Raw genomic sequence first — 565,833 nt, forward strand, 5'->3', positions numbered from 1 at the left:
CTGTCATTGGATCAAAATCCTGGAACCCCTTTCCTAACAACATTGTAGGTTTACCAGATGCACTGCAACAGTTCAAGAAGGCAGCCCACCACCACCTTTTCAAGGGTAATTAGGGATGAATAACAAACTCTCACACCCCATGAAAGAATAATAATAAAGAAAGCCATTTCTAGAACTTTCCTAATCTTCCATTAATTTTTCCTGTTAAACTGATTCTTCAGGGTACTTTTAATTCTCTTGTTATTTTCTGTTTTAAATCTGATGTTTCTAATTTTTCTATCATTGCAATTCTCAGAACTTGCTTCATTTTCACTAATGGACTCAGACTCTGATCCATTATCCCACATTTAGTCCATGTACTTATATTTTTTTTGGTCATTGTGACTATCATGTTCTCTCATAGGACTGCCTAGCTATGATCTTTCTCGACATTGTGGCACCTTGAAGCCCAAACTTCCTCAAAGCACATGACAGTTTTATATTTTACACAGTATACATATCCTTTTGGCAGATTTTTCTTATATTGTGCAAAGTTCTTTTTTTATCTTTAGATGATAAACAGGATGAGGTGGACACAAACAAGAACAACATGTTTTTGGAGTCTTATGTTCACATATGCTCATTGGTTCTGATTAATTTTACCTTATAATTCGTAGTTACTCTTAACTTATTGGTCTGCAATCCTCTGCTATGTGGCAGCCTTTATAATGTGGTTTTCTCTGTTCCTGCCTCTCTCTGTCTCAAGCTATAAATAGTACATTTCTCAGCCTTTCTTAGGAATTTCTTGGTTGCCGAGTATGCTAAACTTGAGCCTAAAGCAACAAAGTGTCCAATTTTGCTTCTAATCCTCTTAACAAAGTGCCATCTTACCTTTTGAAGTGTAAAACTTTTTGGTTTAAACTTAACATTCTTTCTGTCTTGTTCATTTTTAAAGGACTCCAAATAGCCAGAATTGACAGTGCAATTAGAACAAAGATGTTATGGGCTGAATTTTACTAACCCTCTGGAAAGGTGCAGGACTGGGGGTGGAGGAGGGGCTCTTAAAACAAAATTGGTAACCTGCCCACTGCCTCTCCTCCCACCTGTCTCCTGTCTCCCACATTAAGGTGGGGGGCAGAGAAGGTGTCAGGCAGCCCATTCACCCTTGGGCCTATTGAGGGCTATAAGTGGCCAATTAATGGCCACTCAAGGGCCCCTCATGCCACCACCACTAATATATTACATGCAGCAGGGATAGGGGAGGCTAGACTGGCAGCTTTCACTGCATGGGTTGCTGTCGGACAGGAAGAGGTGGGGGAGGAGGAGGTGCTGTACTATGGGTTCTTTAGATATCTCAATGATGAGGTCTTGAGACTTGTAGATTTACACATGAACCATTTTTTGTTAGTCTTTAACTATTTATAGATGCTAGGTTACTGTCATGCATGGTGCTGTTACCTCCATGCAGGTTGGTTCCAGAATGTTCTCTCTCGACTGTTCTCTCAGTCTATTACCAGGTGACTTTATACATCATACTGTGGGTGGAGCTATTCTCTAGTTCCATGTTAGCCATTGCCCTGCTAACCACCTTTACATTACAGTGACTGTAAATTCTGACAGTCTTGAGGCTTGACAGTTCTTACACATCAGTCTGTCACGTTTGGAGGAATGGTAACTCTTCTGAGTCAAAGCAATTAAACTAAATTAACAAAATCGAGGACAAAGTAAAAGGCAGCCCCTTTTGGAGGAATGGTAGTAGTACTCTGTGTTTCTGGTACTTTGCTATCTCCGTTTGATTCACTTTTTGCGCTCATTCAAGTTGTGTTTCTCTTTACTAACAACTTTTTTGCTTTTTTCAGACACTGTGGGTTTGCCCCATTCTTTGCACAAGGAATGTGCACTCCATTCATCCCTAAAGTGGACTTGAATTTTTGTTTTTCGTGGTGTCCACCATGTTCTAGTTGGACATGGATGTTTCCGCAAATGGAACCTTCATTTCCACATGTTTCACTATTTCAGCCAAACATTTGTTTGCTGTTCAAATCCTTTTGCAAGCTTATGAATCTTTTTATTCAGCTCAACTTTTTTTTCTTCTAGTTCCTCGCAATTCAGTGTTGGACTTATATTTTCCAATCTCATTTCTGTCTTTTCTTTTTCTGCCTGCAACAGAACTTTGTCCTTGTCCTTGATTTTGGATTCATTGTTGGCCAGGTCTGTCTCTGGCAAAGTCTTAACTTGTTTCAGTTCTGTAATTGTGCTACTCATGTCCATCAGATGGTGGAATTTGAATTCAATTTTTAAAAAAAGTCTAATGATGACCATGAAACCATTGCTGAATGCCATAAAACCCATCTGGTTCACTAATGTCCTTTAGGGAAGGAAATCTGCTGTTCTTCTGCCTACATGTGACCAGACGCACAGCAATGTGGTTGACTCTTAAAATGCCCTTAAAATGGGTAATAAATTCTGGCCTAGCCAGCGATACCCACATCCCATGGATGAATAAAAAAAATACCTACTTGCAGTTTGGAAAGTTTGATGGCTTTTCCTTTCAATTTAGAAGTTTGATAGCTTTCTCTTTTCCACTCAACTGCTTCTTCAGACCTTCAGTCTGTTTCTTGTAACTACCAGCTTCTTCCTGAAATGAAAATGAACACTGCTGAGTCTTCTCTGCCAACTGATTCTTCAGTTTGTTCAGTGATGTTACATTCATTTAGCTTCTCTTTATAATTTTCCTTTTTTTTTGCAAAGCTCACTTGTTTCATCTTGAGTTTTCCTTTAATTCAATAGAGTCTCTTTGAGTCTCTTCTGCCATGCTTCCATTCTGCTGTTTAAGACAGTCTTTATTTCTTCGTGTTGCTATATGATTACGCATTTGATCTTGAAGGGCAACCAACTGTTCTTTCAACTGTTTACTTGCTTGCTGACATCTTGACAACTCACTCTGGGCTTCAGTGCATCGTTTCATTGCAACTGATAGTTCCAAGGCAGCTTTTTCTGAAGCAATATTCTGCATTCTATGTAGCTCCTCATGTTTTTCCATGACTATATATTGATTCTTAAAGGAGTTTTTCAGGGTTGCAACCTCTTTGCATGCCTTTTCTGCCTACTGTTTTGCCTGGCTGTACATCTGGTTGAGTTTTCCCAACTCCTGCTTTGATATTCCAACTGTGAAATCGAAGGTCGTTATTTCCTCCTGATATCTTTGTGTCATCCCTGAAATTTATTTGTTCAGATCTCAAACAGTTTGGTTCAATGAAGACTTCAGCTTGTCATGTGTTTTCAAAGGTATACTCAGCTTGAATCTTGTGTTTCAAATCTTCCAGTTCATTTTATTGTAGGACAGCTTCATTTTTTGCATGTTTTACTTCTTTTGAGTTATCTCAGATAGCTTTACTTAATTCACAGCCATCTGCTCACTCTGCACTGCCACCTGTCTCCCTCACTCTGGGTCTTTTGGCTCCCTCTCTCTGGGGGTTTCTGCCACCCTCTCTCTGGAATATTTAGTTACCCTCTCTCTGGGTTCTTTTATTGCCCTCCCTCTGGGGACTTCCATTACCCCCACACTGGCGTCTTTTGTTGTCTTATCTCTGAGGTCTTTTATTTTCCTTCAGGGAGCTTTCAGTGTGTGCACCCGTGTGCACAAACTTTTGCGCTGGCCAACCTCCTACCTCCATCCCGGCAGCGCTCAGCATTGCAGCGCATGATTCACGCTGGCTGGTTGTTAATTGACCAGCCAGCGTGAAATTGCAGTTGGTTTCGCAACCGGTCCCAGGCCAACCCACCACTCCTGCCCGATGAGGTAAAAATCCACCCAATGTCATTTTTCTTTTGACATGATGAAAAAGAAAATGTATACATCAGGCTGAATTTTATGTCCAGTGGATGGGCACATGCCCGACTGATTGGGCATAAAATCGCACGAGAAGACCCCGGGCGAGTATCCTGATATCATCACGCACTTGCGCGATATTTCGCTCGGCGGGCGTGTGCATAGGTTAGAAGCGTGCCCACCGACAATTAAGAGGGCAATTAAGCCCATTAACGGCGCAATTGTGGATGGGCGAATCAGCCAGGTGGCCTTTGCATTTTTCATCAAACCTCATCCAAGGGCGGGATGAAATTTCCGTTATGAAATAAAATTAAAATAAATATCTATGGTTAGCATTTTTATCAGCTATATTTTCAGGTGATCGATTACAATGCATGGACAGTTTTTTGCAGCTTTTTAAACCTTTATTTTAGCAGTTCCAGGTCTGCAGCTCCCTGAGGCAGCCGTCTACCTTCAGGGAGCTTTCGCACAGCGCTCACCCATGCCCATGGAAATGTCATCGCCAGCCCTCTTCCTGGCCCCACCCAAACAGCGTGAAATCATGGTTGGGTGCCAATCACAGTCGGTGGCCCGTTTCCTGACCGCTCCCAGGCCTGTCGACAGCGTGCACCCACCAAAGGTAAAATTCAGGCGATACACTTTTCACACATATTCAGTCATTCACATGCAATAAGCTAGTACTGCTATTGTTTCTCTTATCTGTTGCATTCTGTCCTTTTTTAAAGTCCACAGTTACGTATTATCTGGTGAATGTTCATTAATATCTGTTTGCAAAGTTTAGGGAATTTTAATATTAACAAGTATATGATCCTTGATGCATTTGACAGCTAGAAGTTCAAACTTCATGCTGGCTTCTAAGAAAGTGTCAGGTATCATAAGTCTGGGTTGTATTTCAAAGCTTGAATAAGTAAAATGCTCTGATTATTTTGTTGAATTGTCTGTAAGGCTCCTAACATTTTCATGACTATTTCTACACCCCATGAGTCTGACAGTTTAGGATCTGGTCCACTGATGATTCTTATTTCTAGGTTGATGCGGTGGGGTGATTTGTCTTTAAACCCTGTGTGGTGTCAGCGTTCTCCTCCTGCAACTTATCATCAGTGGCCTCGGAAATTGAACTGCTGGGCTCAGATGGATTTAAGTTTTGGACCTGATTATGTGATAGTTTAATGGATGCTCCTACATTAGCTGCACTTGTACTTGCCTTGTGGCTTGCACAAGTATGATACATCTTAAGGTGGGTTGACTTCCTTTTTTCTGTTACTTGGTCCCCAAACTTGTTTGGTCCCCAAACTTCCCCATGTCCTTTGGGACACTAATGCTTGCAGGTTGCTGGCCAGCTTCTGCTGCACTGTCCCATGGCACTTCAACTGGATGAGACATCTCCCTCATGGTCTGCCTGCTGTTTTAGGAACTTTCTCTATCCTATTTATATTTTAGAAAAAAGGTGTCTGCAAAACAGACCTTGGTTCAGTCCCTTCATTCTTTTTAAATTCTATGGGCTTTGCTTTGGCCTCTTTAAACTCTGTTGCCCTCTTTATTTATGGGTAATAAACTCTACTGGCCCTCTTTATTTATGGATAGATATAGACATAGATTTATGGAACTTATCCTGACCCTTTTACCTTGGTAGGCCCTCTGCCAGCCCTTGGAAAATCTTCTGGCTTTCCTTCTATTTCCATGATCCTTATTGGCTCTATTGCTGCCTGTAGGGTGTTAGGAACTTTCTCAGCTTTTTGCAGCTGAGCAGGAATTTTCTGGTTCCCTTCTGTTTCCCCGGTCTCTGTGCACTGTTTTTGACCTCCTGGCACAGTATCTGGTACCAGTTCCCAACAATAGGTCCAGTTCCTTTACAGGTAAGCTCAACACAACCCCAACCACCAATACACCAGTGATCTACTTACTCTGTGGGTGAACTTTTACTAGGGGAACCTTTAAACATGCGCTAGTGAGCCGTTTTACTGGCACTGAAGTGTTTTTTTTCTGCTTTTGGGCAGTATCTCAGCAACCCTCGCTACCAGCAGTGTTTGAAAATGCCCTGTATTTCTAAAAATGGTCATTTCTCTTCTTGGAGCTTGTGCTATAAAATGAGTCATTTTCACCTTGTGCAAGAAGCCTTGGTAGATATTTTGTCCTACCCCCATCCCATTTGAGTCTGGACTCAGTACTTTCAAGGCTATGGATAGGGTTCCGACCACAGCTTCCCCTCCATTTTCTTGGTGAACCAACATTTTTCTTTGATGTGTCCACACTGCAGCACTGGAAGCAAACAGGGTATATTTCTGATTATTTACATTCCAGGCACCTTCTTTTTAAAGTTGGGGATTCGTCTGCCCTCTATTCCCTGCTCTCCTTTCATCTGACGCCTATTTCTGTTCCATCTATCTCCTTCTTATGTCTCCCTTGTTGGTAGGAGTTACTACATCTAAATTTGTTTTGGTTTAGAGCCTTAGTTTAACTCTTTATGTGTTAAATCATCAGCAGCCATGATCACAGCATCTTTGCTTTTGAAACCCTTTGTTCCTCTATGTGAGTTTTGAGGCTGTAGGAAAGATAGTGTATGAACTCCTCTGGAGGTACTGTTTTTCTTAACCCTTCGTAAATACAGTCAATTTTTAGGGCTCAGGCCCACCGATCAAATACTAACTGTTTATTTCTCTTGAATTCCAAGAAAGTCAGTGTGGGCTTTTTACAGGAGTTCCAGAATTGTCGGCGGTATGCCTCAGGTATGAGTTCATAGGCTCTGAGAATAGCAGTCTTTGTCTGATCATACCTGATAGAGCTCTCAGCAGGCAGCATGGAATAAACCTCAGGGTCCTTTCCTACTAGCTGACCTTATATCAGGAGGTCCAGAACCCTGCTGGCCACTACAATTGAGCTGTCAGTTCCATAAAGGCTGTGAAGGAAGTTTCCACATCTTCTTCTTCAAACTTGGGGACAAATTGGGAATAATTTAGGAAATGGAAGCATGTCTTGGGCTAAGGGTATTTAAGTCACCACTAGGTAAAGTCAAGTTCTTCCTAGCTGCTGCAGTTGGTCTCAGTTCCTTATCTTTCTGTGCTCATAACACTCTGTCAAGCTTTAGGAGCTGGAATTCTCTCTTGGAATTCCCATGCCTCCCTTTTCTTATGTAATTCTCTTTCTTTCTCTTTTTTGCTGGAGTTCTCTCTCCCCCCCACCCCCAACCCCCCTTTCATTCTGGGCTCTCTTTCTCCTTTCCTGAAACTCTAACTTTAGCCTTCACTTTTCTCGGCAAATTTTGGCTAAGGTAACCTGGTCTGTTTCAGATTCTGTATCTTCTACCTGTTCCGAATCTGGAATGAGACCAAAATGCTCAGCCAGCAGTTTAGTACCTCAGGTTTACATGCTTTATTATGTATATTCAATTCTACCTGCTTAGCTATGGTCTTTGGCTGTTCTATTACTTAAGGATGCTAATTTTGGCCAAATTAAGTCCTCCTCTTGTACAAATGCTTTTACATTGAAAGCATCCATCTTACTTTCTATTGTTAGTATTCACAAAGCTTACTGCTTTAATCATTTTGTTTCTTGTTTCAACACTTTTGGTTCAGTTACTTTTCCTTTCACTTCCAATTCCTTTAAAGTCACATTGGCTTGTTTTAGTTCAATTGGTTTAAATCCCAGATGCAGCACCCAATTCTGTCATGGACAGGGTTTATGTATTTCCTTTCACTGCCCGTGATTAGCATGTTAATGTGAGAGGGGCGTGTTTTCTTACCTTGTTGGGAGACAGTCAGGAGCTGAGGAGCGAACCATTTCACCATTTCAGCTGTGAGGCAGCAGTAGGGAAAAAAAGCAACTGTGATGTCACAGGAAGCTAGTAAGTTGATTGACCAGTAAACGCACTGTCTCTAAGGGACAGTGTGTAAAAGCCAGTTTAGGACACGGGAGTTAAGGTAGACCTATAAATAAAAGGTAGATCTATAAATAAAAAGAAATAAAACTTTAAAATAAAAAACTAAAACTCTAAAATTAAAATAAAACAATAAAAATAAAATAATTAGAACAAACATCTAAAACACATACCTGTCTAGTTAGGAAGCGTGTAGCTTTTAGTTGTCAGTGGTACTAGCATTCAATAAGCACGGTAAATTGTAGCATACATAGGAAGAAAGTAATTAAAGTAAATTAAGTAAATAGCATAAGTTAGAATGCTGGGACAGATGTTATGTTGCAGCTGTGAGATGTGGGAGCTTTTGGATGCCAAGGCGATCCATGACAAACACATTTGCAGAAAGAGTAAGCAGCTTGAGGAATTTTGGATCAGGATTATCCTGAAAGCCGAACTGCAGACTCTGTGCAACATTAGGGAGGGGAAGAAATAACTGGACACTTTGTCCCAGAAGATAGTCATGCCTTAGAATAAGGTCATCTGTTTTGGTCAGCAGTGGGGGACAGGATGATGTGACCATGACTGAGGCAGGTAAAGAAATTGAGCAGACAGTAGTGGAGGAGCACCAGACATTGCAATTGTGAAACAAGTTTGAGGTGTTCAAAACCTGTGTGGGTGAAAGCGAGGTCCGCAAAGTGGATGAGCAGGCTGGCCATGGCCCCACAATTCAGGAAGCCATTCAAGCGGGGGGACTAAACAGGAATGTTGTGGTAGTAAGGGAGAGTATAGTGAGGGGGATTGACACTGTTCCCTGAAGCAAAGAGCGAGAGTGCAGATGGCTGTGTTGCCTGCCCGGTGCCAGGATTCGGGACATCTGCTTAGGGCTGGAGACGAACTTGCTTCGGGAGGAGGAGGATCCAGCTGCCGAAATCCACGTGGGTACCAACGACAGGCAGGAGAAGGAAAGAGCTTCTGCAAAGTCACCATGAGAGGATGGGTACGAAATTAAGAAGCAGAACTTCAAAGGTGATAATCTTTAGATTATTATCTGAGCCACAGGCATAGAGAAAATAAGATTAGAGAGTGGAAAGCATAGCTCAAAGCCTGGTGTAGGAGAAGTTGGTTCCAGTTTGTGGGGCACTGGCATCAGTACCGGGGAAAGTGGGATGGTCTACACTTGAACCATGCTGGATGATTGTTCTTGCGAATCGCATAAATAGGGCAGTAGAGATGGCTTTAAACTAAATAAGAGGGGTGAGGGATCAAGCTTGGGTAGATGTAACAAATCAAAGGGTTGAGTCAAGGCAGGAGAGCAAAATGGTAATATGAGAAATGAGGGTCAGAGAATGTCAGGAAGGGACAGAGAGAAAAAAACCCAAGAGTACATCAACAGTCAAGACTGGATGTTACAAAGATAACAAAAAGACAAAACTGAAGGTTTTGTATCTGAATGCATGTAGCATTCATAACAAACTAAATTAATTGATGGTGCACATTGAAGTGAATAAATATGATCTGATGGCAATTATGGAGGCATGGCTGCAGAATGGCAAGGATTAGGTCCTGAATATTGAGGGGCACATGACATTCAAGAAGAATAGGAAGCTAGGTAAAGGTGGAGGGATAGCACTGTTAATGAAAGTGTCATGAAGAGATATTAATGTATATAATGTTATTGGAAATTACTTTTTAGTAGAGGTTTAGTCTGTGTGTGGGTTAATTGGATTAAAGCCAGCTAATCTGGTTGCTTTGATGTATAGTAGTTTTGAGATGTAAACAGTGAGGTAAAGAGTGCATTTGCATTTTGTTGAATAGAGCATTCAAGCGTAGGAGTGAAATCTTGCACCTATCTAGGAGACACCATGCAATGTGTCTATTACTAATAAAATTGGTACTGTGAAAGGTGTTCAAAGGGCCTGGTGATACAATGAGAATTTACATTCAAAGAGAAAAGCTAAGTATAACAGAAAGGAGTTTGTGTGTGCAAGTCAGAGGCATGTAATATCTAAGCAGCTGTAAACCTACTACTGTCTGCAAAGGAGCCAAATTGAAAAGAACCTGATTTTGAATTCAAAAGGTGAAAAATATTTTGCCTAGTGTCTGTTTAAGTCTATTGGTTATTGTTGCCCTAGTGGAGATTAATTTGGGAATTTGTTAAAAGTTATGATAGTAGTAATTTGTAGCCATGTGTACGTGTTTAATTTGTTGTAAATTAATAAATGTTTCATTTAGTTTGATATAAAAAAACTCTTGAAAACTGGCGATCTTATTCCTCAATTTAGTGCTGCAACTCAAAACATACCACTTGAAAATATAGGATATGGCAGTTGTTTAATGATTTCTTCTGGGATTTTAAACAACTCAGCCTTTAAAAATTGCTGTGTCATAACACAAAGATGGCATTGGTGTAATAGAGATGGTTTTGGTTTAGGAAATCAGGAGGTAGAATCAGTTTGGGTGGAGATGAGGAATAGTAGGGGAAAAAAGTCACCAGTGGGAGTGATCTCCAAACCCCATAATAGTAAATTATAATGTAGGACAAAGCATTCAAAAGAATTATTGGGTGCTTATGATAAAGGGTTGGAAATAATCTTTTTTAAAATTTATTTTAATCTACGTATAAACTGAAAAATTCAGATTGGCAGTAATAGCCTGGATGAGGAGTTCTTAGAATGCTTTTGAGATAGTTTCTTAGAGCAGCATGTTCTGGAACCAACCAGACAGCAGGTTATATTAGACTTGGTGTTGTGTAATGTGACAGGATTAATTAATGACCTCAGTGTAAAGGCACCCCTAGGTAGCAACGATCACAATATGATTGAATTTTGCATCCTGTTTGAAAGGGAGAAGAGTGGGTCTAAGACGAGTATTTTAAGCTTAAATAAGGACAACTATGTGGGGATGAAAGCTGAGCTAGCTGAAGTGAACTGGGAAACTAGGCTAGAGGATAGATCAATGGAGAAGCAGTGGCAGATATTTAAGGGGACATTTCAGAATATTCAGAATAAGTATATTCCTACTATAAGGAAAAAACCTAAGTGGAGGACCCACCATCCGTGGTTAACTAAAGAAGTTAAGGAAAGCATCAAACATAAGGAAAAGGCGTATAATTAGGGAATGGTGAGGAGCAGGACATCTGATTGGTCAGAATATAAAAAATGGCAAAGAATGACTTAAAGGTTAATCAGGGGAAAGAAATTAGTGTATGAGAGGAAGCTAGCTGGAAATGTAAAATCGGATAGCGAGAGTCTCTACAGATATTTAAAAAGAGTAAGTAGAGTGTTGGTCCTCTAGAGAGGGACGTGGGGAGTTAATAGCAGATAATAAGGAAATGATGGATGAAATGAATAAATATTTTGCTTCTGTGTTTACTATAGAAGATAAAAATCATTCCAGTCATAGCCATAAATCAGGAGGTGAAAGGGAGAGAGGAACTTGGTGAAATTGCAATTACTAGGGAAGTGGTACTGAGCAAATTGATGGAGCTGTGGCCTGACTAGTCTCAGCGTCCTGATGGACCACATGCTAGGATCTTAAAAGAGGTGGCTAATGAGGTAATAGATGCGCTGGTGTTAATGTTCCAAAATTAGCTAGATTCTAGAAAGGTTCCATCAGACTGGAAAGTAACAAATATAACTCCTCTATTCAAGAAGGGAGGGCCAGTTAGCTTGGCATCTGTTGTGGGGAAGTTCTTAGAATCAATCATTAAGGAGGTTATAGCCGGACACTTAGAAAAACTCAAGGTAATCGGAAAGAGTCAGCATGGTTTTGTGAAAGGGAAATCATGTTTAACCAATCTATTGGAGGTTTTTGAAAGAATAACATGCATTGTGGATAAAGCAGAGCCTGTAGACATACTGTACTTGGATTTCCAGAAGGCATTTGGTAAGGTGCCACATCAAATGTTATTGCAGAAAATAAAAGCTCATGGTGTAGGGGGTAACATATTAGCATGGATAGAAGATTGGCTTGCTGGGAGAAAACAGGGAGTATGCATAAATGTTTTTTATTCTGATTGGCAGAATGTGATGAGCAGAGCCCCACAGGGGTCTCTGCTGGGACCTCAACTTTTTACAATTTATATCAATGACTTAGATGACGGGAACAATGGCATAGTAGCTAAATTTGCAGATGACACAAAGATATGTAGGAAAGTATGTTTTGAAGAGGACATAAGGAGGGTATGGACAGATGTAGATAGGTTGAGTGAATGGGTAAAGATCTGGCAAATGGAATATAATGTGAGGAAATATTAAGTTGTTCACTTTGGCAGGAAGAATAAAAAAGCAGAGTATTACTTAAATGGAGAATGGCTGCTGTTATGATTCCCAGCTGAGGTTACCACTGGACAAGCCTGATCCCAAGGTGAAACCCATGTTGATAGATCCTAACTTTTATTTGTTTGTTTAGGTATGTGGGGAGGGGCTACTGAACAGAGTCACTGCAGTTAGCTAATGAACTTTTAAGAAGAGTATAAAACATTTAGTAAACAAGAAAAGATAAACTATATTACAATACTCCTTCACCCACAACTATACCTTTACGGATATATACAGATTTGTAAGGATAACACAAGTTACAAAAGCTATCTTATACCCTAATGTTCATAGTAAGTACAGTCCATGTGAATCAATTGGCACCCTGTGGCCAGACACACCACACTCTGAAACCAAGTGACAGATACCACCTCAACCAGGTGCTATGGATCCCGCTTCAACTACCCACCACCCCCCCGACACCCCAAGATGTTTGTCACACCTTGAGCCAACTCCGTCTTTCACATACAGGTTACCAATCTCCACTCTCCAAGACCTCACCTGGGAATCTTCCCCCAAACAGATGCTTTCTCTCAGACACCTTCCACAGGGTTTCAAAGTCTCCTTCCAATGTTCCTCTCCCCTGGGTCACCACATGCATTTAAGCTGTCTTCCACTCACTCTCTCTCACTGACTCAGCTGTCAACAGTGCACTACTACTTCACATGCCCAAAGCAAAGAGATATAGACCTTCAGTCATCACTTTGGATCTTCTGGCCTCTTGCAAGCTGTTCTCACTTTAAATCTGCTTTCTGAAGCTTTTGTCTCTTTAAATATGAAGATTGGAGCCTTTCTCTCTGCCCCTCACTCTTATCTTCATTTAACAGGACCTTTTCCAGGCTCCTGTCCTTCCCTTTGACTAGAAGGTCTTCTTGCAACTTTCTCCTGTTCCACTCCTCTGGATTTTGGGGTATTTTCTTTTGCTTGGGACTGGCTATCTGTTCCCTTTGCTCCAGTCTCTCCTGGCAGCTATTTTCACAACCAATTGAACTCAAACAGCTTCCCAAATCAAACTGCTGTTTCTAATTTATTCTGTGTGTCTGTGGGAGGGACTTGTCTCTCTGGACTCCTGTTACTAGGCAATAGCCCAGTTTTTTAAATTTCTTGTTTATTTAGCTTAGTTTAGAGCCATAAAACTCTTATTAGAAATGCAGGCACCTTTTAAAGTGAAGCTAAAACTCAATTTGATCTTTCTTAACACACAGATACAGAAATACAAATAAAACTTAAACATTAAAGCTAAAACTCATTCCTAACACCCACAAATACAAATATGACTTATTTAAACTTTCTCTTTCCTAACACTGCAGCATTCCAAGGTACAGAGGGATTTATTTGTTGTAGTACATGTGTCACAAAAAGTTAGTATGCAGGTACAACAAGTAATGAAGAAGGCTAATGGAATGCTATCCTTTATTAGGAGAGGAATTGAATGTAAAAGTAAAGATGTTATGCTTCAGTTATACAGGGCATTGGTGAGACTGCATCTCGAATACTGTGTGCAGTTTTGGTCTCCTTATTTAAGAAAGGTTGTAAATGCATTGGGAGGCAGTTCAGAGGAGGTTTACTAGATTGACACCTAAAATGAGTGGGTCACCTTATGAGGAAAGTTTGGAAAGATTGGACTTGTTTCCACAGGAGTTTAGAAGAGTGAGCAGTAACTTGATTGAAGTATACAAGATCCTGAATGGTCTTGACAAGGTGGGCATAGAAAGGTTGTTTCCTCTTGTGGGTGAGTCCAGAACTAACGAGCACTATTTTAAGATTAGTGGGACGGAGATAAGGAGAATTTTTTCTCTCAGACGGTTGTGTGACTTTGGAACTCTGCCTCAGAAGGCAGTGGAGGTAGGGGGTCATTCAATATTTTTAAAGCGGAGGTGGATAGATTCTTGTTAGGCAAGAGGATCAGAGGTTATCAGGGGCAACATTTTCACCCCGTTGGGGAGGATGTGCGGGTGCCGGCGGGCGGCCTTCTGATGGTGCCCCTGGTCGGTGTGGGGGGTGGGGGGGGGCACAGCCATTTTAAGAGGGCGGGCCAATTAAGGCCCGCCCAGCATGATGTCTGCCAGGAAGCACTATGCGCTCCCTGTGCGGTTGGGGGGAGGATTGCCTCAGCTGGGAGTGCGCTGCTTCGTGTATGCGCGCGAAAGAGCGCATGGATCTCCCTGAGGCAAAGTGCTGCCTCAGGGAGATCAGCTCTGATTTAAAACTTTTAATAAACATGTTTAAAATTTTTCCCTGCCATGTCCTCTCATGTGACACTGTCACATGAGTTGGGACATGTCCATAAGTTTTATTGAAACCTTTCTTAAAAATTTAAATACCCTCATGAAACCTCATCCCGCCTGTGGATGAGGTTTCATGCTTTTTCTGAGGCCTGCCTGGGCTCCCGCCCTGCCCGCCAACCCTAAGGTTGGACAGGCAGGTCTATCACTGAGGTTAATTAGTTTTTTAATGGCCTTAACAGGCCGTTGACAGTTTGGCGGACGTGCATCCGAATCGGCTGTGTGCCTGCCGAAGTGAAAATCTAAATGATGCGGGGTGACATCAGGACGCACGCCCGATGTATCCCAGCGTCATTTTATGCATCGGCGAGCAGGCCCCGCCCCCACTCGCTGACTGGAAAAACCTGCCCCAGGAGTAGATGGGAATGTACAATTCAAAACTCAAGCAGGTCAGCCATGATCTTATTGAATGGCAGAGTAGACTCAAGGGGCCAAAGGCCTACTCCTGCTGTTATTGCTTATGCTCTTATGTACCCTCAGGGTAAGAATCCCAATTTATAAAATATCCAGCAGCAAGCTTTTTTGTGAGTTTAAAAGTAAAGCATGTTATTTATTATCACACACTTGCTCTGGGATTTAAAACACAATGTCTCATATACACTCTCACACACACAAAGATTAGATATAGATGAAGGTATTACAGAGCATGGAGGGAGGAGTACATGGCCAATTTCAGCTCCACTTCCCATAGGTCACAATAATAGTTTAAATGTTTAATTCCCTCACCAAACTAGCCATTTGTTTACCTTTAATACTGCCATACCCAGCATAAGAAGACTTCAACCAGGCTTCTTTCCAATCAACACAAAATAATTCATTTTTTATAAAAATAAATTCTTTCTTAAAGCAAGTTGCAAAACTGGTTAACATACAATGTATAATTTGGAAGTGTAATGGTTTTCTCTTTTTCTAAAAAACAGATATCCCAAAAGCCATGCACTCACACACAAACACAAAACAGGACAAAACAAACATGCTCTTTGCAGAGGTTGGAGTATGGGAACGTTTTTTAAAAGGATAAAGTTTGATAAGGTCTTGACTCTGTTGATCTGATAGATTTCTGGTCACAGTAGATCTGGAAGTTCTTTCAGATGGAACCTTGTGACACATTGTCTTTGTTAACTTGCGCTTGTCACAACTTGCAGACTTTCAAAACACAGATGAGTCATTCTGATGAGAATTTTAGGTGTGAGGGTTAAACCACTCTGGGCTGTGTGTAACTACATGGTAAAGCAAAGGATTCTCAGTAAGCTTTGAGGCTTCTTATAGTCGAATGTCCAGGAAGTTGGTTCTCAGGTGATGTTGGGAGATGTTGGGAGGAGCCCTTCTCCTGCTTTCAAGGTATTGCTGTTTAGTACTTTGGCTGCTTGGATAACTTGCAACTGGTTCGGTGGCTTTCAGTTGAATTCCTCCCTCTGCAAGTAGCTTTTGGTGATGTAAACGCAGACAGAAAATATGCTGTCTTACCATGTGACTTCCAGAAGTTCAAAACCCTTTTTCCAAACAAAAGGGTGGTGTGTTGATTTCACAATGGTGGTGTGTTGTTGTTTGACGTCTTGAGAGTTTGAGACAGCCAGCGTCATTGGCCGGGATTTTCCATGATTGCCGGCATTGGGCGTGAGTGGACAATATGGCAAGAAGGCCAAAAATCGGTTTCACGATATGCTGAAACTAGTTTGCAATCATCCACTCCGCCCGCCGATGACCGGCTGTGTTTCCAACCATCGGACATCAGGAACCTCATTGTAATACATCAGCATATCATTATTAGGCCTGCTCGATGGAATCATTGCCCCCCGCGCTGGATCATCCACCCACATCGGTGGAAAAACACGCCAACATGTTTCACAACAGCACATAAGCGACATGCACCTGGTGAGCTGCACTTCACTCGGGACTTCAGGGTTCGTTTGCCTAACTTGCTTTGGGCAGCACTCGCACTCATCATTGCTAGGCTTCACAGACAGCACCACATCACTTTTAGAGGGGCTCATGGGGGCCACCCATATGTGGGTGGCTTTTCAATGGTTGCAGGGCAAGGGCTTGCTTGGGGAAGGGGGAGAAGTGGCCTCAGGCAAGGCAAGAGGCTGCAGGATGAGAGCTGTACTGACGAAGGGGGGTATCCCAGGGTGTGTGTGGGGAGACATGTTGATCTGTGTAAGTAGCCTCAAGATGGTGAGGGCTGAGGAGGCAGTCTCCAGAGGAGACGAGGCCAGATGGACATGTACAGGTATGTGTGTGCGAATGGGTGGTGATGTCCCTTGAGCTGGCAGTGAGTGAGATGCCAGTGAATGTGTGAGTTCAGAGTGATGAAATGGTTGCCTTACCCTGGCTGCGTGGGTGAGATCATTCATCCTATGTCTGCATTGGATGGACAATCTCTTCTGTGCAGCATTGGCGCTGACCACCGCTGCCACTGCCTGCCTTGCTGGATTGGTGATGCCACTACCTGCAGCCAGAGCCGGTGTAGAAGACATCACGGTGGGCCTCCACGGTGTCCAAATGGCATTCCAGTGATGGGTCATTAAACCTGGGGGCCACAGTCTTTTTGCCTTTTGTGGATATCTTCCCTGCAGCAGTCGTGGGCTGGAAGCACTGAGGTGCGTGCACCCGACTGGACTTTAAATATGGCGCTTGGCATGATAAAGAGGTGAGGTAGTGGCGTGGCGGGTGCCCGCCATGGCATGTTTCCTGGGAATGCACAAGTAATGCCGCAAGTTGGGACGATATGACGTGAAAGCGCGCCATCGCGGCCGGTGGGTAAAACATTGTTTTACCCATCTGCTACTGCACTTAGTGCACATCTGGGACAATTCCGCCCACTGTGTTTAAATGGCCCATTCAATTGATAATATCCCTTTGAATTAGTTTCAGGAAAAGGCATTGATTCAACATCAGTCTGGAAGGTTCCTTTTGTTCTCTCTTGAGACAGGGGAGTGGTTTCAATTCACAAAAGAAGTCAGGTGTGCCTCGGGCAGCCATCTTTTGCAGCCTTTTGTTCAGTTTTTAAAAAGATATAAAGTATTGACTGAAAGTCTGTAACATACTGGAACATAACATTGATAAGAGACTTTTTGTTCTGTAGCTGAGTGGAGGGATTCAAAAGTAAAATACATTAAAATTACCATTAACTAAAGTAATTCAGTTTTTGATGTGTATTCTATTGCAAGCTGTAAGTTTCCTTCATCAGGGGACCCACAAAGCTCTCAGAAAAGCTTTTTCCATTATTTTAGTTGTCTGTATAAATATCTATCCAACTTAATCTCCGACCTTTTTTTTAACACCGCTTTTTTCTCTTCACAGCGTGCATGCATCATCTCCATGTGTCTACAATCTAGTATGATCATCCCTTGCTCTGTATGTTATTTTGAAGTACACTTGGACTGAAACATTAATATAGGGGGAGAATTTTCTCCCTGTCGAGGGGTGTTGTGCGGGGGCGGGCGGGTGCGCAGTTGATCGGCACCCCCGATCAATTGGCCCGCCCAGCGTGACACGCGCCCGGAAGAGCTGTGCGCTCCCTGTGCCAGCGGGGGTGGGCAGGGCTGGGCTCTGCCTGAGTAGGGAGTGCGTTCTTTCGCGCAGGCATGTGAAAGAGCACAGAAATCTCCCTGAGGCACAAACTGTCACATGAGCTGAGACATGTGCATTAATTTTAATAAAAAAATTTCTGAAAATTTTAAATCATTCATGAAACTTCATCCCGCCCATGGATGAGGTTCAATGAAAAATGCAAAGGCTGCCTGGGCTCTTTGCCTGGCCGCCAACCTTAAGGTTGGATGGGCAGCTCAGCTAATTGCTTTAATTGCTTTTTAACAGGCCTTAATAGGCCTTTGACAGTTCGGCTGACTCAGCTGCGCGCTCGCCGAACGGAAAATTTAAATGACGCGCGGTGATGTTGGGACGCATGCCCGACATCACCCAGCATCATTCTACACTTTAGCGAGTGGGCCCTGCCCCCGCTCGCTGAGCTGAAGATTCTGCCCATAATGTTTTTGAAGGGAAGGATGCATTTCAGTTTTAATCTGTTTGATTTTCTAATGTATTGTTCAATTCTCTCACATAATTATATGGAAACAGACTTTTTAGAGCAAGTATAGGATTTTGTGGATTATGCCAAGATGTAAGCTATTGATTAGTGATTGCACAGTTAGGTCAATTTTTCAATCAGCTAAAATCACTTCAGTTTCAGTTACTGAGCTACAGTATGCAAATTACGCTCATGTGTGTGCTCACTCAGAAACTAAGATCTAGATCATCATCGAATCCTTCTCCGAAGCATCTGAGAAAGTGAACCTTTCATTAAACACCCAGAAAACCAAAGTCCTCATCCATTCTGCCCCCATCAATTAAGATCAACAGTGAGTCCTAGAAAATGTGAACCACCTTCCACGAGCGGAACTCAACGGCTCCGCTGCAATGGGGACGAGGCTGTAAGATACGGTGAGCCATTCAAATGTCCATTGACTTAGGTGGCTCTGTAAAACCCCACCAGCATAAAATTATTTTTGCTTTATATATATATATATGTCCAATCAATGAGGGCAGACATAGATGGCGAAATTCATCGTCACCTCCAACAGAACCACAGAACCACAGAATAGTTACAGCGCAGAAAGAGGCCATTCAGCTCATCATGCCTGTGCTGGCCAGAAAACGATGTCAAAGAAACTAGCCGCTCATTTTAATCCCACTCTCCAGCACCTGCTTCGTAACCTTGCAGGTTACAGGACTTCAGGTGCAGACCCAAGTACCTTTTAAATGAGTTGAGTGTTTCAGCCTCAACCACCAATTTAAGCAGTGAATTCCAGGTGCCCACCACCTGCTGGGTGAAAAAGATTTTCCTCATGTCCTCTCTAATCCTTCCACCAATCACCTTAAATCTATGCCCCCTGATAATTGACCCCTCAGCTAGGGGAAATAAGTCTTTACCATATCTAGGCCCCTCATAATCTTGTACACCTCAATTAGGTCACCCCTTGGCCTCCTCTGTTCTAAGGAAAACAACCCTAGCCTATCCAATCTTTCCTCATAGCTGCAATTTTCAAGCCCTGGCAACATTCTTGTAAATCTTCTCTGTACTCTCTCAGGAGTAATTATGTCCTTCCTGTAATGTGGTGACCAGAACTATACACAAAATTCCAGCTGCAGCCTAACCAGCATATTATGCAGTTCCATCATTACATTCCTGCTTTTGTATCCAATATCTCGTCCAATAAAGGAAGCATTCCATATGCTTTCTTTACCACCTTATCCACCAGTCCTGCAACTTTCAGGGACCTGTGGACATGCACTCAAAGACCTCTCACTTCCTCAGCCCCTCTCAATATCCTCCCATTTATTGAGTATTCCCTTGCTTTGTTTGCCGTCTCCAAATGCATTACCTCACACTTTTCCGGATTGAATTCAATGTGCCACTTTTCTGCCCACTCAGCCAAACCATTGATATCATTCTGGAGACAACAGCTATTCTCTTCATTACCAAACACACGGCCAATTTCTGTTGTCAGCAAGTTTCCCAATCATACCTCCCACATTTATGTCCAAATCATTAATATATGCAACAAACAGCAAGGGCCCCAACACAGCCCTGTGGAACACCACTGGAAACCGTTTTCCATTTGCAAAAACATCCATCGACCATTACCCTTTGTTCCCTGTCACTGAGCCAATTTTGGATCCAACTTGCCAACTTCCCCTGTATCCCATGGGCTCTCACTTTTCTGACCAGTCTGCCATGTGGGACTTTATCAAATGTCTCACTAAAATCCATGTAGACAACATCTACTACTCTACCCTCATTAACCCTCCTTGTTACTTTCTCAAAAAATTCTATTAAGTTAGTAAGACACGATCTTCCTCTAACAAAACCGTGCTGACTATCCCTGATCAATCCGTGCCTTTCTAAGTAACAGTTTATCCTGTCTCTCAGAATTGATTCCAATAATTTTTCCACCACCGAAGTCAGACTGATCGGCCTATAATTTTCTGGCCTATCCCTTGCACCCTTTTTAAAATAATGATACAACGTTCGCAGACCTCCAATCCTCTGGACCTCGTCTGTATTTACTGAGGATTGGAAAATGACCCTCAGAGCATCCACTATTTCCTCCCTGGCTTCCTTCAACAGCCTTGGATGCAATCCATCCGGCCCTCGTGATTTATCCACCTTCAAAGATGTCAGTCGCTCCAGTACCTCCTCTCTCACAATTCTTACTGTATCTAATATTTCACACTCCTCCTCATTAACTAGAATGTCTGCATCATCCTCTCCTTAGTGAGGACAGATATAAAGTACTCATTGAGAACCTTGCCCACATCTTCAGCATCTCCTCACAAGTTACCATGTACATCTCTGATAGGCCCTACCCTTTCCTTAGTTATTCTTTTGCTCTTAATGTACTGGTAAAACATCTTCGGGTTTTCTTTGATTTTACCTGCCAATATTTTTTCGTATCCTCTCTTTGCTTTCCTAATATCCATTTTTACTTTACTGTACTTGTTATACTCCTGAAGGCATTCTACAGTATTAGGTCTTTTGGGACTGTCATAAGCTTTCTTTTTCTGTTTTGTCTTGGCCTGTACGCTTCTGGATAACCAGGGGGCTCTAGATTTGGCAATACCACCCTTTTTCTTTGTGGGGACATGTCTACACTGTGCCTGTAGAATCTCGCTTTTGAATGCCTCCCATTGATCTGACACAGTTTTCCCTTCAAATAGCTGTATCGAGTCCACTCTTGCCAGCTCACCTCTGAGCTTTGTAAAATTTATCTTCCCCCAGTTTAAAACTTCCACTCTTGTTCTATCTTTGTCCTTTTCCATAATGATGCTAAATCTAACTGTATCATGGTCACTATCTCCAAAACGGTCCCCCGTTGCTACTTCATCCATTTGCCGAGCTTCATTTCCTAAGACTAAACCTAGAATTGTGTCCCCTCTCATTGGGCTTGTTACATGCTGACTAAAAAATGGTCTCTTGAATGCAGTTCAAGAATTTTGTGCCCACTGTGCCCTTCACACAGTTCATATGCCAGTTGTTTTAGGATAATTGAAATCCCCAACTATTACTGCCCTATTGTTTTTTGCACTCAGAAATCTGTCTACATATTTGATCTTCTAACTCTCTTCCACAATCTGGGGGTCTATAGTCCACTCCTAGCGGTGTGGCTGCTCCTTCTTTATTTCTGAGCTCAACCCATATGGCCTCATTTAATGCTTCATTTAGCATATCATCCCTCCTCACAGCTGTAATTGATTCTTTAACCAATAATGCTGCACCCCCACCTTTTTTATCTCCCTCCCTATCCTTTCTGAAAACTCTATATCCAGGGATGTTGGGTAGCTATTTTTGCCCCTCCTTAAGCCAAGTTTTCATTATAGCAATGATATCATGTTGCCAGATGTCTATGTGTGCCCTCAGCTCATCAGCTTTATTTGCAATACTCCTTGCATTTACATATATACCTTTTAACACTGCCAAATTCCTGTGCTGTACACAGTTTAACCTGCACTTATTCTGTCTTTCAGAGTAACTCACTAACTCTCCATCTCTCATTCCCTGCTCTGAATTTGCCCTTAGGTTCCCAACCCCTTGCCAATCTAGTTTAACCCCACCACCCCCCCAACAGCACTAGCAAATCTCCCTGCGAGGAAATTCATCCCAGTCCTGTTTAGCTGTAGACCATCCAACTTGTACAGGTCCCACCTTTCCCAGAACCAGTCCCAATGCCTCAGAAATCTGATGCCCTCTCTCCTACACCAGCTTTCCAGTCACATGTTTAATTGCTCAATTCTCCTATTTCTGTACTCACTTGCACGTGGGACTGGGATTAATTTTGAGGTTACTGCTTTAGAGGTCCTGCTTTTCAATCTCCTTCCTAGCTCCCTAAAGCCTGCTTTCAGGACCTCATCCCTTTTCCTACCTAAGTCATTGGTACCAACATGGACCACAACCTCTGGCTGATCTCCCTCCCCCAGAAGAATGTCCTGCAGCCGCTCCGGGACATCTTTGACCCTGGCACCAGGGAGGCAACATGCCATCCTGGAGTCATGTCTACGGCCGCAGAAACGCATGTCTGTTCCCTTAACTAACGAATCCCCTATCACTATAGGTCTTCTTTTCTTCTCCCTCCCCACCTGTACAGCCTACAAATTGGTGCCACAAACTTGGCTCTCACTGCACTCATCTGAGGAATCAGCACCCTCACCAGCTTCAAAAATTGAAAATTAATTTATGAGCAGCACTGCAGGGAATTCCTGCACTACCTGCCTCATTTTCTTGGACTGCCTGGAGGTCACTAATTCCCCTTCTACCTCCAGGGTCCTAAGCTGTGGTGTGACCACCTCTCTGAATATGCTATCCGCGTAGCTCTCAGCCTCACGGATGTGCCACAGTGACTCCAGCTGCTGCTCGAGCTCTGAAACCTGAAGCTTAATGTTCTGTAGCTGATGACACTTCTTGCACATGCGGTCATCTAAGACACCGGGAGCATCCACGACTTCCCACATATAACAGGACACGCATTTCACACCACCGAGCTGTCCTACTATGGCTTCAATTTACATCTTTTACGTTTACTTTATTTTACTTTGGTTTACTTCTATTAACTTTATATTACTTGACCCTACTTAATAAACCTCACCAAAAGTACTTTATGTTAAACCTTAGGAATAGAATAAACCTTAAACACTTACTAGATACTCACCAGATAATCACTAAATAGCTAGCTTCTTCTCCAACCAATCAAATTGCTTCTTTCATGTGATGTCACAATTTGTTTTATTTCACTCTCCTTTCAAACTCAACACGCGCCGGTTCTGAGCGGCTGACAGGTCCACCTCTCCAACTGCTCTTCCCGAGTTCAGCCGACTGAGGAAAAGAAAATTTGAGGAACAGGATCGCAAACCCAAGAATAAGGTCATGGTTTATCAGGCAGCAGTGACCCCCATACTCCTATATGCATTGAGGACTCTGACAACAAACAGCAGGCATCTCAAAGCACTGAAGAAGTATCACCAGTGGTGCCTTTGCAAAACCCTCCAAATCCAGTGGCAAGAAAGGCAGCAGTATCCTCTCTCAAGGCAACATGCCGTCCACTGAGGCATTAATCGCTCAAAACCAGCTCCACTGGCCAGGACAATTTGTTCATATGCTTGACATCAGGCTCCCAAAGAAACTGCTCTACTCAGAACTTGGTTACAGCAGAAGGCTCCCAGGAGGACAGTGCAAATGCTCTAGGGATGTTCTCAAATCATCTCTGAAGAAATCAAACATCCCCACTGACTTATGGGAGCCCCTAGCTTTAGACTGACAAAAATGGAGAAGGTTTTTTTGGGGAGGCACTGAGCACATCGAGTGAGGTAGTTAGGGACACACAGAGACAAATTCAAGGCATTGGAGAGAATGCATCTACCTGATCCTTCAAGCACCACCTGTTCCGCATGTGGCAGAGTCTGCAGATTGCACATTGGACTTATCAGCTATCTCAGAGCCCATTGAACCGGAGTGGATCAAGTCATCCTCGATCCCGAGGAACTGCCTCTGATGTCAAATGCTGTTTCATCCTGAGACAGTGGGGTGTGGCTTAAGGAGATCAGATTAAAGAACACCAAATAGGATAAGATAAGGATAATGACTAGAAAAGGATTGACTAAGGTTTCAATTTACTACAAATTTTTCTGGGAGATTAATGGCTCAGATTTTACATTAATAATGTGGTGAGGCCATTAGTGCTCAATGTTATTATGCAGTAAATTGGACAGCAACTTCCAGAGTTCACATATATGTAGTGAAACTTAGAAATCCAAAAGTTGTTGTCCGATTTGCCCTGTTGCTCCACAATCTGTGCTAGACTCAGCATTCAAATCCATGTAGGGACATGATGTTGCCATGCTTACACACTAGTTATCTAATGAGCACACAAAAAATAGTTCAACCTGGTGCATTTAGATTTAACTTTGTAATTAGTCTGAGTGACAGGCAAATGACATCTCTGGCTGTGAAAAAATAATTTGATAAAATAATTTCTTCAGAATTTAATTATTGGAGCTTTTTATTTTTTTTACCTTTTCTTCCTACCTCTAATTTCTTTTTCTTAATCCCACCTTTCTTTCTCTTTATTTTGCTTTCTGTATATGAATTTACAATGAATAAAATGTTCTAATATATGCTTACTGGTTTAGACTCTGCATATTTTAGTCAGGATTCTTCAATCTGATGAGTTGAAAGGACATGCTGTTGCTTGTCCTGGTCGCATACATATCTGCTGTAGCGGGCACTATTCAGAATCAGAGGCTCGATTACAAGTTACTGCCCAAAAACCTGCAAGAAGTCTTTGGGCAGCTGGTAAATATAATAAACAGCAAGTACCAGCTCTTTGTTGTTGACCACAAAATCCAGGCCAATATCTCCACTGGTAAGACAGGAAAGGAATTTCTAAAGTTCATGGAAGGGTTTTATTGCTCAATTTATATAAAAGCCAACACAGAGAGGAAACACCCAGGATTTGATTGAGTAGTAGGACTGACCAAATATCCAACACAGAAATAGGTCACTAGATGTTGCCCAAATTGGAAGTAGCTCTTTGCTGCCTCATTCTGAGGCAGAAGAGGTATGCTTCAAAACTAGTTGGTACTTACCATTATCTGTTTTCAAGAAAAGTGGAAAATATTGGAAGTAGCAAAAAAGAAAATTGAATTGGAAAATGCATCCTGATTTTGGCTACTTAGGAAGAAGAAGGTTTAGCAGAATTAAATGACACCAAACAATTGAAAGTAATATGTGAATAATTCTTACCGTATCTTTAACACCAAATGCATAAAGTTAATTCATTTAAAGAAGTGCAATGCTAATTTCAGAGAAAACTAACAAGTGGAGACCAGGTGGTATTGTGGGCTAGCACTATTCTTTCAGTTCCAAGGTTTGTTTTTGATGAGATCAAGTTCTTCTCTGTTTTCACTAAAAGTGTATCAAAAAAGCGTTGCACAGTTTAAATCCAAATACCAGTAACTCAAATGCTCGTGGGCACAATTGCCAATTGCACATCACAGAATTGGCCATTATTTCATTCAAATTGAAGATATATTGACACAATTAACTGTACAGTCTGCAAGTTGGTTTGCTAAATAGACAAACTCAGATTGGTGGAGTGAGGGATGTTTTCCTGAAGCATGGGTAGAGTAAGGGGAGCTTTAGTTTGTATTTGGCCATATTATATGTGACCACAGAATGCTCAATTCCTGAAGTTAAAAAAAAAATATTTTCTAGCACTGACACTTTTCACACTTTTCACAGTGATGAGCAAAGGCTAAGTGATTGTGATTGTGTCTATGTTTTGGGATACGTGATCAGTGCAATCTGGATTGTGGTGTTTGAAGAACCTGTTTTGGATACCATGAAGTAGGCTTCATAGTCTTGACTATATTAACAGCAAGTCTTTATTAACAACTCATAATTATATACATAAAGTAGAGGGTTCAGGTATGGAGCTGCCTCCATGCTAGGTCTTTACACATCTCTGTCCATCTCAAGACTGGCCCTGGCTCTGTGTCATGTGCCTTCTTACATCACTGTGTGGACAGTACCGTACTCAGTCCCTCATTAACTCTGTTACTACTGTGATCAGGAGAAATTAAGTTGCTGCATAACTCATCATACTGATTTTTTTTTTGGAAAATAATAGTTATCACATATTCCTTTATATTGAGGGTGGGATCAAATGCTGCATCAAATCCTACATATAATTTAGACTTTAGTGATATCCCATTTTGCAGTCAAATCAAATTTTTCATTGAAATTGTGGATGGAAGGAATTTGATCCCAAAACTTCTTTATGGAATTAAAAAAGGAAATTGACCGCTGTTTAAAATTTTGATCAATCTGTAACTTAGAATGGAAGAGGAGTTCATACAGCCAAGATTAAACTTGTTATTCAATCGAATTCAGAAAAGTAACATGGGACAAGAGCATAATCAGAGCATACATCAGATTTTTTTTAGATTCGCTTAACTTGCTTAAATGTCTTTTCTGGTAAAAGTACAGCTACTAAAGCTCATCAAATATAATTCTCTCCTCAGATAAAAGCAAAAAACTGCGGATGTTGGAAATCCAAAACAGAAACAAAAATACCTGGAAAAACTCAGCAGGTCTGGCAGCATCTGCGGAGAGGAGCACAGTTAACGTTTCGAGTCCGAATGACCCTTCTCTCCTTAATTCTCTCCTTAACTGGGATAGAGTCATTCCATTAACTTTATAGTCTTCACTTGGGGAAATAAGGTAAATGTTACTTTAATAATTTATGGATACCCTACTTAAAATATTTTACTGTAACAATAATTGAATTTAAAAGTGATTCTGTACTAGAAATAAGATTGTATTTTCTCTATTTTCCTAGAACCAACTGAACCTTGCAGTTGATTGTTTTCACCTGACTGAATTGCATTTTCAGTTCTTTAGTAAACATCTTTCTAGTTTAGAATTTATCTTGTCTCACATAGCCTTCTGTATCGTTAACTTGTGAACCTGGCTCTGTACCCTCATTAGCAGGAATTACTGAGGATTTATGCCTGGATGCTAATAATATCTAAGATATTATGATCTGCCTGAAACTTGTTAAAGAGGGCTCTCTCGAGGACGGCAATACTCTCAAAGGGCTCATTTCCTCTGGAGAGAGATAGATCAGAATTTTAGATCCATTTAGCATTTCTAGGATTGTTCTTTTTCAACCTAAATTGAGAGAAATCATCTGAGAGGTTTGCCTGATCTGGGATTTCCCCAAAAAGGGGCTAGGATTATAATCCACCAAATAATCTTCAAGTTAACCTTCATTAACTGTTACAAGGAATTCACAGGCAGGTCATCTCTCCAGAAACATCTGAGCATTGAACATAGCCATGTTGACTATTTACTGAATACAAAAAATGGTAAATATGAAATCTTGTTTATTTAAACTCTGGCAAATTTAAGTGTACACATTTCACAGCCTTTGGATTCATATCCCAGATGAGCCACCAATTTGTTATGATCCCCATTGAGATATGATTTTTTCAGTGACCAAAGCAAAGGATCACACAACAAGGTTTCACATTTTTAGACTTTTACAGTAACAAACAAACTAAAATCAACATTCACTAAACTTTACTTGGTAGATAACTAATACGCTAAGCTACAGAAAAGGTATTCTGTATTAACTTCTTAACACAACCAAACACCCCACACTGCATTTATACATTACACTGCACTCTCCACAGAAATGTAGCCTTGTGATTAAATTCCCAAGCTCCTCCTGGCTTTAACAGGACCTCTTCTCCCTGTTTCATTAGTGTGAATCTTCCAGATCCTTTTATATAAAGACCCCTTTGCTCAACGTTTTGCGCATAATCCAATGGACTTCCAGTAGCAAGGTACCATCTGATGATTCCATGGTCTCTAACTCTTCACAAGCCTTGTTTCTTCAAACCGGGAATCCATCCTCACCAGCACTCTGCTTGGTGGTTAACTTGAAATCAGTCCCTCTTTCCTGCTTGGCACAGCAACATCTGTTGTGGATTTTCATCTCTAAATGTTTTGGTCTGACTGACTCTGAGAGTTTGTGAGTCTGAACAGCAGTAAGGCCAGCTACCTCCTCTTTCATGTCCAGATGTTAAAATTTGCACCTGACTTTGAATAAGTTTCAATTTGAATTCCTTTCTCTGTAACAAGCAGGTCACATGGGTTTTTCTCTGGGCAGATTTAGAATGGAGTCACATCGGCTGTCTCCAGGCCCATTTAGAATTAAATCACATGGGCTTGACTCCGGGCAGACTTAGTAGGAGGTCACATATCCCCTCTCTAAACTATTCTGTGTTATTTTCAATTAAAGGAGAAAATGTAAAATATAAACATCTTATAAATTCCAGTGGCCATAACGTAGTGATGTGGTGAAATGTTAATGTGCCCCAAGAAATCAGGGTGATTCTATCTGCTGGGGACTGTAAATGGATTGATCTTGCTTGATAAACAAAGAAATAGAAAGGTTTGATTGCTGTGATGTTGACCACTTGAAGTAACTTAAAGCCTTCATGTTTGACCCGCCTCATTATAAGTACAAAAATGTAATTTACATGAGGAGGAAATCTTGTATATGCTTTCAATAAATTACTATTCACAGAAGTAAGTAAAATACAAGAAGCGAAGCAGGAATTATAATAAGGCCAAAGATAATTCACAGCATGTGAAACTAAATAAAATGAAGGAAATAAGAAACAAAGGAATGATCTGGAAATGTGATCACCCCTGAAAATAGGTGCACGGGAGGCAGGGAATACTTGACTTGTCTGTTCATATGGACATGAGGACTATATGAAATTTATGCTTCCAACCTCTTGTTCTTAGTAAAGTCCGCAATCAGAGATATCTGCACCATTTAAGGTTGAAAGTCTACATGGTGGGGAGAGGGGGCAGGAAATCAGGATTGACTGGTCCCACTTAAAGGTAGCCAGCGCATCTTAAAAAGGAGGTGCACACTGACTGGTGATCAATGCTGTTCCTGCTCTTCTTCTCCATCTTGTTGCTCTACCTTCTCCTCTTTCTGTTCCTCTCACACTTCTTGTTGCCCAGCTGGTGGTTAGAACTGGACTGTGATTATTACAAAGTTACAGAGGTTGCAGCATGACCACAGATCTGGATTGCCTCCCTCAAGGCTGTAATGCAAAGAACCTCCTGAATGGTCCAGGTTAACACCAGGAGCCCGTGATGCTGTTATAACTACTCATGTAATTATGATGCAGTGTCACATGACTAAGAGACTGAGGCTTGGAGGGAAGCTGAAGTACAACCTAGTGTAGAGTACTGAGATATACATTGATCTGTAAACAAACAAGAATTTTTTTTTACAAATAACAGTCTATAGTAGCATTCTTAGGGTAACAGACAAACCCTAAAGAAACCCCATCCTGATCCCGAACTCAGGATGACGGAGCAGTAGGTGGAGCATAATGACCCAGAGAAACCCCAAGAGAAGACTGCAGACCTGAAAGGCCTACAAATCATCGGAAAAAGGACAAGAAGAGAAAAGATTGAAGACTCACCTGAGAATGGAGCATCGTGGGTGCTACAGATGCAAGCACACACATAGCCCGGAATCCAGACATCAGTGAGTATAGTTCACAATCTACAAGCCAAACTACTGAAGCAGCAGCAGATCCAGAGATTAGGGTAACCACGGAGTCTATATTGCCACTCCCAGAACTGTACCAAAGTGCTGAAGGCTTGCAACAGGCTCAACACTGCGACAGTTGGAGGAAGAGATTCTCCAGATGCAGAACAGCTTCAGGTTTGCATAAGAAGGAACAAAAGGAACAGGTCAAACAAGGGAAGATTTAACTCTCACAAAGGCAGTACAAATAGTGCGACAGACGGAGCTCAGGAAGTAAAAAGGAACGGTTGTTCATGGGGAAAGTGATGTCCTTTGGAGTGAGTGATTCCATTTAATGTGTTGGACATAAAAGAGAAAGAGCTGTGAAGCAAATGCCCGTAAAACCAGGATAAAGCACGGCAACCGCTATCTTGAGATGCTCTCGGGGTGGCAGGGAAACCCAAGTGAAAAAAATGCCCAGAGGGGAAGAAGGGGGAAGAAAAAGATAACAACAAAACCAAGTAAAATCCAAGAAGTTCAAGAACCACAGGGAAAAATAACCTTCCTAGGCAAAGTTAACAAACAGAAAATAATTATTGAACCATTAAATTAGTAGTTGATGGTCATCCCAAGAATTGAAGCTAGATGCTGGTGCAGGTGTTTCAGTATTATCTGATGAAGTAAAGTAGCCTAAAAATATCACATTACAGCATCCTCTATCCAGTTGCAAGGTCCAGGAGGGACAACATTAAAAGTATTGGCCCAACTTGGCACGATTAAGGTACAAGGATAAAAAAATTATTGAACCTCTGTATGTTATACAGAGCCAGGAGTCATCATTATTGAGCAGACAGGCATGCTTGCAGTTGAGGCTCATGTACAAGGTTGATGAAATTGCAGATGAGCAATCTAGTAATGTATTCAAAAATAAATTTACATCCCTACTTTCAGGCTTAGGAAAACTGAAGACAGAATATCATCTAACCATAAGGGTGGATGCTAAACCTATATCTCTCTTCACAATGAGTAAGGTCCCTCAGCTACTCTTAGACAAAGTCATGAGTGAGATTGAACATATTATAACAAGGGGTCATTTCTCTGTAACCATACCAACAGAGTGATGTTCTGGGATGGTCACAGTACCAAAGCCTAATGGTTCAATCCGAATCTGGGTGTAGACTTGACTCAACAAACCTTTGGTTGCTCTTCTTAACCTAAAGAAAATTAGAAAATTGCTCCCTTGAATTTGTTTTAGACTGAAACTCATGAAATTTGATTCAGCATTTTTTATTCATTCACGGGACGTGGGCTTCGCTGGTTGGGCCAGCATTTATTGCCCATTCTTAGTTGCCCTTGAGAAGGCAGTGATGACCTGCCTTCTTAAAACTCTGTAGTCCATGTGGTGTAGGTACACCTACAATGCTTTTAGGAAGGGGGTTCCAGGATTTAGACCCAGCGACAGTGAAGAAATGAAGTAAATCAAAGCTCCCCGTGCGTGGGATAATGCTTGCCCAAGGCTCTGAAAGGCCCTGCCAAACACACACTCCCCCGTCCAGAATCATTCGTGGACTGGCTACAAGCTGCTGAACTGCAGGGGAGTCGGGGGAGGGGAAGGGTGGGGGGGTGTTGTGGGGTGCATTGGTGGGATGCAGTGGGAGGACTCACAAAGCCTATAAATGAACCTGAAAGACAACCTTACATATTATTCAGTGAAAGTGAATATATTTTCAGGTTATAAAGTGACAAAATATGTTCACCCGTGCAACCACTTGTGATCAGAATTTTTTAACATTTCTAGGCCTATCACTTCTTCTAGGTGCTGCCCTGACATCCACAGCAGGGGTGGAGACAGCTTGTGCCATGTTGCCTCTGATTACTTCTGGAAAGCCAGGGCCTTGGGGGTGTCATCTTGCTTTGGCTGTCCTCCTGTGGGTCAGTTGCTCCCTCTGCAGTGACAGAGGATGAGGTTGAGGGGGGTCACAGGCAAAAGGGGCTCAAAGGGAGAGGGCAGCCTCTGAGATCCTGAATGGGTGATCCAGGGGTGTCGAGCTGCCACTTCTCCTTCCTTCAGGTGCCCAAGGGCCCCAGACTCACTCCTTGAAAGAAGGAACACCTGGAGGGATGTTGAGGTGCCCCGTTTCTCTCTTGCGTTGCCACTGCAGGAACTCACCCATGGCTACCGCAATGGATTGCAGGTCTGCGTGCATCTCCACGTTCTGCTGGACCAGGTTCTTCATGATGCCCACCATCCTTCCCATGGAGACCTCCAAATGCGCACCTGTGGGCATCATTTCATCAGAGAGCAGGCGGGCGCACGCCCCTGACTCGTGTGCCACTCTGTTGAGGGCTTCCAGCAGCTCTGCACGATGTTCCCCCGCCTTCTGCTGACGCTATAAGATGAGTTGGAAAGCTGAATCCAGAGGCTCGTCATCTGACTCGGACCTCACAGAGGCCTCTTCCCCAGCAGTCCTCCGAGTCCCTGGGACCTCGGCTGAACCTGACTCCTCCCTCTGCGGATGCATGTGTCTGTGCGGTGACCACCAGATTGTGAACCCGAGCCTGCTCTAGATCTTGGTCCCACCAAGGTGTGTGTCTCTGTGTTGGTGGAGGTTGTGGGTAAGCGCTGTGACGGGTCTTCCAGTCTGATTATTTCTAGCTCTACAATGGGGGAGGTGTCCTCTTGGCTGGAGGTAGTACCTGGATTGAGCTGTGGGACTGGCTGGCTGAGGGCGTCAATTGCTTGGTAGAGCTCTCTGTGAACCAAAGTAGAGATAATTAGTGCATATCAGCCGAGTCTAAAGTGGGAGAGAGAGCACTCACAGTTGCATTGAGAGAGAGATGATGTGGCATAGGATCTTCATGAGGGTGTTTGCCGCCAACATTACTATTGCCACAGTTAAGGTCCACGTCCTCACCAGTCAGCCCGATGGCTCAAAGTGAATGAGGAGCCTGATTTGGGCCACTTTACCCCCGGTCTGGGACCTCTCCCTGCTGTTGTGAGCCAGCTTCTCCTGTATGAAAACAGATAGAGAGAGTGTGAGCAGCGCGCATGGACCTGCGGAGCCATGGATGGGATGAGGACTCGAGCTCCAGAGGGTATGAGCATGATGGAGCTGTGAGTGTGTGTGTGAAAGTTAGTGGTGTTGTCTGTTGAGGTGTGAGATCTCTGTGGATATGTGATGGGATTGTGTGTGAGTTGAGAGTGATGAGGCGGTTGACTTACCCTGGTGGAAGAGATGAGAGCATTCATCCTCTTCCTGCACTGGATGGCTGACTTCCTCTGTGCTCTGGTGGCACTGACCGAGGCTGCCACCACCTCCCAGGCCAGATTGGTGACTCTGGTGGACCTCCTATGGCTAGACCGTGGGTAGAGGACATTGCAGTGGCCTTCCACTGCATCCAGCAGGTGCTCCAGAGAGGCATCACTAAATTTGAGGGCTGACGTCTTCTTTGCTTTTGGGGCCCTCTGTCATCTGGAGCAGTCCTGGTCTGAAGGCACGAAGCAGACGTGCTCTGTTGCGCTTTGAATATGGCGCCTGGAGCGAGGAAGAGTTAGGTCCTGGCACAGCGGGCAAATCTGAGCCCACCCGCCAGTGATCCAGTGTTTCCCATGAATGCATTATTAATGAGGCGTCCCGCTAGGACAATGCGGTGCGAAAAGCCAACATTGCGGCTGGCAAGTAAAACCTCCATTTTCCTGCCCGCTACTGCACTTTGTGCAAATCTGGGATGACTCTGCCCTTTGTTTAATGCTGAGGATGCAGGTGAAAGCTTTGGGGGGTTTTAATGTAAATGAGGCCAAGGTGAGGCAGTTGACCTGTAGCATTATGCCTAGTGAATTCAAAGAGATGTAGGCATTGTTGTAGACATTGCGACATGGCTAAATTGTGAGGATGATGCTCCAGTGTAACAAATACCAGATTCATAGATAAGTCTGTGGATAGCACCCCAAGTCTGTGGACGGTGACAGCAATGACGAAGAAGAGAATGGGTGGGATTTTCTGGCCCTGTCAGTGGTGGGCATCGTTGCGGGTGGGATGGATAAATTTGGAGAATGGCCAAAAGTCAATTGACGATGTGCACTGCTGGCGGGACCGGAAAATCCCAGCAAATGGTCCTGAGGAGATTACCATGTGTAGGAGGGATAAATCTGGCCTCCCACCTCATTCACTTTCGAGAGCAATGAAGTTTTATAATGCAGTAAGATGTAATGCATGTACACAGGATCCAAGAGAAATGAATAAAGGAGCAGCCAAAATAGGTGAAACAAATGACACACAGCAAATCTTTGATGAAATTGGAGGATCCTGCTCGTGTACTCCACTAACATCTCCAAGCCTAATCCCATCAACCAGCAGGACTCAGAATTGGCTGCTCTTGCTGTTGATGATCAGCCACTTTCTTCTACACCCCTTCCAACTATTGGGCCAAGGTTTTACAGACGGGTGCACACCTGACCTGAATAGGCGTGAAATTGCGCGAGATGACGTCGGGCGAGCATCACGGCGTCATCACACACTCACATGATATTTTGCTCAGCAGATGCGCACAAAAGTCGGACGAGTGCCCACTGACAATTAAGTGGGCAATTAAGCCCATTGACGCCTCAAATGGCAGTGACTTTTCATGGCCCATCCAACCTTATGGTTGGTGGATGGGCCAATTGGCCAGGCGGGCTTTACATTTTTGATGAGAATTTTACGCTCCGTGGGCGGCGTGTGCCCAACCCGATCGGGCATGAAGTCACGCGAGATGATGTCAGGCGAGCGTCCAAACATCATCCTGCACTTGTGCAATATTTCACTCGGCGGAAGTGCGCAAAAGTCGGAAGAGTGCCCACCGACAATTAAGAGGGCAATTAAGCCCATTCACGTCCCAATTGTCAGCGATTTTTCGTGGCTTATCCAGCCTTACAGTTGGCAGATGGGCCAATTGGCCAGGTGGCGTTTACATTTTTAGTGAAACCTCATCCAAGGGTGGGTTGAAAGATTCGTTAGGATTTAAAATAAAAATATATATCTGGGGACATTTTTTTTAATGAGTTCTGCTTTCAGGTGCTTGTTTGTGCCGCATAGACATTTTTTGCAGCATTTCTGGGCTTTATTTTCTTATTTGCAGGTCTGCAGCTCCCTGAGGCATCTGTCTGCCTTCAGGGAGGTCTCTCGAAGCGCTCACCCGCACCCGCCGTTGGTACCCACCTTCTTCCTACCCACAACGGCAGTGCTGAGCCTTCCTCTGTATGTTTCACGCTGGATGGCTGTTATTTGGCCAGCTAGCTTAAGATTGCGGTCGGCAGCTGGTCACGGGCGGAAGCGCATCTTGCATTCGCTGCCGGACCCGCCGATCACGCGCGCCCGATGAGGGCAAAATTCAGGCCTTCATTTATGGAATTACCTGTTCCCTTGATGTCACCGGCATAATTTTAGTGCAGTACAGTACTTTGGAACCATGGAAGATACAGTGTTTTGATAAATAAATCAATTTTATACTGATGCCTTATAACGTTCTGTTACTGTTTTATGTTTCAGGTACATATTTACATCTGGTTCACACACTTGTGGTTAGGCACTCTAACATAATTCTATAATCCAGAAAATTCCAAAATCCAAAATGCCTTGGTTCCAAGCATCCCAGACTGGAGAGGTTACAGTCTATAGCTCTCAGTCATCTACCCACTCATATTAACTGTGAGTTCAGGACTGGGATAATACATTATTTACAAATGTGCAGATGAAGAGTCCTATCCTATAGTAAGATTTGTAACAGGGATTTTGAGACTATTTCCAAAACTCTTTTCCTCTTTTTATTTCTTTCCTTGATCCTCTTAATTGCGCCAAGCACAAAAATTCCCTGTAACATTGAGACAATGGATTGCCCAATGGCGACTTCCCTTTTTGTCTTGAGGAAAGAAGGTAAAAAGCAGTAGGGTGAATCCAAGGAAGTCAGGCTGTTCCAGAGGTAGACAGTGCCATCAGATGTGAGAATGCTGATTTTGCCAGAGCCAGTAATGGTCAGCTACATCCTCAAGTCAGCTTCACCTTCTCCTTTCAGGCATGCTGCAATTAAATCCTGAGCAAGGGTGCCTTGAAGTTGAAATAAGCACCTTATTCTGCACCACACCCACTTCTTTAGCTATCAAGTAGCATTGTGCAGTGCTTTGCTGCAAATTCAGATTCGTGCTTTCACATTTATAGTGTCAGCTGTTAGGTTCTGTCAGGCATTTCTGTTACCCAAACAACCTTTGTAAAGGCTACCGAGATATAAGCATTAAAAATAGTATTAATCTTTGAAAAGGCTATAAACGCCTTTTAATCCTCATGTGCGCTGATCTATAATTCATTTAGCAGCATCATTTCAAGTTTACATCCACAAGGGCTCCTCACCAAGATATTTCCTGCCCCTTCTGGCTAATTCCTAGCATTAGACCCAACATGTAAATAAAGCTGACTCTGCAGTCACACTAATGACTGAGCAGGTAATATTGACGCATTGCCTGATGAATGCCAGTTCAGAAAGTCTACCCGGATTTCTTATGAGAAATGGAGGGATGGAAGTGTGTGGCCTTTGTCAAGAATAGAGCTCAATTTCCTCTTTTCAAAGAATCACTTTATTGCAACGACCAAAAAAAATCTTTCACAAGTGTAGTTGTAAACTGCAAGAGGCAACCTAATATGCTAGCTATTGAAAATAAAGAATGATTAAACTTCTTATATTAATTAAGTTTTGATACTAATATAATTATGATAGATTATAATTGTAATATAAGATACTAGTAAGTATATCTTTGTAACTTTAGCAAGGAAGAAGATATGAGTGTGATGCAATGTTTCCTTACTCTATGCACGTATCTAGCTTTGCTAAAATTGAGGAAGAGAGGAAATGTTGTCTGAAATGACCATGTGTCCAGGTTTTAACTAGGCTAATGAGGAATATTACATGTCCTTTTCAATGCTATTCAATTTCACCAGGGAATGAAAAACAATTTTTATTGTCAAATTGATAATAAGGACATGATGGCGACAGCTGGAACCAGAGAAATTATGGATTATTTCAGGAGCTGTAGTTTATTACTTTGGCAAAGTATGTTCCCAATTTAGATTATAGAGAAGGCTGGTTTTAAATTTTCTGAGTTAAGCCCTGCAAAACGAGTTGCAGCTATCAAAAATAAATATCAGGATAAGAAACAATTTTTCGATCATCTGAAAAGACAAGGAACATCAAGTCCCATATTTTCTATCGGTGCAAAGTGAAAAGAACATTTAAAAGCTAATAAAGTGAAGAGGCTAACCTTTGATAGCAGATCCAAAAAAATCATGTATAATATTATTTAATACATGCTTCTCATTGATTATAGAACAAATAATTTGTGAAATTAGCTAAAATACAATTAAGGACTTGTTCATGCTGTTAAACACTTATTCAAGATAAATGTAAAACTGATTAACTCCACCATTCAAAAGCACCTTTCTTTTGAAAGTACACTGGAGGCTGCATTCATGAGGGAAAGAAGGAAAAGCTTTAGAAGTGAAAAGCAGGGCCCCGAAAAAATATGTACTGCCATTGGAGTTCAGAGGTGAAGAGCTTGAATGTTGGTCTCTTGAATTGGATATCAAGTTGGTAAAGGCCGGATAGAAAAGAGGGAGGGCATTGAGCAATAGTAGTCATAGAAAGTGCACCAGTGTCCTAAGGTCAGAGTGAGGTAATATTTTCTTAGACAGAGTTGCATCAATCCAACTATGGAGTAAAGGCTCCATAGAGAATGCCAAGTAAAAATTCAACTGGAATTTTTCAGGCACCAAAAGACACCTTTCTGGCATCAGGCTATTCTGTCAATTAATGTATAATGGACAGAACTGAAGCACTGTCTCAGTACACACACATTCACGTCATCTTCAGCAAGGACCCTGCAACAAAGATGGTTGGACTACTTTTATAGGGCTCATATCCCAAAGTTGCTGATTATCACTGTCTCCATTTATAAGCATTTATGCACAAAGCAACAACCCAAAGAAAATGTCAAAGGGCTGATGTTCCTAAATATCTAAATGAACTTTACCATACACACATGACAATAATGCATATGAATGCACATTTACTTGGCAGTTCAGGTAATTAATCTATTTTCAGACAATCCACCATGAAAAGTTGCTTTCTAATGAAGAAAGGATGCCTGATTCTTTGGAGGTATGGGACATTTATTGCAATTATTGTTTATAACATCCAAACCCAAGCACAGCTAAATTGTAATACACATGTTCTGAATAGAGTTCTAAAGAATCACACAGACTTGTAATGTTAACTCTGTTTCTCTCTCCACAAATGCTGCCAGGCTATTTGGGCAGAATTTTGTGGATGACATGCGGGTGGCGGAGCCCTCACGTCAGCGCTTAAAATGTCGCGCGCTGACGTTGCCTGAGTATCCCGATGTCAGCGCGCAGCATCGCGATATTTAGCTGGGCGGGCGCGCTATGAAATGCAACGCGCGCCCGCCATTAATTAAAGGCCTTGTTAAGGCCCTTAACTCGGCAATTGAAGCCGATTTTGAGGAGTCCGTGCGATCTTCGCCTCGGCGCACGGGCCCAACGGGCAGGCGGGTAACTGATTTTTTAACAAACCTCATCCACGGGTGGGGTATGTGGGCTCAGAGGGGTTGTTCATGTTTTTTCTGAAGTATTTAATGCAGAAAGTGTTTTAAACTTGCCTGTGTGATTGTTAGCAGTTCACATCGATTTCCAATAGCTTTCTCTGTACTTTGAAGCTTCAGTTCAGCAGTCTGCAGACAGTAATCTTTCTCGGGCCTGCAGCTTTCTGGAGGCCTCCATTTAGCCTGGGGATATGGGTACTGACCTCTCCACTGGAGGCAGCTCCCCTGAGGAGGAAGGGAGGGATAGAATAAGGAGGAGGCCAGGAGTGGACAATCAGCCTCCAGAGGAGCCACCTTTGGGAGGCCAGGCGCAGACACAAGGGGCGCAGGGCCAAGAGGTTGCCCAAGGTGGAAGGGGCCGCAGAAGATGACACTATCCTGCTGCCAGGGTATACAGGCAGTGAAGCAGCTACCTCAAAATGTCTGAGGTGCAGTGCCGAAGGAGGGTCCGTCTGTCAAGGGAGACAGTCAACTATATATGTCAGATGATTGGCCCTGAGATCTCCCCTAACTGTGTGGGTGGACACCCCATGCCTGCAGCTCTGAAGGTCACAGTTGACCTCCACTTCTATGCCTCTAGCTCCTTCCAGGGCTCGGTGGGTGATCTTTGCGGTGTCTCCCAATCAGCTGTACACACCTGTGTCAAACAGGTTACAGATGTTCTATTCAGACGTACATTGACCTTCATCCACTTCCGCTACGACAGGCAAGCCAGCCAATGCTGGCTTCTCCTGTGTCCAGGGTGCAATAGACTGTACACATGTGGCCATCAAGGCGCCAGCAGGTGAGCCCGGTGCCTTCATCAACAGGAAAGGCTTCCACTCCATGAACGTGCAGATAGTGTGTGACCACAGGATGCTGATTCTACAAGTTTGTGCAAGGTACCCAGGCAGCTCCCATGGCGCCTACATCCTCAGACACTCCCAGGTGCCGGGGCTCTTCAGTGCTCCGGCTCGGCTGGATGGATGGCTGCTCGGTGATGAGGGCTATCCCCTCAGAAGGTGGCTCATGACACCTCTCCGCCATCCAAGAACAGAAGCTGAGCAGCGCTACAATAGGAGCCACAGCTCCACAAGGGCTGTGGTGGAGAGAGCCATCGGTCTTCTCAAGATGCGCTTCCGTTGTCTGGACCGCTCAGGGGGCACACTGCAGTACCCCCCAGATCACATCTCTCTGATAGTGGTAGCATGCTGCGCTCTGCACAATCTTGCGCTGGAAAGGGGGGATGCAGTTGATGATGAAGACCTTGAAACAGTGGATTAGGCTGCACATAATGAATCCAGCAGTGGCTCAGAGGATGAGGAAGCACAGGGCAATGATGAGGGGCAGCACGCCGACCCACTACTACACCAAGGAGGCAGGGACACCTGGAACAATTTAATCCAACGAACCTTCGGCTAGCTCCACACACATGGCTCAGCAGGACCAGCATTGCCTGGCACTTCCATACGTGGCACTTAGGTGCTACATCTTCCACCTCATCAGCTGCAACTAAGGGGCTTAGTACAGAAACATCAATGTCCACTCTAACACTCATGAGATGTCTGTGAAACATACAAATGCAGCACAAAGGAAACACCCTCAACCATGGTCAGAAAAGTGGACTTTATTCCGACCAAAATAAAACACAAATGTCACTCAGATGTACATAATTATATTTTCCCTAATCTAGGGCCAACACAAAATTACCAATGACAAACCCGTGGAGTGTCTAACATGCCTTATGCTTACGTTTTTGGGTGCTACATCTAGGGGTCACCCCATCGCTCGGAGTGGCTTGTGTGACAGCCTGCTGACTCTGCTGTCCTGTTGGCCTTGATGACCTTGGCAGTCATCCTCTGGCCCGTGGAGCTTGTGCTGGCCCCACCTGGGAGGGAGTGGCCAGTTCCAGAACTGGTACCTCCCCAGTTGTTGCAGCCTCAACGGATGCAACAGTCACTGGCAGAGGGGTGGAGAAGCTGCTGCCCTCACCCGGAGCGCCCTGTGAGGAGCTCACAGCGACGACAGGCAACTGCTGCGCCAACGTGAGGTCACATTGGACCTCCCTGCTCGCCGCAGATGGATGGGCACCGAGTGGCGACACTTAGTGCCCAGAACATCTCCCACATTGCGAATGACCACCTGTGGCCATTAGCGCTGTGAGGGCTTGCGGGTCAGTGCATAACCCAATCAGAAGATTCTCAATCCGATTGAAGCCCCTCTACGTGAGTGTTGCCAATCTCTCAGTGGAGGAAGCCTGAAGCTCTGCCCTGAGGTTCATGCCATCACTGACACTCTGCCTGGACTCCTCCACCACAGAGACCAAGTGAAGCACACCCTCATGCAACCCTGCCGGATGCTCCCGCGCACCCAGCCGCTTGTCCTGCAGCTTCTGCAAGGTGGACATCTCCAGAGGCACATCATCACTGCCGGACTCAGCATGTGCCTGGTCCCCTGCAGGCTGCTGGTGCCATCGGCACTCTCTGTCCGTGCCATCTCCTTCAGCGATCGTGAAGTGCCCTCTCCACTGTGTCCCGGGACACTAGCCAACGTTATATTCCCCACCGAAGTGTTAGTCGCTGCGCTGGTGCCTGGCTCACTGAAAGGATGTGATGCCAGTTGCAAGTCTTGGCCCTCAGGTGTGGAGGGGGGGCTCTGGACTTGTTGCTGGCGGCCATGTGGTGGTGGTGCTGAAATTAACAAGGACAGTGGATCAGTTAGCGTTCAGTCAGTAACACCATTCATCCCTTTCCCCCCCAGCCTCATAAGTCGCTCACCCTACAAGAACCTAAGGAGACGAACATTGGTGGGGTGGTAAACAGTCAAGAGGAGGCCCAAACATTACACGCGCAGACAGACAGGCTGGTCAGATGGCCTAAGGAATGCTGCATGGAATGCTATGTGGATAAGTGCACGGTTAAGCACTTGGGCAAGACAAGCAAGGTACGGGAATGCATGAGTAATGGTAGGACCGTGGGAAGTCACGACGATTACAGGGACCTTGCTGGGCAGACCCGTTAAGGTAGCACAACAGGAACATAAGGCATTTAACAAGGTCAAAGCCAGACTTGCCTTTATTAGCCAAGGAATAGAATGTAGGAAAAGGGATGTCATATTGCTGTCGAGGCCACATCTACACTTCTGCGTTTAGTTGTGACCTGCACTTCATGGGAGGGATGGCATTGGAGTGGGGAGAGTGCAGAGGTTCCTGACCTGGATGATTGCTGGCTTGGAGAGTTGGAATTATGAAGAAACATTGCATACACTTGCTACATTTGCCGTGGAGCACAGGAGATTGACAGTTCACATTATTGACCTTCATACCGTTATGAGGGGCAGAAAATGGGTGGACGCAAGGCAACATTTCCCCTTGGTGCAGGGATGACTAATGTGGTGGCATTTATTTAAGTTGAGTGCCATGAGGTTGACAGGTGAGGTGCTGAGGACCTTTTGGACAGAGTAATGTGGGGCGCGCTGGCTGAAAGGGTGGTGGAGGTCCCAAGCCCCCTAAAATGCAATAAGTATTTGGATATGCAGCAGTGATGCCATGGCATGTTAGTCCTTGGGGATAGTGGTCACAAATGGGATAAGGCGACTTTGGAAGGTGCGAGAGATGTGCATCCTCAAGGGTCTGAGGGACCTTTGTGTATGACCCACACGTCTGACTGTATCAGTCTGTGAATGAGCAGTGTTGCTGCATTAACGATTGCAGCAACCATCAGTGCTATGGATGGTGGGGAGACAGAGTGGATGGGACTGTGGCCCTCAAATACCTGGCTGCTGCACCACAGCCTCACCAACACCTGCCGACCTGGCTGCCTGCCTCCTCCCCAGCTCCATGGCCTGCTCTGCGAAGGTGGTGAGGCGCTGCAGCACGGCGTGCCCACCTCCAGTCTGCTGCCACTCTCGCATATTGCTCTCAGTTTTTGCCTGCAGAACAGAGAAGAGCATTTATTGGGGCTGATTGCTCATGTACTCTGCATGCGCACACCGCACCCCAACCACAGTGGCCCATCTGAGGCCTCCAGCGGCTCCTGTCCACACTACTGGTGCTCAGTCACCATAAGATAGTACGGCTGCTCTCAAACCCCTCCCCCAATGGACATCTTGGACACATTCGGTGTCCATCACTTTGAATAGCCCACGGGTCTTAGCGCCCATGGCAAGGAGGCTCAACTAGGTGCGGCGCTGAGGCCAGCAGATGGCTCTTGGCCACGACACCTTGAGGCTCCCCTTCCACCATCTCATCACCATCAATATGACATGTGTTGGAGTTCTGAGTATGTGTCTAGCTGCCTCCCCTGCAGGTTGCCCCCAGACTACTCAAATGCGACAAATACCAACATATGCTGCAGGGAGAACCCATCTTCTCCTCAACCACTAAGGCTGATGTAAGCATGGTCACTATCTGTTTGCCCACCCAGCATGTTCCAAATTCGCAATGCAGTAACGACACTAAAATATGGCAGGAGTGGGGGGGCCTCAAAGGCTAAGGCTAGCTGCTGGGTCAAATGGCCAAGGCTGACATGGTACTCACCCTTCCGGAGCGCAACAAATCATTGAAGCGCTTGCAGCACTGCGTTCCGGTGTGCCACACAGCATCATGAGAGCTAACAGCCTCCGCCACCTCCTGCCACGCCTGCCTGGTGACGTGGGGGGCCCTCCTCTCCGATTTTCTGGAAACAAGATGGTTGGACACCTCTTCGAGGAGGACAGCAAGGCAGGCATCTGAGAACCAAGGGTCACAGTGGCCCCCCGCTGGCCTACCCTGCAGCCTGCCCCCCTCCTGCTCCTCTGCCCTGACCTTTTGTGCTGCCCGATGACTGGACATAGTGAACAGCCTAAAGGAGGCTGCCTGGCCGCTCTTTATACAGACTGCTGGTTCCCCATTGGAACCGGTGGTCTGAACACGCCCGCTGCCAATTTAATTTTCCCAGTGAACACGGGAGTTGGAACCCCACTGGGTGGGCTTTAATTGGCCCACCCGCGCGGCCCATTTCGGCGGCGTTGATCGGCTGCCTGCCCGCCACCTAGTCGGTCAGGCCCGCCCGCCCGTCAAGCGCAAAATTCAGCCCTTTGTGTTTTTCCAGCGTTTCCTGTTCATATGTGTTAAACATTTTTAGCACTACCAGTAAAATAGCAATCAAAGGGATCTCATGCAAACATTCTGCATGTTGGATTCACTCCTATCTTGTGGATTGTGTCATGTTTCAGTAATTATTATCATACTGACTTCCTACAGCTACATACACCTCTAATTGCAGCGTTTTATATTGAATGTTTCAAGCATTCAGACATAAGCACCGAGCTGTGATTCTTCTTTTTTAAAAATGTTTTCACTATCCATAAGAGTCAAATGGAAGTGAGTAGACATGCTTATTTTTAAAACAGATATTAACTCTATAATTTTGTCAGACTACAGAGACTGAGAAGTTCTTAAAAGTATATGCTTTCAGATTAAATTAGTATCCTAACATAGGTGTCACAAAATAGCTGCCTGTGACTCAGTTTGGTTTATCTTACCGCAGAGTAGGGAGATAAATATGGCTGTAGATATGCACTTACATGTGATTTTTTAAAATAAAGCCCTTTATTCTATTTTTAGTGGAGGAAAAAGATTGCTTAATTCTTTCCAAGAAAGATTTTATCCCAAGTTCTGTTAAAAAAGAATTGAGAGAGTTATGTCTTATGGGTTTGTTCGATTAACCCCTTAGAATCTGTCTCCAAACACTGAGTACTGTAATTATTATAAAAGTCAATCTTACCTTAACATGAGAGCAGAGGTCAGGAGCTTTAACTCCCAAAGGACTTTGAAGCTTTTGCACCTGCACAGACCAGAAGTGGACTGCACAAACGCAGTTCTGCACTTTTTTTGTTCTTTGGGCCCCAGCCTGCCTGTGCAGGAAAAACAAAGCACGAAAACCTGGGTTATAATATCGGGAGCAGAGCGCCATGGAAGGCAAGTGTCCCAGGCAGGGAACAGGGAGAGGTCCCAAAGGGAGAGTGGACAGAAAGAAGTCCAAAAGGGAGAGTGGACATGGAGAGGTCCCTAAAGGAAGTCCCAGTCCTCTCTCCCAGAGAGAGGTCTTCACTAAGTTAAGTTAAAATTAGGAAAAATGCTGCGGCTGGAAGACTCCAAGTGAAGAGGGCTTGGCAGAACCCTTGGCAATTGAAGTGGGATCGGGAGAAACCCTGAAAATCCAGGAAGGCGGTTGGTGACTCCGTATTCTGGACCGTTCAGGGCAAAAGTACTCCTCTGGAACAGTAGTGTGCTGCTTGGTGCAGCCGAAGAGCTGAAGTTGTGTTTGCGAGTTGATGCTTTTGGAGGCTAAGTCCCAGGAGGTGAGATTGAAACCCTACGAGGTGGGCCCTTGTTAATGCTGTCTGAGTGTGAGCGACTTCTGGGGAGAATTTCAAGGTTGGATCTTTGAAGGTGAAAACTGGAATTCCTCGTGAGAGAGACAGAGTTTCAATGAGATTAGTTGATTCACAGGGTGGAATTTTCTGTGCCCACTGGCGTCAGGCGTGTTTGGTGGCAAGAGCGAACAATATGGGGAGAAGGAGTTCAGAGGTGGGAAGGAGTGCAGAGAGAGGAAGGAGTAAGGATGCCTGAAGGAGTCAGGAAGGGGGAACGGCTAAGGGAGGAGGAGTCCAGGGGAGGGGAAGGAATTCCGGGGTTGGGGGGAGGAGTTTCAAGGGAGTTAGGTGTTCTGGGGTGGAAGGAGTTCCAAGGAGGGGAGGGGGTTCCAAGGGGGCAAAGGGGGGAAGGAGTTCCAAGAGAAGAAAGAGTCTGGAGAGGGGGATGTCCAGGTAAATGTGCAAGGGAGTGCTCTGTTGAGTCCATGACTGCCTTTTGGGGAGTGAACTGAGGGTGGGCATGGTACAAGGGAATGGTGACAATGACTGAGAGCAGACTGAGACAGTAGAGTGGGAGGGTGAGGGCTCAACAGCACCGGTAGTAGGGACGGCGAGTGTGGTTGGTGGGGACCCGGAGGCAGACATGGATCCTGAGTGTGAGAAGGAGGAGGTCGGGGAGGTTAATGTGGATGGGGGTGGGATTTCCAGGAAGGAAGGGAATGTGCACATTCACCTGGACATCCCCAAATGAAGAGGGTTATGGCTGGTAGGTGATGGAGGGAGGTGGAAGGTGATGCCGGAGTGGGGTGGTCAACAGCGATGGGGGAAAGGAAATGGGTGACTGGGGGAGGGGAAATGAAGGGGAAACAAAAGAAAAACTGTATTACTACCAAGCTGGCTAAATCGAAAGTGAAATGAGAGTTGATTTGGTGAGATAGGTGCTGAATGGGAGTGTGATCAGTGGGTGGGTGGAGATGCAGGTCAGCTCAGATGGTCAAATGAAAGTGAACCCCAGCAGGCAGCATTGAAAACGCTCAGGACATTGAGATGAGTGTGATATGAGATGGCTCAGTGTGGGTGGGAGAGTGCTTACATGAGACTCTGAAAAGCCCTGCCCCACATTCCAGAATCACTCGTGTGCCAGCTGCGTGCAGCTAAACTGCTAGTGAAGGGTGGTGGGGGGAAGGAAGGGCGAGGACTCGCAAAACCTGTCAATGAAGCTGAAAGACACCATTACACGTTATTCAGTGAAAGTGGATATATTTTCAGATTCTAAAGTGACAAAATGTGTTCACCGGTACAACCAACTATGATCAGAATTTCTTCACTTTTGAACGCCTTAGACTTCTAGCTGCCGCCCTGACATCCACAGCAGGGGCAGAGACAGCCTGTGCAATGGTTGGCCCTGTTGCCTCTGATGCCTTCAGCATGGGTCTGGAGAGCCGAGGCCTTGGGGACCCTGGCTTGCTTTGCTTGTTCTCCTGTGGGCCAGTTGCTCCCTCTGCAGTGACAGAGGACGAGGTTGAGGGGGTCACAGGCAAAGGGGATTCGGAGGGAGTGGACAGCCTCTGATATTCCTGAATGGATGACCCAGGGGTGTCCAGCTGCTGCTCCTCCTCCGCTCGGGTGCCCGGGGGCCCCGGCCTGATTCCTTGAAGGGAAGGGGAATCGGGAGGGTTGTCCAGGTGCCCCGTTTCCCTCTCGTGTCGCCACTGCAGGAACTCATCCATGGCTCCTGTGAAGGAGTGCAGGTCTGCACACATCTCCACATTCTGTTGGACCAGGGTCTCCTTGGCATCCGCCATCCTTCCCATGGAGACCTCCATATGTGCACATGTGGGCACCACTTCATCAGAAAGCAGGCGGATGCACTCTACTGACTCGTGTGCCACTCTATTCAGGGCTTCCAAAAGCTCCGGGTGATGTTCTCCCACCTTCTGCTGACTCTACAGGATGAGTTGGAAGGCCAAATCCAAAGGCTCATCATCTGCCTTGGACCTCATGAATGCCTCTTCCCCAGCAGTCCTCCGAGTATCAGGGAGCTCAGCCGAACCTGCCTCCTCCTGCTGTGGACATGTGTCTGTGCAGTGACCACCAGATTGTGAACCTGAGCCTGTTCTAGACCTAGGTTCCACCGAAGTGTGTGTCTTTGTTCTGGTGCAGGGTGTGGGTAAGCACTGTGACGGGTCTTCAAGGCTGCTTATTTCCAGCTCTTCAATGGTGGAGGTGTCCTCTTGGATGGAGGTGAGGACCTGGGTGGAACTGAGAGACTGGCTGGCTGAGGGTGTCGGTCGCTTGACAGAGTTCCCTATCAACCAAAGTAGAGGTAAGTAGTGCATGACAGTAGAGCAAAAACAGGAGAGAGAGCATTCACGGTTGGGTTGAGAGAGGGGTGATGTGCTGTAGGATCCTCACAAGGGCGTTCACTGCTGACCTCACCATCACCATAGGCCCGGTCCACGTCCTCACCAGTCAATGCAATGGCACACTTCTCAAAGTGAGCGAGGGACCTAATGTGGGCCACTCTACCCCCGGCCTGGGACCTCACCCTGCTGTTGTGAGCAGGCTTCTCCTGCATGAAAACAGATGGAGAGTGTGTGACCAGGACACATGGCACTGTGTGGAATTTTTGTGTGGTGAGCGGAGCCATGGGCTGAATAAGGCCATGAGCTCCAGGCGATGTGGGCCTGATGGAGATGTGAGGGTGTGTGTGAGAGTTAGTGGTGTTGTCCCTTGAGGTGTGAGATCCCTGTGGATGTGTGATGGGTTTGTAATTATGTGAGTTGAGAGCGAGGAGAAGAGTGACTTACCCTGGCGGAACAGATGAGACCACTCATTCTATTGCAGCACTGGGTGGCTGTCCTCTTTTGCAGGGCGTTGGCGCTGACCACCACTGCCACTGCCTCCCATGCTGGATTGGTGTTGCTGCTGGCCGCCCTGCAGCCAGAGGGGGTGGGTAGAGGACGGGCAGCCACTGCATCCAAAGGCGCTTGAGGGACCGTCATTAAAATGTGGGGCTGCAGTCTTTTTTGTCTTTCTGGGTCATGTTTTCCGTACAGCAGTTATGGGCTGGAATCACTGGGAAGTGCGCACAGAGCTGCACTTTAAATGTGGTGCTCAGTGTGATGAAGCGGCGAGGTGATAGTCTGGTGGGTGAATGAAAGCCCCCCCGAAATGCATAATTAATGTGGCAGGATTGGGATGATATGGCATGAGATGCCACCATTGTGACTGACAGGTGAAACGTCATTTCTCCCGCCCGCTACCATACTTAGTGCAAACGTGGGACGATTCCGCCCACGATGTTTACTAACATCTGGGCGGGCTGTTGAGAAATCTGTGGACTCTGTCTTGGTTGCATGTCATGTATTGTGCCATGTGGCTTGTTCGGCCACAGTTTGCCTGTTAATTCACATATACCTCATATTAACCCTGAATGTTAGAGTGTAAGGTAGATATTGTAAATTGTTTTAACTTTCTGACCTTGTATAGAAAAGTTTATTTTTGTTTGTTCAAAACCCGTGGAATCTTGTTCGCTTAGTAAATATCTTGAATCTCAAACTTTGACCACTTTAAACAAAACATTATTGGTCCCTAACTAGATCTTACCAACAATTTGGGGGTCTGTTCTAGGATCATGACATAAATACTTCACCAATGCTTTATCAATTGCTGCTCCAATTCACTATATTTAGGAATTATCCTGTTCAATAGCACAGTCTATTACAAAGATGACCTTATATGCTTAATATTAGTTGTCTTCCAAAGTGATGTGAAACAGCAGAATCTTCTGCACTAAGCTCAAATAAATTTATTCTAAAAGGAGAAGTGGGAGTGAGTCTTGAAAATATTCCTGGGATGTGATTATCCTATGTTCCTACTTTTTCCCCTTTGAAATATCTAGCATAGAGAGATTTGGAAATGCGCCCACACTGTGGAATTCATCAGGGGATTCTTCCTGCAGACAATCTCCAGACTCCGAGTGCTCTATTGTGATTCTCAGAGATTTGTTTGTCCCTGATACTGAGCCATCAAGACCATCAAGTGTTGCAAGCAAGCTTTGTGCTTGCACAAACCCACCAGCTCTTCCAGAGTCAGTTCCCATTACCTCTGCAAAGTTGACTCCTGTCTAGTTTCTGCTTGCAAACAGGATTTCACCATAAAGGGGGGAAGTAAGTTGTGTTGTTAGCACCTCAACCATCTTATGGTGACAGCTGAAGTGATGTGATGACTTAAAGGTAGGTAGCTGCACGTGAGCATGAAATATATTTCAGTCTTGCCAAAGGCCGCTAGGACTTTAATCTTTCAAAGGATTTTAAACCTTTCAAATAGTAGTATGGTAGGAAAAAATGTGTCTAGTCAAAATCAACGCCAGACAATGCAGATGTGGAAGACGGAGCTGAGACTAGACAAGTGTCATAGTGACATAACATACCTGTTGTTGGTGGCTAGTAAAGTGAAGCTGCTCCATGTAGTGAGTATTCCCAGGTGATACCAGTACAGCATGTCTATCAGGCTTTGGTGGCCAGGGTCCACACTGGAACGCTACTCAAAGAACTTGACAACAGATGCCAAAGAAGGAAATTGTCCAAGAAAGGTTACTGCACAGTACAATTTACCAGATGCATTTTCCTAAGTATTCATATTGTAAAGTGTTACCTGTCAGCCTATTTCATGTTTATTGCTGGCCCATGCTGAATCCTCCCACAAACTTACATTGCTTATCATACATACCCATACACCAGTAGACACAATTTCAAAAAATAGCTAACAGTTGAATGTCTTTGAATGTTCACACTTTTTGAAAGTTTCATACATAAAAATATGAGAACAGGACCTAGCTGCACAATTCCTACTTACATGGGATGTGGTGCAGGTGCTAACCCTCTACCTATTTGTATGTGCTCCTTACATTTAAGCTCTGACGGTTGTCCTGATAACCTTTAGTTAGGGTGAACTATAAATATGGAACTTAGTCAAGATCAACAAAGTCATTTTTTGTCTCTGTCTTCACCGCCTCCCAGGACATTAAATAAAATCTGCATTATCAGCCAATGTTCTGCCAACCACATATCAACCAAGTGACTGATGTGCAGGTCATGCAGCAACACCAGAACTTTAATCAACTCTCTCACTGAATTACACTGGGGCCATGAAATCAGTTGCCTAATTTGATCATATTGTTGCATTTCCACAAATTAAGAAGGTAATTGATTGCAGCTATATAGCCATCCTCATGTAGATCAACCTTCTACAGCTTACTAACTTGGTGTATCCATGCTTGTGCTTGTAAACATAGATGAGAGAGACACAGCGAACTGTTATGGGCAATCTTTATATGGACCACCAACAGTGCTGGCAAGCACCTCTTTCAGGCTTAGACAGAAGAGGAACATCTGCACCAGTGTAGTTAGGGTGACTTAAACTCAACACCATCACTAATTTACACATGACTCCCACAGAACGCTGCAGCTTGCACTTGGACATTCTCAAAGTTCCTGTTTGAGTTGTAAGAGACCCCAACATGTTTTCTCATTCTAAGGCTATTCACATACTGCTGTACCCTCAGGTACAGTCTTACATCTTTCTTCACATAACAGGGGAAGAAACCCTTGAAGTCTATAACACATTCACATTTGAAAGTGATGAGAAATGCTATGACTTGAAAGAAATAATGAAAAAATTCAAAGCCTACTCAGCCCTAAGTAAAACATCATGTATGAAAGATACAGATTTTTTAAGTGCATGCAAAGCAGTGACAATATTAGTCAGTACATAACTGAGCTGAGAAAACTAGCTAAATCATGTGAATTTGAAGAATCATTCATTGGAGATTGAATAATTTGTGGGATTGCAAATGATTCTCTGAGACAATGGCTTTTGAGGGAAGTTGATCTCATGCTGGAGAAAGCAATAAATATCTGCAGAGCAGCAGAGACAACAAAATGCCGGATTAAACAGATGACAAAAGATGATAAGCCACACACAGTAGAGCAGTTAGATGCAGTTAAACAGAAACAACCCTGGGAAAGAACATATAGGCAGCCCGAAGGTAAAAAGAACAAAATTGCTATTAAAACATTTAAATGCAGCCTATGAGGAACAGAACATTTACCACATAGTTGGCCAGCCTATGGAAAACAGTGTAAGAACTGTGATAAACTAAATCACTTTGCTAAGATGTGCAAATCAAAGAAGGTAGATGATAACACAGACATTGAAACTGAATTTTTCATTGGTGCGGTAACAACAAATACCAAAGAAGATGAACGGAAGGTTGATTTAAAAATTGCCAACATGATGGTGAACTTCAAGCTTGACACAGGTGCACAAGCATAAGCTTCTATCATATGATAAGTAAAGAAAAATAGCTAACTAAAAGAAAAGTGAAGCTGTCTACTTATACAGGTGAAAACATTGCTGTAGAGGGCAAGTGCACACTTAGGCATAAAATGACACATGGTGATGTCGGGCGTGTGTCCCGACGTCACCGCTCATCATTCTGATCTTCCGTTCGGCGGGCACGCACCGGAGTTGGCTGCGTGCCCGCCGAACTATTAAAGGCCTGTTAAGGCCATTAATAAAACAATTAACTGAATTGAGAAAGCTGACCGTCCAACCTTAAGGTTGGCGGGCAGGCGAAGAGCCCAGGTAGCCTTCGTATTTTTCACGAAACCTCATCCACAGGTGGGATGAGTTTCATGAAGGCTTTATTAATTAAATAAAACATTTTATGGAAGTTCATAACCATGTCCCAGCTCATGTGAAACTGTCACATGAGGGGACATGTCTGAATAATTTTATATTTTTATTTTTTACCAGCTTTAAAACTGAAGTTAATCTCTCTGAGGCAGCTCCGTGCCTCAGGGAGATTTTTGCGCTCTTTCGCGCGCATGCGCAAAAGAGCACGGGCCCAGGCTCTCCCTCCTCCCCCCACACGCACAGGTAGCACTGAGTGCTACCAGGCGCGCATCACACCGGGCGGACTTTAATTGACCCGCCCATGTAAAATTGCGGCGCGCAGCCGATCACGGGTGGCGATCGGCTCCGCACCCGCTCCCGACAGGCGCGGGAGAAAATTCTCCGCTTAATCTTGGATGCCAGTTCAGGCTACTGGCAGGTCAAGCTGGATGAACGCAGCTCCTATCTCTGTACCTTCAACATACCATACGGGCGATACAGGAATTTTTTCTTACCTTTTGGTATTAATTCAGCACCAGGGGTGTTCCACGGAACAGTGAAGCAGCTGTTTGAAGGGTTAGAGGGCATGGAAACCTATATCAACAATATGCTGGTCTGGGGAGCCTCACAAGAACATGACCACAGACTGAGGCAGGCACTGGCCAGAGCTAGAGAAAGGAACCTCAAGTTGCAGAAGGAAAAGTGCAAAATAAGTTTTCATGAAATCAAATACTTGGGACTTGTGCTAACAACTGAGGGGCTGAAGCCGGACCCGAGCAAAATTGAAGCAGTCATGAACATGCCACCCCCAGAATATAAGAAAGACTTGGAGAGGTTTTTGTGAATGGTGACCTATCTTGGGAAATTCATTCCAAACATGTCAGACCTGACAGCACCTCTCAGAGAACTTCTACAAAATGATGTGGAATGGCACTGGGAACAAAGTCACTAGGAATCTTTGACCAGTCTGAAGAGAACACTGACCCAGGCACCAGTGTTAAAGTATTACGATGTCAGTCAGCCGGTCAAGATCTAAGTGGACGCTTCAAAGACTGACCTGAGAGCTGTTCTCTTGCAAAATGAGGCACCAGTGTCATACGCTTCAAAGTTAATGACTGAAACACAGCAGCGGTATGCCCAAATAGAAAAAGAAATGCTAGCAATTGTGTTTGGCCTAGAACGCTTCCACCAGTTTGTCTATGGCAAAGACGTGGACATAGAATTTGATCATAAGGCTTTGGAAGCTATACTTGAAAAGCCCCTGAGTTGTGCACCACCAAGAATCAAAAGATTAGTAATGCGTCTGCAGAAGTACCAGGTCAAAGTTAACTACAAACTGGCCAAGGAAATGCACATTGCAGACACTCTGTCACATACATACCTACTGAGCACAGAAGAAGAGGATAAAGAAACAGAAGCACAGGTTCACATGCTGACAAAGAACTTACCTGTGGCTGTAACCAAACTGGATGAGATCAGGGAAGCGACCAAGAACGACTGCAGCCTGGGAAATCTGCAGCAGATTGTGCAAACTGGCTGGTCCACACATCGGAGCGGAGCCCCTTCTGCTGTACAAGAATACTGGAACTTTCGTGAGGAACTTCATGTGGCAGAAGGAATACTTTTCAAGGGAGAAAAAAATCACAATTCCTGCAGCAATGAGGAAAGAAATGCTGCAGCGTATACATGAAAATCACTTCAGCGTAGAAACATGCAGGAGAAGACCTCAAGTTGTAATGTATTGGCCTGGAATGGAAGCACAAATTGGGGAAATAGTGAATGCGTGTGCAGTGTGCCAAAAGTACAGTAAATTGCAATAAAAAGAATCACTTCAACCACACAGTGTTCCAGAGAGGCCCTGGCAGAAAATTGGAGTGGCCTTGTTCACATTTGACAACAGTGAATACCTATTAGCAGTAGATTATTATTCAAATCTTTTTGAGTCTGTGCTGCTGAGAAATGATAGTAAGAACATCACTGTAATAAATCCATTTTTGCTCGCCACAGCATACCTGAAGTGCTCATCTCAGGTAATGGTCCACAATTCTAAAGCACTGAGTTTCACAAATTTTCACAGGACTGGGAGTTATGTCACATTACATCAAGTCCCAAATATCCACAATCCAATGGAATGGTGGAACGTACCGTGCAGACCTTAAAACACAGTTGAAGAAGGCAAAGGTGGATGGAAGAGACCCCTACTTGGCTCTGCTGGATTTCAGGGATACTCTATTAGAGGGCATTGGATCATCTCCAGCACAGCTCTTGATGGGGAGAAAACTAAAAACTAAGTTCCAAATGTGCCCCAACTGTTGTTTCCCCAGCCAGTGAGCTACAGCATACAGGACCTGTTCAAACTGAGACAGCAGAAGCAGAAACAGTACTTTGATCAAGGCACCTGACCTCTGCCTCACCTGAACATGAAAGAGACAGTGAGGATTCAGCATGAAGGGATCTGGAATCACAGGAGAACCAAGGTCTTACATAGTGCAGACTCCAAACTGACAACAGTACAGGAGAAACAGAAATTCTGACAGAAAACAAATGAAACCAGAATGCACCAGTGAAGCAACAGATAACCAGGCAAAGCCTGAGAGCCCAAAAAACCTATCCAAGGGGTGATAGTGACACAGAGCTGGAAAATGCCCCTTGTCCTTCAAAATCACCCCTGTCATCATTCAGAACATCCAGTGGAAAATTGTGAAAAAACCACAGAGATACAGAGATGAGTAAAAGACAAAACAGACTGATCGAAACAGAATGAGAAAGAATAGATAAGGGAATTTGTGTACTTGAGTTGCATAAAAGTTTTTTTTAAAGAAAGGGAAATGTCATAATAGCTGATTATAGTACTGAATCCTGGGCACCACACTCCTGCTGCTCATGGCCTCCTGCTACTTCCAGTCATGCATGCTTCATGGAAATGTGGTTCTTTTCCACCCCTTAGGGGTGAGGGATTCGCTGTGGCTCAGTTGGTAACACTCTCACCTATGATTCTGTGCTCAAGTCCCACTCGAGGACCTTGGTGAAAAAGTCAAGGTTGACACCCCAATACTGAGGGAGTGCTGCACTATTTGAGGTACTGCCTTTCAGGTGAGAAGTTAAAGTGCTGCCACATCAGCTGGGGGTAAACCATCCCATGACATTGTCAGGGAATTACTCCAGGTCAATATTTCTCCCTCAATTAACATCACAAAAAAAAGATTATCTGGTCATTATCACATTGCTGTTTGTGGGAACTTTCTGTGTAAATTGGCTGCTGCTTTTCTGCTTTACAACAGTGACCACATTTCAAAAGTACTTCATTGTTTGTAAAGTGCTTTTTGCCACATTTCCTGCATTATAACAATGTGCACTTGTCTGGTGGTCATCAAAAGTGCTATATAAAAGTGCAGGTTTTTCTTGTTTTCTCCCCTGGCCCTAACTGCATCCGTCACAACCTCACGGGATGAGTTTGAGAACCTAGGAACAGCTTGCCTATGTCTTGCTTCCATTGTCCAGACTTCCACTGGCCTCCACAGCAAGGCTTTCTGCAGCCATTGACCTGTTATCATTGTTGTGGGTCTTAGAGCGGATTGTCAAGGGTCTGGATTTACAGATAAGGTTGGAGGCAATACAGGCTTAGCACAAGGTTCTACATGGAACTATGTCTCTCCATGCTCTGATGTCATGTGATCTTACATCACTGATGATGTCAACTATATATTTACATATTTAATATTAATCCTTTATACTGTATTTCTCCCCAAGTCTCTGACTCCAATAAATACATTATTTACAGTATCTTACATCTCCCTCCCCAAGTCTTTGCCTTCATCTCTGGTTCACAAAGATAAGTATAGTGGTGGTTTCACCAACCACCCTGGGCGGAATTTTTCCCCCATCGGGGTGAGGGGGGGGGAGTTTAGGAGCAGGCACACCTCCGATTGGCACCCCCAATTGGGGGCGCGCCACCATTTTACGTGGGCGGGCTAATTAAGGCCTGCCCAGCATAACGTCCACCAGGAAGCGCTATGCACTCCCTGTGTGGGCGGTGGGGTGGGGGGGGGGGATTCCCTGAGCCAAGAGTGTGCTCTTTCGCGCATGTGCATGAAAGAGCGCACTCATCTCCCTGAGGCTAAGTGCAGTCTCAGGGAGATCAGCTCCACAATAAAAAATCTTAAAAATAGAAAAAAAAATTCCCTGACATGTATCCTCATGTGACACTGTCACATGAGTTGGGACATGTCCCTCACTTTCAAATACACTTTTATTACATTTTTTGAAACCTACATGAAACCTCATCCCACCCGTGGATGAGGTTTCATGTTATTTCTAATGCCCGCCAGGGCTCCCGGCCTGCCCGCCAACCTTAAGTTTGGATGGGTAAGTCCATTTTAATGATTTTGTCAATGGCCTAATTGGCCAGGTCGGTAGATGCACAGCTGATTCTGCTGAGCCCCGACCTGCCTGAATATTGAAATGGGGCGGGGTGACGTCAGGAGTTCTGCCCGACGTCATCCCGCATCATTTTACGTGTCGGCGAGCGGGCCTCGTCCCCCCGCTTGCCGACCGGGAAATCCTAGCCCCTGACCTTGTTCTCATCTCTCGGAAGTTGCATAGCATTCAAGTTCTCTATGTTCTCTCCCAAACTCTTTTGAGTGGTATGTGAATCTTCAGAGACTGTTGGTTCTCTGTTCAGGTTGTCTTCCCGGTCATACGGGTAGTCAATCCATTTTATTGATGGTCTTCTTGTAGATATAAGTGAACTTACATTGCTTCTCACTATTCCACTTTCAGTCTCTACAAGATAAGATCTTGTACTTTGTGTCTTTTCCAGTGCTTGAATTTCCCGATTCTGGTCCCTAATCCAAGCTGATTCACCTGGTTGGAGTTCCGGTATTTCATGAACTCTGTGGCGGTGATTACAGTTTCTGGTCTGATTTTTGCAATACTCATCCTCCTTCTTCATTATCTATGTCAATTGCTTTTAGGCATTGCATGAGCATATCACAGAATCACAGAATCACACAGTGCAGAAGTGGCCCTTCGGCCCATCGAGTCTGCACCGACATGTGAGAAACACCTGACCTACCTACCTAATCCCATTTACAAGCACTTGGCCCATAGCCTTGAATGTTATGATGTGCCAAGTACTCATGCAGGTACTTTTTAAAGGATGTGAGGCAACCCGCCTCCACCACCCTCCAAGGCAGCGCATTCCAGACTGTCACCACCCTCTGGGTAAAAAAGTTTTTCCTCACATACCCCCTCAACCTCCTGCCCCTTATGTCCCCCTGTAACTGACCCTTCAACTAAGGGGAACAGCTGCTCCCTATCCACCCTGTCCATGCCCCTCATAATCTTATGTGGAAGAATAAGAAGTTAAGTCCATAGTCTTCTTTCCATTCTGTCGGAAGTTCTGATGGGACCAAACTATTCTGAAGTGGTGTGGAACGGTAGCTCAACAGCGCTAAGTTGATATCATCATTCTCCTTCAACAAAGCTTTGCTCGTTCTTACTCCTCTTTTGGCCTCTCCATTTGCTTGTAGGTACCTGGTTGGGCTAGTTGTGTGGACAAATCCATAATCTGTAAATTTCTTGAATTCTTCATTTGAAAATTGTGGCCATAGTCTGAAACAACAAGATCTGGTATGCTACGTCTGGAAAAAAAATCTTTTAGTGAATTAATGACTGCTTCTGAGGTTTTATAATGAAGATCTTTAACCTCAGTCCATCTGGCGTATAGTCAACAACTATGAGGAATGTCTTCCCCTTGATCTCGAAAAGGTCCATTCTGAGATGTTCCCATGAAATGAGGATACCATCAGCAGTTCCTTTTGCTCCTGGCAATGGATTGCACAGGTGATGCAGTTCAAAATCATTCCCTCTAGTGATTTTGAGATTCCTGGCCACCAGACCGAATTTCATGCTCTAGCATGACACTTTGTAATGCCCAGGTGACCCTGGTGTATTCTCTGGAGGATCTCAAGCCTGAGGACTTTTGGTATGACCAACAACTCATCAGAAATGAACAAATCATCCATGACACTGAGATGTCCGAGTTATTCAAAGTATAGTTTCAGGATAAGATTGTTTGGAACAAATTCTGACCATCCAGTTTTACTGTATTCCTTAATTTTAGCACATTCTTCATCTGCTTTTTGAGCTTCTTGGATTTCATTCAGTCTCTGTGTTGTTGCTGATAGGAACTTTGTAATTAATGAGGTATATGACTCTACACGCTCAACAAAATTTATGTCCCCCTGTTCAGGCATCTCAGCAGGAACACCTGACAATGCATATGCTGTTGTTTGGTGTTTGCCATGATCATATTTGTTCGGTTCATTCACCTGCTGTTCCAGGAAAATCTGCCTGGTTTTCTCAAGGTTTTCCAATCATCAACCTTGTAGATGAGTTGCAGGCCTGTGCAAGCTTTTCAACTTAACAGTGAACATTCTTGTTTGTGGATCATGAACAAAGTTTCTGTGATTTCTCTTCCTTTATCCCGGAGTTTAGCAGTCAACTGTCCCTTAGCCTTCAGTTGAATGTGGCCTGGACCATGGAGCCTTATGGTCAATGACTGGAGGAAGCCTTGTTTTAATCACTGATCTGTGTCTGAAAGAACTGAAACTCTTGCTCCTATGTTTAATTTTAAGTTTTTTTTAATGCCCAATAGTTCCCATTTAATCTTGTAATTTCTCCCAAGAAAAGCACTTCCTTATCCTTTTCTTCTTCAACTTCTTGAATGGTGCATGATCTTAGTTCTTTCTCCTTTATTTTTGTGTTAGGAGCTTCTTGCTGCAGCATACTGATTTAAGGGTGGCCTCTCTTCTTACAGGAATGGCACTCTGCATTTTTTGGTGGAGCATTCTTCGCGCCAATGCATCTTTTCCCACTGCAGTGAAAACACTGAATAATGGTGGCTACAGCACCCTCTTCACTAATTCCTTGTTTGGGATTAGGTGCGCTGCTACTTCTATGCCTTACAAACTGTACTGTATCTGCTGTTTTTCTTCAAGAGATTTCTTTCTCGCCTTGAATAAAAACCTGGTTTTGCTTTTGCAATCCTGCCTGTCATGTTAACTGCACAGCCTTAGATAGGGTCAAATCTTCCCTTGGCTGCAAAAAAATCTGAAGAAGTCTCTTCTAAGACTCCTACAACGATGCGATCCCAAATTAATTCGTTTTTCAGGGCTCCATATTTGCGATTCTCAGTTAATCAATATGACATCAAGAAGGAATCTACACTCTCTCCCAGTCTTTCGATGTGCCTATTGAATATTGCCCTCTCTATAATGGTGTTCCTTCAAAGACTAAAATAAGTATCAAAGGCTTTGATAACTTCTTCATGTGTTGCTGTGTCTTCGTTTATGCCCTGTCTAGCCATTATGTCATCTGCACCACTGCCCATGGCATAGAGTAAGTGATCTGTTCCTTGCCAGTGTTCTCTGCTAGCCCCGAAGCTGTACTGTACCTGGTAAACCTGCGACACTATTACTGCCATTCTGCTGACTTGATCCAGGTCTTCCATGTGGTTGAAGTACACCGATAAAGATAAGATTTTCTCCAAGGCTTCCCTTCATTGTAGCCTTTTCTGGAGTTCCATTGAATATTTTTCTGTGCTGTCCTTGTCCTGCCATCATTTCTTGTGCTGGTTCTTCCAGTCATTGGGCTCTTCACTTGTTGTCCCATTTGTCTTTTCTTCTGCTGTCACCATCTGTTAACATTGTTGGGGGTCTTAGAGGGAGTTGTCAAGGGTCTGTATTTACAGATAATGCTGGAGGCAAGGCTGTTAGTAAACCTTACCTTTTATTGAACATTATACTAACTGTGTACAATACAGGCTTAGCATGATTCTCTACATAGAACTATCTCTCTCCATGCTCTGTTGTCATGTGATCTTACATCATTGATGATGTCAACTATATATTTACATATTTAACATTAATCCTTTACACCGCAATTCAGAATCTTCTTAAATACAGAGCTTTCATTCAGGGTTACCAGCTATCCCCAGTTTCCTGGGACTGTCCCGTAATTCAACTTTTTGCCCCACATCGTGGGTCAGGCTTTCCCAGTTGGACTTCTTTTGCCCCAAATTTCTTCCGTCTCTTCAGGCTGTCTAGCTGCGTATTTGCCAGCCATGAAAGGTTGGTGGTTTGAGCGTGGGCTGCCCAGCCACGGTCCTATTACCCCCATCCAACTGCTCCTATGGTCTCACCCGCCCCCACCCCCACGGTCTTGCCAACAATCCCTCATGGCGGGTGACCCTTTTTTTCACCCAGTGTTGGTCACCCTACCTTCAGTGTCAGCATGTGAACTGGCCTGCCCTGATTGTTGGGAAACCCAGAAACAGGATGCTAATGCCTTGGCTGAGTTATAATGCCCTGGCCAATCTTGTTTCTGAAACAAATGGATTTCTAACCCATTACGTCCCCTGTTGCAACACGGATTATCAGTTTAAAATTCTGCTGAATGAGTGTCCCAATCAGTGAAATCTTAAATCTCTGAGCACTGAGCATGGTAGTGGGTCAGGAACTTGTTTGTTTTATCAGCAGGCTCTGCCATGACTCTTTAACTCAGCCACAGCGTTAGAACCCTCCCTTCAGGTGTCCTAACCAATCACATAGAGCAGGCAGGATGACATGCCACACCTATCAAAGGAAGGGTTTCAAGTTACAGGGGCTCCAGCAGAGGTCAGAATGAGTGAATTGTACATTAATTCCTGAGGCTTCAACAACCACAGGGTTGAAACAGAGCCTGGGAACCAGCCCTGGGCTGATCCTTGCCTGGAGGTCCTGCTGAGGGAGTTAAGGGGCTGACATGAGGTGATCTTTCCCAAGGATGGGAGGAAGAGGCCAGCCTCCATAGAGATGCATGGAAGTGATGGAGGAAGTGAGCAGCAGGAGTATGGTTCCTTGAACCTGGGGACAGTATGCTGAGGTTCAAGAACCCCATTAAGTTAGGAAAAGTGAGCAGCAGAATACTTTCAGGCGCCACACCCACACCCTGTCTTGTTCAGCATCCTCTTGCACAATATCCCTCAGACCAACACGCCTTGCAGCTCCACACATTCCCCTCTCTCCAGACAGCTCCTCATATCCCTATCTGTACAGCCAACAGTGACACTCACCCTCATCTTTGTGCCATCTCACTCCCAGGCTTCACAGTAACCCTCCTTAAATGTTATCCTTACCTTGTAGGAGAAGAAAGCACAGAACTCCAGGGACTGATACAAAACCAGGGGTGTGGGGCCTCCAGTGATAGCCACCATCTTGGCCACTGGCAATGCATGCCTAACTGACCCACTAGGAAGAGGTCTTGTCCTAGGAGGCTGCAGATAGCAGCAATAACCTGCTGTGAAAACCTTAGCCTCCTGAGGCACTGGTGTTCAGGCATGTCAAGAAAGTCCATCCTCTCCTTGTAGTCTCTGTTTTGGTATCTTACCTTCTTGGAGCTGCATCTCCATGTCCACCCCCTCTGCCCTGAGGATTGTCATATGGTTGAGGAGAAGGCAGCTGTTGTTGCTGCTGGTGTTGCTGCTGCTGTTGGTGCTGTTGGTGTTGCTTGTGCTACTCCCCTTTTGTCCTCATCAAAGGTACAAGGCAGAACTGCAGAAGATTCTCCCATGGTGCAGTGAAGGCCGACAGCAGGAAAATTCAGGTCAAGGTGAGTAAAATGCAAGACAGGTGAAGTGACTTCCACGAAATTGGAAATCATCTGCCAAGCACTAAAAGCACATTCTCAGAAGAAATTCTGTGAGAACCAGCCTCTCACATAGGCAGTACTGTAGCTATTCAGTTTGACACTTCAAAGGTTTCCCAGCCTGTCAGTTTTACTGAACAAGACTCGCCGCTACGTTCTAGTGTTGTTTGTCCTAGTGAGTTCCGCACTGCTCGTGAAACCTGTGCATTGGCTATTGAAGCCAGAAACCTGGGTTAAATCCTGAGTTAATGGGAAATTTATATATTTTAATTGCTTACCCAAAAGCTCTTTGGCAGTTTCCCGCTCACCTGCAAACCCTCCTAGGGCGGGAAAAGGTTTAAGAATGCAACAGTCTACACTCATTCAACAGTTTAAACCCTGCACTACTGCAATGTTCCTGTAGGCAGCCTGAATTAAAATTGGGTCTCAATTGTTACTATCCCAGCTAATGTTAATACTAGACAATATGGACTTCCAAAAGGCATTCAATAGAGTGCCACACAACAGACTTGTGAGGAAAGTTATAGGTCATGGAATAAAAGGGACAGTAGTAATGTGGATACAAAATTGGCTGAGGGATAGGAAATAAAGCAATGGTTAATGAGCATTTTTCCAGCTGGAAGAAAGTTTGTAGTAGAGTTTCCCAGTGGCCGGTATTGAGACCCTTTCTTTTCCTGATATATATATAAATGATCTAGATCTTGGTGTGCCGGGGACAATTTTAAAGTTTGCGGAAGACACAAAACTTGGGAGAATTGTAAACTGTGAGGAGGACAGTGTAAAACTTCAAAAGGACATTGACACACTGGTGGAGTGGTGTTATGACAGATGCAGTTGGTAAAGCTGAGTTATTTAAGAATCCCAGAGGGAAACTTTAAACAACTGTCATAACCTATAATTTTAAGTGTTATGTTTGAGATGCGACTCTAAATTCAGGAATCAGACCACCAGTTCTTGAGGTTTTACATTAAACTAAATGAAACATTTTATTAATTTACACAGGTTAAAATATATATACACATGGCTACAGATAACTACTATCATAACTTTTAATAAATTCCCAAACTAATCTCTGCTAAGGCAACAGCAACCCATCGACTTAACAAAATACCAGGCAAAGAATTTTCGGCTTATGAATTCAAAATGAGGTTCTTTTCACTTTGGTTCCTGTGGAGACAGTTGGAGGCTTACAGCTGCTTTTTGATCTCACATTGCCTCTGCCCTGCACACACAACACTGCTGAAGTTATACCTACCACCACCCATTGAATGTAAATTCTCATTGTATCACCAACTTCAGAACTAAGTCTCTCTAACAATAAAACTCCTTTCATAGTAACAATTTTATTAGTAATATAAACATATGGCTTTGTATCTGCTAGATAGGTGTCAGTTTTCACCCCACTTCTTGAACGCTGTATTCAAAAAATGCAAATGCATGTTATCTCTCTTCCATCTCAAAACTAGTACACATCAAAGCACCCAGACTAGCGGGCTTTAATCCAATTAAGATACACACACAGACTAAACCCTATTTTAAAAGAAAAACATTTTCCAATAATATTATATTCATTAGTAGCTTCATGACAAATGGGCAGATTCTTATTATATAGGGAGACCTTCTAGCCAAAGCAATTGGGATTAACAAGGAGACCAATGAATGGCAGAGGGATTTAGGCTGGCAGGGGCTTCATGTTTAAGAGTACAGAACAGTTTGCCATTTGCCTTGGTCTATCCTCAGCCAATTCCAATGTGAATTTAAAATCTGGGCTTTCATGTAACAACAGTTTTGATATTGTTCAAAGTCTTTTATAATTGTATCCAAAAATATTATCCCCAACTTTGGGCTGCCTGCAGCGAGCCTCATCCAGTATATATTGGGCGTTTTAACATGCGATGAAACTTGAAACAAAATACCCTTTGCCACTAGCCAGATTCGTATTGGAAAGTAGAAGGCCCTAAAATTGACCAGGTGAGCACATCCCAGTGTAGTAGCCAGGCTGTGTCTGTCTGTGCCTATCATTGCTGATGCCACCAGAGTTTGGCAGGGCCAAAGAATGCACCTTGGAGGCACATCTGGGTTTTCCCCCATCAGGAGTGGCCACATAACACAGTGTGAGTGGCCAGTAGGAAGAGAGTGGGTGGGGTTCTGGATCTCCATGGACAAAAATTAGCAGTGACCCCTATTGTAATAGAGTGATTCATTCTTTTTTCATAACTTTCCAAACCCAGCCTGGATCCCAGCACTCAGAGTAATATTTATGCTGGCATGGAGACTAGTTGTGCTTCTTCTCCTTCAATATGCCAACCCCTAATTTTATGCAGGGTTTCTTTTGAGTGAGAACACAAGAACTTGTAGTATTTTCTCTTGGCCCTGGCCTCTCTGACATGAATTTCCAAGTCAGGGACAATCAGGGAGGCATTTAACCTATTTCAGATCCCACAAGAACTCCTGTCCAAGCCTGGAATCCTGCTTGTGGCCATTCTGTCAAAGACCTGCCAAATTGATGCTGGGAATCCAGTAGAATGGCTCTAAATTTGGCTCCAAAATGACTCATCCAAACATTATAGGCACTAAACAGGCCCCAGGACCCTGGACCCCAAGGGGCTGAAATCACTCTCCAATTATACCAGCTGAGGACATGGGGCAGAATTTTTAGCTCAGCGGGAGGGCGCGTGCCCGACCCGACCGAGCGTGAAATGACGCACGTTGACATCAGCCAAGTGTGCCGACGTCAGCATGCAGTCGCGCGATAGTTTGGTCGGCAGGCGCGCAGAGTGCCCGTCGGCCATTAAAAGGCCAATTAAGGCCATTAAGTTATCAATTGTCCTTAATTTTTCATTGCCCGTTCAATCTAACGGTTCATGGGCAGGTGAAAAGGACAAGTGGCCTTTGCATTTTATTGGATGAGGTTTCCTGAAAAAAGCGAAGGCCACTTGGGCTCTTCGCCTGCTCGCCAACCTTAAGGTTGGACAGGAATCGCCGTTAATTATCTAAATTACTCTCCTAATAGCCTTAATAGGCCTTTGACAGTTTGGTGGGCGCGCGCCCACCGAATGAAATGTCTAAATGACACGTGCTGACATCAGGACGAAAGAACCCGCACATCGACGGCAATATTGTGGCCCTGGATAGAGCTGGCTCTGTCTCTGATAACTCAATTTCCACTGGGAAATTTTTCCACCCACGCTGAATAAGAGATTCTTATTGTAATTGGATTTCCAATGGATGTTCCCTCGTTTGTTATTTTAATCTCGGAGGAGCTGTACAAGGCTTAGGAAAGAAATCGATAAGGACAGCACCTCTACAACTTCACCCCCCTATCTCCCAGCAACCCGTCTGCAGAAACAATTTATAGGCCACACAAGGGGCATGTGTAAGATTATCCAGAGTGCTATTTGGGCATGCATTCTTCAGGAGTTCATTCAGTTTGGCAGCAATGTGTTTCAGTAAGTTTCTGAGTTCTCTAATGTACAATAGTCTCACCCTGGGGTGGAATAAATGGCACACACTGCCAACCTTCCTCTTCTGAAGTTTCCTCCCATTGGCATCCATCAATCTATTTTCCTTCTGTTGTGTTACACCCAAAATTTTATCTGTCTCGTTCGGAATGCCTACTTTGGATTCCTCTGCCCGCTCTTCCAGTGGGAAGAAATCTTCAAAATGTCATGAAACTTCAGGTGAGACATTTCTGTTATAAATCTCTGCTCATTCACTGAGCAAAAGAGGAATCTGCAGCCAGTCTTCCCTTGACATAAGTTTCTTCACATCACCAGTGAACACAGGCACAGACTCCCTTTTCCTCCCCCCATCCCCCAGTTCTTATATATACTTAGAAATTATGCCCTAACCTTTCCCCAATTAGTAACAACTGCTCTCACATACAACTAGATTATGCATTTCATTGTGACAGGATTGTAACATTAACAATTTCAACCCACTGATGCTCAATTCATGAGGTCCACTACTTCTTGGAGCTTGGCTGAGGTGCACTATTAATAATAGAGTTGATCTGCAAACAACTTTCTAAGGGGAAACATTAAGTTTATTTACAATATACTCAGCAGCAACTGCACACGTGCTCTCACCTCCAATTCTATCTCTGCATTGACTGCTGAAATAGCCCACGCTATAGACCTATTGGTTACTACAGATCATGTGATCTCTCCTAACAAGCATTATCCTTAAAGGCATATTACTCACTGGGCAACATTTTCCTCCCATCGGGGGTGATGTGCGGAAGCGGGTGCGGGCAGGCATACGTGCGAAAGAGCGCACAGGTCTCCCTGAGGCAAAGTGCTGCCTCAGGGAGGTCGGCTCAGGTTTGAAACATTAAATAAAGATTAGAAAAAAAATTACTGACATGTCCCCTCATGTGCCACTGTCACATGAGCTGGGACATGTCAATTTCTTTTATTTAGACATTTAATACTAATTTTAATATCCTCATGAAACCTCATCCCGCCTGTGGATGAGGTTTCATTATTGTTTGGAAGCCAGCATGGGCTCCCGCCTTTCCCGCCAACCTTAAGGTTGGACGGGCAGATCCATTGATTGATTCAGTTGCTTTATTAATGGCGGTAAGTGGCTGTTAACAGGTCGGTGGTCATGCAACCGACTCGGCTGCGTGCCCGCCGACCTGAAAATGTAAATGACCCGCCCGACGTCACCACGCATCATTTTACGTGTCAGCGAGTGGGCCCCACCCCTCCCTCACCGACTGGAAGATGCAGCCCACTAAATAAAACCATAATTACTACATTCCTCCCCCTTTAACTCAGCTATACATATTATATTTACAAGAACGTATTTTTCAAGACAACATAATATTTACACAGGGTAAGAAATTTACAAGTTCACTCTTTCAGGTGGTTTCCTGGTAGGTGTGGAACATCGCAGCTCCACAACTTCAGATTCTTTGTCAGGTACCTCCTTTTCCAGGGTTGCCTGAATATCAGGTGCTTTGGTGGGCACTTGCAGTTCCATATCTTCAACTCTTACAGGAACATCAAACATGTCAGTCCTAGGTTGAGTATCTTCAACAGGAAACGGAGACCCAGTTATGGTCACTGGTGGAACCAAATCTTGGTAATTTGTCTCTCTTTTCCTTAAATGGTTTACATGCTTACAGATGATCTGGTCTTCCACCTCCACATGGTAAGATAGAGGCCCAGTCACCACACTTATTTCACTCGGTAACCACTTTGATCCTTCCCCGAAGTTTTCACTCTCCTGCCGTAAATTTCCTCTCGCAACTATGCCAGTCGTGTCTAGTTTTCTGACTTCCCTGACTCCTTTCCACCTTCCACTCTAAATTCAGCTTTATTAAGCTCAATCTCGTCCTGAGACAGTGTTTCAACAATAACTCTGCAGGTGTGACACCTGTTGTTGTGTGAGGGGTAGGCCTCTAATGAAAAAGAAAGCTTGGTTGCCAAGGAATCACTAGTTAGCTTTTTCATGCCTGCCTTGAACGTTTGAACTGCCCTTTCAGCCAGTTTGTTTGAGGAAGGGTGGTACAGTGTAGTTTTCACATGAGTGATACCGTTGAAGCTGGTAAACTGTTGAAACTCAGCACTCGTCAATGCCGTGCCATTATCAGAAACAACTACTTCTGGCAGTCCATGAATGGCAAAACTCTGACATAGTTTCACAATTGTAGCGCCCAATGTTGGTGACTTCACCTCATATATGTCCAACCATTTTGAATGGGCATCGACGATGAGCAGAAACATTATTCCCAGGAAAGGCCCAACGTAGTCAATGTCTAACCGCACCCAGGGTCTACCTGGCCACTCCATGGGTGTAACGGAGCTGTCACTGGCAACTTTTGCAGTTGCTGACATTTTACTAAACTCTCTATTTCGCCATCCATTCCTGGCCACTATATGTAGCTGTGTGCTATGGTATTCATTCAGAAAACTCCTGGATGGGGACTGTGTAGTTCAACTAAAAGAGGCTCCCTTCCCTTTGGAGGAAATAGCACTTATGCACCCCGTAATAAGATACCATCCTGACTGGTTATTTCATGTCTTCTGTTGAAGTACGGTTTTATTTAATCAGATATGGGCTCCTGAGACCAACCATGTAGCACTTGTCCTGGTACCTGAGGTTGGACTGGGTCCCGACTTGTCCAGTCTCTGATCAGTCAAGCACACACCGTCGAGGAATCTCAGAAATTTAGCAGTAAAACAAGTTCCTGTGAAACTGGGACATGCTAATCATTTTGTAAAGGCAAACGACTAAGGGCATCGGCGTTTGCGATTTAACTGCCAGGCCTATGTACAAAAGTGTATTTGTATGCTGCCAGAATTAAGGCCATATTACTATTGCTGTATCTTCTTTCTATGTGCCTTCTTCTTTCTGGTGTAGACTTTAATCTCGGCCTTCTTTTTGACTTCACTTTTGGCCTGGCTTCTCTCAGATGCCAGCTCAACTTGTCTGAGCTCAGTGGCTGAGTCTCCCAAAACTTCATTATCTGTCTGCTTTTTGCCAAATTCTGCAACTTTTGTTTCCAAAGCCTCTTTGGCTTCATTTACTTGATTCTTCAGCCCTGCTGTCTCTTTATTGTATTTTTTTTTTGCCTCCTGGAAAATTGAACATTGTTGTGTCTTCTCTGCCAACTCATTCTTCAGTTTGTTCAGTGAAGTGCTGAATTCTTTCTGTTTCTCTTCATACTTTCCAGAGGTACAAACTTTGACTTGAGGGAATCTTGTAGTGTGTGAAAGTCTTTCAACAGGTTTTATTTTTCCCTGTGAAGGTTGCTCACCTCATCTCGAACTCTGTCATCAAGCAGGGTCTCTTTGTGTTTCTTCTGTTCTTCTCTCAGATTTTGGCTTAAGACAGCCTGCATTTCTTTAGGTTGTTGAGTCCTTAAACACTCCTTTTTCAAAACAGGAATGCTTCCAGCTTCTTTTTGGAGTCTCTGTGGCCCATCAAGGTTGATTTTCCTTAGCCAATTTTGCCTTAGAAAGCTTGGTCCTCTGCCTCTCAATACCATAAGACCATAAGACATAGGAGCAGAAATTAGGCCATTTGGCCCATCGAGTCTGCCCCGCCATTCAATCATGGCTGATAAGTTTCTCAACCCCATTCTCCCGCTTTCTCCCCATAACCTTTGATCCCCTTACTAATCAAGAACCTATCTATCTCGCTCTTAACTACACTCAATGACCTGGCCTCCACAGCCTTCTGCGGCAATGAATTCCATAGATTCACCACTCTCTGGCTAAAGAAGTTTCTCCTCATCTCTGTTCTAAAAGGTCTTCCCTTTACTCTGAGGCTGTGCCCTCGGGTCCTAGTCTCTCCTACTAATGAAAACATCTTCCCCACGTCCACTCTATCCAGGCCTCTCAGTATTCTGTAAGTTTCAATCAGGTCCCCCCTCATCCTTCTAAACTCCATCGAGTATAGACCCAGAGTCCTCAAATGTTCCTCATATGTTAAGCCTTTCATTCCTGGTATCATTCTCATGAACCTCCTCTGGACCCTCTCTAGGGCCAGCACATCCTTCCTGAGATACGGGGCCCAAGATTGCTCACAATATTCTAAATGTGGTCTGACCAGAGCCTTATAAAGCCTCAGCAGCACATCCCTGCTTTTATATTCTAGTCCTCTTGAAATAAATGCCAACATTGCATTTGCCTTCCTAACTACCAACTCAACCTGCAAGTTAACCTTAAGAGAATCCTGGACTAGGACTCCCAAGTCCCTTTGCACTCCAGATTTCAGAATTCTCTCCCGATTTAGAAAATAGTCTATGCCTCTATTCTCCCTACCAAAGTGCATGACCTCACACTTCCCCACGTTGTATTCCATCTGCCACTTCTTTGCCCATTCTCTTAACCTGTCCAAATCCTTCTGCAGCCTCCCCACCTCCTCAATACTACCTGTCCCTCCAGTTATCTTTGTATGATCTGCAAACTTAGCCAGGATGCCCTCAGTTCCTTCATCTAGATCATTAATGTATAAAGTGAAAAGTTGTGGTCCCAACAATGACCCCTGCGGAACTCCACTAGTCACTGGCCACCATCCTGAGAAGGACCCCCTTATCCCCACTCTCTGCCTCCTGCCAGACAGCCAATCTTCTATTCATGCTAGTACCTTGCCTCTAACACCATGGGCTCTTATCATACTGAGCAGCTTCCTGTGCGGCACCTTGTCAAAGGCCTTCTGGAAGTCCAGGTAGATAACATCCATTGGCTCTCCTTTGTCTAACCTACTCGTTACCTCCTTAAAGAATTCTAACAGATTTCTCAGGCATGACCTCCCCTTGATGAAACCATGCTGACTTTGCCCTATTTTACCATGCACTTCCAAATATTCTGAAATCTCATCCTTAATAATGGACTCTAAAATCTTACCAACGACCGAGGTCAGGCTAATCGGCCTGTAATTTCCCGTCTTTTGCCTCACTCCCTTCTTAAACAGGGGGGTTACATTAGTGATTTTCCAGTCCTCTGGGACCCTCCCTGATTCCAGTGATTCCTGAAAGATCACCACTAACGCCTCCACTATCTCTTCAGCTATCTCCTTCAGAACTCTGGGGTGTAGTCCATCTGGTCCAGGTGATTTATCCACCTTCAGACCTTTCAGTTTTCCTAGCACCTTCTCCTTGGTAATGGCCACCATACTCACCTCTGCCCCCCGACTGTCTTGAACTTTGGGGATGTCACTTGTGTCTTCCAACACTGGTAGCTTTGCCGATTGGCTTCCATAATAGACAGTACCTCTGCTTGTGCCATTTACCCGAATGTCTTCACCCATAAATGTTTTTAGCTTGGCAGCTGTTTGTTCTAATCGATGTTCATCATTATTCAAATACCTGTAGGTATATTCTCCAATTACTGTAGTGGAGGCTCCCATGTCTACTTCCATTTTAACAGGTTTGCCATTTACTTTCACTGTGACAAATATTGGTTCTGTCTTTCCAACTTTCAGATTAAACAATGAGTAAATGTCAGAATTTGTTGTTTCAGGCTCTTCTACATTGTAGATTTCATTGGGTTTCTTCTTTTGTTTACAAGCCTGCTTGAATCTTTCCTTGCACTGCCTCATTATAGGTCTATTTCTGTGACAATAGTAGCATTTGATTTTTAAAAATTGCCAATCACTAAAAGACTGATTGTTTCCGCCTCTATTAAAATTACTCTTCGATTTCGCTGCTAAGCTATTTTCCTTTATTTTGAGGCTAGTGAGGGCTGTTTCCCACTTCTCGGTAGAGTCTTGCTTTTTCGCAACACTTGCGCTTGAGGTTTCCCGCGCGATGTGGAAGGAGATGGTGTCATTTTGCGCACCCTGTATTGCTTGTGAATCTCTTACTGCATTTTCCATGACCAGCGCTATCTCTAGTGCCTTCTTGAAATCCAAATTCGTTTTGGGCAATAATCTTTTCTGAATTGTGTCCACTTTCACACCACACACTAAACAATCTCTGAACATATCATTCAAAGTCGTACCGAACTCACAATGGTCCGTTAGCTGCTTCGAATTTACCACATAGCACGCAATTGCCTCACCTGAGGCTCTATTTCGTGAATTAAACCTGAACCTCTGCATTGTGACTGACAGCTTGGCATGAAAGTGACCCTTCACGAGGTCCACCAATTCATGGAAATTCTTCAAATCTCGGGAACAAGGTGCCGTCAAATTTCAAATCAAACCATAGGTTTTGCTCCCACAAGTACTCAAGTGGATCGCTTGCCTCATCTCCTCCCCTGTAATCTCGCTCGCTTGGAAAAAGAATGTGAGGTGTTCTGTGTATTGAGATCAATCATCTGTGGCTGGTTCAAAAGGATCAATTCTCCCAAATTGTGGCTTTTTGAGAGGGGATACCTTCTTCAATTCTAACAGGGCTTCCTACTTACAATCACTGGGTGAGGCACAGTGCTGGTTTCTTTTTAAATTGATTTTTTCTGTCTTATCCTGTTTTATCCTTGTCGCCAACGTGCTGTAGGGTGGTCGAGTTATGCTATTAGTAATAGAGTTGATCTATAGACAACTTTCTAAGTAGAAACATTAAGTTTATTTACAAAATACTCAGCAGCAAGTTTCACCTCCAACTCTATCTCTGAACTGTCTGCTGAGGTAGCCCGCCCTGCTCTCCGATTGGTTATTACAGATCATGTGATCTTTTCTAGCCAGTGTTATTCTTAATGGCAGATTACACACTAAATAAAACCACAGGGCAGAATTTTGTGGATGATGTGCGGGTGGTGGAGCCCGCATGTCAGCCCTTAAAATGTCGCGCGCTGACGTCGGGCGAGTGTCCCGATGTCAGCAGCGGCATTGCGATATTTAGGTGGATCTATGCAGCGCGACACGCACTTGTCATTAATTAAGGCCTTGTTAAGGCCCTTAACTCGGCAATTGAAGCCGATTTTGAAGAGCCTGTGCGATCTTCGCCTCGGCGCACGGGCCCAACGGGCAGGCAGGTAACTGATTTTTTAACAAACCTCATCCACGGGCAGGATATGTGGGCTCAGAGGGGTTGTTCATGTTTTTTCTGAAGTATATATTGCAGAAAGTGTTTTAAACTTGCCTGTGTGATTGTTAGCAGTTCAGATTGATTTCCAATATCTTCCTCTGTACTTTGAAGCTTCAGCTCAGCAGTCTCCAGACAATAATCTTTCTCGGGCCTGCAGCTTTCTGGAGGCCTCCATTTAGCCTGGGTATGGGTTCTGACATCTCCACTGGAGGCAGCTTCTCTGAGGAGGAAGGGAGGGATAGAATAAGGAGGAGGCCAGGAGTGGACAATCAGCCTCCAGGGGGTCCACCTTTGGGAGGCCAGGCACATGCACAAGGGGCGCAGGGCCAAGAGGTTGTCCAAGGTGCAAGGAGTCGCAGAAGATGACACTATCCTGCTGCCAGGGTATACAGGCGGTGAAGCAGCTACCTCAATATGACTGAGGTGCAGAGCTGAAGGAGGCGCCGATTGTCAAGGGAGACAGTGAACTATATATGTCAGATGATTGGTCCTGAGATTTCCCCTAACTGTGTGGGTGGACACCCTATGCCAGCGGCTCTGAAGGTCACAGTTGCCCTCCACTTCTATGCATCTGGCTCCTTCCAGGGCTCGGTGGGTGATCTTTGCAGTGTCTCCCAATCAACTGTCCACACTTGTGTCAAGCAGGCTACAGACGTTCTGTTCAGACGTGCATTGACCTTCATCCACTTCCACTGGGACCAGGCAAGCCAGACAAAGCGAGCCAGAGGCTTCGCGGCCATTGCTGGCTTCTCCCGTGTCCAGGGTGCAATAGACTGTACACATGTGGCCATCAAGGCGCCAGCAGGTGAGCCCAGTGCCTTCGTCAAGAGGAAGGGCTTCCACTCCATGAACGTGCAGATAGTGTGTGATCACAGGATGCTGATTCTGCAAGTCTGTGCAAGGTACCCAGGCAGCTTCCACGATGCCTACATTCTCAGACACTCCCAGGTGCCCAAGCTCTTCAGTGCTCCGGCTCAGCTGGATGGATGGCTGCTGGGTGATGAGGACATTCCCCTCAGTAGGTGGCTCATGACGCCTCTCCGCCATCCAAGAACAGAAGCTGAGGAGCGCTACAATAGGAGCCACAGCTCCACAAGGGCTGTGGTGGAGAGAGCCATCGGTCTTCTCAAGATTCGCTTCCGTTGTCTGGACCGCTCAGGGGGTGCACTCCAGTACCCCCCAGATCGCATCTCTGTGATAGTGGTTGCATGCTGCGCTCTGCACAATCTTGCACTGGAAAGGGCAAGTTGATGATGAAGACCTTGAAACAGTGTATGAGGCTGCACATGATGAATCCAGCAGTGGCTCAGAGGATGAGGAAGCACAGGGCGATGATGAGCGGCAGCACGCCGACCCACTACTACACCAAGGAGGCAGGGACATCCGGGACACTTAAATCCAACGAACCTTCAGCTAGTTGCACACACATGAATCAGCAGGACCAGCACTGCCTGGCGCTTCCACACGTGGCACTTAGGTGCTACATCTTCCACCTCATCAGCTGCAACTAAGGGGCTTAGTACAGAAACATCAATGTCCACTCAAACACTCATGAGATGTCTGTGAAACATACAAATGCAGCACAAAGGAAACACCCTCACCTGGTGACCCCACCCTGGTCAGAAAAGTGGACTTTATTGCCACCAAAATAAACAACAAACGTTGCTCAGATGCAGATAATGTAACACTCCCTAATCTAGGGCCAACACAAAATTACCAGTGACAAACCCGTGGAGTGCCTAACGTGCCTTATGCTTACGTTTTCGGGTGCTACATCTAGGTGCCACCCCATTGCTCGGAGTGGCTTGTGAGACAACCTGCTGACTCTGCTGTCCTGTTGGCCTCGATGACCTTGGCAGTCATCCTCTGGCCCGTGGAACCTGTGCTGGCCCCGCCTGGGAGGGAGTGGCCAGTTCCAGAACTGGTACCTTCCCAGTTGTCGCAGCCTCAATGGATGCAATGGTCACTGGCAGAGGGACGGAGGAGCTGCTGCCCTCATCTGGAGCGCCCTGAGAGGAGATCACAGCGATGACAGGCAGCTGCTGTGCCGACATGAGATCACATTGGACCTCCCTGCCCACCGCAGATGGATGGGCACCGAGCGGCGACACTTGGTGCCCAGAGCATCTCCCACATTGCGAATGACCACCTGTGGCCATTAGTGCTGTGAGGGCTTGCGGGTCAGAGCGTAACCCAATCAGAAGAGTCTCAATCCGATTGAAGCCCCTCTCTGTGAGAGTTGCCTTCTCTCAATGGAGGGAGCCTGAAGCTCTGTCCTGAGGTTCATTGACACTCTGCCTGGATTCCTCCACCACAGAGACCAAGTGAAGCACACCCTCATGCAACCCTGCCAGATGCTCCCGCGCACCCGGCCGCTTGTCCTGCAGCTGCTGCATGACTGACATCTCCAGAGGCACATCATTACTGCCCGACTCAGCATGTGCCTGGTCCCCTGCAGTCCTCCAGCTGCTGGCACCATCGGCACTCTCTGTCCATGCCATCTCCTCCAGCGATTGTGAAGTGCCCACTCCACTGTTTCACTGGGACACTAGCCGATGTCATAATCCCCACCGATGAGGTAGTCGCTGCGCTGGTGCCTGGCTCACTGAAAGGACGTGACTCCAGTTGGAAGTCTTGGCCCTCAGGTGTGGAGGGGGGGGGCTCTGGACGTGTTGCTGGCGGCCATGTGGCAGTGATGTTGAAATTAACAAGGACAGTGCATCAGTTAGCGTTCAGTCAGTAACACCTTTCATCCCTTTCCCCCCCCAGCCTCATAAGTCGCTCACCCTTCAAGAATCTAAGGAGACGAACATTGGTGGGGTGGTAAATAGTCAAGAAGAGGCCCAAACATTACACGCGCATATAGACAGGCTGGTCAGATGGCCTAAGGAATGCCACATGGAATGTTATGTGGATAAGTGCACGGTTAAGCACTTGGGCAAGACAAGCAAGGTACGGGAATGCAGGAGAAATAGTAGGACCGTGGAAAGTCGCGATGATTACAGGGACCTTGCTGGGCAGACCCGTTAAGGTAGCAGAACAGGAACATAAGGCATTTAACAAGGTAAAAGCCAGACTTGCCTTTATAGCCAAGAAATAGAATGTAGGAAAAGGGAGGTCATGTTGCAAGTGCAGAAAACGCTGTCGAGGCCACATCTACACTTCTGCGTTTAGTTGTGACCTGCACTTCATGGGAGGGATGGCATTGGAGTGGGGAGAGTGCAGAGGTTCCTGACCTGGATGATTGCTGGCTTGGAGAGTTGGAATTATGAAGAAACATTGCATACACTTGCTACATTTGCCGTGGAGCACAGGAGATTGACAGGTCACATTATTGACCTTCATACCGTTATGAGGGGCAGAGAATGAGTGGACGCAAGGCAACATTTCCCCTTGGCACAGGGATGACTAACATGGGGGCATTTATTTAAGTTGAGTGCCATGAGGTTGACAGGTGTGGTGTTGAGGACCTTTTGGACAGAGTAATGTGGGATGCACTGGCTGAAAGGGTGGTGGAGGTACAAACCCTCCCAAGATGTAGTAAGTCTTTGGATGTGCAGTAGCGATGCCATGGCATGTTAGGCCTTGGGGATAGTGGTCACAAATGGGATAAGGCGACTTTGGAAGGTGCTAGAGACGCGCATCCTCAAGGGTCCACGTCTGACTGTATCAGTCTGTGAATGAGCAGTGTTGCAGCATTAACGATTGCAGCCACCATCAGTGCTTTGGATGGTGGGGAGACAGAGTGGATGGGACTCTGGCCCTCAAATACCTGGCCACTGCACCCCAGCCTTGCCGACACCTGCCGACCTAGCTGCCTGCCTCCTCCCCAGCCCCATGGCCTGCTCCTCATACGTGGTTAGGTGCTGCAGCATGGCGTGCCCACCACCAGCCCACAAACGCTCCCGGATATTGTTCTCAGTTTTTGCCTGCAGAACAGAGAAGAGCATTTATTGGGGCTGCATGCGCACACCGCACCCCAACCACAGTGGCCCATCTGAGGCCTCCAGCGGCTCCTGTCCACACTACTGGTGCTCAGTCACCAGAAGATAGTACGGCTGCTCTCAAACCCCTCCCCAACGGACATCTTGGACATATTCGGCGTCCATCACTTTGAATAGCACACGGGTCTTAGCGCCTGTGGCAAGGAGGCGCAACTAGGTGCGGCGCCGAGGCCAGCAGATGGCCCTTGGCCACGACACCTTGAGGCTCCCCTTCCACCATCTCACCACCATCAATATGACATGTGTTGGAGTTCTGAGTATGTGTCTAGCTGCCTCCCCTGCAGGTTTCCCCCAGACTACTCAAATGTGACATACACCAACATATGCTGCAGGGAGAACCCATCTTCTCCTCAACCACTAAGGCTGATGTAAGCATGGTCACTATCTGTTTGCCCACCCAGCATGTTCAAAATTCCCAATGCAGTAACGACACTAAGACATGGAGGGGGGGCCTCAAAGGCTAAGGCTACCTGCTGGGTCAAATGACCAAGGCCGACATGGTACTCACCCTTCCAGAGTGCAACAAATCATTGAAGCGCTTGCGGCACTGGGTTCCTGTGCGCCGCATAGCATCATGAGAGCTAACAGCCTCCGCCACCTCCTGCCGTGCTTGCCTGGTCACATGGGGGGCACAATACCTCCCGAAGGTTTGACACCTCTTCCAGGAGGGCAGCAAGGCAGGCATCGGAGAACCGAGGGGCACATTGGCCCACCGCTGGCCTACCCTGCAGCTTGCCCCCCTACTTCTCCTCTGCTCTGACCTCCTCATGGTTTCTGGCCATGGTGAATAGCCTAAAGGAGGCTACCTGGCCTTTCTTTATAGAAACTGCTGGTTCCCCATTGGAACCGGCAGTCTGTACATGCCCACTGCACATTTGAATTTCCCACTGTACACGGGAGTCTGAAACACGCTGGGCCAGCCTTAATTGGCCCGCCCGCGCAAATTAACGGCGCGGCCCGTTTCGCCGGTGGTGATCGGCTCCACGCCCGCCGCCAATTGGAATTTACTGAAGAACACTTAAAATCTCCAAGCAGCCATGGATGCTAAACCTATTGACAGCTGAGGGTAAGCAGATGTATACTGCACACAAAGGGGCCTTGAGTCTGTGTGATTTACTCAGTTTCAAGAGGTGAGCTAATGTCCAGTCACAGGCAGAACCATTCAAGTGGTGCAGTCTTGAGAGCTGGACTGGAGATAAAACATAATATAAAGTTAGACTAGGTATACTCCTCTCTCAGATAGGGACAGGGCAGATGGTTTAGCTTAGATAGTTGCCGGATAGGAGGAAATTCAAGCCGTCAAGATTTTAAACTCCTGCCCTTTAAATCTTTGGGGAAAAAAACTGTGTGAAGTGTCAAAAAAAACCATTGCTTGTTATTTTCCTCTGTTGACAAAAGGGCTTTCATTACTGGGTTAGTGCTGCATAATTGATTTCATAGCCCTCCATTATCACAATGGGATGCTTGCCATTTCACAGATTGATTGACAGCTACAAGTGGTTATAGACTCTTTGAAGTGGAACAATGAATTCCAATGTTTGTTTTTATAAGGGAGTAAGCAAATGAATGAAAGGGATTATGTAGTTGAAGGAATATAAATGTAGTAAATGTTTTTTTTATGAATGATAGTGTTTTATAAAAAATAACATCTGCATTGCAATAGACACTCTATTCTATTTAATCTCAGCATTGGTCTTGAAGTCTACCCATGGTGGATACCAGGTGAATTGCATGGAAGGGCTAAGAGTGGTAGGTGAGGGGCATGGGCTGATATGAGTTGGCACTAAGTTGGCATAGGGGATTTAAGGGACCATGGAGGTGGGTAGATGGGTATAGGTTGGCATGGGTGGACATGGATGGGGCATAGGAAGCGTGTGGGAGATGAGGTGGTGTGAGGGTGAGGGTTGGAGAGCTGTTTTATGTTTTATTGTTTTTTTAAATCTTGGACAAAGTGCCGGTGCACCAAGGCAGGCATTCTGCCCAGCCCCTCTCCACGCCCAGCAGCCTCTACACTATTTCCGGAATTACCTGCCACAACTCCCATTTTCACCCACCCGCCTGGACTGAAAATTAGATGCTCGGGGTGACTTTTATGGGTGGCAGTTCACGGAGAATGCAATTCTCCTGCCTCTGCACACCAGCTGTAAGAGTGAATATTCAGGCCTCAGTCTTGAATATACTCAAAGATTGAGCATCCACAGCACTCTGTGGGAGAGACATAAAGATTTACAAGATTTTGAATGAAGAATTTATCTTCATCTTAATCCTAAATGACCAGCCCCCTTATCTTGAGACCATGCCACCTAGTCCCCTCAATTCCACTTCTAGACTCTCCAGCCAGGGAGGCAACCTTTCAGTATCAATCCAAGATTTCTTGGATACAATCATACAGCAAATTAATTTAAGGGTTAATAATCAATCTGCTTTGTGTTTTAGAGAAAAAGGCTTTCCAAGAAAAACAAGATACCTTTAGGATGCCACAGTAGAAACCACAGCTTGTCTTCTGCTTTTATTGCCTGAGTGTTATCTACGAGAAATGCTTATCCAAGGGAATAAAGTAAATGGGAAAACATCAAGCGCAAATCTGTAAAATATGACTTTAGTGGCTTGTGTAATAAAATAGACAGAAGGATTGAATAACTATAGTAAAGAAAGATACACAGATCTTATATCTCAAAGGGTTCAAGAATAGTTAAATCAGGATGCCTTTTTTGAAATAAACAATGAAGACTGTTTACATGAATGTTTAACAGTTACTTGGACAAAAATGGATTAATTAAGGAAAGCTAGCACAGATTTGTTAAGGGCAAATTGTCATTAATTAATTTGATTCAGTTTTTGATGAGGTAACAACGCGGGTTGAAGTGGTTTCACAACCAAATAGGATCCAAGATCTTAAAGCATTTTCAAGGAATCTGAGATCTTTTAACAATACAGCAGATTGAGAGCTCTCTGGGCAGGGTTCTGGGAGCATGGTGGAGATGCTGCAGGATTTAGTGTTCACTATATCAATGCCTGTTACAGCTTGGTGTTGAGAAATTGCTAATAATCAATAAAATGATCAAGTGACCTGTCAAATGTTTTGAAAACTTATTTTGTAATCTAAACTTATAATGAGCACTTCATTTTAGGGCATCTGGTTCCCAATGTTCTTTAATTAATGTTACTTGATGTGATGCTTACTTTCTATGAATAAGTCACAAATATATTTTAAGTCTATTGTAATGTGACTGTGGGCCATGATTAACATTCAACTTTATTTTCAATACTGCTGCGGTTAGTGGGGGATAAAAGGCCTTCTCACACTTGAACACTGTGGATACGAAGGTTTCTCACTGTTCAGTGCAGTCTATCGATTGAGCAATCCTAGGTTTTGCAACAAATAACACTTCTTCATTTTGCTGCCTGCTGGTTCTGCTAGTAAGGTAATTGAGTTTTAAATCCTGCAGCCGCATCGTTGGAATGATTTCTCCCCACTCCATCTTCACCCCCCACAAATTCTTCAGGCTTCCTGGAATGTATTAATTGCTGTTACTCTACTTGCCTTTGCCCTGCTCTGACCACATGATTGCTGGAGGGGTCAGATTTTGGATCATTTGGTTGCCAGTCATCCCACCCCAATTGCCTACCTGGTGGATGATATATTCTTGGTATTGTTCACTGATACAGAATATTTACTGATTCCGTAGTGGCATGAAAAACAAGAGTTTTATTGAGACACATCTTACTGTGCTGGTTACATCTTACACGAAGCTGCATATGAAAGAGTAAACCATGTGATATTGCATCATTTCCTGCAATGTTGTATACAGTATCTGATTTGCATCTTACAAAGTTAGAATTAACCCCACATCTCCCCCAAGTGCCTGACTTCCATTTCAATATTGCAAAGACCAAACAAACCACAACTTTAGCTCTGGTGTGTTGCAGTCCTTAACCTTTTTTTCTTCTCTTCAGTCCTCTTTCTTTCTTCCTTCCTTTCATAGGGAAAGCCAGTATGATAGTTTCATGAGTCTATCACATTGGGTCCCCTTCTCCTTTGGAGGAGATTGGGAGCTTGAGTCCTGCAGGGAGTCTCTGAGACTCTGCTGGGCAGGAGGGAAATTGGTAGATGACTCAGGTTCACCAGTCAGGGTGTCATCTGGCTTGATGGATGAATGTAACATTTTTGGCTGGTTAGATTGGGTAGAGGACTGCTTTCACGGATGTGGTAATTATGGTTTTATTTAGTGTGTAATGTACCTTTAAGTATAATACTTGTTAGGGAAGATCACATGATCTGTAGTAACCAATAGGAGAGTTGGCTGGGCTCCCACCACAGTCAGTGTAGAGATTGAGTTAGAGTGGAAAGCACATGTGTAGTTGCTGCTGAGCATGTCGTAAATAAACTTAGTGTTTCCTCTCAAGGAGTGTCTGCTGATCAACTCTATCACTAATAGTACAATTCGGCCACTCTACAACAAACTGGTGATGAGGGTAAAAGAGGATTGCATAGAAGAAATCAAGTTAAAAATAAATCAGCACTGTTCCTCTTCCAGTGAATGTAAGTAGCAAGCTCCATTAGAAGTGAAGAAGTTATCCTCACCCAAAATGCCAAAATTTTGGAGAATTGATCCTCTTGAACCAGCCACAGATGATTGGCAAAACTGGGTCTCCGTTTCCTGTTGAAGATACTCAACCCAGGACTGACATGTCTGATGTTCCTGTAAGAGTTGAAGATATGGAACTGCAAGTGCCCACCAAAGCACCTGATATTCAGGCAACCCTGGAAAAGGAGGTACCTGACAAAGAATCTAAAGTTGTGGAGCTGCGATGTTCCACACCTACCAGGAAACCACCTGAAAGAGTGAACTTGTAAATTTCTTACCCTGTGTAAATATTATGTTGTCTTGAAAAATATGTTCTTGTAAATATAATATGTATAGCCGAGTTAAAGGGGGAGGAATGTAGTAATTATGGTTTTATTTAGTGGGCTGCATCTTCCAGTCGGTGAGGGAGGGGTGGGGCCCACTCGCCTACATGTAAAATGATGCGTGGTGACGTCGGGCGGGTGTCCCAATGTCACCCAGCGTCATTTACATTTTCAGGTCGGCGGGCGCGCAGACGAGTCGGTTGCATGATCGCCGACCTATCAACAGCCACTTACCGCCATTACTAAAGTAACTGAATCAATCAATGGACCTGCCCGTCCAACCTTAAGGTTGGCGGGCAGGCCGGGAGCCCATGCTGGCTTCCAAACAATAATGAAACCTCATCCACAGGCAGGATGAGGTTTCATGAGGGTATTAAAATTAGTATTAAATGTCTAAATAAAAGAAATTGACATGTCCCAGCTCATGTGACAGTGGCACATGAGGGGACATGTCAGTAATTTTTTTCTAATCTCTATTCAATGTTTCAAACCTGAGCCGACCTCCCTGAGGCAGCACTTTGCCTCAGGGAGACCTGTGCGCTCTTTCGCGCGTATGCCTGCCCGCACCCGCTTCCGCACATCACCCTCGACGGGGGGAAAATGTTGCCCAGTGAGTAATGTACCTTTAAGAATAATGCTTGTTAGGAGAGATCACATGATCTGTAGTAACCAATAGGTCTATAGCAGGGCTATTTCAGCAGTCAGTGTAGAGATAGAGTTGGAGTTGAGAGCACATGTGCAGTTGCTGCTGAGTATATTGTAAATAAACTTAATGCTTCCCCTTAGAAAGTTGTTTGCAGATCAACTCTATTATTAATAGTACACCTCAGCCATCCTCCAAGAAGTAGTGGACCTCATGAATTGAGCGTCAGTGGGTTGAAATTGTTATTATTACAATCCTGTCACAATGAAATACATGAACTAGTTGTATGTGAGAGCAGTTGTTACTAATTGGGGAAAGGTTAGGGCATAATTCCGAAGTATATATAAGAACTGGGGGGTGGGGGGAGGAAAAGGGAATCTGTGCCTGTGTTCACTGGTGATGTGAAGAAACTTATATCAAGGGAAGACTGGCTGCAGATTCCTCTTTTGCTCAGTGAATGAGCAGAGATTTATAACAGAAATGTCTCATCTGAAATTTCATGACATTTTGAAGATTTTTTTCCACTGGAAGAGCAGGCAGAGGAATCCAAAGTAGGCATTCCAAACGAGACAGATAAAACTTTGGGTGTAACACAACAGAAGGGACATAAATTGATGGATGCCAATGGGAGGAAACTTCAGAAGAGGAAAGTTGGCAGTGTGTGCCATTTATTCTACCCCAGGGTGAGATTATTGTACATTAGAGAACTCAGAAACTTACTGAAACTATGTGGCTCTATCACATTGCTGCCAAACAGAATGAACTCCTGAAGAATGCATGCCCAAATGGCACCCTGGATAATAGTACACATGCCCCTTGTGTGGCCTATAAATTGTTTCTGCAGACGGGTTGCTGGGGGATAGGGGGGTGAAGTTGTAGAGGTGCTGTCCCTATCGATTTCTTTCCTAAGCCTTGTACAGCTCCTCCGAGATCAAAATAACAAATGAGGGAACATCCATTGGAAATCCAATTACAATAAGAATCTCTTATTCAGCGTGGGTGGAAAAATTTCCCAGTGGAAATTGGGTTGTCAGAGCCAGAGCCAGCTCTATCCAGGGCCACAATGTTGCCGTCGACATGCGGGTTCTTTCGTCCTGATGTCAGCACGTGTCATTTAGACATTTCATTTGGCGGGCACGCACCCACCAAACTGTCAAAGGCCTATTAAGGCTATTAGGAGAGTAATTTAGATAATTAACGGCGATTCCTGTCCAACCTTAAGGTTGGCGAGCAGGCGAAGAGCCCAAGCGGCCTTCGCTTTTTTCAGGAAACCTCATCCAATAAAATGCAAAGGCCACTTGTTCTTTTCACCTGCCCATGAACCATTAGATTGTACGGGCAATGAAAAATTAAGGACAATTGATAACTTAATGGCCTTAATTGGCCTTTTAATGGCCGACGGGCACTCTGCGCGCCTGCCGACCAAACTATCGCGCGACTGCATGCTCACGTCGGCACACTTGGCTGATGTCAACGTGCGTCATTTCACGCTCGGTCGGGTCGGGCACGCGCCCTCCCGCTGAGCTAAAAATTCTGCCCCATGTCCTCAGCTGGTATAATTGGAGAGTGATTTCAGCCCTTTGGGGTCCAGGGTCCTGGGGCCTGTTTAGTGCCTATAATGTTTGGATGAGACATTTTGGAGCCAAAGTTAGAGCCATTCTACTGGATTCCCAGCAGCAATTTGGCAGGTCTTTGACAGAATAGCCACAAGCAGGGTTCCAGGCTTGGACAGGAGTTCTTGTGGGATCTAAAATAGGTTAAATGCCTCCCTGCCTGTCCCTGACTTGGAAATTCATGTCAGAGAGGCCAGGGCCAAGAGAAAATACTACAAGTTCTTGTGTTCTCACTCAAAAGAAACCCTGCATAAAATTAGGGGTTGGCATATTGAAGGAGAAGAAGCACAACTAGTCTCCATGCCAGCATAAATATTACTCTGAGTGCTGGGATCCAGGCTGGGTTTGGAAAGTTATGAAAGAAGAATGAATCACTCTATTACAATAGGGGTCACTGCTAATTTTTGTCCATGGAGATCCAGAACCCCACCCACTCTCTTCCTACTGGCCACTCACACTGTGTTATGTGGCCACTCCTGATGGGGGAAACCCCAGATGTGCCTCCAAGGTGCATTTTTTGGCCCTGTCAAACTCTGGTGGCATCAGCAATGATAGGCACAGACAGACACAGCCTGGCTACTACACTGGGATGTGCTCACCTGGGCAATTTTAGGGCCTTCTACTTTCCAATACGAATCTGGCTAGTGGCAAAGGGTATTTTGTTTCAAGTTTCATCGTATGTTAAAACGTCCAATATATACTGGATGAGGCTCGTTGCAGGCAGCCCAAAGTTGGGGATAATATCTTTTGGATACAATTATAAAAGACTTTGAACAATATCAAAACTGTTGTTACATGAAAGCCCAGATTTTAAATTCACATTGGAATTGGCTGAGGATAGACCAAGGCAAATGGCAAACTGTTCTGTACTCTTAAACATGAAGCCCCTGCCAGCCTAAATCCCTCTGCCATTCATTGGTCTCCTTGTTAATCCCAATTGCTTTGGCTAGAAGGTCACCCTATATAATAAGAATGAAATCCAGCTGTTAAAATCATACAAGAAATATGAGCAGGAGTAGCATACAGGTAATGGCCGATCTTCAAACTCAACTCCATTTTCATGCACACTCCCCACATTCCATCATTCCATTAGAGTCCAATGGCTGAATTTATGAGCCCCCACCCCAACCCACTCCTTCCCCAGCAAAGTCAGGAACATGGGTTTTGTTCGGGAGTGGGGGCCGAAAATACTGGTACCAGCTGTTGTGTCAGTCTCAGGACAATGTTTCTGGTGCCAGATATTTTGAATGAGGTGAGTTCAGGGCTCCGGGAGACTACCTGTTCCCGTGAGCTGGACAGACAATTGGGCTCATTAAGAACCTTGTGAAAGGTAAGTTAAGGAGGCCGACTGGGATTACCCTGTCAGCCTCTAGTTTCTCAATGCAACATGGGTGGGTAGGAAGGCAGGGGGGGTGCAGATCTACTGCAATGAGGCAGAAACATAGCAGCAGGCTGGGATGCCAGTGCTCCTTGCAGGCCTGACTGACTGTGGGGCAACAGCCCAAGACTCCCTGTAGAGGGCATCCCCCTTTCTCCCACAGTGTTAGTCCGGTTGCTTTTTCAATAAAAGTTTTAAAAAGTGGATCAGAGGACACCTTCTTGTTTATATGACCCCCTCACCCCCCATCAGTTACGCACTCTTGTATTGCAGGCATGTACGTCTCTGAAGCTGCAAGGCCCTGGTTGGCCCCCCAGTTTCGAGAACCATCTGATGTCCTTAATTGAACAGGAAATCTGTCTCCATGCCAATTAAGGGCTAACCAACATGTAAATATTAATTTTAATCAGTTTCCCCTAGAGGTGGAATTCTGGCCATTTATTTCTGAAAAGGAACCCAACTCCAGTTTCTCACATTCATGGCAAAAATTCAACCCCAAATATCTATCGATTTAATGCCTGGATTTTCATAATGATTGGCAGCCTCTATGTTGTTGTGAAAATGGCAGAGGGAGCTGAAGTCTGGAAGTCTCACCCTGGGCCCCATCCAAACATGGCACCTACCATTTTTGCAGGTGTGGGAATAGGCAGGGTCAGGATTTGTACATGCTCATTTCATTGAGGAAGCTGTCATATAAAACAGCAGTTGCCTCCAGTCATGTCTGATTTTCATTAGTCAGGAGTGGGAAACATGACATGTGCAGATTAGACCTGGTAGGCGCAGGCCTAAACGTTATGGAGTCTATGGAATGGTAGGGTACCCTCCTGGAGAGGTAGGGTGCCTTTTTGGATATGGCCCCAGGACATCTTTGAGAGAGGTAAGGTGCCCTTTGGGAGAGGTAATGAGCTCTTTGGGATTGTTAAAAGTAGACATGAATGTGCATGAAAAATGTATTGGCTCATTGTTACTGTCAAGAGAGCTGTCAAAGCAACTGTCAAAAGTATCAAAAGCAATTATCAAAAGCAATGCAATAATGTCAAAATGAACTGTCAAAAACAACTGTCAAGCTATCAAGGCATTTATAACTCCTGCCCTTTAAATCTTTGGGAAAAAAAAACCTGCATGGAGTGTTAAAAAAAAACCTGCATGGAGTGTTAAAAAAAAATCATTGCTTCCTATTTTCCTCTATCTGTTGACATAAACATAAGGGCTTTCATTACTGGGTTAGTGCTGCATAATTGATTTCACAACCCTCCATTATCACACTGGGGTGCTTGCCATTTCACAGAATGATTGACAGCTACAAGTGGTTATAGACTCCTTGAAGTAGAACAATGAATTCCAATGTGTGATTTTATAAGGGAGTAAGCACATTAATGAAAGGGATTATGCAGTTGAAGGAATATAAATGTAGTAAATGTTTTTTTATGAATGAGAGTGTTTTATAAAAAATAACATCTGCATTGCAATAGACACTCTATTCTATTTGATCTCAGCATTGGTCTTGAAGTCTACCCATGGTGGATACCGGGTGAGTTGCATGGAAGGGCTAAGAGTGGTAGGTGAGGGGCATGGGTTGATATGAGTTGGCACTAAGTTGGCATAGGGGATTTAAGGGACCATGGAGGTGGGTAGATGGGTATAGGTTGGCATGGAGGCTATAAAGGACCATGGGGTGTGTAGAGGGCATATGTTGGCATGGGTGGACATGGATGGGGCATAGGAAGCGTGTGGGAGATGAGGTGGTGTGAGGGTGAGGGTTGGAGGGCTGTTTTATGTTTTATTGTTTTTTTAAATCTTGGACAAAGTGCCGGTGCACCAAGGCAGGCATTCTGCCCAGTCCCTCTCCACGCCCAGCAGCCTCTACACTATTTCCGGAATTGCCTGTCACAACTCCCATTTTCACCCACCCGCCTGGACTGAAAATTAGACGCTCGGGGTGACTTTTATGGGCGGCAGTTCACGGAGAATGCAATTCTCCCGCCTCTGCACATCAGCTGTAAGAGTGAATATTCAGGCCTCAGTTTTGAATATACTCAAAGATTGAGCATCCACAGCACTCTGTGGGAGGAACATAAAGATTTACAAGATTTTGAATGAAGAATTTATCTTCATCTTAATCCTAAATGACCAGCCCCCTTATCTTGAGACCATGCCACCTAGTCCCCTCAATTCCACTTCTAGACTCTCCAGCCAGGGAGGCAACCTTTCAGTATCAATCCAGGATTTCTTGGATACAATCATACAGCAAATTAATTTAAGGGTTAATAATCCATCTGCTTTGTGTTTTAGAGAAAAAGGCTTTCCAAGAAAAACAAGATACCTTCTTTAGGATGCCACAGTAGAAACCACAGCTTGTCTTCTGCTTTTATTGCCTGAGTGTTATCTACGAGAAATGCTTATCCAAGGGAATAAAGTAAATGGGAAAACATCAAGCGCAAATCTGTAAAATATGACTTTAGTGGCTTGTGTAATAAAATAGACAGAAGGATTGAATAACTATAGTAAAGAAAGATGCACAGATAATAAACTTATATCTCAAAGGGTTCAAGAATAGTTAAATCAGGATGCCTTTTTTGAAGTAAACAATGAAGACTGTTTACATGAATGTTTAACAGTTACTTGGACAAAAATGGATTAATTAAGGAAAGCTAGCACAGATTTGTTAAGGGCAAATTGTCGTTAATTAATTTGATTCAGTTTTTGATGAGGTAACAACGCGGATTGATGTGGTTTCACAACCAAATAGGATCCAAGATCTAAAAGCATTGTCAAGGAATCTGAGATCTTTTAACAATACAGCAGATTGAGAGCTCTCTTACATCTCAAAACTAGTATATATCAAAGCACCCAGACTAGCTGGTTTCATCCGATTAAGACACACCCAGAGACTAAACCTCTATTTTTAAAAAAATAATTTCCAACAATATTATACACATTAATAGCTTCATGACAGTCCACATCCTCACCAGTCAGCACGATAGCATAATCCTCAAAGTCAGTGAGGTGCTAATGTTGGCCACTCCACCCCTGGTCTGGGACCTCACCCTTCTGTTGTGAGCAGGTTTCTCCTGCATGAAAACAGATGGAGAGAGTGCGAGCAGGATGCATGGCACTGCGTGGAATGTTTGTGTGTTGAGCGGAGACATGGGTGGGATGAGGCCACAAGCTCCAGAGGATGTGAGCCTGAGGAAGATGTGAGGGTGTGTGTGAGAGTTAGTGGTTTTGTCCCTTGAGGCGTGAGATCCCTGTGGATGTGTGATGGGTTTGTGAGTGTGTGAGTTGAGAGTGATGAGAAGAGTGAATTACCCTGGCGGAACGGATGAGATCATTCATCCTGTAGCAACACTGGGTGGCTGTCCTCTTTTGCAGAGCATTGGCACTGACCACCACTCAACGCCTCCCAAGCTGGATTACTGAGGTTGCTGCCCATCCTGCGGCCAGGGTGGGGAGAGACAACATAATGGTGAGCCTCCACTGCATCCAAAAGGCACTCGAGGGATGCGCCATTGAACCTGAGGCCTGCAGTCTTTTTCTCTTTTGGGGTCATGCATCAGTTGTGGGCTGGAAGCACTAAGAAGTGTGTGCGTAGCTGCACTTTAAATATGATGCCCGGCGCAATGATGGCATGCCGGGCAAATGAGAGCCGCCCACCATTGAAATGGCGTGTTTCCCGGGAATGCATAATTAATGTGGTGGGATTGTGACGATACAGTGAGAAATGCCGCCATTGCAGCCGGTGGGTAAAACATTGTTTTTCCCCGCCCGCTAGCACACTTAGTGCAAATCTAGGGCCATTCCGCCCAATGCTTCTGTGAATTATTGGAGGGTTGCCTTCAGTTCTCATTTGACCTTGAGTCCTATCCCTCCTGGCCTGTATAGTTTTTCATAAGATGACTGAAGAGACCTTCTCTCCATCGGCATCAGAAAGAACCAAAACTGTTGCACTTGTGTCCAACTTAAAATGTGCCTTGTTTCCCTCTACTAGGATATCAGCACTGCAGTGGCTTCTGCTTGGTTCCTGGATCACCCCAATATCATGGATATCATCTACTTCATGAATTTTGTCACCTTCTAAAGGCTTCCCTTTGTGCGTATTCTGTGCAGGTTTCTTGCTGCGGCGCACAACCTGGAAGTGGTCCACCCTTCTGCATAAATGGCATTTGGCCTCTTTGGCAGGGCAGTTTTCACCCCTGTGTTTTTCCCTGCCACCCCAATTACAGTTAGCTGCGGCTGTTTTTAATGTGAATCCCCTGCTTTTTGTATAACAGCTTCTCTGCTATTACATCTGACATATCTTACTGAGTCAGTTGTTTATGAGATAGGGCTCTCCCTGTCACTTCAAATCACAGATCAATTCTGCTTCCTGACCTCAGCTTGTCTGCTCACTTGGATTGCATTTGCTAAGGTTAAACCTTCTCTCGACTGCAAGTGGGCAGTCAAGGCATCATCCAGCAGTCCTAGTGCAATTATGTCTCTGATCAGTTCATCTTTTAAGGTGCCATATCCACAGTGTCCATACTACAAGTCCATACAGGTCATTTATAAATGCATCAACACCTTGTAATCGGATGTGTTTGTTAAATTTAGCCTGTTCAACAATAGTATTCTTTCTCAGATTGAAGTATGTGCCAAGTGCTTTAATTATTTCATCACATATAACTTTTTCCTCATTGATACCCTGCCTGATGAGGATATCAGCTGCACAGCCACCTATCACATATAATTGCGTACTGACCTACTCACTGCTTGCCTTTGCAGTGAAGCCTGACATGGTTCTTATCTCAAATAACAATTCTGCCATGCCCTGCTTGTTTGGGGCCTGTGACGTTTCCGAAGCTTTGCAGTAAAGATAGAGACCTTTCCATAACTGTTCTATCACTTGCTGCCACCATGTATTTTTGGTACTGTTCAACACATACAGGATACCTACTGGCCAGAATTTTACGCTCCCCCGACTCGCACTTAATGGCCACTTAAGGGTCATTTCCTGCCACGCCTCAGTTGTTAGGCTGGCGGGCGGATGACAGATCGGGGGGTGGGGTGTGGGGGGTGGGGGGGCGGGGGGTGGGGGGGCTGGTGAAGGCCGGAAATAAACATAGATGGAACTTGGGTGGGAATGAAGGGGAGGGAAATGCCTCCATCAGAAGCCCACTTCTGATTGGGTGTGCCCTCCCCTAAAGACCCAGCGACCTCCGGACCTCCCTCTGCCCACCCCCCCACCCCAGCTTATCCCCTGAGACCCTGATTGCCCACCTCATGACTCCCCCGGTCTTCCCTACCCTGCCCATCCTGGGGCCCCTGCTACTTACCTTGTCCACCAGGCCCCGGGTGTTAGTGCCATGCAACTCCCTGCAGTGCCATTTCTAGTCTCTGTAGCGCTGTGCCTGGAGGGACTGGATAGCTGCTGGCCAATCTGAATCTCTGTGGCAATTAACATTTGCTCGAGCTAATATGGCATTGGGGCTGCTGGAGTCAACAGGATGTGTTCCCCGTACACCACCAACCTGAAAATTCAGGCCACTGAGTCTGCAAAGGAATGTTAAAGAGGAGTTTTGTTGAGACCATGGCTTACTGTGTCATCTAACACAAGGCTGCATGAGAAAGAGCAAACCATGCGATATTTCATCACTTCCTGTGATGATGTACACAATATCAGATTACACAGTTAGACCTAATTTAATTTGAATTAACAGTTTTTTAAAAAATTCTTTCATGGGATGTAGGTGTCACTGGCTAGGCCATTTATTGCTCATTCCTAATTGCCTTTGAGAAGGTGGTGGTGAGCTACTAGCGCAGTTCACGGTGCTGTTTGGAATGGAGTTCCAGGATTTTGACCCAGAGAAAATGAAGGAACAGTGATATATTTTCAAGTCAAGCTGGTGCGTGGCTTGGAGGGGAACTTCCAGGTGGTGGTGTTCACATACATCTGCTGCCCTTGTCCTTCTGGGTGGTAGAGGTCGCAGGTTTGGAACATGCTGTCGAAGAAGGCACGGTAAGTTGCTGCAGTGCATCATGTAGATGGTACACACTGCTGCCACTGTACGTCAGAGGTGAAGGGAGTGAGTGTTGAAGGTGATAGATGTGGTGCCGTCAAGCGAGCTGCTTTTTCCTGGATGGTGTCAAACATCTTGAGCGTTGTTGGATCTGCACTCATCCAGACAAGTGGAGTGTATTACACCACGCTCCCAACTTGTGCCTTGTAGATGGTGGACAGGCTTTGGGGAGACAGGAGATGAGTTACTCGCCGCAGGATTCCCAACCTCTGATCTGCTCTTGTAGCCATGGTATTTATATGGCTGGCTCAGTTCAGTTTCTGGTGGATGGTAACCCCCCAGGATGTTGATAGTGGGGGATTCAGTGATGGTAATGCTGTTGAATGTCAAGGGGAGATGGTTGGATTCTCTCTTGTTGGGGATGGTCATTGTCTGGCACTTCTGTGGTGCAAATCTTATTTGCCACATATCAGCCCAAGCCATGAATGTTGTTCAAAAATTGTTGCATTTGGACATGGACTGCTTCAGTTTCTGAAAAGTCGTGAATGGTGCTGAACACTGTGCAATCATCAGTGAACATCACCACTTCTGACCCTTTGATGGAGGGGAGGTCATTGATGAAGCAGCTGAAGATGGTTGGGCCAAGGACCACAGAAGACTGCCGATTCACAATATCAAGGCCTAATTATTTTATTTTTGATGATGTATAATGGCAATGTTTTAATGAAGCATCAATGAACAAGCCTAAAGGGTGTAAGGGACTGGCCTACAGCCTTGACGTTCAAAACAACAATAGCTATTTGACCCTGAGGTGAGCTTCTAATCATCCAGTCCATCACCAAGACTATCTACTTCCAAGACTGTAATATCACCTGCCCTCACCCCTGCCTCAGCTCATCACCTGCTGAACTCTCATGCATGCCTTTGGTATCTCTAGACTTGACTACTCCAACACAACCCTGGCCAGTCTTATACATTCTACCCTCTGTAAATTTGAACTCATCCAAAATTCTACTGCATACGTACTCGCTCACACCAAGTCCTGTTTACCCCATCACTCCTGTCCTCATTGGCTTACATTGGCTCCCAATTGACCAATGTATTGAGTTTTAAAATTCACATCCTGCATGTTTACAAATCCCACCAAGGCCTTGTTCTTCCCTATCTCTGTAAACTCCTCTAGACCTACAATCCTCCAAAATATCTGCACTCCTCCAATTCTGTTTCTTGCACATTCATGATTTTCTCTGCTCCACCATTGGTGGCGAAGCCTTCAGCTGCCTAGGCCCTAGTTCCCTCCCCAAACTTCTACGTCTCTCTACCCCCGCCAACACATCCTCCTTTAAGATACTCCTTAAAACCTAGCTCACCTGCCCTAATATCTGCTTTTGTGGCTCAGTATAATATTTTGTGCACGCCGCACCCCAACCACAGTGGCCCATATCAGGCCTCCAGTGCCTCCTCTCCACACTGCTGCTGATCTGTCACAAAAAGTTAGTACGCCTGCTCCCAACCCCTCCCCAATGGCCACCTTGGACACATTCTGCGTACATCACTTTAGGAAACACACAGTCTTAGCTCCCATAGCAAGGAGGCGCAACTAGGTGCAGTGTCGAGGGCAGCAGATGGCTCTTGGCCACGAGATCTTGAGGCTCCCCTTCCATAATCTCATCACTCTGAATAGGACATGTGCTGGAGTCTGAGTACGCGCCTAGCTGCATCTCCTGCAGGTTGCCCCCAGACAAGTCATGTGCGACTAAGAGCAACACATGGTGCGGGGGAGAATCCATCTCCCCATGAACCACTCAGGCTGATGTAAGCGTGGGCACTATCTGCTTGCCCACCCAGCGTATGAGAAATGCCCAACATGATTCAATGCAGTCACAACAGTAAGACTTGGGAGAGTGCCCTCAAAGGCTAAGGCTACCTGTTGGGTTAAATGCCCAACGCCAACATGGTACTCACCCTTCCAGAGCGCAACAAATCATTGAAGTGCTTATGGCACTGGATCCAGGTGCACCGCACCATGTCGCAGGAGCTCACCACCTCCACCCAGGCACCTTTGGTCATGTCGGGAGGCCTCCGCCTCCCATCCTGGGGAACCAGCACCTCCTGCCGTGCTGCCACCTCCTCGAGGAGGACAGCAAGGCAATCGTCAGAAAAGCAAGGGGCACATTGGCCCCCCTATCCTGCAGCCTGCCCTGCTCCTGTGGCAGACCCTGCAACCTGCCCTGCTCCTCTGCCTTTCCCTCCAGAGTGCCCTGCTTAGCAGACCCCCTGCGGTTTGATCTCCAGGTGTCCATTGCAAGCAGCCTACAGGAGGCTGCCAGGCCTTCCTTTAAACAGACTGCCGGGTCGCCATTGGACCCGGCGGTCTGTGCACGCCCGCCGCAGCCCGCACACTCCCGCTACCCACGGGAGTCGGAAATGCGCTGGGTGGGCCTTAATTGGCCTGCCCACGCAAAATGGCGGTGCGGCCCCAATCGCAGGCGCTGATCAGGTCCACTCCAATCCTGCTCCGCCCACCTGCCAAACGGAAAATTTTGGCCCTGGTTACTACTTGGAAGAACTATACCGCAAGGTTTCACGTTCAAAACAAAAACTTTTAAAGTACAAGAATTAAACAAAGCTAATACTACTAATTTAACACTTTATATATTTCATAAGCCCTAAAATTTTCCACCAATAAATCTCAACAGCCCATTTCCTGTTCTGTTTTAATTCCACCCAAGAATTCCTCTACACTTTCCAAGATCTTGAGGGTTCTTTCACTTCTCTGGGACCAGACCAATGTGTGCCACAGCTCTCAGGAATTCAACTTCACTATCTGGTCAATTGCCTGGAATCAATGGAGTGAAATTGGGTAGTTTCTGCAGCAGGCAGGAAATCCACTACCCCATGTTTACCACCCAAGCAGTGAAATTAAAAATTGCTCTCATTAACCTCAAATTAACTGCATATAATTTGTTAAATTTGAAAAACTTTTGAATAATATTCACATTGCACTGTAGTATGCACAAGAGGGTAATGTTGTGTTACTATAGTTACAGCACGTGTGATACATTTAGTGACAACAACTCTCTTGTGCTATGGTGAAAATGTTTACTCTAAGTTGTTAGGAGCACTTGAGTAATTTTGTCAGGGAGTCCTAGCTAAGATGTAGCAAATAACTGCAGCAGGCCTGAATACTAGCTGCAGGATTTATGTGGCTGGTTGCCTCTGCGTTGCCTTAACAGTTTAAAAATAGAACATTGGTGCTTTATTGGACTGTAATTTACTGCATGTGTTTTTTGGCCTTAGAATTTAATAGCGCCTCTTTTTGCGAAGTATAACAATGTCTGACTCTGGAGTGAAGATGAGTTCATTGAATTCATCATTGCAAGTGATTAAATTAGGTCAGACTGCCTGGGCAGGACATTTCCACGGGCTTCAAGACCCTGACTTGAGACCAAATGAGGGTCCCAAGCCCGGACTTGCCAGAAACCAGAATGGCAGAGCTATTTTCCTTGACATGGCCACCTAATTGGATGCCTCTGTGACCAACATCCAATTAAGAATGGCTTGTGGGCTCCCGATGTTGCCGACCCAAACCCATAGCTAGAAACTCAAGCCTCAGCAGCCCCACTTGGAGAGTGGGGGTGGCTGAGTCATGTAGGAGATCTTGAGGGCGCTTTGCAAAGCAGCACACACAGGCATAAAATTTAATTATTAATAAAGAGCGATGAAGGTGGAAGGTCCCAGTGAATGATGAGGAAAGGCCTCCTGGAGTCATGAGTGCTATGTTTCCTTGGCTATGTGGCCCTTTCTCAGGATGGAGTGTCTGTCACTGATGCCCCTCCAGCCTGCTCCCGCATCCCTCTAAATCACCCTAACTAGAGCCCTAAGTGTGTAAATTGACTGCCTGCCTCAGTGGTGCGGACAGCCAATCTGCATTCCTACCATGCCCAAGAAACTTCCCTGGCAGCAGGAAGCATTGGGAAACTGTCCCAATATGGCTTCCCCTATTCTCCTGCCTCCAAACCCATCACCATGGGGCTGAAAAAATTCTCCGTCACATTTCCTTCATTTGTGAACTGTTCTAAAATGCCCACCCCTACATAAATGGCCCAAGTTGATGTCATCTGACAGTTATGGGGTAATTTTATGTCAATACATCTGGTAGGAAACTGGCCATCTGTTTTACACATCGTAGTGTTATGATCGATGTAGTTGGTAAAGCGGAGTTATTTTAAAAATCTCAGAGGGAAACTTTAAACAATGTCATAACCTATAATTTTAAGTGTTATGTTTGAGATGTGACTCTAAATTCAGGAACCAGACCACCAGTTCTTGAGGTTTTACATTAAACTGAATGAAAAATTTTATTAATTTACACAGGTTAAAATATATATACACATGGCTACAGTTTACTACTATCATAACTTTTAACAAATTCCCAAACTAATCTCCATTAAGGCAACAGCAACCCATAGACTTAATTAAGCACCAGGCAAAGCATTTTCACCTTACAAATTCAAAAGGTTCTTTTCACTGTGGAGCCAGCTGCCTTTTGATCTTATGTTGCCTCTACCTGCGCACCCCCGAAAACTACTGAAGTTATACACACCACCACTGATTGAATTCAAATTCTCATTGTCTTACCAGTATCTTTGAACTTTACCTTTTAACAATGAAACCCCATTCATTGTACCAAATTTATTAGTCATATAAACATATTGCTTGGTGGCTGTTAGAAAGGCATCAAGTTTTCACCCCACTTCTTGAATGCTCTATTCAAAAAATGCAAATGCACGCTACCTCTCTTACATATCAAAACTAGTACATATCAAAGCACCCAGGCTTGTTGTCTTTAATCCAATTAAGACACCCCCACAGAGTAAACTTCTATTTTAAAAGGAACATATTTTCCAAAATATTATATACATTAACAGCTTCACGACAATAGAATTTTTCTATTGAAGTCACACAATTTTGTCAAAAATCAGGCAACTTGTGTAGTGATTTGGCAACCTTAGTGAATCTTTATCTGAGCAAATTTTTTTAAGTTGAAGAAATGAATGAAATGTGCAAAATACGACTGCTTCTATTATAAACGCTGATGTCCACCAACACAAATGACATCTTTTGGTCGGGCTGGGTGCCAGGTTAGTTAGCCCTCGGAAGGGCAGAATACAGATGAATCAATTCTTCAGAATTATAAGCATCTTAAATGAAGCAAGGTGCAAAGTCTGGAATTTGATTCCCTACATAACCCAATTTCCCTAATAATATTCTACTTATTTGTATTACCTGGAGAGGTGATACCTTCTGAAAACTTTCTAATCTTGCTCCCCCTTAAAGCTGAACTGAACGATTAAAAATTAATCTTGTAAATTTTGTGTACGAAACCATCTTGAGATCCTTCTCTATTGTTACAGGAAGAGGGGGGTTTAATTTAAACAGTACCAAAGGTGTTTTGATTTGTTTCTCTCTTTATAAGCAGTAGCGTATTTCCCCAACCCCTCAGTTTTTGTTTGATCCAAGTTCCTATTAATAACCCTAGAGTAAACTCAAGATAGATGAACTCAAAGGGTTAGTTTATTTGCACACACTCAAAGCACAGGAAGGAGGGTTCACAACATCAGCTCCACACTCAGACAGTAAAGAGAAGGATAGAGAAAAGAAGGTTTTACACCACAGAGACCACAGAGAAAATAAATATTGGTTCACGTGAGTTCCCGAGTCCAGAATAAAAGGTCAATGAGGTATTCCTTCATGGAGATCGCCGGGCTGGAAACTGATGTTGCACAATTCATTTTTCCAGTGGTGTTGACTTCACAAGATGAGATAGGCACACAGCGATGAAAGCAGTGGCACAGAACTTCCAACAGAAGCAATGAGGATGGGGCCAGCTGTTCAACCTGGGCAGAGTTCCTTTCTGTGTGGTCTGCTAGGCAGATGTTAAAGCAGCAGGCTGAGCTATTCAGCTCAGCAAGGCAATATTAACTTGTTCAACAAGCCAGAGGCCTAGGTCACATGACCCCCACCTCCCACTAGGTCTTCAACAAAGAATGTGCATCCATCATCTGGAATTCAGCTGGATCTCAAAGACTGCTAAACATCCCAGCCATCATCAGTTGAAAGGAATTCCTGAGGGTCCTTTTGTCTTAGCAGGCTCTCTGTCTCCTGTGGGCCAGCTGGGTATCAGGTGCAAGGGGCCTTTGTATAGTTCTCTTTGAAGTTGGGCTGTGTAGTCCCCAGGTGATCTTTATTGGCTCCTCAGAGATAACGAAGTGTGAGTTCTGTCGAAACTGCAAAGTGGCTTCCTTTCTTCTGGGGTCACAGAGAGAGGTAGGCTCAGCCATTATTGTTCAGCCAAGGTCTAGTTTTAAATTTTAAACATAGCAGAGCTGCTGGAAGCCCTCGACAGAGTGGCACGAGTTGGACGAGTGTGCCTGCCTGCTCTCTGATAAAGTGGCATCCACATGTGACGCCATGGAGACCCTGGTCCAGCAGAATGCAGAGATGCATGCAGACCTGCACTTCATCATGGTAGCCATGGGTAAGTTCCTGCAGTGGCAACGCGAGAGGAAAACTAGGTACATCAACGTCCCTCCAGGTGCTCTTTCCCCTCAAGGAGTCAAGCCGGGGCCCTTGGGCACCTGAAGGGAGGAGTGGCAGCTGGACAACCCAGAGTCATCCACTCAGGAATCTCAGAAGCTGTATTCTCCCTCTGAGTCCCCTTATACCTATGGCCTCCTCAACCTCATCCTCTGTCACTACAGAGGGAGCAACTGGCCCACAGGAGTAGAGACAAAGCAAACTGGGGCTCTTAAGGCCTCTTAAGGTTCTGTTGAAGGGTCATGTGGACTCGAAACATCAACTCTTTTCTTCTCCACCGATGCTGCCAGACCTGCTGAGTTTTTCCAGGTAATTCTGTTTTTGTTTTGTTCTCTTAAGGCCTCGGCTCTCCAGAGGACCCACGCTGAAGTCATCAGAGGCAACAGGGCCAATTATTGCACAGGTGGTCTCCACCCCTGCTGCAGATGTCAAGGCAGCACCTAGAAAAGTTAAGAATTTCTGATCATAAGTGGTTGCATGGGTGAACACATTTTGTCACTTTATAATCTAGAAATATATGTTTTATTTTATTCGTGGGATGTGGGTGACACTGGCTAGTCCAGCATTTGTTGCCCATCCCTAATTGCCCTTGTTCAGATGGCAATTTAAGAGTCAACCACATTGCTGTGGGTCTGGAGTCACATGTAGGCCAGACCAGGTAAGGACAGCAGATTTCCCTCCCCAAAGGACATTAGTGAACCAGATGGGTTTTTACCACAAACAGCAATGGTTTCATGGTCATTCAGACTTTTAATTCCAGACTTTTTTATTCAATTCAAATTTCACTGCCTGCCATGGTGGGATTCAACCCAGGTCCCCAGAGCATTACCCTGGGCCTCTGGAATCCAATCACAATACCACTACGCCACCACCTCTCCTTAAATATATTCACTTTCACTAAATAATGTGTAATGTTGTTTTTCAGCTTCATTGACAGGCTTCGCGAGTCCTCCCCCTGCACCTCTCCCCCCAGTAGCAGTTCAGCTGCACACAGCCGGCCCACAAGTGATTCTGGAGGGAGAAGTGTGTGTGTGGTAGGGTCTTTCGGAGCTTCATGCAAACACTCTTCCTTGCACATGGATCCTTCATCCATCACACTCATCTCAATGTCATGAACATTTTCAATGCTGCCTGCTGGGGTTCTCTTTCAGTTGTCCATCTGAGCTGACCTACATCTCCTCTCACCGACTGACTGTACTCCCATGCTGCACCTATGCCCAACACGAGACTCTGCTCACTTTTAATTTCAGAAGCATGGTTGTTGTTGGATGTAAGTATGTCTTCAGCTCCCCCATCCTTTCCCCTCCCCAAGTTACCCATGTCCTTTCCCCTATCACTGTTGACCCCTGCACCCCCACACCCCCCCACAACAGCATCACCTTCCACCTCCCCACTGTCACCTACCAAACAGAACCTTTTTTCTGGGATGTCCAGGTGAATATGCACATTCCTTATATTCCCGAGAAGCCCATTTCCATCCACATTGACCACCTAAACCTCCTCCTTCCTTCCCCCAGGGTTCATGTCTGTCTCTGAGTCCCCACCAACCACCTTCACAGTCCCTTCTACCGCTACCATCGCACCCTCATCCTCACACTCTACCGGCTCACTCTGCCCTCTCTCCTTCTCACCATTTCCTCCTACCACACCCACCCTCATTTTGCAGGAGGGAGACATCGACTCCACAGACCTCACCCTTGCATGTTCACCTGCATATTCCCCACCCCACCTTACTCTTTCCTCCAGCCTTACTCCCTCCTCCCTCCGGACTCTTTCACCCTTCCAAACTCCCTCCTCCCCTGTGGACTCCTTCCCCCCCCGAAATCCTTCCCCTTTCCGAAGTCCTTTCCCACTCCGAGTCCTTCCCCCTTCCGAAGTCCTTTCCTTCTCCGAAGTCCTTCCCCCCCAAAACTCCTTCCCTTATACCTTGCTCCCCTTTCTTACACCCATCCCCTCAATTGCCGCATTGTCCCCATCACATCCTCCTCCCTCCATACTCTCTCACCCCACCTCCCAACCTCACCAACCCCCCCTGACACCATCGTTTACACCCCCGCTCCCATCCTCATCCTCGCCATTACATCTTCCTCTCCCAGTCAAATCTAGGTCTTCCTCTCCCACCCACCTCCCCTGGGTACACATTCCTCTCCCACTCACAGCTGGACCCTCCTCTCCACCCACTCGCCGATCATCCTTAGCAGACCATCGCCAAGACACTGATATCCTCAGGCAGTTCCCAGACATCAACGGTCACCTTCCACCTTCCATGAGCTTCTTCGAGGCGGAGCCCTGTCCATGAGAATCAACCCAGCATGTAATGGACATTCTCCAGGGCCCAGTAGCTGTAGGGGGTTCAGCATCTTCTGCTCCTCAGATGTCCGTGATGCGTACAAAGCCCTAACAGTAAGTTCTGACTTCGGTACATCACACTTGTCAAGACAAGTTCTGGACCGGTGTGTTTGCCCTCCGAGGTGAACGGTAAATTTGAAGAGGTGGGATGATTCTGGTGAGCAGGGCTTTTAGTTGTATGCAGATGTATTAAAATGATGTTCTTAACATGCGGCGGGGGGAAAGGCAGCCCGCCATTGACGGATGAAACGGACGATCACAAACTGGTTTCATGACAGCGTGAAAATGAATTTTGGCCTTTCCGCCAAAATTGTCTGCAATTGCCCGCCATGATGCCCGACGCCAACAGGGACGGCAAATCACAGCCTCTGTCTTAAATGAGCGACCCTTTATTTTTAAACAGTGACCCTCTAGTTGTAGATTCTCCCACAAGAGGAAACATCCTCTCCACATCCATTCTGTCAAGGCCCCTCAGGATCTTAGATATTTCAATCAAGTATATATAATGCATATTTAATTTCTATGTTAAGTACCATATTCTCAAAATTCAGGAGTACCACAAATTGTCCACCTGGGATCAGGCAAAAGTAGCAAATCACGATAAAACAATAATCACCAATTAAAAAGATCCTGATAGTTTTATTAGGGGAGAATTTTCTGCATGTTGGGCAGGCCGGCGGGGAGTGGGCACGGGTGCGGAGTTGATCGCCGCCCACGGTCGGCTCCGCGCCGCCATTTTACGTGGGCGGGCCAATTAAGGCCCACCCAGCATGATGCACAGCCGGTAGCACTCAGCACTAACTGTGCGGGCGGAGGGAGGAGGGAGAGTCGGAGCCTAAATCTCCCTGAGGCACAGAGCTGCCTCAGGGAGATTAAGTACATATTGAAATTTTTTAATAAGGATATAAATTATTTACACATGACCCCTCATGTGACAGTGTCACATGAGCTGGGTCATGTTTGTCAATTTAGCAGAATTTATTTATTGATTTTATTAAACCTTCAGGAAACCTCATCCCGCCTGTGGATGAAGTTCCCTGAAAAACGCAAAGGCCGCTCGGGCTCGTCGCCTGCCCGCCAACCTTAAGGTTGGACAGGCAGCACTGTCAATTATCTAAGTTACTTCCTCAATGGCCTTAACAGACCTTTGGCAGTTCGGCGGGCACGCAGCTGCCTCTGGCACGCACCCGCCAAACAAAAGATCTAAATGACGCGTGATGACATTGGAACGCACACGCGACGTCATCGCATGTCAATTTACGTGTTGGCATGTTGGGCCTGTCCCCGCAAACCAGTGTCAAAATTCTGGCCTAGGAAAACTAATTTTGTGGAATAATAAGCCCCTGAAAATAAATAAATTTGCAGGGCTACAGGGAAAGGGCACGGGGGTAGGATTAGCTGAGTTGTTCTTGCAGAGAGACGGCACTGACACAACAGGCCGAATGGCCTCTTTCTGTGCTGTAACTATTCTACGATTCTATTCAAGTCTAATTTAGTATTCATAAATATCTCAATGATATACACAAAAACAAATGTTTTGAATAGACAACTCTACAGAGCATGATATTGTTAATACCAATCCAGTAGAATATCATCAATCCAAACAATTTGGTTGCCATTTTTTCAGTTTGCTTTGTATAGAGAAACATATAATTATATTAAAAATTGTTTTAAATACTCAACATTCTGAATTAACTGTTAGGATAAACTCCTAACTGGTGTCAGTTTGAAAGTTATATTATACATCAGAGATAGTGCATGGTGGGGATAGTGGAGGAGTGGTATTGTCACCAGATGTCATAATCTAGAGGTCTAGGCTAATGTTCTGTGGACATGGGTTCAAATCACACTACAGCAGCTGGTGGAATTTAAATTCAATTAATAAATCTGGAATTAAAAGCTAGTCTCAGTAATGATGGCCATAAAACTATCATTGATTGCTGTAAAATCCTGACTGGTTCACTAATGTCCTGGAAGGAAATCTGTCATCCTTACCTGGTCTGGCCTCATATGACTCCAGACTCACAGCAATGTGGTTGATTCTTAACTAGCCCCTGATATGTCCTAGTAAGTTCAAGTCCACTCAGTTCAAGGGTAATTAGGTATGGGCAATAAGCGCTGGCCTTGCCAGCAATATCCACATCCCATGAAAGGATAAATAAAAAATTGCAAGTTGTGAAGGAGTTACACAATTTATCTCAACACTATTCCATACAAACAGGGAATCTTAGGGCACATTCCTAGTCTGTGATTTGTTTTGGCTGATCTCAACTTTTAATCACTACAATTTGACTTGGCATCCCTGGGCTAGGTAGGGGAAAAATTTGCTAGGGTCCCTTCCCCAGTGGTTGTTAAATGACTTCTGCTGTATGATGTTACTTGTTGACGTTGGGTCAAGGCAGGATAAGGCTCAGATGTCAGACTATCCAGTAAACTAGTTGACACTACTTAAGTTCAGTTATTGTTAAGATGACAAAGGTAATTTGGGTAGAAATTGTTGATAGATAACAAAAGTGATACTTGGCAATGTGTACCAACCCCCACAATGAAATAATATATAATAGATAGTGTGAATAAATAAAAAGATGCTTTAGGAAATCTTAATACTAGGAAAAATTCCATGGGGTGAATATTCAACTTCACTACATGGCTGACAACCTGACAGAACAGGCAGCCTGCCTGTTATTGAATCGGCCACAGTTTCATTCCATAGATATCAGTGGAATCAAAAATGGGCAGGTTGTATGACTGATGGGAGATCCACCCCCCACCCCCCCCCCCCCCCCCCCCAGAATACCCCCAGCCTATGTGAATGCACCCCTTTGATTTTTTTGGGGGGAAGGGGCAGTAACATCCAAGTGAACATTTGAAATTTCTGTATGATATGATATGCCAACGCTTCTAGAGATCCTGCTTTGCACCCCTACCACGTTTTAATTTCACCCTCATTATCTTAAGAGCAAAGTGGAAGACTCAACCTCACAATTGTAATAATAGACACACCGAACTGATGTTGTTTTCATCAGCTAAAAGGAGATTAAAGGACATCATGACATTAGCCATTAACATTATGAAAGGACGAGACAGATGAAATAGATTTCAACTTCAACCATAATGTAACTAAGAGGGTGTAAACTCTAATATCCAAGTTTTTACTTTGACGTAGGGATTCAAAAATATTTGATCTGTGAAATAGATTTCAAATTCCATTAGAAAGGAGTTGGATGACCATAGGTGCATAGAAAAATCTAGCTAGAAATGGAATTGGAGGTTATAAGGATACATTGAAGCATTTATGTAGTACAAAGAGACCTTTTGTCAGAACATGAGAATATTATCTGTAACTTTACAGCTTTGGTTTCTTTGAAGTTTTATCTATATTTGGCCACCTGCCTCAGGAAACATAAATTATACATGATCCATCAGAAAGAATTGGCCATCCTATGCTTGCTTTTGTTTATAAGAGGAACAGTCACTTGGTGACTCATTGGAGGGCTGCCTGGCACCCATGTGAAATTGAACCCCAGCAAGGTTACATCCCTTCAAGAAAGGGGAGATAAAACGAGGAGGAGATCATCTTAAAATAAATTTCTGAAGTCGTTTGGTCCAATACAATCTGATCTTAAACTTTCCATGAGAGGGGCCTTTGAAATTCTGGCTAAACAGATTCAACATAATTAGAATCCTCAGCAGGCAACTCCTTTGACAACATCATTAAAATTGGATTGTAAAAATAACGTTTTACTTCTTATACCAGTTTTCCCTATCATTTTGCTCTCTGTGCCCTCCACTCATGAAGTCACTGATTCTTTCCTGATTCCACTGACCTAGTTATATACTGGTACTTTTCCAAAATGGCCATTTTTCATATATCGGACTTGACAGTGCATGCTGGCAGTCTATTAAACTGACAGGAGTTAAAATTGAGTCTTATCCTTTCCTTGCATTGACAGATGCACACTTCCATAGTTATGCATAGTTATTAGGCGAAGGTGGCTCGGTATCATACTATGTTTTATAATGCTCCTGTGAAGTGCCTTGGGACATTTCACTACACAAAAAGCACTATATCAATATCAGTTATTCTTGTTTTTGTTGAGGGAATTAGTAGCATGGAGCCTTGTTCTATGGAGTACTTATTCTGCAGAGCGTACTAAACCCAGGGAATTTGGTGTGTGAGAGATTTCAATGCAGTGAGGAAAGAGGGGCTGTTCTGACATTTTAAAAATGCCAGTGTCTGACCCACAACACAATTTTGAAGGAGATGGCCGATCAATGGCCACAGGGTATGCTCACCATTGAATTAAGAACAGTGGACAGACTCCTGATGCTGTAGGGCCAATAGAAGGCCTAATGTAAGTAGCAGAGAGAGAAAAGAGGATGTCTTAAGATGGAGGCACCCTCTCAGCATTCTTCATCATTTTTCAAAACAAAAAATGGTTAAAGCTTTGTGACCACCATTGTGGAGGAGGAATCTCACTACAGGGCACCCTGTGGCTGCAGCTTTGGCCATCTTAGTATATTGGCTGCGATGGGGGAGGGGGAGTGTAATTTACAATGAGTACTGGCCCCCCTGGTCCAGTCAGTCTCAGAACATTGGCCTTTACAGGCCCTTTAATTTCCTTGATAGGTTACCTGCTGCTTGACAGAGGTAGCTGCCATCCCTGCCACCCCACCCCCCTGCCCCAAGTCTGCCTCTACCAAAATAGGCTAAAGGCAGGAAATTGCCAGCAAACTGGCACACAGCTTTCCAATGGTGATTGTCTTGTCCCCCCACCTCTGCTCTAGCCTCTGATGTAATTTGCAAATTGTGCCCTGTGAGGCCTGAGAGCTGAAGTCTAGAGCCTGGGGGAGTGAAGTCCAGACCATGGCACCAATGAGAAAGGTGAACCACAAGAATAGAACTTCAATCATTCTAGGAGCTTCTACAGCTAGGGAGGCCAGGTGGGTATTTCAGTAACCGTCATTGTGAGTCACTCGTGTGTGTCATTTCCCTGATGCCAGGGTAAAGGACATCACGGAGAGGGTGCAGAATATTCTGCAGGGGATGAAAGAAAGTCAGAAATTGTGATACATATTAGTACCAATGACATAGATAGGACAGGGTATTGACATCCTCTGGTTAATGTTCAAGACTGGCAGAGAGAATGTGAGTTAGAATGCCAGTTAACAGAAAAGGTAACTCAAAAATCTTCCACTGGCATCTAAATAGTAAGCAGGTAGTATGGAGGACAACTTATTGGGATAAAGATTGTCCTATGTGGTTACAGGTGCAGGGCAAGGGAAGAATACTTCATACGTATTTTGTGTCATTGTTTACTGGGGAATATGATGCTGGCAAAATATCAAAAATGATAGGGATAATGGATGCAGTGAAAATTGATAGGCAGATTTGTGGAGTATCTAAAAGACACTCGATGCAGAGTCGACTGTAGGTAGATTCAGCAGCAGTTCTTTATTTAGTACAAGTTTGCAAACATGGAAAATGCCCTTTCATAATGCTCTGAAAGGCAATTTGAATTTACAATTCCTGTTGGTTATATATACCATCATTGGGATATCTCATTAACTCACAATGTTCTTATCTTGTATGTCTAGTTGTTACATCCTTAATTACAAACGAGTTTACAACATAAACATGGAATGACCTGTTCATCGGCCCCTCTATTCTGGAGGAATTTGTAAAACAATCATGGAATGACCTGACCATTAGCACAAACTATATTCACAGTTCATTCCAAAACATAAATTTTGCTTACCTATCCTGATATTTTGCTGCTGTGCCTAGTCATCTGCATATTTTGACCCTGAGGTCAAGCTAGCAGTTTATTACAGTATAACTCATACACTATTCATCAACTTATTTTATCCTGACCCAAAGGTCACATTCCTTTAGCTTTATCATGAACTGGCCCATAGGCTAATCTTTAGCTTCTGGGTCTGGCCAAAAGGTCATATTCATCCTAGTTAGATTTTAACTGCAGACACTTTTAAAACTTATATCTGCAACTTGGCCAAGCTTAGATAATCCCGTGATGCATCCTGATATGCCTCTTCAGCAGAACTGAAGTACTGGAAAGATTGGTTATGCTTAGAGTGGATTAGTTGCCTGGCCTGAGTGGCTTGCATCCCAGATTGCTAAGGGAAGTGCGCAAGGTACAAAAGTTACAGGACACAAATTTAAGGTTTTGGACAAGACATGCAGGGGGATGTGAGGAAGAATATAGGATTTAGGAACAGGAGTGGCCCATTCGGCCCTTGAAGCTTGCTCCACTATTCAATAAGATCATGGCTGATCTGGTTGTGGTCTCAACTCCACTTTCCTGTCTGACCCATAACCCTTAACTCCATTGCAGAGGCTGAGCGATAGCTCTCAGACACTTCTTCCTACCTCCCCTGGACCATAACCCCACCACTGAACATCAAGCCATTGTTGCCAAGACTGTCACTGACCTCATTTCCTCTGGAGGTCTTCCCTCCACAGCCTCCAACCTCGTAGTCACACAATCCTGCATAGCCCACTTCAACCTCCTTCCCAAAATCCACAGACAGGACTGTCCTGACAGATTCATCATTTCAGTCTGTTCCTGCCCCACTGAATTCATTTCTTCCTATCTAAACTCTATTTTCTCTCCCCTTGTCCAGTCTCTTCCCACCTATGTTCATCATTCTTCTGACGCCCAACGTCATTTCAACAATTTCCAATTTCCTGGCCCTAACCGCCTCCTCTTCACCATGGATGTCCAATCTCATTACACCTCCATCACCCACCAGGATGCTCTGACGGCTCTCCAGCTCTTCATTGAGAGGCCCGAACAATCTCCATCCACCACCTCTCAGAACCACGATAAGGTTCCCCTTGTCCTCACTTTCTGTGGTAAAGTGGAGTGCTATGTACCTTTAAGAGAATGTTGAGAGAAGACAACTGACCATGTGACTGTATTGACCAATTGCTATACAGCAGGGGCTACTTGGGTAACTGTAAACCTAGAGCTGGAGGTGATTGAAGAAGCACACATGGTGTTACTGTCCTGTTCTTAGTTCCAATAAATCACCAGTGTTTGTTCAGTTAATCGGTCTCTGCCTATATTGTTTCAAGCACCAACTAATGTGTGAATATCAAGGGTGCAGCTAGTGTTCGCTGGTCAAAGTGAACCAGATAACCTAAAATATAAAACTTTCCACCCCACTAGCTTCCACATTCAAAGGATCACCCTCCGCCAACTCCAGTATGATGCCACTACCAAACGTATTTTTCCTCACCTCCCCTGCCAGCGTTCCGAAGGGACTGTTCCCTCTGTGGCACCTTGGTCCACTCCTGTATCATCCTAAATACCTCATCCCCTTCCCACAACACCTTTCCACGCAATCACAGGATCGTGATTGTCCCTTTACCCCTTCCCTCCTCACCGCCCAACGCTGTTCAACACTCCTTCCAGGTAAAGCAGGGATTTACTTGTAGTTCTTTCAATTTAGTCTACAGTCAGACCCTTTGGGATAAAGAAAGCTTCAGCAAGTTCTTATCATCATAAACTTTTAACAAATAGCGTATTCCATACTGTATAGGCAACCTTTTCATTTATCACAATTATACATATTGTACTTGCAGAGTTATAAGAGCTTAAACAAAAGCAAGTACATGTAAAAAGTAGGATTAGCAGGATTTAGACATCATAGAATTATCATAACTCAGAGCCTGCACTCTCTCCTACACCCTTTCTTTAACTCTGCAAAGAATGTCTCATCTAAGTCCACAGTCAAATTGTCGTCATCTTCTTTAGTTGTCGGCATATCTGCATTTTTAAGTTCATATTCGAAACTCAAATGTTGTAAATTCTCTTTTTGAGACAATAAGTTGAAAATGGCTTCTTTGCGTGAAAAAACTCATTCCTTCTTTGATCAAAATGTCATTGAGATGGTTTTATGTTCAAATAATATATATTTCTGCCTGGTTTGATCTTTGAACATTTTTACACCTTTCAGTTTCTCCTGATCCCATTCAGACAGTGTCTTATTTAATTCTTTTTGAGCGAGGTTAATGGCTCCCTCATTCTGCACTTTTATTTTTCTTTCCACTACTTTAAGTCTTCCATGCAAGTCACAAACCACATCATTGCAATTATTTTTGTGTTTTAAGTGTTCTTTTGTAAACTGTCCACTTGCCTGGATTCCTGTTGCTGTATCCTGTGTCTCAACAGTGTCAAGCACTTGTGGTTTGTGGTCAGGCATCAGTAACCCTTTAGGGTCACTTTGAGGTGGTCAGTCTTTCCTGTTGGAAATTGTTATTTTGAACTCTGCAGGTACTTTTACAGCCTCTGTACTGTCCATTACTGAGGTGGAAATATCTGTATTTTTACGTGAATCAGTTCTTTGTTCAACTGTATCACAAGTAGGCAAGGAGTTTTTACTCACAAGAACGACTTTGGAACTCTGGCACCCCACCCCAGATGGTGGAAAAACAATACTGCCCGCTATATCATTTCACCAATATAAAATCTACACTTTAATGGGTAACTTAGAAACAATTTCAATGACACAATACCCCTTTATTAACACAATTTAATTTTACTCTACACAATGGGATAGGCACACACTTCCCATCAATGCCCTGTATTAATGCATTTTTATTCAGCAAGCCTTTTGAAGAAAGTCTACATCATTTACTAACAGCAAGCTCTGAACCCAACTCGTTTCTCTCAGGATTACAAACTTCCTAAGCTCTCCCTTGGACAAAAATGGAGCGACTTCCCCTTCAAATATAAACCCCTTATAATACTTTGCAGCTTTAACTGTTCCCACTGTAAAAACATTAGAAGCAACAGGTTTCCCACTAGCTTCACTTTCTGGTGCAGCTTTCTCTATGGAAATTCTTGCTATTTGCACCAGTGCCACTGATTTAGGCTTTAACCCCCAACAACTTGCCTTCACATGTCCAATTTTATGACAGTGAAAACATGTCAGTCTTTTGAACTCACCCTGATCTTTTATATTCTTGACCACCTTGGCTCTTTCCTTCTCACCATCTCCTTCACTATCATTAGAAGCTTGCTCGTTTGCATTTGGTCTACCTTTCCAACTCATGCTTGGGTTTACAAATGTCGTCCAGCTGTCTATGTGATATATCATATCCATCTGCTAGAACCGCCGAAAGGCTAGAGTAAACATTCATTGCTCCCCCCACAAAGAAGCTTTGCAAAATAAGAGTCCGTGGGCGGAATTCTCCTAAGCCCCCTGTGGTGGGTTTAATGGCAGGCAGGGGTGGGGGCTGAATGCAGCAGGAGGTTCAAAAATCGGTTTCACGCCAGAGTAAAATGACGGTGGGATCTTCCGCTCATGCCCACCATGGTGGTTTGCAATTGCTGCCAGCGGCCGGAGTGAAACCAATTTCCATGCCATTAATGTGATGCAGATGAAGGCTCAACTAGAATCACCTCCCCCCCAACGCACCAGCCAATCATCCGCACCACCAGCAGGAAAACATGCCAGCCCAGAACACGCCTGGACCAACGTGGCGTGTACATGTCAGCACTTTCCTGAAGAAGGCCTGGGGCTGCCTGCGGAGATCACCATGAAGGCCTCCAGCGACCGTAGACCCTGAAACACACAGCAGTGGGTGGGAAGAGCAGGTACCAGGTGGGCCTTCCAGCTTCAGAGTTTTTCTCCTACGTTCAGGAGATCCATCTTCTATCTTCAATGGTGGGTCAGTTATGTGCGAACACCTTTTAAAAATGGCACCCTGATATGATGGCAGGGTGCGAGCCATCCAGCCCACCCTACCATGCGATACGTTGGTAACCCCCGACTGCATTATTAATGAAGCCGGGATCGCGCAATACGCTGTGAATTCCCGGTGGACTCCACATCAGGAAACACTTGCTGTCCCTGCCCCCGCCATGGAACTTTGCCCCATATGGGAGAATTCCGCCCCACGTGTTCGTTGGCCATCCTAGCATTGTAGCCATTTTTTTCAAATGAGATAAAATATCTCTCAACTCCTTCCTCAGTGCATTTAAGCATTAGGTGAAGATACTTTGTATCTCGGACCCAACTCATCTTCGGAACCATTAGTCTCTTCTTCACCCCATAGCCTAAACTTTCTTTAGCCAGATCATGCTGATTTTTTCCTTTCTTTAAAATCTCTATCCGTTTCCTTCCCTGCTAACTTCTGTCTCTGGAGTTCAAGATCAAGCCTTTGCATTTCTCCTTCTTTAGTTCTTTCTTTCTCTTTTTTAAGTTTGAGCTTTTTCATTTCATTTTTGGTTCGAGTTTTTGCTTTTCTCAAACTCGTTCTATCTGAACTATTTCATCTGCAACTGAATTCTAGCCAACTTAAGCTGTGTCCTACCTGGCTCAGGCTTTTCTTCTCCCAGTCCCAGACGTTGTGCTATTACCTCAATCATATCTATTTTTTAGATCCTGCTTTTAACTCTACCTTCAATTTTTCTGCTAATGCTATTAACCTAAACTTGGTTAATTGTTGCAAATCGCTCAGGAATAAATCTTCCATCTCCAAGAAAGTTGTAGCAATTGACAAAGCCATTGTGCTTTTCGTTAAGTATAGTAAAATTCACTGTGAGATCCCGTTAGCCTTAACCTCGGCAAGTCGCAGCACCTGTATATGCCTGTGGATTTGAAATCTCACAAAGAGCCCCCAATTTGTTATGAACCAGTTAAGGACCAATAACTTTTGTTGTAAAGTAGTCGAAGTTTGAAATCCCAGTTACTTACTAAGCGAATAAAACCACAAGATTCCACAGTTTTAAACAAACAGAATTTTTTTTTACTATACAAGAGTCAAAAAAGCTAACAGTCAATACTACCTATCCTATACTTTAACATCCAGAATTAAATGAGGTAAACATGAATTAACAGGCAAGCTTTGGTTGAGCACAAACCACAAACTGCACACCAAAGGGGAAACACAACCAAGACAGATCCCTGAATTTTCTCAGCAACCCACCCAGATGTCAGTGATCACTGTGAGGCACAAAAACTCTTTAAACTCTGTCTTCCTCAAGAGGGATTTCAGCTCCTCTCCCTCGAAGATTTAGCCTTTGATATCCCTTCAACAGCCACTCCAACTCAGATTGCCCTGACTGCTCACCTCCCAGTTACTCAATCTCTTCTCCCAGACTGCGTCCCACTAGGTTTACAAGGCTGCATCCCAGCATCTAGCCACTAGCACAATCCCAGCTCTCTAGCAGCGCTGAGCAGAACAACACTGCTCATGCGCTTCCTTTGCCAGAGCTTCCAGCTTCATGGAGCAGACGCCTCTTCAGCTTCACTGAACTGACAACTATACTGCATTAGCTTCCTCCTGTGTCCCAGCTTCCAGCTGCACTAAGCTATCAACTGCTTCCGGGCTTTTCCTGTGCCCTAACCACATGGAGCTAACGACAGCACTTCAGCTGCATGGAGCTGACCTTCTTCTTCTGCTCCCAACTAAACTTGTCATGGGGGTTTGCTTTCACACCCAAAAATACCAGTCACCCGAAAAACTTTGCTCCATCTCCCAGGTCACGTGGTCACTCTTTTCATGCCATCTCTGAGCAGATGTCAAAGGAAACCTGGAAATGAGCATGCGTGGCCTGTCTTCCTGCCATTCTCTGCACTTGCACTGGAGTCCTCGGTATGCTGAGGGTTGTAGTCTCTGCCCCAAAAACAAGGCAAACCAAATTTAAAAAGATAGGTTTCCTCACAGCATGCAATCTCAGAAGGCATACCACCTGCCCTTTTACTCCTCTCCCCTCGCCATCCAAAGTCCAAAACACTTCTTCCAGGGGAAGTAGCAATTTACTTGTATTTCCTTCAATTTAGTATACTGTATTCACTGTTCACAATGTCATCTCTACACTGGGGTGACCAAACACAGATTGTTTGGCCATGTTGAAGAACACCTCCGCTCAGTCCTCAAGCATGACCCAGGATATTCCTGTGGCTCGCCAATTTAATTCACCATCTTGCTCTCACACTCACCTTTCTATCCTCGGGCTGCTGCTATGTTCCAAAGAAGCTCAATACAAGCTTGAGGAACAGCATCTCATCTTCCAATTCACCACTTTACAGACTTCTGGATCCAACATTGAGTTCAGCAATTTCAGACCATGAACTCTATCCTCCATTTTGATTTTTTGCCATGTGCCGATTTGAATCTTGTTTTTAATGCTTTTGCTTTCTGGCAGAGCTGTTCATTAGTCTGGCATTTACACTCACTCTGGACAAATACTTTGTCTCTTTACCATTCCCATTGACTTTTGTTCCATGACATCTTTGTCACTTAATTTCTCTTGCCCTCGACCCTATTCCAGACCTTCCTTTTTGTTCTTCCTCCCTCTCCCCCCATTATATTTCTACTCTCCGTTTCTGAAGTAGAGTCATATTGGGCTTGAAACATAGACCTGAATTTTCAGCTCAGCGGGCAGGCGCGATCAGTAGGCCCGGAAACAGTCTGGAAACGGACCACCAACCGCAATCGGCCCACGACTGCGATTTGTGCAGGCTGGCCAATTAATGTCCAGCCAGCGTGAAACGTGCTCTGAAAAGCTCAGCGCTGCCGGGGTGAGGGTGGGAGGAGGGTGGGCAATGACATTTCCGCGGGCACGTGCAAGCGCTGAGAGAAAGCTCCCTGAAGGCAGAAAACTGCCTCAAGGAGCTGCAGACCTGAAAACCATGAAATAAAGTTTCGAAAATCAGGAAAAAAATGACCAAGCATCACTATCAGGCACCTGAACATTGAGATGATAAAAATGCGGTTCACAGCTTTTTATTTTAATTTTATTTAATAACGGAAACCTCATCCTGCCCTTGGATGAGGTTTGCTGAAAAATGCAAAGTCTGCCTGGCCGATTTGCCTGTCCGCCAACTGTAAGCCTGGACGGACCATGAAAAATCAGAGACAGTTGCGCCATTAATGGGCTTAATTGCCCTCTTAATTGTCGTTGGGCGCACTTCCAACTGTTGCGCGCGCCTGATCAAGCGAAATATCGTGCGAGCGCAGGACGCTCGCCCAACGTCATCTCGTGCGATTTTACACCTGATCAGGTCAGGCGCGCTCCCACCCCTGGGCATAAAATTCTGCCCATTAACCGTTTCCATCCCTGCAGATGCTGCCAGACCTGCTGACTATTTCCAGTACTTTCTATTTTTATTGAAGTAATTGGTATTGGGTGAAGTGATTTGGGATCCTTCTGTCCTTTCTTTTCTCCAGTTACGCACCATGCTGACTGCTGTCAATGGTAACATATTTAATTCAGTAGTAAATATGGCGCAACAGCACCTGCACTGGTGAGCGGGCAAGAGTTTCCAGTTAGGCCCCAATCAGCGATCTGGGTACAAATTGCACTCAAACTTAGGTTAGTTTTCAGAGGTACCTTCTCAGGTTTCCACACAAACTCATTCGCATGTTGTTGAACATAAGATCTACCATGAATCGGAATTTTTTAGAGCGAAATATTTTGAAAACATACGTTTTGCATAAATACATACTCTGAAACATTTAAGAGTGCTAACCTGTTGTAATTTAATTAAAACAGCTGAAAAAAAGTTTATTAAGTAAAATAAGCACTTTTAATCAGAGAGTCTAGTCCACCACCTGGGACTAACCTGATTTTAAAACCTGAAAGTGAACTGAAAAGGTATATAGAACTATTTACTAATTACATTGTTATACAGTAGTCAGTTTCTCAGTAAAGTGAAAAATATATCTTTAGAAACTTCTGAAGCACGCCTTTTAGTATACATCGGCTTAGAAAAAAACATCTTTTATACCAGTCTCCTCAGAGGCTTGCAAACTTGTGCAATTAGCAGAAACTCTCCATGGTGATTAATTTGACCTTGGGGCATCGCCAGTTTTGTGGGCGGAGCTAGCTCTGCACACTGTTTTTTAAACTAGCACAAAAATATCGAGAAACTTGATTTGGACGGAACATAACTTGTGCTTAAAATTCCACAATCTTTTGCACTGGTTTGGCCAATTTCAGGCAAATTGGACAATATGGAAGAAAATGAATTTTAGGTCTTATGCTGCCGATTGTTCAGTTTGGACTTTACAGCCAACTGTCAAAATTCTTACAAATATATAATAATTACCTCCATTTTGACCATTTTTCTAAGCAAAATAACTTTTGCTCAATTTTTCTCTTTTTCTTCCATGTTCACGAAGCTATTTGTATGTGTCTTATCTAGGATTTTCATTGTGAATTACAACTTTTTCATTGTAGATGACACCATGAACAAAATGTTCCAAATTCTAGACAAACACATGGAACATAATGTTCTCTTTCAGAGGTTAATTTATTATGTGTATAAGTGATAAACAGAATCTTGATACTTTCCATTTCATTCATCTAGATGTTCCAAAGTAAAGCTAGGAAATGTTCTTAATGAAAATTAATTTAAGAGTTCCTTTATATATTCTAAGATGTGAATGCCAGATTTCCACCTAATATGGTTTGCTCTAATAATAAAAGACAGACTTTCCGGTCAAAACATTTTATGGGGGCTCAACTCACCATAGCAATGAAGAAATAGATGCATAATAAAACATAAACTGAGCTTAATTAGCCAAACAATTATTTTGATGCCAATAGGCGTTTATGCAGCACTTTAGGGAGGATTAAACCTCATGGTGGTAATTCCTTAAATTCGGTTTTTATCCACTTTGATTGCAAGGGTTCTTAGCTTAGTCATGTTCCTCTTCCAATGGCATTACATTCTCACTTCTGTAGCTCAACTGACTTGCTTTGCATGACATCTAAACTTCCATTTTAGTTTCTAACTAAAAATTGCAGTTAAATGAAGTATTCAGTCTTCCTGGTGGGTATCATTCAGCATGTATGCAAACTGTTTTGTTGCTTGATCAATAAGAATACAACTGTTCACATTTCTCTATGGTAATTTATAGCTGTGAGTAATTCTACATCCTAGTGATAAATGAGATGATAGTAACTTACCATCTCAAAATCTGCAAATTAGATGGTTGAGCTTCTGAAAGAGTGTGTCTCTAAATCCCCCAAAATTACATGCAAAATTAAACTAACTAGAACTTTCACCTTGGCAGATTTTGGTACTATTTCAGAGGCAGAACAATGTCATAGGGTCTTCATTCAAACTCACCACAACATCAGAACATAGAAATGTCTGGTTTCAATGAAAAATGTATTTAATTTTTCTAGTGATACAAAGAAGTGCATAGATAGATTCAACTGTCTCAAAGATTTAGCTAGATTTAATGGGACTTAGGCCGGAATCGTCCGGTCCCATTGGCGCCGGGTGTCATGGTGGGCATGAACGGACAATGTGGCGAGTAGGTCAGAAATTGGTTTCATGCCATCATGAAACCAATTTGCAATCGTCTGTTCAACCTATCAATTGCAGGCCGCGTTTCCAGCCGCTGCAGGTTGGGAACCTAATTTCAATATATGAGCATCCCATTATAAGCCCTACTCACCAGAATCATCCCCGCCGGGTCAAATTTACCGCCCACATCAGCGTGACTTCAGGACGGCGTGCTTCACAATTCGGAGGTGAGTGTACACAACCTAGCACAGCACCTGCGAGCATTCCCCATAGGACATCAAAAAAGAGGCACAGTGAATCCGCAGGGGGCACAAGCAAGTCGCTTTACCCTGGCTGGCCTTCAGTGTGGTGCTGGGGCAAGGGCTCCAGTGCAGGTCAGGCCAGGTGAAGGTGGGGGGTGGTCTTTGAAACTCTCTTCCTCAAAAGGCAGTGGCAGCAGAATCTTTGAATATTTTTAAGGCTGAGCTAGATAAATTCTTGATTAACAAGGTGGTGAAAGGTTATCAGGGTAGGCAGGAATGTGGGGTTGAGGTTACAATTAGATCAGCCATGATTTTATTGAATGGTGGAGCAGGCTCGAGGGGTTGAGTGGCCTACTCCTGGTCCTAAATCGTATGTTCATATGTCTGTATGTTTGTAATTGCCTTGGAGGCACAGGTTCGAATCCCACCACAGCGGTTCATGAATTTTGAATTCAATAAAAATCTGGAATTAAAAGTTTGATGATGATCCCGAAACATTGCCAACGGTCGTAAAAACACATCTGGTTCACCAATGTCCTTCAGGGAAGGAAATCTGTTGTCCTTAACTGCTCTGACCTGCATGAGACTCCACACCCACAGCAAAGTGATTGACTCTTAAATGCCCTCTGAGCAAAGGCAATTAGGGATGGGCAATAAATGCTGGCCTAGCCAGCGATGCCCACATCCCATGAACGAATATTAAAATAAAGTATTGATGAAAAAAGGGACATACTATCAAAGCATTTCATCTTGCACTCATCAGGACAGCTACGCAAGATAAACCAACAGTAAAGGGAACATCAATTTATACTGCATGAGAAGAGAGTGCTGTTTGGTTGGCAAGTGGACTCTGATTGGTAGAGGCATTGCCATTGTTAGGAACTAGATATAGTTTAAATAAGTTGTATTTGTATTTTTGGGTGTTAGGAATAAGCTATAGCTTTAAGTTTAAGTTTTAGCTTTAAGTTTAAGTAAACTATATGTTTTATTTGTAGGTTAAAAGGGTAAAACCTGGGTCTAGTTTCACTTTAAAGAATGTTGCCTGCAAGTCTGTGGGTCTGTTTGTATATCTGTATTCTGGGGTCTCACAGATACAGATAAACAGAAAGCAGTTTTTTTTATTTCAGTTGGAAATAGGCGCTAGGAGAAGCTGGACAGATGGGAGCTGCAGGGAGTAGGTTTTCAAAAAGAACCTAAGAAAGGTGGTCCCAAGAAGACCTTCTAATCAAAGGAAAAGAGTAGGAATTTGGAAAAGGCCTTGTTGAGTGAAGTTAAAAGTGAGGAGTGGACAAAGGCTCCAAATTTAAAGAGACAAAGCTGCAGGACGCAGACTTAAAGCAAAATAAGCTTGCGAGAAACCAGAAGATCCAAGGAGACATTGAAGGTCTGTAACTCTTTTCTATGGGCCTGTGAAGCAGTAGTGTTCTGTTGGCTGTCCTTCAGAGTACATGGAAAATGGAAGGTGTCTGAGAGAAAGCATCGTTTGGGAGAGGATTCTAAAGCAGGTTCTTTGAGAGTGGAGTTTTGAAACCCTCTCGTGAAAGATGGAGTTTGGTGAGACTGGTTGGTTCACGGTGTGACAAGTGTCCGGGGGCAGTTGATGAGAGATCCATAGCATTTGTTTGGAGTGGCATCTGTCACTTGTTTTCAGAGTGTGGTGTGTCTGACCATAGGTCACCTAGTGGTTTACATACACTGCGCACTTACTGTGAATGTTAGAGAATAAGATAGCATTTGTAGCTCGTGCTATCCTTACAAATCTGTATGTATCAGTAAAGGTATAGTTGTGGGTGAAGGAGTATTGTAATGTAGTTCATCTTTTCTTGTTTAATAAATGTTTTGTTCTTTTGTTAAAAGTTCATCTGCTGACTCCTGTAACTCTGTTCAGCAGCCACTTTCCACATTTCCAAACAAAAAATAAAAGTTAGGATTTATCAAGCTAGGTTCCACCCTGAGATCTGACTTGTTCAGTAGTAACATCAGCTGGGATCATAACACCATGGAGAATGCAGCAGAGAATAGTTAACTGTCAAGCTTTGTTTCAAATTCAGAACAGGCAAGTTGACTCTGATTAGTTAAGGTGTTGCCATGGGGAATGAACCAGGAAACGGCAGACCCCCAAGCATTTTAGTTGCAAAAGGCGTAATGCATGGACATGCTCCTTTTGTCTGCAAAGGACAGGGCCCAGCGTCTGATTCCAGCATGCGTAAGTGAGCCATATTGTGAGCCTGACTGATAATCTTAAATTGGTTTTCAGTGTAATTATTAACACAATCGGGATTGTTTAACAAGTGTTGTTCAATCGCAGAATCAAATCAAATGTTGGACACTATGAGTGGAATCTTCCAGTCCAGTTGATGGCAGGCATTATGACGGGTGTAAGTGGACAATATGGCGAGAAGGCCAAAAATCAGTTTCATGCCATTGTCAAACCAGATTGCTATTGTCCACTCCACCCATCAATGGAGGGCCACACATCCCACATACAACGTCGGGAATTTAATTTTAATGCATTTGCATCGCATTATTGTGCCCTCAAGTCGTAATCAACCCCCATGTCAAATTAACCGTCCATGTCGGTGTGACTTCAAAATAGCGTGCTTCACAACCGCCTTTATAGGCTTGCACCTGGCGAGCTGAACTTTGAGGGGAACTCGAAGGTGAGTGCACACAACCTTTCACATTGCTCCCGAGCATCGCCTGTAGGACATCAAGGAAGAGGCGCTGCCCATTCGCGGGGGGCACAGGCAAGTCGCTTTATCCCAGCTGGCTTTCAGCGCCGTGCCGGGGCAAGGGCTTCAGTACAGGTGGGGCTGGGGGAGGATGATAACGACATGCCGTGAAGACACACCATAGATCCTCACATTACCTCTGTGAACGTCTGACTCCTGTCTGGCTGAGGGCAGCTCACTTACGCTCTGTGATCAGGGCCATATTATGGAGATACAGCCCTGAAACTTCAAATACGCCTGATCCTTTGTCAGCCTTCAGCGCCTGTCCCTTCAGGACCACACCATTACCAGACACAGGTGCTGAAGAGACGGGAGACAGCCCTACCTCAAAGGTGCTGAGAGCACAAGGAGAGAATGAGAGAACTCTGTGACACCTGCCCACGATACTCTGGCAGCAATGACCAGCACCATCAAGGTGCAAGCATTAGTAATGTGTCCAGTGAGCGTGAAGCCAGATCATCATTTTGGTCTGAAGGTTACACACTGCACAGGGCAAAGGCCCTGGACGGAGACACCTGCCTTTATTTTGTGCAGGAACCAAGATTTCACATCTGAGTGACATGAACACTGCTCATCAGAACAAGGAGCCATAGACAAGGAGACATTCTTGAGAGTATGTTTATAATAGTGAACATTATATACAAGTGATTAACACCCATGTCCAGGCTGTACAACTTCATCTTCTTAACTTCCCTAACCCTGTCGCCACATCTTGGTGCTCCCCCAACATCCACAGCAGAGGTGGAGGCAGCCTGCTGACTGCAATGCCCTGTCTGTGATGACTTAAAGTCCTTTGGAGGGCCAAGACCTGGAGGGCCCCAGCCTGCTTTTGGGGTCCTGCTATGGGCCAGCTGCACCCTCCTTGTCCTGTGGAGCTGGAGCTGCTGGGGTCACAGAAAGAGGGGACTTGGATAGGCTGGACACCCCCTGAGTCTCCTGGGTGGATGGCCCTGGGGTGTACATCTGCTGATCCTCCTCCCTGTGAATGCCCAATGATCCCTGGATCACTCCTTGAGGAGAAGAGAAAGCTAGAGTGAGATTGAGCTGCCCTGCACCCCTCTCACATTGACACTGTTGGAAGCCAACTATGGCATCAATGATGGAGTTCAGCCCACACAGCAGTGCAGGACTGATGTCCTGCACCAAGGTCTCCATGTCGGCCGCCACCTTGCCAGTGTTGACCTCAGTGCATTGTCATGCCAGCGCTATCACCTTAGTCTGAAGACGAACAGAGCCCTCCATTGTCCCCTGCTATCTAAGGAGTGCATCAGACAACCTTTCCCGAAGGCAGGTTTCCGTAGTGTAGTGGTTATCATGTTCGCCTAACACGTGGAAGGTTCCCGGGCAGAAACAGTTTGGTCTGGGAAGAGTGTGTTGCAGTCAGCATCACAGTGAAGCAGTCTGGGAAGAGAGTCCTGCAGTCAGCATTGCAGTGAAGCAGTCTGGGAAGAGTGTCCTGCAGTCAGCATCGCAGTGAAGCAGTCTGGGAAGAGTGTCCTGCAGTCAGCATCGCAGTGAAGCAGCCTGGGAAGAGTGTCCTGCAGTCAGTTCTTGTTGAAAATAACAAGACTGACATCACAAGACAGCGCGAGAGAGCGGCAGAGAGATCAGGACCACTGCGAGTGCGGGGAAGCTTCAAACAGTGATGTCAGCACAAAGCTGAGAGCTGATTGGTGAGTAGTGGGTAAGTGTTTTTCTCTAGTTTAAAATAGATTAAGCTAAGGAAAGGTAAGATTTCTCTTTTTTATTTAAATTACATAAATAATTTAATGTTTTTTTACTGTATTTAACTTAAAGTAAGAGTTTTTTTTCAACTAGAGGTATGGCAGGGCAGCTCAGTCCGGTGTTATATACTGCCTGCAACGTGTAGGAAGTCCTAGACACTCCTTGCGCTCTGACCGACCACGTGTGCAGGAAGTGCCACCAGCTGCAGTTACTTGAGCTCCGAGTATTGGAGATTGAGCGGCAGCTGGAGGCACTGAGGTGCATCCGGGAGGCTGAGAGTTTAGCACATTTTTAGACATGGTCACCCCACAGCTTACAGAAGTGCAGACAGAGAGGGAATGAGTGACCATCAGTCAGAAGAAAGGTGTCAGGCAGGTAGTCAGGAAATCCCCAGGGTGCATCTCACTCGAGAACCATTTTTCTGTGTTGGAAAACGGTGAGAGTGATGGTTCCTCTGGGGAGTGCAGCCACGCTCATGGCACTGTGAGTGGCTCAGCTGCACGGGGGGGGAGGAAAATGAAGGGAAGAGTAATAGTGGTAGGAGGCTCAATAGTAAGGGGAACAGACAGGCGTTTCTGTAGCTGTGGACGTGACTCCAGGATGGTATGTTGCCTCCCTGGTGCCAGGGTCAAGGATGTCACTGAACGGCAGGGCATTCTAAAGGGGCAGGGCAAACAGACAGAGATCGTGGTACATATTAGTGGCAACGAAATAGGTAGAAAGAGAGATGAGGTCCTGTAAGCAGAATTTAGGGAGCTAGGGAACAGATTAAAAAACAGGACCTCAAAGGTAGTAATCTCTGGATGCCATGTGTTAGTGAGTATAGAAATAGGAGGTTAGTCCAGATGAATGTGTGGCTGGAGAGATGGTGCAGGAGGGAGGGCTTTAGATTTCTGGGGTATTGGGACCGTTTCTGGGGGCGATGGGACAAGGCGGACGGGTTGCACCTGAACCAGAATGGGACCATCATCCTTGCGGGGAGGTTTGCGAGTGCTGTTGGGGAGGGTTTAAACTAACTTGGCAGAGGGATGGGATCCTGAGAGGAGGTGCTGGAGTTGTCGGAAATGGCGGAGGATGATCCTATGAATGTGGAGGCTGGTGGGGTGATAAGTGAGGACAAGGGGGACCCTATCATGTTTCTGGGAGGGAGGAGAAGGCGTGAGGGCAGATGCACGGGAGAACTCCAACTCCAGCGCCAACTCCAGCATGATGCCACCACCAAACACATCTTCCCATCACCCCGCTGACGGCATTACGTAGGGATCGTTCCCTCCGTGACACCTTGGTCCGCTCCTCCATCACCCCCTACTCCTCAAACCCCTCCCACGGCACCTTCCCATGCGACCGCAGAAGATGCAACACCTGCCCCTTCACTTCCTCTCTCCTCACCGTCCAAGGGCCCAAACACTCCTTTCAAGTGAAGCAGCATTTCACTTGCACTTCCCTCAATCTAATCTACTGCATTCGTTGCTCCCAATGTGGTTTCCTCTACATTGGAGAGACCAAACGCAGACTGGGTGACCGCTTTGCAGAACACCTTCGGTCTGTCCGCAAGCATTACCCAGACCTCCCTGTCGCTTGCCATTTCAACACTCCACCCTGCTCTCATGCCCACATGTCTGTCCTTGGCTTGCTGCATTGCTCCAGTGAAGCTCAATGTAAACTGGAGGAACAGCACCTCATCTTCCGACTAGGCACATTACAGCCTTCCAGACTGAATATTGAGTTCAACAATTTTAGATCTTGAACTCTCTCCTCCATCCCCACCCCCTTTCCGTTTCTTCCCCCTCCTTTTTGTTTTTTCCAATAATTTATATAGATTTTTATTTTCCCACCTATTTCCATTATTTTTAAATGTATTTCCACCCATTGTTTATCTCTACCTTTTAGCACTTTTAGTATTCCCCCACCCCCACTAGAGCTATCTGTACCTTATCTGTCCTGCTTTCCACTTTTAATTAGCACATTCCTTTAGATAATATCACCACCTTCAACACCTCTTTGTCCTTTTGTCTGTGACTTCTTTTGGTTATCTCCACCTATTACTGGCTGCTTGTCCCAACAACACCTCCCCCCCACCCCCACCCCAAACCAGCTTATATTTCACCCCTTTCCTACTTTTACTTAGTTCTGTTGAAGGGTCATGAGGACTCGAAATGTCAACTGTGCCGATGCTGCCAGACCTGCTGAGTTTTTCCAGGTATTTCTGTTTCTGTTTTTGATTTGGATTTCCAGCATCTGCAGTTTTTTGCTTTTATCTCTGTGAAATAGTATATTTTGGTAGGAAGAATGAAGAGAGGCAGTATGCAGTAAAGTCATACCTTTTGTGACTTCCTTGCTTACCCATGTTCTGTACTTTGCACACAGCATTTCCCAACGCATGAGCAATATTCGCTTATCTGTGTTTGCTTACCTCTCCCTCCTCTTTCCCCGAGGAGATGACAACCATGATGGAGCAGAGACCTTGACATGAATTAACGGGGAGATAGTGTCAAAGTCTCTGGAAGTGGATCGCTCTGTTAGTCCTGGCCATGGGCATTTGATTCTCTTTTTAAGCACCTTTCTGACAGGGGTGAGAAGCAGTGCCTGGAATGGTTACAGTTGAAATGCAGCCCAAACAGCAAGGTTAACCTGGAAATCTCCAAATTTCTCGGGCCAGACCTGGAATAATGGCACTGTTCAATTTTGAAATGTTCACCGATTTTGTCTGCTACTTTTGAGGTGATTCATTTTTTTCTTAAATGAGGATTGTCTCTTTCTAAAATTTTCAATACATGTGTTGTATTGCTCAGGGGCACAAGTACCACAATTTTCTGTAGAGTAACTGCACAAACCAATGCTGCCCTCGCATTGCTGGAACCTATCTAATTAACTCCCATTGAAAAGCATGTTCGTCATTCATGATTTCGCTGTTTGTGAGGTTTCGTGGGAATGTAAACCCCATGAACGGCAGGACTTTACTGCAAAGTTAAGGCACAATTCTAAAGGAACTTCAGAAACATAGAGACCTGGGCAATACGTACACAAATCATTGAAAGTGACATGGTTGGTTGAGAAAGTAGTTAAAAAACCAAAAGGACCCTGGGCTTTATAAATAAAGGCATAGAGTACAAAATGCAAGGAAGCTATGGTGAACTTCTATAAAACATTGGTTTGACCTCAACTGGACAGTTGACTTTAGGAAAGATGTGGAGGCTTAAAGTGAAACAATTTATTAAAATGATTCCAGGGATGAGGGACTTCAGCTACATGGATAGATTGGAGAAGCTGGGGTTGTTCTCTTTAGAACAGAAAGTTGAGAGGAGATTTCATAGAAGTGTTCAAAATCATGAGGCATATGGAGAGAATAGAGAGAAACTGTTCCTATTGATGTAAGTTTCGAGAACCAGAGGACACCGATATAAGGTGACCGGCAAAAGAATCAACAGTAACATGAGGAAAGACTTTATTAATCAGCAAGTGGTTAGGATCAAAAATGTCCTATCTGAGAGTGTGGTGGAGGCAGATACAATTGGGGCTTTCAAAAGGAATTGGATAAGTTCTGAAGAGAAAAAAAAAAGCAGGGCTATGGAGAAAGAGAGGGGAATGGGACTAACTGAGTTACTCGTGCAGAGAACTGACAGACAAAACAGGCTAAATAGCCTTCTTCTAAGCTCTAACCATTGTATGATTCTGTGATACCATGTAGGTGCAGTATATGGCATCTTGCATCCTCTGGAAGCCTTTAATGTGGGCTTAGCCAATACTCCTTCAGCCTGCTTTGCACCTCAGTGATGTAGGTGTTCCTCCTGCTGTAGACAGGCTTGGTGGCCTCTCTAATAAACAGCAAACTAGAAGATGTCACTGGTGTCACCTGCTGCAGCTTGGAAAGAGACTGTTATATAAAAGCAGAGAAGTATGAATAGGTCTGGTGGGAAGCTACTCCCACCCTATCTGCAGGACTTATCAGCTACAAGATCCATTGCAGCAGCTTACTGAAGCTTCTTTGACAACATCTCCCAAACCTGAGATCTATACCATCTAGAAGGGCAAGGGCAACAGGCACATGGAGAACACCACTGCCTCCAAGTTCCCCTCCAGGAAACATATTACCCTGACTTGGAAATATATCAGCCCTTCCTTCATCGTTACTGGATCAAAGTCCTGGAAAGTCCCTCCCTAACAGCATTGTGAGAGTGCCTCCACTGCATGGATTGCAGCAGTTTAAGAAGGCATCTCACACCACCTTATCAAGGACAAGTAGAAATGGGAACAAATGCTGATCCTGCCAGCAATCCCATGAACAAATAAAAAAAAAGGTCTCTTTCTTCACAGTTTCTGTACTTCATTTTACTTGCAAATTTTATTCTTGTGATCCCATAATCTGAGTCAGTCTCCATAGCCTTTAAGATAATTTCCTAAGGATGTGCAGCTGGTGTATGAGGTTGACATGGCCATTGGGCACTAGAGAAATCACCTCAATTTCATCTGTATTTTTTTCATTTTTACCATTAGCTCCAAAAACATTTTGAACAATCATACCTATAATGCACATATTTCTGATATTCTTGAGGGATGCAAGGATAATGTTGTCTCCATAGTTATAAACATTCATGTTCTTTGTGTTTTCCAATGAAGAACAGTTGTTTTTTTCTCAATTAGTGAGGTTTATCTTATTTTGAAATAAAATCAAGTTGACACTGGCCTCTCACAACAATATCAAAAAGAAATATCATGGTTAAGCCTTATAAAGCATTTTAATAGACTTTCTCCTCTATAAGTTATTAAATCAAGATACAAATTAAATTATTCCTGGGAAATAACACAAGAGAGAAGGGGAATCATAAAAATAATTGCAGCTTTTGAAATCCAAAATCAAGTGTGGTTGATATTAATCAGTGAATAATACTAAAATTCTCTCATTTGCGTATTGTAAAAGTAATAGCTCCATTGACTGAACTCAATATAGTAAATTTAAATGTACCTTCAAGGTTGTGCTATTTGGAGATAATTAAATTTCAGAGTTTTCATCCTTACTTAGAATGGATTCTTTAAATTGATGTCCTAGAGCCAACAGTCACAGGAATCAATAGACCAATCTGTCAGCAGATGCCGTCACAGCATTGATATGCTGCCAGAAGATAGCAGGAAGTACAAAGCCATTGCAGTTGGACAACAGCATCTGCAAGCACTAGGTGCAACTAACAGCATTGGCACGACAGAGAGCCCACAAAAAGCAAGCAAGCTCTGTGGTAAGTACAGTTTGTTACACGCATTGCGAAGCTGCCCTGCATTCCAAGATCTGTGCAAGGCGTGTGGTGCAAAAGGACACTGAGCCTACCTATGCAAGAAACCTGGCTCTAGAGGCGCAGCCAAAGGGTGCAATAAGACACAAACAGAAGACAGGTGCTGCAGCATGGCAACAGCAGTGAGGAGAGCACCTGAGACCCGTGCAAACATAAGCTGATGCATGAAGCTCAAAGCAAGACAGACCCAATTCAAGATGCAAAGTGGAACAGCTTTCAACCAGGAGACGAGCAGACTTTCCACATTGTGACTATAACACATTGCGTGGATGAAGTCAGGTGACTGGAAGCTTTTGCCACTATCAACGTCATATGCCCAAAAAAAGTTGGTAAACGTAAATTCAAGACCAAGCTTGATGTGAGAGCTAGCGCAAATATACTACCAGTCTGAATCCAGAAGAACATGTACCTGGGACCATTGGAAATCAATGGTACAATCAGCAGTTGCTAAATTAATTGCACACAAAGGGTCACGAATCCCTTGCATTGGTACACTAACAATGCAATGCAGCTACAGCAATTCAACATGGAAACAACAAATATTTTACCTTGTAGACACAAGTGGACCAGCAGTAGCAGGGCTATCAGCATGTACGGATCTCAACATTGTGACTGTGCACAAGGTCACCAAGGTACCAATGGCAGCAGAAGTAACCAAGAACACTCACATCAAGTTGTTCCAGGAGCTACAACAGTTGTACCCAGATGGTTTCAACGTCAGAGGAGATTTCAAAGGTGATGCTGTACTGCACCTCAGAGAAGACACAATCTTGTCAATCAACCCTCCCGGAAAGTGCAGCGTTTATATGCAAGAAAAACTTAAGTGCAAGCTGGATGACATGGAACAAAATGGCATCAACTGCCGTGTACATTACCACACAGGGTGGTGGAGCTCAATTACGTGCGTTCTAAAGAAGGACGGTGCAATCAGCGTATGTGTAGACCCGAGAGGTTAAAGCTCTCTCTAAAGAGATGCACACACAAGATTCCAACACAGGAGGAACTGAATCCCAGGCTCAAAGGAGCTAAATTCTTCTCCAAGCTGGACGCCAAGCGTAGGTATTGGTCAGTCCACTTAGCTAAGGAATCTCAGGAAGTCACCATCCATTTGGAAGATCTTACTTCTAGAGACTACCTTTCGGCTTATCTGTCAGTAAAGATCTGTTCCAGCAGTATGTGGACAGAATCACAGAAAGCGTGCCTGGGTGCATAGGCATCGCCGATGATAGGAAAAAAGAAGAGCGTGATAAAAATCTTCACTCACTGATGGCAGTAGCTCACCATGAGGGGCTCATATTCAACAGCAGGAAGCGCCAGGTGAACGTGAGTCAGATCAGTTTTTTTGGCTCCATCTATTCAGGTTGCAGAATCAGTCCCAATCAAGGCAAAGTTGAAGATGTCAGGAACATGCCTAAACCACAGGACAAAAGAAGACCTAAAGAGGTGCCTCGGATTTTTCAACTTCTTGGCACCATACATTCCAACAAAACATCATCATTGAGAGAGTTACTGAGAAAAATACATTTTTATGTGTGGCAGGAGGACCACCAATGTATGTTTGAGTCTCTTAAGCAATCATTGTCAGCAGAAACTTGCATTCTACAGTACTATGACCCAAGGACATCCCTGGAATTCAACACCTCGCAGAAAGGGCTAGGAGCATGCATCAGGCAAGATGGCACACTGATCACATTCAGATCCAAAAGCCTAGCTCAAGCACAATCCAATTGCTCCAATGTAGAGCGTGAAATTACCTGTCCATTAAGCAGTTCACTGCAGAAACCAAATCACAAGCCACTGGATTCTTAGCCACAGATTACTTCTTCAAATTTCCAATTGTCAAGCAGGCAAGGGACAGGTCAAGTGTGTCTGCGGCAGACACATTGGATACAATATTCAATCTCTTTGAAATCATTTCAGACAATGGGTCACAGTATATGGCCAGACCTTTCAGGGGCATGTGTGCCAAAAGGGGCGTGAACCATGTGATGTCATCATCACACTACCCCCGATCTAACAGCCTTGCTAAGCAGCTGGTCCGTACCGTCAAATCACTTATCCTGAAGTGTAGGACAACAAAACAAGATTTTCATGTCTCCATGTTACACCTCCAGCTACACCACTTGATATGGGTTGACCATTGCCAGCAGGGGTCATGTTTGGAAGGCAAGTGAGAATGATCTTGCCGAGCCATCACCTATCCAAATTCTCTGGGATGCAGGATGCAATTCTCGAAAAACAAGACAGGATGAAGATGGAGCATGACCAGCATGGAGGTGTGGAACTACCTCAGCTACGTGTAGGACAAAAGGTCAGGTTCACACACTCCACAATGGGAACATGGCTACCTGCAGAGGTATCCAAAGTGTGCAATAAGCCCAGGTCTTATGAAGTCACACCATCTAACACAGCAATGTTGAGGAGAAACAACTAAAAGGAATGCACAACATGCCAATTGTGCACAGCCAACATGAAAGAACACACCCAGACAACGACAGTGGGATGGGACACCAGGACAACAACCAACACACCGACAACACCTCAGAAAATCGAGAACAGCCAAGGGCGAAACCCACATCTCCCGAAGGTTACACCATAACAAGATCTGAAAGAATTGTCAAGCTACTGAAATGATATATGGACTCCTAGACTTCCAAGCTCATAAATTTTACAGTCATTATTTCTGTACTTGTAAAGCTTACAATCCCTATCTTTGTTTAACTAAGCATGCTCAGTGTCTATGTGTCTCACTTGTAACATGAGATTTGCTCACTGCACACTTTGGATACCTCTGTAGGTAGCCATGTTCCCATTGTGGAGTGTGTGAACCTGACCTTTTGTCCTACACGTAGCTGAAGAAGTTCCACACCTCCATGCTGGTTATGGTCTATCTTTATCCTGTCTTGTTTTTTGAGAATTGCATCCTGTATCTCAGAGAATTTGGATAGGTGATGGCTTGGCAAGATCATTCTCATTTGCCTTCTAAACATGACCTCTGCTGGCGATGGTCAACCCATATGAGATTTACCTTTGGAACAAAAGAGGGATGTCTCTTTAAGAAGTTCAACATGCAGATAAGCCAGGTGCCTGGATGTCATCATGTGACCAGGAGCTATGCTCTCCCTCTCTCTGCACTGTAGTACCCTAGGCAACAGGATGTGTCTAGAGATTGCTCTATTGCTTGTACTGATTTCACTGTAAATAAGCCCCACCAGGCACCCTCAGCTAAACGGAATCCACATACCTCATTTGTGCTATATATAAATATTGTAAGGATATCACTTCGAAAAATTATGAAGCAGCTAGATAGGGCTGAATTTTGCCGTTGGCGAGCTGGGGGCGGGGCCCGCTTGCCGACGTGCAAAAAGACGCGGGATGACATCGGGAGGAACCCCCAACATCATCCGGCCCCATTTAAATCTTCAGGAAGGCGGGGGCGCAGCAAAATCAGCTGTGTGCCCGCCGACCTGTCAATGGCCAATTGAGGCCATTGACAGGATAATTAAAACAATTAAAGGACCTGCCTGTCCAACCTTAAGGCTGGTGGGCAGGCCAGGAGCCCTGGCGGCAAATAGAAAAAACATGGAACCTCATCCACTGGCGGGATGAGGTTTCATGTAGGGTTTAAAAAACTTTCATAAACTTTTAGTGAAATTTATTAACATGTCCCATCTCATGTGACATTGTCACATGAGGGGGACATGTTAAGGATTTTTAAATTTTTCTATTTTTAATGTTTCAACAACTTTCAGCGATCTCCCTGAGGCAGCACTTAGCCTCAGGGAGATGTGCGCTCTTTTTTGCACATGCGCAAAAGAGCATACTCTCGCTTTTGGGGAATCCCCCCCACCACCCCCGTCCGCACAGGGAGCGCATAGCACTTCCCACCAGACGTCATGCTGGGTGGGCCTTAATTGGCCCACCCACGTAAAGTGGCGGCGGGGCCCATTTCTCCGGCGGGGATCGGCTCCCCACCCACCGGAGATTGGGTCAGGCCCGCCCGCCCAACAGGCAGAAAATTCTGTGCATAGAGTCGATAGGAAGGATCTAGTTCCCTTTGCAGCAAGGTCAATAACCCGGGGGCATATTTTTAAAGTAATTGACAGAAGGGTTAGGGGAGTTGATGAGTAATTTTTTCACCCGGAGAGTGATGAGGATTTGGAACTCAGTGCTTGAAAGGCACAGGATAAAGGCAGGTGTCTCAGCCCAGGGCCTCTTCCCTTTGCTCTGTGCAGCCTTCAGGCCAAATTGATTGTCCTGCCTCACACTCCCTGGAGACATTACTGATGCCTGCACCTCGGCGGTGCTTGTCATTGCTGCCAGAATGTAGTGGGCAAAGCACCACAGAGTTCTCTCATTCTCTTGATGTGCTCTCAGTACCTTTAAGGAGGGGCTGGTCCACATTTCTTCAGCATCTGTGACCACTGATGCTGTGCTCCAGCTCCCGAAGGGCTCAGGTGTTGAAGGCTGACAAAACATCAGATGCTTCTAAAGTTTCATGGCTGCATCTCTATGTTACGATCCTAATCACAGAGCGCAAGCGAGCTGCTCTCAGCCAGACAGGAGCCAGACATGCTCAGAGACTGCGTGAAGATTTGTGGAGTGTCCTCATTGCATGTCGTCATCTTCTTCCTGCAGTCCAGCCACAATTAGGGCCCCCACCGCCTCTCTATGACGAGCATTCTCACAGAGGGTATTCACGCTGCCATAAGCCAGACTGGAGTCAAACATTCACAGATGCGATGCAAGGATCTATGGTGTCTCCTCACTGCATGTCGTCATCATCCTCCACAAATCTAGCAGCTATGAGGGCAGCCCAAGTACACCTGCCGTGTCTCACCAGTGCGAGGGCCTCATCCCCGTCATCGTCGCCTCTGAGGAACTCCTCACCCTCATCCCCGTCAGCATCCTCCTCATCGGAGGTGACGTGCAGCTCCTCCATTTCCTCCTCAACCAGTCGTCTCCCCATTGGAGTGCCAGGGTTGTAAAGGGCTCAGCAGATGATGTGTGACATCCTCTGTGGGCTGTATTGCAGGGCTCCACCAGACCGATCCTGGCACTGGAACCTTAACTTCAGCATCCCGATGATCTGCTTCACCAAGTTGCAAGCTGCAGCATGAGCCTCATTATAGCGTCGCTCTGCGGCAGTCTGAGGCTGCTGCAAGGGTGTCATCAGCCACAGCCTCTGTGGGTAGCCCTCAACCCCGAGGAGCCATCACTGCAGCTTCTGTGGATGCTGGAAGACTTCAGGGACCTGTGACTGACTGAGGATGTAGGTGTCATGCACACTCCCTGGAAACAATGTACATGCCTGCAGGATGCATTTCTGGTGGTCGAAAATGGAAAATAAAATAATTGGTTAAATAATTCAGGAGAATTGCAAATTCTAAACTCTGCTGAGAGAAAGCAAAAACCAGGATTCAACAAATTTGCAAATTTAAAGTAAAACGCCGAGGAAGTGAACTTTGCAGGCAGCCGATCCAGGTAGCCGTTGTGGAAATTCTTTTTCAAGCTGATCATGATCGCCATTGTAGCAGAGCCTGTCAAAACCAGATGACATGGGAAATCCCTTTGTTTCCTAGTGAACGGCGACATCATCTAAAAATTGAGAAAGCCCTTAAAGCAGAACCTACACTTTAGAAAATTTACCCATGGATCAGAATTCTACACTTCTAAATCAATTTGGCCTAATCCAAGGCCCAGATCAATCACATAATTGGGGGCTTTGGAGGAAAAGATTCCTAAGATACAGCATTGCTTCAGGTTTAGACAGCAAGTCAGCAGAAGAGCAGGTTAACACACTACTTTACTCAGTAGGCCCAATTGCAAACGACATTATTGCAAGGCAGGAATCAATTAATCATCTGCTAAATTTGAAGAAGTACTAAAATCATTCAATGTTTATTTGAAAGTAAGAAGCAATAAAATACTCAAAAGAGCTAAATTTAACAAGCGAGTCCAGCAGTCACGAGAACCTGTCGACTCATTCATCAATGATCTGTACAGGATGGCTGAACATTGCAAATATGGAGACTTAAAATATAATTACATCAGAGACAGAACAATGGTAGAAATAGTGGGTGATGCAGTCTCTGGCTTCATGCAAGCAAAGGAAGATCTAACCCTGGAAAAGGAAACCTAGATAGTTAGACAGTCATAACTCCGCAAGCAGCACAGAACCATTTTAAGTGAAGAAAATAAACTGTGGTGTGGAGTCCCGCTCACAGTTTGGCTAGTTAAGCAACAAAGATACAGGGACGCTTCAGGCCAGGTAATGCAGTACCCAAACCGGACAGCAGAGTGACCATGCCAATGCTGTGAAACATCCCCACAGGCAGATCAATGTCCTGCAATTTCAGCCCAATGCTTTCAGTGCAACAATATTGGACGCTACATCAAATTGTGCAAGACAAAAACTCTGAAACGCACGGAAGGCCCAAAGATCATTCACGAGGTCGAGATTTCAAGCTGTTCTTCTTGGGTGGAGTCAAAGATCTTGGTTTCTCATTTTAGAAGGCAGACAATTCAGTCAATGGCCATTTATCAAATTTTAAATTAGACACAGGAGCCAGTGTAACAGTCCTGTCGGACAAAGAAGCATGGCTAAAAGATCTCTGGCTTCGAACAACAGACACACCACTCTATGGGCCTGGAGGAACTTGATTTCCTGCCATAGGCATGATTCTGGAATCATTAAGGTATGGCGGCAAACAAATCTTCAAGCTAATGTACGTCATCCATAGCCAGTCTTTCTGTCTCTTGAGCAAGGAGGCCTGTGTAGCTCTGGACCTCCTTAAAACGGCAGAAGATGCCAAGAAAACCACTCTGCTGTTAATCATGCAAAACTGCAAGTTACCGAGTAAATATGCTGACTAAGTTCAGCTCTGAACTGTCTTCTCTCTTTGTGGAGCAGCTTTGACCATTCTCATTACAGTACCTGGAATCCTTCAATGATCAGGCCAGCCAACCACCCAGTAGGTAAGCATGATGCCTTCAGCGGAGGATATAAAAGAGAGCGACCAGCAGTCTGATGAGCCTCAAGCTCTGTAGCCGACGATGGTACAGCAGGTCAACACTGCAACCACCAACCTACACTGCAATTACCAGCCAACGTACCAAAGCCACAAAAGAGGCTGGAACCTGATAGTAGCCATCTATTGTCAACAATGAAACGCAGACGTGAGCGTATCACTAAACCTCATTCTGGTCACAGGAATGCTCATCCTATGCTCATCGCCACTACCCACACGATAACAGAAAAAGTGAAAGAAATGACAAGAAGACGTGCACAATGTTTGTCAACCCCACAAGAAATGAGTTAGGGTAGCGACCGCCAACCAGCGCAACAGCCGAACCAACCAAGTGCGGTTCAACATGAAAGAATGGAAGAAAAGGCTGAAAACATATCCAGATGCTAGAACAACCTCCAGACTTGAAAGAGGGAGATGGAGTAGTGATAATGCAGTAATGACAATGTAAATGTATGATAGCAATAACAATGTAAGACATAAGGTAAACTATAATCACTTAAAATACATTGGATAAAGACTTGGGGGCGGTGTGATATAAGGATCTGGCATAGATAGGGTTAAAGGGACTGAGTACAATACCATCCACACAGTGATGTAAGAGACATATGACCCACACCCAGGGTCAGTTTAGTGTTGTACAGAGCTGTGTGTACCAGCAAGCATGGAGACAGCTTCCAGCTTGAACCCTTGACTGTAAATTTAAAAATAGTTCTAAGAGTCAATAAAGCTTACAGTTAACCTACATATGACAATGAAGACTTCTTCAGGCCTAATAAACTATAATCAACACCCTACAACTAATGTGCCACTCAAAAAGATCATGACTGAACTTTTACTACCTTTAGATACAAGTTGTTATTGAGATTTTCACAAGAAATTAAGTTGTTGAAGTGTAGGCTATATCAGAAGTATTTCAGAAATCAAATTGAAACAGGAAAGCAGGTGCGTGATGTACTTAATTTTGACATAATGTGAGAACAAGCTGTGACTGTCTGGCACAAAAATTCAGTCTTGTTCTCCCTAGTGGAATATAGCATCCTCAATCTCTTACCAATAGGAATCCTACTCAAGCAAAGGGACTGTACAGATCATCTGCATTTATGTTGACAATCTCATTCTGAATCGCTGAATGACTGGATTCATTCTGTCACACGCTTATCAATATAAATGCTGTACAAAATAAATAATGGCTAACTGACTTGAATCAGTCCAAATAGATAGTTCATCCCAACAATAATTATATGTTTTCCTAGAAGGCTAATAATTGTCACACACTTAATAAAATGTCTAAAATGGACACAGGAAATGAATTTACAACTCTTACTACATAGCTTTTTTCCGGCTGGCTTTCAGTGCAGTGCCAGGACAAGAGCTCCAGTGTGGGTGGCGCTGGGGAGGCAAGGCAGTGCAGACTGATGGAAGTGCACAAGCACATGCTGGGACATGGGGAGGGGGGAGGTGGGGGGGGGGGGGTGGTGAGGATGAGAGAAGCGGCCACATACTTGGAGAAGCTTGTTAAAAGACAGCATTTTTCCGCAGCTGAGACTGTTCAAGTGCAGCTCCGTTGACATGTTTGCAGTCAGGCCTCTGGAGCATTTCTGCCCCCTCAAGCAATGCAAAAGCATGAATGTGCCACCAAATGCTCCACAACCTTTCACGCTTCGGACACAGACTGCAAATTCATGAGAGTTTTAGGGGGCTGCAGAACAATTGGACAGCTGGGCAGATTGTAGAATCCCCTTGTTAAAGTGGGCATGGAACCCAAGAAGGAAAAAACAGTTCAGACCAGTACTCTTATTTCCCAGTTTTTACTGGTATACCATTTTAAGGTACACAGGGCCAGTTCGGACCAATATTCTTATTTCCCAATTTTTACTGTCTTTTCCTACTGGGACAGTCATTGATGGAGGTGCTCAGAGCCCTTTGCAATGTATTTATTCAGTTTTGGACCAGTAGCCCTCATAGTTCAAGCTAACAGTTCAGCCTTGCAGTGCAGGTTAGGATAATGCCTGATCCTGAGCTAAGAGCACAGCATGCAGTCTAGTGGCTGGAGCCATCGCCAGTCGGTCAAGTGGTGTGGAGCGGAGCTGGGTGGGGTTTTGGACAGCCAAGAAGCGCACCACACACTGGCCATCCAACTGATGGTCAGCACTCTCTGGCATGTGTGAAGGGGTCTTGAGACTTAGCTAGAGCTGGAAGCTTAACCAAGAGAGGTCCTTAGGAGACATATGCTAACCTTCGCGTCTCTCTCTTTAATCCTGCAGGAGGGGAACATCAGGATCAAGGAACCTTGTGATCTAGCTGCATGGAGCAGAGAAGATGAGGATTGCAATGGAGGCACCTGGCTCGGAAAATGGAGGAGCACCACCCTCAAGATGAAGGTGTGGCAGGGTCTCCTCCTGATGCGGCTGAAGATCCACAGCGAGCCATCGCTCGTAGGCACCTCGCAAGACCCAGAGGAGAGACAGTGCTTGTCAATCATGCAGATGAGCGAGAACCAGTGTCACTGAAGACTGCGCATGTCACTCACATATGCCACCTGCTACAGGATTTGGCGCCATGGAGACATGGAGGGCATGCACTGCTAGTGGCTGTGAAAGTGACCATGGCACTCAATCTTTATGCCAGTGGCTCCTTCCAGGACTCCAGGTGACCTATAGAGGATCTCACAAGCCTGCACCCACAAGTGAATCCAGGAGGTCATGGACACCACCTTCGCGAAGGCACAGAAATAGGAAGCAAGCGTGCTGGGATTCGCACAGATCTCTAGTTTTCCACAGCAATCGACTGCACTTGTGGCACTTAGATCTCTGTAGCCACAAGCCGTCCAGTATGTGAACCGCAAGGGCTTCCACTCGCTGAATGTTCAGCTGGTCTGCGACCACAACAAATGCATCATGCAGGTCTACGTACAATTCCCCCGAAGCGTCCATGATTCCTACATCCTCAGCAGGTCTCAGGTCCCTGACATCTTCTAAGGTCCAGAGAATCTGCAGGGTTGGCTCCTTGGGGACAAAGGATACCCACAGAGGACTTGGCTGATGACACCTGTGTGGCAGCCTCAGACTGCAGCAGAGAGACAGTATAATGAGGCTCATGCCATGACATAGACTTTGGTGGAGCACACGATTAGCATCTTGAACATGAGTTTCCAGTGCCTCAACAGGCCTGGTAGAGCACGGCAATAAAGTCCCCAGAGGGTGTCATGCATCATTGTAGCTTGGTATGCACTACACAACCTGGAGCTGCAACAGGGGAAGGGCCTGGCTGAGGAGGAGATTGAAGAACTGCTCGTCTCTTCCGATGAGGGGGACGTCGAAGGGGTTGAGGGTGATGAGGTCGTGGAAGGCAAGGATGCCAGCAATGAGGCCATCCCACTGGCCAGATGAGGTAGGCATGCTCAAGAGGCCCAATAGTCGCAGGGTTTGTGGTGGTGATGACAAGATGCAGTGAGGACATTCCATAGATCTTCACATTGCATCTGTGAACATCTGACTCCTGTCTGGTTGAGGGCAGCTCACTTGCACTCTGTGATTATCTGATACTTGTCTGGCTGATGGCAGTGCATGTACCCTCTGTGATCAGGCTCATGTCATGGAGATGCAGCGGAGGGCCTAGTAGTCCCAAGGTTCATGGAGGATGATGACATGCAATGAAGGCACTCCATAGATCTTCACTTTGCATCTGTGAATGTCTGACTCCTGTCTGGCTGAGGGCAGCTCGCTTGCGCTCTTTGATCAGGGTCATATCATGGAGATGCAGCAGTGATACTTTAAATGCACCTGATCCTTTGTCCGCCTTCAGCACCTGACCCCTTCAGGAGCACAGCATCACCGGACACAGATGCTGAAGAGATGGGGGTCAGCCCCACCTCAAAGGTGCTGAGAGCACACAGAAAGAATCATGGATCTCTCTCTGTGACAGCTGCCCACAGCATTCTGGCAGCTATGACAAGGCACATCGAGGTGCAGGCATGGCTGGTGTGTCAACTGGCTGTGAAGCCAGGCAATCACTTTTGTTTGAAGATTACATACAGCACAGGGAAGAGACCCTCAGATGAGACAATTGTCTTTATTTTGTGAAGGAGCCAAGGTTGCACATCTGAATGACACGAACATTGCTCATCATAACAAGGAGCCATAGACAAAGACATTCTTAGGAGTTTATTTACAAGAGTGAACATTATGTAAAAATAATTAACACCTGTGCCCACGCTGTGCAACCTTCAAGTCGAGCTCCCTCTCAGATGGTGTACCCTGGCGACGTATTTCTTCTGCCAGGTGCACGGCCTGAATTATGACGTGCAGCTCCCGTATGTAGACCTGAGGGGCCTTCGGGGTTCCTTGCAGGCGTTGCCTGTCTTTTACCAGGACTTTATCAAAGTCTGGGACGTGGTCGCCTCGCAACACAGCTCTCCGCCATCAGGAGTAGCGGCTATCATCAGAGATCCACCGCTCAGGAAACTATACCTCCGCCGTTTTCAGTGTCTGGCAGAGAGGAGGGCTGTGGCTGCCGGGATGACCAGGATCGGGGATGTGCTGGGTGGCGGAGCAGTGGGCTGGATGCTTCCACAGGAATTGGTGCATCGCGTGTCCGTGGACGTCTGGCTCACGGCCAATGCCATTCAGGACCTTAGGACGGTCGTGCTCGGCCCCGACTTCATTCTGGGTCTCTAGGTGGCGCAGGTGCGTGGTGGTCTTCCATCAGAGTGTGCCCCTGTTCGGACAGAATTCTTCATTAGCCCCAAGTCCCAAACCCTCCCTCGGGAGCTGGTGCCCCACAACCTGAGCCGCCTCATGGAAATACCCTCCGTGTCCTTTAGCACAGCGCGGAGGGGTTTCCTGTATGGGCTATTGCTGCACACCCTTCACTTCCTTGCCCTTGCCCGCCGCCCGGACACGCCCTGGCGTGCCTTGTTGCCGTCTGGCAGCAGAGGTCCCTAGTGGGGGGGGCCCTCTATAGGAGTGTCCTCCCATTTCCATCGGGGACTCGGGGTGGAGGGTGTTGCACGCAGCGGTCCCATACAACTGTAGGACGTGTCAGCTCACGGACTCCCAAGATGCCTGTGTCTTTTGTGGCCTTGTGGAGTCCGTGGACCATGTATATATATAGGGTGTTGTAGGCTGCACTCCCTTTTTTGTTTCTTGAAAAACCTTTTACTGTTGTTTTGTTTGCACTTCAGTCCCACTCTCCTGATCTATGGGCACCCGGTGTGGAGAGGGGCTGGGAGGGAGGAGGGCCTCCTCATGAACTTGCTCCTGGGCCTGGTCAAGTTGGCCATTAACAGGTCCAGGCAGCGGGCGATCGAGGGGGTCGTCTGACCCGACTGTCTGCCCCTCTTCCACGGCTATGTTTGCGGCCGGGTGTCCCTGGAGAGGGAGCACGCAGTGTCTGCCGGCACCATCAAGGCCTTCCGTGTTCGGTGGGCACCGCGGGACGGGGGTGCTTTATAGACCCTGTTAGTCACATTTTGCTTTGATGGTTGTAAGTTTCCCTTGAATTTTGTCTTTTGTTTTTGCAGTTTCCCTTTGAGGCGCTGATTTTACTTTGTCCCTGCTTTTGTTAATTTAGTTTAATTGTTTTGACTCAAAATAGTTACAACTTCTTAACCTTCCTAGCCCTGTCATTATGTTTTGATGCTCTCCCAATATTCACAGCAGAGGTGGAGGCAGCCTGGTGATTGCTACGTCCTGTCTTTGATGACCTTGGTGGATGTACTCTGGAGGGCCGAGACCTGGAGGACTCCAGCCTGCTTTCGGGGTACTGCAGTGTGGCAGCGGCATCTTCCTCAGCCTGCAGAGTTGGAGCTGCGGGGCTCACAGGAAGAGTGGAATCGGATGGGCCAGACACTCCCGGAGTCACTTGGATGGATGGCCCCGGGGTGTACACCTGCTGATCCTCCTCCACGTAGATGTCCAAGTGGCTGACTCCTTGAGACGAAGGGGCAGCTGCAATGAGTTTGAGATGCCCCATCCCCCTCTTGCATTGATACTGATGGATGCCAGCAAGTGCCTCAGCGATGGAGTGCAGCTCATGCATCAGTGCAGGACCAATGTCCTGGACCAAGGTCTCTGTGGCGGCTGCCATCCTACCTGAGCGAAGGTGCTTTAGCATGCCGGCACTATCATGTCAGACTGAAGGCGGACAGACTCCTCCACCATGCCTTGCAACCTGAGGAATGCAGCAGGCAGCCCTTCCTGATGTTCCCAAGCTTGTCTTTGCAGCTCCAGCAACAGAGGTAGAACCGAATCCAAAGGTTCGTCATCTGAATCGGACTCAGCAGATTCCTGGCCTTCAGCAGTCCTCCGTGTGCTGGCACCCTTGGATTTCCCTGCTCCACCTCCTGTGGATCAAACAGTAGTGTGCACTCCGGGTTTTATTTTTATTTGTTCATAGGACGTGGCGCTGATGGCTAGGCCAGCATTTATTGTCCATTCCTAATTGCCCTTAAGAAGGTGGTGGTGAGCTGCCTTCTTAAACTGCTGCAGTCCATGTGGTGTAGGTACACCGACAGTGCTGTTAGGGAGGGAGTTCCAGGATTTTGACCCAGTGACAGTGAAGGAATGGTGATATATTTCCAAGTCAGGATGGTGAGTGGCTTGGAGGGGAACTTGCAGGTGGTGGCGTTCACATATGTCTGCACCTTTGTCCTTTGAGATTGTTGTGGTTCTGGGTTTGGAAGATGCTGTCGAAGGAGCCTTGGCGAATTCCTGATGTGCAGCTTGTAGATGGTACACACTACTGCTACTGTGCATTGGTGGTGGAGGGAGTGAATGTTTGTGGATGGGGTGCCAATCAAGCAGGCTAATATGTCCTGGATGGTGTCAAGCTTCTTGAGCATTGTGGGAGCTGTACTCATCCAGGCAAATGGAGAGTATTCCATCACATTCCTGACTTGTGCCTTGTAGATGGTGGACATTTTGGGGAGTCAGGAGGTGAGTTACTCGTCACAGGATTCCTAGCCTCTGACCTGCCTTTGTAGCCACAGTATTTATATGGCTAGTTCAGTTCAGTTTCTAGTCAATGGTAACTCCCAGAATGTTGATCGCGGGGAATTCAGCGATGATAATGCCATTGTGACCCCGAGGCTAATCTAGAACTAGGTCCCACCAATGTGTGTGTCGCTGCAGTAGTGGAGGGTATGGGTGAACGCTGTGACGGGTCTTCAATGTCGATGTCTGCAAATTCCTTTTCCGAGGTGTCTCCGGGGCTGGAGTCAATGACCAGGCTCGTGGCAGCCATTGGCTGCTTCCTGGATGTGCCTGTGATAGAAAAGAGAGATAATTAGTGCATGGCAAGGGACTATGAAACAGAGGACATCACTCACAGTGTGACTGTCTGATAGATGTTGCACTGTAGGGTCCTTACTTGGTTGAGTGCTGCCGACTTCACCATCTGGGCAGGAATGGTCCACATCCTCGGTAGCTAGCTGGATGGCTGTATTTTCAAAGGTCGTGAGGACCTGGATGTTGGGCATTCCTCCGCCAGTCTGGGATGTCTCCCTGTTGTTGTGGGCTAGCTTATCCTGCATGGAGACAGATGGAGAGAGTGTAAGCAAGATGCCTGCCAGGCCAGGTGACAAGGATGCCTGGCAGGATGGCATAAAGACATGATGGGCAGGGGAGATGAGGTTGTTTGTGAGAGAGTGAGTGGTGATGTCCCTTGAGCTGGCAGTGAGTGTGGACCCTGTGGATGTGTGATAGATTTGTGAGTTAAGAGTGATGAGAAGAATGACTTACCCTGGCAGAACAGAGATCATTCATCCTCTTGCAGCACTGGGTGGCTGTCCTCTTTTGGTGGGCATTGGCTCTTACCTCCACCACCCATGCTGGATTGGTGAGCTTGGTGGCTGGTCTTTGCCCAGAGTGGGGCTAGAAGAGTTCGTGGCGGGCTTCCACTGCATCCAGCAGGCACCCCAGAGAGGCATCATTACATTTGGGGGCTGCTGTCTTCTTTGGTTTTGGAGCCACTTGTCATCTGGAGCAGTCCTGGTCTGTAGACTCGAAGTAGGCTGTGCTCTGGTGTGCTTTAAATATGGCTCCTGGAGCGAGGAAGCACTGAGGTCACGGCTTGGCGGACAAATCTGATCCTGCCCGCCAGTGATTTGACGTGTTTCCCATGCGTGCATTATTAATGAGAGGGAGACACACTGGGAAGCAGACGAAACAGCACAAAAACCCGCCATTGCAGCCGGTGGGAAAAATGGCTTTTTTCACACCCTCCACTGCACTTAGTGCAATTCAGGGGAAATGCCGTCCTGTTTCCTGTCACTTAGCCAATTTTGTGTTCATGTTGCTACCGTCCCTTTTATTCCACGAGCTTTAACTTTGCTCAGAAGTCTGTTGTGCGCCATTGTATCCACTGCCTTTTGGAAGTCCATGTACACCCACATTAACAACATTGCTCTCATTAACCCTCTCTGTACCTCTTCAAAAAAGCCCAGCAAGTTAGTTAAACACAATTTTCCTTTAACAAATCCATGCTGGCTTTCCTTAATTAACCCTTATTTGACCACGTGACTATTAATTTTGTTCCAAATTATTATTTCTAGAAATTTTTCCACCACTGAAGTTAAGTTATTGGCCTGTAGCTGCTGGGCTTATCTTTACAACCTTTTTTGAACAAGGGTGCAATATTTGCAATTCTCTAGTCCTCTGACACCACCGAGTCTAAGGAAGACTGAAAAATCATGGCCAGTCCATCCGCAATTTCCACTCTCACTTCCCTCAGTATCCTTGGATGCATCTCATCTGGTGTTTTATCAGCTTTAAGTATAGCAACCTATCTAATATCTCCTGCTTTTCAATTTTAAATCCTTAAAGTGTATTAATTGCCTCTGGGTTCACCATCGTCTGGATAGCATCTTCTTCCTTGATAAAGACAGATACAAAGTGTTCATTTAATACCTTAGCTATGCCCTCTGCCTCCATGCGTAAATCAAATTTTGATCCCTAATCATCCCTCCTCATCCTTTTACTATTTATATGCCTATGGAAGTCTTTAGGGTTCCCTTTTATGTCAGTTGCCGGTCTCTTTCCATGCAGTCTCTTTTTTTCCTTATTTGCTTTTTCACTTCCACTCTGAACCTCCTACATTCAGCTTAGCTCTCCATTGAATTATCCACCTGACATCTGTCATAAGCAAACGTTTTATTCTTCATTTTAATCTCCATCTCTTTTGTCATCCAGGGAGATCTGGATTTGTTTGCCTTACCTTTCCCCTTCGAGGGAATGTACCTTGACTGGCCCAAACTCTCTCTTCTTTGAAGTGAGTCACATGTAGGCCAGGCCAGATAAGGACAGCAGATTTCCTTCCCTAAAAGACATTAATGAACCAGATGGGAATTTACAATGATCCCGTAGTTCCACGGCCACCATTACTGAGACTAGCTTTTTATTCCAGATTTATGAATTAATTGAATTTAAATTCCCTGAGCTGCTGTGATGGGATTTGAACATATATCGCTGGAGCATTATGAATTGCAAGTCAAGTGAGATCATCATAGACTCATAGACGTCTACAGCTCAGAAGGAGGCCATTCGGCCCATTGTGTCCGTGCTGGTCAACAAAGATCTGACAACACTAGTCCCATTTTCCAGTGCTTGGCCCATAGCCCTGGAGGCTATGGCAACATAAGTGAATATCTAAATACTTCTTAAATGTTACGAGAGTTTCTGACTCAACCACCCTTTCAGGCAGTGAGTTCCAGACTTCCACCACCCACTGAGTGAAAAAATTTCTCCTCAACTCCCATCTTAGCTTTCTACCTCTTACATTAAATCTATGCCTCCTGGTTATTGACCCCTCTACTAATGGAAAAAGTGCCTTCCTATCTATGCCCCTCATAATCTTATACACCTCTATCAGGTCCCCTCTCAACCTTCGCTGCTCCAAGGAAAACAACCACAGCCTATCCAATCTTTCCTCATAGTTCAGACCCTCCAGCCCGGGCAGCATTCTGGTAAATCTCCTCTGCACCCTCTCAAGTGCAGTTACATCCTTCCTATAATGTGGTGACCAGAACTGCATGCAATACTCCAGTTGTGGCCTAACCAGTGTTTTATACAGTTCCAGCATAACCTCCTGCTCTTGTATTCTATGCCACGGCTAATAAAGGTAAGTATCCCATATGTCTTCTTAACCACCTTATCTACCTGCCCGACTACCTTCAGGTATCTATGGATACGCACGCCAAGGTCTCTCTGATCTTCAGTACTTTCCAGGGTCCTACCATTCATAGTGTAATCCCTTGCCTTGTTAGCCCTCCCCAAGTACATTACCTCACACTTTTCCGGGTTGAATTCCATTTGCCACTGCTCTGTCCACCTGACCAGTCCATTGATATCCTCCTGCAGTTTATGATTATCCTCCTCACTATTTACCACCCTATCAATTTTCGTGTCATCCGCAAACTTCTTGATCATACCCCCTACTTTTAAGTCCAAATTATTTATGTGCACCGCAAACAGCAAGGGCCCCAGCACCAAGCCCTGCGGAACCCCACTGGAAACAGACTTTCAATCACAGAAGCATCCCTTTACCATCGCCCTCTGCTTCCTGCCTCTCAACCAATTTTGGATCCAACGTTCCACTTTGCCTTGGATCCCATGGGTTCTTACTTTCTTGTCCAATCTGCCATGAGGGACCTTATCAAAAGCCTTTCTAAAGTCCATGTAGACCACATCAAATGCATTACCCTCATCAACACTCCTGGTTACCTCCTCAAAAAATTCAATCAAATTTGTCAAACACAACATTCCCTTGACAAACCAATGCTGACTATCCCTGATTAACCTGTGTCTCTGCAAGTGCAGATATATTCTGTCCCTCAGAGCTCTTTCTAGTAACTTCCCCACCACTGAGGTTAGACCGACTGGCCTGTAATATCCTGATCTATCCCTTCCTCCCTTTTTTAATAATTGGACAACGTTAGCAGTCCTCCAGTCCTCTGGCACCTCACCTGTGGCCAGAGAGGATTTGAAAGTTACTGCCAGGGCCCCTGATATCTCTTCCCTTGCCTCCCCTCAGCAGCCTGGGATAAATCTCGTCCGGGCTTGCGGATCTATCCACTTTTAAGGCCACTAAACCCGCTAGTACCTCCTCTCTCTCCATGTTAATTTCCTTTAATATTTCACAGTCCTCCACCCTGATGTCCATATCTGCATCGTCCTTTTGCATTGTGAAGACCGACGCAAAGTATTCATTAAGGACTGTACCCACGTCTTCCAAGTCCACACACAGATTACCCCTATGGTCCCTAATTGGCCCTACTCTTTCCCTAGTTATTCTCTTGCTCTATATATATTTTAAAAACGCCAGAGAAAGACAGGGAGAGTGTGCAATAGAACATCCTAAGGATTGCAGGTTACCCCTGTGCAAGGTATCATTGGCTGCACGCACCTTACTTACGGGTACCGTACGTCAACTCTGCCCTATACAGAACCAAAAGGGATTCCATTCCCTCACCTTCCAGCCGGTGTGTCACCATAGGCAGTGAAACGTGCAGGTTAATGTTCAGTGATCTGGCAGTAATCATGATGCCTTCATTCTGTGGCACTTCTGCCTATCACACAAATGAGTAATGTGGTGTATGAATTTCAAGGTCAGTGTGATGCTAGTTATGTAGGCTGTATGTCCCAAAGACTGGCAGATCATATCAAACAGCATGTCTCTTCCACTGTTTGCAATGGGCAAGGTACAGCCCGTACCCAACCAGCCCGTGCTTGCAAAACTCAAAACACAGTGTCCAATATTAGATGTGATTTCGTGATTGGACAACATTTGCTAAACAATCCTCAGTGTGCTAAGAATTACACTGACAACCAATTTAAGATTGTCAGTTGGGCTCACATTGTGGCGAATTTTGTGCATACTGGAGGCTACATATATTAATACACAAGGCCCTGTTCTTTGCAGACAGATGGAACATGTACACACATTGCACCTTTTTCAGCCTAAGAAAATAAGTGACAGCCATTCACTAGTTCATTCCCCAGGGCAATGCCTCTACAATCAGAGTCCACTTGCCAACCAATCAGCACTCTTCGGTCATGCAGCATAAGTATGTTGTTTCCTCTGACATTGGTATTTTCTTGTGAATTGTCCTGATGGGTACAAGATGAAAAGCTTCAACAAAAAGGGTTCTCTTTTATCAGCAATACTCAAGCTCTGTACTACCAAACAACTATTTACTATTCATTGACTTTGGTAGAGAACACAATCAGTCAATGTTGTGCATTTGTTTAAATAGTGAGAAAATGATAGATCGAGGAATTACAGGTCACAAGAACACAAAAAACAGGAGCGGGAGTAGACCACATGGTCCATTTAGCCCGTTCAACTATTCAATATGATCATGGCTGATCTTGGGCTTCTACTTTGTTTTCTTGCCTGCTCGCTCTATCCCTTAATTCCCTGAGAACAAAAATCTGTTTATCCCAGCCTTAAACGTATTCAATGATGGAGCATCCACAACCCTGTGGTAGAGAATTCCATATATTCACAACCCTTTGAGTGAAGTAATTTCTCCTCACCTCAATAATCGGGCTCTTATCCTGAGATAGTGCCCCCGTGTTTTAGACTCCCCAACCAGCAGAAACAATTTTTTAGTGTCTACCCTATCAAACCCCTTTAGAATTTTGTAGGTTTCGCTGAGATCGCCTCTCATTCTTCTAAACTTCTAGGCCAGTCAGTCTAAGCTCAACTTATTGGAAAAAATTTTGAAGGACACTGTAAATTGTCATTTAGAAAGGCACAGATTATTCAAAGACAGTCAGCATGGATTTATTAAGGGAAAATCATGTCTGACTAACTTGATTGAATTTTTTTGAGGAGGTAACAAGGAAAGTTGATGAGGATAGTGCCTTTGATGAATACAACAAGGATTTTAGCAAGACTTTTGACAAGGCCCACATTGCAGACTGGTCATAAAAACAGCAGCCTCAGGCTCCAAATGCAAATGATAAGTTGGTCCAAAATTGATTCAGTAACTGGAAACAAAGTTGACATGCATTTTGGTGACTGGAAGGCTGTTTCCAGTGGGGTTTTGTTGGGCTCAGTGCTGGGCCCCTTGCTTTTCATGGTATATATTAATCATTTAGACTTAATGCATGATTAAGAACCTTGTAAATGATACCGAAATTGGTTGTGTGATTGATGGTCAGGAAGAAAGCTGTAGCCTGCTCGAAGATCAGATGGGCAGAGAAGTGGCAAATGGAGTTCAATCCGGAGAAATGTAAGGTCATGCCTTTATGGTGGACAAAAAAGACAAGGAAATAAAAAATAAATGGTAGGAAACTGAGAAGCGTAGAGGAGCAGAGAGACCTTGGAGTTCACAGATCGCTGAAGGTAGCAGGAGATAGATAAGGTGGTTAAAAAGACTTACAGGATTTATTAACCTTTATTAACTGAGACATAGAATACAAGAGCGGGTGGTTATGCTCGAACTGTGTAAAACACTAACACAGAAAATGGTGGAAAAACTCAGCAGGTATAGCAGCATCTGTAGGGAGAGAAGTAGAGTTATGTTTTGAGTCCGTATGACCTGAAGAAGGGTCATACAGACTCGAAACGTTAACTCTGTTTCTCTCTCCAAAGATGCTGCTATACCTGCTGAGGTTTTCCAGCATTTTCTGCTTTTGTTTCAGATTTCCAGCATCCGCAGTATTTTGCTTTTATCTTAGAGTGTAAAACACTTGTTAGGCCACAGCTAGAGTACTGCATACAATTCTGGTAGCCTCATTACAAGGAAGGATGTGATCACACTAGAGAGTGTACAGAGGGAATTTAAGAAGATCTTGTCAGGAATGGAGAATTTTAGCTATGAAGATTGGAGAAGCTGGGGTTGTTCTCTTTGGAACAGAGGAGGCTGAGGGTAATTGAGGTATAAAATTATGAGAGGCACAGAGCGAGTGGTAGAAAGGACTTATTTCCCTTTGTAGAGATATCAATAATAGGGGACATCGAATTAAAGTAATTGGCAGAGGGATTAGAGGGGAAGGAGAATTTTTTTCACTTGGCAGGGGGTGTGGGTGGGGGTTGGTGGCAGTCTTGAACTCACTGCCTGAAATGACGTTGCAAGAGCTGGAAAGTGGGATTAGGCTAGAATGCTCTTTTTTGGCTAGTGCAGACATGATGGGATGAATGGCCTCCTTCTGTGCCATACATTTTCTGTGTATGATATAAAATGGATGGCCAATCTGGTCTTGCTGGGACAGGGTCATTTTCACCCCCAGGCATTTTTTCATAATCACAGTGGCCAACTGAAGCAGCAAATAGCACTGTGTGTATAATAAAGTAAGTTATTTATATAGATATATAGATAGAACTTTATTTTTACAAAATTATATAAATTCTTATAACATTAACAGTAAAGCACAGATTGCACAAACTTTCCAGAAATACTGTTTCAAATACTGTCCAAGTGAATTACAAATATAATTCAGCAATTTACTTAGTAATATAAAAAGTATTAAGCAAAATTATTAATGTGAATACGGCTTTGGAGGGTATTTTGAAAATCGTGATGCTATTTGCATTCAGTCTTAGTGAAATCTAAGAACTATTTATCGATATATTAAAAATGCATATTCATTAAGAAGGCATTCATAAATCTTCCCTTTCCTTTTTTGGTTTCCTTATTATTTGGTCTGATACAGGTTCATCCTCTTTCGCCAACCAAGTGAGATAGACTTCAACAGGATCAATATTCCAGTGTTTATGGAATGAAATTGGAACCTGATGTGCAAGATAATCTTTTGGATAGTCCATTGGGCGTGCCTAGAAAATAAGTGCAATAGACACGTTAGAGATTATTTCTCTGCTCATAACTGCCAGATAGTTCAAATTCTCTGGAGTTGTCAATATTTTATTAGCTATCCCACCATGTAGCTTTTGAAAAATTCTATCATGGTTCAGATTTTTCAAGAAATGCATATTTATAAAGGACCATCCTATTATTTTTATAGTATTTACTTCATTTCTATCACTATTATACTTTCCCTGAGTCAGAATTTGCTGAAAATAATGACAGCATGTGAAAGTGCATACCATTGTTAATGTCTAAATTAAGCAGTAAATTCAGGGAGTTAAGAGACTCAAGTGTCTGGAATTTGAAGGTTGATTTATGCTGTTCTACATTTGCTTTGCACAAACAGCATCTCACCTCCATTATTTATTTGCTGTATTTGCATATTAATTGCTCCTTTAACTTGCCATATAAAGTTAAATCTAGTAATTATTAGTATTAGTAGAAAATTGTTAATGACTGCCAATCAGCCCCACAGGCCCTGAAAGTGAACAATTTAAATTGAAGAGTCTCACTTCTTCAGACAGTGAATTGCTGGAAATGTCAAAAAAAAATGTTTTTACCATGTTATTTACTTTTCCTTTTATTTTTTTCTCTCTCTTGCTGCGTGCCAGTTGGCTGCCACACTTTCCTATATTGCAATAGTATTAAACTTCATAAAACATTTAATTGGCTGTAAAGCACTGGTGGGTGTCCAGTAGTCATAAAATGGTAATGCACTGTCTTTCCTATTAATAAGAAGTGCATTTTTTTTAACAAAATATTCAATTCTTCAACACAGAAGCAGGTAAAACTGAAACAATTTTTAAAAAGCAATGTTGAAAACCTTCTTTCTTCAATCCCCTTCAGCTTTTTAAACCAATATTTTGTTTCTTGTGTCAAAAAATCCATGATTTTCCAATGCTACTGTATGTTTGGAAAAGCAAATAAGGCTAGACGGGTTCTGAAATTTGTTATAATTAGTTATTATTATAACAATGTTTGTATTACAGGGGTCATGTTAAAAAAATAAAACATTATATTGCATAGACATGGTCTCCAGGCCAATCTCCCATCTTCCAGCCTCCATAAACTTGAGCTTGTCCAAGGGTCAGCTGCCCATGTCCTAAATCGCACCAAGTCCGATTTACCCATCACCCCTGTGCACATTCACCTACATTGACTCCTGATTGAGCATTGCCTCAATTTCAAAATTCTGAAACTTAGTTTTCAAATTGCTCAATGGCTTCATCCCTCCCCATGTCTGTAACCTCTGCCAGCCCCGCAATGCTTCAAGATGTCTGTATTCCTCCAAATTTGGCATCTTGGGTACCCCTGATTATAATCGCTCCAGCATTGGCAGTCACACCGTCCACTGCTTAGACCCAAAACTCTGGAATTCCCTCACTAAACCTCTCCATCCCCCAACCTCATTTTCCTCCTTTAAGATGCCCCTTAAAATCTACCCTTCATCTGTCTAAAAATCTTATTATGTGGCTCTTTCAAATTTTGTTTGATAAAGCTCCTGTGAAGTGTCTTGGGATGTTTTATAATGTTAAAAGTGCTTTATAAATGCAAATTGTTGTTGTTGAAATATGTTTCATATCTTTAATAGTTATTATTTAGAGCTTTACTAAACTCTGTTTCCCACAATGTCGATGATTAATGGCCATACTCATTAAATGTTGATAGCATTTAGTTATGCTCGTCAACATATATAGAGCTGTTAAATATTGTTCACAGTATGCGTTTAGATCTGCTGTGAAATTATGGCCAGGATTTCCCGGTCGGTGAGCGGGGGGAGGGGCCTGCCTGCCGACGCGTAAAATGACGCGGGATGACATTGGGTGGAACTCCCGACGTCACCCTCCCCCATTTCAATTTTCAGGAAGATGGGGGCTCAGCAAAATCAGCTGTGCACCCGCCGACCTGTCAATGGCCAATTGAGGCCATTGACAAAGTAGTTAAACTGATTAATGGATCTGCTGTCCAACTTTAAGGTTGGTGGGCAAGCCAGGAACCCTGGCGGGGTTAAGAAAAAGCATGAAACCCCATCCACGGGTGGGATGAGATTTCATGTAAGTTTTTAAATTTTTAATAAAAGTGTCAATGAAAGTGATGGACATGTCCCAACTCATGTGCCAGTATCGCATGAGGGGACATGTCAGGGGAATTTATCTGTTCTGTTTTAAAAAAATTTTCACACAGGAGCCGATCTCCCCGAGGCAGCACTTAGCCTCAGGGAGGTGAGTGCGCTCTTTCGTGCGCATGCGTGAATGAGTGCATTCCCAGCTCAGGTAAATTTGCACCTCCCCGCCCGCACAGGGAGCACACAGCGCTTCCTTGCAGACGTCATGCTGGATGGGCCTTAATTGGCCCGCCCGTGTAAAATGGCACCGATCGGAGGGGCGCCTCCACGCGCCCGCTCCTAAACCCCACCCCCCGATGGGGGGAAAATTCTGCCCTATGAAACACAGTTCCTTTTATTCATGTTCCATAGTACAGCTAGGCTGTACACATTTATATTAATATATGATCTGAGGTTGAGTGATTGACTTTAACACTTATAATGGTTAAGTTGTTTCTTCTGTGGAACTTTGAGACCAGGAAAAATAGCCACTAAATCTCCTTTTAATTATTGGTTAACTCTGCTTCCTTAAAATAATTGTTTTACTATGAAAGCTACTCTCATGCTTTGAAGTGAAGCACCAATAGAAGAATAGATGCTTGCTCATGTAAACCTTGTGAATGCTTGATGCCCGATGGTGAATGACAAAAAAGGATAAAAGAGAAAGAAATGTCAGCAAGTCTCATTATCCAGCTTCAATGGGTGGTGTTACAAAGATTGGCCATGGGATGGGTAAAGCAAAGAAGCAGGTAAAATTTCTAGAGAAAGAAAACAGCCACCTGCAATTTCCATCTGGGTTCTCCCAGCCCCCTGTTGTAACTTAAGTAAAGATCTGTGAAGAGTCCTGGGGAAATGACGTATACAACTGTTTGCACAGTTCCTACAGAGATGCTGGCAAAGTCACGATTAGAGATCAGAAAAATCCCATGGGGCATAAATTTCTGGTCAGCGTGCGGGGGTGGGCCCGTCACGCTAACGCGTAAAATGATGTGTGATGACGTTGGGCGTACGTCCTGACATCATCGCGAGATTTCATTCGGGGGGTGAGCGCTGAAGTCAGCTGTGCGCCCGCCGAAATGTAAACGGCCTATTAAGGCCATTAAGAAATAAATTGAGCCACTTGAGAATGCTGTCCGTCCAAACTTAAGGTTGGCGAGCAGGCGGGAAGCCCAAGCGGCCTTTGCGTTTTTCAGGAAATCTCATCCATGGGCGGGATGATGCTTCCTGAAGCTTTTATTAAATAAATAAATTAACTTTCATAAATATAAAAACATGTCCCCACTCGTGACACAGTCACACGAGGGGACATGTTTAAATAAATTTTTTAATCGATCCTTTAATTATTTTGATATCCATTCAATCTCCGTGAGGCAGCTCCGTGCCTCAGGGAGGTTGCTGCGCTCTTTCGCACAGGTGCGCCAAAGAACGCTGGCCCTGACTCTCCTCCCCCCGCCCGCACAGGTAACGCTGAGCACTACCGGCCGCGTATTACACTGGACAGGCCTTAATTGGCCCACCCATGTAAAATGGCAGTGCGATGCCGATCGCAGGCGGTGATCGGCTCTTCTCCCGCCCAGCTCACCCGCCATAGGAAAAATCCTGGCCCATTGACATTCTCATCCATAAGAACATAGGAGCATAAGAAATAGGAGCAGGAATAGACCATTTCACCCCTCGAGCCTGCTCCACCATTCAGTAAGATCATGGCTGATCTTCTTGTGTATCGATTTCCACGTTCCCATCTAACCCCGATAACCTTTTATTCCCTTGCCTAACAAGAATGTATCTACCTCTGCCTAATAAATATTTAATGACCCCGCCTCCACCACCTTCTGAGGCAGAGAATTCCAAAGTCGCACAACCCTCCGAGAAAGAAAAAGTCAAAGTTTTTGTTTCTTTTTGAGTTCTTTTGCTTCATGTTCCATCCACTCTCTTGAAAGGTAGCCTAGTGTTTCCAATATAAAATGATTTATGCCACATGTCCTCCAAAAATATTTATTTCTCATTTCTGTAGTTGAAAGAATGTGAATGGCATTGGGAATGCATTTTTGGAAGGCACTTTTGGGTTTGGCTGGAGTTGTGAGAAGGGAAGTAAGGGGAAATCTAAGCTAATGGATCTACTCAATTTGCCAATAGGACCAATGAGTTAAAACTGAAGTTGGCAAATGGGGGCAAATTCAAAATTGAAAGCAACAGTACAGGGTATAACTTGGGAAATCTTATTTATCTGTTAGTTCTCCTCCATTATGGTAAATCTGAAGAGGAATTGCTGGTTTTAAGGTGACCATTATTGCCAGGGTGGTGGCTATTTCTCTTAATGAGAATGTTCACTTTTGTGAATACCTCCAATATATCCACATAAATTCTATAGAAAAACAAATCACCATATGGTAGTTCACTTTTATTTTTAAACAAAATAACTTATTATCTTATCATAAAAGTGGCAGTTGGCACAAAATCTCCTAGTATAGATGTAGAAGTAGACAAGGGAAAATGTTTGTGGTAGAAATATGTCACAGGTCACCCACTGTAAGGTAAATGGAGGTGGTTGTACCGCTATGGAAGATCATAACAAGCAGTAGGGCCTGGGTTTTTGCAGTGATGAAGGGCCTCTCCATTGGTGTGAAAATGGCAGAAGAGGTCAAAATCTGGAAGACCCACCCCATACCATTTTTGCAGTTTGGCAAATGAGTATAGTTTGGAACTGAGTGTATACCTGTGGGTTTGGTGAGTGGGGGAGTTTAAAGTGTTAATCTTGTTCTTGAAAAATCTAGTCTTGTCTGTAATTAGCAGAACTGGAAAGTACTATGTAAGTAAGTATGTAGAATAAGTTTCTGCCAGTCTCAGGCAGGGAAATCACATTCTACTAAGAGCTGAGTAGTCAATTAGCTAACAGGTTTAATCTGCTTTCTGTAACTGCAGTTCAGTTTAGTATAAATACAGGGGTCTTAGTGGAGCCTTGCAAACGAGTGCATTTGGAACTGAGTGTTTACCTGGAAGTTTGGGGAGTTAAGTGAGGAGGGGAAAGAGGTGTTCCTTCCTTTTGCTTTTCTAATTTGTTCACTCTATAGGAATTAGTTCTTACTCTACTACAGGGAAATAAGCTAGCTGTTTGGTGAGTATCTGGTAAGTGGTTATGGTCTATTCTATTCCTAAGGTTTAAAATAGTACAAGAACTTGTGGTAAGTTTAAGAAAATATATAAATAAGGAAAATAAATTATTGAACAATATAATTAAGTAGTTAATTAAGACACATTAAGGTTGGCAGGACAGGTGATGTGCACGTCTGTAGCATGTGAGAGCTCCTGGGTACTAGTGTGATCCAGAGCAAACATGTCTGCAGTAAGTGTTTGCGGCTCCTCGAGCTTCAGCTGGAGGCTGAGCTGCAGACACTGCGACACATCAGGGAGGGGAAAAGCTACCTGGATGCTTTGTACCAGGAGGCAGTCACGTCCCTGAGGATAGGGTCTATTGATTTAGTCAGTGGTCAGGGACAGGAGGATATGGCTGTGAGTGAGGCAGGTAAAGAGACTCAGAGGCCAGGGGGGCAGGAGTCTTGGTCTTTGCAATTGTTCAATAGGTTTGAGGTTCTCTTGTTTGGATGAAGATGGGGGTGCAGAGTGGATGAGCTAACTGACCATGGCACTGTGGTACAGGAAGCCATTCAAATGGGGGGAGCAAAAAGGAATGTAGTGGTAGTAGGTGACAGTATAGTGAGGGGGATTGACACTGTTCTCTGTAGCAAAGAGCGAGAGTCTAGACGGCTGTGTTGCCTGCCTGGTGCCAGGGTTCAGGACATCTGCTCAGGGCTAGAGTGGAACTTGCATTGGGAAGGGGAGGATCCAGTTGTCATGATCCATTTAGTTACCAACGACATAGGTAGAACTATGAAAGAGGTTCTGCATAATCAGTATGAGGAGTGAGGCACTAAATTAAAAAGTAGAACCTCAAAGGTAATAATCTTGGGGTTATTACCTGAGCCATGTGCAATCTGGCATGGGCTGCATAAAATTAGAGAGATGATTGGATGGCTCAAAGAGCAGTGTGGGAGAAGTAGGTTCCAGTCTGTGGGGCACTCGCACCAGTACAGGGGAAAGTGGGGGCTGTGCCTTTAGAAGGGTCTACACCTGAACCATGCCTGGACTGGTGTTCTAGCGAGCCACATAGCTAAAGAAGTAGAGAGGGCTTTAAATTAAATGGTGGGGGCAAGGGATCAAATTTGGGAAGATGTGTTAAATTAAGGAGTAGAGACAAGGCAAGAGAGAAAGGTATTAATGTGGGGAATGATAAACAGATCACCACAGGAAGGGGCAGAGAATACAAATCTAAGAGTAAATCAGCAGAGGTTACAAAAATAATAAAAGGACAATACTAAAGGCTCTGTATTTGAATGCATGTAACATTTGAAACAAAACATAATGCTAACAGAAATAAATAAGTATAATCTTATAGCCATTACAGAGACATGGCTGCAGGATGACATAGATTGGGACCTGAATTTTGCAGGGTATTTAGGAAGGACAGGAAGCTAGGAAAAGGTGGAGAAATGGCTCTGTTAATTAATGATGGTAGATAGAGAGGGATGATCTAAGTTCAGGAAACTAGGATGTAGAAGCAGTTTGGGTAGAGATGAAAAATGATAAAAGGCAAGAAGTCATCTGTGGGAGTGGTGTACAGGCCTCTTAACAGTAACCTCATGGTAGGACAGGGTATAAAAGGAGAAATAAAGGGAGCTTGTCAGAAAGGTACGGTGATAATCATGGAGGGTTTTAATCTACATCTAGACTCGAAAAATCAGATGAGCAAAGGTAGCCTCGATAAGGAATTCATTTAATGTTTTTGGGATAGTTTCCTAGAATAGCACATTCTGATGCCAACCAGAGAACAGGCTATACTAGACCAGATATTGTATAATGAGATAGGATTAATTAATGACCTCATAGTGAAGGCACCCCTAGGTAGCAGTGATCATAATATGATTGAGTTTTACATTCAGTTTGAGGGACAGAATGTGGGTCTAAGACTAGTATTTTAAACTTAAATAAGGACAATTATGAGGGCATGAAAGCAGAACTAGCTAAAGTGAGCTGGCAAATTAGGTTAAGGGATAGGTCAATAGAAATGCAGTGGTAGACATTGGCCAGAATTTTCCCGTCGGCAAGTTGGGGGCAGGGCCCGCTCGCCGACGTGGGATGACGTCGGGGGGAACCCCCGACATCATCCCAGTCCATTTAAATCTTTAGGAAGGTGGGCGGACAGCGAAATCAGCTGTCCGCCCGCCAACCTGTCAATGGCCAATTGAGGCCATTGACAGGATAATTAAGATAATTAAAGACCCTGCCCGTCCAACCTTAAGGCGGGATGAGGTTTCACGTCCGTTTTTAAAAACTTTAATAAAGTTTCTGTGCTTCTTATTAACATGTCCCATCTCGTGTGACATTGTCACATGAGGAGGACATGTTAATAATTTTTTTATTTTCTATTTTTAAAGTTTTTTTACACTGTCACTGATCTCCCTGAGACAGCACTTAGTCTCAGGGAGCAGTGCACTCTTTCGTGCGCATGCGCGAAAGAGCGCACTTTGACAGTTGGAGAATCCCTCCCCCCCACTGCACAGGAAGTGCATAACGCTTATCGTCAGGCAGCCAGCTGGGCGGGCCTTAATTGGCCTGCCCACTCAAAATGGCGGCAGGGCCCGTTTTGGCTGCGGGGGTCGGCTGCCCGCCCTCCGCCGAGCCAGTGGGTCCTGCATGCCCACCAAGGGCAAAATTCTGCCCATTTAAAGCAATATTTCATAATGCACAGAATGGATACATTCAAAAGAGAAAGAAAAATTCCTTGGACTATTTAAAGGGAAGAGTGTGGAGAGAAAATGGGAGTACTCAAAGGAGATAACTTTTAACATTGCAGAGACACTTTATTCCAGAAATGTGTTTGACAGCTCAAAAATGAATCAAACCAACATAAAGTGTCAATACGGATAAAGGAAATATGCATAAAATTCTGAAATGTACAGCAAAGGAGCAAGACAGGGAGAATTAAACCATCACTTAGAGGGGGTTGATGCAAACAGGAAATATGAGTTGTATAGTAAAAAATATAATGGATAATTGCCAAGGATTCTTTAAGTAAATCAGGGGCAAAAGAAGAACATAAAGAGTAGTTGCCTCCAGGACACCTTGGTTCACTCCTCCATCACCCCCTACACCTCAACCCCCTCTCATGGCACCTTCCCATGCAACCGCAGAAGGTGCAACACCTGCCCCTTTACTTCCCCCCTCCTCACCGTCCAAGGACCCAAACACCCCTTTCAAGTGAAGCAGCATTTCACTTGCACTTCCCTCAATTTAGCCTACTGCATTTGCTGCTCCCAATGTTGTTTCCTCTATGTTGGAGATGCCAAACGCAGACTGGGTGACCGCTTTGCGGAACACCTTCCGTCTGTCCGCAAGCATGACCCAGACCTCCCTGTCACTTGCCACTTCAGCAACCGCCCAGCTCACATGTCCGTCCTTGGCCTGCTGCAATGTTCCAGTGAAGCTCAACGCAAACTGGAGGAACAGCACCTCATCTTCCGACTAGGCACTTTACAGCCTTCCGGACTGAATATTGAGTTCAACAACTTTAGATCATGAACTCTCTCCTCCATCCTCACCCCCTTTCTGATCCCCCTTTTTCCAATAATTTATATATATTTTTCTTTTCCCACCTATTTCCATTATTTTTATATGTATTTGCATCCATTGTTTTATCTCTACCTTTTAGCCTATTTCGATCCTTTCCCCCCACCCCACCCCCACTAGGGCTATCTGTACCTTGCTTGTCCTGCTTTCTACCCTTAATGTCACCATTAGCACATTTCTTAGCTAACATCATCACCATCAACACCTCTTTGACCCTTTGTCTATGACATCTTTTGGCTATCTCCACCTATCACTGGCCCTCTATCCAGCTCTACCTGTCCCACCCCCCCTTAAACCAGCTTATATTTCACCTCTTTTCTATTTTTACTTAATTCTGTTGAAGAATCATCTGGACTCGAAACGTTAACTGTGTTCCTCTCTGCAGATGCTGTCAGACCTGCTGAGTTTTTCCAGGTATTTTTGTTCGTGTTTTGGATTTCCAGCATCCGCAGTTTTTTGCTTTTATAAAGAGAAGTTGAACTGTTTAACAGTGGCAGGGGGAGGTGATATCTAAGGGCAGAATACAGTGGGATTTGAAATAATTATTTTAACTTTTTACTGTTGAAAAAGGCAGACAACTCAGTTGAGTGAGGTATATATGGGTCTGACAAAACTGGAAAGCATAGTAGTTAAATGGTTTAGGAAGCTGAACTTAAATGAGACTGACAATTTCTATCCGTGGGTACCATGAGGTGATTACAGATCCCTTCAACAATATCATTCAAAACTTACTGGAATTGAGTAACATCCTAATGAATTAGAAAGCAGCAAATGTGATCTCCACCTTGAAAAAAAGGGAATGCACCTTTTGGCTTCATGTCAGTTGTGGGAAAATGGTCGAGACTTGGATGGATAGGAATGATCTATCAGGTAAGGCTGTAATCGGAGAGAGTCAGCATGGGATCAGAATGAGTTAGTTGTCTACTGAGTGAATTTACTCTCTGGGAAGGGGAACATGAGGGGAAACTTAAAGGGCAGAATCTTCTGGCTGGCGTGCGTGTGGCGGAGTCCGCATGCTAGCGCTTAAAATGTCGTGCGAGTGTCCTGACATCAGCGCGCAGCATCGCAATATTTCGGTCGGCGGGCGTGCTATGCAGTAGATCGCGCACCCGCCATTAATTAAAGGCCTTGTTAAGGCCCTTAACTTGCCAATCGTCGACGATTTTGCGAACTTTGGCTCGGCGCACAGGCTCAACGGGTAGATGGGTAGGTGATTTTTTTTTACCAACCTCATCCAGTGGCGGGATGAGGTTTGATAGCAGTTTTAAAAACGTTTAATAAAGTTTTTGTTTATTTCGTTAACATGTCCCATCTCGTGTGACATTTTCACATGAGGGGGACATGTTAATGAATTTTTTATTGTTCTATTTTTTATATTTGCCAGCCTTTCAGCGATCTCCCCGAGGCAGCACTTTGCGCCAGGGAACGCGCGAAAGAGCGCACCCTCGCATTTGGGGAATCCCCCCCACCCCGCACAGGAAGTGCATAGCACCGCTGGGCGGGCCTTAATTGGCCCGCCCACTTAAAATGGCGACGGGGCCCGTTTCAGCGGCGGCGATCAGCTGCCTGCCCGCCCATCTAGGGCAAAATTCTGCCCAAAATTCTTCAACTTAAACTTCTCTTGCTCCATTTTCACAGGAATTAAGAGTTTAGATCCAGGAAGATTTTTTTGTCAGGGCTCAAGGGCCTGAATTTTACCCTTGGTGGGCGCGCGCAATTGGTGGGCTTGGGGATGTTCGGGAAACGAACCGCCAACTGCGATTGTCCCCCGACTGCGAATTCACGCTGGCTAGCCGTTATCGGCATCAAACGCTTGCTGAAATTCTCAGCGCTGCCGTGGTGGGGGCGATAAGAGGGTGGGCGATGACGTCACCGCGGGTGTGGATGAGCACTGTGAGAGAGCTCCCTGAAGGCAGACAGCTGCCTCAAGGATCTGCAAACCTTCAAATGGCTAAATAAAGGTTTAAAAAGTTGCCAAAAATTGTCCATGCATCACAATTAAGCACCTGAAAATATACCTAATGAAAATGCTGTCCATAATATTTATTTTAATTTTATTTTGCCTGACGTCATCTTGTGCGATTTTACCCCCCTCCCCCCTGATCTGGTTGGGCGAGCGCCCACCTGCTGGATGTAAAATTCTGCCCAAGGGCTAGGGGATATGGTTTAAAAGTTAAAAATCTGAAAAAAATAAGAAACTTAAGCAATGTTATTTATTAGAAGTGCAACAGGATTGTGGAACAAATATTTCAGTGGATGCTGGAACAAAATGCATGACAGTATTTTTTTTAGACAAACTGGCTGAATTTCTATTAGGAAATGGAATCACAAGCAATTAGTTCCAAAATCTTTGTAAGGAAACTGATGGTTAGTTTAGAATGGTCAGTAGGATAACATATTACCATTTTATGATACTTAAGGGTCCACTGTATTTGGCAAAAAATTACAAAAAACATTAACATTGAAATTCATTTGCAAAATAGTCCATGCAGTGCTGTAATATAGTTCTCAATTTCCAGAGCTGCATTAAAAGCACTAAACATACACAAAAAAAGAATAAAAACATATTACTATAAATTAACATATGATCTGTCAGCATCTGAGAATAAAGGGTTAACATTTTGAGTAGAATTCAATTGTCATCTGAAATGACAACTCGTCATTTCTTTTTTTCAGACACTGACAGGCATTTGCAGTTTTTCCCCCCTTTTTTATATATCGGTAAAGAACCTCCATTTTATCTGCAAGTAATTAAATGGTTTGTTGCTTCTAGTATGCAATTGTTTTTTTTGTATTGACAGGAGACCATTTAAAAGGGAGGATTACCTGGTGGAAAAGCGGACTGTGTGTTACTGGGATACCAAGGCTGTTGAAACACATTCCCAGAACCATATCGTCAGGTGCATCATTACTGTAACAACTGCATCCACTTGCAAGTAATTGCTTTACTGCTTCTCTGCTAAAGACAATTCTATACAAAAAAGCAAGAGAATTGAGATAAAACTGGGAACAAGTAAATGATACATTAGATTAATTTTAAACATCAGTTTAGGTTTAACTCATTGGTATCATTTAACAGAGCTTAGTGTTTCATGTTTGAAGCCTGTTTGTGAACTTGTGTGTTGCTGGATGCTACTTATTTGAAAATTAATGTTGATGATGATTTCAGTGGAAGAGATAACTTGACTACAATTTCTGGAGGAAGAAATTCACATCTCTTAATTTTAGTAGCAAAACTGAGTGGCATTCAAATTTGTTTGTTGCATTAACCTTACTGTCAAGTACCTGGAAATGAGATTTAGCGTGGTGTTGATGATGAGGGAATCAAAATAATGGGAAGTACAAATGTTATTCTGTTAGTCTACGAATGGTACTCAGTAGCTCCACTGATCACGCATCAAAAGATATTTTCTATCTGACCAGTTGCTTTATTAAATAGCAGTTGCTAAAGATCACTAAAAGTAATATAAGAACACAAAGAAGCAGGCAGCAAGGAAGGTCATTTGGCTTATCAAGCCTATTCATTACATGGGGCAATAGTACAGTAGTGGTCACATTACTAAATTAGTAATCCAGAGCCTGGACGAATAATCCGGAAATCGTGTGTTCAAATCTGTAATGGCAGACTACGGATTTGAATTCAGTTTAAAAATAAAACAAGTTTACTAAGAAAAGTGAATCTGTTGAATTGTTGTTAAAAACCCAACTGTTTCACTGATGTCAAGCTGCCTTCCTTAAAGGTTGTGAATCCAGTCTCACATTTGACTCAAACTGCCCAGTGTTCCCAATATTAATTTCTATTTTTTACATTTTGTTAACACTTAGTTTAACATGTGATTAAGTGTTGAGGGAAGAGTAAATAATTGAACACTTAGCTTTTGATCTTCGTTGCTTTTTTAGTAATTTCTTTCACCCCTGCTCCCAATTTCCACTCTCACCAAATTCCAGTTTTCAAAAGCCCTCTCTCTTTTTTTCAGCATACTCCACTTGAAATAAAATGATTGTGTACGTGCTATCAGTGGTTAGGCTGTGAATATGCCTGCAGTAGTTATGTATGTGGCATCATTTGAAGCAGTAATGTTTTATATTAGTGCTGTTGCAGCATTTAGAAGCCACATCCTTGATTATGGCACACACTAAAGAAATACAGCTGTGGGTCTCATCCTCAGATTGGATTTATTTTTAAGTTTTCCATTGTTATCATTGACTATCCTGTCTTATTAATATTAAATTGGCACAGGCAGAACAGGCCATTGAAATGCTACTGTATTGCTTTCTATTCTGCACATCAACATTTGGAAATATGGGCCTGGATTTTCACTCCCAAATCAGGTAGTAAAGATTGAGAAATTTCCAAGCTTGCTGCACCTGGGATCTTTGTTTTGGTGAGGAAGTGGGTGGAGGGGAGCGTGTGCAGAATGGAGTTGGGCCCACCATCCCGGGATGCAGATAGGAAGCGACCACAGGAGCTGCCAAGTTCTGAGGTGGACTGTTTAAAGGGCCTACCTTGGTTCTGTAGGATTTGGTCCCAGTTGTTTTCTTAAACATTAAGCCTGCTAGTTCTCACTCCCACCCACCCCCCCATTGCCAATTCATGCCAACCCATGCTCCCACCCACCCATCCCCATGGCTCCTTATAACCCCTATAACTACCCATTTCCCCCATCTACTCCATGGTCTTTCATATCCTCCATGTCAAACCATGTCCCCCACACACCCCAATGGCCCCTCATACATGCCATGCCAACCCATGCCTCTACCTATCCCCATGGCCCCTTACAACCCCTATGGCTACCCATGCCATCCACCCACCCTAATGGCCCTTCATGCCCTCCATGCCAACCCATGCCCCAACCCTTCCCATGACCCTTTATAGCCCAATGCCAACTTGGTGCCAACTCATGAACACCCACCCTTTGCCCTTACACCCTCCATGCCAACTCATATTAGCATGGATAGAGGATTGGTTAGCTAACAGGAAACAGAGGGGTGCATGAATGGGTCCTTTTCAGGTTGGCAAAATGTGACGAGTGGAGTGCTACAGCGATCAGTGCTGGGCCTCAGCTATTTACAATTTATATCAATAATTTTAATGAAGGGACCAAATGTATGATTGCTAGATTTGCTGATTTCAGAAAGATAGGTAGGATAGTAAGTTGTGAAAAGAACACTCTGCACTGGTTAAAAATAGGTTAAGTTGGGCAAAAATTTGGCAGATGGTGTATAATGTGAGAAAATGTGAACTTGTCCACTTTGGCAGGAGAATAGAAAAGCAGTATATTATTTAAATGAAAAGATTTCAGAACTCTTGAGGTACAGAGGGCTCGGGGTGTCCTGGTGTATGAATTACAAAAAGTTAGTACGCAGCTACAGCAAGTGATTATGAAGGCAAATGGAATGTTTTTGTTTATTGCAAGTGAAATGGAACATGAAAGTAGGGATGCTTTGCTACAGCTGTTGATGAGATCACAGGTGGAATAATACAACATGGGCAGGGCTGATGGCACGCCCCCCCCACCCCCCCAAAAACCACGTTGGCATGGAGCAACGAGGGCTGAGTGGGACTTCCACCCCTTATTGGGACGGAGGTCCCACCCTCTGGAACTGCCAGCAAATTGGATTGGCTGGCAGCTCCATCAGTCCAGGCAATGCCAAGGTGTCGTCAGTGGCTGCTGCCAGGATTGCTGAAGGTAAGGAAGATTAAGGCCCATGGATCCCTGGAGCAGGTAAGTCCAGGGTCTGGCGCCAGGAGGGTTTGGGTAGGTTAGGTAGAGGGGCTGGCGGGCACTGGGGTTGGGGGGTGGGGGAGGGGTGTGGGGGGTTGTTGGGAGGGGTTGGGTTTAAAGGAGGGAGTGTGTAGGAAGGAAGGGGAGTTCCACCCTACGATCGCCCAAGGACAGCCCTGAAGGGCGAGCCCCCCCACTTCCTTCCCACTCTTTAAACATTTAAGTTCAAAAAACGGGCTTCCTGCTCCCGCCCTGCTGTCCACGCCAAATGTTTTATGGGGACTTGACAAGGTGGATGCTTCAAGGACGTTTCACCTTGTGGGAAAGACTAGAACTAGGGGACATAGTTTAAAAATAAGGGGTCTCCCATTTAAGACAGAGATGAGGAGGAATGTTTTCTCTCAAAGGGTCATGAGTCTTTGGAACTCTCTTTCATGGAGAGCGGTGGAGGCAGGGTCACTGAATATTTTTAAGGCAGAGGTAGATAGGTTCTTGACTAACCAGGGAGTCAAAGGTTATCAAGGGTAGGCGAAATGTGGAGCTGAGGCCACAATCAGATCAGCCATGATATTACTGAATGGCTAAAGAGGCACGAGGGGCCGAATGGCCAACTCTTGCTCCTAATTCACATGTTTGTATGTTCACCCAGTATCCACTATGGGCAAATCTGAGATGGACTAAAACAAAGTTCTAAATATCTATCACAGAGTTCACTATATAAAAAAAAGTCCCATTCATGAAAGTCCATTCAAAACATTTAAATCCTCTCAAGTACTTAATCCCTTATCAAAACAAGTAGACTTGTGGGCATAACCCCACATTAAAGACAGCTAATCGTTTAATAACCTCTTTGAGCTGTCAATCAAACTGAATTTACAACCACACACTGTGATAATGACAGGATGCAGTAATCAGTCAAACATTAATAGTGCTATAATGACAGTACTTAGGTTATGTCAACAAACAGCTATTGAAATTACTAGAACAGATTTTTTTTTAACTTTCAGATGCAGGCAAACAGCTTTTTTTCAATTTTTAAAGGGATGGCCATTAAATAACTTGACAGCTGACAGTTCTACAGACCTTGTCTGCCCTTCAAGAGCACTTATAACTTCTCTAAATATTTGTAACTCCCAGGCTGCAAGATAAGGCCTTTGCTCCAGTGAAAATTGGGTCTGTTTGAACTCAGCACTTGAGTTCACTGGGGGCTATGGAAGGGATGCTTGATTATTTTCAGGACAGCTTTGTGTTGGTGGAAGGTGGGGATGGGAAATAGCTTCTGAATGTGCCAGATGGATGGGATCTCACTTCTGTACAATGTTATGCAGAGCGTAGAACACCATGACCATTCTGGGGATCCTGGTTGGTGCATACTGAAGGATTCCTCCAGATTGGTCCAGATACCTGAAGCACAACTTCAGCATGTCAATGGCTTGTTCAATGACTCATTTGTTTGTTTTATAGATTTCATTAACTCCTGGGAGTTTTTGTTTGGGTGGGCACCATCATTGTCGGCTGTCCCTTGGTTCTAAGATGACGTCCACTCAGGGTGCAAGTTTCTGCCATGGCCCTTCATGTGACTGAACAGGCTAATTCTCGATCTGCAGATCTTTGGGCACATGGGCTCAAAAGGTAGTGGAATCCAGAGTGCAGAGTGCTTCCTTTTCTTTCCTTCTTTGCCACCGCTCTGCGTCATCATTAAGTGGCTGGGAATCAAAGCGTGATACACCTTGATGGACAAATTGTCACCATTCTGATTGATGGAAACCTGCTGCCAAGTGGACGCAGTGGCCATGCTTTACCAATGGCTGTCAAAATGACCACTGCCCTCAACTTCTCTCAAGTTCCTTTCAGTCATTAATGTCAATGATTCAAGGAGAGCTTCAGAGTGTCTCTAAAGTGTGTGGCCTACATGTGAATCCAGATCCAAAGCTAAGTGGTTGACTTTTAACTGCTCTTTGAAATCGGCTAGTAATTAAAGCCACTTAGTTCAAGGGCAATTAGGGATGGGCAACAAATGCTGGCCTTGCGAGCGACGCCCGCATCCCATGTAATTTTTTTTTCTCTAAACAGCTAGTTTAACTCTGCTTTGAGGTACAAAGCGATCAGGGAGGGTAGACTGTCGTAGGTCAAAAGCATCCTGGCAGCTGCCCAGAAATTTTGTACATAAATATATTTTTCGTGCTAGCACACCAGCTGCACAAGTGAAAGTTTTTGTGGATGGTGAAAACTCCTGGGCGATGTGGGGGGTGCCTTATTTGCCACATATATGCAATCAATTATTTGCCACATATATGCAATCAGGTCCTCCACCTGTGGGAAGCCAGCTAGAGGCACAGGCCTGAGCTCCTGCTCATTCAGACTGATCTCATCAGTGGGAAAGTTGACATAATTTTCTGCCACAGCAAACAAACCATCAGTCACCTGTCCTATGCATTGTGGTCCACCAACTCTGAGATCCTGCAAATGTCTCTGGCTAGGGCCCTGGAAGGACCCAGAGGCAAAGGAGTTGAGGGCAGTGGTACTTTTGACAGCCATTGGTAAAACAAGGCCACTGGGTCCACTTGGCAGCAGGTTTTGTTCCAGCAGGCTGCAAATGTCTGTCACATCTGATGTGAGACCCTGCGCCTCCTGAGACACAGGCTTGAGGTTTCAAAACTTATTGGCCTATTGCCCTTTCATGTCTTTAACTCCCTCAACTGCCACTATGTTCTTGTCCTGTTTTCACTGATGAGTTCCAAGAAGATTTGACAACAAATGGACCTACAGTTAAATTGCAAAAGTCATGTTAATATCATTGAAATTGGCCAATCAACATATTCAAGTTGACAACCCGCCTTTCCCAAGTGAATTGCTTGCCCACATACTGCAATTAAATGCAGAAGTCAGTGGGTTAGAACATGCTTGTCAACACGCTGTTACTTTCTCCGGTTCTGATGTCCTACCAGCTCCCCAAGTCGTGCGTTCCTGCACAATAAAATGCTCCTGTGTGAAATTTTCGCTGCTTCATGAAAGAGGGAAAATGGAGAATCTAAGATTTGATGACCTTGTTCTGTTTGAGACCTTTTTCCAAGCCATGTCAGTTCAAACGAAAAGTGACTGTAATTGAAGTCATTTTGCAATAACTGATTTGAAAGCCTGCAGAAATGTCATGCTGTTACCCAGTGGGAAGCCCATGATGGAATGAGAGCAGATATCAATAAAAAGGATACTTGCACAACAAATGTTGAGCTTTAAGCTCAGAGAAAACTTAAAAAAAATGTTAAAAAATAAAATAACTCACTGAAAGCTTGAAAGTAGTGCTTAAGTTGATGAAAGGATTTTTTTCACAATGAACAACAAACTCATGGGTCTCTGCAACTTTCAACACAGTTGATTTCCACTGTCCAGCTCAATGGGACTTCCCTTGTTTGGTTCCACTCCTAGTTATCTGATTTTAGCACAACAATAGTGTCTCTTCCCATCCCTGCACTGTAACTTCAGAGTCCCCAAGCCTCTCCTTGCCAATGATTGTTCATAGACACATTATCCACTGGTATCAGTTTACAGCGCAGGACTGCTTCCTGTTGTTACAGTCCCCCATTGATTGGATGCCAGTTTCTTCGGAAAGAAGAGTAACAATAGGTTAATGTTTTGAAGATGTACAAGAAGGGGTAAGATGGTGCGCATGCTGAGAGAAAGAGCAGGAAGTGCAGCTGAGGGGAAAGTAATTACAAGGGAAGTAGCAGGTGTTGAATGACTGAGTGCAAGCAGGAGAGGGTATAGTGAAATGTCTTGTTGTGACTGGAGAAAAAGTACAGGAAGCAGGGGAAAGAAGAATTGAAGCTTTGAAGAGGAATAATACCATGACAGTCCTGGTGAGATCATTAAATTTCTTCCTGCCAAGTCCTTGAAATAATTTAAAAACAAAAACAAAAAAACTGCGGATGCTGGAAATCCAAAACAAAAACAGAATTACCTGGAAAAACTCAGCAGGTCTGGCAGCATTGGCGGAGAAGAAAAGAGTTGACGCTTCGAGTCCTCATGACCCTTCAACAGAACTGAGTAATATTAGGAGAGGGGTGAAATATAAGCTGGTTTAAGGTGGGGGGGCGTGGGGGGAGAGAAGTGGTTGTAGGGATAGGCAAGCAGTGATAGGAGCAGATAATCAAAAGATGTCACAGACAAAAGAACAAAGATGTGCTGAAAGTGGTGATATTATCTAAACGAATGTGCTAATTAAGAATGGATGGCAGGACACTCAAGATACAGCCCTAGTGGGGGTGGGGTGGAAAGACTAACAGGGCATTAAAGGTATAGATTTAAAAATAATGGAAATAGGTGGGAAAAGAGAAATCTATATAAATTATTGGAAAAAACAAAAGGAAGGGGGAAGAAACGGAAAGGGGGTGGGGATGGAGGAGGGAGTTCAAGATCTAAAGTTGTTGAATTCAATATTCAGTCCGGAAGGCTGTAAAGTGCCTAGTCGGAAGATGAGGTGCTGTTCCTCCAGTTTGCGTTGGGCTTCACTGGAACAATGCAGCAAGCCAAGGACAGACATGTGGGCAAGAGAGCAGGGTGGAGTGTTAAAATGGCAAGTGACAGGGAGGTTTGGGTCTTTCTTGCGGACAGACCGTAGGTGTTCTGCAAAGCGGTCGCCCAGTTTACGTTTGGTCTCTCCAATGTAGAGGGGACCACATTGGGAGCAACGAATGCAGTAGACTAAGTTAGGGGAAATGCAAGTGAAATGCTGCTTCACTTGAAAGGAGTGTTTGGGCCCTTGGACGGTGAGGGGAGAGGAAGTGAAGGGGCAGGTGTTGCATCTTCTGCGTGGGCATGGGGAGGTGCCATAGGTGGGGGTTGAGGAGTAAAGGGTGATGGAGGCGTGGACCAGGGTGTCCCGGAGGGAACGATCCCTACGGAATGCCACCAGGAGGGGTGAAGGGAAGATGTGTTTGGTGGTGGCATCATGCTGGAGTTGGCGGAAATGGCGGAGGATGATCCTTTGAATGCGGAGGCTGGTGGGGTGATAAGTGAGGACAAGGGGGACTCTATCATGTTTCTGGGAGGGAGGAGAAGGCGTGAGGGCGGATGCGCGGGAGATGGGCTGGACACAGTTGAGGGCCCTGTCAACTACCGTGGGTGGAAAACCTCGGTTAAGTAAGAAGGAGGACATGTTAGAGGAACTGTTTTTGAAGGTAGCCTCATCAGAACAGATGCGACGGAGGCGAAGGAACTGAGAGAATGGGATGGAGTCCTTATAGGAAGTGGGGTGTGAGGAGCTGTAGTCGAGGTAGCTGTGGGAGTCGGTAGGCTTGTAATGGATATTGGTGGACAGTCTATCATCAGAAATTGAGACAGAGAGGTCAAGGAAGGGAAGGGAAATGTCAGAGATGGACCATGTGAAAATGATGGAGGGGTGGAGATTGGAAGCAAAATTAATAAATTTTTCCCGGTCCAGACGAGAGCATGAAGCAGCACCGAAGTAATCATCGATGTACCAGAGAGAGAGTTGTGGGAGGGAGTCGGAGTAGGACTGGAACAAGGAATGTTCCACATACCCCATAAAGACACAGGCATAGCTGGGGCCCATGCGGGTACCCATAGCCACACCTTTTATTTGGAGGAAGTGAGAGGAGTTAAAGGAGAAATTGTTCAGTGTGAGAACAAGTTCAGCCAGACGGAAGAGAGTAGTGGTGGATGGGGATTGTTCGGGCCTCTGTTCGAGGAAGAAGCTCAGGGCCCTCAGACCATCCTGGTGGGGGATGAAGGTGTAGAGGGATTGGAGGTCCATGGTGAAGAGGAAGCGGTTGGGGCCAGGGAACTGGAAATTGTTGATGTGACGTAAGGTGTCAGAGGAATCACGGATGTAGATGGGAAGGGACTGGACAAGGGGAGAGAGAAGGGAGTCAAGATAATGAGAAATGAGTTCCGTGGGGCAGGAACTGGCTGACTCGATCGGTCTGCCGGGACAGTTCTGTTTGTGGATTTTGGGTAGGAGGTAGAAGCGGGCCGTCCGAGGTTGGGCGACTATCAGGTTGGAAGCAGTGGGAGGAAGATCTCCAAAGGAGATGAGGTCAGTGACAGTCCTGGAAACAATGGCTTGATGTTCAGTGGTGGGGTCATGGTCCAGGGAGAGGTAGGAGGAAGTGTCTGCGAGTTGACGCTCAGCCTCCGTGAGGTAGAGGTCCTTGAAATAATTTGCTTAGCCACCTCTCTTGACTTCTGCTGACTAACTTGATAGGGGAGCTATTGCCCATTGGGAACAATGAAGGCCTCTAACCTGCTTATCACTGGTTCCATGAGAATCAGGCGCTGTGAACAAAGTCATGTTGTCTGTTTCTTCATTAACTTGTACATATTTGAAAAATGAACCCCACCCCTGAATGTAAAGGGATGTGCTCTTCTTTTAAGGAGCAGGTGGATTTCATACTCTCCAGATCAGTTTATCTCGTGTATTTAAATAAGACCTTGATAATTGACCAGTCCTCCTGCTGGGGTTAAAGAGATGCTGACCATCTGATTTGTTGGTGGCTCTAGGAGGCTGGACATCCTCCCTTATGGATACATAGGCCAGGGCCTCAGGCAGCTAATTGCCTGACAACAGTAAAATCCAGTCATAGCTACCAGGCAGGGCTGGTGGAGACAGGCTCACTCCCAACATTCCAGCAGATGGGCAAAGGAAGGCAGAGGTGGAGGACTGCCTCCCACCCAGAAGCCACTAGAGCTGCTTAAGTGGGCAATTAAGGGCCTCTTCCCACCGCTGCTGGCAATATACCACGGCAGGTGGGCTCTCTGCCTGGTGGTCTCCCTGCGGGCTCAGTATGGGGGGGCCCCTCCTATCCTGGCATTCTGTGGCCAACAGATGGGCCCCCCCAGCAAGAATAGTAACCTCCCCCTCCCTTACCCCACCCCCCCAACCCCCCACAGCCCTCGCTGGGACCTGCCTGACCAGCCTTGGCACCACCAGACCCCACTTACTTGTTTGGGAGGGCAGCCTGCTTCCATGGTGCCCTCTTTTTCTAGGTGCAGTCGAGCAGTGGGCACCAGGTGCAGTGGCACTGCTGAGCTGCTGGCCCTCTTGAGTTTTCAGCAGCTCCTGGGGGCGGGCGGCTGTCCTTTAAAGGGATGGTGGCTGTAACAGCAACTAATTAGTTGTCTGACTCCCATAAAATGTGGCCGGGTGTCCTGCAAATGGCTGAAGCTGCGGTCCCTACCCCCATGAGAAAATGCAGCCCAAAGTGTGGACTTTGAACTCCCATTTGAACCTAGCGGCAGTGTCATGAAGCCCGCAGGGAATTCCAGCCTATAGCATATGTCTTTGAAATCCTGGGTAAGTACTTGTTTCCAAGTCAGTGCTGCTGTTGAGTTCTCAGCCTTTTGTGTCTAGATCAGCCTTTCCTGTTTTCCTGGCTGGCATGAATGGGTATTACAGGGTGCTGTGACTTGGCTGTAAGCCTTTAGGATGTCATGAATTAATTGGAGATCACAATCCTTGTGAACATTATTTTACGAGAATCTAATAGTCCAAAAAGACTGAATTTGATATTCAGCACAAGGCACAAAAAATGAGCACAAAGGAGAAGAAAACTGGCATACTTCAAAAGTGAGTCCATTTGGCTGAATGCAGCCTCATTTGGTGAGATAAATTTTGAAACTGTTGAACAAGAAAAGGTTTCCATGTCAACAACTAGAGGAGTTCGACTTACCAACAACTTGTCTGAAATCTTAGATCCATAGCTATTTACAATGCAGAAGGAGGCTATTTGGCCTGTCGTGTCCGTGCCAGCCCTCCACAAGAGCATCTCAGCTACCACTCCCCTGCCATTTCCCTGTAGCCCTGGAACTTTTTTCTCTTCAGGTATTATCCAATTTCCTTTTGAAAGCCATGATTGAATCTGCTTCCACCTTACTCTCAGGCAGTGCATTCCAGGTCCGAACCACACACTGCGTGAAACTGTTTCTCCTCATATCATCTTTTGTTCTTTTGCCATTCACCTTAAGTCATTGTCCCCTGGTTCTTGACCTTCCACCAATGGTAACAGTTTCTGCCAGTCTACTTTGTCCAGACAACTCCTGATTTTTAACATCTCTATTAAATTTCCTTTCAACTTTCTCTTCTCTAAAGAGGACAACCCCAGCTTCATCAATATTTCCTCGTGACTGAAATCTTTCCCCCAGGAACCTTTCTCGTAAATCTTTGTTGCACCCTCTCTAATGTCTTCACATTTTTCCTATAGTACGGTGCTCAGAATTAGACACAATACTCCAGTTGAGGCCAAACAGTGTTTTATAAAGATTCACCATAACTTTCTTGCTTTTATACTCTAGACTTAGACGAGGAGAAATTTTTGGAATTCTCTACCACAGAGTGCAGCGGATGATCATTCACTGAGTATATTCAAGACAGTGATTAAGGGAACCAAGGGATATAGGACAGTACAGAAAGATTGAGTTGAGGTATAAGATGACCCATGACCTTAGTGAACGATGAAGCATGTTCAAAGGGCTGAATGGTCTACTCCTCTTATTTCTTATGTTCTTATGATACAGCTGACTATCTTGCCAGTTCACTTAAAAGGACAGTTAAGAGTCAACCACATTGGATTGGGACAGGAGTTACATGGAGGCTGGACCTAGAAGGATGGTAGACTTCCCTCCCTAAAGGATATTAATGATTCAGTTGAGTTTTTACAACAATCTGCAGCTACAGCTAATGTGGTTCCACTATTTAAGAAAGGTTGTAGAGATAAGCCAGGGGACTACAGACCAGTGAGTCTCACGTCAGTGGTAGGGAAACTATTGGAGAAAATTCTGAAGGAGAGAATCCATCTCCACTCGGAGAGGCAAGATTTGATCAGGGAAAGTCAGCATGGCATTGTCAGAGGGAGGTCATGCTTAACAAATTTGATTGAATTTTTTGAGGAGGTGACCAGATGAGGGCAGTGCAGTTGATATAGTTTATATGGATTTCAGCAAAGCCTTTGACAAGGTCCCACACAGGAGACTTATAAAGAAGGCAAATGCACATGGGATACAGGGTAATTTGATATGGCGAATTCAAAATTGGCTTAGTTGTAGGAGACAAAGGGTGATGACAGAAGGCTGCTTTAGTGACTGGAAGCCAGTGTCCAGTGGCGTACCACAGGGATCTGTGCTGGGTCCCCTATTATTCATCATTTATATAAATGACATAGATGACTATGTGGGGGGTAGGATTAGTAAGTTTGCAGATGACACAAAGATTGGCCGGGTGGTTAATAGTGAGGTTTAGTGTCTTGGGCTACAGGAAAATATAGATGGGATGGTCAAATGGGCAGATAAGTGGCAGATGGAATTTAACTCTGAAAAGTGAGAGGTGATACACTTTGGAAGGAGAAATTTGACAAGGAAGTATTTAATGAATGGCATGACACTAGGAAGTTCTGAGGAACAAAGGGACCTTGGCATGTGTGTCCATAGATCTCTGAAGGCGGAGGGGCATGTTAGTGGGGTGGTGAGAAAGGCATATGGGACACTTGCCTTTATCAATCGAGGCATAGATTACAAAAAGTAGGGAGGTCATATTGGAGTTGTATAGAACCTTGGTGAGGCCACAGCTGGAGTGCTGTGTGCAGTTCTGGTCGCCACATTATAGGAAGGATGTGATTGCACTGGAGGGGGTGCAGAGGAGATTCACCAGGATGTTGCCTGGGATGAAACATTTAAGTTATGAAGAGAGGTTGGATAGACTCGGGTTGTTTTCGTTGGAGCAGAGGAGACTGAGGGGCGACCCCCTGATCGAGGTGTACAAGATTATGAACGGCATGGACGGTGGATAGGGAGCAACTGTTCCCCTTAGTTGAAGGGTCAGTCACAAGGAGACACAAGTTCAAGGAGGTTTAGGGGGGGATGTGAGGAAAAACTTTTTTACCCAGAGGGTGGTGACGGTCTGGAATGCGCTGCCTGGGAGGGTGGCGGAGGCGGGTTGCCCCACATCCTTTAAAAAGTACCTGGATGAGCACTTGGCACGTCATAACATTCAAGGCTATGGGCCAAGTGCTGGTAAATGTGATTAGGTAGGTAGGTTGGTGCAGACTCGATGGGCCGAAGGGCCTCTTCTGCACTGTGTGATTTTGTGATTCAGGATCACGTTCACTTATACCAGCTTTCTATCTGTAGATTCTTTAAACTGAGTTCAAATTCTCACCTTGCCATGGTTGGGTTTAACATAGGCAAAGGAGGAACACTCCTGCTCCAGATTCAGTGGTAGGTAATTTACCTTATTTGTTGCCAGCATTCTGGGGCGTGCAGCCTGAGAATCTCAAGCAGGTGTTGGTATATTTGTATATGTAAAGGGCCCAATGTCTGCCTCTGGTGTGGTTAGAAGCCTCTTCTATTCTGCACCCAATATAGTAGGTGGCGCATTCCCAGTTGGAAGTGTGCGCAAGTTTCCTGTTGGGGGCCGGATTTTTGCTAATTAGGGGGGAAGCTCGGGTTGGAAAATTTCCCAACTCAGCAGACATGTCTCCATTTCCCACAAGCACTACTTTCACTCCAGGGAAGCGGAACAGGAGCAGGATCGAGTCAGGCCCATCGACCTCGGAAGCAGGTTAGAGATGGCCATGGACGCGTGCAAGCGCTGTTGCTGGTTGGTTAGAAGGCCCATCTCAGTTCTCTGGGACTTTGGCCCAATTGTACTAAAGGCTGTTAGGCCCTCTAGCCCTCACCTTTCACAACCCCCATTCCCCATCATATCTCCCATTTCTCCCTTATCTCCTTTGCCCCTTAGATATACCTTCCATTAGCCCCACGCTCCCCACCCCTGCAGCCTTCATGCCCACTCACCCAGTATGCACTATGCACAGAACCAATGAGCCATATAATAACAACGGCAGGTCTTGAAATGCTCATTAAAAAACACTCATTCAGAAATTTGCTTTGAAAAAAAAACTGCTTCTCCTACAACCTTGTAAAAGTGTCAGTCAGACACTGCCATTTATAGTTTCAATAACAGAAGCTTTGTCTTACCTCATACCTCATTGTGTCCAAATAAACATAGCAACATTGAAAGAAAAACACCAAATAAAAATAACTTATTATAGCCTCATAAAGATGTCAATCAAAGGCAACAATCCGCTTTAGCCTGTGTAAAGAGACCCCTGCTGAGCTGATTCCATTAGTGAAACTTGAAGCTCAGCCAAGCATTCACAGTAAGACCACCTGGAGAAACAGATGTCTGGCCACCAGTTTCTTTTGATACAGTTCATAGATGGCCTCATTATGGATGCTTATCTGAGATCCAAGACACACTAATGGATTGGCTTAGCAGGAGGTCTATTTATACATGCTGAACTAGAGATTTTGCTTTGGTTAAATTACATTTTTATGAGGTTATAATAAGTTATTTTTTATTGAAATCGTTCATTGTTTATATGTTTATTTGCACAAGAGCAAGAGATGTGAAGTGAGGTGAAGCTTTGTCATTGATAGTATAATGGCTCAGTTTGATTGACACTTTTATAGGGTTGTAGGAGCAGCAGTTTTCTCAAAGCAGGTTTTTGAATGGGTTTTTTTTCAGTACATTTTAAGATTTGCCATTGCTATTAAATTGCTCATTGGTTCTTTAGTGCATACTGGATGAATAACCATGGAGGATTCAGGGGGACCATGGAAGGGGCATGGAAGATGTGGGTGATGGTGGACTTGGAAAGGGCATGGGTAAGATATTTTGAACATATGTTTCACAAGGTTCCAGAATATAGTTTACGACTCCTCTATCCTCTGCCGGTAAAAACTACTGTTGCCGGGATTCCCGGAATCGGGACCTGCCTGCCACTTTTAAAGGCTTCTAGCTTTGGCCCAATTCTGCGAAAATCCAGCCTCTAACATTTGGACAGATGAAATGTTCCTGTAAATTGGATAAAAGAGGCTTACCTACTGAATCAGTCGTGGTTATAGGCTGTTTTAAGTCCACCCTTCAACAAAAATTGTACTCATTGGAGAAAAGTGATGCTCCACTTCACCAAACAATCTCCAGACAATACAAAAGGGCAAAATAAAAAATTGCCTCCCTTTACTCAGATTCTGGACAGACAAATATAGACAAACAACAGTTGTCCAAGTATTCAATTTCCAGGCCAGTAAGGTTTCATTTGATTTACTTTTATGGTGTCTGTCTTCACACAATCTTGTTTGAGTAACTTACCCTCCACCTCCTGTTATGTAACTGTATCCACCAGTGCCCAGTCCATATCCATAACGCTCTCCAAGGAAAACTGGTTCTTTTGGATTGTAGCAGCTCAATAATCTTTGAAGTCTTGGGATACTGTATCAAAAATACCATTAACTATTTGTAAATATATAATGTACCATTATAATAAAGTAGAGCTATAAGCATATAAAATCACAGTACTTTCTAAGTCACAGTAAATGCTTAAAAATTATAGATTATTATTTATATTATCCTGGTTATCAAATCATCCTAAGCCATGAAACTGGGGAGGAAAGATCTCCTCTGTGTACTGTATTTAGAAAAATGTAAATGCATTTACTATAAACATGTAGGCCTGGATTTTGCGATAGTAATGATGGCACAACTGTCAGCAGTCACCGTCATAACTCTTCTGTGCAGTTAAACACAGAAGTCCAGAAGTTGCTTTCAGTTATACTTTGTTTTTCCAGAGGGTGTGCTGTTGAGGTTCCCCCTAGAATGCAATCAATTAAAAAAATCACGGAATCAATGAAAACTTCCATACTTACACTTTTAGCTTCGCTGTAAAAACCCATGGAAAAAGTAACATTTTGTTGATTGAGGTGTAGCTGGGTTTTTAACAGCGTATTAAGTTCATAATTACTGCTGAACTGTCCTTGAAAGTGTAATTTAATATTTATACGCGTGGTCCTGTCCTCTGCAAGCAGAAAGAGCATGTCCAGGCATTGCACCTTTCCTAATTAAACAAAAGCATGGAGAACAACTGTTCCCTGGTGTATTCCCCATGCTATCTCCTTGACCAGTCAACCTGCTTTTTTTGAATTTAAACAAAAGCTTGGGGTATAACAGTTCCCTGGTGTGTTCTCCATGACAATGCTCAGCACCTTTTCTCATGCAGTATATGCTGTTGATTTCTTTGAAATTTGGTATTCTTGTGTTGGTCCTGATGAGTACAAGATGAAAAGCTTCGACAGCATGTCTCTTTTATCAGCAATACTCAAATTTTATATTTGTCATATGTCAAATTTCTCCTTTATAATAAGAAAATACACACACTTTAAAATTTATTGTTTATTAAGTTTATTATACTTTAGCTTCTACCTTAATCCCAGGTGTATCGCCCAATTGATATTTCGCTATCTTTAAAATTAAAAGTGAAGGGGTTCAGTGGTTTATACATTGTGTTTGCTGTCTGTGAGAATACTTCAATTTGATTGGCTACTTACTCTGTCTGATGACATCACTGATGCTGGATGTTTAGAGAGCCCCTTGCTTGGTGCAGATTCAAACTGACATTGGGAAATCCACACAACAGAGATCTCTAGATCTTTGTGGGCAACCTCCATTGTGGTCAGTGACGAGTGCCATTGCTTTGCTGCTAACCGCAAATTCCAGCCCATCTACAATTTCCTACTCATAGCAAACAGGGAAATTATCCTTCACCCAATTCTGAAGCAAGACCAAACACTGAATCCCTGACAAGGGATCCTGCTGATATCATCTATATTTACGATAGGAGAAAGACAACTTTGGTGAAGTATTAAAGGTACTGAGCCCCCTTCAAAAACGTAAAATAGGTCCTGTATCACAGGAGCTCTCAACTGGGCATCTGCAAGTAGCTTTCAAGTGGCCTGCCAAGTGGGACTCAGGTCTCCGGTGCGAAATGTGTCTGACTGGAGCACTCCAGAAATGCTGAATGGCGAACTGAAAATCAATCACCAAGGCAAGGTGACTGGCAACCCTGGTCCCTGTGGTTTTAACAGATCAGCCTCCATAGTTTTCGGGCACCCAGATTCCAACTGTGACAATGGTACACAGAACCTCAATGTACAAAACTGACTTTCGTTAGTCATAGAAATTACAGCACAAAAAGGGACCATTCCGGCCATCGCACCTCTGTTAGAGCCAAGATGGGGTGAGGATGGAGGGGGATGTTAAGGAAGAATGGAGGAGGAGGAGAAAGCAGAAAAGAGCAGGTGGAAGGAGGATGAATAGTAGGATTCATTCAACAAAAATTAATAAAGGTATAGATTTTTTTAGATGACATATTCTAATGCTTTTCTCATTTACGGTCAAAGGGTGATACTGTGCAGATGGTGGCCATTTGGCCCATCATGTCTTGTATGGCACCTTTGAAAGAGTTATCCAGTTTTATTTTATTCATTCATGGGATGTGAGCATCTCTGGCTAGGCCAGCATTTATTGCCCAGCCCTAATTACCCTTGAGAGGGTTGTGGTGAGCTGCCTTCTTGAAACACTGCAGTCCATATGGTGTAGCTACACCCACAGTGCCATCAGGGAGAGAGTTCCAGGATTTTGAACCAGCGACAATGAAGGAACGATGATATATTTCCAAGTCAGGATTGTGTGTGGCTTAGAAGAGAACTTCCAGGTGGTGGTGTTCCCATACATCTGCTGCCTTTGTCCTTCTAGATGGTAGCGGTCATGGGTTTGGAAGATGTTGTTTAAGGAGCCTTGGTGAGTTCCTGCAGTGTATTTGTAGATGCTACACACTGCCGCCACTATGTGTCGGTGGTGGAGGGAGTGAATGTTTATGGATTGGGTGCTAATCAAGCGGGCTGCTTTGTCCTGGATGGTGTCAAACTTCTTGAGTGTTGTTGGAGTTGCACTCATCCAGGAAAGTGGACAGAATTCCATCACAATCCTGACTTATGCTGTGTAGATGGTGGACAGACTTTGGAGAGTCAGAAGGTGAGTTATTCACCACAGAATTTCTATCCTCTGACCTGCTCTTTTAGCTGCGGTATTAACATGGCTAGTCCAGTTTCTGGTCAATGGCAACCCCCAGGATGTTGATAGTGGGGGTTTCAGTGATGGTAATGTCATTGAACACCAAGGGGCGATGGTTAGATTCTCTTTTGTTGGAGATGGTCATTGCCTGACATTTGTGTGGTGCGAATGTTACTTGCCACTTGTCAGTCCAAGCCTGGATATTGTCCAGGTCTTGCTGCATTTGGACATGGGCTGCTTCGGTATCTGAGGCATCATGATGGTGCTGAACATTGTGCAAACATCAGACAACATCACCACTTCCGACCTTATGATGGAAGGATGGTCATTGATGAAGCAGCTGAGGATGGTTGGGCCTACGAAACAACCCTGAGGGACTACTGCAGTGATGTCCTGGAACTGAGATGATTGACCTCGAACAACCACACCCATCTTTCTTTGTGCTAGGTATGACTCCAACCAGTGGATTTGCTAGGGCTCCTTGATGCCACACTTGGTCAAATGCTGCCTGTCAAGGGCAGTCATTCTCACCTCACTTCTGGAGTTCAGCTCTTTTGTCCATGTTTGAACCAAGGCTGTAATGAAGTCAGGAGCTGAGTGATCCTGCCGGAACCCAAACTGAGCATCAGTAAGCAGGTTATTGCTAAGCCAATTGCCACTTGATAGCACTGTTGATGACCCCTTCCATCACTTTACTGATGATGGAGAATAGACTGACGGGGTGACAATTGGCCAGGTTGGATCTGTCCTGCTTTTTGTGTGCAGGACATACCTGGGCAATTTTCCACATTGCCAGGTAGATGCCACTGTGGTAGCTGTACTGGAACAGCTTGGCTAGGGGCTTGGCTAGGGGCACGGCAAGTTCTGGAGCACAATGCTTCAGTACTATTGCCGGAATATTGTCAGGGCCCATAGCCTTTGCAGTATCCAATGCCTTCAGCCGTTTCTTGGCACCACGTGGAGTGAATTGAATTGGCTGAAGACTGGCATCTGTAATGCTGGGGACCTCCCGAGGACACCGAGATGGATTATCCGCTCAATACTTCTGGCTGAAGCTTGTAGCAAATGCATCAGCCTAATCTTTTCCACTGATGTGCTGGGCTCCCCCATCATTGAGAACAGGGATATTTGTGGAGCATCCTCCTCCACTGAGTTGTTTAATTGTCCACCACCAATGTGCTTCTCATCTTGTACTGCCTCTTCTGTCTATAATGCTGGACCCCACGCCCCCACCGCAAGGTGATTATATTGGAGCAAGTGGAAGGCACGCGTCAGTCATGTGAAGGTGCATCTTCAGAATGCTACTCTTTCTCTGAGGACTGCACTGTCTCCTCGGCTCCTCCTCTGAGGACTGCACTGTATCCTCGGCTCCTCCTGAGGACAGCACTGTCTCCTCTGCTCCTCCTGAGGACTGCACTGTCTCCTCGGCTCATCCTCTGAGGACTGCACTGTCTCGTCTGCTCCTCCTCTGAGGACAGCACTGTCTCCTCTGCTCCTCCTGAGGACTGCACTGTCTCCTCCGAGAAAAAGTCACGTTTATTTGATGATAAATATATTAGGCTGGTGACTAGCACCCTTTTTCTCAGAGGAGACAGTGCAGTCCTCAGGAGGAGCAGAGGAGATAGTGCAGTTGTCAGAGGAGGAGCAGAGGACACAGTGCATATTCTTTGGATGTAGGTGGCAATGGTGTTCTGGATGCATTAAGAGTCGAGCACACAGTGTGGGACTGGAATCACTTATCAGCAACATTAGGTAAGGGTAGCAGGTTCTCTATTCTGAAGGACATAAATGAACATTTTTTGTGGTTTTTTAAAATTCCATTTCACGATACACCATGGCGGGAATTGAATTCTTAAAATCAGAGGATGCCAGTCACCAGCCTAATATATTTATCAAATAACTGTGACTTTTTCTCAGTTGTTTAATCTTAGATGGAGTATCCCAAATATATACATTGCTGTCATCCAAATTATCATGTAACACACTCATGATTCTTAAAAGAAACATCTTTCCCAAAGTTACATACGAACAGAATCTCAAGTATTATCATTTATCCACAATTCTCAGCAGTAAAAATGCCCTATCTACCAATATAACTACAGATTGTGGTCACCATTAAACATGTAGAAATAATTAAACTTTCAGAGTAATTAAGAGCGAATAAAATAATTAATGTAATGAAAGGAATTACTTCAGTATTGAAGTTTAGTTACTTTTTAAGAAAATAGCATAACCTCATGATGTTTTAACAAGCAGAATTGTGTTATGATCTTGGGAAAACACTTCCAGTGATTGTTCTACCTTCAGATTGAATCAGACACAACAAGCCCTACTGGATGTTCCAAAAATACACACCATGTCTTTAAAACCAATCCTATCTACATAACTACCTTATGTAATGCATCCTTTAAATCCTTCAAAGCTGGATGTAATTTTATACACAACCTTTTTAGGTCAGCTAACTACCGAGTTGGCTGCGTGCCCGCCGAACTGTCAAAGGCCTATTAAGGCCATTTAAATAGTCATTAAAACAATTAACAGGGCTGCCCGTCCAACCTTAAGGTTGGCGGGCAGGGGAAGAGCCCAGGCGGCCTTCGCATTTTTCATGGAACCTCATCCACAGGTGGGATGAGGTTTCATGAAGGTTCCATTAATTAAATAAAACTTTTTATCAAAATTCATGAACATGTCCCCTCATGGGACACTGTCACATGAGGGGACATGTCTTAAAATATTTCCTTTTCTTTATTTAAATTTTTAAACCTGAAACTAATCTCCCTAAGGCACAGAGGTGCCTCAGGGAGATTTTTGTGCTCTTTCGTGTGCGTGGGTGAAAGAGCGCAGGCCCTGACTCAGGGAATCCCCCCCCGTCCGCACTGGGAGTGCTCAGCACTTCCGGGGGCGCGTCACGCCTTAATTGGCCCGCCCACGTAAAATGGCAGCGCGGTCCCGATCGGGTTCATGTCTGCCCCCGCCCGTCCCCGCACAACCCCCCCAATTTCTGCCCCATGTGTTTTTTTCTCCTGCAGATTTTTATATCCCTTGGATATAATTTGATGATGTGGAATGAGGAGTTCTTTGTAAGTGTCTCAAGGCCATTTTCATTCAAATTAATTTATGCCATAATAATAATGTATGAACATATGAACAAGGAGCAGGAGTAGGCCATTCAGCACCTCGAGCCTGCTCCGCCATTTAATAAGATCATGGCTGATCTGATAGTATCCTGAAATCTGCATCCCACCTACCGTCGATAACCCATCACCCTCTTGCTTACCAAGAATCTTTCCACCTCTGCCGTAAAAATATTCGAAGTCTCTGCTTCCACCACTTTTTCAGGAAGAGATTTCCAAAGATTCATGACCCTGTGAGTGAAAAAAAATCACCTCATCTCTATTTTAAATTCCCTTAAACGGTGGCCCTAGTTCTAGATTCTTCCACAAGATGAAACATCCTCTCCACCTTCACCCTATCAAGACCCTCAGGATATTACATGTTTCAATCAAGTCGCCTCTTACTCTTTTAAACTTCAGCGGATACAAGCCTAGTCTGTCCAACCTTTCCTCATAACACCCATTACAGGTATTAGTTTGGTAAACTTTCTCTGAACTGCTTCCAATGCATTTACATCCTTCCTTAAACAAGGTGACCAACACTATACACAGTACTCCAAACGTGGTCTCACTAATGCCCTGTACAACTGAAGCATAACCTCCCTACTTTTGTATTCAATTCCTCTTGCAATAAATAATAACATTCTATTAGCCTTCCTAATTACCTGCTGTACCTGCATACTAGCCTTTTGTGATTCATGCACTAGGACACCCAGATATCACTGCACCTCAGAGCTCTGCAATCTCTCACCATTTAGATAATATGCTTCTCTTTTATTCTTCCTGCCAAAATGGACAATTTCACATTTTCCCACATTATACTCCATCTGTCAGATCTTTACCCACTCACTCAACCTATCTATACTTGTTTGTTCCTTATCTCCTCTTCACAACTTACTTTCCTACTTATCTTTGTGTCATAAGCAAATTTGGTAACCAGCCCATCCATCCCTTCATCCAAGTCATTTATATAAATTGTGAACAGTTGAGGTCCCAGCATTGATCCCTGTGGCACACCACTCGTTACATCTTGCTAACCTGAAAAAGACCCATTTATGCCCACTCTCTGCTAGCTAGTCAATCTTCCATCCATGCCAATATGTTACCCCCTATACCATGAACTGCTATTTTCTGCAATAACCTTTGATGTGGCACTTTATCAAATGCCTTCTGGAAACCCGAGTACAGTACATCCACTGGTTCCCCTTTATCCACAGCACATATTATTTCCTCAAAGACTCCAATAAGTCGGTTAAACACGATTTCCCTTTCACAAAACCATGTTGACTCTGCTTGATGACCTTGAGCTTACCCAAGTGCCCTGCTATAACTTCTTTAATAATAGCTTCTAACATTTTCCCTACGACAGATGTTAAGCTAACTGGCCTGTAGTTTCCTGCTTTCTGTCTCCCTCCCTTTTTGAATAATGGAGTTACATTTCCTATCTTCCAATCTAATGGGACCTTCCTGAATCTCGGGAGTTTTGGAAAATTAAAACCAATACATCAACTATCTCACTAGACACTTCTGTTTATGTTTAAAAGGTCAATATAAGTATACTTTGATTACAAAGAATAGTTCAATATTATTAAGGTGCATTTTGCGCTGCAGGTTTGCACCAGACTGAGTGGTAGCTACAGTTCAGGTTTCATTCAGGAACAATGCTTAGCTGCTGTCTGTCTGGAACTCAAACTGTTTTATTCAGAATTGGAAGTACTTTTCCAGATACATAAATGTGCACAGCTCTCTTCCAACAGTTAGAAATATAAATTTTTAGAAAGCAGCAAGTGGAGAAACCCTGCTCTCTAAACATTTAAACCGCGGTAAGATCAATTTACAAAGTGGCCATACCACTAAGCAGTTTGCAAACCGCTACACTGGATTTGCACTGTACAGTATCAAACCAAAATACTGCAGGACTAATGGCCGTCACCTTGTTTTGCTATGATGCTATGACAAGTCCTGAGTGCAATTTTGCACTGCAAATTTTGTGTCATTGTGAATCGAAATATTGCTTAGCTCCAACACAAAGCTCGCAATGTAAATTGACCGTTAGGTATACCAAAGCAATAATCTCTATGGAAGAAATTTAGGCCACTTGAAGCAATAATTTGTTAAAATACTTTGCCTCAAGTGGATGACAAAGTAGGGTATTTGGCCTGTACATTTGGAGTAATACTCCATTTTACAACTAATACAATATATTCCTGTTTTCCATGCCAGCCAATTAAACAGCACACCCATAGATCAAGCTGAAACTGAATTACTTGAGCTGTATAAATTCAGCACTGGCAGCTGGATTTAGAAAATCAACTTTTTTTCAAAATTAAGTTGGAAACAAGACTCTGAGGTTTAAGGTGACAGGCATCTGGACAAAAGCAAAACCCAGGTGCACAGGAAGAAATTGCCAACTGATTAAACATGATGGCAGAAAGCAGGTGAAGCTGTAGAGATATGAGCAAAAGGTTATATTGGGGGAAATTGTCCCAGATTTGTACTAAGTACAGTAGGAGCAGGAGAAAGAACGTTTTACCCGCTGGCCGCAATGACGGCTTTTCACACTGTATTGTTCCAATCCTGCCTCATTAATCATGCGTTCCCGGGAAACACGTCGTTTTGATGGTGGGCAGGCTCTCATTTGCCCCCACGCCGTCACCTCTCTGCTTCCTCATGCTGAGTGCCATTTTCAAAGTGCAGCTGCGTTCACACCTCTGTGCTTCCAGCCCAAGGCTGCTGTACAGAAGACATGGAGCAGAATTTTCCTGTTGGCGTGTGGCGGCGGGCCCCGCATGTCCGCACATAAAATAACGCGCAGTGATGTCGGGCGAGTGTCTCGACGTCACCGCGGGCCATCACGATATTTCACTGGGTGGGTGCGTGATGATGTCTGACACGCACCCGTCATTAATTAACGGGCCACTTAAGGCCCTAGACTCACCAATCGACACCCATTTTTCAGTGCCCGTGCAATCTTCGGGTTGGCATACGGGCGCAATGGGCAGGCGGGTAGGACACATTTGTGTTAACTTCATGCACAGGCAGGATAAGAGGGCTCACTGGGGTCGCGAGTGTGCACAGTCAAGTATTTATTTTTGAAAGTTTTTGAAACTTGCCAGTGTGATCTGCAGTACTTCAAAACACATCCCAGCTGCTTTTACTGGGCCCTTAGCCTTCAAGTCAGCATTCTGCAGTAAGGAATCGTTTCTGGGCCTGCAGGTTTCAGGAAGCCTTCTTAGCCTGGGAATGGGAGCTGAACTGTCTACTGGAGGGCTTGAAGGGGGAGGAGGCCAGGAGTGCACATTCAGCTTCCAGGGGAGCCACCTTTGGGAGGACAGGTGCAGGCACAAAGGGCGCAGGGCCAAGAGGTAGTCCAAGGCGGAAAGGGCCGCAGAAGATGCCACTATCCTGCTGCCAGGGTATACAGCTGGCGAAGCAGCTACCTCAATATATCTGAGGTGCAGTGCCGAAGGAGGCTCCGTCTCTCAAGGGAGACAGTCAACTATGTCTGTCAGATGACAGAGCCTGAGATCTCCGCTAACTGCGTGGGTGGACACCCCATGCCAGTGGCTCTGAAGGTCACAGCTGCCCTCAACTTCCATGCCTCTGGCTCCTTCCAGGGGTCAGTGGGTGATCTTTGCGGTGTCTCCCAATCAGCTGTCCACACTTGTGTCAAGCAGGTTACAGATGCTCTGTTCAGGTGTGCTTTGACCTTCATCCACTACCATTGGGACCAGGCAAGCCAGGCACAGCGAGCCAGAGGCATCGCGGCCATTGCTGGCTTCCCCCGCGTCCAGGGTGCAATAGACTGTACACATGTGGCCATCAAGGCGCCAGCAGGTGAGCCCGGTGCCTTCGTCAACAGGAAGGGCTTCCACTCCATTATCGTGCAGATAGTGTGTGACCACAGGATGCTGATTCTACAAGTCTGTGCAAGGTACCCAGGCAGCTCCCACAATGCTTACATCCTCAGACGCTCCCAGGTGCCGGGGCTCTTCAGTGCTCCAGCCCGGCTTGATGGATGGCTGCTGGGTGACAAGGGCTATCCCCTCAGAAGGTGGCTCATGACGCCTCTCTGCCATCCAAGAACAGAAGCTGAGCAGCGGTACAATTGGAGTCACGGCACCACAAGGGCTGCGGTGGAGAGAACCATCGGTCTTCTCAAGATGCGCTTCCAATGCATGGACCGCTCAGGGGGCTCACTCCAGTAGCCCCCAGGTCATATCTCGGTGATAGTGGTTGCATGCTGTGCTCTCCACAATCTTGCACTGGAAAGGGGGAACGCAGTGGACGATGAAGACATCGACACCGTGGCTGCGGCTGCACAAGATGAGTCCAGCAGTGAGTCCGAGGATGCGCAGGCACAGGGAAATGCTGAGGGGGTAGTCACTGACACGGGCATACTCCAGGGAGGCAGGGGCACCCGGGAGGCTTTAATCCAACAAACCTTCAGCTAGCACACCACAGGTGGACCACCAGGACAAGCCTGGGCTGTCGGCTCGATACTCAACACCTAATTGCAAAATCTGCCAGGTTAGGAACAGTCACTAAGGGCCTTGTTAATAAAGCTGAATGTCCAACAAAGCACTCATTACAGTTTTGGAGAGCATACACATGCAGAGGAAAAGGTGCACCCTCAACCATGGTGACATATCTGAATTTAATATATCAAGCAAACCAACTTATTCCATAAAAAGTTACAAATCAAAACAAATCATAAGGACCTCATCCCGGGCCAACACAAAAGCACCAGTGAAAAACCCGTGGTGTGCCTAAGGTGCCTTATGTTTTCGTTTCTGGGTCCTACGTCTTGGTGCTGCCCTATTGCTTGGAGTGGCTTCTGAGACAGCCTGCTGACTCTGCTGTCCTGTTGGCCTCGATGACTTTGGCAGTCGTCCTCTGGCCCGTGGAGCCTGTGCTGGCCCCGCCTGGGAGGCAGCTGCCAGTTCTACATCTCCCCAGTCGTCGCAGCCTCACCGGATGCTACGGTAACTGGGAGAGGGGTGAAGGAGCTGCCGCCCTCATCTGGAGCGCCCTCAGAGGTGACCACAGAGACGCCAGGCAGCTGCTGTGCCAGTGTGAGGTCGCTTCGGAACTCCCTGCTCACCGTGGATGGATGGGCACCGAGCTTGGAAAGTTGGTGCCTAAACCACCTCCCAAACTGGCACTGACCAGCTGAGGTCAATGCCGATATGAGGGCTTGCTGGTCAGAGCGTACCCCCAGGAAGTCCTGACGGGTCTCCTGGAGGACCCTCTCCATGAGAGTCGCCACTCTCTCCATGGAGGGCGCATGGTGCTCGGACATGTGGCTCATTGCTTTGGTGATCGTCCACGTAGATTCCTCCACCACGGAGACCAAGCCAAGCACTGCCTCATGTATCTCCCCAGATGCTCCCACACACCCAGCCGCATTTCCTGCACCTGCTGCGTCGCAGACGACTCGAGGGGTACATCATCAGGCACCGACTGAGCATGTGCCTGGTCCCCTGCAGTCCTCTGACTGCTGGTGCCATGGGCACTCTCTGTCTCTGCCAGCTCCTCCAGCGACTGTGAAGTGCCTTCATGACTGTGCCCCGGGACACTAGCCGATGTTCGAATTCCCACCGAGGTGCTAGTATCTGCACTGGTGCCTGCCTCACAGAAATGGTGTGACACTAGTGAGGCTTCAGGCCCCTCAGGTGTGAGATGGGGCCTCTGCTGCTCCTCCTCCCGGCCCTGCTCCAATGATGCTGAAAGGAAGAACAAGGAGAGTGGACCAGTTAACGTGGAGACAATGTCAAAGTGCATCCCGTCTCCCGGATAATTATGCGCTCATCCTTCTATAACCAATGGTCAAGCCATGTTACAAAATTAGATCAATTAACATTCAGGAGTGCCATGGCTGTTGGGAGAACAATGCTGACCTCACTGCTGGGCATAAATACCTGGCCATGGCACCCCAGCCTCACTGACACCAGTGGACCTGGACGCATGGCGTCTCTCCAGATCTAGGGCCTCCTGCTCGAAGCAGCTAAGAATGGCGATCTGTGCCTGGCCGCCACCAGTTCTCACACACTCTGTTGCGTTATGAGCATTCTTCTCCTGAAAATGAGAGATGATCATTGATTAGTGCAAATTGCACATGGACTTTCTTTACGCACGGCCCACCCCAAACAGAGTGGGGCATATCAGTGCTCCAGAGCCTCCTCACCCAGCTGCTGCCAAACACTCACACAAGTGTTTGCTGCAGGGGGGTAAGCCGACCTGCTGGGTTAAGCGACCAATGCCAACATGGTACTCACCCTGCCAGGGCGCAACAAGTCATTGAAGTGCTTGCAAGACTGGATCCAGGTGCACCGCACCACGTCACGGCAGCTCACCATCTCCGCCACCTCCTTGCAGGCACGTTTCGTCATGGGGGCGGCCTCCGCCTCCTCCCATTCTGAGGAACCAGAACTCCCGCCATGCTGCCACTTCCTCGAGGAGGGCAGCAAGGCAGTCATCCGACAAATGAAGGGCACACTAGCCCCCCGCCCTACCCTCCGGCCTGGCCTGCTCCACTGGCCTGCTCACCAGAAACCTTCTGCTCACCAGAAACCTTCTGTGAGCAGCCTTGCAAAAGCTGCCAGCGCTTCATATAAACAGACGGCCGGGTCGCTATTGGACACGGCGGACAATGCACTCCCGCCGCCGCCCGCCCACTCCCCCTATCCTCGGGAGTTGCGCATTACGCTGGGCGGGCTTTAATTGGCCCGTCCTCGTAAAATGGCAGCGCGGACCCGATTGGGGGCAGTGCCCGCACCTGCTCCCACACCACCCCCCCCACCAACCAGACAATTCAGCCCATAGCCCCAAAAGGCAAGAAGACAGCAGCCGCCCCATTTGCGTCCCTGGATCGCCTTTTGGACGCTGTGGAGGCTCGCCACGATATCCTCTACCCATCCCTCAAGCCGCAGGAGGTCCAGTATCCTCACCACTCCGGCTTGGTAGGTGATGGCAGTGGTGATCAGTACAAATGCTGCACAGTAGAGGTTGGCCATCCAATGCAGAAGAGAATGAATGATCTCATCTGAGCCGCCAGGGCAAGGCAACCATCTCATCACTCTGAGCTCACACGCTCACAAGCCCAACACACATTCACTGGCATCTCACTCACTGCCAGCTCAAGGGACATCACCATTCACTCTTTCACACACACCCTCACATCTCCATCTGGCCTCATCTCCTCTGGAGACTGCCTCCTCAGCCCTCATCATCTTGATGCCACTTGCACAGATAAACGTGCCCCTGCACACACTCTGGGATACCCCACTTCCCCAGTACATCCCTTGCCTGAAGCCTCTTCCCTTGCCCGAGGCCACTCCTAACCCTTCCCCAAGCAAGCTCCAGCCCTGCAGCAGTTGAAAAGGTCTGGTAGGTAGAGACCTGCCCGTGAGCCCCCCTAAAAGTGATGTGGTACTGTCTGTGAAGCCTGGCGCTGATGACCGCCAGTGCTGCCTGAAGCAAGTTGGGCAAACAACCTCGAAGAACCGAGCAAAGTGTAGCCCACCAAGTGCACGTCGCTTATGTACAGATATGAATGATCCAGCGTGGGTAGACGATTCTGGCAAGCTGGGCTTATAATGATATGCAGATGTGTTACAATGAAGTTCCCAATGTCCGATGTTGGGAAACGCAGCCTGCTGTTCACAGGCACAGCAGACAATTGTAAACTGGTTTATTGGTGTTGTGAAACTCATTTTTGGCCTTGTCACCATATTGTCCGCTCACGCTGCCAAACACGCCCGCTGCCAACAGGCACTGAAAATTATGCCCATTATTTTTTTAAAGCCCAAAGCGAAAATTATGATTAATGTGAAACCCTGATGGTACACAGGAAGAGACACACGAGAACGGTTGCAATTCTTTATGTTCAAAGTTGCAGTATGGAGAGCCCTCTTCATCTTCTGCTGTTTCATTTTTTAAAACTGCACTATTATTGAGAATGGAATATTATACATATATTAAAATTCAAATAGCTTAATGAGAACCTATTCAAAAATAGTGTCTTGCAAAATTTCATGATGGGTCAATTGGTAAATCCAGCAATTAACCAAGGATTATATGGCAAAATGAATTAGAATTTTATTCCTCAAGTGTGGATGACTTAGTTTATCCCTACCAGGCTTTAATGCCCTTAGGATACAGAATGGGAAATAAGCCAAAGTTCCTGCTTTCAACCTTTAAGCAGTAATCATAGTAGAAAATGTGTATTGATGTGTGAGGATAGAATCAAAATGGGCTGTGGTGCTGTCCATCAAGGCTCTCACATGATAAATGGTCTCCTAGATTTGGAGCCGAAGGGTGTTTGGTGTCCATGGAACCATACATAATGGGAGTCATTGATTTCAGAAAAAGAAAGAGCTGTAACTGTACATACGAACGTATGAATTAGGAGCAGGAGTAGACCATTCAGCTCCTCGCGCCTACGCCACCATTTGATAACATCATGGCTGATCGGATTGTGATCTCTACTTTCCTGTCTACCCCTATACCCTTTGTCAGCCAGGAATCTATCTAATTCAGCCTTAAAAATATTCAGTGACTCTGACTCCACTGTCTCTGGGGAAGAGAGTTTCACAGGCTAACCACCCTCAAGAGAAAAGAATTCTCCTCAGCTCCATCTTAAATGGGAGACCCCTTATTTTTAAAATGTGTCCCCTAGTTCTTGTCTCTCCCATAAGTGGAAACATCCTTTCAGCATCCATTCTGTCAAGTCTCCTCAGGATCTTCTGTGTTTCAATAAGATCACCTTTCATTTCTCTAAACTCCAGTGGATACATTATCTATTTAACGGGACCATATGTTTATGATATCTCTTTCTGGCTATAGAGCTACCTTCTCACGGACATTTTTCCATAGAAATGATAGGGCTTTAGAAGGCATGCTACGCCAAGATTGTACAAACCACAGGGTTTTCTTTCGTGAGCTCTGACTGAGCAAACATCATGGGGAGAAAGAGCACAGAAATCTTCCTGAGGCACCGAGCTGCCTCAAGGAGATTAAGTTCAGCTCAAAACGTGTTTAAAATAAAAAAAATAAAATTAGTCAGACAGTGTCACATGAGCTGGGACATGTTTATGAATTTTAATAAAATTTTTAATTTAATTTATAAACCCTTTGTGAATCCTCATCCCTCCCGTGGATGAGTTTCGTGAGAAATGCAAAGGCCACCCGGGCTCTTTGCCTGCCCGCCAACCTTAAGGTTGGACAGGCAGCCCTGACAATGACTTTAATTAGGTAATTAATGGCCTTAACAGGCCTTTGACAGTTCGGCGGGCACGGAACTGACACTGATGTGCGCCCGCTGGACTGAAGATCGGAATGACGCTTGGTGATGTCATTTTACGCATCAGCATGCGGGGCCCACCCCCGCACGCCAAATAGAAGATTCTGGCTCATGTGATCTATAGTCTGAGGTTTACTCTAATCAGCAGCAGAACTTTCAGCCACCACTCCCCTGTACCCTAAAACTGCTATCTTAAACGCCTCTGCTTTGCTACCTTTCTTTCATCTTTGGGTGCCTCCTTAAATTCTTTGTCTTTGAGTCATCCTCTCAGTTTGTCCTGTTCAGGTTCTTTAACCCCTTATGATCCCCAGGAAAATGCCCTGAAAGCTTTGTTAGGTGAAAGCATTGTAAACGTCCACATTATTGCTGCTGTTGGGACTGTGATGCTTGCAATTCCCTCAACCAATCAACCATGTATTCAATTTCACTTGATTCAGGAAACCATAAGAATGGAAAACAATTACTGGTTTACAGGTCAGTGTATTTGTTATTGATGGATGTTGACATGATGTCAGAAGAATTGTTCGCTCTGGTATTCTGTCACCAATTCTTGTGGCTGAAGGATTTTAGCACATGGCTTTGAGTTTGATATGGACAACTTTGCCACTTTAATGCAATTCTTCATACTCTCCTCTCCCTAATGGTACTCTTCCCTGGTTGGATAGACCATCAATTCCGAAGTATGCTAAAAGCACTTTGTAATCATTACTTTTTAAAATTCATTCACAGGATGTGGGCTTCGCTGGCTGGGCCAGCATTTATTGCCCATCCCTAATTGCCCTTGAGAAGGTGATGGTGGGCTGCCTTCTTGAACCGCAGCAGCCCATGTGGTGTAGGTACACCCACACTGCTGTTAGAAAGGGAATTCCAGGATTTTGACCCAGCAACAACTGGATAGTTGCTTGAGGAAATGAGGCTTTCCTTTGTTCCATCTGGGCAAGTGTCTCTGCTTTATGTTTAGCACTGCTGAGGTTGGAAATTCACCACATGGAAAACTGAGGCATGAATACCTTTATACCATCTTGGTACCACATGTCAGCACCCCTATTTACTTTTCTATTTTTAAAGGGGTGAGAAAAGAGATTCCTTTTGATATAATGATCTTTTATAAGATTAATTTTTTTCAATCTTTTTCTAAGATAACCAAGAATAATCTAATATCCTCTGTTCTACTATCTGAAACGCACCAATGGTAAAATGAGATAAACTGACAAATAGTGAACATTAATCAGTGATTAGCTGTTCATAGAATCATAGAATGGTTACAGCACAGAAGGAGGCCATTTGGCCCATCATGTCTGTATTGGCTCTCTGTAAGAGTAATTTACCAAGTGCCATTCCATGTTTATTTCTCCGTCATCCTGAAAATGTTTTTCCTCTTCTCAATTCTCTTTTGAAAGCTATGATTGAATCTGCCTCTGCCACACTCTCAGGCTGTGCATTCCAGATCCTAGCCACTCGCTGCATAAAAAAGTTTTTCCTCATGCTGCCATTGCTTCTTCTGCCAATCACCTTAAAACGCTGTCCTCAGGTTCTCAATCATTCTATCAATGGGAACAACTTCTCCCTATCTACTCCATCTAGGCCTCTCTGAACACCTTTATGAAATCTCCTCTCAACCCTCTCTTCTCCAAGGAGAACAGCCCCAGCTTCTCCAATCAATCTATGTAACTGAAATTCCTCATTCCTGGAACCATTCTCATGAATCTTCTCTGCACCCTCTCTCATGCTTTCACATGCTCCATAAAATGTGGTGACTAGAAGTGGAGTAGAAGGAGGCAATACTCCAGTAGATGCTGAACCAGTGTTTTATACAAGTTTATCATAACTTCCTTCCTTTGTACTTTTTTGCTCATTCACAAAGCCCAGGATCCGGTATGTTTTTTTAACACAAGAATACAAGAAATAAGACCAGGAGGAGGCCATATGGCCCGTCAAGTCTGCTCCCCTATTCAACACAATCATCAGGTAAGTGGAGTTGAAGTCCATGATCAACCACTCCCCATATCCCTTAGTTCCCTGAGAGAACAAAAATCTGTCTACCCCAGCCCAGTATTCAGTGATGCAGCATCCACAACTGGCTAGGGTAGAGGATTCCAAAGATTCACAACCCTTTGAGTCAAGTAATTTCTCCTTATTTCAGTCCTAAATGATCGATCCCTTATCCTGAGACGGTGCTCCCATGTTTCAGATTCCCCGACCAGCAGAAACAATCCCTCAGTGTCTACCCTATCAAGCCCCATCAGAATCTTGTACTTTCAAGGAGGTCACCTCTCATTCTTCTAAACTCGAGAAAATATAAGCCCAATTTACTCAGCGTCTCATCATAGGGCAATCTCCTGATCCCAGGGACCAATTTAGTGAACTGTCCTGTTGTCCATTCACTTAACCTGTCTATATCTCTTTACAGCCATTCTGTGTGCTCCTCACAGCTTACCTTTCCAACTAGTTCTGTGTTAGTAGCAAACTTGGATACATTACTATCTGTCTTTTCATCTAAGTCATTGAAGTAGATTGTAAATAGCTGAGGCCCCAGCACTGATCCTTGCGGCACTCCACCAGTCACAGCCTGCCAACTTGAAAATGCCCCGTTTATGCTGACTCTGTCTCCTGTCCATTAACCAATCCTCCCTCCATGCTAGTATATTACTCCCAACTCCATGAGCGCCTATTAATCTTCTGTGTGGCATCTTACTGAATGCCTTTTGGAAATCCACGTATACTACATCTATTGGTTCCTCTTTATCTACCCTATAGTTACATCTTCACAAAACTCTAATAAATTTGTCAAACAGGACTTCCCTTTAGTAAAACCATGTTGACTTATTCTGAATCATACTATGCTTTTCTAAGTGGATTGTTAAAATTTCCTTAATAATAGGTTCCAGCATTTTCACAATGACTGCATTAGGCTAACTGCTCTGTAGCTCCCTGTTTTCACCCTCCTACCTTTCTTGAAAAGCAGTGTTACACTTCCCAACTTCCGATCTGATGGAACTGTTCCTGAATAAGAAATTTTGGAAAATCATAGCTAGCGCATCCACAATCTCTGCAGCTATCTCTTTTAGAACCCTAGGGTGTAGGTCATCAGGTCTCGGGGATTTGTCAGATTTTAGTCCTTTAAGTTTCTCCAATGCTTTTTCCTCTTGCTTATATTAATTACCTTAATTTCCTCACTCACTTTAGCCCTAAGGTAACCCTCTATTTCTCGTATGCAACTTGTGTCTTCTACTGTGAAGACAGACACAAAATATTTGTTCAATGCCTCTGCTATTTCCTCATTGCCCATGATAATTTCTCCTGTCTCTGCTTCTAAGGGACCAATATTTACTTTAGCTACTCTCTTTGTATACTTATAAAAGCTCTTACAATCTGTTTTCATAATTCTGGCCAGTTTAGTCTCATATTCTTTTTTTCCCCTTTTTATCAACTTTTTGGTGGCTCTTTACTGGTTTCTAAAATACTTCCAATCCTCAGACTTGCTACTGTTCTTTGTAACATTGTAAGCCTCTTCTTTTAATCTAATACTATCCTTAACGTCCCGAGCGAGCCACTTTGGTCTTTCTTGCTGAGTTTTTGCTTTTCAATGGAATGTATTTATGTGAGACATTTTGAACTGTTTGTTTAAATATTTCCCACTCTTTCTTTACCGCCATATCTTTTAGTCTATTCACCAAATCAATCTTGTTTTTCCTTTTATATAAATGTAATTGGCTTTAAGTTCAAGATTTTTGTTTGTGATTGGTATGTCACCTACAAACTTAATGGTATTATGATATATATTTCCCAATGCATCTTTTATATGACATTACTACTTAACCATGCCGCATTGTACAATGTTAGATCTAAGAAAGCTTTATTGCAGGTTAGTTCCACAATATGCTCCAAGAAACTGTTACAAAACATACTACAAACTCATCTTCTAGACTACTCTTGCCAATTTGATTGTCCCAGCCTATATGAAGAATAAAGTACCCATGATAATTACATTACCTTTCTCCAATAACTTCTTTTTAATGCTTGGCATTGTAAAATTTCTCCTCTTTGGGCCTTTGATTATGTAAATCGGTTGCCCAACTCCTTGCAGCCTGCAGCCTCTCCACATCCAGTCCCAGTGTTGTTAAACAGCCCCAACAGCTGGGCTGGGTTGGGGAGCTAGTCCAACCCAACTCCCCACGATTTTACCAGCCCCTGTGGCTCCCAACCCAACTCCCAAGGACTGGCAAAATCCTGGCTGAAAAATAGGGAAGTTATGCTAAATCTGTGTTGAATGTTGGTTCAACCACAGTTAAGAGTACTGTGTGCAATTCTGGTGACCATGTTTTAAAAAGGATATAGAGGCACTGGAGAGAGTGCAGAGAAGATTTACAAGAGTGATATTAGAAATGCAAGCGTATAGATATCACAAAAGGGTGAATAGTCTGGGTCTCTTCTCTCTTCAAAAAAGTTGAAGGATGACCTAATAGGGGTGTTTAGCATTATTAAAGGTTTTGATAGAATGGATACAGAGAGGGTGTTTCCACTTGTCAGCAAGAGGTCACCAATATAAGACAGCCACCAAGAAATTCAATAGGGAGTTCAGATGAAACTTCTTTACCCAAAGAGTGATGAGAACTTGCCACCACAGGATGTGATTGAAGCAAATAGTACAGATAAACTAATGGGGAAGTTAGACAAGCATATGAGGGAGAAAGGAATAGAGGGTTACAATGATAGATTTAGATGAGGAAAGATGGGAGGAGGCTTGACTCGAGCGGAAATACTGAATGGCCCATTTCTTTGCAGCATACCTTCTGTAATCCTATATAAGTATGTTATCTATGGAGAGGAGAAATGTAGATTCTGGCTGCAATGTCAGTTATTAGTCTCAGCTGGGCTATTATCACATGTACATGAAGGGTGAATAATTAAAGCATATTTCACTTCAGAAAAATGGTTTTAATAAGATTGAAAAAAAACAAAGAATCTGTTGCGAGCTTGTTATTTCCTGATGTGGTGGGGGTTTTGAGAAAGGGCAGGAGATTTCTTATTTTCAAAGAAGTTTTTGTATACACCACTGGCTCTCAAGTTCGCCATTCCCACTGGAATGACACAAGAACAGGTCAGTCAGGCATAAGACTGCTATCCTCACATGGTGGTAAGTTGCTTCTTACCTGAATCATTCTCAGTAAGGGCCCAGACTGGCTGAAGGAGCAGAGTTGTTGCACAGAAAAATATGTTCCCCCACTGGTGAATTTGCAGGTACGGGCAGTGGGAAAGGGGGTTGGAATGACTCTAAAATCTCTTGGATGGCCTTCCCACTGGTCTCCCGTCTGCCCCAACCTTTCTGCAATTTTACCCTTGGATGGTAGAGGCCTAGGCCAGCCCACCCTGGCCAGTTATTGACCACTTGAGGACAATTTCGCGCCTCAATTTTCAGGTTGGCAGGAAGAGTTCAGGGGTGGGGGGAAGCCCAAAAAGAAGCTGCGTTCAGGGTTCGGGTGGGAAGTAGGGGGGAAGGGTGCGTCCATCAGCAGCGTCCTTTTAATATGGGGCTCCCCGGCCACCACAGGAGGTCCGGCCCCTGCAGGTCCTCCCTGCCCCCCACCCAACCTCTCCAGCCAATTAACACTTGTTGGAGCGTTAAATGGCTGTGGGGCAGTCAGTATTGGCGGGGGTGTGTTCTCTGTCAACTCCTCGGATGGCGGGAAGGGAATCCCCGCCATTCTAAAAGCCCTGATCGTTATTTTTACCTTCTGAAATCAACCCTTTTATTCTGTCCATGGGGTTGGGATGCACCTAACCAGAGGTTAACTGCATCCACGATGTGCAGCTACTTCTCTGTGACTCAGATTTCTCACAGAAAAGTTAGACAAATGTCAATATAAGAGTGGTTCTCTGCTTCTCCTCTGTTCCCCAACATTAATATATTTACAGGAAATAAATTTACAAATGTGAAACAATACCACAGACACAGTAGGACGCTGCCTGGTTTGAACAAATACAAACATAAAGAAGGACTTGATACATTGAGGCTAATTGTTTAGAACAGGGGAAATTACGGGGTGAAATAAAAACAGAATGTTGGAAAAACCCAGCAGATCAGGCAGCATTTGTGAAGAGAGAAACCATATTAATGTTTCAGGTTGATGGCCTTTCGTCAGAATTAGAAGAAGTTACAGATGTTAAGCAAGAACGGCTTAAGCAAGCAGGCTTGTTTAAATCCAGAGGCAGCCTGCCTGCCGCCTACTCCTCCAACACTGTCCACAACTGCATCAGTATCCGGGGTGGCAGTGTCCAGCCTGCCTACCAGTGGGTGTATTGAGGCCATTAGGAGGGAGGCTGATGCCCACTTGAGGGCCCCCACCCCACCACTGCTGGGATTTACCCGGTAGCAGGAGAGGCCTATACCAAGCAACCAGCCTAGCAGGTTTCCCTGTAGGCTGGTGGCGGGCGGGGATTCCCTCCTTAACGGCTCCTTGGGCCCAATGGAGGGACTCCTCCCCATGGTGTTACCCCTTTCCAGGTTGCCCTCCTCCAGTGGTGAGAATAAGAGATCCCCTGACCTTTCTCAAACCCCCCACCACATCAGAAAATAACAAGCTCGCAACAGATTCTTTTTTTTTTCAATCTTCATGTATGAACCTCTAAAGGAGCTTTTTATCTTGTATTTTAATACTTAAAACTATTTTTTAAGTGAAATGTGCTTTAATTATTCACCCTTCATGTACATATGATGGTAGACCAGCTGAGCTTAATAACTGACATTGCAAATCCCAGCTCCCACCATCCCCCCACACCCCTCGTCAGGGCCTGTCAGCTTGGCAACCACTGAGACCCCCAAACTCGTAGCTAAATACTGATCCAACGCCATACACATCTGTCCAGAAATACTGGAGAGCTGCCGGCCTCCAGTGCTTTATGTAGTTCAGCCCCATGTGACATTTGTTATGATCTTGTAGGGAAACCGTGAACCAAAATAACCAAAGTTATTGAATAACCCCCAAATGAGGAAGTTACCAACAAGACTCCACTTTTTGTAGCTTTTACTTTAACATGAACTAGAAGCAATGCAAATTACACACAAATTGACAGGCAGGTGGTACATCAAATAAAGAGATAAATTTCACTTTAAATAGTCGACACAACAAAGATACAACTTACAGAACCACAAGCGTCATGTTACTCCCTGCAAATATGTGGTACTGTGTAGTTACACAATTCCACAATATGCTGTTCTTTATTCACGCATGGTACATCGGGGTCTTATTTGACAACAGCTTTCACCTTCGAGTTTCATGGGTACAATTATCACCAGCAAGGCATATTTCTAAGCACCGTCTCTCCCTTGGCTCACGACATGACTGATAGTGTAGCTTTCCAGAGTTCCTTTTCAACTGACCAACTAATAACGCCCTGTTTTGGCCACTTCTGAGAAAACACTTAACCCTTTAGCATCTCTGAGCTATTCACACAGCTTTCAAGGTTTTAGACCTTTTAGTCAGCTCACACATTGCCTCCAAGAACTCCTGTATCCGTAAAAACCAATCTGGTTCACTAATGTCCTTTAGGGAAGGAAATCTGCCATCCTAACCTGGTCTGGCGCACACGTGATTCCAGATCCACAGGAATGTGGTTGACTCTTAACTGCCCTCTGAAATGGCCTAGCTCAAGGGCAATTAGGGATGGGCAACAAATGCCCACCTTGCCAGCAATGCCTGCATCCCATCAAAAAAATAAAAAAAAGGCTCTGCCTTGTTCTTTACAGCAGTAGCTTCTTTGCCAGCCACACAGCTTCTTTCTTAACTTCCTCCCTGTTGGTGGTGCTTCCAGCTGAACGGTTGCCAGGTCAAGTGGACTAGTATTTCTTATTAGAAGGAAAAACCAGTAAAACTTGGAAAATGACGGCTGCTGGTCCGAAATGGAGCTCCATTTTAAGGTATACAAGATGAGTTTGGACCAGTACCAGTTATTTCCCAAGTTTTGCTGGTTTTTCCTTCTGGACTGATCCCTTTACAATTGATGAAAACTCTTAAATGTCCCTTTCAAACATTCTTAAAAACAATTACAGATTCCACAAACATTTCAAAGAAATTTAAAAATTTCATTTGTACTGCTTTCTGGTCAAATTTCGTCACACTCAATGTTGAGTACAGAAGGCTGTAAAATGCCTAAACAAAAGACGAACTGCTGTTCCTTGAGCTTCAGTTGAACTTCATTGGAACAATGGGGGTGGGCTAAGGACAGAATGGTCAGAGTAGGGGTGGGATGGAGAATTTAAAAGACAAGTAACTAAAAGCTTAGGGTTATGTTTACGGAATGAATATAGGACTAGAGGTGTACCACAAAGTAATTACCCAATCTGCATTTGGGCTCCCCAGTCTAGAGGAGACCGCATTATGAGCAGAAAATATGATATAATAAATTCAGGGAACTACAAGTAAATGACTACTTCACCTGGAAGGAGTGTTTGGGGTTCTTGGTATTGGGAAGGGAGGAGCTGAAAGGGCAGGTGCTGCATTTCCTGCGCTTGCATGGGAAGGTGCTGTGAAAAGGTGAGGACTGTTGGCACTGATTGAAGACTGGATCAGGATATCACAGAGAACAGTTCCTTTGGAATACTGAAAGGGGAGAGGAGTGGAAGATGTGTTTGGTGGTGGCATCATGCTGGAAGTGGCAGAAATGGACAAGGATGATCTGTTGAATGTAGAGGCAAGTGGTGTGACAGGTAAGGACAAGGGGAACCCCATAATGGTCTTGGGAGGGAGGGAAAGAGCTGAGAGAGCAAAGGTGCAAGAAATGGGACAGACGCAGTCGAGGGCTCTATCAACCATGGGAGAAGGGAGTTCTCGGTTGAGGGTAATGGAAGGCATAACAGAAGCACTGATGTGAAAAGCAGCATTGTCAAAACAGATAAAGCTGAATGGGAGAAATTGGGAGAATGGCAGAGTCCTTACAGGAAGCGGGGTGGAAGGAAATGTAATCAAGGTACCCTTTGGAGCCAGAGGATTTAGAGTAGAAAATGAGGTGATTTGACAGAGATACTTAAAATAAAGAAGAAATGGGACAGAATAGTCAGAGTAGATTGTTTCCAGTGATTGAGGGGTCTAGAATCAGGAGACATTGATAAAAGATTAAATATATGAAATTTAGGAAAGACAATGGAGGAAACCTTTCCAAAGCTGTGGAATATACTGCCAGTGTTAGTTAGTGAGCTAGAGCCCACATCAATTTTTAGAATAGCTTAGATGGTGGTTGAAAGAAAACGTAATTTGAAATATGGGGACAGAGGAGACACATGAGGTTCAAACTAATGCTGGTCTGAGGGTTAAGCATCAGCATGGAATAGGTGGGCCAAAGGGCCTGTCACTATGCTGCGATTTATATAAAAGTCTATGAAAAATAAGGGAAAAACAGAGGTGAAGAGGGGTGAAGAAGTGGAGATGGGAATTGGACCTCGAGGTAGAGAAGTGGAGATGGGAAAATAATCACCGTGACAAACTCGATTATAAAATATTTCTGTGTTATATCTCAGTAATAAAAAATTGTAGCTAGACTAAGATACTGTGAGTTTAAAGCAGAGTTCTGTTAAGTTGTTTCTTCAAGAAAATTTTCTACTGTTGCCTTGAGGCCAAATTTTAAGCAATCCACAATATTAGCTGAAGTCCAACTGTTAGCTCAAGGGAATGTTTCTATAGCTGTTGTCTACAAGCAAAACCACATCAGGTCAAACAGGTCTCTAGTTTATTAAATAATGGGAAAGACTTTCTCACTTTATCAACGAAGCTCATAGTTCGTGACTGCCATAACCATTATAGGGTGTCATGCCAGAGAGAAGTTCAAAAAACTTTAGGAAGAGGTTTAACTCCTTCTCCCTGACAGAAACTATAAACATGGGAGCTCATATGGAAGCAATACACTTGCCATTGTATTTTCCAGGTAGCTGAGGCATCTATCGAACCAGGAAGGACTCCAATGTGAATTTAATGGTCGACTGCGGGTGGGGGTGGGGTGCTCCCTGAGTAAATCTGGAGGGTAAGAAGCGGAGGCCTTTTGAGTGAATTCGAAGAGCAGGAGTGCTGAAAAATTAGGCTGATGTTGGTCCAGACTCCCCAAACCAGCATGGACACAATGGGCCGAATAGACTCCTTCTCTGTTGTAAATTTTCTATGACGTCTATGAAATTTATACCCCATGAAACCCTTCAAAATCCTGCCTGTGACTTACCTAATGGCCACCAGACAGATGATCTTCATTGGCTAAAAACTAGCAAATTGCCTCAACACTTTGGGCGGGCAGCTGGCCTGTGCAATGTAAATGAGGCACAGGCATTAAGATGGACCTGCTGCTCTCATGTTGTTCCTGGGCTGGAAGCCTACATGACCTAGCTGCAGGCTTCCACCCTGAGAATTAATATTCTTTTCACTTGAGGCCTGGTGTGATGGCATTGAGGCTGCCACCCACATCTCTGTCCATTCAGATAATAGAAATAAATAATATAATCTCAGCATGTTAGATAAAAAAGAAAGATTTCCATTTATATAGTTCCTTTTATAATCACAGATGTCACAAAGCACTTTGCAGCTAATGAGGTGTAGACATTGTTTTAACATACAAAACACAGCAGCCAATTTGTGCACTGGAAGGTACCACAAACATCAATGTGGTAATGACCAGATAAACTGGTTTTTGTGATGCTGTTTGAGGGATAAATATTGGCCAGGACACTGGGGATAACTCCCTTGCTCTTCTTCAAATAGTACAATGAGATCTTCAGGGATAAAAGTCGCCAAAGTCAAAACAGTCTGAAAATTAGTGGCTGAAGAGAGTCTGAAAATATATTTGTGACCGGGGGCAGAATCGTGAAACCAATAAGCGATTGTACCTCCAGCCATCAATGGTGGGCCGTGTTTCCCACCATTGCATGTCGGGAACTTCATTTTAATACATTTGCATCTAATCATAAACCCTGCTTGCTGGAATCATTCCCCATGCTGGATCATCCGGGCACACATACCAACATGTTTCACAACTGTAAATAAGCGATGTGCACCTGGTGAGCTGCACTTTGCTCGGGATTTTGAGATTTGTTTACCTACCTTTCTTTAGGCAGCACTCACGGTCAATAGTGCCAGGCTTCATAGGCAGCACCACATCACTTTTAGGGGGGCTCACGGGCAGGTCACTACCTACCAGGCCAGCCGTAAGGTGGGGGTGGCTTTTCAATGGCTGGAGAGCTAGGGCTTGCTTGGGGGAGGGGGAGAAGTGGCCTCAGGCATGGGAAGAGGCTGCAGGGCGAGAGCTGTACTGGGGAAGTGGGGTATCCCAGGGTTTCCCCCGCCTAATCGTTCACGCTGCCAACAGGAAATCACACCAATCCAGACACGCCTGGACCAACGTGCTGTGTATATATCGGCACTTACCTGCCAGAAGGCCTGGCGCAGGCTCTGGAGCCCGGATCCATGATGGAGGCCTCCAGCGACCGGACCCTGAACACCACGTGCATCACTGGGTGGGTGGAGCATCGACCATGTGGAGCTTCTCTGTGCAGCAGCATCCAGGAGGTGGTTGTTCTCGGTGCAGCAACTTCTTCCAGGGTTTAGATCTTCAAGCTGCAGGTGGAAGGCTACAGGAGGTACTGGTGGACGGTGAGGGTCTGTGCTTGGGCGGGTGGTGGTGGGGGGGTGGGGGGAGGGGATTAGATTGGGAGGAGAGGAATTAAGAGGTGGGGCAGGTATGGAGGCCTAGAGGGGGTCAGGGAAGGTTGTTGGTGGGAGGGGAAGGATATTCTGTGGGGGTAGTGGAATGGATGAGCTGGTATGAAGCAGGAGGGTGGAAAGGGCTGTGCTGAAGTGTGGGCGGGCACAAGCCAATCTCTCAATCTCCACAGGATCTGTCCAACTCCACCCCCGCCAGCTGGGCTACCGCTCCTTAAAGTCGATGGAGTCTTTAAATTGTGGCCGGCCCCCACCTGTCTTCTCCTTCTCCCTCCTATTATAGCTTAACTTCTCATGCACAGACAGAAAAGATGGGATTGAGAGCAATTGTGTTTCATGTATCTTTCTCATGCTTCCAATCTTACAAATAACCCATCTGATTGATGCACTGCAGGTTGTCCAGAAGGGTTCTGGGGCAGCACCCTCCAGAATGTGAGCCCATGCAGGTAGAAGGATAAGGCTCACAGAGGCATGTCATTAGCAGTGCTTGCTAGTGCCCTCAACGCCTGACCCACTTCCCCTCTGCCCCTCCCAGACAGCATATGAACTGTCTGTGTGGAAGGGTCAGGGACCCACAATGGTCTCTCCACCTGCAGAGCAGGTGGACTGCAGTGGGGCTATCAGACATCACCTTAACACGTTGCCACTGAGGCCCATGTCCCCTGTACCATCCAGTGAGGTGAGTGTGAGCAGTTGAGCGTTCACTTACCTTGGCGGCGTGGATGACGTCATTCATCCATTTACAGCATTTCAGGGCAATCCACTGGTGGAGGCCCTGGGCACTGACTGCCCTGAAGACTTGATCACATGTCGGGTTCGTCTCCCTGCTCAGCCTCCTCCTCCCATCCTCGGGGTAAAGGACGTCTCTCCTGGCCTCCACTTCGTTGAGCAGGATGCCCAGGGAGGCATCACTGAATTTGGGCGCGGGAGCTCTTTGGACCATCTTCTCCCTCAATTTTGAGTTGGTTGCTACCTGGGTGCCTTTTAAAAATGGTGCCCGGATATGACGGCAAGGGGCATGTCATCCAGACCGCCCCGATATTTCGGGAAGCCCCTGAATGGATAATTTAAAAAATTCATTTATGGGATGTGGGCTGGCTAGGCCAGCATTTATTGCCCATCCCTAATTGCCCTTGAGAGGGTGGTGATGAGCTGCCTTTTTACACCGCTGCAGTCCCTGTGGTGTAGGTACACCCACAGCGCTGTTCAGGAGGGTGTTGCAGGATTTTGACTCAGCGACAGTGAAGGAACAGTGATATATTTCCAAGTCAGGATGGTGGGTTTGGAAGGTGCTGTCGAAGGAGCCTTGGTGAGTTTCTGCAGTGCATCTTGTAGATGGTACACACTGCTTCCACTGTTCGTCAGTGGTGGAGGGAGTGAATGTTTGTGGATAGGGAGCCAATCAAGCGGGCTGCTTTGTCCTGGATGGTGTCAAGTTTCTCGAGCGTTGTTGGAGATGCACTCATCCAGGCAAGTGGAGAGTATTCCATCAATTTGTGGATTTGTGCCTTGTGGATGGTGGACAGGCTTTGGGGAGTCAGGAGATGAGTTACTTGTGCAGGATTCCTAGCCTCTGACCTGCTCTGGTAGCCACAGTATTTAAATGGCTAGTCAAGTTCAGTTTCTGATCAATGGTAGCCACGCAGTTGATAGTGGGGGATTCAGTGATGGTAATGCCACTGAATGCCAAGGGGCGATGGTTAGATTCTCTCCTGTTGGAGATGGTCATTGCCTGGCACTTGTGTGGCGTGAATGTCACTTGCCAGTTATCAACCCAAGCCTGGATATTGTCCAGGTCTTGCTGCATTTGGACATGGACTGCTTCAGTATCTGAGGAGTGGCAGGAAACACCCTCCATTCCCGCCTCTGGACTTGGTCCCAGAATGGACAATCTGCCCTTCAAGTGGGTAGTCTTCCTTTTGTTTACCTTCTATTATTGTGAAGAATGTAGAACGTGCATTCGTATCAAATCACAAAAAGCTGGGATTTTTCGCCCCCACCATGGCAGGACCTGCCACAAGGGATGCGGCGGGCCAGCCAAAAATCCATTGACTTTCGGTGGGACTAGATGATCCCAGCGATGGGCAGGGCCGGAAAATCCTATCCAAAGTGACCAGCTTTTCATGCAGTGTTTTTTTAAATCATGCGGCTAGGCCAGCATTTATTGCCAATCCTTAATTGCCCTTGAGAAGGTAGTAGTGAACTGCCCTCTTGAACCACTGCAGTCCATGTGGTGTAGTTTTCCATTGTCATTTCAGGTGTCTAGGTCAATGCCAAATGGCTCTTCCTGTTCTATTCCTTGTAGACTACATAGTGACTTGATACAACTGAGTGGCTTGCTAGGTCATTTCAGAGGGCAGTTAAGAGTCAACCACATTGCTGTGCATCTGGAGTCATATTTCCTTCCCTAAAGGGCACTAGTGAACCAGATTGGTTTTTACAACAATCAACCATGACGGCAATGGTCAACATTAGACTCTTAATTCTAGATTTTTTATTGAATTCACATTCAACCATCTGCCATGGTGGTATTTGAACCTGCGTACCCAGAGCATTACACTGGGTCTCTGGATTACTAGCCCAGTGACAATACCACTACGCCACCATCTCCCCAGCTGCTGCGTGTAATACGGAATGAAGTCAATACTAACAACAGAACGTGACCTTGGTGGATTATGTACCTGCAAAGTGAAGCAAAAGACTACTGCAGTGCTTCACAAACTATTTTCCAATGTGATTACATTTTAATTCACCACCACCTACAAAGGCAATTCCGGATAGGCAACAAACGCTGGCTTTGGCAGTGATGCCTACATCCCATGAACGAATATGTAAAAAAAACTCTTGAAAATCAACGTGACCCCAGACTCCAGCAAAAGCAAAACAGCAATAAAGCAGCACAGTAGCATTCAGTATATAATTATTAATTTGTGTATCACATATAATAATACATCTTATAAATGTGAAAATCTGTGTTTTTAAAAGTACTTTGTAAAAATTTTATTATGCTACATACTCACGTAGGTTTCAGCCAAGCCCTCCATATTCCTTGGTTAAGGAAGACTCAGTGATCTCCCTCTCCCCGCCACCCCAAAACCCTCACACACATAGTAATCAGCCTCTCTCTCACATTCTGACATGAGTAATTCATCTCCTGACTCCCCAAAGCCTGTCCACCATCGACAAAGCACAACTCAGGATTGTGATGGAATACTCTCCACTTTCTTGGATAAGTGAAGCTCGTCACCACTGCGGACAAAGCAGCCCACTTGATCAGCACCCCATCCTCCAAAATGAACATTCACTCTCTCCACCACTAATGCACAGTGGCAGCAGTGTGTACCATCCACAAGATGCACTGCAGGAACTCAGCAAGGCTCCTTCAACAGCACCTTCCAAACTGGCTACCTCCACCACCTAGAAGGACAAGGGCAGCAGACACATGGGAATACCACCACCTGCAAGTTCCTCTCCAAATAATACACCAATCTGACTTGTAACTATATTACTATTCGTTCATTGTCATGGGATCAAAATCCCTGTACTCCCTTCCTAACAGCACTGTGGATATACCTACATCACATAGGCTGCAGCAGTTCACAACCACCTTTTCAAGGGCAATTAGGGATGGGTAACAAATGCTGGCCTTGCCTGTGATGCCCACTTCCAATGAAAGAATAAAAACACACACCCTTTTCCCAACCCCACCCCCCCACTCAGCAGCACCTCCCCCCAGGCCATCTTCAATCCACTCACACCCAATCTGCAGCCCCTCTCCCCAAGCCATCCACCTCACTCACTCAGTTGCCCCTCTCTTCAACCCCCCCTTCCCCCACTCACTCACACACAACAGCCCATCTCTCCAACTCCCTTCCCGCCCACTGACTCAGCAGCCCTTCCCCAACTCCCCTTCGCCCCACTCACTCACTCAGCCGACGCTACTCCCAACATCCTCACCACCCCACTGGGCCTGCTGGACCCCACCAGGGTTTGGGCTCCAGTGATCCCCCTCTCCCCACCCCCTGGCCTGCCGCATCCGGCTGAGCCTTGGGCTCTGCTGCCCCCACCCCCTCCCCACGCCTGCTGAACCCCACGGTTCCACTGAGTGGCTAGCAGCAGAGCCTGCACTCCCTGTGGGCGGTTCCCCAAAGTCCTGCTCCCGGCCTCATTACTCATGGAGGTTTACCAAACTGAGACTCTCCCCTCCTGGTGTTGGCCATGTTGGAGGTAGCAGTCAAGGGGAGGTAGAGACAGGAAAAAAATTAAAAGGGCAGAATTCCATCATCCAAAAGTCAGAATTCCACCAGGCAGAGGAAATTTCTCATCCCTGGATCTTTAATGTTTACCCGAGAAGTCAGATGGGGCCTTGATTTAATGTCGCATCTGAAAGATGGCATCTCCGGCAAAGTAGCACTCCATCAGTACTGCACTGGTGCGTCAACCTTGACATGTTGGAACAAAGTTTAAAAGCTTTTTTTGAAGAACATGATCTCCACTTCAAAAGAAGTAATGAGGATATCAGAGTAGATACCCTGAATGTTTAGTTCACCCACATCACTTATATTTCAAAGCCCTGGCGATGAAGTTGAGCTCAGTGGTCACAAAAAAAATCACCCACTTAAAAGAAAGAAAGATCAACTGTGTCTCAGTTGGTTGTGAATTCAAGCCCCACTCCAGAGACTTGAGCATAAAAGTCAAAGTTGACACTCCAGTGCAACACCGAAGTAGTGCTGCACTGTCGGAGGCGCTGTCTCTCAGATGAGACTTTAAACTGAAGCCTCGTCTGCACTTTCAAGTGGATGCAAAAGATCCCATAGCACTATTTCGAAGAAAAGTAGGGGTGTTATCCTCAGTGTTGGTCAATATTTATCCCTTGATCGAGAACAACAGATTATCTGACCATTATCACACTGATCTTTATGGGATCTTGCTGTGCACAAATTGGCTGCTGCGCTTCCTACATTACAACAGTGACTACATTCCAAATGTACTTCGTTGGCTGTAAGGCATTTGCTAAATCCTGTGGTCATGTAAGTCATTTGATGTCATGATCCACCATTCTCCATTCTTCTGGTGCATGCATGGCATGCCCAGGCTAGTGCCCTGTTAGTCAGGAGGAAGTGCTGAATGGTATGTGGCCAGAGGCATTCGGCTGACTTTTTTCAGTTGGTGACTTCTGGGGGAGCCCAAATTCACAGGCAATGGGTAGATGCAAGGAAGACCAAAGAATCGAAGTTTCTGGTAGTAAATCGAAAGGAATGATGCATGGGAGGATGTTAAATATGGAGATCAGGGAAGCATGTACCAAACCAATGGAACTATAATGGGAGAGTTTAATTTTCCGATAAACTGAGAGAAGCAGAATTCAAGAAGAAAGGGCAAAGAATTCCTAGAATGTATTGGGAGTTTTCTAAAACTATGGCCCAGATCTTCCGTTCTCTGGATCGTCGGAGACTGGACCTGCCCCCAAGATACGTGTGGGAACCCGTCGGAATTCCCAATGCACTAACTCCACGGGAATTGCCTGGGAAGTCTGAACTTCCATGGGCAATTCCCCTGCTCCCGGAATCCTCCTAAAATGTCTCCAACTCTTAGTTAGTCAGAGATTTCGGATGGTTCCGACTTACTTACCTGATTAGTTACCCAAGAGATGTTAGACATAAACTTCCTAGTGTAACTCGAGTAACTACACAGCTGATCCCCAATCACTCACACTGACTCCTCGACTCCCCTGCCTACCCCACCCTGACCCCCCAAATCCCTACAATTTGGCCTCACCAAGTGGCTCTCCCCCAACCCAACCTGACCTCACCACCCTACCCAGCTGCCACACCATCCACCTGCCACACTACTACCTTATCCACCTTCCAGCCTACCCACCTGTCACCTGACCACCCTATCAACCTGCCAGCTCACCCCCCTTACCTACTTACCACACCCACCTTATCCTCATACCCACCTTCAGATTCACCTATTTGCTCACCCATTCACTCAGATACTCATACACTAACTCACTGAAAAGCCATTTAAATGTCCCAGCTTTTCAGAGCAGAAGTATTCTGGTGTACTTCAGAATACACCAGAAGTATTCTGGTGAACACTTACCAGAATACAGCATAACTGCCATAAAAAGGGGGCATGCCTTGTCTTACCTCGACAATTCAGTACTACAAGGAGGCAGTTTGATTGAAGGTATGCCACGTATTTCTGAAGAAGCCAGGATCAGAAGACCCGGCCAGAAATGTGGAGCTCCAGCGTGGCGCAGAAAAGTAGCAGCCGGGTGGCAGAGTGGCAATTGTCACTCCTCAGAAGATTTGGGCCACTACCTTTTACAACCAACAACTGAACAGGCCATGCTAGATGCAGGCGATGAGTAGTGAACCAAGATTACTTGACAATCTGACAATAAGGGAACATTGAGCAAATAGAGACCATAAATAATGTTATTAATTTGGAAATAGAGAAGGGAGTATCACGTATAAGGTTTCAAATTGAAGTCAGGTGAACGTCCAGGGAAGAGAAATGAATTGACCACAGTAAATCGGGAGCAGGTATAAATGGGTAAATGTGCAGACAAACATTGGGAAGTATTTGCTATGATACAAAACTACTACATAACCTTCAAAGGCTAAGACTTCACTTGATAAGTTAAGGAACCATGGTCAACAAATGAGCTGGGAAAAGGTATATTGTGAAAAGAAAAGTTTTACATAAATGTACGGAAATGGAAATCATCAGACCATGAGAACCATCAAAAGCAACAAAGGGATACGAAGAAAGTAATAAAAGGCGCAAAAAGGAATTATGGCATAAAAAACTTGCAAAGCTAATATGGTGTATGTTGTTCCAGTCACATATCTGTTAGGAACAATGTATATTTTTTAAGTTGAATATGTATATACTTGTGTTAAGAAAGGTAAAATGGTTTCAGTTTTATTTTTGGTTGCTTATGAGCCTTGATGCCTCGAAATCTGGATGGACCTGTGGCTGAAAGGTCAGTCCTTTTGGTTTGGTATATATATTTTTAACGAGGTTTTACAACCCTTGAAGTTAAAGAGATAGGTTAAAAAGGGGTTAGAAGTTTAGTGACAGGGCAGAGTTCAGTGTGTCAGGGAATGAAGACAGGGTTTCTCAGTTCTCTGAGAAGAGAAAAGTACAAGGCTAATGGGACAGTAGTTAACTAAATAATCAGTTATAGGATTCAGTAATGTGATCAATTTAGAGATGTTGCTACTGAAACAGTGAGTTTAAAGTGCCATTATTTTTGGGTGTCTCGGGGAGAGATACAAGTTGGGTGAGAAACATCAAGTGAATGTTCAAGAATTCACTGAAAGAAAACAGTTTGCACATGTACCAGTCCCAAGCAAGGAGCCTTTGTGTCAAGCTAGTGGTAACTCTTCACTAGTTTATGTGCCTGTAAAATTATTGCTGGATAAAAGAATATTGGGAAATTGAATCATCTTCTTGTGTTTGTATTGAGATCTTTTCAATCTTTTTGTCTGGTGTAATATAGTTCATTTTTCTTGTTTAAAAAATATTTTATTCTTGTGTTAAAAGTTCATCAGCAGACTCCTGTGAATTTGTTCAGTAACTTTCCTCCACAGTTTCCTAAAAAAAGTTAGGATCTATCACGCCAGGTTTCACTCTGGGATCGGACTTGTCCAGTATTAACATCAGCTGGGATCATAACATATCATCTTTCATTGACATTCCTTACAGATAATGAGAAATCTGGAGTGGAACAAAACTTATCCCCCTCTCATTCAGAGGTACCCCACTGTTCTCCCTAGAAAACCTGTTGCTCCATGACTAGTTATAGTTATACAGTTCAGTTTGATTATTAGCTCATGCACCAGTTGAATATATGGAAAGGAAAATTCCCATGGCATTAGGCATATTTGAAGTTGTAGTTGTTAGCATCATATAGATTCTGTTTAATGAATGTTAAATACCCAGTACTTGAAGGTAATAAGGTGAACAGGTGCTGAGTGTTGATTTGTTAATGATGCTTCATTGTATATAAAGATGAGTCAGCCAACACTGGCTGTTGATAGAGCCCTTTGATCACATTTTAATTTGACAATTGTAAGTTTCCTTTAATATTTGACTTTCTATTTTCAGTATCCTTTAAGGAGCTGCTTCTTGATTTGTCTCTCTTAATTTTTCTAATTTAGTTTGATTGGTTTCGCAAAAGAGTAGCACTGGTTGTCTGGTACGTGAGAGAAGAGAAGTCAGCTCAGCAGTAAGCAATAAAACTCTCTATCTAAGCATCCTAGTCTCTTATATCCTTCACATCCAGCTTGGGAGTTAGCCAACAATGGTAGCAGAGGATGGTTGACTGAAAGTGAACATTTTTTATTCATTCATGGGATGTGGGCTTCGCTGGCTGGGCCAGCATTTATTGCCCATCCCTAATTGTCTTTGAGAAGGTGGTAGTGAGCTGCCTTCTTGGACCGCTGCAGTTCATGTGGCGTAGGTACACCCACAGTGCTATTAGGAAGGGAGTTCCAGGATTTTGACCCAGCGAAGTGAAGGAACAGTGATATATTTCCAAGTCAAGATGGTGAGTGACTTGGAGGGGAACTTCCAGGTGGTGGTGTTCCCATGTATCTGCTGCCCTCGTTCTTCTAGATGGTAGTGGTTGTGAGTTTGGAAGATGCTGACGAAAGAGCCTTGGTGAATTTCTACAGTGGATCTTGTAGATGGTATACACTGCTGCTACTATGCATCGGTGGTGGAGGGAGTGAATGTTTGTGGATGTGGTGCCAATCACGCGGGCTGCTTTGTCCTGGACAAGCCTCTTGAGTGTTGTGAGAGCTGCACTCATCCAGGCAAGTGGGGAGTATTCCACCACAATCCTGATTTGTGCCTCGTAGGTGGTTGACAGGCTTTGGGGAATCAGGAGGTGAGTTACTTGTCGCATGATTCCTAGCCTCTGACCTTCTGACCTGCTCTTTTAGCCACAGTATTTATATGGCTCGTCCAGTTCAGTTTCTGGTCAATAGTAACCCCCAGGAAGTTGATAGCGGGGGGATTCAGTGGTGGTAATGCCATTGAATATCAAGGGGCATCAAGGAAGATTCTCTCTTGTTAGAGATGGCTATTGCCTGACACTTGTGTGGCATGAATGTTAGTTGCCACTTGTCAGCCCAAGCCTGGATGTGGTCCAGGTCTTGCTGCATTTGGGCATGGACTCCTTCAGTATCTGATGAGTCACAAATGGTGCTGAACATTGTTCTATCATCAGCGAATATCTCCACTTCTGACCTCATGATAGAAAGAAGGTCATTGATGAAGCAGCTGAAGATGGTTGGGCCGAGGACACTACCCTGAGGAACTCCTGCAGTGATGTCCTGGAGCTGAGATGATTGACCTCCAACAGCCACAAACATCTTCCTTTGTGCTAGGTATGGCTCCAACCAGCGGAGAGTTTTCCTTCTGATTCCCATTTATTCCAGTTTTGCTGGGGCTCCTTGATGCCACACTTGGTCAAATGCGGCCTTGATATCGAGGGCAGTGACTCTCACCTCACCTTGGGAGTTCAGCTCTTTTGTCCATGTTTGAACCAAGGCTGTAATGAGGTCAGGAGCTGAGTGGCCATGGCGGAACCCAAATTGGGCGTCAGTGAGCAGGTTGTTGCTAAGCAAGTGCTGCTCGATAGCACTGTTGATGACCCCTTCCATTACTTTACTGATGATATGATCGGGAGTAGACCAATCGGGCGGTAATTGGTCGGGTTGGATTTGTCCTACTTTTTGTGCACAGGACATACCTGGACAATTTTCCACATAGCTGGGTAGATGCCAGTGTTGTAGCTGTACTGGAACAGCTTGGCTAGGAGCACAGCAAGTTCTGGAGCACAAGTCTTCAGTACTATTGCCAGAATATTGTCAGGGCCGAAAGACTTGGCAGTATCCAGTGCCTTCAGCTGTGAAGACTGGCATTTGTGATGCTGGGGACCTCTGGAGGAGGCCAAGATGGATCATCCACTCGGCACTTCTGGCTGAAGATTCTTGAAAATGCTTCAGCCTCATCTTTTGCACTGTTGTGCTGGGCTCCCCCATCATTGAGGATGGGGATATTTGTAGAGCCTCCTCCTCCAGTGAGTTGTTTAATTGTCCACCACCATTCACGACTGCATGTGGCAGGACTGCAGAACTTAGATTCGTTGGCTGAGGGATCGCTTGGCTCTATCACTTGCTGCTTATGCTGTTTGGCACGCACAAAATCCTGTGTTATAGCTTTACCAGGTATGCCTTGTGCTGCTCCTGGCATGCCCTTCTACACTCTTCTTTGAACCAAGGTTGATCCCCTGGCTTGATAATGGTAGAATGAGGGATAAGCCGGGCTATGAGGTTACAGATTATGTTCGAGTACAATTCTGCTGCTGCTGATGGCCCACAGCGCGTCATGGATGCCTAGTCTTGAGTTGCAAGATCTGTTTGAAATCTATTCCATTTAGCACGGTGGTAGTGGCACACAACACCATTGAGGTGAAGGTGGGACTTCATCTCCACAACGACTGTGCGGTGGTCACTCCTCCTGATACTGTCATGGACCGATGCATCTGCGGCAGGCAGATTGGTGAGGATGAGGTCAAGTTTTTCTCTCTTGTTGGATCCCTCACCCCTTGCCGCAGACCCAGTCTAGCAGCTATGTCATTTGGGACTCGGCCAGCGCGGTCAGTAGTGGTGCTACCGAGCCACTCTTGGTGATGGACACTGAAGTCCCCACCCAGAGTACATTCTGCGCCCTTGTCACCCTCAGTGCTTCCTCCAAGTGGTGTTCAACATGGACGAGTACTAATTTATCAGCTGAGGGAGGGCAGTTCGCGGTAATCAGCAGGATGTTCCCTTGCCCATGTTTGACCTGATGCCATGATACTTCCATGGGATCCAGAGTTGATATTGAGGTGGCAACTCCTACCCAACTGTTTACCACTGTGCTGCCACCTCTGCTGGGTCTGTTCTGCCGGTGGGACAGGACATACCCAGGGATGGTGATGGTGGTATCTGAGACATTGTGTAAGCATGATCTCGTGAGGATGACTATGTCAGGCTGTTGTTTGACTAGTCTAAATGATAGTTCTCCCAATTTTGGCGTTAGCCCCCAGGTGTTAGTAAGGTGCATAGGTCAATGCCAGGTGATTGTCCAGTTTCATTTCTTTTTGTGACTTTGTAGCAGTTTGATACAACTGAGTGGTTTGCTAGGCCATTTCAGAGGGCATTTTAGAGTCAACCACATTGCTGTGGGTCTGGAGTCACCTGTAGGCCAGACCAGATAAGGACAACAGATTTCCTTCCCTAAAGGGTTTTAGTGAACCAGATGGGTTTTTACAACAATCGACAATGGTTCCATGGCCACCATTAGACTTATATTCCAGATTTTTATTGAGTTCAAAATCCACCTTCTCCCATGGACGGGATTCAAACCTGGGTCCGCAGAGCATTACCCTTGGTCTCTGGATTACTAGTCCAGTGACGATACCTCTACGCCATCGCCCTCCCCTAATTGGAGAGTAAGCTTAAATTCCAGACAGAAGTTTGGAATTGCTGTTAATTTTTTTTGAGAGAAGATTGTAATTGGAGGCTCCTTGAAGAAAGATGACTGAAACCAGGTGTAAGGTGGCAGAATATGACTTTCCTCCACTGTTTTGTGAAACGGAACCGTATGATGAATGGAAAAATGAGGTCAAGCCATAGGTTACATCTCTGCCGAAAAGAAAGCAAGGGATAGCTCTGGCACTCTCGATTCCTGCCAGGAGCAAGATCCACTGCAAAGTGTTCTCGGGACTAGATACTCAGGGCCTGAACAATGATGAAGTTCGGACAACCTCTTAAAATTTATGGATAAAATTTATACGAAAGATGACTTACTGAATGTCTGTGAGGGTTGGTCGGACTTTGACAAATTTATAAGAATGGATGATTCGTCCATAGAAGAATACATCATGGAATTTAATCGACTACATGCGAGATTGCAGCGATTTCACATGGAAATTCCTAAATCAGTACTTGCCTTTATATTATTGGACTGTGCTAGGATATCAAACATGGATAGGCTCTTCGTTTTAACCAGAGCTAGATTTAAAGAGAGAGAAATGCTTATGGATCAAGTGTCCAAAGCCGTAAAAAAATTTTTTGGGCAAGCATTCATTTCCGGCCACTTTTATGGTGCAAATGGGCTCTTTGGCAGTGACACCTAAGATGGAGGATACAATGTTAGCAGCATTTCAGGACCGTTTGATGTACGGCCCAAACATCTGTGCAACAGATGAATTGCAAACAATGGGTATGAGGACAGAGACTCTTTTGGGAGCCATAACAGACAGTGGAAATTGGCTATAATGGAAGGAGGATCAGCTCCAGAAATAACCAAGGTTTGGTCAATGAGTGCTTCAGATGTGGATCTAAGTATCATGATGCACTGAATTGCCCAGAAATGAACGGCAGAGTTTTTGAGATGACATGACATCAAAGGTACAGAAGGCGAGGAGGACGATAATGCCTTGTCACAGATTCACTCAATTGCACAGTTCTAGACAGTGGGTGTATGTCCACGGTGTGTGGAGTGGACTGACTAAACTGTTACACAGATTCTTTAAGTAAGGAAGACTGGGGGAAAGTCAAAGAATGACAGTTCTACTTGTTTCAGATTTGCGATAGTAACATGTTGAAATCACTAAAAAGAATAGTAATTCTGTGTAAAAGACCTATAAATTAAATTACTTTATCAGTACTGATGTCGAATAAAGTGAAATATCTTTACTGTTAAGTAAGCCTTCAATGAAAAAGGCCCAAATGAAGTTAGACATGGAGCATGATAAAGCGATTGTATTTGGGAAATCTGTGGATTTGCAATTCACACAGCCAGGGACATTATATTCCTCTAAAGCCTATCATCTCTGACAGAATGTTGAAGAAGTATTAATGGCAGCTGGGGATAAGGATTTAAGTGAGAAGCAGCAAATTTTTACAAAATTGCATTGACAATTTGCACATCCCTCTGGCCATAGGTTGAAGATTCTGTTAAAGGATGCGTGGGTACTGGATGAGGAGTACACTTGACTTGGCGAAGATATTAGTGAAAGATGTGATATTTATAAACTACAGGAGAATGCCATCACGACTAGTAGTAAGTCTTCCGCTCCTGAGAGACTTTAATGAAACCGAAGTCCTGGACCTCAAAGTATGGGATAAAGAACAAAAAGTTTTTCTTCTACATTGTGTTGCCGGAGAGACGAGATTTAGTTTGTCAACAGTAATTTATAGCAAAGACAAAAAAGTAACTGAGGATCAAATAATGGAACGATGGATGGGAACGGGGATGGAAGCACCAGCTAAATTTTTAACGGACAATGGAGGAGAATTTGCCAATGTAGAATTCAGGAGTATGTGCAAAAATTTGAATATTGTAGCAACGCATACAACAGCAGAACGCCTGTTTAGTAATGGGTTATGCGAGAGAAATCACGCCGTGATTGGCAAAATGCTCTAAAAACATTTGGCAGAGCAACCAAATTGTAAATTGTCTACTGCTTTAGCATAGGCAGTTCATGCAAAAAACATGCTCCAGGTAGTTGGGGGCTACAGCCCTTATCAATTAATTTATGGCAGGAATCCGAAGATGCCTTCAATAATGTGGAACCATCCCCCGGCTTTGGAGGGGACTATCAAATGTTCCGCAAAAATGGAACCAATGGATGTTATGCATGCAGGGAGGAAAGCATTTATTAAGGCGGAAGCGTCAGAAAAAATCTGAGGTATCAAATCAGGCCATCAGAAATGCATTTTCAGCCTGGGGACATGGTGTATTATAAAAGAGAGAGGCAAAAAGAATGCAGGCCGAAGGAATGTTACAGGCACTGACGGCAAAACGATAATCTTGCAACATGGTAAACAAATTGTTAGAGTACATTCCACACGGCTTACTGGCAATGATTACAAATTGATAGAACATGAACAAATGGTGAAAACTGAAGGTGCACCAGGCACCTCGCACACAGATATGCCAGACCTGTAAGAACAACAGATTGTGGTAGGTAAAAACAAAAAGCTAAAAGCTACTGCGGATGCTGGAAATCCAAAACAAAAACAGAATTACCTGGAAAAACTCAGCAGGTCTGGCAGCATCGGTGGAGAAGAAATCAGTTAACGTTTCGAGTCTTCACGACCCTTTGGCAGAACTGAAGCATAGTTAGGAGAAAGGAGAAATATAAGCTGGTTTAAGGTGGGGGGGGCGGGGGGAGAGAGAAGTTGAGGGTGTGGTGATTGTGGAGATAAGCAAGCAGTGATAGGAGAAGATAATCAAAAGATGTCACAGACAAAAGGATCAAAGAGGTGTTGAAGGTGGTGATATTTGTCTAAGAAAAGTGCTAATTAAGAATGGAAGACAGGACACTCAAGGTACAGCTCTAGTGGGGGTGGGGTGGAAAGACTAACAAGGTTTTAGTTTTAGATTTAAAAATAATGGAAATAGGTGGGGAAAGAAGAATCTATATAAATTATTGAAAAAAAAGGGGAGGGGGGAGAAACGGGGTGGGGATGGGGGGACGGGGAGTTTAAGATCTAAAGTTGTTGAATTCAATATTCAGCCCGGAAGGCTGTAAAGTGCCTAGTCGGAAGATGAGGTGCTGTTCCTCCAATTTGTGTTGGGCTTCACTGGAACAATGCAGCAAGCCAAGGACAGACATGTGGGCAAGAGAACAGGGTGGAGTGTTAAAATGGCAAGCGACAGGGAGGTTTGGGTCTTTCTTGCGGACAGACCGCAGGTGTTCTGCAAAACGGTCGCCCAGTTTGCGTTTGGTCTCTCCAATGTAGAGGAGACCGCATTGGGAGCAACGAATGCAGTAGACTAATTTAGGGGAAATGCAAGTGAAATGCTGCTTCACTTGAAAGGAGTGTTTGGGCCCTTGGACGGTGAGGAGAGAGGAAGTGAAGGGGCAGGTGTTGCATCTTCTGCGTGGGCATGGGGAGGTGCCATAGGTGGGGGTTGAGGAGTAGGGGGTGATGGAGGAGTGGACCAGGGTGTCCCGGAGGGAACGATCCCTACGGAATGCCGTCAGGGGGGGTGAAGGGTAGGTAATGTGCGGACTGAGAGTAGACCAAGTGATATTGAAGATCAGGATAGGGCAATTTGTCACAAAGTTCCAACTTTTGGTGGTTGATCTAGGGTAGCATAATGCCAGAAGGGGCTGGTGTGTGGAGAGAAGCCACCACAGTAGGAAAGGCCACAGGGAAATACAAAAACTGGCTGAATGGGCAAGACAAGGGGAAGAATATCAGATCTATGGATTGGCAGAAGGAAATGAAAATGTGGAAAGCCAGGAAATGTAGTGAGGTTAGAGCATATTCCCCAACAGCAGGAAAAGTTAGTCCGAGGATTTCCCTAGCACATCTAGCAGCATACTCTTGGGAAAGTAAGTCCATTGATGTCAAAGCAACATAATTGCAAGGGGAGCAATTTCAAAGAGAAGTACTTTTAAAGCCTCCAAAAGAAGCTGGAGATATAGAGGGGAAATTATGGAGGTTAAATAAGTGTGTTTACAGGCTAAACTATGTGGTGTTTTGCAGTTAGGTCCGTTCTATTAAAAGCTGGTTGTGTTCAGCTAAAAATAGATCCAGCAATGTTTTGTGCACATTATGAAGGAAAGCTAGCAGGCATTTTATTATTGCATGTAGATGATTTCCTGTGGGGAGGATCGGCGGCATTTGAGAAATTTGTAATAGATAAAATTATGAACAACTCAAAATTGGAAGTTGGGCTTCTGAAGCTTGTAAGTTCATAGGCAGACTAAGCTGGGAATAACCTTGACTCAACAGTCTTACCTACAGAATGTTAACAGGAAGCTGATAAATCGGGCTAGGTCCTTGCAAGAGGAAGGCTCTGCAACTAATGAAGAAGCAGATCAGTTAAGAAGCTTAATTGGGCAATTAAACTGGTTATGCACGCAAACTAGACCAGATGTGTGCTATGATATATTAGAATAGAGCACCATGCTGAAATATGCTACTGTTGGGACGTGCTAAAAGCAAATAAGACAATGTAGAAATTAAGTTCAGAGGAACGTACGATCAAATTTCCAAACCTGGGTGACCCGGAAGGGATAAAATTACTTATTTTTAGTGATGCCTCACACGCTAACCTTCCTAATGGTTATTCAAGTACAGCAGGATTCATTATATTTTTAGTGGGAAGGAACAATAAAGGTCGCTCATTAGCTTGGGGATTGAAGAAGATTAAGAGGATAGTTAAAAGCACCTTAGTTGTGGAGACACCTGCGCTGGTAGAGATGACAGATATGGCTATATATTTACCGAGTATTTTAAAGGAGCTCCTAGATAAATCATTCTCTCTGGGAAAATGTCCATTCAATAAAGTGTCACAGAAAAGAGGTTGAGGATTGATCTCATGAGTTTAAAAGAGATGTTGGAAAGGAAGGAAATTTACAAAATTAAACGGGTTGACGCAAGTCACCAGTAATCTGATTGCTTCACAAAAAGAACAGCTTGTCCAAAGAAATTGAATATCCTTGAAGAGGGACGCCTTGTATTGTAATGGATTGTGACAACATGGACATTTTCATGTTGCAATCTTATTAATTTGTTTGTTTCTAAAAAAAGGGGAATTTGGATTATGTCAAAGAGTGATGGTATAATAAGATAACATGATATTTTAATTTTGTATGAATACTTTTTATGCATATCAATTTAATCTAAAAAAACAGGGGACTCTGTTAGCATCTTATAGGTTCTGTTTAATGAACATTAAATACCCAGTACTTGAAGGTAAGAAGGTGAACGGGTGCTGGGTGTTGATTTGTTAATGATACTCAATTGTATGTAAGGAAGAGTCAGCCAGCACTGGCAGACTATAGACCTCTGATCACATTTTAATTTGATACTTGTAAGTTTCCTTTAATATTTGACTGTCTGTTTGCAATATCCCTTTAAGGGGCTGCTTCTTGATTTGTTGCTCGTTTTCCTAACTTAGTTTGATTGGTTTCTCAAAAAGAGTAGCACTGGCTGTCTGGTGTGTTAGAGGGGAGAAGTCAGCTCAGTAGTGAGCAATAAAACTCTCTGCTTAAGCATCTTAATCATTTGTATCCTTCATATCCAGGCTTGAGAGTTAGCTAACAGTAGTGACTATTTTTGTGCCGTTCAGTTCATGCCACACTGTTGTCGACGTTGCTCCTCTAAATGTACCCATAACTGAGCAAGGGGCATAGAGTTACATAAGAAAGACACGTGAAGTGAAACATAGGAATAGCGCTATACAGGGAAGAAATGAAATGAAAAAGGAGAGAGGGCTTATCGGTTGGATTACCTGGCAGTTCAAAATATTATTTAATATCCAGTCCCAGTTCATAAAGATAAGACATTTTTACAATATTCAAGTTTTACTTTCAACTACTCACATCTCAGTTTTCTCAGGCATGAGAGAAAATGAATTTATGAAAGCAAACTCTGATACGTAATTCTTGACATTCAGCTACAATATAGAACTGTGGATGCACAGTAATGCTTAAGGATTGCAGCTTTTAATTTTGTAGCATTATCAAATTTAATCAAAGAGTTAGAAAATTGTTTGAATTTTATTCAGAGTACCTTATTAATGTGTCATCATCCACAATCATGAGCCAGGGAACCTCAGGGACAGCAGGACTAACAAATCGTTCCAGAATAGCAAAGGTTTTGCCACAGTGCCCTGAAACACACAAGAAATTGAAAAATGTTTTATTTAATCTGTTTTAATACTTTTAAAATAGTGCTTTAAATACATTTTTACATGGCCTTTTTTATATATATATATATTGTGTTCGATAAAATGCGTCCACCATGATATATAACATTTTTTTTCCATACTGGGTTCACTGGGACAGGAACTTGGAGACCAGCTACTACTAGACATCATCCCTAAATTTCTTTGCTTGCTTAAGTCACATGGTAAGAAATGTTAAGGTAATTTCCACTTGCAAATTCAGGTGAGTTTGGGTCAAGGAGGAAGTAATAATGTTAAAAATTTCAAGCAGGAACCCAACCTGCTGACTTGTGGTTTTAACTGAAGTGGGACTAGGGGAGGGCAGGTAAAAGAAGGCAAATAATGTAATGCGTTACTTGTGGGACAGGAGGAACAGGAATGCCTTCTCCACGCCCAGCAAGCTAACGCTGTAAAAACCCCTTCCCCCTCCTCAATCTTCCACTGCCCCAGATGATCACCAACTTTCCCCAAGTGACCTGTCAGCTTTCCTGAACCTCCTGCGATCAGCCTTAAGCCCTCACCAAACTCTACTCAACACCTCTAACTCCTCAGCTGTGGCCTTCTCTGGAGCCTGCCTCACCCAACAGGCAGCCAATCCTGTCAATCAGGCTGGCTTTCCGGTGAGGAAGCTGAAAAAACAGTCAGACATAGAGTTAAAACTCCACGGCATTTGGGGAAAACGTGCACTTCCTGAACATAACTCCTCCTTCACGCCAAAACCCGACCCTAGTAAATACTTGTGTCATTATATCTGAATTAATTGCGACTACAGGACAATAATAACATGCACTCATAATTAATTTGCCAGGTGTTTTTTAAAAATGCTATGTAACTTGTATGTTTGCAACATAGAGACTTTAATGAAAAGAAATATCGGGGAGAATTTTCACGTTGGCGTGTGGGGGCGGGCCCCGCACGCCGACACAAAATAACGCGCGATGATGTTGGGCATGCGTCCCGACGTAACCGCGCATCATTCAGATCCTCCGTTCGGCGGGCGCGCACCGGAGGCAGCAGTTCCTTCAAAGATTTTAAGGACGGGAGTTTTAAATGCCTCAACGCTTGACAGTTGCTTTTGACAGTTTTGACAGTTCCTCTTGCCAGTTCCTTGTGAAACTTCTGATTGTTTTGGCAGTCCTCTTGACAGTTGCTTTTGACAGTTCCTCTTGACATTTTCACAGTTATGACAGTTTGACAGTTCTTCTTGATAGTTCCTCTTGACAGCTTCAATGAGTTTATGCACTTTTTACGCACATTCTTGTCCATTTTTAACAATCCTAAAAGGCACTTTACCTCTCCCATGCCTCGGGACCATGTCCAAAGGGGTACCCCACCACTCCAAAGGACTCTGCAAAGTTTGGACCTGCTCCTACAATGTCTAATCTGCACACATTGTGTTTCCCACTCCTGGTTAATGAAAATCAGACATGACTGGCGGCAGATGCTGTTTCATATGGGCAATTGCCTCCGCTAAACATGCATGCAGAAGTCCCGACTCGGTCCTATTCCCATCACCACGAAAATGCTAGGTGCTATATCCGTGGGCAGGACTTCCATGTTTCAGCCTCTTCAGCCAATTTGCAATGACATAGAGGCTCTCTGCCGTTGTGAAAATTCAGGCCTTTGACTCCAAGCTTGAAATCCAGAAAAGTGGGTGTGAAAAACTCCAATAATCAAGATGGCATGTGGATGAGTGATATCTGGACTCCACTGTCTGACAATAGCCTAACCATTAGGAGCTTTTTATGAGGACAATGGGAAGAGAAACTCTGGTCACATGACAGAAACCAGGTTTTGGTAAGGACATTTTTTCAGACAGAGACAAAAACATCAATGCCAATGAAGGGAAAAGACCCTACCTTAGACCACCAGCTTTAAGTCACATATGTAGGCAGAGACCAAAGTTGGCCTTGAACTCTCCACCTCAGGAACCACACCAAGATTTCACTACAGGGCTTTGCTATTGCACCTTGACTGGAGTGGAACAAAAGCAATCTGCTACCGTGAACATGAATCAACAGCAAACCTGTCCTTTTAAAACTACCAGAGCTTTTTTCTTCAGTGGACACAAAAAGGATTACAGGCCTGCATCATTTCAAGTCCTCACCCCAGGGAAAAGCAATGGAAACAGAGAACTCTTGAAATCATAAGACCTAAATGCATGCTACCTTTATAATTGCAATCTTTTCTTGAATGTGTATTTATATGAGTATATATGTGGGTGTAGTTGCATATATTTGGGTGTTGAACAAAAATGTTTATTTGTCTTTTAAAAATCTTACGAGAAAACCTGCCATTCATTTGTTCCTAATCACTACTGCACTCAGATTAAAACACTTTTTAAAACACAGGGTCTTTGGTTAGTTGAGAGGCAGGAAGAAAAGGGGAACCATCCCTATCGTCTGTCCCCTGTCCGCAACAATGCAGAGTACCTTTTCTTTAGCTTGATGTATTAGCTGCCTGTTAATTAATGTTTGACCTATGCTATTTCAGTTTACTTGTGTTATGATCCCAGCTGATGTCACAACTGGATGAGCCTGATCCCAGTGTGGAACCCGGCTTGATAGATCCTAACTTTTATTTATTTGTTTAGATGCGTGGAAGGTAGCTACTGAACAGAGTCACAGGAGTCAGCTGATGAACTTTTAACAAAAGAATAAAATATTTATTCAACAAGAAAAGATGAACTATATTACTATATCCTTCAACCACAACTACACCTTTACAGATATATCCAGATTTATAAGGATAGCACAAGTTACAAACACTATCTCATACTCTGCTGTTCACAGTAAATGCACAATCCATGTAAACCAATTGGTGACCTGTAGTCAGTCACACCACACTCTGAATCCAAGTGACAGATGCCACCTCAACCAGATGCGATGGATCTCTCAACTCCCCACCACCCCAGACGTTTGTCACACCGTGAGCCAACCAGTCTCATTGAACTCAGTCATTCACACAAAGGTTTCCAATCTCCACTTTCCAAGAACTCACCTTGGAATTTTCTCCCAAACCAACGCTTTCTCTTAGAGCCCTCCGCAAGGGTTCACCTCAAGAGTTTTGAACTCCGCTTCTGATGTTCCTCTCCCCTGGGACACCACATGCGCTCATGCTTTCTTCCACACGCACTCTCTCACCGACTCAGCCATCAACAGTACACCGCTGTTTCACATGCCCATAGCAAAGAGTTACAGCCCTTCAGTTGCCTTTTTGGACCTTCTGACTTCTCACAAGCCTTTGTATCATTTTGACTCTGCTCCCTGCAGCTTGAAGCTTTAAGCTTGGAGCTTTTCTCTGCTCCTCGCTCTCAACTCCACTTAACAGGACCTTTTCCAGGTTCCTGTCTTTCCTTTAACTAGGAGGTCTTCTTGGGACTTTCTCCTGTTCCACTCGCCTAGATTTGGGAACCTCCTTCTTTATCTTGGAACTTGCTACCTGTCCCTTTTTCCAGTCTCTCGCTGGCAGCTGCTTTCATCCAACTTCAGCTTGGGACTGGCTATCTGCCCCTTCTAGGTTGCTTCTGCTTGGCAGCTGTCTTCAAAAACTAAACTCAAAAACTGCCGTTTCTAGTTTCTTGTGTGTGTCGGTGGGAGGGACCTGCCTCTCCAGAGCCCTGCTGCTAGGCAACAGCCTAGTTTTTCTACACTTGTGTTTGCTTAACTTCGCTTACAGTTGTAAACTCTCATTAGAAATGCAGGCACCTTTTAAGGTGAAACTAAAACTCAACTTGACCTTTTCTTAGCACACACATACAGAAATACAAATCAAACTTAAAACATTAAAGCTCAAACTCATTCCTAACTCCCACAAATACCAATATAACTTACTTAAACTATCTCTATTTCCTAACAACTGTTACAGTAATAATCTTAAAAAATGAAATCTTATATTTTGATTCTTTCCACTGGTTATTGGGAAATTCATCTCTATTAAAAAGTTATAAGTCTCTACAGGGATTGTAACAATAGTTCAGAGTTAAATGTGCTTGAAGAATCCAGAGGTAGAGATAAAACTGATAATCTGTTCAAAATGCATTCTTACAATTTCTGAGGTTATTCAAACTTCTTGATGTTTTAAAGGCTTGTAAATACCCACCAATTTACATGTTGTCCTCTGTCATGTAGTCTTATCACCTGCTTGTGGACTGGATCTGATTCATTAAAACTAACACAGATTGTTACACTGACATGTGAAATCTGTAAAACGAAGAACTATAGTTTATGGTTGAAACTTGCATCGGCTATCCAACCATGATGGTATATAGATACTGTATGCATATATAAAATGCTTAAGCTAGACTAAAAACCAGTTCATCATGCTTAGAGACATTGGGAGCAGGGTTGATGGAAAACAGCTTGTTTTTCTCAAACCTGCTGAACTACAAGGTGTCTTTCAGAAGTATTTTTTTCTCTCAGAACAAAGCTAGACAGTTTTATCAAGAAAGGACAAAAGGATTATGTAAAGACCTTCCAAACAGACCTTGAGAGTCCAGAAAAGCAGATGTGCGTCAGTGTCCTCGAGATTTGATCAGCACAATTAATGACTAGCCAGCAAATGAAGAACTCGGACTTCATCTTTGGAAAACTGCTCACTCATTTGGCCTGAACCGCGTTCAGCTGAAAAATATTTCACGATAAGGATATGCCCCCAACATAGCAGATGCTAATAAAACTTTAACTGTATAAACACATTTCAGTCAACAGACAGAGAGGGGGGTAATCTGGTCAATCACTGATGACTACAATCAATGTGGAACTGACCAGTCACAGGTGATTTGTAGACATAAGCTCCTTGTAACTCCACATTTCTGTGCATTCTATCGTTTGACCAACAGAGTGTTCAATGTATTGCACTGCAAACAAGTAGTAAAGATTTTTAATAGTTAATTAAAAGTTTTGAGTGTGATCTCATTACTTCTGTAATTCTCAGATCAAGACCTTAAGCCCATTTAGGATTAAGAAAAGTCTTACAAACAGTCGCTTGGCAGTACAGAACTTGAATATTGCTGAAAAGAGACTCATGTTGTCGAAGCTTTCATTTTGTACTCATCAGGAAAGATGCAAGAATGCCAAATTTCAAACGGGCACAAAAATTTATAAACAGGAAAAAGGGGGTGCTGATTGGCCGAGGAGTTGCCATGGAGAAAGCAATGGGGAATGAACCCAGAACATGGGGAGTCTGTGGTTCCTGTTGCATTCTTCTTGGTACTTCTCAGAACTAGCTCTGCCTATAGCCAATTTGTTTCTGTACAGCGACAGCACCATCATCTACCCAGCAATGTGGAAAATTGCCCAGGTATGTCCTGTCCACAAAAAGCAGGACAAATCTAATCCAGTCAATTACTGCCCCATCAGTCTACAAATAACCTGATTCCCCCTGCAGCAATATTCAATTTGAGTTCTGCCAGGACCGCTTGGCTCCAGACCAACGTTGGTCCATTCGCAACTCCTCAGATACTGACGCAGTCCATGTCCAAATGCAGCAAGACCTGGACAACATCCAGGCTTGGGCTGACAAGTGGTAAGTAACATTCGCACCACACATGTGCCAAGCAATAACCATCTCCAACAAGAGAGAATCTAACCATTGCCCCTTGACATTCAATGGCATTACCATCACTGACTCCCCCACTATCAACATCCTGGAGGTTGCCATTGACCAGAAACTGAACTGGACTAGTCATATAAATACGGTGGCTACAAGAGCAGGTCAGGGGCTAGGAATCCTGCAACGAGTAACTCACCTCCTGACTCCCCAAAGCCTGTCCATAATCCACAAGGCACAAGTCAGGAGTGTGATGGAATACTCCCCACTTGTCTGGTCGAGTGCAGTTCCAACAACACTCAAGAAGCTTGACACCATTCAGGTCAAAACAGCCCACTTCATTGGCACTCCATCCACAAACATTCACTCCCTCCACCACTGATGCACAGTAGCAGCAGTGTGTGCCATCTACAAGATGCACTGCAGGAACTCACCAAGGCTCCTTAGACAGGAACTCACCAAGGCTCCAAACCCATTACTGCTACCACCTAGGAGGACAAGAGCAGCAGATCCATGGGAACAACACCACCTGGAAGTTCTGCTCCAAGCCACTCACCATCCTGACTTGGAAATACATCACCGTTCTTCACTGTCATTGGGTTAAATCCTGGAACTCCCTCCCAGCAGCACTATGGGTGTACCTATACCACATGGGTTGCAGTGGTTCAAGAAGGCTCACCATCACCTTCTCAAGGGCAATTAGGGATGGGCAATAAATGCTGGCCTAGCCAGCAAAGCCAACATCTCTTGAATTAATAAAAAAAATTATATTTGAACACCTCCATCTGATCTTCTGTCATTTCGCCCATTAACAGATTTCTCCAGTTTACCGTGGGCAGCTTCTATCTCATCCCACTGAAGTCAGTCTTATATAAATCAGAATCTTGGTAGCTATTTATCGTTTCTCCCTTTCAAATACTACGGCCGGGATTTTCCGGTCCCAGCCATGGCAGGACGTCAGGGGTGGGACGGAAAATTTGGCGGACTGGCACAAAATCCATTGACATTCAGTGGGAATTTCTGGTCCTACCAGAAAATCCCGGCCTACGTTGAACTCAATCATGATCACTGTTAGATAAATGTTCACATGTAAGTAGGCTGTTAACTGGCTCATTATTAATTCTAATATGGCATACCACATCGACATCCCTGTCATAGACACCCATTACTCATCTTTAAGCTTTGTCTAACCATTCATTACAGGTTAAGAATTGGTCCACTTGCAGGCAGAAGGCAAAATGATGCAAACAAATAATTTTTGTATGAATAAAAACTTAAACAGAGCTAACAGTGTTAAACACCCATGTGCATACCCTTGTGCAACTACAAATAATTACTCTTCCTTTTTCAGGTAAAAGAGCTGTGTATTATATAAGGTTAGTGTAATCTTCTGGTCTGCATGCAGCTTCAACTAGCGAATCTGAAGATGAAATGCAAGGTGTCTGATTTATCTGTGGTTTATCTGTGTGTAACGTATATTAATAATTGTTTACTGCGATTAATTGACCTATATATCAATCAAAGAAAAGAGGGACAGCCATTTTTTTAATAAAGTATTAAACTTGCTGAAACTAGACTCGCCTGTCTATTAATTAATCAGATAAGACAGACTCCAAATTATTTCATGACATGATGCAGTTTGTCATGTCAAAAGTAGTCCTGTGAAAGTGTTGTCACACCACTGCAGAAGGATGCATTTCATGACAATGTGCATTTTCTAGCTACTTAAACAAGAAATTAACTGATGTATGCAATATTTGATTATTTGTGTATGAATAGATCATTTTGTTATTTTTAATTTGCATCAGCTTCATTTTTCCAACATTTTGCTTGTAATGTACATTCTGTTTATTGAGCTTGAAATGACTTAGCATTGCATAATCAAAGCACAGTTGTCATTAAAACTTGTCTCTGTTGGATGTTGATAGTACATGAAGCTCTGTGGAGTTTGTCTTGCTGGGCTAGTACTTTTAAGCAATGAAGAACTATGACCCAAAATTTTCTGTACATAAAACGTTATGGCCATCAGTGCTCACCTTTGTTCAAGAGTAAATCAGACATCAGCTTCTGGTGGTCATGCATGTGCAGTGAAAAATGGAAATCAGGAAGTTGCTGTCTGAGTTATCCTGCTCCGTCAGAAGCTGTGCTATAGCATGTATCCCGCCAAGAGACATAGCATTGAAATACATGCAACATTGTGAAGTTGCTGTCCTTAGCCATTAGCTACCTATTAAACATGCCAAAAAAAGTTAAGGCATGTGCATTCAAGTATAAATGAATTTTTACTGGCCTGATAAGGCTTAATTACTGCTAAGCAACCTCCTTGGTACTGAAAATGAACTTTCACAAACATGCAGTCAAATGCCTTCAGATTTTAATTATTAATGGAGATAATTTTTTAAATTCAAACTTTTTTTAACTTGTCTTTTATCTCTCTCTTAATCTCAGCTTTCGTTCCATCTCTTCAATTCACTTTCTATACCTGATTTGACATTGAATTAACTATAGGGAACGGTACAATAGCGGCTATGTTATTGGACTAATATTCCAGAGGCCTGGACTATTAATCTCCAGATTATTCATCTGGAAATAGCAGCTCAAATTCCATTATGACAGTTGGGGAATTTAAATTCAATTAATATTTCGTTAATATATTTGGCATAAAATGCATCACTAATAGTGAACATGTAACTACCAGATTGTTGTAAAAATCCATCTGATTTTTTAATGTTCTTGAGGGAAAGAAACCTGTTGACCTACCTCATCTGGCCTATATGTGACTCCAGACCCATAGCCTCATCTGAAATGGCCAAGCAAGCCACTAGGTTGAGGATGGGCAATAAATGCTGGCCTTTCCATTGATGCCCGCATCCCCTGAATGAATTAAACGAAACAATTCGAACTTACACTGCCTGGCTTAAACTCTGCAAGGGAAGGGGGCAAGATTGGGCTTTGTAGTTCTGCTTTTTTAGTTGCCAAGTGGCATCTTACGATTCATGAAATGTGGGTGGCACCATATCGATAAAGGCGTTGGTGCACGCGCACTTCACGTCAGCCAGAAGAATACAGAGCAGGCAGATCACAATGCCACCAGCGTTATCATTTCTGAGTACCATGCCCCTGCCTACACCTTAGGTGGAATTTTCCCTGATGTGCACTGAGTTGGCGGCTGTGAAAAACGACACTTTTCCTACCAGTCACGAGGGCAAATTTTTGCGCAGTGTCATCCACTTCCCCAGCGTGTCCTACCTGATTAATATGCACGCATGGGAAACACGTCGGATCGCTGGCGGGCAGCCTCGGATTTGTCCGCCATGCCATCGCCTCAGTGCTTCTGCACTCTGGCGCCATAAAGAGCATAACCTACTTCATGTCTACAGACCAGGACTGCTCCAGGCGACAGTTGGCCCCAAATGCCGGGAAGACAGCAACCCCCAAATGTACTGACGCCTCACTGGAGCGCCTCCTGGATGACGTTGAGGCCCGCACGATATCCTCTGGCCGCAGGAGGTCCACCGGACTCACCAATCCGGCCTCGGAGGCAGTAGCAGTGGCGGTCAGCGCCAACAGAGCACAGAGGTCCATCATCCAGTGCAGGAAGAGGATGAATGATCTCATCCGTTCCTCCAGGGTAAGTCAACCACCTCATCACTCTGAACACACACTGCCAAACCCATCACACATACACAGGCATCTCATGCCTCAAGGGACAACACCACTAACTCTCATACACACCCTCACATCTCCATCAGGCTCATATCCTCTGGAACTCACATCCTTATCCCATTCATGGCTCTGCTCACCACACAAACATTCCACACAGTGCCATGCATCCTGCTCACACTCTCTCCATCTGTTTTCATGCAGGAGAAGCTGGTTTACAAAAGCAGGGAGAGGTTCCAGACCTGGGATGGAGTGGCCCACATTAGGCCCCTCACTCACTTTGAGGAGATATCGCACTGACTGATGAGAACTTGGAGCGTTCCTGTGGCAATGGCCAAGGTCGACAGCGAAAACCCGCGTGAGGATCTTGCACCAGATCATCCCTCTCTCAACGCAGCTGTGAGTGCACTTATTTCTATTTTGGTTCACAGGGAGCTCTGCCAAGCGACCGACACTCTCAGCCAGCCAGTCTCTCAGCTCCATCCAGGTCCTCACCTCCAGCCAAGAGGACCTCTCCTCCATTGAAGAGTTGGAAATAAGCAGCCTGGAAGACCCATCACAGCACTTACCCACACTCTCTCCCAGCGCAGAGACACACAACTCGTTGAAACCTAGATGTGGAGTCGGCTTGGGTTCACAACCTGGTGGTCACCGCATGGACACATGTCTGCAGCAGGAGGAAGCAGATTCAGCCAAACTCCCTGGCACTCGGAGTACTGCTGGGCAAGAGACATCTGTGAGGTCCAAATCACAGGTCGAGCCTCTGGATTTGGCCTTCCAACTCAACACGGAGAGTCAGCAGAAGGCAGGGGAAGATCACGTTGAGCTGTTGGGAGCCCTCAGCAGAGTGACACATGAGTCGGAGGAGTGTGTCCACCTGCTCTCTGATGAAGTAGTGCCCACGAATGCGTGCATGGAGATCTCCATGGAAAGGATGGCGGATGTTAAGGAGGCCCTGGACCAGCAGAATGCAGAGATGTGCGCAGACCTGCACTCCATTATGGTAGCCATGTGTGAGTTCCTAAAGTGGCAATGCGCGAGGGAAATGGGGCACTTCGATGTCCCTCAGGTGTTCCTTCCCGTCAAGAAATCAGGCTGGGGCCCTTGGGCACCCAAAGGGAGAAGGAGCGGCAGCTGGACACCATTCAGGAATCTCAGAGGCTGTCCGCTCCCTCCGAGTCCATTTTTTCTGTGACCCCCCTCAACCTCAGTCACCGCAGAGGGAGCTGCTGGCCCACAGGAGGACAGCCAAAGCAAGCTGGGGCCCTCCAGGCCTCACTTCTCCAGAGGACGCACGCTGAAGTCATCAGAGGCAACAGGGACAACCATTGCACAGGCTGTCTCTACCCTTGCTGCGGATGTCAATAGAGGGATGCAAATCAATTTGATACTAGTCTCCAGCAGGATTCGCGATCAGCCATGGCATTGGTCAGTGCCTGCTATGCTGACAGAATCATGATACATTCATTTTGCGGCAGTCCTCTGTGTCTGCTGTCTTTCAATCACCACATCCTATCAAAGGATTTCTACTGGGTGACAAGGTCTGTTTGTTGATAACACTGCTGGTGACTCTGGTTCACAACTCATGCACATGTATGCAGCCTGTATACAATGAGAGCCAGGCTGCCAGAAGAAATCTGATAGAGCTGACCATCGGCATGCTGAAGCAGTGATTCTATTGCATGGTCCACTCTGGAGGAGCCTGCAGTAATCGGCTGATGGGGCTCAAGAATTGTGGTTCTATGCCCAATGCTGCGCAACCATCATGAGGGAACAGCTCTTGCCACCACTTATCAGGCGAGATGAGGAGGAGCAGGAGTTCCTCAGTTCATGAGTGACCCCAAGTAAAATTCGTGCCGCACAAGTGCCAGGCAATAACCATCTTCAACAAAGAAGAATATAACCATCTCCTCTTGACATTGAATGTCATTACCAGAGCTGAATCTCCAATATCAACATCCTTGGGGTTGGGGAGAGGTGGGGGGCACAGTTACCATTGACCAGAAACTGAACTGGACTAGCCATATAAATACCATGGCTACAAGAGCAAATCAGAGGTTGGGAATTCTGAGTTGACTAACTCACATCCTGATTCCCAAAGCCTGTCCACCATCTACAAGGCAAAAGTCAGGAGTGTGATAGAATACTCTGCGCTTGCCTGGGCGATTGCAGCTCCCATAACACTCAGGAAGCTCGATGCCATCCAGGACAAAGCAGCCTGCTTGATCGGCACCTCATCCGCCAACTTAAACATTCACTTCCTCCACCACCAATGCACAGTGGCAGCAGTGTGTGCTATATACAAGGTGCACTGTGGCAACTCACCATGGCATGGGAACATCATCACCTGCAAGTTCCCCTCCAAGCCAGACAGCATTCTGACTTGGAACAAAATCGTCATTCCTTCACTGTTGCTGGATCAAAATCCTGGAACTCCCTCAAAATCCTGGAACTCCCTCAAGATAGGGATAGAACCACTAAGCTAAAATCATTGTTAATGACAGCATAACAGGGGAAATATTGAAGTTACTTTGCCTCAGTGTGTAACAGAGTGACTAATAATGTGGACATGACATTGCAAGAACAGATAAAAAAGATAAAGACATTTGAGATAGGCAGTGGGAGGTAACTGATAAATGAATCAAACTTAATAGGGGATAAATTCAATGCCCTAAATGAATTACATCTACACATATTAAAAGTTAGCGAAGAGAGAGCACATGAACGATTACATATATATAAAAATTAATTCTAAAAGGGAATAGTGCCAGAGGACTGGAGGACAGCTAATATAAGTCCTATATGTAAAAAGGGCGATAGACCATGTGGGCAACTAATGTGAAACCTATGAGAATTCTTCAATAGGATTGGCTGCTTAGCCTACTCGATGACATCACTGTTGCTAGAAACCAGAGATCCCCTTCAGCCAACACCCGAATAAAGTTATCCTCAGGAATGGTGAAATCTGCTACAGAGCGACAAGTGTGTCACTTCATCGCTGACTGAAAAATCCAAGCCTAACTTTGAATGCTTCATTGTGGCATTCGAATCTGAGAAAAGCTTCTACGTTTGTATTTTCTAAATGCTTAACATGCATAAATAACGGTGTAATTCCATTAAACTAATTATTATAATGTTAGACTTCACCTCGTTGGCACATTTGTATAATTAAAAAGGCTTAAAGTATCAATATTAAAAACAGAAAATGTTGGAAAAAAATCAAGTCAGCTTGGTCTGGCAGCATCTGTGGAGAGTGAAACAGAGGTAACGTTTCGAGTCTAACATGACTTCTTCAGAATGGTTAAATTAGCAAAAACTATACGTAAGCTTAGTGATGAAAAGTCGTACTGGGATGATTCGTGAATTTTGTGGTATGTAGTTAAGAACGTCTTAAACTTGACATCACTTTAAGTGCTAAAATACAGTGATGTAGCTTTAAGAATGAACAGTTGGGTCCTTTAGGAATGAACTGAAGTTATAACTAGGACACATTTGCTCATTTAGGCTCCTGCACGTCTAGTTTAGCAGTAAAGAGAAGCCAGCCACAATGCTGATTGGCCAGGAAAGTGGCCTGAGGACAAGATATTCCAGGGCTTCTGATCAAAGATACAAGTTGTTGTTTTGCAGTTAGATGGAAAACTAAGGCTGAAAAGCTGATTGGATAGAAAAATGGTCCTGGGACTAGAATGTTCCGAGGACCTCCGGTTAGAGATACAAATTAAGGTTAGATTGTTATGGGGACGCCAAGGCCATTCTTCTCATTGGTCAAGAGTTGCAAATATTGGGTTAGAAGTTGTTAGTTGTGTTGATGCAGGTACACATACTTGAGCTGAATGTTGGGAAGCAACCTGCAAAAAGGGTATAATTATAGGGGTATAAATCACTGAAGTCTTTGTACTTTCCATGGGTTAGCATTTGGCACAGGACACTCACTGGGGGCTATTTGTCAAGAGAGAAAGAGAAAGTTAGGAGTGGGGCACTTGACAAGAGAGCATTTGCCAGAAGTCAAGTACTTGCTAGAAAGTTAGCATTTGCGTAAGACATTGCCAGTCAATGGATATTTGTCACAGGCTGAGGGGTTGCAGTAAGAACCCAGGCTTAGTTAGTGACCAAAGTAACTGTCACAGAGCTGAGGACTGCCATAAGATCCAGCACGAACAGGATTGCCAGGGCTAAAGTAATTGCCTTAAGGAGGGAGTGAATAGAAAACATATAACCACTTGACTCCCAAGGAATCTTTCAGTCAGTTAGAATCTAGCTCGGGAGAATCAATAGTAAAGTACAGACTCAGGCTGGAATTTTCTGGCCTGGTAAGTGTTAGGCGTCATGGTGGGGGGGTGGTGGTGGTGACAATTTGGTGAGATGTCTGAAAATCAGTTTCACGCCATTGTGAAACCAGTTTGTGATCGTCCACTACACGCGTCAATGGCAAGCCGCATTTCTCGCCACTGCACGTCGGGAACCTAAGAGAGGATTTTCCCCATGTTGGGTGGGCCGAGTGGGAGCGGGCTCGATCGCTGCCCGTGATCGGGTCCGCGCCGCCATTTTACGCGAGCGGGCCAATTAAGGCCCGTCCTGCGTATTTCTCGACTCCCGAGGATAGTGGAAGTGGGCGGGCGGGGTGGGAGTGCACAGACCGCTGGGTCCAATGGTGACCCGGCGGCCTGTTTAAATGAAGCCTGGCAGCCTTTGCAAGGCTGCTCACAATGGTTGGTAGAAGGGCTCACTGGAGGGCTTCTGGTGAGCAGGCAAGTACGGAGGGTAGGCCAGTGGAGCAGGACAGGCTGGAGGGTAGGGCAGCAGGGCAGTGAGCCCCTCGGTTTTCAGATGAGTGCCTAGTTGCCCTCCTGGAGGAGATGGCAGCACGGCGGGAAGTCCTGCTTCCGAGGGACAGGAGGCAGAGGCCTCCCCACCTGACCAAACGTGCGTGCAAGAAGGTGGCCGAGAGCGTGAGCTCCCATGATGTGGTGCGATACACATGAGTCCAGTGCCGCAAAAGATTCAACAACCTCCTGTGCTCGGGAAGGGTGAGCACCATGTTGGCTGAGGTCACTTAATGCAGCCATCAGCCTTTCCTCCCAAACCACCCCTGACCCCCACCCCCAACAACTCTGAGTGCAGTAACAGCACTGAATCCTTCACGGCATGTATCCCTTGCTGGGTGTGCCAGCAGATGTTGCCCACGCCTAGTTGATCCTGTGGGGGTTGTGCTGAGATGTGTTCTGCACCCACAGCATGTGCGACACTGACGCCCAGAATGTAGAATCGGGGGGAAACTCAAGGATCTGCAACTAGGCATAGTGCTGGAACTGGGAAGCATGTCAAAGTCAGGGTGCTAACATGCTGGGAGGGGAGCTTCCAGTTGGCCGGGCACCAATCCATCTGCTGGCCTTTGTGTTCCACGTGCTTGTGCCTCCTTGTTTTGCAAGGTTACACTTTGTGCTGCCAAATGTGACAGAGGCAGCATTTGGGCAGGAGGGGGTCAGCCCGGGCTTCTTTGTGTGAGTGTGCGGCAGCTGCGGGGTGATAAAGAACTAGAGTCCTGCAATGTCCCCCTCTGGTTGGGTTGGCAGGGATGCGATGGGAATCCAGGTACAGGCTCGACTAATTAATGCTCTTCTCTCCTTTTCAGCAGAAGACTGCGCACAATTCTGCCGAGCGGATGCAGACTGGTGGAGGCCAGGCCCAGTTGGCCATCTTGAGTCCTTTTGAACAGCAGGACATGGATCTGGAGAGGTGCCATGCACCCAGGTCCACCGGTGATGCTGGGGTGCCACGGGGAGGTGTGTTTGCTGAGCACTGAGGCCACCATGTGTGTCCCTGCAGCCATGGCACTGCTGAATGCTCAGTGATTGAAGTTTGCAACATGGTTGACCATTGATTATGGAAGGATGAGCGCATAATGATCCGGGGGATAGGCATACAAATTGACATTGTCTCCACTTTAACTAATCAAATGTCCTTGTTCTTCCTTTCAGCTTCATCGGAGCAGGGCCAGGAGGAGGAGGCAGAGGGGCCACCTCTCACACCTGAGCGCCAGAGGAAATAGACTCATCAGCGTCACACCATCTCTAATAGGCAGGCACCAGTACAGATACTAGCACCTTGGTGGGAATTAGATCTTCGGCTAGTATCCCAGGGCACAGCGGTGAGGGCACTTCACACTCGCTTGAGGTGCGGGCAGAGACAGAGAGTGCCCAGAGCACCGGCAGTCGGAGGACTGCTGGGAACCAGGTACATGGCTGGTCGGTGGCTGATGATGTGTCTCTGGAATCGTCCGTGAGGCAGCAAACGCTGGAAGTGCAGCAGGGTATGCGGGAGGATCTGGCTGAGATACATGAGGCTATGCGTAGCAAGGTGCCCGTGCTTGAGGAGGAGTCCACGCGGAGCATCACTGATGCAATGAGCCTCATGGCCGAGCGCCATGCTTCCTCCATGGAGAGAGTGGCGACTCTCGTGGAGAGGCTCCTCCAGGAGAACAATCAGGTCCTCCTGGGGTTGCGCTCAGACCTGCAAGCCCTCACAGCGGCATTGACCTCAGCTGATCAGTGCCAGTGTGGGAGATGGTTGGGCACTAAGTATCCCAGCTCGGTGCTGAGCCATCTACGGTGAGCAGAGAGGTCCGAAGCAACCTCATGTCGGCGCAGTAGCTGCCTGTCATCTCTGTGGGCTCCTCTCAGGGCACTCTGGATGAGGGCAGCAGCTCCACCGCCCCTCTGCCAGTGACCGTGGCATTCGATGAGGCTGCGGCGAGTGGGGAGATGCCAGCTGTGGAACTGGCCGCTCCCTCCCAGGTGGGGCAATCAAAGGCTCCACGGGCCAGAGGACGGCCGCCAATGTCATCGAGGCCAACAGGACAGCAGAGTGAGCAGGCTGTCTCAGATGCCAGTGCCAGCGAGGGGACAACACCTAAACGTAACACCTGTAAGGTGTAAATTTAAGGCATATGAGGCACACCACGGGTTTCTCACTGATGCTTTTATGTTGCCCCGTATTAGTTCATTAAGACTTGGTGTCATGTGCAACACCTTTTTTTTTGGTTTCTGAAGTTCATTTTGTAATCTCATTAAATTTTGATATGTAAGCATGGATCAGGGTGATTCCTTACTTCTGCAGGTGGACGGGTACCCAGGATGTCATGATTGAGTTGTTTGACATTGAGCTTTATTGACGAGGGCCTTAACGTTCCTATCCAGGCAGATTTAGCACTCAGGTATCGCGTATGGAGCCTGCAGCCCTGGCGTGTGTTGGAAGTCCATCTGTGGTAGGCTAGCTGAAGGTTCTTTGGATTAAAGCCTCCCAGGCATTCCTGCCTCCCTGGAGTATGCCCGGGTCAGCATCTACCCCCTCACTGTTCTCCCATGCGTGCTCATCCTCGGACTCACTGCTGGACTCATCGTGTGCAGCCGGAGCAACTGCGTCTACATATTCTTCGTCCATCGCCCCTTTCCAGCGCCAGATTGTGGAGAGCGCAGCATGCAACCACTATCAGCGACACACAATCTGGGGGGTATTGGAGTGCGCCCTCTGAATGGTCCAGGCGTCGAAAGTGCATCTTGAGAAGACCGATGGTTCTCTCCCCCACAGCCCTTGTGGAGGCAGGGCTCCTATTATACTACTGCTCAGCTCCTGTTCTTGGATGGCGGAGAGGCGTCATTTGAGGGGATAGCCCTTGTCACCCAGCAGCCATCCATCCAGTCGTGCTGGGCACTGAAGAGCCCCAGCACCAGTGGGTATCTGAGGACGTAGGCATCATGGGAGCTGCCAGGGTACCTTGCACAGGCTTGCAGAATCTGCATCCTGTGGTCACACACTATCTGCACATTCAAGAAGTGGAATCCCTTCCTGTTGACGAAGGCACCGGGCTCACCTGCTGGCGCCTTGATGGCCACATGTATGCAGTCGATTGCATCCTGGACGCAGGGGTGGCCAGCAATTGCTGCAAAGCCTCTAGCTCGCTCTGTATGACTGACCTTGTCCCAGCAGTAGTGGATGAAAGTCAATGCATGCCTGAATAGAGCGTCTGTCACCTGCTTGACACAAGTGTGGACAGCTGATTGGGAGACTCCGCAAAGATCACCCACCAACCCCTGGAAAGAGCGGGAGGCATAGAAGTTGAGGGCGGCTGTGACCTTTAGTGCCACTGGAATGGGGTGCCCACCCACATAGTTGGCGCAGATCTCAGGGCCTATCATCTGATAAATGGAGGTGACTGTCTCCCTTAAGTGACGGAGCCTCCTTCGGCACTGCACCTCAGGCATACTGAGGCAGCTGCTTCGTCGCCTGTAAACCCTGGCAGCAGGATAGTGGCGTCTTCTGTGGCCCCTTCCGCCTTGGACTACCTGTTGGCCCTGCGCCCCTTGTGTCTGCGCCTCTCCTCCCAAAGGTGGCTCCCCTGGAGGCTGAATGTGGACTCCTGGCCTCCTTCCCCTCCTGGCCCTCCCTTCCTCCTCAGAAGAGGTGCCTCCAGTGGATAGCACAACTCCCATTCCCAGGCTAAGGGAAGGCTTCCTGAAACGAGCAAGGCCCCAGAAATGATCTTTATTGTAGAGTCCTGACCTGAAGGCGGTTACTCCTGTCCAAGCAGCTGGTTTGAGTATTCCTGCTCACACAGGCAAGTCGCAGTAACTTTCACAGTTAAATATCTAACAGATACCATTCGTGACCCAACTCACCCCTCTTATCCCACCCGTGGATGAGGTTTATACAAATGTCTCCTACCCACCTGCCCATTGTACCCATGCGACATCCTGAAGATCGCACGGGCCCCAAAAAATTGCAGACAATTGCTGCCTCAAGGGCCTTAAGTACCTGATTAAATTAATGGTGCGCGCGCATCCGAGAACATTGTGCGCCCGCCCACCTGAATACCACGATGGTGGGCAGTGACGTTGGGACGCTTGCCTGACATCATCGCGCATCGTTTACGGATTGGTGTGCGGGGCCCACCCCCAGCACGCCAACGAGAAAATTCTGGCCCTAATTTCAATACTTTCGAATCTCATTATAAGCCCTGCTCGCTGGAATCAGCCCCCCATGCTGATCATTTGGGCACGCCGATGTGCTTCATAACTGTACATAAGCAATGTGCACCTTGGGAGCTGCACTTCGCTCAGGACTTCGAGGTTTGTTTGCCTACCTTGCTTTGGGCAGCACTCGCAGTCATCAGCACCAGGCTTCACTGGCAGCACCACATCACCTTTAGGGGGGCTCACGGGCAGGTCTCTACCTACCAGACCAGCCGTAAGGCGGGGGTAGCTTTTCAACAGCTACAGGACTAGAGCTTGCTTGGGGTAGGGGGACAGGTGGCCTCAGGCAAGGGAAAAGGCTGCAGGGCAAGGGCTGTACTGGGGAAGGGGGGGTATCCCAGGGTGTGTGTAGAGGCACATGTTGATCTGTGCAAGTGGGCTCAGGATGGTGAGGGCTGAGGAGGCAGTCTCCAGAGGAGATGAGGCCAGATGCTGATGTGAGGGCGTGTGTGAGAGAGAGTGAGTGCTGATGTCCCTTGAGCTGGCAGTGATTGAGATACCTTTGAATTTGTGATGGCCTTGTGAGTTTATGGTGATAAGATGGATGCCTGACCCTGGCGGCACGGATGAGATCATTCATTCTCTTTTTGCACTGGGTGACAAACCTCTTCTGTGCAGCATTAGCACTGACCACTTTTGCCACCGCCTCTCAAGCTGACTGGTGAGACTGATGGGCCTCCTGCAGCCAGGGCAGGATGGAGGACATCGCGGCGGGCTTCCACGGTATCCAGAAAGCATCCCAGGGATGCGCCACTGAATTGGGCGGCAGCATTATTCTTGGCTTTTGGGGCCATGTCTTCACTGAAGCAGTACTGGGCTGCAAGCATTGTGAAGTGTGCGGACAGCTACAGTTTAAACATGGTGCCCTGCGTGAGGGAGTGGTGAGTTAACGGCATGGTGGGCAAATCAGAGGCCGCCCACCAGCGAGACAGCATGCTCCCTGTTTCCACCAGACTGAGAGAGAGAGAGAGAGAAAAAAAAGAAACATTCAGCAGGCAGCTGTGAAATGTGCAGCTTCAGCAGTTAAGGTGGGCTGGAAGCTGTGGGTTGGAAAAGGATCCAATAGAGTTGAAGTCTTAAAGGTGCAAAGGGATTTTTATGTATGTTAGAGTTAAGTTGGCAAAGCTAAAATCTTGAAGAACGTCACGAGTCAAGGAACCAAGAGATGACCCTAGAAGTCCCAGGATCCACAGGAAAGACAGACCGACATGTGTTGAACTTGTGTATCGTGCCATGTCTCAACTGGTGAAATGTTAAGTCCCAATCTTCATTGTCCAATAACTATTGTTAGTTTGCATTCTAAATTAGAGATTGTTCTTTTTGCCAATATGGTTATTCCTCGACAAGAAATTTCTTACTCTGGGGTTTAGTATCGAGTCCAAAACCCTATAATAATATCAATAAGATGGGGAGGGAGTTAAAGAAGGAAGATGGCTTGGTGTACAGGTTTCATCAGGCTGAAGTTGTGCTTGCTTTACAGCGCTTTTGTACATTCTGACTAATGCAAATGAGCTCCGCCATACATATCACCAAAAGTTGCAAACGGCAAGGTCTCCATAAATATTGGCACAAATCATAAGCAAATTCTGGGCCTTTAAGTTGCACTGTTCAGAACAAAGTGTACCACTTCACTTGTGAAGCATCTATGAAAATCCCTATTTAGTTTAATTCACAAGTTTTCTTTCTGCTTGGTCAATTACTTGAAGCATTACTTAACTATACATCTGTAAATTGGATTTTGATACACTGCGTGCACTATCCAATAACGGCCCAAGTAATGCTAATGGACTTCTTTGCAAAATTTCAAAGTAACATGGGTTTTCTTTAGACATAATTAAGCACTTCCATTTGTGGTGTTGATCAATGAAAATCATGGTTGATTCATTACTAAAATGTGCTGTTACTTCATTTATACATTTAGCTCACTAGTGACTACTGCAAAATGTAAAACATAAGCAGGGAACAATAATCAATGCTATTTGCTCACACGAACCACCGGTGGGCATAGAAATAATCTTCCGAAGGTTTCATTTTCTTGGCTCCCAAAGAAACAGGGCAGCAGCCATATCAAACTGAAAAGAAACCTGTGTCTTTCTGAAAATCCAACAAGGTTTATAAGCACAATTCTCAATCTAATGCAATTAACTACTAGGCATGTTGAACTATTGTGAATTTTAAACCAGGCATAGGAAAGAAGTAACCCCCAACAGGAGCAGATGTCAGTTTCAACAACTGATTGATAAATTTCACCTCAACCATCATAACCTCTACCACTACCATCAAATTAAACATTCTCTCCAGTATCTAGCCATATTACAAAGGCTTCAACTCATTTCAAGGAATTTCCCAACAAACCCCTGCGAACATATCACCATCCTCTAGATCATTGAATAACAAGTGAAATAAGGTTAGGTATGGAAGCAGGCCCAGACAACTAAACCTGCAGAAGAATATGAGAGGCTAGCTCAAGGTAACACATTCAATGTGTTACACATTCTAAATTAGAGATTGTTCTTTTTGCCAATATGGTTATTCCTCGACAAGAAATTTCCTACTCTGGGGCTTAGTATCGAGTCCAAATCCCTATAATAATATCAATAAGATGGGGAGGGAATTAAAGAAGGAAGATGGCTTGGTGTACAGGTTTCATCAGGCTGAAGCTGTGCTTGCTTTACAGCGCTTTTGTACATTCTGACTAATGCAAATGAGCTCCACCATACATATCACCAAAAGTTGCAAACGGCAACGTCTGCATAAATATTGGCACAAGTCATAAGCAAATTCTGGGCCTTTAAGTTGCACTGTTCAAAACGAAGTGTACCACTTCACTTATGAAACATCAATGAAAATCCCTATTTAGTTTAATTCAAGTTTTCTTTCTGCTAGGTCAATTACTTAAAACATTACTTAACTATACATCTGTAAATTGGAATGTCTTAGACATTTTGCAACTTGCCTTAACTGGGAACACTTTCATCAATGAATAAGGTAGTGGTAGGTTCAGGCCTTATTCCAGGACATAATCCAGGCTGATGCAGCAGTACAATACTGAGGGAGTCCTGCATGTTTTGATATTCCATCATTTGGATGAGATATTAAATATTTTGTTAGATCAGACAGCACTATTTGAAGACCCAGTGTTCTAATTTTCATTTCTCCCTCAAACTGCATTACCAAACAAAAGGTGTTGCTGTGTTGTGGGATCTTGCTGTTTGCAATTAGCTGCTGTGTTTACCTACATAATAACAGTGACTTCACTTCAGAAGTAATTCAAAAGTGTGTGTGAGCCACTTTGAAATGTTCTGAGGCGGAGATTAGGTGCTATATAAATAGAAATTGCTTCCAAGTTATTTTATTCTTTCGCTCTTGAAATTCAGTTGACTAAGGGAAACCCAAAGGGCAATGGTAAATTATCCTGACCCCCAAAGAAGGTGGTTTTCAGCATGTTCTCAACTGTATCAAAAATGCTGACCTGCCAATATTCTCGCCTACAAGCACCATACAATTAAATGGTATAGATGCTTTAAAAAATGTATCAATGGATTCTTCCCTCTGAATAGAATCGGAGAATGATACAGATAGAGACCATTCAGCCCATCATGCCTGAGTTGGCTCTTTAAAAGAGCTATACCACTTCCCTGGTCTTTCCCTATAGCACTATAACTTTTTTTCCTTCAAGCATGTATCCAATTCCCTTTGAAAGCTACTATTGGATCTGCTTCCACCACCCTTTTAGGCATCGCATTCCGGATCACAAAGCTCACTGTGTAGAATAAAACGTCCTAATTTTTCCTCTGGTTCATTTGTCAATCACCTTAATATCTGTCCTCTATAGTTATCTCATTATTTGTCTATTAATATATGGCAAATGGAATTCAACCAAGAGAAGTGTGAGGTGACCCATTTGGGGAAGTCAAACATGGCAGAGGATTACACAAAAATGGGAGGAGTAGAGGAAGTGAGAGACCTTGGAGCGAATGTCCACAGATCCCTGAAGGTAGCAGGACAGGTTGATAAGGTGGTTAAGAATGAATATGGAATGCTTTCATTTATTAACTGAGGCATAGAATTCAAGAGCAGAGAGGTTATGCTGGAACTATATAAAACATTAGTTAGGCTGCAACTTGAGTACTATGTGCAGCTCTTGTCAGCTCATTATAGAAAGGATATAATTGCCTTAGAGAGGGTACAGAGGAGATTTACGAGGATGTTGCCAGGACTGGAAAATTACACCTATGAGGAAAGATTGGATAGGCTGGGATTGTTCTCCTTGGAGCAGAGGAGGCTGAGGGGAGATTTGATTGAGGTGTACAAAATTGTGAGGGGCCTGGATAGAGTGGAAGGGAACAGCCAATTTACTTTAGCAGAGAGGTCAGTGACTAGGTTTAAAGTGATTGGTAGAAAGATTAGAGGGAGATGAAGAAATATTTTTTCACCCAGACGGCAGAAACCCTTGACCCATTTAAAAGGTGTCTGGATATGCACCTCAAGTGCCGAAATCTGCAGGGCTACGGATGAAATGCTGGGAAGTGGGATTAGACTGGGTGGCTCGTTTTTCGGCCAGCGGAGACACGATGGGCCAAGTGGCCTCTCTCTGTGCCATAAACTTTCTATGATTCTATGTAAGACCTTGGTGTCTCAGCTTCAGCAAGCTCCAGGTTTTCATGATTGGATCCTGTACATACACACTTTGTCCTTTCAACAGCTCAGGTAAGGATTTAGCATATTTGTTGATGTGCTGACCTCCTCTTTCCTGTGCATTAGTGAGCTGTTGTCTTACTTCCTCCTGGTCACTTGGAGGATGTATTTTGCTTGGCAGAGCAGTCTTATATTTTCTTCCATTCAACAACTCTGCAGGTGATTTCATGTCAGCCTTAAGAGGTGTGGATTGGATTGACAATAAGGCAAGGTTTGGGTCTTCCTTTGTCTCTCAGCATTTCGTAAGGGTTCTTTGGACCGTCTGGATGTGTTTTTCTATAAATCCGTGTCCTGGAAGGTAATGTGGCGATGAGGTGCTGATGTTGCACCCATGCTGTTCAGTGAATTCCTTAACTTTCTTGAATGTGAACTTGATCCATCGTCATATACTATTCTTTCAGGAATCCCTTGCTCAGCAAAGAAAACTCGTACTGCTGAGATGCCGGCACAGACACGATGTGCCATAAAAACCTTCTATGATTCCATGAAAACCATGCATGATTTTTGCATACCTCAGTCAAATTTCCTCTTAAACTTCTCTGCTCTAAGGAGAACATCCCCAATTTTTCCACTTTCATCCCAGGATAGTACCTCTCTAGGAAATCTCTTCACATCCTCTCTAAGACTTTGGACAGCCTTCACAAAGTATCGTGCCCAGGATTAAACACAATATTTCAGCTGAAGCCTAACCACTGCTTCTTAACTTGCTTGCTTCTTTATTCTAAGTTTCCATTCATAAAGTAAAGATCCTTTAAGCTTTTAAAGTCTTCTCAACATGTCCTGCCACATTCAAAACTTTGTGTACATGCACTGCCAGGTCTCTCTGTCCCTGCATCCCCTTTAAAGTTGTACTGTTTAATTTACTATTGCCTCTCCTCATTCTTCCCACCAAAATGTTTCACTTCACACTTCTGTTAAATTTCATCTACCATGGGTCTTCCTATTTCACCAGCCTGTCTACTACCTATTAGCTACATTTCTGAATTTTGCAGCTATGAAATTATGCCCTCTATACTCAACTCCAGCTCATTAATATATAAGAGGGACAGTGGTCCTAATACTGATCCCTGGGGAACACCACTGTAGATTTACTGCCCTCTACTATACAAAACACTCTTTACCACTGCTCTCTTCTTCCAGTCCCCTAACCACACAGCCACTGTCCTTTTAATCTTACTTTAATTTTGCTTACAATAAATAATATTTTAAAACTTTGAACTGGAGGCGTAAATACCTTTATATGGTTCTATTTGTATATTCGTACTGAGTCAGCTAATTTAAAGTAACTTTTGATAAATTACTAAAACAGTTTTTCCAAGCCGTTGTTTAGATCTAGGAAGGAGTTGGCGAGAGGGCTTCATCTCTACCTAAATAATCTATACCGAAGATCTATACAGTACCATCTGGCAAAATAGTTTTCAATGTGAAAATTTCAATGGAAGATAGTTACATAACCTCTAGGGTATTTTCAGAATAGGAAAATAAGGATTTGGTGCCACAGTGCAATAATACTCAGCAGGCATGAGTGGTAGAGCTTGGCTTAACACATTAGGTTTTGACCTTGCAGCAGCATATGTAATTTAGTCTCTGGCAGGATAACATTTGTTTTCACATGCTTGTCACTGAATACGCTCTTATAATTTCTATGTAGGTTTATTGCATCAAAAAAGGGCTTCTGTTCAAAACTCATTGAATCAATAATGACTTAGTGCAAATCTATCCAGCAATTATAGATAATGAAGTAGTCCAACAAATAAAAATACGTCTCCGCCACCTGCAAAAAGGGTGCCATCATAAGGGATATTTCAAAGCTTTCTGATCACTAACAAATTGAAAAGGACCAAAAGATGCAAACCTTTGGTGTATACTTAAAAATACTGATTATGGAACTTCAAAAGCTATGTTGAGTATTAGCAACACAATTATCTGTTCAGCAACTCACCTCTTTCAGTGTTCGGTATTCCTAAGTACAGGGTTGGAATGGAGCTATCTGCATGATCACTATAGTACTCAATTAGAGCTGCTTGCTTTTCCCAAGTTTTCTTCACAATGGGTACTGCAAGGTAATGGAATAGAGTGTTTAGAAATGCTGTAAGGAGAAATTGAATATATACATGAAAGCAAAATGATCAACACCATCATTTGGTTATATTTCCAGAAAGCTACTAAATTCAGTTAACTTTGCAGCCCAGCTCCTGAACTAAACCCAGTATCCATGTTGTGACAATGACAAAAAAAATGAGAAACAGTCTATCATACAATTCAGTTGCTACCAAAAACCCTTTAAAGCTATCGAGAACTTTATTTGTGACCAGCTGAAACACATTTAAGATATCAGACAGGTCAGCTACCAAATGTGCATCAAAAAGATAATTCTGTATCATTTCCTTTCACACAAATGAAAAAAGTTGTCTCAATTTAGATTTTTGGGACAGTCTGGGTGTCGACTGAAATTGAATGCAGAAAGGCGGCATTATAATTGCCCTTGACATTCAATGACATTACCATCACTGAATCCCCCACTATCAACATCCTGGGGGTTACCATTGACCAGAAACTGAACTGGACTAGCCATATAAATACTGTGGCTACATGAGCAGGTCAGAGGCTTGGAATCCTGCGCGAGTAATTCACCTCCTGACTCCCCAAAGCCTCTCCACCATCTACAAGGCACAAGTCAGGAATGCGATGGAATAATCTTCACTTGCCTGGATGGGTGCAGCTCCAAACAACACTCAAGAAGCTCGACACCATCCAGGACAAAGCAGCCTGTTTGATTGGCACCCCGTCCACAAACATTCACTCCCTCCACCACCGATGCACAGTGGCAGCAGTGTACACCATCCACAAGATGCACTGCAGGAACTCACCAAGACTCCTTAGACAGCACCTTCCAAACCCACGACCACTACCAGCTAGAAGGATAAGGGCAGCAAACACATGGGAACATCACCATCTGGAAGTTCACCTCCAAGCCACTCACCATTCTGACTTCGAAATATATTGCCGTTCCTTCACTGTTGCCGGGTCAAAATCCTGGAACTCCCTTCCTAACAGCACTGTGGGTGCACCTACAGCACATGGACTGCAGCGGTTCAAGGCGGCAGCTCACCACCACCTTCTCAAGGGCAATTAGAAATGGGCAATAAATGCTGGCCGATGTCCCATGAATGAATGAAAATAATTGTAACTGGAGGACACATTTAAAAAACAAGTTTTTTCATCTGCTTAGAATTCCTGTTGAACAGACAACTATAGCAGTTTTCACAAAACGCTAACCAGAACCAATTAAACTGGTAAGCCATGATCTTAGCTTTTTCAAGCAATGGGCCAGATCCAATGGTCATGTCAATAGTTTGCTGCGGAGTCAGACAGAATAATAATTAATTACCACATTTAACTCCAAATCTGTTTTGCATCTTTGCAGCCTTCAGTTAACACCATTCCATCTCCTTCATTTCTTCCTCTCTTTTCCGTTTCTTCAATCACTTTTTTTCCTTTCTCTCTTCTCTTCCTTCTTTGTTGCTCTCTTTAGTCACGCTGCTTTGTCATAGCAAGTGGGCCTGAGAGAGAACAGTGTCGGAGACACAGGGCCAAATTTTCCCCACTGAGGCAGAAATCGGTAGACGGATTCAATTCCGGGTAGGACTGTCTGGCGCCTCCTCTGCTTCAAGGTATTGTTGCAGTACCTGAGGTGACCCAGCACTATTGCCTCTCTCTTCCCCTCACCTCCCCTCCCGCCCTGGATATAGGACCAGCACTTTGAACAGTGATGTCCAGGTGACTTTAATAGTTTGGGCTAACTTTGAATAAAGTTTCCTCCTTCAGTACGCCCTTCAACAACATTCATGACCCCTTGCCAAGTACGAGCTTCCAAAGTACTTCACTGCAGCATTCGGAACAACGAATTAGAGTATGAACACTTTTTCCACTATAGATACTAGCTTCTCCGACTTTTCTCCATGAACTCATATGTGAAATAAGCCCCGCCCTCATTCCCATGCAGACGAAACATGCAGAGCCAAAAATGCCAGTGGGACTTCCACATCCCGGTCCTGCCGCCATTCGTTTCAGCCTGCCTCCAGATGGAGGCATGAAAAGTCAGGGCGCTCAGTCTAACCACTTGTTAATTCATCTACAACATTATGATATACAACAATTTTATATAGCTCAGCTGCTAGCTTTCTTGCCTGTGTCATAAAGTTGTGGGTTCAAGTCCTACTCCAGGATTTGAGCACAAAATTTAAGGCCAACATTCCAATACGGTACTGAGGAAGTGCTGCACTGTCAAACGTGCATTCTTACAGATGAGAGATTAAACCGAGGCCATGTCTGCCCTATCAGGTGGATGTAAACGATTCCATGGAAATATTTCGAAGCAAAGCAGGGGAATTATCCCCGGTACCTTGGCTAGTATTTACCCCTCAATCAGCATCATAAAATCAGATTATCTGGTCATTATTATATTGCTGTTTGTGGAAGCTTGCTGTGTGAAAATTGGTTGCCTTGTTTCCTACACTACAACAGTGACTACAATTCAAAAGAGCTTCATTGGTTGTAAAGTGTTTTGGGATATCCTGCAGATACGTGCTACACAAATGCAAATCTTTCTTTCTTTCAACTAGAGATCAAAGTCCAAATCTAATCCTGATCACACAAAATCATCAGCAATATTTAAAAATGAGAGGTCCCAGAAAACTCAGTTTAGTTCCCCTCCAAGTCACTCACCATCCTGACTTGGAAATACATCGCCGTTCCTTCACTGTCGCTGGGTCAAAATCTTGGAACTCCATCCCTAACAGCACTGTAGGAGTACCTACACCACATGGACTGCAGCAGTTCAAGAAGACAGCTCACACCACCTTCTCAAGGGCAGTTAGGGTTGGGCAATATACGCTGTCCTAGCCAGCGATGCCCGCATCCCATGAATAAATTTTTAAAAATCAAGAATTTAAAGGGAAACTCTAAAGTGAAAAAAATCATGCACTAGATTAAATGAATTAGAAGCCTTGAAATGTGATAAAAAGACCAGCAAAGATCTTCTGTAACATGTTTCAAAGAATAACACCAAAAAAATTACTTTTCAAAAATTAAAATCTTATCAAAGAATCTGCAAAATCTAGCATCATTAAGACTTTGAATTTCTTGTTAAAATAGTTATATAATGATAATTACTAAGAAATGCAACCATATGGTATATGTATGAAACTTGGCAGGGGGTGACAGTGGACAGATCTGAAGCACCTTATAAATCTTTTAACACATTCATTCACATTTTGTATTATATATTTTTCTATTACTTAGCGGCTGCTTGAAAGTATTGTTAGGAAATAGAGACAGTTTAAGTAAATTATATTGGTATTTGTGTGTGTTAGGAATGAGTTTTAGCTTTAAAGTTTAAGTTTGATTTGTACTTCTGTACCTGTGCGTTGAGGAAAGGTCAAATTTAGTTTTAGTTTCACTTTAAAAGGTACTTGCATTTCTAATAAGAGTTTTAGGACTGTTAGCTAAGTTAAGCAAATAAGAGTAGAAAAAAGTGCTGTTGCCTAGCAACAGGGGTCCAGAGAGACAGGTCCCTCCCATAGACATACACACAAGAGAAAGATTAGTTTGATTTTGGAAGCTGTTTGAGTTCAGTTGGTTTTAAAAGTAGCTGCCAGGAGAGGCTGAAGCAAAGGGGAAGGTTAGCCAATCTCAAGCTAAAGAAAATACCCCAAAATCCAGGGGAGTGGAACAGGAGAAGGTCCCAAACAGACCTTCTAGTCAAAGGAAAGACAGGCAACTAGAAAAAATCCTGTTAATGAAGTTAAGAGTGAGGGGCAGAGAGAAAGGCTCCAAGATTCAGATTTAAAGAGTCAAAAGCTGCAGAAAGCAGGTTTAAAGTGAGAACAGCTTGCAAGAGGTAAGAAGGTCCAACGAGACAGCTGTAGGTCTGTAACTCTTTGCTATGGGCATGTGAAGCAGTGTGTACTGTTGACGGCTGAGTCAGTGAGGGAGAGTGCATGGAAGACAGCTTGAATGCATGTGGAGACCCAGGGGAGAGGAACATCGGAAGGAGAGTTCAAAACCCTGGAGCTGAACCCTTGTGGAAGGCATCTGAGAGAAAGCGTCGATTTGGGAGAAAATTCCAAGGCGAGGTCTTGGAGAGTGGAGATTGGAAACTCTCGTGTGAAAGACGGAGTGCAGTGAGACCGGTTAACTCATGGTGTGATAAGCCTCTGGGGGGAGCTGAGGAGAGATGCATAGCATCTGGTTGAGGTGGCATCTGTTCTTGGGGGAGAATTTTCGGCTCGGCAAGTGGGGGTGACATCGGGCCTGTGTCCCGACGTCACCACACGTCATTTAGGTTTTCAGTGCGGCGGGCGTGCAGCCGATTCAGCTGCACACCCGCTGAACTGTCAAAGGCCTGTTAAGGCCATTAATTAACCCTTCTGAGAAAGCTGCCCATCCAAGCTTAAGGTTGGCGGGCAGGTGAAGAGCACAGGCGGCCTTCGCATTTTTCATGGAACCTCATCCACAGGTGGGATGAGGTTTCATGAAGGGTTTATAAACTAAATAAATGTTTCCATTAAAGTTCATTGACATGTCCCAGCTCATGTGACACTGTCACATGAGGGGACATATCTTAAATTTTTTTTTTCTTCATTAAAATTTTTAAAACTTATCTCCCTGAGGCACCTCTGTGCCTGAGGGAGATTTTTTGTGCACTTTCACGCTCATGCGCGACAAAAGCACACTCCCAACTCAGGGAACCCACACCCCCCGCCCGCTTCCAGGTGAGCGTCACACTAGGCGGGCCTTAATTGGCCCACCCACGTAAAATTGCAGCATGGACCCGATCGGGGGCGCCGATTGGGTAGGCGTCCGTCTGCGCCCGCACAGCCCCCTCGATGGGGTAAAATTCAGGTGTTGGTTTCAGAGTGTTGTGTGTCTGCCCACAGGTTGCCAATTTGGTTACATGGACTGTGTACTTACTGTGAACATTAGCGTATAAGATAGCTTTTGTAACTTGTGTTGTCCTTACAAATCTGTATTATCTGTAAAAATATAGTTGTGGATGAAGGAATATTGTAATATAATTAATCTTTTCTTGTGTAATAAATGTTTTATGTTTTTGTTAAAAGTTCATTAGCTGACTCCGGTGACAATGGTCAGTAGCCCCTCTCCATGTATCTAAAAAAGCAAATTAAAAGTTGGGATCTATCAAGCTGGGTTCCACTCTGGGATCAGGCTTGTCCAAGGGTAACCTCAGCTGGGGATCATAACAGTGCACAGTATGTGGATTCAATGGCAATTTTCAAAAGGGAATTGAATATATACTTGGAAAAGAAAGCATTGCAGTGTTATGGGAGAACAGTGCGAGTATGGAACTAACTGGATAGCTCTTTCAAAGAGTGGCATGGGATTGATGAGAGGAAGACATTCTCCGTGCTGTACGATAATATGAAAACTAGAAGAATTCTCACTTAAAGGCAAAGTCATAAAATGCTATTAAATATAACAACGTTTAAATTTTCTTTCAGATCTCCCCAAAATAATTAACTAGACTATTGTACAATCCCAATATAAAGAGATACTAGATGTAGTGCTAAGCAGAAGTACATGCTGTACAGGATCTGGCTTTTGGTACCGCAAAATGTAAATATACTATCTTTCAAACACTGTATATCAGCAGTTACTTACTTCTTTCCTGGTGGAATTTTTTGCAGGTTTTTACAGCAAAAAAGAGGTTTCTCTTCTCTACTGCTTTTCCCTGTAAAATGATACATCAAAAATAACTTTCAGTGTAAGCATTCACAACAAATTATAAAACCAATGTAAACTTCAAACTTCAAAATTGTATGAAATCTAAATTAAAACAAATGCAAGTGTGAGATTGGCTTAGTGAGAGTCTTGCTTCCATGACAGAAGGTTGTGATTTTAAGCCCCATTCCAAGAGCTGCTAACACTTCTATGCAGTATTGAGGGGGTGCGGCACTACTGGATGCACTATCTTTCAGATGAAATTAACTGAGGTCCCGCCTGCCTGCTCATTTGGAAATAAATGATCCATTCAAACTATTCGAGGAACAGCAGATAAGTTCTTCTAGCCAATATTTATCCTTTAGCCAACACCAACAAAATCAGCTCACATAGTCATTAAACATAATTCTGTTTAAATGTGTTCTTAGTTAGTGATGTCATTGAAAACTGCATGAATGAGCTTGGCAGAAAATTAAATTTGTATGGAAAATCCTTTTAAGTAATTTTTTCTGCCTAGTTCAAAAGAGACCTATACAATCATCTGTATTAAACTAATACTGCTGGATGGTTCACAGTAAGGTGTGTCAGAAAACAACTAAACAATTGTTTCTCTGAATCCAAAATGCTCTTGATTTGTGTCACAGCTTTTCTTTTAAAATGTCATTTGTTTCAGTTTACCCTGAGTATAAACTGAAAACTGTCATTTTTAAACTTTCAGCTTCAAAACTGGATTTTCTATTGGGTAAAAGCAATGAATTATGACTGGTAGCAACGAGCTGTCATTATGAGACATTGGCCGGGATTTTCCATGCCCACCGGCGTCAGGCGTGTTCGGCGGTGTGAGCGGACAATATGGCACAATCAGTTTCAGCACAGTGTCAAACCAGTTTGTGATCGTGTGCTCAGCCCACAGGCCGTGCTTCCTGCAAACGGACATCGGGAACCTTATTGTTATACATCAGCATATCATTATAAGGCCAGCCCACCGGACTCGTTCCCACACCCCCCCCCAGCTGGATTGTTCTCCCACGTCGGCAGGAAAACACGCCGTGTTTCACAACAGCATATAGGCGACGTGCACCTGGTGGGCTGCACTTCTCTTGGGACTTCAAGGTTTGTTTGCCTATCTTGCCTCGGTCAACACTCACAGTCATCAGTGCCAGGCTTCACAGACAGTGTCACATCACTTTTAGAGGGGCTCACGGGTAGGTCTCTACCTACCAGATCAACCATATATGGGTGGCTTTTCAATGGCTGCAGGACAAGGTCTTGCTTGGGGAAGTGGCCTCAGGCAAGGGAAGAGGCTGCAGGATGAGGGCTGTATTGGGGAAGGAGGGCATCCCAGGTTATGTGCGGGGGCACATTTTGATCTGTGCAAGTGACCTCAAGATGGTGAGAGCTAAGGAGGCAGTCTCTAGAGGAGATGAGGCCAGATGGACATGTGAGAGTATGTGTGTGAGAATGGATGGTGATGTCCCTTGAGCTGGCAGTGAGTGAGATGCCAATGAATGTATGATGGGCTTGAGTGTGTGAGTTTAGAGTGATGAGATGGATGCCATACCCTGGTTGCACGGATGAGATCATTCATCCTCTATCTGCATTGGATGGCCAACCTCTTAGGTGCAGCATTGGCACTGATCACCACTGCCTCTGCCTGCCATGCTGGATTGGTGATGCCACTGCCCATCCTGCGGCCAGAGCGGGAGTAGAGGATATCACAGTAGGCCTCCACAGCGTCCAAATGACATTCCAGTGACGCATCATTAAACCCGGGGGCTGCAGTCTTTTTGCCTTTCATGGACATCTTCCCTGCAGTAGTCATGGGCTGGAAGCACTGAGATGTGAGCATGTGGCTGGACTTTAAATATGGCGCTTGGCATGATGAAGTGGCGAGGTGATGGCAGGCAGGCAACTGAGAGCCCACCCGCCATTGAAACGGTGTGTTTCCCGGGAACGCATAAATAATGTGGCAGGTTTGGGACGATGCGGCATGAAAACCTGCCATTGTGGTAATTTACTATAATAGGAAATAAATCCTCATTTTAAATATGTAGATTTATTATTGCTAGTGGTACTTTAATGTCCTAAGTTATGTGAGTGGAAAGGGGCAGATGACTATTGGCACTATTAAAATACAGGGCAGGTGACAAAACTGACAACATAGCACACACCTGCTTTTTGTGGGAATCTCCATATTTCATTACTTCTTATTAAAGATTCTTACAATCTCTATTCTCGTTTGAACCCTTTGTTTCCACACTTGCAATTCCAAAACAATTAAGTTACTTTGGTATTTTGAAGACAGGCCATGTTTGCTTTCACAATCTTCTTTTCTCCAATGAAAATAAGACCAGTTCCACGGGTCTGCCCTCACAACTTAGTGCCGATATGTTAGAACCATCCTTGCTGCTCTTTTCTCAACCCTCTATTTACACATGCAAGACCTTGCAAAGGTAGGACATAAAATGTGGCTTTATCAATGGGCTCTACATTATATGCTTTGAGTAATAATTGACATTTGATTCACTCTATTGATAACATACCACATTGAATGGCAACTTTCCATAAGGGAGCAATAATCATACTTAATTCATTTTCTTTTGCCACCCTCATAAAAAGAAATATATTTGTCACCTTATCTTTTATACATCACCCCCAACTCCATGAGCCCTTATCTTATATATGAACCTTTTGTGTGGCACCTTATCGAATGCCTTTTGGAAATCCAGGTATACTACATCTACTGGTTCCCCTTTATCTACTCTTCCAGTTACATCCTCAAAAAACTTTAATAAATTTGTCAAACAGGATTTCCCTTTCGTAAAAGCAAAATACTGTGGATACTGGAAATCTGAAACAAAAACAGAAAATGCTGGAAAAACTCAGCAGGTCTAGCAGCATCTGTGGAGAGTTTTGAGTCCATATGACCCTTCTTCAGGGGGGTCCCTTTCGTAAAACTATGTTGGCTTATTCTACTATGCTTTTCTAAGTGCATTGTTAAGACTTGCTTAATAATAGATTCCAGTACTTTCCGAATGATTAATGTCAAGTTAACTGGCCAACAGTTCCATGTTTTCTCTTTCCTTCCTTTTTTGAATAGTGGTGTTACATTTGCTAACTTCCAATCTGCTGGCACTATTCCAGAATCAACGGAATTTTGGAAAATCATACACAGCGCATCTACTATTTCTGCAGGTAACTCGAGGATGTAGGCCATCAGAACCTGCGATTTGTTGGATTTTAGTTCCTTTAGTTTCTCTAGTACTTTTCCTGATATTAATTACCTTTATTTCCCCACTCTTATTAGTCCCTAGATTACCCTCTATTTCTGGTATGTAACTTGAGCCTTCTATTGTGAAGGCAGACACACAATATTTGTTCAATGTCTGCCATTTCCTCATTCCCAATGAGAATTTCTCCTGTCTCTGTCTCTAAGGGATCAATGTTTACTTTAGCTACTCTCTTCCTTTTCATATACTTGTAAAAGCTCTTACAGTCTGTTTTTATATTCCTGGTTAGTTAACTCTCATTCCATTTTTATTTCATTTTTGTAAATGATTTGGTGGCCCTTTGCTTTTTTTTAAACAACACTCAAAATTGCCACTATTCTTGGCAACATTATAAACCTCTCCTTTTAATCTAATATTACCCTTAAACTCCTTAGAGAGCCACAGATGGATGTTTCTTGCTGAGGATTTGTTTGTCAATGGAAATTATTTCTTTAAATATTTCCATGCGGATCTTTTACTAGGACATCACTAATTAATCCTGCTACATTGCACAATAGTAGATCTAAAATAGATTCATCCCTAGTTGGTTCCAAAGATATTGATCCAGGGAACTGTCACAAAAGTATTCTACAAATTCCCCTTCCAGGGTACCTTTGCTAATTTGATTGATCTAGTTTATTAAAGTCCCCCACAGCAATTCCATTGCCTTTGTCATAAGTGGCAATAATTTCTTGCTTAATGCTCTGTCCAACAATGTAACTACAGTTAGGGGGCCTATATGCAACCCCCACCAGCATTTTCTGGAGACAGCAGTCAGACTGAATGCTAGGAAAGGACAGGACTAATGCCAATGAAGCCACAGATGCTATACAAATAAAACATTCCTTTCTCGAGATAGAGGGCAAGTCATTAAAACACAGGACTCAAATGGTTCATTTTGGAAACACAAGGATGTCCTGCCTCATCTTGCCTTCTTTATGACCAAACACCTCAGAAGCTAGGCAGTAAACAAGCTACCTGGCTTTAGTGGTCAGCAGGGGTAACCAACATGATTATGTGAGATGATTTATACCAGAAAGACTGAATTCTTCTAATAGGTGTCACTCAGATTGATCAGTAGAATAGAGAAGGCTTCTTTGGAAATTAAAGATAAATAAGATGATATTTTTGAAACTCAAGTCCACAGTTTTCATTCCTTAGTTCACCTCTACTACTTTTAGCAGATCTTGTTGTAGGCTTTGGAGTAGATCGAGGAGTTTTTTTTAACATGGAATGTTGTCTCTGTAATGTCAAAACATGGAGGGAGAAATACACAAGTTAAAATTCTACGGCTATACCAGCCAGATAAAGGCTGATAGGAGTATGTCACTCCGATGTAAAAGTTTCCTTGCGATCAAGGGAGGTGAGATTTAATTCAGTTGGTCCAGCCACAGTTGCTGGCATAGAAGAGCAATTTACTCAAAAAGGTTGCAGGGTGACTAAGGTTGGGAACTAAATATTTGAGAGTACCTGGTATTTGGAAAACTAGGCAAAAAAGAAACTGAGTGGTCGAGGTTGGGGTGAGGATGGGTGAGAAACCCTGATAATAAAGGATGCCTAACAGTAGTTACAAAATGGGGTTGTTTAAATCAGGAAATTAGAAGAGCATGTAATGTGTAATGTAATAATAAGGGGGACTATAATCCTCACAAAGACTGGGCATATTAAATTGGTAAAAGCATTTTGGAGTAAAGGATCCTCTGGGGAAGAGTGATCATAATATGAGAGAAATTTATTTTGAGTTTGGGATGATGTGGGTAAGTACAAAACTAGAGTCTTACGTTTAAACAACACCATTTACAAGGATTATGAGGAACAAGTAGGCTAAAGTAGATTGGGAGATTAAATTAAAAGGTATGATGGTAAATAAGCAATGGGAAACATTTCAAAAAGTAATTCATAATTCTCAATGAACATATGCTTGCTTGAGGAATAAAAACTTCCATGGCTAACTGAAGAATTTAAAAATAACTTTAGATTAAAATAAGATTCTAACAATATTGCCAAAAGTAGTGGTAAACCTGAGGAATGGGAGGGTTATAGAAATCAGCAAAGGATGACCAAGAAACTGACAATGAGAGAGAAAATTGAATGAGAGTAAACTAGAAAGAAAGATAAAAACATATTTTAAGAGATTCCACAAGTATGTAAAAAGGAAGACATTAGCAGAAGTAAATGTGGGCTTCTTAGAGGCAAACACAAGAGAAATTATAATTGTGAATAAGGAAATAACAAGAAATGTTAAGCAAATATTTTGTATCTGTCTTCACAGTAAGGAAGACCCAAAAAACATATGGAAATAGCAGAGAACCAATAAGGTAATTAGTATTAGTGAAGAAAAGGTGCTGGGGAAATTAATAGGACTAAAAGTCAACAAATCTGATTACATACATCCTAGGATTTTAAAAGAGGTAACTGCAGAGATAATGAGGTAGAAAATGTAACCCTGCTATTGAAGAAATGAGGGAGAGAGAAAACAGGGAACTATAAGTCAGTTAGTCAGAGATCAGTAACCGGGAGAATGCTAGAGTCTTTTATTAGGAATGTGGTAACAGGACACTTAGAAAATTAAAATAAGATTAGGCAGAATCAACACAGTTTTGTGAAAAGGAAAGCTGTTTGACACATCTGTGAAGAGTTCTTTTGAGGTATAACTAGCAGAGTAGATAAGGCAGAAGCAAGAAGTCGAAAAGCAGATATGGATTTTCAAAAAGCATTCAAAAAAGCACCATACCAGAGGTTGTTCCACAAGACTAGGGCCCGGATTTTCCGTGAAATGCACTTTAGCAGGCGTAAAAAAAGTGTTCCACCCACCAGCCTCAATGGCGGGTTTTCGTGCTTCAGGCTGTATTACATATTCATCTACGGCGAGCACGCCGTTTTGCTGGTGGGTGGCATCTGATTCACCCACCCTGCTGTGACCTCAGTGCTGCCTAACTCTGGGTGCCTTATTTAAACAGTGCCCCTGCACAGCATTCACACTCTCTGCAGCCTAGGACACCTCCAGTGAAGACATGGCTTCCAAAGGCAGAAAGCATGCTGCGTCCAGCCACGATGTTCTCTGCCGCCACTCTGGCCGCAGGACTTCCACCAAGGTGACCAATCCTGCTTGGGAAGCGGTGGTCAGTGCAACCAGCCTGCAGGACAGGTCAGCAACCCAGTGCAGGAAGAGGAAAATCAATCTCCTCTGTTCCATCAGGATAAGTCAACCATCTCATCATTCTCAACTCTCACACTCACAAGCCCATCACATATTCACAAGGATCTCACTCTCTGCTACCTCAAAGGACATCAGCACTCACTCTCACACAGCCTGACATTGCCATCTGGTCTCATCTCCTCTGGAAGTTTGCATCCTAATCCTGTCCATGGCACCACGTGCCACCCACACATACCAGGCATCCTTATAATCTGCCCTCGCATGTGTCTTGCTCACACTTTCTCCATCTGTTTTCATGCAGGACAAGCTGGCTCACAATAAGGAGGAGAGGTTCCAGACTGGGGGTGGAGTTCTTGAGGTCAAGGTTCTCCAGGACTTCAAGAACAGAGCCATAGAGCTGGCTGCAGAGGACTGGAACTGGTTGTCTGATGGATGTTGCAATGCAGGCTTCCTCACTTGGGCGTGCGCCCCCGACCTCACCATCAGACAACCATACTGTGAGTGATTTCTCCCATTTCAGAGTCACCTGCCATGCACTAATAGTCTCTCCTTTCTCTGGAAAGCTGCTGAGGGCATCTACGAGCCAGACAATCAATTCCAGCCCCAACGACACCTTGGATGAGAAACCTGAGGACAGCATCTTTGAAGATCCATCACAGCACTCACCCACACCCTCCACTAGCGCAGACACACAAAGCTTGGTGGCACCTAGCTATAGATTAGTCTCAGGGTCACAATCTGGTGAGCACAGCGCACCATCTGGTCCACAGCAGGCGGAGGCAGGGACATCAGGGGTTGCCAGCACTCAGAGGACTGCTGGAAGCCACAATTCTGCTGAGTCCAAGTCCAATGACAAGCCTCTGGACTCAGTCTTAAATCAGTTGCTAGGGTTGCAAAGACAACCACAGGAACATCAGGAAGGTATCCTTATAATCTGCCCTCACATGTGTGCCTTGCTCAAACTCTCTCCAGCTGTTTTCATGCAGGACAAGCTGGCTCACAATAAAGAGGTCCCAGACTGGGGTTGGAGTTCCTGAGGTCAAGGTTCTCAAGGACTTCAAGAACAGAGCCATAGAGCTGGCTGCAGAGGACTGCAACTGGTTGTCTGATGGATGTTGCAGTGCAGGTTCCTCACATTGCAACGCATGATGGAGGAGTCCGTCCACCTTTAGTTTGAGGTGATAGCGCTAGCATGCCAACGCACTGAGGTCCATAATGGTAGGGACGGCAGCTGCCATGGAGAGGTTGGTCCAGGACATCGGTCTTGCACTGCTGCAGGAGCTGCACTCCATCACTATAGCCATTGGTGGCATCTATCAGTGTCAATTCGAGGGCTGTGGGGCACCTTGATCGCACTCCAGCTGCCCTTTCTCCTCAAGGAGTCAGCCAGGGGCCCTAGGACACCCATAGGGAGGACGACCAGCAGCTCGACATCCTGGGACCATCCACCCAGGTGACTCCGGGAGTGCCTGTGCGATTGAAATTCCCTCTTCCTGTGATGCATCAGCTCCAGCTCAACTGGCCAGGGAGGGTGCACCTGTCCCACAGCAAGACACCCAAAGCAGGCCAGGGCCCTCCAGAGGACGCCCGCCAAGGTCATCACAGGCAACAGGGTGTAGCAGGTAGCAGGCTACTTCCATCTCCGCTGTGCATGTCGGGGGAGCACCAAAACATAGCGGCAGGATAAGGAAAGTGAAAAAGATGTAGTTGCACAACATTGGCATGGGTGTTAACCACATGTATATAATGTTCACAAATGTAAACGGACTCACAATCATTTCATATCTCCTCTCATTTATGCCTCCTTCTTATGATGAGCTGTGTTACTGTCAATCACGTGTGATACCTTGGTTCCTACACCCACCTATGACAACTGTTTCTATCCTAGGCCTCTCTTCTGTGCAGTATGCAACCATCTCACCACAGTGAATGTCCCATTTCACACAATTTCCCATATCAATAATGCTTGCACCTTCATGTTAAGTGTGCTTGTGGAACGAACCTCGTTCCCATGTCCCATAGGTTCCTGTCATGTGCATTCTTGGCTCTGTACGATTGAGGCCTCATCTGCATTCTTGAAAGGCGAAGATGTGGTGCTTAAGGAGATGTGCTCATGCATGGAGAAGGCTCATGTACTGCCCAACTCCATCTGCCCACTCTCTCTTGGCAGGGCTTTGACGATATAAGCTTATATTTTATAAGCTTATGTGTGCTGCCCTCAGCCAAACACATTGCCAACATTCCCAGTGTTAATCTGCTGAGCTCAGCAAAATGTAGGAGCACTTTGCCACCTCAAGGCGATGAAGCAATGGCACATTTGTGTCCAGGCACTCAGACATCCAACCATAAGCATCTCTCACCCTATAGTTGTCTCTATTGTGGGGAGAAGGGTCTCGTCACAAAGTGGGATGCACAGCACTGTGCGTCCCATTGCCTTGACACTCCAAGAGGTTACTGATGCTACTTCCAAATGGTGACTTAGGAGGCCAAAACAACCTTTAGACATGCTCTGGAATTGCACATTGTTGCTTAAGACAATGTGGAGGGGAGCAATGGGATAGGAGTGAGAATGTGATGAAGCAGAACAGTGCTCCTCATTGGCAATGACACATGCCCTTGAGGGCTTTATGTTGTCTGATCATCTTGGACTTCGCAAGGGCCAGGGCTGACCATGAGGGCACACTGGTTGTGTGTAAGAGGAGGCATCTCAATATCAGGCAGCCATGTGTCTGACCTTGTCAAGCTCAGCTGCTCCGCCTCAATTGTTGGGTTAGGGTAAATGCAGTTCAGGATCCCTAACTTAAACTGCCAAATGTCAGTGTCATTCTGGGGAGTGTATCACAACAAGTCATCTCTGAGCAGTGGTATTACATCGGCTGCCTTGTCCTAAGTGTTATGTTTCTGTTTCACCATCGATTTAACACTTCGTGTGTGGCTACATTGGTTCCAATCGATCTCCATGAGGAGCCTTGTCCAGATTGAAGGCATGCAGCCACTAGCTCACTGAGGGTTGTGCAAGTGCCCTTGCGTTTTGTAGGGTGCTGTTCCGACCGGGATGCTAGATGGTGAAGATGCTTCTGATATCTGTTGCCGGGACGCCCTCCTCCAGGTAGCACCTTATCTCAGCGAGGACACATGCCCTCAAGGCTTGCTCATCCTTCACGGCATCAGGGCTACGTAGCATTCTATGCAATGATGCACTGTCATCTGGAAGTTCATGGGTGAAATTAGAGGAGTCGCAATGCTGGTGGTCATGCTAGACCATGATGAGGAGGATCCTCAGTGCATCGCATCATCCTCCTCCTGAAATCTGCTGTCAACGAGGGCCTCACGAGCGCATCTACCTTGTCTGGCCCGTGCAATGGCCTCTTCGCCTGCGTCTTTGGCTTCCACAACCTTAACACCATCACACCCTTCAAGGTCCTCCTCATTCGAGGAGACATGCTGCTCCTCCATCTCGTTATCGGCCAAGTCCTCTTCCCTTTGTAGCGCCAGGTTGTGTAGCATGCAGCAAACCACGATGATGCGCAAGACCCTCTGGGGAGTGTACTAGAGCTGTCCACCAGAACAATCCAGGCATCGGAATCGCATTTTCAAGATACCTATGGTGTGTTCCACCAATGACTAGGTTGCAGCATGAGCTCCGGTGTAGCTTCTCTCAGCAGGAGTCAGAGGCTGCCGCATGGGCGCCATCAGCCATGTCCTTCGCGGGTAACCCTTGTCCCCAAGGAGCCAACCCTGCATCCTTGAAGTGGTCCGTTGAAGAGCTCAGAGATTTGAGACCTACTCAGTATGTATGAGTTGTGGTCACTTCCTGGGAATCTGGCACACACCTGCATGATATGTTTGTTTCACCAGTTGCACACTGAGCGAGTGGTAACCTTTCTGGTTGATGTACTGGACTGCCTGTTGCCAGTGAGCTTTTATAGCCACATGAGTGCAGTTGATGACACCCTGCACATGTGGGAAATCTCAGCAAAGCCCAGTGCTCTTGCGTCCTGGCTTGCTTGATCTGTCGACATTGACAAAATTGTGCGCCTTTGCAAATAAGGCGTCTGTTAACTCCTGGATGCTTTTGTGAGTGGACACTTGGGAGATCCTGCAGAGGTCCCCAGCAGGTCTCTGAAGCAGCCATTGGTGTAGAAGTTGACTGTGGCGGTTACTTACACAGCCACTGGCAATGGATGCTTTCCAAGTCCTCATGGGACAAAATCCTGCAGAATGTGGCAAATGTGAAACACCAGATATATACATGCAGAGGCATTGGCAACACTGGTTCTCAGTCATCTGCAGATAACCCTGGGTCTATTGAGGCACCTACATATGACGGCTCTCCGAGGATCATCCTCTGCATCCAGAGGAGGACCTGCTGCCCCTTGGCTTTGAGGGATAGTCTCTTCACTTTTGACGAGCCAGACATTTCCGTTGCCTTCTTCTCATTCTTCTCTGCTGCCTATAAACAATAATGCAAGCAGCAATAACACCAGGATCCATCTTCCTGATGGTCTCCTCACTGCAGTATCAATGAGAAACACATAGGAGTCAGCATGTGTTGCCAAAGGTCCACTTTCTGTCTGTGATTGTAGCTTCAAGGCCTTTTTATGCATGCCAGAGAGAACTGGCCCCTGAAATGATGCCCAGTGCAGGGTGTGCATGAAAGTTCACCATAACCCCCCCGCCAACTCCCCCCATCCCCACCCACATGATTGACTGCCGACAGCTTTGGCCAAGCAACTGGGTGTTCTGCTTTCAGCCCAGGTGCTGGGATCATCATTACCTGCACTCCAAGACTGCGCTGTTTGGACTGACCATGAGGGTTAATGTTCGGTGAATACATGAGATTAATTTAGGGGGTCCGGAGGCTTCTCCTCTGTGAGTGGTGAATGGCCATATTTCCAAGAGGATTCTTCACCTTGTCCAGTCGCCCAATAGTTCTGCAGTTTCGTAACACTCTGGTGAATTTGAAGGCTGCGAACAAAAGTTTAAAACTAGGAGAACAATCATTGCCACTTTGAGGGATTAATGTTGCAGTGAGGGGTGACTTGATTGAAGTATACAAGATCCTGAATGGTCTTGACAAGGTGGACGTGGAAAGGTTGTTTCCTCTTGTGGGTGACTCCAGAACTAGGAGGCGCTGTTTTAAACTTAGGGGTCGCCCTTAAAGGACAGAAATGAGGGTAAATTTTTTCTCTCAGAGGGTTGTGCGACTTTGGAACTCTTTGCCTCAGAAGGCAGTGGAAACGAGGTCACTGAATATACTTAAGGCAGCGGTAGATAGATTCTTGTTCAGCAAAGGAATCAAAGGTTATAGGGGGTAGATGGGAATATGGAATTCGAAACACAAACAGATCAGCTATGATCTTATTGAATGGCAGAGCAGGCTTGAGGGGCCGAATGGCCTATTTCTGCTCCTATCTGTTCGTATGAATGGGCCTTCTTGCTTCACTTTCCTGACCCTCTGATTTTTTTTACTCGTTCGTGGGATGTGGGTGTCGCTGGCTAGGCCACCATATATTGTCCATCCCTAATTGCCCTTGAGAAGGTGGTGGTGAGCTGCCTTCTTGAATCACTGCAGTCCATGTGCTGTAGGTACACCCACAATGCTATTAGGGAGGGAGTTCCAGGATTTTGACCCAGCGACAGTGAAGCAATGGCGATATATTTCCAAGTCAGGATGGTGAAAGGCTTGGAGGGGGGCTTCCAGATGGTCTGCTGTCCTTGGCCTTCTGGATGGTAATGGGTGTGGGTTTGGAAGGCGCTGACAAAGGAAGCTTGGTGAGTTCCTGCAGTGCATCTTGTAGATGGTACACACTAATGCCACTGTGCATCGGTGGTTGAGGGAGTGAATATTTGTGGCTGGGGTGCTAATCTAGCGGGCTGCTTTGTCCTGGATGGTGTCAATCATCTTGAATGTTGTTGGAGATGCACTCAAGTGGAGAGTATTCCATCATACTCCTGACTTGTGCCTTGTAGATGGTGGACAGGCTTTGGGGAGTCAGGTGAATTACTCGCCACAGGATTCCTAACTTCTGACCTGCGCTTGTAGCCACAGTATTTATATGATGAGTCCAGTCCAGTTTCTGGTCGATGGTAACCTCCAGGATGTTGATAGTGAGGGATTCAGCAATGGTAATGCCATTGAATGTCAAGGGGCGATGGTTAGATTCTCTCCAGTTGGTGATGGCCATTGCCTGGCATTTTGGGTGGTGCAATGTCACTTGCCACTTGTCAGCCCAAGCCTGGATACTGTCCAGGTCTTGCTGCATTTGGATATGGCCTGCTTCAGCATCTGAGCAGTCATGAATGGTGCTGAACATTGTGTAATCCTCAGCAAACATCCCCACTTCTGACCTTATGATGGAAGGAATGTCATTGATGAAGCAACTGAAGAGGTTTGGGACTAGCACACTACCCTGAGGAACTCCTGCAGTGATGTCCTGGAACTGAGATGATTTACCTCTAATAACCACAACCATCTTCCTTTGTGCTAGGTATGACTCCAACCAGCAGATAGTTCCCCCCCCTCCCCCGGATTCCCATTGACTCCAGTTTTGCCATGGCTCCTTGATGCCACACTCGGTCAAATGCTGCCTTGATGTCAAGGGCAGTCACCCTCACCTCACCTCTGGAGTTCAGCTCTTTTGTCCATGTTTGAACCAAGGCTGTAATGAGGTCAGGAGCTTAGTGGCCCAGGCAGAATCCAAACTGAGCATCAGTGAGCAGGTTATAGTTAAGCAATAGCGCTTGATAGCACTGTTGATGTCCGCTTCCATCAGTTTAATGATGATTGAGAGTAGACCGATGGGGTGGTAACTGGCCAGGTTAGATTTGTCCTGCTTTTTGTGTACAGGACATACCTGGGCAATTTTCCATATTGCGGGTACATGGAAGTGTTGTAGCTGTATTGAAACAGTTTGGCTAGGGGTGTGGAAAATTCGGCAGCACAAGTCTTCAATGCCACCGCCAGAATATTGTCAGGGCCCATAGCCTTTGCAGTATCCAGTGCCTTCAGCCATTTCTTGGTATCACGTGGAGTGAATCAAATTGGCTGAAGACTGACATCTGTGATGTAGGGACCTCAGAAGGAGGCTGAGATGGATCATCCACTTGGCACTTCTGGCTGAAGATTGTTGCAAATGCTTCAGCTTTATCTTTTGCACCGATGTGCTGTGCTCCCCCATCATTGAGGATGGAGGTATTTGTGGAGCATCCTCCTCCAGTGAGTTGTTTAATTGTCCACCACTATTCATGGCTGGAAGTGGCAGGATTGCAGAGCTTAGATCTGATCCGTTGGTTGTGGAATCGCTTAGCTCTGCCTATCGCTTGCTGCTTATGCTGTTGGGCATGCAAGTAGTCCTGTGTTGCAGCTTCACCAGATTGACACCTCATTTTTAGGCCTGGTTCTGCTCCTGGCATGCCACCCTGCACTCTTCATTGAACCAGGGCTGATCCCCTGGCTTGGTGCTAAAGATAGAGCGGGGTATATGCTGGGCCATGAGATTACAGGTTGTGTTCAAGTACAGTTCTGCTGCTGCTGATGGCCCACACCGCCTCATGGTTGACCAGTCTTGATTTGCTCGAAATCTATCCCACTTAGTACGGTGGTAGTGCCAAATAACACAATGGGTGGGTGTGCTCAATGTGAAGGCGGGACTTCATCTTCACAAGGACTGTGCGGTGGTCACTCCTACCGATACTGTCATGGACAGGTGCATCTGCAGCAGGAAGGTTGGTGAGGATGAGGTCAAGTATGTTTTTCCCTCTTGTTGGTTCCCTCACCACCTGCCACAGGCCCAGCCTAGCAGCTATATCTTTGAGGACTTGGCCAGCTCGGTCTGTAGTGCTGCTACCGAACCACAATTGGTGATGGACATTGAAGTCCCCCACCCAGAATACATTCTGCGCCTTTGCCACCCTCAGTGTTTCCTCCAAGTGGTGTTCAACATGGAGGTGTACTGATTCATCAGCTGAGGGAGGGCGGTATGTGGTAATCAGCAGGAGGTTTCCTTGCCCATGTTTGATCTGATGCCATGAGACCTCATGGAGTCTGGAGTCGAGGCTGAGGACTCCCAAGACAACTCCCTCCCGACTGTACACCACTGTGCCGCCACCTCTGCTGGGTCTGTCCTGCCAGTGGGACAGGACATGCCCAGGAATGGTGATGGTGATGTCTGGGACATTGTCTATAAGGTATGAATCTGTGAATATGTATGTCAGGCTGTTGCTTGACTATTCTGTGAGACAGCTCTCCCAATTTTGGCACAAGCCCTCAGATGTTAGTAAGGAAAGCTTTGTAGGGTTAACAGGGCTGAGTTTGCCGTTGTCATTTCCAATGCCTAGGTCAATGCTGGGTGGTCCATTCGGTTTAATTTTAGCGGTTTGGTACAACTGAGTGGCTTGTGCGGTCATTTCAGAGAGCAGTTAAGAGTCATCCACATTGCTGTGGGTCTGGAGTCACGTGTAGGCCAGACCGGGTAAGGACAAGATTTCCTTCCCTAAACGCCATTCATGAATCAGATGGGTGTTTCTGACAATTGACAATAGACAATGGTTTCATGATCATCATCATTAGATTTTTAATTCCGGATTTTATTGAATTCAAATTTCACCATCTGCAGTGGTGGGATTCAAATTCAGGTCCCCCCCTGGGTCTCTGGATTACTACCCCAGTGACAATACCACTACACCACCGCCTCCGTCAATTGAACAGCTGCTAACCTGTCTCAGCTGTGCCTCTGTCCTCACTTTGGAACTATCATTTCAGTTGGTTGGACCTCAAGTGCTCAGGCAGCTCCTGTAATTAATTTGGAAAGCAAATTGCTAGAGCTGCATGTTAACTTTGGCCTTTATTATAAGCGGTTTAGAATATAAGAGTAAGAAAGCCATACAGCAATTATATAGGACTTTGGTGAGACCATGCCTTACCTAAGGAAGGGTTTACTTACCTTACAGGCGATGCAACAAAGGTTCACCAATTTTAGACTTGGAATGAGAGGATTATCTTATGAGGAGAGACTGAGTAAAACGGGTCTATATTTTCTGCAGTTTAGAAGAATGAGAGGCTAACATTGAAATGTATAAATTTAAGGGCCTGACAGACTAGAAAGGCTGTTAACCCTGGCTGGGGAGTTTAGAACTAGGGGCGTAGACTTCAGATAAGGGTTCAGCCAATTAGGACTGAGATGAGGAAAATTTCTTCTCACAGAGTGTGGTGAATCTTTGGAATTCTTGCCCTACAGGATTGTGGATGCTGAGCTGTGGAGTACATTCAAGAGTGAGACTGATAAATCTTTGGACTCTAAGGGAATCGAGGGATATGGGCTTGGGCAGAGAAGTGGAGTTGAGGTAGAGATTAGCCATAATCTTACTGCATAATAAAGCAGGCTCGAGGGGCCTTATGGCCAACTCTTGCTTCCATTTCTTATGTTCTTAAGAAGAATGGGCAACATTCTATAGATGGAGGCTCATCACTGCATTTCATAAGGCTAACAACATTCTCCCATGACAGGATGAGGCAATCAGTTCATCCATGCTAACTCATAAGGGCGAAGTCTTATAAATTCTAGAAACATGGCTAGCTGTAAGCGTACAGTTTTTAATCCATTCAGCCAGTAACATTATTCTCTCCATTGCCCAAATCAATAAGTGCATCTAAACATTTTCCTCTGTGCAGGATATAAACTAAGGTCAATTTCAATGATGACCTAAAATAGTTTGAATGAGAAATATCATGGAGAATGGCTCAAAGAGTTACAGCTTTTGTCACTAGGGATTGAAGAGAAATTTCCACAATTATGAACTTTTTGAGAAGGTAAATGGTGACAAATTGTATCAATTTGACAGTCAATGGAAACAAAGTAGCAGAGATTCTGGATTCTCATTAGAAGGCAAAGAAAGAAGGGCATTTTTTTCATGTTTATTGGGAATATAAAATCCTGTTCTCCCTAAAATGTTTTTAGACAGTGAGTCCAATTGGAACATCCCTACAGCTGTTCTTTCAGCTGAACAAAGAGAACCCACTGGGAGTTGAAGCTGTTCATGCTTCCATGTAGGGTTCAGCAAGTAATCTATTCAGAATTATTTCTGAATAGGGGTTAGCACAGAAGCAGCTGCCAAATCTAAACTCACCATGAACTGGTGTAATACAGATATGTTTCTGAATAAATTTGCCGGGAATTCATTCAGAACGGGATTGCTAGCATGGTCAATAGATGTAAGTACATTATGTATGTACTAGCTGAAAAAAAATGCAGAAAACTTTAATCCAAACCCAAATTTCAAATTGAAGATAAGGAAAGGTTGTACAATCTGTGGGGAACTTTTCCTTTAGAAGTGAGAGCAATGCATCTGATTATTGGTGCCAAGTAACAATGATATGCAGCGCTCTCCAAGATGAGCTGAATCACAGAACATCTGCAGCTTTGTGAAAGCCCACGTTTTATGCCCCCTAAAACTTGCGACTCTGCTGTAACGAAGTTAAGTACAAGTATGTGGTATAGAAGCAGATATCTGGACAGAATCCATAAAATTAGCCAAGTTATGAACAATTAAATAATTTACAAAAGGGTCACTGTTCGACAGTAAACATATATTTGAAGATTACTCACACAAAATGGAAAGTAGGTATGAAATGTAGTTGCACAGTTGGTTGCTTCAGGTGAGGTTTCAGCTTCTGTACAGAATTCCTTTACTGAAGTCAGCTGAGGACCATTAGATTTTTGTGATATAAAGAGTGCAATCTGAAAAGACATATATTTCTGTTAATTTCAGTTTTGATTTATGTTGCTTCAGGCAATCTAAAGAAATCCCACCACAAAATTTAAAAAACCTGTGATGTGTACACACTGAAGTCATTCAGTCCTTCATCCAACACTAACCTGCACTGTACAGTCCTGGGGTGTTCACCCGTCCCCTGCCCGCTTGCTGCTGGGTGAATACCAACGAAGGTGGGATAAGGCCCTCAAGTGGGCATTAATTGTCCATTTATGGGCTCAATTGGCAGTGGGCTGGGTAGACTGTCCATGGTAAAAGTAAAAAACTACGGATGCTGGAAATCCAAAACAAAAACAAAAGTACCTGGAAAAACTCAGCAGGTCTGGCAGCATCTGCAGAGAGGAACACAGTTAACGTTTCGAGTCCGAATGACCCTTCATGGGCCTGGCCGCCATGGAAATCGGGCAGTGGTGGGATGGTGGCAGGGTTCCCACCCGCCACTCTTCTGCCTGACTAAATTACCCCCTGCCACCAAACTCGGCACGGGGGTGGGGGATATTAAATTTCACCCATAACGTGAACAAGAAGATCGAGATATACAACAAGCATCTTCATATTATAAATCAGAAACTAGGCAACATTGATATTTTTCATTTTCAGGAATCGAATTTAAAAATTAATTTTTTTGTCTTCATCATCTGTGGGATCTTTCTCCCAAATTATAGTGTATCAGCTCAAAACCAAAAAGGTCTTGATTCAGCCATGGATCAGGTGCAAAAGTGCATCAAAGGAAAAGGAAAGTTTTCGTGAACACACAACTTATATTTATATAGTAGCTTTAACAAAATAAAACGTCCTATGGCACTCTCTGCAAGGAACCCCTTTGCTGGCATCAACTATAGGACTATATGCAGATAGGTCCACCGAGAGGCTGATATTTAGGCTGATTGAGAAATGGCAGTTCTCCCAGGTTGGGGGTGGGGAAGTCAATGAAAATTAGAATCTAGCCTATCAGCTGGGAAATAATAATCCAATGGTGGGTATCTAATATTAGAAGCGAATCAGGCACCTGTCCCATGTTTCATGTGGCACTGAGCCCTGGGGCCGGCATGTGGCACAAATCCTAGGTGTGGTGGAAGGAGAGAGATGTAATTTATATTGACATATTTTCCAGCCACTTCAGCTTTTGACTAGAGTCACTTAACACACACTCATCCCAATACATTACTCAGTGGCATCTCATTGTCAAACATTATGTAATCATCCAATATCTGCAGCAAGGCCGAGTTCTACATTAGCCTTACTTCAAAATATTTTGCAACCATTGCAATGGTTTATTATATTTGGAGGGTGTATGAAGTAAATGAAGGAATAATTGTGCTGATTTATTATCTTACTGTATCCCTTGCTGTACAGCAAGGCCATTACAAATCTTTGTTATAATCGTTTTCCCCTGATGAAATCTTTGTGGTAAATTATCCTATGCAAAAATAATTACATTTGAACAACTTATTTCTGAAATTGATTTGCTGACTATTTGAGCACTTATTTAAGAAACGGGAAGGTTAAAGTGGTCTTCAATCAAAGGACAAAATGGCCAAGAGTAAATTGGCAGCTCACAGAATCAAACAGTGCAGAAGAGGCCCTTCGGCCCATCGAGTCAGCACTGACATGTGAGAAACACCTGACCTACCTACCTACCTAATCCCATTTACCAACACTTGGCCCATAGCCTTGAATGTTATACCAAGTGCTCATCCAGGTACTTTTTAAAGGATGTGAGGCAACCCACCTCCGCCACCTTGCTAGGCAGTGCATTCCAGACCGTCACCACCCTCTGGGTAAAAAAGTTTTTCCTCACATCCCCCCTAAACCTCCTGCCCCTCACCTTGAACTTATGTCCTCTCATGACTGACCCTTCAACTAAGGGGAATAGCTGCTCCCTATCCACCCTGTCCATGCCCCTCATAATCTTGTACACCTCAATCAGGTCGCCCCTCAGTCTTCTCTGCTCCAACGAAAACAACCCAAGTCTATCCAACCTCGCTTCATAACTTAAATGTGTCATCCCAGGCAACATCCTGGTGAATCTCCTCTGCACCCCCTCCAGTGCAATCACATCCTTCCTATAATGTGGCGACCAAAACTGCACACAGTACTCCAGCTGTAGCCTCACCAAAGTTCTATGCAACTCCAACATGACCTCCCTACTTTTGTAATCTATGCCTCGATTGATAAAGGCAAGCGTCCCATATGCCTTTCTCACCACACCACTAGCATGCCCCTCTGCCTTCAGAAATCTATGGACACACACGCCAAGGTCCCTTTGTTTTTCAGAACTTCCTAGTGTCATGCCGTTCATTGAATACTTCCTTGTCAAATTACTCCTTCCAAAGTGTATCACTTCACATTTTTCAGGGTTAAATTCCATCTGTCACTTATCTGTCCATTTGACCATCCCATCTATATCTTCCTATAGCCCAAGACACTCGACCCTCACTGTTAACCACTCGGCCAATCTTTGTGTCATCCGCAAACTTACTAATCCTACCCACCACATAGTCATCTACGTCGTTTATATAAATGACGAATAATAGGCGACCCGGCACAGATCCCTGTGGTACATCACTGGACACTGGCTTCCAGTCACTAAAGCAGCCTTCTGCATCATCACCCTCTGTCTCCTACAACTAAGCCAATTTTGAATCCGCCTTATCAAATTACCCTGTATCCCATGTGCATTTGCCTTCTTTATAAGTCTCCCATGTGGGACCTTGTCAAAGGCTTTGCTGAAATCCATACAAACTACATCAAATGCACTACCCTCATCTATACACCTGGCCACCTCCTCAAAAAATTCAATCAAATTTGTTAGGCATGACCTCCCTCTGACAAAGCCATGCTGACTATCCCTGATCAAACCTTGCCTCTCCAAGTGGAGATAGATTCTCTCCTTCAGAATTTAAATCACTTTACACAATTCAGTCAGAGGAAAAGGAAATTGGGAAGGATATAAAACAGGTTGTCAATTTACTATCGCCTTCTTGGAGTTTTCTCCAAAGGCCAAGTTCACTTCCATTTCTAATGAGGAATATTTTCTTCCCATAAGTCTCTTTTCTTTATAGACTGAAAGTTTTCACCAAAAAAATTGGATTTAATGAAAGACCAAAATATTATTAAAGTAGTCAAACTGTGACCAAATCTATTTTAAAATAGTATATTTGAAGGGAAATTTTACAAGTTTACCCTTGCTGCACAGAGCTTCAGCTGCCAGGAGCACACATTAGGAATTTAGCCAGGCCTTGCAGAAATTTCCATCCATTCATTCTAATGGACAGAATATCCTACTCACCAGCATGATTGTAAATTTGTAAAATTTACCCTATATAGTTTGTGAGAATGAAATGAGAATCCACATGTTACATGAGAATACATATTAAATTGCCAAATTGCACATCAAGTTGGATTTAATGATGTCCTCTATCAGGATTTTGAAAGTACTGTGTGCTTCAACAGATGGGCTATTGTTAACCACCAATACTCAGTAAGAGGGAACATTCTGACAGAGTGAACATTAAATGGTGTTAAGATAGGGGTCACAAAACTACCATCTCATTGAACACCATAAAGACCCATACTTAACAGAGATTCGCTGTACATTACAGACTCATTACTTGAACAAGCAGCAACTGAGATTCACTTACCTAACAGATTTATAACTTTAAGTGAGATATATTGAGGCTTACTGTCCATCACAAACCTTATGCATGATAGGGAAATAGCGAAACTCAGGCTACAGAGACATATGAGAACCATTATATGCCATATGAACTGTACATCTAAACAAGAATGATTAAAGCTTACTGTACATTACATAGGTTAATACCTCTAAGACTAGGAAAATTGAAACCCAATATACATCTTTGGGATACATAACAAAGAAAGAGATTTAGTGGGTTGAGATTTCATTTCACATAAGACCTTGTCAGTTGGTGGAGGAGGAGAATTTATACCCCATTGAACCTGGCTGCATTGAAATCCAGGTCCAATAATAACATTTTGTGTTAAACAAATGCTGTTGGGATTTTTTTGACCTATATTGTATTAAGCAACACTTTAGTTTGTTTTACAACAAATAGTATCATTTTTTAAAAAAAGGTTACATCACACAGATAACCAGCAGGTAAGAGTCAAGTCGAAAATAATCACAACTTCCTATTAATTACTTTAGTACATGGAAAAGCTTTAAAGGTTATCAATAATTTGTAGTATTTTACTAAACATAATCTTAACCATCACATACCTCATGTTTTAAGTCTATAGTAAAATCTGCAAAAGGTTTCTCAATCTTCAATTGTTTTGCAAGCCTGTTTGTGTAACAGAAGTGAAAAAAATTAATCTAGGACAAAACTGGTTGAGATAGAGTACATTTTTGAGACATAGCTAACTTCAGCGTATTATGCCATCCCTGACAAATGTGCTAAAGTAAATAATTTTCTTTCAGTCAGTAGAATTACTGTCAGCTTCAAAAAGATAATAGTAAGGGGTCAGGTGAAGTTGCTGTGGCCAAAGTTAAAGGTACATAAGACCCTTCAAATTCAAAACATAGTTTGTAACCTTTCGTTATCTGGTAAAATTTCAAATTAAATTGGCAGCCGTATTTTCTCCTCTTGATGTACAACACCAGGAATATGGCCATGAAAAAAAAAATCATTACTCTTCTTGGACCACAGAGGCTATAGTCAGATTTTGGAACAATCAAGAGTAGGGGTCAGCACCCCTGACTTGTAGCCCACATGATTTTCTGTCCATTAAAATCAATGGATGGAAAATTATATGGGGGTGAAATTAGGTCTGCTAACTTATACACCCAAACTTCTTGATAGGCATTCGTGACCTGTAAAGCTTGCATTAGATGCCCTAAATCATAAAATATAGAGTGGTCCTTTTGCAAACTTGTTTCATTATTTCATCCCATTTATAATACCAGGGCCAGAATATTGTGCTTGCTGAGCAGGCGCGTGGTAGACACGAACGGTCACAAAATAGGGTGCAGTGACGTCAGGAGGGCATCCCAACGCCACTGCGCCGCCTCACAACATTTCAGTCAGCAGGCACGTGTGCAAGTCGGAAGTGCACCCGCCGACAGTTAAAGGGCCAATTCAGCCCATTAATAGAGCAATCGTCAGCGATTTTGAGTGGCCTGTGCACTTTTACACCGGCACACGGGCCACTCGGCCAGGCGGCCTTCACATTTTTCGTCCATTCTATATCCAGGGTGGGAAAAAAGGCCCACAGCATGTTGGTAAGTTGAAGAGCTAATAATTTTGCTGAGAGTTATTTTTAGATGGTTTAGCGATCGATTCTGGCATTTTTTTTGGTGTTTTGGCGAACTCTCTGATGTTCAAGCGTTTGCAGCAGAGGCTTTCTGCTGAGAGGCCCCTTCTGTGCAGAAACCTGTGCAACCATCTGTACAGAAATGGGGATTATGTACTCTGCTGGAGGGACCTCCACTTCTGAGGAGCAGAGGGCCAGGATGGAGAGGAGGCCAACTGCCTGCAGGCACCATCCCAGCATCGAACCTATGGACCAAGAGGCACAGCCAGAAGGGGTGCAGGGCCAACAGGAAGTGAAAGGCAGAAAGGTCCGGAGGAGGTGCCATTACCCAGCAGGCAGAGTGTACAGGCAGCGAACATGCTACCTGGGCATTTCTGAAGTTCAGTGCCGAAGAAGGCTCTGTCTCTCCAGGGATAGTATCACCTCTGCATGCGAAATGATCAGCCCCGAAATTGCCTCAAACTGTATAGGTGGCCACCCTATGACAGTGGCCCTGAGGGTGACAGTTACCTCAGGACCGTTCCAGAGGTCAGTGGGAGAGGTATATGGTGTCACCCAATTGGATGCCCACAGCTGCTTCAAGCTGGTCACTGACGCTTTGTTCCCAAGGGTCAACACCTTCATTCACTTCAGGACAGATGAGGCCAGCCAGGCAGAGCGAGCCAGAGGCTTTGCTGCAATCACAGGATTCCCCTGCATTCAGGAAGCCACTGACTGCATGCATGTGCCCATAAAGGTGCCAGCGGGAGAGCCAGGTGCCTTTGTAAATAGAAAGGGCTTCTCCTCTCTCAATGTCCAAATTGTATGTGACCACAAGAGTGAGATACTGCAGTTTTGTGCCAAGTATCTAGGAAGCTGTCACGATGCCTACACCCTGTGTCACTCCCAGGTACCAAGGCTGTTCATTGCTCCAGCACACTTGGATGGCTTGCTCCTGGGGAACAAAGGCTATCCACTGAAAAGATGGCTGATGACAGCGCTGAGACACTCGAGGGCTCCAGCCAAGGAGAGCTACAACTGCTGTCTTGCCTCCACAAGGGCAATCATTGAGAGGACCAATGTCAAGGTGACATTTCGCTGCCTGGACTGCCCAAGGGGATCATTGCAATATCCATCTGAATGCTGAATGCACCTTCCTTATTGTTGCTGTCTGCTGTGCACTACACAATCTTGCTTTGTCAAGGAGCAACTCATTGGAGGATGAAGACAGTGATCCTGCTCCACAGGCCGCAGAGGACGATTCAAATGCTGAGTCTGAGAAAGAGCCTGAAGAGCCTCAGGGTGAGGAGCAGGAACCCGATGTGAGGATGCTTATGGGAGGCAGGGAGTCCAGGGAGTCCTTGATTCAGAGGATATTCAGTTAGGAATCCAAAGCAAGGAGTCAAGGTGATGGCAAGGAGAATGCCACCTTACTGATCGTTGCTGATGAAGCCCTCCTGTCACTCTTCACTCAAATTCCGGCCTCTGAAGTAAACTTTTCTGCCCATTATATGTGTGACACATGACTCCCAGGCCTCTTCCCTGTCAATTGCATGAAACACATTAGGCCATTGCACATTATGTAACACTTTAATATTGAAGGCAAAGATATGCACCAGTACACACATTCCAAGGAAAAATTAATCACCCTTGAGACCCCTTATGTATTCATTGTGACTTAAATTTCTGTTTGCGAGTGCTATGTCTTGATGCTTCCCCTTCACTGGTAACTAGATTGGAGGCAGGCTACTGACTGATGCCGCGTCGGTCTTGATGGCTTTGGCGGGTATCATATGAACATATGAATTAGGAGCAGGAGTAGGCTACTCAGCCCCTCAAGCCTGCTCCACCATTCAATAAGATCATAGCTGATCTGAATGTAACCTCAACCCCACATTCCTGCCTACCCGATAGATTTCACCCCCTTGTTAATCAAGAACCTATCTAGCTCTGCCTTAAAAATATTCAAAGACCCTGCTTCCACCGCAAATGTCCATACATCACAATCAATCACCTGAAAATATAGCTGATAAAAATGCTGCCCACAGATATTTATTTTATTTCATAACGGAAATTTCATCCTGCCCATGGATGAGGTTTGATGAAAAATGCAAAGTCCGCCTGGCCAATTCACCCATCCGCCCAACTGCGGGGGCGGGCGCGGACCCGATCGGTGCCCCCGATTGAGCCCCTGCCACCATTTTACGTGGGCGGGCCAATTAAGGCCCACCCAGCGTGACGCGCACCCGGAAGCGCTGTGCAGTCCCTGTGCCGGCGGTGGGGGGGGAGTTCCCTGAATCAGGAGTGCGCGAAAGAGAGCAGAAATCTCCAAGGCACAGAAATGCCTCAGGGAGGTGAGTTTTAAGTTTGAAAAATTTTAATAACGAGACATGTCCCCTCGTGTGACAGTGTCACATAAGCTGGGACATGTCAATCAACTTTAATGAAAAACTTCATTTATAAACCCTTCATGAAACCTCATCCTGCCCACGGATGAGGTTCCATGAAAAATGTGAAGGCCGCCCGGGCTCTTCGCCTGCCCGCCAACCTTAAGGTTGGACGGGCAGCTTTCTCAATAGGTTTAATTAGCTAATTAATGGCCTTAACAGGCCTTTGACAGTTCAGCAGATGCGCAGCCAAGTGGGCTGAGCGCCCGCCGAACTGAAAATCTAAATGACACGCGGTGATGTCAGGACGCACGCCTGACATCACCGCGCGTCACTTTACACCTCGATGAGCAGGCCCCGCCCCCTCTCGCCAAGCCGAAGATTCTACCCTTACTTAAATCAGTCACCTACCTGTTGACAAGTGGAATACTCAAGGCCCAGCCAGCAGCAAAATCTGGATATTTAAAAACCACCGGATCTTCTGCAAAAGCGTAATGGTGAATAATTGTAGATTGTTCATCATACAGCGCCTTTCCTAAAAACCATTCCTGTAATAAATACATTATATATGGTTTAAAATAAGGAATATATTGTTCCAGAATGTTTTAGATATGAAAGTGATAGCCTCAATGAAGCACTTGTCTGAAAAGAAACATTATTGGTCAATAATGCACTATTTTATAAATATGTTTAAATTGCAGGGGTTAATTAGAAAAGACCACTACCATATTTGGTAGCTTTATATTTATTCTATTTTTGTTCCATCAGAGAGCTTTGAGGTGCAACGGTTAGCAAAAAAAAATCAAGTCCAAACTACATCAGATGAACATTGTATCTTGCCTGAAATTATAATTATAAAAACTGTACTTTGGTAAGATTAAATACACAGAATAACGTATGTGATTTTCCCAAAACAAACAAATTAGGCAAGGGAAATGGATGATAAGCATAGATTAAAATGTGTGCCAGTTTCTCACATCAAGTGCAGCTTATTAAATTAAAAAGAAACATTATGCAAAGGGCAATAGTAATTACTAAACTCCCCGAGCGTTTTTGGATTTGCTAGAATACCTTTGTTTTGTCATATCTACTGAAGACCTCCAACAGCTTTGGAACTTGTATCCTTGTTTGTTCTTCACAAAAGAAAATCCAGGATTTCTTGCCATAAGTCGTTGAAAGGCTAATGAGAAATAAAAGCAATATTAACATCAGAATAATTCCCTGCTACTAAAACTAAATCACATACATCATTGGATTCGTCTCTCATTATGTTCCAATACTTTCTGATTCAGCTGAATCCTGACCAGCACATCACTTCATCCAGTTATTAAAGCACTTTTTCATTCATTCCCAAGAATCAACTGGCCACCTAAATGCTCACCAGAAGACAGAATGGTCTGTTTTTTTTTTGCAGGCAGCAGTGAACAATGGTTCTCACTATTTATTGTACTTACAGTTGCCCACTGAGGGCTTTTACATTGTGATTTGTAATAATCAGAGAGCTAAAACAACTCTTTGCCCTCTAAAGGGAACCTATGAGAACAGAGCAAACAATGGCAACTCCACTCAACCAACCAATCAGATTGAAGAGTCCTCACTGCGACATGCAAGCTGCAAAATTTGGGTGTGTAGCACAGCACAGGTGCTGTTTTGAGTCCAAAATGGCATCAACATTACATATGCACAATTCTGGTACAGCCCATGCAGGAAGAGATTTTGGGTAGGTCGTTAGTGCGGGTGCTAGAAGCATGCACCAGAAGTATGCGGATTGTACATCAATCAGCATTTAACATTGATTTGACTCTAGTGATGCCATTCACGACCCTAATGCTGCAGCTAGCATCTCCATTTTAATCTTGCATTGCTGAACATGCTTTCAGCAGCAGAAAGGACTCTTTACAAGCATTACTTAAATAAACAAAACATAGACCTAACTGCTATCAGGTCAGTTGCTGCTGAGTTTGTAGAAACGTTTGAAATTTTGCACCAGCACTTAAAATTGCTGAAGTCTACAGAGAGTGGTGTGGCACATGCTGAAGGCATTGGTTCTCACTTCAAGGGTTCTTCTCAGGTCCTAGCTCAGGCCTCTGCTCATTCCAGTGAGAACATAAGAAAATAAGAAAGAGGAGCTAGAGTAGGACATATGGCCTCAACTCCACCTTCCTGCACTGTCCTCATAAATCTTAATTCCCTTAATACCCAAAAGTCTATCGACCTCTGTCCTGAATGGGTCACTCATTTAAGACAGAAACAAGGAGAATTTTTTTCTCTCAAAGGGTCGTGAGTCTTTAGAACTCTCTTCCTCAAAAGACAGTGGAAGCAGAGTTTTTGAGTGTTTTTAAGGCAAAGCTAGCTAGATTCTTGATAAACAAGGGGGTGAATGGTTATTGGGGGTAGGCTGGAATATGGAGTGGAACTACAATCAGATCAGCCATGATTTTATTGAATGGCGGAGCAGGCTCAAGGGGCCAAGTGGCCTACTCCTGCTCCTAATTCGTATGTTCACATGTTCGTATGAATATACTCAATGGCCAAATATCCCTAGGAGAGAAAATTTTAAAGATTCATAACCCTCTGGGTGAAGAAATTCCTCCTCATCTCAGTCCTAAATGGCTGACTCCTTATTCTGAATCTGTGACCTATGTTGCAGATTCCCAACTAAGGGAAACATTTTCTCAGCATCCGCTCCAGCTCGCCGACCCAAAGATTCTGGCCCAAGTGTGGTCTCAAAAACGCCCTGTATAATCGTAGTAAGGCATCTTTACTTTTATACTCCATTCCCTTTGTAACAAAAGCTGATGGGCTGGATTTTCATCGACTCAGGATGACTCGGGAGCTTTTAAAAATGGAGGGTATGTCCCAATTCTGGGATTCCTGATCCTATTCCTGGGCTGTCTGATTTTTGGGAGTGCCTTGAAAGAGTGTGGGCTGATTAGTGGTGGAGTCGCTTAGCATGACATAGGGGGCATGAGGGACCATGGTGGTGGGTGAAGTGCCATAGCTTGCCATAGGGGGCATGATGGGTCATGGAGGGGTGGGTGAGGGGCATTGCTTGGCATAGGAGGCATGAAGTGGCATGGATGGGGCATGGGGAGTGTTTGGGATGAGGGAGTGTGAGGGGTGAGGGCTGGAGGGTCTTTGTGTTTTCATTTTAACTGGAACCAAGTCCCACAACACCAAGGCAGGCCTTTTAAAAAGCCCACCTCGGCATCTAGCAGTCCCTCTGTCTGCCTCCTACCTCTTTTCCAGGCCAGCTGGCGCCAATCCAGCCCACACAATGAACCTCCCAAACAATGAAGATCCCACCCTTGCAGTCACTTTCTCCCAAGGCGCGAGGGCCGAGGCGGGAATTTCCCCGACTCCAGTTGTTAGCCTCACTGATGAAAATCCAGGTCAACATACCGTTTGCCTTTCAAATTGCTTGCTGTAGCTGCATGTTAACATTCTATGATTCATGCACAAGGACATCGGAATGCAAACATTTCCAAGTCTTTCACCATCCAAAAATATTCTTTTTTCATTTTTCCAGCCAAAGTGGATAACTTCACACTTCGCCACATTGTATTCCATTTGCCATGTTCTTGCCCACTCATCCAACTTTTCTATATCTCTTTACAACCTCTTTGCATCCTTCTCACTACTTACTTTTCCACCCAACATCCATCATTTCCACCCAACGTACAGCAATACCATCAGCAAACTTGGATGCATTACAGTCAGTCCCCTCATCTAAGTCGTTAAAAAAAATTGTAAATAGCTGAGGTACGAATTGACCCAGAAATGTCTCTGCTATTTGTTCATCAATCCATTTTTCAATCTGCAAAGTTACCTAACCAGACAATAAATAAACCTAAAGTAACCTTGAGCTTACTGTAGTTAAAGCAACTAAACATTTTGCCCTCAAAAGGGTAGGTCATCATCAATGCATCATCATAATACATAATAATACATGCGCATTGCAAGGTCTAAGTCTTTAAATAAATCAACATATTATTTGAATTACCACACGCATTACCACCGGAGGTCTAAGGATAATATCAAACAGCGTACCTGAATACATTTCCTGCTCTTCACACTTCTAGTTGATCAGTTTTAATTTTGTCATTATAAAAAGAGATCAAGCAGAATCAAATAAGTGGCGAGGGAGGGAAGCAGCCCTTCATTGGCTGCCTGCCTCCGGTCGGTGGCATCCACATCGCTGATGCTCTCGTCACTGGCAATATCCGATAGCAGCAGCAAGACGTTCCCCTCCCAACCCCTGCTGCTGCTATTTTACAAAGCCTCCCACTTCCCAGCCCATCTCCAGAGGGCTGGTAAAATACAACCTTTCAGTTCAAACAACTCTTTCGAAGGTCTGCACATTGAACTTCACAAATTTCAAATGAAAATGTATTGTATAACTTTCCACATTCAGGGGAAAAAATAAGTCATGATGTATATAGTAGGGATAATTAAATGTTGAAAACTTCAATTGTTATGTTACTGAGTCAATCCTAATTACTTCTCCCTTTATGCCAATGACTTTATGATGTTGAATGTAAGAAAAATGTCTTCTCCAATATCTTCTGAGCCGATAAATAAATCACTTTATCTGCTTCTGGATTATTACTCAAAGATAATTACGAAAAAAATTGGCCGCCTAACAATTTCCAGTTAATGTATTCACTGATTTTCATCAGCCAGCCGTTCTCTCATCTTTCTTCATCCAGCAGGAAAATGGGACCAGAAATTTTTGATCCAGAAGAACTGTATTATACTTTATCTTACTGCTTCTATTATGAGTTGTTACCGCCCCCAGAATTGCCACTAATTAAAAAAAAAAACAACTTCTGCTGACAATAATAATAAACAATGAAGATATTGCCCCAAAGTCCCTGCCCGTAAGCCAAGTTGTGCTGAGCTACTCATGGTCAGCAGGGCATATTGTTATTCAGTGAAGTTGGCAGTGATGGTAAAAAAACAGCCAGGAACCTGCACAAGTTCCCTGGTGATGTATTGCAGAAGCAAATGTACGTGCCTCAGCAGTGAGCCAAACTAGCAGCACATATGAATGGCATGTTACCAACAAAAGGACTGAGTGAGAGGCAAGATGGCACTATTTTGTTTAATTCTTTAATGGGCTATGGGCACACAGGCAAGGCCAGCATTTGTTGCTCAGCACTAATTTCCCACGAACTGAGTGGCTTGCTCGGCCATTTCAGAGGGCAGTTAAGAGTCAACCACATTACTGTGGATCTTGTGTCACATGTAGCCAGGTAAGGATGGTAGATTTCTTTCCCTAAAGGGCATTAGTGAACCAGATGGGGTTTTTATGACAAACTATGGTGGTTTCACGGTCATAATTACTGAGATGAGTCTTCAATTCCAGAATTATTATGGAAATTTGCAGTTGCAACTACCTTCAGGCAGAAGTGCCCAGTGGGTGATCCATCTTGGCCTCCTTCTGAGGCCCTAGCATCACGGATGCCAATCTTTAGCTAATTTGATTCACTCCACATGATATCAAAAAATGGTTGAAGGCACTGGATACTGCAAGTGCTATGGCCTTGATAACATTCCGGCAGTAGTACTGAATACTTGTGCACCAGAACTATCCACATCCCTAGCCAAGCTGTTCCAGTATGACTAGGATCCACCCTGCAATGTGGAAAACTGCCCAGGTATATCCTGTCCACAAAAAGCAGGACAAATCCATCCCGGTCAATTACCACCCCAGCAGTCTATTCTCGATCATCAGCAAAGTGATGGAAGGCGTTGTTGACAATGCTATCAAGTGGCACTTACTCAGCAATAACCCGCTCACCGAAGCTCAGTTTGGGTTCCACCAGGGCCACTCAGTTCCTGACTTCATTACAGCTTTGGTCCACACATGGACAATAGAGCTGAATTCTAGAGGTGAGGTGAGAGTAACTGCCCTTGACATCAAGACAGCATTTAACCAAGTGTGACATCAGGGAGCCCTAGCAAAACTGAAATCACTGGGAATCAGGGGGAAAATTCTCCACTGGTTAGAGTCATACCTAGCACAAAGAAAGATGATTATGATTGTTGGACGTCAATCATCTCAGTCCCAGACAATGCTGCAGGAGTTCCTCAAGGTAGTATCCTAGGTTCAACCATTTTGATCTGCTTCTTCAACGAACTTCCTTCTATCATAAGGTCAGAAGTAAGAATGTTCGATGATGATTGCACAATGTTCAGTAATGTTCGTGACTCCTCAGATACTGAAGCAGTCCGTGTCCACATGCAGCAAGACCTGGACAATGTTCAGACTTGGGCTGATAAGTGGAAAGTAGCATTCAAACCACACAAATGCCAGGCAATGACCATCCAAACAAGAGAGAGTCTAACCACCTCCCCTTGACATTCAAAGACATAACTATCACTGAATCCCCCCCACTAACAATAACCTGGAGATTACCATTCACAAGAAACTGAATTGGATCAGCCATATAAACACTGTGGCTACTAGACCAGGTCAGATACAGGTAATTCTATATGAGTAACTCAATTCCTGACTCCTCCAAAGCCTGTCCATCATCTACAAAACACAAGCCGGGGTGTGATGGAATATTCTCCACTTGCCTGAATGAGTGCAACTCCAACAACACTCAAGAAGCTTAAAACCATCCAGAACAAAATAGCCTTTGTGATATGCACCTCATCCATACTTTAAACATTCACTCCCTCCACCACAACACACAGCGGCAGCGGTCTGTACCATCTACAAGATGCAGCACAGCAACTCACTGGGGCTCCTTAGACAGCACCTTCCAAACCAGGACCTCTACCACCTAGGAGGACAAGGGCAGTAGCATGGTAACACCACCACCTGCAAGTTCCCCTCCAAGCCACACACTATCCTGACTTGGAACTATAATCACCATTCCTTCGCTGTTGCTGGGTCAAAATCTTGGAGCTCACTCCCTAACAGCACTGTGGGTGTATCTACACCACAGAGACTGCAGATGTTCAAGAAGGCAGTTCACCACCACCTTCTCAAGGGCAATTAAGGATGGGACATCAAATACTGGCCTAGCCAGCGATGCTCACATCCTGTGAAAGGATAAAAAAAAATTAAATTGCACTAGCTGACGTGGTGCGATTTGAACCCATGTCCCCATCATTAGGCTGGGCCTCTGGATTACTAGTTCAGTGACATTACCACGATGCCACCATCTCCCCTGCTGTTAGTAAGGAAGCTAAAAAAATTGGAAACAAAAAATAAAAAATACCTGGAAAAACTCAGCAGGTCTGGCAGCATCGGCGGAGAAGAGTACAGTTGACATTTCGGGTCCTCATGACCCTTCAACAGAACTAAGTACAAATAGGAGAGGGGTGAAATATAAGCTGGTTTAAGGGAGTGGGGGTGTGGTGCTAAATTTGAGTTAAGCAACCAGGATACTTGCTGAAACGTTGCAGAGCTGCATCTTATTGAACATTATGGAACATGAGAAATTGTGATCGTTTGTGCTTGTTTCTTGGATGCTATGACTTCCCATAAAGAACCAAAGTGGGATCTGCAGAGTGTGCACACAATTTTGGCATCAACCACCAGACACCACATTGCAGAGGCATTAGAACGTGTGTAGTGAATGGACCAATATTCACCAACAACCTGCTCAGTTTGGGTTCCAACAGAACCACTCAGCTCCTGACCTCATTATAGCCTTGTCCAAACATGGACAAAATAGCTGAACTCCAGGGGCAGGATTTTACCGTCGGCGAGCAGGGGGCGGGGCCCACTCACTGACGCGTAAAATGACGCGGGATGACATCGGGCGGAACTCCCGACGTCACCCCGCTCCATTTAAATTTTCAGGAAAGTGGGAGCACAGAAAAATCAGCTACGCGCCCGCCAACCTATCAATGACCAATTGAGGCCGTTGACAGATCAATTAGAGTCATTAGTGGACCTGCCCGTCCAACCTTAAGCTTGGCGGGCAGGCCAGGAGCCCCGGCGGGAAGTAGAAAAAACATGAAGCCTCATCCACAGGCAGGATGAGGTTTCATGTAGGGTTTTAAAAATTTTAATAAAGTTTTTTTTGAAAATTATGAACATGTCCCAACTCATGTGACATTGTCAGATGAGGGGACATAAGGGAATTTTTTTTTCTATTTTTAATATTTTTAAAAGTAGAGGCAATCTCCCTGAGGCTGCACTTAGCCTCAGGGAGATGAGTGTGCTCTTTCGTGCGCATGCACGAAAGAGTGCACTCTCAATTTTAGGGAATCCCCTCCCCGCCCGCACAGGAAAAGCATAGCGCTTCCCTGCGGGTGTTACGCTGGGTGGGCCTTAATTGGCCCGCCCACGTAAAATGGCACCCCGCCTCCGATTGGGGGCGCCGATCGGAAGTCTGCACACGCCTGCTCATCAACTTCCCACCTGATGGGGGGAAATTCTGCCTCAGAGGTGAGGTGAGAGTGACTGCCCTTGATATCAAGGAAGCATTTGACCAAGTGTGGCATCAAGGGACCCTTGCCAAATTGAAGTCAATGGGAATCGGGGAAAATCCTTCACTGACGAGAGTCAAACTGAGCTTAAAGAAAAATGCTTGTAGTCGTTGGAAGACAATAATCTCTGCCCATCACTGCAGGATTTCCTCAGATTAGTGTCCTAAGTCCAACCAGCTTTAACTGCTTCATCAATGGCCTTCCCTCCAATATAAGGTCAGAAGTGAGGATGCTTGCTGATTCACACAAATATTCAGTGCCATTCGCAACTCCTCAGATACTGAAGCAGTCTATGCCTGCATGCAGCACGTCCGGAAAACATTCAGGCTGCTAAGTGGCAAGTAACATTCAAACCACACAAGTGTCAGCCAATGACCAGCTCCAACAAGAGAGAATCTAACCCTTGACATTCAACAGCATCACTATTGCTTACTTCCCCAACATCAACATCCATGAGGATACCATTGATCAGAAACTGAACTGGATCAGCCATATAAATACAGTGGCTACAGGTCAGAGGCTGGGAATTTTGCAGCGAGTAAGTCACCTCCCGACTCCCCAAAGTCTGTCCACCATCTACAAGGCACAAGTCAGGAGTGTGATGGAATGCTCTCCACTTGCCAGGGTGAGTGCAGCTCCAACAACACTCAAGAAGCTCGACACCATCCAGGGCAAAGTAGCCCGCTTGATTGGCACCACATCTACCACCTTAAACATTCACTCCCTCCACCACCAGCACACAGTGGAAACAGTGAGTACCATCTACAAGATGCACTGCAACAACTTGTCAAGCCTCCTTCGACAGCATCTTCAAAACTCATGAACTCTACCACCTAGAAGAACAAGGGCAACAGACGCACAGGAACACCATCAACTGCTAGTTCTCCTCCAAGTCACACACCATCCTGAGTTGGAATTATATCAATGTTCCTTCACTGTCATGGAGTCAAAATCCTGGAACTCCCTCGCTAAAAGCACTGTGGGTGTATCAACACCACATGGACTGCAGCGGTTCAAGAAGGCAGCTCACTGCCACCTTCTCAAGGGCAATTAGAGATGGGCAATAAATATTGGGTTGCCAGCAATATACACATCCCATGAACAAATAAAAAAGACACTGGAGTATTCAGAGCAGGCAAATCATGTCAAACAGCATGAAACCTTGATTTTATTTTAATTCATTTCTGGTATTTTTTTTGGATTCAGCATTTTGCTTGGCGGTAGATGAAATTCAGTTGTTATTACTGTTGCACTGGGTACCGCCCTGCATTCCCGACACTCAACCCCTTCACTCCCACTGTCTGTGGTCCCCCACCGTTAGTGCCTTCTAAAGTTACTACTGCTCCAGGGATTGAAAGCTATTGCGTGTGGTGGGAAATGCTCAATAATTTTGAGGAACCAAGAATTCTCACTGATGGCATGCAGAGGTATTCAATTCCCAGCAACAGCAGCCTGTAGGAGCTGGGAGTACTGCTGAAGGAAGGGATCCCTGAAGCAACGTTAAACAGGATGGGATGAGTGTTCCAGTTTGAATTAAGATGTTGCAGCAGAAGCTTGTCAGATGAATTTAGGGAAAACAGAATAGTGGCTGAGCAAATTGAAATTCAAAAAGGAGAAATTGAGAACTGCAAGAATTGTTACAAAAGCAAACATCTTTTCCAAGTGTAGAGCCATGTTATAACATTCTCTCTTCCAACATGGCTGTCCCATCATGACCTAATTTGTTTTTAATCATAAAAAAACCTAAACTGCCAAATGAATCTACAATTGTCTTGAGTCCTCCCCATTAAAAAGCTATTAAAAATACAATAACAAGATCACTTTGCCCTTTTTTAGTAGTGGCAGCTTTTGTTCAAGCAGATCCTATCGATAACCATGCTAACAGAGGAACACCCAAGGAGCACTGAGTTCCTGGTTTAGTTCATTTTAACTGAAGATTCCATATAACTAGCTGTGTGCTCGATTCCCAAGTAGTAAGGTATATGCAAAAATATAATTGGAACAAAAAGCTTCTGCATGTTTTGCAAAACCTATTTGTCTTTCTGGCTTCATTGTTACTGCGCTGTGAGGGAATCACTACAAATAGTCAGAAATTCTCAATAATTTCATACGACGAAGAATTCCCACTCATGGTAAGTGTGATGATTTAAAAAGTGTGAAGAAACTGCATCAGGATAAAATGGTAGACTGGGTCTTTGTGCAATTGAGAGTTCTATTAACAATTTGCGAGCGGCATAAGGAAGAAAACAAGTAAGTTGGAGGAACAAATTCACCATAAGTAGAGCTCAACTGAGTGCGAAATCAGTAACACAACTCCAATTTCTCATCGAGAACAGGCTCACACCTTACCTTTCCTCTGTCACTAACCATCACAGTATCCACTTAAATGCAGAGCAAATTAGAAATCACCACAAGATAAAAATTCCAGGACAAATTTATAATTGAAATCATGGCATTTTGCATATAAATAATCATCCTTGTGCATCCCCCCAGTACCTGTCTTCTGTGTGTCATTGCCCGTCCTTGTGCTCTTACTCAGTGCTACCCGAATGGTTGCAGCATGGCTGGTGGAAGGCTGCTGAGTTTCAGTAGAGAAGACTGCAGATGGCCTTGGGGGCTGATCTCGAGCAGCTCTGCCCCGGGAAAGCCTGACTTCAGACTGCACCATTTGACAAGCGGGGCACTGGCAGAGCAGCGGTGGGGGCGGGAATGAGTGCTATCATCCTTCATGAAGCCACTGCCACAACTCTTGGGGGGGCACCTCAGCAATCCTAGTAATCTACTGGAGGACAGACAGTTGTGACAATCAGCAAATCTCCCTTTGTACACTGTGAACCACAACTGTGGCAGCAGTCTGAGCTTGTATGGCAGCAAGGTGACGGTGCATGAATTCAGTCTGTGTTTCCACTGCAGCAATTAAAACTGGCAGGAGCTATATATGCTGCAATGAAGCTGGAACCGCACTTTAGGAACAAAGTGAAGGCTTGACAGAGTGCAAAAAAGGTTTATAAGAATGGTTCCAGGTATGATGCACTTCAGTTACAGGTATAGGGTGGAGAAGCTGGGGTTGTTCTCCTTAGAGAATAGAAGGTTCAGAAGAGATTTGACAGAAGTGTTCAAAATCATGAGGGATCTACAATAACTAGATAGAGAGAAACAGTTCCCATTGGCAGAGGAGTCAAGAACTAGAGGACACTGGTTTAAGATGATTAGCAAAAGGACCAACAATGTGAGGAAAAATATTGATAATGCATCAAGTGGTTAGGCACTGCTTGAGAGGGTGGCAGAGGCAGAGGCAGATACGATTGTGGCTTTCAAAAGGGAATTGGATAACCACCTGAAGAGGAAAAAATTTGCAGGGCTACAGGGAAAGGGTGAAGGAGCAGAAGTAGCTGTGTTGCTCTTGCAGAGAGCTGACATGGGTGTAAAGGGCCAAATAGTCTTCTTCTGTATTATAACATCGTTACAACATTGTAACAATTGAATGACTGGTCATCAGACACTGGTCATCATGGATGGTTCCACCTGTATGCTGATGGAGTTTGCCATCAATTCCATGCTAGAAAGGGTGGGCTCCAGGTTCTGCGCAAAGCCCTGCGCCAAGTTGGTACTGGACTGCTCCATCTTCCTTGACTTTGACCACAGGCTTTATCTCAGGCCTGTTAATGCATCATTTTGATGTGTGTACCCATCAGGGTTCATATGTAGGCTGTCCCATTAACATGCTCATCTGAGTTCTCTGCAACAGAACTTGTGTCCGACCTCACCCTCTGGCGAGCTGGCACTTGTGCTATCCTTTCCTGCAGTCCACTCATGTCCAGTGTCACACAGCTCCCACCCTTATGCTATCCGCTGAGTTATGCGTGGTGTCAGTATTTGAGCTAGTGGCTGCAAGCGTGCAATTGAACGACAGTGTGTATTCATCATCACTCTCTTTTTGTTGTTCCTCCATGGCCTGGCCAGGTTGCACTTCTTGAGTACCTGAAAGGAGAAATTAATTGGCCATCCAGCGTGAAATCGTGGTTGGTGGCCAATCGCGGGCGATTCCAGTCACCCCCGGGCCTGCTGACCGCGCCCACATGCCAAGGTCAAAATCCTGCCCAAAGACTAATAGCTTAGAGAAACTACAGACTTGAGCAGCATACTTTGGGAGAATTGACAATCCCCAAAACCACCATCTGGACTTCAACCACACAACGAAACAGTAATGTCACCGGACTCATAATCAAGAGGCCCTGGCTATTGCTCTGGGGACATGGGTTCAAATCTCACCATGGCAGCTGGTGGAGTTTAAATTCAATTAATAAAAAATCTGAAATATAAAAAGTTAGTCTCAGTAATGATGACCATGAAACTATCATCGATTGTCCTAAAAACCCACCTAGTTCACTAATGTCCTTTAGGGAAGGAAATCTGCCATCCTTGCCTGGTCTAGCCTACAAGTGATTCCAGACCCACAGCAATGTGGTTAACTCTTAACTGCTCTCTGAAATGGCCCAGCAAGCCACTCAGTTCATGGGCAATTATAGATGGACATTAAATGTTCACCTTGCCAGCGACCTTTGTATCTCATGAAAGAATTTTAAAAATACCTTCTTGGCTATCTGCTCCTACTGCCTTATGAGTGTGTGTCTGAAGGGTCTTCTGTGGATACGAGCATTTCCCCTCCTTATTTACTCGTCCACCGAGGCCTTCAGTGCAGCATGTGAAAACCTTGGAGTCCACTATTTATCATGTTCTGCTGTCATCCAAAGTTTCACAGGTTACATTCACTTCCTGCATGATTGCCAGCATCTGCTCTAACCACAATACATACCTGTGTACAGTATTGGTGTCCTTATTTAAGGAAAGATGTAAATGCCTTAGAAGCAGTTCAGAGAAGGTTTATTAGGCTAATACCAGGAATGGCCGGGTTGTCTTATGAGGAAAGGTTGGGCAGGTGAGGCTTGTATCCGCTGGAATTTAGAAGAGTAACAGGTGACTTGATTGAAACCTTTAAGATCCTGAGGGGTCTTGACAGAGTGGATGTGGGGAGGATGTTTCCTCTTGTGGGAAAATCTAGAACTAGGTGCACAATTTAAAAATATGGGGGCACTCATTTAAGACAGAGATGAGGAGAATTTTTTTTCTCAGAGGGTCATAGTCTTTGGAACTCTCTTCCTCAAAAGGCAGTGGAAGCAGGGTCTTTGGATATTTTTAAGGCAGAGCTAGATAGATTCTTGATTAACAAAGTGGTAAAACGTTATCAGGGGTAGGTGGGAGGTTATAATCTGATCAGCCACAATCTTTTTGAATGGCAGGGCAGGCTTGAAGGGCCAAGTGGCCTACTCCTGCTCCTAGTTCCTATGTAGGCAAGCTTTAACTGTTGTTGGCCTCCTGCCTAGGTATCCAACCAATGAACAACGGTTAGCACTGGCTGGAACAGTGTTACTGACAACTATAGGCAGCACAAACCTTTTGGCCCGGTACTTCCAGTGGAGTAGCGATGGAGTTGGATTGTCAGTCCGTTCCTAGCTTCTCATCATAAAATAAGGCTACTCCCGTTGCGCCTGACCTTTCAATTCAAGCCGGGCAAGATCATTCCAGTATTCCAGTGCAATGAGTTCCCAAGGCCTACAGTTGAGGGCAGCTCAGTTGAAGGTAAGTAAGCCTTTTTTACACTGGCTGTGGCGGGTGGAGGGGTTGTGAGTCAGGCGGGGCCAGCAGGTGGAGGTGGGGTCGGGCCAGGGCAGGGGGTAGGTTGGCTTGGGTGGGGGGCATGGGGGAGTCCCGTGGGAGGTGGATGGATTGGGGGGGGAGTCCCATGGGGGGTCAGTACAATAGTTACCCAAAAGCTATAAGTGTTTTTTTCTGGGTAACTATGGCTGTATGACAGCTGGAAGTTTGCGATTTAAATTGCATTATCAGATGGTTCCCAGTGCAGGGCAATGGCCCAAAGAAAGTTTCAACCTTCCAAACAATTGCCATGCAATCCTTACCTGGGACTTCCGGGAGGTTCCCCACCGATTCTCTGGGGTACCCCCCCCAGATACACTGCCCGGAGCTTGGAAGTTACGGGCTGTTGTCTCATTGTAGTCAAAGGGCGTGAGTTAAATGTGCATCGCAAACCATGTACTTGTTTTTGAGGCTATTGAATTTAGTCCCCCACCTCTCCTGTCCTCTCCACTGGCTCTAGATTGTCAACCTGTTCCCCCAACATTCAAACCTGGATGAGCTGCAATCTGGACGAATGAAACACTGTGACCACGGAGGTCATAATCTTCAGGCCCTACCATACTCACTCTGTTCTCTCCTTTCTTGGCCAGTGTCAACATTTATCAGATCAAACGTCTGTGAAACACCTTGGGATGCTTTTTCTTAAGGTATAGGTGCTGTATAAATGCAATTTGTTGTTGCTTCTCATTTCCAATATGTTGCAGTCAAAAATACCTTCTGTCGTTTGTTGAACAAAATCAACTACAAGAGCATTAATACTATTTATATAATTTTCCATGCAGTAAAAGGCATCTGCAATTAATTTAATGTTTGGCTGGCAGATACACAAATACCAAGAATGAAACACATGGCTCAGAAACTGCACAAACAAGGTAGAAAATCACAGCTTTGGAAAGCATGGATGAGCCACGCAGAAAGGATAAAAATGCTCAAATCAAAACTGGAAAGAGGTCAACAGAACATCATCATTGAGAGCAGGTAGAAAACAAACAGGCAACAGAGAGAAATGAGGGAAGAAAAGGTACCCAAGCAATAGAAGGAAGGGGAATAGTAACAAACAAGACAATGGAAACAGACTGGCATAGGCAGTTTCATAATCACAGCAATTCTGAATGGAGTTTAATATTGTGTGATCATCAGCCAACAACCTGACGCCTAACCTTATAAAGGGAAAGCAACTGAATGTCCAGTTCACTTTTACAATATAATTTCGCTCTCCCCCTTAAAAATACATTTAAAAAGCACTTTCAATAATAAACATTTATGAATCCTTTTCAGACTAGAAGCTTAGGCCTGGAAATCAGGAATCAGGATGCCTGGTCACATGGTCACAGCAAGAATGGGAAATTTGTGCAGGTGTTTATTAGCAGGAGAGCAGGGTGTTGCAAACACACTTATTGTCTGCTGCCGTGAAATTGGGCACTGACTGGCATTACCTGCTTCCCAACTGAGCCAGCTGACATCTATAATACAACAGGGAAATTGAAGGCAAAGTTTGACAGTCACCTTTCCATTGTGCGCGCACACAAAAAAATGCTGAGACTATGAAGCTGTTAGGCTTAATTTTTTTCCCCCTCAACTTTTTCATTAACCAGTGAAAAGATAACTTCAACATGCATTAGTCTAAATATCACCAGACTCTCTCTTGATGCTATGTATGTTAATGGAATCGAGGAGATGGGGAGAGACTGGTAGAAATTTAGGAGATGCTACTGTACTGTGGAATCCATCATTACCTCTCTGCTTGTAACTTGCATTGTATCAGATAACAACTGTAGAGTCACAATAAAGTTATGTTCTCCACAAAAAAAAACATTGCGATGAACCTATACAGTTGAGATTATGGAGACATGGGCAGAATCATCCATGACCGCTGCCGTCAGGCGTGCTCGGCAGCACGAGCGGACAACATGGCGAGAAGACCAAACATGGGTTTCACGACGTCGTGAAACCAGTTTGCAATTGCCCGTCGATGGCAGGCCACATTTCCTGCCATCAGTCTTTGGGAAACTCACTGTAATACATCAGCATATCATTATAAGGCCAGTCCACCGGAAGCATCCTCCCCCGCTGGATCATCCGCCTACATTAGCATGATTGCACGCCGATGTGTTTCACAACAGCATATATAAGGTGTGCACTTAGCAGCCTGCACTTTGAGGGGAACTCAGCAGTGAGCACATGGTAACGTTGCGCAACGATCGCCCGGATCACCTGTTGGACTTCAAGGTTGAGGCGTGTTGGAGGCGTGCCCTGCAGTTAAAGTTAGTATACAAGCACGTGAGGGGTGGGGTGGGAGAGGGAAGCGGCCATGCATTAGGGAAACCTTATATAAAGTGACCATTCCTCTGCAGCTGAGACTGTTCAGACACAACCACGTTGACATGCATGGAGTCGGGCGTCTAGCTTATCTGCCCACTCAAGCAACGCAGAGGCATGCAAGTGCCACCAAGTGCTCCAGAACTTTTCACCCCTTGGGCATGGACTGCAAAGTCATGAGCGTTTTAGTGGACTGAAGAACAGTTGGACGAATGGGCACATTGTACAATCTCCTTGCTAAAGCTGGTCGTGGAGCAGTCACTGGTGGAGGCGCTCACAACCCCTTGCAATGTCATCATCCCGGTTTGGGCCAGTCTCCGCCATGGTTCAATCTAACAGTGCAGTCTTGCAGCGTAGGTTAGGAGAATGCCTGTGCCTGAGGTGAGAGCACCGCATGCAGTCCAATGGGCAAAGCTGCTGCCAATTGGTCAGGTAGAATGGGGCATAGGTGATTGGGGTTTTGGGCAGCCATGCAGCTCACTAAACTCTGGCCATCCAAGTGGTGGCCAGCACGCTCCCAGATGCATTAAGGGGCCTTCAGACTTAACCAAGAGAGGTTCTTAGTACACCCAAGCTAACCCATGAGTCTCTCTCTTTCATCCTGCAGGAGGAGTACATCAGGAGCATGGAGCCTGGTGAACTAGTTGTATACCTCATGGTGTACAGAGAGTGGAGGTGACGGAGAAGAGAGCGATGGAGGCACCTGGCTGCACAGAGGGAGGAGCAGCATCCTCTGGAAGAAGGGGCGGATAGGGCTCCCACACACGCTGCTGAAAAGCCACAATGAGCCGTCATTGGTCAGTGCCAAGCTAGACCCAGGGTCTATAGACGCTGCCTTTCATTCCTACAGATGACTGACAACAAGTGTCGTCGAAGACTATGCATGGCTAGGGAACCGTTCAATCAAATATGCCAGCTGATGCAGGATTTGGCACCATGCAGACATGGATGGCATCCACTGCCAGTGGCTGTGAAAGTGATCATGTGCTCAATTTTTGTGCCAGTGGCTCCTTTCAGGGCTCCACAGGTGACCTCTGTGGGATATCACAAGCCTCCACCCATAAATGCATCCATGAGGTCACAGAAGCCATCTTCATGGGGGCACACAACATTGTGTATTTCGCCCGGGACCAAGAAAGCCAGGATGCAAGAGCAATTGGATTTGCCCAGATCTCGGGTTTCCCACAGGTGCAGGGTGCCATCAACTGTACTCATGTGGCGCTCAGATCTCTGTCGCAACAAGGGGTCAACTATGTCAACCACAATGTCTCCCATTTGCTGAATGTACAACTGGTGTACGACCACCACAAATGCACTCTGCAGGTCTGCGCATGGTTTCCAGAGATTGTCCATGACCCCTACATTCTCAGTCGGTCACAGATCCCTGTCATCTTCGAGGGTCCACAGAGGCTGCAGGGTTGGCTCCCAGTGGACAAAGGGCTACCAGCAGAGGATGAGGCTGATGACACCCATGCGGCAGCTTCAGACTGCAACAGAGCGAAGGCATAATGAGGATCATGCTGCAACTCGCACTTTGGTGGAGCAATCCATTGGGGTGCTGAAAATGAGGTTCCGATGCCTGGACCAGTCTGGTGGAGCCCTGCAGCATAGTACACAGAGGGTGTCACCCTCAAATTCAAAGTGAATTTTTCTCAGCTTTGGTTCCTTATAGACAGCAGCTTGAGGCTTAGATGCTGGAGGCTGTTTGCACTAACTAGATAGAGAGAAACATTTAGATCTTAAAAAGGCCTTCCCTTACACACAGCCTTCTCTCCTTTTTTACGTATTTTCCGCTTTGAAAACAAATTGCCATTCTTTCACTATGTCTTTGGAGTTTACCTCTCTAATAATAAAAATCTGTCATAGTATCAGTAATCTTTGGGAAGTAATCTTTTATCAGTAATCTTTGGGAAAAATAAACACACAGTTTCTTAACTTCTCCTGGCTAGGTGAAACATTTCTCCCCCTCTTTTGAATTCGAGCTACTCTGGTTTATTTAAAAATGCAAATGTTCCCTTTACACCTCACATTCTAAAACTTCCCCAATGTTTACCGATTTAACATTTCAAACCTAGCTTACCATCTGATACATCAAAGCCTTCAGGCCAGCTGTGTTTAGTTCAATTAAGTCACATGCACAAAACTCTACAATAGATTCCAAATAACATTAAGAAAATTATCATATGTCCCTGACAATATATATTGTAAATTGTTTTATTTGTCTGAATTTGTATATGTCTGTAAAGATATTGCTGGGGTAAAAGGAATAGTGTGAGTTTAAATCAGTTTCCTGTGTTTGTATCGAGATCTTTCCAATTTTTTGTCCAGTGTAATATAGTTCATTTTTCTTGTTTAAAAAATATTTCACTCTTTGTGTTAAAAGTTCATCAGCAGACTCCTGTGAATTTTTTCAGTAACTTTCCTCCACGATTTTTAAACAAAAAACAGTTAGGATCTATCAAGCCAGGTTTCACTCTGAGATCTTACTTATGCAGTATTAACATCAGCTGGGATCATGACAGTGGATTTCAATTACCCCAAAATTAGTTGACTAGAAGAGGTCGGTAAAGGGGTTTAAAGAATGGGTTGTCAGCAATGTGTACAGGGTTCCTTTCTAATTCAGTATATAAGAAGCCTGACTGGGGAGGATTCACTACTAATGTTGATATTGGGGAATAAGCCAGAGCTAATGAGAGAAATAAAAGTAAGGGAACATCTAGACAATAGTGACCATGATATAAGAAGGTTTGAGATAATAATTGAGAAGACATAAGCACTACAAAGACCAAGGTAATAGATTGGAGGAAAAATTATTTTGATGGACTGAGAATAGAATTTGTGAAAATTGAATGGACAACATTATTAACACACAATGACGTAGAGCTGTAATGGGAAATGGTCTTCAACAGAGCTCAGGAAAAACATTATTCTGTTAAAAAACAAGAACCAACTAAATACTAATGAAACATCACAGGTGAATAACAGAGGGGAAAATTGAAGGTAAGAAAAACATTTATTATGTGAGCAGCAGAGGAGGGCAAGACAAGGGAGGATACAAAAAGACAAAGAGAGAGATCAAAAACTATTAGGAAAGAAAAGAGGAACAATGAAATTAAGTTATCAAGTAACACAAAACAAGAAAGTAAAATATTCTACAGAGTTGTGGAACTTAAGTTCATAATTTATGTTTTAAAATATAACTTTTAGTGGAGTGTTAAATGTATGTTAAATGGAAATGTCTACTGAGAAACCGATAAGCAACCCTGTAGCTGCCTCAGCTCTTTGTTCTGATTGTCGGCAAATACCCATCTGCCTTCTCAAAGTTTCCAAGCTAGCTCTGCTTCAATCCCAAGACCACTCCAATTCAAATAGACCTGTGGTCATTACAGTTCAAAATGTTTGTTTAATGAGGTCAGACTTAGAAGGGAGAGTGCTTGAACCATGGATGACCAATCTCTGGCCCTCTCGGTACAGCTAGGTATTTTTGTTATCTCAATAAAAGCTGATACACATTGGCAGTACAGGATTTGAGTATCGCTGAATAAAGAGACTTTTTTTGCTTGTCGAAACTTTTCGTCTTGCACTCATCAGGACAATTCGCAAGAATACCAAATGCAAATTGCATCTGGAAAGAGGGCAATTACATCTATTAGAAATATAAATTATTCATATGGATTACAGAATCAAAGAGTTGTGCTGAAGGTAAAATAATCGGGTTATATTTCAGTTTCAGACTATCCCAAGCATGCTACATTGTCATAGAGGTGGGCTTAGCGGGTATAAGGTTCTTTTGTTTATTAACTAGGTCTAAGCTCAGAAAGCAGGCAGTTTTGTTTTGGTGTCGACTGCATCTCACTGGATTAAGAAAGCCAACAGGAAATTATTGTTAGTCATGCCTGCACTTTAAGCAGAGAAAATACTAACTTTATCGTTCACCTCACGGAATGCAGGAGGAGCTCAAGCTCAGTTGGATTTCATGAGGGAAAAAGCAACTGGAAGATTTGCCTAGTTTGCAACTAGAGAAAGAAACCTAGTGGTCTTCACAGAGCCTTGTGGCAGAAAGCAGTCAGCAGAGTTAGCTTGGAAGCTGTCAGAAGGCAGTTGGTATCTGCCGGCAACCAGAACAAAGAGCTGAGGTATCCATGGTCTTGAGGTATTAAATAAAAGTTGGGGGGTTGCTTAGCTAAAAAGTTAATGGAAGAATCCCGTAAAATATTATCTTGGAGAATAGCTAGAACACGGAAGAGGAGTAAAGTGAATTCTGGAGGGCTGTGGCATACCTTGTGGGTTGGTCCCTAAAGTAGTGAATGAACCTTCAAGATTCTTGTAATGTATAAGGAAACTCTTGGGAAGAAGTAAAAAGCTGAATTGAGTTCATAACATTATAGTTTCTAACTGCATATGCTAAGTTAATAGTGCTTACTTTGCTTCGGTATTTTTATGCACAATAAATATGTTTTGTATAAAAAGTGAAAGAAAACAACTAGAGGACATCAAAATATTAACAAAAAATTTAAAAGGGAATTCAGAATAACCTTCTTTAACAAGAAAATGGTGAGAATATAGAACTTGCTACCACAGGAAGTGGTATTTAAGGAGAAGCTAGGTCAGCAAATGAGGTGTAAAGGGTCATACTAATATAGTTAGATGAGGAAGGATGAGACGAGTGAAGCATGAACATCGGTATGGATTAGTTGGACCCAATGGCCTGTTTCTGTGCTATGTTCTATGTAGTTCTATTCTATGTAAGTTTCACTAGCTCAGCAAGAGACTTGGCATTAAAACGCATAAAGGACTTTAAGTGGCTGTACTTACCCACAAAACATCCAGTAAACATGCTGGAAAAAGTTAGGGCTTGGCCATTCAAGTATAAATTAATGTTTAACAGTCTTATAAGTCTTAATAACTGGCAAATAACTTCTCTGGTTCTGAAAATAAATAAGCTTGTACAAGTGTGGAGTCTAATTTCTTGTGATTTTAATTATTGTTGGAGACATTTAAAAAATATATACCTCTTTACTTTTACTTTGTCTCTTTAATCTCTCTTACTTTCAATCCCATCTTTCTTTCTGTCTATTTATTTTACACTCCGACCATGACTTCACATTGAATAAAACTTTCTAACTTACAATTCCTGCATATATTTCAGTGAGGACTGGTCAACTGAAGTAATACACTAGTGTTGGTCCTGTTCTCATAAGTCCCAGAATCCCTGTAAAGGATGCAACATTGTATCTGATGCCCAATGACCGTAAGTTGCCACTCAAAAGCTCATAAGTCTGTGGGTGTCTACATAATGAACGGTAATCACTGTTCATTTGCCATTGACTTCAAAATCCAAGCCCTTTATTCTATTGCTAAGTTACTAGACTACAAGGATGCATTGTAGTTAGAATCACAACAAAATAGCTTTTGTTATAAAATGATGGTCAGAACAAACCCCTATGAAAAACAGAAATACTTTATCTTCAAGGTGTTTCTTTCTTTTATCATAAGATATATTTAACTTACAGATTACTGCAGCTCAGTAAAATGTCCAAGCTTAAGAAAGTAGTACATTTTAAAGTATCAGAGCAGATAAAAAAAAAAGTAAACAGGAATGTTAGAAATCTGGAAGAAAGCTGGAAATAGTGAAAATGTACAGTAAGGCTGCTAACCCCTAAAAGAGAAATGGGAAACTAAGGCCTAAGGAGACACTGGATATGCTTTGGGATGCTGACCAGCATAATGCATAAATGTAACCCCACTTTTGTCTGTATATAATATTATTGATGTCAACTATCAAGCTGAACTGCCCATACTTTAAAGAAAAGGAAGGCTGTAGATGTGCTGTATTTTTAGTTTATTTATTTGTTCTGTTGACAGAGATTGAAAAAAATGACAATTTAAGCGCTTATGAACTAGAAATTTTCCACATGGTATTTATTTTACAGCAGGTATTCAGCTTCAACCATTCAATTGTTCCAATGCCTTTTCAGGTTTTGTAACAATAGAAATATAAAGTGAAACGTAGCCTGTAATAAGCCTTTCTACCAAACACTTTGTTCCTCTCAATCATCATTCCAGGATGTGAAGCTATAATCTAGGTTCACACACCATAGCAATTAAGAACGAGTGCTGTTTTGTTGGAAGCAACATCACTTACATTATATTGAAGGTCTTTCAGTTGAACATGAAGCGTTTTGAGGGACAGGAAGTTTTTCTATTGCCTCTGCCAACAATCCTTCCCCAACCAATGTCAAAAACAGATTAACTACTAATTCCATAAATATTTATAGGATCATACTCCGCACAACATTTATATCATATGTGCCACATAAGCAGCGACGGCATTTGGAGAAACTTCTGACATTACCAGGGAGAAAACATAATAAAAAAGTATTAAAACATTTAATTTTATAGTTTTATAATCTCCAGTAACAATTAAAACCCACAGGAAATGAGACGCTACGCTTGCAACTGGCCATTTTCAGTGCCTGAAAGGTTTCCTGACAGTCATCAGCATTTATCAAGTGGTTAAAAGGATATTTAGGCTTGAAATGACTTTAATATAAAATTTCTGTGTGAGATTAGTTTGTATCTACTACACAAGTACAGCACTTTCACAGCATTTGAATGGTGAGGCAGGGAACAAGATGCTGTTTTCATGAAGCTAACAGAGTAGCACCCCTTAGACAGCAACACTTGAATTGCTGCGCTTAACTTTCATTTATCTTCACCTGAATTTGCTGTAGTGTTGATACATAAATAACAGCGAGTGCCATTGACCTCACCATTATTAGGAAAGAAAACTACAGGCCAATGTTACAAAATAAGATGTGTTAATATTATCGAGATCATGATTAACCAGTAGCTTGAGTTTGAATTTCTGATTTAAGGGGGCAGATTTTTAATGCAAGGTCAGGAACATGACACGCAATGAATTCCGGGCCCCAGCTCTGGCTCAAGCTGCATGGCTATCGCGACATTGGATGCATTGGTGGTCATCTTCCAAAATTTGATAGATTCTGGAATGGTTTCTATAGATTGGAAGGTAGCAAATGTAACCCACGTTTAAGAAAGGATGGAGAGAGAAAATGGGACACTAGAGACCTATTACCCTGACATCAGTGGCATGGAAAATGCTATAATCGATTATAGATGATGTGATAACTGGACCCTTAGAAAATAATGATCTGATTGAACAGAGTTAACATGGATTTATGAAAGGGAAATCAGGTTTGATAAAGCTGTTGGAGTAAGGGGGAACCAGTGAATGTGGTGTATTTGGATTTCCAGGAGACTTCAATAAAGGTCCTGTACAAGAGGTTAGTGAACAAAGTTAGAGCACATGGATTGGGGCTAATATACTGGCATGGATTGGGAATTGGTTAACAGACAGAAAACAAAGAGTAGGAATAAACAGGTCATTCTTAGTTTGGCAGACTCTAGTGGGTTACCCCAAGGATCAGTGCTTGGGCCCTAGCTATTCCCAATCTATATCAATGATTTGGATGCACAGACCAAATGCAATATTTACAAAACAAAAACAGAAACAGAAATACCTGGAAAAACTCAGCAGGTCTGGCAGCATCGGCGGAGGAGAGCACAGTTGACGTTTCGAGTCCTCATGACCTTTCAACAGAACTGATGCTGCCAGACCTGCTGAGTTTTTCCAGGTATTTCTGTTTCTGTTTTTGTTTTGGATTTCCAGCATCCGCAGTTTTTTGCTTTTATCTCAATATTTCCAAGTTTGCTGATGACACAAAAGGTTTCTTGCGGATTTAGACAGACACACAGTAAGTGGGCAAAAACATGACAGACGGAATATAATGTGAAAAAGTGTGAAGTTATCCACCTTAGTAGGAAAAACAGAAATGCAGGGTATTCCTTAAAAGGTGAAAGAGTGGCAAGTGTTGATGTCCAAAAGGACCTGGATGTCCTTATTCATGAGTCACTGAAAGCTAACATGCAGGCGCAGCAAGCAATTAGGAAGGCAAATGGTATGTTGGCCTTTATTACAAAAGGATTTGGGTACAAGAGTAAAGATATCTTGTTGCAATTGTTGGAACCTTGGTGAGACTGCACTTGGAGTATTGAGTATGGTTTTGGTCTCCTTACCCAAGGAAGGATATACCTGTCATGGAGAGAGCAATAAAGGTTCACCAGACTGATCCCTGGATTGTTTTAGGAGGAGAGATTAAGGAGAATGAGCCTATATTCTCTAGAGTTTAGAAGAATGAGAGGCAATCTCATTGAAACATACAAAATTCTTAACACGACTTGACAAGGTAGATGTCAGGAGGACATTTCCACTAGTTGGTGGGAGTGGGAGTGGCTAGAACCAGGGGACACAGTCTCAGAATAAGAGGTAGGCCATTTAGGACTGAGCTGAGGAGGAATTTCTTCACTCACTCAGAGCATAGTAAATCTTTGGAAGTCTCTGCCCCAGAGGGCTATGGAGGCTCAGTGATTGAGCATGAGGCAGAGATCGATAGATTTCTAGATGGTTAAAAAAAAATCAAGTGACTATGGGGATAGCGCAGGAAAATGGCGTTGAGGTAGAAGATCAGCCATGGCCTACTCCTGCTCTTACTTCCTATGTTCCTAACATTCATTTTAAAGTTAAATGGCTGAACTGGCCAAGAGCTAAGCACCCAATTAGAGGTGGAGACTGCCTCCTGGAGGCAGAAGCTCTCTGATTGGTGCCAGCAGCAAAGGCAGATAACAGTCATGTTGAGGGCTGCCACTGACTTGCTGATTAGAGCGGACAGCTCCTCGGAAGGCCAGGGAGTCGAAAGCAACAGCGGACTCCAAGGTTTGGTGCAGCTCTCATGTCAATGCTAGCTGGCCCCTCAGATTCCATCTCAAAACAACTGCAGAGAAAATTACTTGGGCCCCAGGGTGAACCTGACAACTATGCACTAACGTGCAAAAGACAGTTCGGACTTGCTTGAAAAATTTTGAAAATACCAAACCCGAACTGACAGGCCCCTTAACAGAATCACAGAATTGTCATGGTGCAAAAGAAGGCCATTCGGCCCACCGTGTCTGCATCGGCTCTCTGAGCATTTTAACTTAGTTCCAATCTCCTGCCTTTTCCCCATAACCCTGCACTTAATGTTTCTATTTAAATGCCCTCTTGAACGCCTCAATCGAATCTGCTCAGTGAGCTGCATGCGAGCTCAAGGGGCCATTAATTGTCGGCGGTTATTTTTCCCGATGACCCCCACTCTCGCTGGTCCTTCGAAAATACAACAATGTCCTGGAAGTGTCAGGATTGCGAGACAACTTCCGGGACTGCAATTTTTAATTCCTGCCAGCATCGGGTCCCAACTCCACGGTCCTTTGAAAATCTGGCACATGATTCCATAACAAAGGTTATTTAAGTGATGCTCTCCACAGATGCTGCCAGACCTGCTGAGTTTTTCCAGCATTTTCTGTTTTTATTTTAGTTAAGTGATGCTTTGGGAGACATTCTGTACTTACACATAAATTTATGACTATTTATTAACATTTTAATTGTGTAAATTATTTTCGAGATCAGTTATAACCTTCTGGACATCAACACCAAATTTTGAAATGTTAGGTGCAGGTAGCAAATATTGGCTAAGTTTTAAATCACTTAATGAATAAAATGCATTCTATCATTTTTTTTTACATTATAGGAATCTAATTTTTATTGTTATGACAACCATATTCAGACAAATGAGAATTGTTCAAATCACTGTTGAAGGCAAATCGGGACAGCCATTATTGCCTGAAGCATACATTGCCCAGCAAGTAACAGAATTTTCTTGCCATTGAGCCATTTTCTACTAAAGTTGCTCACTCCACAGCTGGATTTGAATCTTTCATCATATATACTAATTTAGTCAGTCTCACAATCGGTTGTTATTTTTTCACTAACATTTACAAAATCACATCCGAGAGTCACCTACTTCAAAAACATACATTCCCACCAGAGGTTTATTTATTTTGATAAAAATGGCTATTTCTTACTCTTGAAAAAGATTATCATTTTTGGTCTTACATAGATAGTATCTGTTGTATATGTGTCGGTGTGCAATTTTCAGTAAGTGCGTTGATACGAAAGATTTGAATCCCTTAAAAATTGACACTTGAAATTCAAATGTGATTAGTTCAACTTCATGTTTGCAACCTTCTTCAGTTCATTGTTACTCATAAATTAAAGGAGCTTACATTTTAAGTATCAACAAAGAGTATCTCAGCCAGCTTCCCAGTGGGAACTTAAATTCTAGCTGCCTTTTCAAAACTCAAATTACTGTTCATTAAATAGAACAGATTGTACTTTCTGCAAATTGCAGGTCTTGTTTACTTTGCTCCATGATGTATGCTTGTTTTGGGTTGCAGGTGAAAAACATATATGGATAGAACATTGATCCATATTTTAAAAATTAATTCCAACACATAATTTGGGATACACTGTGGATCAGCTGATTCTTAATTATTTAATTTATATTCTTCCAAAACAAAATAGCCATGTTAACACACACTTAAATGCGACTTCAGCAGTGAGCATCACCATCCTTCCGACCATATGCCTCTTATCCATAAACAGAAACAATTCAATTTTCCATGGATTCTATCTGCTTTCGATGGGATACTTACTGTGGTATTATGGGAATGATTGTCCAAGCTCCTTCATGCTTGCTCAATTCATGAATAAGCAGCACAGTAGGTAGATACTATGAGGGGGGAAAAGATGAATATAATTAAAAAGAACTCAGGAATCATCTCTATTTTGCTCCCATCATCATTTCTATTGAAACATCCATCCAGTCATTGGTGGGATGGTCTAAACCATGAACGTTTCACCATGGCTGACAGCACTGATACACATACTTCAGGCTCAACCCACTCAAAGATAAATACTATTCAGCAGTTCTGCCATTTCACTTAAAATAAGCCTAATCATCTTTTATTGCATGCCTTCAAATCCCACCGGGGTCTTGTCCCACTTTACCTCTTTAAATTCGTACAGCTATTTACCCCTCTTTCCTTATTGTACCCAACAGACACCACCCCATTACACCAACCCAATACAGCAACATTTGTAGAAGAGCATCAAGAACCTCAAATATCTGGACACTATTCACTGGAATTCAATCCTTCAGTCTTTCTCTTTTAAAACAAAATCTTCAAAATAATTTTTACAGCCAAGATTTCAGTCACACTACTAAACTCTCCTTTTTCAGTTTGGCTTTTGCCAAACAGGCAGCAGAGCCAAGAGGGTTCACTGGCTGAGAGGCATGGAGGTCAGTCCTGGTGCGTCAACTGGCGGGAGCAGCAAAGCAAGCAGAGTAGAGAAGTCAAAGCTGTTTTTAATTAAAAGGTAGGTAGTCCCGCTGCGCAGACTGCAAGTGGGGCATCATCCCATGTGGGCTGCATATACCAGCGATGACCAATTAAAAGTCCACCACTAGAACTGCTGTACTATCGAAGGCTGGAAGCTTGGCAGCCTCGGCAGCATCACCAATAGGGGTGGCCACTGCTGAGGCTGTAGGATTCGAGTGTGCCTTCTTGCTGAGGTGCCGTCAAAGGCGAGGTAAGTTTTTTTTATTTACTGTGTTGGGAGAGGTGGGTTTTAATGCCCTAATGCCCACTATCACCCAGTGGGCCACCACACCCATTTTGGACCCTGATGTTGGAAATATCCCATGGCAGCAAGAGGATGTTGGGTCATCAGGCCCTCCCTCCCATTTACGAGGGCTCCTGCTACCCAGCCTGTCTCCAATGGGAAGCTGAAATCGAATTAAATGCATACCAACGCTCCATACCAACCCATCCTGCAGCCATAATGTGCTGTGGGCTGGCTAAACAAGGGTTGAGTGGGACTTCTGCCCCCTCACCAAGGCAAAAGTCCCATCCTCAGAAGCTGCCGGCCAATCTAATTGGCCAGCAACTGCATTAGACCCGACAGTGCCAAGAGCACGTTTGAGGGCGCTGCTAGGACTGCAAGAGGGGGAGGAAGGCCCAGGGTCCCCAGAAACAGGCATGTCCAAGGTCTTGAGCAGGGAGGGTTTGGACAGGTCAGGGAGGGGGCAGGGGGTGGGTTTAAGGCTGTGGCAAGTACAAAGAAAGGGTGGGGGTAGTCCATAATCGACAAAGGGCAGCCCCTGAAGATAGAACACCCTCTTCCTTCCTGGCCTTTGAAGAATTTATTTTTTTTTTTAAATCAGGCTGCCCACTCCTGACTGACTGCCCACAGCAAACATTTTATGGCGTGGTCAGCATGCTATTGGGTCAGTTGGCTTGGTAACAAGCTGAATTGACCCGTGATCATCTATTTAAATATGGTGGGCGGGCTGCCAATTTCGGCACACACCCCCTACCCATATTATGGGGTGAGCTTGGGTGTGGCTGGGAAGGTGGTGGGGTGGGCACCTGCCCTATTTTACGTGCCCCCGCCTCCACCAAAAACACGCCCAGTGAGCATACGTAAAATGAGGCCCAATGTCTTAAAAATTAAGAGTCAGTCTTCTAAATTATATATTATATTCTACTGTGCATTATATCACCTTTAGTCTTTAACGGCATATGATGGGATGCTTCCAAATTACAAAGATGATGATGAAGAACTACAACCAGAATGTCACCTGCTGTCACATTTCAAATATCTAACATTTTCTCACAGAAGGATTTAGGGAACAAAGGCTGGAATTTTCCAGTCCAGCATGGCAGCTCCCACTGCGGCCAATGTGACAGGCCATTCAAATTTCCATTCACTTCGCCGAGACGAGAAGATCCCACCGGCAGGAGGGGCCAGAAACTTCTGGCCCAAGTTTCATTTAAAGTTATAAGTTTAATGCAAAGTGTATTCACCCACTTCTAAACAACATAACAGGTGGTTAAAATGCCAATAAACTAAACTGATCTTTTTTTCATTCTTTCACGGCCTTGCCAACGACGCTCACATCCCAACATTTGTTGCTCATCCCTCATTACCCTAGAGAAGGCGGTGATGAGCTGCCTTCTTAAACCGCTACAGTCCCTGTGGTGTAGGTACACCCACCGTGCTGTTAGGGAGGGAGTTCCAAGATTTTGACCCAGCAACAGTGACAGAACAGCGATATATTTCCAAATCAGGATAGTGTGTAGTGTTGGAAGGGAGCTTGCAGGTGGTGGTGTTCCTATGCATCTGCTGCCCTTGTACTTCTAGGTGTAGAAGTCACGGGTTTAAAGGATGTCAAAGGAGCCTTGGTGCTTTGCTGCAATGTGTCTTGTAGAGGGTCACACTGCTGCCACTGTGTGAGTCAGTGGTGAAGGGAGTGAATGTTTAAAGTGGTGGATGGGGTGCCAATCAAGTTTGCTGCTTTGTCTTTGATGAACGTGCACTTCGAGTGTTGTTGAAGCCACACTCATCCAAGCAAGTGAAGAGTATTCCATCACAGTCTTGATTTATGCCTTGTAGATGGTGGACACTCTTTGGTGAATCAGGAGGGGAATTACTCACCTCTGAATTTTCAGCCTCTGACCTGCTCGTTGCCACAGTATTTATATGGCTGGTCCAGTTCAGTTTCCGGTCAATGGTAACCACCAGGATGTTGATGGTGATGATTCAGTGATGGTTATGCTGTTGAATATCAAGGTGAGATGGCTAGATTCTCTTGTTGGAGATTGTCATTGCCTGGCACTTGTGTGGCACAAATGTTACTTGACACTAATCAGTCCAAACCTGAATGTTGGCAAGGTCTTGCTGCATGGAGGAATGGATGGCTTCAGTATCTGAGGAGTTGTGAATGGTACTGAACACTGTACAATCATTAACGAACATCCCATCTCTGACCTTATGATGGAAGGAATGTCATTGATGAAGCAGCTGAAGATGGTTGGGCCTAGGACACTACCCTGAGGAGCTCCTGCAGTGATGTCCTGGGATTGGTTGACATTCAACAACCACAACCATCTTCCTTCGAGCTAGGTATGACTCCAACCAATGGAGCATTTTCCCTCTGATTCCTATTAACTTCAATTTTACTGGGGCTCCTTGATGCCACACTGAGTCAAATGCTGCCTTAATATCAAGGGCAGTCATTCTCACCTCACCTCAAGTTCATGAGACGTGGAGCCAAATTGCCCTGGCATAACCCAAACTTAGCATCTGTGAGCAGTTTATTGCTCTGTAAGCGCTGCTTGATAGCACTGTCAATGATTTTTTTCCATCACTTTGTGATGATCGAGAGTAGGCTGGTGGGCAGTAATTGACCAGATTGGATCCATCCCTCTTTTGTTGACAGGACATACCTGGACAATTTTCCACATTGTCAGGTAGATGCCAGTGTTGTAGCTGTACTGGAACAGCTTGGCTAGGGATGCGGCCAATTCTGGAGCACAAGTCTTCAGTACTATTGCCAGAATATTGTCAGGGCTATAGCCTTTGCAGTATCCAGTGCCTTCAACAGTTTCTTGATATCACAGAGTGGATCGCATTGGGTGAAGACTTGCATCTGTGATGCTGGGGACCTTAGGAGGAGCTGAGATGGACCATTCACTCGGCACTCCTTCTGTCTGAAGATGGTTGCAAATGCTTCAGCCTTGTCTCTTGCACTGAGGTGCTGGGCTCTCCCATCATTGAGCATAGAGGAATTTTTGGAGCCTCCTGCTCTGGTTAGTTATTTAACTGTCCACCACCATTCACAACTGGATGTAGCAGAGCTTTGATCTGATCGATTGGTTGTGGCATCGCTTAGCTCTTCAAAAATCTGTCAATGGCAAAGAATTAATGAATAAACACCTCATATGCACTCAACTGAGAAATCTCAGGTCCTGGCATTTGGTACAGGTATTCTGTTTTTCACCAGACACCAGCAGAGAATGTAGGACAGTTAGAAACCAAGAAAATGAACTGTTCAGCTGACTAAACAGTGATTCAGCAGTCAAGTATTTACTCAAAATCAGGTAATGACCAATGTGTTCGGTCATCCTCATAGAAATAATGGCATTATGGAAATAGGAACTAATGTCTAGACATGGAAAGGTAATATAGAAAGTCATGCCGACATGCACAAGATGCTCAGGAAGGTCATATGCAGGATATCTGACAGAGCGCTGAATAAGTATATCTAAAATTGAGAAGCTGTCTGTCCAAAAATGTGTCTGATACTAATGTCATTTCATGGCTAGAAAACAAAAAAAAAATTGACCTTTGACTGCATCTGATTTAGCACAGCTTTAACAATGGTGGAATCTCAAGACTCTGAAAAGACAATACAGCCAATTTTGGCACCTGCTATCTGGTACAAATGGGACAGGCCCACCATTAAAATTGTGTTGGAGTACTTAATACCCTATTTCCATTGGTTTCCTGCTGTCTGCCATATTAACCACACACTCGTTTCTCAGCAACCAATGTGCACACCAGAAAGGCCAAACTTTAAATTTTTGGAGGAAATCCAGTTTTCCTCTGCATTCTTGAACACACGTCATTTTTGTATGCCTTTGTCAAGGGTAGGGATGTCTCCTCTGTGGAATGAACATCCACCCCTGATGATGTCAGGTTCCCAGTATAAGAGGTGGATGAGAATTGCATTTCCTAACCCCAACCAATTTTGTCAGGAACCGCACATTTAGCGAACTGAATAAACATTCGTCTCCTCTACTGAGTTGGAATTTGCCAGGCCGGGAAGAGGTAGTAAATAAAGTGCAGCAACTTTCCTTAGCGTTTTTCTACAACTTTTAAACCACCAAACATTGTCTGCAAACAAGCTGGGTGTCTGGCAGGGAGGGAGGAGTGGAAGGAGGATTCCCTTAAAGCCACACCCAACACATCTGGAAATTAGCAAGAAGGAGCCATGTGCCTTCAAGCTCAACCTCCTGAGTGCTAATAAAAGCACTTTAAAACCTGCAATCTAGAATGGAAGCTGCCCCAACCCATCTGCTGAATATAGAGGCATGGGTGGAGCAGCAGCAGTAGCAGTTGTCTGAAATGCCTCACTTGCCAAGTGCATGGCTCCAAGGCAGGAGGCAACATGACACCGAGTGCCTGCGAGTGTCTTGTTATTATAATGATATAATCCCTGGGTTTATTTACTGTATAAGATACAAGGTACCAACCGCTCATAAGGCATCACGTAAACACATTGTGGATTCATTTATTAAAACTAGGCACGAGAATAGTTATACATAGGTATAAAGCTTGAAGATATCAGAGCTGTGTGTGTGCTATGCTCAAAGCAAAAGTGAAATTAAGACTGGATTACATGACATTTCTCTTCTAGTGATGTCATGCTGATATCCCTTAAAGGCCTATAACAACAGCGAGAAGGAGGCGTAGAATGCTGAGGAACAACCCATCCAAGAGGCTCTACAGGAACAGGGTAACATACCTTGGTATGACCAAAAGGTCATGTCAGAGGTGGATGCATCTGTCTCAAAAGATGGTGGCTGAGCTTTGCAACCTTTTGCGAGAAGACCTGCAGCCAAGGAGAAACCAGATGCAGCACAGACACAGAGGGTGAAAGGATCTGCCTTGGTCGACACAACCGGTCGACCTGCTGATGACACAAAACAGGGCAGGGTTGTGAGGAGGATGCAAGGAGGCTTCAGGGCGATTTAGATAAGTTGTGTGTGTGGGCAAACACATGGCAGAAGCAGTATAATGTGGATAAATGTGAAGTTATACGCTTCGGTGTGAAAAACAGAAAGGTAGAGTATTATTTAAATGGTGGTATATTGGGAAATGCGGATGGACGAAGGGATCTGGGTGTCTTTGTACACCAGCCAATGAAAGTAAACAGGCAGGTGCAGCAAGCAATTAGGAAGGCAAATGGTATGTTGGCCTTCATTGCAAGAGGATTTGAGTTCATAAGTAGGGATGTCTTGCTGCAGTTATACAAGGCCTTGGTGAGACCACACCTGGAGTATTGCGTGCAGTTTTGGTCTCCCTACCTAAGAAAGGATATACTTGCCACAGCGGGAGTGAAGCAAAGGTTCACTAAGCTGATACCAGGGATGACAGGACTGTCGTACGAGGAGAGGTTGGTTCGACTGGGCCTGTATTCACTAGAGTTTAGAAGAATGAGAGGGGATCTGATTGAAACATATAACATTCTAACAGGGCTAGGGAAGATGTTTCCCCTGGTTGGGGAGTCTAGAACCAGGGACCACAGCCTCAGGATATGGGGCAGGCCATTTAGGACTGAGATGAGGAAAGAATTCTTCACTCAGAGGGTGGTCAACCTGTGGGGTTCTCTACTACAGAAGGCTGTGGAGGCCAGGTCACTGAGTATATTCAAGAAATAAATTGATAAATTTTTGAATATTAAGGGCATCAAGGGGTATGGAGAGAAAGCAGGAATATGGCATTGAGATAGAAGATGAGCCATGATTATATTGTATGGCGGAGCAGCTCAAAGGGCCGAATGGCCAACTCCTGCTCTTAGTTTCTATATCTCAGGATACCCCCAAGTGCAAGGTGTAGCTCACTGCATCCACCCTATGTGAATGCTGAGAGGCACATCAACCAAAAGGGCTCCAATCCCCTGAATGTGCAACTTCTCTGCGACTACCGCAAAAGGTTTGTATATGTCTGCGCCTGTTACCCTGGCAGTTGCCATGACTCCTTTAACCTCATGGAGTCTGCGCTGCCAAGATTGTGGCTGGCTACTCCGGATATGGGCAACCACCTGAAAATGTGGTTTCTCAAAGCCCTATGACATCCCCAGACCCAACCACAGAGAAGGTACAGCGACAGCCACATTCACAAGAGAGCCCTCATTAACAGGCCATTAGCCTTCTGTAGGTGAGGTTTAGGTGCCTGGACCACTCAGGCGTCTCACTAAAGTAAGCACTTCACAGAGTCTCCTAAATCGTTATGGTATGCTGCATGTTCCATAACCTGGCACTCAGGAGAGAGTTGGCTCTGGACCAAGGAGCAATGAGGCCTCTCCTAAGAAGGCGGGTTGATGCTGCAAAGGCTATGGGCCCTGATAATATTCCAGCAATAGTACTGAAGACTTATGATCCAGAACTTGCTGCACCCCTAGCCAAGCTGTTCCAGTACAGCTACAACACTGCCATCTACCCAGCAACGTGGAAAATTGCTCAGGTATGTCCCGTCCACAAAAAGCAGAACAAATCCAATCCGGCCAATTACCGTCCCATCAGTCAACTCTCAATCAACAGTAAAGTGAGGGAAGGGGTCATTAACAGTGCTATCAAGCGCCACTTGCTAAGCAATAACCTGCTCACTGACACTCAGTTTGGGTTCCGCCAGGGCCACTCAGCTCCTGACCTTATTACAGCCTTGGTTCAAACATGGGCAAAAGAGCTGGACTCCAAAGGTGAGATGAGAGTGACTGCCCTTGACATTAAGGCAGTATGTGACCGAGTGTGGCATCAAGGAGCCATGGTAAAACTGGAGTCAATGGGAATTGGGGGGAAAGTCTCAGCTGGTTGGAGTCATACCTAGCACAAAGGAAGATGGTTGTGGCTGTTGGAAGTCAATCATCTCTGTTCCAGGAAATCACTGCAGGAATTCCTCAGGGTAGTGTCCTAGGCCCAACCAGCTTCAGCTGCTTCATCAATGACCTTCCTTCCATCATAAGGTCAGAAGTGGGGATGTTCACTGATGATTGCACAATGTTCAGCACCATTCGTAACTCCTCAGATACTGAAGCAGTCCATGTCCAAATGCAGCAAGAACTGGATAATATCCAGGCTTGGGCTAACAAGTGGCAAGTAACATTCGCGCCACACAAGTGCCAGACAATGAGCATCTCCAACAAAGGAGAATCTAACCATCTGCCCTTGACATTCAATAACATTACCATCGCTGAATCCCCCACTATCAACATCCTGGCAGTTACCATTGACCAGAAACTGAATTGGCCATATAAATACTGTGGTGACAAGAGCTAGTCAGAGGCTAGGAATCCTGCAGCGAGTAACTCACCTCCTGACTCCCCAAAGTCTGTCCACCATCAACAAGGTACAAGTCAGGAGTGTGATGGAATACTCTTCACTTGCCTGGATGAGTGCAACTCCAACAACGCTTAAGAAGCTTGACACCATCCTGGACAAAGCAGCTTGGCACCCCATCCACAAACATTCACTCCCTCCATCACCGATGCACAGTGGCAGAGGTGTGTACCATCTACAAGATGCACTGCAGGAACTTACCAAGTCTCCTTAGACAGCATCTTCCAAACCCATGACTGCTACCATCTAGAAGGACAAATGCAGCAAACATATGGGAACATCACCAGTTGGAAGTTCCCCTCTAAGCGACTCACCATCCTGACTCGGAACTATAATTGCTGTTCCTTCACTGCTGATGGGTGAAAATCCTCGAACTCCCTCCCTAACAGCACTGTGGGTGCAGCTACACCATATAGACGGCAGTGGTTCAAGGCGGCAGCTCACCACCACCTTCTCAAGGGCGATTAGGGATGGGCAATCTAGCCAGCGATGCCCACATCCCATAAATGAATTTTTAAAAAAGGAAGATGAGGATATGGAAAATGCAATATGCGCCCATGAGGGAGGGGAGGTGGAAGGCCAATAGGAGGGCCCCCAGAAACAAGAGAGGGGTTGTCTACGCACATACTATGAGGAGTCCATACAGAATGCCATAGTCGCCAGAAGCTTCTCATACAACAGTGCTTCACGTGATGGGACCCAGCCATGAGGTTGAAAGATGACCAGGAGGTCAGAGTAGGTGCTTGGCTAAACTAAGGGAAGGCCATTGGAAGGATCCTGCAATCAAACCTGATAGAAGATTGATGAATCACATGTGAATGTACAGCACAGGACGACTAAGTCAATAAAGACTTTGGACTGCACGGACACATCCAAAAGTCAGTAAATATATTGTACATAGCTATTATTTTCCACAGATAAAGATATTTCTTATTTACATGTCTCTAGTTTCTTACTTAACACATTAAAATTTATCTAAATACCACAGTGATCCCATTATTACCCTAATTGACGTGGTATCCCCCACTCTCAGACACTGCTAAGTAGTGCCCCCTTTGTTACTGCAGATGATGTGGAGGCAGGGTGCTCACGTCCCTGACTATATGGCTATTGGTGTCGCTGCAGTCAATCTCGTCGTGCAGGGACCTGTTGGAGCCCTACCTCAGATTGCATTACCTACATCTGTGCAGCAGCAGCTGCCCTCAATTGGACCTAGTTAGCAGATTGAGCTGAGGGGCTGAGGAGTCAGAGGATATTGAGATTCCCTCCAAAAACATGAAACCTCACCCTCTTCCTCTGAATGATGAGCCCTTGGGGTCGTTTTCCGCTGGCTGGCCGGGCTGTGGTGCTGGGGCTCAGCTGCCATCCCATCTGGCCACAGTTCTGCTATACCCGAGATAATCCCATTCAGTGACCGTAGCTCCTGCCTCACTAATGTAATCAAGCTATTGCCACTGCACAGGAGATCTCACACCTCATGCATGAGGTCTCACACCTCCTGCTTATGCTGCACGTGCTGGCACATGGCCTCACCATGAGGTTGGCCACTCTCTCATGGGTGCTCATTATGTGGTCCCCTACAGGGGTCATTGTTGAGGTCATGACAGTAACAGACTGCTCCATTTGGAGTGCATGATCTCACAATGCCTCAGGAAATTCAGCTAGATGAGTGCTTATCTGCAGCCTCAGGGCCAAATATTCAGTCCCAAAGAGGGACTCCTGAGATTCTATCTCACTCATCTGCGGAGCACCCCTGCCACTACCCTCTCAACTACCCTCTCCCACTTCTGGATGAACTGTGCACAGACACCTCTGCCTCAAACTCCTCCTCCAGCACACTGGTGCTGTGCTCTTCATTAAGTGCTCCCCAATCTATTTCCATGCCAAAACCCACTGCAGTGTGTCTCTGGGCTGGTGACTAGTGCCTTGTAAGTTGTTGACAGTGCACCCTCGGCCAACTGGGTCTCCTCCTCCTATCTGAGGTCAGACTCCTCTCTTGGTGGGGGGATGTGGAACCAAGCTGTTGGACCTGAGAGAGAAATGGATGACAGTCATGAGCTGAAGTCCTGCACATCATCCCCCATTTCCCTTTGACCTCCTTCCTCAGCCACCCCTGACAGTCGATGCCTCCCAGTTTGCAGAGCTTTCTAACTTGGGGAGAAGCATCCCCCTTAAGGGCTGTTCTATGTTCCCCAACTACCATCCATCCCTTTTCCCCAGTACATATCCAGTTGCACAGTTGTATGGCATCCATGGTCATGTGCACCTGGGAGAAGTTCACCCATACATTCAATCCCCGGCATTCTTGCAATGGCCATTGCCCTCTCCTCTGCAGGTTTGATGTCCCTCATGTTTGGGGGTCCAGCCCCAGTCCTTGCCATCTCTGTCATGTTGTGGGCCCTCTTCTGCTGAAAGGCAAAGATGGAAGGGTGAAGTGTAGGGTCATCAGGCAAGGTGCTTGGAGAAGTCTCCAAGGTGCCCCACATGACTATATTAAAGGCAAAATACTGCAGATACTGGAAATCTGAAACAAAAACAAAAAATGCTGGAAAAACTCAGCAGGTCTGACAGCATCTGTGGAGAGAGAGAAAGAGACAGACAAAGATCTGAAGAAGAGTCATACAGACGTGAAACGTTATCTCTGTCTCTCTCTGCAGATGCTGTCAGACCTGCTGAGTTTTTCCAGTATTTTTTGTTTTTGCCTCACATGACTGTCCACCAATTTCCTCCATTCTGTGCGTCTGAGGCCTGAAGGCACTAATGTTTGCAATTTTATATTTTTGAATTTTATTTTTGTTTTGCTTGATTTTAAGAGAACCTGTATGATGCCTATACTGAATTTTTAAAAAGTTACTTGGTAAGTGTGATTGTGCTTTAAGTCAAGCAATTAATCAGTTATGTAATCAATAGTAATCAGTAGCGATATTATTAACTGTGGACTCGGTTTTCCCAAGGCTTCGTTTTCATACTGGTCTGTTCAGCCATGTTTACAGCATTTATTTTATCTAAACTACTGTTTTTTTCTCTCTGTTAAAATAAAAGTTGTTATTGTTTAACAGGAGTCAGTCCCTTACTACATTTGATGACCCTTGAACTTACAAGCCAAGATAATGGATAGCCTTGTACATGGGGGTGGTCATCTATGGTGTGGAATCAGGAGATAGAGTTTGATTGATGGGCAGTATAACCTGACGGGAGGCCCCAACAAGAGACGTGAATATTGCGAACTGTGCAAGCCTTGCACTGCCTGTGAGAAGAATTTGATAAGGGCTCGTGGATATCAGGCCCTTGTTTTGAGAAAATCTGGATAGAAGCCTCAGAAGACTGGAATGGAGGCAGAAATTGGACTTAAAAGGGGCACAGCATCCAATGTTCAGGGCTGCAGCTGGAGTGGAATAGTCAACCACTCAAGACTATGGAGAAAGGGCCATCTATGGAGTGACTGATTGGAGAGTCCACTCTCATGCAAGGTTATTCAGAGACTTGGTGATGTATGAACCAAGGGGAATTTTACCTTCTTATGGAGCTGTCTCAAACAGACTTATTGGGTTGTTTTACCATTTTGCGGAGCTGCTTGAACAGACCAATTTGGGGTTACCATTTGTAATATAGTATGTACTATAATAAAGTTGTCTTTCTTCCTTCCTCTTAATATATATTTTTTTCTTCCATTCTTTCTTTTTAATAAAGTCATCTTTCTTTCCTTTTCTTATCACTAATAATTGTTTGATAAAAATTGTTGTTTTCACACATTATTTGGTATTGCGTCACTCATTCCTGTTACATCCAGATTATGGCTCCGAGCCTAAGTGAGACCCTGCAAGAGACTCTCATGTCCCTACAGTTCACATGAGCATAAATTGTTTCCCTTTCCCCTTGGCCACATACATTTGTTGCTCCTGCACTGCAGCAAGGCCAGGCTGCATGCCTTAGAAGAGCATCTCACTCACTTTAACATAGCACAGAAGGTCACTAAAGCACCTCGGCATTGGGTCCCAGTTCTCTGATGCTGTCCCAAGGCACTGGTCACCTCAGCGATTTTGATCCAGGCTGCCTTGGTGGAACTGGGAGGCTGCCAGGGTCCAATGGGAAACATGACATACCCGTGAGCCTCCACCTGGTGCAAGAGGGTCTCCAGGCTATGCTCAGAGAAACATGAAGCAGCTTGCTGCATTTTTCATCCACCATCCTTAACAGGATGGTGAGGTCAGAGGCAGCCAGTTAAGAAGCTGCCTCCTGGAAGACGACACTGCTGGTCTTGCTGCTGGCAACTGTGGGCTCGAGACTCCCATTTGATCCCAACATCAGGGTCCTGAAGCCCGCAGTAAAATCCAGCCCCATAATTTCTGATACTGCTGACTCTACCAATACAAAATAGTTTGGACAGTGCTTTTTCACCCACACTCTAACCCCAACAAGAATTAGAAACATAATGAGAGTGCATTAAGTTTTGAAGAACATTTAGAATCAAGTTTAACAATTTAAGTTTCAAGTGATGAAATGCCTCTCTAGTTTGCATTTATGAGATATATTTTGACTTGGTATATTATGCGATTAAACCAATTATACACATTCAAAGCAACTCAGTAAATATTATTCCTCATGCCGCTATGCTTTATAGGAAATCAATTTTCGAGAACAAAGGGGGCAATTTCATTTTTCAACATACTGTGGTGCAGCCCCTATCATGGAAAAATATCAAAGATGATGGATATGATGGAGTTTTACGCTATCAAAAGCATAGGCCAAATAATTAAAAAGGAAGGAATCCAAACAAATCATACCATTGGCTTAAGGGAAGGAACGCAGAGAGGTATAAAATTTGAGACATCAGCTGATAAGCCCATCCTTTACCCTACAGTGCTGCTCAATTATCCCATAAGCACATGCGAAAGCACATTATTGGTACTCAATTGCACCATTAATTTTTTAAAAAAACATTTATAATTCTGCATTTAAAACCGCACAAGTGTCATCTCAAACTGTTAGCATATATTGTGAGGCAGATAGATAAAATGCCTCAAAAAGGCATCCTCAGTCATCCAGAGATATTCTGAATAATATGTGAAAGGATGCAATTAAGCGAATCTGAACATGTCTGATAGAGATACTATCAAATGTACATTAGCAAATGTTGGAATAATTAATTAAATGCCACTTTACCACTTATATCCCACAATGAAAAAGGTTTATGATATTTTCTTATGAAGCTTAGGAAGCTTAGCTTCTTAGGAAGCTCTCCAGATACACAGTGAAAAGGAAATGGGAGTGTCATGAAGCTATTAAATGTATATAATATTATTGGAAAATATTTTCCTTTTAAAATAGAGGTTTAATCTGTGGGTGTGCCTTAATTGGATTAAAGTCAGCTAGTCTGGGTGCTTTGATATGTACTAGTTTTGATATGCAAGAGAGATTGCGTGCATTTGCGTTTTTTGAATAGAGCATTCAAGAAGTGGGGTGAAAACTTAACGCCTATCTAGCAGATACCAAGCCATATGTTTATATTACTAATAAAATTGGTACTATGAAAGGGGTTTCATTGTTAAAAGGTGGAGTTCAAAAAGGTTGTTGATACAATGAGAATTAACATTCGATCAGTAGTGGTAGGTATAACTTCAGCAGTTTTCGGGTATGCAGAGCACAGGCAATGTGAAATCAAAAGGCAATTGTAAGCCTCCAACTGGCTCCAAATGAACCAAAGTGAAAAGAACCTCATTTTGAATTCGTAAGGTGAAAATGCTTTGCCTGGTGTCTGGTAAGTCTATGGGTTGCTGTTGCCTTAATGGAGATTAGTTTGGGATTTGTTAGAGATTTTGATAGTAGTAATTTGTAGCCATGTGTACATATATATATATATATATATATATTTTAACCTGTGTAAATTAATAAAATGTTTCATTTAGTCTAATGTAAAGCCTCGAGAACTGGTGGTCTAATTCCTGAATTTAGAGTCACATCTCAAACAGCACTTAAAATTATAGGTTATGACAGTTGTTTAAGGTTTCCCTCTGGGAATGTTAAATAACTTCACTTTACCAACTGCATCGGTCATAACAGGGAGCAGATGGCTGTGGAGGTTAATGCCAGGAGTCTGGTCCCAAGGACATTGATACAGTGCCGCAGTAAGTTGAATGACCACAAACATGTGTTCAAGCTCAGGGAACCTTCAAATGCCATAAACTACAAACTGTACCACTAGCTCAAAAACTGCTCAATTCACCACACCCCCATCACTCACCCATCAACAATCTCTATCAATCAGGGCTCATGCTTAACATTCATAGCTTCAACTTAGCCATACACATATAACGCTATTACAAGCCTTACACCTACACCTCACAGCTTACACACACTGCAAGCTGTTCAACTATTCAATCAATCATCCACACATGTTATACCACATTCCCGGTCACACTTCCCTCTCTTAGGCAGAAGAGGACACACAACTAAAGGCAACAGTAGTTAACTGGAGGTTGAAGAGGTGCACCTGCATGCTCTAACATCCATATGGGGGAGATGGCACTGGACGTTATTGGAATGACCATCACTGAGGCCATGACCTACAGCAGGGCTGAAACCATTGAAAATGACAATATCTCCTGACCTAATCCTCCTCCTCATATTCATATTTTTTATTCATTCAGGAGATGTGGGCTTCGCTGGCTGGACCAGCATTTATTGCCCATCCCTAGTTGCCCTTGAGAAGGTGGCGGTGAGTTGCCTTATTGAACCGTTGTAGTCCATGGGATGTAGGTACTTCCACAATGCTGTTAGGGAGGGAGTTCCAGGATTTTGACCCAGCGACAGTGAAGGAACTGCGATATATTTCCAAGTCAGGATTGTGAGTGACTTGGAGGGGAACTTCCAGGTGGTGGTGTTCCCATCTACCTGCTGCCTTTGTCCTTCTAGGTGGTAGTGGTCTTGGGTTTGGAAGGTGCTGTCTAAGGAGCTTTGGTGAATTCCTGCAGTGCACCTTGTAGATGGTACACACTGCTGCTAGTGTGCGTCGGTGGTGGAGGGAGTGAATGTTTGTGGATGCGGTGCCTATCAAGTGGGTTGCTTTGTCCTCATCCTACAATCTCTTTTGTCTTACAAGTGCAGATGGGGTAAGCATTCATTTCTTACTTTCTCTTCTCCTCTCACCACAAAATTACACTGTGCCTTTCTCCTTTCAAATGTCCAAAAATGTGCAAGTTGGTCAGGCAGTGGAAGAAGATCAAGAAGCCAGTGATGAAGAGATATCATCAGTTAATTTCACACTCGCAACCACAAGCTCAGATACTGCCACTGCACATATCTTGGAGGATAGATTATGGTGAGATCTGGATGTGGTGAGACACCAGGCACAAGTAGGCTACAGGCAAGGATACCACAGGCGCTAGCTTCCTCGAGGATGAGGTCACACATGCATTCTGCTGGAGAGGACTCCAATGCGTCAAGAGCACAGAAGAAGCCTGATGAATATGCACAACAAAAAGCTTGTTGTAATTGGAAACCTACCAGAAAGCCTGTGTTCAGTGTCAAAGAGCGTGGAAGAGTCTGGCACTAACCTGACATTGGGCTTTGCGCAGAGCTTGGAGCCCATCCTTTCCAACATGGAACTGGCGGCTATCCATTAGCATATTGTGGAACCAACCCTGCTTCAGTGTTTGATCCATTGCAGAACAAGCAGCTTCCACCAAGTCTAGGTACTGCAGTGGAAGCTCATACTGGACTTATGCAAGGTCAGCTTACTGCCTTGGAAGAGCAGACTGCTACTATCAGAGCTATATACCTCGCGGTGTCAGACCAGGGAAGCCAGAGAAGCATCAGTTTTTCCCTCTCTCCCCGGGAGGTGCACCTGCCAGGGGGCCTCAACTGCAGCCACAGGTCCTCCTGTGGAGCAATTTCCCCCTCCACAACGCTGGCTTGCCAGCCAGAGCCACAATTTGTTTCTGCAGTTTTCAAAGGGTGTCTCCATCTTGTTTCATCCTCACGGTCCCCCATCACGTGGCTTACCCACCCCCCCATTGGGGCTGCTGGCCAACCATAGCCTCAGGTGCTCCCATTGGCACTCCAGCCTGCAGAGCCTGCCCACCATCACTAATTGGACAGGGCACCTGGAGGGAGTCTCTTAATTGTTCACCTCTACTAAGATCGCACAGGCAGGCATCCCTCCAAAACCACTAGGGTTGGGACCCAGAAAGAGTCCCCACTGCTGATGAAAAGCTAACGTGGTAAGATTCCACCTTTTGCCTCAGTGCAACAGTGGATGGAGAAAAGCAAGATGCTGCTAATACCTCCAGCTCCTACTTGGAAGAAGCTATGCTTAAAAAGTTCATTATCATGGTCACCTTCACAGTGATGGGCAGTGCAAACCTTGCCCTGTTCTGAGGTTGCAGTCGTTGCTGCAGGAGTTAACCGATACAGTAAGGACCTCCTTAGTAAAGCATAGATGTGTTGTTCTTCATTGACGTTCATGTTGGAGAATTGCTCCGTATATACCCTGAGTGAATATGGCTCTCCGCTTGCTGCTTTCCTCCCTCTTCTAGAAGCTTGTACCGCTCTGTGTGACCTCTGCTCATTCGCCATTAGGTTCTATTCAAGGAATGCCTATTTTTGAGAGGAGCTGATTTGTGTGGAAGTCTTAATGTCAGCAAGATATCTTTTAGTGCTTGTCATAACTCCTTGCAAACTTTTGAAACTTGAAACAACTATGGAAAGCAACAAAGGTGTAAAGAAATTTTAGTAACAGCCAGAAGAAATCAACCGGCAACTAATCTGGAAGTAGTTGATGATCACTTTAAATAGTGCTGGTGAGCAGTAGTCTCCTCTGCTGTGTTTTTTTCTTATTCATTCATGGGATACGGGGAGGTGATGGTGTAGCGGTATTATCATTGGACTAGTGATCCAGAAACCCAGGGTAATGCTCTGGGGACCTGGGTTTCTCTCGATCATCAGTAGAGTAATGGCAGGGGTCATCAACAGTGCTATCAAGAGGAACTCACTTAGCAATAACCTGCTCACTGGCGCCCAGTTTGGATTCAGCCAGGACCACTCAGCCACTGACCTCGGTTCAAACATGGACAAAAGAGATGAACACCTGAGGTGAGGTCAGAGTGACTGCCCTTGACATTAAGGCAGCACTTGACTGAGTGTGGCATCAAGGAGCCCTAGCAAAACTGGAGTCAATGGGAATCAGGGGGAAAACTCTTTGCAGGTTGGACTTAGTGCAAAGGAAGATGGTTGTGGTTGCTGGAGGTCAGTCATCTCCAGGACATCACTGCAGGAGTTCCTCAGGGTAGTGTCCTCCGCCCAAACATCTTCAGCTGCTTCACCAATGACCTTCCTTCCAACATAAGGTCAGAAGTGGGGATGTTCGCTGATGATTGCACAATCTTCAGCACCATTCGCAACTCCTCAGACACTGAAGCAGTCTATGTCCAAATGCAGTAAGACCTGGACAACATTCAGGCTTGGACTGACAAGTGGCAAGTAACATTCGCACACACGAGTGTCAGGCAACGACCATCTCCAACAAGAGAGAATCCAACCATCTTCCCTTGATGTTCAATGGCATTACCATCACTGAATCCCCCATTATCAACATCCTCCAGGAATTGAACTGGACTAGTCATATAAATATTGTGGCTACAAGAGCAGGTCAGAGGCTAGGAATAGTGCAACGAGTAACCCACCTCCTGACTCTCCAAAGCCCGTCCACCATCTACAAGGCACAAGTCAGGAATGTGATGGAATGCTTCCCATTTGCCTGGATGAATGCAGCTCCCACAACACTCAAGAAGCTTGACACCATCCAGGACAAAGCAGCCTGCTTGATTGGCACCACATCCACACATATTTATTCCCTCCACCACCGACACACAGTAGCAGCAGTGTGTACCATCTACAAGGTACACTGCAGGAATTCACCAAGGGTCCTTCGACAGCACCTTCCAAACCCATGACCACTGCCATCTAGAAGGGCAAGGGCAGCAGATAAGTGGGAACACCACCACCTGGAAGTTCCCCTTCAAGTCACTCACCGTTCTGACTTGGAAATATATCGCAGTTCCTTCACTGTCACTGGGTCAAAATCCTGGAACTCCCTAACAGCTCTGTGGTGTGCCCACACCACATGGACTGCAGCGGTTCAAGAAGGCAGCTCACCACCACCTTCTCAAGGACAACTAAGGATGGGCAATAAATGGCCCATCAGGTGTTAAACCCTGTTCAGCTGTATGAGCTTAAGGAAGGGCATTAGCTGGATTGCTGAGTGCTGCAATGGCAGCGCTGACATTAAATCAACATTGTGTGCTGATTGACACCATGATCTGATTACTCCACACATTTCTGGCAGTTAAAAACTGCACCTGCAAACTCCTTCATCAAGGTGGTGTCTGGCATGTTTTGCATCAGTGTGTACGTGCACTGCAGAGACCATTTTGGATCCCGAACAGCATCTGTAGCACTTACTGAGCCCAATTTCTCACCCATATTCTGCTTGGGTTTATAATGTTTGACAAGTATTTAACATTATTGCCATAACGTCATTCTCAAAAATTAGACTCCCACCATCATCTGAAGTGGTGCAACCCTCTCTTGGCTGACAAATTGGGCTCAGTAACAGTGCTACAAATGCTATTAGGGATCCAAAGTGGTCTCTCTGCAGTGCATGTGCATTTCTTTAACTGTTTATATGCTTATAAAAACACTCTTTCCCTTTGTATATCTGTTTCTTTCATAGTGCCTTCTAGCATTCTGATCTATTTTTTTCACATCACTAATACATTTTTTACATTCCTGATGATTATCTTCAGTTTGCTTGTCATAATTATATCTTTTTGTTTCTCTTTTAAGTTTCAGTTATCTAAATAAATCCATGGGTAGAATCTTCCATTTATCAGATGTAAGCGCGGTGGCGAGCGCTTTCAGCAGTGCCCACCCCACTGGCTGGAATGGCAGAAACTCACACCCGATTCCGCGCTTGGAGGTTCATTAATTATACACAGGCGAGTATTGGGTCAAATCACCTGGCGGGTCAGGAGCTGATTCGTCTGCCTGCCATCAGCTGGTGGGGTCAAAGGTCCAGACGCCACATTTAAACGCCAGTCCAACACATACATCTCACTCTCTCCAGCCTACCTGTCTTCAGGACACGTGCGGAGATGTCTTCCAGCCACAAGAAGGTGGCTGAAAACCTCAAGATGGCGGCGGTACCCACTTCGGCCACCAGGTCCTTCTGGCCTTGGTAAGAGGAGTACAGGCGCACAAGCATGTCCTGTATCCCAGGGATGGCTCAAGGAAACGCAGCAGCATCATGTCTCCGCCCTGAGAGCCACACCCAAAACACTATCCAGTGCAGGAAGAGGATGAGTGATCTCATTCCCTCCACCAAGCTAAGTTATCCTTCAATTCCCTCCAATATCAAACTCTCATCATGGCATCATGCACTCAAATGGCTACTCTCTTTAGGGATTAGCGGAGGACACATATCAACACTCATTCACTCACTGAGACTTTCACATCACCACCGTCCTATCCATCATTTTGCCTACACTCCATACTCTGGCCCTTCTGGGGAGGACTCACCACACACAGGGGACATGCATCTCAGCTAGCCTCTGCTCCATCCCTTCTCAACACATGCCTTTCTTCATACAGGTCAAGCTGGCACACAACAGACGTGAAAGATCGCAGACCAGGGGAGGGACGGCCAACATCGTTGCCCTCATTGATTTCGAGGAGACCCCAGCCGAGCTGGCTGGGGAGTACATGGATTGCTCCTGTGGGGAAGGGGATATTGGCCTCTCCCTACTATGGATCACAGCTCAATCACTTCATCAAATCCTGACAATTACCGTGACTTTAAGGCAGTCTTATATAGCTCATGCTCATCAACTGAATATATTTTCTATTTTCTAGGCACCAGCAGATCAAAGCTCACAAGGCAGGCAGGCACCAGTGCAAGCCCCCAGACCACGGCCAAAGAGGAAGCTCTGGAAGAACTGTCACAGCGCTCCCACCAGCTCAGAGACACACACGTTGGTGGAGCACAGCTATGGATTAGGCTCAGGCTCACTTTCTGGAGAACACCTCACTGACACATTCCTGCAGCAGTCGGAGGCAGGGATAGCCCAGGTCTACGGCACTTGGAGGACTGCTGGAGACCAGCTACTCACTCAGCGTGAGTCTGATGATGAGCCCCTGGAAGCGGCCGCCAACTCAATGCTGGAGATGCAATGACAGGCGCCGGAACATCAGGCAGAGATTCGATAGTCACTCAGCAGACTAGAGTGAACGATAGAGGAGTCCGTCCGTGTTCTGTCTGATGTCCTGGCTCTGACACACAAGCACCTCGAGGTCACCATGGAAAAGCTGGTGACCACCATGGAGGCCTTGGTCCAGCAGCTGTTGCCGGATTTGGGCTCGGCCGTGCACTCCATGCCCACACACCCTAGTGGGCACCATCAAGATGTAGCCAACATGGGGCCGAGGCACCTTGACCTTCCTCCAGCTGCACCATCTCCTGCAGGAGTCAGGACGGGGCCCTCAAGCACCCACAAGGTGGATGAGCATCATGAGCATCCTCTCAGGACGCTTCAAGGGTGTGCAAGTGTTCACAGACCCCTCTGCCTGTGACCCCATCCACTCTAACTGCTCAGGCCACTGAGAGGTGCTGCACAGGTCCCCTGTTGAACCCTGGAAAGGACCAGAGGCAAAGAAATTGAGCGCTGCGGTCACCTCCAAAGCCACTGGCAGGGGATACCCTCCAACTCCACGTGGCATCAGGTCTTCACGAAGGATATGGCATATGTGATGTATCAGAGCGGACGTGCGCAGCATTGCCCCACCCATTTATAAATGTGAGACTCTACTAAGATAAACCTTAGATCTGGCGATTCGCCTCCATTGTCTGGGTCTCTGCTCCTCACCCTCCTATTCATGCTCTGACTCCCCTTGACCATGTCCCTCAGGCATGCCTTCCTGCTGGAGTTGCGTGCAGCGTCGCCTCTCCCCCCACTTCACCTCCTCAATGCATTAGGATCCTGATAAAGGCAGCATTGAGCCCTGGATCCATATGTGCTTTTTCATTCTCTCCGTAAAGGTCCACAGTTTTTCCTGCCCTACTTGCATGGTAGCTGATGTTGCCTTGTCCCTGAGGCACCAGAACACACATCGAGGTGACCAAGATGGCATTACAGATACTTAACATCTTGAGCCCTGTGTGGGATGCTAAGGTTTAATTGAGATGAATGACCCAACCTAGCTCTGTGCTCTAATCTCTGATGTGGCATATTAATGAGCAATCAGTTGCTCACGGTCAATGAGTGGATGCCCTCTGGTCAGTTAGTGGTGTCAAATCTGGTGAATGCGTGACAGGCCTTCATTGATGAAATGTCACATATGATACAGCGGTGCCTCCTTCATTCCTGCCTGTATTCCCAAATTCTAAATTCCTATATGTTACTCTTGAGATGCAGCGACTGTAATGTGAAGCCACTGAGTTCCAAGTAGCCCTTTAACAGTGCTAATGGAGTCATTGGCTTTCAGTGGCTTTCATTGCAAGGAGGTTTTCCTCCTTTCACTCTAAAAAGACTCCTGTTCACTCTTGCGGAACAACAAGTTAGAGGGCAATCCCAGAAAGGCCCACTTGTGTTCACCCTTCCCCCTTAACAGCCATTCCACAGCCTTCCCTCCCCTTTGTCCCCCTCGTGTTCACCCTTCCCCCTCACAGCCCTGCCTTCCCCATTGCCCACCTTGGGTTCATCATCTCCACCCTTGCCTTACACCCCACCCCCGGTTGAAGTGCTAGTTCCTGAAAGTGGAGTTCTGCCCAACTACTGCTGTACAGTGGTGTCCTCATAGACAACGGGCTCAGCCTCCTGGAGTAGAAGACCCCTGCACTCCCCGTAGTACTGATCACTGTCTGAAAGTGTAGGCCTGCATGAGCATCACAACACAGTGGTGCACTTCAGGGCAACGTAGGCAAAGAGCAGGAGCAGGCCAACCCTACAGCCCTAGCATTGTGCCATTCATTTCAACAAGACTGGTGCAGCGCTATGGCAGGTAGGCTATGTATGTTGTACTCACCTCGAAGTTACCAGCGAACTGAGGTCCAACTTGTGCATGCCGCTCTTTATCGAATAGGTCTGAAGCCAACGTAATTTCCCGCTGGTGTGACGCAAGATTGGAAGGCGTGACAAGATTCTGGTGAGCAGCTGTTTTAATGAGCATTCATGAGATGTTAATGAATGCAAATGACATTCACGCCACTATTTAGCGGGATAACCAAACCACCATTAACCCACCATCTAGAGAGTTGCAAACTATTTTTATGCTGGCGGATTTCCGGCTTTTTTGCCTGCCGCTGGATTCTCTGCTCCCACCTGCCACGAAACCCGCCACAGACAAGATGGGAGAATTACGCCCTGTATGTTGATGTAACCCCTTCTCAATATGGGAATGTATTTATTTTGTACTCTATGCATCTAGCAACCAGAATTCTAACTTCCCTGATCCATTAATTTGGACCGTATCCTATTTCATTCCATTGAATTTTACTTTACACTAGTCCAGCGTTCTTTTCCTTTTCTTGATCTTACATCAAACTTAACCATATTGTGGTAAATATTTCACAATTATGCTCCTGGTCTTATGTCAAGTATTTGATCCACTTCATTTCACAGAACTAAATCAAGCAGTACATTTTCGCTTGTTGAATTAGAAACGCTGATCTAGGAAGCAGTCTTCTGAACAATTGGTGATAAACCGCACCCCCCCCCACCCCGCGACGTTAACCGTCAGGAGTCCAGCGATAGTTATACCACAGAAGGTCAGATGAGGCGATTGGATTTAGGAACATAAGACTCATTCAGCCCTTCAAGCCTGCTCTACCTTTTAGCTAGATCATGGTTGATCATCTACCTCAATGCCACTTTCCCGCACTATCTCCATATCCCATAATGTCATTAGTCCCCAGAAATCTATCGACCTCTGTCTTGAACATGCTCAGTGATTGAGCCTCCACAGCCCTCTGGGGTAGAGAATTCCAAATATTCACCACTCTCTGAGTGAAGAAACTCCTCTTCATCTCAGTCTTAAATGGCCTTATTATCCTGAGATTATGTCTCACTAACCAGGGGAAACATCTTATCTACATCCACCCTGTCATACCCTGTAAGAATTTTGTAAGTTTCAATGAGGTCATTCCTCATTCTTTGAAACTCGAGGGAATATAGACCCAGTCTCCCCAATCTCTCCTCATAAGACAGTCCCACCATCCCAGAGATTAATCTGGTGAACCTCCATTGCACTCTCTCTATGGCAAGTATATCCTTGCTGAGTTAAGGGGACCAAAACTGTGCACAACACCCCAGGTGATCTCACCAAGGCGCTATACATCTGCAGCAAGACATCCTTACTCCTGTAATCAAATCCTCTTGCGATAAAGGCCAACATACCATTTGCCTTCTTAATTGCTTGCTGCACCTGCATGCTAGCTTTTAGTGACTCACTAGAAAGACTGGAAAGCCCATTATTTTCATGTTCCCTTCCAAGTCACACACCAACTTAACTTGGAAATACAACATCCATTCCATCATAATCGCTTGTTTAAAATCCTGGAATCCTCTACCTGCCACAACCCCACAGGCACCACCACCATTTAGTCCAAAGCACTTCCAAGGAGTAGACCCAGCACCACCCTGAGGGAGATGTTGGGGATAAGTAATAGAAATGTTTCTTTCCCAGTGCCAGCCACACCCTGTTAACTAAAATGGAAATAATAGCTCCATAAGTCCACAGGAGGCAAAGGGTTTAGGTGGTTTGATTTTGTGACAAAGTTTCACCATGAATTTCCTTTTCAACATATATTGAGAAATAGCTCAGGGTGACGTGTATTTTCTGTTTTAAGATACATCTAAGTGAACAGCCACATTCCTAATTACTGCAACATATACTATTTTGTAGTGAACACTTTACTTAGTCGTCCTATGCCCTTATTACACATTGTTTAACTGAGGAATTCACATGGTACCATTCACTACAGTGTTCAATTCCTGATTCTTGCTACCTTTTACTTAGATATTGGATGAAAGTTTTCTTGTGGAAGTGATCACTGACACTGTAACAGAATAGAATTTATAACATAAAATTCAAGTGCATAACAATCACCGTTTTTCACCTTCACAACATTGTCTGTCTTGTCCACAATCTCAGTCCTATTGTCACTGAAATCATAATCCAGGTCTTCTTTGCACTAGGTTTGATTATTTTGCGGTCTTTGTTAACCTTGTGAATTCTACCTGTCACATGGAAATTCCACCGCCATCATCCTATTCACACCCCTCTCTCTTTCAATCTTTATCGACTCCCATTCCAGAATTTATTGATTTCAAAATCTAAAACACCATCTACAAATCCTTCCGTGGTTCCACTTCTTCTACCTTTGCAATCTCCTTCGGCCTCATATTCCAGCAGCACCCCAATTCTTCTGGCTCTGGCCTCCTTTGCAACCCCCACTCCAACTTTGGCAGTGAAGCCTTCTGGCTTGGCTTCCACGTTGTGGAAGGCTCTCCATGAACCTTTCCACTTTGCTATCCCCCTCTTCTTAAAAAATCTTCCCTTTCTGATCCTAATCTTCAATAGGCCTTGTCCCATCATGCCCAATTGCTTCTCTTATATCTGTGAACACTGAGATGTTTTATTACCTTCAGCCACTATAGAATCTGCAAATCATTGTCCAAGGGCAATAAAGCAAAAAGATAGAAAGTTTGAGTTAGGTATCTTGTCCACTTATGTAGATGGCCTTAAAATCCAATAAAAATTATAACTACAGTTTTTTAAAAATTCTTTCATTTAAGGGTTTATAGTGCAAAGACAATGCCTAGAAACAAGCTATGAGATGCAAGCTTCATTTATATTACTCCTGAGAAAACACCAAAAATTTATTCCTGGAATAAATTCTGTATTCCACTATTCCCCACTGACAGCCTTCTATATATTGAGCTTGTTCATGGTTTGGCACAAAAATCTTATATGGGCATGAACTAATGAAACTATTGTTAATCTGTCAATGTAATTCTAAGGTTTTATATCTGAACTAAGACACATACATTTCTACCTTCAATTAGGTTGTTTTGTCATACATAATGGGTATTAACGGTCATAACGGACCATTTTCTTTTAGAACATCATAGCAATTGGTTTTGTAATGATGAGTAGCTCAGTAACAGCAGCAAGTCCCTGAAGTTATCATGACCTGGGATCAAACATAAGTAAAAATTACAACCTTTAATAGAAAAGGTTTATGTGGTGCAGACTAAGAACTTGTATTCATTACAACAATTACAAGGCTATCTTGTTCTAACGGACTATTCATCCTGGTATTTTTTGTCCTTGTGTGTTATGATGAAGGAAATTATGAATTTGACAAAATCCTGTGAATTAAAACAATTCACTTGGGGTCAATATTAGAAACAGACCTTTATACAAGTTATTCCAGACATTCTTTGATGAGAATTTTAAATGAATTTACTAAACTGTGTTTGTCTCCCCAAAGATGCTGCCCGACCTGTTGAATACTTCCAGCACTTTGTTTTTATTCCAAGACTCTGTATCCTAATTTGCACCAAGCCTGTTCACCCATCGCCACTGTACTCGCTGAACTACATTGATTCCTGATCCACCGACACCACGATATTAAAATTCTCACCCTCATGTTCAGACCTCTTCGCGATCTCACTCCTCCATACATCTGGAACCTCATCCAGCCCTATGAGCCTTCATGAATTCTGCAATCCATCAAATCTTTTGGCCATCGTCCATTTTATTTGGCTTACCATTGGCAGCCGTCCCCTTAAATTGTCTAGGCACTAAGTTCTGGAATTCTCTCCTTAACCTATTCAACTTCTCTCATCTCCTTTAAGATGTTCCTTAAAAGCATCTCTCTTTGACCAATCTATGCTAATGTATCCTTCTTTAGCTCTGTGTCAATTTTTTGTCTAATGACGTTTCCTGTGTTAAAGACACAATAGAATTTGGCTGAACTGTGATTCCCTCCTCAGTTCAATAGTTCACTAACCTTTATTTTCTAAATTCATACGTGAAAATTGGCCATTTGGAAAGGGTGCCTTAGATTTAGCATCAACTCATACACCAGCGTGAGTTGGTGCCTTCATCAGAGGAACGAAAAATTGGGAGAAAACTTGGGGAGCGAGGTGGATTTTTAAATAAAACTCCTGCAGCACCCTGAATTAAAGGGATTGATATCAGAAATCAAAGACAGCAGACTCTTCAATAACATCACCAAAAGACTTCAACTGCACAGAACTTCACAACATCATTGCCACCTATTGGTGATTTTAAGTCCTCAAAATAACAAACACAGTTACAACATTTGATACGGTACATATTAAAACTCAGGATACTGGGGGCATTACTAACTTCATATTAAATCCAAAAGCTTTGCAAAAAAGCAATTCAAAGGTAATTTGAATAAGTGTTAAAGGAACATTCCAGATAAAACACTACAATAACCTTAAACTTCAGCATTCACATCGCCTTCGTATTACTTTTGTGGCTGCGTATGGAAACACGATGTCCATATACACAAATCCTTAAAAGCCGGCAGGGCCGATTGGCTAAAAAGTATATGGGTTACTCTGGTTTATAAACAGAGGAATAAAATATAAAAGAAAAGAGATTGTGCCAGAATTTTATAAATCACTAGTTAGGCCTTAGATGGAGTATTACAGAACATTATGGGAAATGCACTTCAGGTAACATGAAAAGGCCTTAGAAAGAGTACAGAAGATGTTACCAGGAATGAGGAACTTCAGGTATAGGGACAGGTGGGAAAAGTCAGAACACGCTATTCAAGAAAGGACTGAGAGAAAACAGGGAACTGCCGGCCAGTTAGCCTGACATCAGTCATCAGAAAAATGCTGGAATCCAGTATTAAGGAAGTGGTAACAGGGCATGTAGAAAATCATAACACGATTGTTCACCATCAGGTTTTATGAAAGGAAATTGCCTTTGATAAATCTATTGGAGTTTTTGAGGATGTAGCTAGTAGGGTAGATAAAGGTGGAAATTAGCAGACGTAGCATATTTAGATTTTCAAAAGACATTCAATAAGGTGCCACATGAAAGGTTGTTGCACAAAACACAGCTCATGGGGTTGGGGGTGATTAATATATTAGCATGATTAGAGGATTGGTTAAGGGATAGCAAACAAAGAGTAGGAAGAAATTGGTCTTGTTGCGGTTAGCAGGCTGTTACAAGTGGTTTGCTGCAAGGTCAATGCTAGGGCTTTAGCGATTTACAATTTATATTAAAAATATAAATGAAGGGATGAGTGTGAATAATTGATGTTTGATGATGATACAAAGCTAGGTGGGGCAGCATGCTGTGAGCAAGACACAAAGCATCTGCAAAGGGATATCGATAGGTTAAGTGAGTGGGCAACAGATGGCAGATACAGTATACTGTGGGGGAATGTGGTTATCTACTTTGGTAGGAAGAATAGAAATACAGAATTTTTTAAAAATGGTGAGTTATTATTAAATATTGGTGTTCAGAAGAATTTAGGTACAATACACAGAAAGTTAACATACAGATACAGCAAGCAATTATGAAGGCAAATGTATGTTGGCCTTTATTGCAAGGGGATTGGAGTAAAGAGTAAGCTAGTGTTGCTGCAATGCACAGGGCTTTGGCTGGACCACACCTGGAGTACTGATAACAATATTGGTCTCTATACCTAAGGGAGGATATACTTGCCTTCAAGGGGGTACAATGAATGTTCACTAAGCAACTCGCACTGGGTTGAAAAGGTTATGCTATGAGGAGAGATTGAGTTGAATGGACCTACACTCAAGTTTAGAAGAATGAGGGCTGATCTTATTGAAAAATATAAGATCCTAAGAGGGTTTGACAAGGTGGGTGCTGAGGATGTTTCCTCTGGTTGGACAGTCAGAAGTAAGGGACATAGTCTCAGGAATGGGGCTGGCCATTTAGGGCTAAGATGAGGAGCCTTCTTCACTAAAAGGGTTGTGAATCTTTAAGCACTCAGATTTCTGGGGTATAGGATAGTTATTGAATCTATTCAAGGCTGAGATCAATAGATTTTTGTGAGATTCTTAAGGGATATGGGGAGGAGGCGGAAAAGTGGAGTTGAGGTTCCAAATTAGCCAAAATCTTACTGAATGGTGCAGCAAGTTTGAGGGGCAATATGGCCTACTCCTGTCTGCATTTCTTATGTTTTACATACTGTTCTTGACTGTCCAGCTGAGAACAGAGTGTTGAGGTGACCTAGTAGAGGCTTTCAAGATGGTGGGTGGTTTTGACAAAGCAGATAAAAAGAAAAATTACTCCCTTGTGAGTAGGTCATTAAGTAGAGGTTATGGATTCAACATCATTGGCAAAATATCTGGAGAAGAGACAAGGATAAATATTTTCACTTACAGAATTGCCAGGATCTGGAACATTCCAAACATTCCATTCAACATGGTGGTGGAATGATTCCATAAATAATGTTGAAACGGAGTTGAACAGGTGCATGAGGATGAAGAACTTACAGGTTTATAGACAAAAAGCAGGAGTAAGATGAAGCCCTGTGGCTACTTCAAAGATCCAGCACAGGCACAACGGGCTAAATGGCCTCCTTCAATGCTGCACATTTCCATGATTTTATTTATATTTTGTCATTTAATATTGGGCCCAGACCTTCTGCCTCCACTAAAAACCAAACTAAGTAATCAAAAGTGATGCATCAAGCTCGGACTTGTAAAGGCTAAAGTTTACAGATAAAATTAGATGGAATATGCCCCATTGAGTTTCTATTACGCACAACGTGCAAATTAGTTTTGACCAGCAACTTTTGCCTTCACCACCAAGATGAGCTCGTCAGAAACAAATACACACAGCCCTGGAGACTCAGTGCAGTGGTGGAATGGAAAGTTGGCGTGGATCCCACTGGCCAGAGGAACAGGGTGTCATGCCAGATCGTCCGCTTTTCACCTAATTATGTATGCATAAACGAGAAGCATGTCATATCGCGTAGTGGGGTGGGCCGGGATTTGTCCACCCAACCGTTGTAAAGGCTGCTATATTTAAACCGCACTCTCACACACATTCACTCTCTGCAGGCCAGGACTTGTTGTGGCAAGCATCAGAATGGTCCTGAGAAGAGGAAAGTGCTGTGTCCCAAAGCTCTCCAGGTTTGTAAACAAAAAATAAAAGTTAGGTTCTATCAAGCCGGGTTCCACCCTGGGATTTGAGTTGTCCAGTAGTAACATCAGCTGGGATCATAACACAAGTTTTAGAGCAGGCTCGGGGTCACCATCTGCTCAGCACAGATTCTGGGCCACAGCAGGCGGAGGCAGCGACAGCCAAGGTCACCGACATTCGGAGGACTACTGGAGGCCAGGCTCCCGCTGAGTCTGAGCCTGATCATGAGCCTCTGGGATCGGCCCTCAGAGAGATGTTGGTGCTTCAAAGGCAGGCAGGGTTGTCAGAGGCCGTCAGAAGATTCAAACAAAACATGGAGGAGTCCGACCATGTTCTGTCGATGTCGTGGCGCCAACATGTCAGTGCATCAAGGTCACCATTGGAAGGATGGTGACCGCCATGGAGACCTTGGTCCAGCAGTTTGTGCCGGATGTGTGCTCGGTCCTGCACACCATCGCTATAGCCATGAGTGCGATCCGTCAGTGGTTAGATCTGAGGGGGCCAGGGCGCCTCGTTCTCCCTCCAGGAGCCTCTTCTCCTCAAGGAGTCAGGGAGGGGCCCTCAGGTACCCACAGGGAGAAGGGGCATCAGTCGGACACCCCAAAGCTCTCCACCCAGGACTCTCCAAGGCTGTCCAGCCACTCCAAATCCCCTCTGCCTGTGACCCCAGCAACTCCAGCTGCTCCAGCCAAGGAGAATGCAGCTGCCCCACAGCAGGAGACACAAAGGCGGCCAGGACCCTCCAGGCCTTGGGTCTCCAGAGGATGCCTGCCAAGGTCAACACAGACAACAGAGCATAGCAGTCAGCAGGCTGCCTTTACCTCTGTGCAGATGTCAGGGAAGCACCTAGACATAGTGGTTAGAAAAATTAAGAAATACTGCATGCACAAAATTGGCACGGGTGATCACTCACTGTATATACTTTGCACATCTGTAAATATATTTTGCTTATCTGAAAGTCTCATCTGTGAATGGCTCTTCTATCTGGTGCAAAATGCCCCAAGGTCATTCAAGTGTAACAGATGCATCCCCTCCTCACTTATCTCCCAACGTGTCCCTCAAGTCTATGGTGTTTCACACAGTGAGTCGCCTTTCTGTCCACAGCAGCAACATGAACAAAGCCAGTTGCTCATTCGCAATGCTGGTTCGGCAATGTATATGTAAGACTTGCATCAGAGCATCATATCACGTGGCCTCACGAGGATAGATTTTGCTGTTTGGTTTATTCTCCTGATGCTGCTGCACTGAAGACTGGTCTATGTTGATCTTATAGGTTTTAATAGTCACCCGCACTGGAGTCACTCTAACTTGGGGCATCTTTCGATGGCCTCCATGTAATGTCTGTCAGGCTTGGGTGTGGGTTGCATTTCAAGTAATAGTCAGGGACCTTAGGTGCTCATGGCAGCCTGTAACATGATATCATGACTGTGTGCATGGCTTGACATCACCCCCATAATAGCTCCCACTCTCCACCTGCATAGTGCAGAGCTACGGACCTAGCTAGCACTTGGTGACTCTAGAAGTGTCTACTAGGCGGCCATGACTACGCAAGATCAGAGGTGGGTGTCTAGGCTCCTGATGCCAGACTATTAAGTGGGAGGATGCTGCTTTGGACCTGAAGGTTTGGCTAACGTGGCTTGACATAATCCCTGAGCTAGCTCTCAGATAGGCAATCAACATGGTTATCTGGTTGTGACAATGCATTCAGTGTATCTGAAACAGCTGGAATGAAAATGTGGAGGCCTCAAATGGGATCAGAGCAAAGCTCCACTACAGCTGATGTGTGGACTTTATTATTAACTAAATTACTGAGTAATGCCTAAATACAGGGTTGACATTTACTGGGCCACCTCACACCTTGATGCCAAAAGCAATGCTGGAAGTGAATTTGGGAAGCTCCAGACCAAGGCTGGGTCATGATCGCTGGTCAATGATCAGAGGATGGTGCTGCTGAAGCTCCCACTGTGCACACAAAGGTGACCTGACTCGCAAGCTCACATCCATGACTGAGTGTGACGGATCACAGCGTCCTAAAGAATGATCTCATGCTGGAGATTCTGTATGAGGACGAGGCCAGAACATTATTCTTGCATGCGGGACGGCCTGTGGAGAGATGCCGCAGTCCAGATTCAGATCAGCCCTCAGGTGTCCAGACGAGAACCAGTGATAGAGGATTGTCGTCCTCGAAGTGCCTTGCAACATTCCAAGCATACTGCCATGAGTGTACTGAGGTTTGCAGTGCTGCTCCTGCCTCTTGAAAGCTGCTACAAGCAGTGAAATGTTGGTGCAATGCTTGAAAAGAGTACACCATGTATAATTTCTTCATATGTGCGCTGGAGTTCTTAGCCCATACCAGAATGGCCACATGCCCCAGAAGCTGCGTCGTCTTCCAAGGATGAGGCCATCGTCATGCAAGATTGTGACCACTCATTCTGAGATTGATGTCCTTCATTGAGGGTACCTCGCATAGACCTGCATAATCTGCTTTTGGTGGTCACAGATCAGCTGCACGTTGAGAGAGTGGAAGCCTTTTCTATTGATGAATTAGAGTGGCTGCTGCCAGGGAGCTCTTAAAGCCACAGTCGATGGCACCCTGCACCCGTGGGAAGCCGGAGGTCGCTGCAAATCTGACTGCTCTGGCAGTCTGGCTGGCTTCATCCAGGGAAAACTGGACGTAATCGTGTGCCTTACTGAATAGGGCATCAGCGACCTCTCGGATGTATTAATGAGCGGAGGATTGTGACATACCACAGAGGTCCCCTGTGAAGCCATGGAATGAGCCGCTCGCAAAAATAGAGTGCGGTGGTCACCTTTAGAGCCACCAGTAAGAGATGGCCTCCCAGGCCGTGTAGTGTCATATCTTCCTGAAGAATGTGGCAGATGTGAGCCACCATATCCCTTGACAAGCAAAGGCACCTTGGACACTGTCTCTCGCTCATTTACAAGTAGGAGAGGCATCTTTGGTACACCCTGGGTAGTGCCAAATGCCTTCTTGGAATTGGTCTCTTTGCTTCAGCTTCTGAATCATGATGGTCCATGTTCCTCAGGGAGAGGCTCTTCCCTTTGCCCTGCCTGATGGCAATGGACCCTTCTCCTCAGTTGCACAAGAGCCATGAAAAGCTTTTCCTGCTGCCTCTATTCTGCATTCCTCCTCATTTCTGTGGAAAAATTGAACAGAGACATGATTGAACATGACCCTGCAATGATCACTTTCCATCGCCAAACTAGGGAGTCACTGTGAAGCCCTTGGGTTGCCCTCATTCCAGGGATTCCATCCCCAGATCCTCCCTTGCAGCTGTCGCAGAGCCTTAAGGGTCACTGGAAGCTGAACCACCACCGCCTAACCCCCGTCCCCACTCCAGCTATGACAGCGCTTTCACAAAGGGAGTTGGATCTAGATGAGTTCAGCCAGGCGCCATCAGCCTCAGTCAGGGCACTGTCAGGCTGCCTCAGTTGGAGTAGACTAGAGCACAGCCTTGCACTTATGTAATGACTGTAATCATTGAGACGTGTAAAGCCTGAACCTCTCAGATGCAATGTGTAGAGATCTTTGGAGCATTTTGCATATATATTTTAGCCGTGGCCCCTTTACAATTGGATCCTTCTGACCTTTGCGCACTCTTATGAGGGGGACAAATGGTCATCCAAATCCAATCAACACTTGGCCCCAAGCCGTAATGGATTCTCGCAAGATTGCACACCACAAGTTAAGGTGCCCAAATCCTTCAATTGGCAATTGCACCTTCCTAACATGTCTCAGTTGAGCCTTGCTCTCCATGTCTTGACACGGAAAATATTAGGTTGCCCCTTCCATCGGCCCAAAAGTGCATTAGTTGATTCCTCCCACAAGATCTCAGACCCCTCCCCGGTGATTTTTTTTCCTAGATTACTTTTCAACCTGCATCATTCCATCAGTTGTCAAAAGGGTGCTGCCCCACTTCTATTATGAGACCAGCTTCCAACACAATCCACCCCCCCGCCCCCCCACCTCCCCCCCCCCCCGCCACCACCTCCAACCATGACCATCCAAGTACCTCCTATTGCCCTGGAAGAGCATCAAGTGCAAGTTTCCCTCCCTCTGATCACTCTCCTGTCTCCCCCTCTAATCCTGGAGCCCATCATGATTTTTCTGAACATCCCCATCTTCCTCCCTGAACCATTTTCTGTTGATGTCCCGATGCTCCATGTCGACCTGACCCCTCCCCACCTTGAGACTCTATGCATAGTGACTGACTGAGACTACCCCCACCATGAGACCATCGAGTGCCGACCTCTTACTTACCTGCCCCCCATTTACAGGCTGCAGATGCATCCCCTGACTATGACTGTGTCATCTGCAGCCCATTACCAAGCCACCAACCCCCAGAATCAATATGTATGAGGGGCTGACCACTCCCTGCACACTATGTTGTGCATGACTGAAACAGAACAGACAAGCCATCCCCCTTTCTGGACTGGGACCAGGGCATATGCACTATGCACAACCTTGTAGCACATTGCAGCTCCAGGATTGCCTTTGCGTTCTCCCAACTATATGGTGTTCAGAGCCCCAGGAGCATCTCTGCTTTCTGGCCCTGACTATATGGTGCGCACAGCTTCAGGGCTGCCTCAGACTTTCACCTCCTCTTCCTTCTGCCTCTTCAACCCCTACCAATCATGTGTCTCTGTCCACCCCTTCCTTCCTGTGCTCCAGTCAACACCTCCACACCCGAGTCATGTGTCTCTGTCCAAAGCTTCCCTTCTCTGTCTAGTCTCAATCCCACGCCCAGGTTAAGCGTGTCTCTTCCAGCCTCTTCCCTTGCCTCTGTCTAGTCTCAACACCCCAGCCCCCACCCCCGCCCCAGTCAAGCGTAAGCCTTACAACCTTCCCCCGTCTTCCCGCTGGTCTTGCCCAAGCAGCTTTGGCATTGAGTAGAAGCAGCCACGAACGTAGCGCAGTGAAAGGTGGGCAAACGCTGCATTCACAAACCTCGAAAGCGTGATTGAAGTGCAGTTCGCCAGGTGCATGCTTGTTATAGCTGATCAGGATTCACAACAGTCGAATTAACCACCGGTGTGGCCATTCGATTTGGAGTGGGGGGCGTGATTCTGGCGAGCTGGGTTTTTAATGACCATTCATGAGATGCAAAGGCATGCAAGTGCAGTTCATGACAAGGCGCGGTGGGCAACCTGACCCACGATGAAAATTGGGAGTAGAAAATTATGCTGGCAGGACCGGAAAATTCCACCCATATTTTCACCCACAATCAACTAGAGCAACACCATTGTGACATTTAATTCTTGTTTTTAATGGGCTTTAGTTATGATTGGCTTCACGATATTTAATCAAAGAGCCTTTCACTCTATTCGCATCAGAAAAATATCCTGTAATTTAACGCTATATCTTACACACACACAATGATCATTAAGGAATTCAAGACGTCTCTTGGTCTCTCTCAGAAATTCCAGCTTCAATCTATTACTTACGCCTTCCAAATATAACTAATAATTTTCTGCATCACTTATCCAGTATATTCCAATAACACTTACAATACATCTCAATTAACAATACAAAATTGGGAAAGGGGAAGCTGCATAAGTTATGAACATGAACGTTTATTTACATCTTGATCTAGATTTTCCTGTAAAAGCTTTGGCATTACTACAACATAAGGCAGATTTGTCCCATTTCTTTGGGGAAATTCACAAAATTATCGCATAACTAGGGTCATAGATAGGGCTTTAAACTAAATAGTGGGGGGAAGGGTTCAGTTGTATGGAAATATAAAAAAATCAAAGTTTAAGGAGAGGGTAAGAGTGCAGGTTAGTGATGAGGCTGATTGCTATCAAAAAGTGAAAGGAAGGGACGGAGTGTGTGAATGACATATTGCACCAAAGAATCATATAAGAGGGAAAATTGACAATAGGGCAAACTTAAAAGGCTTTGTATCTGAATGCACGTAGCATTCGGAATAAAACTAATGAGTTAACAGCGCAAATAGAGATACATAGGTATGATTTGGTGGTGATTACTGAGACGTGGTCACAGGGAGAACAAGTTTGGGAGTTGAATATCCAAGGGTACTCAGTGTTTCGGAAGGATAGGCAGGAAAGAAAAGGAGGTGGTGTAGCTTTGTTAGTAAAGGAAGAGATCAGTGCTGTACTGAGGAATGATATAGGCACTGGAAAGCAAGACATGGAGTCAGTCTGGGTAGAAATAAGAAATAGCAAGGGAAAGAAGTCCCTGGTAGTTTAGCAGTAGGGCACAGTATAAACCAGGAAATACTGGGAACATGTAAGAAAGGCACGGCAATAATCATGGGTGATTTTAATATGCATATATAAGTAAAATATATCCCAATGAGGAAGAAAGATGGTAAGAGGGGGAAAAAGCATCCATGGCTAAGCAAGGAAGTTAAAGATAACTTAAAGGCAAAAACTAAGGCATACCAAATTGCAAAGGTCAGTGTCAGGCTGGAAGATTGGGAAACTTTTAAAGATCAACAAAGGGTTACTAAAAAAATACTAAAAAGAGCAAAGGTGAATTATGAAAGAAAACTAGCGCAAAATGCAAAAACTGATAGCAAAAGCTTCTACAAGTATATAAAAGGAAAGAGAGTAGCTAAAGTGAATGTTGGTCCCTTAGAGGACGAGACTGGGGGGTTAATAGTGGGGTACGCAGAAATGGCAGAGACGCTTAATCAATATTTTGCCTCAGTTTTCACAGTGGAGGACACTAGTACTACCCCAATAGTAACAGGTAGTGCAGAGGATATAGAAAAGGAGGAACTTAGAACAATCACCATCATTAGAGAAAAAGTACTGAGCAAACTATTGGAATTAAAGGGTGACAAGTCCCCAGGACCTGATGGCCTACATCCCAGGGTCTTAAAGGAAGTGGCAGCAGAGATAGTGGATGCATTGGCTATAATATTCCAAAATTCCCTTGGTTCTGGAAAGGTTCCAGTGGATTGGAAAAATGCTAATACAACGCCCTTATTCAAAAAGGGGGGAGGCAGAAAGTAGTAAGCTATAGACCAGTTAGTTTAACGTCTGTCATTGGGAAATTGTTGGAATCCATTATTAAGAAGTAGTAATGGGGCATTTGGAAAGTCAAAATGCAATCCATCAGAGTCAGCATGGTTTTATGAAGAGTAAATCATGTTTGACTAATTTGCTAGAGTTCTTTGAAGATGTGACAAGCAAAGTGGATAATGGGGATCCTGTAGATGTAGTATATCTGGACTTCCAGAAGGCCTTTGATAAGATACCACACAAAAGATTAATACATAAGGTAAGATCACACGGAGTTACGGGTAATATATTATCTTGGATAGAGGATTGGCTAACCAACAGAAAGCAGAGAGTCGGGATAAATGGATCTTTTTCTGGATGGCAAGCTGTAACTAGTGGGGTGCCACAGGGTTCAGTCCTTGGGCCCCAACTATTTACAATCTATATTAATGTCTTGGATTCAGGGATAGAAGGTACTATAGCTAAATTTGCAGATGACACCAAAATAGGTGGGAAAGTAAGTTGCAATGAAGAAATAAGAAATTTACACATGGATATGGACAGGTTAGGTGAATGGGCCAAAGTTTGGCAGATGGAGTTTAATGTGGATAAGTGTGAGGTTATCCATTTTGGTCAGAAGAATAAAAAGGCAACTTATTATTTAAATGGAGAGAAACTTCAGAATGTTTCAGTGCAGAGGGATCTGGGTGTCCTCGTGCATGAATCGCTGAAAGCTAGTATGCATGTACAGCAGGTAATAAAGAAAGCAAATGGAATTTGGCATTTATTGCTAAAGAAATAGAGTATAAAAATAGGGAAGTGTTGTTGCGACTGTACAAGGCATTGGTGAGACCGCGCCTGGAGTACTGTGCACAGTTTTGGTCCCCTTACTTGAGGAAGGATGTAGTTGCATTGGAGGCAGTTCAGAGGAGGTTCACTAGATTGATTCCAGAGATGTGGGGCTGGTCTTATGAGGAGAGACTGAGCAGTTTAGGCCTATACTCGCAAGAGTTTAGAAGGATGAGAGGAGATCTAGTTGAGGTATATAAGATGCTAAAGGGGATAGACAAAGTAGATGTGGAGTGGATGTTTCCCCTTGTGGGGCATTCTAGAACGAGAGGCCATAGTTTTAGGCTAAGGGGTGGTAGATTTAAATCAGAGATGAGGAGGAATTACTTTTCTCAAAGGGTCGTGAATCTGTGGAATTCACTACCTCAGAGTGCAGTGGGTGCCATGACGCTGAATAAGTTTAAGGAGGAGATAGACAGATTTTTAATTAGTAATGGGTTGAAAGGTTATGTGGAGAGGGCAGGAAATTGGAGTTGAGGCCGAAATGAGATCAGCCATGATTGTAATGAATGGCGGGGTAGGCTCGAGGGGCTGAGTTGCCTACTCCTGCTCCTAGTTCTTATGTTCTTATGTTTATGCCAGTTTTATGCTGAAACATGCCAGATGTGAATTTCCTTGATTGTTTGTGCCACCTCCCCTGCTGAAACCCTCTGCTGCTTACCCCCACTGCACCCCACCCTCCCATGCAACAAACTAGCTCAAATAGGTTTCCTAGATTTATGCAAAAGAAATACTGGAATAGATTTACAAGCAAAAATACAGGTGTAGCATGGTACAAGCTCACCTGATGTGAGCACAACTGAGATTTCTGGGGGTTGATAGGGATTTCCTTTTTTAAAAAATAATTCTCCTTGAGATCTGCACCGTACATAATCATAGTGCTGTCAGTCCTCAGTGTACCCAAACTATTTCGGAATTGCCTCCAGCATAGCAATTGAGCACTGCAACAAATTCAGGTATAAGTTTTAAGTAGCAAGGTGCAGAAACTAGTGTAAATTTCGACATCATTCTACGTAATTGCAATCCAGAAATTTCCGGTCTCCAATTTATAACTAGCTTCACTTCTAAAATGTATATAAATAAATATGCTCAACTAATTATTTTGTTAGCTTAAGATAATTTTAGATCAGTGTTCTGCGGGTCATGAAAACAAATTGTTTTTTGACAATGTTCCTTCTAATTTCCCTTTGCTGTGAGGTGCCTTTAAGATTACTGTGTGTGGCTGCGCATGCACACATCTTAAAGGGAACGCTGCTTGAATGCAGCCTGCTTGTCCCTCAAGTTTTTTTTTATTCATTCGCAGGATGTGGGCTTCTCTGGCTGGGCCAGCATTTATTGCCAATCCCTAGTTGCCCTTGAGAAGATGGTGGTGAGCTGCCTTCTTGAACCGCTGCAGTCCATGTGGTGTAGGTACACCCAAACAGTGCTGTAAGGAAGGGAGTTCCAGGATTTTGACCCAGCAACAGTGAAGGAACGACAATATATTGCTAAGTCAGGATGGTGAGTGACTTGGAGGGGAACTTCCAGGTGGTGGAGTTCCCATCTAAGTGACACATTCCTATTTGCTGCACAGTCACAGGTGCATACAGCTTTAAACTGGTACAAAAATTTATACATTACATATAATATTTATTCAACTTAGATAAAAGGGTATTCAATTCATTGTGCATTTTAGACCAGGATCTTCACAATGTTTTTGGTTCTGTATTATTAGTTAGCTCTCTCCCAAGTTCTCAAATATTTGTGCAAGTCAGAATTGGTTTTATTCAATCTAACAAGGAGTGATTTCCTCATTTTAATCTGGTTAAGATTTACCATTATTTGTAATTCATTTTTGTCAAAAAATTTAATTCCTGAGGAACAAAATATTTTTCACATCCTTCACATCATTAGCTTACATCCCCAGGTAGGATACAATACATATTTGATATATAAATTAGCTTGTAGTCCTTGGCTTAATGCTGTACATATTTGACTCATACAAAATCTCTATGTATCCCAATGCCTGACTTCAGAAATACAGCCCTTACTGTAATAATGCAGATTTTCTACTTTCGAAATAAACCATCCTTCTGGCCTCTGCAAGTTTGAATGCCATTCATGCAGAATTATGGGCTGGTTTTTGCTGTCAATTTATGTGCATAAAAACAGGTTTAGAATTACATAAAACCATGTTATTTGGTACTGTTGTAGTAAGTTTACCAGGAGATGTTCATCCTATTAATCTGGGCTAAATTGAAACCCAGGTGCTAGAGGTGGACTAAGAGTACCCTTAATCAAAGCACCAGTTAGTCCATTATAATCACGCACTGTGTTTATAAAAGACACATTGAAGCACTGTGAAGCCTATTTTTGTCCAAATCAACATTTCAAAATTCCAAAGGCTTACACAGTTGCAGTAACAGGCTCTGTCTCCACTCAGGCAGAGTAGATTAACTTCATGTTGTCACTTCATAGGTTTCTACTTGTTCTCTTTGCTATAGTTTAAATATATTGATATATATTCTAAAATATTATGGTCATTCTTCATGAAATATAGGCCAAGTCCATAAATTTGCATTTTGAGACCTGTAATATGCTGGGAAATGTGTTTTTGAATCCAGTATCAATGGAGAAATCAAATGTTACTGGGAACGAAATTGGTTAATGTCAGTAGTGCAAAGTGGCCTATTGGTGATATGGCAGTCCACCTTACACCACACTCAACTTTCCATTGACTTTAACAAAGAAGAAAATTGGGCACAGTGTAAAATGGTCTGCTGATTCACTATCGGCCCATTTTGCTCTACTTTGCTCTCATTATGTTCACATGCTTTGGGCTTTAATCATCATTATAAAACAAACCAATGCCATTTCCTGACTTTAAGAAGTTATCTGAGCTTCAGGACATTTTAGCACACATACAGCACAACAAAAAAAGATGCTATTGAAAATCAGCTTACTGTTATCCTGACATCTCTAAACTAAAATGCCAATTTCAGATGATTAAAAAGACAGAGACATCAGTCTTTTCAGTTGTAAGGTTTTATGATTGAAACAACCTAAATGTGAATTTCCAAGCAAGGCTAGTTTATCCTTTATTGCATGTAGCTGCAAAACAATTCACCACCGCAGTGTGGATTAGCATGGCTGGTCGTACATTCTTCAGATACTAACCTGACTAAAAGCCTCAGCCTGCAGTAAGATATCCTGTTTGAGTTTGGTTGCTTGACTTGCATGGAAGGATTGCTTTTGACTCTGAATAACAAAAACAATTTCATCGATCTCTGTAAAACAGAAAAGCAACATCAAGGATAATGCAAGATTATGTTTAAATACATAAATCTGTTTCGATATAATCTTTTAGCAATAAAAACCATTTCAAAATGATTCAGTTTCCATATTTTCTTGTTTTGCAAGTTTTGTGCTCAGCCAAGTGGCCAGACCTTATTTCTGAGCAAATAATGGATGCTCCCATGTTAACTGCAGAGGAAATGGAAGCAGAGCAAACTTCCCTCTACTATGTGCCAACAATGGACTTGTGCGGCATCTTCCACAAAAACATGATGTAATCTATCTGAGTGAAACTACCACTTAGTACCAAACACTACTGAATTGTTTTGCCTCGTGAACTCATGGCCAGTAAGATTGGGGCTGCTGAAACTCTTTTCATATGTGATCAATGTCCCCTCTAAATGCTTTCGTTTTTGCGTAGCCAAATCATTTGAATGCACAAATCTTTCAGTTCTTTGCGTGGCCAAACACACACGAGTTGTATCTTAAAGAAGACAATTTGTGAATGGCATGCACAGTGCCTTCCAAGTTGCTGCATGCAGCTTAGGCCATGCAGGTTGCAGGAAACATTAGGATGAATTATACGAGGTGTTGGATTCCCAGCCTAACCTAGCAAAAAGTTGAGGAGTCCACCGAGGGGATCCCCAGTTGCCTTTATTAGGCTAGAGGTTATGAGATAGGAAGTCCCACCTCAGAAAGCTACCAGCCAATCAGCGGCCAGCAGCTCTCCAGATTTTCAGGAAAGAGGTGTGCGGCATTGGATCAAGATTTGGGTCAGTGTATGGAGTCTCGTCAGGTGCCAAGCAGCTAGGCCCCGACACGGGGTGGGGGGAGCTGTTAAGGAAGAATCCCTCCCCTTGCCCACTAGTAGCCCATGCAAGGAGACCTGCTAGGCTGGGCATTTGGCGTGGGCCTCTCCGGCTACCAGTGAAATCCCAGCAGCAGAGGCATGAGACCCTTAAGTGGGAATTAATTGCCCACTTAAGGGCTCAATTGGCCCACCGGTGAGTAAGCCACCCAATGCCATCTCCTACCAATGGTATAATTGCAGTGGGGACAGGAGAGGGCATGTATGCAGCAGTTAAGCTGCCCACTCGATTTAAGAAGTCCCTAGCCTTCAAGCCCGTCAGTGGGGGAGTGCAAAATCAAACCCTTTGTATGTGACCTTTAAAGCCAATAGTCAGCAGGATTTGGCTATATTTCTACACAGACCTGAGGTGAAAGTCTAACATCATCCAATTTCCCCAGCTGCTATTTTTGGGGGTAAATCACATATTAAAAGTATGAGGAGAGAAAAAAAATCATTTCACTGTTCTTGTTCAGCTACTTTGAGCCCAATTTTAACCCTGTGTACATGAATGGGTTCTGAGTGAGTGAAAATCGGGCCCTTAGTCTCACACACCTTTTAACAATCAAGGGAAGCAAGTGAATTGGGATTAGCCTTCTACTGATGCAATTTTTATGCCAACCACTGGAATAAAAGTGTGGGTTGTGAAGTGCCCTCAGTTGAGAATGAAACTGGAGAATCCCTCTTCCATCACGCTTGATTTGGATTTCCAGATATCAATGCTCCATACCACTGGGCCTCATGTTGCTAGGATACATTAATGCACATAAGCTTTATGCAGCAACATTTTCTACTAGTATAACATTTTAATGCAAAGAGGCGAATTGCAACACTCTCAGACAGAATATTAGAAAATATCTGTCATCTAATGGTCACTCCTTCTCTGTCACCCCTAACCTGGAGCTGCTGCAGTGGAATCTGAGGGGCTACAGTGGGGTGATATTTCCCCAGGATTGGGGGGCGGGGAGGCAGTGGTGGTGGAGGGATAGCCCCTCCAACCAAGCAGGCCTGGATAGAACTGACCAAGGAAGCCAGCATCAAAAATATGCTCCCTTTAACCTGGAGGCAGAGCACTAAAGGATCCAGGACTCCATGAGGGAATGACAGGTGATTGACATAACACTTTCAGGTGCAAATCCCCACATTCCAACTTTCCCAGGCACCTCACATCCCTCAGCTGAGTAGCCACTCATCCTATTGCCCTCTTGCACCCATGCCTCACAGTCACCCTCTACAAATGTTTTCCTTCTCTTCTCTCCACGCCAGCCATTACAAACACTCACATGTCTGAGTTCTCTCCTTGGAGGAGAAAAGAGCGCACAACTTGGCAAGAGGCAGAGATCCTGGGGATGTGAGTGGCCTCCAGTGACAGGCGCCATATCAGCCACTGGCAATACCTTCTGACCTGCTCCACTGGCAAGGCGGTCTTATTCCAGGAAGCAGATGATGTCAGCAGTGACGTGCTGGGAGGCTCAGCCTCCTGAGGCACTGGTGTTCAGACATGTCAAGAGAGCTGATCCTTGTGGTCGCTGTGTTGGGGGTCTCGACTCCTTCTAGCTGGATCTCAGTGTCCATCTCCTTTCGCACGTGGAGGGGCAAGTGTCTGAGGAGAAGGCTGGTTCTGTGTTGCTCCTGCTGATGGCAGCGGTGTTGCTTCTAATCTCACCCCTCATAAGAGGTGCCAAGTGTAACCACATATTCAAAATGCCATGGTGTTGGCTGGCAACAGAGAAGTGTAGCTGAAGATGAGTGAAGTGCTAGACAGATGAAGTGCGTTCCAAGAAGCTGACAACCACCTGTCAAGTAGGGAAAGCACTCAAAGTGCTTTAAACAACATCCTTTCACCTGGCCATGGCTAGAGCTCTTCAGTTTCATTGAACAAAGCCTTCCCAGCTTGTCAGTTTCACTGAAGAAGCTCTTCCCCCTGTGCACTTGCCTCAGTGACCCTGGCAAATTGCTGACAGGTCGGAAAATTAGAACTGAGTGTTAAAACAGTTTTTATGCTGCTTAATTATCTTGGACAAATCCAAAGACGGTTCCCTGCTCACCTTCAATTCCACCCTGGTGAAAGCCAGAAGAGGGCAGGATGATGCTGAGATCCTGACCCAATCTCAATTTCAGGAAATTGAACTCCCCACACTCACATAAACCCACCTCCCCTTGCATGGGAAAACTACCCCCCTTAATTTCCTAATCAGATTCTTTCTGTCTGAGGCCCTAAAAACTGCACAACTCTTCACCTCCGCCAACTTTCCTTCCGCTTACAATCTTCTGGCTTTTAAAACACAAGCTTCAAATCACTCAACCTAAACTAAGTATGATTCATTTGCTCTCCTCTGGTACTCTTTCCACATGTTGTTGTGTTCTGCATTATCCTTAATGGTGTCCTTTACACAGGTTTCCAAAAAATAAGTATATATGCAACAATTTTTTATTAACCATTCTGGACCAGACGCAGATTGACTAACTTGAAAACTGATAATTCTATTCAACTGGGGTGTCAGTTGAATGAAATCCTCCATTAAAATTTGAATATAATATTGTAGAATAAAATTACTTATCAATTAAAAGTAATTATCAGAAGCAAAATTCAACTTCAGCAGAGAAGAAAATGGGTGCTAATGGATCATTGTGCACCCCACATGATTTTCCTTCCCATTAAAATCAATTGAAAGGAAATAGGGGGGGGTGTATTGCAGATGACCAATCAGTTAATGCCCTTTTCTACCCATACCCAAGGTTGGGGGGATGGAATCCTGAAAGGAGGTTCAGCAGGAGGAGATGCACAGCCAAAATTTGAAGAGAGAGCAAGTGAGTCTGGAAGGCATAGAGATTATAGGCCAATTAAGACACAAGGGAGTTTGGCAAGGTTAGATGGTATTTATTTTAATGCAAGGAGGCTGACGAATAAGGCAGATGAGTTGAGGGCACAAATTAACACATGGAAGTATGATGTCATTGCTGTCACAGAAACAAGGTTAAGAGAGAGACAGGATTGGCCGCTCAATATTCCAGGATATAGGGTCTTCAGACAAGACAGGGAAGGAGGTAAAAGAGGAGGAGGTATTGCAATATTGATCAAGGAATCAATTACAGCAGTAAGGAGGGATGGCATCTTAAAAGGCTCCTCAAATGAAGCCATATGGGTAGAACTTAAAAACAAAAAAGGAGCAATCACATTGCTGGGAGTGTACTATAGGCCCCCAAACAGTCAGAGAGAAATAGAAGAGCAAATATGTAGGCAAATTTCAGAGAAATATAAAAATAATAGGGTAGTAATAGTGGGGGATTTCAACTTCCCCAACATTAACTGGGTTAGTCGTAGTGTGATAGGTTTAAAGGGAGCGGAATTCTTAAAATGCATCCAGGAGAGCTTTTTAAGCCAGTACGTAGAAGGTCCTACAAGATGGTGGGGGCGGCGGGGGGGGGTGGGGGGGTGGGTCCCGGACTTAATTTTAGGGAATGAAGCCGGGCAAGTGGTAGAGGTACCAGTGGGGGAGCATTTTGCAGATAGTAATCATAACTCCGTTACATTCAAGGTTGTTATGGAAAAGGCCAAGGATGGGCCAGATATCAGAGTTCTAAATTGGGGGACAGCCAATTGTAATAAGATCAGATATGATTTGGCCAGAGTGGACTGGGAGCAGCTACTTTTAGATAAATCTGCATCAGAGCAGTGGGATTCATTCAAGAAGGAAATAGGGAGAGTACAGGGCCAACATATTCCAGTAAAGGCAAAGGGTGAGACTAACAAATCCAGGGAACCCTGGATGTCGAAGAATGTATGCAGGATTGGATAAAAGAGAAAAGGGGAGGCTTGCAGCAGATAGCAAGGGCTCAAAACAGTGAAAGCCCTAGAGGACAGGGGATCTTAAAAAGGAAATTAAGAGAGCAAAAAGGGGGCATGAAAAAAATTGGCAGGTAAAATAAAGGAAAATCCAAAGTTATTTTACAAGTACATTAAAAGTAAGAGGATAACTAGGGAAAGAGCAGGGCCCGTTAAGGACCATAGTGGTAATTTGTGTGTGGAGCCAGAAGAGGTAGGTAGGGTTCTAAATGAATACTTTGTGTCGGTGTTCACAAGAGAGAGGGGCGACATAGGTATGGAAATCAGGCAGAAAGACAGTGATATAATGAAAGAAATTAGCATAAAGGGAGGAGGTTCTAAGTGGTCAGGCTTAAAAGTAAATAAATCTCCAGGCCCGGATGAAATGTATCCCAGGCTTTTGAGTGAGGCAAGGGAGGAGATATAAGGGGTGCTGGCAATAATTTTCAATACTTCTTTGGCCACAGGAGAGGTGCCAGAGGACTGGAGGACAGCCAATGTGGTACCGTTATTCAAGAAGGGAGGAAGGGATAAACCAGGGAACTACAGGCCAGTCAGTCTAACCTCAGTGGCGGGGAAACTATTGAAAGCAATTCTGAGGGACAGAATTAATTTACACTTGGAGAGGCAGGGATTTATCAAGGGCAGTCAGCATGGTTTTGTTAAGGGGAGGTCATGTCTGATTAATTTGATTGACTTTTTCGACAAGGTGACCAGCTGTGTACATGAGGGCAATGCATTTGACGTAGTCTACTTGGACTTCAGCAAGGCTTTTGATAAGGTCCCGCATGGTAAGAGCCATGGGATCCAAGGTAATTTTGTAAATTGGATCCAGAGGGTGATAGTCGAGGGGTAGTTTTGTGACTGGATGCCTGTGTCCAGTGGGGTTCCACAGGGATCGGTGTTGGGTCCTTTGTTGTTTGTGGTATATATAAATGATTTAGACTTGAATGTAGGAGGGTTGATCAGTAAGTTCGCAGATGATAAGAAAGTTGGTGGGGTGGTAAATAGTGAGGAGGATAGCCTTAGATTGCAGGAGGATATAGACGGGCTGGTCAGATGGGCTGATCAGTGGCAAATGTAATTTAATCTGGATAAATGTGAGGTGATGCACTTGGGCAGGACAAACAAAGCACGGAGATACACAATGAATGGTAGGACCCTGGGAAATACCAAGGATCAGAGGGACCTTGGTGTGCATGTCCACCGGTCCCTTAAGATAGCGGGACAGGTAGATGAGGTGGTTAAGAAGGCATATGGGATGCATGCCTTTATTAGCAGAGGCATAGAACATAAGAGCAGGGAGCTGGAACTGTATAAAGCGCTGGTTAGGCCACAGCTAGAATATTGCGTGCAGTTCTGGAATCCACATTATAGGAAGGATGTGATTGCACTAGAGATAGTGCAGAGGAGATTTACCAGGATGTTGCCTGGGCTGGAGAGTTTTAGTTGTGAGAAGAGATTGGATAGAATGGGGTTATTTTCCCTGAAGCAGAGGAGATTGAGGGGGGATATGATTGAGGTGTATAAAATTATGAGGGGCATAGATAAGGTAGACAGGAAGGAACTTTTCCCCTTGGTGGAGGGATCAATAACCAGGGGGCTTAGATTTATGGTAAGGGGCAGGAGGTTTAGAGGGGATGTGAGGAAGAATTTTTTCACCCAGAGGGTGGTGGGAATCTGGAACTCACTGCCTGAAAGGGTGGTTGAGGCAGAAACCCTCATAACATTGAAGAAGTATTTGGATGTGCACTTGCGATGCCATGGCATACAAGGTTATGAGCCTAATGCTGGAAAATGGGTTTAGAATAGTTAGGTCCTTGTTTGACCAGTGCAGACTTGATGGGCCAAAGGGCCTTTTTCTGTGCTATAGACCTCTATGACTATGACTCTGTGTATTTACTCCCGCTATCTTTAGAATTTATAAATCAATAACCTGATTTGTTAAATCTATAAATGTTTTAGCTTAAGAAATTCATTTATTACAGAAAACGTATGCTTATTCAGTGGATTACATGCCATTATCCAAAAAAGACTTTTAATATTTAGCGTATAAAATCTAGAGAAAGATTGTTCATAGTGCAGCCAACCCTGGGAACAAGGAGGATGAAATTATAAAATGTACCACTGAATCTTAAAGTGAAATACTACAAGGGATACTGTGCAACATTCTTAGGTGATCTCAATGAATATCCCAGACGCTCTGCAAATGATTCAAGAATATTATGTGGAGCAGTGAACTCCCAAGAGCAGAACACTTAGAATCCCTATGAGCCTCTAACTGAAGTTCCACTCAAAGTGGATCCTATAAATTATACAGCTAACCAAACTAGATCATCAAATATTTATCGATGAGGAAGATTATATTATCCTTATTAATTCATCCATCCAGTCACACCCTGCTTTCCTCCCATTACTGCAACCAGTTGTTTCCAGAATGTTATCAAGTTTTAACCTGCACCACTCTACCAGGAATCAATTATTGATCATTTTGTGTGTGAACCTGAATAAGGATTATTCTTATGACAAAAAATAAAAGTTACTTCAGCTGCAGTGCTCAGCAAGAAGTCTTTGCAGAGAAGAAAGCTTCATCTGATAACTAATTCCAGTTTTGACACTGCTGGGACAAGACTTCAACTTTCAGGAATCCTACATGACAATCATCGTGCTTGCAGCTGTGCTAGCATAGATAATGTAAGAAAGAACAAACTTGCATTTATAAAGCACTTTTCACAGCCTCAGGACTAGCTAAAATGTTTCACAGCCAATTTTTGAGGTGTAGTCAATACTGAAATGAAGGGGAATGGGGAGGCAATCTGCACACAACAGAGTGTCAAAAACAGTAATAATGTAAACAACCTATTAAACTTTGCAGTTATGCTGGACGAGGGATGATTGTTGAGCATCCATGAGGGCTCCACTGCTCTTGGAATAATGCCATAGGTATATTTTACATCCTGAAGTCACTGGATTGAAGAGTCTCTGGGAAGTCCAAAATTGTACAGAAAATCAATGATATAATCACTTGCACGGTAACAAAAATGTCAGAAAAAATGAACTCCATGTTCTAATTTCCCAATATTCTGTTTGCTTAACAACATAAACCAAAAATTGTACAAAGTTGAGAAAGCTGTTAAAAAAGGCTTACAGAAACGATGCCTTTATAGAGGCGTAGAGTACAAAAGCAAGGAACTTGAAGTATTGCGGTCAATTCTGGGTACCACATTTTAGGAAAGACGTTAACCTTAGAGTGGGGATAGAGGATAATTACTGGAATGTACCAGGGATGAAGGCTCTATTATGAGGGGAGAACAATGCAGCTGGGATTTCTCTCCTTACAGCAGAGAACGTTAAGGGGGGATTCGATAGAGGTATTCAAAATCATGAAAGATTTTGATAAGAGTAAATAAGGAGAAACTGCTTCCTGTGGCATAAGGGCCAGTAACCAGAGGACACTGATTTAATGTGATTGACAAAAGAATCAGAAGTGACATGAGGAAAATATTTTTTACACAAGTTGTTATCGTCTAGGATATACTACCTGAAAGGATGACGGAAGTGGTTTCAATAATAACGTTCAAATGGGAATTGGATAAATACTTGGAAGGGAAATATTTGTAGCACTATGGGGGAAAAGGAGAGAAATGTGAATGCTTTGATAGCTCTTTTAATGAGCAGACAGAAACAATGGGACAAATGGTCTCCTATGCTGTATCATTCTATGACTCTAAGTAATCATTGCTTTACAAAATGTACACATGGGAAATATGTATTCTTCTCACCTACTTATCAGAAATACTGGAGATGGGTATCATGTCTGAATAATCTGCAAATTCCACTCAAAGTACTGGGAATGAATGTCAATGGAGGGCTTAATTAGTCATCATTTTACTCCTGAGTGTTGGCTTCCCTGTTTTATCTCTCTAAATGTCAACTGTTTAGGTGAGCACAGAAAATCTCAGGACACCAGTAAGAATTTTATCTATCATACTTTTTTTTTAAAAAAGCAATTACTTTTAGCAGTTTCATTGACATAAAGAAATATTGTTTTGTTTTAAACTGTTTCAGTCCCTAAAAACATTATGCATATTTCTTTGGAACTTAAACAACCCTGAATAATTTGCGAATAACTAAAATGTAAAAATATAAAAAGGTAATATGCTTTAGAATCTAGAACATAAGAAAACTATGATATACTTGGCATTGATGGCAAATCATTCAACAACTTACAGCTGCAGTATAAATATAGGAGGTTAGGAACTGCTAGAGAAAAAAGATCACTTCCCATAGATTTCACGTTCTAGTCTCATATGACAACAGCATTGATTGCTATAGTCAATAATATACAACAGACCCAGAAATGACGAGAAAAATCCAACTGATGCAGATAAACAAACTACGCTAACCACAAAGATAAATCCCATTCTACCTGTTTACAGAAATTATTTTAACCTTTGAATTGTATACACTGCAGGTTCATAATGACCATTTATATTGCTAGCCACCATCAATCACACTCCACTAAAACGATTTACAGCTCACACTAACTGTTTGTTACTAATTTTAAAGCTGAAGTGAATTGGATTTCTAAATTAGACAAGCACAGAAGTTTTTTTTCACTTTCTGAACAATGAGAAAAGGTTGTGCTTTAGTATATATCCATGTAATGTAATTTTTAAAATCCAAGTAAAATCTATAATCCAATTTATAATAGGCTCTGTGGATTTGTTCAGCAGAGATATGGAAACAGCCTATGGAGGACAATGAAGTCTGAAATGAGCATACAAAGATGGGCAGGAAAACAAGTTGTGAGGAGGATACGAAGAGGCTGCAAAGACATATGGACAGATTAAGTGAGTGGGTAAAAATTTGGCAGATGGAGCATAATGTGGAGAATGTGAGGTTGTCCACTTTGGCAGGGTGGAAAAGCAAAATATTTAAATGGAGAGAGACTGCAAAATGCTGTGGAACAGAGGGATCTGGGTATCCTTATACATGAATCACAAAAGGTTTGCACACAGGTACAGCAAGTAATTAGGAACACAAATGGAATGTTGGCCTTTACTGCAAGGGGAATGAGTATTAAAGTCATCTTGCTATAACTGTTCAGAACATTAGTGAGAAAGCACCTGGAGTAGTGTGTCCAGTTTTGGTCCCCTTACTTAAGGACAGATGAACTTGCTTTGGATGCAGATAAGGGAAGGTTCACTAGACTGATTTCTGGGGTGAAGGGGTTGTCTTATAAGGAAAAGTTGAGTAGGCTGGATCTATACTCATTGGAGTTTAGAAGAATGAGAGGTGATCTTATTGAAATATATAAAGATACTTAGGGGGCTTGAAAGGGTAGATGCTGAGGGGATGTTTCCTCTCAAGGAGGAATCTAGAACCAGGTAGCACAGCTTAAAAGTAAGGAGTCTCCCATTTATGACAGAGATGAGGAGGAATTTCTTCTCTCATAAGGTCATTAGACTTTGGAACTCTCTTCTCCAGAGTGCAGTGGAGGCTGGATCATTGAATTATATATCGGAGGCTGAGTTGGACAGATTTTTGATCAGCAAGGGAGTCAAGGGTTATTGGGGGCAGGCTGGAAGTGAACTTAAGGCCATAGTCAGGTCATCCCTAATCTTATTGAATGGCGGAGCAGGCTCGAGGGGCCGAATGTCCCACTCCTGCTCCTATTTCTTATGATCTTTATGATCAGGTAAAAATGTATTTTGCATTACTAGGGACGGGGTGAAACTGTAAGCGTCTGCTGCCTTATTCCTCTGAAACTGACAACAACTTCTAGGCTGGGATTTCATGCAAAGGCAGTGCCCCGCCCCACCCCACTCCTCCCCACCTATCCCAGACTGGCCAGAAATTTGGGCTGGCTCCAGTGAGTTGGGGGAGTGGGGATCTTCACTTGCGAGGGCAAGGGAGGCATCTTCCCGCAGTGGCAGTCTGTGCCGTGGAGAGGACAGTCCATGGGCTACAGGGTGCCCAATCAGGAAAGCCAACCAAACTCCAGCCTGTAGGGAGGCCACCAGGTTTTAACGCGTGACCTCCTGACCTCCCTCAGTGGTAAAGTGCAACCCACTCCCACCACCGCCAGCAGCAGTGGGAACAGGCCCTTAGGGCTATCCACCGCCTTTCCCATCATTGAAAAAAATACCAGAGATGGAAAGGCGATGGGAATGGCATCCCCTGATTTAATATACACCCTCCACTACCTCTCCACCCACTGTCTCCAAGCCTGGGGAGGGCGCGGGGGGGTACATAAAGTTCCAACCCTGGAATTGTGCAGTTAAATGTGGAAATTCAGAAGCTGTGTCTGTGATTCTATGCTTCTGCATAGTATGCACTGTTGAAGTCGCTGCAGACTGCAATCAATTGAAAATTACTGAACTGACAAGAACTTGTCCTTTTATGCTATTAGTATCACAAAGAACCCTGGAAAAGTTACACCTTGTTGAATAAGACATAAGAGGTTGTTTTGTCTCCCAAACCAACCTGGCCCAGATGTAAAAACAAAAAAAATGCTGGAAATACTCAGCAGGTCAGGCAGCATCAGTGGAGAGAGAAGCAGAGTTAATGTTTCAAGTTGATAACCTTTCATCAGAGCTCGTAAAAGTTAGAAACGTTATAGATTATAGGCAGGTGAAAGGTGGGGGTATAGAAAAAGAACAAAAGGGAAGGCTGGAGAAATTAAATGATAAAGATATGGTGGTGCAGAGGCAAGGAGAGTGATAATGGAACAAGTAAAGAAAGAAAAATAGGTTTCGAGGAGGTGTGAATGACAAGATGAAGAAGAGCTGTCATCCGAAAGTAAAGACAAGACTAAAAATGAGAGTAAAATCGAAATCTGCAAAGAAAAAGGAAATATAATGGGGGCAAAGACTACAGCTTGAAACTGTTCAACTCAATGTTGAGGCCAAGAAGCATGTAAAGTACTGAATGAAAGGATGATGCACAGTTCCAATGAAAGTGGAAACGGAGATGAAAATAGGTGGTCTTAGTGATGGCACCAATAGGAATCAAATGTGATACCAAGCTTGCAACCAATCTGGTTCAGCCTCAAACAGTTGGTACGTAAAGGGTTGATGTGGGACTGAGTGCAGTGCTGCCCACACAGTGATGTAAGAAGACACCTGACCCAGAGTCAGGGTCAGTCTGGAGATAAGCATAGTTGGGTTAAGACCTAGAATGAGGTCAGTTCTATACCTATACCTTCTACTATATATACACATACATAGTTAAGTGTTGTTAACAAAGACTTGCTGTTAACATACTCCAGACTGGAAGCCTACTTCATGGTGTCCGAAGCAGGATTCTTCATGGTAGCGTCCTCGGGATTAAAATCCCCATCCTCACAACAATGCTGAGAAACTATGAAAAAGGACACCTTCAATGGATTCTGCACTGAACCTAACTCCCAACTGAAGCTACAGGCGCTGAGAAAATTCACCAGAAAGAAAAAGCTCCAGAGACACAAGAACCTGGAAGCAGTAAAGAAAGGTAAAGTTTTACTCAAGCAGAATACTCCAGTGCCTCCCCATTGGAAGTCCAGCTTCAGCAAGCAGCACTCGCCACCTGCAAGGGTGAGATAAAATGTTTAAAATTCCAGGCCAGCTAGCCCCGAGAAACCGCTTTAAGTCGTTCAGTCAAAGGTGCCGTTTGAAAGCTACTCACTGCTAAACCCAATTCCAAACTCTAAGTGTTGGTGCGTGGCTCCCAAGTCAGTCAACAAAAAAGAATCATCATTAATAATTCATTTCATCGACTCCAGGTACCTCACGACCCACGGTTCTTGTTCAAGAATCATAACGCGATACCGCCGAATTGGTTAAGCCAGCAGCCAGCAGACCTACGCCACCAGTGTAGTCCCTTCTTCTTCAGGCAGAAACACGCTGCCGCCATTTTGAAAAGTACGCCAAAAACCGACAGGTACGGGAAGACCCCTTGCTCAGTGGTAACCAGCGAAGCCCTCTTGGAAGCCTGCAATCTCTTAAAGCTGTACCCACACTTTTTTAAATCATCAAAAATGGATTGCACTTCATAAAAACATAGGAAAGAGGAGCAGCAGTAGGCCATTCTGCATGCAATTCTGGTCGCCACATTACCAGAAGGATATGGAGGCGTTGGAGAGGGTGCAGAGGAGGTTTACCAGGATGTTGCCTGGTCTGGAGGTTATTAGCTATGAGGAGAGGTTGGAGAAACTCAGATTGTTCTCACTAGAGCGATGGAGATTGAGGGGCGACTTGATAGAAGTTTACAAAATTATGAGTGGCATGGACAGAGTAGATAGTCAGAAGCTTTTTCCCAGGGTAGAAGAGTCAATTACTAGGGGACATAGATTTAAGGTGAGAGGAGAAAACTATAGAGGAGATGTGCAGGGCAAGTTTTTTACGCAGAGGGTAGTGAGTGTCTAGAATTCACTGCCAGAGATGGTGGTGGAAGCAGGTATGATAGTGGTGTTTAAGAGGCAGCTTGACAAGTACATGAATAGGATGGGAATAGAGGGATACGGACCCCGGAAGTGCAAAATGTTTTAGTTGACGGGCAATATGATCAGCGCAGGCTTGGAGGGCCAAAGGGCCTGTTCCTGCGCTGTACTTTTCTTTGTTCTTTGTTCTATTCGGCCCTTCGAGCCTGCTCCGCCATTCATTATGATCATGGCTGATCACTCAACTCAATAGCCTGCTCCCGCTTTCTCCCCATATCCTTTGATTCCTTTTGCCCCAAGAGCTATATCTAACTCCTTCTTGAAAACAGTGTTTTGGCCTCAACTACTTTCTCTGGTAGCGAATTCCATAGGCTCACCACTCTCTGGGTGAAGAAATTTCTCCTCATCTCAGTCCTAAATGGTCTACCCCGTATCCTCAGACTGTGACCCCTGGTTCTGGACTCCCCCACCATCGGGAACATTCTTCCTGCATCTACTCTGTCTAGCCCTGTTAGAATTTTATAGGTTTCTATGAGATCTCCCCTCATTCTTCTGAACTCCAGCGAATATAACCCTAACCAACTCAATCTTTCCTCATATGTCAGTCCCACCATCCCAGGAAACAGTCTGGTAAACCTTCGCTGCACTCCCTCTATAGCAAGTACATCCTTCCTCAGATGAGAAGGCCAAAACTGCACACAATATTCCAGGTGTGGTCTCACCAAGGCCCTGTACAATTGCAACAAGACATCCCTGCTCCTGTACTCGAATCCTCTGGCTATGAAGGCCAACATACCATTTGCCTTCTTTACCGCCTGCTGCACCTGCATGCTTACCTTAAGCAACTGGTGTACGAACACCCAGGCTCGTTGTACATTCCCCTCTCTCAATTTATAGCCATTCAAATAATAATCTGCCTTCCTGTTTTTACTACCAAAGTGGATAACCTCACATTTATGCACATTATACTGTATCTGCCATGCATTTGCCCACTCATTCAGCTTGTCCAAATCACACTGAAGCATCTCTGCATCCTCCTCATAGCTCACCCTCCCACCTAGCTTTGTCTCATCTGCAAATTTGGAGATATTACATTTAGTTCCCTCATCTAAATCATTAATATACATTGTGAATAGCTGGGGTCCCAGCACCAATCCCTGCGGTACCCCATTAGTCACTGTCTGCCATTCGGAAAAAGAACCGTTTATTCCTACTCTTTGTTTCCTGTCTGCTAACCAGTTTTCTATCCATCTCAATACACTACCCCCAATCCCATGTGCTTTAATTTTACACGCTAATCTCTTATGTGGGACTTTATCGAAAGCCTTCTGAAAGTCCAAATAAACCACATCCACTGGCTCCCCTTCTTCAACTCTACTAGTTACATCCTCGAAAAAGTCCAATAGATTTGTCAAGCATGATTTCCCTTTCGTAAATCCATGCTGACTCTGTCCGATTCTGGCACTGTTTTCCAAGTGCTCAGCTATTATATCTTTTATAATGGACTCTAGAATTTTCCCCACTACCGACGTCAGGCTGACTGGTCTATAATTCCCTGTTTTCTCTCTAACTCCCTTTTTAAATAGTGGGGTTACATTAGCTACCCTCCAATCTGTAGGAACTGTTCCGGAGTCTATAGAATCTCGGAAGATGACCACCAATGCATCCACTATTTCTAGGGCCACTTCCTTAGGTACTCTGGGCTGTAGATTATCAGGCCCTGGGGATTTATCGGCCTTCAATCCCATCAATTTCTCCAACACCATTTCCCTACTAATACTGATTTCTTTCAGTTCATCCCTCTCATTAAACCCTGTGTTCCCCAACATTTCTGGTATGTTATTTGTGTCCTCCTTTGTGAAGACAGAACCAAAATATGTATTTAGTTAAAAGCAAAAAACTGCAGATGCTGGAAATCCAAAACAAAAACAAAAATACCTGGAAAAAGTCAGCAGGTCTGGCAGCATCAGCGGAGAGGAACACAGTTAACGTTTTGAGTCCGAATGACCCTTCAACAGAACTAAGTAAAAATAGAAGAGAGGTGAAATATAAGCTGGTTTAAGGGGGGGTGGTGGGACAAGTAGAGCTGGATAGAGGGCCAGTGATAGGTGGAGATAACCAAAAGATGTCACAGACAAAAGGCCAAAGAGGTGTTGAAGGTGGTGATATTATCTGAAGTTATGTGCTAATTAAGGGTAGAAAGCAGGACAAGCAAGGTACAGATAGCCCTAGTGGGGGTGGTGTGGGGTGAAGGAATCAAAAAAGGCTAAAAGGTAGAGATTAAACAATGGATGGAAATACATTTAAAAATAATGGAAATAGGTGGGAAAAGAAAAATCTATATAAATTGTTGGGAAAAAAAGGGAAGGATCAGAAAGGGGGTGGGGATGGAGGAGAGAGTTCATGATCTAAAATTGTTGAACTTAATATTCAGTCCGGAAGGCTGTAAAGTGCCTAGTCGGAAGATGAGGTGCTGCTCCTCCAGTTTGCGTTGAGCTTCACTGGAACAATGCAGTAGGCCAAGGATGGACATGTGGGCATGAGAGCAGGGTGGAGTGTTGAAATGGCAAGCGACAGGGAGGTCTGGGTAATGCTTGCGGACAGACTGAAGGTGTTCTGCAAAGCGGTCATCCAGTCTGCGTTTGGTCTCTCCAATGTAGAGGAAACTGCATTGGGAGCAACGAATGCAGTAGACTAAATTGAGGGAAGTGCAAGTGAAATGCTGCTTCACTTGAAAGGAATGTTTGGGCCCTTGGACGGTGAGGAGAGGGGAAGTAAAGGGGCAGGTGTTGCACCTTCTGCGGTTGCATAGGAAGGTGCCGTGGGAGGGGGTTGAGGTGTAAGGGGTGATGGAGGAGTGGACTAGGGTGTCCTGGAGGGAATAATCCTATTTAGTTCCTGTATTTAGTTGGTCAGCCATTTCTTTGTTCCCCATTATAAATTACCCTGTTTCTGACTGTAAGGGACCTACTTTTGCCTTCACCAATCTTTTTCTCTTCACATACCTTTAGAAACTTTTACAATCAGTTTTTATGTTCCCCGCAAGTTTACTCTCGTATTTTCCCCTTCTTAATCAATCCTTTGGTCCTCCTTTGCTGAATTCTAAAGCGCTCCCAATCCTGTTGTTTTTTCTGGCCAATTTTTATGCCTCATCCTTGGATCTAATACTATCTCTAATTTGTAAGCCATGGTTTGGCCACCTTTCCTATTTTATTTTTGCGTCAGACAGGAATAAACAATTGTTGCAGTTCACCCATGCGCTCTTGAACGTTTGCCATTGCCTATCCACCGTCATCCCTTTTAAGTAACGTTTCCCAATCCATCATAGCCAACTCGCGCCTCATATCATCGTAGCTTCCTTTATTAAGATTCAGGACCCTAGTCTCAGACTCAACTACGTCATTCTCCACCTTGATGAAGAATTCTATCATATTATGGTCGCTCATCCCCAAGGGGGATAACTAGATTGCCAATTATTCCTTTCTCATTACACAATACCCAGTCTAGGATGGCCTGTACTCTAGTTAATTCTTCAATATATTGGTCTAGAAAACCAGCCCGTATACATTCCAGAAATTCCTCCTCTATGTTATTGTTACTAATTTGATTTGCTAAATCTATATGCAGATTAAAGTCACCCATAATTACAGATGTGCCTTTATTGCATGCATCTCTAATTTCCTGTTTAATGCCATTCCCAACATCACCACTACAGTTTGGGGGTCTTTATACAACCCCCACTAACGTTTTTTTGCCCCTTAGTGTTTCTCAGCTCTACCCATACAGATTCCACACCTGCCCAGCTAAGCGACCCTGCCAGTGCTCCAGTGTGAAGTGCCCTCACAGGAAAGATCAGTGTCCTGCGAGCACTGCCTAATGCTTCCACTGCATCCAACAGGGACACTTTGGTAAACTGTGCAAATCAAAACTTCAGCACCACACAGACATTCCAAAAGGTAATCCATGAGGTTGAGACCGAAGACCTAGAAGATGCACAGCCATGCTTCTTGGGTGACATCAGAGAATGCAGTTCTTCATTTCGCAATGCTGATAATCTGGTAAACAATCATCTATCAAAATTTAAACCAGATTCAGGTGCCAGCATTACAGTCCTGTCAGACAAGGAACCATGGCTCCAAGGATTCAAACGACAGACACTCCACTGTATGGAGAAGGGGTAGTCTGACTCCCGGTTATCGGCATGATTCTTAAACTACTGAGGTTTGGTGACAAACAAACCTTTGAGCTGATGTATGACGTCCGCAATCAGCCTTTGTCTCTTCTGAGCAGAGATGCCTGCATAGCCCTCAATCTTATCCAGCCGGCAGAAGATGTCAAGACTACCATAGTCATCAGTCAGCCAGAACAGCCGGTCCTGAGTCTTCAAACAATAAGGAATATTCAGACTCTGATTTCATCTGTGATCTTTCTTTTTTTTTGCAGAGCAGGTCAGCCCATAAATATTCCAGGTCCTGGAAAGTCCCCAGTGGTCAGACTAACCTACCACACGCGAGATTACCATAGCACCTCTGGTGGCAGTGGTACCAGAGAGCATCAACAGTCTGAGCAGCCTCTACCTCAAATTATGATGATAGTACAGTTGGTCAACACACTAACCACTGTGTGAGCACAGCAGCTTCCAGTCAGCTTGCCAAAGCCACAAGGGATGGTGGAACCTGGTAGCAGTTACATAAGAAATAGGAACAGGAGCAGACCAGCCAATCTTCTATCCATGCTAATATGTTACCCCCTGCACCTTTATTTTCCATAATAACCTTTATGTGGCACCTTATCAAATGCCTTCTGGAAATTCAAGTACAGTAAGTCTACAGGCTCCCCTTTATCCACTTGTATGTTACTCCTTCAAAAAACTCCAATAAATTCATTTACTTTGTTATGAATGCTACGCACATTAAGATAGACAGCTTCAGCTTTGTCTTTTTGTTACCTTTGTAACATCAAGTCTTGACTGTTGATGTATTCTTAGGCTTTTTCTCTCTATCCCTTCCTGCCATTCTCTGACCCTCATTTGTCATATTACTATTTTGCTCTCCTGTCTTGACTCTATACCTTGAATTGCTACCTCTACCCAAGCTTGATCCCTCACTCCTCTTGTTTAAAGCCCTCTCTACTTCCCTCGTTATGCGATTTGTGAGGACACTCGTCCCAGCATGGTTCAGGTGTAAACCGTCCAAATGGTACAGCCCCTACTTTCCCCAGTACTGATGCAAGTGCCCCACAAACCAGAACCCACTTCTCCCAGACCAGTCTCTGAGCCACACATTCATCTTTCTAATCTTATTTGCCCTATGGCAATTTGTACGTGGCTCAGGTAATAATCCAGCCATGATCTTATTGCGCCATCAACAACAAAAAGCAAATGTGAGCATGCTACTCAATCTTCTTCTTGTCACAGGAACACTCTTCCTCAGCCTCAGTGAGCTTCCAGATGGCCTGAATGGAAAAGAAGGAAGGAAAACATCGGCAAGTAGACAAATACCACTTTTGTCCACCCCGCAAGAAATGGTCAAGAGTAACAACAGTCCAACACCACCAAACCAGCCAGACCAACCAGATGTGGTTTAACCTCAAGCAATGGAAGAAATGGGTGAGACCATACTCAAACACCAGTAAAACCTCCAAGCCAGCAACAAGAACAAGCAACACTGGAGCACAGCACTCCCGGCAGAACAGCGAACGAGATGCGAAGGGTTATAAAGCCTCCAGACCACCTGAACCTCTAACTTCTCTTTTGTTGGAGGTGATCATTGGCTGGCGTTTGTGTAGCACGAATGCTACTTGCCACCGCCACCTTCTCAAGAACAATTAGGGATTGGCAACAAATGCTGGCTTTGCCAGCGGCGCCCACATCCTATGAAAGCATTAAAAAAACCAAGCCTGAATGCTGTTCAGATCTTGTACAGACTTCCATCGCTTTGCTGATAAGTGAGAGTAAACTGACAGGCCAATAATTGACCAGATTGTCCTGCTTTTATTGGACAGGAAATAGTAGGCAACTTTCCACATTGTCAGGTTGATGCCAATGTGTAGCTCTACAGGAAGAGGCTAGTTCTGAAGCCTGTGATGTTGTCAGGGTCCTTAGCCCTGGCCTACAGGAATTCAATGGCGGGCAAAGTTTTAAAACTTACCTGGGCCTCTTCAATTCCCCCTACCATGTTGCTGCTACCAGGCTGCAGACAGTAAAGGACTTACCATGTTGAAATAAAAATTACATCGGAGCGTCGATAAACATTAACAGGCCACGAGCTTTGAAACTTAAGTACGGCCCCACCGTCTGCTTTTAGCGGGAACCTCGTCTAGGACCTGATTCGCACCATAAATTTTACGGTGGTCAAGTACATGGAAGCATGGAGGCAGCATTTACCTATTTGAGATTTTAATACCTCTCCCATGGTCATGGCGATGTCCAAATGTCCAAAGAACTCAAACGGTTCTTCAACACAGCACATCTCAGGAGGTTCCAGATGACTCGTTACTTGAGGGTTTTCTATTTAGAAAGTCTAACTGCCTTTTGATTCAAATAGAATAATCTGTTTAAAGCTAGAAGTAAGTAGACTAGAAACAATCTGTTTTGGGTAATAAACCTCTCAGATTGAAAAACGGCATGTCAGCCAAACAGTAACTGAAGTAATCCTGGAGAATTGCACATCAAATTTTCTTTATAAGCCTGTTGACAGTGAGACTATAAAAATGCACTTCTCAACATTGTATATGGTAGATTTTAGCTGACTGCTAAATTCCTTTGTCATTATGGGGTGAAGTTTTCCTATGGTGGGCGGGTTGTTTGGGAGCGGGCGCGGATGGGCGTGGAGCCAATTAAGGCCTGCCCAGTGTAACACGCAGCCGGAAGTGCTCAGCACTACCTACGCGGGCGGGGGAAGGAGGGAGAGTGCATGAAAGAGCTCAGCAATCTCCCTGAAGCACAGAACTGCCTCAGGAAGATTAAGTAGATAATCAAACTTTTTTAAAAATAAAGTAAAATATTATTTAAACGTATCCCCCCATGTGACAGTATCACATGAGCTGGGACATTTTTGTGAAGTTGACAGAATTTATTTAATTATTCTATTAAGCCTTCAGGAAGCCTCATCCCGCCTGTGGATGATGTTTCCTAGAAAACGCGAAGGCCGCTTGTGCTCTTCGCCTGCCGCCAACCTTAAGGCTGGACGGGTAGTGTTGTTAATAAGTTACTTTTTTAATGGCCTTAATAGGCCGTTGACAGGTCGGTGGGCGCGCAGCCACCTCCGGCATGCGCCCGCTGAACGAAATATCAAAATGATGTACGATGACGTCGGGACACACGCCCAATGTCATCTCGCGTCGTTTTGCGCATCGGCGTGTCGGGCCCGCCCCCGCACGCCGACGGCAATATTCTGCCCTATGACTTTGAGTTGTAGATGTCAACCATCAAAATAATTCTAGATAAGAAAAAACAACATTTGTTGCAGAGAATTTCAAATGTATTTATCCGCAAGTCCTGTTCAACCTACAAAGCAGCATTTTACTGTTCTCAGGACTGTCAGAAATGCTTTACAGCAATGGATTGCAGTCAGTGTAGGCAGCAGGGTCAATTTGTGCGCTGCAGGGTCCCATTTTCAGCAAATGTGTGAATGATCAGATAGTTTGTTTTGGGTTGGTGCTGGTTAATAGAGAAATACTGATCAGAACATCAGAGGACTCACTCGGTCTTCTTAAAATACTGCCAGGGAATGTTTGACATCCACCTGAACGAACTGATGGGACCCCAGACTACTGCCTCATCTGAAAAAAGCACCTCCAAAATAAAAGCACTGCCTCAGTACTGTACTGAAATATCTTTCTACATTCAGGGCTAGCTTTTCAGAGTCAGGACGACTCCCGGACCTTTAAAAAACGACAGATAGGACCAGAATGCAGAAGTCCCGCCCACATTTCGGGCAGATCCCATTTTTGAATCTGCATGAATCACACAGGAGGGAAACCCAAACTCAGCTGGGCCATTTGAACTTAGTGCTGAGTTCAAACAGACCCCTTTTTTGGCAGTTGAAGGGCCTTAACCCACTGTGTGGGAGTTATGAATTTATGGAGTAGATGTAAACACTCTAGAAGGGTGGATAAAGTCTGTTTAACTGTCATAATCTGAAGATTTTTTAAAAGCTCGCTCTATAAACTGTAAAAAAAACTGGCTGCAGCTGTCAGTGATTGCTTAAATGAAAACCTCTGCTGGACTGCTTTGATTGGCAGGGCAGCTGGTGTAGCATCTGTTCACAGTTTCAAAAGAGCTCTTTGTTGAATGCTTGGCAAAAGCTACAAATATCTCATAAAGGGGTTCTGAGCTCACAGTTTGACTGACAGCTTAAAAAGGCTATTAAAGGATCAGGGGTATGAACAGGTTTGTTTGTTTTTAAAGAGATTAACTACTTGCAGAGATTTAAAAGCTTTGATGCTTTCATGAATGGGTCTTTTTTCACTATCAAGTCTGTATAGTGAGAGCTGTGTTAGAGTTTTAGAAGTTTATTTTATTTCAGCTCCACACGGCTCCTGAGGGGTCAGCTCATAGTGGATACTGGGTGATTAGCTATGGAGTTGGCAAAGGGGTATGAGATGGCATGGAGTGGATGAGGGGCACGAGTTGGAATTTAGTTGGCATGGAAAGTATGAAGGATCATGGGGGGGGCGGATGAGGGGATGGTGAGGGTGAGAGAGAGAGAGATGAGGGCTAGGGAGCCTAAAATCTTGTCAAACAACTAGGACAAAGTCCTAGGTAACCGAGCCAGGTCTTCTAACCAGCCCGCCTCAGTAGCCAACATCCAGCCCCAAGCGTTCAATTCATGGTGGGCCTTGAGCCCACAACCTTCAGTCACAAAAGTCGAATAATACCAAGTGAGCCATGATGTCATAGTCATTCTGTATTTTACAACTACCTGAAAAAGTGTTTAAATTCTTGCATAGTTGAATAATAAAGTAAAATTATTTGGTAAAAAACTAGTAGAGAAAGCTTTTAAAACAAAAAATAAACAAGTAAATAGAATGTGGGGATACAAAGCCAGAACAATGGAGAACAACTCCACAGAGATTATGCAGATGTTTTATAACGAACTTACCAAACCACAATTGGGAGTATGGTGTATAATCTTTGCCACCATCCTTCAAATGGGTCAGATGTGCACTAAGTTGGTTAAAAAGAATAGTAACAAGAACAATTTTGGCATTCACGACCACTACCATCTAGAAGGACAAGGGCAGCAAACACATGGCCAGAATTCTCTGCTCCTCGGGCGGGCATGTGCCCAGCCCAAACGTGTGTAAAGTGAGGCGCGATATTTCAGTCGGTGGGTGAGCGCTGGACTTGGCAGCCTGCCCGCCGACAAAATTAACAGGCCTATTAAGGCCATTAAAAATCTAATTGAATTAAACTTTTTGCCTGCCTGTCCAACCTTATAGTTGGCAGGCAAGTGAAAAGGCCAAGCGGCCTTTGTATTTTTTGTGAAACCTCATCCACAGGCGGGATGAGGTTTCAATCCGTCATTAAAAAAAATTAAAAACTTTCAAGCTAACTTCTAATATGTCCCTGCTCATGTGATAGAGATGCAAAAAATTAAACAACTCTGTCACATGAGGGGATAGGCTTTTTAATGTTTTAAAATTCTTTATTTTTAGGTTTTTATATCTTCAGCTCCCTGGGGCAGCTCTGTGCCTCAGGGAGCTTTCCCTGCGCGCATGCGCAAACTTGCGCGTTCACCCTCCTCCCCCCACCCATCCACAGGCAGCGCTGAGCACTGCAACACACATTTCAAGCTGGGCGGGCCTTAACTGGCCCACCAGCATGAAATCGCGGTCGCAGTCCGATCACAGGCGGTGGTCGGCTTCCCAATCGCTCCTGCTCGTCCCCGCCGAGCCCACCCAACGAGGGCAAAATCCTGCCCATTGGAACACCACCACTTGGAAGTTCCCTTCCAAGCCACTCACCATGCTGACTTGGGAATATATTGCCATTCCTTCACTGTCGCTGGGTCAAGATCCTAGAAATCCCTCCCTAACAGCACTGTGGGTGTACCTACACCACATGGACTGTAGCGGTTCAAGAAGGCATCTCACCACCACCTTCTCAAGGGCAATTAGGATGGGCAATAAATGCTGGCCTAGCCAGCGAAGCCCACATCCCATGAATGAATTTTAAAAAATTAAGGGGATGAGTTAGCTAGGAGGAGAAAATGCCAGAGGAGCAGCAATACAGGCTCGATATGATCCTCTCATAAGAGCAGAATCTTCACGTTTCACCCCAAGAGCATTCACATTTCCTGTCACTTTAGCTACCCATTACATAATCCCTCCACTACATATTACTCCTTCCCTTTTATTTCTGCTTTCCTGAAGCACCATGTTCATTTTTCACCGCCTCTATTTCCAGTTGCCCTTCCCCGAGGACCGTCCTGCATAACTGCAACGAGCACACCAACTGCCTTTACACCCTCATACACTACCATCCAAACCTTCAAATATCCCTTCTATGTAAGACAGCAATGTACATGTACTTCCTTTGGTCTGGCAAACTGTATTCGCTGTTCATGCTGTGATCCCCTCTAAAATAGGGAAACAGTATACGGATAAGACGACTCCTCCATTATATACGCAAATATACACGAGTTCCCTATGGTGTGCCGCTACATTTTCCTCCTATTCCCACCCTGACTTCTTCATCTTTGGTTTCTTATATTGTTCCAAAGAAGTTCACTGCAAGCATCAGGAACAGTATCTCATATTTTCCTCAGTATTCTGCCCTTAGCTATATCCTCCATTTTCTTCACAGCAGGGAATGCTGACTTTGAATAGGTCTGTCGGTGTCCGGGTTTGCAGAGCGGGAGGACGGTTTGACATTATAGCCATCGGCCTTTTGACAGAACATAGGGCCAGTGATGGGATCGCCTTGCTATTTTTTCTCCTTTCAGGATGGCAGAGTCAATGTGCTTTACTAGCATATTCTGTTTCCACTTTGAACCTGCATTTGCAGTTTGTTTCTCCAATCTCCAAGTTTTATCAACATCATATAACTACTTGCAAATTCTTTTGTTCTTTTACCATCTTTCCACACTCCCATTGAAGACCTTTTGTATCATCTAATATCATTAGGGGAGGCGATGGCATAGTGGTATTGTCATTGACTCATAGTCCAGAGACCCAGGGTAATGCTCTGGGAACCTGGGTTTGAATCCCACCATGACAGATGGTCAAATTCAATAAAAATCTAGAATTAAAAGTCTAATGATGACCATGAAATCATTACTGATTGTCATAAAAATCCATCTGGTTCACTAATGTCCTTTAGGGGAAGAAATATGCAGTCCTTACCTTATGCACTGATTGACTCTTAAATACCCTCTGAACAAGGGCAATGAGGGATGGGCAATAAATGCTGGCCTACATCCCATGAACAAATAAAGGCGAAGAAAAAATATTTAGTAGTTGGCAGTTCCTTGAACCCATCAATGCCCTCTCCATGCCTGGGATATGTTACTTTGCCTCCCCTTCTTTTCCCAATACTGAGGAAATGGCACATTGTCTTTCAAGTGAGGCCCTCTCAGTTGAATGTAAAAGGTCCCATTGCACCATTTGAAGAGGACTGGGTGTGTTCTCAGCATTCTGGACAACATTTATATCTCAACCAACATCACTAAAATAGACTATCTGGTCATTTATCTAATTGCTAGTTGCAGGACTTTGCTGTGCACAAATTGCCTGCTGTATTACATCACTTTACAATAGTGACTACACTTCAAAAAATACATCGTTGCTTCAATTTATGATGTTGCATAAAGTGTGTAAAGTCAACAAGTTATAGTGACTATATCCAATGTCATCCAACAACAAGTATATAAGATAGAAACTTTTGTAATGACCATCATATTGAGCCATAAAGTTGTAATCCCTGGTCTCAGTGTAGGTAGCAGTAGCACAATAAACCTCACCGTCGCCAGGTTAGTGAGGGAAACAGACAAGGTTCCAAGTGCTGCTGATCTATCCAGCAAAACTTTCTGAAAGTGTAGTTTTTGATAAAGAACACAATCAGCCTCAGTTACAATTCCACCACATTTGGTCATTTTTGCAAGGTAGCCAGCATTCATGGAGCCACAGGCCAAATGAATGCCTTCTGAACAGGAGGCGAGAAAACTAGATGGTGGAAGTAAAAACAATTTTTTTTCCTATTTCACACCAAAGATTCAGGAAGCTGAAATCAAATTTCATGAAATACTGCTGCTGAGAAAGTTGAAGTCCCCATTAGGAAATCACTGTTCGATAACTTACCTATAGATGTTTTCTGTGGTTCATTGCCGTTCGATGAAATCTGCAGAGATAGATTTTATATGCAAATACTGAAAGCAAATACAAGTGCACACATATTATACAGGTATTCTAAACAGCACATTCTTTCCCAATTAAATTAGTTGCATGGAGTAAATAGGTCAATAATATTAAAGGTGGAAGGAATTGTTAATTTTCCCCAAAATTACTTCTCTGCTTTATACCATGCAAAAAATTATACAGCATTCCCAGCAAGGACTTTAGCTGCAAAGCCTTCAAGTAGCATCCTGTACACCACCACTGACATCCAACTTTTCACATCATTTTTACAACTTCTGTGAAGGAGACTGACAATATCAATGTCAAATTTGAAGGCAGTTTTGTTCCCTGAAATGCTAATATGTAGTATATGTCATTTATGATCTCCAACAATTGTTAAGAGACACTAGATTACCTTCCTATTTGTCTGGGTTAGATTCAAATATGAGAGAGAACTGGATAGAATACAAAACAGAATTAAAACATTCTTAGATCTATACTGCATTTAAAACAAATAGAGCATCATTAAATATTTGGCCTATGTTATTTTTGCAAGAATGGACAGTTTTTACAATATCTGTCATTCATTACAGAATTTTAAACAGATGTTAATTAGAATAAATAAATGGAAAGATTACCAAAAATATCAAGTGTGGCACAGTACACCTAATGAATGGCAGAATGTAAAAAAAAAAGGTGACTTCCAAAAATAATATTTTTTTCTATTCAACTTGACTGTAGATAGCTATCAAAGTAAAACAAAAATGGTCTTAGCAAATGTCATAAAAATGCTCATTCATAGCTTTGATTGTACTAAGAATTAACAAAACAAGGACAAATCAAACCACATGTCAGCAATTAAGATTCTTGTTTTTCAAAGGATGTAAGCCTCCAGAACTAGATGTTCTTTTAGAATCAGATTATTGATCCTTTCTGCCCCAGCGGAAAATGGCTAAAAATTCAGCATTCACCATATGACATTTAGCAGAAGGGGTATTTTACTCATAAAATAATCGTGCTGAACATCAACCAATTTGGTACAAAATAGTTTATTAAGAAAAAAAATAATTGGCAAATAATCTTTCAAGAGAGAATTTTGAGGCATGTACATTAATATTGTACAAATAATGTTATACAAATGTAGGCATCTCTACACGAATTTGCTTTTACAACTATTTAGTACAGAATTCTCCATGGAGAAATTTCATGAAGGGTCTTTCCCCCCTCCAACATCAAAACAAGAATAGGGAGTATATCGTTCAAATTGCTCCAGATAATAGGAACTCTGAAATTCTAGTTGACGGTATTAGAAATGGTTGAAATTTCAGAGAGAAAAAAACAAAAGAAAATTGCAGTACCATTCTTTTCCAATGCAAAAGATGAAAGTTTAAAATTTAGATTGAAAATTATACCAACATAAGTACGCAAGCCAAACTTTCACAATTATTTAGTTTCTAAGTGTAAATTTATTTTCCATTATCAATATAGTCATGCTTTAGTTATATTGATTCTTCAGTACTATTGCACATCTAGAAATCTGTGTGGGCATGAAATAAGGTTATACCTGTGATGATGTGTCATGTTCCTTTGCAGCTCCTGAAACAATGTTGAAACCCAATACTAGAGCAACAAAAACAGAGTTATTAGGGTAGAAAATGCATTTTGCTGTGCTGACAAAATAAAAACACAGTGCATTATTAGATTTACTAGAAAAATGGTACTAGATAGCAGTACACTGCCCATCAAACTAAAATCATTAACTGATTCTTAAATGCACTAGATTAAAAGACAAAAGTCATTAAAAACAAAACAGCAATGAAGATTCAATCTGTATAGCCAAGTGATTTTTTTTGGATCGAAATCCACAAAGTCTTTATATTTCATATATTCTTTATTTTATTTCAGTGCAAAAGCCATCTAACTAGGATTTTGCAGCTCAATTTGGATATGTTTTCAAAATAGTCTACATGCACTAGTTAGACTGCTGTGAAATCAACCAACTGTACAATATATGTTCATTGTGTCCTTGCCCATTCATTAAATCTTGGAAAAAAAGGCACAAAACCTGGGATCTCTTCACAACCTGCTGTGCAGATAGAGCCAAATTTTCACCAAACTCAGTAACAATAACAATTCTGTCCTCTACAGTTCTAGGTGACTTCGTTCCAGGACATCGTAGTACTGTTTTGGTTCAGCAGCTTATATATATCTTGCTTGCAAAGAAAGAGCTAATTCTTGTACAGGCAGCAGTCCATATATGTGCTAATGTTAGTTCTTAAACATTAAAAATAAAATAATGTATTAGGACAATCATTCAAACATTTCATAAACTCGAACTACACAAACCGCGAACTGCTACTGTACAAGATCTTCAAAACTAGTCAGCCCAATACACAACGAGTCCAAAATTCCTTCAGGCCTATCTTTTAAAGATTTCACATATTCCGAATAAGACTGTTCTCAAAAAATCTTGAAACTATGTTAAAGGTACATGTTAGCTATGTTCTTCTCTTAAAGAAAGAAAAATATTTTTCAGAACAGTTTGAATTGTAGTTTTAAAACATCCCTGAATTCCTACCTATTCAGTTCTGGCACTTAATAAGCTAGCTTCAACTTTTAGATACCCTGTCCTCAACCTAATTACTGATTAATCCACAATTAGATTTGGCCTGAAAATTTGTTCATTACACAGACAATATTATGGAGGTGGAAGTAGGTGGTCTGTCTCAACCTATCTGCTATCAAAATTCTCATCCATGCTTTTCTCATCCAGACTCACCTATTCCAATAAAACCAAATACTGTGGATGCTGGAAATCTGAAATAAAAGCATAAAATGCTGGAAATACTCAGCAGGTCTGGCAGCATCTGTAGAGAGAGGAACAAAATTACCATTTTGAGTCAAAAACGACTCTTCTTCAGAAATCCAGTTCTCCAGTTCTGAAGAGGCATATTCAGCTCAAAACCTTAGCTTTGTTTCTCTCCCCACAGATGCTGCCAGACCTGCTGAGTATTTCCAACAAAAGCTTTCTGCTTTTATTTCGACTATTCCAAAGCTGTCTTGGCAGGCCTCGATCTCCTGTTCCACCCTCCATAAGTTAAGTTCATCCAAAACTCTGCTGCCCGTATCCTAACTCATACCAAATACTGCTTACCCATCGGCTTGGTGTTCATTGACCTAAACTGGCTCCTGGTCCACCAACGATTTTAAATTCTCATCTTCATGTTCAAATTCATACAGGGCTTTACTCCCTCTATAACCTCCTCCTGTCTTGCAATCTCCTGAGAACTCTGCATTCCTCCAGTTTGGTCCCTTATGCATCCCTTACTTCCTTCACCACACCACTGGCAGCCATGCATTCAACCTTCTAGGTCCTAAACTCTGGAATTCCATCCACAATCTTCTCCTCCTTAAGACCTATGTCGATAACCAAGCTTTTGGTCACCTTTCCCAATGTCTCCTTCTTTGGCTTGGTATCATTGTTTGCTAGATTACGTTCATGTGAAGTCCTTGAAATGTTTAACTACATTAAAGTCACAATGGGCAGAAATCATCCCAGATTTGCACAAAGTGTGGTAGCAGACAGGAAAACACATTTTACCCGCCGGCTGCAATAGCGACTTTTCAAGCCCTATCGTCCCATTCCTGGCGCATCCCACCTCATTGATTATGCATTCCCGGGAAACACTACGGGTCGTTGAGGGGGAACCTCTGATTCGCCCGCCCCGCCGTCACACCTCAGGCCTTCAGTAATCTGGGCGCCATATTTAAAGGCATCGGGAGCTGCTGGAAAGTCATGGCTGCCAAAGGGAGGAAACATGCTGCCCCCAAATTTACAGTCATCTCCCTCAGGCACCTACTGACACTGTGGAGGCCCACCCTGAAGTCCTCTAGCCCCACTCTGGGTGAAGACCAGCAAGCAAGGTCACCAATCCAGTATGGGAGGCAGTGGCAATGCTGGTCAGCGCCAACGCCTTGCAAAAGAGGACAGTCACCCAGTGCCACAAGAGGATAAATCATCTCCTCCGTTCCACCAGGGTAAGTCACTCTTCTCATCACTCTGAACTCATACACGCAAGCCCACACATCCATAGGGATCTTACTCACTGCCAATTCAAGGGACATCACCAATCACTCTCTCACACACACCTTCATCTCCTCTTCAATCATGTCCTCATCCTGTCCATGGCACCACTCACCACCCACACATGCCAAGCATCCTCATCATTTGGCTTGGCAGGCATCCTGCTTACACTCTCTCCATCTCTATTCATGCAGGAGAAGTTCGCACACAACAAAAGGGAGAGGTCACAAACTGATGGAGGAATGCCTGAAATTAAGGTCCTCATAGACTTTGAAAACAGTCATCCAGCTGACCAGCGACGACCTGGGCCTTTCCTGTGCTAACAGTGAGGTCGGCAACCAAGTGACGATCCAGCAGTGCGGCCAGCAAGTGACGATCCAGCAGTGCAACATCCATCAACCATGCTGTGAGTCAGCTCCCCTGTTCAGCAGTCCCCTGCCATGCTCTAATTATCTCTCCTTGCTTTCGCAGGCACATTTGGGAAGCAGCCAAGAGGTGTCCACGACCCAGGTTCTCGGCTCAAGCCCCGAAGACACCTCAGAAGAATCTGATGACACCTTAATTGAAGACCCGTCACAGCGCTCACCCATATCCTCCATCAGCGCAGAGACACACACCTCGGTGGGACCTAGTTCTAGAGTAGCCTTGGGATCAGAATCTGGTGAGCACATCCTACTGTCTGATCCACAGCAGGCAGTGGCAGGGACTTCCCAGGTTTCAGGCACTCAGAGGACTGCTAGAGGCCAGAAATCTGTTGAGTCCAAGTCAGGTGATGAGCCTCTGGGCTCGGTCATACCTCAGTTGCTGCAGCTGCAAAGGCAAGCTCGGGAACATCAGGAAAGGATGTCCGCTGCACTCCTCAGATTCCAAGGAACAATGGAGGAGTCCGTCCACATTCAGTCTGAGGTGATAACACTGGTATGCCAACACACTGAGGTCAACGCTGGTAGGAGGTGGCTGCCATAGGGACCTTGGTCCAGGACATCAATGCAGCGCAGGATGAACTCCATCGCTGACACCATAGTTGGCCTCCAACAGTGTCAACATGAGGGGGGTACGAAGCAGCTCGCTCTCATTCCAGATTCCCCTGCTCCACAAGGAGTCAGCCAGGGGCCTTTAGGCACCCTTAGGGAGGAGGATCAGCTGCTTCACACTCCAGGGTCATCCATCCAGGTGACTCTGCGAGTGTCAGGCCCATCCGAATCCCTCTTCCTGTAACCCCAGCAGCTCCAGCTCCACAGCAGCTCCTCCATCTCCCCCTCAGCCAGGTGCTTCCCCACTTTGCAGCGCGAGGTTGTGGAGCACGAGGCAAGCGACGATGATGCCTGACACCCTCTGGGAACAGTATAGCATTACTCCACCGGACCAGTCGAGCTACCGGAATCTCATTTTCAAAATGCCTACGTTTGCTCCACCAAAGTCAGGGTTGCGGCATGAGCCTCACTTTACTGTCGCTCTGCTGCAGTCTGAGGCCGCCACACAGGCAACATCAGCCACGTCCTCTGTGGGTAGCCATTGCCCCCGAGGAGCCAACCCTGCAGCCTCTCTGGACCGTGGAAGATATCAGGGATCTGAGACCTGCTAAGGATGTAGGAGTTGTGGACGCTCCCTGGGAGTCGTGTGTTGGCCTGCAGGATGTGTTTGTGGTAGTCGCACGTCAGCTGAACATTCAGTGAGTGGAAGCCCTTGTGGTTGACGTAGTTGACTGCTTGTTGCCACGGAGATCTAAGCGCTACAGGAGGGCAGTCGAAGGCATTCTGCATTTGTGGAAAACTTAAAATTCGCACAAATCCCAGCGGTCTTGCTTCCTGGCTTTCCTGATCCCGGGCAAAATGCATAAAGTTCTGTGCCTTCGCGAAGATGGCATCCGTGACCTCCTGGATACAGTTGTGCAAGGAGTCTTGCAAAATCCCGCACAGGTCACCTGTGAAGACCTGGAAGGGACCACTGGCGTAAAAATTGAGCTCCACTGTCACTTTCAGGGCCACTGACGGTGGATGCCCTTATGTCCCCATGGCGCCAAATCCTGCAGCAGGTGGCATATGCGACTGACAGGTTCCCTAGACATGTGCAATCTTCGGCGACACTGGTTCTCAGTCATCTGCAGGAATATAGACCCTGGGTCTAGCAAGGTGCCTGCAACCGACGGCTCGCATGCAGAGCAGGCCTTACCACCCCTTCATCTTGAGGGAGGTGCTCCTCCCTTTGCCGAGCCTGGCGCCTCCGCCGCATTCTTCTTCTACTTCTCTTGTCTCTGTAAGCAATAAGGCATACCGGTAAGTCACCAGGCTCCATGATCCTGATGTTCTCCTCCTGTAGGATCAAACAGAGACACATGTGGGTTAGCATAGGTGTACTAAGAACCTCTCTTGATTAAGTGTAAAGGCTCCTTCACGCACACAGGAAGGTGCTGGCCACCACTTGGATGAGCAAGTGTGTAGTGTGTAAGAAAACCCGCCCCACTTCACTTGACCGATTGGCAGCAGCTTCAGCCACTGGACTGCCTGTTGAGCTCTCAGCTCAGGCACAGGCATTCTCCTAACCCACACTACAAGGCTGCACTGTTAGCTTGAACCATAATGGAACTGGTCCAAACCTTAATAAAAACATTGCATGGGGCTCTGAGCACCTCCACCAGTGACTGCGCCATGGCCACTTTTCGCAAAGGGATTGTACAACTTGCCCAGTCGGCCCAATGTTCTGCTGCCCCCTAAAACGCACATTAATTTGCAGTCTGTGCCTGAGGGGTAAAACGTTCTGGAGCATTTGGTAGCACTTTCATGCTTTTGTGTTGCTTGAATGGGCATGAATGCTTCAGAGACCCGACTCCAAGTACGTCAATGGAGCAGCTACTGAATGGCCTCAGCTGCGGAAGAGTGCTCACTTTTGACAAGCTTTTCCAAGTGCGTGGCTGCTTCCCTCAACCCCGCTGCCCATCATGTGCTTGAGTCGTTCCTTCAGTATGTCTGTGCTGCCTTGCCCCGCAACCTCTGGTCTGACCCGCACTGGAGCCCTTGCCCCGGCACCACACTGAAAGCCAGAGGGAAAAAGCGACTTGCCTGTGCCCCCATGAATGTGCAGCGCCTCTTTCCTGATGTCCTATGGGCAATGCTCAAGGTTGTGCGCACTCACCTCCAAGTTCCCCTCAAAGTTCAGGTCGCCACCTTTTAAAGGTGGTCGTGAAACACACCGTTCTGAATTCACACCGGCATGGTGGTAAATTTGACGTGGGGGAATGATTCCCGCGAGCAGGGCTTATAATAAGATGCAAATGTATTAAAACAACCTTCCTAACATTCGACTGTGGGAAAGGCGGCCCGCTGTTGATGGGTGTAGCAGATGATCGCCACCTGGATTCACGACGGCGTAAAACCGATTTTTGGCCTTCTTGCCATTTTGTCATTCCCCTCCCACCGCCTGACATCAACAAGGCCAGAAACTTCCGGCCTATATAAATGCAAATTGTTGTCAAAGCCATCCTGATCATCTCTCAATAGAAACTCCGCAGCCTAGCTGTTGATTTAGTTTCCCCTACATGTCTGCCTGCACAGATTGAATGAAATAGTGCTTAATCAAGTGTCTTGTTAATTCTAAGCAGTGTTTCAAACTACACATCATATCCGTCAGCCATCCATCAAGTATTTCCTAAGCAAGCATTCAATTTCAACCAGAACTCACTTCCACCGTTAGTGACGCACTTCTAATCTCCAGGCTCTGCATCTCCAACATATCTTCCTCTCGAATACCACCTACGTAAGCTCCAACTCATGTAAACACCATACCAAATTACACTTAACTATCAGACCTATCCTTATTGGCTCCCCATTCATCAATGCATTGATTTCAAAAACCCTTCCCTCACTTACATTTCTCTCTACATCCTTGCCACACTCTCACTCTGCAACTCCTCCAACCCTATATTCTAACTTGCACCCTCTATTTTTCCAACAACAATAAACGGCTCTCCCCACATCATCCTCATTGAGCTATCATTCAGCCACGATAGCCTTGCTATTCTCTTCTCAATCTTTCCAATTTTCTACATATCTCCACATTTTAAAGATTTGTCAAATTTTCCTTGATTTATGTGTTATTATCTCTTGTTTCCTAATTCTTGCTTGGTGCTCATTCACTACTCCTCCCAAACCCCAAATATCATTGATCGATTGATCATGAGGTAATAACTTCAACAACAAATTCAGGCTATTAACAGCACTTCTTGTTATTTATGCAAAATGCTAAAGCAATGTCATGTTAAAGACAAAAGCACAGTTAAATACAAACACTCAAGGTTGTGCCGCTCCACCATTACCTCCACGTAAACACCATTTTGCTGTCTGCCTCACCACTGATGAGCCTTGAATGTTGTGAAGTTGCTGTATTTATGTGGTAAGGACAAACTAAATCTGTTGCAGATATTTAGGGCTCATAATTACAAGCACAAGTACACATTTAATGGTGTGAACAGTATCAATTACTGCAATCTCTGGCACTGAAAGTTAACTAGTATATATCCTTCAGGTTTTGGATGTTTTGGGGAGATGTTTAAAGTTACTCTTCTCATACTTTTCCTCTCTATTTTATCTCTTTCTCTTTGTTTGCTTCTCTTCCTGTACCTGATTTAACATTGAGTTCACCCCCTTTAATTCACCTTCTTCTCTGTCCTGGCTGTGTTTATTTCCTAATTGTTAAATCACATTGGTTATGGAGAAACCTGTTCACTCAGATCTCCATTATCAGTTTGCACGTTCAGCAACTTTTTGGGCAAAATTATTTTAAGCAGAAGAGTGCAGGGAAAGTTTAATTAATAGTAGTCACTATCAAATGCTCTTCTACAGTAAAATATGGCCCACTGTGTCAATCCCTTCTCAGGCTACAGCCAGCATATTATACCATCATTCTGGATACATCTGATGGGTACAACACAATCTAGGGTAGATATACACATGTCTTTATATATATATATATATATTATAGGGAGATTTATATTTTTGCAAACTCACTATGAAAGTGCTAGAAAAGCATACTGACATTTCAATCAGACATAAAACTGTCAGATAAAAACAAAAAGCTAAAAGCTACTGCGGATGCTGGAAATCCAAAACAAAAACAGAATTACCTGGAAAAACTCAGCAAGTCTGGCAGCATCGGCGGAGAAGAAATCAGTTAACGTTTCGAGCCTTCATGGCCCTTCGGCAGAACTGCAGCATAGTTTCAACAAGGGAGAAATATAAATTGGTTTAAGGTGGGTGGGGGGGGGGGGGGGGGGAAAGAGACACATTGAGGGTGTGGTGTGAGCAGATAATCAAAAGATCTCACAGACAAAAGGGTCAAAGAGGTGTTGAAGGTGGTGGTCTTTGTCTGAGAAAAGTGCTAATTAAGAATGGAAAACAGGATATTCAAAGTACAGCTCTAGTGGGGGTGGGGTGGAAAGACTAAAGGTTTTAGTTTTAGATTTAAAAATAATGGAAATAGGTGGGGAAAGAAGAATCTATATAAATTATTGAAAAAAAACGGGTGGGGGGGGAAAAGAAACGGGGTGGGGATGGGGGGAGGGGGAGTTTAAGATCTAAAGTTGTTGAATTCAATATTCAGCCCAGAGGGCTGTAAAGTGCCTAGTCGGAAGATGAGGTGCTGTTCCTCCAGTTTGCGTTGGGCTTCACTGGAACAATGCAGCAAGCCAAGGACAGACATGTTGGCAAGAGAACAGGGTGGAGTGTTAAAATGGCAAGCGACAGGGAGGTTTGGGTCTTTCTTGCAGACAGACCGCAGGTGTTCCGCAAAATGGTCGCCCAGTTTGCGTTTGGTCTCTCCAATGTAGAGGAGACCGCCATCCCAGGAAACTGTCATCCCACCTAATAAAGTTGAGAAGATTGAACATACTAACATACATACGAACAAGGAGCAGGAGTAGGCCATTCAGCCCCTTGAGCCTGCTCCCCGCCATTTAATAAGATCATGGCTGATCTGATAGTAACGATTGAGCTATCCTGTTAAACTGTAGGAAATCCATCATGCAAATTCATCATAATTGGACTGTTCCTATGAAGCACAAACCCAGTTAAGTGCTTTAGAACAGGGGTTCTCAACTGGGATTTCATGATCCAGGTTTCAAGGGGTCTGCCAAAAATAACCAGAGGATATGAAGAAGAAAAAGGTGTTACTAGGCAATGGGAATTAGAGTTGAGACAAGTAATGGCTGAGATCCCTTGTCAATCAAGGGATGCCATCCAATGAGAGTCTCTTTGTGATGTCACAGATTTTCACAGAAGTGTGGGGAGAGAGAGAGGAAAAAAAGGAAACTGGTCAGTGTGTGAGGCAGCAGCAGTGGTTTTGTTGTTTGTATAGTGTGTGAAGACAGACACCCGAGTAAGGACAAGTAAATAAGTAGAATGAGCAGGACAAGGAGATAAGATTCTAAGTCTTTACCCACTTAACAGCTGAGAATCAGTGCCAAGGAAAAAGAGACAGACAGACAGAAAGATTGTGACTTAAAGCTTCATCTCTTGTTTCCCCAATGACATAATTGTATGGCAAATCTGTTGGCAAAATTCACCATTAATCCACGTTTCTTTGTGCTTGTGATTTCTCCTTAGTTCCAAACCATCCACGTGGTTTCACTCTGCTCACAGCCCCTGTCCCTTCTCTACACATTGATTTTTTTTAACTTGCATTATGTCTTGAATTTTGGGGGTTTCTAAGTTCTGGTTATTGCATTATAGGATGTGATCACACGAGAGACGGCACAGAGGAGATTTAAGAGGATGCTGCCAGAAATTGAGGATTTTAGCCAAGACAAAAGATTACATAGGCTAGGGTTATTATCTTTGAAACAGAGAAGGCTGAGGGGAGATTTAATTGAAGTGCACAAAATTATATGGGGCCTAGATAGAGTAGATAGGAAAGACATATTTCCTTTAGGAAAGAGGTCAATAACCCAGGGGCAAAGATTTAAAGTAATTGGCAGAAGGGTTAGAGGCGAGTTGAGGAGGAAGATGGGGGTGGTTTGGGGAGGGGGATAGTGTCTGGAACACATTCCAGAAAAAGGTGGTAGTCAGAAACCCTCATGGTATTTAAAACATGTTTGGATATGCACTTAAAGTGCTAAAACCATTGGAGCTATGGACCAAGAACTGTAAAGTGGGATTAAGCTGCATAGCTCTTTTTTGGTTGGTAAAGGCTGTTGCATGAAAGCCCAAAATTTGGCAGAGTTTATTTGTCTTTGGAGTTGGTATATGCATGTCCTATTAGAGTGGAAAAGTACTAGTCAAGGCAGAGCTTGTTACAGTTGCTGGGCAACTGCACTGTATTTAATTAAAACATTAATGCAACTATTGTATATGTACATTGTGATTTTGCAGTTCTTACAAGAGTGGAAAAGTTGCAATTGAGTTACTATCTACTGTTCTGAGAATTATAATTGTATCCAGTATCATACTAACAGTAAATGCATTTTTTTAAAAAGCTTGTTTAAGATGTAATTATCTTTCCAATTTACAAATTATTTGTATAAGATGTCTCTGATCAGAGTGTAGAGAAGAGATAATTTCAGCACAAGGAAAGACTGGAGGATAGCAGTTAAGTTTAAATAAAACAAAAATAAATACATAATTCATTGTATAACTAACTTTAAAAAAAACTTGCTTTATGAACAGTGGGGGAGGGGGTCATTGGATTTTTTATAACACGGGACGAACGCCTGGGAAACAAAAAGGTTACGTTTCCCTGCTTTCGAACACAACGTTTTTGTCTGTCGTGTTGGTGTATTAACAATTTGAGTCAATTAGGGGCAGAGTGAGATTCTCAAGTGGCAAAAATCCCCGGGTTGACTGCAATTGGGGAGTTTATAATGTATACAAAACTCCCAAGATTTTTCTTAATGCTGGAGCGGCGTAGCCGGAAAATTAGCTTTTTGAATTATTACTAAAACCGCTTGTATTTATACAGAGGAATATCAAGTATCTTAGATGTCTCACCGCACTTAATATAAATTACTGACTTTGAAATGCAATTGCTGTAAAAATGACATGGATAAAAGACTAGAGTAAGTTTATAAAGTAGCCAGATAGTGCAGCTTAAGTTATTGTTAAAGCTTGAAATCTAAATACTAAATTTTACAAAAATACAGTTTTAATCGGCTGAACAAAAATGCTCGGAGCACTTCTCCTTTAATTGAAGAACACAAAAGTTGGTAGCAGAAACCGCATCGTGGGAGGGAGCGCTTCTAATACTGGGTATTGGAGATTTTGAGCAGCACTGGACTGTGTGCAGTCAGCAGGCGACCAAAACGCACAAACTGGACCCAGAGAACATGCAGCCGTCCAGCCCTGACCAGCTATTTACACCGCCTTGGTTCAGGCCCTGTCTTGGGAATGGGTAGGAAATGCACAAGCCCCAAACTCTAGGTCTGCTCCTGGTTTCAGGCCCCGCCAGCTACCGGCACATTCTTGGATCGCGAGTCCGGGGCCAACACATGGTCTAAACCACAGTGACTCGCTAAAACTACAGCCATGCATTTCATCCTCCTCATGTTTTACAAACCAAAGGAGCGCCAGGCGGTTTCGGTTCAGCCTGTCAATCTGTTCAACTACCTGCAGCAGGAAGGGCACTTACAGAGGAGAGGGATAAGCTGAGCACACACAGCCAGCGGCGGACAGCTGTCAGTCACCATCTCCGGGAACGAACAGCGAACAGGACGAAGCGTCAGCAGGATTTTACTAACCCGCCACAAACAGGTCACAGCAAACCCGGGGATAGGAGCGCCCTCCAGAGTCCAGGCAATCAAGGCTGCACCGTGCATTTTATAGGAATATAGATATATTCCTATATTTCCATTAAAAAAACATACTAAGACCATTTCAGAGCTCTTTTGCTTATGGGGTGCACAAGAAAAAAGGAACCAATCTAGAAAATGTACTCCTGAATTGTATATATTTTAAGTAACTTTGCATTAAATCTGGTGCTCATTGAGTAGAAGGCTGCCTGGGGAACCCCTGCCTCATAAATTGAGCCACCTCTTGGGAAGTCTCTCCATGCCATTACACTGCAGTGAGGGATTTTTTTTTTGTATGGGCTGCTCCTGCATGCTCCACTTCCTCACGCTTGTCTTCTCTATCCAAACAGGCCCTGACATTCCAGCTTGTCACCTGGCAGAGGTTGGGTTTGGTCCCAATTGGGCTGCTCAATGCAGAAATTCCATGGAGCAATGGCACGCAGCAATTTATATGTTCTTTTACAGATTCCCATTGTGTTATATTGTTGTTCTTACCACTTAAAACGTGGCCCTCCAACTTTCACCACCCATGATAGCAGCTGGTGTCTTGGTGTTGTTCTCAAATATATTACCTGCTCTGCTTCTTTAGCTATCAGTATATTTCTTCCTTTAGTTCCCTCTTGTTCTGCTAATCATAATTTTACCAGTCACTACTAGTTTCTCTCTTACAGATATGTATCCAAAGAATTGTCTTTTGGTGATCACCTGCATAAGTTCTTGTGTGCCTGCTTTGCTCAAAACTTCCTCATTAGTTGTGTTCAACATAGGTCTCAGAAATCACATCTCTGTTACCTTTAATTTATCTTCTGTTATGTTATATTGCTGAAAAAAGAGACATGTCAAAGTTTTTCATCTTGCACTCATCAGGACACTACCAATATAAGAGAAAAACAACAATTTATACTGTATGAGAAGAGGATGCTAATTGGTTGGCAAGTGGACTCTGATTGGTCAAGGCATTGCCATGGTGAATGCACCAATTGATGCCAAGCATTGTTTGACATTTCAACCAGGCAGCTTCACCCTGATTGGACAAGGGCTGACTCATTCCCAGGGATACTTGCCTTTATTAGCCAAGGCATAGAATATAAGAGCAGGGAGGTTATGCTGGAACTGTATAAAATGAAGGTTAGGCCACAGCTAGAGTATTGCATGCAGTTCTGGAATATGCATTATAGGAAGGATGTGATTGCACTAGAGAGAATGCAGAAGAGATTTACCAGGATGTTGCCTGGGCTGGAAAGTTTTAGTTATGAGGAGAGATTGGATAGACTGGGGTTATTTTCCCTGGAGCAGAGGAGATTGGAGGGGGGACATGATTGAGGTGTATAAAATTACGAAGGACATAAATAGGGTAGACAGGAAGGAACTTTTCCCCTTGGTGGAGGGGTCAATAACCAGGGGGCATAGATTTAAGGTAAGGGGCAGGAGGTTTAGAGGGGATGTGAGGAAGAATTTTTTCACCCAGAGGACAGTGGGAATCTGGAACTCACTGCCTGAAAGGGTGGTAGAGGCAGAAACCTTCCTAACATTTAATAAGTATTTGGATGTGCACTTGTGATGCCATGACATACAAGGCTATAGGCCTATTGCTGAAAAATGGGATTAAAATAGGTACTTGTTTGCCCAGCACAAACTCGATGGGCCGAAGGGCCTTTTTCTGTGCTGTAGACCTCTATGACTCTATGATTACGGCTGTCATTTATTTTGTTTAGCTGAAACTGGAGCAATGTGTGTTCTTTCTGTCTGCAAAGAACAGGGCCCTGTTGTATTTACTGTGTGTTGCTTCCAGTGCACACAAATGTGCCACATTGCAAGCCCAAATGACAAACTGAAGAAGAGTCATACAGACTTGGAATGTTATCTCTGTTTCTCTCTCCACAGATATTGCCAGACCTGCTGAGTTTTTCCAGCATTTACTGTTTTTATTTATAATCTTAAATTAATTGTCAGTTTCCTTACATGTCTTAATGGGCTCCATTCCACGTTCAAATTCACCTTTGAAATGGAGCAGTCCAATGAACTCCCCTTCCGTGACGTACTAGTTGAGAAATCTGCCAGGGGGTCCCTACCACGATCTACCGCAAGCCTACCTTCACCAGTTAATATAGGCGCTGGGATTCTTACAGTTCCACACGCTATAAGATTGGTCTTATCGGCAGCCTTGTACATAGGGCCTGAGCCATTTGCACACCATGCAAGCTTGATGCTGAAATAGGGCACATCAAAGGCATTCTGCAGGATAATGGCTACCCTGATGAATTCATTTCATACTGTATATCATGCAAACTTATGAACGTGCCTAAGGCCATCACTTTCAGCCCTGAAAAGTGCCCAGTCAACCTCAGATTACTTGGGAAGTGCAAGGTATCTCAAAAATTTGAGCAACAGGTGAAGCTAGCTGCTTCATGCTGCTACTATACAGTAGCAACATGAGTGGCATTTGCTACTAACAACATGCTGCCTTCAAGCCAAGAAGTTATTCTGCCTATAACACAAATGAGTAGTGTGCTATATGAATTTCAGTGCCAGTGTGACGCTAGGTTTGTAGGCCATACGTCCCAAAGACTGGCGGATCATATTAAACTGGATGTCCCAGCCACTGTTCTCAACGGGCAAGGTACAGACCGAACAGCCCATGTATGCGAAACTCAAAACACAGTGTCCAACATCAGACATGATTCCACAACTGGACAACATTTGTTAAATAATCCTCAGTGAGCTAAGAATTACGCTGACAACCAATTTCAGATTGTCAGTCAGGCTCGCAATGTGGAGCATTTGCATGTACTGGAAGCTACATAAGTTGATACACGGGGCCCTGTTCCGTGCAGAGAGAGAGAACATGTACACACACTGTGCTTGTTTCAACTAAACAAAAGAAGTGACAGCCATCTGCTGACTCATTCCTCAGGGCAAGGCCATTACTAATCATGGTCAGGCTGCCTGGTTTACATTTCATACAATACTTGGCAGTTAACTGTCAGTCACCATCATATTATGACCACAGCCAATGTTAATTGTTGTGCAAGCCAAATCCCAGAGGGAAACTTGGCTTACAGGTCATACTTTTTTTTTTGTATTCTGAAAACTAGAAGAAGACATACTGATCTCAGTAGCAAGAAGTCCAGTAATACTTTTGGGATTTTAAAAATTAAAAGTAAAAGTTTTATTATCAAGAATAAAAGAAAACATAAGTACACAAGATTACAATTGCACAGTTAAAATTAGCCTTACAAATATCCCCCCAAAAGATTCCCTACTTGGTCAGATCCACAAGTAACACCTTCCAGGCAACATTACCTTACAGATGTTTAACTATAAAAATCCAGTAATATTACCCAAGGGAAACTGCTGTAGCTTTAATAATGGCATACCACATAACCTCTAACCCTCTTCATCTCTGCTGTGGAAATCAAAGACTTCAGAAAAAAAACTACTTGTTGCAACCCAAGACTTTTCTGGATTGATAGGATGGTTGATTCAAACTGCATCTTCTCCCAACCCAGAGCTAACAGCGACATCTCACAGCTACCCTCAACTCTTCACAGTAACTCTAAAATATATTTTTTCCCCTTTCATCTCATGTTCCATTGTTCTTACACTTATTTGAAACTCAAATCCTTCCAAATATAAAATCTTTCATGTCTCTATTTTGTCTTTGCTGTTGGGTCAATAAAATATAATATCCCATCTTCTATTTACCTATGGAACCCTTGAAAGATGCAAACATGTCTCTTGTCACCTCTGACCTCCCTTTAGTATTCAAACAAACAATCAACTTATCTAAAAATGCAAATGTTAGATCCAAACTATTCACTTGAACCTCAAACCTAATGCTTTTATCCTTTCCATGTTTTAAACCACCCCCCACCCCCCCCAACAATCTGCCTCTAGTAATCTTTACCCAGCTTAACTAGATTATTTACACACACAGACTCCTTCACAGAATAACACAATATTCCCCAAAAATATTTTTAAAAATAACATCAATTTCTCACACGTCACTCCTTGGTTAAAAATGAACCATCATAATTTCAAAAAGATGGTTTCATTTTCTCATCCCAGTTCATACTCCTTACTATATTTATCTATGCAGACAAAACTATTACACTAGAGTGTACATGTATCAACCATGAAAATACATACAAGTCTTTTGTAAAAATAGAGTTCATTCCAGTCCCTTCTCCATTTGCCAATATCCAAGTTCTTTTAAATTTTAAACTCTTGACAATACATCTGCAATTACATTTTCTCATCCAGCCACATCTATAATTTGTAAATTGAACGGTTGCAATAATAAACGCCACCAACAGTTTGGTGCTTTTGTTTTGAAACTTTTCCAGAAACATCAAAGGATAAAAGAAGATTGCAAGAATTTTTTTAGATATATAAAGGGTAAGAGAGAGGCAAACGTGGACTTTGGGCTGCTGGAAAATGACGCTGGAGAAGTAGTAGTGGGGAACAAAGAAATGGCGGAGGAACTGAATAGGTACTTTGCGTCAGTCTTCACGGTGGAAGACACGAGTAACATCCCCAAAGTTCAAGAGAGTCGGGGGGCAGAGGTGAGTATGGCGGCCATTACCAAGGAGAAGGTGGTAGGAAAACTGAAAGGTCTGAAGGTGGATAAATCACCTGGACCAGATGGATTACACCCCAGAGTTCTGAAGGAGATAGCTGAAGAGATAGTGGAGGCGTTAGTGGTGATCTTTCAGGAATCACTGGTGTCAGGGAGGGTCCCAAAGGACTGGAAAATCACTAATGTAACCCCCCTGTTTAAGAAGGGAGTGAGGCAAAAGATGGGAAATTACAGGCCGATTAGCCTGACCTCGGTCGTTGGTAAGATTTTAGAGTCCGTTATTAAGGATGAGATTTCAGAATACTTGGAAGTGCATGGTAAAATAGGGCAAAGTCAGCATGGTTTCATCAAGGGGAGGTCATGCCTGAGAAATCTGCTAGAATTCTTTGAGGAGGTAACGAGTAGGTTAGACAAAGGAGAGCCAATGGATGTTATCTACTTGGACTTCCAGAAGGCCTTTGACAAGGTGCCGCACAGGAGGCTGCTCAGAAAAATAAGAGCCCATGGTGTTAGAAGCAAGGTACTAGCATGGATAGAAGATTGGCTGTCTGGCAGGAGGCAGAGAGTGGGGATAAGGGGGTCCTTTCAGGATGGTGGCCAGTGACTAGTGGAGTTCCGCAGGGGTCAGTGTTGGGACCACAACTTTTCACTTTATACATTAATGATCTAGATGAAGGAACTGAGGGCATCCTGGCTAAGTTTGCAGATGATACAAAGATAGGTGGAGGGACAGGTAGTATTGAGGAGGCGGGGAGGCTGCAGAAGGATTAGGAGAATGGGCAAAGAAGTGGCAGATGGAATACAACGTGGGGAAGTGTGAGGTCATGCACTTTGGTAGGAAGAATAGAGGCATAGACTATTTTCTAAATGGGGAGAGAATTCCGAAATCTGGAGTGCAAAGGGACTTGGGAGTCCTAGTTTAGGATTCTCTTAAAGTTAACTTGCAGGTTGAGTCAGTAGTTGGGAAGGCAAATGCAATGTTGGCATTTATTTCGAGAGGACTAGAATATAAAAGCAGGGATGTGCTGCTGAGGCTTTATAAGGCTCTGGTCAGACCACATTTAGAATACTGTGAGCAATTTTGGGCCCCATCTCTCAGGAAGGATGTGCTGGCCCTGGAGAGGGTCCAGAGGAGGTTCACGATCCCAGGAATGAAAGGCTTAACATATGAGGAACATTTGAGGACTCTGGGTCTATACTCAATGGAGTTTAGAAGGATGAGGGGGATCTGACTGAAACTTACAGAATACTGAGATGCCTGGATAGAGTGGACGTGAGGAAGATGTTTCCATTGGTAGGAGAGACTATGACCCGAGGGCACAGCCTCAGAGTAAAGGGAAGACCTTTTAGAACAGAGATGAGGAGAAACTTCTTTAGCCAGAGAGTGGTGAATCTATGGAATTCATTGCCACAGAAGGTTGTGGAGGCCAGGTCATTGAGTGTATTTAAGACCGAGATAGATAGGTTCTTGATTGGTAAGGGGATCAAAGGTTACGGGGAGAAGGCGGGAGAATGGGGTTGAGAAACTTATCAGCCATGATTGAATGGCGGAGCAGACTCGATGGGCCGAATGGCCTAATTTCTGCTCCTATGTCTTATGGTCTTATGATTGTGGTCGGTATATATAACTCCAAAGAATTGTTTGCAACATACACTTGAAAATGCTGCAAAGCTAACACCAAACTTAAAGTCTCATTCTTTATTTCTTCTGATGTATATTCAACTTCCATGAGAAACATCCTACTAGCTTCTCAACTCCCAGTTCATTTTGTAGCAACATAGCATCAAAACCCACATCACTGGCATCAATAGCCAACTTAAACTGATTTGCATAATCAAGTGCTAATAGACAGGTGTAGTAGTTAGTACATCTTTCAAACTGTTAAATGCATTGTGACACTTCTGTGTCCATTGGAATTTTTAATTCTTTTTTTAACAACCCAGTCAGCGGAGCAACTACACTGCTGAAATTTGGCGTGAATTTCTGACAAAATCCACTCATGCCGAGAAATCTCAAAACTTCCCATTTTGTTGTAGGTACTGGGAATTCCATAATAGCTTCTACTTTTGCATCTCATGGGGCCACTTGACAATGTCAAATAGTATAGCTTGCGCTTTTCGAACTTCAATTTTAGCCAAATTTACATCCAAATTGGCTTCCTGCAGTCGATCAAACAGTTCCTTTATATGTTGTAAATGTTCCTCCCATGTTTGGCTGAAGTCATCAATATAAACAGCACAATTGTTCAGTCCCTCAATCATTTTGTTTGTTAGTCTCTGAAATGTTGCTATGCATTTTTCATACCAAAGGGCATTACTTTGCATTGATATAGGTCATCAAGCACCACAAAAGCTGATATCTTGCCCTTTCTGATAGGGGCACTTGTCAATATCCTCACAGCAAGTCAATTTTTGTGATAAACATTGACAGTCCCACTTTTTCGATACGATCCTTCAATTGTGGAATAGGAGGTGATCTGCCTTTGTTGCTGCATTCACTGTTTGGGAATCAATACATAGGGCAGAATTTTCCCATCGGCAGCGGAGAATCCAGCAGCAGGCAAAAAGTCGGAAATCCAGCGGCGTAAAAACAGCTTGTAATTCCCCTGATGGTGGGTTTATGGCAGGTCAGTTATCCCAACGGCTAGTTGCATGAATGTCATTTGCATTCATTAGCATCTCATGAATGCTCATTAAAACAGCTGCTCGCCGGAATCTATTCACACCTTCCGATCTTGCATCACACCAGTGGGAAATTATATCGGCCTCAAACCCATCCGAGGTGAGTGCAACATACATAGCATACCAGCCATAGTGCTGTGCCGGGCTTGTTGCAATGAATGCCACACTGCTGGGCTGTAGGGTTTGTATGCTCCTGCTCTTTGCCTACATTGTCCCAAAGAACACCACTGTGCTGTGGTACTCATGCAGTCCTCCACTTTCAGAAACAAGCACTTCAACCGGTGGTGGGCTGTGAGGCAAGAGTGGGGTTGATGAACACAAGGTGGGCAATGGGGAAGGAAGGCCGGGGAATGGCAGTGAGGAGGAAGGGCGAACACGAAGGGGTCAAAGGGGAGGGAAGCCTGGGGAATGGCAGTCAGGGGGAAGGGCGAACATGAGGGGGGAAAAGGGGAGGGAAGCCTGGGGAATGGCAGTCAGGGGGAAGGGCGAACATGAGGGGGCCTTTCTGGGGTCGGCCTCTAAATTCTTGTTGCTGCAGGAGTGAACAGGAGTCTGCTTAGAAAGAAAGGAGGAAGATCTCCTTGCGGTGAAAGCCACTGAAAGCCAATGGCTTCATTAGCACTGTTAATGGGCTACTCAGAACTCAGTGGCTTCACATCACAGTCACTGCATCTCAAGAGTAACACATAAGAATGTAGAATTTGGGAATGCAGGCAATAGTGAAGGAGGCACCGCTGTATTATATATGACATTCATCAATGAAGGCCTGTCACCTGTTCACCCCTAACAAGACAAAAGGTATCCACTCATTGATCGTGTTGTGGTTGTTGGAGGTCAATCATCTCAGTTCCAGGAGTTCCTCAGGGTAGTGTCCTAGGCCTAACCATCTTCAGCTGCTTCATCAATAACCTGCCGTCCATCATGGTGCCAGATGTTCGCTGATGATTGCACAATGTTCAGCACCATTTGCGACTCCTCAGATACTGAAGCAGTCCATGTGCAAATGCAGCAAGACCTGGACAATATCCAAGCTTGGGCTGACAAGTGGCAAGTAACATTTGTGCCACACAAGTGCCAGGCAATGACCATCTCCAACAAGAGCGACTCTAACCATCTCCCCTTGATATTCAATGGCATTACCATTGCTGAACCCACCACTAACAACATCCTGGGGGTTATCATTGACCAGAAACTGAACTGGGCTAGTCATATAAACACTGTGGCTACGAGAGCATGTCAGCTGGTGGTGGACAGGCTTTCGGGAGTTAGTGGGTGAGTTACTCACTGCAGGATTCCTGATTGGTCATTAATATGTCAATCAGAGATTGGAGCACAGAGCTAGGTTGGGTCACTCATTTCAATTAAACTTTAGCATCCCACGCAGGGCTCAAGATGTTACATATCTGTGATGCCATCTTGATCACCTTGGAGTGGAGAGCTGAGCACAAATCCAGCAAGATCTGCTGGACCAAGGTCTACATGGTGGTCGTCAACCTTCCCATGGTGACCTCGAGGTGTTCGCATCTTAGAACCACAATATCAGACATAACATGGACGGACTCGAATCTCTGCCTGATGTTCCGCTGCTTATTATTGCTTCTCCAGCACTGAGTTGGTGGTCACTTCCAGGGGCTCATCTTCTGACTCGGGCTAAGCGGGTGTCTGGTCTCCAGCAGCCCTCCGAGTGCCGGAGACCAGGGCTTTCCCTGCCACCGACTGCTGCGGGGATGTGTCAGTGAGTTGTTCTCCAGAAAGTGAGCCTGAGCCCAATCTACAGCTGTGTCCCAGCGACGTGTGTGTCTCTGAGCTGGTGGAGGGTGCATGTCAGCGCCGTGACGGTTCTCCCAGAGCTTCCTTTTCGGTCGTGGTCCAGGGGCTCACACTGATGCTCAACTGTCTTGGGGGCCTCGATCTGCCGGTGCCTAGAAAATAGAAAATAGTTTCAATTAATGAGCATGAGCTATATAGACCGCATGTGACTCACTGTGAATGTCAGGATTTGATGAGGTGATGGAGCTGTGATCCGTACTAGGTTGTTGGGAGAGGCCGATCTCCCCTTCCCCACGGAGCGACCCCTGTCCTCCCCAGCCAGCTCAGCTGCAGGCTCCTCAAACTCAGTGACAGCAATGATGTCAGCCATCCCTCCCTGCTCTGTGATCTCTCGTACCTGTTATGTGCCAGCTTGGCCTGTAGGAAGAAGAAAGAAAGGCATGTGAAGAGGCGGAGCAGAGGTTGGGTGAGATGCATGTTCCTTGTGTGTGTGGTGAGCCCTCCTCAGAAGGGCCAGAGGATAGAGTGTAAGTAACATGATAGTTGGAATGGTGGTGATGTGAAAGTCTCTGGCAGAGAATGAGTGTTGATCTGTGTCCCCCACTAATGGTTGTGTGAGATCCCTGAAAAGAGTAGCCATTCGAGTGTGTGATGCCCATGATGAGAGTTTGATACTGGAGGGAGTTGAAGGATGACTTACCCTGGCAGAGCAGATGAGAGCATTCATCCTCTTCTGCACTGGATGGCATTTCAAGCATGGTTGCCAGTCGCACTGACCTGCTCTGTGATGGCCTCCCAGACCGGAGAGCTGCTGCACTTCCTGCAGCCATCCCTGGGACTTGCCTATGCACCTGCACTCCTCTGATCAAGGCCTGGAGGGCCTGGTGGGTGAAGTGTGGTGCTGCCTTCTTCTTGAGGCTCTCAGCCTTCTTCTTCTGGCTGCAAGACATCTTTGACATCTCTAGAAGACAGGTGGGCTAGAGAGAGTGAGATTATGTGTTGGACTAGCCTTTAAATTTGGCACACAGACTTTGACCTGCCAGCTGATGGCAGGTGGACGAATCAGCTCCTGACCCGCCAAATGATTCGGCCTGATACTCGCCTGATAATTATACTGTGTATAATTAATGGCCTCCAAGCCAAGAATCAAGCGCAAGTTCCAGCCATTCCAGCCACCAGTGTGGGCGCCACCAAAACTGCCCACCACCGCATTTAGTCTGATAAATGGAAAATTCCACCCAAAGTCTTTGCGGTCCATCAGGTTTCGGCACCATTACAATAAGTGAGCTCCAGTTACTGTGACTGAGCTCTATGATGTCATTATGAAGCATAAATTCAATTTCTTTCCACACTTGAGTTAATTTTACTGGATTTAATCTATATGGGCAGTGCCTCGTTGAACCTGAATTCCCCACATTAACATCATGTACAGCTAAATCAGTTTTTTTCCAGCTTATTTCTACAAATTGCTTTGTGTGACTGCAATAGCTCTTTTAAGTCACTTCAACATTTTTCTGGAAGGTAATCTAACAGCAATTTAGATTCTTAAGCACTTCCACATTTTCCAATTTAATCAGAGGAAGGTCAATTTCAGAATCCTGACCTTCGACCCCTGTTTCCTTACTTACAACTACCAGTCTTTCCTCTCTGTCAAAGTATTTTTGGAGCACATTTACATGGTACACTCGCTGACTCTTCCTTCTAACTGGAGTATTAACTACATGGTTTACTCCACTCAGTCTCTTTTCAATCTGGTAAGGTCCACCAAATCTTGCCTTCAACAGTTCGTCTGACACTGGCAACAATACTAACACTTTTCCCCAGCTGCAAAACTACGAGCCTTTGCCCTTTTATCTGTGTTTGCCTTCATTACTTGTTGAGATATCTTTAAATATTTCCTAGCTAGCTCACATGTCTTACTTAATCTCTCTCTGAATTTTGTCACACAATCCAGGAGAGTAGTTTTAGAACTTTGACTCACTAATTTCTCCTGAATTAGTTTGAGTGGTCCCTTACTTCATGACCATAAATTAGCTTGAAAGGACTGAACCCTGTTGACTCATTAGGGGCGTCCCGAATAGCAAACAACAAGAATGGAATCCTTCAATCTCAATCATGGGGATGGTCCTGACTATATGCTCTAATCATTGTCTTTAAAGTTTGATGCCACCTTTCTGAGGCACCTTGTGATTCAGGGTGATAGGCCGGCGACCTAAATTAGTTTATTCCTAGGCTGTTCATTACTTCTTTAAACAGCTGTGACATGAAGTTCGAACCCTGATCTGACTCTATTTCTTTGGTAATCCATATCTTGTAAAGAATTTGGTTAACTCCTCTACAATCACCTTTGCTGTAATTTTCCTTAAAGGTACTGCTTCTGGGAATCTTGTGGACACATTCATGATTGTCAATAAGTACTGATTCCCACTTTTAATCTTAGGAAGGGGTCCTACACAATCAATTAGGGCCCTGTTAAAAGGTTTCTTAAACACTGGGATTGGAATTAAAGGTGCTGGTTTAATACTGCTTGAGGTTTCCCTATCACTGACATGTGTGACAGGTTTAACAGAATTTGACTACATTTTTATGTAGTCCAGGCTAATAGAAACGTTTTTGCATCTGAGTTTGAGATTTCCTAATTCCCTAATGTCCTGTCATTGGAATTTCACGACCCACTCTCAAATTTCCATTCTGGTACCCAGATGGTATCACCCATTTTACATTTGCCGGAACATGAGGTGGTCTCCATTTCCTCATTAACACATTGTTCTTAATGTAATAACACTCTGGAATGTATTCTGCTTCTGTTTCAGAATAAACTGTTTGGTATAATTGCTTCAAATCTGCATCCTCTTTCTGTAATTCCACTAACTAAACACCTCAACCTCATCCTCTTTAATCTTTTCCTCCTGAGTAACCTTTTCAAGGCTGATCCAGACATCTGAACTTCAGCATCCTCCCCATGTCTTGTAAATTCTTCCTCTTCCTGTTTAAACTTGTGTGTTTGTAATCTCATCACCACACAATCTGGAAACAATCCAGGATGGTATTTCTGTAAAACCTCCATCGATTGTGTCTCAACAGGCTCCTGTAATACAGTAGGCATAGTCAATACCTGTACTCCACCTATATCATTCCCTACACTAAACTGAACCCCTGCAATGGGCAATTTCTGTACTACCCCAACAATCACTTCTCCTGTTTTCAAATCACTTTTTAAATTTACCTTATACATTGAAATAGGTTTAACTTTTCCATGAATTCCCTGAATTCATACTCTCTCCTGCAATAACCCTTCTGCACAACAGATGATACTATCCCATAACATTAAGGATTGGCTAGCCCCCATATCCCTTAAAACTTTGACATCCTTTCCTGCACTTCCCTGTACACATAGATACACTTTTCCTTTGCATGTAAAATCTTTAGACATGTCTGTAACCTGCCCTCCAGAACTCCCTTGGGTAGGTTGTGAACCCATTGCCACTTCTCTAGCTACCACTGATTCTTCCTGTTCCACCTATACAAAAAAACACTGGTCTTTCTTGCACCTGGATCTCAGAGCCCACAGTACTCTTACTTACAGAACTTTTCTGAGTCCTAATACAACTATACACTTAAAAATAATTAAGTTTAAAACATTCTGCTTTGGCTGATCCTATCTGCCTCTTTCCCCTTCTTCTGCACTCTGTTATTTCAGCTTTTCTATTACTTTATTTGTAGTTTTCTTATCAATTTCCCTGATCTCATGATTAAATATTTAACTAATCCTTATTCCTAAAGCTCCTTGGTCTCATTATCGATTCTGAAGGTGGCATTTACATTGTCCTAAATTGTCCTTTGAATGTCTTAAAAGACATCCCAGCAACGTTAAATTTGGCAGATGAAATTGTTTCTTATCAATGTAACATTTGACACTCAAGGCATTTGGCAAATAACTTACTAGTGAACCTTCCCCGAATCTAGGGAATTTTGGAAAATTAAAACCAATGCCTCAACTATCTCACCAGCCACTTCTTTTAAGGCCCTAGGAAGAAGTCTATCAGAACCTGAGGACTTGTCAGCCCACAGCCCCAACAATTTGCTCAATACCACTTCCCCGATGATTGTAATTTTCTTGAGTCCCTCCCTTCCTTCCATTTCCTGATTTACATCTATTTCTGGGATGTTACTTGATCCTCTATATCGAAGACTGATGCAAAATACCTGTTCAATTCATCAGCCATTTCCTTATTTTCCATTATTAATTCCCTAGGCTCACTTTTTATATGACTAATGCTCACTTTGTTAACTCTTTTATTTTTAAAATATCTATAGAAGCTCATACTGTCTGTTTTTAAATTTCTAGCTAGCTTATTCTCGCACTTTAATTTTCCCCTTCTTATTAATCATTCTTTGCCGTTTGTCACATTCTGTCTAATCTTCTGGCCTGCCACCCATCCTTGCACTGTTGTATGCTTTTTCTATAAGTTTGATACTATCTTTAACTTCTTTTGGTTAACCACAGATGGTTTGGTCTTCCCCTTGGAATTTTTCTTTCTCATTGGGAATGTATATTTTCTGTGTATTCTGAAATATCCCTTTAAATGTCTGCCACTGCATCTCTATTAACATATCCCTTAACCTAATTTGCTGGTTCACTTTAGGTAGCTCTCCTTTCATGCCTTCATAATTATGCTTATTTAAGTACCTAAGAACATATGAACAAGGAGCAGGATTAGGCCATTCAGCCTCTCGAGCCTGCTCTGCCATTTAATGAGATCATGGCTGATCTGATAGTAACCTCAAACCTGGATCCTGCCTACCCCCGATAGCCTATCACCCCTTGCTTACTGAGAATCTATCCACCTCTGCCTTAAAAATATTCAGAGACTCTGCTTCCACCACCTTTTCAGGAAGAAATTTCCAAAGACTCACAACCCTCTGAGAGAAAAAAAAATTCCACCTCATCTCCATCTTAAATGGGTGACCCCTTATTTTCAAGTAGTAACCCTAGTTCTAGATTCTCCCACAAGAGGTCACATCCTCTCCATCTCCAACCTGTCAAGGCCCCTCAGGACCTTACATGTTTTGTAATAAGTTTCCTATAAGTTTAAGAAATAGTCTTGGGTCCACTTTTCTCTCCCTCAAACTGAATGTAAAATTCACATTATGCTCATATTATGATCACTGCTACCTGGGGCGCATTCACTATGAGATCATTAATTAATCCTATCTCGTTGCACAATACCAGGTCTAGTATAGCCTACTCTCTGATTGGTTCCAGAATGTGCTGTTCGAAGAAACTAGCCTGAAAACATTCTAAGTTCTCTTTATCTAGGTTACCTTTGCCCATCTGATTTTTCCAGTCTATACACAGATTAAAATCCCCCATGATAATCGCCGTACCTTCCTGCCAAGCTCCCATTATTTCTTCCTTTATACTGTCTTACCATGTGGTTATTGTTAGGGGGTCTGTACACCGCTCCCTCAAGTTATTTCTTGCGTTTCTCATTTTTCATCTCTACCCAATCCATCTCAAATGATCCATCTCGGCCTCCTCCAGAGATCCCCAGCTTCACAGATGCCAGTCTTCAGCCAATTCTATTCACTACATGTGATATCAAGAAACGGCTGAAGGCACTGGATACTGCAAAGGCTATGGGCCCTGACAATATTCCAGCAATAGTACTGAAGACCTGTGCTCCAGAACTTGCTGCACCCCTAGCCAAGCTGTTCCAGTACAGCTACAATGCTGTCATCTGCCCGGAAATGTGGAAAATTGCCCAGGTATGTCCCGTCCACAAAAAGCAGGACAAATTGAAACCAATTACTGTCCCATCAGTCTACTCTCCATCATCAGTGTAGTGATGGAAGGGGTCATCAAAAGTGCTACCAAGTGGCACTTTCTTAGCAATAATCTGCTCACTGACACTCAGTTTGGGTTGCGCCAGGATCACTCAGCTGCTGACCTCATTACAGACTTGGTTCAAACATGGTCAAAAGAGCTGAACTCCTGAGGTGAGGTGAGAGTGACTGCCCTTGATATCAAGGCAGCATTTGACCGAGTATGGCATCAAGGAGCCAGAGCAAAGCTGGAGTCAATGGGAGTCAGGGTGAAAAGTCTCTGCTGGCTGGAGTCATATCTAGCACAAAGGAAGATGGTTGAGGTTGTTGGAGATCAATTATCGCAGTTGCAGGACATCAGTGCAGGAGTTCCTCAGAGTAGTGTCTTCAACCCAACCATCTTCAGCTGCTTCATCAGAGGCCTTCCTTCCATCATAAGGTCAAAAGTGGGGATGTTCGCTCATGATTGCACAATGTTCAGCACCAGATACTGAAGCAGACCATGTCCAAATGCAGAAAAACCTGGACAATATCCAGGCTTGGGCTGACAAGTGGCAAATAACATTCGCATCACACAACTGCCAGGCAATGACCATCTCCAACAAGAGACAATCTAACCATTGCCCCTTGACATTCAATGGCATTACCATTGCTGAATCCCTCACTATCAACATCTTGGGTTTGCAATTGACCAGAAACTGAACAGGACTAGTCACATAAATACTGTGGCTACAAGAGCAGGTCAGAGGCTTGGAATCCTGTGACAAGTAACTCACCTCCTGATTCCCCAAAGACTGTCCACATCTACAAGGCACAAGTCAGGCATGTGAAGGAATACTAGTGAAATGGTTAAATGATTTTAGTTAGAAGTGTCTTTTAGTAAAACTAAAATATAAGCAGAAAAACAGAACTGGAGAGTAACAGGTGTGGTTTAGATAGGATAAGGAATCAGACAAACAAGCTAGTAGAACAAAGGACAAAGCCAGGGAATAGGTGTTGAAATCAAAGAGGCCCAGACTCCTGCACAATCAGCAAGATATGGTGGTCTTGCATGGATGAGAATAATGCTTGATGTATGTACATAAGACCATAAGACCATAAGACATAGGAGCAGAAATTAGGCCATTCGGCCCATCGAGTCTGCTCCGCCATTCAATCATGGCTGATAAGTTTCTCAACCCCATTCTCCCGCCTTCTCCCCGTAACCTTTGATCCCCTTACCAATCAAGAACCTATCTATTTCGGTCTTAAATACACTCAGTGACCTGGCCTCCACAGCCTTCGTGGCAATGAATTCTATAGATTCACCACTCTCTGGCTAAAGAAGTTTCTCCTCATCTCTGTTCTAAAAGGTCGTCTCTTTACTCTGAGGCTGTGCCCTCGGGTCCTAGTCTCTCCTACTAATGGAAACATCTTCCCCACGTCCACTCTATCCAGGCCTCTCAGTATTCTGTAAGTTTCAATCAGATCCCCCCTCATCCTTCTAAACTCCATTGAGTATAGACCCAGAGTCCTCAAACGTTCCTCATATGTTAAGCCTTTCATTCCTGGGATCATTCTCGTGAACCTCCTCTGGACCCTGTCCAGGGCCAGCACTTCCTTCCTGAGATACGACGCCCAAAATTGCTCACAATATTCTAAATGTGGTCTGACCAGAGCCTTATAAAGCCTCAGCAGCACATCCCTGCTTTCCTGGATTAGGACTCCCAAGTCCCTTTGCACTCCAGACTTCTGAATTCTCTCCCCATTTAGAAAATAGTCTATGCCTCTATTCTTCCTACCAAAGTGCATGACCTCACACTTCCCCACGTTGTATTCCATCTGCCACTTCTTTGCCCATTCTCCTAACCTGTCCAAATCCTTCTGCAGCCTCCCCACCTCCTCAATACTACCTGTCCCTCCACCTATATTTGTATCATCTGCAAACTTAGCCAGGATGCCCTCAGTTCCTTCATCTAGATCATTAATGTATAAAGTGAAAAGTTGTGGTCCCAACACCGACCCCTGCGGAACTCCACTAGTCACTGGCCACCATCCTGTGAAGGACCCCCTTATCCCCACTCTCTGCCTCCTGCCAGACAGCCAATCTTCTATCCATGCTAGTACCTTGCCTCTAACACCATGGGCTCTTATCTTACTGAGCAGCCTCCAGTGCGGCACCTTGTCAAAGGCCTTCTGGAAGTCCAAGAAGATAACATCCATTGGCTCTCCTTTGTCTAACCTACTCGTTACCTCCTCAAAGAATTCTAACAGATTTGTCAGGCATGACCTCCCCTTGATGAAACCATGCTGACTTTGCCCAATTTTACCATGCACTTCCAAGTATTCTGAAATCTCATCCTTAATAATGGACTCTAAAATCGTACCAACGACCGAGGTCAGGCTAATCGGCCTGTAATTTCCCGACTTTTGCCTCACTCCCTTCTTAAACAGGGGGGTTACATTAGCGACTTTCCAGTCCTCTGGGACCCTCCCCGACTCCAGTGATTCCTGAAAGATCACCACTAACGCCTCCAATATCTCTTCAGCTATCTCCTTCAGAACTCTGGGGTGTAATCCATCTGGTCCAGGTGATTTATCCACCTTCAGACCTTTCAGTTTTCCTAGCACCTTCTCCTTGGTAATGGCCACCATACTCACCTCTGCCCCCCGACTCTCTTGAACTTTGGGGATGTCACTCGTGTCTTCCACTGTAAAGACTGATGCAAAGTACCTATTCAGTTCCTCCGCCATTTCTTTGTTCCCCACTACTACTTCTGCAGAGTAATTTTCCAGCGGCCCAATGTCCACTTTTGCCTCTCTCTTACCCTTTATATATATAAAAAAACTCTTGCAATCTTCTTTTATATTACTGGCTAGTTTACCCTCATATTTAATCTTCTCCCTCCTTACTTCTTTTTTAGTTGCCCTCTGTTGGTCTTTGTAGGCTTCCCAATCCCCTGGTTTCCCACTGCTCTTCGCCGCATTGTATGCTTTCTCTTTAGCTTTTGTGCTGTCCCTGACTTCCCTTGTCAGTCATGGTTGCCTCGTCCTCCCTTTAGTATGCTTCTTCTTCCTAGGGATGAATTTTTGCTGTGTCTCCCGAATTACTCCCAGAAACTCCTGCCATTGCTGTTCCACTGTCTTTCCTGCTAGGCTCATCTCCCAATCAATTCTGGCCAGCTCCTCCCTCATGCCTCTGTAGTTGCCTTTATTCGACTGTAATACAGTTACATCTGATTCCAGCTTTTTCCTCTCAAATTGCAGGGTAAATTATATCATGTTATGGTCATTTCCTCCTAAGGGTTCCTTCACCTTAAGCTCCCTTATCAAATCTGCCTCATTACACATCACTAAATCTAGAATTGCCTGTTCCCTAGTGGGCTCCACCACAAGCTGCTTCAAAAAGCCATCTTGTAGACATTCCACAAATTCCTTTTCTTGGGATCCACTACCAACCTGATTTTCCCAGTCTACCTGCATATTGAAATCCCTCATGATCACTGTAACCTTGCCTTTCTTCCACACCTTTTCTATCTCCTGGTGTATCTTGTGCCCCACATCCTGACTACTGTTCGGAGGCCTGTACATAACTCCCATTATGGTTTTTTTACCACTGCGGTTCCTCAACTCTACCCACACAGATTCTACATCATCTGACCCTACATCATTTCTTGCCATCAATTTAATTTCATTTCTTACTAACAAATCAACCCCACCCCCTCTGCCAACCTGCCTATATTTTCGATAGGATGTATATCCTTGGATATTTAGCTCCCAGTCCTGATCCCCTTGCAGCCATGTCTCCGTGATGCCCACCACATCATACCTGCCAATTTCAATCTGCGCCACAAGCTCATTTACCTTATTTCATATACTGCGTGCATTCAGATACAACACCTTCAGTCCTGTATTTCCCGTCCCCTTTCTCATTGTCGTCCCTTTATCTGATGTGCTTGAAGTTAGATTCCTAGTCCTTTCCAAACACTGTCCTATTTTGTGTTCTGGAGACTTTAATAGCCTCTCCTGGGGTCTCCTTTCTTTTCAGTTTTTTCATAATTTTCCATGAAGCATGCTAACCTGCTGCTTTGTTTCCCATTAGTCATACTTCTTGGAGTTTTACCCTTCCCTCCACTCCCCCCCCCCGCCCCCCCCACTTTCTAGTTTAAAGTCCTGTTGACCACCGTATTTACCATTTTCGCTAGAACATTGGTCCCAGATCGGTTCAGGTGGAGACCGTCCCAATGGTACAGATCCCTCCTGTTCCAATACTGATGCCAGTGCCCCACGAAATGGAACCCCTCTTTCCCGCACCACTCCTTTAGCCACGTGTTTACTTCCCTTATTCTCGCATCCCTATGCCAATTTGCACGTGGCTCGGGTAGTAATCCGGAGATTATAACCCTTGAGGACCTGTTCTTTAATTTAGTTCCTAGTTCCTGATAATCCCCAAACAGGTCCTCTTTTCTAGTCTTACCTATGTTATTTGTCCCGACGTGGACCACAACAACTGGATCCTCCCCCTCCCTCTCCAATATCTTTTCAAGCCGGTCAGAGATGTCCCTCACCCTGGCACCAGGCAGGCAACATTCCATGCAGGACTCTCAATCCTGCTTACAAAGGAAGCTATCAATTCCCCTAATTATAGAATCCCCTACAACTACCACTTGTCATTTTGCTCCCCCTTCTTGAATGGCCTCCTGTGCCACGGTGCCATGGTCAGCTGGCTCATCCTCCCTACAGCCCTCTTCCTCATCCACACAGGGAGCAAGTACCTCGTACCTGTTTGACAAGGTCAAGAGCTGAGGTTCCTCTGTTCCTGAACACAGGGTCCCTCTACCTGCCTCACGTGCAGTCACACCCTGCTGACCCTGACCACTGACCGGACTTAGTCTACCGGGTGTGACCACCTCCTGATACAAAGTGTCCAGGTAACTCTCCCCCTCCCGGATGTGCCGCAGCATCCGGAGCGCGGGCTCCGGCCCATCAATTCTGAGCCGGAGTTCCTCCAGCAACCATCGCAATAGCATCTGCCAGCTCCCACATCATACAGCTACAGCACATCACCTGCCCCGCCATCTCTACTTAGATAATTAATTTATTAATTAGCTTTGCAGTGTTTTTTTTCAAATTTAGTGCAGATTTCCTACCAACCAATCAGGTGACAGCTTTCCTGTGATGTCACTTTTTCAGTTTTGGCTTCAGTTACTCTGTGCCCCGAGGTCACCGCTCAGGTGCTCCTCCCTCCGAGTCTGCTCCCTGGAGACAAGGCCGTGAATCCCCGAGGTAGAGTGTCCCTCGCAGGTCTGGTGCACTCCTGAAGGCACTGCCTCTTCCTCTCTCTCTTTTCTTTTAGGTTTGAGGAGGAGGGAGGGATGGAAACACTACAGCAATGTAATGTTTGGGGTTATTCCGTTCTTTGACAGTGGGTCCTCCTCGATTCCCTCCTGAGTCGCGGTGGCTGCGATGACTTCTCCCAGAATGCTTCAGTCACTTCTCACCAGCGCCCTCTGTTGGATGTACACACGGGAAACAAGTAACTGAGACCGGAGAAGCATGTGATTGTAAGTTGACAAGATTAGAATATGTGTACATGACCAAAGGTGTATAGGGAGTGAACACTTGTAACTTTTTAGAGTTCTGTCTTGGACTGCCCAAGGCTGTTTCTCCCTGCATACGCTTGAACAATAAACAATCGAAACCTGTGCCTGAGTCTCCTGTTGGTCTGTCAAGGTGAACTACAAGAATTGGCGCTGCGAGCTGGGTACTCGTACCAGGTCATCAGAACAGCACTGCAAACAGGTGAGTATGTTTATTTACCATCCATAGTTAGAGCAGTAAGCCTCCCCAAGTAACGGTCCAACTGAGTATCCAAAGAAACTAAAGGAGGACTCAGGACAGGAGGTGCCAGGCAAGAAGGCAGAACTACGCTGGTGGGCTAAAAGCCGAAGCCGCACAGATAGGTCAGACCTCTCAGAAAAGAATGGGCCAAAGCTGTGCAGCTTGGGAAACTAAGGCTACACCAGGTGGGCACGAAACAAGACGTTTTCAGGAGAGAAGGAGTTGAAGGGCACCATGAACCTCAACTGGGGATCAGAAGGCTCCATTACAGGGTTCATAGCTGCACATCAGAAAAAGGGTATTAAAAGAATGCGGAAGGACGGGTGGAACCTGAAATGTCACCCACTGAATTTTTGGTAAATAACTTAAAAATTAATTGATCAAAGTCACAAGAGCTGTTTGCTCTAGAGGGAGAGGGAGAGAGAGGTACCCCTAGTGGGGTTAATAAGCAGTGACAGGCAGGAGCAGAGGAAATGTAAGGTTCAGTCATTTTGATTGTCCCTGTGTGTGGACCCTCAAAGATCCCTCTATTCCACCCCACCACCCTCCCAACCCCCAACCCCCACTGTTACTTGAAGTTTCATTCAGAGTATGAAAGTTTTAAATTGCTAAGATAAACGTTATAAGAATGGAAATATATGTTTGTGTGCAAGGAAGAATTTGTATGTGAGCCTTAATGTGGTTTTTCCCTAAATTGTCATTTGTGTGTGGAATTCAGAACTTTTGAGTCAAAAGACTCATATTAGATTAAAAGAAAAGCATACTCAAGCATTCTAATGTTTTGAGTATAAGGCTTGAGTTGAGATTTCTGGCAAAAAAGCACAATTCTAAGGAATTGTAAAGATAAAACAGGGTTTTCCTTTGTTAGCAATGAACCAGCCTTTGCACCACCCCCTTGCAGACTAGCACTCTTTCCACCAGCTTCCATGCTGATTAGGATTGATTAATTGATTTTAGTTCATGCAAGTTGGTATTCTAAAAATTCTGAGGAAAAAATTACCTGAAATTCAAAAGGATTCTGGGAATACCAAAGGACATAGGGAAAAATCCCCCCCCACCGCCCGTTGCAGGGGGAAGAGCGGGAGCGGGCACGAGCGAGCGGGCTCCCGATCAGTGGCCCCGGTCGGGGGTGCACCGCCATTTTACATGGGCGGGCCTTAATTGGCGTGGCGTCTGCCAGGAAGCGTTATGCATGCATGCGAAAGAGCGCACAGATCTCCCTGAGTCTAAGTGCTGCCGCAGGGAGATCGGCTCTGATTTGAAACTTTTGATAAAGGAGTTTAAAAATTTTCCCTGTCATATCCCCTCATGTGACATTGTCACGAGTTGGGGCATGTCCATAGCTTTTATTGCAACCTTTCATTAAAATTTAAAAATCCTCATGAAGCCCCATCCCACCAGTGGATGATGTGTCATGTTTTTTCACAAGCCAGCCTGGGCTCCCGGCCTGCCCGCCAACCTTAAGGTTGGATGGGCAGATCCATTAATAAGCTGAGTTGGTTTCTTAATGGCCTTAAAAGGTCGGCCACCGACCCGAAAATGTAAATGACATGGGGTGATGTTGGGAGTTCCATCCAACGTCACCCGCGTCATTTTGCGTGTCGGTGTGTGGGTCCCGCCCCCCGCACACCGACGGAAAAATTCTGCCCATAAACACACAGTCTAGGTGGTTTCTATGGATAAAAGGGGTTTCTTTTGAAGTAGAGATTAATTACATATGAAAGGAAGTCAGCAGCCCAGCAGCACTTATTATGGGATAATAATGATTAGCGATACTTGCACCTATGTGGATATGAAAGGAAAGGGGCACTGGAAGCACAGGTCACAATTGAAGCATGTTACTAACTGATCTTATTTTACAGAACTAATCGCGACCAACCAGTGACAACTGAGAGGTCTTGTACTTGAATCCGCAGGAATGACACTACAACAAGAGCGCTAACTGACTTAACAAGTGTATGCAAAACGCCACGGCTGCAATTAACTGATCCCCCTTGTCCAGCATTGGGCCCTAGACCAGAGAATGGACTAGTTACCGGAAAAAAATCTGTATGATAATGTACACCATGAGCTGATACCCATCGTCCTAAACATCCCTGATATTGGCTTGCCTGAGTGGTGCTTGGGCCAGACCCGAGCACAGTATGAAGCTCTGGTAAAACAAGTGACAACACAGGCAGCTTGGCCTAACGGTGGAGGGTGGCCCATGGCTGTACCCCCTGTTTGGGGAAAAGGTCGACTGAAATGTAGTCTGGTTAATGATGTCACCACAGCATTTAACACAGGGACCTAAATAGAAATTTTGGTTGACTTGGCAACAGTGGACCAAAAGGTCTGGACCTTAAGTTCTCAACTTAAGAAAATTCTGGAGAAAGGACAAGGGATCCAGGACAGGCAATTTAGTACAGACCAAGACCTGACACAAATAATTCAGAGATTGGCAACTGTACTAGAGAGCCATGCTTGGACCATTAACAAATTGACTGATGTTGAGAGAAACCTCTCAGATTATGCAGTCAGGAATGACATCTGCAGCACCTATGGATCATGGATGCTCGAGCAGACACAGGAAAACTTGAAACAAGTTCATGAGGGTGAGGTGCCCCTGTGGATAACAAATGCGCACTTGTTTAATCTGCCATGACATAAGAATCACGATTTGACCAGTTGCCAGCTCAGGAGTATAATGCGTGTACAAAGAACTTATACTTAGTGTGTTGTGAATAATAACATGTTAATCGGCATTGTTTTGGCAATCCCAGTTATACCAGAATCAACACCCACTAAGACATTAATTATATAGAGTATAAAATATTGAGGTAATTATTATGTAAGGTATCATAATATACCACCATATGCAGTAGAGATGGAGGGTAATATAGTAAGCACCACTTTGGAGAGATGAAATGTGGAGCCCTCTTTGGTAGTGTGTCCACATCCAATATATGAAACAGAAGAAGCAAGGTGTGGGTTTAATGAAACAGCCATTTGTACAATGGAAGCTATATGGGCTATGTTTTTTTTCATTCATTCATGGGACGTGGGCTTCGCTGGCTGGGCCACACTTATTGCCCATCCCTAGTTGCCCTTGAAAAGGTGGTAGTGAGCTGTCTCCTTTAACCATAGCAGTCCATGTGGTGTAGGTACACTCACGGTGCTGTTAGGAAGGGAGTTCCAGGATTTTAACCCAGCGACAGTGAAGGAACGGTGATATATTTCCAAGTCAGGATGGTGAGTGACTTGGAGGGGAACTTCCAGGTGGTGGTGTTCCCATCTATCTACTGTCCTTGTCCTTCTAGATGGTAGTGGTTGTGGGTTTGGAAGGTGATTTCGAAGGAGCCTTGGTGAATTCCTGCAGTGTATCTTGTAGATGGTACACACTGCTGCTACTGTGCGTCGGTGGTGGGGGGAGTGAATGTTTGTGGATGTGGTGCCAATCAAGCATCTGCTTTGTCCTGGACGGTGTCAAGCTTCTTGAGTGTTGTAGGAGCTGCACTCAAGTAGGCAAGTGGGGAATATTCCATCACACTCCTGAATTGTGCCTTGTAGATGGTGGATAGGCTTTGGGGAGTAAGGAGATGAGCCACTCGTCGCATGATTCTTAGCTTCTGACCTGCCCTTGTGGCCACTTTATGGCTAGTCCAGTTCAGTTTCTGGTCAATGGTAGCCCACAGGATGTTGATAGTGGGATATTCAGTGACGGTAATACCATTGAATATTAAGGGGCAATAGTTGGATTCTCTCTTGTTGGAGATGGTCATTGCCTGACACTTGTGTGGTGTGAATGTTACTTGCCTCTTGTCAGCCCAAGCCTGGACATTGTCCAGGTCTTGTTGCATTTGGACATGGGCTGCTTCAGTATCTGAGGAGTTGCAAATGTTGCTGAACATTGTGCAATCATCACTTCTGACCATATGATGGATGTAAGGTTATTGATAAAGCAGCTGAAGATGGTTCGGCCTTGGACACTACCCTGAAGAACTCCCGCAGTGATGCCCTGGAGCTGAGATGACTGAACTCCAACAACCACAACCATCCTCCTTTGTGCTCGGTCTGACTCCAACCAGCGGAAAATTTTTCCCTGAATCCCATTGACTCCAGTTTTGCTAGGGCTCCTTGATGCCACACTCAAACATGGCCTTGATGTCAAGGGCAGTCACTCTCACCTCAACTCAGGTGTTCAGCATAAGGAAAGGGGCAATGCCACTGAGTTGGCTACCTGGGGCTAGGCCAAGGGCCAAAAGGCAGGACTGAAAGGGTTAAACGATTTTAGTTAGAAGTGTCTTTTTGCAAAACTAAAATATAAGCATAAAAGCAGAACTGAAGAATAGCAGATGCACTTTAGACAGGATAAGGAATGAGATAAACAAGCTAGTAGAACAAAGGATAAGGCCAGGTAGTGGGTGTTGAAATCAAGGAGGCCCAGACTCCTGCACAATCAGCAAGATACGGTGGTCTTGCATGGATCAGAAAAATGCTTGATGTATGTACTCATGGGAAACAAGTAACAGAGATGAGAGAAATATGTGATTGTAAGTTGACAAGATTAGAATATGCGCACGTGACCAAAGGTATATAGAAGAAGTGAACACTTGTAACCTTTTAGAGTTCTATCTTGGACTGCCCAAAGCTGTCTCTCCCTACGTATGCTTGAACAATAAACATTCAAAACCTGAGTCTCCTGGTGGTTTGTCGAGGCGAACTACAACAATAGCCATTTGCCTGAATGAGTGCAGTTCCAACAACACTCAAGAAGCTCGACACCATCCAGGACAAAGCAGCCCACTTGATTGGCATCACATCCACAAACATTCATTCCCTCCACCACTGACGCACAGTGGTGGCAGTGTGTACCATCTACAGAGATAAAAACAAAAAGCTACTGCGGATGCTGGAAATCCAAAACAAAAACAGAATTACCTGGAAAAACTCAGCAGGTCTGGCAGCATCGGTGGAGAAGAAAAGAGTTGACGCTTCGAGTCCAACATGACCCTTCAACAGAACTGAAGTATAGTTAGGAGAGGGGTGAAATATAAGCTTGTTTAAGGTGGGGGGCGGGGGGAGAGAGAAGTTGAGGGTGGGGTGGTTGTGGGGACAAGTAAGCAGTGATAGGAGCAGATAATCAAAAGATGTCACAGACAAAAGGATCAAAGAGGTGTTGAAGGTGGTGATATTATCTAAGAAAAGTGCTAATTAAGAATGGATGGCAGGATACTCAAGGTACAGCTCTAGTGGGGGTGGGGTGGAAAGACTAACAAGGTATTAGTTGTAGATTTAAAAATAATGGAAATAGGTGGGAAAAGAAGAATCTATATAAATTATTGAAAAAAAAACAAAAGGGAGGGGGAAGAAACGGGGTGGGGATGGGGGGAGGGGGAGTTTAAGATCTAAAGTTGTTGAATTCAATATTCAGCCCGGAAGGCTGTAAAGTGCCTAGTCGGAAGATGAGGTGCTGTTCCTCCAGTTTGCGTTGGGCTTCACTGGAACAATGCAGCAAGCCAAGGACAGACATGTGGGCAAGAGAGCAGGGTGGAGTGTTAAAATGGCAAGCGACAGGGAGGTTTGGGTCTTTCTTGCGGACAGACCGCAGGTGTTCTGCAAAGCGGTCACCCAGTTTACGTTTGGTCTCTCCAATGTAGAGGAGACCGCATTGGGAGCAACGAATGCAGTAGACTAAGTTAGGGGAAATGCAAGTGAAATGCTGCTTCACTTGAAAGGAGTGTTTGGGCCCTTGGACGGTGAGGAGAGAGGAAGTGAAGGGGCAGGTGTTGCATCTTCTGCGTGGGCATGGGGAGGTACCATAGGTGGGGGTTGAGGAGTAGGGGGTGATGGAGGAGTGGACCAGGGTGTCCCGGAGGGAACGATCCCTACGGAATGCCGCCAGGGGGGGTGAAGGGAAGATGTGTTTGGTGGTGGCATCATGCTGGAGTTGGCGGAAATAGCGGAGGATGATCCTTTGAATGCAGAGGCTGGTGGGGTGATAAGTGAGGACAAGGGGGAGCCTATCATGTTTCTGGGAGGGAGGAGAAGGCGTGAGGGCGGATGCGCGGGATATGGGCCGGACACGGTTGAGGGCCCTGTCAACGACCGTGGGTGGAAAACCTCGGTTAAGGGAGAAGGAGGACATGTCAGAGGAGCTGTTTTTGAAGGTAGTGTCATCAGAACAGATGCGACGGAGGCGAAGGAACTGAGAGAATGACTCGAAACGTCAACTCTTTTCTTCTCCACCGATGCTGCCAGACCTGCTGAGTTTTTCCAGGTAATTCTGTTTTTGTTTTGTACCATCTACAAGTTGCACTTCAGGAACTCACCAAACCTCCTTAGATAACACCTTTCAAACCCACGGCCACTACCATCAAGAAGGACAAGGGCAGCAGATACATGGGAACACCACCACTTGGAAGTTGCCCTCCAAGCCACACACCATCCTGACTTGGAAATGTATTTCTGTTCCTTCATTGTCACTAGGTCAAAATCCTGGAACTCGCTCCCTAACAGCACTGTAGGTTCCTACATTACATGGACTACTGCAGTTCAAGAAGGCAGGTCACCACCAACTTCTCAAGGGCAATTAGGGATGGGCAATAATGCAGGCCTAGCCAGCGATGCCCACATCCCATGAATGAATAAAAAATGAATCTGCTTCTACATTTCCTGAGCTTAGGTCATCCACTCCTACATCTTTTCCTCGCTTCCTGCCCTTTCAAAATGTCATTTACCTTCAATACTCAGGCCTCAATCTATGTCATCCTGCAGCCATGTCTCTGCCATGGCTATCAGGCCATACTTATTCATTTCTATTTGAGCCATCAGTTCATCTGTTTTATTTCAAATGCTACATGCTTTCAAATACAGAACCTGTAGTTTTGTCTTTCTATTATTTTTGTAACCTCTAGCCTTATCTGCTGATTTAGTCTTAGATTTGTACTGTCTATCCCTTCTTGTCATTGTATGTTTATCATTTCCTGTATTAGCACCTTTCTCTCTTGCCTTGTCTCTACTCTTTGGTTTACCACATCTTCCCAAGCTTGATCCCTTGCCCCCACTATTTAGTTTAAAATCCTCTCTACTTCCCTAGTTATGTGGCTCACTAGAAGGCTGGTTCTAGCATGGTTCAGGTGTAGCCCGTCCCAATGGTACAGTCCCCATTTTCCCCAGTATTGGTGTCAGCGCCCGACAAACCGGAACCCACTTCTCCCACACCAGACTTTGAGCCACACATTCATTTCTCTAACCTTATTTGCCCTATGCCAATTTGCTCAGGTGATAATCCAGAGGGTCTGCTTCTTAACTGATTTTGAGGTTCTGCTTCTTAATTTGGTGCCCAGCTCCTCATACTGACTATGCAGAACCTCTTTCCATGTGCTGCCTATGTCATTGGTACCTACGTGGACCATGACAACTACCCCCTCCCTACCCCCCACTCTAAGTTCTGCTCCAACCCTATGCAGATGTCCCGAAGCTAGGCACTGGGCAGGCAACAAAGCCTTCTGGGCTCTTCTTCTTTGCTGCAGAGAAAAGTGTCAATCCCGCTTGCTAAGCTGTCCCCTACTACCACTGCATTCCTTTTTGCTCCCCCCATTTGAATGGCTTCTTGTACCACAGTGCCATGGTCAGTCAGCTCATCCACTCTGCAGGTGGTAGTGTTCCCGTGCATCTGTTGCCCTTGGCCTTCTAGGTGTTACAGGTCACGGGTTTAGAAGGTGCTGTCAAAGGAGCCTTGATGAGTTACAGCAGTGCATCTTGTAGATGGTGGACACTGCTGCCACTGTGGGTGGAATCGTCCCAGATTTGCACTAAGTGCAGTAGCGGGCGGGTAAAATGACGTTTTACCCGCCGGCCACAAAGGCAGCTTTTCACACCGTATCATCCCAAACCCACCACATTAATTATGTATTCCCAGGGAACATGCCGTTTCCGTGGTTGGTGGGCTCTCATTTGCCCTCCATGCAATCATCTCGTTACTTCATCACGCCGGGCACCATATTTAAAGTCTAGCCACGTGTACACACCTCTCAGTGCTTCCAGCCCACGACTGCTGCATGGAAGACAAGATGGCCCCAAATGGCAAAAAGATGTCAATCCCCAGGTTTAGTGACACATCCCTCGAGCGCCTTTTGGATGCTGTGGAGGCCCGCTGTGATGTTCTCTACCCCTGTTCTAGCCAAAGGAGTGGCAGCAGCATCACTAATCCAGCATGGGAGGTGGTGGCAGCAGTGTGCAGTGCCAGTGCCCTGCAAAAGAGGTCAGCCACCCAATACCACTACAGGATGAATGGTCTCATCTGTTCCACCAAGGTAATTCACTACATATGAACATACGAATTAGGAGCAGGTGTAGGGCACTCTGCCCCACGAGCCTGCTCTGCCATTCACCCCTTGTTAATCAAGAATGTATCTAGCTCTGCCTTAAAAATATTCAAAGACTCTGCTTCCACTGCCTTTTGAGGAAAAGAGTTCCAAAGACTCATAACCCTCTGACAGAAAAAAATTTCTCCTCATCTCTGTCTTAAATGAGCGACCCCTTATTTTTAAACAGTGACCCCTAGTTCTATATTCTCCCACAAGAGAAAACATCCTCTCCATATCCATCTGTCAAGACCTCTTAGGGTCTTCAAGGTTTCAATTAAGCCTCCTCTTATTCTTCTAAATCCCAGTGGATACAAGCCTAACCTGTCCAACCTTTCCTCATAAGACAACCTGCCCATTCCTGGTATTAGTCTACTAAACCTTCTCTGAACTGCTTCTAATGCATTTACATCTTTCTTTAAATAAGGGGACCAGTACCATACACAATACTCCAGATGTGGTCTCACCAATGCCCTGTACAACTGAAACATAACATCCCTATTTTTGAAATCACTTCCACTTACAATAAATGATAACATTCTATTAGCTTTCCTAATTACCTGCTGTACCTGTATACTAATCTTTTGTGATTCATGCACTAGGACACCCAGATCACTTTGAATCTCAGAGATCTGCAATTTCTCACCATTTAGATAATAAGATTCTTTTTATTCTTCCTGCCAAAATGAACAATTTCACATTTGCCCACATTATACCCCATTTGCCAGATTTTTGCTCACTCACTTAACCTATCACTTTGTAGCCTCCTTATGCCCTCTTCACAATTTATTTTCCTACCTCTCTTTGTGTCATCAGCAAATTTAGCAACCATTCCTTCGATCCCTTCATCCAAATGTAAAAAGTTGAGGCCTGTGGCACACCACTCGTCACATCCTACCAACCAGAAAAAGACCCATTTATGCCAACTCTCTGCTTCCTGTTAGCTAGCCAATCTTCTATCCATGGCAATATGTTATCACCTACACCATGAACTTTTTTTTTTGCAATAACCTTTGATGTGGCACTTTATCAAGTGCCTTCTGGAAACCTTAGTACAATACATCCACCAGTTCCTTTTATCCACAGCACATGTGACTCCTTCAAAGAACTCCAATAAGTTGGTTAAACATGGATTCCCTTTCACGAAGCCTTGTTGATTCTGTCTGATTGCCTTGAATTTTTCTAAGTGCCCTCCCAAAACATCTTTTATAATAACTTCTAACATTTTCCCTATGACAGATGTTAGGCTAACTGGCCTATGGTCACCTGCTTTCTGTCTCCCTCCCTACTTGAATAAAGGAGTTACATTTGTTATTTTCCAATCTAATGGAACCTTCTCCGGATTTAGGGAATTTTGGAAAATTTAAACCAGTACATCAACTATCTCACTAGCCACTTATTTCAAGACCTTAGGGTGAAGTCCATCCAGACCTGGGGATTTATCAGCCCTCAGCCCCAGCAATTTGCTCAATACTACTTCACTTGTGATTGTAATTTTCCCGAGTTCCTCCCTCTCTTCCACTTCCTAATTTACAGCCATTTCTGGGATGTTACTTGTGTCCTCTGTAGTGGAGACTAAAGCAAAATATCTGTTTAATTCATCCGCCATCCTTCTACTTTCCATTATTAATTCCACAGATGCACTCTCTATAGAACCAATGCTCACTTTGTTAACTCTTTTCTTACTTAAGTATCTATAGAAACTCTTAGTATTCGTCTTTATATTACTAGCTAGCTTTCTCTCATACTCTAATTTTTTCCTTCTTATTAATCTTTTTCTCATTCTTTGCAGTTCTTTAAATTCTTTCTAATCTTCTGACCTGCCACCCGTCTTTGCATAATAATATCCTTTTTCTTTAAGTTTGATACTATCTTTAACTTTTTAGTTAACCATGGATGGTCCTCCCCTTGGAATTTCTTTTTCTCATTGGAATGTATATATTCTGTGTATTCTGAAATAACCCTTTAAATGTCTGCCACTGAACTTCTATTGACATATCCATTAACCTCATTTGCCAGTTCACTTTAGCTAGCTCTGCTTTCATGTCCTCATTATTGCCCTTATTTAAGTTTAAAATACTAGTCTTGGATGCACTCATTTCTCCCTCAACATGAAGGTAAAATTCAATCATATTATGACGGCTGCTACCTAGGGGTGCCTTCACTAGGAGGCTATCAATTATTCCTATCTCGTTGCTCAATGCCAGGTCTAGTACAGCCTCATCTCTGATTGGCTCCAGAACATGCTGTTCTAAGAAAGTTTCTAGAAACCTTCCTATGAACTCTTCATTTACGCTAACAGAAATACCTGGAAAAACTCAGCAGGTCTGGCAGCATCGACGGAGAAGAGCACAGTTGACGTTTCTAGTCCTCATGACCCTTCAACAGAACTAAGTAAAAATAGGAAAGGGGTAAAATATAAGTTGGTTTAAGGAGGGGGTGGTGGCGGGAGAGTGGGGGGTGGGGGGGTTGTTGGGACAAGCAGCCAGTGATAGGAAGAGATAACCAAAAGATGTCACAGACAAAAGAACAAAGAGGTGTTGCAGGTGGTGATATTATCTAAAGGAATGTGCTAATTAAGAGTGGAGAGCAGGACAAGCAAGGTACAGATAGCTTTAGTGGGGGTGGGGTGAAATAAGACTGAAAGGGCATAAAAGGTATAGATAAACGATGGGTGGAAATACATTTAAAAATAATGGAAATAGGTGGGAAAAGAAAAATCTATATAAATTCGCTTGCCATTTTAACAATCCACCCTGCTCTCTTGCCCACATGTCTGTCCTTGGCTTGCTGCATTGTTCCAGTGAAGCTCAACGCAAACTGGAGGAACAGCACCTCATCTTCCGACTAGGCACTTTACAGCCTTCCAGACTGAATATTGAGTTCAACAATTTTAGATCTTGAACTCCCTCCTCCATCCCCACCCCTTTCCGTTTCTTCCCCCTCCTTTTTGTTTTTTCCAATAATTTATATAGATTTTTCTTTTCCCACCTATTTCCATTATTTTTAAATGTATTTCCACCCATCGTTTATCTATACCTTTTATGCCCTTTCAGTCTTATTTCACCCCACCCCTACTAGAGCTATCTGTACCTTGCTTGTCCTGCTCTCCACTCTTAATTAGCACATTCCTTTAGATAATATCACCTTCAACACCTCTTTGACTTTTGTCTGTGACATCTTTTGGTTATCTCCTCCTATCACTGGCTGCTTGTCCCAACAAACCACCCCCCCCCCTCCCCCCCCATTAAACCAGTTTATATTTCACCCCTTTCCTATTTTTACTTAGTTCTGTTGAAGGGTCATGAGGACTCGAAACGTCAACTGTGCTCTTCTCCGCCGATGCTGCCAGACCTGCTGAGTTTTTCCAGGTATTTCTGTTTCTGTTTTTGTTTTGGATTTCCAGCATCCGCAGTTTTTTGTTTTTATCTTCATTTACACTACCTTTGCCCATCTGATTTTTCCAATCTATAGGTAGATTAAAATCCCCCATGATTATTGCTGTATCTTTCTGGCAAGCTCCCATTATTTCTTCTTTTATACTCTGTCCTCCTGTGTAGTTACAATTAGGAGGCCTGTACAGCACTCCCACAAGTAACTTCTTGCCTTTATCATTCCTCATCTCAATCCAAACTGCTTCTACATCCTGGTTTCCTGAGCTTAGGTCACCCCTCTCTAATGTGCTAATACCATTATTAATTAACAGAGCCACCCTCCACATTTTCCTAACTTCCTGTCCTTCGTAAATGTCATGTATCCTTCAATATTCAGGTCCCAATCTATGTCATCCTGTAGCCATGTCTTTGTAATGGCTATCAGATCGTACTTCACTATTTTTATTTGCGCTATCAGCTGATCTGTTTTGTTTCGAATGCTACGTATGTTTAGATGCAGCGCCTTTAGTTTTGTCCTTTTATTATTTTTGTAGCATCTAGTCTTATCTGCTGATTTACTCTTAGAATTGTACTCTCTGTCCCTTCCTGTCACAGTCTGTCTATCATTTCCCATATTAATACTTGTCTGTCTTGCCTTGTCTCTACTCTTTAGTTTACCACATCTCCCCAAATTTGATCCCTTGACCCCACTATTCAGTTTAATGCATCTCTACTTCCCTAGTTAGGCAGCTCGCGAGGACACCAGTCCCAGCATGATTCAGGGGTAGACCATCCCAATGGTAGCGATCCCACTTTCCCCAATACTGGTGCCAGTGCCCCACAAACCAGAACCCACTTCTCCCACGGCAGTCTTTGAGCCACACATGCATTTCTCTAATCTTATTTGTCCTATGCCAAGTTGCATGTGGCTCAGATAATAATCCAGAAATTATTACTTTTGAGGTTCTGCTTCTTAATTTAGTGCCTAGGTTATCATACTGATTATGCAGAGCCTCCACTGGATCCTCCCCCTTCCACTGCAAGTTCCTCTCCAGCCCTGAGCAGATGTTCCGAACCTTGGCACCGGGCAGGCAACAAAGCCGTCTGGACTCTCACTCTTTGCTGCGGAGAACAATGTCAATCCCTCTTACTATACTGTCCCCTACTACCTCTACCTTCCTTTTTGCTCCTCCCACTTGGATGGCTTCCTGTACCATGGTGCCATGGTCAGTTTGCTCATCCACCCTGCAGCCCCTGCTCTCATCCAAACAAGCTGAGAGAACCTCAAACCCATTGGACAATTGCAGAGGCTCGCACTCCTGCACTCCTGCCCTCTGGGTCCCCTTACCTACCTCACTCCAGTCACACCCTCCTGTCCCTGGCCACTGACAAATTCAGAAGACCCTATCCCAAATGGTGTGACTGCCTCCTGGTATAAAGCATCCAGGTAACTTTCCCCCTCCCTAACGTGTTGCAGAGTCTGCAGCTCAGCCTCCAGCTCAATGACTCTGAGCCGAAGTTTCTCAAGCTGCAAACACTTACTGCCGACGTGTTTACCCTGAATCACACTGTTAACCAGGAACACCCACATGCTGTAGCCTTGACACATCACCTGTCCTGTCATGCTTTATGTGTTTTAAATAATTTTTAATTATATTAATCACTTAGTAATGTTGCTTTCTTATATATTTGATTAACTTTACCACCAAAGTGTGTACTATTTTAAACCTTAGGGATAGAACATAACATAACTTAGTCACTTACCAGATCTTCTCAACACTCTCAACTCACACATTCACACAGCCATTACACATCCACAGGGTCATACCTCATGAGTCAACACCACTAACTCTCACACATACGCTCACACCTCCATCAGGCTCATGCCCTCTCGAGCTTGCGTCCTTATCCTGTCCATGGCTCCATTCACCACACAAACATTCCACACAATGCCATGTGTCCCGCTCACACTTCCTCCATCTGTTTTCATGCAGGAGGAGGCCACTCACATCAGCAGGGAGAGGTCCCAGACCAGGAGTGGGGTGGCCCACATTAGGGCCCTCACTCACTTTGAGGAGTATGAGATCGCGCTGACTGGTGAGGGCATGGACCGTGCCTGCAGTGACGGTGAGGCCGGCAGCGAACATCCTCGTGAGGATCCTGCACCACATCATCCCTCTCTTAACACAACTGTGAGTGCTCTCTCCCCTGCTTTTGACTCTACTGTCATGCACTACTCATTTCTACTTTGGTTCACAGGGAGCTCTGCCAAGCGACTGACACCCTCAGCCAGCCAGTCCCTCAGCTCCATCCAGGTCCTCACCTCCAGCCAAGAGGACATCCTCCATTGAAGAGCTGGAAATAAGCAGCCTGGGAGACCCATCACAGCGCTTACCCCACCCTGCACCAGCTCAGAGACACAGGCCTCGGTGGGACCTAGATCTAGAGCAGGCTCGGGTTCACAATCAGGTGGCCACCACACGGACACGTGTCCGCAGCAGCAGGAGATAGGTTTGTGCGAGCTCCCCCGCACTCGGAGGACTGCTGGGGATCTGTGAGGTCTGAATCAGGAGACGAGGCTCTAGATTTGGCCTTCCAACTCATCAGAGAGTCAGCAGAAGGCCTGGGAACATAACACAGAGTTTTTGGAAGCCCGCAATAGAGCGGCACATGAGCTGGAGGAGTGCATCCGCTGGTATTAGGAGCAGGAGGATGGGTGCCTACATGTGCGTGTGTGGAGGTATCCATGGGGAGGATGGCAGATGCCATGGAGATCCTGGTCCAGCAGAATGTGGAGATGTGTGCAGACCTGTATTCCATTGCAGGAGCCATGCGTGAGTTCCTGCAGTGGCAATGCAATGTCTCTCGATGTCTCTCCAGGTGCTCCTTTCCCTCAAGGAGTCAGGCCAGGGCTCCCGGGCACCCGAAGGGAGGAGGGGGAGGCAACTGGACACCCCTGGGTCATCCACTCAGGAATGTCAGAGGCTGTCCCTTCCCTCCGAGTCCCTTTGCTTGTAAGCCCCTCAACTTCATTCTCTGTCACCGCAGAGGGAGCTGGCCAATGAGTGATTCTGGAGGGAGAAGTGTGTGTGGCAGGGCCTTTCGGAATCTCATGGAAGCACTCTCCCATGTGTGTGGAACCTTTCCACATCACATCCACCTCAATGTCCTGAGCATTTTCAATGCTGCCTGTTGGGGCTCACTTTCAGTTGTCCATCTGAGCTGACCTGTATCTCCGCCCACCCAATGATCATACTCCCATGCAGCATCTGATCTCGCCCACCACGACTGTTGTTTCACTTTCGATTTGGGCACCATGGTCAGTATTTGCTTTTTCGTCAGCTCCCCTGTCTTTTCCCCTCCCCCAGTCGCCCATTTCCTTTCACCCATCCCAGTTGACCCCCAGCAGCACATTCCACCTCCTCTCCGTGACCTACCAGCCACAACCCTTTTCCTTTGGGGATGTCCAGGTGAACGTGTACGTTCCCTTCCTTCCCAAAAATCCCAACACCATCCACATTCACCTCCCCGATCTCCTCCTTCCCATCCCCAGGGTCCGTGTCTGCCTCAGGGTCCCCACCAATCCCCATCGCCCTTCCTTCTACCGCTACCATTGAACCCTCACTCTCCCACCCTACTGCCTCACTCTGCCCGCGGTCATTCTCACCATTCCATCATACCACACCCACCCTCAGTTTGCTCAGGAGGTGGTAATGGACCCATCAGAATCCTTCCTTCCACGTTCACCTGGATAGCCCCCCACTCCGCACACGTTTCCACCACCCCCCCCAACCCAGAACCCCTTCCCCACTACGGACCCCTCCCCCCCCACCAGAACCCCTTCCCCATCCCTTAATCCTCCCAAACCCTGGACTAAACCTCCGCTTAGACCCTCCCCATTCCTGACTCCCTCAGAAACCCTTACTTCTTCTGCCATCCTTAGTCCTTCCCCTTCCCGACTCCTTCCTCCACCCTTACTTCTCCCTTCACCCTTACTATTTCCTCCGCCCTTACTCCCTCCCCTCTCCAGACTGCTTTCCGCCCCCCCGACAGACTCCCCTCCCTCTCTGCACTACCCCTTCCCCCTGGACTCCCTACCCTCTCCGCATTCCTTCCTCGTCCTGGACTCTTTCTCTGTCTGTATTCCTTCCCCATTCGAGCTTCTTCCTTTACACCTTCCACCGCCCTTACACCTCCCTCTCCAATTGCCATCTTCTAGCCCATTACCTTCCCCTCCCCGTACTCTCTCCCCAGCCCTACCTCACCCCGCCCGACTCCTTCAATTCCCCCCAACCTCCCCCGACACCTTTATTCCCCCCCATCCTCGTCCCCCCCGACACCTTCATTCCCCCACAACCACACCCGCCCCCCAGCACCTCTTCCTCTCTCAGTTGATCCTAGAACTTCTTCTCCCATCCCCTCGACCATCATCTTTTGTGAGCATCAATGATGACTTTCCAATTTCCGTGAACTGCTTCGCAGCAGAGCCATGTTCATGAGAATCCACCCAGCATGCCATGGACGTTCCTCCAGGATCCTGTTGCTGTTGGGCTCCAGCATCTTCTGCTCCTTGGATGTCTGCAATGTGAGCAAGGTCCTGGCAGTACGTCTCAACTTCTGCACGTCACAGTTGTCAAGGCACGTTCTGCACCGGTGTGTTTTCCCACCGACTGGGTGGACAATCCAGTGGGGGGTGGGATGAGTCTGGCGGGCTGGCATTATAATGATATGCTGATGTACTACAGTGAGGTTCCTGACGTCCAACGGCAGGGAACGTGGCCCGCTATCAATGGGCTGAGCGGACAATCACAAACTGGTTTCATGACGTCATGAAACTGATTTTGGCCTTCTCGCCATATTGTCTGTTCACGCCTCCGGACACGCCCAACGCCAGCGGGCACAGACAATTCCACCCTATGTGTCGGTGATGGAGGCAGTGAATGTTGAAACTAGTGGATGGGGTGCCGACCAAATAGGCTGTTTCATCCTGATGGTGTCAAGCTTCTTGTGTGTTGTTGGAGCTGCACTCAACCCGGCAAGTGAGAGTCTCCTGATATATCGCCTACCTTATCTCCTGTTGTCCATGAAGAGTCTTCCACAGAGAATGCTTTGCCTGAGTCCACATTAGAGTCTGTAGAGGATCACACCATTAAAGAGCTGATTTCTTCCAAGGGTGAATGTCATTTGGCATTCATACTTCAGTCCCAGCTGAAATTTTCCTTCTCTTCAGAGCTGGAGGTCAGCACACAAGTTGTGGCAGAACTTTTAGCACTTCTAAAGCCATGCACTTCTGTACAGCAAACTTGGCTCCGAAGTATTCATCTACAGGAAATTTGTGTTCATTTTGTCGTTGAAAATCGTCCCAGTGCAGAAGATAGTGCTGTCTGGTCTCTATGCCCTTAGCAATTCTTCCCATTTCCCAGAGTGGAGCAGCTTCGCACAGAGAAGTGTGGCTCTCTTACCACTGCCTACAGAAAGTAGACATTCCTTCCGTAATCTCATCGGGAAATCATCTCTTCTTCTTTTCCTGAAAGGCTAATTGGAATTTTGTTGATTTTTCCTTCATCGTTTAAGCTCTTTGAAATCTCAGATTTTCAATGCCTTTTCAGTCTTTGACACAGCCGTTGATGATACAGCTTTGATAGTCTTCCCAGGAGTTGAAGATCATTCCTCTTCTGAAGCTTCTTCCCAGAGTCCTTCAAGGGGGCAACAAGTTCTTCAGAGTGTCCTAAGTTCTTCTCTCGTTACAAGTCCCAGAGAGTCAAAAGATCTTCAATCTTTTGGATCAGTCTTTCAATGAAAAGTCTTTGTTCTCCTTGCAACTCAGCTTCCTAGATATGCTGACAGCAATGCTGATAAAATGTTGTCCTATTCTGCAGATGGTGATGTCCTACCAGATGCAGAAGAAAGCTTTCATGTCTGCAAGATGTCAAGGACGAGAAGGCAAACCCAGGATAAGGGTGACAGTGCAAAGGGGGAAGGGGTAGAAGGCAACTTTGGGGCAAGAGCGACAGTGCCGGGGAGAAGGGAGAGAAGGAAACCTCAGGGCAAGGGCAACAGTGCAATGGGGGAAGGGGGAGAAGGGAACCTCGGGGCAAGGGCGACATTGCCAGGGAGGTCATGGCAGCACCAGCTGAAGTTTGAGCACAAACACATGTGGGGCTGGAGTGGGGGGAGGGAAGAAAATGGCCAGGCTAATGGCAAAACATATCAAAGATAAGCATTCCACCGCAGACGAGATCACTTAGCTTGAACTCAGTTGGCATGCTTGGCGTCAGCTAGTCAAGCAATTGTGCCCACTCAAGCAACACTAATTCCTCACAGTGCCAGTGATGCTCCTCTAACATTAGCCCCTCGCGTGCACACTTCAAACTCAAATGAGTGCTATGGTGCTGCAGAACCATTGCTCAACTGGGCAAGACTGAAGATCCTGTGGGAAAGGTAGCCATTGAACATTGATGGAGGGATTTACTCCTAGTCCCTTGCACTATGTTTCAGTTGACATTGAAGAGTCACCCTCATGGTGCAAGCAAACCGCGAAATCTTGGAGTCCAGGTTAGGAAAATGCCTGCGCCTGAGATGAGAGTTCAGGATGCAGTAGAGTGGCTGAAGCTGCTGCCACTGCCGGTCTTGTGGTGTGGGGCAGCGCTGGGTGTGGGCGTGGTGAGCTATAATGTGCACTAAGCACTGGCCTTCCATGTGGTGCCCTGGACTCTCCGGCATGCGTTAAGGGGCCTTGAGAAGCAGCTGCAGGCGATGGCTTGACTATGAGTGATCTTTAGGAGACAATTTCTGACACTTCCATCTCTCTTTTTGATACTGCACTGAGGAGACCATCAGGAACATGGAGTCTGGTGACCTCGCTATCTGCCTGATTGCTTATAGGCAGGAAAGAAGAAGGAGAAGAATGCGACAGAGGCACCTGGCTCGCCAATGGGAGGAGCAGAACCCTGAAGACCAAGAGGCGGCACGGCCTCCTCTGCATTCAGAGGATGAACCACACAGAGCAGTCATTCGTAGGCACATCGCTAAACCCAGGGTCTACAGATGGCGCATGTGCTTCCTGCTGATGAGTGATAACCAGTGTCACCGATGCCTGTGCATATCAAGGGAACTAGACACTCACATATTCCACCTTCTGCAGGGTTTGGCACCATGGGGACTTGGATGGCATCCATTGCCATTCGCAGTTAAAGTTACCGCCGTGTTCAAATTCTACTGTAGTGGCTCCTTCCAGGGCTCCACTGGGGTCCTTTGTGGGATCTCATAAGCCTCCACCCATAAAGGTATTCAGGGTACCCCTGGAAGGGTAGGCAATGTTGTGGTGGTATTGTTGCTGGATTAGTAATCTAGAGACCCAGGGTAATGCTCTGGGTGCCCGGGATAGAATCCCATCACGGCAGATGGTGGAATTTGAATTAAATAAAAATCTGGAATTAAATATCTAATGATGACCATGAAACCATTGTCATTGTAAAAATCCACCTGGCTCACTAATGTCCTTTAGGGAAGGAAATCAGCTGTCCTTACCTGATCTGGCCTACATGTGACTCAAGACCCACAGCAATGTGGTTGACTCTTAAATGTCCCGTGAACAAGGGCAATGAATGCTGGCCTAGCCAGCGACGCCCATACCCCATAAATGAATAAAAAAAGGTGGTCACGGACACCCTTTTGCTAAGACACACACCTTTGTCAATTTCAACAGGGATCAGGCAAGCCAGGAAGCAAGAGCACTGGGATTTGCTCAGATTTCCGGATTCCCACAGGTGCACGGTTCCATTGACTGCACCCACGTGGCTCTTAAATCTACCTGGCAATAAGCGGTCCAGTATGTGAACTGCAAAGGTTTCCACTCTCCATGTTCAGCCAGTCTGCATCCATAACAAACAGATCATGCAGGTGTGTGCAAGATACCCCAGAAGCATCCATGACTCGTACATCCTCAGTAGATCTCAGATCCCTGATATCTTCCAGAGACCACACAGGTTGCAGGGTTGGCTCCTCAGAGACAAGAGCTACCCACAAAGGATGTGGCTGATGACGCCTATGCGGCGGCCTCAGACTCCTGGTGAGAGAAGTTACAATGAAGCTCATGCCGCAGCCCAGAGTTTGGTTGAGCATGCCATTGGCATCCTGAAAATGAGGTTCCGGTGCCTGAACAGATTCTGTGGAGCACTGCAATGCACTCTCCAGAGGATGTAGCGCATCATAGTGGCTTGCTGCGCGTTACACAAGCTGTGATGCAAAGGGGGGAGGATCTGGATAATAAGGAGATGCAAGAGATGCACATCTCCTCCGATGAGGAGGAAGTCAAAGAGGATGAGGGTGATGAGGTCCTGGAAGGTGAGGATGCAGGTGATGAGGCCATTACACGGACAAGATGAGGCAGGCGTACTTGTGAGGCCCTCATTGCCGCAAGATTCCAGGAGGATGATGATGAGATGCAATGAGGACACTCCTGAGAGCTTCACATTGCATCTGGGAACATCTGACACCTGTCTGGCTGAGGTCGGCACACATACCCTCTGTGAAGGGATTCATATCATTGAAACGCTTCTGAGAAACAGCAGCCACATGGACTTTAAGATAACTTGAACCTTTGGCTTCATCATTTGTTCCCTTCAGCACCACCTTCATTTGTCAGGAATGGCGTGAGATGAAGGGGCAGCCCCACCTCAAAGGTGCAGAGAGCACACAGAGAACATCATGGAGCCCAGTGACACTTGGGTACGAGGTTCTTGCAGCAAACACAAGCCACATAGAAGTACATGCGTCACTAATCTGGACAGTGACTTTGAAGCTAGACAATCACTGTGCTCAAAAGGTTGCATTCTGCACAGCGGGGAGAGGCCCTGGACTGTGACAGCGGGGAGAGGCCCTGGACTGTGACAGCGGGGGGAGGCCCAGGACTGTGACAGCGGGGAGAGGCCCTGGACTGTGACAGCAGGGAGAGGCCCCAGACTATGACAGCGGGGGAGGCCCCGGACTATGACAGCGGGGGAGACCCTGGACTGCGACAGCGGAGAGAGGCCCTGGACTGTGACAGCGGGGAGAAGCCCTGGACTGTGACAGCGGGGAGAGGCCCCGGACTGTGACAGCGTAGAGAGGCCCTGGACTGCGACAGCGGGGAGAGGCCCTGGACTGTGACAGCGGGGGGAGGCCCTGGACTGCGACGTTAGCCTTTGATTTGTGCAGGAAACAAGGTTTTACATCTGATTGACATGACCACTGCTCAACATAACAAGGAGCCACATTCTTTGGAGCGTTTTTACAATGCACAAATCGAAGACTACCGTCGCAGTCCAGGGCCTCTCCCCACCTGGGTGGATGGTACCAGGGTAAGCACCTGCTGATCCTCCTCCCTATGGGTGCCCAAGAGCCCCTGGCTAAGTCCTTGAGAAGAAGGGGCAGCTGAAGTAAGCTCAAGATGCCCCTCCCCCCTCGGCACTGATAGATGCCTGCAAATGCCTCAGCAATGAAGTGCAGCTCCTGTAGCAGTGCAGGACTAATGTCCTGGAGCAAGGTCTCCATGGCAGCTCTCATCCTACCAGTGTTGGCCTTGATGCATTGGAATGCTGGCGCTGTCACCTCAGATTGAAGGTCGTGGACATCATGCCTTGCAACCTGAGGAGCGCAGCGGACATCCCTTCCTGATATTCCTAAGCTTGCCTTTGCAGCTCCAGCAACTGACATATGGTGGGGTCCAGAGGCTCCTCATCTGACTCGGCCTCAGCAGATTTCTGGTCTCCAGCAATCCTCCGAACGCCAGCAACCTGGGAAGTCCCTGTCTCCACCTGCTGTGGATCAGACAGTGCAATGTGCTCACCAGATTGTGATCCCGAGGCAATTCCAGAACTAGGTCCTGCTGAGGTATGTGTCTCTGTGCTGGCGGAGGGTGTGTGTGAGCGTTGTGACAGGTCTTCAAATGGGTGTCATCAGATTCCTCTTCTGAGCTGTCTTCAGGGCTGGAGTCGAGGACCTGGGTCATGGACCCCCATGGCTGCTTCCCAGGTGCGCCTGTGAAAGCAAGAAGAGATAATTAGTGCATGGCAGGGGACTGCGGAACAGGGGAACTCACTCACAGTATCGCTGTCTGAAGGATGTTGCACTGCTGGATTTTCACCTAGTTGAGCACCACCGACCTCACCGTCAGCACAGGAAAGGTCCAGATTATCATCGGACAGCTGGATGGCTCCACCAGTCTGTGACCTCCCTGTTTTGTTGTGTGCCATCTTGGCCTGCATGAACACAAATGGAGAGTGTGTATGCAAGTTGCCTGCCAGGCCAATTGAGAAGGATGCCCAGCATGTGCAGGTGTTGAATGGTGCCATGGATGGGATGAGGACATGATCGAAGGGGAGATGAAGGTGTGTGTGAGAGAGTGAATCATGATGTTCCTTGAACTGGCAGTGAGTGAGATACCTGTGGATGTGTGACACGTTTGTATGTGTGTGAGTTGAGAGTGATGAGAAGAGTGACTTACCCTGGTGTAATGAAGGATATCACTCATCCTCTTTCAGTACTGGGTGGTTGTCCCTTCTCGCAGGGCATTGGCACTGACCAGCGATGCCACTGCCTCCCATGCTGGATTAGTAACCTTGCTTTTTTAAAATCCATTTTAGGGATGTGGGTGTCGCTGGCTAGACCATTTATTGCCCTTCCCTAATTGCCCTTTAGAAGACGGTGATGAGTTTCTTTCTTGAACTGCTGCAGTACACCCACAGTGCTGCTATTGAGGGAGTTTCAGGATTTAGGCCCAGTGACAGTGAAGGAATGGCGATATATTTCCAAGTCAGGATGGTGAGTGACTTGGAGGGGAACTTCCAGGTGGTGGTGTTCCCATGTGTCTGCTGCCCTTGTCATTCTAGATGGTAGCAGTCGTGGGTTAGGACGGTGCTGTCTAAGGAGGCTTGGTGGGTCTGCAGTGCATCTTGTACATGGTACACACTGCTGCCACCTTTCGTTGGCGGTGGAGAGAGTGAATGTTTGTGAAGGAGGTAACAATCAAATGGGCTGCTTTCTCCTGGGTGGTATTGAACTTCTTGAGTGTTGTTCGAGCTGCACTCATCCAGGCAATTGGGGAGTATTTCATTACACTCCTGACTTGTGCCTTGCAGATGGTGGACAGGCTTTGGTAAGTCGGGAAGTGAATTACTCGCCACAAACTTCCTAGCCTCTGACCTGCTCCTGTAGCCACAGTATTTATATGGCTAGTCCAGTTCAGTTTCTGGTCAATGGTAACTGCCAGAATGTTGTTACTGGGGGATTCAGCGATGGTAATGCCATTGAATGTCAAGGGCTGATGGTTGGATTCTCTATTGCTGTAGATGGTCATTGTCTGGCACTTGTTGGTGCGAATGTTACTTGCCACTTGTCAGCCCAAGCCTGGATATTGTCCAGGTCTTGCTACATTGGGACATGGACTGCTTCAGTATCTGAGGAGTCACGAATGGTGCTGAACATTGTGCAATCATCAGTGAACACCCCCACTTCTGACCTTATGATGGAAGGAAGGTCATTGATGAACCAGCTGAAAATGGTTGGGCCAATGGCACTAACCTGAGGAACTCCTGCAGTGATGTCCTGGAACCGAGATGATTCACCTCCAACAACGACAACCATTTTCCTTTGTACTAGATATGACTCCAACCAGCAGAGAGTTTTCACCCTGATTCCCATTGACTCCAGTTTTGCCAGGCGTCCTCGATGCCACACTTGGTCAAATGCTGCCTTGATGCCAAGGGCAGTAACTCCTACTTCATCTCTGGAGTTCAACTCTTTTATCCATGTTTGGACCAAAGCTGTAGAGAGGTTGGGAGCTGAATGGTCCTGGCAGAACCCAAACTGAGCGTCAGTGAGCAGGTTATTGCGAAACAAGTGCCACTTGATAGCACTGTCGATAACCCCTTCCATCACTTTACTGATGATCAAGAACAGACTGATGGGGCAGTCATTGGCCAGGTTGGATTTGTTCTGCTTTTTGCAGAACATACCTGGGCAATTTCCACATTTCCGGGTAGATGTCAGTGTTGTAGCTGTACTTGAACAACTTGTCTAGGGGTGCACCAAGCTCTGGAGCACAAGCCTTCAGTACAATTGCCGGAATATTGTCAGGGCCCATAGCCTTTGCAGTATCCAGTACCTTCAGCCGTTTCTTGATATCACATGGAGTGAATTGAATTGGCTGAAGATTGCTATCTGTGATGCTGGGGGCCTCAGGAGGATGCCGAGATGGATCATCCACTTGGCACTTCTGGCTGAAGATTGTTGCAAATGCTTCAGCCTTATCTTTTGCATTGATGTGCTGGCTCCCCCATCATTGAAGATGCAGATAGTTGTGGAGCCCCCACCTCCACTAAGTTGTTTAATTGATCACCACCATTCACGACCGGATGTGGCAGGACTGCAGAGCTTACATCTGACCTGTTGGTTGTGGATTCGCTTAGCTTTGTCTATTACTTGCTGCTTATGCTGTTTAGTATGCAAATAGTCCTGTGTTGTAGCTTCATCAAGTTGACGCCACATTTTTAGGTATGCCTGGTGCTGCTTTTGGCATGCTCTCCTGCACTCTTCACTGAACCAGGGTTGATCCCCTGTCTTGGTGGTAATGCTAGAGTGGGGAATGTGCCAGGCCATGAGGTGACAGATTGTGGTTGAGTACAATTCTGCTGCTACTGATGGGCCACAGCACCTCATGGATGCCCAATCTTGAGTTGCCAGATTTATTCAAAATCTATCCATTTAGCAGGGTGGTAGTGCCACACAACATGATGGAGGTATCCTCAATGTGAAGGCGGGACTTTGTTTCCACTAAGGACTGTGCAGTGATCACTCCTACTGATAATGTCATAACAGTTGCATCCGCGGCAGGCATGTTGGTGAGGATGAGGTCAAGTATGTTTTTCCCTCTTGTTGGTTCCCTCATCATCAGCTGCAGACCCCATGTCCTTTATGACTCAGCCAGCTCGATCAGTGGCGGTGCCACCAAGCCACTCTTGGTGATGGACATTGAAGTGCCCCACCCAGAGTACATTCTGCACCCATGCCACCCTCAGTGCTTCCTCCAAGTGATGTTCAACATGGAGCAGTAATGATTCATCAGCTGAGGGGAGGTGGGGGGGGTTGCAGTATGTGGTAATCAGCAGGAGGTTTCCTTGGAGGTTGGAAAGGAGGTTTCCTTGCCCATGTTTGACTTGATGCCATGATAGTCATGGGGTCTGGAGTCAATGTTGAAGATTCCCAGGGCAACTCCATCCCAACTGTATACCACTGTGCTGCTACCTCTGCTGGGATTGTGATAGGGGTGTCTGGGGCATTATCTGTAAGGTATGATTCCGTGAGGACTATGTCAGGCTGTTGCTTGACTAGTCTGTGAAACAGCCAACACAGGCCCACAGGTATTAGCAAGGAGGACTTTGCAGGGTCGACAGGGCTGAGTTTGCTGTTGTCAATTCCGGTGCCTAGGTCAATGCCGGCTGGTTTCATTCCCTTTAGACTTTTTAATCAGTTGGATACAACTTAATGTCTTGCTGGGCCATTTAAGAGTCAGCCACATTACTGTGAATGTGGAGTCACAAGTTGGCATGACCAGGTGAGGACAGCAAAGGACATTAGTGAACCAGGTGGGTTTTTTATGACAATCAACAATGGTTGTCATTAGATTTTGTTTTTTTAAATTCAATTCCCATGATCTCCCATGGTGGGATTCAAACCCAGGTCCCCAGAACATTACCCTGGGTCTCTGGATTGCTAACCCAATGACAATACCAGTATGCCACCGCCTGCCTCCTGTCTTCTCCCAGAGCAGGAGTAGAGGACTTTGTGATGGGCCTCCACTGAGTCCAGTAGGCGCTTGAGGGAGGTGTCGCTAAATTTGGGGGCAGTATGTTTCCTCACTTTGGCAACCATGACTTTCCAGCAGCCTTCAATCCATTAGAGAGTGCTAGCTCTTTGCATGGGCGCCTTTTAAATATGGTGCCCAGATTACTGAAGGCCTGAAGTGATGGCTGAGCGGGTGAATCAGTGGCTGCCCCGCCAGCGAAACGACGTGAAGCCCATGCCTTTGCATTTTTGAAACAAAGTGCTGCATGATAAGGCAGAAAAAGCCGCCATTGTTGTCCGGGGGTCAAACACCGCTTTTCCTGCCTAATATTGGACTTTGCCAATTTCTGGGATGATTCTGTCCATAGTTAATATTATTGTTAAAAGGTAGAGTAGCATACTTGGGGGGCAGGTGTTGTATAAAGGGTTAACAGATGGGATGTACTAGCGTATGACATAGATGATGGTGTACCACTGACAATAGTCAGCCATGTGTTAGGCTCTCTCTCAGAGACAGAGATTGGAATCATGCCTAAGAGCACATGCCTACTCTGTAACCTGTTTGGATGTAGTACCAATAAATAAGTGTTAAGCAGAAACCACAGTATGTCTACAGTCAGCCTAAGAACCATGTCCTACGCCTAGAGTTAAAGACAGAAGGACCCAATCTCAGAACACCCCTCCCATCACATCTGGGCCACTTGCTCCACTTCTACTCTACTTGTAAAGTTATTTTCCATTTATAAGATGCTGACCCTGCTTCCTGCTTTCTTCAAACTACTGCTCCACGGAAAATGATACTGTCCGTTCCAAATGCTGTGTGGCTGACTACTGAAGTTGTCCAGATAGCTGCAGTAGAGTCACATAGAAAAAGGTCAAAGAGATGCAATTGAGGAATTGAAGTACTGAATACAGTCTGCAAGCCAAGTGTTGGCTATAGTTAACCCCTGGAGTTATGTTTCAATCACTTTTCAATAACATATGTGCAATTTTAAAGCTTATCCTGCAACATTCAATCTATATTCTTTACCTCCTATGTAGCCCTTACAAATGGAACTACTCCACTTTCTTTCCTATCAAGTCTGTCATTCCTGAATCTATAAATCCTTACATACTGCATTGCTCACCTTCATTAGGATCTTTGAGGTTCTGATTGTTCTCCAATACAAGAACAGTTTTCAGAAAATGCTGGAAAAACTTAGCAGGTCGGGCAGCATCTGTGGAGACAGAAACAGTTAATGTTTTGACTCTAATATGACTCATCTTCAGAACTGGAGAGGGGTAGAAATATAATGGGCTTTATGCTGTTGAAAAAAGGGAGAGGCTTAGGTGGAGCAAAATGAAGTGTCAGGGATTGGTTGGAGGGCAGGAGACATTAAATGACAATAAGTCATGGAAGACAAGACAAAGGGAGTGGTAATGAAATTATTAAAGACTAAAGCCTTGGTCCAGAATAGGTGTTAACAGTAAAATAAAGGTAAGCACTGTCTGAAAGCAAATACATGAGAATGAGATACAGACTGGCAGTTAGGGGGAAAAAATTCAAAATGGAGGACAGAGTTCATGGTCTGAAGTTGCTGAACTCAATGTTGAGCCTAATTGGAAGTGAGGTGTGTTCCTGCAGCTTGCGTTGGGTTTCTCTGGAGCATGGTAGTAGGCCAAGGATGGAGATGTGAGCATGAGAGCAAGATGGTGAATTGAGATGGCAAAAGAAAGAAAGGTCAGGATTATGCTTGCAGACTGAGTAAAGGTGTTTCACTAAGTGGTAAATCAGTCTGTGTTTAGTCTCCCCAGTGTAGAGACCACATTGTGAGCAGCGAATACAGTGGACTAAATTGAAAGAACTGCAGGTAAATCACTTCACCTTGAAGGAGTGCTTGGAGCCTTGGGAGGTGAGGAGGGAGGAGGTAAAGGGCAGGTGTTACACCTCCTGTGAATGCATGAAAAGGTGCATGGAAGGGGATGAGGTATTGGGGGTGATAGAATAGTGGACCAGGTTGTCATAGAGGGAATGGTCCCTTCAGAATGCCGACAGGGGAGGTGATGGGAAGATGTGTTTGGTGGTGGCATCATGCTGGAGTTGGCGGAGGATGACCTTTGAATACTGAGGCTGGTGGTGTGGCAAGTGAGGGCAAGGGGAATCCTATCATAATTCTGGGAGGGAGGGGAAGTGTTGAGGGCAGAAGTGCAGGAAATGAGTCAGACACAGTTGAGGGATGGGAAAGGGTGAGGTTGACAGAGTTTGTTTTGTAGGAGGAGTTCAGTGGTCTGACAGATTGGAGAAAAAGACAAGCCTGCAAAAGACTTGCACTCATGTAGCACTTTTCACAACCTCAGGATGTCCCAAAGTGTTGTACAACCAACAAAACACTTGTTGTAATGTTGGAAGGTGACAATAATGTGGTTCAGTTTTGATGATGCCCCAGTTATGGATTTTGAAGCTCAACCTCAGTATTGAAGAAGACACTGATGTTGCACACCATGGATTTTAGACTGATTGAACTACTGAGGAAGGGTAGTGGCATCAACAGAATGGCTACAAAGTTTCTGGAGAGAACAGAATAGCATTGCTTTGATCTTTCCAATGTTTGATAGGAGGAAATTCTAGGCCAGCCAGGCAATCAGACACCATGGGCTGAATTTTCATTCAGGGGTCAGGAGCCTGACATGGGGCTAGTTCCAGGTCCCAACCTTGCATGGTGTGTATTAGACATGCCATTACACTGGAGAAATTGTTGTCCACATACACATGAAAGGTAGTCCCTTGCTTATGCTAATGCATGCTTATGTCTTCAAGGGACAGCACATATTGAAAGAGGCTAGGGTACAATCTTAGTACGTACCAGAATTGGCCCAGGGAGTAGAGATGATGGGGATACCAAGAAAGCTGAAGTTGCCAAACATATTTTGAAGGCCAAATAAGATGAAGGGGGGGGATAATATGCTTTGGTACACATGATATCATTGACTAGAATGATTTCAGTGCTGCTGTGATCACAGACTTCAGGGATTGGTGAAGAAGTGGATGATGATCCGTAAGTAAGATATCACATGCTGCATCGAGACAAATTATTTCAACTATTACATGACCTTCACAACCTGATATAAAGGGTGCATTTATTTCAATGGAATGTTTTTCTATATGTTTCCAGACTTCAGTCTTTTAGGTAGTTCTTTTTTCTATTAGTTGTGTAGACTGAGGATATATTATATAGAAGGATACACAGAAGTTACTACGCTGAAACAGCCATTTAGTTCATATCGCTGATAACCCCTGAAGGAAGCAAGCAAATCACTTCTACCCACCCTATTCCCACATATCTTAAACCACTTTTTTCATCAAATTATCTAATCTAATCTTGAATGTTGACAATTTCTACCTCAATCATTAACCCTGGAAATAAGCACTGTAGCTTTGGTGTGAAAGTGTTTGGCTTTACAGTGTAAATGCAGCCTATATTCAAGTGCAGTATCAGGGCTTTATCTAACACCATTTTCAGGTTGAGTAAGACTCTGTGGAACAGATAGTAACACTCCAAATTGTTTCATGCAGTTCAGGCCTTGGCATTTCAATTACAGTCCCAGTGTCATATTATTGAGAAGTGGTTTTGGCTTTGCACCTGTTGGCAACTTTGAAGTGTGAATACACCACAAGATGCAGTGCCTCTGGCTCGTTATTACTGTTTAGTAATGGTATTTTATTTGAATAAATATTTGTACTGTTGATCTACCATTTCCTACACTTGTACATATTTCCTTCATCTCCTGTTACAATGCAAGATGTTTGTAATCTTTTAAAAATATATTTTTATAGTTGCATTGCATCATCTCTTCTTGCTCTCTCTCCTGAGTTCACTATCCTCTTAATCTGCATTCATCTCACCTTCCATATAAATTCCCCAACCCATTTTCACAGCAATCTCTTGACCTTGCCATCTCACATAGCCTTGCTATTCCCATTGTGTTAAAGATAAGATCATCTCTGATCACTTCCTTGTATCACTACCCACCTCCATTTCCCTTTCCCCTTCCAACCCTACTTCCTTCTATGACCACCCCTCTCTCTATTTACTTACAATTCGACTTTCAAATTCCAAACTATCTAGCCTTCGGCCCTCCATTTACCATGATATTACTGCAGCTACCAATCTGTTCAGCCATACTCTCCCCTCCAACTTTGATTCCCTAATCCCAGTTAGGGCTGTTATTCTCCCTAACCTTGACAATTCCCCTTGAATGGCCCTCATCTCCACTTCCTTAAGTCCAAGGGGTGCAGACTTGAACAGATATGACGGAACCCCTGAGGTCACTCTTCATTATGCTGTGTGGCATTAACACCATGTCAAATGGGATAGATTTGGAACAGACCTAGCAGTTCAAAACTGGGTCCCCATGAGGTGTTGTGAGCCATCAGCAGTAGAATTGTATTTAACAACAATCTGTAACCTCATAACCTGGCAGGTCCAACACTCTAACATTAACATCAAGCCAGGGAGCCAACCTGGGTTCAATGAGGAGTGTAGGAGAGAATGAGAGAAGCAGCACTAGGCATATCTAAAATTGAGATGCTGGCCTGATGAGGCTATAATACATGCGTGCTAAACAGCTGAAACAGCATGCTATAGACAGAGCTAAATGATTCCACAACCAACAGATCAGATCAAAACTCTGCAACCCTGCCACATTCAGTGAATGGTGGTGGACAATTAAACAACAATTGGAGGAGGTGACTCCACAAACATCCCATCCTCAATGATGGGAGAGCACAACATGTCTGTGCAAAGGGAAAGGCTGAAGCATTTGCAGCCATCTTCAGCTAGAACTGCCAAGTTGATGATAGATCTCAGCCTCCTCCTGAGGCCCCATCATTCAAGATGTCAGTCTTCAGCCAATTCGATTTGCTCCACGTGATATCAAGAAAAGGCTGAGCGCACCGGATACAACAAAAGCTAAGAGCTCTGACAACATCCCTGTACTCAAAATTTGTGCTCCAGAACCAGCTGTGCCCCTAGCCAAGCTTTTCCACTACAGCTGTAACATTGGCATCTACCTGACAATATGGAAAATTGCCCAGCTGTGTCCTGTCCACAAAAGCATGTCAAATCTAATCCAGGCAATTACCACCCCATCAGTCTACTCTTGATCATCAACAAAGTGATGGAAAGTATCATCTAAAGTGTCATTAAGCTGCACTTACTCAGCAACCACCTGCTCACTGATGCACAGTTGGGTTCCGCCAGGGCCGCTTAGCTCCAAACCTCGTTACAGCCCTGGTCCAAATGTGGGAAAAAGAGCTGGATTCCTTGGTCAGAGTGAAGGCAGCATTTGACCTAGTGAGGAAGCAAGGAGCCCTAGTCAATGGAAATCGCAGTGAAACCTCTCCTCTTATTCGAGTTATACCTAGCATAAAGGAAGATGGTTGTGGTTATTGGAGGTCAATCACCTCAGCCCCAGAATATCACTACAGGGGTTCCACAGGGTAGTGTCCTAGGCCCAAACATTTTCAGCTGCTTCAGCAATGGCCTTTCCTCCAACTTAAGGTCATAAGTGGGGATGTTCACTGATGATTACAATGCTCAGTCACATTCGCAACTCCTCAGATATTGAAGCAGCCCCTGCCCACCTGCAAAAAGGCTTGGACATCACTCAGGCTTGGGCTGATAGATGGAAAATGACATTCGAGCTACACAAATGCCTAACCATCTCCAACAAGAGAGAATCTAGCCATCTCCCCTTGCCATTCAGTTCCATTGCCATTTCTGAATTCCCCACCAACATCCTGGGGGGTTAAAATTGACCAGAAACTTAACCAGACCAGCTATATAAATGTTGTGGCTACAAGAGAGGGTCAGAAGCTGGGAATTCGCCTCCTGACTCTCTAAAGCTAGTCCACCATCTACAAGGCACAAGTCAGGAGTATGATGGAAAATTCTCCACTCATTTGGATAAGTGCCACTCCAACAATACTTAAGAAGCTCAAAACAATCCAGGATAAAGCAGTCTGCTTGATCAGCACTCCATCCACCATCTTAAACATTCACTCCTTTCATCACCAATGCAGTCACAGTAACGTGTACTATTTGCAAGATGTACTGCAGCCACTCGTCAATGCTCCTTCAACAGTCTCTTTCAAATCCGTGACCTCCGCCATCTCAAGGAACGAGGGCATGGGAAGGGCACATGGGAATACCACCACCTGCAAATTTATCTCCAAGTCATACACCATCCCAACTTGGAAATATATCATTGTTCCTGCATTGTCGCTGGGTCAAAATCCTGGAACAACATTCCTAACAGCACTGTAGGTATACCTACACCACATAGACTGCAGTAGTTCAACGCGGCAGCTCACCACTATCTTCTCAAGGGAAATTTGGGATGGGCAACAAATGCTGGCCTTGCCAGTGATACCCACATTACACAAACGCATAAATAAAACAAAGATTTAGCTGTTCACTGCCAGATCTGTGTGAATCACAAAAGCACTATCCTGTTATTGTCTCCTAAAACTTTTCACTATTCCAGAATCATCTTAGAATACAAAGATAATCCCCTGCTTCTTTTTTTCACTGCAAACCATCTTTTAAACCCCTCTCCCCTGTCTCCTCCACTCTCACCTCCAACAAGAAGTCCAAGAACCTCATGGGCTGCATGTTTTATCTTTTATTTTATAACGCCCATCCTCTAAAGCCCATCTCTGCAGAGAGATTCTATTTGTTTGTCCTTCATTTGTCTGTTTGTGTGTCTGTGCGTGTGCTGGGGGAATTCTTTAGGAAGAGATAGATAGTTATACTTCCTAAATACAATTGTGTGTTAACCAGTACTTGCAACTTGTTTAAAAGGAGTAATGTTTTATAATAAATAATCGTTCTGAGTTTATTGAAAGATGCCTGGTGGAAGACTCTTTTGTTCTGGGCACCAGTAGGGGAAATAGACGATTGGTTATTTTGGTGGGAAAATTAAACTTTTAAACTAATGGTAAGGCCTGTGGAGTGGCGAGGCTGGATCACACACACACACTCCTCCCATCCCAGTTATAACAACAGACCTAAAACGTCAACTCTGTTTCTCTTTCCACAAATATTGCCTAACATGCTGAATACTTTCAGCCTTTTGTTTTTATTTCAGTGTTTTACTTTTGCTTTGTTGGACTCCTTGACAGATATCTAGAACTGGATGAAAAGTAGCATTGGGAAGACCTATTTGGAGGATGATCTTGTCCTCACTTTTCACCCCACCAGCCTCCGCATTCACAGGATCATCCTCTGCCATTTTTGCCAACTCCAGCATGATGCCACCACCAAACACGTCTTCCTCTCACCCCACCCTTTCGGCATTCTGTAGGGACCGTTTCCTCCGGGACATCCTGGTCCACTCCTCCAACACTCCCAACACCTCATCTTCTTCCCACGGCACCTTCCCATGCAACTGCAGAAGGTTCAACACCTGCCCCTTTACCTCCTCCCTCCTCACCGTCCAAGGGCCCAAACACTCCTTTCAGGTGAAACAGCGCTTCACTTGCACCTCCTTAAATTTGGTCTATTGCATCCACTGCCTCCAATGTGGTCTCCTCTAAATTGGGGAGACCAAATGCAGACTGGGTGACTGCTTTGCAGAACACCTCCGGTCTGTCCGCAAACATGACCCAGACCTTCCGGTTGCTTGCCATTTCAACACACCATCCTGGTCTCATGCCCACATGTCCATCCTTGGCCTGTTGCAATGTTCCAGTGAAGCCCAACGCAAACTGGAGGAACAGCATCTCATCTTCCGATTAGGCACCTTATAACCTTCTGGACTTAACATTGAATTTAACAACTTCAGACCAACAACTCTCTCCTCCATCCTCACCCCCATTTTTAATCCCCTTTTTTCTACATTCATTTTTATTTTTTTATCCAATTAATTTTATTATTATTCATTTATCCATGGTTTTATCCCCTTTTTTATCCCATTTTCTATACTTCCCCCCCTCTCCACTGCCCCTTCCCCGACCTCATCCTCTACCCCATCTGTCTCTTGCTCCATGTTGTCCTTTTACACAATGCTACTCTTGTTCTGCTATAATCACATTCTGCTTTCTTACCTTTATGCAACTATTAGCACCCTTTTTAGCACTAACCACTACCATTAACACTCCCTTTGTCCTTTAGTTCATGACATTTTTGTCAATCCCTCCTTTGTCCCCACCTATCACTGGCTTTCTATCAGCTCCACCTGCTCCACCCCCCTTAAACAGTATAAATTTCATCACATTTCCACTTCTCTTCAGCTCTGAAGAAGGGTCATACAGACTCAAAACGTTAACTCTGTTTCTCTCTCCGCAGATGCTGCTAGACCTGCTGAGTTTTTCCAGCATTTTCTGTTTTTGTTCCACCTCCCTAATGTTGCCTGACTTTGTCCCTGCCTCAGCTCATCTGATGCAGAAACCCACATCCATGCCTTTTTTACCTCTAGACTTGACTATTCCAATGGAGTTCTGGCTGGCCACCAATATTATACTTTAAGTTAAGTTAAGATAATCTAAAACTCGCTTCCTGTGTCCTAACCTGTTGCAACTCCCATTCACCAATCACCAACTGACCTACAAAGGCTTCTGGTTAAATGCCTCAATTTTAAAACGTATCTACAAGGGAGGCAAGGGTTATAGGATGCAGGCAGATAAGTGGGAGTTTCGGCCACAATCAGGGCAGCCTTGATCTTATTGAATGGAGCAGCAGGCTCAAGGGCCAAATGGCCTTCTCCTGCTCCTATTTCTTCTGATCATCTTATTTTCAAGTCCCTTGCCTCTTTCCTATCTCCATAGCCTCCTCCAGCTTATCGCGCTCATCTAATTCTGGCCCCTTGTGCATTCCTTATTTTTAAAAAAATCATCCATGTAATGTTTGTGTCACTGGCTAGGCCAGCATTTGTTGCCCATCCCTAATTGTCCTTGAGAAGGTGGTGGTGAGCTAGCTCTTAAAATGCTGCAGTCCATGTGGTCTAGGTACACCTACAGTGCTGTTAAGGAGTTGACCCAGCGACAGTGAAGTAACAGTGATATATTTCCAAGTCAGGGTGTGTGTGTGACTTGGAGGGAAACTTCCAGGCTGTGGTGTTGCCTTGTCCTTCTAGATGGTACAGGTTGTGGATTTGGAAGGTGCTGTCTAAAGAGTCTTGGTGAGTTTCTGCAGTGCATCTTGTAGATGGTACTCACTGCTGCTACTATGTGTCAGTGGTGCAGGGAGTGAATGTTTGTGGATGTGGTGCCAATCAAGCAGGTTGCTTTGTCCTGGACGGTGTCCAGCTTCTTCAGTGTTGTTAGAGCTGCACTCATCCAGGCAAGTGGAGAGTATTCCATCACATTCCTGACTTGTGCCTTGTAGATGGTGGACAGGCTTTAGGGAGTTAGGTGAGTTACTCGCTGTAGGATTCCTAGCATCTGACCTGCTCTTGTAGCCACAGTATTTATATGGCTAATCCAGTTCAGTTTCTGGTCAATGGATGTTGATAGTGGGGGAATTCAGCAATGGTAATGCCATGGAATGGCAAGGAGGGATGGTTAGATTTTGTCTTGTTGGAATTGGTCATTGCCTGACACTTGCGTGGCAGGAATGTTACTTGCCACTTGTCAGCCCAAGCCTCGATACTGTCCAGGTCTTGCTGCATTTGGACATGGACTGCTTCAGTATTTGAGGAGTTGTGAATGGTGCTGAACATTGTGAGATCATCGACAAACATCCCCACTTCTGACCTTACGATGGAAGTTGCTGTTGTTGCTGAAAACAATGAATTTCATTTTGAGGCCTTGCTGGTTTTGGAACTACTGAAATAGTTCAGGTTTTTCTGGTTTTGTGATTTTATTGTTAAAGCCTTCAAAACGGGAAAAAAGCGGCCAAAAATTGGCGGGCAAAAAAAAACCCGATAAAGACAACCAACCACGTCCACCCATTTTACTTTTAAAAACATATACAGTTATATAAAAGGTACAACCTGCATAGTCTGGCTAAAATAACACGAACGGGAGGAAGCCCCGTTTTTATGTAAAACTTCCCTTCAGCTAAAGGACGCGGGTTGGGGAGTGGGGGACCTGTATCTGGAAGAACTTCTTTCTGGATCTATGCTTCCCGGTAACAAACCAGCCAGTCCCCTCCCTCCCTCCCTGTACTATCTGACCACGATGTGAAGATTACCAGAATGGCGGGGGGAGGAAGAGAAGCTGCTTCCCAGCGAGTGAAACGCCGCCCAAGGCCGTGGAAGCTTCCAGTCGCCTCTCGGAACTTCCCTGCGAACGTCAGAGCGTCCGCGGTCGCCATGGCGACGGGGGGAGGTGGGGGGGGCGCGGTGGCCCGGCTGCCGGCGCTGCAATTGGCTGGAAGTCCGGAGAATGCGGATGAGCGCGTGGGCGGTGCGAGGCGAGTGGATGGTGACAGTTTCTGGAACTTTCCTCCGAGCTCAGTATTTAAAGTAGAGGAGCGCCTGAGCCGGCGTGTTAAAGAAGCTGCGAACCAGCAGTCGGGCGCTCGGTGGCGGCTAGCCAGAAGGCACTATTTGTAAATGTGAAAGGCTCAAACAAACAAGCATAAAAATATAAGATAAGTGTCTGTGAGCTTGATTGAAATAAAGATGTCGGTGGTCGGCTTTGATATTGGATTGCAGAACTGTTACATCGCCATCGCTCGAGCAGGAGGCATCGAGACCATTGCCAATGAGTTCAGTGACAGATGTACCCCGTGAGTAACTTCAGGATGGTGTACGATCACTCAAAATAACTGCACTTCTCTTTATTGTTTTTTTTTCTTCTTCACCCTCAAGGAACATTTCCACCACCTTGGACGGATTCGCGTGTTGATCAAAATATTTGCGCACAAAGTGCCCCAAACATGTTTTGTTCTTTGTAATATTTTGTTAAATTTAGCCAGCAGCAATTCTCACGTCCTTTTTCACCAATACGTAATTTATAAAATTTTCTTTTCAAAATTTTTTTTTTAAATATTTCGGAGTTCAGCGAAAATAAGATGAAGTTCAAAATGATGCTGTAGAGAGAAAAAGCTTCAAATCGTAAATATTTGCTACTTTAATTTTTAAAAAGGGTAGGGAAATCTTGCTAAAGTTATTTTTCTTGATTAAATTGAAGTTCTAATTAAAACGTGGATTAAGTAAAGAATGTGGAATATGCTGGAAATTTCTAGAAACTAGGAAATGTGCCCTTAATAAATGTCATTGCCACGTTTTTCTGAGTTGGGTTCTGATCAACTTTGAAGTCTGAAAATGATTCGAGATTAAACTGTAATTGTTGTAGCGTTGTTGCAGGTGGGTTGATACAACCATCAGGAAATATCTTATTTTGTTGTTTTCTTATTAAATTATAATGTGCAGTTGATTATTAACGCACTACTGACGGTCACAGGTTTTGGATGTTGTATTCATTTGGGTAGCAGGATCATTTCAGACATCAGGGGATAGATAGTTGTCCTTGCTCTTTGGTGAGTCCCCTCAGACCCAGGTAAGGCTCCCATGCTCAGGGCTACAAGCTACCAGTAAAGGTGTAACCAGCGAATTTTCAGTGGCACTGGTGGAAGACTTTTACAGGTGGAGGATTGTTTAGGAAGAGGACTTGTGTTTCTTTTAAGCAAACATGAGGGAAGCAATTAGAAAATCACCTCATGTATTCTTTTCCCTAATCATATTGCGCATTGAAGTGGAAAATAGGAGGCTCTTATCAGCAACTGAAGAGGAAAATGCAGCACTGAGGCATGGAAAAATGAGCAGAGGATCTGCCCTTGAGCAGATCACAACTGCATATTCATTAGGATCTGTATGTATTTCTCTCTCAGATCAGAGTTCTTAATGTTTTATACACTTTGGTGTAGAAATCCCATCACATTTCATGCATATTTTAAATGCAGTTTCACTGAACATACAAATTTTGCCGTTGGACAACCTGTGACAGAAGTGCATAGGAAGCAGAGCGTCACTAAATTTTTTTTATTCATTCATTGGGTCTGAGTATTGCTGGCAAGATCAGCACTACTGTCCTTAAGAAGGTGGTGAAGAGCCACCACCTTAACTGTATGGCTTGCTAGGCCATTTTAAGGGCAGTTAAGATCAAGCATGTTGCTGAGGGTCTGAAGTCACATCATTGAATCATAAAATAGTTACAGCACAGAAGGAGTTTGTTTGGCCCATTGATGCTGGCCCTCTGCAAGAGAAGTTTAGTTATTCCCACGCCCTGGCCCATTCCCTTCAGATGCTTATCCAATCCTTCTCAGAAGCCACAATTGAATCTACCTCCACTGCCCTTTTATCAAGTGCATTCCAGATTATAATCACTCCTGTTTTTTTTTTAAAAACGTCTTCCCCTTGTGTTGCCAAAAACCAATGACTATAGATGTGACCACTGGTTCTGGACTCTCCTGACAATGGGAAGAGTTTCTCTCTATCTAAACCCCTTGTGATTTTGAGCACCATCAATCAAACGTCACAGCCTCCTTGAAGGAGAACAATATCAGATTCTCCAACCTAGCCATGTAACTGAAGTCACTTATCTCTGGAACCATTCTCGCAAATCTTTTCTGCAACCTCTGTTCACATCCATCCTAAAGTACGATGATCCAAAATTGGACAAAATTCTTCAGCTGAAGCTTAACCAGTGTTTTATAAAGATTCATCATAACTTCCTTGTTTTGCACTCTGTGCCTCTATTTATAAAGCTCAGGGTCCCATATGTATTTTTAACCATTTTATCGTCCTGCCTCCTCCTTCAGTGTGTACTTGTGACCCCAGGGCTCTCTGCTCCTGCACTCCCTTTGGAATTGTACCCTTTAGTTTACATTGCCCCTCTCCTTGTACAGGCCAGACTGGTAAGGGCAGTAGATTTTTTTCCCCAGAGGACATTAGAGAGCCAGATTTTTTAAATTACTATCCAGTAGTTACATGGTCATCATCACTAACACTTTTTTAAAAATTCCAGATTTATTTAATTAACTGAATTCCCCAGCTGCTTTGAGCTTTGCACACATATCAGATCATTTGCCCAGTTCTCTTGATTTACTAGTCTGTGGCAGCCTTCCATCTCATAAGATGATGGTTTGCACCGTGGTAGTCAACTGTGTAAAGCATTGCCAAGTGTGGCTCAGGAGCCCACTCGGGCATGGCAGTTCCTGCCACAATTGCTCCACAGAAAGACAGTGGGCTGAGAAGGTGCACAAGTTGCTGGCTACTGTTTTCTCTGGGCCTTCTTCTTGGCCAGCTGAACTTTTAGGCTCTGTTTGCCTCTTCCAATCAGTCTCCAGAAGTCACAGCCATCAATGACTGTGTCTTCTGGTTGTCAGTATCAATATCCGGCATCTCCTATCTTGCAAGAAAGTGTCCTGTAATGCAGATCTGTATGCCCTGGTGTTGGTAACCCAGTGGCCAATTCACTGTACCAAAAGTCTTTGGGTATCTATCTGATGAACGTGGCTGAGCCAGCTCAGACATCATTGGCTTAGCAATGAGCTTATGTTGGTGGAATTAACACACTCCTCTAAGTTGGTGACCTTGTCCTGCCAAGAGATGCCAAGGATAAGTTTGAGACAACAAAGGTGGAAACTATTCAGCTTTTTCTCTCGTCTAGCACATGTCGTCTATGTCTCACTACTGCAGAGGACCATGGTGAGGATGCAGGCTAGGGTGGACTTGTGTTTGGTGTTCTCAGCCAGGTTACTGTATTCCACACTCTTGGACATAACGGCTGCAGCTTTTGTCATGTGTCTTGATTTCAGATCAAGTGACAAATTGCTGGTGATTGTGGAGCCTAGATATATGAAATAACAACCTCCAGTGTCACATTGTCAATGCTGATGGTGGTATGGGCCATGACATTTGTCTTCGTGATGCTGATAGTCAAACCAAACTCTTTACAGGCATGAGAGAGCCTGTCCATTCGCCACTGAAGGTGTTCCTCAGTATAGATTGTTAGTGTGGCATTGTCAGCATAGAGCAACTCTGAGGACTCGGCGCACTTTGTCTTGAATCTCAGGCGAGCAAGGCTGAACAGCTTTGTCAGTTTTGGTATGCAAGTAGGTGCCACTGTAGATGGCATCAAGGCATATGACCAGCAGCAAAGAGAAGAATATGCAAAAGGGTGTCGGTGCCAGAACACAACTCTGTTTGACCCTGCAGCAGATCTCAGGGTTCCCCTGCTTCATCATTATACTTAACCTTACCCATCATCTTGTCATGGAAAGAGGAGATCACATTGAGCAGCTTCGGCAGGCAGACAATTTTGTTCAACAGCTTAAACAGACCGCTTTTGTTCACATGGCTGAATGCCTTGGTGAGATCAATGAAGGCAGTATATAGTGGTCTTTTTGATTGCAGCATTTCTCTTGCAGCTGCTGGACTGAGATGATCATCTCAGTTGTAGATCTCTCAGTTCTGAAACCACACTGGGATTTGGGACAGATGTGTTCAGCCAAGATCTGCAGTCTGACAAGGACAACATGGGCTAATACTTTTCCCAAGATGTTCAGCAGAGATGCCTCTACTAGTTTTTTCAATCATTGCAGTCACCCTTGTTCTTTTCCAGGGTCACTATCTTTACATCATGCATATCCTGGGGGACTTCCCCCTCTCTCCAGAGAAGTTTGTGTAGATGCTGCAGGAGTGCTAGTTTCCTGTGCTTGATGAATTCTAGTGGTATAGCAGCAGCACCTGGAGTCTTGCCCATGGTAACCACTAAGTTCAATATCCACCTCTTCCATGATAGGCAGGCATTCTATGGTGTCTAGAGTTTCCTCAATGACAGTGTTCGCCTTAGAATAGTCCAGTGGTATAACTACTGTGCTACTGTAGCTAATGAGTTGGAAGTGGGTGGCACTTAAGCAGCATTTACAGCAAGTACTATAAAGTTTATTTACTCAGCAAATAAAGTCTGCTTAGAGTCTGTTTAAAGAGCCTGTATGATCTGAAACAGGCAGAACTCGTGACTAAAACTGTAATGTCTCCTGATGGTGATTTTCTCCAGCAAAATACAGTGATTGGAAGATGGTTAAATAATACAAATTACGTGCATACAATTAATCCCAGTCACTTACAGCAGTACAGCCTCCAGTTGCAATTGACGAGGAACCATCTAACCATCTCCATTCTGGCTAGAAACAGTGGGGTGTCCACATACTACCCACAAAAGTTCACTGCCGCCATATTGGTAATGGCAGACTTCCTGCTGGAGCCCTGAAGTGAATTATAGCCTCATTGTAAAATGCTAATAGGAATTAAAATGCCAATTAAGGCCATTAAGGATTCAATCAAATGTTATTTTTCAATGCCTGTCCATGGTTGGAGTCACATGAGGGGACATGTTTTTTAACACCTTAAAATTCTTTATTTTTTATTTTCAAAACTGTTCATCTCCATGAGTTCAACTCTGTCCCTCAGGAAGCTTTTCCAGCGTGCATGTGCAATGTTCATCCTCGCCCTACTCTCTTCTCCACCCCCAACACAGGCAGCACTGAACTTCCCACCTGCCTGATGAGGGAAAAATCCTGGTCTATGTTAATGCGCACATGTAGTTATATTTAAGACCAAGATAAATAGGTTCTTAATTGGTAAGGGGATCAAAGGTTACGGGGAGAAGGCGGGAGAATGGGGTTGAGAAACTTATCAGCCATGATTGAATGGTGGAGCAGACTCGATGGGCCAAATGGCCTAATTTCTGCTCCTATGTCTTATGGTCTTATATAATAGTGTAATAAACATAGGAGATGATGCAAGATGGGTTAATAAAATGAAGCTGTCTTTTTAAATGATGACAGTTCATTTTCATTTTTCAATAAGGGAGTGTCATGAAAATATAATTTCATAATGTTATTGGGATTTATTGTAAAGTAGAAATGGTGGGGTCTGGATGGTCTGTGTGTGTGTGTGTATATGAGACTTAATTGAATTAAAGACAGCTGGCCTGAAGGCTTTGATGTATCAGAAGAGAAGCTAGGTTTGAAATGCTAAATAAGTGAACATGGCTAAAGTTTTAGAATGTGAAGAGTAAAGGAAAATTTGCATTTTTAGATAAACCAGAGTAGTTGAATTTCAAGAGAGTGAAATGTTACACTTAACCAGAAGAATCCAAACTGTTTATTTTTCCCAAAGTTTACTGATAAAATTGGTCCTATAACAGACTTTTATTATTAGAAAGGTAAAGTCCAAAGACATATTGGAACAGTGGGATTTGCATTATAAAGGGAGAAACCTGAATAAAGAAGATGAGGTTATGTGTAAGGAGAAGGCATCCTAAGATCTAACAAGTGTGAAAAGCCTCCAGCCTCTGTGTACCTAGCTGCTGCCTATAGGAACCGAAGCTAAGAGAATTCACTGTGAATATCCCTGTTCAGGTTATCATGTGCTTTGCCAGGGTCTCTTAAAATCTATCTTGTTTTTACTGTTCCCTTAACAGGGGTGTAGCTGGGAGTCGGATTAATTAGAGGAGCTAGGATTTATCATAGCAGTAATTTGTAGACCTATGTATGTGTTTAAAATCTGCTTTTATTAATAAATGTTTAATTTAGTTTTGTAAAAGCCTCAGACCCAGACTTATTACTCCTGAATTCAAGGTACGCATCTCAAAATAAAAATACAAATTGCAAAACAGTTGTGGCAGTTGTTTCAAGTTTCCCTCTGAGATTTGAACAACTCAGCATTTACCATCCCCTGTGCCATAATCAGAAGTGTCAAGGTCACAGCATACACTACCCAGGCGATGGATCAGCTTCCTTTATCCCTCAAAGCAGTGCTTCCCAAGGCTCAGATTGACATGTCAGGTGGTTGTGTAACTCTCCAGCTTTTGGAAGAAGTGCTGGACCTGGTGGCCACAGATTGCCAGTTGCTGTGAAAGTTGCCACTGCCCTCAATTTTCTTGCACCTGGGTGCCACCAAAGACATCTCCCAGTTGGATGCATATAAATATGTAAGACAGGTGAGTGATGGATTTGTTAGTTTCTCCTGAGATGACGATAGCTAGTTTGAGCAGACACATCCGTGGCTGGCTTCCCACAGGAACAGGGCACTACCAAATGTGCACATTCACAATCAGAGGACCAGCAGATCATGAGCCACTAGGGATTTCATACGATCAGCTGGTGTCCAACCAAAAGAGAAGGCTTATGCAGGTTTTTGCTAAATTTCCAGTTGTCGTAATGTTTCCATCATGCAACAGTGCAGCATCCCAAAACTTTCCATTCTTGCAATTAGACTGTAAGGATGGCTCTTGGGAACCAAAGGAAACCCCTTCAAACTTTACTCCTGAGAAATATAACTAACGAAGCTCAAAATGGCACATAGCCACATATCCACCAGATTGTTATCAAGCAAGCTGAAAATATGCTTCAGTTGCCTAAAACTGGTCTGGAGGCAACTTTTAGTACTTGCTAGTGAGCATCTCCAGAGCATTCTGTACAACATCGCACAGCAGAGGATTATAGGTAGAGGATAAAGGTGCTCACTACACATTAACTGGGAACATTTGAAGAGGAGGACCATGAGGATGATCTAGATGGGGCGCCCAACACCAGACCAGCTGCTCAGGATGCCTAATAGTTCAAAGATTCAGTTATGCTGTACAAAATAACTTGCAGCTCCTGAATCCCAGCCACCCTAACCTGAAAAGGGAGTTTTGCAACCAACCATCTAACTGTTGCACATCCCCTCTCCCCGCCCATTAGTCCTATCGATTTCATCTCTTCAGTTATCACCAAGGAAATGGCAAGTTTCCATTCTGCATCCAATGATTGGTGACATAGAAGAGAATTGCAAATGAATGAATTAAATACTATGATAATTAAAGCTTAAAAACATGTACATGGGTGTCATATACATTGGTTGAAATCCAACTGATTTCTTAGTTTGACCAGCATTTCTACATGGTGCAATCACTGATTTCAGCAGAAGTAGAGACCAAGCAATCTGAACGCTTAACTGCTGAGATGCTCTTGCCTTGTGACATCTGGGTCTTGAAGCCCAAAAAGGCTCTGCCCATAGTGCTCCATCTGTACCTTTTTTGACAGGGGCAGTCAGCCATCAGGAGCTGAGGCAATATGTCGGGTACTAGTTCTAAGGAGGGTAATAGGTGAGCCATGGGAACGCTTTGAGTGGAGTACCTAGTTCCATGTCCTCTTTGCAGTCATTATCCCTCCCTTTTTTGGGACAGTGGCATATCCCTCCTATAACTAACTCTACTGAGCAGCAATTGGTACAGATCAGCAGTGCAGTGTACAGCCATGGATAAGGAATCTCATGGAAGCCAGCATGTATACTGCCCTAAAAGACCTGGACTGCTGTAGTCACATCCCTTTTTTTTTTGGAGGGCTCATTTGATCATATTTAAGGCTCCACAGAGATGGCAACTCAGCAGAAGACATTCTTGCAGCTGCCTATGAGACCAATCCAATTATGTTGAAGCTGGACTCCTGCATCCCTCTCCACGTGCAACATCTGTCAGCATCCTACAAATATACTGATGTGCCTCCTGAACTCTCGTTTTTAATTGGTTCCTGGAGGCTCAGCATCTATGTCCAACTGAGCAAAGTTTGGAAAGAGATGGACCCCTGACAGGGACACTTCACAGCTGTCACTGTACCAGTATCTGCTTGTGCTCGTTTGTAAAGTGTGAATCGCCAGGTGAAAACCCAACTAGTTTTCTAATTGGCTGCACTGAAATGCGGTATTTGCATTCGTGCATGGTGGTATTTGCTGTGGCATTGCACTCTCAAAGAATGAATTCCTTTTGATGAATCATTTGCATTCATCCAAATACATGAAGGCTCTGGAAGAGAGAAGGAGGGTATGAATTAGTAGTGGCAATGTAGCCATTTTGCCATTCAGCATTATCAGGCTCCTATTTCACAAGTTGCTTAAATAAAATCAACATGACTAGGTCTTTTGTATGAAATGTGTGGCTGATCTAATTCTTTTACCAGGCATCTGAATTCCATATCTCTCCATCCCTGATTAGGGACATAAGCATACCACTGATCTCTCTTGCCACCTCCCTCCCCTGCCTCTGTTAACTGCAGAATCTGGACACCCACGTCCAGTCTTCTCCATCTCCCTTGTGATCTTCTACAATAGAGGAAAAACCAAACCTGAGTGACTAAGGCATGCCTTTACACCTGCAGCCCTGAAATACTTTAGGGGAGGCAGGAGTGTAGTGGGAATGTCACTGGACTGGTAATCCAGAGGCCCAGACTTGTGCTTTGTGGCAGGTAGTGGAATATAAATTCAATTTAAAAAAAACTATCAAAACCCATCTTGTTCATTAATGTCCTTTAGGGAAGGCAATAGGCCGTTCTTACCTGGTCTGGCCTACATGTGACTCCAGATCCACAGCAATGTGGTTGACTCTTCACCGCCCTCTGAAATGGCCTAGCAAGCCTCTCAGTTCAAGGGCAATTGGGGATGGGCAAGAAATGCTTGCATTGCCAGTGATACTCACATCCCATGAAAGAATACATTTTAAAAAAATGTTTCCAACTGTCAGTTGCCCTCAAATGCACCTCATCTATCAGCTGGATGCATCATATTTGCATAAGCAGTGGCAGTGGTAAATAAGGAAGGCGAGAAAATGAAACAAATGGGTGCTTCTAAACCATAGAATGGTTAAAGCACAGAAGAAGACCATTTGGCTCCATGTCACTTGAGCCCATGTCAGTTCTCAGTGAGTGGGACTAGTTAAATTGCTCTTGCAAAGTGGATGGCCACATTCTGCAGCTGACAGATGCAGAGGAGGGGTCAATGGAGATCAGTGGCATATATATGTCCCTGATGGGAGATGGAGAGATGCCGAGTGACTGAATTAAATAGATCCGACACACACCTCGTACAAGACCTAGTTGTGTTGACTTTATTTGAGCAATGCATGAAATTTGAGGCTGGCCCTATCTTTGTACCCCTGCAAATGTTTTTCCCTTCAGGTGCTTTTCCAATTTTATTTTGAAAGCCCCATGATTTGAATCTGCCTCCACAGTCCTCCGGTAGTACATTTTAGGTCCTAACCATTCGCTATCTTTTTAAGAAAGATTTCCCATATGACTTTGTTCTTTGGCCAGTTTAAATCAGCATCTCCTGGTTCCCAACCCTTCCACAATGGGAAATGTTTCTACCTACTCTGTTTAGAACACTCATGATTTTGAATACCATTCAAATATTTTCTATAAGGAGAACAACCCCAGTTTATAGATTCTAGAATCTCTCCAATCTATCATAACTGAAGTCCCTCACCCTATAACCATTCTCGCAAATCTTTTCTGTACCTGCTCTAAAACCTCCACGTCCTATCTAAAATGCAGTGCTCAGAATTGGGCGCAATAGTCCAGTTGAGGCTGAATATCAGTGTTTCACAAAGACTCATCATAACTTCCTTGCTTTTGTACTCTGCTCTATTTAAAGCCCAGGACCCCATATATTGTTTTTTAAGTACTTTCTTTACCTGCCCTGCCACCTTCAACGGTTTGTGCACATATGTCTTAGGTCTCTCTGTTCCTGCACCCTCTTTAGAACTGAACTCTTTTAGTTTATGTTGCCTCTGTTCTTCCTACCAAAATGTATTACTTTACACACGATTGTATTAATTTCATTTGCCACAGGTCCACCCATCCTAATATCCTGTCTTAAAGTATATCGCTATTCTCAATTCACAATACTTCCCAAGTTTATGAATTCTGTAAACTTTGAAATGTTGCCCTATACATCAAAGTCTGTTGTTAAACATTAATCAAGAAAAGCAGTGATCTTAATACTGATCCCAGGAAACACCACTGACCTTCCTCGAGTCTGAAAAACAGCTGTTCACCACTACTGTGTTTCCATCACTCAGCCCACTTTAACTATGCTGCCAAAGTGTCTCTTTTTTTATCAGTGGGCTTCAACTTTGGCAAACCGTTGTGTGGCGCTTTTACTAAATGCCTTATGGAAGTTTATGTACACACATCAACCTCATTACCCTCAACAACCCTCTTTTACCTCATCAAAATTCTCAAAATTAGTTAAATGTGATTTACCTTATCTGTGCTGGCTTTCTTTAACTGATTGTATGTTGCCTCCCTGGGGCCAGGGTCAAGGATGTCACAGAGCAGCTCCTGGACATTCTTCTGGGGAGGGTGAGCAGCCAGAGGTTGTGGTCCACATTAGTATCAATGACTTAGCAGGAAGGGGGATGTAGTCCTGCAATCAGAATTTAGGGAGCTAGGTAGAAAATTAGCAAGCAGGACCTCTAATGTAGTAATCTCTGGATTGCTCCCAATGCCATGTGCCAGTGAGTACAGAAATAGGAGGATAAGACAGATGAATGTGTGGCTGGAAAGATGGTGCAGGGGGGAGGGCTTTAGATTCCTGGGACACTGGGACTGACTCTGGGGGAGATGGCACCTGTACAAGCCAGACAGGTTGCACTGGAACACAGCTGGGACTGAGTTCCATGTGGAACGTTTTGCTAGTGCTGTTGGGAGGGCTTTAAACTAACTCGGCAGGGGTGTGGGAACCAAGAGAAAATATTAGAGTGGAATGCCAGGCTGCACAAAATACTGGGAGGGACGGAAACTACTAGTATAGAGAATAGGAAGGGAGAAAGTAACAAAATCTAAATCAGGATTACTATGCATGTATGTGGATGCAGAATAGTAAATAAGATTGAGTTGTTACAGGCACAGATCGCCATGTGGAAATATGATGTGATAAGACCTGGCTCTAGGGAGGGAAGAACCGGGTGTTAAATATTCCTGGATACAACATGTTCAGAAGAGATAGGAAAGGAGGAGGGGTGACGGTATTGGTTAAGGAGAGCATTGCAGTGCTGGAGGGAGAGGATGTCCCGGAGGGTTCAAGGACAGAATCAATTTGGCTAGAGCTAAGGAACAAAAAGGGTGCAATTACATTGCTTGGCGTAGGCCATCAAATAGTGAGAAGGATGTAGAAGAACAAATCTGCAGGGAAATTAGTGAGATGCAAGCATTATAGAGTAGTTATAACAGGGGACTTTAATTACCTGAATGTAGACTGGGACAGTGATAGTGTAAAGGGCAGTGAGGGGCAAAATTTCCTAGATTGTGTTCAGGAGAATTTTCTACAGCAGTATGTGTCCAATCCAACAAGAAAAGATGCACTGTTGACCTGGTTCTTGGAAATGAGGTGGGCCAAGTAGATCAAGTGTCAGTGGGGAAGCATTTAGGAGACAGTGATCATTGTATTGTACGTTTTAGGATGATAGAAAAGAACAATTGGAAATCTAGAGTAAGAATAATTAACAGGGTTAGAGCTGACTTTGGGGCAAGAACGGAGCTGGGCCAGATAGACTGGAACAAGAGATTGACAGGAAAAACTGTAGCTGAACAATGGGCTACCTTCAAAACAAAAAATTGGTTTGGGTATAGTCCATTGAAAGGGAAAGGTAGGGAAAACGAATCCAGAGGCCTGGATGAAAAAGGAAATTGAAATTAAGATAAAGAAGAAAGTATGCTTATGACAGGTGTCAAGTAGAAAATACAATTGAGAACCAAGAGGAATACAGAAGGTTCGGAGAGGAGGTGAAAAAGCATATTAGAGAAGTGAAGAGGAATTATGAGAAAAGACTGGCAGCCAACATAAAGGGGAGTCCCAAAGTCTTCTATAGACATGTAAAAAGGGTGGTAAAGGGAGGATTAGGGACCTAAAAGGGAACTCACACATGAACGAAGGGGCCACGGCTGAAGTACTAAATGAATATTTTGCATCCATCTTAATCAAGGAGGTAGATGCTACCCAGGCCATGGTGACAGATGAGGATCACTAGAAGGGGTCAAAATTGACAAGGAGGAAGTGTTGAATAGACTTGGTACTTAAAGTTGACAAGGCACCGGGATGCATCCAAGGATATTGAAGGAAATGAGAGTTGAAATTGCAGGGGCGCTGGTCATAATCTTTCAGTCTTCCCTAGACTCGATGGTGGTGCCAGAGGACTGGAGAATTGCAAACATTATGCCCTTGTTCAAAAAAGGTTGTAAGGATAAGCCCAGCAATTACAGACCAGTTAGCTTAACTTCAATGGTGGACAAGATTCTAGAAACAATTATTTGGGATAGAATTAATAGTCACGTGGAAAAGTATAGGCTGATTAAGGAAGAGCCAGCACGGATTTCTAAAGGGGAAATTGTGTTTAATTAACTTGCTGGAGTTTTTTGAAGAGGTAACTGAAAATATTGAGGGTAATGCTGTTGATGCGGTGTACATGGACTCAAAAGGTATTTGACACAGTGCCACACAACAGACTTGTGAAAAAAGTTATTGCTCATGGAATAAAAAGGACAGTAGCAATGTGGATACAAAAGTGGCCGAAAAATAGGAAGCAGAGAGTAATATTGACGGATATTTTTCAGGCTGGAAGAAGGTTTGTAGTGGAGTTCCCCAGGGGTTGGTTTTGGGATCCTTGCTGTTGCTGATATATATTAATGATCTGGATCTTGGTTTGCGGGGACAATTTCAAAGTTTGCGGATGATACGAAACTTGGGAGTGTTGTGAACAGCGAAGAGGATGGTGTGAAACTTCAAGAGGACATCGACAAGTTGGTGGAGTGGGCAGACCCAGGGGTGAGAAATTTCAGCTGTGAAGATAGATTGGAGAGGTTGAAACTGTTCTCCTTGGAGAGAAGAAGGCTAAGAGGAGATTTGATGGAGATGTTGAAAATCATGAGGGGCTGGTCAGAGTAGATTGGGAGAAGCTGCTCCCACTCATAAAAGGATCAAGAACGAAAGGGCACAGATTTAAAGTGATTTGTAAAAGAAGCAAATGTGATGTGAGAAAATCTTTTTCTCACAACGACTGGTTCGAGTCTGGAATGCACTGCCTGGAAGTGTGGTGGAGGCAGGTTCAATCGAGGCATTCAAGAGGGCATTAGATGGTTATTTGAATAGAAGCAATGTGCAAAGGTATGGGGGAAAATGCAGGGCAATGGCACTAGGTCATAATGCTCATTGGAAAGCTGGAGCAAACACAATGGACTGAATGGCCGTCTCTTTTGGCACCAAAAGACTGCTAAAGATCAATAGTTGTATGCAATTCTTTAAACTATCCCTTCCAAAGCATGCAGTGGTTTCCTACTTGGGTTTGTGCCTTTCCTGGTTAACCCCACAAGAAAGCTTGCTTGCTTTTGCTGCCTTTCTGATACCAGCAAAATACACAATCTAATTTATCTACGTTTGACTCAGTTAATGATCTGCAGAGTTACCTCAGCCCCAGACAGAATTAAGCTTTTTTGTAGCTCCTGCAGCAGGACCTCATGTACAGAACCAAAGGGAGAGACGTTGCCTACATACCTCTGGTGCGTCACTGAACAATTGGCCATTAATGGCAAATTGCAGTCTTTCAAGTGCTGCTGCCATTCCAGATTTTAAACCACTCACCACCCTCCCTCCAAAACAAAGTGTTGGTCCAAGCATAAGCTGTTTAGACAATTTTTTTTTTCATGTGATGGTAGTCTGCTTAAAGTTAAAATTTGACATGGCTTGACCTCTTCGCTATCCATAGGCCAATTCAGTTCAATTTTCTGAAATCTATAATTTCTCCATGTCATTCATTCGCCTCGCTCTTGGTTTCTGCCCATGTGACCTTGCATTTCCCTACATGTGCACACCCTCAACTGTCACTGACTGAAATGTCATGTGTGTGGGTGTGGGGAATGTGGTTAGTTTTCTGCCATCCCCAATAGGAGGTTTACTCAGTGGTGTCATTTCCAATAGGTTACCCAGTGAATGCTGAGAATTGAAATGATGTTTTGGGTCTCGGCTCCTTTTCTCAGCACACTTGGGAAGTAGACCTTTAGGAGGGATAAACATTTTTTTGGGTGAATTAATTGGTCACAGTTGCAATCTTATTTGCTGCAGCCCAGCCACCCAAAATATTGGACTGAAAACAAATTCCCTCCATAAAGAACAGGACATGTGTAGAATCCAAGTTATTAATTTTTAAATAGTTGATTTGCTATTCATGCACAGAAATATGAATTCTTAATTAACTTTTTCCACTTTACTAGGTCAGTTGTATCGTTTGGGTCAAAGAACAGGGCTGTTGGAGTTGCAGCTAAAAGTCAGGTAACTTTTCTTTCTAATCTAAGTATCAGTACAAATTTTCATGAGAAGCTATGTATGAAATTTCCTTAAGATAAAAGCGAAAAAACTGCGGATGCTGGAAATCCAAAACAAAAACAAAAATACCTGGAAAAACTCAGCAGGTCTGGCAGCATCTGCGGAGAGGAGCACAGTTAACGTTTCGAGTCCGAATGACCCTTCAACAGAACTGCAGTTCTGTTGAAGGGTCATTCGGACTCGAAACGTTAACTGTGCTCCTCTCCGCAGATGCTGCCAGACCTGCTATGAAATTTCCTTATTAGTTTTGAGTTAATAAGCATAACCCATGTCTAATTTGGGCACCACTTAGTCACCAGGCACTGTGTAAAACCTATTACCATGCATTACAACTATTTAAACCCTAAACATTCCTTTCCATGTACTGCTAGAAGGGTAAAAATGCAGGTTGGGGAAGGAAGGAGAATGAAACTACTGATTACATCTGCAAATGTACTAACATAGTGTATATTGTGAACTTAATATGACATCCCACTTTTTCCACAATTTTTAGTTTTGAGTTTTAGCTAGATGCCTCAAAATAATGGCTGTGTAATTGAGTCCCTGCAGCTTGTGGGAGCTGAGACTACTGCCTGGTGTAACAGGTTCATTTTATGTGCCTAAATACATCTTTCCAAGAGTTAAATTTTGAATGCATTTCAAACTTTTGCCTAGTATGGTGCAGCCTAGTATGGTGCAACCTTAACATAAACTTTCCAAGTCAAGTTTTTTTCACATGTACATGAGCATTACAACTGCAGATAATGTGAGAAAAGAGTAAGAAAAATGGAGAAAGCTATGGGATGGAAGCAGAGCAGTGGCACAATCAAAGATGAGACAAATGGTGTATTTCTATGTTGCAAACCCCTTTTCTGGTAAGAACCAAGATAATAAGTTTTAGTGGGAGTTTATGTTAGTACCTTGTTAAAAAGCACATGGTGCCAGACCCTGTCAAAGATTTTTGACAACTCCAAGGAAGTGATAAGTGATTGAGCAGATTGTTCGAGATGTGCGAATCACTTGTGAAAATGGAATTCAAAGATTGCAATAGAATAATACACAATTAACAGTACAAAAAAAGCTCCATGACTTTAGAAAGATTTCAGAAATAATAGATCAGCAGATACATAAGACACCAGGGGCAGGAATTTCACTTGTGTATCTTCTAGTGGTGCTACAAAGGCCTACAGGAATTTTTCATGTGCTCAGTGCACTACTGGTCACTTCCTCTACAGCCCATGTGGTGTAATGAAGTAGAATGGTGTATGCATGTGTGTTCTCTGCATGCACTCATAGTCCTTAAATGGGCACTGTCATCACTATAGTGACATGAACAGGCTGATGCAACCAAATTTGGTCAATGTAAGCGCAGGCACTGTCTTCATTAATCGCTGCTGACACAACAAGCATTTTTTTAATACATTCATGGGAGTGTAGCGTCACTGGCTAGGCCAGCATTTATTGCCCATCCCTAATTGCCTTTGAGAAGGTGGTGGTGAGCTGCCTTCTTGAACCGCTGTAGTCCATGTGGTGTCGGTACACCCACAGTGCTGTTAGGGAGTTCCAGGATTTTGACCTAGTGACAATGAAGGAGCAGCTATATAGTTCCAAGTGAGAATGGCGTTTGGCTTGGAGGGGAATTTCAGGCGGTGATGTTCCCATATGCCTGCTGCCCTTGTTCTTCTAGGTGGTAGCAGTTGTGGGTTTGAAAGGTGCTGTCTGAGGAGCCTTGGTGAGTTGCAAAATCTTTTCTGAGGGCCACTCAGCAAGCTGCAGCTGAGTCAAAGTTTGTGAAAACACTGTTGTGGGTTGGTGGAGCTTTTAGAGGTTTTTGCTGACCACAGGAAGGGAGAAAAAAAACAGTATCTCATACAGGTATGGGAGCAGCAGTTGCAGTATCACTTGCTCTGCAACATAAGCAGGACATGCAGAGGAGGAAGCAGAGGGCAAGCTCTGAGGGGGGAGAATTAAAGGAGGACTCCCCAGAGAAGGCCTTGCCCAACCTATAAGGGATCTTCTGGGAGCATCACTCCTGTGTAGCAATGAATCAGGAGCAGTGTCTGCAGAAATGCGGTAGGTGGAATGTGGAGTTGAGGCCACAATCAGATCAGCCATGATTTTATTGAATGATGGAGCAGGCTCAAGAGGCCTAATGGCCTACTCCTGCTCCTAATTCGTATGTTTGTAAATTGTCATGGAGTTGTGCCACCTTCTTCATGTTAGCCAGTGATGGGCATTAACTGGGGTTCATTGTGATACTATAAATAAAAATGGACTGAAACGATGACTGTGTATTGGGTCAAGCAGTACATGTTTGTAATGTGTAATAATGCAAATAAATGCTTATAAAGAGCGTGTAAAGATGGACTCCAGTACTACCCTTCACCACCAGGCTTGCTGGAGTATAACATGGTAGGACAGGATGATTGCACAAAAGTGAATGTTGGAAACTTTAAAAAATATATTTTCAGACATAAAACTAAAATCCGAGTGACCCAATTGGCGGGTTATGATTAACTCCATTTTCCTCAGATCTGAAGCATATGGCCAGTGGACATAGGTTCTGACCCTACCAAAGAGAGCACAAGGTATTTTGTGAGATTGGTAGTCAGTTGGACAATAAGAAGATTTGGACCTTCTAATAGAATTCTTGGATGAAATCTACAAAGATCTGTTAAACGCCTATGAAGTATGTTCCAAATTTGATAGATTTTGAAAAACAGATGGTCATTCCATGAAAGAATATATCATAGACTTCAACAGAACAACGATTGGCGAAATTCAATTTGCTGATCCCTGGCTCAGCACAAGCATTTAAATTACTGGTTTGTTCTGAGGTGTCTCATGGACAGGCAACTGTTTCTAATAGGTGTTTGGTTCTCAAAGAAGGAGTCTCCTATGGCTGCCGCCTTAAAATTCCTAGAGAAACGTTCATTTCCTTTAGCCTTCATGGAACAATTGAGATATTCTGCGGTAACGCAAATTATGGAAGACTCGATTGCAAAATTTCAAGAAGTCCACATACCAGAGATGTCAATATAATGGATGTATTAAAGACAGGCAGAATTGAGGGTGAAACACCTTTTAGCAGACCTGACTATGACAGTAGAAGACAAAATTGAAATACCATTGAGCAAATGAATCTCTGGAATTCACAAGGAGCAAAGATAGTTGCTTCAGCTGTGACTTTGTTTCATCATGAGGAAGTACCCAAAGTGGAGTGGCAGAGTCCTCGAACTGGTACATTACAAAGAGGTTCAAGATGATGATTCCAAACAAATTGTATTGGTCATGGAATTTTTTTTTCTTTACACCTGTGATAAATATTAAACTCCTTTAACTGTGCAGCACTTGATGGTGCTTGTACTTCAGCAGTATGTGAACCTGACCATCACTTAGTGAGTCAAGTTTAATCAATGCAGTGTTGAGGAACTTAAAAGTACTACTTGCTTTAGGCTTGGTGATGACAACACATTGATGTCAAAAAGTTGAGTTAAAATTTCATGCGCAATAGCTAGAGCAAATAATTTTGCAAGTATTGATGTAGTTTCTAGTGAGATAACTATGCTATTTAATAAACCTTCAATGAAAAAGGCACAAATGAAAATTGACATAGAGCATTGGAAAGTTGATTCTAGTCAGGCTATTATTGTATCCCTTTAACAAACTTGATGTTTCTCATCAGTGTATTAGACAGGTATTAATGGTTTTAGGGGATAAGAATTGGAGAGGGGAGATAAAAGAGATTGTCTTTAAAATTACATCAACAATGTGTTCACCCTACCTGCCAAAGGTTAAAAGTTCTGCTCAATGTTGCAGATCTAGTTGAAAAATATACAAAGCAAATAGAAGAAACTAGTGAGGGGTGAGTCCTTAGTGTCAGAGTGCTGGTAGGTGAGTGGGGGGCTGTCCTGTGTGAGAGGTGGGTGGTGTGTTGGGCATGCCTTGTCCTGGATCTGGCACCCTGGGCCTTAAAAGTCCATTTCCACCTGCTCCCATTCCCTCCTGAAGCTCATTCATGAAGGCTTCCGGTGAACCTTCCCACTCCCTAGCCTACACCTATCTGACCTGTGCCTGGTGGTGTTGCAGAAGTGGGGAACCATTTCCTAGTCATGGTTCAATATTCTTGTCCCTAAGTCACCCAAAGTGATTATCCAGCAGTGCATTGCTGCAAATCCCCTTTTGGACTAGGCTTTTTTAAAAAGGGTAGGTTGCCTGGAACACTTGGTAAGTTCAGAACACTGCTGTTCCCCCTACAGTATATAGAGGACACAAGTTCAGCATGGGTGGTGCTCAGCCACGCTACAATCATGGCGATGAGGTGGGAGCATCAATTTTACATGCTGCCCATTTCTTTTCAAAGCAACGCAGGCAGGTTGCGAATAGTGATCCCTTAGCCCAAGGTCAAAATTTGAGCCCTAGTGTTTCCTGAGAATATGGTGAGCTCTTAAATTGAGATTACAGGTTAAGTTTGAAGGCAGATGTTGCAGTTTTGCCTCTCTACACTTTTTTAAACATTCTGTTAGAAACAAAAATAATTTGTATTTGTGTATTACATTTAGCAATGTGCTTTACAGGAGCATTATAAAACAATATGACACCAAACGCCTAGGAGATATTAGGTCAGATGATCAAATGCTCGGTCAGAAGTAAAGAGTAGCTTAAGGATGAAAGTGAGGTAGAGAACGAGAGAGATGGACAGGTGTAGAGAGGGTATTCCAGAGCATAAGACATAGTGGTGAATCTACGGAATTCATTGCCACAGAAGGCTGTGGAGGCCAGGTCATTGAGTGTATTTAAGACCGAGATAGATAGGTTCTTGATTGGTAAGGGAATCAAAGGTTACAGGGAGAAGGCGGGAGAATGGGGTTGAGAAACTTATCAGCCATGATTGAATGGCGGAGCAGACTCTGAGCCGAATGGCCTAATTTCTGTTCCTATGTCTTATGGTCTTATGGCAATCACAGGCATGGCTACAAGTGGTAGTGTGATTAAAACTGGGAATGCTTGATAGGAATTAGAACTGCCTAGCTATCTCTGAGGGTTGATGGGCTGGAGATCAGAGATGGGGAGGGGTGAAGCCATGGAGGGACTTGAAGATGAGAATTTTAAAACCAGGATGTTGCTTGATGGGGAGCCAATGTAGGCCAGAGAGCACAGGGTGAATGGGACTTGGTGTGAGCTAAGACATAGGCAGCAAAATTTTAGATGACTTTGGGTTTATGTGGGGTAGAATTTGGGAGACCAGTTAGGAGTGCGTTGAAACAATGAAGTCTACAGGTAACAAAGGCATGAATGAGCGCTTCGGCAGAAGATGAGCTGAGATGGGGGCAAGTCGGGTGATGTTACAAAGACAATCCTAGTGATGGTGGGAATGATGTTGGAAACTCACCTCTGGATCAAGTGACACCAAAGTTATGAACAGGCTGGCTTAAATCAGGGAGAAGGTTGGAGTCAGTAGCTAGGGGATGGAGTTTGGAGCAGGGACACAAAACATCAATCCTTGGAATATTTATTGCAAGAAAATACTGCTTATCCAGTACTGGATGTTGAATAAGCAGTCTGATTAGTTTAGCAACAGTGGAGCAGCTGAGAGAGAAGGTGGTGAGGTAGAACTGGGTGTCGTCAGTGTGCACGTGAAACCTAATGCCGTGTTTTCGGATGATGCCACTGAGGAGCAGCGTGTAGATGAGAAACGGGAGGAGGCCAAGGATAGATCCTTGGGACACCTGAGGCAATGGTGTGGCAGCAGGAAGAGAAGCCATTGCAAGTTATTGCTTCATAATATAAATTTATTTACTACTTATTCGTCTTGGCTACAAGCAGAGATTACTTAGCTTTTATTTCCGCCATATTGGTAACAAACTGAATTCTTTCTGTATCTCTAAATGTTAGTTTAAAATTTAAGGCTTGTAAGTCAGTAAATTAACATAAAAAATGTTATCTGGTAACTTGTTGGGATTCAGTTTCTGTTTACTTTTCAGCTGATTACAAATGCCAAGAACACCATAATAAACTTCAAAAGATTTCATGGCCGAGCATTTAATGATCCTCTTATTCAAAATCAGAAGGCTAAACTAGTTTATGATCTTGTTCCTATGAAAACTGGAGTTGGCATGAGGGTAAGTCCATTTGAATTTTCTTGTCAGCAAGCATATTTTGACTTCTATAAATAAGAGCTGAGTAACATGTTTCTAAAATGTATTTTGTTTTAGCTTTATAGTTAATAAGAACAGGCATTGCAAAGAAAATATTGATTTCCCTCCAAGAAAAGTTTTATACACCTTGGCACTTGTGCTTGACAAACTTATTTAATTATTGTTTGAATTCAAAAAAATTTTTTTTTATTATTACACCATCCTAACTTGGGTATTAGGCAAGTGAAATGCACATAACATGCATTTCTTACTTGACTTGATCTGAACCAACCTGTATTCCTGGATTTAGGTTAATGGGCTCGAGCCATTATTCATCAAATTTAAAGCCTCTAACATCCAGTGGGCATGATCATATTTCTAGGCCATTACATCAGTAGTTAGCTGGGTAAGACATTAGCTTGGATTGGGTGAGTGCAAAGTATTTCCAAGGAGAAGGGAAAGTGCAATCTCTTCTCCTGGGAGCTGGCATCTGCTCATTGAATATTCACAAAAAAAAATTGCAAGACAATAGATTAGGTTGAAAAAGGTTAGAAGGGCGATGGAAATATGCACATTATCCATTGTTTCAGGAAATTGTTACCTCCAAATTATAAAATGTAGATGATCTGTAATCAGAAAGTGGCCCTTGCAAATACGGGTATTTGCATTTTTAAACCAACTCATCTTTATATAATTTTTTTTCAGGTAATGTATATGGATAAAGAGCAGCATTTCAGTGTGGAGCAGATCACAGCCATGCTGCTGACCAAACTAAAGGAAACGGCGGAGAGCAGTCTGAGGAAACCTGTATGTGACTGTGTGATTTCTGTAAGTACGTAGGCACTGAAAGCTATAACAAGCTCATTGGATCAAATTTTCTTGCGAGGCAGACGTCTAACAGATTTCCGGGTCACAAACGCAGACGTTGTGTGTCATGGGACGTCAGTTGCAATCTTCCCGAAGGAGGCCAATGAAGAAACCAGCTCTGGGACTGCAACCAAAGGGAGATGTGGGTGGCTGAGGATAGGGAATGGTCAATCAGAATGCCCAAAGTGAAGGCAGGCTGGCAGACTCACTGCGTACTCTATGCTACTGAAATGAGTGACGATGAGGGCAGCATGAGATGGACTCTCCATACTGCTGATAGAACCGACAGCCAATTTCTCATGCCCAGCACTGTACAGTAGATCTGTATGCAGGTGATAAGTAAATAATAACATTTGCTTGTAGTGTCCTGAGGATTACCAATTTTTTGTCCTTTTAAAGTGACCACCGCTTATGAATCTCATGGTGCTCCAACCTCCTGTTCTGCTCTCATCCTCCTGTGAATAGACGAGCTGCAGACACAGTGGGGTTTCTGTGAACTGCTGGCAAAATTCCACAGCCTCCCAAAAATGCCTGCTAATAATGGCCTCCATAATTGGCTTTCTGCCTCTAATGTGCTTGTTTGAATCTATGCATTCTTCCCACCCCTTAGAAAAGCAGAAGTCAGAAACATGTCAGGATACCTGTCTGCTGGGATTTTTCCTAATTGTCCTGGGCCACCCCCATTGTATTAACAATTTTAATGCAGCTTCAGCCATCGAGTTGCTCTTTGTCCTACTGTATTTGGAACCTATTTACTGATGACATTCTAAGAACACTGATCTTAATTGTGCAGGATTGTACATGCAGCGTGCCAGATATCTCAAGGAAACTATTATTGAATTGGAGCAGGGATTCTCCAAAATTAACATCTACAAAGTAACAATAATGAAGAAAATAATGGCACTAAGTGACAAACCCCCAGGACCAGATGGTTTCCATCCTAGGGCTTTATTGGAAGTGCTGTAGGTGTCCATTTTATGTTTTCATATAATCTTCCAATGTTCTCTCGATTTAGGATTCATTTCTTTGGATTGGAAAATTACATATATCACTGGTCATGAAGAAAGGTGACAGAGGAAATTGACTATTGTTATGGCACAGCAGATGGTAAATGCTGAGCTGCTGAAATCTGAGGGGACCCTGAAACAGCTGCCACAACTACGTGCCTTGAATTCAGTAGTGTTATGACACAGCAGTTTGTAAAGGCTGAGTTATTTAAAATCCCAGAGGGAAACTTTAAACAACTGTCATAACCTATATTTTCAATTATTTTTTGAGTTGCAGCTCTAAATTCAGGAATAAGGCCATCAGTTATTGAGAGGTTTTTATATCAAATTAAAGGAAACATTTATTGTTTTAGAACAAATTAAACACATACACATGGCTACAAATTACTATCATAACTTTTTAACAAATTCCTAAATTAATCTCCACTAAGATAACAACCAATAGACTTAAACAGACACCAGGCAAAGCATTTTCACTTTACAAATTCAAAATGAGGTTCCTTTCAATTTGGTTCCTTTGCAGACAGTTGTAGGCTTACAGGCTTAGATCTTACATGCCTCTGACCTGCACACACAAAACTTCTTTTTGTTATACACAGCCTTTCCCGTTGAATGTAAATTCTCATTGTCTCACCAGGCCCTTTGAACCCCTTTCATAGTACCAATTTTATTAGTAATATAAACATTGCTTGGTGTCTCCTAGCTAGATGCAAGATTTCAGCCCCACTCATGAATGTTCTATTCAAAAAAATGCAAATATACCCTCTACCTCCTGTTTACATCTCAAAACTACTATACATCAAAGCACCCAGACTAGCAGGCTTTAATCCAATGAACACACACAGACTAAACCTCTATTTTTAAAAAAAAAAATTCCAATAACATTATATACATTAATATCTCTTCCTGACAGTAACAAGTTTTAGAGGTTATTTACAAAACTAAATTAAACATTTATTAATAAAATAAATGATTTTAAGCACATACATGGGTCTAAAAATTACTACTATGATTTCTCCTAGATCCCCTATTAATCTGACTCTGACTCCCAGTTACACCTCTGTTAAGGCAATAGTAAAAACAAATAAATTTCAACAGACCCAGGCAAAGCACACAGTACCCTGGACAGCGATATTCAGTGAGTTTTCTTAGCTTTGGTCCCTGGAGACAACAACTTGATACTTGGAGGCTAGAGGCTTTTCACACTTGTTAGATCTTAGAATTCCTTCTCCTTACACATAACCTCATCTCCTTTATACAGGTTTGTCCCTTTTTTTAATGTAAATTCCATTGTCCCAATATGTCTTTGCAATTTTACTTTTTACATAATAAATTATTCATAGCACTCATTATCAATAATCATTGAGAAAAATAAGCACACTATTTGGATTAGCCTCTTAAGGCTAGGTGTAACACCTTACTATTTCTTTGAAGTTCACTACTCTGGTTTATTTAAAAATGCAAATGTTCTTCATACTTCACATTCTAAAACGTCAGCCACGTTTACGTATTTAGCATTTCGAACCTAGCTTCTCTTTTAATAACTCAAAAGTTTCAGACTAACTGTCTGCAGTTCAGTTAGAACCCCTCCACACATGCAACCTCACACAGAGAAACTAATCCAAACCTCTCTATTAACCTACCTTTACAATAAAACAATATTGCGAAAATTATTATATTTTCATGAGACTATTTAGCTCAACATCTGTTGACAGGAAATTGCTAGCACCTATAATTGAGGATAGGGTGGATGAAAATTTCTGCTGATCAGAGAGACTGAATGGATTTGTAAAGGGTAGACCATGCCTGGCATTTTTTTTGAAGAGATGGACAGGGATGTTTCAATAGATGTTTACATAGACTTCCAGGTAGACAAGGCAATAGTGCAGGGCAGTGATATGGATAATGAGAACCAGCACATGAGCTGAAGGGACAATGTAGAAACCCAAGAGTGCGTGGCAAATAGGCTCAGAGTAGGGATGTAATAAAGACAGATGGAATTAAAGGCTGTCATGTAGCATTTGTAACAAGATGGATGAATTGATACATTTATTGGTATTTGCATTATGATGGCCATTACCAAGACATGGGGCTGGACTTTGGCTACTGAGGTGGGTAGTTCAAGGCAGGAAATGTCATGACTAACCAGATCCATCTTGGTTTAAAAAGTGCCCTGAATTGTGAGATTTTCATTCCAAGGAGGGCAGGTGCAGCAGAAGCAGAGTCACAGGCGATTAAATGCTAAGGCAAGCTGGTTAGAGGGCCTGCCTCGGTTCTGTGGAATTTGTTCTTGGTTTTTTAATAAGATTTTAGGCTCTCTGGTACTCACCCCTCACACTCCACTCATCCCCTCACCCACACCTCATGGTTCCTCATACCCTCCGTGCTAACTTAATAGCCACTCAACCAGTATTAACCATGGACAGATCTCAGAAGCAACATGGAGACAAAATAAAATAAACTTCTAAAAATATAACATAGCTCTCAGTATACAGACTTTCATAATGAGAAAAGCTCCCATTCATGAAAGTATCTAAGATTTTTAACCTCAATCAGTTAATCTCTTTTTACAAACAAACTTCTGTTCATACCCAATATCCTTTAATTGCCTCTTTAAGCTGTCAATTGAAGTGTGAATTTGGGAACCCCTAACAAGTTAATTTAAACTTTTGAAACCCAGCTGAGCATTCATAATAGCCTTTAGGGAAATGTAAACCGAGAATTCTATTGAAACTGCTGGAACAGATGCTACACCAGCTGGTCTGTAAATAAAAAAAGTCCAAAAGATGTTTTTTAAAACAATTACTGACAGCCACAGCCAATATTTTACAGTTTAAAGAGCAGGGAATTTTAAGAAACTTCAGAAATGACATTTATCTGCCCTTCAAGAGCATTTTACGTCAACTCCATAAACTTGTGACTCCCACACTGTCGTCCAAGGCTCTTATCTGCCAAAATAGGGTCTTCATAACTCAGCAGGGCTAATTTAGTTTAGTACTGTGTTCGCGTTTCCCTCTTAGTTGGAAGAGCGAGGGGGGTGATTCACAATGAGCAAAAATGGGGATCTGTCAGAAATGGACTTCTGTGTCCGTGACCTGTCTGCCATTTTTAAAGACCGTGAAAGTCTTACCCACAGCGTGAAAATTTAGCCTGTGGTTGCAAAGTGACCAAGGCTGGGAACTGCATGTTCAAGAATATTTGACCTTTAGGATAGATAGGAAGAAAGGTAAAGGAGGAGGGTAGCTCCATTAAGAAAGAATGAGATTTGTACAGGTTTGAAAAATGACCTTGGCTTGGAAACTCAAGATGTTGGGCAGAATTTAATATCCCTGATGCAGATCCAACCCATCTGGTAGGAAACGTGCATCACTGTGGGGAAGACCCAACCAAAATTAAGTGCCTCTTGAGCAATTAATTGGCCAGCGTGGGCCAACCCCGCAATTTAGGATCCTGGCAGCAGAAATCCGGCCTCTGGAAGCTGCTGGTCAATTAGAGGCCTGCATCTCCATTGCCAGCAGCGCCACTGGGAACAGTGGCTGCTACTGGTAGTGCTGAGGGACTTGATTGTCATTGGATCACTCGACTCGGGCGAGTGAGGGCAGGGTGTGGGAGGTGGGATCAGAGTCAAGGGCAGGAGTTTCATTTTCAGGAAGCATGGGGAAATCATGCAACTCCCATTTAACCCCGAGCCACTAATTAATTTAATGAGCCTTATTGATAACCCGTGAGCGGGCACGTTTCCTGCATGGGCCCCTTTCCGCCCCTGGGAGGCTGTTGCATAACTGCGATAAGAGGGCCCAGCCACCATGTTTTCCCACTGCGAAAGGCTGAATTAAGTTCCACCCGTAGAATCAGTTTGGGTGGTGATGAGAAATGACAAGGGAAATACGTCACTGGTGGAGTAATTTTTAGGCCCCTTAACAGTAGCTACACTGTAGGACAGATATTGAATCAAGAAATAATGGGGGCTTGTAAGAAAGGAACTGCAATAATTGTAGGCAATTTTAAGCTTCATATAGATTGTACAAAACAAACTAGCAAAAGTAGCAATTTGAGGATGAGTTCATAGCATATTCGGGACAACTTATAGAACAATACTTTCTGGAATCTGCAAAGGAACATGCAATTTTAGACCTGGGGTAGAATTATCCCCCTGTCGGGGTGGGTTGTGTGGGGGCGGGAGTGGACCCGATCAGCGCCCCCGATCGGGTCTGCGCCGCCATTTTACGTGGGTAGGCCAATTAAGGCCCGCCCAGTGTGGCGTGCACCCAGAAGCACTGTGCGTCACATGCGCACAAAAGAGCGCATAAATCCCTGAGGCACAGAGGTGCCTCGAAGATTAGTTTTAAGTTTCACCGGTGTTGGAAAAAAATTTTATGACATGTCCCCTCATGTGCAACTGTCACTTGAGCTGGGACGTGCATTAATTTCAATAAAAATTTTTGAGAAAATTTTAAATCATTCATGAAACCTCATCCCGCCTGTGGATGAGGTTCCATGAAAAATGTGAAGGCCGCCTGGGCGCTTCGCCTGCCCGCCAGCTTTAAGGTTGGAAGAAAAGATGCACAATACTGTGAAGGCTAGTGGTAGACCAAAGAATTAGAAAAGTTTAAAAATTCAACAAACAATTTTTTTAAAAATAGGAGAAGTTAGAATATGAGTGAACTAGCAAGAAATATAAATTCAGACAGTAAGAGATACAAGTAAATGTTGGTCTCTTAGAGGATGATACTGAAGAATTAATAATGGGAAACCAGGGAATGCCAGAGACTTGAACAAGCATAGTGAAAGACAGAGACATTCCAAGAATAGGAGAAAATTAAAGGGCTAAAGGGAGGGAGGAACTTAAAACATTCTGTATCAGTAGAGGAAAAGTACTGGGACCAGTGTCCTGGCGAATCGCATAACTAGGGTCGTAGATAGGGCTTTAAACTAAATAGTTGGGTGGGGGGGAGGGTTCAGTTGCATGGAAATATAAAAAATCAAAGTTTAAGGAGAGGGTAAGAGTGCAGGTTAGTGATGAGGCTGATTGCTATCAAAAAGTGAAAGGAAGGGACAGAGTGTATGAACGACATATTGCACCAAAGAATCATATAAGAGTAGGGAAAATAGACAATAGGGCAAACTTAAAGGCTTTGTATCTGAATGCACGTAGCATTCGGAATAAAACTAATGAGTTAACAGCGCAAATAGAGATAAATAGGTATGATTTGGTGGCGTGATTACAGGGAGAACAGGTTTGGGAGTTGAATACCCAAGGGTACTCAGTGTTTCGGAAGGATAGGCAGGAAAGAAAAGGAGGTGGTGTAGCTTTGTTAGTAAAGGAAGAGATCGGTGCAAAAGTGAGGAATGATATAGGCACTGGAGAGCAAGATGTAGAGTCAGTCTGGGTAGAAATAAATAGCAAGGGAAAGAAGACCCTGGTGGGAGTAATCTATAGGTCCCCAAACAGTAGTTTAGCAGTATGGCACAGTATAAACCAGGAAATACTTGGAGCATGTAAGAAAGGCACGGCAATAATCATGGGTGATTTTAATATGCATATAGACTGGCCTAATCAAATTGGCAAGGGTAGCCTTGAGGGAGGGTTCATAGAGTGTGTTAGAGATTGTTTCTTGGAGCAATATGTTGTGGAACCAACCAGGGAGCAGGCTATTCTGGATTTAGTTTTGTATAATGAGATGGGATTAATTAATGATCTCATAGTAAAGGATCCTCTAGGGAAGGGTGGTCATAGCATGATGGAATTTCAAGTTCAGTTTGAGAGCGAGAAACTTGAGTCCCACACTAGTGTTCTGGAGTTAAACGAAGGTAAATACATAGGTATGAGGACATATTTGGCCCTAGTGGACTGGACAGGAAGACTTCAAGGTAGGACAGTTGATGAACAGTGGCAGATATTTAAGGAGATATTCAATTCCTCCCAAGTAAAATATATTCGAAAAGAGGAAGAAAGATGGTTAGGGGGGAAAAAGCATCCATGGCTAAGCAAGGGAGTTAAAGATAACCTAAAGGCAAAAACTAAGGCATACCAAATTGCAAAAGTCAGTGTCAGGCTGGAAGATTGGGAAACTTTTAAAGATCAACAAAGGGTTACTAAAAAAATTACTAAAAAGAGCAAAGGTAAATTATGAAAGAAAACTAGCGCAAAATGTAAAAACTGATAGCAAAAGCTTCTACAAGTATATAAAAGGAAAGAGAGTAGCTAAAGTGAATGTTGGTCCCTTGGAGGACGAGACTGGGGAGTTAATAGTGGGGAACCCAGAAATGGCAGAGATGCTTAATTAATATTTTGCCCCAGTTTTCACTTTGGAGGACACTAGTACCACCCCAATACTAACAGGTAGTGCGGAGGATATAGAGAAGGAGGAACTTAGAACAATCACCATCACTAGAAAAAAAGTACTGAGCAAACTATCGAGATTAAAGTGTGACAAGTCCCCAGGACCTGATGGCCTACATCCTAGGGTCTTAAAGGAAGTGGCAGTGGAGGTATTGGGTGCATTGGCTATAATATTCCAAAATTCCCTGGGTTCTGGAACGGTTCCAGTGGATTGAAAAAATGCTAATACAATGCCCTTATTCAAAAAGGGGGAGGGAGGCAGAAACTAGGAAACTATAGACCGGTTAGTTTAACGTCTGTCGTTGGGAAATTGTTGGAATCCATTATTAAGGATGTAGTAATGGGGTATTTGGAAAGTCAAAATGCAATCCATCAGAGCTGGCATGGTTTTATGAAGAGGAAATTGTGTTTGACTAATTTGCTAGTGTTCTTTGAAGATGTGACAAGCAAAGTGGATAATTGGGATCCTGTAGATGTAGTATATCTGGACTTTCAGAAGGCCTTTGATAAGGTGCCGCACAAAAGATTAATACACAAGGTAAGATCACACGGAGTTAGGGGTAATATATTAGTTTGGATAGAGGATTGGTTAACCAACAGAAAGCAGAGAGTCAGGATAAATGGGTCTTTTTCTGGATGGCAAATTGTAACTAGTGGGGTGCCACAGGGTTCAGTCCTTGGGATCCCAACTATTTACAATCTATATTAATGACTTGGATTCAGGGATAGAAGGTACTATAGCTAAATTTGCAGATGACACCAAAATAGGTGGGAATGTAAGTTGCAATGAAGAAATAAGAAATTTACAAATGGATATGGATATGAAATAGGTGAATGGGCCAAAATTTGGCAGATGGAGTTTAATGTGGATAAGTGTGAGGTTATCCATTTTGATTGGAAGAATAAAAAGGCAACTTATTATTTAAATGGAGAGAAACTTCAGAATGCTTCAGTGCAGAGTGATCTGGGTGTCCTCGTGCATGAATCGCTGAAAGCTAGTATGCAGGTACAGCAGGTAATAAGGAAGGCAAATAGAATTTTAGCATTTACTACCAAAGGAATAGAGTATAAAAATAGGTAAGTGTTGTTGCAACTGTACAAGGCATTGGTGAGACCGCACCTGGAGTCCTGTGCACAGTTTTGGTCCCCTTACTTGAGGAAGGATGTAATTGCACTGGAGGAGGTTCACTAGATTGATTCCAGAGATGCGGTGCTTGTCTTATGAGGAGAGATTGAGCAGTTTAGGCCTATACTAGCTAGAGTTTAGAAGGATGAGAGGAGATCTAATTGAGGTATATAAGATGCTAAAGGGGATAGACAAAGTAGACGTGGAGCGGATGTTTCCCCTTGTGGGGCATTCTAGAGCGAGAGGCCATAGTTTTAGGCTAAGCGGTGGTAGATTTAAATCAGATGAGGAGGAATTACTTTTCTCAAAGGGTCGTGAATCTGTGGAATTCACTACCTCAGAGTGCAGTGGATGCCGGGACGCTGAATAAATTTAACGAGGAGATAGAGAGATTTTTAATTAGTAATGGGTTGGAAGGTTGAGGGTAGAGGGTGGGAAATTGGAGCTGAAGCTGAAATGAGATCAGCTGTGATCATAATGAATGGTGGGGCAGGCTCAAGGGGCTGAATTGCCCACTCCTGCTCCTATTTCTTATGTTATGTACTAGAAAAACTAATGGGACTTAAGGCTGACAAGTCCCCTGGAGGTAATGGCCTGCATGCTATGGTCTTAAAGAAGCAGCTGCAGAGATAGTGAATGCATTGATTAGAATTTTCCAAAATTTTCTAGATTCTGGAAAGGTTCCAGTGATTTGGAAAGCCACAAATGTAAAACCACTACTTGAGAAAGGAAGGAGACAAAGCAAGAAACTAGAGGCCAGTTAGTCTAACATCAATTATGGGAAAAATGCTGGAATCCATTGTTAATGAAGTAGTAGCAGAGCATTTAGAAAATCAAAATAAAATCCAGTAGAATCAACATGGTTTATGAAATGGAAATCATTTTGACATATTTATTAGAGTTCTTTGAGAATGTAATGGGGAACCAGTAGATATAGTTTGTTTGGATTTCCAAAAGTTATTTGCTGAGGTGCCACATAAAAGGTTACTGAACAATACAAGAGCTCACGGTGTTGGGGCCAAGATATTAGTATGGATAGAGCACCGGCTAACTAACAGGAAACAGTAGGTATAAATGAGTCCTTTCAGATTAGCAAACTGTAACAAGCGGGATGCCGCAGGGATCATCAGTGCTGGAGCCTCCAATATTTACAATCTTTCTGAATGACTTGGATGAAGGGTCTTGAGTGTATTGTAGCCAAATTTGCTGATGATGTGAAAGTAGTTAGGAAAGCAAGTTTTGAAGAGGGCATAGTCTGCAAAGGGATAAAGATTATGGGTTAAGTGAGTGGGCAACAATTTGGCCAATGGAGTACATTGTGGGAAAATGTGTGGTTATCCACTTTCGGGAAAATAGAAGAGCAAAGTAGTATTTAAATGGAGAAACTACAGAATGCTGTGGTACAGAGGGATCTAGGTGTCCTCATACATAAATCTCAAAATACAGGTACAGCAAGTAGGAAGACAGGTGAAATGTTGGCGTATGTTGCAAAAGGAATAATGACCTGTACGGAGTTTAATATTAGGGATGTGCTGCTACAACTGTACATGGCATTGGTGAGAGTTGCGTACAATTTTAGTCTCCTCATTTAAGGGGGGGATATATTTGCATTGGAGGCAGTTCAGAGAGGGTTCACTCGTTTGATTTCTGGGATAAAGGGATTGTTAATTAAGAATGACATTAATACAAAGATGAGGGATGACCTTAGTTCTAAAGCTCAAGATATAGAATCGGTTTGGGTAGAAATAAGAAACAGTAAAGGTAGGAAGTCACTTATAGGAATAGTTTATAGACCCTGTAACAGTTACTACACTCTGTGGTACAGGGTTTACAGGAAGAAATAATGGGGGCTTGTGAGAAAGGTACGGTGATAATCATGGATGATTTTAGTCTACATGCAGATGAGAACAAATCAGATTGGCAGAGGTAGCATGGAAGATGAGTTCAGTGTTTTCCGGGCAGTTTCTTAGAACAGCACTCTAAACGGAGAGCAGGCTATTCTAAATCTGGTAATGTGCAGCGAGGCAGGATTAACTCATGACCTCACAATAAAGGTGTCCTTAGGTAGCAGTGATCATAACATGATTGAATTTCGCATTCAGTTTGAGGTAGAAAAGAGTGGGTTTAAGACCAATGCTTCAAACTTAAAGACAATTATAAGGGAATGAAGACTGAGTTGGCTAAAGTGAACTGGCCTAAATGACTACAATTCCACACACATTTGGTTGATTCTTGAATATCATTTGAAGTAATCTAGCAAACAAGTTAGTTGTATCAAACCACTCATTGGTTCAAGAAAGCTGACTAAAACTTCTCGGGGCAATAAATATGGCCTTGCTGTCATTTCATGAATGACTTAAGAAAAAACATGTACAATTATGAAAGATCCATTTTTCAAAATAGTTGTGTGAACAGTTTGACATGGCTAATGTGGTATTTGTACTATAAGATGAGCCACACAAAGCAATAAGTTAAGTTGTGCTGGTGTCTTTTTCTCAGCCTGTTATAGATTTTGATTTTTCAGCCTAACTACACCACAAATCAAAAGTTTGGAAGTTTAATCTCTTTCTTAACTATTTAAGAATTTATGAGGAATGTACCGCTGACTTGATGCTTGTTAAGGACCTGAATCTTGGGTTCCTGCTGAAGTATGTTTCATAATAAAAGAGCTCCATTTCTTGAGTTTCTGCTAGGTTGAGCTGGGTTTTTAGCACAAAAGCTTGATAAATTTCAAACGCAATGTATGTCCAACTCAAATTACAGAGGATAGATTATACAGCACAGGCTATTGGCCCAACCAATCCATACCAGTGTTTATGCTCCGCTTGAACCTTCTCCTATCTTTCCTCATCCAAATCATAACTTTCTAATTGCCCTCTGACTTATACTTGCCTAACTCCCCCTCAAATACATCTATAATACTCACTTCATTCCCTGTGATAACGAGCTCTACTCTTCAGATAACAAAGTTGCTTCTGCTCTTCAGGTGACGAAGTTTCTTCTGAATTCCCTATTGGATTTCTTGGTGACTGCTCTTCTCTACTAGAAGAAACATTGACCTGGGAGCGAAAATTTAGGGCAGGGACAGAGTTGGGACAATTCCTAGCTCCGCAAACCCAACCTGGGGAAAAAGTGCCCCAAATAGTCGGATTTTAATTTGGGCAGCGTGGTTGAGGTGAATTAGGAGTTGGGCCTGCCACCTCCAGAAACAGTTTGGGGGCCACCAGCTGCAGAGGTGGACTGGGTGAAAAGGCCCACCTCGGCTCTCCAGCACTGTAGCGGGGGGAAAAAACAGCTCTCCAGTCCTCACCTCTCCTACCTCCACCTTTTACATACTCCATGCCATCTCATGCATCCCCACCCACCACATGACCTCTTATACCCTCCATGTCAACCTATGCCCCTCTACCCACCCCATTACCCTTTATAGCTCCTTTGCTAACTTAATGCCAACTCGTGTCAACCCTTTTCCCTTATACCCTCCATGCCAACTCACTCAGTATCCACAATAAGCAGATGTTAGGATCCATGTTGAGATTAAATAAAATCCTTGGGTGAAGTCATTAATTTTTTTTAAAAAATTCATTGATTTAAGAAAAAGCCAGTCACTACATTTAACTTCTGAGCACTTAGAGCTGTGAATCAATCTGTGATCTGACAGGTACCCCACTGTGATAATGATAGGTTGTGAAATCAGTCATACAGCACTATTCCTGTAATGGTAATACTCGGGCTTATGTCAACAGACAGAGTGAAATGGTAAGCACTTTTTTCTTCAACAATGCAGACTGTTTTTTCAGTTATTTAAAGAACAGGAGATGTAAATGCCTTGACAGCTTGATAGCTCCCTTTAACAGTCCCAATGGGTTTATGCACTTTTTACACATATTCAAGTTTAATTTTAACAATTAGAAAGGATACCTAACCTCTCCAAAGGTGTCCATTGACCTATCTAAAAGGATACCATACCCATCCAAAGAAATCTGGTAAGTTTAGGCTTTCTCCTACCAGATCTAACGTGCACATGTCATGTTTTGGACGTCTGACAAACAAAAATCAGATCTGACTGAAGGCAACTGCATTTCAGTGCCTCCATGAACCACGGATGTGCAAACCACAACCAGGCCCCGTTTTCCCTCTGCCCCATGCCCTGAAAATGATGGGGGCTGGTTTCAAGGGCAGGACTTCCACACATGAGCCTCTGGTGCCATTTTTGTTGTTGCGAGGAGCCTCTCCATCTGCACAAAAATTCAGGCCATTCTCCCTGTATCCGCTCTAACAAAACCTTTCATACTATCTGGTACCCTATTAGATCACTCCTCAGCTTTTTTTTTCCCAAGAGAAAAGAGATCCAGCCTGTCAATCCTTTCCTGATATGTGTACCCATGCATTTCTGGTATCATCCTTGTAAATCTTATATGCATCCTCTCCAGTGCCCTTTATCCTTTTTGTAGTATAGTAACCAGAATTGCGCACACTATTCTGTGTAGTCTAACTAAGGTTTGATACAGGTTTAGCGTTACCCACTAATTTTCAATTCTATCCCTCTAGAAATAAAATATAGTACTTGGTTTGCTTTTTTTAATGGCTCTGCTAACCTGTGACGCAACTTGTAGTGATTTGATGTATTTATACTCTTGAGATCCCTTTGTTCCACTACCCCACTAGACTTGCAACTTCCAAGTAATAAATGACCTTACTATTCTTCTTACTAAAATGTAATATTTCACATTTATCTGTGTTGAACTTCATTTGCCAGTTATTTGCCCATTTTGCAAGTTTATTCACTTCCTCCTGTAACTTTTTGCAGTTCTCCTCAGTATTGCCTATTCCCCCAGTGTTCGCTCCCCCTCCACCTCACCCGCCAATTTGGTGTCATCTACAAATTTAAAAATTGTGCTTTTGATTCCAAACTCCAAACGTTCATTTAAATGTGAACAGCAGTGTTCTCGCATTGATCCTTGTGGAACATCACTTCCTATCTTCTGTCATTCCTGAGTAACTACCCTTTATCCCTATTCTCTGCTTTCTGTCTTAGAAGGTAGCTAGAAATATGTTCTACCACTTGTCCCCACCTCCACATTTCTGACTAAAGTCAATAATGGGTCACTTTGTCATAGGTCTCTTGAAAATCCAGACAAATTTACATCTACTGCATTACCATTGTCCACTCTCTCTGTTAATTCATCAATAATAAGGTTGGTCAAGCAAACGTTTCCCTTTTGAAATCCATGCTGACTATACACTTCTAGATGTTCTAATATTCTCCCCTTGAGGAGGGCTTGCATTATTTTTCCCATCACTACTATTGAACTAACTGGTTTCCTTTCTTATTGATGTGTCTGTAAAATATTTGCTATTTTGTTTTTATGTTCCCTGGTAATTCAATTTCACAGCTCCTCTTTGCCTTCGTAATTGTTTTTTTTTAATTCTAATCTGTGTCCTCCTTTATCATGCATTCCTCAGCTGTTAGTGTACTTAATTTATGCCTCTTTCCTTACCCTTATTTCTTCCCTTATGTCTTTGTTCATCTGCGGAGTCTCACCTGTGTTTAGTTTGTTCTTTACTTTCAGAAGAATGTATTTTTCCTCCATTCTGAATACTGTTTTAAATTTTCCCATTGTTTGCCAATATTGCTGCCTATTTTTCCCAAATTTCATTCTCATCCCCTCAAAATCAGCTTATCTCTTGATATTTATCTTATTTTCTTCACCATCTTGAAGCTTTATTGTATTATAGTCACTATTACCTAGATGTCACATTACTTGTATTTCTCTTATCTGCTCTGGTTCATTCCCCATTATTATGATAACTCTTCGCTTGTTAGTCTTTGTATGTGTTGGGTTAGAAAGGTGCCCTATACACATTGTGTTGGGTTTCTGCAATCATTTGTGCTATTTTTAAAAATATTGCGCTAGAAAACAGCTTCATCCACAGAACTGGCCATGCTCCCAACTTGACTTCATCACCATTAACACTAATTCAAGGAGGCACTTTAAAATAAACCTTTTTATGTGCAAGGACACTAGCAGGTTTCTAAAAAAAAAAACAATTTTTAATTGATTTACTAAGAGACTGACTATTGTACATTAAATGTATTTTTCCTCCATCCTGAATACTGTTTTAAATTTTCCCATTCTTCTACATCATTGTGAAATAAAATTAATTATTTGGAATTGGATTACTCACAGGTGATGGACTAGGCACACATAATAAAAATGTTAACAAATCTGCACCTGATATCACTCTTAATTGCATCAAGGACTTTAAATGCAAAATCTATTTTTAATAAGTTAATCTGCTTGACTGCATTGGTTTATGGAAGTTTCATCAATGTGCAAATGAGTTTGAGCAGAAATGTTTGCAAAAAATGTCACTTCTGAAAGCTGGCACAATTTGCCATCAGATTGCCAATTGCACCCAGAGTGGGAGCACTTGGCCTTAAAAAAAAAAATTGGTGTTTTAATCAGCAAAGTAACTAGAGTTAAAGTATACCATGTAAAAATTGTTTTTTTTTGTGTGTAGATACCCTCTTTTTTCACCAATGCTGAACGGAGCTCTGTGCTAAATGCTGCTTATATTGCTGGCTTGAATTGTCTAAGGCTGATGAATGATACCACAGCAGGTATGCTGTAAAGATTCAAATAAGTAAAGTTTATTTTTTTTTAAAGTAGAAATTGTGCTAATGGTAAATCTTTTAAAATGTTAGCATCTCTAGCTTATGGAATCTACAAGCCAGACCTACCAGCCCTTGAAGAAAAGCCAAAAATTGTGATATTTGCAGATATGGGTCATTCAGCATTCCAAGTTTCTGCCTGTGCTTTCAGTAAGGGAAATCTTAAGGTAAATATTTTGTATTGTACACTTATGAAAATCTAGCTGAGAGATTTTTGTGGTATGACAAGTTATTCCTAAGTTTACTTGCAGAGTTATTCAATTTCTAATAATTTTTGACAACCTTTTTAGTAAGCTACTTCAGAAAATGTGTTTATTTACAGCTCTCCTTACAATCCTTTATAGGTAAAAGAATAGGTGTCCATTCTCGATCATTGAGTGTTATCTTACCCTTGTTGATATGAACAATTCCACCTTTGACTTGATCATTTGTTTCAATTTCTGTTTTAAAAACTTCTTAGTATAAATTTTTATGAAGCTTATAAAAATTTGCCCTCCTGTTTTTTTTCAAAGTTATTTGAATGTAAGCTAGATAAAGATTATTGGTTTTTCACATAGTTGAGATATTCAAAATTTGAGTCAATGCACAGTCGAACATTCTATAGAAAATACTGCATTGGAAGAGGCTATTCAGTCCAACCAGCCTATGTCAGTGTTTATACTTTAGTCGAGCTTCTTCCTATCAGCTTCTAACTCTATCAACGTATTCCTCAATTCCCATCTTCCTCAGGCTTATGTAGCTACTTCTTAAATGCATCTATTCAATTTGTTTCAACTACTCCCTGCGGTAGCGCATTCTTGCAATTCTCTGCATAAAGAACAATGTTCCCTGTAAATTGTGCAACAACTTGAAAGTTACCACACAGGCTGCACACAAGTTGGCCCCTTTAAGCTACCTTCAAGTTAGCATGTGTGGCTGCGCAAAAAAAATTAGAGGCCGGGCACTTAAACATATTAACTGCGTATTCCAAAAAACTGAGGTTTAAAGAGCTTTCTTCTGAATGCCCAATTTAATTTCTTGGAGATCATCTTATATTGATGGCCTCCAGTTTTGATATTCCCCACAAGTGGAAGCATACCCATAGTGACTACTCCATCAAATTATTTCATAATTTTAAACACCTCCTGTTAAGTCTCCTCAGCCTTTCTTTTTTAAGAGAAAAGAAACCCAGCCTGTTGGGTGTAACCTTGCAGGTCTGGTATGATCCTTGTCAATCTTTTTGCACTCTCTCCTGTCATAATATGCTGACCAGGACTGTACATATTATTCCAAAGTGCTTCAACCAGGGAGAAGTTTAACATAACTTCTCAGTTCAATTTTATCCCTCTAGAATTAAGCTCTAGTGTATGGTTTGCTTTTTTATGGCCTTATTAACAGGTGTTGTCACAGCTTTTGGTAATTTGTGTATTTGTACACTCAGATCTTTTTGCTCCTCCACCCCATTTAGATTTTTGTTTTCCAAATAACATTTGACCTCCTTATTTTTGTAATACCTCATGGTGTTGAAATTCATTTACCAATTATATGCCTATTCTGCAAAAATGTCATCTTGTAATTTGTTGCAGTCCTTCTCAACTTTGACTATCCCTCCCAATTTGGTGTCAGCTGTAAATTTAGAAATTTGTTTTCAATTACAAAGCCTAAATCATTGATTTAAATACAAACAGTGGTTCCAGCACTGATCCACTTCCCACCTCCTGCCACTCTTTAAAAGCTATTATTTACTTATATTCCCTGTTTCCATCAAGTCAAGTCTAAAGGTAACGAGGACCTGGATGAGGGTTTCAGCAGTGGATGAGCTGAGACATAGGCAGAGTTGGACAGTATTATGGAGGTGGAAATAGGCAGTGTTAGTAATGGTACAGAGATGGTCAGAAGTTCATCTACTGCATTACGCTTGTCTACTGTCTAATTCCTCTTTAAAGAGTTAAATGAGCATAGACGATGGTGATTATTTATTATTATATTTTCAGTTTGTAGACATTTTCCTATCTTTCCTTTTTTAGTAGGGATTCTGTTATCTTTCCCACCACTGATGTTAAGCTGACTGTATTGGTGCCACCTCCTGCTATCTCCATGAGCTAGGAAACATCATTGACTTTGTTTCCAATTTCCACCCTTCCATCACCTTCACCTGGTCCATCTGACTCTTCCCTTCTTTGACTTCTGTCTCCATTTCTGGAGATAGGTTATCAACTAATATTCATAGAAAGCCATGATCCCCCACAGCTACCTTGACTACACTTGCTCACACCCTGGTTTCTGATAAGGACTCTATTCCAATTCTCCCAGTTTTCCATCTTATCTGTCCTGACAATGCAGCCTTCCACACCAGTGCTTCCAATATGTCTTCCTCTTTTCTTTAACTGAGGATTCCCACCCAGCGTAGTTGACAGGGCCTTCCACTGTGTCAGATCCATTTCACGCACTTCTGCCCTCACGCCTTCCCTTCCCTTTCAGAACTATGATAAGTTTCCCTTTGTCCTCACTTTCCACCCCACCAGCCTCTGTATTCAATGGATCATTCTCCACCATTTCTGCCAGCTCCAGCATGATGCTACCATCAAACGCATCATCCTCTGCCATCCCCTTTCCCTCTGCGATACCCTAGCCTACTCAGTCACACTTAACACGCCCTCCTTTCCATGCAAGCACAGGAGATGCAACACCTGCCCTTTCACCACCTTCCTTCTCACAGTTTCAGGTGAAGCAGTGTACTTGTACTTCTTTCAATTTAGCCCACTGTATTTACTGTTCACTATAAGGCTCCCTCTACACTGGGGAGACTAAACACAGAATGGGTGACCGCTTTGTGGAACAGTTCATAGACACGACCCTGAGCTTCTGATTGCTTTGTTTTAGTTCTCTACCTTGTTCCTATGCTGAGCTTTCTGTCCATGGCCTGCTGCATCGTTCCACTGAGGCAGGCTGCGCTCTCGCCCTAGGAGAGCTACCGGCCAATCTGGTTGGCTGGCAGCTCTGCAAACCCAGCAGTGCCAGGTGGGAAAAGTGGCCACTGCTGGGACTACAGACACTCCACGAACTTGAGGTAAGTCCAGGGTATTGCCAGGGCCAAAACAAAAACAGAAATACCTGGAAAAACTCAGGAGGTCTGGCAGCATCGGCAGAGAAGAGCAAAGTTGACGTTTCGAGTCCAGGGCCAAGCTGGCAGACCCCAGCTAGGGTTTGGCGGGGGGGTTGTGGGGCTGGGCTTGAGAAGTCAGGCGGGGAGGGTAAAGGGGTAGTGTGACTTTGGGAGCGGGAGTCTCCAATGGCACAAAGGAACTGCCAAGGAAGTCCCCCTCCACTTGACCATGCACCATACTCCATCGAGTATAGACCCAGAGTCCTCAAATGTTCCTCACATGTTACACCTTTCATTCCTGGGATCATTCTCGTGAACCTCCTCTGGACCCTCTCCAGGGCCAGCACATCCTTCCTGAGAGATGGGGCCCAAAATTGCTCACAATATTCTAAATGTGGTCTGACCAGAGCCTTATATAGCCTCAGCAGCACATCCCTGCTTTTATATTCTAGTCCTCTCGAAATAAATGCCAACATTGCATTTGCCTTCCTAACTACCAACTCAACCTGCAAGTTAACTTTAAGAGAATCCTGGACTAGGACTCTCAAGTCCCTTCGCACTCCAGACTTCTGAATTCTCTCCCCATTTAGAAAATAGTCTATGCCTCTATTCTTCCTACCAAAGTGCATGACCTCACACTTGCCCACGTTGTATTCCATCTGCCACTTCTTTGCCCATTCTCCTAACCTGTCCAAATCCTTCTGCAGCCTCCCCACCTCCTCAATACTATCTGTCCCTCCACCATCTGCAAACTTAGCCAGGATGCCCTCAGTTCCTTCATCTGGATTATTAATACATAAAGTGATAAGTTGTGGTCCCAACACTGACCCCTGCGGAACTCCCCTAGTCACCGGCCGCCATCCTGAGAAGGACCCCCTTATCCCCACTCTCTGCCTCCTGCCAGACAGCCAATCTTCTATCCATGCTAGTACCTTGCCTCTAACACCATGGGCTCTTATCTTTACTGAGCAGCCTCCTGTGTGGCCCCTTGTCAAAGGCCTTTTGGAAGTCCAAGTAGATAACATCCATTGGCTCTCCTTTGTCTAACCTACTTGTTACCTCCTCAAAGAATTCTAACAGATTTGTCAGGCATGACCTCCCCTTGATGAAACCCTTCCCGTCCACTCTATCCAGGCCCCTTACAATTTTGTCCATCTCAATCAAATCTCCCATCAGCCTCCTCTGTTCCAAAGAGAACAACCTCAGCCTATCCAATCTTTTGTCATAGGTGTAATTTTTCAGTCCTGGCAACATCCTCGTAAATCTCCTCTGTACCCTCTCTAATGCAATTTCATCCTTTCTGTAATGAGATGACCAGAACTGCATACAGTACTCAAGTTGTGCCCTAATGTTTTATACAGTTACAGCATAACCTCCATAACCATTAATTGGCTACTTAAGGGTCTTAATATGCCCAAAGGCAGGTGGGCTGCCTGATGCCTCCACTCACCACCCCCCATTTTCAAACCCACTGGCAAAAGAGCGTCAATGGGCGAGCCTGCAACACCGTTTAAGTAAAAATCTTAAGGCATTAAATAATATAAAAGTTAATTTATTTTACTTATAATTTTCATGATATTGAGGGATATGTTTTTATTTAAATCATATGATATAAATTTCAATAACTCTTTTGAGAGAAAACATGATTTCCAAAGCATTTTAAGTGATAGTGGGGAAGCAAGTAACAAGGTGGGGTAGCATAGTGATGAACTTGTTGGGCAGAATTCATTATAAATGTGGACATATGAATTTATAATGGGGGAGAGAGAGAAGGCACAAGGTGATGATAGGAAGTTGAGTTGTGCAAATATAAAATTTTACTATTTAACAGATGTGTAGCTACACATTTTTCAATACTGTCTTTAGAGGGATGACATGTAAGGCAGTTCTCCTCACTACAGAACAAAAATTTTAATAAATTGATATCTGATATCTCAGTTACTCATTGAGAATTGCTGATCAGGAAAGTAACAGAGTTTAATTGGCTAACTATATAATTTACATCTCATTCATGTGATATTTCAAATTCGGTTGACTGTTTGGCTCACTAATGCCAGGTTAAAATACTTATCGATTGAAATGCTTTCAATTTGAAAAGCTGAGGGAAGTCATGCAAGTCTCTCATTAATGATTTGGGGGAACTTTCAAATTCAATAGGGGGTATAAAATTGACAAGGTTGAAGAATATTAGCTTTTTCCCTCCATTTTCAGTTTGAGTGTCAGCTGTGGCTCACTTGTTTGCACATTCACCTCTTCGTCACAAGATTCTGGGTTCATGTCCCACTCTAGGGACTGAACATGGAAATCGAGGCTGACATTCCAGTGCTCTATTGAGGGAGCACTGCAATCTTATGATTGCAGTCTTGCAGATGATATATTACACTGGGGACCTGTCTGCCAATAACAACAAGTACGTCATTGGCTGGAAAGTGCTTTGATATCCAGTGGTCATGCTAAGCATTATATAAATGCAAATCTTTTGCTTAAGATATCAGTTTTGAAGAGATAGTAATTATCTGCTTATTGTGAAATATAAACAAATATTCTGCTAGCACATGATATTGCTTTTTTATTTTAGCCCATTTTCATATAAATATAAAGATTATATAGAAGTAACAAGTTTTAAGTACTTATCCTTTCAAAGGATGGATCAGTCTTATAACATATAGGTGAAATTCCAAATGCGCACCATTACCATTACCCATGAACCAACTGCTAGCCTGCTATGTTGATTCTCCCAAATGAAAGTCAAGTCACATATGTAGGGCAGCTTGATTGCCATCCTATTTAAAAAGATGGCAGAAAATGATCTTCAAGCATTTATGATGCAAAAATAAGTGGTTGCTCATCTGAAAAACTTTTTGAAAAATTTTCTATAAGCAGTTTACTTATATAATTACTGAAATGCAGAAACAAGCTAAAATTCCAATTTTCTTTTTTCCATTCAGATACTTGCAACAGCCTTTGATCCACATTTGGGAGGCCAAGACTTTGATGAAGTATTAGTAGAGTATTTTTGTTCAGAATTCAAAACCAAGTATAAATTAAATGTGAAGTCTAAAATCCGAGCCTTATTACGACTGTATCAGGAGTGTGAGAAGCTGAAGAAACTCATGAGTGCCAACTCCATGGATGTTCCCTTGAACATTGAATGCTTCATGAATGATGTGGATGTAACCGGAAAGATGAATCGGTAAAGCACAAAGAAAATTAACAAGATTGTGTCACCTGTGTATAGTCAGAGGCATATTCAAACATATGGACTGAGGAATGTATGCACCTTAAAGTATTGAAATTATATGTTGAGCTGCTTTTATTCTCTGAAGTTAATCACCTACAGCCACTTTTTTTCAGCAGTACATTGCTTATTTTGGTGCTTTGTCACTGACCCACCAAAAGGAGGGCTATGTATTGGGTTGATGTGGTCACCTTATTGGACTGGAAGATATTTATAGCAGTTATCTTCAAATTCTGTTTGAAAATTCAGCTTATAATCCATTGTATGTATTTCATCTAAAAAGAAAACCTGTATTTCAAAACTTTATTTAAAACTTGATCTATAGCTCATCAATCTATTTTCCTCCAGAACTCACTTTGAGGAGCTATGTGCAAGCCTGCTCCAAAGGGTGGAGGCACCTCTTCGATCAGTTATGGAGCAAACACAACTCAAACTTGCAGATATTAATGCAGTTGAGATAATTGGAGGGTCCACACGTATTCCTGCAGTCAAAGAAAGGATCGCAAAATTCTTTGGGAAGGCTGTTAGCACTACACTCAATGCAGATGAAGCAGTGGTCAGAGGCTGTGCTTTGCAGGTAAAACATTGATTAGGACACCAATAATCGTGTTTACACCTGAATTTTTATTGTTTAAAATTTAAAGAAGTGGAAGCTGCTACCAAATTATCCTGGAATCTGGAGTGTATTTTGCTTGCATAACAAATTCACCAGGGATCTGAAAGCACTTTGGCCCCTGTAAACTTTATGACCTTTTCATTTAACTTTATATCTACTTAGCCCATAAGTAGATGGAATATAGATTTAAGTGAAAGCTATTGATTTACGTTAGTATTGAACTTCTATGAACCAGGAAGGCAAAGCTGGTTAGTTCACTTTGAATATCTGAAAATTGTTTGGATGTTGTAATTGATTGTGCTTCATGTGGCTAAAAGTAGTGGAAAACTATAGTATCTGCATAAATCTATAATTATCCAGATACTGTACACTAAAATGTATATTTGTTTCCATAGTAACCTAGAATGTTACTAGAATGGATAAGAATTGAGCATAATGGATGCAAGCTAGACTTTTCCTGTGATCCTGTTCCTCAATTTGTATCTTTAGATCCAGAAGTCACTAGGGTCAATTTGGACCTTACTGACTTGGCAGAAATGGGCACGTGAGCATTTAATAACCAGCTTGGAACTTGACTCATTGCTGCCACTTAAATATTAACAAGGACTGTTCTATAGATGGCAAAGGACCCTGTCTGAAGCAAATGGGTCTCTTGAATCAACAGAGCTATGATTGCATTTTGACTAGGATCTGAACAAGGGGCCCCAGAACTGTCCTCCAACTGAAGCAGATGACAGACCGAAGAGGCCCTGTCAAGTAAGAATAAAACCTGCCTTTTGTGGGATCAAGAGGAACAGCAATGCTCTTCTAGGCCCTACAAGAAAAATCAGGGTCTCTTCCTGCCCCCACTTCCCCTGGCCCACTTCCCTGTCAGTAGGGCCTCAAACTCCTTCCCCACTAATTATGGTAAGAATATCAGGCAGGCAGGACTTCCTGTCTTTCTCTATCAGCAAACTCACTGTACCTTCTTTTGCCTGCTCAGGGTAGAAAATGGACAGGCAGCATTTTTAGTGAGGTTCAGGTGTTTAAATACCTGTACCTGAAACTTAGGCAAGTGACTGTTCTTTGCACTCACCACTCCCCGACCCACCACCGCCTACTTTGAGTTAAAATCAACATCTCTCGGCAGAAGGTGAGAACAGGTTATGAGCCTATTTTTTATTTTGCTATGAAATTCCAGCATTTTATTCATTCTTTCATGTGATGTGGGTGCGTTGGCAAGGCCAGCATTTGTTGCCCACCCCTAATTGCCCTTAAAGTAATGATGAGCCACCTTCTTGAACTGCTACAGTCCACCCTGGCGCAGATGCACCCAACGTGTTAGGGAGTTCAGGATTTTGATTCAGCGACAGTGAAGGAATGGCGACATAGTTCCAAGTCTGGATGTTTCTCCCCCATGCACACAACCTCCATTCATTTAAAAAAAAATAGTATTGTGTTATGTAGTAGATATCCGGCCAGATTTTCATCTTGGAGGCAGGAGTTGGGAGAATTTTCAATGTTGCAATCCTGCCTCCTGACTGGCAGTGCCCACCAACACAATTTTCAAAGCGGGAAGTTGAGGACTGGCTAAAGTCAAGCCTACAGCCTCCAGCAGCAATCCTGATGTTTGAGGCAGGTCGATGACGAGGCAACCAGATAACTGCCCCCCTTTGCTGAGACATCGGCCCAGTTTTGGAGGGAATATGAGGCTCCTTTAACTTGCATTTCCACCCCCCCACTCCCATACTCCACTTTCACTAACCCCACCCCTGCCCAACCTACTCACTCAGTATCCATTTATAAACAGAACTCTCAAGTCCTATTGGAACATGTGGGAAGTCTTTGAGAAGCTCATAGATCTGTCAAAATCAATAAACACTACTTATTATACACTTTAAAAAAAAAAACCATCTTAACAGCTCGGAAATCTGACAAAATAACTGAGCTCACATTGCCCTTGACAGCTTTGTCAACAGTCCCTGTTGAGCAAATTCCGTTCATTAGTGGGTTTCAAGTCAGTCATGCATTCATAATGAAATTCCACCGAAGAACTGTAAAAACAACCACCTGCTCTTCATTAGTGGGTTTGCGAGTCAGCAAAGGATTCGTAATGTGATTCCATTGAACAGCTGTCAAACCCTCCTGAGTTATAGTCATGTTGAATCTATTAAAGCCTGTGAAGACAGTCAGAAGTTTTGAAATAGCCAAAAATATGGTGGAACTGTACTTCAAGGAAAATAAAACATTTTGCACCACCAGATCTGTATTTCACTGTTGTACAGTGCAGAATAGCACTTTATCTAGTGAATGTCCATGCATCGGAAGACATTTCCACTTTCACAATGCTGTTCATTCCTTTGACAGTTGCCAGATGTCAGCAGTGCCAACCTGGCAACCACACTAAAAATGGTCACTTACCCTTTCAAAACAAAGTCCTATCATCACTCACTTTGTGAAGAAGAAATAACTTATTTAGCAACATTTCATTGACATGTGAAGTTAGCAACACCTTTTGTACTTATCTTTCATATGGTTCCCCATCATTCACGACACCACTTTTGTTGTGAATTACGTCCCCTTCCAAAACCAACCCGATGCCATTAAAATTGCCCACTTCTGGGCTATAGGAAGGATGTGAACACATTGTAGAGAGAGAGAAGAGGTTTACAAGACAACACGGGACAAGTGTGTGGGCTTGTGAGCCACCCCCTTCTCCCATACCAATGCAAGTTGCAGGAGCTGGGAATAGGTGTGGGCATCCTGGATTTGGGTCCAGTACAACATTTTTAAAACCTGCCTGATGCACATCGGCCCAATGTCAGACAGGAAAGCCCAGTCCACTTTCTGCTAATTTAATGCAACAATATTCAGTGAACCATGACTACAAATTTGCAGATAATAATAAAAAGGCATGGGGTGGGGAGGCGGGCAGCCTATTTTCTATATATTTTTAAAACGTTTGGATTCTTCCACATAAACCCAATACTAACACGTGATATGACACTTCTATTACTCCTCCTATTTTTAGTGTGCAATGCTTTCACCTGCTTTTAAAGTACGTGAATTCTCCATCACAGATGTAGTACCATTCCCAATTTCCCTGAAGTGGAGTACAGAAGCAGATGAAATAGAGGGGTAAGAATCCAATTTTCATTTGGTACTATTTTTTAAAAATTCATTATTAATTTTCTGTTTTGATTTTCAGCTAAACTATTTTTAAGCATCATTATCACAGTTTCAAATAGCATTTGCTGAGTTACTTGTACGTTAATTTGAAATGCTGTTTGCTATTATTTATTAGGAGTCACGAAGTATTTTCCAGAAACCATGCAGCACCCTTTTCAAAGGCCATCACTTTCTACAGAAAAAAGCCATTTGAACTAGAAGCTTTTTACAGCAATCCCCAAACGCTTCCTTATTCTGAAGTAAAAATAGGTAAGCAAATTTTCTGCATGAACGTGAATTTAGTCCAAGGATTTTCATGTGAGTTGAATAAAACTGAGTTATTATTATAGGCCCCAAAAATCAATGAGGCTGGGAACGCTGGCTGACTTATTCCCCCTCTAATCCAGGGGTGCTGAAGCCAATTGTAGTATCCCTACCACCATTCTGGCTAAGTTAAGCCGTCTCGGGAGAACAAAAATCAAATCTTCCTGGTCTGTCTGGCCAGGATGCTGATCACCTCTGATTTCATTTCAAAGGAATTTAAACTGTTACTTTCAACAAAGTGCTCCTAGTGCTCATGTGATCAAACCTCTAGGAATATGTGCACAGAATCACAGAATTTTAACGGCACAGAAGGAGGCCATTCAACCTATCGTGTCTGCACTGGCTCTCCAAATGAGCATTATAACCTAGTGCCATTGCCCTGCCTTTTCTCCCTACCTCTACACATTATTTCTATTCAAGCAATCATTTAATGCCCTCTTGAATGCCTGGATTGAACTTGCCTCCACCACACTTCCACGCAGTGCATTCCAGACCCGAACCACTCGCTGTGTGGAAAAATATTTTCCTGACATCACATTTGCTTCTTTTGCAAATCAATCTGTGCCCTCTCATTCTTAATCCTTTTACGAGCAGGAACAGCTTCTCCCTATCTACTCTGTCCAGACCCGTCATGATTTTGAACATCTCCTCTTAGCTGCCTTCTCTTCGAGGGGAACAGTCCTAACCTCTCCAATCTATCCTCATAGCTTAAGTTTCTCATCCCTGGAACGATTCTTGTAAATCTCTTCTCGTTCTCTCGCTCTCCAATGTGTTCACATCCTTCCTATAGTATGGCGCCCTCAATATTCCAGCTGAAGTCTAACGAGTGTCTTATATAAGCTCAGCATAACCTCCTTGCTCTTGTACTCTATGTCCCTATTAATAAAGCCTAGGATATTTTATGCCTTATTAACTGCTGTCTCCAACTGTCCTACCACCTTCAATGATGTATGCACATATACACCCAAGCCTTTCTGCTCCTGCACCCCCTTCAACATTTCACCCCTTATTTTATATTGTCTGTCCATGTTCTTCTTACCAAAATGCAATTGGCAACCTTGGGCCCACTTGGGGATTCAGCTGAGACCAGTTCAAAAGTAAGCTGTCAACATTAGTTGTTAGATATCATTTGCCTCATCTTCCCCTTGCAAAGGGACTGATCGAATAGGGCAACATAATTATTGGGCATTATCAGTTGGTGCTGCACTTCTTGACCTCTTCCAATGGGTGCCTATCCATAGCACTGCAATTGGATGCCAATTATGAATCAATATCACTGACTTCCCCTGACTCCAAATACTTTTTGGGTCAGGAACATGAGATAGGAGTAGGAATAAAGTGCATGGCCCTTCGAACCTGTTTTGCCATTCACTACAACCATGACTGATCATCTGGCCTCAACTCAACTTTCCTTTCTGCTCCCCATATCTCTTGATTCTTTGGAAATCAAAAATCTATATACCCCAGCCTTGATTATACTCAACAAGGGAGTATATCAGCGATAGAGAATTCCAAAGATTCACAGCCCCAGTGAATAAATTTCTCTTGTCTGTGTTCCAAGTAATTGATCCATTATCCTGAGCCTGTGCCCCTGTGTTCTAGATTCCCCAGCCAGGGGGGGAGAAAACCTCTCCGCCCCTTCAGAATGTTATGTTTCAATGAGATCACCCCTCAATCTTCTAAACTCCAGTCAACATTTAGTCTATTTACCACCAGAAGCTGTCAGTCTGTTTACCCAATCAATCCTTAGCCAGCTCTCTCCTCATGACTTTGTATAAGTTTTTAAGTTTAAGATTCTTACTTTGGTCTTAAGTATGTCGCTATCAAACTTAATATGTAATTCAATTGTATTATTGACACCTTGTTTTTCCCAGAGGATCTTTTACTATGAGATTACTAATTAACCCTCTCCAATGCACAATACTAGATCTAAAATAGCTTTGTCCCTAGTTGGGTCCACAATGTACTGTTCTAGGAAGTTGTTACAAAATTATTCTATTAACTCACCTTCCAGACGACCATCACCAATTTGATTCTTCAGTCTATATGAAGAGTAAAGTTCCCCACGATTACTACATGCCTTTGTTACAAGGTCGAATTATTTATTGCTTAATGCTTTGTCCGACGGTGTAACAATCTTTAGATGGCATATAAACAACTCCCAGCAACATTTTCTGACCCTTCCCTTGCTGTTCCTAAACTCTACTCATACGGACTCCACTCGCTGATCTGCTGAGCCAAGATCCTTTCTAGGTGATGGATTGACACTGATTGTAAATGCTGTTATTTGTGATAAACCCTTTTTTTAATGTATTAATCAAACTGCACCTAGCTACCATCCTTTCAAAAGAATAGTTTTTAGAGCAAAATGTTTCTATTTAAAAAATTGGCTGAAATGCAAATGAGTATGAGTGGAAATTCGTAGGTTGGGGTTGGTGGAGAGCACTGTCACAAATGTGCAGGTTTTGCTTGTTGCCCCCAACGCAGAAACGCTACCTAAGGGTGCTTGGAAAAACAACCAACCTTTCACCATTGTTTTGCTTTTTTTGATGTACAGAATTTTGCATATTTGTTTTTTTCTATCTTTTCCTACTAAATTTTAAACCACCTTTTTGGTTGTAGGGCAGTTTATCATTCAGGATATCCTACCTCAGATAGATGGTGAAAAATCCAAAGTGAAGGTAAATGTATGCATCAACATTCATGGCATCTTCAGTGTTTCAACAGCATCTATGACGGAAAAGGTAAAAGTGGAAGAGACTGAAGCAACTATGGAAACAGAGTTGGGTCCCTGTACACCTGACACAGTTGGGGACATTGAGGTAAGCCCCTTAATGTCATGAGCGTTAAATATTTTGAATAAGTAATCGGCTGTTATGGGGATTATCAAATCACACACAACATTGCTCCAATAACACTGAACACTTACCATGTTCTGAAATCTATCAAATTAAAGTATTTACTGATATCCCTATTTTCATATTTCCAATTCTTGGAATGGTTTTTGCAGCTTCTAAGAGACTGGATACCATACAGATGAAACGCTTTATTTTTATTCTTTATTGGGATGTGGTCGATTTATTACCCATTCTGAATTGCCCTTGAGAAGGTGGTGGTGGCCTTCTTGAATCATGGCAGTCCATGTGGTATAGTTACACCCACAGTGCTGTTAGGGAGTTCCAGGATTTTGACCAAGCCACAGTGCAAGAATGGTGATATAGTTCCAAGTCTCGATGGTGTGTGGCTTGTAGGGAACTTGCAGATGGTTGTGTTCCCATGCATTTTCTGCTCATGTCCTTCTAGGTGGTAGAGGTCACGGGTTTGGAAGGTGCTGTCGAAGGAGCCTTGGTGAGTTGCTGTAATGCATCCTGTAGATGGTACACACTGCTGCCACTGTGTCAGTAGTGGAAGCAGTAAATGTTGAAGGTGGTGGATGGGGTGCCAGTCAAGTGGGCTGCTTTGTCCTGGATGGTGTTGAGCTTCTTGAGTGTTGTTGGAATTGCAATCATCCAGGCGAATGCAGAGTATTCCATCATACTTCTGACTTGTGCCTTGTGAATGATGGACAGACTTTGGGGAGACAGGAAGTGAGTTACTCACCACAGAATTCCTCTGACCTATGGTCTGACCTATGGTTGGTCCAGTTTGGTTTCTGGTCAATGGTAAGCCCCAGGATGTTGTTATTGGGTAATTCAGCAATGGTAATGCAGTTGAATGTCAAGGGAGATTGTTGGAGATGGTCATTGCCAGGCACTTGTTGACACGAATGTTACTTGCCACTTGTCAGTCCAAGCCTGGATATTGGCGGAGAAGAAAAGAGTCGACGTTTCGAGTCCTCATGACCCTTCAACAGAACTGAGTATAGTTAGGAGAGGGGTGAAATATAAGCTGGTTTAAGTTGGGGGGTGGGGGGCGGTGGTTGTAGGGACAAGCAAGCAGTGATAGGAGCAGATAATCAAAAGATGTCACAGACAAAAGGATCAAAAAGGTGGTGATATTATCTAAGAAAATGTGCTAATTAAAAATGGATGGCAGGACACTCAAGGTACAGCTCTAGTGGGGGTGGGGTGGAAAGACTGACAAGGTATTAGTTGTAGATTTAAAAATAATGGAAATAGGTGGGAAAAGAAAAATCTATATAAATTACTGGAAAAAACAAAAGGGAGGGGGAAGAAACGGGGTGGGGATGGCAGGGAGGGAGTTAAGATCTAAAGTTGTTGAATTCAACATACAGCCCGGAAGGCTGTAAAGTGCCTAGTCGAAAGATGAGGTGCTGTTCCTCCAGTTTGCGTTGGGCTTCACTGGAACAATGCAGCAAGCCAAGGACAGACATGTGGGCAAAAGAGCAGGGTGGAGTGTTAAAATGGCAAGCGACAGGGAGGTTTGGGTCTTTCTTGCGGACAGACCGCAGGTGTTCTGCAAAGCGGTTGCCCAGTTTGCGTTTGGTCTCTCCAATGTAGAGGAGACCGCATTGGGAGCAACGAATGCAATAGACTAAGTTAGGGGAAAAGCAAGTGAAATGCTGCTTCATTTGAAAGGAGTGTTTGGGCCCTTGGACGGTGAGGAGAGAGGAAGTGAAGGGGCAGGTGTTGCATCTTCTGCGTGGGCATGGGGAGGTGCCATAGGTAGGGGTTGAGGAGTAGGGGGTGATGGAGGAGTGGACCAGGGTGTCCCGGAGGGAACGATCCCTATGGAATGCCGCCGGGGGGGTGAAGGGAAGATGTGTTTGGTGGTGGCATCATGCTGGAGTTGGCGGAAATGGCGGAGGATGATCCTTTGAATGCGGAGGCTGGTGGGGTGATAAGTGAGGACAAGGGGGACCCTATCATGTTTCTGGGAGGGAGGAGAAGGCGTGAGGGCGGATGCACGGGAGATGGGCCGGACACGGTTGAGGGCCCTGTCAATGACCGTGGGTGGAAAACCTCGGTTAAGGAAGAAGGAGGACATGTCAGAGGAACTGTTTTTGAAGGTAGCGTCATCAGACCATATGAACACACTCGACCTCTCCCTCCAGCAGCACCGCCGCACCCGCAGGCTGAGGAGAGCGCCATTGCCACGCAGCAGGACCCTGAAAGTAGGCTGGAGCCCTCCAGTGGACACCCATCAAGGTCATCACCAACGGGACGTAGCAGTGAGCAGGCTGCCTCCATGTCCGCGTTGGACATCAGGGGGGCACCAAGATGTAGTGGCAGGGTTAGGAAGGTTAAGAAGATGTAACTCTTTTCGAGTCAAAACAATTAACTAAATTAACAATAACAAGGGATAAATCAAGCACAGCCCCTAATTCAGGTCAGCTGTAAAACCAAGGACAAAGTTTAAAGGAAACTTACAAACATTAAACCAAAATGTGATTAAAGGGGTCAACAAAACACCCCAGTCCCCGCAGCGCCCACCGGGCACGGAAGGCCTCGAGAGTGCCGGCAAACACCGCATGCTCCCTCTCCAGGGACACCCGGCCGCGAACGTAGCCGCGGTTAAGAAGATGTAGTTGTACATCCTGGGCAAGGGTGTTAATCACTTGTACTTAATGCTCACTACTGTAAATAAACTCCCAAGAATGTCTCCTTGCCTATGGCTCCTTGTTCTGATGTGCAGTGTTTTGTGTCATTCAGATGTGAAACCTTGGTCACCACACAAGATAATGGCAGTTGTCTCAGTCCAGGGCCTCTCCCCTGTGCTTTGTGCAGCCTTCCCAGCATACTGATGCACCTTCACTGTCACTGGTCACATCAGTCATGCCTGCACCTCGATGGGGCTTTTGGCTGCCAGAATGTCCTGGGCCAGCAGCACAGAGTTCTGTCATTCTCTGTGTGCTCCCAGCATCTTTTGACATGTGGATAGCACCCCCATCTCATCAGCATCTGTGTGTGGTCCTGAAGGGTTCAGCTCCCAAACGATGCCATAGGATCAGGACTCATTAATGTTTCTCCAGTGTACCTCCATGATCTGACCTGTTCACAGGGTGCAGGTTAGGTGCTAACAACCAGACAAGGAGTCAGACATTCATATAAGCTATGTGACGATCTGTGGAGTGTCCCCACTGCATGTCGTCGTCATCCTCCTGAATGTAGGGACTATGGGCATCTGCCATGTCTCCATGACAGGAGCCTTATCACAGAGGGTATGTGCGCTGCCATCAGTCAGATAGGAGTCAAACGTTCACAGATGCAATGTGAGGATCAATGGTGTCTCCTCACAGCATGTTGTCGTCATCCTCCACAAATCTAGCAGCTATGTGGGCCACCTGAGCATGCATGCCTCGTCTGGCCAGTGCGATGGCCTCATTGCCATCATCCTAACCTTCGAGGACCTCTCACCCTCCCCCGTCAACATCCTTCTCATCAGAGGAGACGTCAGCTCCTCCATCTCCTCAGCCAGCTTCCCCCCTCGCTGCAGTGCCAGGTTGAGAAGGGCACAGCAGGTGAAAACTATGAGTGGCACCCTCTGTGGACTGTATTGTACGGCTCCACCAGACTGGTCCAGGCACCAGAACCTCATTTTCAACATTCCAATGGTTTGCTCCACTAAGTTGCAGCATGAACCTCGTACCTTCTCTCTGCATTCTGAGACTGCCGCACGGGTGTCATCAGCTACGTCCTCTGCGGGTAGCCCTTGCCCCCGAGGAGCTACCCCTGCAGCCTCTGTAGGCCCTGGAAGACGTCAAGGACCTGAGACGTACTGAGAATGTAGGAGTCATGGGCACTCCCTGGGAACCATGCGCAGACTTACAGGCTGCAGATGCATTTCTGGTGGTTGCACACCAACTGAATATTCAGTGAGTGGAAGATCTTGTAGTTGACCTCTTGTTGCCATTGAGATCTGAGTGCAACATGAGTCCAGTCAATGGCACCTTACACCTGTGAAAAACCCAAGATCTGGAAAAATCACAGCACTCTTGCATCCTGGCTTACCTGATCCTGGGCAAAATGCATGAAGATGCCGTGCGTGACCTTATGGATGCATTTATGTTTGGAGGCTTGTGATATCCCACATAGGTCACCCATGGAGCCGTGAAAGAAGCCACTGGCATAAAAATTGAGTGCCGTGGTCATTTTCACGACCACTGGACGTGGTTACCCTCTGTGTCCCATGCCATGCCTGGACATGCCTATTCTTTGGCAACATTGGTTCTCAGTCATCTGCAGGAATGACAAGTGCTGTCTATAGACCCTGGGTCTAGCTAGGCACTGACCAGTGATGGCTTGCTGTGGCTCTTCAGTGGCGTTTGCGGGAGCCCCAACTGCCCCTTCTTCTTGATGGTGCTGCTCCTCCCTCTGCCCAGCCAGGCGCCTACGTCACTCTCTTCTCCTTCGTCTCCTCTCTCTTGATGCTTACAGCTTGGTCACCAAGTTCCTGGTGTTGTACTCCTGCAGGATGGAAGAGAGATGCGCGAGTTACTTTTGGTAGTACTAAGAACCTCTCTTGTTTAAGTGTGAAGACCCCTTAACGCATCCCAGAGTGCTGGCCACCACTTGGATGGTCAGAATGTAGTGTGCTGCATGGCTGCCCAAAACCCCACCCTCCTCCGCTCCACTCCACCTGACTGGCAGCAGCTTTGCTACTGGACAGCATGCTGTGCTCTCGGCTCAGGTGCAGGCATTCTCCTAACCCGCATTGCGAAGCTGCACTGTTGGCTTGAACCATGACTGGACCAAACCTGAGTGATGACATTGCAAAGGGCTGTGAGCACCTCCACCAGTGACTGCTCCATGGCCAGCTTTTGCAAGGAGATTGTACAACATGTCCAGTTGTCGAATTGTTTTGCAGTCCACTAAAACGCCCCACCCCAACTCACCTCAACCACAGTGCAGCCCTTGTCCTGGCACCACACTGTCAGCCAGCTGGGAAAACGTGACTTGCCTGTGCTGTCTCCTGAATGTACGGCACCTTAACCTTGAGGTCCAACAGGTGACTCTCGCGAGCGCTTCACAACACTAACCTCAGAGTACCCCTCAAGTGCAGCTCATCAAGTGCGCGTCTTATAAATGCTGTTGTGAAACACGTCAGTGTGCAATCACGCCGACATGCTTGGAAGATCCAACTTGGTTGGGGGGTGGGTGGGTGGTGATTCCGGCGAGCTAGGCTTATAATGATATGTAGTTGTATTACAATGAAGTTCCCAATTTGCGGCGGTGGGAAACGCAGTTCGCCATTGACGGGCGAAGCAGACAAGTGCAAACTAGCTTCACAATGTCGTGAAACTGACTTTTGGTCTTCACGCCATATTGTCTGCTCACTCCCAATGCCAGCAGGCATGGAAAATTCCACCCCATATTCTTTACACTTCATTCTTAAAGAGAAGTTAAAATTCTTGTTAGCAATTAATATAGTTTGTCCTAGATCAGTCAGCACCTTTTCTGTGTTTCACTTCATTTCAGAGCAAGACTCAAACAGACAGTGATGAGAGTGAAGTTCAGCCGCAAGTACAATTAGATGGTCAAGAATCTCCACAATCTCCCTCTTCCCCTGAAATGGAGCACGATGAAAATAAATCTGAAAATGCTGAAATGAACTGCAAGGTAAGTGACCCATATTATACTCCTTTTTTTTATCGGCTTCATTACAGAATACAATTGTATTCCTATCATTGTAACAGTTCAAATAGTATTTAGTACTTTATGCCTTTGAGATTTTCCCTTGACCACCTCTCTAGCTGCAGGACTTCTGATCTGACATCACAGGTTGTTTTCTCTACATTTGAGATCGTTCTTGTTCTTTTGTGATGATGAGAATTAAACACACTGCTCCCAAGTATAGTCTAGACATTGTATTACAAAGCTCTATCATAATCTAATTATTTTATCATCTCTTTTTCTGGCCAGTTTTTACAATTTTTAAATAAATGACTTGGATGAAGGGGCTGAAGGAATGGTTGCTGATGACACAAAGATAGGTAGGAAAGTAAATTGTGAAGAGGACTACAAAGTGACATTAGTTAAGTAAGTGGGCAAAGACCTGGCAAATGGAGGAAATGTGGGCAAATGTGAAAGCGTTCATTTTGGCAGGAAGAATAAAAAAGAAGCTTGTTATCTAAATGGTAAGAGATTGCAGACCTCCGATTCAGAGGGATCTGGATGTCCGAGTGCATGAATCACAAAAGGTTAGTATGCAGGTACAGCAGGTAATTAGGAAAGCTAATAGAATGTTATCATTTATTGTGAGGGGAGTTGATTACAAAAGTAGGGAGGTTATGCTTCAATTATACAGGACGTTGGTGAGACCACATCCGGGGTACTGTGTACAGCACTGGTCTCCTTATTTAAAGAAAGATCTAAATGTGTTAGAAGCAGTTCAGAGAAGGTTCACTAAGCTATTACCAGGAATGGGCGGGTTGCCTTATGAGGAAAGGCTGGACAGGTTGTATCCTCTGGAATTTAGAGTAAGAGGTGACTTAATTCAAACCTTTTAAGATCCTGAGGGGCTTTGACAGGGTGGATATGGAGAAGATGTTTCCTCTTGTGGGAGAATATAGAACTAGGGGTCACTATTTAAAAATAAGGGGTCGCTCATTTAAGACAGATGAGGAGAATTTTTTTCTGAGGATTGAGTGTCTTTGGAACTCCCTCTTCCTCAAAAGGTGGTGAAAGCAGAGTCTTTGAATATTTTTAAGGCAGAGCTAGATAGATTCTTGATTAACAAGGGGATGAAAGGTTATCAGGGGTAGGCAGGAATGTGGGGTTGAGGTTGCATTCAGATCAGCCATGACCTTATTGAATGGCAGTGCAGGCTCAAGGGGCCGAGTGGACTACTCCTCCTATTTTGTATGTACTAAGAAATTACTTGGCATGTATGTCACTGCTTTTCTTAGCCTGTGGGCTAATAGAAAATGGAATCCTGAAGTCTTATAGGCATATTAGCAGTGAAACAGTTTTCAGTAGAGCGGTGGGGGTGATTACGGACCAAAATAGCAATGTATTGATAAAGGCCTCGCTGAGGTACTTGACATTGATGTTTACCAAGGAAGGTAACTTTCCAATGCTATGGTAGACAAGGAGATTGCTGGGAAACTGGATTAGTAAAACAAAGAGGAAGGACTAGAATTGGGAGTTGTTAGGATTGGATGACTTTATCCACTTGACGTTGCATCCTAGGTTGCTAAAGGAAATAAGGGTGGAGATTGCACAGATGCTGGCCTGCCTTCCAGTCCTCCATGATAGAGGCCTCTCAGGTCTGTCAGCTGTGGCATCGTCCATGAAGGTGCACATGGTTCATGTGCCAATGGTGACCAATGTCACCTTTACTTTCTTATTTGAGATTGACTTACGGCTGCTTTGATGGGCTCCCTGCTAGCTGCAGCCTGCTGGCCAGGGAGGTGAAGCAGCTGATGTTCAGGGCACTTTTTCTAGCCCTCTTCCTCATACTAGGGAGGTGAGCAGTGTTGTCCTGAAAAGGGCTGCTCAATTGCTCAGGGTCACCAAGTTCCATTTCTTCTGCTTCCTTCCAGTGAAAGCCGACCTTATGACCTGAGCTGCCTGTATTCAGGTTCACGGCTACAGCTCCCAGTGAAGCCACACCTGCTGCTACATTGCTTGCCCATCACCACAAGACTTGTGACATAGATGATGGATGACAGACGATAGAAAGATGATGAACATAATTTGCTTGTGAATTGGATTATAGTGAGGGCGAGTTGCACATTGCCAGCTTCACTCTCTTGTCTTGACCTACCTTGGTCCAGTGGCAAGACAAGTATAGACAGCTGGAGATGAATCCTGATGCAGTGGGTGACCAGGATGTTTTGTCCTGTTGAGCTCTACTCATTCCACAACATGGTGTTGACTCACTTTCAAGACCATTGAGCCTTAGACCTTAGAAGAACTGCTGTTCTCGATAGAGAGGTGGCTAGGTACAATGTCGCAAGTCTTGCTGAGGGCAGCGAGACTTTCCTACCAGAGGAGGGTCAGCTCAAGGAAATAAATGCAGGTTACACATTCTTTGAGTGGCCATTGAAAAGAAGAACGGTGTCATGAACTATCTCAGTAAGTTGACTTGCCTTCTCCAGGGTGTTAATGATTGTCTGGTGCTTAAACTCTCCCTGCACAGCAACAGGCAGGTTCTCATCCGTGTGTATCACTACCATGACCAATCCTGATAAGTGGAGCATAAATTCTATGATGACCTCCACTTCTTGATTGCTACAGTGCCAATGTCAGACAAGCCAAACCCCCTTGTTAATCAAGAATCTATATAGTTTTGCCTTAAAAATATTCAAAGGCTCTTGCATTAAAATGGCAGTGAAAGCAGAGTTGGTGCAGATCACCAGGTGTGCAAAGAGGTAATCAGTAAATCAGGGTTGGTAAACGGCAATGGTCTTCTTTTGCTGAAGATGTGCTGATCATGAACTCTTTATCACCAATACCATCTTGGATGCACCCTGTTCTGTGTATTGACATCTAACTGATTCTCTTCACCAGGCAGAGGGAAAGGCAGGATCTGTGTGTAATGAAAGCCAAATGTGGTACTGACTGCTGTCTTATTTCAAAGTTAAACATCAAGATCTATCCCCTGGCCTCAGGGCATGAAGGTCCAGAAGCGTCTCTGATGTTTGAGGCTCAAACAGACGGTCATGGTGGTATCTCTCCAATAAACTCGAGAGTTGTTTGTGCACAGCAAAAATGGACACTCCCTGCTTTAAGGATGTCTGGATGACATTTAGCCTAAATCAGTGGTTGAGGCTGAAATGCTCAACTCATTTAAAAGGTACTTGGATCTGCATCTGAAGCATTGGAACCTGCAAGGCTATGGACCAGGTACTAGAAAGTGGGATTAAAATGAGCAGCTAGTTTCTTTTTCGTTGTCTTCTGGCTGGCACAGACATGATAGACTGAATGGCTTCTTTCTGTGCTGTAACTTTTCTATGGTTCTAGTGTACTCGCTGCTTTAGAGGCCCTTGGTCCTACTTCTATCCAAACATTCATATTGATTCAGTGAAAATAATGAGGTAACCCAGGAACTACTGGAAAACATTATCTCTACAGGGTTTTACCTAAATGACAGATCATCACTATCCAAGCATGATGCCTACCAAAATATTCAATGCAAACTAGGAGATGCAAGACACTTGGCTGAATGAGAAAGCAGATGACCTTAGTCATATACAAACCACTAAGAGATTCTGCAATGTTCTGAAATCTGCCTATGGGTGCTGATTGGACAGCAATCCTCTCACAAAAGCCCAAATTCCAGAAAGATGAGCAGAGCACTTTAACCACATATTTCCATCAATGAGGAAGCAATCAACAGGTTGCCATTAACTGCTCTCCGATGACTCTCCCACGCTGAAAAGATGAATGCAATCAAACTCGAGCTGATGCTATCCCAGCTGAGATGTACGTGGCTGGAGATCAATGCCTGGTCAAGAAGCTCACTGAACTCTTTCAGCCTATGTGGGAGCATGGAACCATCCGCAAGTTTACGAAGATGCCTCCATCGTCCACCTGTACAAGCAGAAAGTAACATGCCAATCTTACGATAATCATAGAGGAATTTCACTTTTCTCCATTGTCAGTAGAATCTTTGTCAGAATTCTTCTGAACCACTTAGATACTGGTCAAGACGTTGCACTGCCACCAGAGAGTCAGTGCAGTTTCGGAAAAGTTCGAGGAACCACATATGCAGTTGGACAACCCCAGGAGAAATGCCAAGGTCAGATCATGGACTTCACCACCTGGCCTGACCGAGACCTTTGACACGGTCAGCCGTAAGGGACTTTCAAAGGTAATGGAACTGTTGAACCATTTGTGGTGAATTTCTCAGGGCAAGATGGTATGTTTGAGTGCATGCTGATGACGGATGATCGTCTGACCCATTCCCAGTTACTAATGGAATTAAACAGGGCTGTGTGCTAGCATCAACCCTTTTCATGTTTTTCTCAATGTTCTTCCATGATCCTAGTATTGGAATCAGATACCACATGGTTAGCAATCTGCTCAAATGAAACCACTCCAGGCAAAAACCAAGGACATACTTCACAATTCCCTGTGCACTATAGCTGCAGATCTGGACATGCATGAACTTGTTCTCCAATGCATACAACAACTTTGGCCTTATGATCACAAAGAAATGTACCAGGTTGCTCCAGGAAAGTCCTGTCTCAAACCCAAGATTTCAATCCAAGACCAGAACCTATCAAAAGTGGCTAAGTTTACTTATCTAGCAGCAGCACACACACTCTCGATCTGTCTGTATTGACAAGACACATGTAAGAATTGTCAAAGCAAGTGTAGCCTTTGGCAGACTCGGAGCATCAGCCTGGTAAGGAAGAGGGGTAAGTCTGCTCAGCAAATTGACAGTCTATAGAGCAATAGTCCTGCCTACTCTGCTCTGTGCATGTGAGACTTGGATTATGTACGCCATGCCGCGAAGCTCAACAACTTTTACTTGAGCTGCCTTCGGAAACTTCTGAAGATCAAATGGCAAGACAAAATGCTAAACACTGAAGTGCGCACCCAAGCTGGCATGCCAAGTACCCACGCCATATTAAGATGGCCACAACTGAATTGGGATGGTCATTTAAGCAGAATGACTGACACTTGCTTACCAAAGTGAATCTTCTATGGAGAGCTTTGAGTCTGAGGTGCACTCTCATGGCTTCACTTAAGAGTTTTTGTATCTGTTTCAAGTCCTGGAAGAAGCTTGCCCAAGATTGTCGCTCCTGGTGCAACAAATAGAAATATGTTGCAGTCCCCTTCGAAAGCAAGTGCATATGAGAAGCAGCAATAAAACGCAAGGTGAGAAAATCCTGAGCCAGCAACTTGTCCAAAACTCTCTATCATCTGAGCTATCCTGTCCTAACTTGCAGCAGAACCTTCCGGGCACAGATCAGCCTTAGCAGTTACCTACATATCACTGGAAACCTACCAGGCAGATGAGGAACATGGTCATCTTTGCCTTGAAGGACAAACAAGTGAGATACAGGGTGGTGCTAGAGGACTGGAGAATTACAAATGTTACACCCTTGTCTCCAACTGCCACTTTTTTTGAACCAATTTCAAGTATGGATGAATGAAGGAGTGCCAGCGTGAATTTGAATTTGTTAACACAGGTTGTGTTTGACTAACTTCTCTGAATTTTTTGAGATACAGGAAGGATGAATGAAGGTAGCACAGTTGATATTGTGTATATGAATTTTCATAAGGCATTTTAATAAAGTGCCATGATTGGATTTGTTAGCAAAGTTAAAGGCTATGGGGTAAAAGGGGGAGCAGCAGCATGGATACAAAATTGTTTCCTATCCCTTACACAAGGTTGTAGTGAATGGCTGGCTTTTTTTTTTGAACTGGAGGGAGGTATATGGTGGAGTTCCCAAGGCTCAGTACCAGGACCTCTGTTTCTGATGTACACTAACGACTTGGACTTGCAGGAACATGGCACAATTTTGAAACTTGAAAATCGCATGAAGCTTGAAAGGGTAGTAAACAGTGAGGAGGATAATAATAGACTTCAAGAGCCAAAGACAGACTGGTAGTAAGGGCAGACGTGACAGATGAAATGCAATGCAGACAAGTGAGGTGATGCATTTTTGTAGGAAGAATAGGGAGATTCAATACATGCTAAATAGTGCAATTTTAAGTGAGTGCAAGAAGAGGGACCTGAGGTTTTGTGCACAATTTTTTGCGGTTGCAGGACAGGTTAATAAACAGATTGATATGGGAACCTGGGTTTTGTAAATGGAGGCATAGACAGCAAAAGACAGGAAGCTGCGATAAGCCCATATAAAATGCTAGCTTGGCCCAGCTGGAATATTGTCTAATTCTACACAGTTTAGGAAGGGCATGAATGCCTTTGAAAGGTTACAGAGGAGATTTACAAAAATGGCTCCAGAAACGAGAGATTGCAGCTATATGGGTAGACTGGAGCTGTGATTGTTCTCATTAGAGCAGAGAAGGCTAAGAGGAAATAAAATGGTGTTTAAAATCATGAATGGCTAAGATAAAGAAACTGTTTGTTTCCAGCGGCTGAAGGGTAGATAACCAGAGGGCACAGTTTTAAATTGTGCAAGACCTTTTCCTCATGTGGCCTCTGGCTCTTTTGCCAATGAGCGGTTAGGATTTGGAACACACTGTCTTATGCGGTGGTGGATACAGATTCAATAATAACCTTAAAATGGGAATAGGATTAATACTTGAACAGGAAAAGAATTGCAGGGATATGGGGAAAGAGCAGTGAAGTGGGACCAACTAGATTGCTCTTTGAAAAAGACAGCACGGAATTGGTGGGGCAAATGGCCTGTTTCTGTGCTGAACTATTCTATGATTCAAGTTACTTCTTTGAAGTGTGACAAGTTATGTAAACAAATGTGACATCTATTTTGTGCACAGCAAAGCCCCACAAAGAACAATTGAAATAATTGACCATTACTCTGGAGGGATGAATGTTGGCCAGGATAATTCCTTGTTCCCTTAAAAATAGGGCCATAGGCTACATATATGTTAACTGAAAGCTGGCACTGCCACAAATGTAGCACTTTCACAGTACTGCCCTGAAGTGTTAGCCTACATTGTGCTCAAGTGTAGTTTAAACCCACAAACTCATGACTTGAAGCAGAGCTGCTAATAATTGAAATCTAGGCTATCCCCCACTATCCTGTGGTAGAATCCACAAACGAGCCATCATCAATGGGAGGGTTGCAACAAGCAATTAAACGAATTAAAAATAACACAGCTTGTGACCCCAATGGTATTCCAACTGAGATTTTCAAAACTGGTGGGCTTTTTGCTCATAATGACTCCATGCACTCATCCTATGGATTTGGAAGGAAAAAAGAAACCTTCGCTCCTCTACCAGCCCCACCTCCCACCGACTTTAGGAATGTGACAAGTGTAACTATCTTCAAGATAGAAGATATATCATGCTGTGGGAGCTATCAAGGTATTTCCCTCTTGGCCATTGCAGGGAAAATCCTGGCATACATTGTCCTGAACCACCTATTTCCTATGCCTGAGGAAATCCTCCCAGAGACAGTGTGGATTTAGAGGTTCTTCTGGAAGGTCTGACATCGACTTTTCCAGAAAAATTCAAGATAAATGATGAACAAAACCAGGGACTTGGCATTGCATTCATCGACCTGACCAAAGCATGTGACTCAGTAAATCGTGAGGCTCTATGCTCCAGAGATTTGGATGTCCAAAAAAATTCTTCACAATTCTGCAATTATTTCATGATATGACTGCAACTTTCTGAAGTAGAAGTCCTGAAATTGTTCCCTTCAAAATCCAGATAGGTGTCAGGCAAGCCTTTGACAGCCCCATGCTGACGGTGGCTATTCAGCTCAAAGATCAAATGCCCTCTGGTATGAGTATTAAATACTGCCTAAATGGAAAACTCTTTGACCTCAGTTGCCAAAACTAAACTGACCACCAAAGACTGCAGTGGCATTGACCACTGTGCACCAGATTTGCAAGCTACTCTCTAGCTCCAATTCTGTATACAAGAGGCTCTGTCTGTCCTTGAATGTTGCCAAAATGAAACCCATATCAACCTGATTAGTCATGTATTCTACCCCTCATATATGATGGGGAGACTCTGGAATATGTTGAGCGCTTCCTGTTCCTTGATAGCCACTTCTCTTAAAAGGCCACCATTGGCGAGGAGATCCAACACCTGATCAGCTGCACCAATTCAGTCTTCTACAAACTACGACAGCATGTATTTGATGACACAGACCTCCAAAGTCAACATAAGTCCTGGTGTACAGAGCTTGTGCCGTCACCACACTCCTGGACTGCAGCGAGACCTGGACATCTGGACTGTGTGTCAGCGACATAAGTGCTAGAGAAATTCCATCAGCAATGCCTCTGCCACATATTCCAGATTCAATGGGAGGGTTGTCGAACAAATGCTAGTGTCCTTCTTGATGCAAGCTCCACAAACATTCAGGCAAAACTTCCGAAAAATCAACTACAATGACCTGGACACTGTCCAGCTGACTGAAAAGCATCACCCAGCCAGGTCCTGTTTTCTCAACTTTCAAATGGCCAGTGTTCCAGGGAAGGACAAAAAATGTTACACAGACGCTCTGAAGCTCCCCTTGAAGCATGGCAACATTGACATTAATGGCTGGGAGGAGCTTGTTGCCAATTGTTAAAAATGATGACAGCTTGTCCATCATACTTTAAGACCAAACATCTTAATAATGAGGCAGGGCAAGGACAGAGAAGGAAAGAATCAAGAAGCAAAATCTGCATTCCAGGTCCCACTATCTTTCAGGGTACCTCCCACCGTCGCCATCCCTCACCCCCCACCCCTGCCATGCGCCCAAAGATCTGTCACAGGAAGACCCACTTGCAACTTGCAACCCTGAGTAGGCGTCACCCTCAAATCGAAGGACAGCCAATGACTGAACTGAATTAGGAATATATAACTCATGTATTAAGTGCTATTGTTATTGATGCTCATTCAGAGCCTTGAAACAAATTGTGTAATATTCTGCGCACCTATTCTTACTGAATTTTAATCACCTTGCGTGTTTATACTCCTGTCCTCATGTATAGCCTTGTCAAAAGTGACCTTTTATGGGGAGCCACCTTTCCATTATGATAACCTAAACCTGTAAGGTGAATTAATGGCAGGTTACTTTAGATGGATAAAATATTAAGCTGTTGTGAATAGTAAAGGCTACCTAGCAAGATTTCTTTGAAGGTGTGGTGCGGGGGTGGATCGAAATGGGAGAAAGAAAACATAAAATTTGTAATATATGTATAACTTTTATTTTAATACAATTAATTTATTTTTGATTTCTATCTGCAGTCCAATAATGAAAAGAAAACTGACCAGCCTCCTGATCCAAAAAAGCCAAAAATTAAGTTGAAGACTACAAATCTTCCAATTGAAGCTAAACTGGTGTGGCAGTTTGGGAAGGATTTACTTGATATGTATTTTGAAAAAGAAGTAAGTAGAATATGGGAGTCATCCAATCTCTTGTCTCTTGATTTAAAGGAAGTAGCCTGGGAACTATAGACCAATTAGCTTAATGTCAGTGGTAGGAAAGATAATGGGCAGAATTTTACGTCCCACGGGCAGGCGCGCACCCTACCCAATCAGGTGTAAAATTGTGTGAGAAGATGTCGGGCAAGCATCCTGACGTCATCCCAAGCTTGCGCGATATTTCGCTTGACGGGCAAAAGTCGGAAGCGTGCCCGCCAACAGTAGAGAGGGCAATTAAGCCCATTAACAGCACAATTGTCTCTGATTTTTCGTGGTCTGTCCAACCTTACAGTTGGCAGACAGGCGGATTGGCCAGGCAGACTTTGCATTTTCCACGAAACCTCATCCAAGGGTGGGATGAGGTTTCTGTAATTAAATTAAATAAAAATAATAACCTATGGACAGCACTTTTATCATCTATATGTTCAGATGCCTTATTGTGATGCTTGGACTTTTTTTTCCTGATTTTCAAAGCTTTTATTTCATGGTTTTGGGGTTTGCAGGTCCCTGAGGCAGCTCTATGCCTTAAGGGAGCTTTCCCTCAGCACTCACCCGTGCCCATGGAAACGTCATCACCCGCCCTCCTCCCAACCCCACCCCGGAGCACTTTTTCAGTTTTTCAGCGCATGTTTCATGCTTCTGGCCATTAATTGGCCAGCCAGGGTGAAATCGCAGCCAGGGGCCGATCACAGTCGGTGGTTAGTTTTTCCAACTGCTCCTGGGCCCGCCGATCGCGCCCACCAGCCGAGCTGAAAATTCACTGGAAAATTCGACTGGAATCCTTGCTCAAAGATGTAAAACAAAAACTTCTGGAAACTGAGAATTATAATAATCAGCTCAGATTCCAAAGGAGAAGATCACACCTAGCAAACCATATTGAATTTGTTGAAGTTACAGAGGGTAATGTAGTTGATATAATGGTCCGTAACTTCTGCGTTCCCTAATGTCGGATTCGGGGGTTACCCCAAAGATGTGCTGGGGAATCCCTCTGGCAAGTTTTCAGGCAAGGGTTTGCACGGCAATTGCCCAGAAGTGCAAACTTCCTCAGAGCCATTGCACTGCACTGGAAACCATCAGAAAATGCGATTTAAATCGCAAACTTCGGATGGTTCCGCCGGGGTTATAATAGTTACCCAGAAAAAGTTAGAAGAATTAAAACCTCTTCTAACTTCTATGTTTGGATATCCAAAAAGCCGAATTTGCTGTAGAGTAGGCAGTGGCCAGGACGAAAGATTTTTTTTTCATTCATTCATGGGATGTGGGTGTCGCTAGGCTAGCATTTATTGCCCATCCCTAATTGCTCTTGAGAAGGTGGTGGTAAGCTGCCTTGAACCGCTGCAAACCATGTGGTGTAGGTGTGCCCACAGTGCTGTTAGGGAAGCACAGAATTGTTACGGTGCAGAAGGAGGCCATTCGGCCCATCGTGTCTGCACTGGCTCTCTCAGCACTTTAGCTTAGTGCCAATCTCCTGCCTTCTCCCTGTAACCCTGCATGTTGTTTCTATTTAAATAATCATCTAATACCCTCCTGAAAGCCTCCATTGAACCTGCCTCCACCACACTTCCAGGCAGTGCATTCCAAACCCCAACTACTTGCTGTGTAAATACGTTTTTTCTCACCTCGCATTTGTTTTGCAAAGCACTAAAACGATGTCCTCTGGTTCTCGATCCGTGGGAGTGCCAGGATTTTAATCCATGCCTTGACCCATTTTGACCCCCAAGATGGTGCTGCTCAAATCATTGCGGCTCTGTTTTAGGTGGTGGTGTTCTTTTATCTGTCCTTAAACCATCCTTAATGGCTCCATAAAGTTAACACAACAGTTCCAAATCCACTAGAGAAAATCCTAACTAATTGGTTGAATATATATTCATATAGTCACATTTTTAACCCCAGTGAGACAGAAGTGGATTAAATAGACTGCTTGGAAAAAAAATCCCAGATTGTAATCTGTTTCATTAAATGTGATACTTTTCCTGTATATGAACTTTCCCCAGTTTCAAAATGTGTGCACAGTATTTATAGAATAATGTAGTTTTACTGTGCCTCTAAGGAGTTGCTGCACATGCAAGAGGGATACTGGCGGGTTGGGCGCAGTGGAGTGACGTCATTGGTTTTCTGTGCATGCGCAGATGGGTATCAGTGGTCATCTTGCATAGCCATCTTGTGTTGGCAAGAGACAGTGGGCTGAATTTTGCTGTCGGCGAGCAGGGGGCGGGGCCCGCCCACCAATGCGCAAAAAAGACGCGGGATGACGTCGGGGGGATCCCCCAACGTCATCCGGCCCCATTTAAATCTTCAGGAAGGCGGGGGCACAGCAAAATCAGCTGCGGGCTCACCAACCTGTCAATGGCCAATTGAGGCCATTGACAATATCATTAAAACAATTAAAGGACCTGCCCGTCCAACCTTAAGGTTGACGGTCAGGCCAGGAGCCCTGGCGGGGAATAGAAAAAACATGAAACCTCATCCACCGGCGGGATGAAGTTTCATGTAGGGATTTAAAAAGTTGAATAAGGTTTTAATGAAATTTATTAACATGTCCCATCTCGTGTGACATTGTCACATGAGGGGGACATGTAAAGGATTTTTTTTCCTATTTTTCATGTTTATACAACTGTCAGCGATCTCCCTGAGGCAGCACTTGGTCTCAGGGAGATGTGCGCTCTTTCGTGTGTATGTGCGGAAGAGCGCACTCGCAATTGCGGAACCCTGTAGAGATAGATTAACAAAATACATGATTGGTAAACTTGCAGACTTGCATAATTGACAAATAAGCTTCAATATAGATAAGTGTAAGAGTACATTTTTGGTACGAAGAATAAAGAAGCCGTATACTTCTAGGAAAATATGGCTCTGATATTCACAAGGTTGTATGTCCTGACTGGACAGCCAAGGAGCTTTTTTTATTCTTTCAGGGGAGGTGGGTATCACCAATCCCTAATTGCCCTTGAACTAAGCCATTTCAGAGGGCAGTTCAGGGTCTGCCACATTGCTGTGGATCTGGAGTCACATGTGTGCCAGACCAGACTATGTAAGAATTTCCTTCCCTAAAGGACATTAGTGAACCAGATAAACTTTTATGACAATCAATCATAGTCTCGTGGTCACCATTACGAAGATTAGCTTTCCATCCAGATTTTTTAGCTGAATTCAAATTCCACCAGCTGCCATGCTGGGTTTTGAACCCCTGTCCCCAGAGCATTAGCCTGGATGGGTACCTGGATTACTAGTCCAGCAACATTACCACTACACTACCATCTCCCCCTAGATATGGGTGGGAAACCTCGAGTACAGGTTTCCCAAATATCCTGCAGCTTTTAATTGTAGGAGACCCCGCTTTAAGTTTTTGCTCTAGATTTTCAGCTGACAGATCGATAGGGTGGCTGCCTGTCGCATGGGTAAACCTGCAGCAGAAGGACACGGAGGAGCAGGAAGGGAGACATAGTGGAGGAGCAGGAAGGGTGAGATCGCTGCCGCAGATTTTAGTGGGGAGTGAGAGATCAGTGGGTTGGTGGAGATGGGTTTGGGAGGGTGGGAACCTCAAGGGGGAGTGTTTGGAGATTATGGTAGTCTGTCTATCATGAAGTATTGACATTGTGTTGGGAGGAGAGACTGTGGGGAATTGAGGTGTGGGTATCAGTGGGGACCCAATCTAGGTGGTTGAAGGCGATGGTTGGGGTTGGAGATTGCTGAGTAGGGCAGCAGACAGGTTTCATGGAGTAAGCTTGGTGGAATGGAAGGAAACAGCACTGTCCCATAAGCGCTGCTGTAAATGCATTTACTTTATTGATCTGCTAGATTTCCTCAAAGTTCTGACTTTGCAGTAAAAAAAAATTCTGCTTATTCAGCCAGGAAAACAATAGGATCTGCTTGCATTTTTTCCTCCCAATTAGATAAAATAGGTTAAATGCACATTGAGAGGGACCTACGAATCTTGAATAATTATCAAGGGGAGAATTTCTAATCCAATGCATCATTTTAGGTAGTGCATCCAGGAGCCTGGCTAAGTGTAGGGATTCATTTACAAAATCCAGGTAGCAGAGGCAAAACAAGTTTTCAGATCTAGATCTATCCTGTATATTTACGTTAATGGTGAGCTATCTCTCCTCATCCTTATCGACCTGTTTGCAGTCTCTGACCTGGCTAAACACACCATGCTCCTACATTGTTCAGCTGAGTGGGACTGTTCTCACCTAGTTCCATACCTGTCTACCCAGTAATATCCAGAGAACCACCTGCAATGGCTTCACTTCCTGTCTCTGCATCATTACCTCGGGAGTCCTCCAAGAATCTATCCTTGGGCCGATCCTTTTTTCAGTGCATATTAAAACAAGTCAACTGCCATGAGTACGCAGATGACTCTATCTCACCACCACCTCTCTTGACCTCTCCGTTGCCTCTGGTCACACTCCTTATCCAAGGAGCAGAAATTCCCTCCAATTAAATATTGAAGACGAAAGCCATTGGCCCCAACCTATCTGTCCCAGTAGTGATGAACGCTGTAATATTCAATGCTATTGAAGGTTGCAGTGGCACCACAATTTCCAGGGTGCTCACTTGTGCTCAAATCCAGAAGGTGCAGTGTGTCAGAATGGGCTCTGAAGTAGCCCATGCTGATAGTTCCACTGGCATCTGATTTACCCAAAACTTAGGGCTGCTCCTAGCAGGTGCAGATCATGCTAGGAGTGCATTCATTTAAACCAATGTTGTGGTCCCTATAGAGATTGATAACTTTTTTTGAATTCATGACTGACTGAAAAGATCACATAACAAGATTTCAAGTCTTAAGATTTTTATTGTAATAAACAAACTATAAGCAACATTGTGTAAATACTTTTCAGTTGGCAACTACAGAGAAGATCCTCTATTTAACTTTTAAAATGACTGAAAATCTCCATCCACAGTTATACTTTACTCCGTCCATTATGTTTTTTAATTTATTCATGGAATAACTAGATACGGGGAGGTACCGGAGGACTGGAGAAATGCAAACATAGTTCCATTGTTTAAAAAGGGATCAAAAGAAATGCCAAACAATTATAGGCCAGTTAGTCTTACGTCGGTGGCGAGCAAATTAGTAGAATCAATCCTGAGAGATAGGATTAACTGTCATGTGGAAAGGCATGGACTAGTCAGGGATGGTCAGCATGGATTTGTTAAAGGAAGGTCTTGCCTCACAAATTTGATTGAATTCTTTGAGGAAGTGACAAGAAGGGTTGATGAAGGTAGTGCAGTGGATGTTGTGTACATGGATTTTAGCAAGGCATTTGACAAGGTCCCACATGGCAGATTGGTCAGGAAAGTAAAAGCCCATGGGATTCAGGGTAATGTGACAAACTGGATAAAAGGTTGGCTTTGTAAAAGGAAACAAAGGGTAATGGTCGATGTATGCCCTTGCGAATGGAAAGTTATCTCAAGTGGTGTTCCACAGGGCTCAGTGTTGGGACCCTCGCTGTTTGTGTTATATATTAACGATTTGGACGTGAACATGGGGGGCACAATTGGGAAATTTGTAGATGACACAAGGATTGCCAAGTAGTGGATAGTGTAGAGGATAGCCATAATCTCCAAAACGATATAGATGGGTTGGTGGAGTGGGCAGTAAAGTGGCAGTTGGATTTTAACGTAGAGAAGTGTACGGTCAAACATTTAGGGAGGTCAAACAGTTACAGGGATTACATAGTAAATAGGAATATACCAAGAGGGGTAGATGAAGTGAGAGATCTTGGTGTACAGTTGAAGGCAGCAGTTCAAGTAGACAAGGTTGTAAAGAAGGCATATGGAATGCTCTCCTTCATTGGCAGAGGTAAAGAATATAAAAGTAAGGATATAATGTTGGAATTGTATAAAACATTGTGAGGCCACAACTGGAGTATTGTGTGCAGTTCTGGTCACCACATTACGGGAAGGACGTAATAGTAATAGAGAGTGCAGAGGAGGTTTACAAGAATGTTGCCAGGGTTAGAAAAGTGTAGCTACGAGGAGAGATTGGATAGGTTGGGGTTATTTTCCTTAGAACAAAGACTGAGAGGTGACTTGATTGAGGTGTACAAAATTATGAGAGGAATAGATAGAGTGGACAGGTTAAAATTGTTTCCCTTGGTGGAGAATTCGAGAACCAGGGGACATAGATTCAAGATAAGTGGCAGAAGGTGTAGCGGGGACATGAGGAAGAGCTTTTTTATGCAGAGGATAGTGGGTGTCTAGAATTCGCTGCCCAAGTTGGTGGTAAAGGCAGAAACTCTAAGCTCTTTTAAAAAGCACATGGATCTGCACCTTAAGTACTGTAAGCTGCAGGGCTATGGGCTGGGTGCAGGAAGGTGGGATTAGAAAGGGCACCTGGGTGTCCTCGGGCTGGCATGGACAAGATGGGCCGAATGGCCTCCTTCTGTGCTGTAACTTTTCTATGGTTCTATGGATGGGGGCATTGCAGGCTAGGTTTCCATTTATTAACTATCCCTAATTGCCCTTGAGAACGTGGTGGCTGAGCTGCCTTCTTGAACTACTGCAGTCCCTGTGGTGTAGGTACATCCACAGTGCGGTTTGGGAGGGAGTTCCAGGATTTTGACCCAGCGACAATGAATGAACGCCAATATATTTCCAAGTCAGGGTGCTGAGTGACTTGGAGGGGAACTTCCAGGTTGCAGTGGTGTTCCCATGTATTTGTTGCCATTCTCCTTCTAGACGGTAGTAGTCATGTGTTTGGAAGGTGCTGTCTAAGGAAGCTTGGTGAGTTCCTGCAGTGCATCCTGAAGATGATACACACTGCTGTCACTGTGTGTCAGTGGTGGAGGGAGTGATTGGCACCCCATTCACAAACAATCAAGTGGGCTGCTTTGTCCTGAATGGTGTCAAGCTTCTTGAGTGTTGGAGCTGCACTCATCCAGGCAAGTGGAGAATATTCCATCACACTCCTGACTTGTGCCTTGTGGGCAGGCTTCGTGGAGTTAGGAGGTGAGTTACTCACTGCAGGACTCCTAGCCTCTGACTTGAGCCTCTAGCCTCTTTGTAGCAACAATGTTTATATGGCTAGTTCAGTTCAGGTTCTGGTCAATGGTAACCCCTAGGATGTTGATAGTGGGGATTTAGCAATGGTAATGCCATTGAATGTCAAGGGGCGATGGTTAGATTCTCTCTTTTGGAAATGGTTGTTGCCTGGCATTCCTGTGGTGCGAATGTTACCTGTCCCTTGTCAGCCCAAGCCTGGATAATGCCCAGGTCTTGCTGCATTTGGACATGGTCTGCTTCAGAATCTGAGGAGTCACGAATGGTGCTGAACATTGTGCAATCATCAGCGAACAGTCCCACTTTGACCTTATGATGGCAGGAAGGTCATTGATGAAGCAGCTAAAGATGGTACCCTGAAGTACTCCTGCAATGATGTCCTGGAACTGAGATGATTGACCTCCAAAAACCACAAACATCTTTCTTTGTGCTAGGTATGACTCCAACCAGCAGAGTTTTCCCCCGATACCCATTGACTCCAGTTTTGCTAGGGCACCTTGATGCCATACTGGTCATATGTGCCTTGATGTCAAGGACAGTCATCTTCGCCTGGTCTCTGGAATTCAGCTCTTTTGTCCATGTTTGAACCAATACTGTAATGAGGTCAGGGGTCACGTGGCCTGGCAGAATCCAAACTGAGGTTCAGCGAGCAGGTTATTGCAAAGCAAGTGCCGCTTGATGGCACTGTTGATGACCCCTTCCACCACTTTTCTGATGATAGAGAGCAGACTAATGCTGGGGGGTAATTGGCCAGGTTGGATTTGTCGTACTTTTTGTATGCAGGACATACTTAGGCAATTTTCCACTGTAGATGCCAGTGATGTAGCTTTACTGGAACAGCTTGGCTAGGGGCGTGGCAAGTTCTGGAGCACAAGTCTTCAGTACTATTGCTATTAAATGGATGCTTTATTCTCCCAGAACCAGTCTAAAGCTATTCTCTACTCCTATTGGCTTGCCTCCTTTTTCCTTTTTTCCAGCCAAATAACTTTGAATCCCCAAACAGACTTTCATGGTAGGCGTTACCCTGGAATTTCCTCCTAGCCAAAGCTAGGCACATCTTCCAGCCTCGTTCCAATCCTCTCAAACTTGGCCTCTTGAATCCGAGCTCCCTCGTCCTCTCACCCCACCTCTTGCGCACATGCTCAGACTCATCCCCTCTCAAAGCGCATCCCCATGGCAGTGTAAATCACATGGGCCTTGTATACATTTAGAAATGCTAATTAGCTATCCTCTCGATCCCGAACTCCATTCTTTCTTGGAATTAAATAGTTGGTTTCAAGTATAACCGTTTATAAAGCCTGACATTTCTAACACCCCCCTGTGAAACTTGGTAGCTAACCCCATTGTCTACCCACACTCATGGAGTTGATGCATGGTATGAACATCTCGCACCTTCTTTCCTGTAAAACAGCTTGGGCTCACTGTCCCCATGACACCCAGGCTTGTTGTCAGGCTGAATTCTAAATCTTCTGCATTCCTGCACTTAACCCTAAATAAAGAGACTTTGGGGCAACCCCACAAACTTCATATTTGTAACACCAACTTTAAAGAGGCCATATAAAAGCACGTTGTTATTAATCAATAGTGATTTTATTTTTAAACGGCCTAAATAATGATTTATACTTGGCACATGCAAGTAAATATACATCACAAGGTTTATTTTAAGAGGAACTGACATCAACCACTATGGGAGATTTAAGAGGTGAATGAAAGCTTGGGTTTTAATAGCTAAGGGCATAGAAATTGGGTCACTTTGTGTCCACTTCTCTGGCTCCTAAGCCCCAAAATGGCAAGCAGAAAGCATACCCTCAGTCTTGTCTGGAAGTGCATTGCTTGCCTTATTGGTTAAAGACAAACAAGAAGTGCCCTTTATCAACATCCGAAGTTGGAATTGTCTGGTTGTATATGCGAGCCTGACACCTGCTTCAGGTCCCTGCTGCAACATCTGTTAGTTCTGAGGCAGCCAATCCCAGCTGCACTCTCGATCCTCAAAATCGCCTGCAAAAAAAAACGTTACTTCCATGTAAAGCACCGTTCTAATTGATGCTGTTCCTAGCCCCAAGATTCCCAACCACCAGGCTTGGCATTAGGAAAAGCGTATAGACTCATGTACATTCTTTCTTTCTTGGAGTGAAAATTCTATCAGGACATTATTGGCCACTCTCAGAGGAAACCCAAGAAATGTTGTTCTGCAACTTCTGTTCTGGGATGTAATTGGGCACCTTCTGCAATGTTTAGATCAGGGGTAGCGGAAGAGGAGAGAGAGCCATCATTCTTGCCAATAGCGGGCAGTAGTAGTCCATTTAGCCACTCCATTAGATCATGCCACATTCAAGACAATTTCATTTAGCCACCTTTTCACCTGATACCGTACCTAACAAAAATCTATCTGTCAATCTTAACAATTTTAATTGCCCCATCCTTTTGGAAGAAGGGTTCTCGATTTCTCACCGTGTGAGTGGCCTCCTCAAAAAAAAAGATTGACCAGATTGGTCAGGCTAGACCTAATCCTTAGAAATAGTTTCTAACTCTTTCTGTTCTGCTCATACTTGTTCAAAAATTGGTCACTCTGTCCCTGAAGGTTCGAGTAACTACCCTACAACTGATATTAAACAGACCTGTACTTACTTTGTTGCTTTCTGGTGCTGCTAGCAGGGCCAGCATTTGTTGCAGTCCATCCCTAATTGCCCTTGAGATGGTGATGGTGAGCTGCTATAGTCCATGTGAAGTTGGTAAACCCGGAGTGCTGTTACGAAAGGAGTTCCAGCATTTTGAGCCAACAACAGTGAAGGAATGGTGAATGGTGTGGAATCATCTGTGCCCGCTAGTGTCAGGCGTGTTTGGTGGCGTGAGCAAACAATATGGTGAGAAGGCCAAAAAGTGGTTTCATGATGTCTTGAAACCAGTTTGCGATCGTCCTCAACCTGTCGATGGCAGGCTGCGGGACTCATCCACTCCTACTGGATCATCCACTCACATTAGCGTGATTGCATGCGGATGTGTTTCCCAACAACATATAAAAGGTGTGCACTTGGTGAGCTACACACTGAGGGGAGCCCTGAGGTGAGTGCACAGTAACGCTGCGGAGCATTCGCGAGGGATGCCTGTTGGACTTCAAGGTTGAGGAAGGATGGGGGAAGAGAGGTTGCCTTGCGGTTGAGGTGACTTTTTTTGTGGGGGGGCGCTGGTTGGGGCAAAGGCTGCCCTGCGGTTGAAGGTAGCACATGCAGCATGGCGGGGGTTGGGGGGGGGAGGAGGGTGGTGGGGTAGGGGAAACGGGCACACATTAGGGAAACCTTGTATGAAGTGAGGATTCCTCTGCAGCTGAGACAGTTCAGGTGTAGCCACATTGATATGATTGGAGTCAGGCCTGTAGCTTATCTGCCAACTCAAGCAATGCAGAAGCATCAAAGTGCCACCAAGTACTCAAGTTTTTCAGCCCTCGGGCACAGACTGCAAAATATTGAGTGTTTTAGTGGACTGCAGAACAGCTGGATGACTGGGCACGTTGTACAATCTCCTTGCTAAAGCCCGCTGTGGAGCAGTCACTGGTGGAGGCGCTCACAGCGCCTTGCAATGTCATCATCCTGGTTTGGACCAGTCCCCCCCATGGTTCAAGCTAACAGCGCAGCCTTGCAGCGTGGGTTAGGAAAATGCCGGTGCCTGAGCTGAGAGCGTAGCTTGCAGTCCAATGGGAATTGGCCAGGTGGAATAGGGCAGAGGAAGGCGGGGTTTTGGGCAGCCGTGCAGCGCACTAATCTCTCGCCATCTAAGTTGTGGCCAGCACTGCTCGGAATGTGTTAAGGGGCCTTCAGACTTAACCAAGACAGGTTCTTAGTATACCCAAACTAACCCATGCGTGTCTCTCTTTCATCCTGCAGGAGGAGTACATCGGGATTATGGAGGCTGGTGAACTTGCTGTATGCCTCATGGTGTAAAGCGAGCAAAGACAACTGAGAAGAGAACGACCAAGGGAGGAGCAGCACTCTCTGGAAGAAGGGGCGGCTGAGGCTCCCGCACACGCCGCCGAAGACCCACGGTGAACTGACCCTGGTCGGTGCCTAGCTAGACCCAGGGTCTGTAACACCGCCTTTCATTCCGACAATTGACCGAGAACCTGTGTCGCCGAAGACTGCGCATGTCTAGGGAACTGGTGGGTCACATCTGCCAGCTACTGCAGGATTTGATGCTACGTGGACATGGAGGGCATCAACTGTCAGCGGCTGTGAAAGTGACAGCGGCGCTCAATTTCAACACCAGTGGCCCCTTTTCAGTGCTCCACAGGTGACGTCTGTGGGATATCACAAGCCTCCATCCACAAATGTATCCATGAAGTCACGTGAGGGCACACAACTTTGCATTCTTCCCGGATCCAGGAGAGCCAGGATGCGAGTGATTGGATTTGCCCAGATCTTGGGTTTTCCACAGGTGTAGGGTGCCATCGACTGCACTCATGTGGCACTCGGATCTCCGCCACAACATGCAGTCAACTATGTCAACCATAAGGGATTCCATTCACTGAATGTACAGCTGGTGTGCGACCACCACAAACGGATCCTGCAGGTCTGCACAGTTTCCAGGAAGTGTGCACGAGTCCTACATTCTCAGTTGGTCACAGACCCCTGACATCTTCCAGGGTCCACAGAGGCTGCAGGGATGGCACCTCCGGGACAAGGGCTACCTGCAGAGGACATGGCTGGTGACACCCGTGCGGCGGCCTCAGACTCAGCAGCAGAGCGAAGGTATAATGAGGCTTATGCCACAACTCGCAACTTGGTGGAGCAAACCATCTGGATGCTGAAAACAAGGCCGGTCTGGTGGAACCCTGCAATATAGTCCACGGAGGGCATCACGCATCATCGTTGCCTCCTGCGCCCATTGCAGCACCAGGTTGTAATGGGGAGAGGAGTTGGCCGAGGAGTAGGTGCTGAAGGTCTGCTCCCATGAGGAGGACATCAAGGGTGAGGAGGTTCTCGAAGGCGTCGATAAGGCCCTTGCACTGGCCAGATGAGGCAGGCGGGCTCAGGAGGCCCTTGTAGCTGTTAGATTTGAGGAGGATGATGACGACATGCAGTGAGGAGACCACATAAGATCCTCACATTGCATCTATGAATGTCTTGCTTATGGCAACACACATACCTCCTGTGATAATTCTTCTGTCATGGAGATGCAGTGGAGGCACTAATCGTCGCTCGATTGCAGTAGGATGATGATGATAACATGCAATGAGGACGCTCCATAGATCTTCACATAGCCTCTAAGAATGTCTGGCTGAGGGTAGCTCGCTTATGCTCTGTGATCGGGGTCATATCATGGAGACGCAGCCATGAAACTTTAAAAGCATCTGATCCTTTGTCTTCAGCACCTGACTCCTTCAGGAGCACAGCGTCACTGGTCATAGATGCTGAAGGGATGGGGGCCAGCCCCACCTTTAAACATGCTGAGAGCAGACAGCGAGAACAACGGAACTCTGATGCCTGCCCACGACATTCTTGCAGCAATTACAAGCACCGTCGAGGTTCAGGCATCAGTAATGAGTCCAGGGAGTGTGAGGCCAGACCATCATTTTTGTTTGAAGGCTACACAAAACACAGGAAAGAGGCCCTGGGCTGAGACACCTGCCTCTATCTTGTGCAGAAAGGTTTCACATCTGAGTGAAATGTACACTGCTCATTAGAACGAGGATCCATAGGCAGGGAGACGTTCTTGGGAGCTTATTGACAATAGTGAACAGCATATACAAGTGATTAACACCCGTGCACAGGTTGTGCAACTCTGGAAGAGTTACATCATCTTAACCTTCCTAACCCTGCCACTACATCTTGGTGCTCCCAGGACATCCACAGCAGAGGTGGAGGCAGCCTGCTGACTGCTATGCCCTGCCTGTGATGACGTTGACAGGCATCCTCTGGAGGGCCCTGGCCTGCTTTCAGAGACCTGTGTGGCAGTGGCATCCTCCTTGAGCTGGAGCTGTTGGAGTCACAGGAAGGGGGGATTCAGATGGACTGGACGCTCCCAGGGTCACCTGGTGGATGGCCCTGGGGTGTGCACCTGCTGATCCTCCTCCCTATGGGTGCCCAAGGGCCCCTAGCAGACTCCTTGAGAAGAAAGGGTAGTTGGAGTGAGATTGAGCTGCCTCACACCCCTCTTGTATACACACTGTTGGAGGCCAACAATGACATCAGTGATGGAGTTCAGCCTGTGCAGGAGCGATGTCCTGGACCAAGGCCTCCATGACATTCACCCACCTTACTAGCGTTGACCTCGGTGCATCGGCATACCGACGCTGTCACCTCAACCTGAAGGCGGATGGACTCTTCCATCATGCCTTGCAACCTGGGGAGTGCAGCGGACATCCTTTCCTGATGTGCCCGAGCTTGCCTGTACAGCAACTGTGACACAACTGAGTTCAGAGGCTCGTCATCTGACTCTGACTCGGCAATTTCTGGCCTCCAGCAGTCCCCAAGTGCCGGGCACCTGGGAAGTCCCTACTGTCGCCTGCTGTGGATCAGAGTGATGTGCTCATCAGATTGTAATCCCATGGCTACTCTAAGGCTAGGTCCCACTAAGGAGTGTGTCTCTACACTGTGGGTGAGCGCTGTGATGGGACTTCAAGGAAGATGCCTTCTGATTGCTTTTCCGAGGTTTCTTCGGGGCTTGATTGGAGGCCCTGAGTTGAGGACCCCATCGGCTGTTTGGCAGATGGGCCTGCAAAAGCAAGATAATTTGTGCATGGCAGTGGCCTGTAAAACAGGACACATCAGTTACAGCATGGTTGTCTGATGGATGTTTCACTGCTGCATCTTCACTTGGTAGCACACCGCCAACCTCGCTGTAAGCACAGGAATGGTCCAGATCCTTGTGGTCCAGCTGGATGGCACTGCTTCCCAAGTCCGTGAGGACCTTGATTTCAGGCATTCCTCCACCGGTTTGCGGCCTCTCCCTCTTGTGTGCGAGCTTGTCTTGCATAAATTGAGATGGAGAGAGTGTAAGCAGGATGCCTGCCAGGCTAGGTGATATGTATAATAAAAATAGAAAATGCTGGAAAAACTCTGCAGGCCTGACGAAGCTCTGAAGAAGAATCATACGGACTTGAGACGTTAACTCTGTTTCTCTCTCCACAGATGCTGTCAGACCTGAGTTTATTTCAGTATTTTCTGTTTCTTTTTCAGATGTCCAGCATCTGCAGTATTTTGCTTTTTGTCAGATGATAAGTATGCTGGCATGTGTGGATGGTGAGTGGTCCCATGGACAGGATGAGGACAATGAAGGTGTGTGTGAAAGTGAATGGTAATGTCCCTTGAACTGGCAATGAGCGAGGGCCCTATGGCTGTGTGATGAGTTTGTGAGTGTTTTGAGCTGTGATGAGAAGAATGACTTATCCTGGTGGAATGAAGATGATCATTCATGCTCTTGCGGCATTGGGTGGCTGTCCTCTTTTGCAGCAAGTTGGCGGTGACCATTGCTACCGCTGCCACACACCCCCCTGCCCCGTAAGCCAGATTAATGAGATGGCTGCCCATTCTGCGCCAGAACAGGGATAGAGGACATCACTACCAGCGTCCAAAAGGCGCTCGAGGGACGCGTCATTGAACCTGTGGGCTGCAGTCTTTTTGCCTTTCAAGGCCATGTCTTCTTTGCAGCGGTCATGAGCTGGAAGCACTCAGGTGTGTGCGCGACTGCACTTTAAATATGGTGCCCGGCGTAATGAAGCAGCGAGATGATGGCGTGGCAGGCGAGCGAGAGCCCATTTGCTTTGGAAACGGCGTGCACAATTAATGTGGTGGGCTTGCGACAATGCGGCACACTTTTGCTACCAAAGTGGATAACCTCACATTTATCCACATTATACTGCATCGGCCATGCATTTTCCCATTCACTCAGCTTGTCCAAATCACACTGAAGCATCTCTGCATCCTCCTCATAGCTCACCCTCCCACCCAGCTTTTGTGCCATCTGCAAATTTGGAGATATTACATTTAGTTCCCTCATCTAAATCATTAATATATATTGTGAATAGCTGGGGTCCCAGCACTGATCCCTGCAGGACCCCACTAGTCACTGCCTGCCATTCGGAATAAGACCCATTTATTTCAACTCTTTGTTTCCTGTCTGCTAACCAGTTTTCTATCCATCTCAATACACTACCCCCAATCCCATGTGCTTTAATTTTACACACTAATCTCTTATGTGGGACTTTATCAAAAGCCTTCTGAAAGTCCAAATAAACCACATCCACTGGCTCCCCTTCATCAACTCTACTAGTTACATTCTCGAAAAATTCCAGTAGATTTGTCAAGCATAATTTCCCTTTTGTAAATCCATGCTGACTTTGTCTTATTCTGCCACTGTTTTCCAAGTGCTCAGCTATTATATCTTTTATAATGGACTCTAGAATTTTCCCCACTACCGACGTCAGGCTGACTGGTCTCTAATTCCCTGTTTTCTCTCTACCTCCCTTTTTAAGTAGTGGGGTTACATTAGCTACCCTCCAATCTGTAGGAACTGTTCCAGAGTCCATAGAATCACGGAAGATGATCACCAACCCATCCACTATTTCTAGGGCCACTTCCTTAAGTACGCTGGGATGTAGGTTATCAGGCCCTGGGGATTTATCGGCCTTCAATCCCATCAATTTCTCCAACACCATTTCCCTACTAATACTGATTTCTTTCCGTTCATCCCTCTCACTAAACCCTGTGTTCCCCAACATTTCTGGTATGTTATTAGTGTCCTCCTTTGTGAAGACAGAACCAAAGTATGTATTTAGTTGTTCAGCCATTTCTTTGTTCCCCGTTATAAATTACTCCGTTTCTGACTGTAAGGGACCTACATTTGTCTTCAGTAATCTTTTTCTCTTCACGTACCTATAGAAACTTTTACAGTCAGTTTTTATGTTCCCCGCAAGCTTACTCTCGTACTCTATTTTCCCCTTCTTAATCAATCCCTTTGTCCTCCTTTGCTGAATTCTAAAGTGCTCCCAATCCTCAGGTCTGTTGTTTTTTCTAGCCAATTTGTATGCCTCTTCCTTGCATCTAATACTATCTCTAGTTTCCCTTGTAAGCCATGGTTTGGCCACCTTTCCTATTTTACTTTTGCGCAGACAGGAATAAGCAATTGTTGCAGTTCACCCATGTGCTCTTTAAATGTTTGCCATTGCCTATCCACCGTCATCTGTTTAAGTAATATTTCCCAATCCATCATAGCCAACTCGCACCTCATACCACCGTAGTTTCCTTTATTAAGATTCAGGACCCAAGTCTCAGAAACAACTACGTTACTCTCCATCTTGATGAAGAATTCTATCATATTATGGTCGCTTATCCCCAAGAGGTCTCGCACAAATAGATTGCCAATTATTCCTTTCTCATTACACAATACCCAGTCAAGGATGCCCTGTTCTCTCATTGGTTCCTCAATGTATTGGTCCAGAAAACTATCCCGTATACACTCCAGGAATTCCCCCTCTACGGTATTATTACTAATTTGATTTGCCCAATCTATATGCATATTAAAGTCACCCATAATTACAGATCTTCCTTTATTACATGCATCTCTAATTTCCTGTTTAATGCCATTCTCAACATCACCACTACAGTTTGGGGGTTTATATACAACCCCCACTAACATTTTTTGCCCCTTAGTGTTTCTCAGCTCTACCCATACAGATTCCACATCATTGGAGCTAATATCTTTCCTCACTATTGTGTTAATTTCCTCTTTAACCAACAATGCAACTCCACTGCCTTTTTCTTTTTGTCTGTCCTTCCTGAATACCCCAGGATGTTCAGTTCCCATCCCTGGTCACCCTGCAGCCATGTCTCCGTAATCCCGACTATATCATAGCTGTTTACATCTGTTTGCACGGTTAATTCATCCACTTTATTGCGAATGCTCCTTGCGTTAAGGCGCAAAGCCTTAAGGCTTGTCTTTTTAACATTACTTGTCCCATTCCCACTATTTTTCCGCTTTCTGTCTTTCTTTTGTTCTTGTCTTTGATTCCCCTTCCTCTGACTTCTTGCATAGGTTCCCATCCCCCTGCCATTTTCGTTTAAACCCTCCCCAACCACTCTAGCAAGTGTTCCCCCTAGGACATCAGTCCCGGTCCTGCCCAGGTGTAACCCGTCCAGTTTGTACTGGTCCCACCTCCCCCAGAACCGGTCCCAATGCCCCAGGAACCTGAAACCCTCCCCTTCACACCATCTCTTCCGCCATGTATTCATCTGATAGATCCTGCTATTTCTACTCTGACTGGCATGTGGCACTGGTAGTAATCCTGAGACCACTACCTTTTGAGGTCCTACTTTCAACTTACTTCCTAACTCCCTATATTCTGCTTTTAGGACCTCATCCCTTTTTTAACCTATGTCGTTTGTACCACGACCACTGGCTGTTCACCCTCCCCCTTCAGAATGTCCTCTAGTCCTCTTAGAATCAGGAATTGAATTACTTGCCACAGAATGCACAGCTTCTGACATGTCCTTGTAACCACATTTCTGGCCGATGCCAACCACTGGTATGTTGATGGTGGAGGGTTCAGCGAGGGTAATGCCGTTGAATGTCAAGGGGTGATGGTTAGATTGTCTTTTTTGGAGATAGTCATTGCCTGCCATTTGTGTGGCATGAAATGTTGCCACTTATCAGCCCAAGCCTGAATATTATCCAGGTTTTTCTGCATGCAGGCACAGACTGCTTCAGTATCTGAGTTATGAATAGTACTGAACATTGTGCAATCATCAGTGAGCATTCTCACTTCTAATCTTATATGATGGAGGGAAGGCTATTGATGAAGCAGCTGAAGATGCTTGGGCCTAGGACACTACCCTAAGGAACTCCTGCAGCAATGTGCTTCCTCTCTTAAATAATGGTTTGACAGATGCACTTTCCCAATGCATAGGTAGAAACCTTTAAATTCAAGAACTTTGGAAAATTATGACTAATGCATCTGCTAATTCATCTCATTTCTTCACTTTCTCATGCTGAAGCAAAGAGAGGGTGTATTTTTCTCCCCAAGGGTTTGGTTGTCACTATTATGGGTATCTAAAGCCTCTCTGTGTTAAAAGGTTGGCCTCTTTCACTTCCAATGGGGATATCCTTAGCAAAGGATTTTCTCCATTTTTTTTATTTGTGCTTGTAGCCTGAGTATTGGCTGAACCCTTTGGAAGGTGCTAAGAAAGTAGGTGATCTGATACTGATATGAAGCAGGATGTATCTACACAGAGGAATGTTTTAAATTCTGCTCTACTCGCCTGTACTAAATTGCAGGGATTTTTTTTATGGGCTTAGATCAATTAAGCTATGGGCAGAATATTGCCGTTGGTGTGCGGGGGCGGGCTAGTCACGCCGACCCGTAAAATGACGCGGGATGACATCGGGCGTGCATCCCGACATCATCGCGCGTCATTTCAATATTGCGTTTGGCAGACCCACCCCGGAGGTGACTGCGCACCCATCGAACTGTCAACAGCCTATTAAGGCCAGTAAGAAAGCAATTTACCCTATTAACAATGCTGCCTGTCCAACCTTAAGGCTGGCGGACAGGTGAAGAGCCAAAGCGGCCTTCGTGTTTTCCAGGAAACATCATCCACGGGCGGGATGAGGTTTCCTGAAGGTTTTATATAATAAATTTTGTCAACTTCACAAACATGTCCAGCTCATGTCACACTGTCACAGGAGGGGACATATTTAAATAATTTTTTACTTTATTTTTAAAAACTTTTATTATCCACTTAATCTCCCTGAGGCAGCTCCGTGTCTTAGGAAGATTGTTGCGCTCTTTTGTGCACATGCGCGACAGAGCGAAGGCCCCAACTCTCCATCCTTCCCCTGCCCGCACAGGTAGCGCTGAGCGCTACCGGCCACGCACTACATTGGGCGGGTCTTAATTCGCCTGCCATAGGTAAGATTCTACCCTATGTTTCAGCCATCAGCATAATTGCACACAGCAGCAGTCAAGAACACTTAACTGCATTCCTTTCAAAACAGGGGGATATGATTATGCAGGACAAGTTGGAAAAAGAGAGAAGTCATGCCAAAAATGCTGTGGAAGAGTACATATATGACTTCAGAGAGAAACTCTGTGGACCATTTGAAAAATTCGTCAGTACTAAGGTATGTTTATCAGTCCATTCAAGATGCCAGATCTAGAAGTGAAACTGACTATAAAGGGGAAAAGAAATCCAGGATGAGCAATTTTTAGTTCAAAGCACTCCCTCATTTTATATCTATATGTAATATAAAAATCTTGCACCTCCTGTGTTCCCATTTATGACTGAAACTGGTTTTGCAAATTTGCCATACAGCAATTGTTATGATATGGCTGGTGGCAATTGCTGGGCTGACCAAATCCCAAAGGGAAACTTGGTCAAGCTGTCACAATGATTTGCAATTTGTATTTTTATTACGAGAAGGTATGTGTACTGAAGTCGGAAGTAAAGATTCCACTACCACTTTTGGATATTTTAAATATTAAATTGAAACATTTTTAACAAAAAAGAAAGCTTAAACACACAAGATCACTGTTACACAGTTAAGTTTAGCCTTATAACATTTCCCAAAAGATTTTTACTTGGCTAGACTCTCCAGGCAACAGTCCCTACAGATTCTTAATCTATAAATCCCTACAGATTCTTAATATATAAATCCCTACAGATTCTTAATCTATAAATCCCTACAGATTCTTAATTTATAAAACGTCCAGTAATATTACCGCAAGGCACCCACTGTTGCTATAGGAGAGTTATCTCACAGGGCTTCTTTCTCTCGCTCGACAATGGAAATTAAGGCTTGTAACACAACCTTGCTTTCTAGAACAACCAGACACTTCTCTGGGGTAGCTAGAGGTTGCTTCCTTTACAGGACTGTGCTCACACAACACTTACTTCGAGATCTCATATGGCCACTACTTTCAGGAAACATAAACTTAATAACTTTGCTTTATTCATTTATGATCTTTGCCAGTTGCAAAAATTCCTTCTTTCTCTCTTTTGAAATTCAACAGCTAAAAATTCAACTCTTCAAGTATCTCCTAATGCAAATTCCTATTCATGTTGTATTTACTTGTATCTCATCTTAGCTCATCCATTTTCACTTCAAAATGCCTGCTTTTACACCTAAACTTTTGATTTAAACCTTGCAGTCTGACTATCTTCAGTTTAATTAAATCAGAAACTTACTCACTCCCCACAAGCTTGCTTCACCGTATCCCACAGTAATGTTGGAAAAAATGATATTTTCTTTACACAAATTAACCACACTCTCCTCCTCACCATAGCTGTTCCCCCAGTATAGCCTTCAACTCTGCTGCCCTTAAGTCCAGCAGACACAGACTTGAAAGGATATGGTGGACAATTGGTTTAGCCATCTATAGTGAGATCTGTCTGGGCTACATAAACACTATTGAGTCCTGCTCTTGTGTGTTAAAACTGCTCATTATTCCAGGATCATCCTGGAATTCAAAGATAAAATCCCCTCTCCCTGTCTCCTCCAACCTCCCTTTTGACAATAAATGTGAGGAGCTCATGGACTGCTTTGTCACCAACATCAAAACCACCTGATCAGCTGCCTCTGCTGCTTTGCTCCCTTCTACAACCCTACCAGGCCAAACTTCCTGTAAAGCTCCCTGTTGCCCTATGAGTTCGACAATGAGACCACCACCTGCTTCTTCAACCCTATTCCCATTAAACTGCTGAACATTCACCTCCATGTTAGCTGATGTTATTCATGATTCTCTCTTGGGTGTTTTCCCTCTCTTTTAAATCTGTCATCATCATCCCTCTGCTCAAAAGATCAACCCTTTTACCCCAATGTCCTTGTAAACAACTGCCCCATCTCTAGCCTCCTTTACCTCTCCAAAGTTCTTGAACGTGGTGGCGCCTCTCAAATCCGTTCCCATCTTTCCAGGATTTCTAACCCTCCAATCAGGTTTCCACCCCAATCACAGTACCAATACAGCTCTTAGTATGGGACTGGTAAAGGTAAAATTTCCCTTCCCCTTCTTGACCTGCCTGTAGCCTTTGACACAGCCAATCACACCATTTTCTCCAATGCCTCCCCACACTCATCCAGCTGAATGAATCTGCTCTTGCCTGATTCTGTTCTGAACTATCTAACCGTAGCTAGAGAATCAGTTGCAATGGCTTCTCTTCCTGCTCCCACATCATTAGTTCTAGTCTCCCAAGGGTCTATCCTTGGCCACATCCTATTTCTCATTGACATGCTGCCCCTTGGTGACATACATATGAATTAGGGATAGGTCACTCGGCCCCTCGAGCCTACTGCGCCATCCAATAAGATCATGGCTGATTTGATTATAACCTCAACCCAACGTTCCTGCCTACCCTCGTTAACCTTTTACCCACCTTGTTATTCAAGAATCTATCTAGCTCTGCCTTAAAAATACTTAAAGACTCTTCTTCAAAAGGCAGTGGAAGCAGAGTTCCAAAGACTCACTACCCTCAGAACATTTCTCCTCATCTCTGTCTTAAATGAGCGACCCCCTATTTTTAAACTGTGATCCTTAGTTCTATATCCTCCCACAAGAGGAAACATCGTTTCCAAATCCACCCTGTCAAGACCCCTCAGGATCTTAAAGGTTTCAATCAAGTCGTCCCTTGCTGATTTAAATCCCAGTGGATACAAGCCTAACCTGTCCAACCTTTCCTCACAAGACAACCCACCCATTCCTGTTATTAGCCTTGTAAACCTTCTCTGAACAGCTTCCAATGCATTTACATCTTTCATTTAAATAAAGAGACCAGTACTGTACACAATACTCCAGATGTAGTCTCACCAATGCCATGTACAACTGAAGCGTAACCCCCCCCCCTCCTTCTGTAATCAATTCCCATCACAAATTATAACATTCTATTAGCTTTCCTAATAACTTACTGTACCTACATGTTAGGCTTTTGTGATTCATGCACTAGGACACCCAGATCCTTTTGAACCTGAACTCTGGTCTCTCACCATTTAGGTAATAAGCATCATCTTTTATTCTTCCTGCCAAAATGAACAATTTCACATTTGCCCACATTATACTCCATTTGCCAGATCTTTGTCCACTCATTCAACCTATCTTTGTCACTTTTGTAGCCTCCTTATGTCCTCTTCACAATTTACTTTCCTACCCATCTTTGTGTCATCAGCAAATTTAGCAACCATTCCTTCGGTCCCTTCATCCAAATCATTTATATAAATTGTAAAAAGTTGAGGCCCCAGCACTGTTCCCTGTGGCACACCACTCATCACACCCTGCTAACCAGAAAAAGACCCATTTAAGCCGACTCTGTATCCTGTTAGCTAGCCAATCTTCTATCCATGCCAATATGTTACCCCCTACACCATGAGCTTTTTATTTTCCACAATAACCTTTGATGTGGCACTTTATCAAATGCCTTCTGCAAATCTCAGTACAGTACATCCATTGGTTCCCCTTTATCCACAGCATATGTGACTCCTTCAAATAACTCCAATAAACTGGATAAACATGATTTCCCTTTCACAAAACCATGTTGACTCTGCCTGATTTGCCTTGAATTTTTCTAAGAGCCCTGCTATAACATCTTTAATAATAGCTGCTAACATTTCCCCTCTGACAGATGTTAGGCTAACTGGCCTGTAGTTTCCTGCTTTCTGTCTCCCTTTTTGAAAAAGGAGTTACATTTGCTATTTTCCAATCTAATGGAACCTTCCCTGAATCTAGGGAATTCTGAAAAACTAAAACCAATGCATCAACTATTTCACTAGCCACTTCTTTCAAGACCTGAGGGTGAAGTCCATCTGGACCCAGGGATTTGTCAGCCTGCAGCCCCAACAATTTGCTCAATACCACTTCCCTTGTGATTGTAATTTTCCTGAATTCCTCCCATTTCCTGATTTACAGCTACTTTTGGTATGGTACTTGTGTCCTCTATAGTGAAAACTGAAGCAAAATACCTGTTTAATTCATCCACCATCTCCCTACTTTCCATTATCAATTCCCCAGATACACTTTCTATAGGACCAACACTCACTTTGTTAACTCTCTTATTTAAATAGCTATAGAAACTCTTATTTGTCCATCTTTATATTACTAGCTAGCTTTCTTTCATACTCTAATTTTTCCCTCCTTGTTAATCTTTTTGTCATTCTTTGCTGTTCTTTATATTCTTTCCAATCTTCTGACCTGCCACCTGTCTTTGTGTGATTTATGTGCTTTTGCTTTAAGCTTGATACTGTCTTTAGCTTTTTTAGTTAACCACGGATGATGGGCCCCCTTTGGAATTTTTCTTTCTCGTTGGAATGTATATTTTCCTGTGTAATCTGAAATATCCCTTTAAATGTCTGCCACTGAACTTCTATTGACATATCTCTTAATCTCATTTGCCAGTTCACTTTAGCTAGCTCTGCTTTCATGCCCTCATCATTGCCCTTATTTAAGTTTAAAATACTAGTCTTGGACATACTTATTTCTCCCTCAAACTGAATGTAAAATTAGTATTATGATTGCTGCTACCTAGGGGTGCCTTCACTGAGGTTATCAATTAATCCAACTTGTTGCTCAATACCAGGTCTAGTACAGCCTGCTCTCCGGTTGGCTCCAGAACATACTGTTCTAAGAAACTATCCCAAAAACATTATGAACTTCTCATTTACGCTACCTTTGCCCATCTGATTTTTCCAGTCTATATGTACATTAAGACCCCCCCCCCATGATTATTGCTGTACCTTTCTGACAAGCTCCCATTATCCCTTCTTTTATACTCTGCCCTACCGTGTAGTTACAATTAGGGTGTGCATACGCCACTCCCCACAAGTGATTTCTTGTCTTTATCATTTCTCATCTCAACCCAAACTGCTTCTACATCCTGGTTTCCTGAACTTAGATCATCCCTCTCTAATGTGCTAATATCATCATTAATTAACAGAGCCACCCTTCCACCTTTTCCTAACTTCCTGTCCTTCCTAAATGTCACATACCCTTCAATATTCAGGTCCCAATCTATGCCATCTTTAGCCATATCTCAGTAATGATTATCAGATCGTACTTATTTCTATTTGCGCTATCAGTTCATTTGGTTTGTTTTGAATGCTACGTGCGTTTCAGTGTTAGTTTTCGCATGTATGGTGACCTCACCCAGTTCTAACTTGCCACCACGTTTTTCACCTGCTTTGTTACTAAATTATCGGATTGCTTATCTGAAAGCTAGTACAGGAAAGACTGAAGCCATTGATTTTGGTCTCCACTCTAAACTTCATGCCCTAACTAATGACTCCATCCTTCTCCTGGCAACAGTCTAGGATTAAGCCAGACCCCAAAATGAGCTTTTGACCTCATTCGTGCCATCTCTAAGACCTCCTATTTCCACCTCCTTAACATTAACTATCTGAAATTTCATTCGTATCTTTCTTATCTGTAGACTTGACTATTCCAGTGCACTCTTGACTGGTCTCTCATATTCTACCCCCATAAACATGAGGTCATCCAAGGCTCTGCTCATGGCATAACTCGCACCAAGTCCCATTCACCTATCACCCATGTGCTCACTGACTTAGATTAGCTCCCAAATTGGTTTTAAACATCTCATCCTTGTTTTCAAATCTTCCCTTGGCCTTGCCCCACCCTAATCTCTGTAACCTCCTCCAGCCCTACAACCCTCTGAGATATCTGTACTCATCTAATTCGAGCCCCTTGAACATCCTTGATTTTAACCATTCCACCATTGATGGCCATGCTTTCAGTTCCCTAGGCCCTAAAATCTGGAATTCCCTCTGATCACTCATCATTTGAACGTAAGAATATAGGATATTGGAGCAGGTGTAGGCCATACAGCCTCTTGAGCCTGCTCTGACATTCATTAGGATCATGGCTGATCTGATCTTGGGCTCAACTCCACTTTCCCGCCTGTTCCTCATACACTTGACTCCCTATATTTTGAGAATTTGTCTATCTCGGCCTTGAATATATTCAATGACTCTGCCTCTACAGCTCTCTGAATTAGAGAATTCCAAAGGCTCACAACTCACCAAGTGTAGAAATTCCTCCTCATCTCAGTCTTAAATTGGCTTAAATATTCTGAAACTAAGACCCCTAGTCTCCTGCTCCCTAGTCCTAGATTTCCCTCCTCGGAAAAACATCCACTCAGCATCTACCCCATTAAGCTCCTTCAGAATCTTGTGTTTCAATAAGAATATCTCTCATTCTTAACTCCAATGAGTTCCCAACCTGCTCATTTTTCCTCCAGAAGATAACCTCTTCATCCTCGTAATCAATCTAGTGAACCTTCTCTGAACTGCCTCCGATGCAAGGATATTCAACCTTTAAATAAGGAGACCAAAACTGTACGCCGTACCCTAGGTGTGGTATCACCAATGCCCAGAAGCAAGACTTCTTCCATTTATACTCCACCCCCCTTGCAATGAAGGCCAACATTTCATTTGCCTTCCTAATCACTTGCTTTACCTGCATGTTAACTTTTTGTGCTTCACGTACGAGGACACCCAGATCCCTCTGTAGCACAGCATTCTGTAGTCTCTCTCTATTTAAATAATATTTAGTTTTTATTTTCTTCTTACCAAAGTGGATAACCTCACATTTTCCCACATTATAGTCCATCTGCCAAATTTTTACTGATTTAAATAACTTACCTATATTCCTTTGCAGACTCTTTGGCCTGAATTTTTGCTCCTAAGTTGGGATAATCCCTAACTCTGTGAATCCAACACCAAGGGCGGGGGTGGGGGTGCTGCCATCTACCTGAAAACAGTTCAGAGGCAATGCAGGCTGCCGGGTGCAGAAGCAGGCTGGGCAAAAGGCCAGTCTCAGTGATCTGGCACTTTGTCCCAACTGCAAAAAAAAATCACAGAAACAGCCCTTTAAACCTCACATCTTCGCCCTGCCATATACTCCCCATTTCCCATCCATGCCATTTCATGCTCTTCTACCCACCAGTATGACCCCTCGCACCCTCCATGCCAAGCAATGACCCTTTACCCACCTCTCCAGGATGGTACCCTACCTCTCCAATTACCTCCGCTAACTTTAGACTTACTTAGCAAGAGGAGCAGTGGGGCCATTAATAGTGAGTGCGAAAGGAGCAGCGTGGCCTTTAACAGTGAGAGAGCGAGAGGAACCAACCATGGTTAACCAAGGAAGTTAAGGATAGCATCAAATTGAAAGGAAAAACATACAATGTGGCAAAGATTAGTGGTAAGCCAGAGGATTGGGAAAGTTCTAAAAACCAACAAAAGATGACCAAAAAATAATGAAGGAGAAAATAAACTTTCAGGGTAAAATAGCAAGTAATATAAAAACGAACAATAAGAACTTAGTTAAAAATCTAAAAAAAAAAAGAGGCCAAAGTGAACATAGGCCCCTTGGAGAATCAGGCTGGGGAAATAATTATGGGGAACCAGGAAATGGCAGAGGAGTTGAATAAATACTTTGCATCAGTCTTGACGGTAGAAGACACTAATAGCATTCCGAACATACTAAGTAATGAAGGGGCAAAGAGGTGGAGGAAATAAATACAATAACTATCACTAGAGGAAAAGCATTAGGGAAACTAATGGAGCTAAAGGTTGATAAGTCCCCTGGACCTGAAGGGTTGCATCCCAGGATATTAAAGGAAGTAGCTACACAAATAGTGAATGCTCTGATAACAATCTTTCAAGAATCCTTAGATTCTGGAAAAATCCCAGAAGATTGGAAAACTGTCAATGTAGCACCTTTATTCAAAAAGGGAGGGAGACAAAAGACAGGTAACTATAGGCCAGTTAGCTTAACATCTGTCATTGGGAAAATGTTGGAGTCCATTATAAAGGATGTAATAGCAGAGCATTTAGAAATGCATAATATAGTCAAGCAGAGTCAGCATGGCTTCATGAAGGGGAAGTCATGCCTGACAAATTTATTATAATCCTTTGAGATGGTAACAAGCAGGATAGATAAAGGGGAACCAGTAGATGTAATGTATTGGGATTTCCAAAAGGCGTTCGATAAGGTACTGCTTATCTTAATAAGATAAGAGCCCATGGTGTTGGGGGTAGTATATCAGCATGGATAGAGGATTGACTAACTAATAGAAGACAAGAGTTGGGATAAAGGGGGCATTTTCAAGATGGCGAACTGTAACTAGTGGAGTGCCACAGGGAACAGTGCTGGGTCCACAATTATTTACATATATATTAATGACTTAGATGAGGTAAGTGAATATACTATTGCCAGGTTTGCGGATGACACAAAAATAGGCGGAAAGGCAAGTGGTGAGGATGACACAAGGAGTCTACAGTGGGATATAGACAGATTAAGTGAGTGGGCAAAAACTTAGCAGATGGAATATAATGTGGGAAAGTGTGAAGTTATGCTCTTTGGCAGGAAGAATAGAAGAGCTGAATATTATTTAAATGGAGAAAGACGGCAGAAAGCTGCAGCACAGAGGGATTTTGGAGTCCTCATGCATGAATCCCAAATAGCTAAGATACAAGTTCAGCAGGTAATAGGTAAGGCAAATGGAATGTTGGCCTCATTTCAAAGGGAATGCAGTGTAAAAATAAGGAAAAAAGCAAAAAACTGTGGATGCTGGAAATCCAAAACAAAAATAAAAATACCTGGAAAAACTCAGCAGGTCTGATAGCATCTGCGGAGAGGAATATAGTTAACGTTTCGAGTCCGTATGACTCTTCAACAGAAGAGTCTGTTCTGTTGAATAGTCATACGGACTCGAAACGTTAACTGTATTCCTCTCCGCAGATGCTGTCAGACCTGAGTTTTTCCAGGTATTTTTATAAAAATAAGGAAGTCTTGCTAAAACTATACAAGGCACTAGCTACACCACACCTAGAATACTGTGAACTGTTTTGGTCCCCATTATCTAGGGAAAGATATAGCGTCATTGGAGGCAGTCCAGGGCAGGTTCATTAGGTTGATCCCGGGTATGGAGGGATTTTCTAATGAGGAGAGGCTGAGTAGATTGGGCCTGTATTCATTGGAGTTTAGAAGAATGTGAGGTGACCTTATTGAAACATATAAGATTCTTGGGGAGCTTGACAGGGTAGATGCTGAGAGGTTGTGTCCCCTTGTGGGAGAGTCTAGGACCAGGGGGCATCATATCAAAGTAAAGGCTCGCCCATTTAAGACAGACAGATGAGGAGGAATTTCTTCTGAGGGTAGTCAATCTGTGGACCACAGAGGGCTGTAGAGGCTGGACCATTAAGTATATTCAAGGACTTGAGATAGACAGATTTTTAATCAGTAAGGCAATCAGGGTTATGGGGAAAAGGCAGCAAAGTGGAGTTGAAGATTATCAGATCAGCCATGATCTCATTGAATGGTGGAGCGGACGCAGTGGGCTGAATGGCCTACTTCTGCTCCTACGTCTAATGCTCTTATGCTGATAGGTCTAAAATGCACAAGTCGGGTTTTGGATATCCTACAAATGAAAATTGGATCTGTCTGAAGGCAGTTGCATTTCAACACGTGCAGCTGCCTCTGTGAACCACGCATGTGCAAAGTACAACCCGTCTCTGTTTTTTCCTCCCCCCACCGCCTGTGAAATTGGTGGGGGCTGAGTTCGGGGGTGGGACTTCTGAAATTGGGCCTTAAACACCATTTTGAATAAGCAAGGGATCCTCTCCATTTGCATGAATATTTGGGCCTTTGTATCCTCCTCACAACTTGCATTCCTATCTAGCTTTATTGTCGGAAGATTTGGCTACTATACTCAACCCCTTCACCCAAGTCACCAATATAAATGTTAACAGTTAAGGTCCCAGTGTTGATGCCTGTGGCACCCTGATAAATTAAGGCACTCCTCAAAACCCAGCACTTTGACCAAGCTTTTGGTCGTCTGACCTAATCTTAAGTACTTGGTGTCATATTTTGTTTTATAATGCTCCTTTGAAGTGCCTTGAGACACTTTATTACTTCAAAGGCATTATTGTTACTGAAACAATTGCACGCTAAGGACCAAATGCATGATTTTAAATGAGGACTGAATTACATTGGTTTGCTGTGGTCTAATTATTCCTTGGGATTTTAACCTTCCTTCACCTGTAGTCTATATCTGGACTTGACGCCCTATGTGCCATGGGAAATTGACTAGTAATAAGTCAAAATTCTTGTGTATGCATCCACTGAAACATTCTTAATTACTTCTCTTATGCTATTTTCATCACACCTAAAAATTACCTATCATTACTTCGCATTTGTTTGACTGACCCTTCCCAGATCCTGATTTGTATCTCCAATGCAGATTCTACTGTATGATCACAATTAGGGTCATCACAATCGAGCCTTTCACTTCCTTCCAGAACCTTCTCTACATCTTAATTTCTTATACATATTTTTATCATTTTTTCCACTTCTCTACTTTCAAATTAAACATAAGTATGGCTGTCTCCTGACACTAATCTCTTCACCTTTGGGCAGAGGTAGATGGATTCTTGATTGACAAGGGAGTCAAAGGGTATCTGGGTCAGGCAGGAAAGTGGAGTTGAGGCCACAATCAGGTCAGCCATGAACTTAGCAAGCTCAAGGGGCCAAATGGCCTACTCCTGCTCCTAATTCATATGTTCGTATGTATGTTTGTTCTTAGCTATGCTCTGTACCATGGGGATATTCGTAAGTTGCTAACCATCAAATGATTTGAGTTCTCTTCCCTTCTACTTATTGAAAGAGCAACCTGAGTTGCAAAACTCGAAAGGAAACCTAACTGATAGTCCATATAAAATAAAATCATAAAAAATAAAATCATAAAATGTTTATAGCGCCAAAGGAGGTCATTCAGCCTGTCAAGCTGTGCCAGCTCTCTGCAAAAGCAATTTATCTAGACCCACTCCCTGGCTCTTTCCCCATAGCCCTGCAGTTTTTTCCCCCCTCAAGTGTTTATCCAATTCCCTTTTGAAAGCCATGTTTGAAACTGTCTCCATCACCCTTTCAGGCAGTGCATTTCAGATCGTAACCACTCAGCATTAAAAGAGAAAAAAAAAATTTTTTTTTTTCTTATGTTGCCTTCAGTTGTTTTATCAATCACTTTAAATCTATGTCCTCTGGTTCTGACCCTTCTGTCAATGACCAGTTTCTCGTTATCTACTCTGGCTATACCTCTCATGATTTTGAATACCTCTATCAAATGTCCTCCAACCCTCTCTTTACGGAGAACAACCCCAGCTTCTTCTATCTATCCAAGTAACTGAAGTTTCTCACCCGTGGAACCATTCTTGTAAATCTTTTCTGCACTCTCTCTACAGCTTTCACATTCTTCCTAAAGTGCAGTGATCAAAATTGGACATAATACTCTAGTTCAGGCCAACCAGTGTTTTGTAAAGCTGCATCATAACTTCCTTGTTTCATGTTGCTTCCTTTTTACTTATAAAGGTCAGGATGCCATTTGCCTTTAAGCACTTTTTCAACCTGCCCTCGCATCTTCAGCGATTTGCACATGTATACCACTCCCCCACCTGCCCCAAAACCAGGCTTCTTTGTTTCTGCATCCCTTTAGAATTATTCCTTGCAATTTATGTTCTACGTGCCTTTGCTCTAACTACCAAAATGTATCACTCTCACTTCTGTTAAAATGCATGTGCACCCATTCCAACAGCCCATCTATGTTCTCATGAAATTTATCGCTGTTCTCCTCACAGTTCACTACACTTACAAGTTTTGTGACCTGTACATCCAAGTCCAGGTTAAAGTAGTAGCCCTTGTACCAACCCCTGGGGAGCACCACTCCAATACGCTTCTCCAATGGAAAAAGCAACTATTCACAGGAACTCTCTGTTTCCTGTCATTCAACCAATTTTGCATCCATATTGCCATTGGCCCTTTGATTCCAACTTGTATCCTTTCTCCTTTTCCCCTCAATACAAATAAAATATTTTGGTAAATTACAAACATACACTAACATCTTCATAACCCCCTCTAGTCACATTTTCCCTTCGTAGGAGATTTCAAGATTTCCCACTAATTCTCTGACTTTGTTGGTTTCTCCTCTTGCAAAAAAAATGTTTATTTCGTTGTCCCAATTTGTCAATGCTAGCTAGCATTGAGTTAAGAGTATAAATCAAGGTTGTGAAAAAATCCTAAAACTAGTTATTTCAAAAATGGATAGATAACACTAAAGTTCACATTTCATTTTGAAATGTGTACTTGCATGGGAGAAAGTAATGAAATCTTCATCATTTATGGTTCAAGATTTTTTTGTGAATTGCAGGATCAAAAACATTTTTCAACATTATTGTCTGAGACAGAAAATTGGTTATATGAAGATGGAGAAGATCAAATTAAACAAGTATATGTTGATAAATTGTTGGAGCTAAAAGTAAGTACCAAGAATCTTATTGTTTGTTTTTCTTTCACAGGATGTGGGTGTCACTAGCTAGGCCAGCATTTTTGCCCATCTCAGATGTAGATGGATTTATTAGTGGTTTTTCTTCACAACATAGATATCAAAATTAAACATTTAGCTAGTCCCAGAGTTGATCCTAATGTGAGTTAGTTGATCTCAGCTAGGTTAGCGTGGGTTAGAGGGAGGGCATTGGATTGGTCTGTGCTTCTGCGCAAAAGAGAGGGGAGAAAAATCAACCAAGGTTGATAACATCCAATGACACCACCTGAAATGCACACGTGATCAGGATAGGGCCCCATAGGGGCTACAATTGGTCTTTCAAAACAAATAGTGGATCGTCAGTTCATTTTACATTGTACCTAATTTTCTTTTCCATTGCCACCAATGGAAAAGAAAATTGAGTATGGTGTAAAATGGGCTGCCTATTTGGTATGGCCTGTTTCACTTCTTTGCCAGGAATATTAATTTCATCCTGAGTGGTGCCAGGAATTTTAGACATGTGCTGGCTTGCCAATTAAGAATGGCTACTTGTGCATGGCAGCAGAGCACTGTTTGTATAGTTGAAAGGTGCCTCAACAAGAGCCAGTTGGAGTGGAGGATGGGTTTTTGTGAGTGCATGGGTTTGAGAGCAGAGATGGGGAAAATCTAGGCAAGTTATGAGTGGGTTGGGAAGCTTGTTCCAAACTATGACTTGTATATTGCACTGCAGCATATCAGGCAGCCTATCGAGAGAGGTGAGTTGGCAATTTCGATATGTTAATAACTGAATGATATTATCATGCAGTTTATTTTAGATCTATAGGTTTCCTGAACTTCCTGGAACTTGCTAGTGTAAGCAAAGTGAGAACACAGCAGCAGTTGAAGCCATGACAGAGAAATATGCCAGTGCTTGGTACTCATAGTTGCTTTATTACTTGCTTGTGTGAAAAGGTTTGTTGTCCTGGAAGATAACTTCACATGCTTCGGAAGTTTGGTGGCGTGATTTGCACTCGGAACTCTGATCTATCAGATCAGCATGGGTGCCATGTATACTGCTGTTACTTTGGACCAAAGACAAGTATGAGCAACAGCAGGAGAACCTGTAGCCTTCTACTCTCAGACCTGCAGTTCCACAGGAGAGAAAGGAGCAGTAGAGAGGTGCAGCTCGCAGAAGGCGATATCCACTAGCATTCTGTACAGAGAGAGAATAACCTTCCTCGACATGTCAGAACAACGTTGTCGAATCAGTAGGTGGCAGACATTTACAACCTGCTGAAACAAGATGTGCTGCCAACTGGAACTGGTTGCCATGCTTTACCAAGTCAAATTCATATTTGGGGGAAAGATTCAATACTTGCAACACAGAAACTGCACAAGATCTTTTCCATTCTGCAGAAGAAATAGGAAACTGCCTCCTGCCTGGATGCATGATATCATTCAATATAATTTCATACAAGGGTGTAATTGGATTCTGTTTTATCAGTAATCTCACTGGGTAGAAAGATCACATGACTTCTGAGCAACAAAGTGGAATGATTGAACAACATAGATCTTCACTCTCAGTGAGAACGATGGAGCCCTCGGGTATCTGTGCAACACAACTTTTAAGAGGCCAGAGGACACAGACTGGTTCACAATTGTATCTGTGATTTCTTGATCAGCAAGTCTAAATATCTACTATGCAACACAACTTTATCACAATATTTCAACACCTCAAACTCAAACATACCAAGCTAGAGTGGGATCATAGGCAAGTAGACAAAAGGGCAAGATTGAAGTAAATGGAAAAGACTCTTGAGAATTATGTGCAGTGTGAAACAGATTATTGATTCACTATGAGCCTATTATGCATTCCTGTCCTGGCAATTTCACCCCAGAAAGCCTGCTCACAGTAAACTTCCATTAGCAACACAATAAACAGAACTCCAGCCACAGTTCCACTTTCTATTCGCAAGATAATTATGGATGACATAGACCATCCAGCCCAGCTCATCTCATCCAGCCAGAATGACATATGAACATATGCATTAGGAGCAGGAGTAGGCCATTCGGCCCCTCAAGCCTGCTCTGCAATTTGATAACATTGCCTGCATTATACTAGTGACTACAACTCAAAAGCACTTAATTGGCTGTAAAACAATTTGGGACATAGTGAAAAGTGCTGTATAAATATAGGTTTTGTCTGTCTCTCATTGTAACTGCATGCAGTAGGCAGAATGACTGTAGCAATGGTGAAATTGGAGGCCCAATGCTGATTCTCTAAGGATAATTAATCACAGAGCAATCAATTGATGTTAGGAATATTGCAACAAAGGAATCACTACATTTAGAAAACAATTCAACTCTGTAGCTAATACAGCCTTACCATTCAGACTTCTCTGGTGCCAATCCACAATATACCATAAATGGCATTTGCCCCTTTTACACTAATGACATTATCCCCAGCATTGTCAATTGGACTTGCCAGCAGCTCAAGAAAAATGTAGATTGCAATCAATGTTGATTTGATTTTTCAGAGAAGAATGATACATGGTACAAAAATTCAATACAACCTTGACTCAAGAACTGAACTGTTTCTCCTTCCCCTGAAGCTCTCATACAAATTGTGTTGTGCACTGCAAATTTATACCCTATCCCTACAGGTTGCATATGATGTTGCATTTGTACTAAATAAATGTGCAAATAGTATTTTTTTTAAATTCTAATTGTTTGAGGTGTGAGAGAAACAGTCAAATTAAGTGGAAAGATGTAATTGATAAATAAGAAATTCCAACAGCAAAACCAAGCGTGACAGCAATATCCTGAGGAAAATCATTTCTACAAGCACATTAGCCATAGGATTGGGTTTCTATAAAGGGCCTTTATGGTGTTTCTCTGGGATTTTAATTTTTTTTTGTCAAAGTTACAGTGGATGTTTGGGAGAATCCACCTCATCTTCCCCCCCACCCCCCTCCCTCCCCACAAATAATGTGACCACCTTTTGCTCGATTTTAAACAGGTTGGTGCCCCCACTAAAATTTTCAGGAAGGCGGGCCCACAGCAAAATCAGCTGTGGGCCCGCCGACCTGTCAATGGCCAATTGAGGCCATTGACAGGATCATTGAAACAATTAAAGGATCTGCCCGTCCAACCTTAAAGTTGGTGGGCAGGCCAGGAGCCCCGGCGGGCAATAGAAAAAACATGAAACCTCATCCACCGGCGGGATGAGGTTTCATGTAGGGATTTAAACAGTTTAATAAAGTCTTAGTGTAATTTATGAACATGTCCCATCTCATGTGACATTGTCACATGAGGGGGACATGTTAAGGATTTTTTTTAATTTCTATTTTTAATGTTTTTAAAAGTGTCAGCGATCTCCCTGAGGTAGCACTTAGCTTCAGGGAGATGTGTGCTCTTTCGTGTGCATGCGTGAAAGAGCGCACTCTCGCTTTTGGGGAATCCTCCCCGCGCCGCCCGCACAGGGAGTGCATAGCGCTTGCCACCGGACATCACGCTGGGCGGGCCTTAATTGGCCCGCTCACATAAAATGGCGGCGGGGCCTGCTTCTCCGGCGCCCGCCGGAGATTGGGTTGGGCCCTCCTGCCTGGCAGGCAGAAAATTCCGCCCTCAATCTGAGTTGCTAGTCCAAACCCATATCCATGAAAGCTTTTAAGGTAACTTTTACTGTAAGATGGCACTGATCTTACTGTATGTAAAGTGCAAGATGTCAAGCTCTACTTAAAACCAGCATTCAGTAGATCATACACATGGTGTGCGCTGAGCAAAACACAATGCTTAAAGGAATTTATTTATAAATGAAGGATCATCCCACGCACCTATTACAGTTAATACTTTGGGAATTCTGAAATTTCTCTTATGCCAGGCAGTAAGATGTTCAAGCACTGTCAAATGTGCTGCAAACTTCAGGGCCCAGCCCTAATGGCTGAATAGCAGTCAGCTTGGAAGGAATCAAAGAAACAAGGATTATCCCTACTCTTCAGAATGAGCCTACAGTGGTTTGCGGTTTTGACAGAGGAGAGTGAAACCTGGATAGAGTGGACGTGGGGAAGATGTTTCCACTAGTAGGAGAGACTAGGACCCGAGGGCACAGCCTCAGAGTAAAGGGAAGACCTTTTAGAACAGAGATGAGGAGAAACTTCTTTAGCCAGAGACTGGTGAATCTATGGAATTCATTGCCACAGAAGGCTGTGGAGGCCAGGTCATTGAGTGTATTTAAGACCAAGATAGATAGGTTCTTGATTAGTAAGGGGATCAAAGGTTATGGGGAGAAGGCGGGAGAATGGGGTTGAGAAACTTATCAGAAATGATTGAATGGCGGAGCAGACTCGATGGGCCGAATGGCCTAATTTCTGCTCCTATGTCTTATTATGGTCTTGTGTTGTCCTAAACGATCTGGTGATGCCAGACCAAGCCAACTGTACACTAGATGAGTTCAAGTTTATGCTCCTCAGAATTAAGAGTTAAGATGGTATGTGCAAGCATACCAGAAGTACAACCAGGATGGGAAAAATTGGAAGTTTTGTTGGGCACACCAAAGTCAATGATGGGGTTGAGAATGTGATTTGCACAAAACAAGGCTGCAGAAGTATTGTGGTGAACAGTGAGCAAAAACTAGTAGGGAATTTGAAAATTCGGTTGCAAGAGACTTGGGCAAGTTTTTACCTGAAGCAATGCAGATGGAAGTTGAGTTAGAAGGAGTTTTGAGAATATTGGTGGTGAAAACAGCATAAATAATCAGAAATGGTTTTGTCAATGCAATCACTGGAGTGAAGAGGCCACAGAAGATGGAAAAGGAGTAGGTGGCCATGATTATTGTGTAGATAAGCTTATACGGAGAGAACTTTGGAGACAACAGACAGACAGTGAGTTTGGAAGAGAGGGCGTTATTAGCTGAGAGAAATCACTGAGAGCAAGTAGATGTTCTGCAGCGGCTGAGGGAAGCCGAGGTGTAAAATGCCATGGGGTGACGTTGGGCATGCGCCCCAACATCATCACGCGTCATTTAGATTTTTAGTTCGGCAAGCGCACAGCCAACTTGGCTGCACGCCCGCCGAACTGTCCCTATTAAGGCCATTTAACTAACAATCAAAATAATTAATGGAGCTGCCTGTCCAACCTTAAGGTTGGTGGGCAGGCGAAGAGCCCAGGCAGCCTTCGCATTTTTCATGGAACCTCATCCATGGGCGGGATGAGGTTTCATGAATGTTTTTGAAATCTTGGAAAAAATTTTAATAAAATTAATGCACATGTCCCAGCTCATGTGACAGCTTCACATGAGGGGACACAGTCTAAAGATTTTTTTCTCCTTTATTAAACTTCAGAAACTTTTAACTAATTATTTTGCTCACATGCACGAAAGAGCACACTCCTGACTCAGGGAACGCCCCCCCCACCCGCCCAGGGAGCACACAGCGCTTCTGGGTGCACGTCACGCTGGGTGGGCCTTAATTGGCCCACCCATGTAAAATGGCAGCGCGGACCGGCGCTGATCACCCCCCCACCCCTCCCCGACTATGGTGTGGTTTGAGGGAAGGGGTCAGTAGACAAACAAGATTAAAGAGCTGTAAGGGTTGGAACAAGATGAAGTGCTCCAACTAGGGATACTTGTAAGCAACAGATGGAGGCTCTGGCTCCAGAAGGTCAATATAAGCAGGGCTGCTGCCATTTCAGCACACTTCTAAAATTATAACGCATGTATTCTGGGATGGTTGTGGTTTCTCAGAGCCATTGAAATGTCAAAAGAAGATGAAAATAATGGAATTTTTTTAAAGTAAATTTTATTGTTTACAACTAACTGTTACTCAACACTTTGTTTTTAAAATTCTGAAGAAGTTAGGTACCCCAATTCAAGACCGATATCTGGAGAATGAGAAAAGACCAAAAGCCTTTGATGAGCTTGGGCAAAGACTACAACATTACACAAAACTGGTGGGAGAATCCAGGAATAATGTAAGCAAAAATTCACAAGTGAAATTTACTCTAGTGCTTGAAGCAGATAGGAAAATTAATGTTCATGCATTTTACAGGCTGAGAAGTATAACCATATAGATGTTTCTGAAATGGAGAAAGTAGAAAAGACAGTGAATGAAACAATGGAATGGATGAATAATGCAATGGACACACAGGCCAAACTGAGTTTCCATCAAGACCCTTTAGTACATGTGGCTGAGATTAAAGATAAACAAAAGGTTGTATTTCTTTTACTAGATTGATACATTTGTAACTACTTAAGTGTACCTTTCTATGGCTATGTAATTAGAGATTGCAAAACTGAAGAAGTCTGAATAAGTTTTGAATAAATTGGGTCAGAGGCAGTGATCTATGGCAGGCATACAGAATTCTGGTGCTGATAAAGGCTGCCCTGCAGATTTTCAGAGCTTCTCCCTGGATCTGAAATCATTTTAGTAACTTGTTTCTCTTTACCCTTTCTAATGCATTTAGCCCTTTTTGAGATTGTGATCAAAACATTGATCCATATTTAAGAATTGCTTCACCATTAATCTGCATGATGTCAACATAATTTAACAATTTTAAATGTTCTTCAGATACATCCCAATATCCAATTTGCTCTAATAATTGTTTCACACAGACCAGATGCTTACAGAATACGATCAATGATCACTCCTTAATGACTACTCATTGCCTCTTGCTAGAATTACTCTGCATTTTACTCATATTAAAATTCATCTGCTGTGTCTCAGTCACTCTTTATAAGTGATTCAATTATTTTGGAAGGTAATCGGTCTTTCTGCTATTATCTGCTACTAGCTTAAGATCATTTTCTTATTCTATATCATTTACAAGTTTTTTGTCAACAGCAAACATCCTAAAATGGTAGGTTTTTTAATAATCGGGGTATTTTTGATTAACCATTATGCTATACTTTGCTAGATTGAGATTTGGTTTAGCATGGACTTTTATATTCTTACCTGAACAAAACAGATTATCTTATTTTTCTACCGCAACCAAAGATTGGTTCTCTCAACAATATTTTAATGCCTTGGTGGAGCATATTTGAAATGCTTAATATTAACAGCCAAATCTAAACAATAACCAAATTGCTAATGAACCTGATGAGATGCTTTTGTAGGAGTTTTGGAGTAATTTTGAACATGAAGTCCACGCGAGGTCAAAAAATCTTGACTATCAAAGTAGGTAATTTTCTCAATTTACCTTTATAGGAGCTAGATAATATCTGCAATCCAATAGTAACTAAACCCAAGCCAAAAGTAGAGATTCCTAAAGAAGAAAACCAAGCAACGAACAGTAAAGCTAATTCTAAGAATGGAGGCGGAGAGCCAATGGAGAATGAGGACCTTGCCAAGGATACAGAAATTCCTTCGCAAAATGGTGTCTGCCATCCAGGGGATAACTGCACAGCCAACATGGACATGGATTAATCTGTGGAGATTTAAAAGGAATATTTTATCCCTACAACTTTCTACTTTTTTCTTTTAATGTTTCTAAATGCCCAGCCTATTCATTTATAAAAAGCTTTTGCAATACATTTTCTTCGGTACCTGAATGGTGAAGGAGTTCAGCTATTTAATATGTACAATGTGTTGGTTAAATGCTTAAGAACAATGGTAATGTTAAATTCCTGTGGAATTGTACATTTCTGTTAGTCACCTACACAGCATGATGCAGCAGACTATTTTGTAAATTATGCTCCATCAAACTGAGCGTTTAAGCCTGAAGCTCTAACTGGTGCATGTTTCAACATTAGTTGGGTATATGTACGTATTTGTAGTTTTGTTGTTTTCTTTTTCTGTCTTTGTGCGTTACTAGTAAGATGACAATGAGACCAATATAATTAGAATAAATTGAGTAACTGAGCAGAGAAGCTGTGTATGACTTTCTACTGGAAAATAAAGTTTTCAACATCAAAAACCATTGGTTTGATAAGGATTCTTGGGAAAATGTTTAATTTTTGCACTCCTCAATTGCATGAGAGAAATTTAGAAAATCATTTCTTCAAAATACATTCCAGGTGACCCTCTTTAAAAATTGAGAACTATGTTATTTGGTTTATTTCAGGCTGGACTTTCCGGTGAGCTTTGGGACCCTGACATCCGTGTCAAATGGGGGTCCCAAGTCCACACCTGCCAGCAGCAAAGCTGGCTCAGTAATCTGCTGGGAGGCAGTCTCCTAACAGGCCACTTTTGTGTTCACTATCCTAATATGGCTGATCAGAGGGTCAGTATTCCTGGAGCCTCAACAGCTCCACTGGGGGAGGTGAATGCTACTGAGGCAGGGCCACGATCGAGAGGGCACCTCAGCATGGAGGTAAACTTGTTGGCCTGCACAACAGTAAGGAAATAAACAAGATCTAGGCCAACAGGTCTATTGGTGTGGAGAGGAACTCCTTCTGCATTGGCATCTGCTGGGATTATGGTCTTCAATGCTTGTGGTCCTATCAGTGGAGCCTGGAGTCTCTGGCTTTATAAGTGCCAACCACAACCCCCAACCCACTTCCTGCCTGCCACAAAGAGGCTGCCTCCATTGAGTTGGTGGGCTCTGCTTGCTGCGTGGGCCACTCCACTCATTACAAAATGCCGACGAGGCCACAGAATCTCCTTAATTGGGGCTTTAACCGGCTGGCAGATTATATAATGATAATAAGGGCCTCTGAGCAATTTTGCCTTTTAAGTTAGGCCTGTGCATTGATTTTTGGCACATGGCCCCAGCAGGTTTATACTTCATAGTATAGTACTTCATAGTATACTTCATACCTACATAGCATGTAGGTTATGCTCATGCCAAGCACATATATTTCATGCTTGGTACAAAATTAAAACCTATTGAGTGAGAAGTCAAAAGCATTCCAAAAGAGGTCTAAAAACAACAATAGGGTCAAATGTAGATCATACAACTCCTCAAGCCTGGTCCACCATTCAGCCTGCTCTTCTGACTCAATTGCATTTTTTCACCCATTCCCCATATCCCTTGATTCCCTGAAAGATCAAAAGCCTTTCAATCGCAGCCTTAAATATGAATGATGGAGCATCCACAACCCTCTGAGGTAGAGAATTCCAAATATTCATAGTCTTTAGGGATGAGAAATTTCTGCCAAATAGCAGATTTCTGACATTGGGGTTTCAGAAATCTGCCCTTAGCATCTTCTTTTCCGACCTTAAACCCAAAAGAACTGACCAAACTGTCAGTTTGATTAACAGTTGCTGCGAATAAGAACTACTTCTAACCTTCAGAAAGTTTAGTGGTTTTTTTGGCAGGCCTTTTTAAAAAGCTGTCAAAGCTGCCTGAAGGTCAGTAGCAGCAGTTTTCGCTAGCAGCAGCCATCAGTCAAACTGACGGTTCTGATTTTTTTAAAGCTGTAAAACCATGAAGCTGTCCAAAGGTCTTTCCAGCTATCAGCAACTCTTTTTAAAAAGAAAACATTAACTGTCAGTTAAACTGACAGTTGCTGAGAGCAGGCACTGACTGCAGAGCAGTGATTAGAGGAGCAGCAAGCAGAGAGATGGAACTGCTCTTCAAATCATAGATTCTGTCTCCCACAAACTTCTGTTCTGGCTTCTCCAATCACTTATTTAATCTTTCCCACTTTTGCTGTGGCTCCAATCAAAGATTCTGTAACTCGGGGAGCAGTAAAAGCAGCAGAGAGGGAATCCATGATTGGAGGGGCTGGAACAGCAAGTGTGAGAGAGAATCCATGATTGCAAGAGTAGCTCCATCTCTCCCGTGCTTGCTCCGCGAATCTCAATTCTGGCTGGTCACAAGAGACTTTAAGCTTGTCCTCTCCTGCTGCCAAGTGTTGAAGCGAGGACTTCGCCGTTCTGCTCTCAGTCCCCCCTCCACTTCTGGGGAACCTTACTCCTGTTGTGCAACAGTCTCACAGTCAGCAGTCACTGCGAAGCTCTCATCCTGGTGCAACTCTAGGTGGATTGAACACTTGAGAACACTCACCTTGTGCCTCCACTTGAAATATCGCTTTGAAACATCAGTTATTGCATGGTTTATCAGTGACTTTGGTAATTATTCTCAATAATTAGGTTTCAGCTTCCTCTCTGTTAAACCAAGTTTATTACCAATATTACAAGTGAGTCTAAGATAAAACTAAAGGCATTATTCACATAAGGTGTGTTTAAACAGCTTTTGTAATCTCTAATATCACCGGCCATAGATAATTTTTTGTCGTTAGTTGGTAGTACTAGAACAATATAAAAGTCTCTTTAAAAATCTGAATCTATAAACATGCTTCACTTATTTTCATTTGAAGTCTAATAGTTTCTTTCAATAATATTCCCTGTGCTCGGTCCATTAAATTGATGATCAGTGATTCTCTTGTATGAATTTGCTTTGTGGAATCCTTCTGGAGAAAACTGCAGTCCTTAATTGCAAATGCAGCATGCTCTGCCTTTTTGTTACTAAAGGAACCTCATATTTGCTGTGTTTGTGCATGTATGCCTGTTTGTTGATGCAAGGTTGCTAACATCTATCTAGTAAAATCTTCATCTTGCACCTTCAGGGAGGACTAGGATAAACTAAGATATAATATTGCTTTGTCAGCAAAATGTATTTAGATGAGGAAAAACCTCTGTTAAACTATTTTCCACTCCCTATTATTGCTGGTTGGAGATTTCATCCTAGCAAACCAAAGTATGCTATTTGAAGCATTCCTAATATCTGAATTTATTGAGGATGTGACTTTTATTTGAATGGGGATGGGGGGTTGAATTTAAGGATTGGCTACTGCATGCAGGAGCACTCTGTGTGATTGCATAGCATCTCTGTTAATCTCTCTCGGAAGTTCTTAAGGGTCGAAAACTCATAAGTGATTTTAAGGAAGTTTAGTAAATTTATGAAGAAGCAACAGTTTAGATATAATGCATTAGGTAAATGGACAGGAAAAGTATATGGCCCGTGACAGATGAGTGCTGTTCATTGATCCCAAAGGACGAACGGACAGTTGGCACAGACTGCGTCAATCTTAGTAGCTTTTATTGGCAGAATTTTTGCTCTCTAGCTACAGTATTAGGGAACTCTTCCCCCACTCTTCCTTGCTTTTCCCCAGTCTTCATATTACCTGGTCCATCTGCCACCTGAAGAAGGTGCCTGTTTGATGAGGTCTGCCTCCTAAGATTATCTAAGCACTCATACTTTATTTCTAGGGGCTGGTAGTTTACTCTGTCAATTACCTGTCTGATCCTTTCTAACCAATGAATACAGGATAGGTACCCAAGATGTCAGGATAGCCATCTTTTCCCCCTGATCATCACTTTAGCTTGAGGTCACTTTTTAGTTTACCTCATGCTGAGGGCCATTTGCTCGCTCTTGCTAAATACTTGTATAAATAAAAGGGTACACAAGGTGCCATCTTATCACCTTAGAAATGTCAACACGGAAGTCTAAGCCAAGAGACCTCGGCATTTCAAGGGACTGTTTAGGTGTTTGTCCAGAGAAAGGAAACAGTTTCTCTGCCAAGGTGGTCTTATGCTATGCCCGCCAATTCCATAAGAATTCTATATTTATTCTGAAAAGTATCATTTATTAAATATCCCATTTCTTATAGTTCCCCCTTTGAGAAGGAAATATCCTTATTGATTTCTCACAGCAAATTTTAGCTAATAGTTATTTCTAAAGTATAAGCTCATTTCCCTAATTTTTTTTATTATATATTGTAGATAACATACTAAAGCTACCAGAATTATGTGATCGCAATCAACTTGGATTAGCACTCCCCACCTGCAGATCACTTCACTCAATGATGTTTCTTCTTATTCTTTTGCAGGAGTGCTGTTAATTTCTAGGTGATCAGCATATAATTGCATACAATTATAGCAGCAGATTATGCATGGATTTGAAAGATTCTCCAGCTCTCCTGTTAAGATTTCCCAGATTCAGGGGCAGCAGATACCTAAATAGGCACTTGACTAGTCATAAGTAATTTTAAGATAGTTTATTAAGAAACAACAGTTTAGATATGATATATTAACAAATTAGAAAAAGTATACGACCTGTAACAGCTTGTGATAACAGCATTCCGCTGTCTAGTCGAAGTGTTAGGAAACCCTCTGTCGATCTCTCGACCTTCCTCCTCCTCTAGTCCAGTTTCCATCTGAAGAAGGCAGTTACCCAATGAGCACTGCCAGCTCACAAGCACCTCAGCCCACTGCCACCAGGATGACACTATATATATATATACCCTTTTTTGACACTGGGTAAGCTATCAGCCTCCAATTATCTATCTAACTATTCTGACCAATGGACACAGGATAGGTAATCAAAATGTCAGCGTGGTTACCACCCACCTTGTGCGTCACCCTGTTCAAAGTCAACTTTTTAAACACAGGTTCAGAAGATGCCATAATGCTAGCTTGGGAATGTCATCATGTACAGCTGCTGTATTATATGTAAAACTTGGTAGAAGACCCGTTTCATACCTTCGCATGTGAGTTTAACATCCTTTAATTTAGGAGCTGGGATATGATCCTGGCTGATGAAGGACATCACTAGAATGTGCTTCTTAAGGATAACCATCTCTGGACTTGGAATTCTGGCTTCCTGCATTCTGACCAAGTTGTGCCTTGCCTTCCCACATGTGACTAATTTTGTGAGGATTCAAATGGCTAAAGTGGTCTTTGAAACTATAATCATCCTTGATGTATTTATCACGCTTTTGAACTCATTCAGTGTCATCTTAAAAACTTTGATGGCACACTCTGGGAAGCATTTTGTCATCCATGCATCTGCCATTAGTGATGAAGAGCACAGACTCTTTGCCTGTGCTGATTCAACCATTGATGCTTTCCAATACCCCAGTATTCACCATAGTTTCAAACCCACCTCAATTCCATTGCCAACTTAGTGCATCAGAACAAAATTTTCCATTGGGGTAGTGTTCCTTCTGCCACATGTCAGTTCATCATGCTTAGTAATCTCTTTGCCCTTTCCCTCATATCCTCATTTTGCATTTTTCGAAGGTTTATCAGGTCCATAGGGCTCATGCCCTGTGTCCTGCCAATCAACTTCATCATCTGAGTTTTCACTATCTTCAAAAGAATGTACCATTCTATAATTCACAAAGGAAATAAAAACCTTGTCACCATTGAACTTATTTTCTTCCCGGCGAAGTTGTGCATCTCATGCCACACATGCTCCATCTGATAAGCCTCCTTGACTTTCAGGTGATCTTCTAAAAGATCAAGGAGGTGCCTGTCTGCAGATCTTTGCTTATCTCCCTCTGCATGGTCTTGATGGCTCAGGTAGAAGCCAGACCATCAAATTCAGTTCTCTTAAAAGTTTCATAGGCAAGGACACAAAGACCTGTAAAAGTAAGCTATCAACTTACTAGCTGTAGTAATTGTAAGCTAAACCTTTCCTATTATGGAGGATCATGTGACTATACAGATGAATTATCCCTGAGCATGGGGAATCTTAGGGGCAGAGTTTTCTAGCCTTGGTCTTAGAACAAGCATATAGCTTCATCAGGAACTCTGTAAATAAAATTCACTGTTTCTTACAAGAAACCTGCCTTGTATTCCACGTTTATTACACTGGTCTCATCCACATTTTCCATTCACTAGAACGTACATCAATTCCATACTGATATATTCCATTGAACAACATGAATTATTCCCATTCCTATTTGGTGGTGTGATTTTCCTGTCGCTATCTTTTATTCTAAGTGGGGCATTTCATTAATTATCATTCTATCTCATTCAGGGGCCTGGAGAAACTTTACAGTCCAACAAAATGTTCTCATAATATCTTTAAAACAGAAATGAACATTCCCATGTTGGCTCCAGTTATTCACAGATGTTGTTTGTTTTATTCTTTATTTTAGATGACATTGTATTTTCTCAAAAGTAACCCTACTAAACTAGATTGTGTCTGGCATTTTTATTTTTATTTCAAAGTTATCCCAAATTCAAATAGCAGTGTTGTTGGGCTGACAGGTTTTGTCAAATATGTGTTTTGTCATATGTGTTCAATGTATTTCTTCCCAAAAGAAACTTTTTTTAGATACACAAAAACCAACTAGGCTGTTTTTCCATTAGCTTTATTGAAAATTAAAACTTGATTATCCCCTTTAACTTCAGGCAAATTTCCCTCTGAGTGCTTGCAATAGCAACTCATATCAATTAATTTTAATAGTTCCAATTTCAGAAACAATTATTCCCAGGCTTGGTGGTTTTAAATGGTACTTTTATATCAGAGGCAGAAATGCTTGCAGTTATATGGAAGTTAACTGCAAACTGATTACAAGAACTTTGCCTCAAAAGATAACAAATAGCCTGAATGTTTAAGGCTAGCTCTTTGAAAGGCAAAGCCTTATGTCCAAATTGTCACCATGCTGTGCTCAAAACTGTTGGATTTCTTGCTGCATCATCATTTTCTCCTCACTTCTGGACACTTATGTCACTGTTGAGTGATTCCAGATCCAGGGTAAAGCCACAGGCTTGTTTACCAGGATTCCTAATATCACAGCAGCACAAGTAAGCTCCTCCTCTGTCAGAGCAACACTCGGTGTTTGGGCTGTCCCAAGTCTGAATCTGGTTTATCAGGATTGAGGGAGAGGCTACATATGGACACCCTGGTCTATGCTCCCTTTGGATTCCACCTTGAATACTTCCCATTCATCTTCTGCCCAGAGGCTGGATAACCATAAGACTGCTGGTACCATATTTCCCTGGTCCTGGCTCTCCTTCACTAAGTGGGATAACCCATGCTGCCTGGCCTCCTTGGCATCACTATAATCTGTAAACAATTCATTGATCATGCAAGCATTTATGAAGGGTGGAATCCAGTTATTCTCTGTGTCATTAAGCCCAGCCATGATTTGATCAAGCATGTAGCTCCCAAAGATGGGACAAGTGATGGCCTTTGATATTTCTTTTCTGCCTCACCCTTGTTGTTAATTATCTCATTGATCGTTTCCTGAATCGGTTGGAATACCCTCGCCTTGTCTTAATAATTAGAAGACTTTGGGACAGTTCCTGGAAGAAATCCTTTGCCTCTTGGTTTGTTCCAGACAAGTGCTTTTTAGCTATTTCCTCATTGCCTCATTGTGTTCCCACATACTCTCTACATCAACCCGATTCAAGGCAGCTGTTCTTGCTGAAGATCCTATCCCAATCCATGCTCCCAACCCCCTTTTCCTTCTTTGTCTCTCACTCTTTTGTCATATTTACCTCAATCAGATTATTTCTCATCCCAGGATCCCCAATTATCCAGGAGAGGTTCTTTGCTAAGAAATCCCTGTTTTTCCTACCAACTGTTCATAGTATGCTTGTTATTGGCATAGCCCTTGAGGGAGAGGAATACTCATAAGGTGCATATGACAGGTACTATTTCATACCTCATCATTATACAATCATTTATGGGTACAGCTGACTCTTAGTCCATATGCTGGTCCTATCTATGTCCAATTGTGGACACCTCTTTGTTCTGGCTTCATTTCCCCTTGGTCTCCCTGGCTTTCATTTTCCTTTTTCCTTACATCAGTTTATTGGATTTCTCATCATCTCACCCTTGACTTTGCATTGAAACATCCCATCATCCCTTGGTATCTTCTGCCCATTTTTGGCCAATTCAATGTCTTCTGGTCCTGTCCTAGGTATGGAATCCTTATATTTTTCATGGTGATTTGATTAATTTTATGAAGTCAAACCCAGGCTCTCTCCATTTCCCCCATTCCAGTTGGAACTTTGGCATGACCCTTATGCCTTCTTGACACAGCAGAATGCCATCTTTAATCCTTCCCCCTCTTGTGCAAATACAATACTATCAATGGTTCATTAATACTGGACCTTTCCCACCTACACCAGTAAATCGTGTAATACCCACCCCTTGAGTTAAAGTCCCATAGTTCCTTTTCATCTTGATTATCCTGTATGCTTGTGCTTCTGAACAGTAGAACCAACTCTTGCCTCACAAGATGCTGCTCATTGTCTGGATGGCACTGGGAAGTATTATCAGTCCTGGTATGAGTCTGGATGGGAGCATATTTTAGTTGATCTTATCCCCATGCTTCATTGTTCTGGGATTGGTGCCCATCTGGAGTGAAACATAATCTGCATGAGTGGTCATGTGGACTGGGAAAACCATCATCGCCTGTTTTAAAAAAGTACAAACAATCCACTGTGACTGACCAAGAGCCCAATTGGTTGAAATGTCCAATCATATCTGTAAAGTTAGAAACTTAAAATTGATAATGAAAGGATTAATTTAGCTGCTTGTTTGCAAGGGGGGCAGAGAAAACTTTGTATGCAATTGCATCACTTTTTTAAACAAATTTTCCCAAAAACTTGACAAATCTCTTTTGTAATCCTTATTCTCAAATAAACTAATTTTCAAGTTTAGGTGTTCATTACTTAAACCTCATTTGAAAAAAACATTCAGTAAAACGTGTCTTTAATTTGATTTTTTTTGTTTTTTTTTAATCCTGGTATATGTGTTTTGAAAAGCTCAAACTGGATTTCTGCCAAACATTTCCAAGACTTCAGTCTTACCTTTATAATTTAGGAAACAAACTGTAGAGTATTTTCATAGCTGCACAAATACATTTGAATTCAAACTTAAAGGCATATTTTCACTCAGTAACTTTAATGTTTAATTTTTCTCAGCATAGAAGTTTGCAGCATTTTACATTAAATGCCAATTGTTTTCAAACTTTTTAGCTGCTTCCTCAATTGATTTTATTTGAACGTCTGATATTTACAAAGAACACCCTGCTTTAACAATGACTTGATTGTGTTCGGAATGTACGGTATATTCTCAGCTGGGTAAGAATCTTCATTGGGTTGGGTAAGGATCATGGATGGTGATAGTGGAGGAGTCAGAGTTGACTAACATTATTTGCTGACCGCCGCCATTATCACAGGGCAGACTACCACCAATGGATCGGACAGGGGAATCCAATTCTCTGTGGAAGGCATGCTGGATTCACTGGGATTCTGGAGTTACTTGCCCGGGTACCTGAAACACAGTAGCAATGGGCCAAACTCTGTCATTAATTTGCATGGCCTCTATTGTTGCCTCGATTCTCTCTAACTGCTGCTCGGCAGGGTCAGGACTCATCTGTATAGGATGAGGGGGAAAGCAGGGCTCACTATTACTGTCAGCTTCTACAATGCACCTATTGTAGTCATAGGAATAGTGGCCCAGGTCGTTGCAAATAAAACAGGGCACTGGGGTGTCCCTTCTCAATACCAAGTTCCTGAATGGTCCAGATTTCTGGCTACACAATGGATCTTCAATGCCTGTTCCCTTAGCTTTCGCAGGTGTTCAGGAGAGGTTACCACTGACCTGCTCCCAGGCAGTACTGGCATGATGGATCAACACATTCCAGGCCACTGCCTTAGTGTTATAAACATCCAATGCGCCATGGATTAATGGCTGGAACCCATTCAGAAAGAGGCTCTTGAAGCCTGGGGAGGCAAAATGGTGACCACCTGGCCTCCCTCCTGCGCCACTAACAGTCATGAAGCTTATCTGCAAATACACTCAGGCTGTCAGTGGGGGCCTGTTTGATGTTAACTAGGACCTCATGAAAGGCCTTTCACCCTAGGGCCTTTTGAAGATCAGCTTCTACTTCCTCGAGCAAGCCTTTGGTCATAGTGTCCTGTTCCATGTCTCGCTTTAACTCTTGGGAGCATGCAGCCAGGAGGATCTGTTTAAGGTAATCTTTCTCTAACTCTGGGTGTGAGATCTTAAAAATTTCCCATTTGGTGTGAGGAGGAGGGGGGCCAGCGTTGATATCCACTGTCACCCCCAGCTCTTCTTTCAAAGCCCTAACCTCATCAGGGGACAGGGGCCTGTGCAAGGTTGTGGTTATGACCTCTTTGCTGATCCCAGTGGATGGTTCTTCACCAATCCTTATACCCATTTCTGTCTTGGTCTCAGCCTGTCCTGTGTCCCTAGATTGTGTGACCACACACACTGGCATTTCCTTATCACATAGTAGAGGTGGACCAGAGAGGAAAATGCTTACAGCAATATTTTTCTAGCAAAGGACAGGATCACCTGCACTGGTTTTGGAGACAGCAGCCAGGAGTGCCCACTGTTGACCGATTTGTGCCTGAAGCTGTTTGATTTTAGTTAAACACGAGCAGTGGTCTTCTTCAGGGAGGCAAAATTTTGTTGCTGAATTAATTCCCTCAAAGCACCTTGCATCTTCTAACTCCTCCCTTAGTCTGGTATTTTCTGTCTGTAGATCAATTTTTTGTTCCAGTGTTTGGTCTAATTGTTTCCTTGTATAGCACGCCCTATCATGTGCCTCATGTTCCCAACATAGCTGATTGTGCAGAACAGCAATGCTCTCCTGCCAGCCATCGCTATCTTTTTGCAATTTATCTACCTGTTTCTTTGACTCCTTGTACTTTGTATTCACTGTAAGGCACACACATGTGCACCGTAGACCAATTTATTCCCAACCTTCTTTCTTGCCTTTCTGAGCCTCTTTAGACAGCCTATCAAGAATACACTTGTAATCTCCGTCACAGACTTCTACTGATCCCAGGACATTTCTCACTCCAGGCGCACTTGTTTTCTCAGTCAGACTCCCTATCATTCATTCCCCAGTATATGCCAATGCCATTGTGACTCCTGGTTTCATTTAATAAGTTCTCCACATCCATTTAACTATGACGTCAAATGTCAAACTGTTGCTTCTTAAATTTCAAGCCAGTGTACCTCACTCTACCCCGGTCCTCCTCCACCTTTGTTGGTTCATATTCCATCTGAGGAAGACAGTTGCCTGATGAGGACTGCCGCCTCTCTCTGAGCACTCATTAATATACTTTATTTCTAGTGGCTGGTAGTTCATCCTATGTTTGAACTTGTTTGAACCTTTTTAACCAATGAATACAGGACAGGTACCTAAGATATCAGGATGGCCACCTTCCTCCTGCTGAGTTTACCTCATGCTGAGGGTCATTTGCCAGCCCAACATGACAACTGCATAAATAAAAGGGTACAAAAGGTGCCATCTCACCCCCTTAGAAATGTCAACGTGGAAGTCTGAACCAAGAGACCTTGACATTTCAAGGGACTGTTTTGGTGTTTTTCAGAGAGAAAGAAAAGTTTCTCTGTCTAGGTCACTTTATGCTATGCCTGCCAATTCCATAAGAATTCTATACTTATTCTGAAAAGTATAATTTATTAAAGGTCCGATTTTTAACTTTCGTTTTCTTCTCCTACTTCTCTTGACACCTCCCCCTGACACCCAGCCCTCCTTCACAATTTCTAAATGCGGATTTAACAGTTTCTCAGTGTTTATGCTTGAATATAACATTTAGCTAACCTTCCAATAATTTTAAACTTCTCAAGATTGAGATAATTGGATATTTTGTGAGGTGTTAGTGACTGCTCATCTCATGGTACCTTTAAAATTTCACCCATTTGAAGTGGTTGAGAATCAGCTGAGTTTCACCACAGATGATAAAAAGTTTCCTGCTGCAGTGACTTTGCTGCTTTGCACTGTGTATACACAATTACTTGTCACAAAAAAATTTCAGACCTTTTTGACTTCAGCCACACTCATCACTGATCCTTTAAATAAGTTTTTCCTCATTTTAGTTCTAAATGATCAATCCAGAGAATGCTCACTAGGTTGATCCTGGGTATGGAGGGATTTTCTTATGAGGAGAGGTTGAGTAGGTTGGGCCTGTACTCATTGGAGTTTAGAAGAATGAGAGGCGACCTTATTGAAACAAAAGATTCTTAGGAGGCTTGACAGGGTAGATGCTGAGAGGTTGTTTTCCCTTGTGGGAGAGTCTAGGACCAGAGGGCATAATCTCAGGGTAAGGGGTTGCTCATTTAAGACAGAGATGAGGAATTTCTTCTCTGAAGGTAGTGAATCTGTGGAATTCTTTACCACAGAGGGCTGTAGAGGTTGGGTCATTAAGTATATTCAAGGCTGAGATAGACAGATTTTTAATCAGTAAGGGTATCAGGGGAAAAGGCAGGAAAGTGGAGTTAAGGGTTATCAGATCAGCCATGATCTCATTGAATGGTGGAGCAGACTTGATGGGCCGAATGGCCTACTTCTGCTCCTAGGTCTTAAGTGCTGCTGCATATGTATTGCAGCATACTGATTATACTGTGGAGTTAAATATGTGCGACAGAGAATTATGTTTTGTTACATAATTGTTTCAGGCAGAACAGTGGCAAACGGAATTTAATCCAAAGAAGTGTGAGGTAATGCATTTGGGGATGACAAGACAAGGGCATACATAATAAATGGTAGGATTCAGAAAGGAGTAGAAGAACAAAGGGACCTTGGAGTTTATCTCTTTAAGCCCCTGGGAGTAACTAGTTGTGGGTGTTTTGATTTCTAATCCACACTGAGTGGAACCTCCTCGCAGTGCTCCCGGTAACGTTGCGCCGTGTTCCAGAGTCCAATTGAGGTGATGGACTTGGAATATTTCCCGGTTTCCACTTCACCTGTTTCCCTGGATCACGGACCTGCAGGCGAAATCAATCTTGACGGGCGGTTTGTGGAAACCGCTATTCCCTTCGCAGGTGGAAGAGTTTTTAGGGCCAATTGAACTATGATTGTGATCGAAGTATCCTCCCTCGTCGCTATGATAACTGGTTCAAAAACATCCCGTATTGGTTAGACTTTCCCCGAATACCAATCGCGTCAAAATGTTTATTGTTCAGATCAGGGATACACCTGTTAACACCAAATCCTCCTACTTACAAACTAACGAGGATGACTTTGTGAGACCTTTTACCCATCCTATTCTGGTAATAAGTGGGACTTCTGATTCGGAAGATTTGAACCAGATGTTACTTAATACGGATGGGAACATAACGTGTGCCCAAGGCAATAGAGCTGTAAAAGACCATAGGATGACTACCGAAGTTAGATTGTTCCTTGAAATCGAGGCTTTATTAATGCGTATAAGTTTGACCTTCTATAATACAAATTTTAAATTCACTAATATTAAAAATAGTAAAATTGCTCTTGCTCAGGAACGCCTAAGTTGTAATAGTATCAATAATCAGGATCAAGATTTAAATGCTCCAGCTAAAAATTATTTGAAGGTCAGTATTGAAACAAATTATCCTTTCAATTATCCACTTTCAATGTCAAATATGTGAGTTAATTTTAAATTCAATATCTAATCTTAGGAGGCATTTTTGAAATTTAAAACTTTCAGTTATCTACAGTAAGTGTAGGAAAAGTGGTGAGTATCACTGGATTGCATGTTATTATGCAAAATGCACTGCAGCTATTTGTGTAGTCAATGCCAGCGCTCATTATGGAACAAAAACAAAAATACCTGGAAAAATTTAGCAGGTCTGACAGCATCTGTGGAGATGGATACAGTTGACATTTCGAGTCCATATGACCCTTGATCAGAACTAAAAAATATAGAAATGAGATGAAATATAAGCTGGTAGAGGGGGCTGGGAGGGACAGGTAGAGCTCAATAGGGGGCCAGTGATGGGTGGAGGCCAAGAAGAGACTGCCAAAGATGTCATAGACAAAAGGACAAAGGGATGTTGACGGTGGTGATATTATCTAAAGGATGTGCTGATTATGGATGCGGTCTATGCGAGAAAGCCTTTATGACACAGGTTTGAGTCAACTGTAAGTTCCTGCTCACCTACAGCTTAGAAACCAGAAAAGAATTGCTGCGTTAGGTAGGCCTAAGCCATCGGAAAGTAAGAATTCTATTTGGTCTAAGAAAGAAGTGTTACCTCTCCTCTGACTAGAAAAAGAATATGCCAGCCACAACAATATTGTTGTTAGCCAGGACTTCAACAACAAAATCAAGCAAGCAACACGCAAATCTCAGATGAACGGCATACGGCCAAATTAGTTCAATTTAGAAATAAAATTAATGTTTCCGATGTAATAAATGATTAAGCACTTTACAGCCTTCTGGACTTAACATTGAGTTCAACAACTTCAAACCATGAAGGTAAAAGCAAAATACTGCGGATGCTGGAAATCTGAAACAAAAACAAAAATAGCTGTAAAAACTCAGCAGGTCTGACAGCATCTGCAGAGAGGATGTCTCAGGTGCTGTCAGACCTGCTGAGCTTTTCCAGCTATTTTTGTTTTTGTTTCAAACCATGAACACTCTCCTCCATCTCTCCTCCCCCTTTTGATCCCCATTTTCCAAATATTTTTAAATTTTCATATATATTTTTTCCCCATCTATTATTATTTTCAAAATTTATTTCCATTTTTATTCATTGTTTTATCCCCACCTTTTAGCCCATTTTGATCTTTTTTCCCACACCGTCCCCTCCCCCCACCTCACCCCCACAAGGGCCATCTGTCATTTGCTCATTCTACCGACTCTGTCTTCTTCTGAAGATGAGAGTAATGTAATGTTCCATAGGGAACCAGTTAGTGAATTAAAGGTAAAAGGGGATAAATCGCTATTTAGAGACTTGGAGATATCGAGTAATAAATATGGCTATATTTATATCTTAACTTTAATTACTACGACCTTCAAGTTGTTAGGTAGGGATAGAGCAGGTTCTAATGATGACCATATCAATTGCATGATAGGACAAATCTTTGAAAAAGTAATTAATATCAGACAAAAAGGTAGAAAAGTTAATAATAAACAATTTGATGCAACTGATCACTCCAAGCCTGTTAATAAAAAAACTACCCTTTAAAAATTCGGGTCTCAAAAGTGATACATTAAAAAGAAACAACAATAAAAAGAGATCCAGATATTTTATACACTTTATTGGAAAAAGCTTGGCTAGGTAATATGTCATTTGAGTTTAGGTGATTTGGAAGAAAGCTTTAAACAAAGATTGTCTAAAATTATTAATAAAGCAGACTTAGGCAAATTTCCTAAGTGTCCAAATATGGCTGACAATTCTCAAGTTGTTTAATGTGCTTAGCGAGGATGATAGTTGTCTTAACCTCAATCAGTTTAAGAAAGATACTGCCCAAGGCCCTGGTAGAATTACAGTTCAAGACCTAAAATATTTATTTGCTAAAAATCCTATGTCATGATTGTCATTATCAAATATGTTTACAATATGGCTTAAGATCAGATATTGTGCAAAATGAAATCAAGATCTTAATACCAAAATCAGATGACCTTAAGGCACATGAAAATATAGATAAATGGAGGCCTATAACGATAGATTTTATAATATTGAGATTATTTACCAATGTCAGGGTTGGACCTGAGAGAACGGAGTGCAGCACGTTTCGAAGGGGACAGGTTAGAGTGAGTGAAAGAAGCAGAGAAATTGAGACAGTTGATGTCATGCCGACAATTAGCAAGGGCAAGTAAGAGGCCAAAGGGAGGGGTCCAGGTGGAGGGAGAATACTGGAGGCAGGTAAAAGGATCCGTTGAATGTGGGGAGGACTCCTGCCCAAAGAAGTGAACGTGGAGACGGAGGCGGTGGAAGAAGGGTTCAGCATCGTGCTGAGCCCGGAATCCATTGAGGTGAGGGCGTAAGGGTATGAAACTGAATCCTTTGCTGAGCACTGAACATTCAGCATCAGAGAGAGGAAGGTCAGGGGGTATGGTGAATACACGGCCGGGGCTGGGATTAGAATACGGGATGGGGTCAGAGGGACGGGAAGTGGTGGAGGGTCCTGGATGGACGTTGGTATCAATCCCTTAGCACCTGAAAGAAAGAGACAAAAGTTCTTGTTAGGGCGTTGGATGAGACAAAGAATAAAATGAAACTGGGGGCAAGGACAGCTTTGAGATAGGGTGAGTTGGTGCTGCAGGGGGAGAGGTCGAGATACATTTTATCCTACGGTAGGACTGAATATATTGTATAATGCAGAAGATGTAATACGGTTAATGAGACTCTCTCGCACATTTCAGGCAGCTGTCCATACATCAGGAATGCAAGAATTCAACAGCACAACATTCTCCATCTCTTTAAGGAGTTGGTGATAAAACATGGATATACAGTTTTTCTGGAACCCTACATCAGAACAGATGATGGATCATTCTTCAAACCAGATTTAGCTGTTTGTAGGGGTGATGTCATGGCCATCATAAATATTACAGTAAGATTTGAGGACAGTGACAATTTCGCTGGGAATTAGGCTTTTGCTTTTTACTGATTATGACTTTCTCATGGGCGAGCCATGTAAAGACTCAAAGTATGCATTTGATAATTTTATCAATATTTTAGATAGCAGGAAAGTTTGGTAAGGTAGTCAAAAAGGCATGTGGAATTCTTTCCTTTAATGGTTGAGGTCTAGCGCATATGAGCAGGGAGGTTATGCTAGAATATATAAAACACTAAGGTGCGAGAAGGACACAGGTCCTGCAAAGAGAGATATACAGGTTAAGTGAGTGGGCAACAAGGTGGCAGATGGAGCCACCGTCTCCATGGGGAAGTGTGAGATTAATCACTTTGTTCATTAGAATAGAAAGAATATTTTTAAAAGGTGTAAAACTTGTAATTGATGTTCAGAGGACTTGGGTATACTCATAAAAGGAACACTGAAGTCAGCATGCAGGTCCAAGCAATTAGAAGGCAAAAAACATTTTGTCCTTTATTGCAAGGGGATTAGAGTGCAAGAATAAGGAAGTCTTGCAATAATTGTGCAGAGTTTTGAGACCACAACAGCATTACTACCAGTCTTGGGCTCCATATCTAAGAAAGGATTACTTGCATTGGAAGCCATACAGTGAAGATTCATTAGATTGGTCCCTGGGATGAGAGACTGAGTAAACTGGACCTATACTCTTTGGAGTATAGAAGAATAAGAAGTGATCTCATTGATACAAGATTCTGAAGACACTTGACAGGGTGGACACAGAGATTGGTTCCTTTGTTGAGGAATCTAGATCACAGGGGCACAGTGTCAGGATAAGGCGCAAATTATTTAGGATTGAGTTGAGGGGAAACTTTACTCAAGTTGTTGTGAATCTTTGGAATTCTCTACCCCAGAGGGTTGTGGATGCTCCATTGTGAATATATTTAAGACTAAAACGGAAAGATTTTTGGTGTCTCAAGGAATCAAGGGATATGGGGAGTGGACGGGGAAGTGGAGTTCAAGCCAAAGAGCAGCCATAATTGTATTGAATGACAGAGGAGGCTCAAGGTGGTGTATGGTCTACTCCTGCCCCTATTTCTAATGTTTCTGGACAATGTCTCAAGTACAGTGATGCACTGCAATACTTACAAAAGCACAGCGCTGCAATTAGACAAGCACCTTGCCCACAGACATCCAAACCTGCATTTGTTCTTTGACCCCTGCTTCTGGCCAGGACTTAAAGCGCGAGGGCTCAGGTTTTATAGATATTTAAAGTGACAGTGAAGCAGAAAGCCGACTGTTAAAACTATCACAAAAATAAAAATACCTGGAAAAACTCAGCAGGTCTGACAGCATCTGCGGAAAGGAACACAGTTAACGTTTCGAGTCCATATGACTCTTCAACAGAACTAAGGAAAAATAGAAGAGAGGTGAAATATAAGCTGGTTTAAGGTGGGGGGAGTGAGACAAGTAGAGCTGGATAGAGGGCCAGTGATAGGTGGAGATTGCCAAAAGGTGTCATAGACAAAAGGATAAAGAGGTGTTGACAGTGGTGATATTAGCTAAGAAATGTGCTGATAGGTGACATTAAGGGTAGAAAGCAGGATGAGCAAGGGACAGATAGCCCTAGTGGGGGTGGGGTGGGGGGAATCGAAATAGGCTAAAAGGTAGAGATAAAACAATGGATGGAAATACATTTAAAAATGATGGAAATAGGTGGGAAAAGAACAATATATATAAATTATTGGAAAAAGGGGGATCGGAAAGGGGGTGGGGATGGAGGAGAGAGTTAATGATCTAAAATTGTTGAACTCAATATTCAGTCCGGAAGGCTATAAAGTGCCTAGTCGGAAGATGAGGTGCTGTTCCTCCAGTTTGCGTTGAGCTTCACTGGAACATTGCAGCAGGCCAAGGACGGACATGTGGGCATGAGAGCAGGGTGGAGTGTTGAAATGGCAAGCGACAGGGAGGTCTGGGTCATGCTTGGGGACAGACCGAAGGTGTTTTGCAAAGCGGTCACCCAGTCTGCGTTTGGTCTCTCCAATGTAGAGGAAACCGCATTGGGAGCAGCGAATGCAGTAGACCAAATTGAGGGAAGTGCAAGTGAAATTCTGCTTCATTTGAAAGGAGTGTTTGGGCCCTTGGACAGTGAGGAGAGGGGAAGTAAAGGGGCAGGTGTTGCACCTTCTGTGGTTGCATGGGAAAGTGCCGTGGGAGGGGGTTGAGGTGTAGGGGGTGATGGAGGAGTGGACCAGGGTGTCCCAGAGGGAACGATCCCTGCGGAATGCTGCCAGGGGTGGGGTGAAGGGAAGATGTGTTTAGTGGTGGCATCATGCTGGAGTTGGCGGAAATGGCGGAGGATGATCCTTTGAATGTGGAGGCTGGTGAGGTGATAAGTGAGGACAAGGGGGACCCTATCATGGTTCTGGGAGGGAGAGGAAGGTGTGAGGGCGGCTGCACGGGAGATGGGCCAGACACGGTTGAGGGCCCTGTCAACCACCGTGGATGGAAAACCTAAGGTTAAGGAAGAAGGAAGACATGTCAGAGGAACTGTTTTTGAAAGTGGCATCATCAGAACAGATGCGACGGAGGCGAAGGAACTGAGAGAATGGGATGGAGTCCTTACAGGAAGTGGGGTGTGAGGAGCTGTAGTCGAGGTAGCTGTGGGAGTCGGTAGGCTTGTAATGGATATTGGTGGACAGTCTATCACCAGAAATTGAGACAGAGAAGTCAAGGAAGGGAAGGGAAGTGTCAGAGATGGACCATATGAAAATGATGTAGGGGTGGAAATTAGAAGCAAAATTAATAAGTTTTTCCAGGTCCCGACAAGAGCATTAAGCAGCACCGAAGCAGTCATCGATGTACCGGAGAAAGAGTTGTGGGAGGGGGCAGGAGTTGGACTGGGACAAGGAATGTTCCACATACCCCATAAAGAGACAGGCATAACTGGGGCCCATGCGGGTACCCATAGCCACACCTGTTATTTGGAGGAAGTGAGAGGAGTTTAAGGAGAAATCGTTCAGTGAGAGAACAAGTTCAGCCAGACGGAGGAGAGTAGTGGTGGATGGGGATTGTTTGAGCCTCTGTTTGAGGAAGAAGCGGAGAGCCCTCAGACCATCCCAATGGGGGATGGAGGTGTAGAGGGATTGGATTTCCATGCTGAAGAGGAGGCGGTTGGGGCCAGAGAACTGGAAATTGTTGATATGATGTAGGGTGTCAGAGGAATCGCGGATGTAGGTGGGAAGGGACTGGACAAGGGGAGAGAGAATGGAGTCAAGATAGCAAGAAATGAGTTCCATGGGGCAGGAACAGGCTGACACGATCGGTCTGCCGGGACAGTCCTGTTTGTGGATTTTGGGTAGGAGGTAGAAGCGGGCCATCTGAGGCTGGAAGACTATGAGGTTGGAAGCTGTGGAAGGAAGATCTCCAGAGGAGATGAGGTCAGTAACAGTCCTGGAAACAATGGTTTAATGTTCAGTGGTGGGGTCATGGTCCAGGGGGAGGTAGGAGGGAGTGTCTGCAAGTTGACGCACAGCCTCTGCGAGATAGAGGTCAGTGTGCCAGACAACAACAGCACCACCCTGGTCAGCAGGTTTGATGACATAGTCGGGGTTGGACCTGAGAGAACGGAGTGCAGCAAGTTCAGAGAGAGACAGGTTAGAATGGGTGAGAGGAGCAGAGAAACTGAGACGACTGATATCACGTCGACAGTTCTCAATGAAAAGATCGAGAGAAGGTAAGAATCCAGAGAGAGGGGTCCAGGTGGAGGGAGAATATTGGAGGCGGGTAAAAGGATCCGTTGAGCGGGGAGAGGACTCCTGCCCAAAAAAGTGAGCACGGAGACGAAGACGGCGGAAGAAGAGTTCAGCATCGTGCCACGCCCGAAATTCATTGAGATGAGGGCATAAGGGTATGAAACTAAGTCCTTTGCTGAGCACTGAACATTCAGCATCAGAGAGGGGAAGGTCAGGGGGTATGGTGAATACACGGCCAGGGCTGGGATTGGAAGACGGGATGGGGACAGATGGACGGGCAGGGGTGGAGGGTCCTGGATGGGCGTTGGTGTCGATGAGTTGTTGGAGCTTGCGTTCCTTTGCACCTGAAAGAAAGAGACAAAGTTTCTTGTTGGGGCGTCAGATGACACGAAGAATAAAATGAAACTGGGGGCATGGGCAGCTTAGAAATAGGGTGCGTCAGTGCTGCTGGAGGGAGAGGTCGAGTGTGTTCATATGGCGGCGCATGGCACTGAGTGTGGATCTCAGGATGTGATGAGAACAGCAGTCCAAGGAGCGTTGTATGTCCCGGAGATACCTGTAATCCTGGGTGGGTTCGAAACATGAGGGATGAAACTTCAGTTGAAATCCACGTGGGGTAAGTCGGAGACGGAGACAGTCACTGAGGAAGGAAATATGGCTGTGAAAGCGAGTTTTAGTAAACACCTTGTCAAACTTGTCAAAATCTATCACACTGCTTGTCTGTCTCTGTCAGTCCTGTAGTCCTGGTGACTGCCTCTAAACAGAACACTTCCGCCCGGTCTAATGCATCAAACAAGCCCACTACTTTGCAAGGGGAATATTTTGAGAGATTCAAATTTTACACCTTGAATTTTGTATATTCGATACTTAGTCATGTTTCAAAACCTACAATTTCCACATACAGCGTTCATCTGCTTTGGTTGATATTCTTAACTGGACTGAGGTAACTTGGTGAGCTCTGTCGCTGTTGAGTGACTCATACCATACTCATCACTCAGGTATACTTCAGTGGGTTTCATATTCTTTTCCTTTTTAATGAGGTAACTGGAAAGTGAGCATCTGGGCCAGATCAATTGGCTGTTAGGCTTAGAGCCTAAACCCAACTGCATTCATCTCATGGTATTCTTACCATTCTTGGTGCATCAGATATTGCTTTTAATGATGTTCAAAGGTTTGTCAGTTGTCAGGAAGATATAATAATTTTCATAACGTTATTGGAATGTATTGTAGAGTAATAGTTGAGTCTGTGTGTGTGTGACTTAATTGAATTAAAGGTAGCTGGACTGAAGGCTATGATGTGTCAGAAGATAAGCTAGGTTTAAAATGTTAAGCAGGTAAACATGGGAGAAGTTTTAGAATGTAAGGTGTAAAGTGAACATTTGCATTTTTAAATAAACCAGGCTAGCTTGAATTCAAAAAGGTAGGGGGGGGTGGTGGGGGATGAAATGTTTCACCTATCCAGGAGAAGTTAAGAAACAATGGGTTTATCTTTCCCAAAGATTACTGGTAAAATTGGTACTATGATAGATTTTATTATAAGAGAGGTAAAGTCCAAAGACATAGTGAAACAATGGTAATTTGCATTCAAAGGGGAAAATATGTATAAAAGAGAGAAGGCTATGTGTAAGGGCAGGTATTCTAAGATCTAACACAAGTGTGAAAAGCCTCCAGCAAGCTGCTGTCTACAAGGAACTGAAGCTGAGAAAAACTCACTTTGAATTTGACTCTTCAGGGTATTGTGTGTTACTTTGCCTGGGTCTTTTAAAAAATCTGTGTCTCACTGTTGCCTTAATGGAGGTGTGACTGGGGGTTAGATTAATTAGGGGATCTAGAAATTATAGTAATTTGTTGATCTATGTATGTGCTTAAAATCATTTCTTCTATTAATAAAGGTTTAATTTAGTTTTGTAAGAAACCTATAAGACTTGGTGGCTGCCTTTTTACTGAATTCAAAGTCTGCATCTCAAAATAAGTACAAATTGCAAATAGTTGTGGCAGCTGCTTCGAGTTTCCCTCTTGGATTTGGGCAGCTTGGCATTTACCATCCACCTGCCATAATAGTCCAAATATACCAGTTTACAGTAAATAATAGGCGAACAAAGCCATTAATTAAATCACCAGCAACTGCAGTGGTCATTAAATGGTTGCTACCAGTGTTCAGAACAGACCACCCAGCTACCTTTGCACAGAACATGGTCAGATACAAATATTTCCCAGATTTTGCTGATTTCTCCTTGACCTGAAGTTGTTCGTAAAATATTTTTCCCTCCTGAGCAACTGTACATTAAGAAATTTGAGCAATTTGACTAGAAATTGTCTTTAACCGCCAGCAAATATAGAGATAAAAATGCTCCCTTATAATAAAAATAGTATTATTCAATGCAGACAAGATGTATTCTTGGATGATTTGATGGGGTCTGCAATTTTTTTTTTCCTTTAGTCATTTCAATGATTCGTGCGCTGGTTAACATTTATCATTTACAATATACAATTTATAATGTTTACACAGTCAAGATAAAAATCTCTGGCCTGGAACTTAAACATACACCATTATCTTGCCTAACTGACAAGGTATCTCCTTTCGAGGTTGATGACTACTTGTTACACCAGCAATAGAAACCGAGCTTTATGAAGTGGCTTAGAAGTATTTACATTTCACTACAGATCATGACAACTTCTATAACTTTCTGGCCCCTCTCGCTGCAGTAATTTTGCTGCTTTGCACTATAAATGTGTACGTGATTCTTTGTCACAAACATTTTTAGACCTTCTTGCCTTCGACCACTCTGATCCCTGGTTAGAGGGGTCAGCACCAGGAACCTCAAAGACCTAGTATGCAGGAACATGGGTGAGAGCATAGGATCGCCCATACCACAGCTTGCCAGTGACAGAGCTCTGATCCCAGCTCTGCTACAGAGACCACTGCCTGTATTAAAATGCTGATTTTGATATACCAGGGCCTGGATTTTGTGGTAAGCTCCTCTACTGGGGCTGAAAGCTGGAGATTTTCGGCAGGCATCAGGACCTGGGCTACTTGGATCACTTGGCTTCCCAGCAGGTGACTATTCTGCCAACTTTTTCACCATTGGCAAAATGGCAAGGCAGTGGGAAAATGTCAGGCACCCTCCACCCACCTGATGCCGTCCCGCACCATTTTTTCCAGCTTTCCCTCCTCCAAGTTTGTCCCCAAAGGGCCTGGAAAATCCCAGCCCAGAACTTTTGAAGTGCGCTGAGCAGCCTGACAGTGAGCTTGTGTACAATGGTAGCAAGCATGGAGGAGTGTTGAGACAATGCGGACAACCATGGAGCGACTGGTCAGCTCTATGAACATTGCAGTGCGGCTCACATTGATGGAACCTTTGGTGAAAGCTCAATAGCTTAGTTGGAAGCTCAGATTCTGCCATCGTGGCTCTGGAATCTCGCATGTTTTCCGCTTTTCAATCCATGAAGGAGAGCAATGTACAGGGACTTCTAGAGCATCAATACACTCCGCTCTGTTCTCAAGAATAGCAATTAAGAATGGACAAGCACAGTCCCATGACTTAATGGAGGAGGCTAATGCTTTGTCTCTGGGTTTTTAACTGGCTTTCTGAATGATACGCAAATACGTAATTCAGAGGGGCCAAGCCTTCCAGCCAGATGTTACAGGGGGAAGAAAATTAAGAGGGCAAGGAGGAAGAGAATAAGGAAGACCAAGACCAAAACCAAGCAGTGCAAGGAAATAAATAGTTGAGAAAATGGCTTGGTCATAGAAGACAGAGGGTAGCAGTGGAAGGGTGCTTTTCTGAATGGAGAGCTGTGACTAGTGGAGTTCCGCAGGGATCATTGCTGGGACCTTTGCTGTTTGCAGTATACATAAATGATTTGGAGGAAAATGTAACTGGGCTAATTAGTAAGTTTGCAGACGACACTAAGGTTGGAGGAGTTGCAGATAGTGAAGAGGATTGTCAAAGGATACAACGGGATATAGATCAGTTGGAGACTTGGGCGGAGAAATGGCAGATGGAGTTTAATCCGGACAAATGCGAGGTAATGCATTTTGGAAGGTCTAATACAGGCAGGAATTATACAGTAAATGGCAGAATCCTTAAGTGCATTGACGGGCAGAGGGATCTGGGTGTACAGGTCCACAGGTCACTGAAAGTGGCAACGCAGGTGGATAAGGTAGTCAGGAAGGCATATGGCATGCTTGCCTTCATTGGCAGGGGTATTGAGTATAAAAGCTGGGAAGTCATGCTGCAGCTGTATAGAACCTTGGTTAGGCCACACTTGGAATATTGCGTGCAATTCTGGTCACCACATTACCAGAAGGATATGGAGGCGTTGGAGAGGGTGCAGAGGAGGTTTACCAGGATGCTGCCTGGTCTGGAGGTTATTAGCTATGAGGAGAGGTTGGAGAAACTCGGATTGTTCTCACTAGAGTGACGGAGATTGAGGGGCGACTTGATAGAAGTTTACAAAATTATGAGTGGCATGGACAGAGTAGATAGTCAGAAGCTTTTTCCCAGGGTGGAAGAGTCAATTACTAGGGGACATAGATTTAAGGTGAGAGGAGAAAACTATAGAGGAGATGTGCGGGGCAAATCTTTTACGCAGTGGGTAGTGAGTGTCTGGAATTTGCTGCCAGAGGAGGTGGTGGAAGCAGGTACGATAGTGGTGTTTAAGAGACAGCTTGACAAATACATGAATAGGATGGGAATAGAGGGATACGGACCCCGGAAGTGCAAAATGTTTTAGTTGACGGTCAATATGATCGGCGCAGGCTTGGAAGGCCGAAGGGCCTGTTCCTGTGCTGTACTTTTCTTTGTTCTTTGTTCTTTAAAATCTCCTTCCCTAGCATACAAACAGTGCCACCTAATATCTGGCCTGGTGCTGCCACCCCATCTTCTGAACGTCCCTGCAAACCTGCTACCTCACGGCTCTCTTAGATAAATAGCAAAGCCCAACATCAATGTAAGAAAAACCTCTTTACCTAAATAGTGTACGTTGCAGATCGAACAACTTTATTTCTCTTAAAATTGAAATGTAAGAGCCCCAGTGCAATCCTTAGTGCCAGATCTCTCTGCTTGTTTACCTATTCTAGCACTCCTCTAGACATGAATTGAACATATCCAACTCCATAACACTGAAACCTGGAGAAAAGCTTGGGCAGAAAACACCCTTTAAAATAAACACATCTCAAACTCAACATCTCAACAACCAGGCTTCAATCTCCCCAGAGCATGCGGACAATCCTCAATAGAATACAGACTGGACATGGTCAACATAGTCAACATGGCCACCTGATGTACAAGTGGCACCTCAAAACCTCACCTGGCTACAACTGCAGAGATCCTGATCAAATGATGGAGCACATAATAACATCTTGCCCAACTCCAGTTTGAAGGTGACATCCTGGAGTTACACTTGCTCTCTAGCAGGGCATTGGACTGGTTAGGGAACTTGACGTTAAAACTGTGATGACAGTTTCTGCTCCTGAAGCCATGTGAAAGAAGAAGCATTCCCTAAAGGGTCGGTCCGCTGTCGCAGGAGTCTGGTTGCTGGAAAGCCGATTATCAACCGGAGGGAGGTGATCCCACAGGATTATTTTCAAACCTCATTCTTTCTCCCCTGCCCCCCCACCCCCAGTCAATGCTTTTTATAAACAATTAGGTCATTATCATGGAGGGGGAGGAGCACATAATGAAGCTAAGGGTCTGGGATTATTGAAAGCATATGTAGTCCATCAGGTATTACCCTGCATCCCTCACACCCCCCACTCACACCAAAATATACAAACAACTTAGGCCTTATGAGGAGTTGTTATGGAGTGTATTTTAGAAAGCAGGCAATAGGGAATCCTTGTAACTCACTGCAGCAAGACCTCAAACCACACACATCTACCCACACTGCTTTCTCAGTGGCTATATGAAGTGGCTATAGCAAGGATTAGAAAATGTAACCAATGCTATAGGAAATCTACTGGCAGTTTTTATATATTTAAATAAAATTGTATTTTTAGTGATTTTTTTTATTAGAAAAGTGCAAAATCACACATTAACAAACAGTAAAATACGCCCAACTAAAATGCTTTGATTAATACATGTCAAAAATAAATACACAAACAAAAAACAGCAAAAACACTAGCAGTTGAACTGAAATATCCTTTCTATGCACACTGCATTTGTCGACCCTCTTGAGGAAAGCCAATATCAGAATCAGCGAACCAAAGAGGTAACCAGCATACATCCACCGAACCTTCATTTGTCTTAATTGCCATAAGTCATAAGTCAGGCTTATTCCAGAAATGTTAACATC

The 565,833-nt window shown here is 44.2% G+C and overlaps 2 protein-coding genes across 3 annotated transcripts; one reads left to right on the forward strand and one right to left on the reverse strand.

Moving 5' to 3' along the window:
• Nucleotides 1-145,316: 145,316 nt before the first annotated feature.
• On the reverse strand, nt 145,317-378,662 carry b3glcta (beta 3-glucosyltransferase a). Of its 2 annotated transcripts, XM_078545354.1 has the most exons (15): nt 378,535-378,662; nt 367,402-367,457; nt 365,802-365,841; nt 340,287-340,396; nt 299,763-299,839; nt 273,735-273,843; nt 273,075-273,211; nt 269,264-269,327; nt 264,855-264,986; nt 247,759-247,828; nt 242,018-242,131; nt 216,982-217,081; nt 172,506-172,625; nt 157,440-157,584; nt 145,317-145,794 (listed from the first exon to the last, which is right to left on the reverse strand). In XM_078545354.1, exons 1-15 carry the CDS (start codon nt 378,590-378,592, stop codon nt 145,621-145,623), a joined length of 1,506 nt encoding a protein of 501 aa, XP_078401480.1. In that variant the 5' UTR covers nt 378,593-378,662; the 3' UTR covers nt 145,317-145,620. The 2 variants fall into 2 exon arrangements, with proteins under 2 accessions (XP_078401480.1, XP_078401481.1); XM_078545355.1 differs by lacking the exon at nt 157,440-157,584.
• A 56,640-nt stretch (nt 378,663-435,302) lies between these two features.
• LOC144682734 (heat shock protein 105 kDa-like) lies at nt 435,303-539,715 on the forward strand. The gene is made up of 18 exons (XM_078545372.1): nt 435,303-435,629; nt 449,934-449,991; nt 456,009-456,146; nt 456,867-456,989; nt 472,030-472,129; nt 472,214-472,347; nt 478,214-478,458; nt 478,852-479,080; nt 482,130-482,236; nt 482,403-482,536; nt 485,213-485,412; nt 490,969-491,109; nt 500,339-500,479; nt 519,506-519,631; nt 531,712-531,819; nt 537,655-537,774; nt 537,852-538,013; nt 539,007-539,715. The coding sequence occupies exons 1-18, from the start codon at nt 435,523-435,525 to the stop codon at nt 539,223-539,225; spliced, it is 2,592 nt and encodes an 863-aa protein (XP_078401498.1). The 5' UTR covers nt 435,303-435,522; the 3' UTR covers nt 539,226-539,715.
• Nucleotides 539,716-565,833: the final 26,118 nt, after the last annotated feature.

This window comes from Cetorhinus maximus, chromosome 7 (genome assembly GCF_964194155.1).
Source record: "Cetorhinus maximus chromosome 7, sCetMax3.hap1.1, whole genome shotgun sequence".
Lineage (NCBI taxonomy): Eukaryota > Metazoa > Chordata > Chondrichthyes > Lamniformes > Cetorhinidae > Cetorhinus > Cetorhinus maximus.

What these genes read in the sequence shown, in the direction of transcription:
- b3glcta (XM_078545354.1), bottom strand. Translation starts at nt 378,592, where the DNA reads ATGGTGACTGACAGCTGTCCGCCGCTGGCTGTGTGTGCTCAGCTTATC. An exon ending in AGTATTCCACTTGTCAACAG is followed by an intron (nt 269,328 to 273,074) that starts GTAGGTGACTGA and finishes TTACACAAACAG; the next exon opens with GCTTGCAAAACAATTGAAGA. An exon ending in ATACCTACTTTCCATTTTGT is followed by an intron (nt 247,829 to 264,854) that starts GTGAGTAATCTT and finishes ATCATTTTACAG; the next exon opens with GGAAAAGCAGTAGAGAAGAG.
- LOC144682734 (XM_078545372.1), top strand. Translation starts at nt 435,523, where the DNA reads ATGTCGGTGGTCGGCTTTGATATTGGATTGCAGAACTGTTACATCGCC. An exon ending in GAAGCAGATGAAATAGAGGG is followed by an intron (nt 482,237 to 482,402) that starts GTAAGAATCCAA and finishes ATTATTTATTAG; the next exon opens with GAGTCACGAAGTATTTTCCA. An exon ending in AAAAATTCGTCAGTACTAAG is followed by an intron (nt 519,632 to 531,711) that starts GTATGTTTATCA and finishes TGTGAATTGCAG; the next exon opens with GATCAAAAACATTTTTCAAC.